The sequence below is a fragment of the Hypanus sabinus genome, chromosome 21, assembly GCF_030144855.1.
Source record: "Hypanus sabinus isolate sHypSab1 chromosome 21, sHypSab1.hap1, whole genome shotgun sequence".
NCBI classification, from domain to species: domain Eukaryota; kingdom Metazoa; phylum Chordata; class Chondrichthyes; order Myliobatiformes; family Dasyatidae; genus Hypanus; species Hypanus sabinus.
The window spans coordinates 19,420,487-19,925,207 of NC_082726.1; the positions used below are offsets into that span (position 1 = coordinate 19,420,487).

Consider the following 504,721-nt stretch of genomic DNA (forward strand, 5'->3'; position numbering starts at 1 on the left):
TGATGAGACGAATTGAAACCTAAAATCCTATTTCCCTTACAGAAAAATTTAAACCAAATGGATTAGGGGAGAGGGCAGGTTCGATTCTGGACTCCAGCAAAGTGGGGGGGGGGGGGGGGTGGGTGGCGGCAGTGGGGTCATTGCACATGCATGAATTGTGTAGGTCAGAAGGTTAATCGGTCATTGTAAATTGCCCCTAGAGTGCGAGTGAGTGGTCGAATCTAGGCTAGTTGATGATAATGGAGAGGAAAGGATGAGGGAATCTTACAGAAACATATAAAATTATGAAAGGGGTAGATAAGATAGAGGCAGGAAAGTTGTTTCCACCAGTAAGTGAGACTAGAACTAGGGGACATAGCCTCACGATTCAGGGGAGTAGATTTAGGATGGAGATGAGGAGGAACTGCTTTTCCTAGAGGGTGTACTGAATCTGTAGAATTCTCTGCCCAATGAAGCTGTGGAGGCTACATTTAAGACAAGGTTGGACAGATTTTTACACAGCAGGTGAACCAAGGGTTAAGGGGAAAAGGCCGGTATCTGGAGACGAGTCCATGGCTAGAGCAGGCTCGACGGGCCAGATGGCCTACTCCTGCTTCCATTATGTATGAAATGAAATGAACTGGTTGGTTGATGGTCAGAGCACTCATTGTGCTGCAGGGCCTGTTTCTGTACTGTACATTTCTGTGAAAGAAAACTTCAAGTTAACCTGCAGAGCTATGACCTAAAAAGGGGGCACACTAAGAGCTGGAAACTGAGATTACTCAAAGTACTAAATTAATAATGTAACAATTTAGAATGACCTTGCTCAGAGGGACTATCATTTTTAGAGGCAGTAACAATAAAAGGAGAGTGCACAGGTTTTCACTGGTCTTTAAACTGTTACCACCTTGTGGTGTCTGAGATCATGGAATTTTAGAATGTTATTTCTGAATTACTCTCACCACAGAAGAGAAAAACAATTCAAGATACTGTTTCCTCTCTGAAAAGGTGGTAACGACTTCCACAAGCACCAGCCAAACCGGGAGACTGAATGAAGTGACATTCACTGAGCCGCCAAGCTGTCTGGGACTTCTGTCACCCCTGAAGATGGAACACAGAACCAAAATAGGTTCTCTGTGGAAACAGAGTGCCTGTGTTGCAGATGACCACATCCAAAAAAGTGCAAAAGATGAGATTTGCAAACAAAAAGTGTTCATTAAACAGAAATTCAAACTCAGTTTAAGCAGAGTGAAAATTTGGGGATTTCCCTAATGACCTTCTGCATCACGATTCTCTTTGCTCAATGACAAAGAAAATGGTAGAGTAATCCTATTACGTTTCTGAACCGTGTGCTAAATTACCTCTCCCCAATACAAACCAGGTTTAACATTGGCACAGCTAGAAAAGCCTTTGCCTCCCAGTTCTGGTGAACCAGGTTCAATCCTGACCTCAGGTGCTGCCTGTGCAGTGTTCATACAATGTCCCTGTGACTGCGCGGGTTTCTTCCCACATTACAAAAAATGTGGGGTTAATTAGACGCTGTAAATTGCCCCTAGCATGCAGGTGAGTGATAGAATCTGGGGAGGTGGGAGGATGAGAATGTGAAAGGAATAAATTGGGGATTGAATGTTGAATTAGAATTTATTTAAATCTTACATCCATCCCACGTGAGTAAAAATCTTCGCGTTATGACTCCATCACAATGTACAGAAATGAATTCTAATAGCTTGTAGGAATAAGCTGTCCTGTAGCCTGTTGGTTCTGGTTTTAATGCTGCAGTATCACCTGCCAGATGGAAGCAGCTGTAAGAGTTTATGGTTGAGGTGATTGGTGTCCCTAATGATCTTCCAGGCCTTCTTTATGCACCTGCTGCTGTGAGTGTCCTCAGTGGAGAGAAGTTCACATCCACAGATTCAATGGGCTGTCCGTACCACATTCTGCAGTGCCCAGCGATCAAGGTTAGTGCAGTTCCCGTACCAGGTGGTGATACAGCCAGTCACAATCAGCTCATTTGTTTTTTGAACACTGAGGGAGAGGTTATCTTGGCATGACTGTGTCAAAGTGCAGTGGCTGGCATAGATTTAGTGGGCTGAAGGGTCTATTCTGTCCCCTATGATCTTCCTTTAGCCATGAAAGATACCGGCCAGAAACAAAAGGCTCAAGACAAAAATATTTTTAATTAAAAAAAAATGCAAGTCACGATTCATAGCTTTCAATTGCTTGTCAGTGCAAGCTTCGGTTAATATACTGTACAAACATATTTGCAATTTGTCCAATGTTTTCTGTGGGGTGCATCTTGGTGTAGCTGATGAACTGGCGTCTCAGTTTGCGTAGTTCTGCCATGTGAAGGCTGCGTGTCAGTTCTATGTGATGAGAGTTAAGGACATTTATGGCTATCTGACGTTTAACAGAATCACTAATGAGTATTCAAATGAATATTAAGGTCTTCCAAAGCAACACAGCTGAAAGGAAGTAACAATGGTGCTTACATCACATCTTGCAGTTTCCGCACCCTTTGGCAAATAGGAATTCCTCAATTAACTGAAAGCAAAGTCAAAGCAAGCTATAGATGATAGAAATCTGAAGATGCTGGAAACACTCAGCAAGTCAGGCAGCATCTGTGGAGATAGAAATTGTTACCGTTCCTGTCTGAGGACCCTTCTCAAATGTAAAATATTAATGATTTTTCCTCCCACAGATGTTGCTTGATCTGCTAAGTATTTCAACTTTTTGTCTCATTTCAGCCTTCACCTACGGTTAGGCCATAAGACAGCACCAGAATTAGGCTTTTTGGCTCCAAGTTTGCTCTGCCATTTGATTATTGGTGAGTTATTTTCCCCTCTCAACCCCATTTTCCTGTCTCTCCCCATAACCTTTTTTTTGCCATTACCAATCAAGAGCCTATCAGCCTCTGCTTTAAGTGTACCCAATGACTTGGTCTCCACAGTCATATGTGGGAATGAATTCCTCTGGCTACAGAAACTCCTCCTCATCTCAGTTCTAAAGGCATATCCTTTTATATGAGGCTGTGTCTTTTGATCCTAAACTCTCCTACTGGAAACATCCTCTTCACTTCTACTCTATATCCAAACCTTTAAATATTCAGTAGGTAACGGCTAGGTTTTAGATCCACCTACCAGAGAAAATTTCTCCATCAAATCCTCAACAGCTCAATTGCACCAACCCTGGATTCAAGGGAGTATTAGCATACCGTCCAACCTTTTGAACAGCAATACAACTGCTATTTAGGCCAACCTTTGAGATTTAAAAGGATATTTTCATGTTGGCTCCCGGTACAGTAATCAGGTCTCCTGGTACACTTGTCTTCTGTGCGTTTAATACCGCCTGAGGTAAATGAACAATATTTTAAAGTTAGGTTTTAAGACCACAGTACTGACAAATGTTTTGGGAAGTCGGGAGAGAGGTTAGGTAGAATACAAGTTACATTTTTATCCCATCATCCTGGGCTGCAATAAATACAGATCCTATTCTCTTCTGCCCAGACAGCAGCACATTGTAATGTTAGCGCGGGGGGGGGGGGGGGGGGGTAGTCTGAGCATTGGCTTTCTCCACAACACTGCCCCAGAGTTGCCACTGATTTGTAATCCCACTCTGACATCTGTACAGATGTGAAATGTAGATAATAGTGTTACGCCTGTGCCCCAACTCTGAGGGGCCGAATGGTACAAAGTAGCCCCCTCCTTTTTGAGAATCGCAAGATCGCTATTAATTCAGGTCAGGAGACCCAGGAAATGAGAGAAAGTCATGCAGAATCCACAAAGGGGTTTGGAATGTTCTGGCCCCTCAGCGATACAAAGCCACGGGAAACGGCCATTGTCTCTTGGAGATGGAATTGTGTATTGAGCACTGTGCTATTCATCGAAGCCCTCAAGGAATGAGCAACGTGGGCTGGTTGGGGGATGGCATCATTCCAACCTGATTGACATCTGAGACCCCATGAGTAAGGATAAAAGAAGGTCTGGGGAACAACCCCTTCAGACGCACCAGGAGAAACACTAGAAATCTCATGACAGCGTTTAATAGCGACAGCCGGTGGAGGGCCCACGTGTGTCCTTTCCCATTGTCGGGACTGGGGCCTTACCACGGAAGACGGCTTAGCTAAAGAAGAGATCACCACCAACGAAATTTCGAAGGATCGACATCATAAAAAGGAAAACGGGCAAGTTCCAAAAACTGTCTCTCTTGACTCCAACCAAAGGCTGCAGCCTGAATGAAATGAAGTGACTTTTATATTTCCATCGGACAATACATTATCCCCTAGACAACGATAGAGCTACTTCTTAGTGATTACTATTATACCCGCGCTTTTAGATTTAGTATTGACGATGTATATTATCTGTATGTTTGCATTGATAGTATTTTTGGGTATTTTTATCAATAAATACTGTTAAAAATAGTACCATCAGACTTCAATGGACCTCTCTATCTTTGCTGGTAAGTTAGCCAGCTACGGGGTACGTAACAACAGTATGGGAAAGTATGCTCATCAGTACAGTCGGGAAGGCACGAGTTCTGACCTTCTGCCAAGAGCTTTGCTCTGTATCTGTCTTCCACTGACACCCACCTCAAGAAGAAACTCACTTGCTGAACGGAAGTCATTTATTAACTGAAACTAGAGTTCTAAGAGTGTGCAAGTCAACAGCAAGTGAAGAATACTTGATTTCACCTCTGACATCCACTTGCTTGCTAGGCAATGGAATTTAGTCACTGAGCCATACAGGAGCTTTGCCCAACTTGTCCATGCCAATTAATGTGCCTATTTAAGCCAGTCCCATTTGCCTGTGTTTGGCTCCTGTTCCTCTAAACTTGTCTTTTAAATTCTATAATTGTACCTGCCTCAAGATTTAATCCAAATCCCACAGGACAGAAGACGGAATAGTGGGGGGGGGGGGGGGGTGAACAACAGTATTGGGGACAGAACAGAGACAGTGAGTATGACGGTATGTGAAAGAATATGACAATTATTATGTAGTGACTTTCACTGCTCATTAAAGGGGAGTTTGAGTTTAAAAAGAATGTACAACTTATTCTTCCTATTGACAGTTCTGGTGTTGCCAAAAAGGGAGGCGATCACGACTGGGAGTGGCCACTTTGAGAAAGGCTGTTTTTTGAGGATGAAGTGCAAAGTCTTTGACGAAGGAGAATTCGGCAAAAAGGTCAAGGGGCAAGATTAAATCAAGATAAGGTCTTTTCTTTTAAACATAATACAGGATGATCGCCACAAATCCAGGGTGATCGGGACTTGTGCAGTAAATCTGTCGAATCGCAAGTGGTTAGGTTAGGATTAAATGAACACCTCTAACGCACTTGAGGATCACCTCACCCTACCTTTAAAGTACCCTGTAAATAGTACAAGTTGGATAATGAAGAGAAAAAGCATTCGAGCAGCTGAACACAGTGACACCATCTTTTGAAGCCTTCTAACCTGTTGGTGATTCTGCATCCTCTGTAGTCAGTGCATCTTGGAGTACGACGACAATACAAGGCAGTTTTGTCCGCATTGTAGGCCTGCTCAGGACTTAAGTTTTCATCAGAAACTAACTTAGTGAACTCATCAATCTCAGCAGCTGCTTCCTTGTCCACTGACCCTTTTTTCACCATATGTTGACTGCACAAAATTTTGTGCTTGAAACGGTGAAGCCACCCTTCACTGTATTCAGTCATGATCCAGCCCTAATTCTTCATGAAGTAATTTTGCTTGTTCCTTCACCATCTCTCCTGACAGTTCTACACCTTCACTGAGAGCTTAAACCACTTCGAGAAGTTTATCCAGTTGTGAACATCTTCCAGCTTTCATTGTTTTCTTTATGCACACCTGCTTTTTTGATTCACTGTCAGCAAAGAACTGGAGCAACTTTTCTTTTTGTTTCTTTATATGTGGAAGAAAATGAAATTTTGAATTAAATTTTGTTGTCAAGCTTAACTAGGCTTGGGTCATGAGGGTGACAGGATAAGAGGCAGACGTTGCCTTGCTTGTGCAAGCTAACAATAGCTAGATATAGATCATGCCAGCAATGAGGTATTGTTAACCTTTTCTCAAGATTGTCTAGCAAATAGAGGAACCAACTGTAGACATGCATTTCTAATTTTGTGTATTGCACAGGAACATCAGTAGACTTGCTGATACCCAACAAGTGCTTCTTGAAATTGCTGACCAAGTATGTTTGGCTGTTGCTCAAAATTTGCTGTATAAACTTAAGATGTAACCTGACATTGGCAGAGTTTGAAGACAACAGCTCCCAGTGATCACGTATTAAAGGGTTAATACGTGTTTTTATTTCTATTCCTTAAGAGTAAAGTCTCTCACAGTAAATTGGTGACAAAATCCTTTTTCAAGTCTTATATGCTACATAAGGATAATTCTTCAACATCATCAACTGTGGAAGAACCAATGTTATACAAGTCGCATATGTTTTTCACACACGCCACCGTTGAGTTTTATCTTGTATAGATGACGTATGATGTTTACACTTTACACAAGAAGCTCTTCCTTTATTCAATGAAGACATGACCGGGACTAGATAAGCACAGGTTAGAAAAATAAACTCTTTAAAAGACCATGCCAACAGCCAATCCTGCTAATGGTACCACCAACACAGTGGCGATGGGTTGGTGCGGCGACGCAGGAGATTTGAAATTAGGCTGACAAAAGTTATGTCTGAACCAGCGGTGGAACCAGAATTCTGACTGCCAGACTCGAGGTGGATGACGGTCAGTGGAGTGGTGTACTTTTCTTGTGAAGTATGTGAGATTGGGGAGAGGTCAACTATCCCTGATCACTGCTGCACACTTGCAGCCAAGATTATCATTACTATATGATCTAATGAGGCAATCTCTATGCTTCAGGACTGTTCTAAACGGACTAATGGTCATCTCATGGCCCAACAAGAAGCCCCGGCTGAAAGCATAGGTGCTCTCCCTAACAAAAGCCTGGGACACTGCCTTCATATCCGGTGACAGAACAGCCAGGAAGTACCTCACCTTAAACATCAAGAGGGCAAAGGCTGCCTAAGAACAAAGGATTCAGGAATACCTGTCCATTAACCATCTCTGGTGTATGTGGCTGGGCATCAAGGACATTACTAACCACGCAAAGAAAACAGGGGTCAACTGTATCAGTGACATCTCTCTCCCTAGCACTCCAAACATCATTTATGCACACGTCAAGGCATGCGACACACCAGTGGCTATGAAAGCTACCACTTACCGCCCCCAGGTGAGCAGCCACTGTCTAACAGCAGCAGATGTGAGAAGAACTCTGCAGAAAGTCAACCCCATAGGGCATCCGAGCCAGACAACATCGCAGACCGAGTGTGCTCACTGACATCTTCAACACTTCACTCATCCAGGCTGCTGTCCCCACATGCTTCAAATCAGTCACCATCATCTCTTTAGCAAAGAACTCTACCTTCAGATCCAAATGACTAACACCCAGAAGCACTGACGTCAATCATCATGAAGTGCTTTAAATGGCCAGAAATGGTAATTATCAAAAAATCCATTTCTGCCACACTGGACTCTCACTAATGTGCTTACTGACAGAACTGCTCTACAACCTGATATACCTAGAAAAGGACACATGTCAGAATGTCATTTCTAGATTTCAGTTCAGCTTTGAACACTATTGTCCCACAGATCTTGGTGAACAGACTCCTACTCAGTCTGAGTACACCATTGTGCAATGGGGTGTTGGGCTTCCTAACCATCAGATAGTCAGGATTTACAATGACTCCTCCCTCCCCACGGGTGCTAGTGATTACAGAAACAGGAACACAGCTGAATTAGTGCCTCCCAAGCTGGAGTAAGGGCAAGAGCTTCAGGTATTTTGATCACTGGGATCTCTGGAGCAGGAGTGAGCCATGGAGGAAGAACAAGTTGCACCTAAAATGGAAGGATCAATGCCCTTGCAAGATTGCTAGTGCCATCCAGGAGAGTTACAGCTGGTGAGACGGTGGGTGGGACCCAGAAATTCAAAGCAGGTGGAGAAAACAGAACAGGCAAGTCCAGTGCGGAGAGAAGAGAGAGATAGGTGGGAGTGGTGATAGGTGTGACTACATTTGCAAGGATCTGCAGAGATAAAATGATTGAGCTGAGAGTGCGGATCAGCGTGTGGGATGATGATACTGTTTCAATCACAGAAATGTGGTTGAGGGAAGGGGAGTACCGGCAGCTCTATGATACAGATACAGATTTTTCAAAGGTGCCAGAGGAGGGTACAAAAGGCAAGGGGATTTTGCACTGCTGATCAATGACAGTATCACGACAGTTCTCAGGTAGGACCTCACGGAGGGATTGGCCAATGAGATTATATACAACTGGAACTTCAAAATAACAAATAGGTGATCACTTGGACAGCATTACACAATAGGCTTCCCAACAGTCAGCGGGAAGTATAACAACACATGTAGGCAATCACGGTAGTATGCCTAAACCAGAGTGCAATATAGTATAACATGCTTTATATTGACTGAGATGGTCTTAGCGCAAGGGCTGCAGAAGGGAAGGAGCTTCTAACATGTATTCAGCAGGGGTGGGTTTTAAGGCATTAAGTAGAGAGGCCCTGCATGGGAAGTGGCTGTATTCAGTCTTATCTTTGGTAATGAGGATGGACAGTTTGTGCGAGTGTCTATGGTAACAGAGACCATAGCTCTGCAAGTTTCAAAGTAACATGGAAAAAGATCAAATTTGCCCGAGAGTTAGTCTTAAATTGGGGCTGAGGGCTAATTTCACAAAACAGGACCTGGCGAAAATAGACTGAAAGCGGCTTCTGGAGGGAGAAACAATAGTCAATAAATGGGAAGTGTTTAAAAATGGTGTAGTAGGAACTAAGAGTCAGTGCATCCCCTAAATAAGGAAGTATATGTCAGAAATAAGGAAGTACATGTCAGATATTGGCATTTGGTATTGATGGGGTATTTTGTCAGTATTGGGCATCACAGTTGTGTAGTGGTTAGCGCAAAGCTATTACAGTTTGGGGCATTCCAGAGTTCAATTCTTGCGCCATTCCGTAAGGAGTTTCTGTACGTCCTCCCCGTGAAATGTGTGGGTTTTCCCTGGGTTCTCTGTTGTCCTCCCACAGTCCAAAGGTGTACCAGGGAGGTTAATTGTCCTGTGATTGAGCTGGGGTAAATTAGGGTTGTGGTGCTGCCCAGCAGCATGGCTCAAAGGGCTAAAGAAACATTCACCAGGTTTTGAAGAATGGCAAGTTAGAAAAGGATATGATAATATTGTAAAACAATGTTTTTCCACGCAGATGGAAGTTGCCTGGAATAGACTGCCCCCCAGAGAAAGTGATGGAGACAGATACAATTACGACATTTAGGAAAGATGTAGAGACACGGTCAAGTGAGATCAGCATATTATGTGCTGACATGGATGAGATGGGCTCAATGGCCGGTTTCTGCACAATTAACTATGACACCAAGTGCCTTCTCACCAGAGAACAAGAAAATAACTCACCATCAGTATTTCCTGTGTGACCCTGTCCAATTCATACAAGAAGTTTGTAGAGGAAAGTGGTTGCTAAAAAAAAAAAATTTGCAGACACATTAAATTTTACTTGACTACTGGAATCAAGTATCGACAGGCCGCTCTTCTGCCCTAACTGAATGTTTAATCTGCAAAAAGATTTCACTTTTAAACCTTCATCACTGGAAAATTTTACCACAGTTTAAGATTCTTTATTGTCTGGTCTGGAATATTCCCCCACTTTACTTCTGTATCCAATTACAAATAAAATTACTAGATTTTAGATCAAAATTCATACGGTCAAAAATCAAATCCACCCTTGGATAATTTTGCTAGTTACTTAAATGTGCGCCCTGTGGTCAAACTTCTAATTTAAGAATACTTCTATCGAATAACTATTTTTGAGAATAATCCCATTGCTATAATCATTTTGACATCGGGTGACACCCTCACCACCTTCACCCCACTTTTGCACAGGAAACATTGGTCATCTAACATAAGTTGTAACTGTCTTTCAACGGTTAGAAAAAAACGTATTAGCCAAATGAGTGGTCAAACACCCTTCTACTCGTTCTTCCTCCACTCTTCAATATTTTTGTTTCATTCACAAAAGAACTCAAAAGAAAATGAAAACACCCCAATACCCTAATGAATATTCTAGGTTTGCATGGAACAGTTTTCTAGAAATGAATCTAGAATTCATGGGGTGTCCAGGCCAACACTAGATACACATTTCATTGTAGAAGTTTTCTCACCGTCCTCACTTACACTTAGCGTTGACTGGTTGGGTGGTGGGGCTTTCCTGTGGAAGATTGCATTGCTTATAGCCTCAAATGGGAGGGTATCGTCTTTCTGAATGGTGAACAATGGGCTGTCCCATCGGTTTCTGGAATCGGGAGCCTCAAACCTCATCACCAGTGCATCAAAGCTGATGGAATTACAGAGAAGTCAAAGTTAGAACTCATTCACACTAGGTGATGTTATCGCATCGGTTGAATAAGTAACTGGGAGGGATTTCCAGGAATAATTTATACAGCACCTTGAACACAGTAATATCTAAAGGATCTCAGCTGAAATCCAACACTCACGCAGAGATTAAGATTAAAAACAAACATCTGGTTGCAAAGGCTTTTAAAAATCATCTTCAAAGGATTAAAAAGAAATTCCTGAGCTCAAATGAGGGCCCAGCTGAAGGAGGACTAATGAATAATGAGCCACAAAGGAAAAGGAGAGCTTGGGAAGGAGATTACGGACATGGGTACAACATGCCAAGGGGCTTCATACGTTTCTCAAGCAGCTGCAACACAAAGAAACAAAATCAGCAGTGAGGGCAGCTCGATTTTGTTCCACTGGAGCAGGAAACAACACATACCCATCCCTCTACAGTGGTGTCTGCTGGGAAGCTGGTCAGACCGACAGGTTGTGATGAAGGGCACTGGAGAATAGTGAAGCATAAGCTCTGGCACAGGTGGTGGTGTGGTACTGCTGCTGCATCACAGATACAGCGACCCGTGTTCAATTCTGGCCTCTGCTGCTACACGCATGCTTACCTGTCCATGACTGTGTGGGTTTCTTTCCCATTCCAAAGATGGGCTACTGGTAGATTAATTTATCGGCAGCAGAGTGGGTGATAGTGGAAATAAAAGTCAGGTTGAAGTTGATTGGCTTGTGACAGAATAGGTTACAGGGAAGTAATTGGCAAAGGGGAAAAGGTGTTATTCTGTAGGCTGCTCTAGATTCAATGGGCTGAACAGCCTCCTATATCAAAATTATATATGATCAAATACAATTGGAGCAAATGACAAGTTTCTGGAATGTTAATATTATGTATTAATGCTGGCGGACAAAATAGATGAACCACCTTCTGTTAGGCAAACTTGAATGAATGGATCCTTTCACCCGTCACAAACAAAAAGCATCCAAGGGTTTATGAATTCATATCTTCATTTTAAATACAGTTGCATAAAGTTCAGGCAAAGTGTAGCAAGCAAAACTAAACACTTTTGGTTCTTTGATCCTTGTCTCTGTTCTCCTTCTCCGTTTACCAAGTTTGCTACATCAGAGTGCTGTTGAACTGCCTTGGCTATGCACAAATGATAATGTCTAGATGTTAGGGTTGGTGAAAAACAGGTAACACGATAACGATTGGTCAAATGTCATAGGAGCCTACAGAACATCTCCCGCTGTCGAGTTTGGAACGTAGTTCATTAGATCTGGTTAAACTGGCATAAGAAAACACTTTTATAATTAATGGTTGGTGTCTGCTTCTAACTTTACAATAAACAAAATCTATCAAAAAGGTATAAAGTTCAATGTACAACTATTATGAAAGTACATATACTATATTCAACCTTGAGATTCGTCTCCTTGCTGGCAGCTACTAAACAAAAGAAACCTAATAGACCCATTAAAATAAAAGACCACCAAACACCCAATGTGCAGAAATAAAACAAATCGTGCAAACAATAAAAGTAAGCAAATAACATTCAGAACTGAAATTTCTGAAAGGGAGTCCACAGCCTCGAAGCCAGTCATCATTGCAGCCAGTCCAGGAGCCTGTTTGTCATAGGCTACAGCTTCAGTTTAGCACAGAGATTAGTAAACCTGTGGAGCAGTAAGCTGAACACTGTCCCTAACCTCACCCCCCCCCCCCCACACCCTGATCGTTTCAATCTGTCCTCGCACCTAAATTGGTTTAAAGGGGTATAATAAAAAGGCAGGTATATGGAGTTTGATCGCATATCAGCCAAGATTTTACTGAATGGTGGAACAAGTTTGAGGCCAGCTGCCTGTAATAAAATATATGGTACAAACCTTCAATGGCCCCAGTCTGATGCCAAGGCTCTGGGATGCAGATCAGGATCACTGCTTCCAGAGCCAATGAGCCAACACCCAATGAGCAGGAGTCACTGCCAGAACAAACCACATGGCCAATCACAGTGAGCCAATGAAACCATACCCCAGAACTACTTGAAGTTTCAATAAAATGAAACAGCATAGAACTGACACTGCACACACAATGAGTCAAATGCAGTAGTTCCCTAGCTGGGCATCAATGAGCTTGGTTGTTGAGCTGGATGCTGCCCACAGAACGCCAAAACTGGGAGGGACTGTAGAGGGCACCAATGAGCTTACATTGTCTGGGAGTACTGTTGCTCCTGCTCTCTGCTTTGGTTCCATGATGAACAGACGTCAACTGCAGTCTCACAGTGGATCTGGAAACAACAGCAACAAAGACATAAAAGATCCCATCTCAACATAAAACAGAAACCCTCTCAAGAACTTGAGGATTGTTAAGTACAAAGCAGATTTGGCCAGGTAGTCTGTGGTAGATAGGAAAAGCAGGTTGTTCCAAGGGATGGAGAAATACAGGCAACTGTTAAATCCGCGGTCACACAGAGCTGTATAGCACAGAAATAGACTCCTTGACCCAACTCATCCACGCCGACTGTGATGTCTACCTTAGCTAACACTGGCCTGTTTGTTGATGTTAGGTAGGAGGTGGAGGAGGTCTCTCACAGATTAGGGTAACACTGGGATTGGAAGTCAAGATGATGATCAGCAAAACTAGTCAATGTTCAGTGGCAAGTGCATGGTTCAGGGAGAGACAGAAGGGAACAGAGCACTGGTATTCCATTCAGCAAACTACACAGCTCTATCCACACAGAAGACACAGTTTTTTACCAGCAGTTTTAATGATAACATTAGGGAGGAGCATGATTGAATGCAGTTTAGAGAGTAAAGCTGGGATGAATAAGAGGAGAGGAACTGACATGACTGTGGTCATGACAGGAATTTGCAATGAAAAGATTAAGCATCCAAGTTTTACCTTACACTGGTGTTCAAAATCTTCCTGTGTACAAATTGGCTGTCTAGTAGTCTTCATCCCAACACATCAAAAGGAATAACACCCTTAAGTGTGAAAGAGCTCCTTTTCTTTTGTATTATCTGCACTACTTACTCCCAAGTTCTCTTACAAGTTGGAAATGAATGGACACACTTCAATGGGATTATGGAGACTTCCAAAACCTCACCCAATACCCATGTGAATGACTGAACAGTCAATGTCTGAAGTTATTAATGATGTCAGTTTGACTCATGTCTAACCACCAGGCCAAATGTCACACACAAAATGTTGAAGGAACTCAGCAGGCTGGGCAGCAACTATGGAAAAGAGTAAACCATCAACGTTTCGGCCCAAAACATCGACAATTTACTCTTTTCCACAGTTGCTGCCTGGCTTGCTGGGTTCCTTCAGCATTTTGTGTGTGTTGCTTGGATTTTCAGCAGCTGCAAATTTCCTCATTTGCTACCAGAACAAATGTCACAGGTAAGATCCTAACTCCATAATTTGATCAACTGGTCTGGTCAGAACTTTCAAAACACTCACTGCTAGAGGATTAGCCTTTGAGGTGAGGTGACCAATATGTTTTCCCCTGCTTCTTAGAGATGAATAATTCCTATGAAAATATTCAGAATTCTCCAATCCCCTGGCCAACATTCATCCTATATCAATAAATTGAATGATAATCTGGTAGGTTTGATCAGGAAATTAGTGGATGACACCAAGATTAGGGGTGTAGTGGACAGTTTATCAAAGCTTGCAGTGGGATGTGGACCAGCTGGAAAAATGGCAGATAGAATTTAATGTAGATAACCTGAAGGTGTTGAACTTTGGGAGGACTTACACCATGAGCAGGAGGGCACTGCAGAGTGCGGCAGGACCGAGGGACTTGGGTATACAGACCCAAAATTTCTTTGAAGTGATGTCACAGGTAGATAGGGTCGTAAAGAGAGTTTCTGGGACATTTGCTTTCATAAATCAAAAATAAGCATTGAGTACAGGGGATGGGATGTTACATTGAAATTGTAGAAGACCTTGGTGAGGCCTAATTTGGAGTACTGTACGAGGTTCTGGTCACCTAACCCACAGGAAAGATATCAATAAGATTGAAAGAGTGCAGAGAAAATTTAACAAGGACATTGCCACGACTTGAGGACCGGAGTTACAGGGAAAGGTTGAATAGGTTAGTCCTTGGAGTGTAGGAGTATGAGGGGAGATTTAACAGAGGTATACAAAACTATGAGGGGTATAGATAGGGTAAATGCAAGCAGGCTTTTTCTGCTGAGGTGTGCAAGACTAGAGCTAGACATCAAAGGTTAAGGGTGAAAGGTGAAATGTTTAAGGGAAACATCTTCACTTGGAGGGCGTAGAAGGAGCTGCCAGCATAAGTGGTGGATGCAAATTGGATTTCAACATTCAAGAGCAATATGAATAGGTACATGGATGGGAGGATACCATGTTCTAGGTGTAGGTCGATGGGATGAAGCAAAATAATGTCTGGCACAGTGCAGATGGGCTGAGGGGCCTGTATCTGTGCTGTAGTGTGCCATGACTCTATAACACAAGCAAAGCAGGTCAATGCTGACCGCTGGAGCTTGCTATACACAAACTGCTGCCAATGTATCTGCACAACAATAAGTAAACCTCACAATGGAAAAGCAAGTTACTGCCTGCAAAGCATTTTGGCATGTCTGGAGGACACAAATGGAATTAAATTCAACTTCAGACGACGTGTGTGGGGAAAATGCATATTGTGAAGTAGCTCTTTGTAGGGAACAGAAAGCAATCATCAGAAAAATTAATTGAGAAAACCTGGTTCAGAGCAAGAAGGCTGCGAGTGAACTGCTGATTTTTTTGGAGGGAAGGGAGTTTTTTACTACTCGGGTTAAAGAGAGGCAAGACAGGGCAGGTGCGTGACGTCAGCCAGTAAGAGTGCAAAGGGTTTAAAAAGAATACTGCTGTATCCTGCGGGCAGCATCGGAGCGGACAGTGGAGTGAGAGGCAGCAGAGTAACAGGGCTTTGGCTCAACGGGCTTAGGCGGTAACGGGACGAGGCGAGGTAGGAAGTATGTGTGTGAGGCCAGTTTTCTGCGCTCAGTGTCAGATGTGGGGGGTCCTGGAGTCTCCCAGCCTCCCATATCTGCACCAGGTGTGTCGAGCTGCAGCTCTGAGGGACCGAGTTAGGGAACTGGAGATGCAGCTTGATGACCTTCTCCTGGTCAAGGAGAGCGAGGAGGTGATAGAGAGGAGATATAGAGAGGGGGTCACACCAGGGCCACTGGAGAAGACAAGTGGGTCACAGTACTAGAGTCAGGTACTAGAGAGTACCCCTGTGGCTGTACCCCTTGACAATAAGTACTCATGTTTGAGTACTGTTGGGTGGGGAGAGGGGGCAGCCTACCTGGAAGAAGCAGCAGTGGCCGTGCCTCTGGCAGAGTCTGGCCATGTGGGGTAGGGAAGAGAAGAGAAAGGCAGTGGTGATAGGGAACTGTAGTTAGGGAGTCAGACAAGCAGTTCTGTGGACACAGGAAAGAAAGTTGGATGGTAGTTTGCCCCCCAGGTGCCAGGGTCCGGGATGTATCAGATTGCATCCAAGATATCCTGCAGTCGGAAGGAGAACAGCCAGAGGTCGTGGTACATATTAGTTCCAATGACATAGGTAGGAAAAGGGAAGAAGTCCTGAAAAAAAAAGACTACAGGGAGTTAGGAAGAAAGTTGGGAAGCAGGACCACAAAGGTAGCAATCTCAGGATTACTGCTAGAACGAGGTAGCGGATAAATGCGTGGCTGAGGGATTGGAGCAGATTTCTGGATCATTGGGACCTCTTTTGGGGCAGGTGTGACCTGTATAAAAATGATGGGTTGCACTTGAATCCCAGGGGGACCAATATCCTGGTGGGGAGGTTTGCTAAGGCTATTGGGGAAAGTTTAAGCTACAACTGTTGGGGGGTAGGAATCAAACTGAAGAGAGTGGGGAAGAGGAGGTTAGCTCACAAATAGAGAAAGGTTGTAGACAGTGCGAGAGAGAGGATAGGCAGGTGATAGAGAAGGGACGTGCTCAGACCGAAGGCTTGAGATGTATCTATTTTAATGCAAGGAGTGTTGTGAACAAAGCGGTTGATCTTAGAGCAGTACTTGGAGATATGATGTGGTGGCCATTACAGAGACTTGGATGGCTCAGGGACAGGATTGGTTATTTCAAGTGCCGGGTTTTAGATGTTTCAGAAAGGACAGGGAGGGAGGCAAAAGATGTTGGGGCGTAGCACTGTTGATCAGAGATAGTGTCACAGCTGCAGAAAAGGTGGACTCCGTGGAGGGATTGTCTACAGAGTCTCTGTAGGTGGAGGTTAGGAACACGAAGGGGTGAATAACTTTACTGGGTGTTTTTTTTATAGGCTGCCCAAAAGTAACAAGGATATTGAGGAGCAGATAGGGAAACAGATCCTGTAAAGATGTAATAATAACAGAATTGTCGTGATGGGAGATTTTAATTTCCCAAATATCGATTGGCATCTCCCTAGAGCAAGGGGTTTAGATGGGGTGGAGTTTGTTAGGTGTGTTCAGGAAGTTTTCTTGACACAATATGTAGATAAGCCTATAAGAGGAGAGGCTGTACTTGATTTGGTATTGGAAAATGAACCTGGTCAGGTGTCAGATCTCTCAGTGGGAGAGCATTTTGGAGATAATGATCATAATTCCAATTCCTTTACAATAGCATTGGAGAGAGATAGGAACAGACAAGTTAGAAAAGCGTTTAATAGGAGTAAGGGGAATTATGAGGCTATCAGGCAGGAAATTAGAGGCTTAAATTGAAAATAGATGTTCTCAGGGAAAAGTATGGAAGAAATGTGGCAAATATTCAGGGGATATTTGTGTAGATTTCTGTATAAATACGTTCCAATGAGACAGGGAAGTAATGGTAGGGTACAGGAGCCGAGGTGTAAAAAGGCTGTAATGAATCTAGTCAAGAAGAAAAGAAAAGCTACAAACGGTTCAGAGAGCTAGGTAATGTTAGAGATCTAGAAGATTATAAGGCTAATAGAAAGGAGCTTAAGAAGGAAATTAGGAGAGCCAGAAGGGGCCATGAGAAGGCCTAGGGCAGGCAGAATTAAGGAAAACCCCAAGGCATTCTACAAGTATGTGAAGAGCAAGAGGATAAGACGTGTAAAGAATAGGATCTATCAAGTGTGACAGTGGGAAAGTATGTATGGAACCAGAGAAAATAGCAGAGGTACTTAATGAATACTTTATTTCAGTATTCGCTATGGGAAAGGATCTTGGTGATTGTAGTGATGACTTTCAGCAGACTGAAAAGCTTGAGCATGTAGATACTAAGAAAGAGGATGTGCTGGAGCTTTTGGAAAGCATCAAGTTGGATAAGTCACCGGGACCAGATGAGATGCACCCCAGGCTACTGTGGGAGGCGAGTGTGGAGATTGTTGAGCCTCTGGTAATGATCTTTGCATCATCAATGGGGACGGGAGAGGTTCCAGAGGATTGGAGGGTTGCGAATGTTGTTCCTTTATTCAAGAAAGGGAGTAGAGATAGCCCAGGAAATTATAGGCCAGTCAGTCTTACTTCAGTGGTTGGTAAGTTGATGGAGAATATCCTGAGAGGCAGGACTTATGAACATTTGGAGAGACAGAATATGATTAGGAATAGTCAGCATGGCTTTGTCAAGGGCAGGTCATGCCTTACGAGCCTGAATGAATTTTTTTGAGGATGTGACTAAACACATTGATGAAGGTAGAGCAGTAGATGTAGTGCATATGGATTTCAGCAAGACATTTGATAAGGTACCCCAATGCAAGGCTTATCAAGAAAGTAAAGAGGCATGGGATCCAAGGGGGCATTGCTTTGTGGATCCAGAACTGGCTTGCCCACAGAAGGCAAAGAGTGGTTGTAGAAGGACATTATTCTGCATGGAGGTCTATCACCAGTAGAGTGCCTCAGGGTTCTGTTCTGGGACCCTTACTCTTCCGTGATTTTTATAAATGACCTGGACAAGTAAGTGGAGGGATAGGTTAGCAAATTTGCTGATGACACAAAGGTTGAAGGTGTTGTGGATAGTATGGAGGGCTATGAGAGGTTACAGCTGGACATTGATAGGATGCAAAACTGGGCTGATAAGTGGCAGATGGAGCTCAACACAGATAAGTGTGAAGCGGTTCATTTTGGTAGATCAAATATGATGGCAGAATATAGTATTAATGGTAAGACTCTTGGCAGTGTGGAGGATCAAAGGGGTCTTAGGGTCCGAATCCACAGGACACACAAAGCAGCTGCGCAGGTTGACTCTGTGGTTAAGAAGGCGTATGGTGTATTGGCCTTCATCAATCATGGAATTGAATTTAGGAGCCAAGAGGTAATGTTGCAGCTATATAGGACCCTGGTCAGACCTCACTTGGAGTACTGTGCTCAGATCTGGTCCCCTCACTACATGGAGGATGTGAAAGCCATAGAAAGGGTGCAGAGGAGATTTACAAGGATGTTGCTTGGATTGGGGAGTGTGCCTTATGAGAATAGGTTGAGTGAACTCAGCCTTTTCTCCTTGGAGCGAAGGAGGATGAGAGGTGACCTGATAAGAGGTGTACAAGATGATGAGAGGTATTGATCATGTGGATAGTCAGAAGCTTTTAAACCAGGGCTGAAATGATTGCCACGAGAGGACGCAGGTTTAAGGTGCTGGGGAGTAGGTACAGAGGAGATGTCGGGGTAAATTTTTTTACTCAGAGTGGTGAGTGCGTGGAATGGGCTGCCAGCAACAGTGGTGGAGGCAGATACGATAGGGTCTTTTAAGAGGTTTTTAGATAGGTACATGGAGCTTAGTAAAATATAGGGCTATAGGTAAGCCGAGTAATTTCTAAGGTAGGGACTTGTTCGGCACAACTTTGTGGGCCAAAGGGCCTGTATTGTGCTGTACGTTTTCTATGGTTTTACCAGAAATCGTACTAGAAATACTTCAGATTTAACAAACAAGGGCTTAAGTGCAGTTATTAGCAATTAACATTTGTGCATGAGGATAGCCTGGTGAGTGGTTTAGCAAGCGACCCAGAAAAGTGGCGAGAAGTTACGAAGGTCTCAGAATAAAATCAAACTGAGCTAACAGCTGTGTTAGTAAAAAATACATACAAAACCTGCAATCCTTCACATTTCATTACAAAAGGAAGATTTAATGGCTACTTACCAAGCAATGTGGAGTCTGTGCATGCTTTATTAAACAGAACAGCTCATATCTGTAACCTATATTTAAAAGAACAGTCAGATGGACTCACATATTTGTAACAAAATTAGACACAGTGAGTCAATATTTTCACATCTCAAGAAGAAATGCTAAATCAAAAGTCATTCTGATCTGCCTCTTGATTAATTGGCCCCATTATCAGCCCAGCTGCTCATTTATATCTAGATTCCGTCAACCTGACTCGTCAGCTCGGACAAGCTAAATTGGCGGCTTCTTCACAAGGCTTAAACATACACGTGTAGATATCGCCTGTACCAACTGCCGTCTCACACCTCCCTTATTACTTCCATGTATCCAGTTGGCAAAGAGCTTCCCACATGCATTAAAAGCTACTGAGAGGGCCAGAGACTGCAAGTTAAAAACATTTTATCCTAACAAAATTGTAAATGAGTTTGAAAATAAGAGCATCTGTGCTTAAAAATCAACCCACAGCACCCACCACTCTCCCCTTTTTAACTAAAATATTAAATCCTCTTGATGGATAATTTACTTCATTTATTAATATACAGAAGAAACAATATAATATGTTAATGTTTTCCTCTACATTCATTGGATTGTCAAAGCAATAGAGTTTATTACGAGATATCAATGCCACGGATGATTCCTCTTTAAGCAATTCACAAATAAAGCAGTTAAGGTACCAAGATTGTGGTCCTTGCCCAAAGAGCCTTTGCAGTGGCTGCACCAAGCTTCAGTGCATCACTTAGCACGGACTTCTGCTGCCTGCAGTGTGCCGTGTGGCAGCATTTGCTTGCAGACATCTCTTTATACTGAAAGACCAACAAATTTCAGGTGGACCAAGGTGTACCCTTCCCAGAGCTGATGTTTACCTCAGTATGTATCTTTTGGAATTATAAGAGAGTCCTCTGTAATGTAGCCGCTTGGGATGGGCCTCTATGGCAAGGTATCCTCTCCAGACCTTCTTGACAATGAACTTGATCGGATACTGGTATCAGTTTGAGCCCAAGCCCAGGTGACCAAACAGCAAAACTTATTCACGGAACCCGGCAGGCTGGAAGTGCCAAGGGGATTTGAACACTTCCTACTCAACATGTGGAAGTGGCTGGAATGATGAGCAGAATTCCAGCAGCTTAAGCTGTGGAATTACTGCTGATGTTCACAATTGTGGAGGGAAGGGAAGCCTTGGTTTTACAATTCCCACTTGGCTCCCATGCCGACTGGCACGATTCTACAGAGAATGGCTGTGCATTGCTCCACACTAAACCATTTGCTTTTGAGAACACATGGGATAGCAAAAGAATGTATTTAGGACCTTTAACACATGCAAAAGACATGTACAAAAGGCACAGAGAAATGCTTTACTAATTCTAGGAGTGGACCACCTCATAAGCCTACCTGTCAGGCATCTCTTCCCCCTATCCTTGTGGGTGGGCGGGGGGGGGGGTCTACAGTTCCCTTTTTTACCTCACCAGCCTCCCAGACAACCTACAAATCCACAGCAGAAGAAAGCCATCCTCAAAGATGACAGCTCTTTGTTTTTTATGCCAGAGATATCAGTACCCGTGAAAGCATTTTGAACATTTCCTGCAATCCAGCAGAAGACACCATTAGCTCAGTTCAATTTTTCATATCAGGATATCTGCAGGTACATTATCTTTCAGAAAAGAATAGGTAAAAAAAAGCAGAAATTGTGAAAAGTACTTTTCATTCCAGAGATTTCTTTTGTTTAAGCTCTATTTTACAAAATTAGAGCTAAGCATTTTAGTAGCATCCTGAATGCAAATTGCTCATCACACTGACATTCTAAACACAATGGATTACAGTCAGCAACACTCTTAGAAAAGCTTATTATCTGAAAAAGCAGCACCAGCTCAAATGCGAATACTCGTAACGATAGTATAAGTAGCAATTGGAGAGAACTGCAGAACTCTAATTATGTAAACCCATGCTCCTTCAGAGCACATGGTTCAAGAATATTTAACCTGGGCTGCACTTTAGTGCAGAAGAGAGAAACCTGCACAGGCACTCTTTGAGATCACACGAAATAAAGTCCCATCAGCTCTCAGAGGGAGATACAAAAGGATGACACAGAGGAATTATCGCTGATCTCCTGACAATGTATAGCATTGCAAATATAGTTCACCTGCTTATTCATGGGCCTTGGGTGACCTCCCTGAACTTCTCCAGGAGATAAAAGGGGTTGGATGAAATCCAGGCCATGCCACCTGTCAAACCCAGCCAGGAGATACTCATGCTCCTTCTCTGGACATGGATCTATCACTGAAGAGGTACACCTTTACCTGTGAACAGACACCTCAGTGAGGCCCAGGAACAGACTCGTAGCCCATTTGGCAAAGTTTGCTTTGCTATAAATTATCTCATCCAAGCTATGGCACTGAACTCCATTGGTCTTAGACTTAAGTGTAACTAGTAGAGTGGGACCTAAGCCACATGTTTCTAACTAGACTACAACTAAACCAAGCCCAAGACCTTAGACCTTGCAATATTAAACAATTTACTTAAAGAATGACCTGCAAGGACATTGACTGTATTACAGCAAATAGTAATCATTCCAGGTAGGTACAGTGGCATGCAAAAGTTTGGGCACCCCAGTCAAAATTTCTGTTACTATGAATAGTTACGTGAGTGGAAGATGAACTGATCTCCAAAAGTCATAAAGTTAAAGATGACACATTCTTTTCAACATTTTAAGCAAAACTAGAGTATTATTTTTGTTTTGTACGATTTTAGAGTGAAAAAAAGGAAAGGAGCACCATTCAAAAGTCTGGGCACTCCAAGAGATTTGAGCTCTCAGATAACTTTTAACAAGGTCTCAGACCTTCATTAGCTTGTTAGAGCTATGGCTTGTTTACAATCATCGTTAGGAAAGGCCAGGTGATGCATATTTCAAAGCTTTATAAATACCCTGACTCCCCAAACCTTGTCCCAACAATCAGCACCTATGGGCTCCTCTAAGCAGCTGCCTAGCACTCTGAAATTTAAAATAAATGATGCCCAGAAAGCAGGAGAAGGCTATAAGAAGATAACAAAGCATTTTCAGGTAGCCATTTCCTCAGTTTGTGATGTAATTAAGAAATGGCAGGAAACAGGAACGGTGGAGGTCAAGTTAAGGTCTGGAAGACCAAGAAAACTTTCCGAAAGAACTACTCGTAGGATTGCTAGAAAGGCAAATCAAAACCCCTGTTTGACTGCAAAAGACCTTCAGGAAGATTTAGCAGACTCTGGAGTGGTGGTGCACTGTTCTACTGTGCAGTGACACCTGCACAAATATGACCTTCGTGGAAGAGTCATCCGAAGAAAACCTTTCCTGTGGCCTCACCACAAAATTCAGCATCAGAAGTTTGCAAAGGAACATCTAAACAAGCCTGATGCATTTGGAAACAAGTCCTGTGGACTGATAAAGTTAAAATAGAAATTTTTGGCCGCAATGAGCAATGGTATGTTTGGAGAAAAAGGGTGCAGAATTTAATGAGAAGAACACTCTCTAACTGTTAAGCACGGGGGTGGATTGAAAATGCTTTGGGCTTGTGTTGCAGCCAGTGGCATGGGGAACATTTCACTGGCAGAGGGAAGAATGAATTCAATTAAATAGCAGCAAATTCTGGAAGCAAACATAACACCGTCTGTAAAAAAAAAGCTTAAGATGAAAAGAGGATGGCTTCTACAACAGGATAATGATCCTACACACACCTCAAAATCCACAATGGGCTACCTCAAGAGACGCAAGCTGAGCCATGGGCCTCACAATCCCCCGACTTAAACATCATTGAAAATCTGTGGATAGACCTCAAAAGAGCAGTGCATGCAGGACGGCCCAGGAATCTCACAGAACTAGAAGCCTTTTGCAAGGAAGAATGGGTGAAAATCCCCCAAACAAAAATTGAAAGATGCTTAGCTGGCTAGAGAAAGCGTATACAAGCTGTGATGCTTGCCAAAGGAGGAGTTACTAAGTACTGACCATGCAGGGTGCCCAAACTTCTGCTTCGGGCCCTTTTCCTTTTTTGTTATTTTGAAACTATAAAAGATGGAAATACTACTTTAAGCAAAATTACTTTTTAAAGAAATGTGTCATCTTTAACTTTATTATGCCTTTTGGAAATCGGGTCATCTTTTACTTACTTAGCTAATTTTGACCAGGAGTGCCCAAACTTTTGCATGCCACTGTAAATTCTTACTGAGTCTGATCTGACTTTCTGGCCAATTGCTAACTGCTTGTTGCAACAGGTACTCACATGTTTCTTGCTACAGCCCCAAATTTAAAAACAGAAACAGTTGGCCGCCTTTTTATAATTAGATGGCTCAAGTACAACAAATAGTTCAGGAAATTACAATTTGGTGCTGTGAACAGTAGACATATACGATACATAATAAAACTTTTTCAGACAAGTAATACATTGGCACCATTCTAAAATACAGTGCCCATAAAAAGTATTCACCAACCCCCCCCCCAGAAGTTTTTATGTTTTATTGTTTTACAACATTTAATCACAATAGATTTAATTTGGCTTTTTTGACACTGATCAACAGAAAAGACTCTTCTGTGTCAAAGTGAAGACATATTTCTACATATTGGTCTAAATTTATTACAATTATTAAACATAAAATAACTGATTGCATACCTGCTCACCACCATGCTTCACAGTAGGGATGGTGTGTTTATGCCAAACATAGTGTTTAGTCTGATGGCCAAAAAGCTCAATTTTGGTTTTATCACACCATAAAACCTCCTTCCAGCATGTCCCACATGCCTTCTGGCAAACTCTAACCAAGAGTTCATGTGAGTTTTTCCCCCCAAATAGTGGCCTTCCCTTTGCTACTCTGTCATAAAGCTGCAACTGGTGAAACACCCAGGCAATAGTTGTATGTGTAGTGTTACGTACTCGTGACACATGACAGTGGAGCCCTTGTCATGTGACTGGGGTTGAAGCTGTACTGGACTTGAGGTGATGGTCTTGTGATGGTGGTGACGTCATTTTCCCGCCAGTAGAGATCATGTGACGGTTTTTTTTTACAGGTTATAAAAGGTAGACCCCACCCTGTGAGGAGGGGCAGTTCGTGGCTGGATTTGCCAGGTTGACTTCATGCCACTGCGTGTTTGAAGTGATGACGCAGTTTAGCTGAAGGATGAAGTTTTTATTTAATGCTAAAGTTTAAAAGGTCTTTGCCAGCAGGTTCTTTATGATTCTGTTAGTTCGAAATTAGTGGAGAGTGAAGATTGGAAGTTGGAAGTTAAAGATCGAGGAGAATCGCTTTCTACGGTGAAATGGGGGCGACCTTTGTTTGATCCTTATTTGGAAGGATTTCGTTGACTATCTTCGTGTTAATCCCTAGGTTTAACTAGAAAGGATTGAAGGTAGTGGAGAAGGAAAGGTCAGTGCCTTTAAGCCGTTCTGTTTCGTGAATTCTTCGTGGGAAGTTCGACATCAGGGATTGAAGCAAGCGACGTGAAAGAGAACCTAAATCGTCTTATAAAGTCTCTCTTTTTAAATGGACTGTGAGCATATCGAACTTTTGGCAATACTACTTTTAAGAACTGTTTTTGGAATTTCACTTTAAGAACTGTTCGGGCTGCTGCTCAGCAGCTGTTTCCGGTTACGGTAGTGTTTGTTTTCTTTTGGGGGGGTTTGTTTTCTGTATTTAATAAACGTGTTGTTTGTTATAAGAAACCCTTGCCGAACTCATATATTTATTGTTGCCTGAATACGTAACATTAAATATGGGGGCTCGTCCGGGATTGAATCATTTGAGTTTAAATGCTTGCTAACTTTTAAATCGGTGTTTTGGAAACGGGGATTACTCGGTTCTTTTGTTTGGCTTGTTGTGGTATTTGGCAGCAATGAATATTGATGAGTTTCTGGCTTCGCCAGCTGCGGAGCTGTTGGCGAAGGCGAAAAAAACTGAGGTGTTTGAGCTAGCTAGTAGATTGCAACTTAAAGGTATTTTGCAGACTACATCTAAGGCTGTGATACAGAGAAAAATCGCATCACACTATGTGGTCTCGGCTGTTTTTGATGAATCGATTTTAGAGTCGTTTCCAATAAGTAATCTGGAGATGCAGTTGCAAATCGAACAAATGAAATTGGAACAAAGTAAAGCTGATTTGGAGAGGTGTAAATTGGAGGCGGAACAAAAGAAGAGAGAATTTGCATATGCAATAGAGGAATTAAGGACTGGAAATCAGTCTTCTGGTTCTAAAAAAACGTTTGTTGCTAGTCAAGAAATTAAATTGGTCCCTCCATTTAGTGAAACAGAAGTGGAAAGGTATTTTCAACATTTTGAAACTATTGTCGGATGTCAGAGTGGCCGAAAGATAAATGGTCAGTGTTGTTACAGAGTGTAATTAAAGGCAAAGCACAACAAGTTTACACAGCTTTAACAGCTGCGCAAGCACTTGATTATGATATTGTAAAGAGGCATATTTTAAACGCATATGAGTTAGTCCCAGAAGCATATAGGGAAAGATTCAGAAGTTTGAAAAAGTCTGTAGAAAAAACTTATGTGGAATTTGCCTATGATAAAGCTATGTGTTTTGAGAGATGGGTTTCTTCTAAAAATGTAAATGGGGACTATGATTCATTGAGAGAGCTGATTTTAATGGAGGAATTTAAAAGAAGCATTCCTGTTGAAGTAAGGACCTACTTAAATGAGAAGGATACTGATAAATTGCAGGACTGCTAGATTAGCTGATGAGTATGTTTTGATCCATAAGAACAAATTTCCTCAGGGCAGAATCTTTAAGAGGAAAAATAACACGGAGACTCCAGGTAAATCTGAAATTAAATCAGAGGTTAATGAGAAAGTTGATGAGAAAGGAAAGCCTGTGAAGGAAAGACAGTTTGGTCTTACTTGTAACTATTGTAAGAAGCCTGGCCATGTAATAGCTAACTGTTTCAAATTGAAAAAGAAAGAGAAGGAAGCAGTTCCAGATGCTTGTGTGCAACATACTGAAGCACCTGTAAAGTTACAGGGTTTGATAAAAACAAATGAGGCTTTGTTAGAGTCTGACCAAGTTAAAAAGGGATATGATCATTTTATAACTGAAGGGTTTGTACCCTTGAAGGAAGGATCTACTCTGGTGCCAATAAAAATCCTTAAGGATACTGGAGCTTCTCAATCACTGATGTTAGACAGTGTGTTGAAGTTTAATGAAGAGTCTGATACTGGTGAGGTAAATTACATAAGAGGTGTTGGAAGTGATTTTATGCCTGTACATTTACATAAAGTAAATTTAAAGTCAGGGTTAGTTACAGGATTTGTTAAAGTAGGATTACAGCATAGCTTACCTGTGAAGGGTATTTCTTTAATGTTAGGTAATGACTTGGCAGGTGGACAAGTTTTTCCTGAAGTGCATTTGACAATGGAGTCAGAGGAACCAGAGTTGAATTCTAACACAGATTCTTCCTGTGTTGTGACTAGAGCTATGGCTAAAAAGATTGATGCGCAGAATGAGGTTGTTATTCAGGACTGTTCAACTCAGGATTCGAGTTTTGAGGATGTGTCAGAGACTTTCTTATCTTCGTTGTTTGAACAAGATTCTGGGAGTAAGTCTGACTATAAAGATTTATCTTTGTTTAGGAAGGAGATGATAGCAGAGCAGAATAGAGACTCTGAAATTATAAAATTAAGAGAGCAGGTTTTACTAGATAGTGAAATTGATAAGGTGCCAGTAGGATATTACTTGGAAAAAGGAGTGTTGATGAGGAAGTGGAGATCGCCTACAATTCCTGCAAGTGAGGATTGGAATGTTGTTTACCAGGTAGTTGTTCCAAAAGTTTATTGAAATGAGATTTTGACTTTAGCTCATAGTGTGCCTTTAGGTGGACATCAAGGGGTAAGGAAAACTGTGGACAAGATTTTAAAACATTTTTACTGGCCTGGTCTAAGAAAAGATGTGGCGATGTTTTGTAAAACGTGCCATACTTGTCAAATTGTGGGTAAACCAAATCAGGTTACACCAGTAGCTCCATTACAACCTATCCCAGCATTTGGTGAACCATTTTCTAAAGTTATTGTAGATTGTGTTGGTCCATTACCAAAGACAAAAACTGGTTATCAGTATTTGTTGACTATCATGTGTACTTCTTCTAGGTTTCCAGAGGCAGTACCACTTAGGAATATAAAAGCTAAGACTGTGACAAAAGCCCTTATAATTTTTTTTTACTTATTTTGGATTACCTAAGGAGATACAAACTGATCAAGGCAGTAATTTTATGTCTGGATTGTTTCAACAGATAGTTTATAAATTGGGAGCTAAGCAAATCACTTCGTCTGCATACCATCCGGAATCGCAGGGTGCCTTGGAGAGGTTTCATTCTACCCTCAAGAATATGATTAGGACATTTTGTGTGGAAAATGAAAGTGACTGGAATGAGGGTATAAACTTACTTTTATTTGCAGTAAGGGAAGCGGTACAGGAATCTTTAGGTTTTAGTCCATTTGAACTTGTGTTAGAGTTAGAGGACCTTTAGCTTTATTGAAAGAACAGTGGATTAGTAAGGAAGTACACACTAATTTGTTGGACTATGTTTTGAAATTTAAGTACAGGTTACATAAAGCTTGTAGCTTAGCTAAGGAAAATTTAAAGTTGGCTCAGGAGAAAATGAAGACTTGGTATGATAAAGAAGCTAGGATCAGGATGTTTAAGCCTGGAGATAAGGTGTTGGTTCTTTTCCCAGTGCAGACAAATCCTTTACAAGCTAGATTTCATGGTCCTTATGAAATTGTGTCTAAAATCAATGATGTGGATTACGTGGTAAAAACTCCAGATCGTAGAAGGTCAACACAACTTTGCCATATAAATATGTTGAAACCATATTTTGAGAAACAATCTGATACTGTGACTGTTGTGGTTAGTGAGAATGAGTTTGATTTAACTAGGAACATGATAGATGATTCATCTGACTTTCATTCTAAATCCAACATTGTTTCTGTTAGGTTACCAAATTCAACCATTCTGGAAAATATTGATGAAAAATTAGCACATTTACAGTTAGAGCAGAGACAACTGATGAAGGAGTTGATTTTTAAATATAGGGAGTTGTTTCCAGATGTTCCGAGAAGGACTACTATAGCTTCACATGATGTAGATGTTGGAGATGCCAAACCTATTAAACAACATCCATATAGGATGAACATGGAAAAATGTGAACTTGCTGAGAAAGAAATTGAATATATGTTAGAGAATAATATCATTAGACATTCTAACTCGAATTGGAGTTCGCCATGTGTTATGGTGCCAAAGCCAGATGGTAGTATTAGGTTTTGTACGGATTATAGGAAGGTGAATGCTGTAACAAAAACAGATGCATATCCAATTCCTAGAGTAGATGATTGTGTAGATAAAGTTGGAAAAGCAAAGTTCCTTACAAAGATTGATTTATTGAAGGGGTATTGGTGTGTTCCACTAACGGACAGAGGTAGAGAGATTTCTGCATTTGTAACTCCATCTGGGTTATATGAGTATAATGTTCTTCCATTTGGGATGAAGAATGCCCCAGGTACTTTCCAGAGGATGATTAACTTTGTGATTCAGGGATTGAAAGATACTGATGCTTATATTGATGATTTAGTGACAGGAAATGATACTTGGGAAGCACACATTATTGCGATGGAGAAATTGGTTGAAAGGCTTTCAAAAGCTAACTTAACTATTAATTTAGCTAAGAGTGAATTTGGACATGCCACTGTGACTTACCTTGGTTATGTTGTGGGTCAAGGTAAGGTAGCTCCTGTTCAGGCAAAAGTTCAGGCAATTTTAGAGATTCCCACTCCAACGGGGAAAAAGACTCTCAGAAGGTTTTTGGGAATGGTAGGATATTATCGGAAATTTTGTAAGAATTTTGCTAATGTTGCCCTTCCATTAACTAACCTTCTGCGGAAGAATGAGAAGTTTGTATGGACGGTGCCTTGTCAAGAAGCATTTGAAAAATTGAAAACAATGATATGTCAGCAACCTGTGCTTAAGGCACCTGACTTTGAAAAACCTTTTTCATTGGCTGTGGATGCTAGTGATGAGGCTGCAGGAGCAGTATTAATGCAAAGGAATGAGGGTGATGGGGTTGATCATCCAGTAGCTTACTTTTCTAAGAAATTTAATAAGCATCAAAGAAATTATTCAACAATAGAGAAAGAATTGTTATCTCTTGTTTTAGCTTTGGAATATTTTGAGGTATATGTTAGTACAACTCAAAAACCACTTATTGTTTACACTGATCATAATCCGTTAGTTTTCCTGAGTAAGATGAAAAACAAAAACAGAAGATTATTAAATTGGAGTTTGATGTTCCAAGAGTACAATATTGTGATGACTCATATTAAAGGTAAAGATAATGTGGTTGCTGATTGTCTATCTCGATGTTGAACGTACACTGTACTTTTTTTTATGGAGTGGTTTTTTTTTCAATTGTAACACTCCTACTGTATTGTGAGTTATAAGCTGTTATATGATGGTGTTGTGTATTGTATATGTTATAAAATTTATACCTTTGTTTTTCTTGTAAGCAATTGTTAAAAATTTTTGTTCTTGTCAGACCAAAAATGTTTTTTTGGAGGGAGGTGTTACGTACTTGTCATGTGACTGGGGTTGAAGCTGTACTGGACTTGAGGTGATGGTCTTGTGATGGTGGTGACGTCATTTTCCCGCCAGTAGAGATCATGTGACGTTTTTTTTTTACAAGGTTATAAAAGGTAGACCCCACCCTGTGAGGAGGGGCAGTTCGTGGCTGGATTTGCCAAGTTGACTTCATGCCACTGCGTGTTTGAAGTGATGACGCAGTTTAGCTGAAGGATGAAGTTTTTATTTAATGCTAAAGTTTAAAAGGTCATTGCCAGCAGGTTCTTTATGATTCTGTTAGTTCGAAATTAGTGGAGAGTGAAGATTGGAAGTTGGAAGTTAAAGATCGAGGAGAATCGCTTTCTACGGTGAAATGGGGGCGACCTTTGTTTGATCCTTATTTGGAAGGATTTCGTTGACTATCTTCGTGTTAATCCCTAGGTTTAACTAGAAAGGATTGAAGGTAGTGGAGAAGGAAAGGTCAGTGCCTTTAAGCCGTTCTGTTTCGTGAATTCTTCGTGGGAAGTTCGACGTCAGGGATTGAAGCAAGCGACGTGAAAGAGAACCTAAATCATCTTATAAAGTCTCTCCTTTTAAATGGACTGTGAGCATATCGAACTTTTGGCAATACTACTTTTAAGAACTGTTTTTGGAATATCACTTTTAAAGAACTGTTTTTGGAATATCACTTTAAGAACTGTTCGGGCTGCTGCTCAGCAGCTGTTTCCGGTTACGGTAGTGTTTGTTTTCTTTTGGGGGGTTTGTTTTCTGTATTTAATAAACGTGTTGTTTGTTATAAGAAACCCTTGCCGAACTCATATATTTATTGTTGCCTGAATACGTAACAGTAGTCTCTTTCATCTCAGCCACTGAAGCTTATAACTCCTCCAGAGTTGTCATATGTCTCTTGGTGGCCTCCCTGACTAGTCCCCTTCTTGCAAGTTCACTCAATTTTTAGGACTGCCTGCTCTAGGCAGATTTACAGCTGAGCCATTTCTTGACAACTGACCTAACTGTACTCCAACAAATATTCAGTGACTTAGAAATTTTCTTGTACCCATTTCCTGACTTGTGCTTTTTCAATAACTTTTTCACAGAGTTGCTTGGAATGTTCTTTTGTCTACATGGTGTAGTTTTTGCCAGGATACTGACTCACCAGCAGTTGGACCTTCCAGTTACAGGTGTATTTTTACTACAATCAATTGAAACACTTTGACTGCACACAGGTGATCTCCATTTAACTAATTCTGTGACTTTAAAATGGCTACACCAGTGATGACTTGGTGCATCATATTTAAGTGTGTGAATACTTATGTAATCAATTATTTATGTTTTGTATTTAGATCACTTTGTAGAGTTCTATTTTCATTTTGACGCCAAAGAGTCGTTCTGTCGATCAGTGTCAAAAAAGTCAAATTAAATCCATTGTAATTCAATGTTGTAAAACAATAAAACATGGAAACTTCCAGGGGTTGGGGGTGAAATCTTTTCATAGGCACTGTATATACATACACACCATAAATCCTAGTCAAATGACAGGCACGTGAACTAATTAGTTCTTATTTGAAGGAGAAATACAGTACAGTTAACATTTTGTATCAGGGTAACATTTGGACCTTATGAAGGTCATAGCCTTAGAATGAAGAATGTGTCTTTCGAACAGAGATGGAGAATTTGTGAAGTTGTAGAATTCACTGCCACATATGGAGGCAATGGAGGCAATTCATCAGGTATATTTAAAGCAGAGTTTGATATTTAGTAAGGGTGTCAAAGTTGATGGGGAGAAGGCAGGAAAATAGAGTTGAGAGGGAGAGTCAAGTCTAACTACATACATGTATACCATCAAACAAAATGATGTTTCTCCCAACCAGGGTTTAAAGCACTGCAGTACACATAAGACACAATAACTTATGAAAGGAAGGGTGAAATCAACAAATGAATTACCCACAAATAAACAAATTCAAGTGCACGAATTAAATATTGTAAGGTACAGAACAGATTAACCAGTGACACTTTGAATACGATGCAGCAGGGAGTTTAGAGGCCTAATGGCCTGAAAAAGTTTCTGATCCTGACCGTTCTTGTTTTTATGCATCGGAGTCTCCTGCCTGGTGGTGGAATGTCAAAGGATGGATAGGTGGGATCCTTAATAATACTAAGGGCCTTGTGTATGCAGCACTCCTGATAAATGTCCCCAGTAGATGGTAGGGAGACCCCTATGATCCTCTCAGCCATTCTCACAGTCATGCTTGAATGGCAGAGCACACTCAATGGGCTGAATGGCCTAATTATGCTCCCATTTTTAATGTCCTGAATTGTTTCTTTCTCCACAGCTGCTGCCCGAACCAACTATTTTCAGCATTTTGATTTTTTAATTTAGAGCTGCATTACCACATGCTCTTTGCCTTCCAGCCTTCAGAAAGTAATTAGATGATCTCCATCTTTAATCTCAAGCCATCAAGCATAGGATGGATTGCCTGCTGCATCACACAATATATCACTGCATAGGATGGGTGGACTATGACATCACCCAACCCATCAAGCATAGGATGGGTGGACTATGGCATAACCCAACATATCACTGCTCTCAAAACAATGAGAATGGCATCTGTACATCATTGAATCAATTTAAAGACTCACTCCATACCTTTGATGTAGTTTAGAGAATCCAGAATTACAACATCTTCTTTATTGATTTTTCTGAGAATAAAGATACACAAGTTTAAAGAAAAATATGAAATTGCACTAGATAGTACAAGTATCAGGCACATTTTGAATCTCATCCAAAATACCACTGTAACAGCCAGGCAGAAAATATGTCTGTTTTTGCTTTTCCTTTCCTGCTCACTGGGTTGAGTACAGTTTGCTTCCAAATGCTAACGATGCTCTGAATGTCAAGCTGCATACAAGCCCTACTCAATTGTTGTGCTTTATTGTGGAGTGTGTGTCTAGGCATACAACAGAACACGGCAACACAGTATATTATCAAGTTAAAACAATAATTAATTACCATCTTATTAAGTATCTTATCAATTTGGACGGTCATTAATTCCAAAACGAAGAACTGTGAACGCCGGAAATCTGAACAAAAAATAGTAATGTTGAAAATACTCAATACATCAGGCAGCATCAGTGGAGAGACAAGCAGAGTTAATGCTTCAAACTGAAATACTTTCAATGACTCTGCAATTCATGTTATTAGCATAGTTTATATTTTATTATTCTTTTTGTATTTGCAGACTTTTGTTTTCTTTTGCACATAGATTGTTTGTCATTCTTGTTTGTGTTTAGTTTTTCACTGATTTGTATTTCTTTATTCCATTGTGAATGTTGATGCCCATAAGAAAATGAACCATGGTGAAATACATTCAGTGGCAACTTTATTAGGTACACCTGCTCGTTAGTGCCAATATCTAATCAGCCAACCCAGTGTCAGCAACTCAGTGCATAAAAGCATGTAGACACGGTCAAGAGGGTTCAGTTGTTCAGACCAAATATCAGAATGGGGAAATGTGATCTAAGTAACTTTGGCCATCAAATGATTGTTAGTGCCAGAAGGGGTGATTTGAGCATCTCAAAAACTGCTGACCTCCTGGGATTTTCACACACCACAGTCTTTAGATTTTACAGAATATGGTGTGATAAACAAAAACTAATCTAGTGAGCAGTAAATCTGAGTGAATATACCATGTTAATGAGAGAGGTCAGAGGAGAATGGCCAGACTGGTTCAAGCTGATAGGAAGGCGACTGCAACTCAAATAACCACCTATTACAACAGTGGTGTGCAGAAGAGCATCTCTGAATGCACAACATATCGAACCTTGAAATGGATGGGCTACAGCAGATGACCATGAACATGTACGTATGTTGGTAATAAATTTACTTTGAACCTTGTATCAGAATGGGGAGAAGTTGGAGGTAAACAAGTGTTACATTACTGGCATGAAGAGGGAGAACAAGACATCTGCGATAGAGAAGACTAGAAGAGATTAAATGACACATAGTAGAGGTATTAGCAACACTCATTTCTTGTGGGTTATTTTAGTCGAGAAAGATGCTTGTCACACTGACCAACAACATGTGTGCAACCACAAGGAAATTAAGCTCAGAGAGTAGCAGAACTGTAAAAACATCTCCAGTGCTACTGTAAGCCTGATAGTAGGAGACAAAAATAACCAAGTTCTTTTACAACTCAAATGTGCGCCAAGGGCTGAGGTCAAAATGACACAGAGTACCAGGACCAAGCACAGATAGAAGCATTGCTCTTACATTGTTAAAGGAAACAGTTCTGACCAGAAAGATTGAGAAAGCTTTGAGTCACACTCAATCACACAGGGAGAGCATATAAACTCCTTACAAACAGTGGTGGGAATTGAACCTGGGTCACTGGTACTGCAAAGTGGGTACTAACCACTATGCTACTGTGTTGCCCCTTTAATATTAACTGTGTTAGTTTGTGCACTCTGAAAAATGCCAGTAAATGCAAGGACCAGTTTGCAGAGAGGTGGAGCAAATGGATGCCAAGCCAGGAGACAGAAGGAATATTACAGCAGGAGATACATGCATGTGCTGTATAGAACTGGCATGTACACAGAAAAGGCAAAGAGAATTTACTCCTTGGCATGGGCAAAGTTTGATTTACACTGCAGTGCAACCAAAATGTACAGAAACCAGAAAAAATACAAATTGCAAAAGCATGGGTAGTTTCATGCTTTACAAAAAAAAACCAAAAGCTACAGTTTTCAGATCAGACCTTTTTTTATATCCTAATCGCAGAGTAATAATTTCATTCTACCTTTCAACTTCTGCTTTCAATGCTCCTCGGAGCTCCTTCTCCTTCTGAGAATCTGCAATGCAAAATAAAAAATGACCACCATTTAGGTCTCTCTTGCTCATACTAAAACTATACATATATTAAGTCAAATGGTGCTTTTTCCAACAGAATACACTGATGATATGTTATTCCGTATATCCCAAACTAACATCAAGTACCAAGGCACAAATTTTTTTTTTAAAAATGTATGTATAGTTGCAAGAGAAAGTTTGTGAACCCTTTGTAATTACCTGATTTTCTTCATTAATTACTCATAAAATATGGTCTGATCGTCATCTAAGTCACAATAATAGACCAACACAATCTACCTAAACTAATAACACACAAACAATTGCACTTCTTCTCATCAATACTGGGTACACCATTTAAACAATCACAGAATAGGTTCAAAAAAGTATGCAAACCTCAGGGGCAATGCCTTCCACAAAAGCTATTTGCAGTCAGGTGTTCCAATCAATGAGAAAGAGATTGGAGGTGTGGGTTGTAGAGGTGTCCTGCCCTATAAAAAAGACAGTCAGGTTACTGACAGAGCCTGCTCTTCTCAGGAAAGAGCACAATGCCTCAATCAAAACAACTGTCAGAGGACCTTCGAAAAAGAACTGCAGAGATGTAAGAAGCTGGAATAGGCTACAAGAGCATTTCTAAAGACCTGAGTGTTCATCAGTCCACAGAAAGAGAAATAATCTGCAAATGGAAGAAATTCAGTACTGTTGCTACTCTCCCTAGGAGTGGGCGGCCTGCAAAATCACACCAAGAACACAATGTGCAACACTGAAAGGGGTGGAAAAAGAACCCAAGGATAACATCAAAACACCTGCAGAAATCTCTAGAATTTGCTCAAGTTTCTGTTCATATATCCACTATAAGTAATACACTCAACAAGGATGGTGTTCTTGGAAGGACACCTCGGAGGAAACCACTACTCTCCAAAAAAAAATTCTGTATGTCTCAAGTTTGCAAAAGACCGCCTGGTCCCACAACACTTCTGGGACAATATTCTGTGGACAGATGAAGCAAAAGTTGAACTGTTTGGCAGAAATGCACACCACTATATTTGGAGGTAAAAGGACACTGCACGCCAACTCCAAAAGCTCATCCCAACTGTGAAGCATGGTGGAAGGAGCATGATAGTTTGGGGCTGCTTTGCTGCCTCAGAGCCTGCACAGCTTGTAATTGTTGATGGAACAATGCATACAAAATTATATCAAGACAGCTAACAATATCAGGGTAGCGGTCCATCACCTAAAGCTTAATAGAAGTTGGATGATGCAACAAGACAATGATCTGAAACACCAATAAATCAAAAACAGAATGGTTTATAAAGAAGAAAATTTGTTTTGGAGTGGTAGAGTCACAGATTTTAATCCAACTGAGTGTTGTGGCATGACCTAAAATGTCATCCCAGAAACGTTGATGAACCAAAAGTTTCGTATGGAGGAATGGTCTACAATTCCTCCTCACTATGGTGCAAATCCAATCAGCAGCAACGGGAAACGCTTGGTAGAAGTTATTGCTGCTAAAGAAGGTTCTACCAGTTAAGAAGTACAAGGCTTAAAATACTTTTTCCAGCCTGGATTTTGAATAATGTATCTATTATTGTGACTTAGATGAAAATGAGACTACATTTTATGAGTAATTAATACAGAAAATCAGGTAATTTCAGCGGGTTCAAACTTTTTATTGCAACTGCAGATGCTGGTTTTATTTACTTAATTATTGAGATACAGTGAATAACAGGTCCTTAATGTCTTTGGGCCAGCAACCCCCAACTTAACTCTGGCCTAACCACAGGACAATTTGATGATCATCAACCTACCAACCGGTACTTCTTTGGACTGTGGGATGAAACCGGAGCATCTGGAGGAAATCAATGTGGTCATGGGGAGAACGTCCTTACAGGCAGCAGTAGGAATTGAACCTGGTCACTGGCACAGTAAAGCGTTGTGCTAACCACTATGCCACCATAGTGCAGTAGTAAAATTCCATGGCATCCTCAGATCTGAATGAGGACTTTTCTTATCAGCATACTCTTGGGCAACAACAGTACAATTCTGGAAATCTAGCAAGTAGAAGTGATCCCACCTTTCTATACGTTTCATAAACATTGATTATATAAAGCAGCCACATTAACCACTAGAGAGGTACCACTATGAATTCCTCTAAATTCACAGCAAACCCATGACGGCTTCCTCCCTGAGCCTACATTGCCAGCATTGAGGCTTTCAATGGGCCAAACAGCCTAATTCTGCTTCTCTGTCTAACTATACTAAGCAGACCCCAGTGAGCAGGCCACATTGCTTCCAAAGCAAATACTCAAATGGAGGATCCAAACTGTAATTACCACAAGAAAAGCCATCATTCAAGTGAGAAGTTACATTCACCTTTGGTCTCAGGTTCATGTAAAAGTCTTAAGACCTTTAGAAGAATAACCTGGTTAATGATTAAGAGATAGCAATAAATTTCCAAGGTTTCCTTTTTTTTTTGGGGGGGGGGGGCAATCAATGGAGATAGTTTACTATTCCACTGGGTAGCCTCTAACCTGATGGCACAAGCAATGATTTCTCTAACTTGGTAATTTCTCCCCATCCCCCTTCTCTCTTGGCTCCCCTCTTACCTGCCCCACTCACCTGCCTTTCAGCTCCCTCTGATGCCCCTCCTCTTTCCCTCATGGTTAACTCTGCTCTATCAGGTGCCTTCTTCTTCAACCCTTTACCTCTTCTACCCATCACCTCCCAGCTCCTCACTTCATCCCCTCTTCCCCCTCCCACCTGACCACTTGGGTTCCTTTATCCTCCCTCCCACCTTCTATTCAGGCTTCTCTCCCCTGCCTTTCCTATCCTGACGAAGGGTCTCAGCCCAAAATGTCGACTATTTATTCCCCCCCCCATTAATGCTGCCTGATCTGCTGAGTTCCTCCAGCATTTTGTGCGTGTTACTCTGAATTTCCAGCATCCTGTATGTTTATGAAAAACAAAGTGACAATTGATATCAGGCAGTAGTACATAACAGCTTGGAAAAGCTTGGGGGAAGAGAATGGGAGAAAATGCAAAGACCCCCATCATCCCGGCCATCTTCTCACTGCTACCATCAGGAAGGAGGTATAGGAGCCTTGGGTCCCACACCATCAGGTTCAGGGATAGTAATTACCCATCAACCATTAGGCTCCTGAATCAGTGCGGGTAACTTCACTCACCTCAGCTCTGAACAAATTCCACAACCTAAGGATTCATTTTCAAGTTCTCAGTATTATTTATTTACTTCATTTGCAGTTTGACTTCTTTTGCACAATGTCTATCAGTCTGTGTGTTGTTTATCCTTGATTCCATTGTATTTCTCAGTTCTACTGTGAATGTTTGCATGACAATGAATTTCAAGGTAGTATATATTGACATATACCATACATACCTTCTGAATACAGTCAGAGAGTACTATGGCATCCATGCTCTCTTCTCGCTGCTGCCATCAGGAAGATGATACAGGAGCCTCAAAGTACACGAACAATCATTACCCCTCAACTAAGAAGCTCCTGAACCAAAGGGATAATTTCCTATCATTGAAATGAACTCATCTTCAAGGACTCTTCATCTGATATGGTTGAAATTTATTCCTTATATTTTATTATTTCTTTGTTTTGCATTTGCAATTTGTTGCCTTTTGCACACTAGATAAATGTCCAAGTTGGTGTGGTCTTGTATCAATTCTATTATGGTTATTATTCTATATTAAGTTTGCCCACAATCTCAGGGTTGTATATGGTGACATTTATGTACTTTGATAATAAATTTACTTTGAGAAACTCCTTTATGTTCCCCCAACAACAAATTCCCTATCACTACATCTTGCCTCTTCTCTCTCCTTCCCTTCTGAACCAGAGCCAGACTCATAGCCAGAGACCTGCTCACTGTGGTTTCTCTCTGGTAGGTCATTCAACCCCCACCCCCCCACAGTATCCAAAGTGGTATACTTATTATAGAGGGAAACAGTACTGGGGTACACTGTACTGGCTTCTTATTCCCTTTCCTCTTCTAACAGTCACCCAAGTAGCTGCCTCCTACAACTCGGAGGTAACTACCTCCTTGTAGCTCCAAGCTATCACCTGATCACTCCCTCCCATGATCTGCAGCTCAGTGCACCGTGCAGATGTAGTTATCAGGGAGACTGAGGTCTCCCAAAATTCCCACATCTCACACAAGGAACATACCACTAACTCTGGGTTCATTCTCAGCACATGTACATTCTATGTACTAACAGAGAAACAAAAGCTTACTTGGAACCTGCATCTGTGCTTGTCCGAGCCAAAGCCAGATCACTAAAACTGGCCCACTCCAACAATGGCCACTCCACTTACAACTTTCTTTTTTATTGGCCAAAACAATCTCTCTCTCCTAACAAGACGCAGCTTTCAAATGGCTCCCACCCTGCAAGATGTCGCTCTCTCACTTGCTACTTCAAACACTCCCCCCTCTGTAATCATAAAGTAAATAATAAATTTACATTGTACGTTGATTACAAGAAACTGGGAATCTTTCAGGGAAGATTAGGATTTCTTTGAAACAGAAACTCAGGGCTCCCTGATTTAGACGTCAAATGATTCTAGTCTGAGTTACTTATCTGGTTATCCAGGTCATTCAAAGGGATTGGTCATCCAAAACTGGGAAAAGGGATAATTGCCCAAAATATAAGAATGGACATTGCTGGAACAGCCCACCCATCAGGGCTGCAGGAGTTCAATTCATGAGTGTATTCAGTTAGATACAAGAGAATCTAAGGATCTGGAGACAGAACAGAGAAATTGAGGAGCAGCAGCCACAATCTTATTGATTGGGTTGAAAGGCAGATTCATATTATTTATCATGTATGTCCCGAAGGCAGTGCTTGCCTTCATTATTTAGTCTCGTTATTTAAATAATTCTAAATATATGTCTATTCTATTAAGACCATAACACATAGGAGTTGCATTAGGCTATTCAGCTGATCAAGTCTGTTCCGCTGTTCCTTCACGGCTGATTTATTATCTATCAAAACCCCATTCTCCTGCCTTCTCCCTGTAACCCTGAACACTCTTATGAATCAAAAGTCTATTTTCTGTTTTAAATATTCCCAATGACTTGGCCTCCACAACCATCTGTGGCAATGAATTCCACAGATTCACCACTCTCCTCTTCTCTGTTCTAAAGGTACATTCCCCAACCCTGAGCCCGCACCCTCAGGTTCTAGACTCTCCCACTATAGGAAACATCGCCTTCCTGGCCTCTATCAAGGCCTTTCAATATTTGATAGGTTTCAATGAGATTCCCCCTCGTTTTTCTAAACGCAACAGCTATCAAATGTGCCTCATACATTAACCCTTTCATTCAGAGACTATTCTTGTGAACCTCCTCTGTACCCTCCCCAATACCCCTTCTTACATAAGGGGCTCAATACTGCTTACAATATTTTAAGTGTGGTCTGTCCAGTGCCTCCTCAAGTTTCACCATTACATTCTTGCTTTTATATTTTAGTCATTACATTTGCCTTCCTTATCACTGACGGGACCTGCAAGACATAGCAGCAGAATGAGGCCATTCAGCCCATCTAACCCCATACACCTGCCTTATCACCATATCCTTTGAACAGGAAGCTATCAACTTCCACTTTAAATATACCCACGGTCTTGCCCTCCACCACAGTCTGTGCCAGATTCACTACTCCGACTGAAAAAATTCCTCCTTACCTCTTTACTAAAAGGTTGCCCCTTAAATCTGAGGCTGTGCCCTCTAGTTCTGGATATCCCCACCCTAGGAAACATCCTCTCTACATCCACCCTATCTAGTCTTTTCAACATTCGGTAGGTTTCAATGAAATCCCTCCAGCATTCTTCTAAATTCCAGTGAGTAACATTTAGGGAATCTTGCACAAGGGCTCCCAAGTCCATTCACACCTCTGATTTCTGAATTTTCTCCCCATTTAGAAAATAAACTATGCCTTTATTCCTTCTGCCAAAGTACATGACTATACAATTCCCTACATTGTACTCAGTCTGCCACTTTTTTTTGCCCATTTTCCTAATTTGTTTGTCCTGCTGCAGATTCCCCGATTCCTCAACACTACCTGCCTCGCCACCTATCTTTACATTATCTGCAAACTTACCCACAAAGCCATCAATTCTATCAGCCAAATTGTTGACATGAAAAGAAGTGGCCCCAAAAATGACCCCTGGAGTTTTCAACTCTGTCAAAGCTCATACAAACTTGTAAGCTCCCCAGTGTCACTGCATCTGAAAGCCAGTTTCATTCTGTTTACAACAGTCAATAGCCTTATCACAACTGCCATTTCATTTGACTCCACATTTTGTGCTTAGAGGTGCTACTTTGTGTCAGAAGGCTGTTTGAAATTGCACGCCAAAGACTTGGAAATACAGCATAAGAAAACACAACCATTCTTAATGTAGCAGCACAGTACAGATGCTAAGTGTCAACATTTAGCTAAAATGTTAAATTGAGGCCCAGCAGCATCTAATCTCAAATCTCACTCAAATGTTATGAATACCCCTTCCCTTCACGCACATCTCTTACCTTGCCCTGAATTGCCATCCTATTAACCCACTCCCATAAGCCCCATAATACCCCCAGCATTCCATTGCTTTCTCCTACAACCCTCCCTTCTTACACCACTCCCCCAAAATATTTTTCTCACCCCTCCCTTTTGCCATCCAGCCCACTCCCCTTTGCCCCGGCCAACACCATCATTCTGTAACCCTTCGCTACCTATCCTTTCCCCTCTACTCTCTCCCCACACCCACTTTGCCCCTTCCAACTCTATACCCTTCCCCTTTAACCAATCCCCTTGGAACCTCCCTTCTCTCTTCCCTCCCCTTAGCCCCTTCCCCTCTGCCCTTCCACGTTGCTCATTAGCATCCTCGCCCTTTTACCCCTCTTTCCCGTCCCTCCCACGTTTCCCCTCTGCCCCTCCCCCACTGCGACCATTTGCCTCATTCCTCACTCCCACTTGCCCCTCCTTCTCCCTGTGCCCGCTATTCCCACACCCTTTACCCCATTCTATCCCCTTTATCCCCTCTCTTTGCTGCTACTCTGTCCCCCTTTACTCTCTACCCCGTCTCTCCTTCGGCCACTCCATTTGCCCGCACCCCGTTCCTCCTTGCCCCGGCCCCTCTCACCCGCATAGACCTCGTTGCGCTCCACCCCCAGGCTCCGGTCTCCCACCTCCACCACCTTCCTGTCCGTCGCCTCCCGCAGATATTCGCTCAGCTCCGCCGCCCTGCGGCTCTTCCCGCTGCAGGGAAGGCCGCACAGAAGCACCAGCGGCATCGCCCAAAGCTCGCAGCCGAAACGGAGAGACCCGAGCCCACAACCACCGGCTCCTTCCTCACGTTTAATGGCGGACGGCAGACCAACATAAGGCGCATTACCGCCCCCTACCGATCCGGAGTGTGGAGCAAAGGGACTGCAGCTCCCCCAGAAACCACAACTACTGTATCGTAACTAACTAGTATCATAACTAGTGAGTCCTGACGAAGGGTCTCGGCCCGAAAGGTCGACGGTGCTTCTCCCTATAGATGCTGCCTGGCCTGTTGTGTTTCACCAGCATTTTGTGTGTGTTGTTGTTTGAATTTCCAGCATCTGCAGATTTCCTCATGTTTACTGTATCATAAAGTCTAATACTTTTCAGAAAGTCAAAAACACACTTGTATACATTATGATGGCAGTGATATCCTAACACACTTTACATCCCAAACTGAGTCTGCGCTGTTTCTTGACAAATGTCTGTATCGTACATATTAATTCTGAACAATGAATTAATTATCCAACTTACTATGTCCAATACGTAAACGTGCAAGTATAACTTTTCCCTCCTTTTATACTCATCTCGCACCATCCTCAGAATTTTATATAAATTACGTCCTTTCTCTGCCACCGTGATCGAATAGACTTTTTAAATTACGACTTTCACCTCCCCTTTATGCAAAAGCACCACTATATTTATATTCTTTTTTGCAATTTATTTTTTTATTGAAGTTCATCATCAAGCAAACATTTCCATAAGATGTATTTCATATATTGTACATATGTATCATATAGTTATATATGCCACAAATCTCCACCTATATTTATATTCTTAATGTTAAGTGATTTATTGGCTAGAATATCGTCCACCACGTTTCCTTCATGGGCGGGGACCTATAGGAACTGGATACATAAGCCTCGACCCTGCAGTTTCAACAGATGTGGTCGAATCTCAGGAGAATGTCTTGCCTCCCATTTGAAAGAACCTGTTTCAATCGATGTCAAACGCGAGAACGAATCAGAGCACAGAAGCACATAATCAGGGCGTATTTCTTCTGAAGCCACCTTAAAGGTGCGGTGGAGCTTCTTGTTTCCTGTCGGCCCATTAAAGGGATCTGTGCGCGGCCGCGTCCTCCGATTTTCGCAGATCCGCTCTCGCACAGTAGGACCTTCAAAGTGAGCTTAAACTGTTCACTCTTTTCCATAGATCTCCTGAGTTCCTCCAGCATTTTGTGTGCGTTGTTAGAAGATACTGCAAACACAAGGAAACATTGACAATTTCAGTGCGTGTAATTGAGTTCTATTGAAAGCTGTGACATTATTGACCTGATAACCCAGAGAGCTGGATTACTATTCCCCAAACTAGAAATCAGAATCAAAATCAGGTTTAATATCACTGACATACATTGTGAAATTTGGGCGACAGTACATTAAAAAATATAAATTACAATAAAAATATATATTCAAAAATTAAATAAGTAGCGCAAAAAAGAGTAAAATAGTGAAGTAGTGTTCATAGATTAGTTCATTGTCCTTTGAGAAATCTGCTGGTGAAAGGGAAGAAGCTGTTCCTAAAACTCTGAAGTTTCAAGCTCTTGTACCTCCTCCCTGATGGTAGTAATAAGAGGAGAGCATCAAGTCAAGTCAAGTCAAGTCAAGTCACTTTTGACCATAACTGCTGGTACAGTGCATAGTAAAAATGAGATAACATTTTTCAGGATCATGGTTTACATGACACAGTACAAAAAACTAGACTGAACTACGTAATAAAAAAAAACACAGAGAAAGCTATACTAGACTACAGACCTACACTGGACTGCATAAAGTGCACAACAACAGTGCAGGCATTACAATAAATAATAAACAGGACAGTAGGGCAAGGTGTCAGTCCAGGCTCTGGGTATTGAGGAGTCTGATAGCTTAGGGGAAGAAGCTGTTACAGTCTGGTCGTGAGAGCCCGAATGCTTCGGAGCCTTTTCCCAGATGGCAGGAGGGAGAAGAGATTGTATGAGGGGTGCATGGGGTCCTTCATAATGCTGTTTCCTCCGCAGGTGCAGCGTGTAGTGTAAATGTCCGTGATGGCGGCGCGGCAAGGCAGCAGCTGCCTTTCAGACCTGGTGTTACTTTAATTTAATTTTCTTTTTTAAGTTTGATACACAATTTTCGATTAGGACACGTGGATAACAGAGCAGCTATCTACCATCGCCAGATACTACTACAATACAGAGATCATCCAAAAGCAAACCTGTGGTGAACTACATATACCGGTCTGGACACGGCCCCCTGCTGACTGCTCCTGTGGCTCCTCCCACAGACCCCTGTATAAAGGCAATTGGAGGCACTGCTCCTCCCTCAGTCTCCAGGATGTTGTGTGATGGTCTCTTGCTGCTGACCGTGCTTTCTTCCAGCTAATTAAAACCTATCTCTCGCCTCACATCTCCGAGAGTTATTGATGGTGCATCAAAACCGTCACAAAGATCTGCTGGCTGAATTATGCGACATCGGCTTGCTGAGGGGAACGGGCCTACATTCCTCTGACTTGCCTGATGTCTTGGGTACTGGGGTCCTTAAATGATGGAAGCTACCTTTCTGAGGCATCACCTTTTGAAGGTGTCCTTGATGATGTACAGGCTAATGCCCATGATGGAGCTGGCTGAGATTGCCTTTACTGATCCCGTGCAGTGGCCTCTCCATATCAGATAATGATGTAACCAGTTAGAATGCTCTCCACATACATCTGTAGAGATTTGCTAGAATTTCTTCTATACAGTAGGGAAATTCTAGGCAGCTTCTTGAGTAGGTTACATAGTTGGCACAACATTGTGGGCTGAATGGCCTGTAATGTGCTGTTCGTTTCTATGTTCAATGTTCTAATTCAACAAAGTGGGAATTATCAAAATGGGGAAAAAAATCAAGGTTCTGAATAAACCTGAGGTTGCTGTTCACTTCCATTCCCCATCAAGAAGGACTAAGCCTGGTCTATTTTCTCTAGAAAATGAATCCAACAAGTTCCTCACTACTAACATTCCACCACCTGGAGGAATTTATACAGAACCAACCCTAACCCTGAACAACTTCCCTTTTGACTCCTCTCACAGCTACAAATCAAAGGTGGTCATTTCTTGGGACTAGAAGTGAATTTAATAATCTAGATCTTTTTTAAAAAGAAAGTATAATCAATGGGAGCCCATGAAATATAATTGAGTCATGGCATAAACAATTTAAAGTCCTCCAACGTGGGAAATTTGTTGCTTAAGCCACTGTTGACTTCAGACTCCATCCCAAGGTAACTCACTGTTACCTGCCCCTCTGCCAAGCACCTGGACTAAGATGCCGGTAGAGAGATTGTCCGTAGGGAATGCTGCCAACTAGCACATTCCAGGCTACAGGAGTACGTGCTGAGGGATGTACTGAAGCTCAGCAGAGACCCTGTGGGGGGAGGACCACAGTCTACGGTCCTTCTATCACCAGACACTGAGTGTTAGGTCCAGGATAGAAGCTCCTTAAAGTCTTGAAGTTTGTCTCATCCCCAGGAGCCAAAGAGAGTGACTATGGTGCTCTGTACACAGAATATGTGAACGCCAGTGAATAGCATCAATGACACTGTGGGTGATACAAAAGCTTGAAAGCATGTACCACCAGGCTCAAGGACAGTTTCTACCTTGCTGTTGTTATAAGGCTATTAAATAGTTCCCTAGTACAATAAATTGGACTCTTGACCTCACAACCTTGCTCATTATTATCTTGCATCTTATTGTTCACCTGCACTACACTCTCTCTGTAGCTGTTACACTTTGTTCTGCATTGTTATTGTTTTACCTTGTTCTACCTCCATCCACTAACGATCTAATCTTATGAATAATATGCCAAGAAAAGCTTTTTGCTAAATCTCAATACGTATGATAACAATAACCAGATTCAAGAATGCAACAAATGCAATGTGATGGATTTTTCTGTACTTGTATATATCTTAATGAATAGAGTTTAATTTTGAAATTTTAAAAATGTTGGTCTCCCAAGGACCCTCAAGATGGAAGTGATAAGGATGGGACAATTGTTTACCTCTTTGTGGCCAGTCAATTTACAAAGAGGGTCTGGAAAAGGATGCAAGAGCCCTTGTCTAGGTTCTTCCTCAAGCCAGGACAAAAGGTTTTAAAGAATAGGCATATCACATGCACATTGAAACATTGAAACATACTGTGAAGTGTGTTGTTTGTACCAAATCAAATCGTCAAGAATTGCGTTGGGTAGCCAGCAAGTGTTGTCATTGCTTCCATCATCAGTATAGCATGCCCACAACTTACTAACTCCAAGCTGTATGTTATGGAATATGGGAGGAAACTGGTTCATCCAGTGGAATCTCTCATGGTCAAGGGCAGAACGTACAAACTTCTTACAGGCGGTGGCGGGAATTGAACTCTGATCAGTCATTGCTGACAGTGTAAAGCGAAGCACTAACCGCAATGCTACCATTCCACTCACCCCAAAGCCCCACCCCCGGTTCGGAACCTACTAGTAATGCCTCACTTTGAACACTGATTTTGTCTCCCTTCCTAGCAGCTTGCTCACATAACTGGCAGGCAGGTGATCACTATGAAGACACTAAAAGTAGCAATCTCGGTTAAGGGGTCAAAAAAAAATAGGCAAACCATGGTTTATTGCTACAGAGAGACAATTAAAAACAGAGAAACTACAGTGAGGACCTGTCCTGAACTTTGGTTAGACCATGTATATGGACAGGAAAGGAGTGGAGGGTTATGGGCTGAGTGCGGGTAGGTGGGACTAGGTGAGATTAAGGGTTCGGCACGGACTAGGAGGGCCAAGATGGCCTGTTTCCGTGCTGTGATTGTTATATGGTTATATGTTTGCAATACTGAGTTTTGATGGAGCCATAGGCAATCTACAGCAACCCACTTTTAGCACAGTAAATGGTTATTGTAAAGAGCTGGAGGTGGTGGAGGGAGATAGTGGTGAACATTGAGCAAGTATTAAGCTGATAAAATTGTCTGAGGATGGATGGGAGGGAACTCCATGGACTGTCTGTGCTCTTCATCCTACGTAATGCTCTGGTTATATTCTGTACATAGAAGCAGACCTGCCTCTAGAGGTAAATATGAATTTCAAAAATAGCTTAAGACTGGACATAGCAATGGAGACAACGTACCTGCCAGTTATGTGAGTAAGCAACTAGGAACAGAGATGAAGCCAGTGTCCAAGGTGTGAAATTTCTGGTCGGGTGGTTTTATATTTACTGTTAGTGAGTAAGAGAATGTGCTGAAGTTTATTATCAGATGGGGAGCCTTTCCACAAGGCAATGGCCATGGAATTAAGGATTGAGACTGAGTTGAGAATGATAAGGAAGAAGACACAGATATCCATTTCACCAAAGAATGAGGAATAAATGTGTAAATAGGATAGATCCTTCAGTTCAACAGGGATGAATAAGTGAGCACAGACCCTGGTAAGGAGGAATGGTCCCACATGGGTGGCCTTGGACCACTGAAGAGAGGTGATGGAAGTTAATTTTACCTGACAGGTTTCAAAAGATGGTATACAGCAGCTGAAATGTCACAGAATAACCAATGACATTAATCCAGCCGATTTCAACTGTTTTATTGAAAATAAAAACAGATTGAAGGGCACTGCAGGAGGTGACTGGAGATAAACAGGACCTTTCAGAAGGAAGAGGCTGGGTGGAATACTAGAGGTAAATTGAAAAACACAGCAAGTTGAAGTTCGGATGAACTGTACGATCGTTTCAACAACGAGAAAGAGTGAAGTGCAGATCAACCCCTGAAACATATAAGGTTCCGAGGGCTATTGACAAAATTGATGGTGAAGGGGCTGTTTCTCCTGGTGGGGTTATTTTAAACTTGATGTGAGGACACAATTTCAGAAGAATGGGTTCCCCAATGAAAATAGAGATCCACTTCTCTCAGAAGTTCGCAATTCTTTTGAATTCTTTACCCCAGAGAGCCGTGAAGGCAATGTCCTTAAAGAGACTCAATAAGCAGCTATGAACAGATATATCAGCTTCAAAGCCAGGAAGGGATATAGGGGCCAAGCAGGGTGATGGTGTGGAGGACAAGGTTGGATCAGTCAGAATCGCACTGAGTGGTGCGGCAGGATGAAGGGGTGGGGGCCTTCTTCTGTTTCTGACATCAGTTTTGGAAGTGATGAGGGAGGGGCTGGAGCTGGGTGACTGTGCAGGGAATTAACTTATGAACTTCTATAGATGTGGAGTGGAGCGTATTCTGAGTGTTTGCATCATGGCCTGGTATGGAAACACCTTTGCCCATGAGCAGAAAAGCAGTGGATGCAGTCCAGTCTATCACAGGAAACGCCCTCCCCATCATTGAGCACATCTGCAGGTGGCAATTCCATAAGAAAGCAGCATCCATCGTTCAAGACCCCCATCATCCACGCCATGCTCTCTTCTTGCTGCTGCCATTGGGAAGGAGCCCTTGGTCCCACACCACCAGGTTCAGGAACAGTTACTGCTGTTCAACCATCAGGCTCCTGAACCAGCCTAGACAACTTCACGCACCTCAACTCTAAAATGATTTCATAAACTATAGACTTATTTTCAATGCCTCTACAACTCATGTTCTCAATAATATTTATTTATGTATGTGTTTGTTTGTTTGTATGTATTTGCACAGTTTGTTTCCTTCTGCACTTTGGTTATTTGTCTGTCTTTGTTGGTGCATAGTTTTTCATTGATTGACTCTATCATGTTTCTTTGATTCCACTGTGAATGCTGCAACAAAATGAATCGGGGGGGGGGGAGGGGGGTATGTACTTCAATAATAAATTTACTTTAAACTTTGCTATCTGAAAGACTGAAGTGATTGATGATGTCAGTCAGCACTGGGTAATACAATAGATGGGTAACGTCACAACAGGGGACAGCTTGTCGAAGATTGTAGGTTGGAGGCTGGTGGGAACATGAAAGAAGGAATTAGGTATGGAATTAAGAGACAGCAGAGCTGGAGTCAGGTGTTATAGATAAGAATGAACTACAACTGAGAGGAGAGATATTTTCTTTGGGGCACAAGAGGATGATGGGTTTTTTGTACCCTTAGCATGAGACTAAACTCTGGATGACAGAGAGAAATACCACATAATACTGTAACCCTGTCACCAGGACCCACATACACACTTGGCTTGTTAGACAAGTCTGCCAAAAGCGATGTGGCCCAGCAGTGAGAAGGCTACCTTTGACAAACTATGTACGTGTCTAGGTTTGGTATGATTTGGGATTCAACCAAACAGGAACATCATGATGATTTGATAAAAGGAACCTTGATTTGAGCAAATGCTGTGTGAATACTGCCTAAGCACAGTCATTGGTAGCCCAGATATGACAGATCATACATCAGCATAAAACTATAAAGAGAGTATACTTGCCTACTTTTCAGCTTTAGGAAAGAATTACAGAAAAAGAAAAGAAATTTAAGTGGTCCGTTATCGTTAAAGCAGCCAAATGTGTACACAAACATTGGAGGTCAGACTGGAGTAGTCAGGGTGTATTTCTTACTCACGCACTGGACCCGTGGTCTGCCTGAAGGAACCTGCCACATTCCGAACTCTCCCCGAAGAGCATCTCGAGAAAACTGTCCCTCTCAAGAGTATTGGCCCTTCCTCCCTGGGGCCATTCATTGGCACAAAGCACTTCTTGCAACAGGGACTCTCCTTCCACTGGCATTCAGTGGCATCTTCCCTTGTGCCCTGCTCCGCAGCTCCCACCAAAAGACCCCAAACTAGACTATTGTCCTTCAGAAAACTCTTCTCTACAGCTCTCCAGAACCAGGGTCCTGATTGGCTGACACACATTCCTAAGTTGAACAATGTGGCTCGTTATCCTTAGCCTAAGCCTTTCCAGCATGGCACACTGCTTTTAAATGGCTAATACAACATATCTCACTGTGTAGCAGTAGAAATCTTAACTGGGGCATTACAATTCTGGAAACAAATATGTAGTTTATTGTCAGAACCTTTCCTGTCACACCTGTATTCTGTTGTTGCAGTTCTTGTATCATTTGTCATACCTAGAGATTATGCTGAGAGTATAATTCCAGTGCCTACTTCTATGACATTCGAAATGTAACGTTGGAAATTTGTGATTCAGTCTTTCCATCACTTAGAGGCAAATTGCCTCTTCTGACTGCTACAAAAAAGTGTGACTAAGTGTGTGAACAAAGATTGCAGGTATTCCCTATTGATTTCCTATTGATTTTGGGAGTGACAAATGCACTTCGCTTTTAATTCAGAAAGTCTGTGCTTATGCAATTCCAAAGGTAAGATGACAAAAATCTAGTTTGACACCCTAGTGCTATGCTGAAACACCATGACACTGTCAGAGGTGCCGCCTTTCAGCTAAACAATGGGACCTGAACATGGAAGAACCCATAACGGTAATTGAAAATAAGCAAGAAGATTTTCCTCAGTGTCCACTCTCCATTGGATGCTGGGAAATTCAGGTGTTCGCTGGTTATGAAGATCATGCCACAGATGCAAGTTCTTTGTTTCAGCTACTAATGAATTCTTTGGAACACAAATGAGTTGCAACTTAATTCCAATTGCTCATAACTGATATATTTTATTTACATAGTTATTCTGTGCCCAGAAAAGATGATCCTGGTGAGGTATATACTCAATTCTTGGGGTCTTATATGGAACAGGTGCAGGCAGACAATCTCTGATAATGGCTAGGGTCCCCCGACTTGTAAAGACACTGCCCAGAAAAAGGCAATGGTGAACCACTTCTGTAGAAACGTTTGCCAAGAACAATCATGGTCATGGGGCAACGACCGCCCTCGTCATACGAATTGGTGCATAATGAACGAAAGATGATGATGCCGGCTATTCATACCCTTGAACCTGGTTGACTGCTCAATTAGATCTGAACCTCAATTCCATTCTCTTGCTTGTTCCTGCACCAGGGGCATTTGACATTGTTCAATTAAAGAAAAACCTGCATGCCTTTGAGATGCTGCATGCCATTGGGGCACATGATCTCAACCCACACAGTGACAGAAAGAACATGGAAGCTAAGCCCTGGAGGTCAGGAGTGAAGCCATCATCTCTGGTGCTGTCAGATAGCACCTCTGCACCTCTGCATCATTCATTCATTAAGTGCCGTGTAATATGACAAGATAATCATGGTCTTGACCATGATTGTTCTTGGAAATGTTTTCTACAGAAGTGATTTGCCATTACCTTCTTCTGGAGAGTATCTTCACAAGACGGCAGTCTCCAACCATTAGCAATACTCTTCAGCAAATGTCTGCCTGGCATCAGTGGTCACATAACCAGGACTTGTGACATACACTAGCTGCTCATACAACCATCCATCGCCTGCTTCTATGGCTTCACATGACCCTGATCGAGAGTATAAGCAGGTGCTACACCTTGCCTAAGGGTGACCTGCAGGCTGGCAGAGGGAAGGAGTGCCTTACACCCCTCCTTTGGTGGAGACATATCTCCACCCCACCTCCCAGGTCTCTGTGTCACCTTTTCATTATTTTAAACCTTGAATCTGTGACTTTTTTGTCTTCTCAGTTATGAAGACTACAAGCTTATCTGTCCTCATGTTTTTAATCTTAGTGTCATTTGAAATCTGTCTTGCACCCTTTTCAAGATTAATACATTTTTTCAGAATGTGGTGCCCAGAACCAAACTCAATTCAAACTGCATTTTGCACCAGATCTTAACATATCATCCTCTTGTGGTTTAAGAGATTTTTCCAAACAAAATAAAAACAGGTTATGCCTGCCAACTGTTCTCTAAATATCAGATGAGAAGGAAGAGACACGAGAAACTGTTGAAGAAGGGAACAGAATCCTGGAATAATTCCTGATGCAGGGTCTCGACTCAAATCATGGACATTCTCCACCTCCTCCACAGATGCTGCTTAACCTACTGAGTTTTTCCAACTTTCTGCCTATGTTTGTATCAAACTCAAAGGCATCTCTCTAGAACTTGAGGTTTACTGTGAATACACAAGGAGGTCAAACACGAGAACATCTGTAGATGCTGGAGGTCCAAAGCAACGCGCACAAAAGACATGGGGAACAAAATAGTTCTCCAGCATTTTGTGTGTTGTATACACAGGGAGTGCTTTTATGGAAGCCTGAGAAGTATTTATTCTCTTTTATGTTATTTATGGGGAGCCCAGCTATTATGTCTGTTCTTTACCTACGAAAGGATATCCTTGGAATGGAAAAGACCACAGAAGGTTCATCAGATTGATGAAAGGTTAAGCAGATTGGATCAATTTAATTCTGAATCTGGAAGGAAGAGTCATCATCACAAGATCACAAGATAACAAGCAGAAGTAGGCCATTCGGCCCATTGAGTCTGCTCCGCTCCGCCACTCTACCATGAGCTAAACTATTCTCCCATCTGATTCTAATTTCTGGCTTTTTCCCTATATCCCGTGATACCCTGACTAATTAGATACCTACCAATCCCCTCCATGGCTGTATGTGGCAACGAATTCCACAAATCCACGGACCCTCTGGCTAAAAAAATTTCTCCTCATCTGTTTTAAAAGGGTGCCCTCTAATTCTAAGACTGTGGCCTCTTGTCCTGTACTCACCCACCAAGGGAAACAGCCTTACCACATCTACTCTGTCCAAACCTTTAAACATTCAAAATGTTTCTATGAGATCCCTTCACATTCTTCTATACTCTAATGAATACAGTCCAAGAGCCGACAAACGCTCCTCATATGTTAGCCCCTGCGTTCCAGGAATCATCCTTGTAAATCTTCTCTGAACTCTCTCCAACAACAGTACATCCCTTCTAAGATAGGGGGCCCAAAACTGTACACAGTATTCCAAATGGGGTCTCACCAGTGCCCCATAGAGCCTCATCAACACCTCCTTATTCTTATATACTATTCCTCTTAAAATGAATGCCAACATAGCATTCGTTTTCCTTACTGTCAATCCAACCTGGTGGTTAACCAGTAGGGTGTCCTGCACGAGGACCCCCAAGTCCCTTTTCCCTTCCGATTTTTGAATTTTCTCCCCATCTAAATAATAATCTGCCCGATTATTTATTCTTCCAAAATGTACAACCGTACCTTTCTCAACATTGTATCTCATCTGCCATTTCTTTGCCCACTCTCCTAAACTGACCAAGTCTCTCTGCAACCTTTCCATTTCTTCAACACTTCCTGCTCCTCCACCTATCTTGGTGTCATCTGAAATCTTAGCCACAAAACCATTTAATCCATAATCTAAATCATCGATATACAGTATAAAAAGAAGCGGCCACAACACCGACCCCTGCAGAATACCACTAGTAACCAGCAACCAACCAGAATAGGCTCCCTTTATTCCCACCCTTTGCTTTCTGCCTATCAGCCAGTGCTCCACCTATTCCAATATCTTTCCTGTAATTCCATGGGCTCTCATCTTATTCAACAGCCTCTTATGTGGCACCTTATCGAAGGCCTTTTGAAAATCCAAATACACAACATCCACAGCCTCTCCCTTGTCAATCTTATTTGAGACTACCTCAAAAAATTCCAATATGTTGGTGAGGCAGGATCTTCCCTTCATGAAACCATGCTGGCTTGGGCCAATCTTGTCATGCACCTTGAGGTATTTCATAACCTCGTCCTTGAAGATTGACTCCAATAACTTCCCAACTACTGATGTCAGACTAATAGGTCTGTAATTTTCTTTTTGCTGCCTCCCTCCTTTCTTAAACAGCAGAACTACATTTGTGACCTTCCAGTCCTCCAGAACCATGCCAGAGTCTATTGATTCCTCGAAGATCATTTCCAATGCCTCCACAATCTCCAGAGCCACCTCCTTCAGAATCCATGGGTGCACCTCACCCGGTCTGGGAGACTTATCTGTCCTTAGTCCATTTAGCATCCCAAGCACTTTCTCTCGAGTAATCTTGATTGTACCTAATTCTATTCCCTGAGACCTCTGGCTATCAGGTATGTTGGTAATGTCTTCCATTATGAAGACTGATGCAAAATACTCATTTAGTTCCTTTGCCATCTCTTTGTTACCCGTTATAATTTCTCCAGCATCCTTTTCAATAGGTCCTATATCTACCCATGTTACTCTTTTACTCTTCATATATCTTAAAAAACTCTCAGTATCCTTTTTTATGTTAATTGCCAACTTCCTTTCATAATTCACCTTTTCTTTCCGAATGAATTTCTTAGTTTCCTTCTGTAAGTTTTTAAAAGTTGTCCAGTCCTCAGTTTTCCCACTAATTTTTGCTTCCTTGTACGCCATCTCTTTTGCTTTTATTTTAGTCTTAACCTCTCTCGTTAGCCACATTTGTGCCATTTTTCCATTCATGGTTTTCTTTTTTCTTAGAATATATTTTTCCTGCACTCTCATTATTTCTCGTAGGAATTTCATCCAATTCTGCTCTACCATCCCTCCATCTAGATTACTTTTCCAATCGACTTGGGCCAGTTCCCCTCTCATACCAGTGTAATTTCCTTTGTTCCACTGAAATATTGGTACACCTGATACCAGCTTCTCCTTTTCAAATTTGAAACTGAATTCAAGCATATTATGATCACTACTTCCAAGGGGTTCCATTACCTCTAGCTCCCTAATTGCCTCAGGTTCATTACACAGCACCCAATCCTAAACAGCCAATCCCCTGGTGGGCTTATGGACAAGCTGCTCCAAAAAGCCATCCCGTAGGCATTCTACAAACTCCCTCTCCTGAGATCCAGTACCTTCCTGACTTTCCCAATCCACTTTCATATTGAAATCCCCCAGAATTATCTTTGCATTTTCCTTCTGACATGCTTTTTCTATTTCCCCCTGTAACTTGTAGTCCACATCCCGGCTACTGTTTGGAGGCCGGTATATAACTATTAGTGTCTTTTTACCCTTGCCATTTCTTAATTCAACCCATAAGGATTCTACCTCTTCTGATCCTATGTCCCATCTTTCTAGTGATTTGATATTGTTGTTTACCATCAGTGTCACGCCACCCCCTTTACCTACTCTTCTATCTTTCCTATACACCGTGTATCCTTGGACATTCAACTCCCAATCACATCCATCATTTAGCCATGACTCGGTGATGGCCACGATGTTGTATTTTTTAACCTGTAGCTGTCAACAAGGTCATCCACTTTATTTCTAATGCTGCGGCCATTTAAGTACAGTACATTTAGATCAGTGTCTGTTACCAATTTTGCTATATTTCTATTGCACAGCAATAGATCCTGTCTATTCACCTGCCTGTCCTTCTTACCATTTTGGCTGCACAGTATCTTTGACATATTTCTGTTTTCCTCTTCCTCGACCTTAACACCCTTGTTTCCTTCCCCCTGCCAACTTAGTTTAAACCCTCCCACCAGGATATTAGTACCCTTTGAGTTCAGGTGTAACTAATCATTTTTGTATAAGTCAGACCTCCCCCAAAATAGGTCCCAATGATCCAAGAACTTGAAGCCCTGCCCCCTGCACCAGTTACTTAGCCACACATTCATCTGCTTAATTCTGCTATTCCTACCTTCATTAGCGCTTGGCTCAGGCAGTAATCCTGAGATTATTACTCTGGAGGTTCGGCTTTTCAATTTTCTTCCTAGCTCCCAGTTATCTTCCTTCAGAATCTCCTCTCTTTTTCTGCCTATGTCATTGGTACCAACACGTACCAAGACTTCTGGCCCTCTCTCCTCAGAATACTCTGGACCCGATCTGAGACATCAGATCATCTCCTTGGAATCTATAAAATTCTCATGGGGTAGACGTTTCCCTTCACTGGGGGAGTTAGAATCAGGGGTAAGAGGTTCAACATTTGCAATGGAGATGAGAATAAATGTCTTCACCCGAGGCATGTTGAACTTTTGGTATTATCTCCCCCAAAGGCTATCAGGTACTTGTTGTTGATTGTATTTAAGACAGACCATAGGTTTTGAAGTGCGAAGAACAGCAGGGACATGCAATTAGAGGCGCTGAGGACAAGGATCATCTTATTAAATGGTGGAACAGCCAGGTGGGTCAAATTATCTCCTTTTGTTTCTATTTATCTTGTAGAAGAAAATTTACACATAGATATTCAGAAGTATTTTATAATTTATGTATGTCTGCTGATTTTTAGAATCTGCTAACTTAAATTAACAAAAACTTAAATTAACAGAATGTCTTCTAGCATATTGTTGCTAGAATCGGGTCTCTCAGTGGGAGAGTATTATGGAGATAGTGATCAAAATTCTATCTCCTTTACCATAGCATTGGAGAGGGATAGGAACTGACAAATTAGGAAAGCAGTTGATTGGAGTAAGGGGAAATATGAGGCTATGAGACAGGAACTTGGAAGAATAAGTGGGGAACAGATGTTCTCAAGGAAATGTACAGCAGCAATGTGGCAAATGTTCAGGGGATATTTGTGTGCGATTCTGCATAGAGAACATCCCAATGAGTTAGGGAAAGGGTGGTAGGGTACAGGAACTGTGGTGTACAAAGGCTGTTGAAAATCTAATCAAGAAGAAAAGAAGAGCTTATGAAAGGTTCAAAAGAACTAAGTAATGATAGAGATCTGGAAGATTATAAAGCTAGCAAGAGGGAACTTAAGAATGAAATTAAGAGAGCCAGAAGGGGCCATGAGAAGGCCTTGGCGGACAGGATTAAGGAAAACCCTAAGGCATTCTACAAGTATGTGAAGAGCAAGAGGATAAGACGTGAGAGAATAGGACCAATCAACTAACAGTGGAAAAGTGTGTATGCAACTGGAGGAGATAGCTGAGGTACCCAATGAATACTTTGCTTCAGTATTCATTACGGAAAAGGGTCTTGGCAATTTTAGGGATGACTTACAGTGGACTGAAAAGCTTGAGCATATAGATATTAAGAAAGAGGATGTGCTGGAGCTTTTGGAAAGCATCAAGTTGGATAAGTCACCGGGATCAGATGAGATATACACCAGGTTACTTTGGGAGGTGAGAGAGGAGATTGCTGAGCCTCTGGCGGTGATCTTTGCATCATCAATGGGGACGGGAGAGGCTCTGGAGGATTGGAGGGTGACAAATGTTGTTCCCTTATTCAAGAAAGGGAGTAGAGATAGTCCAGGCAGTTATAGACCAGAGAATCTTATTTCAGTGTTTGGTAAGTTGATGGAAAAGTTCCTGAGAGGAAGGATTTATGCACATTTGGAGAGGAATAATATGATTAGGAATAGTCAGCATGGCATTGTCAAAGGCAGGTTGTACCTCATGAGCCTGGCTGAATCTTTTGAGAATGTGACTAAACATATGGGTGAAGGAAGAGCAGTAGCTGCAGTGTGTATGGATTTCAGCAAGGCATTTGAAAAGGTACCCCATGCAAGGCTTATTGAGAAAGTAAAGAGGCCTGGGATCGAATGAGATATTGCTTTGTGGATTAAGAATTGGCCTGCTCTCAGAAGGCAGAGAGTGTTTGTAGACAGGTCATATTCTGCATGGAGGTGGGTGACCAGAGGTGTGCCTCAGGGATCTGTTCTGGGACCCTTTCTCTTCACAATTTTTATAGGTAACCTGGATGAGGAAGTGGAAGGATAGGTTAGTAAATCTTCTGATGACACAAAGGTTGGGGGTGTTGTGGATAGTGTGGAGGGTTGTCAGAGGTTACAGCGGGACATTGATAGGATGCAAAACTGGGCTGAGAAGTGGCAGCTGGAGCTCAACCCAGATAAGTGTGAGGTTGTTCATTTTGGTAGGCCAAATATGATAGCAGAATACTGTATAGCATTAATGGTAAAACTCTTGGCAGTGTGGAGGATCAGACGGATCTTGGGGTCCAAATCCATAGGACACTCAAAGCTGCTGCGCAGGTTGACTCTGTGTTTAAGAAGGCATACGGTGCACTGTGGTTCATCAAATGTGGGATTGAGTTTCGGACCCAAGAGGTAATGTTGCAGCTACATAGGACGCTGGTCAGACCCCACTTGGAGTACTGTGCTCAGTTCTGGTCGCCTCACTACAGGAAGAATGTGGAAACCATAGAAAGGGTGCAGAGGAGATTTACAAGGATACTATAGGGTCTTTTTAGAGGCTCCTGGATAGGTACATGAAGCTTAGAAAAATAGAGGACTATAGGTAACCCTAGTTAATTTCTAAAGTAAGGACATGTTTGGCACAGCATTGTGGAATGAAGGGCCTGTATTGTACTGTAGGTTTTCTCTGTTTCTATCGGTCTAAATGCCTCTTGAACAATGCTATTTATTGGCAACCTACCATTCTCTGTGTTAAAAACATGTCTTGCAAATCTCCTTTAAAATTTCCCCTTGGCACCTTAAACCTATGCTCTTCAGTATTTGACATTTTCACCCTGGGTAAAAGATTCTCAGTATATACAACTCAAATAACTTTATCTATTTCAATCATGTTGGCACTCAGCCTGTGATGTCTAGAGAAAATAATACAAATCTCCCCGTTCCTCCTTAGAGCTAATACTCTCTAAACCAAACAGCATCCTAATGAACCTCGCCCACACCCTCTCCACAGTCTCCACATCCTTCTTGTACTATGGCAACCAGAAATGCACACTTGCTCCAAACTTCTGTACAACTTCCATGTAAATATATTGTAATCTCCTGGTTCTGCTGGTTCATGTTTTAGTGTGATGCATAAATTATCATCTTTTGTACATTTGACCATCCATATACATTTAGTGGCCGTTTTATTAGTTACACCTGTACAGCTGCTTGTTATTACAATTATGTATTTAGCCAATCTCATGGCAGCAACTCGATGCGTGGAAACATACAGACATGGTCAAGAGGTTCAGTTGTTGTCAGACCAAATGTCAGAGTGGAGATGAAATGTGATCTAAGTGACTTTGACTGTGAAACATTTTGCTGGTGCCAGATGGGGTGGTTTGAGTATCTCAAAAACTACAGATCTCCTATGATTTTCATACACAACAGTCTGGAGAGTCTACAGAGGACTGTGCAAAAAAAAAAAACAAAATATCTTAGAGATAGTCAGTTCTGAGTGTGAAAATGCTTTGTTAATGAGAGAGGTCAGTGGAGAATAGCCAGATTGTTTCAAGCTGACAGGAAGGTGTCAGTATCTCAAATATCCACACATTGCAACAGTGACGTGCTGAAGAATATCTCTGAATGCACAATGTGCCGAGCCTGAAGTGGATGAACTACAGCGGCAGACCACACACATACACTCAGAGGCCACTCTTTTAGATACAGGAGGTATTGTGTGTATAGAATGGCTTGCTGTATGCCTCCCATGAGGCAGCTGGTTGTAATGGGCGCTGTAGCAGGTTGTTCTGTGGGATATTCTGGCCATGCTGAAATTCTTCAGCCACACATACACAAAATGAGAAGCTGGGAAGAAGTCAAAGGTTATACGAGCATTACTTATGGAAATCAGTTGCACTAATATGATAGTGTTATTGCTGTTTATTTTGTTGTGCAAGTTATGTATAATTTATACTAACTTAATTATTTTGGAATTTATGTTCAATAATTCTGTACTGTACTGTGCTACTGCTGCTGCAAAGAGCTAATTGTCATGGCAATCATATCCTGCGTATGTATGCCCATGAAAATATACTTGAACTTTAGTCCATGTACGTTATGATGTATATAAATCACTCTGTATTTCGACCCATACATTATTGCATATGTACATGTGTACTATAAGCATCACATTTCATTTTAAAGAAAGTACATTGGGTCATAATGCTGCCATATTTACGAAAGGTTTCATTATATCCAGAAAGGAAGTGATCCTGTGCTGGTGATAAAGCTGAAAGAAGATATGAATCTGGACTGAGAACTCAGATCTGCAATTTGGTGTTAAGCAGATTCTGTAGGTAAATGCCAAACCTGCAAAGCAATATAAGGAAGAGCCAACAAACAACCAGTCTGAGGAAAGCAATGGGTTGAGTAGCATTTGTGGGGGCTGGGAGGGGGTAGGAAGGATCAGAGCCTTACGACGGGTGTGAGAGTGGAAATGGCCATAGCCAGAATAAGGAGGAGAGGAGGCAGGCGTCTGAGGTGATTAGTGGACTGATGAGGGGGTGGTGAAGGAGGATGGTTGGATTGAACAAAGGAGGGGAAGGGACAGGGATTTGGGAGTTAGAGGTAGGTGAATGTCAGGAGGGTGAATTTGGAGAAGGAATGGCAAATCTCACAGCTCGTCCAGAGATGGCCTCCAAATCAACAGCTGTGAAGAGCTAGATGTGTGAGTGTGTGTGTGTATGTGTGTGTGTATGTGTGTGTGTGTGTGTGTGTGTGTGTGTGCGCCTCTGTGAAATACAATCTGTGTATTTCTATCTGTAATTGTGTGCATGTGTGCCCCTTTTTGATTTATTAATTTTGGAGTAAATAGAGCAATATAGAATTACATTTAATCTCTAGAACAAAGGCCGAGGGTCCCTGTAGTTGATCACAGAACACAGAGTGGACGCGAAAGGTCAAAAGGAAAATCTACTTCATCTATCGAGGCTGGAGCGGTGTTTCACCAATGGCACATTTCAAGTGGAAGAATCTGGAGTTACCGCAATGAAATTCACGACGACACTGTAATTTTATATTATCACATCAAGCAGAACCTTGTGGTTACATTAAGTGTGCTTTAACAGAGCAAATAAGTCAGAAAAATATAGAACAGTCCTCGCTCCCACTTTAATAGATATGGATAAGTGTACAGAAGCAATACATAGAATATGTGATGGAAATACACTATCATTACAACAAAATGTCCACATTCACCATTCGGGTCATCTTGCTCACATCTTCACCAACCATTTTCCTTGATGTTCATCACTTCTTTGTAGTTTTACCATATCGCTCAATAAACTTTGTTATTAGTCCTGTTTCCTGGAAAGAAAAATGGAGTGAATGTGTGTGTCACATTCTACATACAGATCTGGTGCACCCACCGCAGGAGTGGGTAATGTGCAGTGTAATTGCTTTTAGCATTTTATACAAGTGGTATACAATATTTCCCCGATCATATACCTGTTGCATTGTACACATTATGTTTCTCACAGAAAATAGTTATTTTAATGAAATATATCCAAACTTTTTAAAGTATGTTGCCTGGATTGAAGAGCATGTCTTTTGAAGATAGGTTGAGTGAGTGAGGGATTTTCACTTTGGAGCAAAGGAGAATGAGAAGTGACTTGATAGGGGTGTTAAAGGTGATGAGGGATAAACAAAGTGGATAGACAGAAATGGCAAATACGATGGGGCATCATTGATTGGAGCGAGGTACAGCCGAGACGTCAGAGGTAAGTTCTTTACACAGACAGTGGTGAGTACCCTGCCAGGGGTCGTGGTAAGGGCAGATACACGAGGGCATTTAAGAAGTCCTCAGATAAGCATGTGGTGGAGGGTTATGCAGGAGTGAAGGGTTAGATTGATCTTGGAGTAGGTTAAATGATTGGCCAAAGGGCCTGTACTGTGATGTAATGTTCTATGTTTGACTCTAATTGAAAATGCACTTTACCCATCATGTAACTTTCTCTTGTGCCGGTGACAGGGATTGACTAAGTTTTTCTTTGCACCTGTGCATACATGTATCACGCCAAAGGATGAGGGTTGAGCATGGGGAAAGCAACTCAACCCTGTAAAAATAACCCATAGCTACAGGAAAAAAATCCCAATAGAAGCACAACGGCATCAGTCAGGGAAGAGGAAGGGTCTTGGAAGTTGGGCTACGCGTGGACTGGCCAGGATAGTGCCCTCTGGTGAGCTGCTGTCAGCACCCTGTGTACCAGTAGGGAAGATGCACATGAACTTGTGCCTGTGATACTTAACCGGACTTTGGACAATGACTTTGACCTCAAGCGGCTGAAACAGACCGGACCCTGACAGGAAATACCTGTGGTTTATATAATGGAAATTTCTAACACACGGTACAAAATCAGAATCAAGTGTATTATCACTGATTCAGATGACGTGAAATTTAGTTGGTCTTTGCAGCATTTGGTTGTCTGTTGTTTCCACACACAATGACGAGGCGCCTCGGTGAAAGCGTGGGTTCGTCCACGTCTGGACTTTCACCTCTGGGCTGGAAGGCTTCGAGGTTGGGATTCGCCGTGTCCCTCTGAGGGAGCCAGAATGGGTCGGCAGGCGGAGACCCCAGTCGAGGGACGCCTGAAGAATGTTTGAATGCAGGTGCCCGGTAACGCTGACTGAGCATCTGAGAGCTGGCAGACTGCACAGACGCAGGTTCGATCCCGACCACGGGCGCTGAAAGTGTAGATTTTGTAGGTTCCCGTCTGATCAGGTGGGTTATTGAGATTTATATTGGCTTATTATTGTCACGTGTTCCGAGTTACAGTGAAAAGCTTGTCTTACATACTAATACAGATCAAATCACTACGCGGTTCATTGAGGTAGAACGAGGTAAAACAAAAACACAGTAGAAGAAAGTGTAACAGCTACAGAGAAAGTGCAGTACAGTCTTCCCGCCTGAGCTCCAGTTTCCTCCCCACGTCTCTCAGACACGCGGGATAAGTTAATTGTGCAATTTAAATTGACCTTAACGTGTTGGTGAGCGGTAGAATCTGGGGGAGCTGGTGGGCATAAAATGATTGAGAATCAAATGGGATCAGTGAAGATGTATTGCGTACTCGAGGGAGCTGTCTCGCGTCTATTGGCTCTCCTAAAGGAAGTACTCAACATGTACACATCCGTCGGGAAAATATATTGAATACAGGAGAAGGTGCGATGGATTGGCACCGTTCATACCACCACCCTCGTCCGCACTGTCCGCGCTATCCAGAAATATATTTGCACTCGCGGCGTTACCTGGGCTTCGGAGCCGTATCTCTCTCGCTTCTCCTTTGCTTCTTGGGCCAGGGCGATTTCCAGCATCCTCCGGCTCAGCAGGCTCCCGATAGTCTTGGGGTCTTCGGGGGAGGTAAGAGGAAGTCGTCCCAGAGTATCGTCATATCCATCTGGATAATCCAACAGGCTCTTCTTTCCCATAAAGTGTCCTGCGACCCAACAGTACAGAGATCGTCACAACGGAGTCATCTGGGCATCGTTAAATGCATCGTCTTAAAGCACCCACCCAGTAGAGTCACAGAGACTGAAACAAGCCCTTCGGCCCATCATCAAGCTCCCATCTTTATGCTCTTCATACCTTAACCCTGCGTTCTCCGACATTGCATTTACAAAGAACGCTGTCATCAAGGACCCCCACCACCCAGGCCATTCTCTCTTGTTGCTGCCGTCAGGAAGCAGGTACATGAGGCTCAAGTCCCACAACACCAGGTTCAGGAAAAGTTATTACCCCTCAACCATAAGGCTCTTGAGCCAGGGGGAATAATATGTTCTCGATATTTATTGTTTATTTGTTGTTTTTTTTCTTTTTTTATTTGCATAGTTTATTGTCCTTTTTACATCGGTTGCTTGACCGGCTTGGTTGTGTGCGGGTCTTTCTTTGTGTCTATAGTGAATGCCTGCAAGAAAACGAATCTCGGGGTAGTAGATATATTTACTTTGATAATGGATTTACTTTGAACATTGAGGATTCTGCCACTCACCTACGCACTTGGATCAGATTGCAGCCTTCACTTAACCCAAGGAATCTTGTACGATCACAAGGCTAACGTGCAAACTCCACCAAGAGAGCACCGGAGGTCAGGGTCGAACCCGATCTCTGGAGGTGCAGGGCAGCTGCTCTTTTCGCTGCACCTCCGTGGTGAGAAGTCAGTTTTGCTGGCGGGACCTTGTCCTCCACATGCTGCCCATTTACAGGTTTGGAGGATGAGGTACCACGGGTTTGACTGCTTCCTCTCCTCATATCGCCTACACTGCCACCTACTGGCCAGCAACATTCCGACATGGACACCTGACACTCACCTGGCCGCTGGAAACGGATAACGGGAAGAGGAATGAAGAGAAGAGATGGTACAATTCCTGGGAACGAGAGCAGGACCAGGCCATTCCCTTAGCTGTGTGAACGAGCAATTATAGTCAAATTAAAAGAGCTTGCAAACTATTTTTGTTTTATTTCACGGATAAAATGTTTAACTACTAGTATATTTAACTCAATATTTATCAATTGGTATATTTAAAGCAGAGATTGAAAAGTTGTTCAGTAGTAAGAGCATCGAGGGATACGGAGAGAAGGTAAGGGAAAGGGGCTGAGAGGAATAATAAATCAGATACCATCGGATGGCGGAGAAGATCCGTTTGGCCAAATGGCCCAATTCCACCCCCATGTCTTACAGTCTTACGGTTTTAAATCACGATTTACGAAAAGTTTGGATAAGTAGATGGATGGGAAGGGATGGAGGGCTATTCTCCAGCTGCGGGTCAATGGAACTAGGCAGAATAACAGATTGGCATGGACTAGAAGGGCCGAAGGGTCTGCTGCTTTGTTGTAGTGTTCTGTGACTCTATGGCACTTAAACCACCTCAAACTGGTAACGTACACACATGTTTAATTTTAAATGATCTACTTCCCCTTCCCCAGTTTGGATAGGCACTGATTCCGAGTCTCAATTCCCGACTCCACCGAAAGTTTGAGACCCAAAAGACCGCGGATGCTGGAATTTGGAGCAACACACAAGGTGCCTGACACACCATTCATCAAAGCGTCTCGACCTCAAACGTCCACTGTCGATTTCTCGCCATAGATGCTGCCTGACCCGTTGAGTTCATCCAGCAACTTGAGCACTGCTCTATCAAGAGACTCCTTAACATCACCCAATCCTTCCTCCGAACGTAAATGTGAGCCTAACCGAAGATAAGATCCCTTCCCCAGGACACACACCTACTCCCCTGGACATGCCATCCCCTTTACCTGTGGCCCAGAGGTTTCCTCTCGGATTGAATTTGATCTTGGAAACATTGTTGGCTTCTGTAAGATCTAGTCTGACCGCGGAGGACACGGACAAGTAGGAAAACACAATCAGGAAAGCGAAAAAGCCGAGGTGACCCATCCGGTGGCTGGAGAGAGCTGTCATTCCTGCCTCACTCTCCGTCTCTCTCGTTCTCTTTCTTTTTCAGTCCCTGTGGGCAAAGCCTCTCGCCGTTTGCCGGGTCTGTCTCGCCGCTTCATTGCTCTGTTCTTTTTATACGTCTCCCGCTGACGGTGGGCGGCGCCCAGTCGAAACCTCAGCACGGATGACTAATGCACTGAGGACCAGTTCTGGTTGGTGTTGGTGAGGTGCGGGACATCAGAGAGGGAACGAGTGAAATGTCCAGCGAGAAATGGTTGGGCTAATGAGGCGGGAGAAGAGACTAGTGATCTCTAGGTGAAAATGTGAGCCTCGAGCCGCCTGTTAGACGAGAGACTCCTCTTCGCTTCATTTACGTTCAAAATCTCAACTTCTCGGCATCTGAGCTCCCCCATCTCTCGGAGGAGATGCGTTTGTGCCGGTGTGGGATGGAGCAAGAGCCGGCCACGTCTACCTTCACAAGAGCTCAGAGACCCATTCGCCCCCCACCCCCGTCCCCCGTGCAGAGAGCTCAAGGCAGAAGAAAATAATCCGGAGTCACAACAGGATCACTCAACGGGCTGGGCGGCATCGGCGGGGAGAGAAGGCTGCTTAACGTTTCCGGTCAGAGGTTTTAGCCACAGGGTCAGCTACAGTGCGAAGGTCAGTCGGGCGAATCCCTCAGAGAGGCGACAGACTCCATCCACCTTCCCCGCTCATCTGCTTGTGTTTCCCGGCCCGCCCGTCCCTGGGTCTCCGGGCTGAAACGTCAACTGATTCTCTCCACACAGGCGCTGCCTGACCTGCTGACTGTTTCCACTACTTTCCCATTAAAATTTCCAGCACCTGCGGTGTTTTTGTTTTGTCTCCGGGCTCACCTTGCGTTTAAGACCCTCTTTCTGTCTACCATGTCTAAATATAGCGCGAATTGTGCCAGAAGCGCTGCCCAGAGAGTAAATTATATACAATCTCGTCCATTTTCAACGAGAACAGAACTGTTTGTGTCAGTAGTTCCGATACACCACTCCTCAGCCACACCTTCCGATCACGCTGACCTCTGCATATTTTTTTTTCAAAACGCGTCTGAGTAGGCAAATGAATCCTTAATATCACTTAAAAAACCTTCAGGATGCCTATTTTTATTTGTTTTATACATCGACCGAGTATGTAGTTCCCCAGATAATTCACATTCCCAATTTCCCGGTGACTCGCGTGAAATCCTCGTGAAACTGCCCCGTTTATATTAACTGAGAAAGTAAAAGCGGGGCGACGGGGTGTTGTTCAGATTAACTATAGTTAACGCCAGAGACAACTGACAGGTCCCGGTGAAAGCTAGATAGTTCGTTTACATCTCTCTACTCGTTTCTTTAGCAGATCTGAGGTGTTTAACATTTCCTTAAACTGTTAAACAGGTTAAAAATAAACGTGACGTCCTTGAAAATAATAATTTTTCAATTGTTCAATGATACGGCGCAAGAGAGGTTGATAGGTTCAATGACTTGTGTTTAGCAATCCCATTTCCCTCTCCGTTTTAAATTTTAACTTGACAAGTGACGTTTAAAATCTAATACCTTTTATGTCTCATATCGACCCAAAACTACCTCTAGCCAATGAAATGGTTCCAACATTAGACACAGGTCGTCAATGAAAATGAGCTTTTGCTGCCCATGTCCCGTTTGCCTTTATGAGAGGGGTGGGGGGAGAGCCACCTCCTTGGACCGCTATCGTCCAGCTGGGGAAGGTGTTCCCACATTGCTGTTGGGAAGGGAGTTAAAGTATTTAGATCCTGCGAAAATCGGGACGGAAAATATATTTACACATCATGGAAAGACATCGTTAAGCTAGAAAGGCTACGAGAGAAGATCCACGGGCATGTTACCCGGAGAGGCTGGGACTGTTACCCCTGGAGCCACGGAGGCTGAGGAGTGACCTTATTGACCTCACAGAGGTTTATGATGTGGGTCATGTGGGGACTGCAATCACTCGAGCCGAGTACGATATCCTCCGAAGGGGTTGTCTATCAGGTTTACAGTGGCATGGTATAGCAGACCACGGGGGCCCTTCACTGCTGTAGCCGTCCTCTGCCTTCTCTGCCCTGGCGACCTGTCATCATCTTGCGGGGCTCTACAGCTGAGCTCTCGGTTGGATCACTCCCTCTTGATTTGACCGCGATGGGTGACCCTACCGGGAGCTAAGCACCAGATGGCTAAACTGCACACGGCATCGCTCTCGGGATGTCAGGAACCCTCAGGACTCCCCTCCACTGATTCCTCTAAACTGCGGGGGTGCGCGGCCGGGCAGTGACTGAAACGCTTCCGCGCACATCGTTTTTGTGGTGGCGCGGCTGGAATTTTTTAAATACAATGTGCCGCGAGAGGTTGATAGCTTCTGGGTTAGGGTGGGTGTCAAAGGTTAGAGGACGAAGGCAGAAGAATGGGGATAATAAACCAGCCATGGTGGAATGGAGGAACAGACTCTCTGAGCCAAGTGGCCTAATTCTTCCGCTGTGCTTTATGGTCTCATAGGATCATTCATTCATTCATTCTGTGTTGTGTTCTGTGTTGGGCGATCATGGTCCTGACCATCGTTGTTCTGGCAAATTTTTCTGCAGACATGGTTTGTCTTTGTCATCTTCTGGGCAGTGTCTTTACAAGAGCGGTGACCCCAGCCATTATCAATACTCTTCAGAGATTGCCTGACTTGTGATATGCACCAGCTGCTGATACCCCCATCCACCACCAGCTCTCATGACTTCACATGACCCTGATGGGGAGGGGGCTATGCAGGTGTTATATCTTGCCCAAGGGTGGCCTGCAGGCTAGCTGAGATAAGGAGCGCCTTGTTGATAGTGAGTAAGAGAATGGCCTACCACCTGAGGTTGTTTTAATTGATATTTTTATGCATTTTCTACAACACTACAAAAAAACCCCAAGAATGAAATAGGAAATGAATACAGTGCAAGATAAACATACAATGGTAATATAATACAGAGTATAATAATTGAAAAAGCACCCAAATTGAAGTCATGTAAAGTTAGTATCCACCTCCACCCTCACAAGAAAAAAAAACTCCACACCAACCAGAGCAAAATGTAGGAAATATAAATCAGAACATTCAAACCCCCAAAACTGTAAATACAATTAAAAACAGAAGATAATAATGCCTACTACCAAAAAAAAAGCTGAAAGCAAGGGACTGAAAAAGAAACTTAGTCAAAAGGAAAGTTATGAAAATACTCAATAAAAGGTCCCCAGATCTTATGAAACTTTATGTCTGAATTAAGAATTGAGTAATGAATTTTTTCAAGATCTAAACAGGACATAATATCGTTAAGCCATTGAACGTGTATGGGCGGGGCAAAATCTCTCCATCTAAGAAGAATTAGACGTCTAGCCAGGAGGGAAGCAAAAGATAATATTCGACGTTTAGTCAAACTCAAACGTATATCTGTCTCAGCCAAGTAACCAAAAAGAGCAATTAAAGGGTTAGGTTCTAAGTGGTGATTCAGAATACAAGATAAAGTTAGGAAAACATCCCTCCAAAATTTCTCTAGACTAGGACAATTCCAGTTCATATGAATGAGAGAAGCCTCGCCACTTTTGCATTTATTATAAAGGGGACTAATATTAGGATAAAATTGAGATAATTTAGATTTGGACATATGAGCGCTATGAACAATCTTAAACTGTAAAAGACAGTGGCTAGCACAAAGAGAAGTTGAGTTAACCGACTTGAGAACCGAGTCCCAAACCTCATCAGATAAAGGGATACTTAAGTTATGCCCCCAAACCATTTTGACTTTATCCAAAGGGGCACGCCGTAAGGATACTAATTTATTATGAATAAAAGATATTAAAACTTTACACAATAGATTAATAGAAAGAAACAAGTCCATAGCATTTTTCTCGGGCATCTCAGGGAAGTTGGGTAATAAAGGATTAATGAAGTGTCTAATTTGGAGGTATCTAAAGAAATGGGCATTAGGTAGATTAAACTTAGCAGAGAACTGTTGAAAAGATGCGAAGCGATTATCAATGAAAAGATCTTCAAAATACCTAATGCCCTTTCTATACCAATCATAAAATGTTGAACCATGCATAGAAGGTAGAAAAAGATGATTATGTAAAATAGGACTAGAAAGGGAAAAACCATAGAAACCATAACATTTCCTAAACTGGGCCCATATTCGCAGAGTAGGTCTAACAAGAGGATTAACAATTAGTCTAGGCAAACTACTAGGGAGTGCAGATCCAAGAAGTGAAGAGATAGATAGATCCTTTGTGGAATTCAGCTCCATTGCTACCCGATTAGGGCAGTAAGACTGGCTATGGAAAAAAGACCAGAAGATAAGACAACGAATGCTAGCTGCCCAGTAGTATAGACGGAAATTAGGTAAGACCATGCCGCCCTCTTTTTTAGATTTTTGAAGGTAAGTTTTGTTAATTCTGGAATGCTTACCCTTCCACAGATAGGACAAAATAATAGAGTCTAAGGAATCAAAAAAGGTTTTAGAAATAAAAATTGGAATAGATTGAAATAAGTATAAAAATTTAGGGAGAACATACATTTTAATAACATTAACATGAGCTACCAAGGACATAGATAAAGGTGATCATTGTGACGAACTCTGTTTCATTGAGTACAAAAGATTGGCAGAATTTTCAGGGCAAAGATCCTTAAAATTCCTTGTAACTGTAATACCAAGATAGGTAAATTGATTAGCAACTAATTTAAAGGGGAGGTGGTGAAATACTAATGCTTGTGCTTCTTTATTAATTGAAAAAAGTTCACTCTTATGTAAATTAAGTTTATAGTCAGAAAACCGGCTAAATTGATCAAGAAGTGAAAACATTGGAGGTAAGGATGTAGATAGATTTGAAAGAAAAAGTAATAGATCATCAGCATAAAGAGAAACTATGCTCAACTCCCCCCTCCAGATCCCCGTCAATTCAGGACAACTTCGAAATGCAATCGCCAGAGGCTCTACAGCCAAATCAAAAAGAAAGGGACTTAAGGGGCATCCTTGACGGGTGCCATGTTTAAGGTTAAATAACCGGGATTGCTGAGAATTAATCAAAATAGAGGTGGTAGGACATAGATATAGTAATTTGATCCAAGAGATAAAACATTGACCGAGGTCAAATTTTTCTAAAACTGCAAAGAGGTAGTTCCACCTTATACGATCAAATGCTTTCTCCGCATCGAGAGAGGTAACACATTCAAGAGTCCCAGTTGAAGGTGAGTATAAAATATTAAATAAAGGCCATATGTTAAAAAAGGAAGACAATTTTTAATAAAACCAGTTTGATCATCAGAAATAATAGAGGGTAAAACAGTTTCTAATCTGTGAGCCAAAACTTTAACATCAACATTAAGCAAAGAAATTGGCCTGTAAGAGGAGCACTCTGTTGGATCTTTGCCCTTTTTAAATAAAAGAATAATACATGCCTCATTAAATGAGGGTGGCAATTTACCATAATTAAATGAATCAGGTAGTACTGAGAGTAATTGAGGTGAAAGAAGTGAAGAGAATGATTTATAAAATTCTATGGGGAACCCATCAGGACCAGGAGATTTGCCTGACGACAGTGCAGAGATTGCAAAAGATACTTCTTCTAATGATATAGACTAATTAAGTTCTGCTCTAGAATCAGATGAAATCGAAGGGATATTCAAGCTATTTAAAAAAAAGTCAACAGAAATATTCTCTTTCAGGGATTCGAAGGAATAAAGACGAGAATAAAAATTCTTAAATAAGTCATTAATTTCTGAGTGATTTGATGTAATATCCCCATTCTCCTTCCGGATCTTTGTAATACGTCGTTTAGCTTTAGAACATCTCAACTGATTAACTAGAAACTTGCCAGATTTGTCACCATGAATATAAAAGCGACTCAAGAAGTAGATGTTCAACTGGTTGAGTAGAGAGAAGGTCAAATTTAGTTTGGAGTTCTACACGCTTCTTATATAATTCGGGGTTTTTAGTCTGAGCATATAATTGATCTAATTCTTTAATCTGATTAATCAGGTCTAATCGCTCTGAATGGGACTTTCTATTAAGATTTGCTGTACATGAAATTATTTGACCCCTCAAATATGCTTTCATAGCCTCGCAGACAATCTGGGATGAAATTTCAGATGAGGTATTAGTGTTTAGAAAAAATAATCTGGTCCTTAATAAATTTTACAAAATCATCATCTGATAATAAAGTCGGGTTAAGGTGCCAATGTTTATTCCTTTGAGGGAGACCAGGAAAATTTAGAGACAAAGTGACTGGGGCATGGTCAGAGATCAGTATACTCTGATAGTCACAAGAATGAGCAAATGAAATAAATTGATTATCAATTAAGAAATAGTCAATTCTAGTAAAGGTATGATGAACATGTGAAAAAAAAGAATAATCTCTCTCAGTAGGATGAAGGAAACGCCATATATCAGAGATACCATAGTTAGAAAGAAAAGAGAGAACAGCTAAAGCAGATTTAGTAGGTAATCTAGTAACAGAGGACGATCGATCCAAAGTTGGGTCTAACCAGCAGTTCAAGTCACCACCCAATATAAGAGAATATAGGTTCAGATCTGGTAATGAGAAAAAAAAGCATTCAAAAAAAATTAACATTGTCAGAATTGGGAGTATACAGTTTGGCTTTTACTACCTTATTATTATATAATTTGCCAGAAACAATAATAAAATGGCCATTTGTGTCAGATATCTTACTATGGAGTTCAAAAGGAACATTTGAGTCGATAAGAATGGAAACCTCCCTAGCTCTGGCCGGGAAGGATGAATGAAAACGCTGACCCACCCACTTTGACATAAGCCGAGAATTATCGAAATTACGAGTATGAGTTTCTTGGAGGAAAGCAATGTCAGCTTTAAGTTGCTTAATATGGGTGAAGACCTTTCATCTTTTAACAGGATGATTCAATCCCTTTACATTCCAGCTCACAGATTTCAATGGACTAACCATTATCAATTGTTAAGACGTAAAAGGCAGTAGGTGTATATAAGATCAAACATTGCAATAACAGTTTGGAAGCAAAACTATAAACATAAATCAATAAAATCAGGACATAGACATGCCCTGGATAACAAGGAAAAACAACAAAAAAACAATAGATAGTGTTAGTACTGGAGAATCCACCCCACCCTCACAACCCAAAACTAGATGGCTACCCAAAAAAACAGCTCGCTCTACAGAAAATAGGACACCCCAAAAACCAACTTCCAGTTCCGTAACATTAACATAAGCTCCCTGTAAATAATATAGCAGATACTAACTAATTTATGCACTACAAATCAAAATTACAAATAGGAACAACTTCAACTGAAAAAATTTAAAACTTAATACAGAATAATAATCAAGAATTAATCTACCCATGAGAAACTATGAAAAATTGAAAAAAAGTGTAAAAGAAGGGGAAATATATTTAAAGAGAGTACATATCAGCCGTTTTTAAAAAAAGCAGGTCTAATACAGTAAATTGACAGGGAGACCTTCAAGAAAAAACTCTAAGCCTTCCAAATAAATTAAGACCAGTTGTAGTTCTCTATAGTTAAAGTTATTCAAAAGTAAACTAAATTACACAAATGAAATCTAAGTCCACAGGAAAACATTAATTTAAATCATCTATTTAAGAAAATCACACCAAGTCCAAGGAGAGACCAACTAAAACCCTTAGGTTCTCAGTAGTTAAGGACTAAGTTATTCAAATAGAATCTGAGTTCGCAAAAAAGACTTTAATTCAAGAAATACTCATCAGCCATTTTAGAAAGTCAAACCGGGTCTAAAGAAGTCAAGATGGCTGGAAGATTTCCAACAAACATCTCAGCGTCTCTAACTGACTTAAACCACTTATATTCTCCAGTAGTAAGCGTAATTCGAAGGTCGGCAGGATTGCGAAGGGAAGGCTTGAATCCACGATTAAAGTGCTCTTTCACAACACCTTTGAACTGGGCACACATCTTCAGAACCTGGGGAGCATAGTCCTCCACAATACAAATGGTATTATTTCAGAAAGTCAGTGTGCCTCCATAATCAAACGGTTTTTCACCTGATAACGATGGAAACACAGGATAACTGGTCGTGCTCTAGAAACCAAAACAGCTCGAGGGACGTAAATTCTGTGAGCTCTTTCTCGCTCATCAGCTGAGGTTTATTATCAGATGGGGAGCCTTTCCACAAGGCAATGGCCATGGAATTAAGCATTGGGACTGAGTTGAGAATCATAAGGAAGAAGGCACAGAAGTACATTTCACCAAGGAATGAGGAATACATGCATAAATAGGATAGATATTTCAGTTCAACAGGGATGAATAAGTGAGCACAGACCCTGGTAAGGAGGAATGGTCCCACATGGGTGGCCTTGGACCACTGAAGAGAGGTGGTGGAGGTGAATTACCTGACAGGTTTCAAAAGATGGTATACAGCAGCTGAAATGTCACAGAATAACCAATGACATTAATCCAGCCGATTTCAACTGTTTTATTGAAATTAAAAACAGATTGAAGGGCACTGCAGGAGGTGACTGGAGATAAACAGGACCTTTCAGAAGGAAGAGGCTGGGTGGAATACTAGAGGTAAATTGAAAAACACAGCAAGTTGAAGTTCGGATGAACTGTACGATCGTTTCAACAAGGAGAAAGAGTGAAGTGCAGATCAACCCCTGAAACATATAAGGTTCCGAGGGCTATTGACAAAATTAATGGTGAAGGGGCTGTTTCTCCTGGGGTTATTTTAAACTTGATGTGAGGACACAATTTCAGAATAATGGGTTCCCCAATGAAAATAGAGATCCACTTCTCTCAGAAGTTCGCAATTCTTTTGAATTCTTTACCCCAGAGAGCCGTGAAGGCAATGTCCTTAAAGAGACTCAATAAGCAGCTATGAACAGATATATCAGCTTCAAAGCCAGGAAGGGATATAGGGGCCAAGCAGGGTGATGGTGTGGAGGACAAGGTTGGATCAGTCAGAATCGCACTGAGTGGTGCGTCAGGATGAAGGGGTGGGGGCCTTCTTCTGTTTCTGACATCAGTTTTGGAAGTGATGAGGGAGGGGCTGGAGCTGGGTGACTGTGCAGGGAATTAACTTATGAACTTCTATAGATGTGGAGTGGAGCGTATTCTGAGTGTTTGCATCATGGCCTGGTATGGAAACACCTTTGCCCATGAGCAGAAAAGCAGTGGATGCAGTCCAGTCTATCACAGGAAACGCCCTCCCCATCATTGAGCACATCTGCAGGTGGCAATTCCATAAGAAAGCAGCATCCATCGTTCAAGACCCCCATCATCCACGCCATGCTCTCTTCTTGCTGCTGCCATTGGGAAGGAGCCCTTGGTCCCACACCACCAGGTTCAGGAACAGTTACTGCTGTTCAACCATCAGGCTCCTGAACCAGCCTAGACAACTTCACGCACCTCAACTCTAAAATGATTTCATAAACTATAGACTTATTTTCAATGCCTCTACAACTCATGTTCTCAATAATATTTATTTATGTATGTGTTTGTTTGTTTGTTTGTATTTGCACAGTTTATTTCCTTCTGCACTTTGGTTATTTGTCTGTCTTTGTTGGTGCATAGTTTTTCATTGATTGACTCTATCATGTTTCTTTGATTCCACTGTGAATGCTGCAACAAAATGAATCGGGGGGGGGGGAGTGGGGTATGTACTTCAATAATAAATTTACTTTAAACTTTGCTATCTGAAAGACTGAAGTGATTGATGATGTCAGTCAGCACCAGGTAATACAATAGATGGGTAACGTCCCAACAGGGGACAGCTTGTCGAAGATTGTAGGTTGGAGGCTGGTGGGAACATGAAAGAAGGAATTAGGTATGGAATTAAGAGACAGCAGAGCTGGAGTCAGGTGTTATAGATAAGAATGAACTACAACTGAGAGGAGAGATATTTTCTTTGGGGCACAAGAGGATGATGGGTTTTTTGTACCCTTAGCATGAGACTAAACTCTGGATGACAGAGAGAAATACCACATAATACTGTAACCCTGTCACCAGGGCCCACATACACACTTGGCTTGTTAGACAAGTCTGCCAAAAGCGATGTGGCCCAGCAGTGAGAAGGCTACCTTTGACAAACTATGTACGTGTCCAGGTTTGGTATGATTTGGGATTCAACCAAACAGGAACATCATGATGATTTGATAAAAGGTACCTTGATTTGAGCAAATGCTGTGTGAATACTGCCTAAGTCCTTATCGTACTGCCCTGGGCTTAGGTATCATGTAGATAATTGAGATGCTACATCCATGGTCGGCCCTGACCAACGGAGACAAAGATTGGGTTGCAGGTGTTGCTGTGTTATTCCTGACAGTTAATTAGACAAGGATTGGAGTCACGTATCTACCAGTAGAACATAGAGGGGATTGAGACCTTCAGCCCACAATGACTGTGACAACCCGGATGCCAATCAAAACCAATCCCCCTTACCTGCACATGGTCCATATCTCCCACCCTCTGCTTGCTCAGACATCCTGTACTTGATCTGGTATTGGGAAATGAACCTGGTCAGGTATCGGGTCTCTCAGTGGGAGAGTATTTTGGAGATAGTGATCACAATTCTATCTCCTTTACCATAACATTGGAGAGGGATAGGAACAGACAAACTAGGAAAGCAGTTGATTGGAGTAAGGGGATATATGAGGCTATGAGGCAGGAACTTGGAAGAATAAATGGATAAAAGGAATAGATGTTCTCAAGGAAATGTACAGCAGAAATGTGGCAAATGTTCAGGGGATATTTGTGTGCGATTCTGCATAGAGAACATCCCAATGAGTTAGGGAAAGGGTGGTAGGGTACAGGAACTGTGGTGTACAAAGGCTGTTGAAAATCTAATCAAGAAGAAAAGAAGAGCTTATGAAAGGTTCAAAAGAACTAAGTAATGATAGAGATCTGGAAGATTATAAAGCTAGCAAGAGGGAGCTTAAGAATGAAATTAAGAGAGCCAGAAGGGGCCATGAGAAGGCCTTGGCGGACAGGATTAAGGAAAACCCTAAGGAAAACCCTTACTTCAGTGTTTGGTAAGTTGATGGAAAAGTTCCTGAGAGGGAGGATTTATGAACATTTGGAAAGGAATAATATGATTAGGAATAGTCAGCATGGCATTGTCAAAGGGAGGTTGTACCTCGTGAGCCTGGCTGAATCTTTTGAGAATGCGACTAAACACATGGATGAAGGTAGAGCAGTAGATGCAGAGTGTATGGATTTCAGCAAGGCATTTGATAAGGTACCCCATGCAAGGCTTATTGAGAAAGTAAGGAAGCTTGGGATCGAATGAGACATTGCTTTGTGGATTAAGAATTGGCTTGCCCACAGAAGGCAGAGAGTGTTTGTAGACAGGTCAAATTCTGCATGGAGGTTGGTGACCAGAGGTGTGCCTCAAGGATGCCTTTCTCTTCATGATTTTTATAAGTGACCTGGATGAGGAAGTGGAAGGATAGGTTAGTAAATCTTCTGATGACACAAAGGTTGGGGGTGTTGTGGATAGTGTGGAGGGTTGTCAGAGGTTACAGCGGGACATTGATAGGATGCAAAACTGGGCTGAGAAGTGGCAGCTGGAGCTCAACCCAGATAAGTGTGAAGTGGTTCATTTTGGTAGGTCAAATATGATAGCAGAATACTGTATAGCATTAATGGTAAAACTCTTGGCAGTGTGGAGGATCAGACGGATCTTGGAGTCCAAATCCATAGGACACTCAAAGCTGCTGCGCAGGTTGACTCTGTGTTTAAGAAGGCATACGATGCACTGTGGTTCATCAAATGTGGGATTGAGTTTTGGACGCAAGAGGTAATGTTGCAGCTGCATAGGACGCTGGTCAGACCCCACTTGGAGTACTGTGCTCAGTTCTGGTCGCCTCACTACAGGAAGGATGTGGAAACCATAGAAAGGGTGCAGAGGAGATTTACAAGGATACTATAGGGTCTTTTTAGAGGCTCCTGGATAGGTACATGAAGCTTAGAAAAATAGAGGGCTATAGGTAACCCTAGTTAATTTCTAAAGTAAGGACATGTTTGGCACAGCATTGTGGAATGAAGGGCCTGTATTGTACTGTAGGTTTTCTCTGTTTCTATCGGTCTAAATGCCTCTTGAACAATGCTATTTATTGGCAACCTACCATTCTCTGTATTAAGAACATGTCTTGCAAATCTCCTTTAAAATTTCCCCTTGGCACCTTAAATCTATGCTCTTCAGTATTTGACACTTTCACCCTGGGTAAAAGATTCTCAGTATATACAACTCAAATAACTTTATCTATTTCAATCATGTTGCCACTCAGCCTGTGATGTTCTAGAGAAAATAATACAAATCTCCCCGTTCCTCCTTAGAGCTAATACTCTCTAAACCAAACAGCATCCTAATGAACCTCGCCCACACCCTCTCCACAGTCTCCACATCCTTCTTGTACTATGGCAACCAGAAATGCACACTTGCTCCAAACTTCTGTACAACTTCCATGTAAATATATTGTAATCTCCTGGTTCTGCTGGTTCATGTTTTAGTGTGATGCATAAATTATCATCTTTTGTACATTTGACCATCCATATACATTTAGTGGCCGTTTTATTAGTTACACCTGTACAGCTGCTTGTTATTACAATTATGTATTTAGCCAATCCCATGGCAGCAACTCGATGCGTGAAAACATACAGACATGGTCAAGAGGTTCAGTTGTTGTCAGACCAAATGTCAGAGTGGAGATGAAATGTGATCTCAGTGACTTTGACTGTGAAATATTTTGCTGGTGTCAGATGGGGTGGTTTGAGTATGTCAAAAACTACAGATCTCCTATGATTTTCATACACAACAGTCTGGAGAGTCTACAAAGGACTGTTCCAAAAAAAAACCCAAAAATATCCTAGAGGTAGTCAGTTCTGAGTGTGAAAATGCTTTGTTAATGAGAGAGGTCAGTGGAGAATAGCCAGATTGTTTCAAGCTGACAGGAAGGTGTCAGTATCTCAAATATCCACACATTGCAACAGTGACGTGCTGAAGAATATCTCTGAATGCACAATGTGCCGAGCCTGAAGTGGATGAACTACAGCGGCAGACCACACACATACACTCAGAGGCCACTCTTTTAGATACAGGAGGTATTGTGTGCATAGAATGCCTTGCTGTATGCCTCCCATGAGGCAGCTGGTTGTAATGGGCGCTGTAGCAGGTTGGTCTGTGGGATATTCTGGCCATGCTGAAATTCTTCAGCCACACATACACAAAATGAGAAGCTGGGAAGAAGTCAAAGGTTATACGAGCATTACTTATGGAAATCAGTTGCACTAATGTGATAGTGTTATTGCTGTTTATTTTGTTGTGCAAGTTATGTATAATTTATACTAACTTAATTATTTTGGAATTTATGTTCAATAATTCTGTACTGTACTGTGCTACTGCTGCTGCAAAGAGCTAATTGTCATGGCAATCATATCCTGCGTATGTATGCCCATGAAAATATACTTGAACTTTAGTCCATGTACGTTATGATGTATATAAATCACTCTGTATTTCGACCCATACATTATTGCATATGTACATGTGTACTATAAGCATCACATTTCATTTTAAAGAAAGTACATTGGGTCATAATGCTGCCATATTTACGAAAGGTTTCACTATATCCAGAAAGGAAGTGATCCTGTGCTGGTGATAAAGCTGAAAGAAGATATGAATCTGGACTGAGAACTCAGATCTGCAATTTGGTGTTAAACAGATTCTGTAGGTAAATGCCAAACCTGCAAAGCAATATAAGGAAGGGCAATGGGTCGAGTAGCATTTGTGGGGGCTGGGAGGGGGTAGGAAGGATCAGAGCCTTACGACGGGTGTGAGAGTGGAAATGGCCATAGCCAGAATAAGGAGGAGAGGAGGCAGGCATCTGAGGTGATTAGTGGACTGATGAGGGGGTGGTGAAGGAGGATGGTTGGATTGAACAAAGGAGGGGAAGGGACAGGGATTTGGGAGTTAGAGGTAGGTGAATGTCAGGAGGGTGAATTTGGAGAAGGAATGGCAAATCTCACAGCTCGACCAGAGATGGCCTCCAAATCAACAGCTGTGAAGAGCTAGATGTGTGTGTGTGTGTGTGTGTGTGTGTGTGTGTGTGTGTGTGTGTGTGTGTGTGTGTGTGTGTGTGTGTGTGTGTGTGTGTGTGTGTGTGTGTGTGTGTGCGCGCCTCTGTGAAATACAATCTGTGTATTTCTATCTGTAATTGTGTGCATGTGTGCCCCTTTTTGATTTATTAATTTTGGAGTAAATAGAGCAATATAGAATTACATTTAATCTCTAGAACAAAGGCCGAGGGTCGCTGCAGTTGATCACAGAACACAGAGTGGACGCGAAAGGTCAAAAGGAAAATCTACTTCATCTATCGAGGCTGGAGCAGTGTTTCACCAATGGCACATTTCACGTGGAAGAATCTGGAGTTACCGCAATGAAATTCACGACGACACTGTAATTTTATATTATCACATCAAGCAGAACCTTGTGGTTACATTAAGTGTGCTTTAACAGAGCAAATAAGTCAGAAAAATATAGAACAGTCCTCGCTCCCACTTTAATAGATATGGATAAGTGTACAGAAGCAATACATAGAATATGTGATGGAAATACACTATCATTACAACAAAATGTCCACATTCACCATTCGGGTCATCTTGCTCACATCTTCACCAACCATTTTCCTTGATGTTCATCACTTCTTTGTAGTTTTACCATATCGCTCAATAAACTTTGTTATTAGTCCTGTTTCCTGGAAAGAAAAATGGAGTGAATGTGTGTGTCACATTCTACATACAGATCTGGTGCACCCACCGCAGGAGTGGGTAATGTGCAGTGTAATTGCTTTTAGCATTTTATACAAGTGGTATACAATATTTCCCCGATCATATACCTGTTGCATTGTACACATTATGTTTCTCACAGAAAATAGTTATTTTAATGAAATATATCCAAACTTTTTAAAGTATGCTGCCTGGATTGAAGAGCATGTCTTTTGAAGATAGGTTGAGTGAGTGAGGGATTTTCACTTTGGAGCAAAGGAGAATGAGAAGTGACTTGATAGGGGTGTTAAAGGTGATGAGGGATAAACAAAGTGGATAGACAGAAATGGCAAATACGATGGGGCATCATTGATTGGAGCGAGGTACAGCCGAGACGTCAGAGGTAAGTTCTTTACACAGACAGTGGTGAGTACCCTGCCAGGGGTCGTGGTAAGGGCAGATACACGAGGGCATTTAAGAAGTCCTCAGATAAGCATGTGGTGGAGGGTTATGCAGGAGTGAAGGGTTAGATTGATCTTGGAGTAGGTTAAATGATTGGCCAAAGGGCCTGTACTGTGATGTAATGTTCTATGTTTGACTCTAATTGAAAATGCACTTTACCCATCATGTAACTTTCTCTTGTGCCGGTGACAGGGATTGACTAAGTTTTTCTTTGCACCTGTGCATACATGTATCACGCCAAAGGATGAGGGTTGAGCATGGGGAAAGCAACTCAACCCTGTAAAAATAACCCATAGCTACAGGAAAAAAATCCCAATAGAAGCACAACGGCATCAGTCAGGGAAGAGGAAGGGTCTTGGAAGTTGGGCTACGCGTGGACTGGCCAGGATAGTGCCCTCTGGTGAGCTGCTGTCAGCACCCTGTGTACCAGTAGGGAAGATGCACATGAACTTGTGCCTGTGATACTTAACCGGACTTTGGACAATGACTTTGACCTCAAGCGGCTGAAACAGACCGGACCCTGACAGGAAATACCTGTGGTTTATATAATGGAAATTTCTAACACACGGTACAAAATCAGAATCAAGTGTATTATCACTGATTCAGATGACGTGAAATTTAGTTGGTCTTTGCAGCATTTGGTTGTCTGTTGTTTCCACACACAATGACGAGGCGCCTCGGTGAAAGCGTGGGTTCGTCCACGTCTGGACTTTCACCTCTGGGCTGGAAGGCTTCGAGGTTGGGATTCGCCGTGTCCCTCTGAGGGAGCCAGAATGGGTCGGCAGGCGGAGACCCCAGTCGAGGGACGCCTGAAGAATGTTTGAATGCAGGTGCCCGGTAACGCTGACTGAGCATCTGAGAGCTGGCAGACTGCACAGACGCAGGTTCGATCCCGACCACGGGCGCTGAAAGTGTAGATTTTGTAGGTTCCCGTCTGATCAGGTGGGTTATTGAGATTTATATTGGCTTATTATTGTCACGTGTTCCGAGTTACAGTGAAAAGCTTGTCTTACATACTAATACAGATCAAATCACTACGCGGTTCATTGAGGTAGAACGAGGTAAAACAAAAACACAGTAGAAGAAAGTGTAACAGCTACAGAGAAAGTGCAGTACAGTCTTCCCGCCTGAGCTCCAGTTTCCTCCCCACGTCTCTCAGACACGCGGGATAAGTTAATTGTGCAATTTAAATTGACCTTAACGTGTTGGTGAGCGGTAGAATCTGGGGGAGCTGGTGGGCATAAAATGATTGAGAATCAAATGGGATCAGTGAAGATGTATTGCGTACTCGAGGGAGCTGTCTCGCGTCTATTGGCTCTCCTAAAGGAAGTACTCAACATGTGCACATCCGTCGGGAAAATATATTGAATACAGGAGAAGGTGCGATGGATTGGCACCGTTCATACCACCACCCTCGTCCGCACTGTCCGCGCTATCCAGAAATATATTTGCACTCGCGGCGTTACCTGGGCTTCGGAGCCGTATCTCTCTCGCTTCTCCTTTGCTTCTTGGGCCAGGGCGATTTCCAGCATCCTCCGGCTCAGCAGGCTCCCGATAGTCTTGGGGTCTTCGGGGGAGGTAAGAGGAAGTCGTCCCAGAGTATCGTCATATCCATCTGGATAATCCAACAGGCTCTTCTTTCCCATAAAGTGTCCTGCGACCCAACAGTACAGAGATCGTCACAACGGAGTCATCTGGGCATCGTTAAATGCATCGTCTTAAAGCACCCACCCAGTAGAGTCACAGAGACTGAAACAAGCCCTTCGGCCCATCATCAAGCTCCCATCTTTATGCTCTTCATACCTTAACCCTGCGTTCTCCGACATTGCCTTTACAAAGAACGCTGTCATCAAGGACCCCCACCACCCAGGCCATTCTCTCTTGTTGCTGCCGTCAGGAAGCAGGTACATGAGGCTCAAGTCCCACAACACCAGGTTCAGGAAAAGTTATTACCCCTCAACCATAAGGCTCTTGAGCCAGGGGGAATAATATGTTCTCGATATTTATTGTTTATTTGTTGTTTTTTTTTTCTTTTTTATTTGCATAGTTTATTGTCCTTTTTACATCGGTTGCTTGACCGGCTTGGTTGTGTGCGGGTCTTTCTTTGTGTCTATAGTGAATGCCTGCAAGAAAACGAATCTCGGGGTAGTAGATATATTTACTTTGATAATGGATTTACTTTGAACATTGAGGATTCTGCCACTCACCTACGCACTTGGATCAGATTGCAGCCTTCACTTAACCCAAGGAATCTTGTACGATCACAAGGCTAACGTGCAAACTCCACCAAGAGAGCACCGGAGGTCAGGGTCGAACCCGATCTCTGGAGGTGCAGGGCAGCTGCTCTTTTCGCTGCACCTCCGTGGTGAGAAGTCAGTTTTGCTGGCGGGACCTTGTCCTCCACATGCTGCCCATTTACAGGTTTGGAGGATGAGGTACCACGGGTTTGACTGCTTCCTCTCCTCATATCGCCTACACTGCCACCTACTGGCCAGCAACATTCCGACATGGACACCTGACACTCACCTGGCCGCTGGAAACGGATAACGGGAAGAGGAATGAAGAGAAGAGATGGTACAATTCCTGGGAACGAGAGCAGGACCAGGCCATTCCCTTAGCTGTGTGAACGAGCAATTATAGTCAAATTAAAAGAGCTTGCAAACTATTTTTGTTTTATTTCACGGATAAAATGTTTAACTACTAGTATATTTAACTCAATATTTATCAATTGGTATATTTAAAGCAGAGATTGAAAAGTTGTTCAGTAGTAAGAGCATCGAGGGATACGGAGAGAAGGTAAGGGAAAGGGGCTGAGAGGAATAATAAATCAGATACCATCGGATGGCGGAGAAGATCCGTTTGGCCAAATGGCCCAATTCCACCCCCATGTCTTACAGTCTTACGGTTTTAAATCACGATTTACGAAAAGTTTGGATAAGTAGATGGATGGGAAGGGATGGAGGGCTATTCTCCAGCTGCGGGTCAATGGAACTAGGCAGAATAACAGATTGGCATGGACTAGAAGGGCCGAAGGGTCTGCTGCTTTGTTGTAGTGTTCTGTGACTCTATGGCACTTAAACCACCTCAAACTGGTAACGTACACACATGTTTAATTTTAAATGATCTACTTCCCCTTCCCCAGTTTGGATAGGCACTGATTCCGAGTCTCAATTCCCGACTCCACCGAAAGTTTGAGACCCAAAAGACCGCGGATGCTGGAATTTGGAGCAACACACAAGGTGCCTGACACACCATTCATCAAAGCGTCTCGACCTCAAACGTCCACTGTCGATTTCTCGCCATAGATGCTGCCTGACCCGTTGAGTTCATCCAGCAACTTGAGCACTGCTCTATCAAGAGACTCCTTAACATCACCCAATCCTTCCTCCGAACGTAAATGTGAGCCTAACCGAAGATAAGATCCCTTCCCCAGGACCCAAACCACTCCCCTGGACATGCCATCCCCTTTACCTGTGGCCCAGAGGTTTCCTCTCGGATTGAATTTGATCTTGGAAACATTGTTGGCTTCTGTAAGATCTAGTCTGACCGCGGAGGACACGAACAAGTAGGAAAACACAATCAGGAAAGCGAAAAAGCCGAGGTGACCCATCCGGTGGCTGGAGAGAGCTGTCATTTCTGCCTCACTCTCCGTCTCTCTCGTTCTCTTTCTTTTTCAGTCCCTGTGGGCAAAGCCTCTCGCCGTTTGCCGGGTCTGTCTCGCCGCTTCATTGCTCTGTTCTTTTTATACGTCTCCCGCTGACGGTGGGCGGCGCCCAGTCGAAACCTCAGCACGGATGACTAATGCACTGAGGACCAGTTCTGGTTGGTGTTGGTGAGGTGCGGGACATCAGAGAGGGAACGAGTGAAATGTCCAGCGAGAAATGGTTGGGCTAACGAGGCGGGAGAAGAGACTAGTGATCTCTAGGTGAAAATGTGAGCCTCGAGCCGCCTGTTAGACGAGAGACTCCTCTTCGCTTCATTTACGTTCAAAATCTCAACTTCTCGGCATCTGAGCTCCCCCATCTCTCGGAGGAGATGCGTTTGTGCCGGTGTGGGATGGAGCAAGAGCCGGCCACGTCTACCTTCACAAGAGCTCAGAGACCCATTCGCCCCCCACCCCCGTCCCCCCAGCAGAGAGCTCAAGGCAGAAGAAAATAATCCGGAGTCACAACAGGATCACTCAACGGGCTGGGCGGCATCGGCGGGGAGAGAAGGCTGCTTAACGTTTCCGGTCAGAGGTTTTAGCCACAGGGTCAGCTACAGTGCGAAGGTCAGTCGGGCGAATCCCTCAGAGAGGCGACAGACTCCATCCACCTTCCCCGCTCATCTGCTTGTGTTTCCCGGCCCGCCCGTCCCTGGGTCTCCGGGCTGAAACGTCAACTGATTCTCTCCACACAGGCGCTGCCTGACCTGCTGACTGTTTCCACTACTTTCCCATTAAAATTTCCAGCACCTGCGGTGTTTTTGTTTTGTCTCCGGGCTCACCTTGCGTTTAAGACCCTCTTTCTGTCTACCATGTCTAAATATAGCGCGAATTGTGCCAGAAGCGCTGCCCAGAGAGTAAATTATATACAATCTCGTCCATTTTCAACGAGAACAGAACTGTTTGTGTCAGTAGTTCCGATACACCACTCCTCAGCCACACCTTCCGATCACGCTGACCTCTGCATATTTTTTTTTCAAAACGCGTCTGAGTAGGCAAATGAATCCTTAATATCACTTAAAAAACCTTCAAGATGCCTATTTTTATTTGTTTTATACATCGACCGAGTATGTAGTTCCCCAGATAATTCACATTCCCAATTTCCCGGTGACTCGCGTGAAATCCTCGTGAAACTGCCCCGTTTATATTAACTGAGAAAGTAAAAGCGGGGCGACGGGGTGTTGTTCAGATTAACTATAGTTAACGCCAGAGACAACTGACAGGTCCCGGTGAAAGCTAGATAGTTCGTTTACATCTCTCTACTCGTTTCTTTAGCAGATCTGAGGTGTTTAACATTTCCTTAAACTGTTAAACAGGTTAAAAATAAACGTGACGTCCTTGAAAATAATAATTTTTCAATTGTTCAATGATACGGCGCAAGAGAGGTTGATAGGTTCAATGACTTGTGTTTAGCAATCCCATTTCCCTCTCCGTTTTAAATTTTAACTTGACAAGTGACGTTTAAAATCTAATACCTTTGATGTCTCATATCGACCCAAAACTACCTCTAGCCAATGAAATGGTTCCAACATTAGACACAGGTCGTCAATGAAAACGAGCTTTTGCTGCCCATGTCCCGTTTGCCTTTATGAGAGGGGTGGGGGGAGAGCCACCTCCTTGGACCGCTATCGTCCAGCTGGGGAAGGTGTTCCCACATTGCTGTTGGGAAGGGAGTTAAAGTATTTAGATCCTGCGAAAATCGGGACGGAAAATATATTTACACATCATGGAAAGACATCGTTAAGCTAGAAAGGCTACGAGAGAAGATCCACGGGCATGTTACCCGGAGAGGCTGGGACTGTTACCCCTGGAGCCACGGAGGCTGAGGAGTGACCTTATTGACCTCACAGAGGTTTATGATGTGGGTCATGTGGGGACTGCAATCACTCGAGCCGAGTACGATATCCTCCGAAGGGGTTGTCTATCAGGTTTACAGTGGCATGGTATAGCAGACCACGGGGGCCCTTCACAGCTGTAGCCGTCCTCTGCCTTCTCTGCCCTGGCGACCTGTCATCATCTTGCGGGGCTCTACCGCTGAGCTCTCGGTTGGATCACTCCCTCTTGATTTGACCGCGATGGGTGACCCTACCGGGAGCTAAGCACCAGATGGCTAAACTGCACACGGCATCGCTCTCGGGATGTCAGGAACCCTCAGGACTCCCCTCCACTGATTCCTCTAAACTGCGGGGGTGCGCGGCCGGGCAGTGACTGAAACGCTCCCGCGCACATCGTTTTTGTGGTGGCGCGGCTGGAATTTTTTAAATACAATGTGCCGCGAGAGGTTGATAGCTTCTGGGTTAGGGTGGGTGTCAAAGGTTAGAGGATGAAGGCAGAAGAATGGGGATAATAAACCAGCCATGGTGGAATGGAGGAACAGACTCTCTGAGCCAAGTGGCCTAATTCTTCCGCTGTGCTTTATGGTCTCATAAGATCATTCATTCATTCATTCATTCATTCTGTGTTGTGTTCTGTGTTGGGCGATCATGGTCCTGACCATCGTTGTTCTGGCAAATTTTTCTGCAGACATGGTTTGTCTTTGTCATCTTCTGGGCAGTGTCTTTACAAGAGCGGTGACCCCAGCCATTATCAATACTCTTCAGAGATTGCCTGACTTGTGATATGCACCAGCTGCTGATACCCCCATCCACCACCAGCTCTCATGACTTCACGTGACCCTGATGGGGAGGGGGCTATGCAGGTGTTATACCTTGCCCAAGGGTGGCCTGCAGGCTAGCTGAGATAAGGAGCGCCTTGTTGATAGTGAGTAAGAGAATGGCCTACCACCTGAGGTTGTTTTAATTGATATTTTTATGCATTTTCTACAACACTACAAAAAAACCCCAAGAATGAAATAGGAAATGAATACAGTGCAAGATAAACATACAATGGTAATATAATACAGAGTATAATAATTGAAAAAGCACCCAAATTGAAGTCATGTAAAGTTAGTATCCACCCCCACCCTCACAAGAAAAAAAAAACTCCACACCAACCAGAGCAAAATGTAGGAAATATAAATCAGAACATTCAAACCCCCAAAACTGTAAATACAATTAAAAACAGAAGATAATAATGCCTACTACCAAAAAAAAGCTGAAAGCAAGGGACTGAAAAAGAAACTTAGTCAAAAGGAAAGTTATGAAAATACTCAATAAAAGGTCCCCAGATCTTATGAAACTTTATGTCTGAATTAAGAATTGAGTAATGAATTTTTTCAAGATCTAAACAGGACATAATATCGTTAAGCCATTGAACGTGTATGGGCGGGGCAAAATCTCTCCATCTAAGAAGAATTAGACGTCTAGCCAGGAGGGAAGCAAAAGATAATATTCGACGTTTAGTCAAACTCAAACGTATATCTGTCTCAGCCAAGTAACCAAAAAGAGCAATTAAAGGGTTAGGTTCTAAGTGGTGATTCAGAATACAAGATAAAGTTAGGAAAACATCCCTCCAAAATTTCTCTAGACTAGGACAATTCCAGTTCATATGAATGAGAGAAGCCTCGCCACTTTTGCATTTATTATAAAGGGGACTAATATTAGGATAAAATTGAGATAATTTAGATTTGGACATATGAGCGCTATGAACAATCTTAAACTGTAAAAGACAGTGGCTAGCACAAAGAGAAGTTGAGTTAACCGACTTGAGAACCGAGTCCCAAACCTCATCAGATAAAGGGATACTTAAGTTATGCCCCCAAACCATTTTGACTTTATCCAAAGGGGCACGCCGTAAGGATACTAATTTATTATGAATAAAAGATATTAAAACTTTACACAATAGATTAATAGAAAGAAACAAGTCCATAGCATTTTTCTCGGGCATCTCAGGGAAGTTGGGTAATAAAGGATTAATGAAGTGTCTAATTTGGAGGTATCTAAAGAAATGGGCATTAGGTAGATTAAACTTAGCAGAGAACTGTTGAAAAGATGCGAAGCGATTATCAATGAAAAGATCTTCAAAATACCTAATGCCCTTTCTATACCAATCATAAAATGTTGAACCATGCATAGAAGGTAGAAAAAGATGATTATGTAAAATAGGACTAGAAAGGGAAAAACAATAGAAACCATAACATTTCCTAAACTGGGCCCATATTCGCAGAGTAGGTCTAACAAGAGGATTAACAATTAGTCTAGGCAAACTACTAGGGAGTGCAGATCCAAGAAGTGCAGAGATAGATAGATCCTTTGTGGAATTCAGCTCCATTGCTACCCGATTAGGGCAGTAAGACTGGCTATGGAAAAAAGACCAGAAGATAAGACAACGAATGCTAGCTGCCCAGTAGTATAGACGGAAATTAGGTAAGACCATGCCGCCCTCTTTTTTAGATTTTTGAAGGTAAGTTTTGTTAATTCTGGATTGCTTACCCTTCCACAGATAGGACAAAATAATAGAGTCTAAGGAATCAAAAAAGGTTTTAGAAATAAAAATTGGAATAGATTGAAATAAGTATAAAAATTTAGGGAGAACATACATTTTAATAACATTAACATGAGCTACCAAGGACATAGATAAAGGTGATCATTGTGACGAACTCTGTTTCGTTGAGTACAAAAGATTGGCAGAATTTTCAGGGCAAAGATCCTTAAAATTCCTTGTAACTGTAATACCAAGATAGGTAAATTGATTAGCAACTAATTTAAAGGGGAGGTGGTGAAATACTAATGCTTGTGCTTCTTTATTAATTGAAAAAAGTTCACTCTTATGTAAATTAAGTTTATAGTCAGAAAACCGGCTAAATTGATCAAGAAGTGAAAACATTGGAGGTAAGGATGTAGATAGATTTGAAAGAAAAAGTAATAGATCATCAGCATAAAGAGAAACTATGCTCAACTCCCCCCTCCAGATCCCCGTCAATTCAGGACAACTTCGAAATGCAATCGCCAGAGGCTCTACAGCCAAATCAAAAAGAAAGGGACTTAAGGGGCATCCTTGACGGGTGCCACGTTTAAGGTTAAATAACCGGGATTGCTGAGAATTAATCAAAATAGAGGTGGTAGGACATAGATATAGTAATTTGATCCAAGAGATAAAACATTGACCGAGGTCAAATTTTTCTAAAACTGCAAAGAGGTAGTTCCACCTTATACGATCAAATGCTTTCTCCGCATCGAGAGAGGTAACACATTCAAGAGTCCCAGTTGAAGGTGAGTATAAAATATTAAATAAAGGCCATATGTTAAAAAAGGAAGACAATTTTTAATAAAACCAGTTTGATCATCAGAAATAATAGAGGGTAAAACAGTTTCTAATCTGTGAGCCAAAACTTTGGCCAAAATTTTAACATCAACATTAAGCAAAGAAATTGGCCTGTAAGAGGAGCACTCTGTTGGATCTTTGCCCTTTTTAAATAAAAGAATAATACATGCCTCATTAAATGAGGGTGGCAATTTACCATAATTAAATGAATCAGGTAGTATTGAGAGTAATTGAGGTGAAAGAAGTGAAGAGAATGATTTATAAAATTCTATGGGGAACCCATCAGGACCAGGAGATTTGCCTGACGACAGTGCAGAGATTGCAAAAGATACTTCTTCTAATGATATAGACTAATTAAGTTTTGCTCTAGAATCAGATGAAATCGAAGGGATATTCAAGCTATTTAAAAAAAAGTCAACAGAAATATTCTCTTTCAGGGATTCGAAGGAATAAAGACGAGAATAAAAATTCTTAAATAAGTCATTAATTTCTGAGTGATTTGATGTAATATCCCCATTCTCCTTCCGGATCTTTGTAATACGTCGTTTAGCTTTAGAACGTCTCAACTGATTAACTAGAAACTTGCCAGATTTGTCACCATGAATATAAAAGCGACTCAAGAAGTAGATGTTCAACTGGTTGAGTAGAGAGAAGGTCAAATTTAGTTTGGAGTTCTACACGCTTCTTATATAATTCGGGGTTTTTAGTCTGAGCATATAATTGATCTAATTCTTTAATCTGATTAATCAGGTCTAATCGCTCTGAATGGGACTTTCTATTAAGATTTGCTGTACATGAAATTATTTGACCCCTCAAATATGCTTTCATAGCCTCGCAGACAATCTGGGATGAAATTTCAGATGAGGTATTAGTGTTTAGAAAAAATAATCTGGTCCTTAATAAATTTTACAAAATCATCATCTGATAATAAAGTCGGGTTAAGGTGCCAATGTTTATTCCTTTGAGGGAGACCAGGAAAATTTAGAGACAAAGTGACTGGGGCATGGTCAGAGATCAGTATACTCTGATAGTCACAAGAATGAGCAAATGAAATAAATTGATTATCAATTAAGAAATAGTCAATTCTAGTAAAGGTATGATGAACATGTGAAAAAAAAGAATAATCTCTCTCAGTAGGATGAAGGAAACGCCATATATCAGAGATACCATAGTTAGAAAGAAAAGAGAGAACAGCTAAAGCAGATTTAGTAGGTAATCTAGTAACAGAGGACGATCGATCCAAAGTTGGGTCTAACCAGCAGTTCAAGTCACCACCCAATATAAGAGAATATAGGTTCAGATCTGGTAATGAGAAAAAAAAGCATTCAAAAAAAATTAACATTGTCAGAATTGGGAGTATACAGTTTGGCTTTTACTACCTTATTATTATATAATTTGCCAGAAACAATAATAAAATGGCCATTTGTGTCAGATATCTTACTATGGAGTTCAAAAGGAACATTTGAGTCGATAAGAATGGAAACCTCCCTAGCTCTGGCCGGGAAGGATGAATGAAAACGCTGACCCACCCACTTTGACATAAGCCGAGAATTATCGAAATTACGAATATGAGTTTCTTGGAGGAAAGCAATGTCAGCTTTAAGTTGCTTAATATGGGAGAAGACCTTTCATCTTTTAACAGGATGATTCAATCCCTTTACATTCCAGCTCACAGATTTCAATGGACTAACCATTATCAATTGTTAAGACGTAAAAGGCAGTAGGCGTATGTAAGATCAAACAATGCAATAACAGTTTGGAAGCAAAAATATAAACATAAATTAATAAAATCAGGACATAGACATGTCCTGGATAACAAGGAAAAACAACAAAAAAACAATAGATAGTGTTAGTACTGGAGAATCCACCCCATCCTCACAACAAAACTAGATGGCTACCCAAAAAAACAGCTCGCTCTACAGAAAATAGGACACCCCAAAAACCAACTTCCAGTTCCGTAACATTAACATAAGCTCCCTGTAAATAATATAGCAGATACTAACTAATTTATGCACTACAAATCAAAATTACAAATAGGAACAACTTCAACTGAAAAAATTTAAAACTTAATACAGAATAATAATCAAGAATTAATCTACCCATGAGAAACTATGAAAAATTGAAAAAAAGGGTAAAAGAAGGGGAAATATATTTAAAGAGGGTACATATCAGCCGTTTTTAAAAAAAGCAGGTCTAATACAGTAAATTGACAGGGAGACCTTCAAGAAAAAACTCTAAGCCTTCCAAATAAATTAAGACCAGTTGTAGTTCTCTATAGTTAAAGTTATTCAAAAGTAAACTAAATTACACAAATAAAATCTAAGTCCACAGGAAAACATTAATTTAAATCATCTATTTAAGAAAATCACACCAAGTCCAAGGAGAGACCAACTAAAACCCTTAGGTTCTCAGTAGTTAAGGACTAAATTATTCAAATAGAATCTGAGTTCGCAAAAAAGACTTTAATTCAAGAAATACTCATCAGCCATTTTAGAAAGTCAAACCGGGTCTAAAGAAGTCAAGATGGCTGGAAGATTTCCAACAAACATCTCAGCGTCTCTAACTGACTTAAACCACTTATATTCTCCAGTAGTAAGCGTAATTCGAAGGTCGGCAGGATTGCGAAGGGAAGGCTTGAATCCACGATTAAAGTGCTCTTTCACAACACCTTTGAACTGGGCACACATCTTCAGAACCTGGGGAACATAGTCCTTCACGATACAAATGGTATTATTTCGGGAAGTCAGTGTGCCTCCATAATCAAACGGTTTTTCACCTGATAACGATGGAAACACAGGATAACTGGTCGTGCTCTAGAAACCAAAACAGCTCAAGGGACGTAAATTCTGTGAGCTCTTTCTCGCTCATCAGCTGAGGTTTATTATCAGATGGGGAGCCTTTCCTCAAGGCAATGGCCATGGAATTAAGCATTGGGACTGAGTTGAGAATCATAAGGAAGAAGGCACAGAAGTACATTTCACCAAGGAATGAGGAATACATGCATAAATAGGATAGATACTTCAGTTCAACAGGGATGAATAAGTGAGCACAGACCCTGGTAAGGAGGAATGGTCCCACATGGGTGGCCTTGGACCACTGAAGAGAGGTGATGGAAGTTAATTTTACCTGACAGGTTTCAAAAGATGGTATACAGCAGCTGAAATGTCACAGAATAACCAATGACATTAATCCAGCCGATTTCAACTGTTTTATTGAAATTAAAAACAGATTGAAGGGCACTGCAGGAGGTGACTGGAGATAAACAGGACCTTTCAGAAGGAAGAGGCTGGGTGGAATACTAGAGGTAAATTGAAAAACACAGCAAGTTGAAGTTCGGATGAACTGTACGATCGTTTCAACAAGGAGAAAGAGTGAAGTGCAGATCAACCCCTGAAACATATAAGGTTCCGAGGGCTATTGACAAAATTAATGGTGAAGGGGCTGTATCTCCTGGTGGGGTTATTTTAAACTTGATGTGAGGACACAATTTCAGAATAATGGGTTCCCCAATGAAAATAGAGATCCACTTCTCTCAGAAGTTCGCAATTCTTTTGAATTCTTTACCCCAGAGAGCCGTGAAGGCAATGTCCTTAAAGAGACTCAATAAGCGGCTATGAACAGATATATCAAAGCCAGGAAGGGATATAGGGGCCAAGCAGGGTGATGGTGTGGAGGACAAGGTTGGATCAGTCAGAATCGCACTGAGTGGTGCGTCAGGATGAAGGGGTGGGGGCCTTCTTCTGTTTCTGACATCAGTTTTGGAAGTGATGAGGGAGGGGCTGGAGCTGGGTGACTGTGCAGGGAATTAACTTATGAACTTCTATAGATGTGGAGTGGAGCGTATTCTGAGTGTTTGCATCATGGCCTGGTATGGAAACACCTTTGCCCATGAGCAGAAAAGCAGTGGATGCAGTCCAGTCTATCACAGGAAACGCCCTCCCCATCATTGAGCACATCTGCAGGTGGCAATTCCATAAGAAAGCAGCATCCATCGTTCAAGACCCCCATCATCCACGCCATGCTCTCTTCTTGCTGCTGCCATTGGGAAGGAGCCCTTGGTCCCACACCACCAGGTTCAGGAACAGTTACTGCTGTTCAACCATCAGGCTCCTGAACCAGCCTAGACAACTTCACGCACCTCAACTCTAAAATGATTTCATAAACTATAGACTTATTTTCAATGCCTCTACAACTCATGTTCTCAATAATATTTATTTATGTATGTGTTTGTTTGTTTGTTTGTATTTGCACAGTTTATTTCCTTCTGCACTTTGGTTATTTGTCTGTCTTTGTTGGTGCATAGTTTTTCATTGATTGACTCTATCATGTTTCTTTGATTCCACTGTGAATGCTGCAACAAAATGAATCGGGGGGGGGGGAAGGGGGGTATGTACTTCAATAATAAATTTACTTTAAACTTTGCTATCTGAAAGACTGAAGTGATTGATGATGTCAGTCAGCACTGGGTAATACAATAGATGGGTAACGTCCCAACAGGGGACAGCTTGTCGAAGATTGTAGGTTGGAGGCTGGTGGGAACATGAAAGAAGGAATTAGGTATGGAATTAAGAGACAGCAGAGCTGGAGTCAGGTGTTATAGATAAGAATGAACTACAACTGAGAGGAGAGATATTTTCTTTGGGGCACAAGAGGATGATGGGTTTTTTGTACCCTTAGCATGAGACTAAACTCTGGATGACAGAGAGAAATACCACATAATACTGTAACCCTGTCACCAGGGCCCACATACACACTTGGCTTGTTAGACAAGTCTGCCAAAAGCGATGTGGCCCAGCAGTGAGAAGGCTACCTTTGACAAACTATGTACGTGTCCAGGTTTGGTATGATTTGGGATTCAACCAAACAGGAACATCATGATGATTTGATAAAAGGAACCTTGATTTGAGCAAATGCTGTGTGAATACTGCCTAAGCACAGTCATTGGTAGCCCAGATATGACAGATCATACATCAGCATAAAACTATAAAGAGAGTATACTTGCCTACTTTTCAGCTTTAGGAAAGAATTACAGAAAAAGAAAAGAAATTTAAGTGGTCCGTTATCGTTAAAGCAGCCAAATGTGTACACAAACATTGGAGGTCAGACTGGAGTAGTCAGGGTGTATTTCTTACTCACGCACTGGACCCGTGGTCTGCCTGAAGGAACCTGCCACATTCCGAACTCTCCCCGAAGAGCATCTCGAGAAAACTGTCCCTCTCAAGAGTATTGGCCCTTCCTCACTGGGGCCATTCATTGGCACAAAGCACTTCTTGCAACAGGGACTCTCCTTCCACTGGCATTCAGTGGCATCTTCCCTTGTGCCCTGCTCCGCAGCTCCCGCCAAAAGACCCCAAACTAGACTATTGTCCTTCAGAAAACTCTTCCCTACAGCTCTCCAGAACCAGGGTCCTGATTGGCTGACACACATTCCTAAGTTGAACAATGTGGCTCGTTATCCTTAGCCTAAGCCTTTCCAGCATGGCACACTGCTTTTAAATGGCTAATACAACATATCTCACTGTGTAGCAGTAGAAATCTTAACTGGGGCATTACAATTCTGGAAACAAATATGTAGTTTATTGTCAGAACCTTTCCTGTCACACCTGTATTCTGTTGTTGCAGTTCTTGTATCATTTGTCATACCTAGAGATTATGCTGAGAGTATAATTCCAATGCCTACTTCTATGACATTCGAAATGTAACATTGGAAATTTGTGATTCAGTCTTTCCATCACTTAGAGGCAAATTGCCTCTTCTGACTGCTACAAAAAAGTGTGACTAAGTGTGTGAACAAAGATTGCAGGTATTCCCTATTGATTTCCTATTGATTTTGGGAGTGACAAATGCACTTCGCTTTTAATTCAGAAAGTCTGTGCTTATGCAATTCCAAAGGTAAGATGACAAAAATCTAGTTTGACACCCTAGTGCTATGCTGAGACACCATGACACTGTCAGAGGTGCCGCCTTTCAGCTAAACAATGGGACCTGAACATGGAAGAACCCATAACGGTAACTGAAAATAAGCAAGAAGATTTTCCTCAGTGTCCACTCTCCATTGGATGCTGGGAAATTCAGGTGTTCACTGGTTATGAAGATCATGCCACAGATGCAAGTTCTTTGTTTCAGCTACTAATGAATTCTTTGGAACACAAATGAGTTGCAACTTAATTCCAATTGCTCATAACTGATATATTTTATTTACATAGTTATTCTGTGCCCAGAAAAGTTGATCCTGGTGAGGTATATACTCAATTCTTGGGGTCTTATATGGAACAGGTGCAGGCAGACAATCTCTGATAATGGCTAGGGTCCCCCGACTTGTAAAGACACTGCCCAGAAAAAGGCAATGGTGAACCACTTCTGTAGAAACGTTTGCCAAGAACAATCATGGTCATGGGGCAACGACCGCCCTCGTCATACGAATTGGTGCATAATGAATGAAAGATGATGATGCGGGCTATTCATACCCTTGAACCTGGTCGACTGCTCAATTAGATCTGAACCTCAATTCCATTCTCTTGCTTGTTCCTGCACCCTCTTGGTAGTTTTAGCTAATAAGAATATCTGTGAATTCAAGCTCTGAAATTTCAAATGACTCTAAATTCCATAGACTTACTTGGGTGGGGCTGAGTTTGCAAAATTTCATTTGCCCTTGCTAATTTCTCTTTGGATTGGCCCACATGCAATTCTATCCTGGTTCCTTAATAAACTGATTCCCAGGCAGAAGCATGGAATTCCCAAGGAATACTGAACCAGAGAACCTAACTGAACCAAAGACTCATATAGAGAGACAGCATTGAGAAAGACCCTTTGGTCCCAGGAGGCTGCTCTGAACACGAACCATCCTTGCCCTAATTTTATGCTAATTCGACATTCTCATCAATGGATTCCACCATGCACAGGGGATTTATTTTACTTTTCAACTCCGTTCTCTTGCCTTCTCTCCACAACCCTTGAAGGTCCCTGCTAATCCAAAATTTATCAATGCTCACTTTTAATAAAGCCAATGACTTGGCCTCCACAGCCACCTGTGGCAATGAATTCCACAGATTCATCACCCTCTAACTGAAGAAATTCCTCTTCATCTCCATTCTAAAGGGACATCTTCTATTCTGAGGCTGTGCCCTCTGGTCCTAGACTCCCTCACTACTGGAAACATGCTCTTTATGCCCACTTTATCTAGGCCTTTCAATATTCAGTAGGTAGGTAGGTTTTGGTAGAAAGAGAAACCAGTTCAGATGAAGGGTCATGACCCAAAATGTTAACTCTCCATTTCCTTCCATAGATGTTGCCTAATCTGCTGAATTCCTCCAGCATCTTGATTCCTCCATACTCCAGCATCTGCGGTCTCTTGTGCCTTTATCCAATAAATACTTTGGGTTAATAACAATGTTCCCTCTATTTTTATTTTGGACTAACCTTTGCTGTAAGCAAGAACTATTTTACACGGCCTGAAAACTGTGCGACACTTCAATAAAACATTATACAAAAGAAAATTCCAGCTGCTAACCAACAAAGGCTACATGCACTGGCACATTTCGGTCACACCCACTCAGCTTAGATGAAACAGTGGTTAATAACCCTTCCTGAGAACGGGGGGGGGGAGCTCACAGATGGTTGTACTCAAAGATGAAGCCACCTGCCCTAGATACCAGAGATAGTAACTGATGCCAAGTCCACCACATTGACCTACTAAGTATGACCTGTTGCATGAGACACCTCATTTCTCTACTTGGTATCCCAGGATTTGCATTGAACTCTGAATTTTCTGACTTTGATTCCACATGAAAGGTAGGTCACTTCACATCCTTCTACAACAGACGTCCATGTCTTTGAATGCTACAACCTGAATCTTTTCTTCAAGTGTTCAAGGAGGTAGGAAGTTCCATGAGTCGGATTTGTTCCTTTAACTCATCTTTCAAGAAACAACTGATGCAGCTCATCTCTTTCCCTTCATTCCCATTCACCGCATTCAGCAGTTCCAATATCCCATGATTTATAAGCGCTCAGGGAAGAGAAAAATATCCACTGCTTATTAATATTGTGTTGTATATTGAGTTTGACTTGCAAGGTTTCTTAAGGTTGTTATAGTGGGTAGTGGCAGAGGGGACAAGCTCCAACTTCCTATTAAATGCTCCCAATGGCGTGCATCTCCAGTAGCCACTGATAGCCAAGTCCAGCTCCTGGCCTTCACATGTGCCTAACTACTAAGCCTGGCAGAACCGTTTCTACTGACAGGAGAAGGGGCAAAGGGAGAGGGGTTACTGGTGCCTTAAGCCAGTCACTTTGAGAAGATGGGGCCTATCAGCCATGGTTGGCAACTCATCTCGGGGAAAGGAAACTCTGATGTAAACCTCTGCTGCCTTGCGGCTATATCAACTCATGGGGAAGGCTTTGGGAGTAAACCCATAGGAAAAATCTGGAGCTGGAGTTCCTAAGGCAGTCCTACATTGAGTTTGATGTTGACTGGCAACTCCTGCGATGCTGCTGGTGCCAAACTGTGTCCATCTCTGCTGTTCAGATGCATGGAGAGGGGGAGCCTTTTTCAGGGCAACAGCTTGCTGTCCTTATCGTACTGCCCTGGCCTTAGGTATTATGTAGATAACTGGGATGCAACATCAATGGTCGACCTCGACCAGCAGAGTCCAAGAGTGGGTTGTAGGCATTTCTGTGTTATTCCTGACAATTAATTAGACAAGGATTATTTGTTGGAGTCATGTATCTACCAGTAGCACATAGAGTGGATTGAGATCTTCAGCCCACAATGCCTGTGACAACTGTGATGCCAATCAAAACCAATCCCCCTTAACTGCACATGGTCTAAATCTCCCACCCTCTGTCTGTTCATATATCCTGTACATGATCTGGTATTGGGAAATGAACCTGGTCAGGTGTCAAATGTCTCAGTGGGAGAGTATTTTGGAGATAGTGATCACAACTCTATCTGTTTTACCATAGCATTGGAGAGGGATAGGAACTGACAAGTTAGCAAAGTGTTTAATTGGAGTCAAGGGGAATATGAAGCTATCAGGCAGGAACTTGGTTGCATATATTGGGAAGAGATGTTCTCAAGGAAATGTATGGCAGAAATGTGGCAAATGTTCAGCGGATACTTGTGTGGAGTTCTGCATAGGTATGTTCCAATGAGACAGGGAAAGATGATAGGGCATAGGAACCATGGTGTACAAAGGCTGTTGTAAATCTTGTCAAGAAGAAGAGCTTATGAAAGGTTAAAAAATCTAGATAATGATAGAGATCGAGAAAATTATAAGGCTAGCAGCATGGAACTTAAGAATGAAATTAGGAGAGCCAGAAGGGGCCATGAGAAGGATTAAAGAAAACTTCAAGGCATTCTACAAATATGTGAAGAGCAAGAGGATAAGACATGACAGAATAGGACCAATCAAGTGTGACAGTGGAAAAGTGTGTATGGAACTGGAGGAGATAGCAGAGGTACTTAATGAGTACTTTGCTTCAGTATTCACTATGGAAAAGGATTTGGCGATTGTAGGAATGACTTACAATGGACTGAAAAGCTTGAGCATGTAGATATTAAGAAAGAGGATGTGCTAAAGCTTTTGGAAGGCATCAAATTGGATAAGTCACTGAGACCAGACGAGATGTACTCCAGGCTACTGCAGGAGGTGAGAGAGGAGATTGCTGAGCCTCTGGTGATGATCTTTGCATCATCAATGGGGACGGGAGAGGTTCCGGAGGATTGGAGGGTTGCAGATGTTGTTCCTTTATTCAAGAAAGGGAGTAGTGATACCCCAGGAAATTATAGACCAGTGAGTCTTACTTCAGTGGTTGGTAAGTTGATGGAAAAGATCCTGAGAGGCAGAATTTATGAACATTTGGAGAGGCATAATATGATTAAGAATAGTCTGCATGGCTTTGTCAAAGGCAGGTCATGCCATACAAGCCTGACTGAATATTTTGAGAATGTGACTAAACACGTTGATGAAGCAAGAGCAGCAGATGCAGTGTGTATAGATTTCAGCAAGGCATTTGATATGGTACCTCATGCAAGGCTTATTGAGAAAGGAAGGAGACAGGGGATCCAAGGGGACATTGCTTTGTGGATCCAAAACTGGCTTGCCCACAGAAAGCAAAGAATGGTTGTAGATGGGTCAAATTCTGTATGGAGTTCGGTGACCAGTGGTGTGCCTCAGGGATCTGTTCTGGGACCCCTACTCTTTGTGATTTTTATAAATGACCTGGATGAAGAAGTGGAGGGATGGGTTAGCTGATGACACAAAGTGTGAAGGGTTGTCAGGGTTTACAGCAGGACATCAATAGGGTGCAAAACTAGGCTGAGAAGTGGCAGATGGAGTTTAACCCAAATAAGTGTGAAGTGGTTCATTTTGGTATGTCAAATGTGATGGCAGAATATATTATTAATGGTAAAACTCTTTGGTAGTGTGGAGGATCAGAGGGATCTTGGGGTCCAAGTCCACAGGACACTCAAAGCAGCTACACAGGTTGACTCTGTGTTTAAGAAGGCATACGGTGCACTGTGGTTCATCAAATGTGGGACTGAATTTAGGAGCCGAGAGGTAATGTTGCAGCTATATAGGATGCTGGTCAGACCCCACTTGGAGTACGGTGCTCAGTTCTGGTCGCCTCACTACAGGAAGGATGTTGAAACTGTGGAAAGGGTGCAGAGGAGATTTACAAGGATAGAATAGGGTCTTTTTAGAGACTCCTGGATAGGTACGTGCTTAGAAAAATAGAGGGCTATAGGTAACCCTTGGTAATCTCTTAAGTAAGGACATGTTCAGCACAGCATTGTGGGATGAAGGACCTGTATTGTGCTGTAGGTTTTCTATGTTTCTATCTGTCTAAATGCCTCTTGAACAATGCTATTTATTTGCAACCAACCACTCTCTGTGTAAAGAACATGTCTTGGAAATCTCCTTTAAAATTTCCCCTTGGCACCTTAAACCTATGCTCTTCAGTATTTGACATTTTCACCCTGGGTAAAAGATTCTCAGTATATACAACTCAAATAACTTTATCTATTTCAATCATGTTGCTGCTTACCCTCTTATGTTCTGGAGAACATTTTTGTTTCTTCAGAAGATCAATGGGGCACAACTACGCAAACACGTGTAAGTCGGACTGTGAGGCAGCGGGAGTATTTAAAAGAGAGCAGTTTGACGGAGCGGGCGACGGAGTAGTGGGAGACAGAGTAGGAAGGCTTTGTCTCCAGAGGCATTGGCGAGCAGAGGCTGAAGACGAGCTTCACTCCAAGTGAAGTAAGGCCAGGCAAGCTCCTTTAAAAGGAGAACATTTCAAAAGTTGAGGCAACGTATTGGGCAGATCATGACAGCTAAGGTTTATTCATCCTGCAGCACATGGGATATCAGGGATACTTCCCGTGTCCCCGAGAACTATGTGTGCAGGAACTGTGTCCAGCTGCAGCTTCTGGCAGACTACATTGAGTGTCCAGAGCCGCAATTGGATTCATACTGGAACATCCGCGATGCTGAGAAAGTCGTGAATAGCACGTTCAGTGAGTTGGCCACACCGCAGGTAAAGGCTACACAGGGGGAAAGGGAATGGGTGGCCACTAGACAGAAAAGCTGTAGGCAGGTAGTGCAGGAGTCCCCTGAGGTCATCTCCCTCCTAAACAGATATACTGTTTTGGATACTGTTGGGGGAGATGTCTCATCAGGGGAAGGCAGCAGCAGCCGAGTTCATTGCACCATGGGTGGTTCTGCAGCACAGGAGGGAAGGAAAAGGAGTGGGAGAGCTATAGTGATAGGGGATTCGATTGTAAGGGGAATAGATAGGCGTTTCTGTGGGCGCAAACGAGACTCCAGGATGGTATGTTGCCTCCCTGGTGCAAGGTTCAAGGATGTCTCTGAGCGGCTGAGAACATTCTGGAATGGGAGGGTGAACAGCCAGTGGTCGTGGTGCACATAGGTACCAACGATATAGGTAAAAAAATGGGATGAGGTCATACAAGGTGAATTTAGGGAGTTAGGAGATAAACTAAAAAGTAGGACCACAAAGGTAATAATCTCTGGATTACTACCAGTGCCACGTGCTAGTCAGAGTAGAAATAGGAGGATATTTCAGATGAATACGTGGCTTGAAAAATGGTGCAAGGGGGAGGGATTCAAATTTCTGGGGCATTGGAACCAGTTCTGGGGGAGATGGGACCGGTATAAACAGGACGGTCTGCACCTGGGCCGGACTGGAACCAATGTCCTAGGGGGAGCGTTTGCTACTGTTGTTCAGGAGGATTTAAACTAATGTGGCAGGGTGATGGGAACAAGTGCAGAGAGACAGAGGGGTGTAAAATGAGGGTAGAAGCAAGAAGTAGTAAGGTGAAAAGTAAAAGTGGCAGGCAGACAAATCCAGGGCAAAAATCAAAAAGGGCCACTTTTAAACATAATTGTATAAGGACTAAGAGTGTTGTAAAAACAAGCCTGAAGGCTTTGTGTGTCAATGCCAGGAGCATTCGTAACAAGGTGGATGAATTGAATGTGCAGATAGTTATTAATAAATATGATATAGTTGGGGTCACAGAGACACGGCTCCAGGGTGACCAAGGATGGGAGCTCAACATCCAGGGATATTCAATATTCAGGAGGGATAGACAGGAAAGAAAAGGAGGTGGGGTAGCCTTGCTGGTTAGAAAGGAGATTAACACAATAGAAAGGAAGGACATTAGCCTGGAGGATGTGGAATCGATATGGGTAGAGCTGCATAACACTAAGGGGCAGAAAACCCCGGTGGGAGTTGTGTACAGGCCACCTAACAGTAGTAGTGAGGTTGGGGAGGCATTAAACAGGAAATTAGAAATGCGTGCAATAAAGGAACAGCAGTTATACTGGGTGACTTCAATCTACATATAGATTGGGTGAACCAAATTGGTAAGGGTGCTGAGGCAGAGGATTTCTTGGAATGTATGCAGGATGGTTTTCTGAACCAACATGTCAAGGAAACAACTAGAGAACAGGCCATTCTAGACTGGGTATTGAGCATTGAGGAAGGGTTAGTTAGCAATCTTGTTGTGTGAGGCCCCTTGGGTAAGAGTGACCATAATATGGTGGAATTCTTCATTAAGATGGAGAGTGACATAGTTAATTCAGAAGCAAAGGTTCTGAACTTAAAGAAAGGTAACTTTGAAGGTATGAGATGTGAATTAGCTAAGATAGACTGGCAAATGATACTTAAATGGTTGATGGTGGATATGCAATGGCAAGCATTTAAAAATCGCATGGATGAACTACAACAATTGTTCATCCCAGTTTGGCAGAAGAATAAACCAGGGAAGGTACTGCACCTGTGGCTAACAAGGGAAATTAGGGATAGTATCAAGTCCAAAGAAGAAACATACAAATTAGCCAGAAAAAGCGGCACACCTGAGGACTGGGAGAAATTCAGAGTCCAGCAGAGGAGGTCAAAGGGCTTAATTAGGAAAGGGAAAAAAGATTATGAGAGAAAGCTGGCAGGGAACATAAAAACTGACTGTAAAAGCTTTTATAGATATGTGAAAAGAAAAAAGATTGGTTAAGACAAATGTAGGTCCCTTACAGTCAGAAACAGGTGAATTGATCATGGGGAACAAGGACATGACAGACCAATTGAATAACTATTTTGGTTCTGTCTTCACTAAGGAGGGCATAAAATAATCTTCCAGAAATAGTAGGGGACTGAGGGTCTAGTGAGATGGAGGAACTGAGGGGAATACATGTTAGTAGGGAAGTGGTGTTAGGTAAATGGAAGGGATTAAAGGCAGATAAATCCCCAGGGCCAGATGGTCTGCATCCCAGAGTGCTTAAGGAAGTAGCCCAAGAAATAGTGGATGCATTCGTGATAATTTTTCAAAACTCTTTAGATTCTGGATTAGTTCCTGAGGATTGGAGGGTGGCTAATGTAACCCTACTTTTTAAAAAAGGAGGGAGAGAGAAACCGGGGAATTATAGACCGGTTAGCCTGACATCAGTGGTGGGGAAAATGCTAGAGTCGGTTATCAAAGGTGTGGTAACAGCACATTTGGAAAACAGTGAAGTCATCGGACAAAGTCAGCATGGATTTGTGAAAGGAAAATCATGTCTGACAAATCTTATAGAATTTTTTGAGGATGTAACTAATAGAGTGGATAGGGGAGAACCAGTGGATGTGGTATATTTGGATTTTCAAAAGGCTTTTGACAAGGTTCCACACAGGAGATTAGTGTGCAAACTTAAAGCACACGGTATTGGGGTTATGGTATTGATGTGGATAGAGAATTGGTTGGTAGACAGGAAGCAAAGAATGAGAGTAAACGGGACCCTTTCAGAATGGCAGGCAGTGACTAGTGGGGTACCGCAAGGCTCAGTGCTGGGACCCCAGTTGTTTACAATATATATTAATGATTTAGACGAGGGAGTTTAATGCAGCATCTCCATGTTTGCAGATGACACGAAGCTGGGCAGCGGTGTTAGCTTGAGGAGGATGCTAAGAGGATGCAGGGTGACTTGGATAGTTTAGGTGAGTGGGCAAATTCATGGCAGATGCAATTTAATGTGGATAAATGTGAGGTTATCCAGTCTGGTTGCAAGAACAGGAAAAAAGATTATTATCTGAATGGTGGCCGATTAGGAAAAGGGGAGATGCAACAAAACCTGGGTGTCATTGTACACCAGTCACTGAAGGTGGGCATGCAGGCGGTGTAAAAGGTGAATGATATGTTGGCATTCATAGCAAGAGGATTCGAGTACAGGAGCAGGGAGGTTCTACTGCAGTTGTACAAGGCCTTGGTGAGACCACACCTGGAGTATTGTGTGCAGTTTTGGTCCCCTAATCTGAGGAAAGACATTCTTGCCATAGAGGGAGTACAGAGAAGGTTCACCAGATTGATTCCTGGGATGGCAGGACTTTCATATGAAGAAAAACTGGATCGACTGGGCTTATACTTACTGGAATTTAGAAGATTGAGGAGGGATCTTATTGAAACGTATAAAATTCTAAAGGGATTGGACAGGCTAGATGCAGGAAGATTGTTCCCGATGTTGGGGAAGTCCAGAACGAGGGGTCACTGTTTAAGGATAAAGGGGAAGCCTTTTAGGACCGAGATGAGGAAAAACTTCTTTACACAGAGAGTGGTGAATCTGTGGAATTCTCTGCCACAGGAAACAGTTGAGGCCAGTTCATTGGCTATATTTAAGAGGGAGTTAGATATGGCCCTTGTGGCTAAAGGGATCAGGGGGTACGGAGAGAAAACAGGTACAGGGTTCTGAGTTGGATGATTAGCCATGATCATACTAAATGGCGGTGCAGGCTCAAAGGGCCGAATGACCTTTCTATGTTTCTAAAAATATAATACAAGTCTCCCTGTTCCTCCTTATAGCTAATACTCTCTAATCTAAACAGCATCCTGATGAACCTCGTCCACACCCTCTCCATAGTTTCCACATCTTTCTTGTACTATGGCAACGAAAACTGCACACACTTTCTTAAAACTTCAATGTAAATATATTGTAATCTCCTGGTTCTGCTGGTTTATGTTTTAGTGTGGTGCATAAATTATCGTCTTTTGTACATTTGACTGTCCGTATACATTCAGTGGCCACTTTATTAGTTACACCTGTACACACGCTCATTAGTGCAAGTATTAATTTAGCCGACCCCATGGCAGCAACTCGATGCGTGACAGCATGCAGACATGGTCAAGAGGTTCAGGTGCTGTTCAGACCAAATGTCAGAGTGGAGATGAAATGTGATCTCAGTGACTTTGACTGTGAAATATTTTGCTGGTGCCAGACGGGATGGTTTGAGTATCTCAAAAACTACAGATCTCCTATGATTTTCATACACAACAGTCTGGAGAATCTACAGAGGATCAAGCAAAAAAAAAAAAATCCCCAAAAATATCCTAGAGATAGTCAGTTCTGTGTGTGAAAATGCTTTGTTAATGAGAGAGGTCAGTGGAGAATAGCCAGATTGTTTCAAGCTGACAGGAAGGTGTCAGTATCTCAAATATCCACACATTGCAACAGTGACGTGCTGAAGAATATCTCTGAATGCACAATGTGCCGAGCCTGAAGTGGATGAACTACAGCGGCAGACCACACACATACACTCAGAGGCCACTCTTTTAGATACAGGAGGTATTGTGTGTATAGAATGGCTTGCTGTATGCCTCCCATGAGGCAGCTGGTTGTAATGGGCGCTGTAGCAGGTTGGTCTGTGGGATATTCTGGCCATGCTGAAATTCTTCAGCCACTCATACACAAAATGAGAAGCTGGGAAGAAGTCAAAGGTTATACGAGCATTACTTATGGAAATCAGTTGCACTAGTGTGATAACTTGTGTGTCCAAGTGGGTGAGGACCACCCCCCACCTGACTCTCACCCACTTGGATAAAGACACATACATTCAAATGCTGTTCAGAGTCTCCAGTTCAGCATTCAACACAATCATTCCTCAGCACCTGATTGTAAAGCTGAAACTGCTGGGCCTGAACACCTCCCTCTGCAACTGGATCCTAGACTGGGAGACCTCAGTCAGTCCGGATCGGGAGCAGCATCTCCGACACCATCACACTGAGTATGGGAGCCCCCGGGGGCTGTGTGCTCAGTCCACTGCTGTTCACTCTGCTGACCCACGACTGTGCTGCAACACACAGCTCGAATCACATCAAGTTCGCCGATGACACGACCGTGGTGGGTCTCATCAGCAAGAACAATGAGTCAGCTTACAGAGAGGAGGTGCAGCGGCTAACGAACTGGTGCAGAACTGGTGAGGTCTTTTCACTGCACCTCCATGCTGAGAGGTTAGTTTAGCTGGCAGGACCTTGTCCTCCACATGCTGCCCATTTACAGGTTTGACTGCTTCCTCTCCTCATATCACCTACACTGCCACCTACTGGCCAACAACATTCCGACATGGACACCTGACACTCACCTGACCGCTGGAAACGGATAACGGGAAGAGGAATGAAGAGAAGAGATGGTACAATTCCTGGGAACGAGGGTGGGACCTGACCATTCCTTTAGCTGTGTGAAGTAGCAATTAAAGTAAAATTAAAAAAGCTTCCAAACTATTTTAGTTGTATTTTATGAATAACATTTTTAACTACTGGTGGTATATTTAAAGCAGAGATTGAAAAGTTCTTCAGTAGTAAGAGCATCGAGGGATACGGGGAGAAGGTAAGGGAACGGGGCTGAGAGGAATAATATATCAGATACCATTGGATGGCGGAGAAGATCCGATTGGCCAAATGGCCTAATTCTACCCCCATGTCTTACAGTCTTACGGTTTTAAATCACGATTTACAAGAAGTTTGGATAAGTAGATGGATGGGAGGGGATGGAGGGCTATGCTCCAGCTGCGGGTCAATGGAACTAGGCAGAATAACAGATTGGCATGGACTAGATGGGCCAAAGGGTCTGCTTTGATGTAGTGTTCTGTGACTCTATGGCACTTAAACCACCTCAAACTGGTAACGTACAAACATGGTTAATTTTAAACTATCTACCTTCCCCTTCCCCAGTTTGGATAGGCACTGATTCCGAGTCTCTGGTCCTGGCTCCATCAAAAGTTAGGAGAGCCACACTATTTTCTCCAAATATTGGCTCATTGTGGCCAAAAAGTTCTATTTTAACTTCATCAGCCCACAGGACTCATTTCCAAAATGCATCAGGCTTGTTTAGATGTTCCTTTTGCAAACTTCTGACACTGAATATTAGCCACAATGAGCAAAGGTATGTTTAGAGAAAAAAGAGTGCAGAATTTCATGAAAAGAACACCTCTCCAACTGTTAAGCACGGGGATGGATCGATTGTGCTTTGGGCTTGTGTTGCAGCCAGTGGCACAGGGAACATTTCACTGGTAGAGGGAAGAATGAATTCAATTAAATACCAGCAAATTCTGGAAGCAAACACCACACTGTCTGTAAAAAAGCTGAAGATGAAAAGAGGATGGCTTCTACAACAGGATAATGATCCTAAACACACCTCAAAATCCACAATGGACTACCTCAAGAGGAGTAAGCTGAAGAAGGTTTTGCCATGGACCTCACAGTCCCCCGACCTAAACATCATCGAAAATCTGTGGATAGACCTCAAGAGAGCAGTGCATGCAAGATGGCCCAATAATCTCACAGAACTAGAAGCCTTTTGCAAGGAAGAATGGGTGAAAATCCCCCAAACAAGAGTTGAAAGACTTAACTGGCTACAGAACGTGCTTACAAGTTGTGATTCTTGCCAAAAGGGGTGTTACATGCAGGGTGCCCAAACATTTTCTTCAGGCCCTTTTCCTTTTTTGTTAGTTTGAAACTGTCAAAGATGGAAATAAAACAGTAATCTTGCTTAAAACAATACAGAAATAAGTCATCTTTAACTTTATGCCTTTTGGAAATCAGGTCACCTTTTACTTGCTTAATTATTCACAGTAACAAAAATTTTGAACAATGGTGCCCAAACTTTTGCATGCCACAGTAAATATGATCCTAACCAGATGCAAGATCCCTTCCCAAGACCCTGGTCATGATGTCTCCTTACCCGTGGCCCCACAGACAGCCGGTTTTTTTACAGCTGGGTTCGACAGTTGGACTGTCCTTGTTGGCCTGGGACAAGTAGGAAAACACAATCAGGAAAGCGAAAAAGCCGAGGTGACCCATCCGGTGGCTGGAGAGAGCTGTCATTTCTGCCTCACTCTCCGTCTCTCTCGTTCTCTTTCTTTTTCAGTCCCTGTGGGCAAAGCCTCTCGCCGTTTGCCGGGTCTGTCTCGCCGCTTCATTGCTCTGTTCTTTTTATACGTCTCCCGCTGACGGTGGGCGGCGCCCAGTCGAAACCTCAGCACGGATGACTAATGCACTGAGGACCAGTTCTGGTTGGTGTTGGTGAGGTGCGGGACATCAGAGAGGGAACGAGTGAAATGTCCAGCGAGAAATGGTTGGGCTAATGAGGCGGGAGAAGAGACTAGTGATCTCTAGGTGAAAATGTGAGCCTCGAGCCGCCTGTTAGACGAGAGACTCCTCTTCGCTTCATTTACGTTCAAAATCTCAACTTCTCGGCATCTGAGCTCCCCCATCTCTCGGAGGAGATGCGTTTGTGCCGGTGTGGGATGGAGCAAGAGCCGGCCACGTCTACCTTCACAAGAGCTCAGAGACCCATTCGCCCCCCACCCCCGTCCCCCGTGCAGAGAGCTCAAGGCAGAAGAAAATAATCCGGAGTCACAACAGGATCACTCAACGGGCTGGGCGGCATCGGCGGGGAGAGAAGGCTGCTTAACGTTTCCGGTCAGAGGTTTTAGCCACAGGGTCAGCTACAGTGCGAAGGTCAGTCGGGCGAATCCCTCAGAGAGGCGACAGACTCCATCCACCTTCCCCGCTCATCTGCTTGTGTTTCCCGGCCCGCCCGTCCCTGGGTCTCCGGGCTGAAACGTCAACTGATTCTCTCCACACAGGCGCCGCCTGACCTGCTGACTGTTTCCACTACTTTCCCATTAAAATTTCCAGCACCTGCGGTGTTTTTGTTTTGTTTCCGGGCTCACCTTGCGTTTGAGACCCTCTTTCTGTCTACCATGTCTAAATATAGCGCGAATTGTGCCAGAAGCGCTGCCCAGAGAGTAAATTATATACAATCTTGTCCATTTTCCTCAAGTTGCTGTAGAGGCCAATCTGGAATCTACATAACTAGGATGTTAAGATGGATTCTCTTAATGGAAAACACTAGTGTTAACGCGGGAAGTCTGATGCACGGAGAGCCACCATTCGGCCCTTGACAGATTGGCTGAGGCTTTGCAGTGGCATAGTATACAAGGTGCGTCACCATCTTGCACTGCTCTACCGCTCAGGTCTTGGTTAGATCACTGTTTGTCGGGAACCTCCCTCTTGATTTTACCCCGATGGGTGACCCTCCCAGGAGCTAAATGCCGAGTGGCTAACCTCCAGACGGCATCGCTCTCGGGATGTCAGGAACTCACTCTCAAGCCTCTCCCTCACTGTTTCCTCTCGGGTGCACGGCCACGCAGTAACTGAAACGCTCCCACGCACATAACCTTTGTTGCTGCGCCGCTGGAATTTTTAAAAAATATAATGTGCTATGCGTTTTTCAGTCCGTGGAACAATCCCTGCGCCGCGCAGCTGGGAAACAAAACTAGAGGGAATATTGCGTGTATCGTCCCCTCAAGGTGCCAATCTTTGGGAATGTGCTCTGATCACTGCATTTCTCCTGGGACAGGGAGTCTGAAATTAGAAAGCATAGGGTTAAGGTGAGAGGGGGAAGGTTTAAAGGGGTTGGGGGGCAGGTTTTTCACACGGAGGCGGTGGGTATGTGGAGCTGACCACCAGGTGAAGTGATAGATGGTACGATTGCGATCAAAACGCATTTAGGGACATAGTTGGGAAGGTTCGGAGGGATATGGGCCAAAAGCAAATAAATGGGACTATCTCAGGTCGGCATGGGTAAGGTGGACCGGATGCTCTACTTCCGTGCTGTATAAGGTGGGTGCGGAGGCCAAGTCAGGGGGGAATTTAAAGAAGAGGTTGTTAGCTTCTGGGTTAGGATGGATGTCAAAGGTTACAGGACGAAGGCAGAAGAATGGGGATAATAAACCAGCCATGGTGGGATGGAGGAACAGACTCTCTGAGCCAAGTGGCCTAATTCTCCCCCTATGATTTATGGTCTCATAAGATCATTCACTGATTCATTCTGTGTCGTGCGATGTGAAATGGGCGATCATGGTCCTGACCATCATTGTTCTTGGCAATTTTTTCTACAGACATGGTTTGTCTTTGTCATCTTCTGGGCAGTGTCTTTACAAGAGGGGTGACCCCAGCCATTATCAATACCCTTCAGGTATTGTCTGCCTGACTTGTGATATGCACCAGCTGCTGATACCCCCATCCACTGCCAGCTCACGTGACCCTGATGAGGGGGAGAGGGGGGCTAAGCAGGTGTTACACCTTGCCCAAGGGTGACCGGCAGGCTAGCGGAGGGAAGGAGCGCCTCACACCTCCTTCGGTAGTGTCGTATCTCTGCCCCACCACCCTAGTGAGATGAAACAGAAATGTCGTTCTAAGACATCTGGTGCCTTATCCTAGAGAGAAGAGCTTGTGAGTGAGAAAGCTGCTGGTTAGACAGGCTCTGCAGAGCTGCAGTAACAGTGGAGTCCACTGGCCTGTGGACGAGGGATCAGTCACCAGCCCTCAGCCAGCCCCGTGGAGAGTACTGCATTACTCTCGTTCTGTAGATGGCGGCGGGGGTTAGCGGAGTCACTTAGCTGTGTCTCTATGAAAAGTGAAGACACGTTCCTGGTCAATGATAGGTACCGGTCTATTGATGGTGTGCAACCTGGCGCTGGTAATCCTTGCAAATGGATAAACTCAGATGCCAGAGGTTGCAACTAACTTAAGGCAAAGCCTGAACTCGCATTTCTATACCCTCACAGAAAACCTTGGGGTCCTTTAAAACTCTCTAAGCAGATGGGGTTTCGGTTTAACGCCACCATGGACAGAGCAGTTGCCCTCATGAATGTTAGTCCAGAAACTGCGGTCATACTTGAGATAGGACTTAACTCTATCACATTTCCTTCTCAGAGACGGTACGTGTTGAGCCCTGATTTTTTTTTACAGGGAAGATTAAACGCTTGACACGGGGTCTGTGGTCCCACAGGTTAATGCAGCTACGAATTCACTGGATTCCTGTTTATGCCCAATATGGCCAGCCAGTACATCACAGGTAAAACCCTCTCAATGACTGAGCACGTTGACGCGTTGCTGTAGGAAAGCAGCATCCAGCATCACAGGTCCTCACTACCCAGGCCGTGCTGTCTTCTCACTGCTGCCGTCAGGTAGAAGGTTCAAGTGCCACATGACCCACACCACCAGGTTCAAGAACAGTTACTACCCCTCAACCATCAGGCTCCTGAACAAAGGGGACAACTACACTCATTCCATTTCTGCTGTTCCCGCAACCGACAGTCTCACCTTAAAACTCTTTCTTGTTATTTCATGCTCTTGTTATTTATTGCTATTTATTTATATTTGCATTTGCACAGTTTGTTGTTCATTGATCCTGTTTACAGTTACTGTTCTATTGATTTGATAAGTATGCCCAAAGGAAGAACTTCAGGGCTGCAGTACTCTGATAGTAAATTTACTTTTAACTTTGAACCGAAAAGCCCCAGTAATTTATTTTAAACTTCAGAATCCAGGAAACAAATACGTAATCACAATTTTCATATAATTATATTTTGTTGATATGGGTCAGTTCACACCTGAAAGAAAGATCACTGGATTTCTAAACTGCCTCAGGAGTGCCAGTGGAGCAGGGATCTCTGTTATAATATGGGAAACAGAGAAGTGAAGAAGTAAGAGGTTGTGCCTGATATCCGGGGTCAGTCACAGAACGGGCGCTCGCTACAGTCGAAATGTTCCCTGGACCCTGACCAGATTAAGCTTCAGAAATTGTCAGGACTTACAGTGCCAATAAACAGTATTCACCCCCTTGGGAGTTTTCAAGTTTTATTGTTTTACAACATTGAACCACAGTGGATTTAATTCAACTTTTTCGACACTGATCAACAGAAAAAGACTTTGGTATCAAAGTGAAAACAGATCTCTACAAAGTGATCTAAATTAATTATAAATATAAAGCACAAATAATTGATTACATAAGTATTCACCATCTTTAATATGCCACACCAGATCATCACTGGTGCAGCCAATTGGTTTTAGAAGTCATATAATTAGTTAAATGGAGATCACCTGTGTGCAGTCAAAGTGTTTCAATTGATTATAGTAAAAATATACCTGTATCCGGAAGGTCCAACTGCCTCTGGACCCAGAGAGCTTTGAGGCAGGATTTGGGATGTACGTGTCTCAACTTGGAGTTGAGATTGGTCACTGGGTTTCAGATGGTGTTTCTGTCTTTGCAACAGAATTATTAGCAATCCTCTGGGTCTTATGGTGGATAGAAGACTCTCGACCATGCAGGGTTATCGTCTGTTCAGATTCTGCTGCTGCCTTAGAGGCTATGAAAGGGAATAAATCAAAAGCTTGTCCTGACATAGTTATTGAGATTCCCTTAGCTATGTTTAGAGTAGGGAGGATGGGTTGTGAAGTCAGATTTACATGGATACCTGGGCATGCTGGGGTGGAGGGAAATGAAATTGTGGATGGCATTGCAAAGTCTTCCTGACAGAGTGGGCAAGTAGGAATTAGAATACCCCTAGGCAGACCAGAATTGAGAAGTAAAATTGAAAAAAAAGGTATAGAGAAGCAATGGCAGGAGGATTGGAAAAATGAATTAAAGGGAAGGCATTTCTTTTCTAGTTGCCCACTAGTTAAAAAGGTCTCAGACTGTTACTCTTTAAATTGTAGAGATATTGTGAAATTAACAAGACTGGGGTTGGGGCATTGTGGGTTAAACTATTACTTAAAGGTAATAGGAAGACATCCTACTGGATTATGTGACTGTGGTAGTCCAGAGACAGTTTAGCGTGTTTTGCTGAGTTGCAATTGATATAAAATTGAGAGAAGCATATTGTTCAAGAGGCTGTCTGACTTAAATGTATTTTGTTTTTCTGTAAAATCTTTGGCCACCAAGAGAACCACCACCTGATTGAAAAATTTATTATTCTGTTTCTACGTGCGACTAATGTTAGAGTTTCTTGAAACTCTGTAACTAACCCTGCGAGGGTGGTAATATGCCTAGATGCGTCTAAACTGCCAGAAATGGAAGAAGAAGAAGAGAAAGGTCCAACTGCTGGTGAGTCAGTATCCTGGCAAAAACTACACCATGAAGACAGAAGAACATTCCAAGCAACTTGCAAAAAGGTTATCGGAAAGCACAAATCAGGAGATGGATACAAGAAAATTTCCAAGTCACAGATTATCCCTTGGAGTACAGTTAAGTCAATCATCAAGAAATTGAAAGAATATGGCTCAGCTGTAAATTTGCTTAGAGCAGGTCATCTTCCAAAACAGAGTGGCCGTGCAAGAAGGGGACTAGTGGGGGAGGCCACCAAGAAACCTATGACATCTCTGGAGGAGTTAGAAGTTTCAATGGCTGAGATGGAAGAGACTACGCTTCCAAAAACTGCTGCACGGGTGCTTCGCCAGTCACAGCTTTACGGGAGAGTGGCAAAGAGAAAGTTACTGTTGGAAAAAAAAACGCACTGAAATCTTGGCTAGAGTTTGTCAGAAGGCGTGTGGGAGATTCTAAGGTCAGCTGGAAGAAGGTTTGATGGTCTGATGAAACTAAAATTGAACTTTTTGGCCTTCAGAATAAATGCTATGTTTGATGTAAGTCAAACACTGCACATCATCAAAAACATACCATCCCTACTGTGAAGCATGGGGGTGGCTGCGTCACACTGTGGGGATGCTTCACTGCAGCAGGCCTTGGAAGGTTGTGAAGGTTGAGGATAAAATGAATGCAGCAAAATACAGGGAAATTTTAGAGGAAAACCTGATCCAGTCAGCAAGATAACTGCAACTTGGGAGAAGATTTGTTTTCTAGCAAGACAATGATCCCAAGCATAAAGCCAAAGCTACATAGGAATGGCTTAAAATCAAAGTTAATGTCCTGGAGTAGCCAAGCCAGACCTCAATCCAATTGAGAATTTATGGCTGGACCTGAAAAGGGCTGTTCACTCATGATCCCCATGCAATCTGACAGAACTCGAGCAGTTTTGTCAAGAAGAATGGGGAAAAATTGCAGTGTCCAGATGTGCAAAGCTGATAGAGACCTATCCAAACAAATCCAGGACTGTAATTGCTGCCAAAGGTGCATCTACTAAATACTAACTTGAAGGCTCTGATACTTATGCAATCAATTATTTTGTGTTTAATATTTAATAAAAATTTAGACCAATTTATAGAAATTTGTTTTCACTTTGATACTTAAGTCTTTTCTGTTGATCAGCATGAAAAAAGCCAAATTAAATCCTCTGTGATTCAATGTTGTAAAACAATAAAACATGAAAACTTCCAAGGGGGGTGTGAACACTTTTTGTATATAGGCTCTGTATCCCTGCCCACCTGAGGGTGGGTTACGCTGACAAAGTTGGTAAAGTAGGCACAGTAACAATTCTTACTTTTAAATGTGTCTGTGCTCCCCTTTTTTACTTTGCTTTTAAAACAAGACATGACACTTGCAGCAGTTCATTGACAAAGAAACCCTTCCAACAGTTGTGCTGAAAACAATCCATGTCCTCCCCTCTCTGGGTATGATTTGTTCAGTGGATTCTTCTTTTGGCACTGTACTTTTTTGTGGTGAGCCCCTTGTGAATGGGTCCACTGCCGTTCTTCAGTCGTCCTGTAACTGCAGCCTTCAAACACACTGGCAAAGACCTTATCTATGTGTGAACGGCCAACAGCTGGCCCAGGGTTGGTCGTTGGAGAACTATTTGAGCCTTTTCTGACCCCACGGTTAAAGGAGTGACAGCTTTTCAGCTCTAACACAGAGCACTGGGTGGCGGAGAGATGGCAGATATCAGATAGATTCAACGATGAGTGGCCAGCCAGTCACAGCATCAATTCAGACACTTCAATCTAAAGAACAAACATGAGGAAATCTGCAGATGCTGGAAATTCAAGCAACACACACAAAATGCTGGTGGAACACAGCAGGTCAGGCAGCACCTATAGGAAGTAGTCCTGACGAAGGGTCTCAGCTCGAAACGTTGACTGTGCTTCTCCCTATAGATGTTGCCTGGCCTGCTGCATTCCACCAGCATTGTGTGTGTGTTGCTTCAATGTAAAGAAGTTGTACTTTAAAGTATCGAGGAGTCTTCCTGATTTATAGAATTCGCATAGACAGAACTGGGATGGTGCTGGGGCTGTGTTAAATGGAGAGCTGGAGAAGGTGGAGGTTCTTGGCTGGGGAGATTTCATACGTAGGTGTTACCCGTAGCAGGCTGAGAGAGCAGGTTCAACATTTTTATTTGTCACATGCACTGTACATGAAAGCATCAACAAATACAGTGAAACGTGTCTTTTGTGTGCACAACCAGCAGAGCCCAAGGACGTGTTGGGGGGCAAGAGTTGGCAGTTTCTGGCGCCCACAATAGCATATCCACAACCTACTAACCCTAGCTTGTACGTCTTCGAATGCGGGAGGAACCCAGAGAAAATCCACACTGTCACAGGGGAAAAAGTACAAGCCCTTCCAGACAGCAGCAAGAAATTAACTCTGGATGCTGGCCCTGTAAAATATTACACTAACTGTTGCACGACCATGCCGAGTGTAAAGGAGAAATAGCAGTGGCAGAAACATTAGGGGCATTTGAACTCTTAGATAGGCAAATGTATGATAGGTAAATGGAGAGTTACATAGGGGGGAGAGGTTAGATTGAGGGTTAAAATTTGGCACAATATCATGGGAAATCATAGAACATAATGTTCTACGTTCCAGCTGAAAACAGTGCGACTCTGGGAATAATCGAGGAGCAGGAACAGTGAGTTCTTGATGTCTGGGATCTGTTCCACGTGGAAGCATTTGGCTTTTAATCACGATTGATGCTGCCCTCTGAGCACGTGTACCGGGCAGAGCCCTGCCCCCACCTCAGTTACTTAGACCACATCTCTGTTATGCTAATCCCAGCATACAGACCGCTCGTCAGGTGCTCCAGACCAGTTCAGAAGCAGGTGAAAACCTGGCCAGCAGGAGCCATCTCTGCTCTTCAAGGCTGCTTTGAGCACACTGACTGGTACATGTTCAGGGAGGCTGCAACCAATGGTGACTCCACCAACGTAGATGAGTACACAGCATCAGTGACCAGCTACATCAGCAAGTGCATTGATGATGTTGCTCTGTCCAAGACCATCACTATACGCGCTAACCAGAAGCCATGGATGACCACGGAGATGCATGTGCTGCTGAGGTCCCATGACTCCGCCTTCAGAGCAGGCGACAAGGCAGCTCTAACAACAGCAAGGGCCAAACTGTCTCGGGCCATCAGAGGGGCAAAGCGTGCACATGCCCAGCAAATCCACAGTTACTTCCAGGACTGGCGACATGAGGCACATGTGGAAGGGCATCCAGGACATCACCAACTACAGGACAACATCACCTGACTCTGCGGGTTATGCCTCCCTCCTAGATGAGCTGAATAACTTCTACGCCCGGTTTGAGGCCGAGAATGACATGGCGGCGAGGAAGTCCACCCCTCCTACAAATGACCAGGTGCTGTGTCTCACCGTGGCCGATGTGAGGAGAACCCTGTGCAGGGTCAACCCACGGAAGGCTGCTGGACCAGACAACATCCCTGGTAGAGTGCTCAGAGGATGTGCAGACCAGCTAGCAGATGTTCTCTCTGACATCTTCAACATCTCCCTGACCAGCGCTACCGTTCCAACGTGCTTCAAGGCCGCCACCATCGTCCCCATGCCGAAGAAGTATTCAGTGTCCTGCCTAAATGACTACTGTCCCATTGCACTTACATCCATCATCATGAAGTGTTTCGAGAGGCTCATCATGAGGCATATCAAGACCCTGCTGCCCCCCCCCACTGAACCCCCTGCAGTTTGCGTACCGTCCCAACCGCTCAACAGACGATGCCATTGCCGTTACCCTCCACCTGGCCCTAACCCACCTGGACAAAAAAGACACGTACATTCGAATGCTGTTCATAGACTTAAGTCCAGCATTCAACACAATCATCCCTCAGAAACTGATTGGAAAGCTGAGCCTACTGGGCCTGAACACCTCCCTCTGCAACTGGATCCTAGACTTCCTGACTGGGAGACTTCAGTCAGTCTGGATCGGGAGCAGCATCTCCAACACCATCACACTGAACACGGGGTCTCCCCAGGGCTGTGTGCTCAGTCCACTGCTGTTCACTCTGCTGACCCATGACTGTGCTGCAACACACAGCTCGAACCACATCATCAAGTTGGCCGATGACACGATCGTGGTAAGTCTCATCAGCAAGAACAACGAGTCAGCATACAGAGAGGAGGTGCAGCGACTAACGGACTGGTGCAGAGCCAACAACCTGTCTCTTAACGTGAACAAAACAAAAGAGATGGTTGTTGACTTCAGGAGGGCACAGAGCGACCACTCCCTGCTGAACATCGACGGCTCCTCGGTAGAGATTGTAAAGAGCACCAAATTTCTTGGTGTTCGCCTGATAGAGAATCTCACCTGGTCCCTCAACACCAGCTCCATAGCAAAGAAAGCCCAGCAACGTCTCCACTTTCTGCGAAGGCTGAGCAAAGTCCATCTCCCACCCCCCGTCCTCATCACATTCTACAGGGTTTGTATTGAGAGCATCCTGAGCAGCTGCATCACTGCCTGTTTCGGAAATTGCACCATCTCAGATCGCAAGACCCTGCAGCAGATAGTGAGGTCAGCTGAGAAGATCATCGGGGTCTCTCTTCCCGCCATCACTGACATTTACACTACACGCTGCATCCGCAAAGTAAACAGCATTATGAAGGACCCCATGCACCCCTCATACAATCTCTTCTCTCTCCTGCCATCTGGGAAAAGGCTCTGAAGCATTTGGGCTCTCACGACCAGACTATGTAACAGTTTCTTCCCCCAAACTATCAGACTCCTCAATACCCAGAGCCTGGACTGACACCTTGTCCTATTGTCCGGTTTATTATTTATTGTAATGCCTTCACTGTTTTTGTGCACTTTATGCAGTCCAGTGTAGGTCTGTAGTCTAGTATAGCTTTCTCTGTGTTATTTTTTTTATTACGTAGTTCAGTCTAGTTTTTTGTACTGTGTCATGTAACACCATGGTCCTGAAAATCACTGTCTCATTTTTACTATGTACTGTACCAGCAGTTATGGTCAAAATGACAATAAAAAGTGGCTTGACTTGACTTGATAATAATGCTCACTTCTGCCCAGCTTTGGGTGGAACCGGTAAGGCGAAGTCCTGGTCAGACAAGGAGATCTGACTAATTTCTGATCACACCCACATTTACTTGTCTACCCCAGCAAGATCCAGAATCGGGTTTATTACCAATGAATATGTTGTGTGAAATTTGTTCTTTTGCCCCAGCAGTACAGTGCAAGGCATAAAAATATTCTGTAAATTACAACTAGGAATACATAAAAATTATAAGTTAAAATAATAAATATATAAAATAAGTAACATAAAATGTGGTGTCAAAATGGTTGTTGTGACATGTCTAGTGTGGTAGTGTAGTGGGTAGTGCTTATCGCTCTCACTTTCAGCCTCAGGAAAAGGAGAGCTGAATGTGTAAGTCTCTCCCTGCCAGTACATAGCCTCTCCAACAGCATGTAGTACCTTTTCACTGGTGACGCACAGAAACTGAACTCCTTTCCGACTCAGGCTGAACTACAGAGGAGGGGGAGGTGGTCTGGCCCCTCCACATGCAGCACACAGGCCCACAGGTGTGTGGATGTGCCCTGGTGCCCGTGAACCAGATCCCCAGCCTCACTGTCTTGTAGACAGCCTAAGGAGAGATGAGGACTACGGGAGTAAACCAGACAGCAAATCCAGAGTGGAGCCACTACGGCGCCATTGAACATACCTTCCGGCAGCTCCTGCAGCCACACTGGTACCAAACGTATTGCTTCATGAGCTTTCCTTTGGTGAGGCTGAAGAAGGGGATCTTGATGACTGGGCATCTCAGGATCTCCATAACCTTCCACCCAGGCTTGTGATGATGATTGTCCTTCCACACAGACAGATGCCAACCACCAGTGTAGAGAGAGAGTTGGTGTTCATGGGTTCTTGGACCATTCAGAGATCTGCTGTTGGAGGGGAGGAAGGTGTTCCTAAAATGATGAGAGTGTCTTCAGGCTCCTGTTCCTCCTCATTGATGGTAGTAATGAGATGAGGGCATGTTCTGGATGGTGAGGGTCCTTAATGATGGATGCCGCCTTTTTGAGGCATGGCCTTTTGAAAATGTCCTTGAGGCTGGGGAAGCTGGTGCCCATGATAGAGCTGAGTGAATCTACAACCCTCTGCAGCTTTTCCTGATCCTGTGCATTGGTGCCACCATATCAGCTGGTGAAGCAACCAGTCAGGGTATTTTCCACGGCTAGTCTTTTTTGACACACCGAATCTCTTCAAACTCTTAATGAAATAGTGTATAGCTGCTGGCATGCTGTAATTGCATCTATCGTTGGGCCCAGGATAGAAGTCAAGTGGTTACAAGGGAAACAAGGAGGGACTGTTGGCGAGGACAGGACCATAATTAAATCATAATGAAAACCGGGGAGATACTTTTGAAGCAGCCCGGCTGAGTCACTGCTCTGCATTTTGTGGATAATTCACAGTGCAGCACCAGCACAGCTGTAACAGAGTGAGAGAGTGTTTAAGATGATGAAGAGTATACCAGGCAAACAATCAGCTTTATCCTGAGCTCCTGCTCTTTGTGATTTCTATTGATGACTTGGATGAGGAAGTTAGTAAGATTGCAGATGGCACAAAGGTTGTTGGTGTTGTGGACAGTGTAGAATGTTGTTGTAGGTTGCAACGGGACATGGATAGGATGTAGAGCTGGGCTGAGAAGTGGCAGATGGAGTTCAACCCGAAGAAGTGTGAAGTGATACACTTTGGAAAGTTGAACTTGAAGGCAGAGTACAGGGTTAGGATTCTTAGCAGTAGAGGCAAATACATTAGAGGCTTTTAAGAGACATTTGGATAGGCACGTGGAAGTAAGGAAGACGGGATATGGACTATCGTGTAGGAAGGAGGGACTGGTGTTCGGAAGTTTTTCATTTGCTTTTTAGCTGATTCAGCACAACGTTGTGAGCTGAATAGCCACTTCCCATGCTGTACTGTTCTATGTGGAGAAACAGAGGGATCTTGGTGTCCACTTCCATAGATCCCTCAGATTTGCTGTGCAAGTTGATAGGGTGGTTAAGAAGGCATGTGATGTGTTGACCTTCATTAGTTGGGACATTGATTTCAAGAGCCACGAGGTAATGTTGCAGATCTATAAAGTTCTGGTTAGACCACACTTGGAGCATTTCTGGTCAACTCATTATAGGAAGCTTTAGTGAGAGTGCAGATTTATCAGGATGCTGCCTGGATTAGAGAGCGTGTCTTATAAGGTCAAGCAAGCTACGACTTTTCACTTCGGAGCGAAGAAGAATGAGAAAATGTGAGATAGAGATATATCAGAGACATAGATACAGTGGATGGGCAGAGCCTTTGTCTCATGGCAGCAGTGGCTGATATGAGAGGGCATAATCTTAAGGTTATTGGAGGAAAGTATGGGGGCTGTTAGAGGTTGATTTCTTACACAGGGAGTGCCAGGGGTGGTGGTGGAGGCAGATACATTAGGGCCATCGTTTGAATGGACAGAGTCAGAGTGGTGATGTTGAGGCATTAGCTCTTCGAGGCTTCAGTCAGAGAAAGCAAAGGAAAGAAAAGCTCAAGGTTAAGTTTGTTTTTCTCCTTCCCTTCTTTAAATTTGCTCAGCTAGGACAGTAGAGATGCCAAGCAGGACAATGGAATGCTCCTATTGCAGGATGTGGGAAGACTGGGAGACCTCCAGTGTCCCTGACGACTACAACTACGAGAAGAGCATCCACTGCAGCTTCTAACGATCTGCATTGAGTTGGATCTGGAACCGGTTGAACTCCGGGTCACTCGGGAGGCTGAAGGGACAATAGATAGGACACTTAGAGAGGTAGTTATACCCAAGGCGCAGGGCACAGGAAACTGGGAGACAGTCAGAAAGGAGAAAGGGATTAAGCAGCCAGTGCAAAGAACCCCTGGGGCTATCCCCCTCAACAACAGGTGTATCATTTTGGATACTGTTGGGGTGGTGGTGGTGTTGCCCTAACAGAAGAAAGTCATAGGTCTCTGCCACTGAGTCTGGCTGTGACTTTGAAGGGAAGGGGTTGGGAGAAAAGACATATAGTGATGGGGGATTCATTAGTTAGAGGAACAGACAGGTGGTTCTGTGGGCGAGAACGAGATATCCAGATGGTATGTTGTCTCCTAGATGCCAGGGCCTGGAACATCTCAGATTGAGACCTCAGCATTCTTAAGACAGAGGGTGAACAGCCAGAGGTCATGGTCCATGTAGGTACCAATGACATGAGTAGGGTGAGTAATGAGATTCTGCACAGGGAGTTCAGGGAGTTAGGTGCTAAGTTAAAGGGCAGGACATCTGATGTTGTGCTATAAAAAAGGATAGGCAGGAAGGCAGAGGGGGCAGTGTTGCTTTGTTGGTAAAAAATTAAATCAAATCATTAAAAAGAGGTGGCATGGTGTCGGAAGGTGTTGAATCAATGTGGATAGAGTTAAGGAACTGCAAGAGTAAAAAGACCCTCAAGGGAGTTGTATACAGACCCCCCCAAACAGTAGTAAGGATGTGGTCCACAAATTACAACAGGAGATAGAAAATGCATGCCAAAAGGGTAATGTTACAGTAGTCATGGTTTTATAAAATAATGTTTTAATGTGCAGGTAGAGTGGGAAAATCAGATTGATGCTGGATTCCAAGAGGGAGACTTTCTAGAGAGCCTATGAGATGGTTTTTCAGAGCAGCTCATGGTTGAGCCCACTAGGGGATCAGCTATTCTGGATTGGGTGTTGTGCAATGAACCAGAATTGATTAGAGAGTTTAAGGTAAAAGAACCCTTAAGGGAAATGATCATAATATGATTGAATTCACCCTGAAATTTGAGAAGAAGAAGCTAAGGTCAGATGTATCAGTATTACAGTGGAGTAAAGGGAATTACAGAGGCATGAGAGGGGAGTTGGCTAGAATTGATTGGAAAAGAACACTGGCAGGGATGACAGCAGAGAAGCATTTCGGAAGGCACAGGATATATACATCCCAAAGAGGAAGAAATGTTCTAAAGGCAAGATGACAACCGTGGCTAACAAGAGACATCAAAGTGAACATAAAAGCCAAAGAGAAGGCGTATAGTAGAGCAAAGGTTAGTGGGAAATTAGAGGATTGGGAAGCTTTTAGAAAAAGTCATTAAGGAGGTAAAGATGGAATACAAAAGTAAGCTAGCCAATAATATTAAAGAGGATACCAAAAGCTTCTTCAGATTGATAAAGTGTAAAAGAGAGCTGAGAGTGGATATCGGACTGCTGGAAAACGGTGCTGGAGAGGTAGTAATGGGGACAAGGAAATGGAGGACAAACTGAATAAGTATTTTGCATCAGTCTTCACTGTGGACAACACTAGCAGAATGGTGGAATTTCCAGGTGTTGGGTCATGAAGTGTATGAAGTTACCATTACTAGAGAGAAGCTTATTGGGAAACTGGAAGGTCTGAAGGTAGATAAGTCACCCGAACCAGATGATCTACGCCCCAGGGTTCTGAAGAGATTAGACCATAAGACTCCACAGCCTTCTCCCCATACCCTTTGATACCCTAGTTAATCAAGAACCTATCTTGATATATGGCTTTTATAACAAGAGGAATTGAGTATAGGAGTAAAGAGGTCCTTCTGCAGCTCTACAGGGCCCTGGTGAGACCCCAACTGGAGTATTGTGTGCAGTTCTGGTCTCCAAATTTGAGGAAGGGCATTCTTACTATTGAGGGAGTGCAGCATAGGTTCACAAGGTTGATTTCCAGAATGGCAGGACTGTCATATGTTGAAAGATTGGAGCAACTGGGCTTGTTTACACAGGAATTTAGAAGGATGAGAGGGGATCTGATTGACACATATAAGATTATTAAGGGATTGGACACAATGGAGGCAGGAAGCATGTTCCCGCTGATGGGTGATTCCAGAACTAGAGGCCACAGTTTAAGAATAAGGGGTAGGCCATTTAGAACAGAGATGCAGAAAAACTTTTTCACCCAGAGAGTGGTGGGTATGTGGAATGCTCTGCCCCAGAAGGCAGTGGAGGCCAAGTCTCTGGATGCATTCAAGAGAGAGTTAGATAGAGCTCTTATAGATAGCGGGGCCAAGGGATATTGGGAGAGGGCAGGAACGGGGTACTGATTGTGTATGATCAGCCATGATCACAGTGAATGGTGGTGCTGGCTAGAAGGGCTGAATGGTCTACTCCTGCACCTACTGTCTATTGTCTATTATCTACCTCTGCATTAAAACCACCCAATGACTTGGTCTTCACGACTGCTTGTGGCAGCAAATTCCACAGATTTACCACCCTTGACTAAAATACTTTCTCCTCATCTTTGTTCTAAATGGATGTCCTTCAATCCTTAAGTCTTGCCCTCTTGCCCTAGACTCCCCTACCATGGGAAGTAACTTGCCATATCTAATCTGTTCAGGCCTTTTAACATTTGGAATGTCTCTATGAGATCCCCCTCATTCTCCTGAACCCCAGGGAATACAGCCAAAGAGCTGCCAGATGTTCCTCATACAGTAACCCTTTCATTCCTGGAATCATTCTTGTGAATCTTCTCTGAACTCTCTCCAATGTCAGTGTATCCTTTCTAAAATAAGGAGCCTAAAACTGTTCATAATACTCCAGCTATGATTTCACAAATGCCTTATAGAACCTCAACAGCACATGGTCATGCACTTTGGTAAAAGAAATGAAGGGATTGATTATTTTCTAAATGGAGAGAAAATACAAAAAACAGAAGCACTTGGGACTTGGGAATTCTTGTGTACGATTTCCTAAAGGTTAATTTGCAGGTTGAGTCCAAGGATGAGGAAGACAAATGCAATGTTGGCATTCATTTCAAGAGGACTAGAATATAAGCAAGGATATAATGTTGAGACTTTATAAAGCACTGATGAGGCCTCACTTGGAGAATTGTGAACAATTTGGGCCCCTTATCTTAGAAAGGATGTGCTGAAACTGGAGATGATTCAAAGGCGGTTCATGAAAATGATTCCAGGATTTAATAGCTTGTCATATGAAGAGCATTTGATGGGTCTGGGCCTGTATTCAGTAGAATTCAGAAGAATGAGGGGTGACCTCATTGAAACCAATCAAATGGTGAAAAGCCTTTTTAGATTGCATGTGGAGAGGATGTTTCCTCTGGTGGAAGAGTCTAAGACCAGAGGACACAGCTTCAGAATAGAGGGGCTTCCTTTTAGAATGGAGGTGAGGAGGAATTTCTTTAGCCAGAGAGTGGTGAATTTGAGAAATTCGTTGTCATAGCTGACTGTGGAAGCCAAGTCTTTATGTATATTTAAGGCAGAGGTTAATAGATTCTTGATTGGTCAGGGCATGAAGGGATACGGAGAGAAGGCAGGAGATTGGGGCTAGCAGATTATTGAGCAATCCACAAATACTATCTCACTATCTTGGTCTTTCTGCCCTACTTATTTTTTCTATGTATTTATTATTATAAATTATAGTAATTTTAATGTACTACACTGCACTGGTGCTGCAAAAGAACAAATTTTCACGGCATATGTCAAGGATAATAAACCTGATTGAAAGTTCAATAGCAGTTGGCCTGCAGGAGCAACATCAGCAAAGTTAAAGCATGTTCACAATTAAAATGGAGTATTCATCTAACAGCATCATCTTTACAAATGATACAAAGATTAGTGTGGCTTAGTTAGAGACAATTGCCAAAGGATACACTGTAGATTGGTTGCAGATATGGTAGATGGAGTTTAATCTAGCCACGTGACTTGCTGCAATTTGGGAGATCGGTTGTAAAGGTGGCCCCACTAAAGGAAGGGTGTGGAGGCTTTAGAGAGGGTCCAGAACAGGAATTCCAGGATTCTGTCTCTATTGGAGGGCATGTGTTATAAAGGGAGGTTGTACAAACTTGGGTCTTTGTCTCTGAAGTGGTGGAGGCTGAGGGGAGACCTGACGGAAGAATGTAAGATTGTGAGAGGCGCAGATAGACAGTCTGTATCTTACTCCCAGGGTCAAAATATCTAATACCAGAGGGTATGCATGGGTTGGCAGTGTAACTCATTCCTTTACTAGTAACCCAGATTCAATTCCTGCCACTGCCTGTAAGGACTTCTGTGTTTTCACCGTGACTGCATGAGTTTCCTCCAGGTGCTCTAGTTTCCTCCCGAAGTCCAAAGACATACTGTTGGTAGGTTAATTGGTCATTGTAAATTGTCCTGTGATTAGGCTAGGGCTAAATTAGGGGGAGTTTCTGGGCAGTGTGGCTCGAAGGGCCTATTCCATGATGAATGTCAATAAATAAAATAGATTTAAGATGAGAGGGGAAAGTTCAAAGGAGATATGCAGGGGACATTTTTTTATGACACTAAGGGTGGTGGGTCTTGAAATGCACTGCCAGGGATAGTGAGGAAGGCAAACATGAGGTGGACATGAATATGCAGAGTTGTGTAAATAGAAGGAATCAGTTTACTTAGGGTTTTAATGACTAGTTTACAGACATCCCACCCTGCAAAAACTCATTTCCACCCCCCGGTTGACCTCCAAGGTAATACTTTGTTTAGTGATTTTGTCTAATCTGTAAACTAAGTTAGGTGTATGCAGAAAATGTGATATTAAAATATGTACTTGTATTATCATGTGGTTGTTTTTTTATTCTATTACAACTTTAAACAAGTCTACAGGGAGTTTGGCCTCATCAATAGAGTAGCTCCTTAGCAGCTAGTTTAAATAATGTTAGCTTTGCTAATGAACGAATGACACCTGTTAAACTCACCTCAACATGTCTTTTACAGTCATTTAACCCACCATGGGCAATAGAAAAGACACTGTTGCGAACAGTGCAGCGAGCAACACTGTCATTATTTTTGACCTCTATTAGGCAGGGGTACACTTTAGTGTAGTCTGGGGTGAAGGAAGTTTTATATTTTCTTCTTTTGGAACACTCTGCCGTGGCACTGCAGGACACTAAACTGAACTGATGGACAATGAAAGAGAGAGAGAGAGAGAGAGAGGGGTCGACTGTAAAGCCCGCCCACAGAGAAAACTGATAGGTCTGCTTAGCACAAAGAGAGACCAATCAGGATGCTCCCTCTCGCTCTCCGAAAAATCGATTTCCAGGATGTTGTATTTAATTTGCGGGCGTCAGGGAGCCGTTATCAATATGCAGGAACGCCTGGAACTTCCGGGAGAGGTGGGATGTCTGAGTTTAATTAATTTGGCTGGACATGTGCTGGAGAGCCTGTTCCTGCTCTGTACTGTACTCTGTGTCCTAGCACTCAGTCCTCAGAGGGAATCAACTAAATCACAATGCCCTGGGTCAACCATAGAACGTTACAGCACAGTACAGGCCCTTCAGCCCTGCATGTTGTGCCAACCCATATAATCTTTAAAAAAAAGTACTAAACCCACACTACCCCATAACCCTCTATTATGGGGTAGATATTATGGATAAGATAAACTTGTTTATGGCAAGATGGTAACTAAGAGCATTCTGGTACTAAGTGGAGTCATTAACACCATCTCTGTATTAGCAAGGATAGCTGGTTTCTCAATGTAATTGAGAAGTGCTGGTAAAATTAGGAATGAGGCACAGGTTTTTGGGAATGTAGGGTTATGGATTGTGTGCAAACTTCAGAGAATTAGTTTGATCCTATACTGTGTTCAGAACTAACAATATGGCTCAAAGGGCCTGTTTTATGTAGACTATAAGTGAACTCACTGGAATTTTCCTTGGACTGGAATCTGGAATGGTGCCAGGACCTTCAATTTCTCCAAACCAGCCACGGTTCTGTGAAGCGTCCACCCGGTAGAAAGGCACAAGGTTTGTTGCTTCATTAATATTTTTGTAGGTTGCTACTTTGATATTTTAACGAATATATCATTTTGTAACCCCCTGATCAGGGTCACATGAAGCCATGGGAGTAGCTGGTGCATTTCACAACCTCGGTTACAATCCTTGGAGAGTATTGTTAATGGCTGGAGTCACCCACCTCGCAAACACACAACCCAGAAGGCAATGACAAACCACTGCCATACAAAAGTTTGTCATGGAAAGATCATCATCGCCCACGTGATACAAAAACAGTTCTTTCACCTCATTAATCTGAATCCTGCTTATATCCCATTACAACGCAGTTCCTTCACCCACTTTGGACCAGAATTTCAAAACTCCCTTCCTAACAGTGTTGCACAGTGTAAGTTCTCATGTGGAGTTTCAAGGCATGGCTCCACCTTGCATGGGAAATGGACACCAAGTTTGACAGTGACGTTTTTATCCCAAGAAGAAATTAAAAATTTAGTAAGAAAGCATTTTCTAAAACAAAATGGTTGAAGGCCTGGTTATGAAGGAAACAAGTCAATATGTACAGTCTGAGTTTGAGTTCCCTCTGCACCAATGTATAATCCAGTACAGCACAGGTCTAAGAAAAAGAGCCAAGGCAAGACTTTAATAATAATATTGATGATGTAACGAGATCACAACAAACTACGTACCTATTTGTCCCAAATTTAATCTTTCTTACATGAACTATACTAATAAATGCATTGATCTAATTGGAAAAGGCCCCGGGTTCCGTGTAATGAAAGGAACATTTTCAAATTCCTGTATCTAAAGGAAAAGTATGCACTTTTTGGAGAATTAAATATGAAATAGATGGCTCTTCCTTCACAGTGATAGGGTCAATGATATTACTTGTACATGAAAGGCATGACCCCTCTTGGTGGCAACAAAGGGCAGCTCGGTGCATAGCGATGTAATGCACACTCACTCAAACTATTCACTAGTATGTTTGTGAATTTGCACATTAACAGCTAATTTATCCATAACACCCACAGTTCCATGCAATCAGGCAGATGTTAGGCTTTGCCTGTCCCAAATGACCCAGCACAGATCCCAGCCCACTAGGTACACAGACCACTTTGTACTTCAAAACGGAGTACCCAGGATTGATTTAAAAAGCTGCTAAAATTAGCCAATATCGAGCAACTGAAAACAAATAAAACAACTAGAATGTTATTGCTCAGTATTCGACAATCTGGAACACAGCGATAAGTATGCTTTTTGTAGATTGATGTCTGCTACAAAAAAAAACTGAGAGGCAGCTTCTTTAGCATTTCACGTTAAAATATGTAGCAGACCTTATGCAGCCGAGTTATGAACAGCATGGTAATGATTTGGAAAACCAGGTGGACATGATCGCCAAGGTTCATCTAGTACAGCCAACGTGTCTTTGAATGGTTAGTGATCCACTGAGGCAGACAATCCATGGCGATTGCATTCATCTACACAACAGCCTAGAATTTTAACAGCAGAGTGCTAATTATTTGCCTTCAATGCCCAAATACAGTGCACCCTGAATACCACTGTGCTCATGATCTTAAATTCAACAAACTTGAATACTTTAGAAATGCATCAAAATAAGCTGTTTATATGAAAACTGTCCTGCAAGTTTGAACAATTGTGAAACTAAGATTTAAGCCAAGACCTTTGTTTAAAATCTCATTACTCATCACTGTAAACATCCATATGAAAAATGACAATCCAACACCAAAGAAATGTGCAAAGTTCAAGGCAAGTGTGCAAGTCAGTGCATTTAACCAAAGAGTAAAATACAATAGGTCCCTAAGTGGGCAATCACATTACAGAAACTAAAGATTATTAGCTTAACTGATGACTGGAAAAGGCACACCAAATTACTTATAGAGTCAACTGTTACAGCAAGAGGTGGCTACAGTAGGGCTTGTATTAAGAAACCTAAAGAAGAAGTGATTTTAATAGATGACCACTGTAGGTTAGAACTAACTAAAAACACTCAGTGGTTGAAGACCAGGCTCAGCTGAACACTTGATCTTTCCTGACACTGTTGCGCATTAATTTCTGTTTCTATCAAACAGCTCAATTTGATCCTGACTTGGGTTGTTATGTGGAATTTGCACATTTTCCTGTGCAACAGTGGGGGTTTATCTTGGATACTTCATTTTCCTCTCACATCCCAGATATATGCTGATTGATGCCTGTAAATTGCCCCTTGTGTAAGTGGGTGGCAGGAGAATTGAGGGGAGTGAATGGGTAAGCCAGAGAGAACAGGTTACAAGGAAATAGGTGGTGGGAATGAAATCAGCGAGAACTGTCGAATGCACATAGGCGCAATGGACCACACAGCTTCCTTTAACATTGTACAGAAACAGTACTGCACAGGATCGGAAGGAAGCAATGGAACAACCAATGTTTACTACTCTCTGCAGGTCTAGAACAGAGCTGTTGCCATATCAGGCTGAGGCAACAACTGAGTAATGAAATCAGAATCAGGTTTAATAATACTGGTAAATGTTGTGGAATTTATTGTTAAGCACCAGCAGTATATTGCAATACATAATAAAAACTATAAATTACACTGTATATATAAAAAAATAACTTATAATAGTGCAAAAAGAGGGAAAAATACTGAGGACGTGTTCCTGAGTTCATTGTCCATTCTCAATGGTAGCAATGAGAAGAGGGCACATCCTGGGTGATGGGGGTCCTTAATGAGAATGAAGCCTTTTTAAGGCATCACCTTTTGAAGATGTTCTCGATGCTGAGGAAGCCAGTGCCCATAATGGAACTTAACAACTTTCTGCAGCATTCTTTTTTGATCCAGTGCGGTGACCTCTCCATATTAGATGGTGATACAACCAGTTAGAATGCTCTCCAAGGTACATCAGTGGAAATTTGCTAGTCTTTGGTGACATATGAGTAGCTTCGGTTGTGCCTTCATCCTGCACTGTTTACTCTGAGTTTCATGTGAGCAAGCAATTTCATTGTATCTGACAATAATCTGTTGGTTACAGAATACGGTAAGTAAGACCTTTGCACTATAACCACATATGCCTACCTTTAAATTTTGCAGTTATCTCTCGTTTGAATTAAATGATATATACTGACGTTCTAATTAACTCTGCAAAACCAAAAATAGGATCAGTAGTTGCGGACATGAAATGCATATTGTATAGTGTTGTAAAGATATATCAAATTAGCATATGTAATTACCTTAAACTTTGTGGTCAGGTGAAGACCAGCAATAATATCATTCATTGAAATTTTTGGACATGCTGTATTATATGAATTAATCCCAAAACAATGACAGATATAATCAGGAGAAAGCTGAACAACAAAAAGAACTACACAGACAGCAAGAATGATAAGGAGTAAAAACAGAAAGATTTAATACAAATTTTCTAACTCCAAGGCAGACCACTTGTGCTAACTGAAGATTACTGAGAGTCTTTACTGTGGATTTAAGCACTAAAAATCCAATACTTGTTAGACTTTGAAAGAGACATGCTTCACCATCACCATCAACCAAATCATTAACACTACAAAGCAACTTAAGGCTGGAACTAAATGTACTTCAAATATCATGACATTTTTGAGAGGCAAATTAATCGTCTGCTTCAGCTGTAATCTTTTAGAAAGGAATCCATTATAAATTGTCACTTACATTTAAAAAGTAGTACAGGAGGCTTTTCCAAGACTGCAGTTTTTAATGAGTGTGACACACAAAATGCTGAAAGAACTCAGCAGGCCAGGCAGCATCTGTGGAAAAGAGTAAACAGTCAAAGTTTCGGGCCAAAACTCTTCATCGCGAGTCCGATGAAGGGTCAGCCCACAACATCAACTGATTATTCATTTCCATAGATGCTGCCTGGCCTGCTGAGTTCCTTCAGCATTTTGTGTTTGTTGCTTGGATTTCCAGCATCTGCAGATTTTCTTTTGTTTTTACTAAGTACCATTTCTAAGCAGGAGGAACTTTGAAAACGGAAAATTTGGAGTCTCACTGAATGTACTAAAGTGTTTGAAATAGATTGGCTCATTTCATCAGGACTCACGAAGGGTCTTCGCCTGAAATGTCGATTGTTTATTCCCTTTCTATAAACGCTGCCCGAGCTGCTGAGTTCCTCCAGCATTTTGCGTGAATTGTCTGAACCCATTGCTTTAGTATGAAAAGCTCCAGGTTTTCAATATTTTGTTTTTAAAAAAACTGAACTGTATTAAATCTAGTAAGACTACTAGAGTTAAAAATAAATAATATTTACTTACTTTTAAAATGCAATGAGCTTTGGGCATACAGTACAAGTCCCAAAACCCACTAGATTACTCATGTTGTACCAGTCTGCAAGTTAGACGAAACTTTAAATTGATTCCCATTAATTCTTTACTATTTAAATCAGTTAACCCATAAACAAGATACAAGCAGTGAGTGTTCTCTTGTGACAGCAGTCTTATTCTTGAATTCGGATAGCTCAGACATACCAGATTATGAATGCTTTGTAGGACATGGAGTATATTAATGTTATATTGTGTGCTATGATTATTCAGGTGCAATGAAGGCCAATGTACTACTTCACCATGCAAAACTATTATATTGTATTGATAGTGTGTGATAAGACACAACTCTCTCCCTTTGGCTGGAGAAATCTGGTACAAAAACCATCAGACTGCAGAAATGGTGGATGCAAGTCTGATTTGCTTCACTGGTGTCTAGAGCAAGTCAACACAAAACCCACCAATAAATGCAGCAGTTTCACTCAAACTGAACAATCGACCTTGACAAATAAAAAGCAAACAAAAAACATTTATGTCTTAAACATAAGCCTTCACTTGAGAACTGATTTCTCTCTGACTGCTGCTTTTGTACTAGAAAACCTAGGGAGGTATCCTGTAGGTCCAGTGAGAACTAAATAACAATCCTAGCACCTTGCCATACACGTGGAAGTAAGAGAATTCAATGGCTTGAGCTTTTCTTACCCTTTCTATTCTTCAGCAAATTCTAGTCTCCAAAGAAATAAAAAAATGTGAATAGTACAAACGGGGAAGAGGGATTTCACAAAGCCCCCTTATGACAATGGGGATCCTAAAACAGTTGGAAGGACAACTGCACAAGCCAAACTAATGAAGAACTATTTTGGATTCTGAGAAATTAAGATTTTATATGACTGTTTAATAAAAATTGGTCCACCATCTCCTCCATGAAGGAAAGCCAGAAGGAAAAACAGCAAGTCAATGAATCCCAGCTTTTATTTCAATACATTTGAATCAGGTTTGCAAGTTAAAATGGATATCACTCTGTACCTGGCAGTAATTTCTTTTCCATGTTCTAGTCTGTGGTCATGGTACACTACAGTGCAGAAACAAGCCCTTCTATCCATCTAGTCCCATTGCCCTGCACCCTAATCATAGCCATACTATCCCTTTCATCCACCTATCTATCCAAATTTCTCTTAAATGTTGAACTCGACCCTACTTCCAGCACTTCTGCTAGCAGCTTGTCAAGCATTCAAATCACCCTCTGACTAACATTCCCCTTCTTGGTTCCCTTATACATTTCAACTTTCACTCTTAACCCATGACCTCTAGTTCTAGTCTCCCCCAACCTCAGTGGAAAAAGCCTGCTTGCATTTACCCTAGCTATACCCCTCAATTTCGTACACCTCTATCAAACCTCCCCTCTTTCTCCTACGCTTGGGAATACAGCCTTAACCTATTCAACCTTTCCCTATAGCTAGTGTCCTCAAATCCTGGTAATATCCTTGTAAATTTTCTCAGCATTCTTTCAATCTTATTGATGGCTTTCTATAGGTAGGTAATTCTGCAAATTAGGCCTCACCCCCGTCTTACACAACTTCAACATAACATCCCAGTATAATGTGGTGTCTTGATAAATTGGACTAAAGATGTCCAGGAAGGGAGTGCTGGCACAGATAAAGGAATGGGGTGAATTTAATCCACCAAATCAGAGATGATTTATAATGCTTGTAACATAAAATAAGGAATACACAAGGTGAAAAAAAAAATCACAGGAAGTTTTATTGATACACTACATCTTACACTCAACCTCTCTCCCCCAAAAAAATTACTGAGAAGGGGCTTCTTTGTTGGTTTCTGGGTGCAAGGTTACAGTATAACCGAAGTAAATTGGAATCATCATGGAAACAAGGGGCTCTGCTTCCAAAATATTGCGCAAGAAATATCAATGACAGAATAAAAAAGTCCCATTCAGTGTTAGTTAATTCAACTGTAAATTAAAAATAGTAGCACCCATTTTCAGGGTATTTACTTATGAAAGAAACAAAAGATATTGCTGGTTGCAGAGAAAAACTGATTTCAGTGCACAAAGTCCAATTCAGTTTGTCCTTTTGAACAACAGAAGCTGGTGCAAAGGAGAGCAGGCCAAAAGATGAATGATGAGCAGAACTTGGGGCACAAAAATATGAAAAATATCCATAAAAATCCCAGTATGCAGAGAATATACTGGAGAAAAGTACTGACTATATTGTCTATTACTAATCAAAATTAAGATAAGCAGCTGCAGAGAACTGTATTAGGGTTTACAAATACAGCCTCACATTAAGTATGAGTATGCCAGGCTTGTCTGTATAATCCAATATTTTACTAACAATACCGAAGAACTTACACCCATAAACACTCAATTAAAATTAACTGCCAATATTTCATCACAAGCAGATGTACTTGTATGCAGTCTTTCTCCACAGAAACGGAATGAAAGGTGTAGATGGTAGCTGACACCAGAGTGGATCCAGGAATCCTGCTTACTGGACAGCTCTCTCCAGTCTAGAAGTAATCTATTGATACTGGCTAGATTCGTGAAGGGTGCAGCAAGCTTGAAGCAAGGAGCATGCTTCCCCTGAGAGGAGGTGGCTCGGACCAGAAACCAAGTTTCTGATCACAGGGTTGGCCATTCAGGGCAGAGCACAGGAGAAATTTCTTCAGGTACAGATGGCAAATCTTTGGTATTCTATAATCTACAGGGTCAGTCACTGATAATATTCCGTAAAACCAAAGACTTAAGAACAGAATTAGGGCTTTCGGCCCATCGAGTCCACTTCATCATTCCATCATGGCTGATTTATTAACCCTCTCAACCCCGTTCTCCTGCAGTCTCCCTGGAAACCTTCCACACCATGATTAATCAGGTACCTATCAAACTCCACCTTAAATATACCCAACGACCTGGAATGCACTGCTATCTATGGCCATGAATTCCACAGATTCACCACCATCTCTGGCTGAAGATATTTTCCCCCACTTCTGTTCTAAATGGATGTCCCTCAATTCTGAAGCTGTGCCCTCTGATCATAGACTCCACCACTATAGGAAACATCCTCTCTAGGTCCACTCCATCTAAGCCATTCAACAGATGTCAATGAGATTGCCTCCTCAATTTTCTAAACTCCAGCAAGTACAGGTCCACAGCCATCAAACACTCCTTTTCATTTCTGGGATCATTCTTGTGAACTCCTCTGGACCCTCTCCAATGCCAGCACATCTTTTAGAGAAGGGGCTCAAAATACCCCAAGTGCAGTATAAAGCCTTTAGAATTGCTAATAAATTTTCACCATTCCATCCTTGCTTTTGTATTCTAGTCCTCTTGAAACGAATATTAACATTGCATTTGCCTTCTTTATCACCGATGGAACCTATGAGTTAACCTCTAGGGAATCCTGAACGAGAACTGCCAAGTCCCTTTGCTCCTATGATTTCTGAGTTGTCTCCCCATTTAGAAAACAGCCCATGCCTTTATTCCTTCTGCCTAACTGCATTACCATGCACTTCCCTACACTATACTCCATCTGCCACTTCTTTGCCCATTTCTCCAATCTGTCTAAGCCCTTTTGCAGACACCCTGCTTCCTCAACACTATCTGCCCTGCTACCTGTCTTCATATCTTCTGTAAACCTGGCCACAAAGCCTTTATCAAAATCATTGAAAAGAGGTCCCAACACCAACTCCTGTGGCACACCACTAGTCACTGGCAGCTAACCAGAAAAGGCCCTCTTTATTCCTCTTTGTAGGGATAAGGCCTTCTTTGTGACACTCTGACAAGGTGTCGCACACAAGGCTGCTTAACAAGAATCCATGGAATTACAGGAAAGCTACCAGCATGGATAGAAGATTGGCTGACTGGGAGGTGGTAAAGACCATCTGAAAACTAAATAAACAAATCCACTAACTCTCCTTTTTCTATCCTGCCTGTTATTTCCTCAAAGAATTCCAACAGACTTGTCACTCAAGATTTCCACTTCAGAAAATCGTGTGACTCCAAGTACCCCGAAATGTCATCCTTAATAATAGACTCCAACATCTTTCCAGCCACTGAAGCCAGGCTAGCTGGCCTAGAATTTCCGTTATTCTGTCTCCCTACCTCCCTTCTTAGAGTGGCTTGACATTTGCAACATTCCATTCCTCAGGAACCATTCCAGAATCTGATTCTTGAAAGATTACTAATGTGTCAAAAATCTCTTCAATTACCGCTTTCAGAACACTGGTATCTGGTCCAGGTGGTTACTGACCTTCAGGCTTTTCAGCTTCCCAAGCACCTTCTCCTTAGTAATAGCAATGACAGTCACTTCTGCCCCTGACAATCTTGCAGTTCTGGTATTCTGCTATTATCTTTCTCACCAAAGACAGATGAAAGACTATTTATTACTTTCATCTGCCATTTCTTTGCCCCATCAATACCTGTCCAGCTTCATTATCCAGTGCTCCAATATCCACTCTCACCCCTCTGCCTACCTGCCTGTCCATACAATGTGTGTCCTTGGATGTCAAGTTTCCAACTATGATCTTCCTTCAGCCACAATGCAGAGATGCCCACATCATAACTGCCAATTTTGAACTATGCTACAAGATCATCTACCTTATTCTGTATACTGTATTTGAATACAAAAACTTCTGTCCTGTATCCATCAACCTTTTGATTTTGGCCCTCGTGACATTTCAACTCATCCCACTGATTGCAATTTTTTCTTCTCAGTCTCACCACACACTGCATTCAGTTGTATACAAACTGCTCCATTCTCTGCTCTATCATTCCAGCTCCTACCCCCCTGCCAAATTAGTTTAGACCAAGCCCAACAGCTCAGCAAACCTACCTGCAAGGACATTGGTACCCTTTGGGTTCAAGTGTAACCTATCCTTTTTGTATAGGTCATACTTTCCCCAGAAAAGATCTCAATCATCCAGAAATCTGAAACCCTGAACCCCTACACCAATTCTTCAGTCATACATTCATCTGCAAAATCATCTTATTCTTACCTTCACTGGCTCATGGCACAATCAGCAATCCAGAGATTACTACCCTGGAGCTCCTGCTTTTCAGGTTTCTGCCTAACTCCCAATACGCTCTCTTCAAGATCTCCTCCCTTTTCTACCCAAGTCATTGGTACCACTCTGTATGACTTTTAGGTGTTCACTCTCCCTTTTAGAGTGCCATGGACCTGATCTGAGACACCCCTGACCCCGGCACCTGGGAGATGTCATACCACCCGGGTGTCTCTTACATGTCCACAGAATCTGCTTTCTGCTCCTACAGTTAAGGAATCCCCTATCACTACTGTACTTGTCTTTACCCCTCTTCCCTTCGGTACCACAGAACCGGACTCAGTGCCATAGACCCGATTGCTGTGGCTTCCCCCTTGTCCTTCCTACCCAGAGCGATATACTTATTGAAATACTCTGCACTGGCTGCCTACTCCCTTTCCCTCCACTGAAATTCACCCAGAAGAGATGGAGCTGGAAAATGATGCTGGATTATTAGATCAGGTATGAACTCGATGAATTCTTTGTGGAGTTACAAGATCCACCTCCTGTCAACGATACAGGAGGTATGTAATCAGTTGGTGTTTCTGGGGTGTGAGTTGGGATTCACATAGCACATCAGGAAAACAAACAGCCAGCAGGCCAGTGCCAGTGAACCTACTTACAGGAACAACTGCCCTCTGGCCGGCTTCCGAGTCAGTCACCAGATCATAAACGTGACACTGAGGAGAGGTGGTGTGCTGACGTCTGTAGGCAAAGAGCTGACACACAACACTGCAGGATGGAACACTTTTAATCTGTACCGGAACAGCAGTGACGCCAGGCCATACAAGGTCCAAGCTGGGAGATACAACTTAGGTTTACGTCATCAGATTTCAAACCACTCACCCCAACCATACCTTCCTCCCACCACCCCCCTACACTTTCCCCTCTCTGCCAAATTCACCAATATCACTTTGCAATAGAAATTTGAGATGCAGAATCCAAAAGCTTTTGCGTGGAAGATGGCATCTTTCTGTCCATCACTTAAGTTTCTACTGTACAGACCTTCATTAAAAACACTGAATCAACATCTGTCAGGAAGCAGAACCCCTGGGAATAGCTGCAGGAGTGCACGACGGCTGGTCATCTGGAACTTTGGCCTTGAGTGCGAAACTCCACTCCTATCCTCAGGTCAAGTCCACCCGGTCTTTACTCTCGATGGACCAGCACAAACAAACCCAGCAGAACGAGCACTGCATACTGTGGAACAAATCAATTCATTTTTAAATAGAGAAAGCAGGGAAAGCCGTGAAACACTGGCATCAGGAATGTGTTAAGATTCAGGTTACCTTAAATTTTGGGTAGTCATTCATGAGAATGGTCACAATGCCTATATAAGGAACAAACCTGGAAAAACAAGGTCAAATGTGTTAAGGGCAGAAACAATTCTGTAATATGAAGTTAAAATACAAAAGGTACCAATTATAATAATTTAATTATTAATGGGGAAAGGATGCACCCTTTTAAACTTCATTGATCTAAATATGAAAACCTGACTCTTTAGTGCTTAGACTGATTACAATGAGGCCGTAAGATCCTGTCATCCATCCTTACTTTTCAGTCAATTCACTCAAGCTTGGCTGATCTCACTGAGTTTGGGTAGATTGAGGGGAGGTGGTGGGTTTGAGTGGAGGAAAATGATAATTTCCTGGTAAGTGAATTAGCTTAGATTACAACAAACATATTTTAACACAATCTAGTGACTGTCAGATGAAGGAACTAAATCCTACTGGAACATTTTTCTTTACTCTGGCCCACATATATCTTTCAAAACAAAAACAAACTCAACAAATCTACTTCAGCTCGGAATACTGCACCTCAAATTGTGCTTCCTGTTGTGGCTTCAGCATGTTGGAACTTATTTAGAGACAACATGGCAACAGGCCTTGTGCCTGTGCAGCCCAGTGACAGCCATGTGACCACTTAAACTACCAGCTCATGTGGAAGAAAACCCGATCACCTGGAGGAAGCTTACACAGTCATGGGAAAAGTGCACAGGATCCTTACGGTGGGAATAGAACCCAGGTTGCTGGCTCTGTAATAGTTACACTAACTGCTGTGCTATCATGCCACCATTTACAAAAGGCCATTAGGAGCCAGAATCCCATCGATTCTGCGCCACCATTCCACAGTGCTGGTTTATTATCCCTCTCAACCCCATTCTGCTGCCTTCTCCCTGTATCCGTCAACACCATGATTAGTAAAGAACCTATCAACCTCTGCCAAAAATACACCCCATGACACGGCCTCCACAGCCATCTGCAGCAAAGAATTCCACAGATTCACCTGCCTACCTCTGGCTAAAGAAATTCCTCCGCATCTTTGTTTTAGAGACATTTCTTCTAATCTGAGGCCTTGCCTTCAGGTAGTAGACTCCCTCTTTATTAGATCCTCTCAACGTCCACTCTCTTTAGGCCTTTCAATATTTGACAGGCTTCAATGAGACCCCCATCCAGGTATTCTTCTAAACTTCAGCAAGTACAGGCCATCAGGAACTCTGCTATTCATTATGTACACGTGCAACCGATGATAGTCAATATGCAGTTTTATCCTGGTTTCCAGGATACAAGTTTGCACTAATATGCCCTTCAGCAGGGGAAGGGAAGGAGAGGTATCAGTTTACTCTATGGGCTGGGGGTCAAAGTGACAACAGCTGCAGCAAAGCGCTAACCCGTTAGTCAGAACACTAGATTTATTTGTTTATAAAGTGGAATTGGGGACTTTAGCTGCTCTGTTTTCATTATAGTTATGCTCAATACTATTTTCAGTCTGATTACAATTCTCAACACCTGGAACATTATCCACAAAGAGCTTCATTTCATTTTTATACAATTCCTTTAAATATAACTGAGCGTTCCCAAATGGATTTTGGATTGAAATTGCTGTCTGAGCCAGACTTATGAATACATGCTATAATTTTCAGTAATGGTGCAAGAGTAATATATGGGATTCATTTCAATCATTAAGTTTATATTAGCAAAAATTCATCAGCTCAGTATAAAATGCTGCACAAGTGCAAAGTAGGCTGGAGTAATGACTTGGGACCAACTTCTGAGTTCACAGATGACCAAGGATTAAACATTCTGAAAACTGATGAGCAAATTTTCATATCCCCACAGACCTGAGGACTTAAGTACTCTGTAAAAATGTATTTACAAATTGAAAAACGATTAACCCCAGTTCAGAGATACTTCGCTAAATTTCAATTTGCACAAATCTGCATGATGCCTCAAAAAGAATAATTACAGAGGTTTTTTTCCACTGACATGATTCAGATGGATATTTGTAATCCATATTCTTAGTAATGGGTAGCTGTCAGGCTTAAAATGCAATTTTACGATAATTTTCTACATTCCCTGAGGTCCAGCAAATATATTAATATATATGTATCAAAGACAATTTGAAAACTAAAAGCCTTTATTTGCATTATGTTCTGGGATTTTAATGTAAATGAAACAGCACTCTATTTTGTACTGAACAGGATGATCTCTACATTTATTATAGCACAATTTGTAAATCATTACCACTCCAAATAAAGCTAGCAAAGTCATCAAATTCTTTTAAAAGAAATTCACTAAAACTGGATTTTAGAGCAGGATATATAGCCTACCAAGCCGCCACTGAGATTTCCAAGTGGACCCAAATGCCAATGCAAATACATATTGAATTAGATAGCATTACAATGGCTTGTAAAATTGAACTTGAAACATCAGGCAATCATCCCCCTGTTCCTCCCCTACCCGGTATAGAAACTAAAAGTTGGTAGATATTTGTAGTGGAGCTGGATGCTAGCTTCAGTGCTATGGATAAAAGTCTCGAGTAAACTGGAACAAGTCATTAGTGCAAAAACTGTGCGTTTCGATGTACATGTGGTAAATAAATTAATTAGAAAGAACAGTGAATCTTCAAACTACAAGCACTCAGCCATGACCAAAAATAAATTACCAGTCGTCACCACTGTCACTACCACTTGCCTAACAGTACTAGTTATAAATCTTTTGCTTGACATACAATTATGACAGGGCACAGCCAGTAACAGTGTGAAATTATATCTGGCATTTGTACCATGCAGGCTGGACAGCAGTTAATGCCACACATTTCAAAGATTTATCCAGTACTATGTACCACTAAAAGAAAACATTTCACACTTCATATACATTAATGCAACTATCCCAGGAACGTTGAGGTCACAGCAAAGTTGTGTGCTGCTCAAAATTTATAATCCATCAACGGACTTTGGGGAAAAAATAGAATGATTCTGAACAAACACGGCAAAAGAACATCTTTCCAAACAACACTATCCTTGCTTCTGAATGTGGCAGTTTAGGTAGATTATAGTGAGTGGCTGTAAAACTTAGAGCTGCTCTAGTCTGTAAATGCAGGACCCCCGTGAAAACGGCTACATTATCGTACCACCATAATTCTGGATTACCCATTGAAAGGCCCATGATTTGAATATCAAGTTAAGGATTTAATTATAGCGAACTAATTTACAAAAATAGTAAATCTCAGAGGTCTTTTAAGTAGACAAAAGATGGGGAGGGTTGTAGGACAAGGAATGTGTAACTTCACCAATCTACCACTATTAGAACGTGGATACAGATTGTGAGAGGGACATTAAGAGACAAAAAAGCACTAGAACTGCCTCCTGTGTTACACTAAACTCAATTACATGTTTCTTTACTGAGTTTGCTTTGTAAAAAATCATGCACTCGGTATAGCAACCATGTCTTCTTTCAAGAGAGAATTTAGATTTAGGCCTCTGTTCAGCTCCACTTCTCTTACTGATGTTTAGTGCATGTGGCCTCTCTGGCATCCTGGTAAGTTTGGTGCTTGGTTCAGCAATCAATGTCTTTTCCTTTTCATGTTCCCAGAGCATTTTTGGATTCCTTTTACATTTCTTGCTAGTCTGTTCTCAAGCCCTCTCTCTTTGCCTCACTTACTTTTTACTTCTGAAGCCTGTAATCTGACTGGCACTTTAATTGTTTTAACAGCCTGGCACCTTCCAGCTTATTTTCTGTTCTATTTTACTATCTTTTTAGTCATTACAGGAGCTATTTCCTAAAGTTTGGAAAGCACCTTCCAGCTGAAGCACAGTATTCAGTATGTAGATGCGAAACAAAATGTCCAACTCACCCACGAGCTCTTCCCACAACATCTTTTTTCTCTAGCCAATGTTGTCCCTGCCTGTACAGGCCTCTGTCATCAACAGCGTTGTTGTCACCTTTCGTCAGGAACTTGATGTCACCATTTTCTCTAGAGGGGAGGGAACATTCCTTTAGCACTTGGTTCACAATAAGTAGAAGCTTAGAGAGTGTAATTTATAAAAGGATAATTTTAAATTTGACAACCTATGTCAATGGCTTTTAGGTATACAGCACTTTTAATTGTGCAAAGCATCAACAATAGGGTATAACAAATATCTTAGGAGGAACCAAGAGGGATTGGGGCAGCAAAGCTTCGACTCAAGGTGACAGTGTCAAAAGATGGACATTTATGAAGTACAGACATCTCACAAAATTGCAGGGTTGAAAATGATGGGTTGATTAGGTGCTAAAATGCAAACAGGGCATTGCTCTTTTTTTTGCGGACGTGAAAGATTTGTATGAATTTGTCCAGTATCATCACTTCAGGGTACAGAGAGACAACAAACTTTCATATGACGGCAGTGACTTTAGCTAGAGGTTTGAGTGGAATACATCAGCAAATGGCCCTCTTCAAGAAGTGACGAATAAGAGAATTCCTGTGTGTATGCAAGCTGAACTGCAACCTTACAATCTTAATCAAATTCCATGATGTATCCAGGAAACACCTCAATATACAGCCCTCAGTTTTTCAAACACACATACACAGCCCTCTCTAGGAAAGCAAGAGTACATGCAATAGCTGCAAGAACACCGATTGTCCTTTGATCTTAAAAATGTATAATTTATATATAATTGCTATTGTGTGTTGACTGTACCTACATGCTTGTGATACTGCTGAAATTTCATTGCACCTGTACCTCACTAACTATGCACACGACAATAATCTCAATTTAACTACTTCTCTGCTCATTGGAGTTCAGAACAGTTAGAAAACTGTTGCAATTATATGAACAAAATTCTCGTTCATCATTTATAATTAAATTTAGTGTCTTGCAAATTTCGACTGATGTACGGTGAAGAGCATTTTAACTGGCCGATACACAGCCTGGTGTGGAGGCTCCAATGCACAGAACCGAATGAAGCTACAGAGCGTTGTAGATGCAGGCAGCTCCACCGTGGCCACAACCCTCACTGCCATTGAGGAGGGTTCATAAAGAGGTGAAGCCTCCAGAAGGCAGCACCTATCATTAAAGACCCTCACCATCCGGGACATGTACTCTTTGCCTTAGGGAGGAGGAACAGAAGCCTGAAGACTCAAACTCAAGAATGTTTTAAGAACAGCCTTTTCTCCTCCAACATCAGAGTTCTGAACACTACTTTGCTATTCAGCTTTTGCACTATTTATTTATTTTTGTAACATATAGTAATTTTTTTGCATCACTGCCACAAAACAAATATCACAACTTCTGTTAGTAGTAATGAACTTGGTTGTGATTCTAGAGCGGGAAAAGGGAAGGGAAAACAAGTTGCTTATAGGCAAGGTAAAGCCAAAAATAAGGAGGATCTTTATTGTCAGCACTTCCTATGATTCTCTTTGTTCTTGGGAAAAGGTAGGAGATTGAAGAAAGGAGCAAAGCATTTCAAATCAGAGTTTGCACATTACCCAGTAGAAAGAGAAATAAGATTTCCATCTTACCACAAGGGAGCTCACTTTACAAAAAAGGGTTACAGACATTTTAAACAATCTGGTTTCCTGGCTTTGGGCCACTTACTTCTCATGAATTTTCAGTACTCTGTGTACTATTGGAATTTCTCGTCCCTCAATTCTGAAGACAACAATTTCACCAACTCTAATGGGATCCTCGACTCGATTTGTCAGGAATAGAAGATCCCCTCGATGGAATGCAGGTTCCATACTCCCACTGAAATAAATCAAGAGATCAAAGTAAACCCAGCTCTTTCAGAAAGGGAAGTGTATTGGCATAAAAATCAATACAAACATTCCATCTCAACTATCATTAGTTTAAAAGAGAGGTGCATTTCCAATCATGCCATCAGGCCTCTGGCATCTTACTCACACAGTGAGCTAACTATTCAGCAGTGCTCGTTATCATAGTCAACCACAATACAACCAGGTGACTATTCATGTCTGGTAGACATCACTAAATTACAGAGGTCATGATCTTTGGTTCATACGAAATTTAATTGCAATGTTTTACATTAAAATTTTGGGATAAAATTCTACAACTTAGATAATTTAGATAGCAATTTATTCAAATTTGATATGTTAATTTTCAGAAGGAAATTATTTTCAATGCAATCATTTTATTTGCTAAATCAAAAGGCAATTAATAATTACCACATTATTCTCCAGTCAGGCAATACCTGTAGATGGAAACAGTTAAGATTACAGGTTGCTCACATGTTTTTTCAAGTGACTTGGAATATCAAAGTAATCCTCTCTCCACAGACACTGCCTGACCTATAAATTACTTCCACCATCTTCAGTTTTCATTCCAGATTTGTAATATCCACTAAAGTCTTCCCTCAAAGACTGATAATGCAATCTCCTTCAATGCTTAAGGTCCAAGTATATGCACTCAATAGAGATGAAGATTGCATCAGAAACCTGCTGTACACTAAACCTTAGGGACATTCTCACAGATAGCTAAATTCTTCAAATTGATCTGCATTCTATAACAAAGAATGCTGCACAAAAATACAAGCTGGCTATCAGGTGGGGTATAATCTTGCAAATATAGACCCTTTTTATAGAAAGCAGAAAAAAAATCATCGTACCTTTAAAATTAAAATAACTATGTTCAATATTTTTGTTAATTATCAACAGCACAACAGATTAAATCATGTACATATTATTTACAATGTTTCTATACATCAGAAAATACCTCAGGAGTTCTACAGTGATTAAAATTTGTACAAATTTGTTCTGTACACATGTAGTACAAAGAAAACGATGTGTTTCAGATGAAGGGAAAGTGCTTGCATTTATATAATACCATAATCACATTCTTATCACGTAGCAAACATTTTTCTTTAAACTTTGGACAGACAGTAGATAGCTTACAAAAGGCCGCATCCACAAAAAGAAACAGTCAATAGATACTATACCATTCAATGTTACACAGGAATGCCCAGGATTAGCAGCTGGTTCAGACTTACAATTTCTGATGCCAGGGTGCTAACCCCTACATTAAATCTGCTTACAAGAGGGAATATTCCTGCCACATCCACTTTGTTACTCTCTAAATGACAAATACTTCTATTTCCATTTCTTCTAGCACATCAGAAGTTCATTATAAATGGCTGGACACTCAAAAAATTATATACCAATATGAATGAAAACTTTTTGAAAAGTAGTAAGTGATCATTGCATTCCACAGCATTGAGTTATGTAACTTGATACAAACAATCACAGAATGCAAAAAGAACCCATTTAAAATGTGAATATATTTACAAGATGCTCACAAAATGCTGATGGAACACACAGCAGGCCAGGCAGCATCTATAAGGAGAGGCACTGTCGACGTTTTGGGCCGAGACCCTTCGTCAGGTCTCAGCCTGAAACGTCGACAGTGCTTCTCCTTATAGATGCTGCCTGGCCTGCTGTGTTCCACCAGCATTTTGTGTGTGTTGTTTGAATTTCCAGCATCTGAAGATTTCCTCGTGTTTACAAGATGCTGCCTGATCTGGTTTAGAGGGTAAATAAAAGGAAGCTATTCCCATCACATTAGTCAGCAGTTCAAAAACGGACTGGGGGACAGAGACATATTTATGTTTCTTTTTTTTGGCAAAGATACACATCTTATTCCTGGGATAGAAGGCTTAATGCTATGAAGGCAGGTGGAGACTAAGCTGATATTTTCTAGAATCAAGGAAGAGGAGATCTGACTTTATTGTTAAAGGGATTCACAGGGTAGACATGCTATTGGTCATCATACCTGAGGTAGACTCTGAAAAGGATCAGATTTTGAGGATAGCGATGAAGAGAAATTTAATCACCCAGAAGACACTGGGTCTTTGGAATTCTCCAGCTAATGGAGCCATGGCAGATCAGTCACACAGTACGTTCAAGGTAGATGAGATTTTAAAGGATATAGGGTTAGTGCAGGAAAATAGCGCAGAGACACATGATCATATTTAACAAAGAGAAGCCAAATGGCCTAAACTACAGCTTGTTTCCCCTTATAATGATTTCAGTCTTTAAACTAAAACAATTTCATAGATCCTCAATGCACAATTCAAAGCAAATCAATCATGTCTGACCCCAACTCCACACATTTTATACCACAAATGATACAATATTGCAATATATTCAATATGCAAAGTAGAATTTCCAAGTGATTTCGATATCTTGATGGAATGAACCAAAGGTGGCGAGAGAGGAGTGGAGAAGAAAAAGAGAGCACTCCTTTAACAAACACAACTATCTGAGGAAACTATGAAAATAAGCAAATGAACAGATCAGTAACTCACCTGAGTACAACTACAATTGGACTTTCACTCCCTGTGAGGACCATCAGTCCTTTCCATATCATCAGTGCAGATGATACAATCATACCAAAATTCAACACCTGATAGTACAGCTGAAACAACAAGATTAAACACAGGTAAGATTACAGTGAATATGCATGCAATACCAGCAGTTTTACCTTTCTATAAAACAGTATGACCATGAAGAAGAAACAATGCACTTTAGCTACACCGGTCTCACATCTGGTCAATATCATCAAGTCACTTCAAGATTCATTCCACCAACAGACCACTGTGTGTACAAGTTAATAGGGAGTCACCATCACATACTACTATACAAAGAAGCAAATACCCCAAACTGAAAAAAAAACCAATTGTGTCCTCCAAATTAAATCTGAGTATCATAAACACAAGAGGTTCTTCAGATGCTGAAAATCTTGAGCAATACACATAAAATGCTTGAGGATTTCAGCAAATCAGCATCTATAGAGCAGAATAAACAATGGATGCTGCGGGCTGAGACTCTCCATCAGGACTCATGAAAGATTATGACATTACACATGTTGCTCTTTTGAGCGGCAACCTGCAATATAAACTTCATTTCTTAAAACTAAACATCCACCTGGAAGCGAGAACTTAAAACAGCCCTTGGACACACAACTACAGTATACAATTGCTCCTCTTGTCTTCTAACCTTTCCCAAGCTTTCAGCCAGTAGGTACAGGACAGCAGCTGCAACAGTAATTCATTTACCTTCTGAAAAGTGTCAGATGATATTCAGAGTACTGAACAAATGGAACCAGTTGTTTTCAAGACCTGGCTGTTGACTGGGCTTCTACCCACCAAGTTCACAGAGCCCACTAGAGGGTAGCTGGGATTTGCGATCACGTGTGCACCTTCACAACCAAACTGAAACTTTTTTTAATATGCAAAGGACTGTCTGAATTAGAATGTGCAAGCAATACCTTCTAGATTCTGGAATCCCCATCAGACACAGGAATCAAAGTAAAGGAGAAAAAAATCAGAGAAAAAAAAAGAATGAATATCTTCAAAGAGCTGAAGAAAGCTATCCTGTTGAGTTTAATTTTAAGTAGAAGGGGTTTTAAGCAAATAAGTTTAACTAGGCCATTAAAAACTACTGAGAATTATGTACTTGAGCCTAATCATTAATGGCTAATTCTTATCTGTAAGATTAACAGGGAAATTTTGCACATGTTTGAAAGGGGTCCATTCATTGCACAACTTCTCAATGTGTTTAACTGGATCATATACTGCAGTTTTTTGGTTATGCAATGATGCAATTGATATTATTAAAGATAAAGATCTTTATAAAGATGCAGGCAGCATCTATGGAAATGAATAAACAGTTGATGTTTCAGGCTGAGATCCTTCATCAGGCCCTAAAGCAGCTATTCTTTCACTTACAACAAGATTTGAAGGATTCCAGCCTTGTCTTGCCTGATCTCCATATGACTGAAATCACAAAATAAACTTGGTTCAGAATCTCTGACGTGGCCTAGCAAGTTGTGTAATTGTAAATCAATACAAAAGCTCACTATCTTCTATGTAGCTTGGCATAAACATTACTCATCTTAAACCCGAAATAATAAGAAAAATGGAGACATAACATGAAGAATATTGTGAGGAAGCTGTCAAATTAGTTAAGATTTCTCCATTGTATAGGTGCACTAGTGTGTTATGCAAAATGGTGGCTGCAGGATAAAATGGTATCAGATTGGAAAGTGGTGATAGCATTGAACATTTTTCTTCTTGCAGACTGCTGTCTCAGTCTCTGAGTTATGTGTTTAGACCGACGGTTGCAAAAGATATGTGATACAGGTTTGTATCACTTGGAGATGGAAAAGGGGTAAAACGTGTAGATTTGAGAAGGGTATAAAAAAGGGGGCATGTTTTTAGCTCAGATTTCTATCTTTCCTTAGTTTGGATTGCACCTGGAGCTCGGAGATAGAGAGAAGTCTACCAACGTAGTACTGTATGCCTGTCAGACCCCCAAGGTACTCTCCAGCATTATAAACAGCAGCTCGTTAATTGGTTAACAAGTATTATTATTTTGCTTCCTTCTGTACCTTAAGAATCCTTTCTTCATTTTATTTTCTATATAGCTCTAATAAAGTAGTTTCTATAACCTTTAACATGTGCATAATCCCTCCTTTGTGGATACCTCTTGCTAATGATGCAGAAAAGAACAAGGTTTTAAAAATTTTAAAACATTTCTATTAGAAGTGTCAGATACATATATCAGTCATTTCCCACTGGCTTGACCTGTGGCCCAGAGAGTCTGAGCTACTGAAGTAGATATGCAAAATCCTGAACTGTCAGCCTACTTGAGGTTCAATTCGCTCTGATTGTCACCCACCCCCATGAAGTATTTGGCCAATGGGTTTGGAAAGCAACCGCCTCACTTCAGATACAGTGGCATAACTATTAGAGCTGCTGCCTCACAGGGCAATCCTGGCCTCTGGGAGTGCAGTCTGGATTCTGCAATTGTGAAATAATCCAGGCTTCCTCCTGAATCCCAAAGTCACATGGGTTGGTAGGTTACACAGATGTACTAAACTGCCCCAGTATGTAAGTGACTGATGGAGTCTGGAGAGAGCTGATGATAACGTGAGGAGAATATAATGGGACAAGGATCGGATTAGGTTATCTAGGTTCCTGACTGATGTGCCTACGGACATGTTTCCAGGCTGCATGAACTTACGACATTCAAACAATAACACTAACTCAAGCTAAAGAAATTTTTACCTGCAAATTGAGAGTAACCAGAAGGGTTTGCTTTTGAAAAGGTGGAGGACGGTGAGTATCTGTTAGTTTGTGTTGTCATCGGGTTTGCATACATGAAAGAAGCAACTGCACATCAGAATTCAATTAAGCAACTTTGATAACTGGAAGCAAAACCAACCAATTTCATAGGAACATAACACCGGAAACAGATTATAACATCAACAAGTTACAAATCTGGTTTCTTTTGGTGTTCAAAAAACAGGTTGCATTTCATCAATGATGACAAATCACTGAAAAGAAAGATTAAAGATTAGCTTTATTTGTCACATACAGCAAAATGTGTCATTTTGCATCAAATCAAATCGGTAAGTATTGCGCTGGGCAAGTGCTACCTCCCTTCTGGCACCATCACTGCATGCCCACAACTCACTACAATATGCCTTTGAACTGAGGGAGGAAAGTAGACCTCCTAGAAGAAACCCATGTGGTCACGGGAGAATGTACAAACTTCCTTACAGACAGCAGCGGGAATCGAACCCCAACTGATTTTACAACTGTTGTTAAATGTTGTACTAACTGCTATGCTGCTTCTCTGCAGCAAGAATGAGAGATCATTCTGACAATGAACACTCGCATTGTTTTATAGTAAGCATGATTCATAACTCAAAGGAGATCTTGTAGAGGACAATTAGTCGGGAAAAGATTTTCCTGGAAGATCAGGAAGTAGCTGGAGAACCTTTGGTTATTCAAGATGACATTCAAAGGGACATTGCCTCAAGATTCAAGGGAGAAGATTTAGGATGGAGATGAGAAATAAGTTTTTCCCCCAGAGTGGTGAATCTGTAGAATTATCTGCCCAGGGAAGCAGTTGAGGCTTCTTCACTAAATATATTTAAGATAGTTAGCCAGATTTGTACATATTAGGGGAATTAAGGGTTATAGGAAAAAGGCAGGCAGATGGTGCTGAATTTACAGACAGCTCAGCCATGATCTTATTGAATGGTGGGGCAGGCTCAATGGGCTGGATGGCCTACTCCTGCTCCTATTTCTTATGTTCTTATGCTCCCACATCATTGATGAGAATACAATGAGAGATAATCAAATAGTGGAGAATTTGCAAGTACAATTAAACAGGAAATCAGAATGAGGAGAGTAGTGCACTGGTTTGCTGCCAAGAGGAAATGACAGAATATACATATACAGGAATTTACAACAGAATTATTGGCTACCTGACTTCATTTGTTTGACAAGGCTCAGAGCACATCCACTCGCATCCCTCTGGTGTGGTCAATGTCGGGCGAGGCTTTTCAGTTAGTCAACTTGCAACATTAAAAATTTTGAAAGCAACTTAAATTAAAAACTTTTCCTCTAAGGGAACTGCCATCTCCCACTCACTTTAACACTTTGCCAGCAATAGATCTAATCAATGGGCCACGAGCAGATTTTCCAACATGACAGCTATGAAGCTTATGGTAGACAGCTCTCTCTTTAGTCTCCAAGAGCTAGGGCATGAGGCTACTACTGCTGACTTAAAGCAACAGCAGCACTTCCACTGGAATGCCTGGAGACGTCAAAGATTAGCACTAGCATTTAGGCAAAAGATCTGCCCCAACGAATGCAACAACCAGACTAACTCATGTTTGAAAGATAGCAAATTCCTTAAGTCTCTTTATCTTCCTACGATATAGTCTGGGACCGTTCAGGATTGGGCTACATAGTTTTGTATTTTATAATGAAGCAGATTTGGTCAAAAGCTGAATGGTGCATGAGTATTTACCCGATATGTGTCATTGAATTTGAAAGGAGGAAATGCCAAGCAGCTTAAGGTAAACTAGGTAAATGACTGATGAATAAAATATCAGTGGAGGTGTGAACAGTGCTGGAAAAAAGTTTACTGTTGTACAGGAACTGTTTACATCTCCCCCCTCCCCCCCCGCACCCCCAGGAGAAAGTGTTGTAGTTACCAAAAAGAAGCTGCAGAATATTAGAAATGAAAGAATTAAACTGCTGCTGCAAAATACAACTAATGGTGTAGATCCTGTTCAAAGCAAATGGCAACAGAAGAGCCATGAAAGAGAATAAAAAGGTAGGAGTGATGTATGATGCCAATATTGAAATGAACACAAGGAAATTATTAACAGGCTGCAAGATCACTACAGCAGGATTAATAGCAGACACTAGGGATGGCATCCCAAGTAGTGCAGGGAGTGAGATTACTGAAAGAACAAGGATGGAAATAATGACATTCTCAGGCCATATAAATTCTACCTTAAAACAAAGTGGGTGAAAACGGTCAAATATTCTAATTGTAATTTTCCAATATTCTCATGAACTTTTTCCAATATTCTCATGAACTAAGGTTCTTTTGAGTGAAAAAATGCATGTCATGTTGCTGTTTAAAAATAGGAACCATGCTCTGATGATTTGCCAGAAAATTATTGGACTCCATTATTATGGTAAAAGGAATTGAAAAATTCTAGTTCATCTGTTAAACCAACCTGGACTTGTATAGGACGGTTGTATCATAAGGACTTGATAGAAATTTAAGAAACAATTAAGTTATCAGACAATAAAATATCCAATATATTATAAGCTATTTGGATTCCAAAAGTATTTGGTAAACTCTCATAAAATTTTGGGTTGAGGGTAAAAAAAAGTCTTTTTTTAAAACCTGGCTAGAAAGTTGGCTGAATGAAAAAGGTCGAAACTTTAAAAATCCTTCAAATTACCTTAGAATTTAGATAATTAAGGGATTATTCCAACTACTTATTATCTATATTAATGACTTGGATGAAGGGACTGACTGCATTGCTGCTAACTGAGCAGACAATACCAAGAATGGTAAGTTAGCAGGTTGCGCAAAGTACATAAAGTGCTTGCGAAGGAGTACTCATGAGTTATATGAGGGGTCAAGAATTTTGAAGACAGAATGCAATGTGGGAAAATATGAAGTTATGCAATCTAGAAAGGAGGAGGAAAAGGTAAAGTAGTATTCAACCAAGACAACAAAATGTTCCAACAGAGAGGGTTCTGGGGTCCTGGTACATCCAAGTCCAAAGAGCTAGATATAGCAAGAGGATGGTAGAGGTTCTGGTGCAATGTTACAGGGCCCTGGTGAAATCACGTCAGTCCTGGTCTCCATATTTAATGGACATTACACTTTCATAGCAGGAGTGCTAATAAGGTTCACTGGGTTGATTTGTAGCATTAAGAGCTTGGCATAAAAAAGATTGAAGAAATCATAGGAATAAAGAAGATTCTTAGTGAAATAAAAACCTCTCAGCAAGATTGACAGGATGGAAACAGAGGATATTTCCTCTTGTGGATATCTAGAATAAGGGGCACAATTTAGTGAGCTCCCATTTCAAACAGATGTGGAGAAATACATTCTCCGAGGAATTCTTTTGATTTCTTTCCCCCAAAGAGCTATGGAGAAGGAGTCATTAAATATAGTTTAAGCATTTAAACTAGAAGACTTGAGGAGTTCTGAGAGAGTTACACTGAAATACTGGGGGGGGGGGGGGCAACATGGCCTTACTGAATCAGAAACATGAGAAAATCTGCAGATGCTGGAAATCCAAGCAACACACACAAAATGCTGGAGAAATTCAGAAGGCAAAACTTATGTTGGCCTGCTGAGTTCCTCCAGCAGTTTGTGTGTGTGTTACTGAATCAGGTTTAATATCACTGGCACATGTCGTGAAAATTGTTTTGTGGCAGCAGTACATTGCAAAACATAATAAAAACTATAAATTACAATGAATTAAATTTGAGATAAATTTGTGAGAGGTACAGATGAGAAACTGCTGGATTCTGGTTTTCACCAAAACGTGGTTAAACAACATGCCCAACTTGGTATTTCAACTCGAAGACATGATGCTGTTCTGCAAAGACAGAATCTCCAAGGGAAATCCAAAGGTGGAATCTGTGTGTAAATGAACAAAGATTGGTGCACAAACTCATCTGTAGTCAGCAGTCAATGATCTGGGGAAGTCGAGCATCTTACAATTAAATGCTGCTAAGGGAGTTTACAAGCATCTGGGCGGACTTCAATCACGTCAACCTGCAGTACGTTTTACCAAAATTCCACCGACACATCACCATGGCCAGTAGGGGATAAGACTGGACCATGTTTATACAAACTGACATGGCACTTACAAAACCATCCCATGCTCTCAACTGGCCCCAGTGACTGCATCTCCATAATGCCGACCCCAGCTGAAAATGGAGAAACCAGTCAAGTGGACCATCACTGTATGGCCTAACGTGACAATCTCTGTGCTCCTGGACTGTTTTGAACGGGTTCACTGGCAGATGTTCAAGGAGGCCAGCACAAACTGCACGGCACAGACCTAAAGGAATATGCCTCATTATCAGTCACTGGCTATATAAGTGTGTACCTTAAAGGTTATCTTATGGCCGAACCAGAAGCTCAGGCTGAATGCTTAGGTGCACTCCCTACTCAAAGCATGGGATGTTGCCATCAAGTCCAGTGACACAACAGCTCTCAGAGCAGCCAGGAGAAATCTCATCTTAGACACCAAGAGGGCAAATACCATCCAAGCACAAAAAATTCAGGAAGACCTGTCTGATAACAACTCCCGTGTATGTTGCTTGGCATCAAGAATGTTCCTGACTATCCAACAGAAACAATGTCGACCATACCATTGACACCTCCCTCCCTGATGTTCTAAACAACTTTTATACATACTTCAAGGCAGTGCAACACAATGTCAGCCACAAAAGCTACCCGCCCCCCCCCCCCCCCAGGTGAGCAGCCACTGCCTAACAGCAGCAGACAGAAGGACTCTGCAGATAGTCAACACCCATAAAGCAACTGGGGGATAAACAACATCCTACGCTGAGTATTCAGGAAGTGTACACATCAACTCACTGACATCGTCACGGACATCTTAAACACTTCACTCATCCAAGGCGCTGCTGCAAAAGCTTTAAATCAGCCATCATTGCTGTACCAAAGAACTCTTTAGCTGCAGAACTAAACAACTACCATCCGGAAGCACTAAGCACTGATACCAATCATCATGAAGTGTTTTGAACGACTGGTAATGGCACACATCAAAATCTCCATTCCTGCCACATTGGACTCTCACCAACAGAATCACTCTACAACAGATGTCATAGCATCTGTCATGCACCCGGCTCTGACACACCTAGAAAACAAGGACACATGTCAGAATGCTGTTTCCAGATTTCAGTTCAGCTTTGAACAATATTGTTCCACAGACCTTGGTGAATGAACTCCTACCCTTTGGTCTGAATACACCAGTGTGCAACGGGGTGTTGGACTTTCTAAGCATCAGACCAGATAGGATGCACAACTACTCCACCCAACCCATCATCCTCAAACCGGGTGCCCCCCACCACCTCCCCCAGGGGCTGTGTGCTGAGTCCATTGCTATACAGGTTGCTCACACATGACGGCATGGACAAATACCCCAGTAATCACATCGTCAAGCTCACTGATGACACGACAAGTGGTAAGGTCATCACCAAAAACAATGAGTCAGCTTACAGAGGATGCGAAAGAGCTCGAGGATGGGTGCCAGGCAAATAGCCTCTTCCTTAAAGTCAACTCACTTTTATTGTCATATCGACCATATCTGCTGGTACAGTCCATAGTAAAAATGAGGCAACGTTTTATCAGGACCACGGTGTTACATGACACAGTACAAAAACACTAGACTATAGACCTACCCAGGACTGCATAAAGTGCACAAAACAGTGCAGGCATTACAATAAATAATAAACAGGACAATAGGGCAGTAAGGTGTCAGTCCAGGCTCTGGGTATTGAGGAGTCTGATAGCTTGGGGGAAGAAACTGTTACAAAGGAGATGGTTATTGACTCACATCACTCACACTCCATTTTACATTGCTGGCACAGCAGTGGAAACTGCAAGCGGTTTCAAACTCCAGGGAGTTGCACATCCACACAACCTCTCGTTGTCCCAGAACACGTTATACCCAATCAGGAAAGCTCACCGTCTCTACTTTCCGAGGAGGCTGAAGAGAGCTGGACTTTGCACATCCATACTCACATCATTCTATAGATGTGCATTAGAGCAAGCTGACAAGCTGCATTGCTACTGGGTGTAGAAACTGCACTGGAGCTCACAGGCAAGTTCTACAATGGGCAGCGAAAACTGCCCAAAACATCACTGATACCAGACTACCCATCAATTACATATATCCAGAAAAGTACTAGAAAAAGGCCAGTAGCTCACTCCAAACAGGGAGGAGACTACTTAGCATACACACTAAAACTACCACACTCAGAAACAGTTACTTTTCCCAAGCAGTAAGGCTGATCAACATCTCCACCTCTATATTATTTCCCAAGTCATCATATGTACAGCCTAGCATAACTTTATGTATTTATATATGAATTCACATTTATTATGTGTTTATTATTTTGTGTTTTTTTTTGTGTTGCATCGGATCCGGAGTAACAATTATTTCGTTTTCCTTACACTGTGTACAGGAAATGACATTAGCCAGTCCTGCAAGGTTTGAAGAAAAAGTGAGTGCAACTGGAGCCCACTCCTATTAATGACGTGTCCTAAACCAAGGAACAGAAAACTGCGCGGAACAAGCAGAGATATGGATTAAGGTCACAACGCAGCTTTGATTCTCAAGTACAGTTGAACGCCCGCCCATTTTGTACGTTAAGTTACCAAACGTGGCGAAAAGGCTTTCCAGATGGAGACACCCAGTCCACATTGCTGGGCTCTGCGAACACTCAGGCTCCCGTAACCGGATCACAGCGGCGCCCTCCTTCCACTTTCCCCAAAATTGTGATGGTGCATCCGAAAGCAGCTCACAGAACGGGAGAGGGAATCACCAAACGTGGGGTGGGGGCAAAACAGCCGAGCGTGTGTGTGTGGGGAGGAACCAGGGAGTACGGGCGGAATCCGCCGCCCGGGGGGTAAAAGGGCTGATGTACCATGGGGGGACCGATGCCCCGGGGAGAGGGAACCGATACTCTAGGGTGGTGGGGGGGGGGGGTTGCTCCTGAAGGAGAGGGTGGACCCGCTGACCTGCCGCTTATTCATTCGCCGCACATCGTTGAGGAAATCCAGCGACAGCATGATGCCGAGTGCTCCGTGTCCCCGTCGGGCGTCTCTCTCGGTGCCCGGCGCTTCCTCCCGCCGGCCAATCGCACCAGAAGCGGACTCGGCCCCGCGCCACACCGGAAGTCGCCCTGCTTCAAACACAACTTTATTCGCAGCCGCCAACGGACAAAGCGCGAGGGCGGGGCCAAAGCTGGCGCGCTTCCCTCAAGGAACTTAGACGGGCGCCCCCTCTCGGCCGGGATGTCCACAACAGCGAACAATGGCAGGCAATGCTTTCCTCCCTGTCGGCTCAGTGGCTACATCCTGTTAATTAACCAGGAGTTATTGGTTAATAACTTAGTTTACTCTCCTTGGGGCATTGGTTCCCCCCATGTTACATTCATTATCTCCTTTCACTACTGGCATTCTTTACCACAACCCACCCCACCCCTCCTTAGTTTTAGATTAGAGACTAAATGTATTTATTAATCACATGTAGATAGAAGCATAGAATGAAATGTGTCGTTTGCTTTTAAAACCAACACAATTGAAGGATGTGCTGGGGCAGCTAAGTGTTGCTACATATTCTGGCGTCAACATAGCTTGCCCACTTCTCCCTCCGCAAAGTTTCAGATCTGACCAGAAGGAGGTTTTCTTTTTTCTGTACTTTTATCCTCAAATGGACTGCCCAGTCCTTTTTTTCGTTAGTTTAGTTGGTTTTTTTATTCCTAATATTTGCCTAATATTATACATGATTTTGACAGTGTATATCCCTTTCCTTGTTTGTACGTTTATTGTATTATGTATTTGATATAACTTCTCCTCAGATTTGTATCTATTCATATAACTTTTTTTAAATCAATAAAAAAGATTGAAAATGAAGAGCACAGTCATCTGCACACTGCAGCTCTGGGACCCGTTCTCTACGGAGTTTGGTGGTTGCGTGGAGCCTCCTGATGTCAAAGAGGTTGCCATCTAATCTGACGTCCACTGCCACACCGCTGCTGTCTTCAGTCTCATTGTGGAGAAGCTTGGTAACACACAGGAGAAAGATGTTAAAAGAGCACCGGTGCTAGCACACACCCCTGTGCGTACAAAGAAGGGCTCAGACTCTTGTCCTCCTATGGTCACCCGAGCAGTCATCCCATTGTGGAACTGGTGGAGGATGTTAACAAATTTATTGGGACAGCCAAACCTGAGGAGGACATCCCATAAGAGCTCTCTTTGCACAGTGTCGAATGCTTTGGAGAGGTCGACAAAGGCCATAAACAGGTCCTGATGTTGCTCCTGGCACTTTCCCTGAAGCTGCCGAGCTGTGAAGATCATGTCGATCGTGCTCCTGTTCTTCCTAAATCCACACTGCGATTCAGGCAGCATTGACTCGGTGATGTTGCTGATGAGCCTCTGAAGCAACACCTCAGCCAGGACCTTTCCAGCAAAAGGAAGGAGTGATATTCCCCTACTATTGCCGCAGATGGCCTTGTCACCCTTGTTCTTATAAATGACAACGATGTTTGCATTTCTCCATTGCTGTGGGATGTTCTCATCAGTCCCATTTGCCCCAGAGATGTGGCGTGCAGGCTCACCACTGTGTGCCCGTCAACCACTATCCCAGCTATGGGTAAATAGCCCCACAGCCTTGTGGTAAGTCTGTTGAGACAAGGCTAAGGGAGCACACCCTGACAAAAAAGCAATGCGCTGGTGGTGCGCAACAGGCGGACCTTAACAGACCAAGGACCCGGCGGCCTCCTGCAGCCAAGTTGTAGGGCTGGTTGTCCTGGGATCTCCCTTGCCACTGGGACCCTGGTTATTTATCTATCTATTTATTTATACATACGCGCACATGCACACACACACACAATCCTAATACTGATATAACAACATGGAAAAATAGTGGAGGCTGGTTTTGTCCTTCAGTAAGTTTACTTTTGTCAAGTTTACTTGCAATTGCAACACAGCCCTTGCAGAGAAATACTAGAGACTTCAGTTGCTGGAACCTGGTTCAGCAAATAATCAGCTGGAGGAACAGCATGGACTAAACCACGTCCTTTTGGAGACGGGGGGGGGGGGGGGGGAGGAGGAATTGTTGATGTTTTGGGTCGAGACCCTGCACCCTATGGTGTTTGACTTGCTAAACTCCCCCCCACCCCAGCAGTTTGTTTGTTACAACTTTTACAGAGATCAGCCAGAATGAATTCCACCACCGATCAGCCCCTAAACATCTTTTCTCCATATGGCTTAGATGTAAACTAACAACTACTGTGTACATATTCAGCTTTAGGTATTGTACTCATAACTTTCATAGAACACTGTGAATAAGGGGGTAGATGTAAAACACTGATTAACCAGCATATGCAGGATTCAGTGGGGTCAGTCTATTGGACTTTCCAGTTAAATACCAAAACAATTTAATTTTTAGACTTTTCATTTGGTTCCTTCAGTTTGTTATAGCCAGGGATGGTAATGGGGCCAAGCTCCCAGCACCTATTAAACGGTCCAGTTGCTGCGCCTCAAGTAGCTTCTGACAACCAAGCCCAGCTTCTGGCTTTCATGTGTGGCTTAGCTACTAAGTCCAGAGGAACTGTTCCTACTGACAGGAGAAGCGGCAACTTAAAACCAGTCGCTTCGGGCAGATGGCCAAGGTCGGCACCTCGTCGAGGAGAAGGAAATGTCCGCTGCTCACAGCAAAGGCTTTGGGAGTAAACCCCGAGGAAAAATCCGGAGCTGGAATCCCCAAGGCAGTCCACGGTTGAGCTCAACGCTGCCTGGCAACTCCTGTGACGCAGCTGATGCCAAACTGCATCAGCCTCTGCCGTCCCTTTGGATTAGCAGCTGCATGGGCTAGCTCCCCAATATCGTACTGCCCTGGCTTGCGTATCGTGTACAAAGCTGGGAAGCAGCATCCACAGTCGACTCCAACCAAGGGAGGCCTCCAGGTGTTGCATTGTAATAAAGGTTGCAGTAGAGCGAGTTTAAAGCCATTACAGAAAACCCTGAGGCCAAGTGAAATACAAGACAATGGATTTGACTTGAATATCAGGGCAGTCCGAATCCCCGGTCCCCAGTGGGTTGTGAGGAAGCACAGCAAACACTTATGAGCTGGATAGCAACGCTTTGGGATTTCTGAATTTGGGATTTCAGGTAGTTGCTAATCAGAGATTCACTGCACCTTCAGTGATACAGCTCCAGCTATGCTCCTGCTGATTTGGAGGGTGTACAGCGTAAATGGGGAGAGGCAGATTTTTTTTTAAGTTTCTCTTTCAACACAGCAGGATAACACACATACAGGAGTGTAAACCTGAGGGAACTAAACAAAGGAACAGCCATCTCATTCTTCAACAGATTTAAGGTGCTGCCTCACAACCTGAAAAATATTCAACACCCTGCACAAACAATTTGTAGCTCAGCCTACCAAGCATTAGACACAGTACACCAAAAGAGGTTTTGTTTGCAAAGCAGAACACATCGCGTAAGCTGTAAAAGTTGAGTTTTCATACCCCTTGCTGCTGATTGTGTTCCAAATGTTGGTAACACAACGCCTTACAGCACTGGCGACATCGGTTCAGTTCCCACCACTGCCCTTAAGGACTTTGTACCTGTGGGTTTCGTCCGGGTACTCCAGCTTCCTCCCACAGTCCAAAGCGTACCAGTTGGTAGGTTAATTGCCTCCAATTCAGCTAGGGTTAAAGAGGAGGTTTGCTGGGTGGTGCCGCCTGAAGGGGCATAAGAGCCTGTTCTGCACCGTATCTCAACAATAAATAAACAGATTCATCTCACTTTCCATCAAAAATGACAACAAAACAAAATCCATTCACAGATACACACTATTGCCGCTGTGTTTGAAAGGTATTTTTATATGGTGGTATTACTGTAAAGTAATAATGTCAATACAGTATACAAATTTCACTCTTATTTTCCCTTTTCAGAACCAGAATCAGGTTTATTATCACCGGCATGTGACATAAAATTTGTTAACTTAGCAGCAGCAGTTCAATGCAATACATATAGTGAAGAGAAAAAATAATAAAATAAGAATAATAATAAATAAGTAAATCAATTACAGTATACGTACATTGAATTGATTAAAACATGCAAAAACAAAAATACTGTATATTAAAAAAAGTGAGGTAGTGTCCAAGGTTTCAATGTCCATTTAGGAATCGGATGGCAGAGGGGAAGAAGCTGTTCCTGAATCGCTGAGTGTGTGCCGTCAGGCTTCTGTACCTCCTACCTGATAGGAATAGTGAGAAAAGGGCATGCCCTGGGTGCTGGAGGTCCTTAATAATGGACGCTGCTTTCTGAGATATAGCTCCCCAAAGGTGTCCTGGGTACTTTGTGTGCTAGTACCCAAGATGGAGCTGACTAGATTTATAACCCTCTGCAGCTTCTTTTGGTCCTGTGCAGTAGCCCCCCCCCCCCCTCCATACTAGACAGTGATGCAGCCTGTCAGAATGCTCTCCATGCTCATATATAGAAGTTTTGGAGTGTATTTGTTGACATGCCAAACCTCTTCAAATTCCAAATAAAGTATAGCCGCTGTCTTGCCTCCTTCATAACTACATCTTCTATGCACACAGCAATCAACCATTTTGGTTACAGTGACCAGTCGTTGCAAAGTCATTGCATAGATTGTGGGGTGGAAAATCATGACTTCATGTGCAACTCCATCACTGAGCAAATTTATCATGTGCTAATGTATTATGTTTCTGTATGTTCATGGTAAATTGGTGATTAATACTCAGAAACACTCTTATTTCACCTTTTTTGCACATTACACACTAGATGCATCATGGCTTGGTAGGTAACTGTTCTGCCTGCAACCACAAGGGCCTGCAGAGAGCTGTGAGCACAGCTCAGTAAGTGGTTCACGGGAACCGGCTGCCCCTCTACGTACGGCATCTGCTCCTTTCATTGCTTCAGTGAAGTAGCGAGCATGATCACAGTGATTCGCTCTTCTCCCCCCCCAAAAACCTGAAAGCACATGCCATCAACCTTAAGGATAGCTTCTATCCTGCTTTTATAAAACTATCAAATGTTTTGTTAGTATGATAAAATGGATTCTTGAACTCATAATCTACCTTGTTGTGTCTTGCTGCACGGCACAAACTATAACCTTTTATTCTGCATTCTTGTTTTCCTTTCTACTCAGTGTACTGTTGTGGTGAAGTGATCTGCAAAACAACCTTCTTCCACTGTGCCTTGGTATATGTGACAGCAAGAAAACAATTTAGTATATTAAATGTTCCAGTGAACTGGGTGAGTTCAAAGGGAGCGCAACAGGCATCCAGATAAAGTGTCTCAACCCCCAATGTTGGCTGTCCACTTCTGTCCACCTGGGCTGCTGAGCTCCTCCAGCATCTTGTTATGCCCAATTCAAACACCTGCACTTTGTTGTGTCTATGTTGATATACTACTGGAATGTACAGATTCCCAGCTTAATTGTCGATGGTCATGTTATCAGCATATCAGTCATAGCACTCCTATCCTGACTATAGTCAAGTTCCCGTTTAGAAGCCCAAGGATGTGGACATTTTGCTGCCATACTGAAGGACTACTGCACTTTAGAGAATGCAGTGAAAGGCTCCAATTGCCCTCCGGGGTGCATGTAAAAGATCCCATGCACTCTACAGGAACAGTTATTGCAGGTATTGAGTCTCTGAGCACTACAGCGTAGAAACAGGCCCATTGACTCATCCAGTTCATGTTCACCTGTTCTTCTACCTATTCCCATCTCCCTGCACACGGACCATAGCCTTCCATACCTTTCTCAACCATTTACCAATCCAAACTTCTTTCAAATGTTACAGCAGAATTCACATCTACCACAAATGTGGTTACAAGAGTTAATCTGAGAATTCTGTTTTCTTCCCCTCCCACCACACCCCTATGCCACACTCACACTCCTACCTTTACCCACAACCTGCAACTGTGACAAGTGCCACACCCGCCCTTTCACCTCCTTCCTTACCTCCATTCAGGGCCCCAGTTTGCCCTTCCAGGTGAGGCGACACTTCACCTGTGAGTTTATCTGCAGCAGCCTCCTCCACATCGGTGAAACACAAAGCGGATTGGGGGTCTGCTTTGTCAAGCATCCTTGCTCAGTCAGTCACATAACTAAGACCTCCTGGTGGCTACCAATTTCAATTCAGCTTCCCATTTTCACACTGACATGTTTGTTCATGGCATCCTCTACTGCCACAATGGGGCCAAATGCAGGTTGCAGGTGCAATACCTCATGTTCCATCTAGTTAGTCTCCAAATTGTCGGCATGAACATCAATTCCTCCAACTTCCAGTAACCACTCCCCCCCTCCCCTTTGTTCTTCCTTATTGCGGTGGTCCTCCATGACCTGCGCATCACTTCTCTCTGGTTCCCCATCTCCTTCCTTTTATTCCATGGTCCACTATCCTCTCCCGTCAGTTTCCTTTTCCTTCAGCCCTTTACCTCTTCCACCAATCCCCTCTCAGGTTCTGACATCACTCCCTTTCATCCATTTCCTTTCCCCTCCCATGGTCTCACCTATTACCTGCCTGCATGTACTCCTCCCACCTATCATTCTGGCTTCTGCCCCCTTCCTTTCCAGACCTGATGAAGTGACTCAGCCCGAAACATCAACTCTTTACTTATCTCCACAGATTCTGCCTGACCTGCTGAGTTGCCTCTGGCATTTTGTGTGTGTTTCTCAAGATTTCTAGCATCTACAGAAACTTATCTCTAACCCTCATTTTTACGCCACTCCCCCAATCCCTCCTTCGCATCCTCCCCCTCCCTCACAACTAGAGGGAGAGTTTGCATGGATTTTGGTTGCTGTCTCTGGGGCATCAGAGGCTAGGGGGGGGGGGGGCGGAGATCTGATAGAAGTTAATGAAATTATGAGGGACATAGAGAGAGTAAATGGCCCGTTCATTTATTCCAGGGTGAAAAACATTAAACGCTAGAAAGCAAAGGGTTGAGGGAACTTTGAAGAAGGTACATGAGACAAATTTTCTGTCCCCACTTAAGAGCGTTAGATACCTGGAACATGCTGCTAGGGAGGTGGTGAAAGCTGGTACGGCTTCTAAAATAACATTGATTTGGATATTTCAGGCATGGTCCCATCACCCATCCCATCCATTCCCCAGTGATGGAGGGGCTATATACTGATTTGAAGTGTTCTGAGGTGCCGTGACAAGGTGCAGAGCAGTAGCCACGTCTCAGTAGGGGGGAGGATGGTGGGATGAAGCTCTGCCCCAAAGCTAGCAAGACCATTGACAACAGGCACAAAGACCCACCCTTCATTTGAAAATAATGAAGGATAATTAAGGAATTAAAATTTGACACCATTTAAAAATATAACCGACAAACATTTTAATTAAATAATTAAATGAATAAATACCTTACATCAGTGATGGGCAAAATACTGGAGATGATTCAAGTTGATAGATGGTTAAGAAGCCGAATGGTGTGTTTGCCTCCATTAGTCAGAGGACTGAGTTCAAGACCCGCAAAGTAACATTTATAAAATCCTGGTTAGACGACACAGGAGTATTGTGCTCAGTTCTGGTTGGCTCAATCTACCTGCATGAACACTACTTTAAAGGAGTCATTAGGTGCTTCCTGATTATCACTGTCCTCACCCCATTGACAAGCCAATCAATCATCAAGGAGGTGGTACCCCAATGAACTCTTCTATGCTGATAATGTGGTTCTCAGTTTCTGGCCTCACTCAAGTGAACTTGGATGCACTGAAGACCATTCAAGAGGCACTGAATAGTAACACATCTAAAGGTACCAAGGTCTCCCTTTTCCTCATCTACATCCAACTGACAAGGCAAGTTTATTTCATCCCAGGAAAATGTGACCTCACCTTACCAAGGACATGAAGTTTCTTTATCAGTGTTTTCTTTAGCAAAGTCCAAAATGTTGCATGTAAACGTATAGCATTGTACTCAAACTCTACATTTTGCTGTCTGCAGCACCCTGGGAACTCTATTATTTCCCTGTCATTGCAGTACACTACAATTTGTATAGTTCTGCTTGAGTGCCTCCACCAGCAGCAGTAGGCACGGGTGCAAGAGAAGGAACAGAAATGGAGATATCAGTTCAGCTGAGGCAGGGAAAGAAGAATAACGGGTATGGTAGCAAAGAAATCCCATCTGGACAGGGGGAGAGACCCTGATGCTTACCATTTTATTTCACCATCCCATTTTAAGCTCTGCCTCTTGAGCTTGCTGGACTGTTACAAGGTCCAACGTGAACTCCAGGAACGCCATCTCATTTTCCGTTGAGGCATGCTGCAGCATGTTGAGAGGTGTACAAGCAAAGCCTCCAATTTCAGATAACTTGCTTTTCTCTTCTGTTTTTTTAAATCAAGTCTGTTTTCTTTTGCGTGCCATTCCTGTTTTGCTTTCACTTCAAAGTAAATTTATTAACAAATTACATATACATTCAGTAGCCACTTTATTAGGTACAGGAGTGAAACTGCTGCTGTAGCTTGTTCACTTCAAGGTTCGATGTGTTGTGCTTTCAGAGATTACCTTCTGCACACCACTGTTGTAATGTGTGGTTATTTGAGTTCCTGTTGCCTTCCTGTCAGCTTGGACCAGTCTGGCCATTCTCCTCTGACCTCTCTCATTAACAAAGCATTTTCACCCCCAGAACTGCCGCTCACTGAATTTTTTTTTTGTATTTTTTTTTGCACCATTCTCTGTGAACTCTGGAGACTGTTGTTTGTGAAAATCGTAGGTCATCAGCAGTTTCTGAAATTCTCACTCACCATGTCTGACACTAACAATCATTCCATCCACAAAGACTTTTAGATCACATTTCTTCCCCATTCTGATGTTTGGTCTGAACAACAACAGAACCTTTCACCATGTCTGCATGCTTTTATGCATTGAGTGGCTGACTAGATAGTTGCATTAATGAGCAGGTGTACCGGTGTACCTAATAAAGTGGCCACAGGAAGTATGCTAGTATGCTACCTTCAGGTTCATATTATCGTAGGCATTTACGGGGGGGGGGGAAGAGAAAAGAATTTTACAGAAAAATATATAAAAAGACACGAATGACATGTAACTCCCTGGGTCGCCTCAGGCTCACTCAGCTCGTTCCCGTCTAGGGAGAGCAGCCTTCAGCCCCGCCAAACCGGGTAATCAGCTGGTGTGGATGCTGTGTGATGTCCCCGCCTCGACCAAAAACAGACAGTACACCATATGCGATTAAATGAGTACAATTTATAAAGGTTACTATAACTAAGTGATTAATAACGATACAGTATATATGAAGAGAAAATTAAAGAAAAGGCGCCAAACTTATCAAAGTCCAAACCACTTCGTGCACAGCCGTTGGAGCTCAATTACTGAAGTCTTCTGGCCACCATTCGCTCACCTCCGAACTCCTCGACTCTCCAAACAGCTCAGGACCCTCCGAGTGGTCAACCAAGCTCATCTAGCTTCATCCCCCCCCCCCCCCCGGAGAATCTCCCGGCCTCGGACCCCCCTTTGGGGTCCGATCCTCGCCCAGCTTAGAGCATTGCGTCCTCTCTCTCGACCCCCTCGCGCCGATCTGCCCAAAAGCCCATCAACGAAAGCTTACAGACTCAGAAGAAAGAACATTAATCCCCATTCGGTTTACAAAGGAATACCATTCTCGTTATCAGTAAATTAGCATTCCTGCTAGTTAACAAAAGGAAACCCTTTCCCAACACCTTCAGGTTCATATTATCGTAGGCATTTACGGGGGGGGGGGGGGGAAGAAAAGAATTTTACAGAAAAATACATAAAAAGACACGAATGACAAATAACTGAGGATCGTAGAAGACCTTGCAACACTATTTAAGAAAGGACAAAAACCCAAATCAGGACACTTCAAATAACATCTGTTATTCGAATAACACCTGCAACCTGGTCTTCCCTGAGGCTGAGATACGCAGATGTTTCCAACGAATGGACAGTCGCAAGGCTGCGAGACTGGACGGCGTCCCAGGGTGAGTACTCAGTACAACTGGCAGGTGTGTTTACAGACATTTTTAATCTCTGCCTCTCCCACCATAGAGTGCCCTCCTGCTTCAAATTATCCACCATTGTCCCTGTACCAAAAAAGACCATGGTAACATGTCTGAGCAACTGGCGTCCTGTCGCACTCACCTCAATAGTAAGCAAATGCTTTGAGAGGCTGTTCAAGAATTACATCTGCAGCTTGCCACCACCCAAACTGGACCCCCTACAATTCACCTACCGACACAACCGATTGACAGATGACACAATAGCCACTGCTCCACACACCATCCTTACACATCTGGAGTAGAAGGATATGTGAGAATGCTGTTCCTGGACTACAGTTCAGCATTCAGCACCATAGTTCCATCCAGGCTTGATAAGAGGCTCAGAAACCTCGGCCTTGACCCTGCCTTGTGTAGCTGGATCCTGGACTTCCTGTCAGATCGCCAGCAGGTTTTAAGACTGGACTCCCTCACCTCCAACCCTCTGACTCTCAATACAGGAGCCCCTCAGGGCTGCGTACTAAGTCCCCTCCTTTATTCCCTGTATACCCATGACTGTATTGCCACCCACAGCTCCAATCTAATTAAATTTGCTGATGTCACTACATTGATTGTCCTTATCTCAAACAATAAAGAGGTGGCCTACAGGGAAGAAGTTGTCTCTCTGACACAGAAAACAACCTCTCCCTCATTGTCGCATAAACAAAGGAGCTGGTTGTGGACTACAGGAGGAATGGAGGCAGGCTAAACCCGATTGACATCAATGGATCTGGGGATGAGAGAGTAAACAGCTTTAAGTTGCTCGGCAGAAACATCACTGAGGACCTCATGTGGTCTACTCACCAGCTGTATGGTGAAAGGGCACAACAGCACCTCTTTCACCTCAGATGGTTGAGGAAGTTTGGTATGGGCCCCAAATCCTAAGAACTTTCTACAGGGGCACAATTGAGAGCATCCTAACTGGCTGCATCACTGCCTGGTATGGGAACTGTACCTCCCTTAATCGCAGGACTCTGTGGTGTGGACTGCCCATGATTCAGGACATTTACAAGGACAGGCATATAGGATCATTGGGGGCCCAAGTCATCCCAATCACAATCTATTCCAGCTGCTGCCATCCAGGAAGCAGTACTGCAGCATAAAAGCCAGGACTAACAGGCTTCAAGACAGCTTCTTCCACCAGGCCATCAGACTGATGAACTTGCGCTGATTTGAGTGTACTCTATATTATATTGACTGTTCTATTTATTATAAATTGTTATGATTGCACATGGCAAAGTCAGATGGAGACGTAACATAAAGATTTTTACTCCTCATGTATGTAAAGGATGTAAGAAATAGACAATTTAATTCATTGGAAAATAGTGGTTTCAATTGTTAAAGGAGGCAGCATTAGGACATTCAGAATATCATAAGCAGAACCTTATATGGGAGGAGCATTTGGTAAATTTCTTAGAGTCCTTGAGGATATGGAAAACATGATGGTCACCAGGAAAGCAGTCAGTGTAGAAAATGTAGAGTTTCAAGAGACAGTTCATGAAATGTTATTGCACAAGGTCACACAGAGTTGGGGATTGGTATAGAGGATGGGCCAAGAAATGGACAGAAAATAGGGTCAAGATAAATGGATTGCTTTTGCTTTAGCAACTGGTTAATTATTGGGTGCAATAGGGTTGGTGCAGGGGTTTTCAATCATTATTAATGACTTGGATGAAGGCATTGCATACACCACAGCCGAATTTGCTGATGATGTAAAGATAGGTGGATTAACAAGTGTGAGGGCACATAAATAACCTGCAAATGGAACATAACACAGGAAAATATGACATCATTTAATTTGAAAGAATATGAGCAAATTCTGTAGAGAGACGATAAAATGTTGCACTGCAGAGGAATCTAGTTGACCAAGTGCATGGTGATCTTGCAGGAGCAGCAAGCAGGAAGAGTATAGAGAATGAAAGTAGCAAGGTTTTGATGCAGCTTTACAGAGTATTGGTGAAGCTTTGGTCTTTGTATCTACAAAATGAGCCTGCATTGGAGGTAGTGCAGAGAAGGTTCATCAGATTGTCTTGTGGGATGAAAGGGGTTGATGTATGAAGAAAGGGTGAGCAGGATGGGCTGATACTCAGAGTTTAGAAGTATGAGAGGCAACCTTTTGAAACTTAGCAGATTCTGAGGAGGGCTGGCAGACTGGATGCTGATGCTTCCCCAACTGGTGGTATTTAGAATTGTGGCATAGTTTCACAATTAGATGTTAAGATTAGGAGAGATTCCTTATCTCAAAGGACCGTGACATTCTAGAATTCCCCTACTCAAAGCAGTAGAAGTGGAGTAATTACACATATTTATGGTGGCGATTGACAGACAATTCACTACAAGTATGTCAAATGACATGAGATCAGATGACATGGGGTGGGGGTGGGGGGAGTCACTAATGAGGAGGATAAGATTAGATCAGCCACAATCTTACTGTATGATGGAGCAGTCTGATGGGCAGGTGGGAATGCCCCTCCTTCACCCTTCACACGTTATCACTTCCTGCCAGGTACACGTTTTCATTTTCTTTCTAGTCCTTTTGGCAATTACCTTAAATCTGTATCTAGTGGTTGCTGACCTTACTGCCAGTTAAAACAATTTCCCCTCCATCTAACCTATAATAAATATAATTTACTGAGAGTTAACAACGTCTGAGTAGCGCCAGAATGAGGGCTTGAAGGTTTTCTTTATGGAATGAAATTGTTAAAAACATGAGGTAGGATTTAAAATCTGGATCACAACACCTTAGGACATTGTGAATTGAAATCACTGGCACTATGCATCCAACTATCTATGAGCACAGTAAATGCAGGTACCCCCTCCTTTCTCAGGTATTCGCTCTCCCATTTTCTCTGTCATACACCACTTACGCCTAGAGCAGGGGTCAGCAACCTTTACCACTGAAAGAGCCACTTGGACCCGTTTCCCACAGAAAAGAAAACACTGGGAGCCGCAAAACCCGTTTGACATTTAAAATGAAATAACACTGCATACAACGTTTTTTTTGCCTTTATGCTATGTATAAACAAACTATAATGTGTTGCATTTATGAAATTGATGAACTCCTGCAGAGAAAACGAAATTACATTTCTGCATGCAACAAAAACATTTTGAACTCCGAAAAAAAGACGTTGGGTTGAAAGTTACTTTTAAGTAAAATATTCAATGTCTATTTGAGTCCTTCTTGTATTTATGAAAAACGCCGAACTTAAATTTTCCGCCAGCAGCAAACCAAAAATAACGTCAGCCAGCTGTCATCCTGAAAAATGAAAGGACTATTTCACTGAACAATGAAAAAATATGAATATAAGTAAAATAATAGGCAATTAAAATATTTATCATACTTGGTTAATGGGATTTCTGCTCCTGGACCTCAGCGCACAGCGTCTGCACATCAGGGCTGTATGATGTCACCTTCATCTTTACACAGGATCGCAAGCTGTCATCTGTGAGGTTTTCAATATCACTCCATTTGTGTTTCTGAGCAAGAACGGCCTTCTGACGGGCAACATCTTCAAGGTCTGCTGTCAAGCGTCTAAACTTGGACACCCATATGTCTTTGTCGGCTATGTCGGCCAGTTCCATCTCAAGATCAGGTTGACTCACACCTGCCAATGCAGTCGTATTCAGTAGGGAAGGATCGATGCTTAAGGGAGTGACCGGGAAGGATAATGTGTTTTTTTCCTCTCTGAACTCACAGAAGCGTTTCCCAAACGATGTTTGCATTGCGATGATTGCAGAATGTAAATACTCCGAAATTATCATGTCGTGACCTTGTTTGAACTCTCTCAAATTGGGGAAGTGAGACAAAGTGCCTTTCTGTAAATCTCTGGCAAGCACTGTCAACTTGCGCTCGAATGCCAAAACATCCTCCAACATGTGCAGGGCTGTACGTCCTTTCCCCTGAAGAGCTGTGTTCAGCGTGTTCAGGTGCGCTGTCATGTCTACCATGAAGTGTAGCTTTTCCAGCCACTCTGGCTGTTCCAGCTCAGGAAAGGTGAGCCCTTTGCTGCCCAGGAAAGTTTTCACTTCTTCCAGACACGCGACAAAGCGTTTCAGCACCTTCCGTCTGGACAGCCAGCGATAAAAACACGTTGTAGCGGTGTCAGTAAACTGCAGTCAAAGATAGCTTTATTCGAACTAAACAGCCTTGCTTTTAAGCCTCCCTCAACCCAGCCCCCATGGACGCAGATGCTGCAAAAGACGCGTACTCACAAACCCCCGTAGGCTATCTCCCTTAGCCGGAATGCTGGCTAATTGTGAGCCGTTTCGGATGTGGCAGGAAATGTGTCGCTACACTTAGGTTGTACAAGATCACCATAATTACATTTCAAAAGCTAACAAACTAACATAAAATACATTTTAATTAAATACTGACCAATTATTTCCCAAAGCCACAGGGAGCCGCAGCACAGAGGTGAAAGAGCCACAAATGGCTCGGGAGCCGCAGGTTGCCGACCCCCGGCCTAGAGGCAGCAGGAGAGTAATTTTGAGCTGACCTTGCATGCCTTGTCAGCACACCTCTTGAGTACCAGGTCCCTGCACTGTGCCTTATAGCAATGGTCTTCCCAGAGGATGGTTCTACTTACACCCGAACTATGCCCAAGACACACTCATCACTGCAACAAACAAACTTAAGTGGCAGCTTTGGCTCAGCAATTTCATTTAATCTTTGGGAAAGAGCATTGTGGATTCAAATGCCATTCCAAGCCCTGTGCACGTAAATGACATGGGTATATCATGGTAGTAAACAGTGCTGTCTTGTTAGAGAATGGGTTGGTAAACAGAGGTTTCATTTTACACCTGGTGGATGGAGAAATCTATTTGCACGATTTCAAAAGGACCACTTCGCGCCAATGGCAACGGGTTTCAGATTCACCACCATCTGGCTTCCTCATCTCTATCCTAAATGGACATCCCTCAATTATGCCCTCTGGTCCTAGACTCCACCACTACAGGAAACATCCTCTCCACATCCACCCTCTCTAGGACTTTTAATATTTGATAGGTTTCAATGAGAGCCCACCCCCCCCCTCTTCTAAACTCCAGCGAGTACAGGCCCAGAGCCATCAAACACTTCTCATACATTAACCCTTTCACTCCTGTAATCATTCTCATGAACCTCTTCAAGGCCCTCTCCAATGCCAGCATGATCTTTTCTTAAATAAGGGGCCCAAATTGCTTACAATACTCCATGTGGTCTGACCAATGCCTTATAAAGCTTCAACATCACAGAACATCCTTGCTTGTATATTCCAGTCTTCTTGAAATGAATGCTAACATTCCCTTCCTTATCATTGACTCAACCTGCAAGTTAACTTTTAGGGTAGGGGTTCCCATGGACCCCTACCATTAGCCATGAGGAATCCCAGCTTTAGGGCAACCTGAATGAGGCCTCCCAAGTCCCTTTGCTCCTCTCATTTTTGAATTTTTAAATAGCAAATCCAGAGTTGAACCATATATTGAATCCAATTAATAGAATACAAAGTAATAAATTCAAAGTTTTGAAAACTATGTTAAAACAAATGGGAAATTGTTATACTAAGATCAAGTGTACTTCTGTGCTACACTTTAGTAAGTCTGACCTGGCTGTACAGTACAGTATAGGCAGAGACTGAAGACTGCAGAACCAGCAGTGAGGACCAAGAAGGTATGGACAAGGGAAGCACAGGAGCACTTACAGGACGGCTTTGAATCGGTGAACTGGACTGTTTTCAGGGATTCATCTCTGAATCTGGATGAGTATGCTGCAGTTGTTGTCAACTTCATGAGAACCTGTGTGGATGAGTCTGTGCCCACGAAAACCTGCTGCACATTCACAAAGCAAAAGCTGTGGATGAACCAGGAGGTACGTTGTCTGCTGAGGGCTAGATCTGTGGCACTTATATCTGGCAACCCAGGCCTGTACAAGAAAACCAGATATGACTTGCGGGGGGCTATTTCAAGAGCTAAGGAACAATTCCAAGTGCGGTTGGAGGCAACATTGGATGTTGCAGGACATTAATACCTACAAAGCAAAACACAGTCGCATGAATGGCAGCAATATTTCACTACCAGACAAACTCAATGTTTTTTATACCCACTGTGACAAGGAGAATTTAACTATAGCTGTGAAGGTCCCTGCTGCATTCGGTATCCCTGTGCTCTGTCTTGGAGGCCAATGTCAGGCTGTCTTTCAGGAGGGTGAACCTTTGCAAGGCAGCAGGCCCCAATGGAGTAGCTGGTAAGGCTCTGAAAACTTGTGCGGGTGTATTCAAGGACATTTTCAACCTCTCATTGCCACGGTCGGAAGTTCCTACTTGCTTCAAAAGGGCAACAATTATTCCTGTGCCCAAGAACAGCAGTGTGAGCTGCCTTAATGACCACCATCCAGTTGTACTCACATCTACAGTGATGAAATGCTTTGAGAGGTTGGTCATGCCAGAATCAACTCCTGCCTCAGCAAGGACCTGAACCTACAGCAATTTGCCTATTGCTGCAATAGGTCTATGTCAGTCGCAATCTCAATGGCTCTTCACGTGGCTTTGATCACCTGGACAATACAAACACCCATGTCAAGATGCTGATCATTGACCTCCATCTTCAAATGGCTCCTTGACTTCCTAACTGGAAGTCCACAATCTGCACAGATGGTATTAATATCTTCTCCTTGCTGATGAACAACACTGCCACAGCTCAGGGATGTGTTCTTAGCCCACTGTTCCACTCCCTCTATATCCATGATACAACCACTGTTGGCAGAATCTCAGATGGAGGTGAGAGAGCATACAGGAGTGAGATATACCAGCTAGTTGAGTGGTGTGCAGTAACAACCTTGCACTCAACATACTTAAGAGCAAAGAGCTGATTGTGGACTTCAAAAAGGGTAGGATGAAGGAACATGAACCAGTCCTCACAGAGGGATCAGAAGTGGAGTGAGTGAGGAATTACAAGTTCCTGGGTGTCAATATCTTTGAGGATCCAACCTGGTCCCAACAAACTGATGCAGACATCGGCTGTATTTCATTACGAGTTTAAGGAGATTTGGTTTATCACCTGAGACACTCAAAAACTTCTATAGATGTACCATTGAGAGCATTCTGACAGGCTGCATCACTGTCTGGTATGGGGTGGGGGGGGGGGGGGCAGGTGACCAATGCACAGGACTGAAAAAAGCTACAGAAAGTTGTAAAATTAGTCAGCTCCACCTTGGGTACTAGTGCCCGTAGTATCCAAGACATCTTCAAGGATCAGTGCCTTAGAAAGGTGGCGTCCATTATTAAGGACCCCAACCACCCAGGACATGCTCTTCTCATTGTTACTGTCAGGAAGGAGGTATAGAACCCTGAAGGCACACACTCAGCGATTCAGGAACAGCTTCTTCCCCTCTGCCATACTATTCCTAAATGGACATTGAAACCATGAGCTCTCACTTTTATTATGTTTTTGCAGTATTTTTAATTTAACTATTAATATATACATACTTACTGTAATTGATTTACTTATTGTTTTTTCTGTACTATCATGTATTGCATTGTACTGCTGTCACTAAGTTAACAAATTTGACGACATACGCTGGTGATATTAACCAGATTCTGAAAAATTTTATTTTTCCGCAGGGTGGGGATTGTATTGTTCACAGATAATTCAGAGGATATAAAGATGTTAAATGACATTAAAGATGCTGCTGCAAACTGGTCTGCAAAGGGTGGATCTTGATTTTGTTCAGTGAAAGGGAAAGTTTGGTCTTTCCTTATTTCTTAAATGACCTCAGGTTCTACATTAATACTATGTATTAGGAACACAAATATATCCCAAGGTGCTGCGCATGCGAAAGCCCTGAAGTTGAAGGAATTGCCAAATTTGAAATCTGAAGTTGTCTCTAAATCTAACCCTGGCAAGTACCAGAGTATATGTTACAGATTTCTGCACATCCAGTTCTATCCTCTCGCACATCTCTAATATCCTTTGCTTCACTGTTGTTAGCTGGCTCTGAACTCTGAGAATCCCTCCTCAAAATCACCATTTCTGCCCTCTCTCCCTGCATTGGACCATGATTTATTATCATCAGTATTCCTCAACCAGCAGGAAGTTTTACTTGATGAACTTGGTATGTTTTGTTAGTAATTAACAAATACCAATTTGCAAATTATAACACTTCCAATCATGCTGATAGCACTTTAAGATTAGGAAGTGATTATCTTTCCATAAAGGGGGTTTGATCTCTAAAAATTGCTACTTTGGTGAAGCAAAGTTGAACAGAGAGTTTGTTGCCATAAAAAGTATGAAATATCAAGAACGTGACAAATGGAGAACATTTTATTCTGTAGTCTGCAGAATGTAGATATTTATACTTGGGGAACTGAAATACATTGAAAAATATCAATTTGTCTTATGCTGTTATTTAATTGTGGACCTTCACAACAGACAACAAAAAAATCAAAATCAGGACTGCTGATAGATTTATAATAATAGGTAGGTCATAACTTAATGACATCAGGGTCATGAACACCTAATCTTACGTAAACCGCAGAGGTGAAGTGATCATGAAGTATGTAAACTGGATTTTAATACAATGCCCTGGTGAAAATAATCAGAGTTGTACTTAAAGAAACAAACTTGTTTATATTCATACTAGATTCATGTGGCATCATCAGATTTGTAGTAAGTCTCTGCTACTTAAAAGATCTTCAGATCAGTTTGTTGTTGGATTGCTGCAGTATTCCATCTGCCTTCCAAAAAATTGATATTTTGTTACATATAAATGTAGTATCTAGCAAGGAAGAAAACCTACCGTCAACAGTATGGTGGAGAATCAGTATACAACGTCTCCATACTTTGCATCAATATCCTGTTCCAACAAGGTTAAGGAATTGTATGCGATAAGAATGCGGCGAAATTGTCACAATGCTCCATAACAATCTACTATAATTAGAACACTGAGGTATTAGAATAATTTTCATAGTTGTCAAAATCGTTCAATAAGTTTAATTTACATTTACTTTCCTGTGGTAAAACTTTCCAACAGAACTACAATAATAGCAGCAAGCAGGATTACAAGAGATATTAGAACTTCTGGTAAACAAGTGTGGTTGAAATGAATGCCTAAAATGGAAAGAGATGGAGAATTTGGATGACAAATTGCTGAGGTTATGATGCTATTCTGTCACTGATGGGAGGCTGTAGCAAGTGAAAGCGGGAACGCCACAAGCTGCCAAGGCAGAAATGAATGACTAGACCTTTGCGCCAGCAGAACATCTGAATTAATCAAAGATATTCTGCAGACCTAATGAAGCATCTCAGACAAATATTTTGCTAGTTAAAGCATATTATGACTAAATAAATTATAGTGGGGTTAATCAAGTCTGAAAGCTGCAGGGAGAAAAATAGTTTGTTGTCAGTTATCAGCAACTGTGGCCTACATTGCCTAAAGTTCTTTTCCTACTATTCCAGTGGTGTGCATGTCCCAAAATAAATATTTATCTCAGAGATTAATAGCCTTCGCAGCATTAAGGGGACACGTTTTACAGAAGAATAATATTCTGTTTTATTTGGTGAAACGCTCTTAGCCTTATAAAACAGTGCATCTTCTGACATACTGAGTACTGCCACAGGATAGTTGCTGAATATTACTAAATATTTACAGATTACAGCGATATAGAGATAATTGTAGGACAGGCTGTTAAATTCATTGTTGCTTTTATTTGAAATATTTTTAAGTAAACATAATAAGAAGGCACAGAGGCCAATGCAGATTAAATAGAGGGGTGATGGCTTGGGGTGGGGAAAAATCCCTGATAACATGTAGAACTACCTTTAGCAAACTATATTGGGATACCTTGCAAAACGTCTCTCTACACGCTACTATACACATTTATCAAAAGTACAAATGTTTGTATATGTTGTATCAAGACACTGAAATAAGAAGTGAACAAAGCTGAATTCTAGATAAATATTTTAAATTATTTTGACTGCTGATCAGTAAATACCAGAGCTGAATTCTGGCTCAAAAATATTAAATGGCAAACTCCAGACTCCAATTAATATTCTGAACATCAAGCTCTTTGAATTGATACAAGTTTACTAAATATACCTACACAGTAAACACAAGCTAACAACCTCTTTGGACCAGGTAGGGCACCACTGGAGATGCCATTTGGCAGGAAAACCTGTGCAGTAGGAGTGGAGTATGCGTGTCTCAAGAGTTTTGTTGGAGTCTGGAATGTCCCCTTTAAGTGTAATATAACACAGATCATATGAATATGACAGTGTAAGGTAGTACAGCACTTAAATAGAAAGTATGTGAAAACTTTAGTCAATATGACTACAATTAAATATAAATCTCCAAAGTAATTTATAAAATTGAGTAATATGGGAGATACATTTTTCTTTAAAGGAATTAATTTTATAAAACTTAAGATACAGTATAGTGGTCATTTATGCAGGGAATTACACAAGTCTTAAAAAAAATCTTTTAAAATACTTTATTTGGTCCTCCTGTAAATTATTTTAATGCCATTCACAATGGTACAAGAGGGAATGGCAGTGCATAAGCCCGATAATGAACATCCTTTTTAATGGCACTGCCCATTTACCAAGAAAATATTGGCATAGACTCCAATTCAATCTCATACATTCTGTAACATCTGCTTAACAGGAATGAGTGGACAAAAGGAATGTATCACTCTTTCCAGTAGGGGTGAGAGAAGCTGAGGATGCTTCCATTAAATGGCTGTGCTCTGAAGTGATTTACAGCAAGGAAGGTGAGGTCATTAGCCATTCTCTTACAACCCCCACTTTAAATGGGCACAAACGATGGATGAAAACAAACAAACCAATGCACAACCAAGTCTAACAGGAAAACACCTCTTCCCCCACCTTTCCAGACAAGCAAGGCCTGCTTTGGATGGGAAAAAAGGAGTGGGGATTAAAAGGGCCATTTTGGTCATCCTGTTTGATGGGGTTATTTGGACACCTGAACAAGGCCCAGCCTACCTTGCATTTGTCTGAATACCATGCTTCAGTTCACAATTTCACTTAGCAGGAATAACTCAACTGAGTTACCAAACTTCTCTATACCTTGAAATATTAGTTTCAAAGATTAAACTAAAAGGAATGGTCCAATGGCCATTAGCTGTTTGGCTTTGTTACATGATTCCAGTAACCCACACTAGTCTCTGGTAACCAGCACCAGTCAGACACTTTCACTTTACTTACAGTGTTGCATCAGTGGGAATATATCAAATAGTCTTTGATTTCTTCCAAGTTACAAGAACTGGTTGAAATTCTAACTTAATAGCATAATTTTCAATTTAATAATTTTAAAAAACCTGCATCATGATTTCAGTCATTTCTCTCATATTTAAAGGGATGATGTGCAATTGTTAATTTTATATCAGTTTGCTCTTTGAAGACATGGAAAATCTCTTTCTGGGTTGTCCATTTGAAATGTTGCTGGTATCTGGTCCTTGGAAAACTGAATTTCCATCTTGCAACTTAACAAGTAATTGGTGATTCATAAGATCACTGGTCCACTTGACTCAATCTCAAAATGTCATCTCAGGAGAGAACATTCAAATTCCAAACAAATTCTGATCGGCTTAATACAAAAACCTACGTCTGAGGCACACAATGTAGTAAAACAATCAAAGCACTCAGTAGATAAACCTCCTCCAGGCCAGAATGGCAAGTCTACCAGAAGTCCCAGTTTAAATTACAGGAGCAAAGTATTAAAAGGCTGGTAACACTGCTAATAGCCATAAATATGAATAAAACAATATAAAAATAAAATAGCAATTATAATTGGGTGACTTATTACTTTATGGTGATTCCTCCTGCATGATGTGAGGTGTTGCAAGGAGGTCTCCTGCTTTCAGAGCAGAAACTATTCAGTTTCCTCAATAACCTATGAACAATACCAGGCAGGTAGTTCCAATTTCAACAAACAGTATGTTTTGTCTTAAAGCTATGATTCTTTAAAAATGGCTTTTCTACAGGTGCCTCCTCTAGCTTAGCTTTCCCCCCAAAAATCCCCTGAATACACTATCTTTGTTTAAATTAATTGTTCTTTTTTTAAAGAATTGTGCCTTGATGTGCAATATAGCATGGCGTAGTTTCTACCCCTCTACCATCTGTCCCTCCCCCAATCCTAGGCAGTGCTTTGAATTACCTAGCGAGTTTGAGGACAGGCAGCTCTTCCAAATTCCAAATTAAAGAGGAATAAATGCAATGGCTCAAAACATGCTTTCACCTGGTGCAGCAAAGTGCTCTGGCTAACTTGTTCGATAGTTGTTCGCCCCCGCCCCCCCCCCCCACTTCTCTGTAGAATTAAAGGAGAAATGAGAGAAGATTTTTGTTTGTTTCAAACAAAGTGTTCATTAAAATGTGGAGTGCTCTGCCACAGATTATAAATTCTTATGGGAAAGAAATTGAGAGAGGTACTTGGAAGGGAATAGACTGGGATTACAACAGCTGTTGTGTGGTTAAAATAATTCACCAGAACCAAATGAAGACAAAAGAGCCTGTCTTTGTGCTGTCAGTCCATGATTTTGCGGGTGTGTTTCCAACTGGGAGGCAGTGCAATAGAAAAAAATGTGGTTATATGTAACTGGAAGCAATGTCAGAAGGTTTTCACAGAATTATCAGTGTGCATAGAGGCCTCACAGCTGAGTGGGAGTCACCACACAGGTGATAATAAGATCACCTCTGGGGTCCTGTACCTTACGGCAAGGGTTTCGAAAGGGATAAAGTCTTATATCCCACAGCTATGTGACTTATCTGAACCAACTTCAGATTACGGTACAAATAAAGAAAAGTCATTTTTTAAGCAATAGTTCTGCATGAGTTTGCAGTACTTTTTGTGGTGGAATAAGGAAAAGGGGAATGGAAGTGTTGGGTTGTGATTATAAAATAAATTTTGCAACAAGCAAATGTCTGACACAAACACAAGAGATTCTGCAGATGCTGAAGATATATAAAAAAGTATTCAACGCTGTGCATTTTGGCTATTACTCTGTCATAGAAGATTCAACTGCAACAATCAGCTGAAGGCACATGCTGAAAATACTTGGGTGCTTTGTTAGCAGCCAAGCAAGAAGGACATTAATCAATAAAAAGGCACAAAATAAAATGAAAACAATCTCAAAGGTATAATGGCACAACAAACAATGAGAAGGGTACTGCCAATGTTTGCAGACATTTCATCACAGTGTAAACTTTCTACCTACTTCTATATAAGGGAAGGGAGTGACGATATTTAGAATTATCCACATCACATTGTGAATTCTTATCTCATTCAGATCAAACCAGATTTTTTTTTAAAAAGGAACTATTCATTTTGAGCAACTAAATTAGCTTTCTGAGACTTCTAACCCCAAATCTGGTCTAATATTGCCCAGTACAGAGGCAGTGGGTGTGCTTGCATTTTGTGGCATCATGGACTGTGAGTTTCTCAACCCAGTGGAAAGTTTGAACTGAAAGCTGGGCTTGACACAAACATGCAAAGTCACATAAATCAGAGCAAGACACAAAGTCTGAGGGCACTGAGAGGAGGATGAAGAGAGCATGCTCAGTTTGCTTTCCTGTAAAGTTCTATTGTGCATTGGGTTGTACATATGTACAAAACCTAGCAAGTAAAAGAAAAAGCAGAAAGAGGTATTCAGAAGGAACTCTTGCTTCACCACTATGAACCTTTGAAAGGGCAGGAAGAATCTTACTGTTCTGCTTTGAATGAGGACCACTTTCCCTTAGATGTTTGTATGCTGCTGCGTTATGTCTCTATGAACCAGGTTTATCACTGCAGACCATGTTGAAGGAGATTTGGAGATTTGAAAAATTTCTCCTCCAGGCTGATGGAATCACTGTTCTGATCCTCCGTTCTGCTTAGATAATATAAACCTCATCCCATGAGTCCGAACATGAGAACGTAATGCTGTTTTACTGTCAAAAACATCTCTGCAAACTTGGCACTGGAGATCTACATCTTCCTCTGACGTAGTGTTTGACTCCCCATTGTGTTCATCTTGCCCATTTTCACGAACCACATTTGCTTGAGGCTTTTCAGGTTCTTTGAACTTGTGGACAATGTAGAGGTGCCTGTTTAGGGAGAGTGCAGATGTATAACAGAGGCCACATTGCGAGCACTGGAAGGTTGAACCATCAGTCTTGTGCTGAGGTATGTGTTCCTGGAAATCAGTTTTGCTCTTGGTCATATAACCACATATGGAACATCTGTACTGTTTGAACACTGCGACCTTTAGTTTTTTGGGAAGCGATGCTATGGTGTTGGAGCTGGGCTGCTCAGCTGCTTCAGAGTCACTTGCCACCCGCTTGCCAGGTAAGTCCTCAAAAAAAGAAGCAACAATTAGAAATCACAAATCTGACATCTTTGAGCAGATATGCTCTGTAACTGTATTGATTTATTTTCATGTCACGAGCACAACCAGTACGGCCACCATTGATTGTCTGCTCCTAGCTACCCACTTGTAAAGTGATAACAAGAGATTCTGCAGATGCTGGCAATCTTGAGCAGCACACACAAAATGCCAAAGGGACTCAGCAGGTCAGGTAGCATTTATAGGGAGAAACAGCCAATGTTTTGGGCTGTCACCCTTCATCAGAATTGAAATGTCGACTGTTTATTTTCTTCCGTAGACGCTGCCTGACCTGCTTAGTTCCTCTAGCATTGTGTGTGTGTGTGTGTGTGTGTGTGTTGCTTCAGAAGGTGATAATCTGTTCTCTTAAACTGCTGAAGGTCCTGAGATGCAAGTGTTCCCAAAGTGTTGTTATTTCCAGAATTTTGATCCAGTAGTATTAGAAGAACAGTGATGAATGCCCAAGTCAACATAGTATGTGATCTGAAAGTGGTGGTGCTCTGACATTTAAATCACAGAGTCATGGATTGTAAAGCACAGGAACAAACCTTTTGCTCCACCAAGTCCACACAGACTACGAAATAACCATCTAGACTATTCCTATCATTCAGCTTTTGGTCCATTTGACTCAAATGCTCATCTAGATAAAGGTTGTGAGAATATCTGTTTCTACCACCCCTTCAAGCAGCGTATTCCAGATTTCAACCACCTTCTGGGTGAAAGGACTCTTTGAACTTTAAACATCTTTGCTGTGGGGAAATGTTTCCTTCCTCTCCTGATTTTCAGCCTAATTGTCCTACCTATGTGAACTGTTCTGGATTTCTTACCATCTGGAACATTTCTGCAGCATCTGCAGTTTGCCCTGTTCTTTCAGGATTTATAAGTTTCAATAAGGTCCGCACTCATTCTTTTAATCTCTCGCAGATAAAAGTTTACCCATTTCAATCGTCCCATGTCAGTTCTGCCATCGCAGGAATTTGTCTGGTGAACCTTTACTGAACTCCAAGGCAATTATATTCTTCCTCAGAAAAAGTCACCAAAACTGCACTGGGTACGGTCTCATCAAGGCTGTGTACATTTGAAAGAAGAGATTCCTGCTCCTGTACTCAAATTCTTTTTCAATGAAGCCCATTTAGATGCTTGCTGCACCTGCACTTTCACTTTTATCAACCGGTTTAAAAGGCCACCTGGATCTTGTTGCATCTCCTTCTTTCCTAATTTCTCACCATTCAGATAATAATAATCTGTTTCCCCACCTTTATCCACTTTACACTGCAGCTGCCATGTATTTGTCCACTAAACCTCTAAAAATCATACTGGAATCTCTCAGCATCCTATTTAGAGCTTGAACTCACAACCAGCTGTGTGTCATCCTCAGACTTAGTATGGTTAATTCCCTTACCTAAACCATTTTATGAGTGGCTGGGGTTCACACACTGCAGTAGCCCACCCATCACTACCTGCCATTTGGAAAAGGACCTGTTTATTGTATTTATTTCATGACAGCCAATCAGTTCTCTACCTATTACTTCTGGAAGTCGTAGTTTGAATAAAACTGCAACATCTCACAATGGGTGCTCTAATATCTTGTCCACAGCAGGCAGTTCAATAGAACATGATCTACTGAGTTTCTCAATAATCTAAAACAGTACCTGAACACATAAGAAAAATACCCAGAATTCAGCACATGTGGATCATGTCCCATCAATTACAATTGTAGTACACATGTATATCCATTCATCATTTATGTACTTCCATAGTAATCTCAAAGAAAAACAGGATCAACTTTTAAAGTGGATAGGAACCTAGAGTGAAAAATCTGCAGTGGAGTGGATCCTGCAAAGAGTCCTGCATGATAGGAAAATGGGCTCCTGTGCTGAGGCACCCAGGAACAAGATATCATGGATGGTTTAGATCATTACTCCTTTAATTCCAGGTGAAAAGTTGCATGTTCCTACTGGGAAACACCTAATCTGTAGCACACAAATTTGATTAGTTTCTCAAGTCCTGGAACTACTCCATGGGCCACAATCCCAGTCTCCAGTGCTGCCTGAGTGGAGTTTGCAAATTCTATGTCTGCATGGGCTTGAGGTGCTCTGGTTTCATCCTATATCCCAAAGATATCCAGGTACATTAATTGGACACTGCATTTGTTCAGTGTGTAGGTGAGTAGAAAGAAGTGATGGGAGTGTAGGGCAAATTTATTAAAAAATGGAATCTGTGTTGGATTGGTCTAAATAGGTTATTGATGGTTAGCATGAATTTGGTGAGACTTTTTCTGCTCGAGGACCATGAAAATCTAAAACTCAAATCGTCTGCTTGTTATATTTCGTTGGTCTGGTCTCATCAGTGCTCAGAGCAGCATGGATAAATAAGACTTTGCTACTGATTTTCAAGTTTCTTGCTGTGATGCATCTCACCGTTCATTGACTGGCCATACCTAATGCAGGGAATTCCAGACATTTGCTCACATCCTTCTGCCTTCTTACCACACAAAACCTTTGATATCTACCTTAAAATAGCAAATGGGGAAGGAAGACTCACCACATTGGCATCTGAGCTTGTGTGCACAGCTTTGGACATTTGGCTGAAGTCTGGGTTTCTGATGCCATGCATTAGGTTGATATGTTTTACAAGCATGAAACGCTTGGCAAAAAAGTGCTTTTCATCTGTGCAGTACCTGGAAATGACAGCAAAAATGGTGAAATATTGCTTGTGCACACGTTATTTTCAGATCAATAATTCAGATTTTAATCTTAAATACTTTTCACTTTTAAATGGGAAGACAGCTACTGCAACCAATAAACACCGATTACTCAGCAAAAAATTTTGATGAGTAATTTTCAGTACAGAAAGGTTTAAAATATAACTGAAGAGATAAATCTGTGCCTATATTATCATTCCAGAGCCTTTTCTGCTGACCCATTTCTAAATGGCCATATTCTGGGTAATGTGATCTCATTTACTGTAACTCTAATGAATATCATACCCCATGGTACAATTTGGGAAGTAGATCCTCAGGAAATGGGAGGCAATTGAGGAAAAACTAATGGGTGATACATTCCCTGCTGCAGACAGTGAGGAGACTCTTCTTGCTATACAGCAATAGGAGCTGTTTTTGTACAGTTTTTGGAATCCAGCCATCCATTGCTCATCCCAATTTATCCAGACATTCTGCTCCCTCTGCACCTCACTCCAAACATGCAGCACTCCATTCACAATGCACAAATCTCAACAGTGGGCAGTGCAGCCTGGTAGACTGACTGACAGCAGCTCTTGGATACCTCCTTTTTCCTACCCCTAGAATGTGACACCACCAAACACCCAGTCACCATCTCAGAGCTTATCACACCAGGAGATATCCTGTCCAAAGCCTTTAAAATGAGAGGTTGGAGCAATCTCTCATCCAAGAACAGGAAAACAAATTGAAAAAAAAGGACCCATTGTCTCTGCCTGCTCCAGCGGTACTGAACTTACAGTGCCTGTAAAAAATACTTACCACCACTTGGAAGTTTTCATGTTTTATTGTTTTACAACATTGAATCACAGCGGATTTAATTTAGCTTTTTTTGACACAGATCAACTGAAAAGACTCTTCCATGTCAAAGTGAAAACAGATCTCTACAAAATGATCTAAATTACAAATATAAAATACAAAATAATTGATTGCTTAAGTATTCACTCCCTTTAATATGACACACCGAATCATCACTGGTGCAGTCAACTGGTTTTAGAAGTCACATAATTAGTTAAGTGGAGATCACCTGGGTACAGTCAAAGTGTTTCAATTGGTTGTGGTAAATACACACCTGTAACTAAAAGTCCAACTGCTGGTGAGTCAGTATCTTGACAAAAACTACACCATAACAAGAAAAGAACATTCTAAGCAACTCCTCAAAAAGGTTGTTGAAAAGCACAAGTTAGGAGGTGGATACAAGAAAATTTCCAAATCACTGAATATCCTTTGGAGTACCGTTATGTTAATCATCAAGAAATAGAAAGAATGTGGCACAGCTGTAAATCTGCCTAGAGCGACCATGCAAGAAGGGGACTAGTAAGGGAGGCCACCAAGGGACTTATAACAACTCTGGAGGAGTTACAGGCTTCAGTGGCTGAAATGGAAGAGACTGTGCATACAACAACTGTTGCACGGGTGCTTCACCAGTCACACTTTATGGGAGAGTGGCAAAGAGAAAGCACTGTTGAAAAAAACTCAAATGAAATCTCGGCTAGAGTTTGCCAGGAGGCATGTGTGAGACTCTGAAGTCAGCTGGAAGAAGGTTTTATGGTCTAATGAAAGCAAAATCGAGCTTTTATGCCATCAGACTAAACGCTATGTTTGGCATAAGCCAAACACCGCACATCATCGTAAAACATACTCCTTACTGTGAAGCATGGTGGTGGCTGCATCATGTTGTGGGGAGATATAGGGAAAATACAGGAAATTACAGGGAAATCCTGGAGGAAAACCTGATCCAGTCTGCAAGAGAACTGCAATGTGGGAGAAGATTTGTTTTCCAGCAAGTCAGTGACCACAAGCATAAAGCCAAAGCTACATGGGAATGGCTTAAAAACAAAGTTAATGTCCTGGAGAGGGCAAGTCAGAGTCCAGACCTCAATTAAAGGGGATGAATAATTATGGAATCAATTACTTTGTGTTTAATAATTGTGTTAAATTTAGACCAATTTGTAGAAATTTGTTTTCACTCACACAGGAGTTTTTTCTGTTGATCATGTCAAAAAGGCCAAATTAAATCCACTGATTCAATGTTATAAAACATGAAAACTTCCGGGAGGGGGGGGGTGAATTCTTTTTATAGGCACTGTATCTCCTCACACCTTGACTCCATCTGTTTCTCCCCTTGTCCTGTCCCTTCATACCTACATTGAGGACACTTTTGACAACTTTCGATTCCCTGGTCCCCACTGTCTCAACTTTAGGCACAGTTTGCTTGATCAGGATGTCTGAATAGATCAGCAAATTTTGAACATGTACACTTGCACAAAAGGTTGAGAAATGTTGGCAGTCTTCCCATTAAGTTCCAGATAAATATAAATATCTAGAGCAAAGCATTGCCCTTTTTAAAAATATACATCAAGCTTTGAATTCTAATAATTGTTTCGAATAATTACAGGATATGTCCACTAGGTGGCAAAGCACCACTATTTCCCCAAATGTTTTGAGTTTTACACATCCATATTGATGTCTCAGAGGAATCTACATACATGCAAGTATGTACACAGTATATCAAGCCTGAGACGTTTCTACACTAGATTGCACCCATAGGAGCAAAATGCTGACATGCTGATTCTGGACTATGCTTTTAAAATAAAACACAGCACCTAGTCTTCCAAATAACTATTGGGAACACGAAAGCCCGTATTGTCAGACCCACCCCAAACTGCTCTCTCGCCACCAGCTCTAAGCATTAACCCAGGTAAGTCTAACACTGAATCAGGTTGTTTTAAGTTTGGAGCTTATTGATCCTTAGTTGAGATATGTCTAATTTATCACTGTCTTTACTTACACAGTCCATCTCTACTTCAGAGTAAAGCCCAATTGTGGATATGCCTCAGCTTACACCTTTACCCACTCCTTTTGCTGGCCTGAGATCACTCAAAATACTATGGCTTACATCCACATTCATACTACTTTATTCAGTTACTAACAATGTTTGCTGATCTGCATCATCTCCCTGTTGGAAACGCTATATTCTTTAATGAAGAAACAACACCTTACATTCCATCTGGGTAATCTCCAGTCTGATGGTATGAATATTGATTTCTCTTTACTTATTATTCCCCCCCATTCTATTTGCCATTCCAGCCTTTTACCTCTTCTCTCCTGCCCATCACTTTCCCCTGTGTCCATTCCCCACCCCTTTCCTTTTTCCTATGGTCCATTCTCCTCTCCTATCAGATTTCTTCTTCTCCAGTCCTTGACCTTTCCCACTTACCTGACTTCACCAATCACCTTCTACCTATCCTCCTTTCCCTCCCCTCACCTTTTATTCTGGCATTTCCATTTCAGTCCTGAAGAAGTGTCTTGGCCTAAACCGTCAACTGTTTATTCATTTCCATAGGTGTTGCCTGACCTGATGAGTTCCTCCAGCATTTTGTGTGTGTTGCTTATCCTTTAAAAGAACTTTTTCACATCTTTTAGTCTCCCTTTGGTTTTCCCTTCCCTGTATCTAACCTTCCCTAGACATACTGTCTCAGCAGTCAAAGCCCTAATTTCTTCATAAATCTCTCCTGCGTTTCCCATTTTTAATATGCTCCTCAAAATTGATGGGAAGGGACTTGTTCATTTGGCTTAATATCTCAATGTCTAATGTTGGTTGATAACAATGTACTGAAGCATTTGGAAATATACTATGTTAAAGGAGCTATATTAAATCAGGCAGTTATAGCTTGTAGGGTTTAGCAGGACTTCTAGTGTCTGAAATGCACAGTCCATTTGTGAAGTAACTGGTTTGTGGAAATGGTCAAGCATAAGGAGGGGAAAAAAAGCCTTTTCAGCATTCAGGTTGCATTAAACAACAATTCATGATTCAGCTACATTATATTACTTTCAAATATTCCAAATTACTGCAGCTGGTTCTCCTTGTTATGATTGATGGTGAGGATCTACAGGGCTACAAGGGGGTGCACCTAGTTTGACAGACTTGAGTGGAGCACCAACACAGAGGCTGTGTACAAGGCCAGAGTCGCCTCTCCTTCCTGAGGAGACTGAGGTCCTTTGGAGAATGCAGGCCCCTCCTTCACATATTCTATCAGTCTGTTGTCACCAGTACAGTCTTCTAAGCGGTCGTGTGCTGGGGCAATGGCATCAACATGGGTGATGCCAACAGGTTCAATAAACTGATTAGAAAGGCTAGCTCTGTTATTGGAGTCAAACTGGACACATTGAAGGCTGTGGTAGAACACAGGACTATGTAAAATCCTGGCAATTCAGGACAGTGTTTCTCACCCTCTGAACAGAGGAGCACTTTTAGTAATAGAGTAGGACAACTATGCTGCTCAAAAGAGCGCTATACAAGGTCATTCTTACCCTTGGCCATCAGGCTGTATAAGGAATCAACCTATAGCCAGGTAGTGATGACCCCCTCCTATTACCCTGTTTAAGGTAACTATTTTTTTCTTTCGTACTTCTCTTATAATATTTGTGTATCTGTGCAATTGTAATGCTACTGTGACACTGTAATTTCCTTTGGGATCAATGAAGTATCTATTTATCTAGAATGATCAAGCAAAAATTTAATACCACAATTACCAAGTTATTTGTGTACAAGTTGCATTTCATGCAGATTTCTATCAGCTTCAATCTGACATTGAATGACTTCATCACGCAATATAGAATCCCGATAAAGAGAGGCAATTTTTAAACATTCATAACACTGTTTGACTGCATCCCAAATGATACTTGATGATTCAATTACATTAAATTTCTTTTAAATATTCAATGGAGTGACAACCAATACACAGAATTTATGTGATTCCACAAAGCTGCCTAAAAATGCAAACACAAAGCACACTGCAGATGCTGTGGTCAAATCAACACGTACAAAAGCTGGATGAACTCAGCAGGTTGGGCAGCATCCATTGAAGTGAGCCATTTATTCATTTCAATGGATGCTGCCCGACCTGCTAAGTTCATCCAGCTTTTGTACGTGCCTAAAAATGCACAAGGTGGCATACTACTAAGAAGATGTGTTGCTGTAATACTGGTTACTTACACCAACTGACACATTAACTTTTATTTCTTACTGTGTAACTTAAGACAGCAGTAAAGGAAGTTGAGGTTTACTCATTTGCTCAATTTTATCAAAAACAAACTTCAAAACCTTGGCAAGGCTGTATATTAAATGTGATAATAATTAACAGTATGGTTCTGTTAGGATACCAAAAGTTTAGTAAACAGAGTGGAGCTATGTCATTCCTATACTTGTATAAAATCAGATGTATAAATTCTGACAATTACCAGTTTTTTTTTGTTTTCCTCCTTTATTCTCAGTTTCCATAGGCATAGTGTATTGGTGTTAACTGCTTTCCATCACTGCTCCCACATTCTTAGGATATTTTCTCCATAAGACATAGAAGCAGAATTAGGCCAATCAGCCCATCAAGTCTGCTCTGCCATTCTATCATAGCTGATTTACCATCCCTCTCAACTCCATTCTCCTGCTTTCTCCCCGTAACCTTTGACGCCCTTACTAATCAAGAACCTATCAACCTCTGCTTTAAATATACCCAATGACTTGGCCTCCAGAACCATCTGTGGCAATGAATTCCACAGATTCACCACCCTCTGCTTAAAGAAATTCCATATCTGTTCTATTCAAAGGCTGGATTCTCTGGTTCTAGACTCCCCCTACTATAGAAAATATCCACTATATCCAGACCTTTCAATATTTGATAGATTTCAATGAGACCTTCCTCTTATTTTTCTAAAGTAGTTTGAAGCAAGTTTTTAAAAAATTCTGAATTTAAGTACTGTTCATAGACACTTCTCAATAAGCTACCCAATTAAAAATAAATACCACTTCAAAGTAAACTTCCACACCACTGATCTTCAATTTAAAAGAGCTGACTTTGCTCTTTTGAGGATGCTAATACACTACCACAACAGTTTCAGAATTCGAATTTTAGCATGTGTAGTTCTTTGCATATTGTTTCACTGCATCTGGTGCACCACTCCCCCAGCATCGCCCCCCCCCCCAGCTTAAAAGCTACGCATTGTCTTTAAGGCTCATATATTCTGTAGCTACAAACAATGTGTCAAAGTTGTTTGTCTTTTAAAATTGTTAAGATGACACCATACCCTGTGGGTGTAAAGAAATTGTTTGGCATCAGTCAAAAACACAGGAACAGGACATAGTTTCAGTACCCAATTCAATATCCCTCTCCCAACAGCCTGAAACCATAAGACATAGGAACAGAATTAGGCCATTTGGTCCATTGAGACTGCTCCGCCATTCAAACATGGCTGATCCTTTTTTATCCCCCCCTTCTTCAGCCCCACTCTCAGCCTTTTCTTGATGCCATGTCCAATCAAGAACCTGTCAAGCTCTGCCTTCAATATACCCAACGACCTGGCTTCCACAACTGCCCAAGGTAATAAATTCCACAAATTTACCACCCTCTGGGTAAAAAAAATTTCCACATCTGCTTTAAATGGATACCTCTCTATCCTGAGACTGTGCCCTCTTGTCCTCGACTCCCCCACCATGGGAAACATCCTTTCCACACCTACTCTGTCTAGGCCCTTCAATATTCGAAAGGTTTCAATGAGATCCCCCCCCCACCTCCAAACTTTGAAATTCCAGCAAGTACAGACCCAGAGCTATCAAACATTCATTGTATGATAGCCCTTTCATTCCCAGAAAAAGCTTGTATTTTTACAGCAATTTTAAAGGTAAGGAAAATACCCTGGAGCATTATCAAAAAAAATTGTAATCTATTTGAGGAAGGAAAGAAAGGTAGTTAGAGAGGCTGCTCCAGAACTTAATAACTTACCAACAGAAGGCATAGTAGTCAATAATTAAAACAGAGGATCGCAAAATAGCATAAGTATACCTATAAACTTAGTGTTGGAGATGATTTAACAGTTTGAACTGTGAGAGTGTGAATATACCAATATATCTGTCAGATTCCTTCTTTTCCAGCCCTTCATTGCTTGTCCCTCAGCTTTTTAGTTCACACTCCCACCCCCACCCAACTACCTGGTCAGCTTGTACTCCTTTCCTTCTCCCCACCTTCTTATTTTGCCTTCATTCCCCTTTCTTTACAGTCCTGATTAAGGGCCTCAGTCCAAAATGTCATCTGTTTACTCCCCTTCATAGATGCTGCCTGACCTGAGTCCCTCCAAAACTTGGTGTGTGTTGCTCAAAATAAGAATGGCAGCTTTGAAAATCAAGATATTCCTCAGCAGTAAGCAATGTTGTGATGACGGAATGGGAATCAGTGCTAGTTGAGACACAAGCAAGTGTTTTAGATACAACCTTTGTTCCCATTTATGGTATTTTCCTGAAAAAGGGAAAAAGGAAAGTAACTATATTCCAATAATTGCATTCCGATTTATTGACCTCGTAACTTGATCAGATAAATTAGACAATATACACTGGTACAATGCTTACCAACAGATATAGGTTCTCTTGACGCCATCATGATTCACTCTGACATGTCTACGCAGACTATGTGAGGAGTTGAAAGAACGATCGCACTGTCGGCATGGATATCTCTTCATTGACTGTTGAAAGTGAGAAAGAGAATTGAAATACAGAATTATTGCTTTACCTTCAAAATTGTATGTGTCTAATCTTACCTTGGTTATGGATCTGGAGACAAAAATGCTTTAGTTCGGTATTTGGCTAAATTTTCTAGAGATCAGCTAGAGTGATCTATTACTGTTTTTGGCTCAGCTCCTACTCCTGTGAAGTATGCTACGCTACTTTCTATTATAGGGAGTAGAGGGACTGAGAATTAAGAAAGGTGTGGTGAAAAAAAAGCTCAGTTCGCCAAGAGAACCTGCAGATGCAAAGTTCCACTGTATCTTGCTCTTCAATGGTGTGGTGTGTGTTTGGTCTAATTTACTTATAAACAGAGCAGAACAAATCCAAGCTTGTTTATTTCCTTAACACATACAAACAAGCTGCATGAACTCAGCTTTTGGGCTGAGACTCTTCGTCAGACGAGTTCATCCAGCTTGTTTGTATGTGTTGATTTGCCCACAGCATCTGCAGTGTACCTTGTGTTGTTTATTTCCTTACATTGTACTATGTACAATTTATAGCACAGAATCAAGCCTAAGAGTCATTACCAGTGAGGACTGCATAGGAATAGACTCATCCTACTTTATTTCATGTTGTATTATCTCCATGTCTCACTTGACTAATTATCTTGCTTCTTAAATGCACCTACATGACTGAATTCAACATTTCACATTCCAATCACTCCCAAAGTAATTAAGTTTCCCTCAAATTCCTTTGTTGATTTAAAAGTGTGTTTTAAATTTATGATTTTCCCATGTCTAGATTACACAATCGATTTTGTCTCTAAAAAGAAAGCAAGAAATTCTACATGGGGAAGTCTACTATCAATGTTCGGAAATGATGCAGAAGACCGATTACTGTCGACTGTGAACAGTAGGGGAAGATGGGAACTATTCTCTGTAGAGGATTTTAGGGGCGCTGGAAAGGCAAGGTGAAAGAGCAGTGTACTTCTAAAATGTGTGTTTGATGTTGTGTAGACTGCAGTTGGTTTTGGGTGCTTTCTAATGTTCTGGTATTAACATGGGGAAGGAAAAACAGATAGGTTATGCTAGAACTGTCTAACATCACAAATTAGATGATAAGCTTAAATAATATTTATTACAGGACACCCTACTTGTTCTGCTATTTATCAAGATCTTGGCTGATTTCTATTACAAAGACATTTTCTGCACTATCCCCATATTTCTTGGTTCCCTTCATATCCAGTAACCTGTTACTGTCCTGAACGAATTTAGTGACTGAAACACCACAGCCCTCTGGGGTAGATAATTACAATGACCCACTCTCAGTGAAGAAATATTTCCTCCTCTTCTCAGCCCCAAATGGCCTATCCTTCATCCTGAGACTATGACCTCTGGCTCTAGGTTCTTCATCTTACAGAGAACATTCTTCCAATATACAACCTATGGAAGTCTGTAAGAATTTTTTTTAGAAGAGTTCAACAAGATCTCTCATTCTTCTAAAGAGCCCTCATCGACTCAATATTTTCTCATAAACCCACCATTCCTGGAACTAATCTAATGAATCCTGATGGCACTCGTCTACGCTAGGTACATCCTTTAAGGTAAAGAGATCAAAACTGTACATGACACAACATGTGCAGTCTAAGCACTTGTATATTTGCAGCCAGACATCCTTACTATTATATTTAGATCCTCTAATAATAAAAGCCAACATACTATTGCCCTTCCCAATTGCTTACTACATCCATATGTTGACCAAAGTTAATTTGAACATCAATGTTATCCACAGTGACAACTCTCACAGGCAGTTAGGGATAAGTAATGAACAGTCTTGAAAAAGGCTGAAAAGGGTTGTAGACTAAGCGAGCTCCATCATGGGCACAACCCTCCACAACAAGAACATCTTCAAGAAGTGGTATTTCAAGGATTCTAAGGTTGTCATAGCTGGGGGTAGTAGTAGGGAAAGTGCTCCAAATGGTGTGCGTCTCTGACAACCAAGTCTAACTCTTGGCCTTCACATGTGGCTTTGCTACTAGGCCTGGCGGAACTGTTTCTATTGACAAGAAGGGGCAAAGGCAGACCACTAGCGCCTCAAAACCAGTTGCTTCGGGCAAGTGGAGCTCGTCAGCCTTGGACAACAGCCCGCCTAGGAGATGGAAAACTCTGACTTTAAACCTCCGCTGCCTTGTAGTCATATCCACCCACGGAAAAGGCTTCAGGAGTAAACCCAGAGAAATTTGGAGGCGGGTCCCTAAGGCAGTTTGATGTTGTTTACAACTTCACTCTGGCAACCCCTGCGAATGACACAGGTGCCAAGCTGTCTCGGCACTTGCCCTTCCCTTTGAACTACATCCACGATGTGGAGAGGGGGAACCCGCTGCATGGGCAACAGCTGGTTCTTCATATCTTCTTGCTTCTTTGCGTGCTGGAGAGGACACAGTCCACCAGAGGCACAACCCCATGATCCCCTGGGATTAATGGCTGCCTACTGGTACCTCAGGACAGCATCTATCACTAAGGACTCTCACCATTGGGACATGCCTTCTCATTACTACAATCAGGGAGGAAGTACAGGGGCCTGAAGACCCATACTCAGCGATTTAGGAATAGCTTCTCCCCCTCTGCCATCAGGATTCTGAATGGTCCATATACACTTCCTTTTTTTGCATTATTTATTTTGCAATTTGTAGTAAATTTTGTGTCTTTGCATTGTACTGATGCCAAAAAAAAATTCACAAACAAGTCAGGAATAATAAATCAGTTTTTGATTTTGAACAACAGCCAGATCCTGAAAATGAAGAAATGAAACTTTGATAATTCTAGCAGAAACTAAATTCCCCTGCAAGCAAACCTTCCACTAATAGAAAGGTCATCTGCAGCCTCTAACAGCTATGGAACTTCCCCAACCCCTTACACCTACATGCAGGGATAAATCACATCAGGAAGTAACATTGGGAAATACAGTAATATGAACAATACAAGAAGAAAATGCTTTAAAAACTTTGATTTGTTTTAATAATAAGGTTTAGAAATAATCCAATGATTAATATTCATGGAACTAAAGCTTCTTAGTGTGGATACTGAAATAAGGTATCTAGTTACTGGGGAAACTGTTCAATGTGCAGCTTTTAAGTTGGACTTTTATAGTTAAAGAAAACCAAAGGAATGTCAAATGCAAATTCAGCACTGCTGCATAATGAATAAACAAATTAAAATGAACCTGCAAAATAAATGATAATTTAAAAACTTAACTCAGTTTTGCATAATTTATCTACAGCTTCAAGGCAGCGTGGTTGCCTTCTGATGGATTTTCATGGCAAAGAAGTTTTTCTAGAGTCTAAACTAAGCTTTAATTTATTTAGAGCTGCTAGAAGAACAGAAAACACAGAGTACACAAAAGCTACCAATCTATGTAACCCTTCTTTGTGCAAGTAAGCTCACCATGACACATTTTCTACAGGCCAACAAATCCACTACCCTTCAAGCAAACAGAAAATGCACTAAATTATATATTTAAAAAATCTGCATCATGGCTACCAATAATATTCACCAAAAAGGAGCTTTTTGATGGTGAACATCATGAAACAAAAGCCTGACACATAAACACAAAATTTGCTCCAAAGGTAGATTATCTCAATGGAAAGGGCAGTGGATTGAAAACACTTGCACATTGTCTCCAAGGTAGGGTCTAAGGAATAGCATCTAGCCCAAGCCACTGGTAACTGACATGTTTTTTTGGAAGGCTGAGACAAATTCTGGAAAGCAGAGAACAAAGAAGAAAACGAAGCTTAAACCATTTAGAAATGAGATCCAATTGAAATAAGACCTATGTCTCCTCTGCAGTTTTAAACATACAAATCCAATTGTTTGTACTCTTCATAAATATCAATTCAACACAAAACTTCTTGGAATTTCAGCGACAGTTCATGGAAGGAACCAGGAAACATGTTTTCTAATCTGGCAATGAATTACGCCAAACAGAAAACTTTTAAGCTAATTTGTCAGAATGTTTGCAAATCCTGCTGTCTTAGTCTCCTTCCTTGGAATGCCATCAGAAGTAGACCAAAATGAACTTTAAAAATTCATCAGTGAAGGATGAGCAAAGTTAAGTTTAAGAATTATAATTTCTGAAAAAGGACACTAGTGAGATTTCCATATTCATTGCTTAACCTAGCACTTAATTGGCACTGCTGGTTACATCATATGAGTCAGAATTATAACAAAATGGTTTTTAAACTCTTGAGCTGGGTCTAAGCTTCACACTTTGCATCTCCTCCCCCAACAAAAATCAAGAGAGGGTGGAGAAGAACGATATCACTGCTTCTTGGCAAAAAGGCTTCCTGTCTGGATCTTTAAGATTTCAATTCTTATGACTTGTACATATATTATAACCATGCAAAACATTCAAGGAATGGGGCGTTTAGAACTTAAAGGGGCCAACTTTGCACCAAGAGCTATTTCAATAAGGGAGGTTATCAATGCAGTTCAATGGGTAATAGACTAACTTTATATGATGGACTACACTTTCTGTCAGTAAGGAATGCCAAAATGTTGCATTTTACAGAAATATAATCCAGGTGGCAGAGGAGGTGCGTTTTTTCTGGCACTGTGGAAGTCGAAGTTTGATTGCTTGTCAAATAAAGGCCACTGAATCGCAGTGGGGTGATGTAGGCTGATTGCAGTAAGGGTGGGGGTGCGAAGAATTCTAGCCAGGCTGGAATTCCTACTATAACCTAAAGACTAATTAATAAAGAGCAGCAAAAGTAGCAGGGAGTTTTGTCATTGTTGGCAAATACCAGGTTGTGGCGACCCATTTCCTGGCACATCCGAACCGGCTCACAATTAGATAGCCTACGGGGGTTTGCGAGCACAGAGCTTTGGAGCCTCTGCGCCATGGGGGGCAGGTTGAGGGAGGCTTAAAAGTGAGGCTGAAGATTTCGAATAAAGTTTTTTCCTTCGACTGCAGTTACCGACTCCGTGTTGTAATTTTAGCGCTGCGTGTAGCACACCGCTACAATTGATGACCCCGACAGTCCAAACGATTTTTGGACCAGAAATGACCGACGCCGCCTCTGTTCATGCGGTTTCGTTGAAACTGCCAGGTTTCTGGACACAGCGCCCGAACCTATGGTTCCAGCAAGCCGAAGCCCAATTCCACGTTCGCCGGATCACCTCAGAAGACACCCGCTACTACTACGTGGTGAGCTCCCTCGACCAGGACACAGCGGCCCAGGTCGCGGAGTTCGTACAGTCGCCCCCGGCAGACGGCAAGTACACGGAATTCAAAGCCCTGCTCCTCAGGACTTTCGGACTCACACGGCGCGAGCGGGCTGCCCGTTTACTGCACCTGGATGGCTTGGGCGACAGACCTCCATCGGCTTTAATGAATGAGATGCTGTCTCTCGCCGATGGACACACACCCTCCCTCATGTTTGAGCAGGCATTCCTGGAGCAGCTGCCCGAGGACATATGCCTGCTGCAGTCTGACGTGGATTTCAGTGACCCCCGGAAGGTGGCAGCCCGGGCGGACTTGCTGTGGAACGCCAAAAAGGTGAGCGGGGCGTCCATCGCACAGATCTCCCAGCCATGCTCCCGGCAGCAAACCGGTCCAGGCCCGGCCGCAGAGCCCGCCAACCCCCGGCCCAATGAACCCTGGTGCTTCTACCACCAGTGGTGGGGCGCAGAAGCCCACCGCTGTAGCTCGCCTTGCAAGTTCCCGGGAAACGCCAGGGCCAGCCGCCGCTGATGGCTACGGCAGCTGGCCATCGGGATAGCCTCCTGTATGTGTGGGATAGAAGGTCGGGACGCCGGTTTTTGGTCGATACTGGGGCTGAGATCAGCGTTTTACCTCCGACGGGTTACGACACCCGCAGCAGGGCACCGGGTCCCCCCCTGAGGGCCGTGAATGGCAGCACAGTAAGGACCTATGGCACCCATCAGGTGCAGCTACAGTTCGGCTCCAGCCAGTTCACGTGGGACTTCACACTGGCCGCCGTAGCCCAACCGCTTCTGGGTGCGGATTTTTGCGGGCTCACAGCCTACTGGTCGACCTGCCCAGGAAGAGACTAGTACACGCCGAGACCTTTCAGACGTTCTCCCTGGGTGCAGCCCAGTTGCCAGCCCCTCACCTCGGCTCCATCACGCTGTCCGACAACGACTTCACCAGGGTCCTGGCGGATTTCCCATCGGTTCTGGCACCGCAGTTCACAGCGGCCATGCCCAGGCACGGCGTACAGCACCACATCCCGACCCAGGGACCACCCCTCCACGCCCGCAATCGGCGGCTTCCCCCGGACAAGCTCCGACTGGCGAAGGAGGAGTTCCAGAGGATGGAGGAATTGGGGATCATCCGGCGGTCCGACAGCCCATGGGCCTCCCCCCTGCACATGGTGCCCAAAGCGACAGGGGGGCTGGAGACCGTGCGGCGACTACCGCAGGCTGAACGAGGCTACCACACCGGACCGCTACCCTGTGCCGCACATTCAGGACTTTGCAGCAAACCTGCACGGTGCATGGATCTTCTCCAAGGTAGACCTCGTCCGAGGGTACCATCAAATCCCGATGCATCCTGACGACGTCCCCAAAACGGCTCTCATCACCCCGTTTGGCCTTTTCGAGTTCCTCCGCATGCCGTTCGGCCTGAAGAATGCCGCACAGACGTTCCAGCGGTTAATGGACGCGGTGGGACGGGACCTGGACTTCGCGTTCATCTATTTGGATGACATCCTCATAGCCAGCAGCAGTCATCAGGAGCATCTGTCCCACCTCCGTCAACTCTGCGCCCGACTGAGTGAGTACGGTCTTACAATCAACCCCGCCAAATGCCAGTTCGGACTCGATACCATTGACTTCCTGGGCCACAGGATTACTAAAGACGGGGCAACCCCTCTGCCCGCTAAGGTAGATGCGGTCCGCCTCTTTCCCCGACCCACCACGATCAAAGGCCTTCAGGAATTCGTAGGTATGGTCAATTTCTACCGCCGCTTCCTCCCTTCAGCTGCCCGGATCATGCGCCCCCGTTCTCCCTGATGTCGGGTCCGAGCAAGGACATTACCTGGGACGAGGAGTCCGCCGCCGCTTTCGTTCAAACGAAGGAAGCTTTGGCGAACGCCGCAATGCTAGTACATCCCAGAATGGACGCCCCTACCGCCCTCACAGTGGACGCATCAAACACGGCAGTCGGTGGGGTGCTGGAGCAACTCATCGCAGGTCGCTGGCAACCCCTGGCGTTTTTCAGCAAACACCTGCGACCACCCGAGCTCAAATACAGTGCTTTCGACCGGGAACTGTTGGCGCTCTACCTGGCAATCCGGCATTTCAGGTACTTCCTAGAAGGTCGGCCCTTCACCGCGTTCACGGACCACAAACCGCTTACCTTTGCATTTACGAAATCGTCCGACCTCTGGTCGTCCCGCCAGCAACGCCACCTGTCCTACATTTCTGAATACACGACGTATGTCCGGCACGTCTCGGGTAAGGACAATGTCGTGGCGGATGCGCTCTCTCGCCCTACCGTTCATGCCCTTTCCCAAGGGGTAGACTTTAAGGCACTGGCAGAGGCGCAGCAGGCGGATGAGGAGATTCCGAGTTACAGAACCGCAGTCTCCGGTTTGCAGCTCCAGGACCTCCCCGTGGGCCCGGGTGAGAGGACCCTACTCTGTGACGTCGCCACCGGCCAGCCCCGTCCCGTCGTCCCGACAGCCTGGCGGCGCCGCGTTTTCGACTCCATTCATAACTTGCCGCATCCCTCCATCCGGACAACTGTCCGGATGGTTTCCAGCAGGTTCGTTTGGCACGGACTCCGCAAACAGGTCAGTGAATGGGCCAAAATGTGCATGCACTGCCAGACGGCCAAGGTGCAGCGGCACACCAAAGCCCCACCGCAGCAGTTCCATCCCGCCCACCGGCGTTTCGACCACATTCATGTGGATATTGTGGGCCCCCTGCCAGTGCCAGCGCGGCACCTCCTGACTATTGTGGACCGGTTCACAAAATGGCCAGAGGCGGTCCCACTCACCGACACCACCTCCGAATCTTGCGCCCGAGCCCTGATCGCCACCTGGATATCTCGCTTTGGTGTACCAGCCCACATTTCCTCCGACAGAGGCGCCCAGTTCACCTCCAGCCTGTGGTCAGCTATGGCCAGCCTTTTGGGGACTCAGCTGCACCACACCACTGCCTACCACCCACAGTCGAACAGGCTAGTGGAGCGTTTCCACCGTCACCTGAAGTCGGCCCTCATGGCCCGCCTGCGAGGAGCCAACTGGGCGGACGAGCTTCCCTGGGTCCTACTCGGCATCCGCACAGCACCCAAGGACGACCTGCACACCTCGTCAGCCGAGTTGGTATACGGCGCGCCCCTGGTCGTCCCCGGGGAGTTCCTACCAGCCCCAAGGGGGCAAGAGGAAGATCCCGCAGCAGTCCTGGGCAGACTACGCGAGAAGCTCGGTAACCTGGCCCCCATACCCACTTCACAGTACGGGCGGTACCCGACCTGCGTACCCAAAGACCTACAGAACTGTAAGTTTGTGTTTGTACGAAGGGGCAAGCATCGGCCACCGCTGCAGCGGCCATACGAGGGGCCGTTTATGGTGCTCTGGAACAACGGGTCCACGTTCGTGCTGGACGTTGGGGGGAAAGAGGAGGTTTTCACGGTGGACCGCCTCAAACCGGCCCATGTGGACCTGGCGCAACCGGCCGAGTTTCCGGCACCTCGGCGCAGAGGCCGACCTCCCAAGCAGGTTCTGGCCCAGACTGTGGACATTGGGGGGTGTATCGCCGGTTCTGGGGGGGGGGGGGTTATGTGGCGACCCATTTCCTGGCACATCCGAACTGACTCACAATTAGATAGCCTACTGGGGTTTGCGAGCACAGAGCTTTGGAGCCTCTGCGCCACGGGGGGCAGGTTGAGGGAGGCTTAAAAGTGAGGCTGAAGATTTCGAATAAAGTTTTTTCCTTCGACTGCAGTTACCGACTCCGTGTCGTAATTTTAGCGCTGCGTGTAGCACACCGCTATAAGGTAATTGCAATCTTCCAGTTCTACATAAATTAACTAGGCACATGGTGTCCTTGCTGTTTCAGTTGAGGGACTGCAAATGATATCTAGAAACCAGATGAAGGGTCTTAACCCAAAACCTTGTCCATTTCTCTCCATAGATGCTGCCTGACCCACTCACTTGCTCTAGTGATTCTTCCGCAAAGTCAATGGCTATAGCAATTACTAACAAAATCTTTCACATGACTGTAGCTGCTGAGCTATCTACTGCATACCTGCACTGTATACTTCATTTTGGAGAAATCGCCTAGAATCATACAAACCACTGTTGGTCCCAAGTGGATATCACAATCAAACACAATTATCTAAATTTTAGCTCAAATTCAACAAGTACAATAAATTTCTTGCCATTTTCATGTAATTCTACTGACTACATCATCATAGAATATGCACTCAAATCTTTCAATCATGAATAGTTAAAATGAATGCATCTCAGGGAGGTAGAGAATTTGTTGAATCTTAAACATACTTAAGTTTCCTTAGCTATCATAAATCCCTTAAAAGGTCTTTGAATTTCAACAATTTCTATCCATCTCTCTCAAAAAATAATTAGTAACATTAAGACTCCAAATATGATGCAAGGCCTCTCATTACCTCTGCATTATTCAGCTTCCTTGAACATTTCACCATTTCTAGCTTTGAGTAATTTCCCTAGTTGGCTCCACTTTTTTTTATCCTATTATAGCCAGAGTTTTGGCAGCAAATTTTCTTCTAATCTTAGACAGCTTGGCAGCTGCCTCCTCCTGTGACCCTTCCTCAACTACAGACTGTTCTTGCAAAGCATGATCAGTGTCCACATAGATGCTGAATAAACACAGCTCTCTCTCCAGAAAATGCATCTTCCAAAAGGACAAAATAAACACCAACAAAAATAATTGATGTTCCTACAAGTAGGGCTGCACATTTCACTGTTTTGGCAAAATTAGAATTTTGGTTGTTAAAAAGGAACTGATACATTGTTCTTGTTTCCATAAAATCCTGGGCTAAATTGGTGATGATACTGTGTTCAAAGTCAACTACAGCTTCCCACTGTCAGTTAAAAGCACTGGCTGGCAAATTCTATTACCTGTATGTGGCTAAAAGCAAACACGATTTGTCAGTTGTTGCTAGATACTATCCACATTTTATAAAATGCTTTCCTAAAACACAATGAATTATTGGCCACATATAATGCCATATTTGACTTTACTGGTGTGTTAAGAAAAAAAACTATATTCCACCCAATTAAGAATAATACTGAAAAGATGTGTCAGGCAATCACTGAACATCTTCCCTCTCACAGGGAGAAGACCCACACCACCCCCTGGGATGGAGGTACAGTAGTTTTGTAGCAGGTGGGAGTAACAACCACAAATCTCAGGGCTGACTCCAGATCTTATGGCTGCAGGTCAAATGTAAGGAAGGAAGCCTTCAGTTTATCCCCACAGTGCTCTTTCAGCAGATGAACCAATAATTCTCCATATCAAACAATGTCTGGCAATGTTACCACAATGAGGATACTTATTAATACTTTGGGACTTGAGGAGCTTGTCCATCAACACAACTACCAGAAATCTTGTCAGACAAAACTGCTACACAAGTCCGTTGGCAACTCCTTAGAAACGAAGCTCTTGATGTCTAAATGTATCAATAGCTCAAATGGCATTCAGGCAAGTAATATTCAAGCCATACAAGTGACCATCTCCAATAAGACAGTCTAATGATACACCCGGAATATATAACTGACATTGCCATTTTTAAGACTCTCACCATAAATATATGGAAGTTACCCATTCAGCAGAAACCCAACTGGCTCCGTCCAATAAACATTGTAATCAGAACAGGTTAGACAGTGGGCACCTTGTAGTGAGCAACTCATCTTCTGACTTTCCAAAATAGTTCCACCATCAACAAGGCACGTCAGCTATTTACTCACCTGGATAAGTGTAGCTCTAACAATATTCATCATTTTTACACCATTTAGGATAAACTAGCCTGCCTGATGACCTTCCAAAGCACATCTACCTCCTATACCTGTAACAGCAGTATATAACAGCTACTCATCTGGGTACTCAGACAGCACATCATAAAAAGTGTGACCTTCACTGAACACGAAGGCAGAGCACAGGGCTAATGGCAGGACTCTAATCACTGTGGAGGAACAGAGAGATCTTGGATCCATGTCCACAAATTCCTCAAATTTGTCGTACAAGTTGATATGGTGGTTAAGAAGGCATTGTCATTTATTAGTTGAGGAATTGAGTTCAGAGCCATGAGGTAATATAACTCCATAAAAACTCTGGTCAGACCACAGTTGGAGTATTGTGTTCAGTACTGGGTGCCTCATTATAGGAAGGATGTGTAAGCTTTGGAGAGGGTTCGAATGATGATGCCACCATGAAAGTTGAGTGAGCTAGGGCTTTTCTCTCTGGAGCTCATCCTCCATGAGCTATATGGATAGTGGACAGTCAACACCTTCCCCACCAGGGCAGAAATGGTTAACATGAGAGAGCATAATTTTAAGGTAATTGGATGAAGGATTCTCCACTCTAGCCCCCCACCCTTACCTCTTCTCTTCTCCTCAACTACTTATCACCTCCCCGTGGTACCCCTCCTCTTTTCCTTTCTCCCATGATCTTCTTCTCTTGCCCTTTACCTTTTCCAACTATCATCACCCAGCTTCTTACTTCACCCCCACCTCCCCTGCCCACCTGGCTTCACCTTTCACCTTCTAGCTTGTACACCTTCCCCTCCCCCACTTCTTATTCTGATTTCTTCTCCATTCCTTTCCAGTCCTGATGAAAGCTTTCAGCCCAAAATGCTGACTGTTTATTCATTTCCATAGATGTTGCCTGACGTGCTGAGTTCCTCCAGCACTTTGTGTGTGCTACTCTGGATTTCTACCTTTTACAGAATCACTTGTAAGTTCTCTAGAAAGCCTCTTTTTCTACTCCCTTCCACTACTAGCTGCAATGCTATCAGCTGTAAAGCCTCAAGACTGCAATTCCATTTCATGATTCCACCTCATTCAAAAATTCAAACCTCCTCCTCCATAACCTTTTTTCTATGCCTCTGTGAACTATCTTAGTAAGTTTTTTTTATGCTAAAATGTTTTATGGTAGTGCAACACTTTACAGTTCTAGCAATCCAGGTTCAATTCCCACCGCTGCCTGTAAAGAGTTTGTAAGTTCTCCCCGAGACCGAGTGGGTTTCCTCAGGGTGCTCTGGTTTCCTTCCAAAGTCCAAAGTAGTACTGGTTGGTAGGTTAATTGGTTATTGTAATTTCTCCTGTGATTAGGCTAAGGTTAAATCAGGCATGGTGGGCGGTGAGGCTTGGAAGGACCTACTTTGTGCTGTATCTCAATAAAAAAAATAAAACAAATAGAAGCTATTATTGTCTGTAGGGTTGTTCACCAAGCCTGATGCTTAGGGCAAACAACCCTACAATTAAGCAGCCAACTCCAGCTACCAAACTTCTTTCATTTCAAAAAAGCTATTATTGTTATTCAAGGCAATTCCGTGAAGGCATGGTCAAGAGGGAATGCTGTGTAATGCCTGAAGCTTTTCTGTACATTGTTACTGTCACATGCACCACCTTGAACCACTAGTTCTTAGGAGTAGAAAAACAGTTGTAATGAAAGCTCATCGACTCAAATTGAACACTTTCTCTTGTGACGGAAACAGCCTGACTGGGGCAGAGTTTGCAGACTGTTGTTTTTCACTCTGTAAATTAGGGCTTAAGTTTTTCCACATTTAGTAATGAAGTTTTAATACAATCCAGGTGAGAGTTGTAAGTGTTAGAAAAAACATAAGATATCAAAGAAAAACCTTACTTATTATTAGCATTGTATACTGACAACTGGGCAAATACCATGTATTTTTCTCTTGACCAGTCCTGTTGTGCATCTCTGATAATTGTTAAATTCCTTTGATAACTTATGTTTTATTTTTGCCCCATGACCTCCTTTTCTTGGTGCAATAAGCATCTCTGCACTGTACAATAAGGCAAGATAACGAGCTTGTTCCTTTGTTATGAATCAGTTCACGGGATGCGACAGGTCTACTGATTGTTAAGTCTTTCTGCTTCCAATAAAAAAATTCAGAATGATTAAAAATATAATACAGGGACCTCAACATTATTGCATCATAGTGTATCATCAAAGCACACTTAGGCAGAACAAAAAAATAATTCAGTTTATTGAATTTGGTCAAACAGAAAGGAAACAGTTGTGAAAGTAACTTTGCTCAAATCAATACCTGAAGGGAGTTTGTTAAACGATTGCCATAAACACCAAAATTGCCTAATTGGCCAGCCCCTCTACAGAGCATTCAATTAAAAATTGAAAAACAACTGGTTGCACATATTAAAACAAATTCTCTAGACATTTATAAAGGTTCAGATTTACATGAGCCATCATCTCCCAGACGGGCACTAACTTCATTTTCTCTGGAGATTTACCCTCTAGGGCTTCAATTTACTCATAGCTCCTCAAACTCTACATGCCCAAATGTCCTAGAATATAATATCAGCTCATTATTGTTCCACAGAACTTATTTCTCTAATGTGGACTCCATCATCTCTTCTCATCCAATGACTTCCTACTGCATCAATGATGCCTTTTGTCTGTCACCTTACAGCTTCTACAGTCTTGGCTGCATGCTCATTTTCACCAACCACATCTGCACCCCAGAACAGGATTATTTAAAGATCCTTTATATTTTTTTTGAACAAAGACCAAACCTTTCCCTTTCCACCACCTGGCTCAATAAGCTGGTCCTGTACCTGGTCCAAATTGTTTAGAACATAGCTGGAGCAGGCCCAAAGCTGTCTTCTCTGTACTTGCACCATCATGATGCATAACCCTTTCATGTCTTAAATTGTAAGAGTTTGCTTTTACAATGAGCTGATCACAGGAAAGTCAGTGACATGAGATCGGTCATGATAGCATAGAATGATGGAGCAGGTACGAGGGGTTGTGGCCTAATTCTGTTTTGTGATAAAATAATAACTTTCATTTTCAACCAATACTGCTCAGTGAAGGTAAAACAAGGATCAAGTGGAATTATTTTGTAATATTGGACTGTATTTTGCCAAGACCCATCTTCATGACCAAATGCTGGCAGCTTTCCATTGTACCCCTGGCACAATCACCAAGACCCACTCCAATGCTTGACTACACAACCTGCAATTTCAAGCACAGTTACATAGGATTCACAATGACTATAGACAGAGATCCACTGGTATCTTTTTCTGAATAATTTCTGGTTTAGTAATCTATTTTATGCCTAAACTAACACACAAATAAAATCAAACATTTTTTTATCGAAAGGACCTACTGTTTCTAATCATCAGTGGACTGGATTGATGTTATAATCACTTTTTAACCAACAAACAGGAAGATGCAAGAACAATTGTTTATAAATAAACAATTATTTTTGCAGTAAAGATTATTTTAGAAAAGGTTCCAAATAATGTTACAGAAGCTACCCAGAGTGCTCTTACCCATAAGGAATAGGTTGTCAATTTATAAACTTTGCTATGTTTCTAACAGTTTTGCTGATAATCCCATTTTGGATGTATTTCTCACATCTGAAAGGAAAGTTTCATTTCAAGATTGAAATGTGGTATGTTGGACTTTATTAAGAAAGGATTTAAGTACAAGAGTAAGGATGATTTATGTATTTTTATTAGACCTTGGTGACACTTCACCTGACATATAGCTTTGCCTTCTTATCTGAAATATTTGCCGTAGAGGAAGTTAGAGTGGTTACAGGGATGGTGAATGTTCCATTTAGTAAATAGTGCAGGCTAAAGAGGGATGATCTAACTGAAACATAGAAAATCCTTATGCTAGGCAGAGAAGAATGCAGGATGTTTCCCTTGGCTAAGGAATCTAAACATATAAGGCATGAGGAGAAATTCTTCAGAAGTTGGTGAATCTCTGAAATTCTCTATTCCAGAGGGTTGACGAGGCTTAAATCAACGATTTCATCTCAAACCAATACATCTCTTGGCAAAATGCTGGAAAGCAATGCTTCTCAGCCACAATCTTGCCGAATGGGAAAAGTATCACATTTTGCAAATGGGTAAAAAGAAGTCTTTGTGTGGCTGAAAGGATCTCAAGTTTTTCTTTTAAAAAGGTCATGTTTAAATTAACCATTGGAAGGAAAAACCATCACAATTAAGCCACTATGTCTCTTCAAAATTTAGGTGGATATTTTAAAAAAACATACAATGCCCTGGGAATCATGGTGCACAGTTTAACATTTATTCCCTCATGAATCATCCATCCCATTGTTGCTAATGGAACCATAAGAACAATATAATCTAGGGGCTTCACTAATCAAATGAAACTACTGATTACACCTTGAAGTCAAAATGGAACCAGATATTTCTGATCAACCAGTTGTACTGGATTGTAACTGTTCGTGAGTAATATTATATCAGATAACCACTCTTTTTCATATTCTCTTCTCCTTCTTTGCTTTAACCGTCTATTTAATCAATTCTTAAGGCTGATGTGTGGCACCCCAGTTAGCTCTACAGCTTACAGCTCCAATAAGCTGGGTTCAATCCTCATATTAGGTTCTGTCTGTGTGGAGTTTGTGTATTTTTTCTGTGAGCATGTCGATTCCCACCAGGTGTTAAAATTTCATCACTCCTCCCCAAATTAATTAACTATTGTGAAATACATGTTAGTCTACCTAAGTGGTAAAAACCTGAAAAGAGATTGATGGATGTGTATGGACAAAAATCACTGATATAGAAGGAAATTAAGAGAGTGGGCTGAGCAGCAGAAACTTTTAGGATTGCAGAACAGATTACGATAGACAAAAAGATGGCGATTCCTCTCGTAAAAGAATCCAAAACCAGGAGTCATAAATTAAAGATCATAACTAATGAGGAATTCCAGAAAAAAAATGCCCACTGTGAATATGGAAACAGTATAACTTGGTGATATGAATAGTATAAATACAATTAAGTAGTATACAATAGGGAGGTGGAGCAAAGTTAAGATGGCACTAAACAGCAATTCTTTCGCTCGCATCTTTGGAAACAGCTCTGTTTCCATCTTTAATATCTTTATTTTTCCCTTTCAGGGTTCTTTTGAAGACCGCGACCTGGAGTTAGACACTGACTTCGGTTCTTTGTGGGAATGGGACTTGTTCTCTGGGTTTCAGGACTGGCCATTGTTCAGCATGCCAAGGGTTCGGCCTGAGAATTTGGCTCGGATTTGGAAGCCTAACATCTCAGGGCTCTGAAGACAGGCGGATAGAGGGTTGGGGTCATAGCAGGACATCCATGTGTCATAGTGGGAGTTGGAATATCTACTCCAGTGTGCCCAAAGACCCGGGATCTTTACGATCTTTGGGAACAGAGCTCAGAAAAAACGACCAAACGGACTTTTAACATCTTAAATCAGTGAGTTGCTTGTTATGTCTCCCCACTTGCTGGGAAAATGGAGACAGCCCCTTCTCCCATATCAGGGACAGAGAGAACCTGTGGTATGTCGAATGCTGGCTGAAATGCAAAGTCTTTGGGTTAACTGCAATTCTGTGTCTTTGCTATGCTTTGCTCATGCTTGAGTGCTTGGTGGTGGTGCCAATGCTTGCTTTTTTTTGCTGGTGGGAGGAGGGGGGAGGAATTGTTGCTTGCCTCCGCTTACACGTGGGAGGGAGGAGAGCTGGGGGGCTTTGGGGTTCTTACGTTCAACTGTCATTCATTCTTTGGGGCACTTCTCTGTTTTTGTGGATGCTTGCGAAGAAAAAGCATTTCAGGACTAATACTGTATACATTTCTCTGACAATAATTGGACCTTTAAAACTTTGAACAAAGATAGATAGCATACTGAAAGGATTATAAGCACCAGCACAGACAAGTTAAATTTATTAAACACAAGAGATTCTGTAGGTGGTGGAAGTCCAGAGTAACTCACACAAAATGCTGGAGGAACTCAGCAGGTCAGCAGCAATCAAGGACCTGATGATGTCATTTCAGCCTTTCGTGTGTGTTACTCCAAGTTAAATGTGTCTCTGCCTGAAAATTTGAGGTAATTATATAGAAGTGATTACCAATTCAAGCAGGAGTTGATTAACAAAATGATATTTACCTTTCCATGACTTCGCTTCATGTGGGATACATAGAGCTCTCGTTCTGAGAACCACTGTAGACATTCATTGCAAGTCCAGCCAAGCTTCTTCACTTTTGGTCGCCTCTCAGCCTTCAGCATGGTAGTCTCATCCTTTTTGCCATTGTTTAAACCATTAGAAGCTATGTGCACCATGGAAGCTTCTGCTGTCTGGCCACATGACTTGCCCCTAGATGGAGACCCGGAGCCTGGAGGCTTTTCAGTGGTTTCTGCAATGTTGTGAACATCCTAGTGTAAAAATAAAGGATTGTTATAATTATCCAACTGAAAACCTGCACACTGGAAGCATTTAACCGCACAAAATGATAAATCTGTACCAGCTCCATAAAGGTAAAGCAGGGAAATAAAAAATACTAATTTAGTCTGCACAAGACCAATCATAAACTATTTCTCATTCCTTATGATATCTTTATCAGAGTACAGTGGTAGGTGGGTGGAGCTACGATGGGAGAGGAGGAGGAGGGGGAGAGGGAGGGCGAGGGTGAGCGCACGCATGCCTGTGGTATGTTGAATTGTCGGGTGAATGATTAATTTTTATTGTACTGCAGATCATGGTCTCTCTTGCAGGCTCTCCTATTGTTTGCTTGGTGGGTGGAAGGTGCTGATGCTTTTTTAATGCTCAAGAGTGGGAGGGTCGATCGTTTGCTGCTCCTTGTGCGTGGGGGGTGGCTTCGGTTTAATCTGTTTCAAACTATAGCGGGTTCCTTCTGCAGCTCTCAGTGTGTTAAGTGGTTGCACTCACACAAATTGCTTCCTATTATTAATTTTAAAATGCTTTGTACATTATCTGACAGGTATGCATTGAAACCAATATTTTGTAATAGGTTCAATTTCAGCAGCATGAAGTATCTACTGAACACATTTTAAATGTGAACATTTAATGTAGATTCGCTCTTTCAAATCCTGCTGAGTGAAGCCATATAATTTAACCGCTGGCAGATTCTGGGCATGCTTTTTGTTCCTGCATTAAAATGTTTGTGCAAAGCACAAGGTGAATGGCACTTGAATCCTACTGTCATGTAGTGCAGCTGTATGAAATTCTATTCTTATGTGATCCTCATTAGTTGTTCATCTAACCTTCACAGGTTCATGTAAAACCTAGGATGCATGATAGCAACCTAGGGTGCATGCTGATTTTATGAAGTCTGGCATCAGAGAGCAATGCATACTACCAGATACAGCCGACCAATGTTGGGTTCCATAACAGCATGGCAATTTTGTGTAGAACAAATGCAGGCAGTTCATTTGGCATCAGTGCAGATAGTTCAAAATAGTGACACAAATCTCTGTAGATACTGATATCTGAAGCAAAGAAGCAGCTGTTGGAGGAACTTAGCAGGTCAGGGAGCATCTCTGGAGGGAAATGAACAGTCAATGCTTCAGGTTAAGACCCAGCATATGGACTTATAATGGTAACTTATTTTAGACACTCCCTCCTACTTCTCTCCCAAACCCACCTCTCACCAAAGGAATCTAGTAGTAATGCTAAGTGAAACTATTCTGAATCTGATCCCATAGATAGAGCCACAGTAGAACAAGTTGAGAAATGCAAGGAAAATCACTTAGTGAGATTATAGTCTGACCTGTGATTCTAAGTAACCTACCCTTGGAGAAAACATCATCCACATACCTATCTTGTAGAACCCAAGAAGAACTCTGTGCTAAGATTTGCTGAGAACAAGGTGTTCTACTTCCATAATATTCAGATTCAGTTTATTGTCATTTAGAAACCACAAATGCAATGCAGTTGAGACAACGTTCCTCCAGAGTGATATCACAAAAGCATATGACAAAACAGACTACACTAGAAAATCCACATAACATTTGGCAATCCCCAATCCAAAGTCCGGAGAGGCTGCTGTGTATTAATATCGCGCTACTGTCTTAGTGTGTTCCCCGGAAAGGAGCTCCAAACCCACCAGACAAACAAGACCAAAAACTAAAGTTACAAGACCTGCCCAAAATCACATAGTTACAACAGTGCAAACAATAGCATAATTGATAAAAAAAAACAGACTATGGGCACAGTAAAAATAGTTCAAAGATGTTAAAGGACTGTAAGTTCAAAAGAAATCACCACACAGTTTCCACAAGTCCCTAGGGTCCCGAAAGACTCGCCATCCCACGCCGGTAGCAGAAGGGAATACCCCTGCTATGGACTTCCACGGCGCCGCCCGACTCAGCCTCGCAGACGCAGCACACAACGAAAGCTCTGTCGAACCCAGCCTCGCAGACGCAGTACACACTGAAAGCGACCTGACCGCAGCGGACTCCAAGTCCGTCAAACCTCCGAGCCGATGACCATCCCCTCCAGCACAACTTCTCCAAGTACCATCCTCTGCCAAGCATATTAAGACGACCCCCCCAACAGCCATTGGCAATGTGACCCCGAGGACTGGGGGCCTGTTCTTCCCAGCAGAGTCCCGGACCTCACAGCAGCAGCAGCAGCAACGAAGAAGGTCTTCCTGGAGATTTCCAAATGTTCCTCCGTGCTCCCACATCCAATTTCAATCGATTATGATTGCACACAGCACCCCGCTTCACAAATAACAGATAATCAACTCCAGAGTGGCCGCTGCAAGCCGTGTTGCACCGCCATCTTGGAATATAACTGAGTTTTTCATTCAACCAACATTATCTGCACTCTGAAGCAAGGATGGTCATCACAACTGCACCAAGATGAGTAAATGCTTTGACTGGAATGTGTAGGAATAAAAATTCTTAAGTGTTTGCTGGGAATTGCAACTTTGACAACTCTTCAATGACCATTTGGGGAAAAAAACAATGATTTAAACTCCAGACTTTACTGAAGTGTTGAGGTCCAAGTATAAATGCTTGCAAAGATACTGGAAACACATAATTACCAAATTAATTCAACTGTTGGGAAAGAATCAATTTCTTATGATTTTCAAACCACAATTTCAACATTAGAAATTTCAGTTACTATAAAGCAAAGCTGGTGATTGAAAAGATTTTCATAAGTTTCCATATGATTTAGAAAATTTCAATTCTCCATTACAAATCAATCAACTGGAAAATACCAAGGATTTTGCTTAGGATTGTAAAACTTTTATTGATTGTAATGTGCGAGACTTTGGAAATGTATGAGACTGCTGCTTATTAATCAAGATTGGTTGTTAGGATATAGAAATTGAAAGGACATCTTTTCTCAAAAAACTGTTAGATAATATTGTGGTCCGATTGATTTTCTGCTTCTGGAAAAGTTATCTGTGGCTTTGTCTGATGAGGCAGGTAATGCAAATGGAACTCTAGAGGCAGAGGAATGTAGTTGACTCTTAAATGACTTAACAGGCCACTCTGTTCAAGGGACATCATGGAGTGCTTGCCATCTATACTCATATCCTGGAAAACGTGTAAAAATACTGCCAATGTAATTTTATAGTGAACTCATTTCATCCAATCTTTCCTCAAAATATTGTAGAGCCTGTCTGTTTTTATAAAGCTGCATACTAGCATCCCTGCACTGCTCCTAAAACATCTCATTGGAGAAGGTTACTCTTCAACAGACTAAAAATTGTGAAGTATTCTCAAAATAAGTAGCAGTAATATCATGACTGTTACCTTTATTATTTTCTTCCCCTCATTATCAGTCATGCATCACAAACCATGATAAAATGTTACCTGTGGATATTTTCAATGTTACTGAAAAACCACAAGCTAGGTCAAGCTTACCTTGAAGTGTTCCATCATTAACTGTTTGTGCATGTAGACCAGTTTGCACACAGGACACTTGTAAACACAAATTCTCAACTTCTTTTTGTGCTGCTCAAAGTGCTTGTGTAGTGGGGCTTGCTGATTGAAGACAGTTTCACACATTGAGCACTTGAAGATAACCCTGAAAACAGAGAATTTTTATATTAACATCCAACTAGTAGCAATAAATTAACAATAAATATTGCAAGATAATGAGATTTTTGAAAGATTAGATGTAACTATATTACTGGACACGATTCTCTTTTTGCTAATTTCTGTACTATAGCTTATTAAAAATAATACCAAGTATGGGATCATGCAACACAGCATTACATTTCCAAGTCTAACCACAGTAAATGTGGGGGAAACCCCATCTATGCAATATTAACGAACTCCTCCTTGCTGTCCAAATTGTTAATTGGTTCCTCAACATACTGATTCAGAAATCCAACATATATGTTATAGGAATTTACCCTCTACGTAACCTAATTTGGCAAACTTGGAATTTCCAGTTCCTGTTGGTTAAGGTTTCTTAATGATTACTGCCTTATTTCTCTTAGATGCACCTCTACATGTTCTTATTTATACCATGCTCTGTATCAGTGGTCTCTCAGCTGACTCATATCACTTCATATTGCCAAATCATATTGTTTCCTCGGGGCCTGGTAGCTCATGTTTTACAGCCTGGTACCAGTCCGCAGTCCGGTGGTTGGGGACCACTGCTCTATATTATAATTACTATTTAGTCCTCCTTCCTAATTCCCCCACTATACCTTTTACAAGGTGTAGTAAATAAGTTTAACATAAAAATGCTCAATGCATTTGAAAATGTGAAGTAGAAACATGAATAGTTTGGCACTAAGCTCCCCAGGTACATTTGATGTGTTTCCTTCACACTCTCTGGAGTCCCAGTCTCTGTTCCATTCCACTCACTAGGATCCCACTCACCACTCTCTAATTAATTAATTTTACCTTTTTACACAGTATCTCATATAATAGTAATAAAAAAACTCTACTAAAGTTGTACTGGGGCTTTAAAAGCAGTGATATCCAATTCTTGGAAAAATCTGTGCGCTGGCACCTTTAAAGTCTTAATTGACCCTGTCAACCCTGAGGTAGTTGAAAAACAAACAATCTTGGCCTTAACTACTCTCTTCCTGCCATAACCCTCAAATCTCTTGTAGCTTAAATTTCCTTCAGTTTCGGTTTTAAATATATACACCCTGACTCCACCTCCACAGCTCTCTGAAAACGGCGATAAAAGAAACATTCAGCCAAATGGGAAGCAGTGGGAAATAATCATCTAAATCATGATGATAATCAATGAATACCTACATATGTGTTGCACTTGGAAATATTACTATTTTTAAATAAACTATTTTACTCATAGAGAAGTGGAGCTTACATATTAATTAGTACACTAGGAATGTGTTTTATTTTTCTTGCTAGCAGAAGATTTATTATCTTTTGTATTGTTCCTGGCCTCCAGCTCAAAGATTGTTTTCAGGACTCCAGGGAGAGCAATATGACACTCCGAAGAGGAGAATCACTGCTTTCACAGTGAAGTCAGTTCAGATCTTGGAAATAGTTTACACTAATAAATCTGGCCAGTATAATTTGTGTATGAAAAAAGTACTGAACTACTGTATAAAATTCCATTCAACAATTGTGCTCCTTTACTGCTAAATGGTCTGAATAAGCAAACAGTTACATGGGTTTATATCTTCAGATTTCCCTGTAATTAATACAGATAAGTTCATACAGGTATCCTGGACTTACTCAGATGGTGGATGCTTAACTAACGGATGCTGAGAGCTGTAATGAGAGTTGACGCTTTGGGCTGACTTGAAGGCCATTGGACAAATTGTGCATTTATGAAAAGATTCAGTGTGTGAAGCTTGAATGTGAGCCTTGATCGTGTTCAGATCACTAAAGATGCTCCCACAATGCATACATCTGTGTAAAGGAGAAAGAGCAAAATAAGCATTAGCATGAAAATTGATTATTTCAGTTTAAAAACTTGTACTTATAAGGTGAACAGAACTATTGCCAAATTTCTCTCACCTGTTCTTTTGAAGCCCATCTTAGCCATAAGCATAACTAGCACTAAAATAGTAAAATTTATAATAAATAGGGATGCAAAATAAGGAGGTCTAAAAAAAACTAAACTGTTTCCCTGGACCTTTTTCAGACAAATTAAAAGACTGATCACACTATGAAGTTTACTGCGTCTTTATGGAATAAGGAAACTTATTGCTGACACTACTGAAAACACTTTGTCTGGCCTTTGTGTCTTTCAAAGGTCTTCTGCAATTGTAGGAGGCATAGTATATTTAGCCATAATGTTATATATTCCACTTCTGAATAATGAAACAACTGGAGATTTATAATATGGACATGAGGATTCCAATTATATTTATGTGCAAAATTCCTGGAATATCTGCTTTTGTAAGAAACATACAAGAAATACAATCAAGCTTCGTTCTTCTTAGTTATTAGAACAAACCGTTCAGCCCATCAAGTCTCTGCCAACTGTCAAACACCAATTAATACTAATCCAACACTGATGTCATTTTATTCTCCCCACAATTCATTAATAACTGCAGATTCTACTGCTTATCTACTGTCTGGGGACAATTTATGCTGGCCAGTTAACCTACCAACCCACTCATTAGAGGAAGAACACATAAAATCCTCACCAAATATCAGGAGCAAACCTAGGTTGCTGGAACTGCAAGGGCAGCATCTTTATTAGCTATGCCCCATTCACCACTGTGCCTCCATTTTCTGGTTTTATTTCAGAGAATAAACAATATTCAGAGACTGATAATCCCAAAACACCAATTAACTTTCACTTCTGACCTGACATCCATTGAAGCAGTAACAGCAGTTAATGCATTCAACAGTTACACTGGGTTCCTGACTCACAACTTTGAGTTCTGAGGAAATTCTTTCAGAGAGCTGCCCGACTTGCTGAACATTTTCAGTAATTTTTTTGTTTTACATCAGTGATCTACAGTGCTCAAGTGCAGTAGAAATATATATACAAAAAGCAATATTTCCTCATAAGAATCTTGGAGCATTACTGGGCAATATTTATCTGCAGGAAGAGAACAATACATTTAATGTCACACTGCCCTTCTTTTTCTCCTCAATTTCTCCATGTATATATTTCATTTATTTTAGGGCAGTAGTTCAATTGTAATTTTTCAAAAAAAAAGATTAATTAGCACTAGAATGTTTTTTTCATACTGACCTATATGCTACTGTCCGTGCATAGTGTAGGCAGTTCTCCTTGACGTGAGTTTGGAAATAAGCTGAACGACATACCGCACCGCACTCTGGACAGCAATAAGGGGACTTGTGTGAATGAATACGCAGATGAGCAGCATAACTGCATTTATTGGGTAGCATCATCTGGCAGACCCGACATGTCTTGGAAAGAAGAAACGCAAGAAATGCAATTTTAAAATACTGCTAAAATACACACCACTTTCATAGACCATTTCATTTGGTTCAAAATAAACCACAGAGGGCAGAGGATGGGGGAAGAAAGAGAGCCACATCTGTGATGTGATGTGAAGGGTTTAGGAAACACTTGTGCAGATATAGAAATGACCAAAAGAGACATATTCCTGTGTATCATGGGCATTCAATATATGATTGAATCCTTTCTTCAGGTCTGAAAAAAAAAGAATTACTCAAGAGAATTTTATTTCTCCATTTTATGCTGGTACATTTGTTCACATCTGTGTGGAAGATTACTTGGACAATGAGACAGCAAGCACCAATATTAATACCCAGACTGTAAGAATTTATACAATACCTCTCATCAAGATAACTTTTTTTTCTGGAAAACAGTGTAAACACACGAAGAACTAAAGAGGTTCTGGCTGAAAAGGTAAATTTTAATCTAACCAGAAAGGTAGAAAAGAATTGCCAAGAACAATTACGGTCAAAAACCATGATCGTCTATGTCAGATGACACGGTGCAAATGATGATGGTGATGAAACAAAATAAAACGGCCCTAAGATTGCAACAATCACAAAAGGCAATATATTATACAAAAATATATTCAAAACACAATCTATGTATTGGTAAATAAATTAACAAAAGATGAAAAAAAATCCAAGCACAGTTTTGTTTATTTGATATTTCCCAATTTAGCTTGAAATTGCCCTCAAGTCTGTTTTGACATAGTAACAGAGAGTCTGCCCCCAACAGGTTAGTTACCCATTGCTGCTTTCTGGTATCGATTGCCTGTTTCATCAGCTTATGTTGTAATAAACTATGTATAAAATTAATAGTTTGGTAATGAAATGGGGAAAGAAAACCTCCAGTTTTACTGGAGGTTGAAGCTGCATTGTGCTCCACTTTAAAGCAGTAACTTAAGCTGTTTAGTATATATAAAAAAAAATTTGAAAGTGAAATAATCACTGCCCTTGCAGAATTCAATTAACTGCACTCTACTAAAAGATATCCTAAAATAACACAAAGGTGTTTGGCAGGGTTCAAACTTCAAACTTGCAAACTTCAGAAAATTTTAAAATTCACAAATATACAACCACTGCTTTTTGAGGTTCAGCAGAAAGCACAAGTTATTGCTGTGGATTAACTTCTTTGGTGGGAAAGAAGAGCTCAGCATCCATGGAGAGGAATAAATAGTTGAAATTTCAGGCAAGACTCAAAATGTCAACTGCTGATAAGAGAAAGTGGTTGCCACCTGAAGCATGATTCCAGTGGAGATACAATTACCATGTTTAAGAGATCTAGAAGGATATGATTTAAATGGAGGTAAAAAGGATTAGTGCATATGGGCAAAAACATTTGCACGATCATTTCTGTGCGGAAACTCAAATATCTAATTTAACTTCAAATGGTGTGGAGTACAATAATAAATTGACATGAATCTTACATGGAGAGAAGATTGACTGACTGGCAGGAAGCAAAGAATGGGAATAAAGGGTACGTTTTCTGATCGGTTGCTGGTGACTAGCAATGTTCTGCAGGGGTCAATGTTGGGATCATTTCTTTTTATGTTATATATCAATAATTTGGAAAATAGAATTGATGTCTTTGGGCCAAGTTTGTGGATGATAGGTAGAGGGCCAGGTATTGTTGAGAAGGCAGGGAGTTTGCAGAAGGACTTGGATTCAGAGAATGGCAAACAAATGGCAGATGGAATATAGTGTTGGTAAGTGTATGGTCATGTACTTTAGAAGAAGGAATAAAAGCATAGAATATTTTCTAAATGGGAAGAAAAGTCATAAATCAGAGGTGGAAAAGCACTTTGGAGTCCTTGTTCCGGTCCCTAATGGTTAACTTGTAGGTTGAGCCAGCAATAAGGAAGGCAAATGCAATGCTAGCATTCATTTTGAGAGGACTAGAATATAAAAGCAAGGATGAATGCTGAAGCTTTATAAGGCATTGGTCAGACCACACAGAGTACTGTGAGCAGGTTTTGGCCTTTTATCTAAGAAAGGACGTGCTGACATTTTGGAAAGGGTCCAGAGAATGTTTATGAGAATGATTCTGGGAATGAAAGTGTTAATGTTGAGGCGTTTAGAAGAATGAGGGGAGATCTCATTGAAATCTATTGAATATTGAAAGACCTAGGTAGAGTAGTTGTGGAGAGGAGTTTTCCAATAGTGGGGGAGTCTAGGACCACCAGAGGGTGCAGCCTCAGTGTAGAGCAGAGATTCCCATTGGTTAATGGTAGGTGACCATGCATAAAAAAAGGATGAGAACCCCTAGAATAGAAGGACATTCTTTTACAACAGAGATGAGGAGGAATTTCTTCAGCCCAAAGGTGGTGAATCTGTGAATTTCATTGCCACAGATGGCTGTGAAGGCCAAGTCATTGGGTAAACTTAAAGTGGAGGTTGATGGGTTCGTGATTAGTAATGTTTAAGGGAGAAGGCAGGAGAATGGGGCTGTGAGGGATAATAAATCTGCCATGATGGGATGGCAGAGCAGACTCAATGGGCCAAATGGCTTAATCCTGCTATGTTTTATGGTACACTCTGCTGCATCATGCAACAGATAAAGGATTTGAATCTAAAATCTGGTAGTTGTGGGGCAGATGTCTGTTATAGTCATAGTGCACCACAGCATAGAAACAAACCCTTCAGCATATCTAGTCTATGCCAAACTGGTATTCAGCCTAGTCACATCATCTGACACCTGGACCACAGCCCTCCATACTCCTTCCATCCAATATTCTCTAATGTTGAAACAAAGCCTGCATCCATCACTTCCTCTGGCAGCTCATTCCACACTTACAGCGCCCTCTGAGTAAAGAAATTTCCGCCGCGCTCCCATTAAATATGTCACATTTCATCCTTAAGCTATGACCTCCAGTTCCAGTTTCACCCAAATTCAGTGGATAAAGCCTGTTGCTCTTACCCTAACTATACTCCTCATAATTTTGTACACCTCTATCAAATCTTTCCTCATTATCCTACACTCCAGGGAATAAAGTTGTAACCTATTCAACTTTCACATAACTGAGTTCTTCAAATTCCAGCAATGTCCTTGTATTTTTTTTCTGCACTCTTTCAACCTTGATAATATCTTTCATGAAGATAGGTGATCGGAACTACGTGCAATACTCCAAATTTGGTCTGAACATTTTTTAAAATAGACCAACATAATTTCCCAGTACTCATTACTTCGATTTATAAAGGCCAATGTGCCAAAAGCTCTCTTAAATACCCTAATTACTGTATCTGTGATGCCCACTTTCAAGCAATTATGGATCTGTACTCCCAAATCCCTCTGTTCTACCACACTCATCAGTGCCCTACCATGCACCATGCAAGTCCTCCCCTGTTATGCCCTTTCATAGTGCATCACCTTATACTTGTCTGCATTAAATTTCATCACCATTTTTCATCGAATTTTTCCAGCTGGTCCAGCCCTTCATTCCAACTAATTTTTATAGGAGTACCATTGAGTGGCCTGGCCAGCTACATCATCATCTGGTATGGGAACTGCAAGTTGCAATGAAGGATTGTAAGGACTGCTCAGAAGATGAGAAGATCATTGGGGTTGCTCTTCCTCCCAAAGATATTTTATCAGGAGCATTGCATACACATAGCCCTTAATATTGTCAATGATCTCTCCCAATTCTCCAACAATCTCTTTGACCCCCTATCTCAGGTTGAAGATACTATAACATTAAGACAAGAACTGATAGGAAGGGAAACAGTTTCTTACCCCAGGCCACAAGACTACTGAACGTTCAGCACAGGTGGGGGGGGGGGGGGGGGGTCATTGTTCAGTGTGGTGGAGCTGGAGAAGTTTCTACCAATACAGATTATGGCCTTTCCGTTAATAAGTGCAACGTGCAGTTACAGAGAGAAGTGATAAAGCCCAATAAGGATAGTTTACGCATCAGCTTGTTGGATATTTAAAATTTCAGTAATATATGAGTAATATTTTACATACATTGCTAAGCATTCTTTGTTGTTAACATAATGCATTGGCAGTTATATGTAAAAGTATGTAAATGGCATATGTCATTATGCTGCCATGTCTACATGCATGCTTCGCTTAAAGTAAAAAAATGAAGTTAGATTCACATTCCAGACTTCCTTGTTTTCTTTCCAATTAATTTTATGTTTGTGGAACCTTACAAGAAAGCATTTACAAATGGCTCTTTAACTAAAGCTCAACATTTAAATGAGCAGTTGAAATTGCTATATCAACATAAACACCAGATAGTGATGCAGTTGAGTTGTAGTTGGGAATGAAAGAGTGTGAAAGAGTGACTTGTACGTAGTAAAAACAGGAGGGCCGGCAGTGTGGGGACATGATTGGCTGATTCAACTACAACTTGACTGGACAGTCAGTCACTGTAACAGAGTCAATTGAAAGCAACTTAAGAAAGGTAATGGATGATGCCACAACTGTCTCCATGCTATACACCATGAACTGTTGCTCAGAGGGCAAACAGGTGCCATCCTCTGAGCCCCTAGTTAGCTTTGATATGTTAATCAGGCAGTTACTTGCAAAATATGGCTTGGATTTAAGCTGAAAGACAGTTCAAGGAACTTCAGAAAAGTTGCTAGCTTTTATGAGTGTAAAGTACCTGAATCTACTCTGCATGCATTAAGGTTTTGCATTAACTTCAAGTGGGAGTCAAAAAGCAGCTTGCAAAAATAGAGGCAAATACCGAAGTCCAGCTAGAGGAATGGAAGGCCTAAAGGAAAGGAGTCAATGGAGATATAAAAACAGGTTTGTCAGATGATGTTGTGGATAAGAAAATGAAGAGAAGAGATCAGATCATAAAGGGAGCAATAGGAGGATTAGTAAGAGAATACTCCTGTGAACTAAATACATCTTCCCAAGATCAAGATGACCATCCTAGAAAGAAGATAAAGAGCCAAAATGATGGTGAGAGAGAGAGATCGGGACCATGAGCATGGCCAAGAAAGCAACTGAGATAAAGAGAGAAAGAAAGAAGCTAGGGCCATGAGAGAAACAAGGATTGAAGTAGATACAGAAAGAAAGGCTGAGAAAAGGAGAAGGAAGGTGTCCAGAGCTGTTAGAACCTCTTCCTGCAGTCTCAGACTCAACTCCTGCAACCACCACAGAGGAGGCCCTAGAACCTGAGATTGCTTTCACAACCATGGCTCATCTGCTAAGCAGACTGACCTTCCTCATCAGGAAAGACGTTATCCCACAAGAATAAGAAATTCTCCACAGCAATTAAATCTTTTGGCCTGAATGGGACAACTTAAAATTAATGAGGCTGTAATTGGCTATATAGAAGTTGCATTATATAATATACTGTGTGTGCTTGTGTAATTAGATTAGATTCAACTTTACTGTCATTGTACTGAGTACAGATACCAAGCCAAATGAAATGCAGTTAGCATCTAACCAGAAATGTGAAGAATAGTGTTATTTACTATACCCTAATTGTAGGTAAGTCCATTCCTTATTTCTTATTTAACACTTAAGAGAATGGGGGTATGTCTACAGGGCTAGTTTTCTGTTCTGGATGTCAGATGTGGGATTTCTGGTGACTACCAGCCTCCTTGATAGCCACATCTGCACTAGGTGCATCAAGATGCAGCTCCTTAGAGACTGTGGATGGGAAATGGAGTTGCAGTTCAATGATCTTCGCATTGTTAAGAAAAGTGAAGAGTACTCCATTTTGAGTACTGTTGGGGTGGGGGGGGGGGTGGAAATGACCTACCAGGGGAAACAATAGCAGCTGCACGTCTGGCACTCAGTCTGGCCTTCTGGCTCAGAAGGGTAGGGAACCGAAGAGGATGGCAGAAGTTATAGGGGATTCTATAGTTGGGGGGGGGGGGGGGCAGATGAGAGATTCAGTGGATGTGAAAAAGAAACCTTACGGTAGTTTGCCTTCTCGGTGCCAGGGTCTGCAATGTTTCTGAATACGCCCACAATATTCTGAAAGGGAGGGTGAGTTGCCAGAAGCCCTGGTACAAATTGGTACCAATGAACTCGTGGTGCAATTACAGATTTGTCAATATGATGTAGAGGGTGTCACTGAGTTATGGCTGAAAGAAGGCTGTAGTCAGGAGCATAACATCAAAGGACATACTTTGTATCAAAAGGACAGGCAGGAAGGCATAGGCAGTGGTGTGGCTCTGTTAATAAGAGATGGGATTATATCTTTAGAAAGAGGTGACTCAGGGTCAGAGAAAGTTGAATCTTTGTGGGTGGAGTTAAGAAACTGCAAGGGTAAAAAGAACATTATGGAATCATATACATGTGCCTCCAAATAGTAGCCAAATGTGGGGTTGAGATTGCAAAGGGAGCTGGAACAGACATGTGATAAGGGTAATGACACAATTGTAAAGGAAGACTTCAATATGCAAGGGGATTGGAAAAATCAGGTTGGTGTTGGATTGCAAGAGAGGGAATTTGTTGACTGTCTACCAGATGGCTTTTCAGAGCAGCTTTTGCTTGAGCCAATTTGGGGAAAGGCCATCATAGATTGGGTGGTGTGTAATCACCCAGATCTTATTAGGGAGCTTAATGTAAAGGAACCCTTAGGAGACAGTGATCATAATATGATTGAATTCATACTGCAATTTGAGAGGGAGAAGCACAAGTCAATTGTTTCAGTATTGCAATAGAATAAAGGGAATTCTGGTAGCATGAGAGAGGAGCTTGTCCAAGTGGACTGGAGGAGGATACTGGCGGGGATGATGGCAGAGCAGAGATGGCTTAGGTTTCTGGGAATAGTTCACAATTATAGGCATGTCCCGCGATAGACTGGCGTCCTATCCGGGGGGAGGGGGGGGGGGTGGAAGTCTTGTACTCTCAGTTGCTTCGTGCCACAGAAACCGGCATAAGCACCGGCCTTATGAGCCTATAAGGATTGGGACAGACTATAACTTTAACTAATAGACTGCAGAAGTAGTAGTTCTCAAATAGTAGGGGTAGGCAACAGTGGCTGACAAGGGAAGTAAAGGACTGTACAGTAGCCAAGGAAAGGGCACTAAAAGGTAACAAAAGTGAGTGGGAAGTTGGATGACTGGGGAGCTTTTAAAATCCAACAAAAAGCAACTTAAAAGCTCTAAGAAGGGAAAAGATGAAACATGAGGGCAAATTAGCCAATAATATAAAGCAGGATACTATTTTTTTCAGTTATATAAAGAGTAAAAGGGTGGTGAGATTTGATATTGGGCCACTGGAAAATAATGCTAGTGAGGTAGTAATGGGGGACAAAGAAATGGCAGATGAACTTAATGGGTACCTGGCAACCGTCTTCAATGGGGAAGACACTAGCAATGTGCCAGAGGTCTGTGAGTATCAGGGAACAGGAGTGAGTGCCATTGCTTTTTCCAAAGGAAAAAGTGCTAGAAAAACTGAAAGGTCTTAAGGTGGATAAGTCACCTGGACCAGATGGACTACATCCCAGAGTCCTGAGAGACGTTGCTGAAGAGATAACGGATGCATTGATCATGATCTTTCAAGAATCATTTGATTCTGGCATGGTCCTGGAGGAGTGGAAGATTGCAAATGTCACTCCACTCATTAAGAAGGGACGAAGGCAAAAGAAAGGAATTATGGACCAGTTAGCTTAACCTCAGTGGTTGGGAAAGGGTTGTAGTCCATTACTAAGGATAAGGTTTTGGGATACGTGGAGAGTGATAAAATAAGTCAGTCAGCAGGGTTTCTGCAAAGGGAAATCATGCCTGACAAATCCATTAGAGTTTTTTGAGGAAGTAACAAGCAGGCTGGACAAAAGAGAGGCAGTGGATGTCACTTATTTAGACTTGATAAGGTGCAACACATGAGGCTGCTTAACAAGATAAAATCCTATGGTGTTACAGGAAAGATACTGGCATGAATAGAGGATTGGCTGACAGGCAGGAGGCAGTGAGAGTGAATAAAGTGGACATTTCTGGTTGGCTGCCACTGACTAGTGGTGTTCCTCAGTGGTCTGTATTGGTACAGCTACGTCTCACATTGTTTGTCAATGATTTAGATAATGGAATTGATTGCTTTGTGGCAAATTTTGCAGAATTTACGGAGATAGATCATGGAGTAGGTAGTGCTGAGGAAGCAAAACAATTGCTACAGGACCTAGACAAACTGAAAGAATGGACAAAAAAGTGGCAGATGGAATACAGTGTTGGGAAATGTATGATAATACATTCTGGTAAAAGGAACAACGGTGTGGACTATTATCTAAATGGGGAAAAGGTTCAAATATCAGAGATGCAGAGGGACTTAGGAGTCCTCATGCAAGACTCCCAGAAGGTTAATTTACAAGCTGAGTCTGCGGTACAGAAGGCAAATGAAATGTTGGCATTTAGTTCAAAGGGGATAGAACACAAAGTCAAGGAGCAAATAGAGGCTTTTTAAGACACTAATCAGGCGGCACTAGGAGTACTGTCAACAGTTTTGCACCCCACATCTCAGAAAGGATGTGCTGTCATTGCAGAGTTCAGAGGAGGTTCACAGGGATGATTCTGGGAATGAAGGGGTTAACATATGAGGAGCATTTGGCAACTTTGGGCCTAGACACACTGGAAGTTAGAAGAAGGTGGGGGGATCTCACTGAAACCTACTGAATGTTGAAAGGACTAGACAGGATGGAGAGGACGTCTTCCTGTGGTGGGGTATCCAGGACTAGAGGGTAGAACCTCAAAATTGAGGGGCGACCTTTTAGAACAGAGATGAGGATGAGGAAGATTTTTTTTAGCTAGAGTAGTGAAACTGTGGAATGCTCTGCCACAGACTGGTGGAGGCCAACTCCGTGGGTATACTTAAGGCAGAAGTTGATTGTTTCCTGATCGGTCAGGGTATCAAAGGATATGGTGAGAAGACAGGGATGTGGGGTTGAGTGGGATCCAGGATCAGCCATAATGGAATGGTGGCACTGACTCGATGGGCTGAATGGCCTAATCCTGTTTCTATGTCTTATGGTCTTATGGCTAAATGCATTTAATATTGATTAGTATGAGGTGATGTACTTTAAGAGGAACATTCATCAATGAAGGCAGCTGCACAAATAAATGAAATGTTAAGGATGGCATGTAAGATATTTGCTTTCGCTAGCTAGGAACAGGATATTAAAGCAGAGATATTACGGCACAGCTTTGTCAAACTTAGTTTAGTTCACAGATTAAGTATTTGCACAATTGTGGTTGCCACACTATACAGGAGATTCACCAGGATGCTAATCTTCAGTTATGATGACAGACTTATTTTCCTTGGACAGAAATGGGAACCTGATTAATGTATACAAAATGTGAGGCATACATCAGGTAGGCAGTAGGGATTTTCTCCCTTCAGTAGTGTGGACTGAGACTCAAAAGCAATGTTTTGGCTAAGAGGTGAGATTAGAGAGAACTCGAAGATTTTTTTTCTAGCCAGAGGACTGTTGAAATCTGAAATGCAGCGCCCAAATTTGTGATGGGGACAGATACTCACACAAATATCATCTGGATGAACACTTGAATTGTCAAGGCATAGAGGCTATTGACCATGTACTGGTAACTGAGATTAGTACAGTACCTGGTTGTCAATATGGACATGTTGGTATGAATGGCATGTTTCTGTGCTGTATGATTCCATGGGAGATAAAAACCAGTATTTTTGGTCCTGGTTACATTGCTTCCTTATTGTAAATATAAAAATGTTGCGTGACTTTAGAATGCCACACCAAATACAATCAATGTAATCAATCTTCAGGTGCTATTTTTACATGCATGTTAAGTGCTTGATTTCCTTGAAAATCAATCATCTAGGCCTTTACTCTGCTTGGGATCTTAAAAAAACAATTTTAGGAAAAGTAAACGGGAACAAAGCTTTAAAATAAAGGAGATGTCCTCCTTTTTCATTCATTTTAGAATGAAGGAGATACCCTCTTTTTTTCAAATTAAGGGGCTTCCCTTTCTCCACCATCAACCATGATGAGGGAGGAGCTTAGAAGGATCAATGGCGTTATGTCTTCCCTCTCGCTGTGAAATGGAGAGATCTTTTTCTCCCTTATTAGGGAGAGAGCGAGCCTGTGGTATGTCGAATACTGGGTGAACAAGTAATCTTTGGGGCACTGCAAGCCTGTGCCTTTGCAGTTGCTTTGCTCATGCTTGAGTGCTCAGTGGCGGGTGCCAATGTTTTTTTTTGCTGGTGGGGGAGGGGGGAAATTGTTGCTTGCTGATGCTTATGCATGGGAGGGAGGTGAGCTTGGGGGGACTTTGGGGTGCTAACATTTAACTGTCATTCATTCTTTGGGGGCACTCCTCCGTTTTTGTGGATGGTTATGAAGAAAAAGCATTTCAGGATGTATATTGTATACACTTCTCTGACATTAAATGTATCTTTGAAATTGCATCGCTTCCATTTCACATGTCTGCTCCTACCCCATCCTCCCACCACCCTACCAAGGATAGGGCTCCTCTTGTCCTCATCTGCTACCCCACCAGCATCTGTATCCAGCACATAATTCTCTGGAATTTCTGCCATCTACAACAGGATCCCACCGCCTCTCCCTCTCTCCCACTTCCTGCTTTCTGCAGGGATTGCTCCCTACGTGATTCCCTTATCCATTCATCCCTTCCCTGATCTCCCTCCTGGCACTTATCCTTGCAAGCTGAACAAGTGCTACACCTGCTCTTACACCTCCTCCCCACTACCATTCAGTGCCCCAAACAACCCTTCCAGGTGTGGCAACACTTCACCTGTGAGTCTGTTGGGATCATATACTGTGTCCAGTGCTCTCAGTGCGACCTCCTGTATATCAATGAGACCCGACACAGATTGGGAGACTGCTTCACTGAGCACCTATGCTCCATCCACCAGAAGAAGTGGGATCTCCCAGTGCCACCCATGTTAATTCCACTTCTCATTCTGATATGTCAATCCTTGGCCTCCTCTACTGTCACGACGAGTCCACACTCAGGTTGGAGGAATGACACCTTATATTCGGTCTGGGTAGCTGCCAACTTGATGGCATGAACATCGATTTCTCAAACTTCTGGTAATGGCAACCACCCCCCCCCCGCCCCGCCCCCAAGCCTCTCCTTCACCAGTCCTGATCCCCTTTTCCCTCTCTCATTTGTCGGCCCATTGCCTCCCTCTAGCGGTTCTCCCCCCTTTTCTTTCTCCCACAGCCTTCTATCCTTACTTATCAGACTCCCCCTCTCCAGCCCTGTACCTCTTTCACCAATGAACTTCTCAACTATTTACTTCATTTACCCCCCCTCCCAGGTTTCACCTATCACCTTGTGTTTCTCTCTCTCCTCCCCCATCTTTTAAATCTACTCCTCTTCTTATTTTCTTCAGTTCTGCTCAAGGGTCTTGGCCCGAAATATTAGTTGTACTTTTTTTCCATAGATGTTGCCTGGCCTGCTGAGTTCTTCCAGCATTTTGTGTGTGTTGCTTTAAGTTTGAATACAGTACGTTGCCAGGTCCGGTTTTCATAGTGGTCTAAATTGGAGTGAAAGGAAACTAATTCTGTCATTCACAGGGATAAATCTTTGTAGTTATCTTGACTGAGAATGGGCTCAGGAAGGTCACCTTCTACAATTTTGCACAGAATCAATTCGTAAAGCCAAACTGGCAGCACTGGCAAGGCAACATTTATACCTATGCCCGACTTCTCAATTTAATAATATTATGGATGATTGTTCTTATGTAATAATAATAATAATCTTGCTAATAAGCTGGGCAGTCTTATCCCAAGAATGGCCAGTAATCTATTTGTGCACAACTGATTCCAAGAAAACTAAATGGAAGGAATGCATATTTGAGCATCTCATTTGATCAGAGATAGTGCATGGCATAGAATGATCATGAGAAGACGGAGACAAAATATCAGCCAAAATTTGAGCAGCTTTCTGAAAAAATGAGTCTCATCAGAAGCAGCAAATGACATCAATACATTTCTTTAAAGTTGGGTGGATTAATAGATTTGGAAGCCAGTATTTTCCCTATGGAATTTCGCTTATAATAATGGGGTATAAATCTTAATCCAGAGATCACAAGGATCTAATCTGATATAAAGCAATTTTAATTCATATTTTTGCTGCATGGTCTACCAACCTAACTAGACAGTGACTGAAAATTACCACTTGGAAATTATTAGCTGCCTGGAATGAGGTGGGGAAATAGTCAAAATGTTAACCCAAGGCAGATGCAGAACTTGATGCCTCTTCTGTGCTGGATAGATTAGAAAGAATTTTACGTTCAGTTATAATAACTTAGGCTTTCTTTGGGTAAGAGCTCTATTCTCTTGTACTGACCCAAGATATAAACAAGGACAAAAAATATAAAACTCAAGCTCCATACATATAAATAGTGATAAGTTTCAACACACAATGTTAGTTCTATTACTTTTTCACCTTGAATAAGATATGACAAGTTCCAATGTAATTTACTCACCAGTGTTTCAGCATCATCTGTTACCCGCTGGTAATGACCTGCAAGACTCGCATAATCCTGGAATTGTTGATAGCACTCTAGACATTTTAATCCATGACGTATTAATCTAAATGAATCACAGTGCAGAGGCATTACAGGATAACTGAAAGCTGGGCTACTCATTCCGATTATTGTCAAATTTCCATTATCCTGGCCAACAGTAGAGGTCTCATCCTGGGCAAGAGTACCTGACAGCACCGAAGAGGTCACTGGGGTTGTTGAAAACATTTGGTCCGAAGGGATAGGCTTCACTTGCAACTGAGAGCACTGCATAACAGCTCCTTTACCCTTGTGTTCCCGTGCATGCAACAGCAAACTGCATTTGTTAAAGAAGACCATGACTTTGGAACAATGGCTGCACATCATCTCAATATGCACACTTCGACGTTCATAATGCTGTGATAAACTCTTTTCTAGAGCAAATGCATCTCCACATTCTAAGCAGCGATAACCACGAGCTGGCATAGATACATTACTGTTTGCTGGTGGCTTCAGGTTTGGAGCATAAATTGGCACAGGATTGGTGCCATTTAATAGTTTGTTAAAAGCTTCAACTACAATGTTCTGAGTAGAAATAGGAGATTCTTTATTTTGTGGAACCACGTTCTTGATCTGCTGTACCAGTGGCACTGTTACCACCTGAGTGGCAATCGTTTGCTGGCTCTGTCGCAAAGTAGTGGATCTGGCAGTAGCAGTGGCAGCAACACTGTGCGGAACCAAGTTGAGACTTGCCAAGTGAACAGCTTTAGGCAGGAGATTTGTGCTGGAGACATTTGAGGATTGCTTTATCCCCATCTGTTTCTGTAGCTGCACTACACTAGCTGCCTTCATTATGGCACTGCTTGCACTCTCAGCCGATATGCTTGTTACATCTATACCTTTCAAGCTGCTGTTGGCATTTATGTTTTCGTCAAATATTTGGGTAGCGGTCCCTTTAACAGATACATTATTCGATGAGCTGACTGCATTCGCCATATTATTAGCTGACAGTGGCTTCTTTACAATTTCTGTTGTTAATGAAGTAGGGGTTTGAGATGGTGCACTGGTCCCAGGGCTTGATTTCAAGTTCAATTCCTCAGCTAAGGCCATTTCAGTGACTGACTGTTCAGGCGAACTCCTTGACTCACTATGTTCAGAATCTGGCATTACCCGGGTCACGGTCCTGGTAATTTCACCAGAAGATGTTTTAATGGTTTTAATCCTTACTTTTGGTATGGCTGGTGGTGAACCTGTTGCAACATAAGGGGACCCTTTGCCACTGTAGTCACTGGATACACTTCTTGGGCTATCAGACTGCTTGTTTGTCATTTTCTTTACTCCTTCCATTGGACTTCTTGGACTCTTTGGTGACTTTGCCATTTTGGGGCTGCTCCTGACACTATCCCTCAAACCCAACAAAGATTCTTTAGAATTATCCTTGTGTTCCTCCTTTGGGAACTCTGATGTTTTTTTGGCATTAAGAGCTACTAATGCTGCTAAACATGAGGTCAGTTTTGAATGAGCTGACTTCAGTCGCTGGCGTGGTGGAACAGAAGAGCACAAGGTCAATTCTGGAACACTGCAGGTCTTTGGCTCTTCTGAATTATTATTATGCAGGTCACATGAAGACTCCAAGTTGTCAAATAAACTGCTTTTTTTGTCAAAGTCCTTGTTCTCTCGCTCTGCTTCTTCAGATGCATTTGTTGAATTTACTTTTTGTCCTAAAGCCACCTCGTTCATTTTACAGTTTCTAATTTCATTCGTTCTCTCTCGTTTTTTGGAGTATTCATCAAACATACTCAGCTCTGTCACAACTTGTTCAGGCTGTTCTCTTGTGTTGTTCATCAGTGAATTCTCTGTAGAAATATACAAGCCTACAGAACCAAGGTAAGGTCCCTTATCTGATTTAATATTATCCACAATTCCAGCATTTTGCATGGCTTCTTCTGGCTCTGGGCTAGAAATAGGACTAAACTGACTGAATGTTGGTAGGGCTTCTGTCCTTGGCATGTCAAATTTACTCGGGTAATTTCTGGAACTATCTCCATTGATGAGGGCAGTGGAATCAGAGGTAATATCAGTATTTCGAAACCCATTCTGAAGCAGATTCTGTCCGAGCTGATGGGTATCCTTCTCAGTAATAGATTCAAAGGATTCTTGTCGATTGGTGTTCTTGACAATGACACTCACTACTGGGACATCTGGTATGGTGTGATGCATGGACAACTCATCTATACCCATCCCTGGCTGCTTCAAATGACCTTCTGATTCCTCACTGCTTGACTGAATAGCCTCTTTGGCATCAAGGTCTGGATCAGGAATGTCAAAAGCTGCTAGAAGATCATCAAAATCTGGGGTCTTCATGTCACCCATGATTGGAGACTTTGAGAAACCTTGAAGGAGAGTTAAAAGACGCTACATTAGTTACTTATAATGACACCTGGTTTCATCTGCCCACTCCCTCTCTCAACTACAGTTCCACTTATCAACTATCAGCCTTAGTTACTAAATTCCCCATTTTCTACCTGCCCATTCCTTTCATTTAACTGTTTCCACAACACCTACTAGCCTCTGTCTCAGCACTCCCCTGCCCCACCTAATTCCAAATGCTCTTCATAAGAACACAATACCATAAGAAACTGTAGCAGAATTAAGCTGTTTGGCCCATCAAGTCTGCAACAGCATTTGAACATGACAGATTTAGTTTCCCTCTCAACCCTACTTTCTCCCCTTAAGCTTTTATGCCCTGAACAATCAAGAAACTACCAACCTCTAAATATACCCAATGATAACCATCCCTCTAGCTGAAGAAATTCCTCCTGACCTCTGTTCTAAAGGGATAACTTTCTATTCTATTCTGAACCCTCTGATCCTAGACTCTCCCACTATTGACACCATCCTCTTCACTCTATCCTGGCCCTTCACTTTATCTTACACCCCACCTCCTTCATCTGGTTTCACCTACCACTAAGCAGACTACATCTCATCCTTCCCTTTCATTTCATTTTCTGGCCATCTTCCCTTTGGGCTTTCAGTTCTGGTGCAAGGTCTCGTTCGACCTGAAACAATGAGCAACCCTTTGCCTTCACGGATGCTGCTACACCTGCTGACTTCTTCCAGCAGTTTTTTCCCCCTTTACAGCACATCCTAGAATCTAGTCACGTACATCTCTACAAATACATCGCTTGTGAAAAACGTTTCAGATTTGTAGTCAACACTGTACTTGTGTTGCGACAGAAAATCTACTGCAATACCAGGTTACAAAAACTAGAACCTAAAGTGATCTATTTCTGATACTCCTCTGAATCTTCAAATAAGTTTTGATTCCAAGATATTTTTTAGTCTTTAGAAAAGAACATACTGGTTAATTTAGTAGCATAGTGGCTAACTGTTGCAGTGCCAGTGACCAGAGTTCAATTCCACTGTTGACTGTAAAGAGTTGGTACATTCTCTCTGTGACTGTGCTGATTTCCTCTGGGTTCCACAGTTCCCTCCACATTCCGAAGATGTATTGGTTAGTACAGGGGTGGGCAAACTGTTTGACTTGTAGGCCATAAAGGGTTCTAAAATTTGACAGGGGGGCCGGACCAGGAGCAGATGGACGGAGTGTTTTGGTAATACACCTCATAAGAGAAAATAAAATATCATGGGATATGTAGAAAACATGTGCTTTAATTTCAATTGAAAATGAACAAATGCATTACAACAAAATATCTGTCTTTGAAGTCCCATGGTATTTAGCTATTTATTGAAATGACTTTTAAAACACTGAAAATTAAATGAATAAAATAGCTTTTTTTAATAGTAACAGTTATTATTTTAAAGCACTGAAAATTCTGTTATCCTTCAAGATATTATCATCATCACTCTCCTCCTGTCTTTATTTCAAAAACGGTAGGAGATGCAGGTCTACTTGTCCTGCTCCTTCTTATTCAATTGTCCCGTGCCAAAACTCAACAACGACCAGCACAAGGACAGAACAGTGACAGTGCGCCAGTATGCGGAGCGCGTTATTTGATCTGGAGCGCATTTTTTATTTTGAGAACGTACGTGCACCTGCGCACTACTCATGTCCATCACTTAACAGAAATGACATGTAACATGTAAGGCTTATTGAAAAAAATATTTTCAAATGCATTTTTTACATAATACAACGAAGAAACTTATTTTTAATTTCAGTGGGAACAGTGTTGTTGGTCTCCCTTTTTAGCCAGCGCATCAAAGTCTGGATTTAGTTTTGTTGTGGCGATTCTCAGGATGGATCTGAGGTGTTGGTCAGTTAACTTGGATCTGTGGCTGGCTTTGTTGATGTTCATGACACTGAACGCCTGTTCACACAAATAGGTCGAGCAGAACAAAGAGTAAAGCGCAAATGTGGAGTAATACGCTGCACCTCAACAAAGGTCAATGTATATAGAGTGCGTCATCTATTGGGAAAATGCCAGAATTGCGGGGAAAAAACGTTAACAAGGTTTATTAATATAATTTCATCAAGTTCTGCGGGCCAGATTAAAAAGCTTAATGGGCCGCACATGGCCCCCGGGCCGTAGTTTGCCCATGCCTGGGTTAGTAGGTTAGTTGGTCACATGGGTGTAATTGGGTGGCATTATATTGGGCTAGATAAAATAAAACAAAGCAACATCTCTACTGCCAAATTTTACTTATCTACAGACATTATGGTAAATCTATTTATATCACAGACTTCCTATCTAAAGTCCACATGTAGGAAGGATTACAGTATGTATCACACCTACATGTATTTTTATTGCTTTGATATTTCTTATGTTTGTAATTTATTTTTTATTGAAACTCATCATCAAACATTTCCATAAGATGTATTTCAAATATTGTACATATATATCATAGTCGTATATGCCACAAGTCTCCACATTTTATCTGAGGTATACACTTACAGAAAAGAGAGGAAAAAAAACAAGCAAAAGGAGAAAGCTGTGTACAAGTAGGGTGTGATCTTTTTTTTAAACAACATATTCATTGATTTGTGAGGATAAAATCAGGCCTATGAGATGTTATGTAGTTAAACCATTTTTCCCAGTATGAATCAAATTGTTCCAACTTATTACTAACAGATGCTGTTATCTTCTCTATTTTGTAAATGTCCATTGTAATTTCCATCCATGCATTTAAGGTTGGGCTCTCCAGTGATAACCATTTCCTAGTAAGAGTCTTTGTACCAGCCACCAGGGGTATGTTCATTAAACATTTATCTCTTTTCAACCATTCTTGAGGCATATACCCAAAATATATGGTCTTACTTTCTAAGGATATTTCACATTTAAAGATGTCTTGTAGAGCATTGTGTATCCCACTCCAATAGTCTTTGATAACAGGGCATTCCCAGAAAATAAGATAATGGTTTGCATTTTGATTTCCCCAATTTCGCCAGCAAACAGGGAGGTTACTATCATAATAGGATTTCTGAGAGGGGGTAATAAAATATATCAAGTTTTCCCATCCAAACTCCCTCCATTTCTGTGAATTGGTACACTTCCATTGATATCTCCATATTATTGTCCATTCTTCCTCAGATATAATTATCCCTCCTTCCTTCTCCCATTTTGTTTTAATGTATGAAGTTGAATATGTTTTAAGATTTGACAAACCCTTATTCATGCTTGAAATGATTCTACTACCATTATCTGAATTATATGCTTTTCTAAATAGCTCTATCAAACATGTTCTTGCCTTGGTTACATTTTTAACCGTCTTATTAACATATTGTCGCATCTGTAAATACCAATAAAAGTCTTGTTTTTCTAATAAGTGTTTCTGTTTAAGCATTTCAAAACTGAACAGCATTCCTTCTTTTATTATATTGCAAAGAACTGCTATTCCTTTAGCCTCCAGTCCTTAAATCAAGCATCCAGTTTATTTGGTGTAAAACCCAAGTATATGGAGGATGTCATTTAAGAATCTCCCTCTACTTTATATTCTTTTATAACCTTTATCCATATTTTAAGAGTTTATTCCACCCATGGGTTATCAATAGTATGTATGTACCTTTGAAGGTTGTTATCAGCCAAAATTGCCTGTATGGGGATGGGAAGTATCCCCTCCTCAATGTTTTTCCATTGAGCATCATATAATGGGTTGCACCAACATATCACAGCTCTCAAGTGTGCTGCAAAATAATAATCTCTAAGAGAAGGTAGGCCCCATCCCCCCTTTTCCTTGGCTAATTGCAAAGTTTTGGGACGAACTCTAGGCCTTTTACCTTGCCAAATACATCTTGATAATATTTTGTTCCATTCACTGAATTGATTAATCTCTATTAGCAGGGTTTGAAAGAGATATAATTGTCTGGGCAGTATATTCATTTTAATAGATTCAATCCTTGAACTGAGACTAAAAAAAAGGAATTAGGTTTCATCTTGCTATACAGTATCTTCCTTAATTTTTTTATATATAGGATGATAATTGCATTCTGATAATTTTGCCAAATCTTTTGGCATAATGATGCCCTAATATTTGACTCTGTTTGCCACGCCCAGAGATACCTACTTTCAATTTCTCTTGGTCAGCTATAGTTATATGAAAGTAACTGGGTTTTATCTATGTTGATCTTGTATCCTGATAATTGACCATATTGTTCAAAGGACTGCATCAATTTAGGTAAAGAGTATGTTGGTTGCCCTAGATAGATCAAAGTGTCATCCGCATAACAAGCCAATTTATGCTCTGTCCCTTTAATAGTAATTCCCCTAATATCTTCATTTTGTCTGATGTATTGAGCTAATGGTTCCAGATATAATGCGAAGAGTAGCAGTGACCATGCACAACCCTGTCTCGTGCCCCTTTCTAGGGTAAAACTATTTGATAAATATTGATTGATTTTAATCCTAGCAGCAGGGTTGTCATATAGTGGCTATATAGTTTTAATAATTGTGTCATGGAAACTAAATCTATGCAAAACTCTGTAAAGAAAATTCCAATTAACCGAATCAATTGCCTTTTCAGCGCCCACACTTATCACTATTGCTTTGATTTTATTTTTTTTGTATATGATCCATAATGTGAAGTGTCCTTCGTATATTGTCTTGTGTTTGGCGTTGTTGCATAAAACCTGTCTGATTGTTACGTATCAGTATGGGTAGAAACTCCTCCAATCGTTTGGCCATGATGGAGGTAAATAATCTATAATCTGCATTAAGAACGAATATTGGTCTAAATGACCCGCATTCCATTTTATCCAGGCCTTCTTTCAGTACAGCTGAGATTATTCCCTCCTTCCAGCTGGGTGGCATTTGTACCTTTTTTAGAACCCAGTCCAGTGTGGGGAGTAAGACAGGAATTAACTCATTTTTAAATTCTTTGTACCACTCTGCTGTATACCCATCTGATCCTGGTGACTTGCTTAATTTAAGCCTACTAATTGCAGCTTATAGTTCAACTTCAGTTATGTCAGCAGTCATCGTTCTATTTTGTTCTTCGCTTAAAGTGGGTAACTAGAGAATCCAGGAAGGTGTCAATTTGGGTTATGCTTACCTCTGAAACTTTGGAATATAGAGTTTTGTAAAACACTTAAAAAGCTTCTTGAATTTCACTTAGCTTATTTTTTTTAAATCATTTTTGTTCTTGGATCCCTAATTCTATGAATTGTATTTTCTGCTATTTTTCTTCCAATTTCCACCCCAGTATTTTCATACACCTAGAACCACTTTCATAATGTCTCTGTTTCAGAAACATTAAAATTTTCCTGATTTCTTGCCTAGCCAAACTGTTAATTTCATTCTTAATTTTTTAATTTCCTCTGATGTATCCTGTGCCAAATTCAATTTGTGTTTTTTCTCTAGTTCCTTCAGTCTATTTTGTAATTCCTCTAATGTTTTATTCCTTATTTTTTTCTTATATTAAGAGATCGCTATAATTTTCCCTCTTAAGACCGCCTTTAGAGTATCCCATAAAATGGGAGGTGAAACCTCTCCATTATCATTAAATTCTAAGTAGAGATCAATTTCTTTTTAATTTGTTCCTTAAAGTACGGATCATTGAGTAGACTTGAATTTAGTTTCCAAATAGTATTCTTTGATTGTAAGTCAAAATCAACAGATAAATACATAGGTGCATGGTCACTTACATCTATTGTCCCAATTCCACAGGTGTTTATTTTGTCTTTGTCTTTTCCAAATGTTATGAAATAGTCTATTCTTGTATATGCAGAATGTGGAGCAGAATAATGAGTGTAATCCCTTCTGTTGGGGAAAAGGTCCTTCCATATATCAATTAGACCAACATCCTCAAAAAGTGAGGATGTTGGTCTAAGGATCTTGTTTCATAGGTTTTTCTATTGGAAGAGTCTAACTTTGGTTGTAATTGTAAATTTAAGTCTCCCCCACATATCAGGAGGCCTTCTGTTTGGTTTGATATTTCTATCAAAATATTTTGCATTTACAGTAATACATGTGGATCAATTCTTGTAATTGTAAGGTCCAGGAACATGTGCAATTATTCTAGTTTCCCACAAATCTACAGCATAAACTGGCAAAGTGCCTGATTTGAACTCTGGAAACGTGCAATTTTTTTTGATGGAAAGCAAGAAAACAAAAAAAAAAGCACTGTTAATTGTGCACTATAATGTTTAAGGATGTGTTGTGTTGTGGTTAACAAGGGAACCTAAGCAATAAACATGTTATATTTCAAAGAAAATAATACAATTTACAGAATACTTTTGAGCTTTTTCTCCCCCAAATCACGTAACAGGAAAACACCCGCCTTATGGCAGGGTGTGACTGGGTTCCTAGAAAACGGTCCATCTTGCGATCTTCTGTAATGTGAAGCAGTGCTGTCTGTGCATGCGTTAAGAAATGCAAGTTTTTGTTTTTATTTATTCAATGACAAATTCAATGAGAGCATTATTAAGCAAGAGCAGGGAGAGTAGATTCAGAGCAGCTGTTATTGTGCAAGCCCACATCGGACATATGGGAGTCATCTGATGACAAGCTGATCAGAATTAAGGGCCAGCGTGTTCCAGTAAGGATGAAAGATAAAGATGGCAAGGTTCCGGAACCTTGAATTACGTTGTTGTAAACTTAATGAAAGAGAAAAAAGCATACTGTACATAAGGTTTTGGAAATCGGACAGGTCTCTTTAATAGTATAAAAAAAGCAAGAACCCAAGCAAGGAAGAAAGGGGGCTATGTAATGTCCTTAACAAAGAATTAAATCTGAGAATATTTTATATGTACATTATAAACAAAGGGGTAGCTAGAGCCAGAATAGGACCATTCAAAGATGAAGGAAGGAATTTTACCTGGAGCTAGAGGATGTGGGTGAGAATATGAGTACTTTGCATCAGTATTCACCATGGAAAGCAACATGGTGGATACTGAGATAAGTGAAGAGTGTGTTAATAATCTCAGATATGTTGTAATCAGGAAGGTGACAGGTTTAATGAGGAACATTAAGATAGATAACTCCACAGGGTCAGATTGAAGAGGCAAGAGTGGAGATTGCTGGGACCTTCACAAAGATCCTCTCTAGCCACAAGAAAATCCCAAACAACTGCAGAATTTTGAATGTTGAGCATTTAAAGAGGGCACTAAGGATAATACTGGAAATTATAAATGTAGGAAAGCTATTGGAAAGAATTACAGGGACAGGATTTACTCACATTTGGCAAAACAAGAGCTTTTTAGGGATAGTTGTGTATGGCAAATCTTGCAAAATTGAGATTTTTGTTTGAGGTGATGAATGTAACATTCACAGCCCTATCCTCATCAGTCATCTATTGGGACTTTGCTAAGGCATTTGACAAAAGTCCTTGTGGAAGGCTTATCCAGAAGATCAAGATGCATGGGACGAATAGTGACTGGATTCAAATTTAGCTTGGTCATGAAAGTCAGAAGGGATTGGTAAAGGGTTGTTATCTAACTTGAGGTCACAGACACAATAGTGACTTTTAAAAAGGCCATGTAAACATGTAGGGAATGGTGTAGTACAGAGCATGTGCAAGCAGATAAATTTGGCGAAATATGTCATCATGGTTGGCATAAACATCATAAGCAAAAGGCAGTACTTCTTCTATATTCTACCTCAAATTTCTGGTAGTGATTTGTGAATTCTACAAGAGCAAATTTCCATCATCTAAACTGATGTAAATGCCTGGATAGCCTGTATATTAAATAGGCAATAAACACACACACACAGAAATAAAATCTTCCCACTCACACACATCCAAATATAATTTTCAGACAAACTACTTAGTGTGCAAACCATAATGTGAAAAATTAATGCTTGAAGAGAAACTCTGAACTCTATCAATATCCCAGAGTCAAAACTGGGTCATATTAAACAAAATAATGAAGTTATTTTATTATTGCAACCTATAAAGTTCTATTCTGTACAGTCTTAATGTGAAGAAGCATTCTGTAAATCAATCTATAATTTACAAAGCATTTTAGGAAAATTTAAAAATTTGCAGCATCTTTGGACTGCAAATGCCATGGATTTACACATGAATTACTCATTGGTAAGGCCAACTTGCATCTAAGATTGTCTATTTCTATCTTCAAAACATCACTTTGTCAACTGATCTGTTACTGAAACCCTCAATCATGCCTTTGCTACCTTTGGACTTCAAGTCAATGCATGAAGGTGGCATGGGAGCATAGCGATTAGCATAACACTATTACAGAGCCCATGACTGTAATGGGGTTTCTCCCACATTCCAAAGACGTATGGGTTAGAAGGTAAAATGTCACATGGGTGTAAATGGGTGATGCGGGCTCATTGGGTTGGTCTGTTACTGTGCTGGATCTCTAAGTAAGTTTTAAAAAGAAATCCAGGCTAGCTTTCTACTTTCTATCCTTTGCAATTCTGAGCACTTGTAAAACTGCACACATCAAAATGCCTGCTGACCTACATAGGCTCCTGATTAAGATCCTCATCTGGATTTTCAAATTTCTCCAAGCCTCACCCACATGCTCTCTAATGTCCTCTTGCAAAATATATGCACTTCTCCCAATTCTACCCTCAAGCATTAATAGTTTCACTTTTAGTTGTGCAAGGCCCAGCCCTTCCGAAGCCTCGTCCACCTCAACATTCAAGACTTTGACCAAACTTTCCATTACATTAATATCCTGTTCATATTTTCTTTAATAGAAACATAGAAAATAGGTGCAGGAGTAGGCCATTTGGCCCTTCGAGCCTGCACCACCATTCAGTATGATCACAGCTGATAATCCAACTCAGAACCCTGTACCTGCTTTCTCTCCATAATAACATTCCTGTGAATTGCCTTCGGTCACTTAATTAAAAATGCTTGACACCATGGTGTTATAAAAAAAATCTTTTTCTCATCAGCTGAATATTCAACTTTCACCTGAATATATCTAAGAATATCTAACAGATTTCAGTAGTTTGAAAAAAATGTCAACAACTGATACTCTTTTTCTTACTTAAAGAGAAGAAAAATGTCAGACCTTTTCATGCCTGTAGCCACCAAATGCAACAGAAAACACCCACCATCTTGTGGCCAACAGTGATGTAGCTAAGAATAGCAAATAAGGAAGAAATGAGAATCAAATCTACACTGAAACAAAGTAAAAAAAACTTAAAATCTTATCCGTTTCAACTTACATGCTGCATGTCTAAATTAACAAATTGCCGTTTAAAAATAATCTCAATATTAGTACATCCAACAGTAGAATGCACAAAGTGAAACCATACCAGCAGAAAAAGCTACCAACTAATAGGTAAACGATAATGATTACAACTGAGGGAGTGCATGTGTGTGTCGATAGGGCGGGGGGAATGGAGGAAGGCGAATTAAATTGCCGATAATTCTGCCTGAAGAAGATAGGCGATGCTATTGGTTACCCATAACCAAGTCAAAGGATATAATTTATTGGAAAAGTGAAATGCGAGATGAGTGCTGTTAAACGGACATTTATACTTCCCATTATCTTATACGTCACCGATCAAGAATTGCTGGGAAAACAAAGATGAACCACAGGTTTTGCTTCTGGAGAAACCATTGTTATTGTTTTGGGCTGATTTACATGAAAAAGGACAAGAACAGATGTCATAACTGAACAGAAACTGAACTGTACCTCAAAATCAGAGTTACTGATACAGCATAGAAACACCCCCTTGAACTTATGCTAATCATTCAGACACTCGTTTACACAACACTAGTTCTACACCAACATCATTTTGTTCACCCAACATTCCCTTTGATTCCTCTAGATTCTACCACTCACCTACACACTAGAGAAAAATTTCAGTATGCTACCAATCAAACTACCAAATCATGCCTCCAGAGCAAGGGCAGAAGCCACAGCACATGGGGGAAAATGATACAATACGGGGAGAATGTGCAAACTCCACAGACAAGACCAGAAGTCAAAATGAACATATCACTGGAGCTGGAAGGCAACAGCTATATGACTGTGCTACTAAGGTTAGGGTAAAGGTCTTGCACAATGAACTTAAACCAATATTTTTAAAATTGCTGCCTTCAAGTTAGAAAGAATGATTAAAAAATATATATCCATTTTATCTAGGGAAAAAACACTCAATTTAATCAATATTTGTTAACCTATTAGATCACACGTACTTTTGTAAAATCAGCTACAAGGTCAATAATACAACAGAGCATTTAAATTAAACATAATCACAAGAGATTCAGCAGGTGCTGGAAATCTTAAGCAACATATAAAAAGTTCTGGAGAAACTCAGCAGGGCAGACAGCATATATGAGGAGGAATAAAACAGTTGACGTTTTAGGCTGAGACCCTTAATCAGTACTGGAAAGGAAGGGGACAGAAGCCGGAATATAGAGGGAAAATGTATAAGCTGGCAGGTGATAGATGAGATCAGATGGAGGAAAGGTGGGGTGGGGGAGTGGGGAGATGAACTAAAAGGTTGTGACATAACAGATGAAGGAGAAAGAATCTGACAGGACAGGACAGTGGACCATGGAATAAAAGAGAGGAAGGGCACCAGAGGGAGATGATAGGCAAATAAAAAGAGGTGAGAAAGTAACCAAAATGGGGAGCTGATAGAAATCACCATAAGTTAGAAAAATTAATGTTTCACATGCGAGTCTGTCAGGCCTATCATCTGTATCCAAAGCGCCTGGTGTGGTTTCCTCTACTTTGGCAAGACCCAAAGAAAAGTGGAGATCTACTTCAGTGAGCACCTTTGCTCCATCTGCCACAAAAGGCAGGACTTCCAGGTAGCCACTAACTTTAATTGTCCTCCTATTCCCATTCTGATACATAGCTCCATGGCCTCCTCTACTGCCATATTGAAGCTACACTGAAGTTGGAAGAGCAACACCTCATATTCCATCTGGGTAGTCTCTAACCTGATAACATATACACCAATTTCTCTTCTTTTTTTTACATTCCCATCTCACCCCTTCTTTTCAACTCACCTTCCCACCTCTCCCCTCTGGTCTTCCCACACCCCACTCCTTCACTTTATCCATGATCTCTGTCCTGTCTTAGTAGATTCCTTCCTTTTCAGCCCTTCCATCTATCACCATCCTCCTCTCCCCTAGTTACTCACCTTCCTCTTTCTCTGATTTCAACTATCACCTGTCAGCTAGTACTCTTCCCCCTCCCCTACTTCATTAATCTGGCATCTGTCCCCTTCCTATCCAGTCCTGATGAAGGGTTACACCCTGAAATGTTGACTGTTTATTCCCCTCCGTAGATGTTGCCTGACTTCCTGAGTTCCTCCAGCATTTCTGTGTCTCTAATTTAAATAAACAAACCATTAATGATCTGCAACACTGGCCTCTACTTAGACACTGCAAAGCTTCCAAGGTGGATATTACCAGGGTAGAAAAATACACCATGCTAAATTAATAGCTGTCATATTAACAGGATAACAATTTTTTCTGTACTTACTCATGAGATTCCAAATATAAAATATAAAATTTATATAAAATATAAAATTTCATGAGACACAAAATTAAAGTTGTGCAATGAGGAACATCACAGAGTTACAGTAACAAAGCACAGAAACAGGCCCTTTGGCCCAGCTCATCCACATCAAACAAGCTGCCCACCTAAGCCAGCTCCAATGGACTTCATTCCTCTAAACCTCTCCTTTTCATATCCTTTTCCAAATATCTTTTAAATATCTAATACTTTCTTTTTCAGCTCGCTCTATATAGGCACTACCCTCTGTGTCAAGAAGTTATCCTTTACGTCCCCTTTAAATCTTTCCTCTCTCACCTTAATCCAATACCCTCTGGTATTTGCTTTCCCTGGGAAAAAAAGTCCGTGCACATTCACCCTTCTGTGGAAGTAGACAGGGACCGTCAAAATTAAACTCAGTTTTTGAGTACATCTATATACCAATTTAGGTGCTGCAAATAATAATGTCACTAAGTTACTTAACCATCTAATTAGGAGGGGAGGTTGCTTTTACATTGTTAGGGAATGCAACAAAAGTTGTGTTGAAAAAATATGACAGCAAATGCAAGCTTCAGCCAAGATGTACAGATACTAAAGTAAATATTTCAGTACCTACCCTATTCTCTGCTGGCACTCATTCAGCAATAAATCATTCCAAGGTTTGGTCTGAATAAGCTGCCTGCGAGGGTTGGTGTTGGGTGGGGGAGGGCAAATGGCTCAGCCATTTAATGCTCAGAGGTGAATTTGTCTCCATCACATTGGTTTGGTTGTGTAGCTCTCTCCAAATGGGAAATTTTCCTGTGGTAACAAATTGAATGGCATTTGGCATTGCAACCAAAAGTGATGTTGACAGAGATCCTGAGATCTGGGAGATCTGACAACACATGGAATAGCTGATGCTAATCTTCAGCAATGTCTCACATGCAGCATGACAGTCAAGGGTTCACACCAGATTCCCAGCACAGCAGCTCACTTCAACACAAATGTTTCGACCATATATTCATGGTAATGTAGCACTGCCAGCAATTCATCCCTCAATATATAATGCTACAATGACCCTTTTCATCACAGATTCCATTCGTGCTCTTGGGAACACAAACTAAGATAGCAGTGTAAACTTTGCCATGAAATACACATTCCCCTGTCCATCTCCACTTGGTGCTTTCAGGCTCTGTGGCATCTCTCAATTGTTTGTTATGAGCTGTGTCATATGATGTGGGTGATCATGGTATTTCCATGACCTTGAGTGATCTTGGCAAATTCTTCTATAGCAGTGGTTGGCCATTGCCTTCTTCTGTGCAGTGTCTTAGCCAGACAGGTGATCCCCACCCATTATCAATATTCTTCAAAGATTGTCTGCCTGTTGTCACTGGTTGCATAACCAGGACTTGTAATATGCACCCATGGCCTCATGTGACCCTGATCAGGGGGCTAAGCAGATGCTACACCTTGCCCAAGGGTGACCTGCAGGCTAGTGGAGGGAAGGAGCACCTTACACCTCATTTGGTAGGGACATATCTCCACCAATGCCACCCTCATCTCTGAATAGCAATCTTAATCACATAACTAATGAGATGCTGGCTTTTGAGAAACTTGGGGAAAATGTTCATGTTGTTTTGTTGAAACGCTCTGTAATAGCATTCTAGGTAACCAGACAGTTTGATATATCCCTGTTTTGTATTTCTGGTACCAAAGATAAAACAAACTATGCTAGATAACTGAAACAATACATCATGGTCAAAAATGTATAAACTGGAATATATCAAACTATCTGGTTACACAGAGTGCTATTACAGAGCATCTGAATAGGATTTTACTCTGTTTTACTTCATAAAACTATTTGAAATGACCAAACACTACTCTTAAGGGGTGTTTAACCACATTACTACATAATTGACACAAATTAAAGCACCTTGACCTTAAATAGTACATATTCATGAACATATTTGACTATGACAAGCCTACAGTACATATTACAGTAACAGATTTTTATTATGGGCCGCATGAAAGTTAATAAACAATATGTAGCTGATTTGTGTTAAGTCATCCACTCAAGTAGAAACATGAATATAAAAGATATGATAATTATACCAAGCCTTGTCATTAAGGTATTTTCCCATCTCAACTTCACTGCTGTGAACAAAGATTTCCCAAGAAAAAGTATAAGAGGTGATTTTCAAATGATGAGACAGGTCAGTATTTGTTCACACTTGGCAATATTTGAAGGTACAGAAACACAAATTTGTTGGAACAACAATCATTTGTGACACACTCGCTTAAAGCTAGTGATTTGACCATTCTTTTACTTTTAAAGAGTTATTACAACCCTTATGACGAATAGGATTTTGCTGAACCCTGGGCAGAGAGAAATCCAAGAACACTTTCCCCCTATTTTATGGCAAGTTGTCTCATTCCTACATACCATAACCTCACAAAATCACCTCATTACAGCAACCTCTATATATTGCCCTCCCTACTTCTCTCTCCTTTTTCCTCCCCTCCCACCACTGTACAACATCAAAACAAGAGTCAAAGCAGGATTCTGCTATTCATTCTGAGTTTCATGCAAAGACCATTTACTACTTGACAAAGTGTAGTGAGAAATTTCAGTAGCGCCTGAAGCACACAGAGAGGCCTGTCTAACATTGCAAGGGCTGGGAGTTCATGACTAACTGCTTGTTGCAGGATGGACAATCTAGGCCAGGGGTCAGCAACCTTTACCACTGAAAGAGCCACTTGGACCCGTTTCCCACAGAAAAGAAAACACTGGGAGCCGCAAAACCCGTTTGACATTTAAAATGAAATAACACTGCATACAACGTTTTGTTTTGCCTTTATGCTATGTATAAACAAACTATAATGTGTTGCATTTATGAAATTGATGAACTCCTGCAGAGAAAACGAAATTACATTTCTGCATGCAACAAAAACATTTTGAACTCCGAAAAAAAGACGTTGGGCTGAAGGTTACTTTTAAGTAAAATACTCAACGTCTATTTGAGTCCTTCTTGTATTTATGAAAAACGCCAAACTTAAATTTGCCGCCAGCAGCAAACCAAAAATAACGTCAGCCAGCTGTCAACCTGAAAAATAAAAGGACTATTTCACTGAACAATGAAAACATATGAATATACGTAAAATAATAGGCAATTAAAATATTTATCATACTTGTTCAGGTTGACTCACACCTGACAATGCAGTCGTATTCAGTAGGGATGGATCGATGCTTACGGGAGTGACCGGGAAGGATAATGTGTTTTTTTCCTCTCTGAACTCACAGAAGCGTTTCCCAAACGATGTTTGCATTGCGATGATTGCAGAATGTAAATACTCCGAATTTATCATGTCGTGACCTTGTTTGAACTCTCTCAAATTGGAGAAGCGAGACAATGTGCCTTTCTGTAAATTTCTGGCAAGCAACGTCAACTTGCGCTCGAATGCCAAAAGATCCTCCAACATGTGCAGGGCTGTACGTCCTTACCCCGTTGAAGAGCTGTGTTCAGGTGCGCTGTCATGTCTACCATGAAGTGTAGCTTTTCCAGCCACTCTGGCTGTTCCAGCTCAGGAAAGGTGAGCCCTTTGCTGCCCAGGAAAGTTTTCACTTCTTCCAGACACGCGACAAAGCGTTTCAGCACCTCCCCTCTGGACAGCCAGCGATAAAAACACGTTGTAGCGTGTGCTACACGCAGTCAGTAAACTGCAGTCAAAGATAGCTTTATTCGAACTAAACAGCCTTGCTTTTAAGCCTCCCTCAACCCACCCCCCATGGGCGCGGATGCTGCAAAAGACACGTACTCACAAAACCCCGTAGGCTATCTCCCTTAGCCTGAACGCTGGCTAATTGTGAGCCGGTTCGGATGTGTCAGGAAATGGGTCGCCACAACGTCTTATTTAGATTGTACAAGATCACCATAATCTTCAAATTTAGATTTACATTTCAAAAACTAACAAACTAACATAAAATACATTTTAATTAAATACTGACCATGTAGCGGTGTGCTACACGCAACGCTAAAATTACGACACGGAGTCGGTAACTGCAGTCGAAGGAGAAAACTTTATTCGAAATCTTCAGCCTCACTTTTAAGCCTCCCTCAACCTGCCCCCCATGGCGCAGAGGCTCCAAAGCTCTGTGCTCGCAAACCCCCGTAGGCTATCTAATTGTGAGTCGGTTCGGATGTGCCAGGAAAAGGGTCGCCACAACCAATTATTTCCCAAAGCAACAGGGAGCCGCAGCACAGACGTAAAAGAGCCACATGTGGCTCCGGAGCCGCGGGTTGCCGACCCCCGATCTAGGCACTTAAATTAAGGTGCTGTTTGCCATCTGTGATGTACTCAAAAGAACATATGGTACTATTTTGAAGAGCTAAGGTTTTCACATGTACTTTGTCCGAGACATAATCTTAATCAACATCAATAAAATATATTTTCTACACATTGCAATTAAATAACAAAGCAAAAAATTATCTTAATTTGAGATACTGGAACTTTAGTTGTCATGTTTCACATTCATAACAGTGATATTTCAAAAGCACAAAAATGGTTGCAAAGTGTGATGTCCTTAAAATTTATAAAATCTTGTATGTACACAAGTTATTTTTTTTATTCTTTAATGGCCACTTTACAGATTTCCCAGGATAACCTCATTTGAAGGCCACAAATTACACTATATCTACATTTCTTTTCAATCTAAATGGCCAGGCAAGAAAACCAGAAAATCTGTGATCATTGTTCCAACAGTTGAGCACTATACAATAACCATTTATTCAAGTAGGTGAGCACATTATAAAGAATCACAAATGCAACTATGACAGTGTAATCTATGCCATAAACTGCATGTTCTATATATAATTTCCCTGGGTTATATTTCAATAAACCTGATTCGATGCTACTCGTTCACTTATTAGTTCACTTGTCAATAACTTGTCTTTGATTACCAGACACTGGGCTACCATTTTTCACATAAATAACATATGGCTGTGTAAATGTCAATTGCAATTAGAATAACATACAGCTTTCAGTAAGAATCAATAATAAATATGGAGACAGCAATTAACTTAGAAGACATTACAGCTCATCCAAGAGTAGATACTGGACAACCATTCGGACAATAGAAACAGTAATGGAGGGGTCAGTAATATAGCTGTGGCATTGAAGTCTCTTACTCATCCTGAGTACTGAGTGATTGAACATTCTTGACCAACCTCCCATGTGGGACCTTGTCAAATGCCTTGCTAAAGTCCATGTAGAAAACATCCACTGCCTTACCCTCATCAACTTTTCTAGTAATTTCCTCGAAAAACTCAGAATGGTTAGACATGACCTAGCACTCACAAAGCCATGTTGACTATCCTTAATCAGTCCTCATTTATCCAAATACTTATATATCCTGCCCCTCAGAATATCTTCCAATAATTTACCCACAACTAATGTCAGACACACCAGCCTATAATTTCCTGGTTTATTTTTAAGAGACTTTCTTAAACAGCAGAACAGCATTAGCTATCCTCTAATCCTCTGGTGTTTCATCTGTTGCTAAGGATGATTTAAATATTTCTGTTAGGTGCCCTGCAATTTTTGCACTTGCCTCCCACAGGGTCAGAGGAAACACCTTGTCAGGCCCTGAGGATTTATCCACCCTACCTTGCCTCAAGACAGAAAACACCTTCTCCTCTGCAAACTGTATAGGGTTCATGACCTTGCTTCTACTTTCGGTCACTTCTATAGATTATGTTTCTGTCTCCTGAATAAATAAAGACACAAAAAAATCCATTTAAGATCTCCCCCATCTCTTTTGGCTCCATCAACACAGATTCCCATTCTGATCTTCCAGAGGAACAGTTTTATCTCTTGCACTCCTTTTGCTCTTAACACATCTGTAGAATTCCTTAGGGCAACTTAATACTTTCTTTTAGCCTTCCTGATTTCTGAAGTGTTCTCTTGCATTTCTTATACTACATAAGCAAATTAATGTGTGGCTGAGAAGCTGGTGCAGGAGGTAAAGTTTCAGGTCTTGGATCATTGGTATCTCTTCCGGGGGAGGTATGACCTGTTCAAAAGTGATGGGTTGTACCTGAACCCGAGGGGATCAATATTTTCACGGACAGGTTGTTAGAGCTGTTGGGGAGGGTTTAAACTAATTTGGCAAGGGGTGGGAACCAGAGTGAAAGGACTCAAGGTAGGACAGATGGTAAAAAAAAGCAAAGATTGCATGCAGTCAGACTGTCAGGAAGGGCAGGCAGATGATAGGACATAGTTGAAACCAGCAGGGTATGTATCACTGCATTAGGGATGCAGTATTAAAGAGGGTAGCAAATACGGTACTCAAAGAAAGTGTTATATCTCAATGCATGGAGTATAAGAAACAAGGTGGATGATCTTGTTGCACTATTACAGATTATCAGGTATGATGTTGTGGCCATCACTGAATTGTGGCTGAAGAATAGTTATAGTTGGGAGCTGAATGTTCAAGGTTACAGGTTGTATTGGAGGGATAGGAAGGTAGGCAGAGGGTGTGGCGTGGCTTTGCTGGTAAAGAATGGCACCTAATCAGTAGAAGGATGTGACACTGGATTGGAACATGTTGAATCTTTGTGAGTTGAGTTGAGAAACCACATGGGTAAAAGGACCCTGATGGCAGTTATATACAGGCCTCCCAACAGTAGCTGGGATGTGGACCACAGATTATAACAGGAAATCAATAAGGCGTGTCAAACGGGCAAAGTCATGATAGTCATGGGAAATTTCAACATGCAAGTTGATTGGGAAAATCAGGTTGGTAACAGATCTCAAGAGCGTGAGTTTGTTGAATGCCTACGAGATGGCTTTTTAGAGCAGTTTGTCATTGAGCCTACTACGGGATCAGCTATACTGGATTGTATGTTGTGTAATGAACTGGAGGCGGTTAGGGAGTTTAGGTAAAAGAACCCATGGGAGACAGTGATCACAAAATGATTGAGTTCATCTTGAAATTTGATAGGGAGAAAGAAAAGTCTGATGTAGCAGTATTTCAGTGGAGTAAAAAGGAAATTACAATGGTATGGGAAAGGAGTTGCCTGAAGTAAATTAGGAGATGTTGGCAGGGATGACAGCAGAGCAACAATGGATTGAATTTCAGGAGAAAATGAGGAAGGTGCAGGACAGATATATTCCAAAAACAAAAAAAATACTCAAATGGCAAAATTGTATACCAGTGGCTGACAAGGGAAGTAAAAGTTAATATAAAAGCAAAACAGCATACAACAAAGCAAAAATTAGTGGGAAGCTGTAGAAGGACTTAGAAAGATTAGGAGAATGGGCAAGAAAGTGGCAAATGAAATACAATATTGAAAAGTGCATGATTATGCACTTTGATAGTAGAAATAAATGTGCAGATTATTTTCAAAATGGGGAGAAAATCCAAAAATCTGAGATGCAAAGTGACGTGGGTGTCCTTATGCAAAACAACCTAAAGGTTAACTTGCAGGTTGAGTGTTGGCGAGGAAGGCTAATGCAATATTATTTCAAGAGGTCTAGAATACAAGAGCAGGCATACGCTGCTGAATTTTTATAAGGCACTGGTGAAAAGTTTTGGGCTATTCATCTAAGAAAAGATGTGCTGGCATTGGAGGGTTCAGAGGAGGTTCACAAGAATGATTCTGGGAATGAAAGGGTTATCATACAAGGAACATTTGATAACTCTGGGTCTGTACTCACTGGAATTTAGAAAGATGAGGGGTGGGGGGTTCTCATTGAAATCTTTTGAATGTTTAAAGACACAGACTGACTAGATGTGGAAAGGATGTTTCCCATGGTGGGAATGTCTAGAACAGGAGGGCACAGCCTCAGGATAGAGGGGCGTCCATTTAAAACAGAGATGGGGCGAAATTTCTTTCGCTGGATGGTGGTGAATTTGTGGAATTTATTACCACAGGCAGCTGTGGTAGCCAGGTCATTGGCTGGATTTAAGGCAGAGCTTGATAGGTTTTTTATTGGACACAGCATCAATGGTTATGGGGTGAAGGCCGGGGAGCAGAGCCAAGGAGGGGAAAAAGAATCAGCCATGATTGAATAGCGAAGCAGACATGATGGTCCAAATGGCTTAATTCTGCTACTATGTCTTATGGTCTACAAGAAATTTGTTCCTACTTGACTGCACCTGTTATGCATCTCCATTTTCCCCCCCTTTTAAACAGGGCCTCAATATCTCTTAAAAACTAACGTTCCCTAAACTTGTTAATTTTACTTTTTATTCTGTGTGCACATACAAGCTTTGTACTCTCAAAATTTCACTTTTAAAAGCCTTCCACTTCCCAAGTACACTTTTGCCAGAAAACAGCCACTTCATACTCGCCAGATCCTTTCTGATACCATCAAAACTGGCTTTTCTCCAATTTAGAATCTCAACCCACAGACCAGGCCTACATTTTTACATATTTACATTGAAACTAATGCCATTATGATCACTAGATGCAAAGTGTTCCTGTCCACAAACTTGTCAGCTGCCCCGTCTCATTTCCTAATAGCAGATCATGTATCGCACACTCTCATGTTGGGAGTTCTATGAACTAATTAAGGAAACCTTCCTGAATGCATTTGACAAACTCTATCCCATCTAGTCCTTTTACAGTATGGGAGTCTCAGTGAATATGTGGGAAGTTAAAATCATTTACATAACAACTTTATGTTGCTTGCAACAGCCTACGATATTTCTTCAGATTTGTCCCTCTAAATCCCAAACTGTTGGGTGGCCTATAATATAGTCCCATAAAAGTGGTCCTGACTTTCTTATTCCTCAGTTCCACCATAAGCTTTTTTAAGTATATAAAGGGTAAAAGAGAGTTGAGGGTAGATATAGGACCAATAGAAAATGATGCTGGAGATAATGAAAGACGCAGAGATGGCAGAGGAACTGAATGTCTATTTTGCACCAGTCTTCACAGTGGAAGACATCTGCAGTATACTGGACATTCAAGAGTGTCAGAGAAGTGAAGCTTGTGCAGTGAAAATTATGACTGAGAAGGTGCTCTGGAAGGTTATCGGTCTGAGGGTGGATAAATCTTCTGGACCTGATGGAATGCATCCTCGAGTTCTGAAGGAAGTAGCTGGAGAGACCGTGGCGGCATTAACAAACTTTCAAAAATCAATACATTCTGGCATTATACCAGATGACTGGAAAATTGCAAATGTTACTTCGCTATTTAAGAAGGGTGGGAGGGAGCAGAAAGGAAACTATAGACCTGTTAGCCTGACATCAGTGGTGGGGAAGTTAGAATCGATTGTTAGGGATGAGATTACATAGTACCTGGAGACACATGAGAAGATAGGTCAAAACCAGCATGGTTTACTGAAAGGAAAATCCTGCCTGACTAACCTACTGCAGTTTTTTGAGGAAATTACAAGCAGGGTAGACAAAGGAGATGCATTAGATGTGGTGTACTTGGATTTTCAGAAGGTCTTTGACAAGGTGCCACACATGAGGCTGCTTAGCAAGATATGAGCCCATAGAATTAGAGGGGAATTACTAGCATGGGTGGAGCATTGGCTGATTGGTAGAAAACAGAGAGTGGGAATAAAGGGATCCTATTCTGGCTGGCTGCCAGTTACCAGTGGAATTCCACAGGGGTCAGTGTTGGGACCACCGCTTTTTATGATGTATGTCAATGGTTTGGATCATGGGATTAATGGATTTGTGGCTAAATTTGCTGATGATACAAAGATAGGTGGAGGAGTGGGTAGTGTTGAGTTAACAGAGAGCCTGCAGAGATACTTAGATAGTTTAGGGGAATGGGCAAAGAAGTTGCAAATGAAATACAATGTTGGAAAGTTTGGTCATGCACTTTGGTAGAAGAAATAAACAGACAAACTATTATTTAGATGGGAAGAGAATTCAAAATGCAGAGATGCAAACGGACTTGGGAGTCCTTGTGCAGGATACCCTAAAGTTTAACCTCCAGCTTGAGTTGGTTGTGAAGAAGGCGAATGCAATGTTGGCATTCATTTCTAGAGGTACAGAATATAAGAGCAGGGATCAGATGTTGAGGCTCTATAAGGCACTCGTGAGACCACACTTGGAGTATTGTGTGCAGTTTTGGGCTCCTTATTTTATAAAGTATATACTGACACTGGAGAAGGTTCAGAGAAGATTCATGAGAATGATTCCAGGAACGACTGACAGTTCTTGGGCTGTATTCCCTGAAGTTCAGGAGAATGAGGTGCGATCTCACAAAAACATTCTGAATGTTAAAAGGCCTAAACAGACTAGACATGGCAAAGTTATTTCCCATGGTAGGGGATTCTAGGACAAGAGGGCACGACTTCAGGATTGAAGGACATCCATTTAGAACAGAGATGCGGAGAAATTATTTTAGTCAGAGGGTGGTAAATCTGTGGAATATGTTCTTGATTAGCCAGGGCATCAAAGGGTATGGGAAGAAGGCAGGGGAGTGGGGATGACTGGAAGAATTGGATCAGCCCATGACTGAATGGTGGAGCAGATGATGGGCCGAATGGCCTACTTCTGCTCCTATATCTTACAATCTTATGGTCCAAAGCCTCACCAAACAAATTCTCTAGTCAAGTTCCCTGACTTGTAATGCCAACTTCCCCTTTAATCCCACCTGCTCTGTCACGTCACAAACAGTGGAACCCTGGAATACTGAGTTGCCAGTCCTGTACCTCTTGCAACCAAGTCTCACTAATGGTTACAATATTGTAATTCCAGATCCATGCCCTGAGCTGCCCTGCCTTTCTTATGATACTTCTTGCAGCTCAGGACATCAGTCGTACAATGGTCCTTTTGATTCCTGACTTTGTCTGAAGTCTTAACAACATGTCTCCACAACCGCTCCAATATCTGCTCTGGCACTCTGGTTTCCATTGTCCTGCAACTCTAGTTTAATAATTTCACCCCACCGCTGGATATTCCATCAAAAGGAAATATACATTGCACATCCACTCTGTCAAGATCCAAGAGGATCTTACTTTATATCTTCTGCAGTTAGTGAGGTGGCTTGATTGAAACAAGTCTAGCCTGTCCAACTTTTCCTCAGATGACAAACTGCCTCTGCCAGATATCAATCTAGTACACTGCGTTGCATTGCTTCCAATGCATTACAATTTTCTGCTAAAAAAGCACATCTCAACACACAATACTTCAATGTGGTTACACCAATGCTCTTTAAATGAAGCATAAAGTCTCTACTTTGCATTCGATTTGATAAATAACAATGTCAGCTTTCTTATTTCCTGTAGAAGTTACTTTGCTACTAGGCATGTTTTCATAATGTGAATTAGATCTGATACGATTAGGAAACACTTCGTATTATCCAGGATGCATTGACTGTGGAGTGATTGTGATGGGGAAAATCAGTCTAAAACAGTATTTTGAAGGCATCTGCAGCCTTTTTTGCTATTAAGCAACTTTATATGAAGTGAGATTTCTTCAGAACACAATATGCTAGAGCAGAACTACCTGTACTTGTAGATGAGCTCTTTGTAAATCATGCATGAGAATACATATTAAAATTAGGCAATCTCACACCATTTATATAAAACACTTTCATCACATTTTTCATGCCATAATGGACAATTTTACAATTCCTACATTATACTCTGCTTACCAGATCCTTACTTGTATTCCTCTGTAGCCTCATTATATCCTTTTTGGAACCTACTTTCCAATTCATCTTTATATCACCAATAAACTCATTACCCATACCTTTGCTGCTGTCATTTAATTCATTTGTATAAATTGTTAAAATGATTAACATAATGGTAAAATTACTGTTTTGAATATCCTAGAATACACTAACCAATAGCAGAGAGTGGTCTGTTAAAGAAGTTCAAAACAACTTCTTGCAAAATATTAGGGAAAGGTATTAAACACTGGGCATGCCAATTTTTTTTTAAAGCTAGATTACCTTACAGTCTTCCTGGAATATTTAATTCTCAAATACAATTGAATTTCTTAAGAGAATTGATCAGATTAGTCCCCCAAACAGCAGAACTAATCATCTAATATCATTCCTCAACATTATTCTGCTCAAGAATATAGGTTGCTCCTTAACTGAGAATGAGCGTGTGTATGTAAATCAGAATCAGAATCAGACTTTAATCGCCAAGTACCTGTGCACATACAAGGAATTTACTTCCGGCAGATGTCGTCTCTCTGCTCATAACGATAATAATGATAAATATAAATGAAAATATAGATTATACATACAGGTAGTGCAATCTAAGTAATAGTTAGCCGACAGTTAACCGGTAGTTAACTGTTCAGCAAACTGACCGCAGTAGGGAAAAAACTTCTCCAGTGCCTATTAGTCTTAGTCTGGAGGGATCTGAAGCGCCTACCAGACGGAAGCAGTTCAAACAGTCCGTGCGCAGGATGGAAGGAGTCCTTTGTGATGTTCCCCGCCCTCTTCTTCAACCTGGAAGAGTACAGGTCCACAATAGAGGGCAGGGAGGATTCAATGATGTGCTCGGCAGTCCTCACTGTGTGCTGTAGTCTGGTTCTATCCTGCTTGGTGGCAGCTCCAAACCACACAGTGATGGAGGTGCACAGGACAGACTCAATGACTGCAGTGTAGAACTGCAGCAGCAATTCCTGAGGCAGACCATATTTCCTCAAGAGCCGCAGGAAGTACATCCGCTGCTGGGCCTTCTTCAGGATGGAGCTGATGTTCTGCTCCCACTTCAGATCCTGAGAGATGGTGGTTCCCAAGAACCTGAAGTTCTCCATGGTGGACACAGGACTGCTGAGGACTGTGAGGGAGGACATAACGGGGTGATGTCTCTTGAAATCCACTATCATCTCCTTTGTCTTGAGTGTGTTCAGCTCCAGATTATTCCGACTGCACCAGAGCGCCAGTTGGTCCACCTGCTGTCGATATGCAGACTCATCACTGTTCTGGATGAGTCCGATGACGGTGGTGTCGTCTGCAAACTTCAAAAGCTTCACATAGGGGTTGGAGGAGGTGCAGTCATTGGTGTAGAGGGAGAACAGCAGTGGAGAGAGGACACACCCCTGGGGGGCGCCGGTGTTGGTGATTCGAGTATCCGAGGTGACCTGTCCCATCCTTACCTGCTGACCTGAGACAATTTTAAAATGGTCTAAAGATATGAATGCTAATTATTAAAGGTGGAATAAATCACAGAGTATGAAACATTATCAGCCATTTAAAAAATAATTCCAACAGTTGATTTTGAGAGACTGACATTTTTACAATGGTTTCCTGTATTCAATCTTCACCTTGTGTAAAAAGCACAACCATCAATCTGCGAAATCTACAATTTTGAGACTCAAGAGGATGGAGTGAATGAAATTGGAATAAATATACACCATCAGAACCCAAATGGATATTACTGGGGTTTCTCCATTTGCAATTCTCTCTAGAAAAGACACTTATAAGCTATTGTGTCAAATAAGCCCTCAACAGATAATGAATAAACACAGTAAATACTCATAAATCAGAGACCATCTGTGTATTATTCAGAAAGTTACGTGCTCTTTGATACCAACCTCTTTAAAAGTAGCATTTCAAACTTTAAAAAGTATTAATAATGCCTTATTAATCTTGGGTCAAAAGAGAAATCCCTTCTGTCCGCTTTAAAGCAATTCTATAATAGATACAGTCAACACAATAATGCTGTTTTTATAAACATTATTGCTTTTGAATAAGCAAGCTCCAGGAGCTTAGGCTTGTACTGGACCTTCAGATTCTTGTCAAACTGGAAAAAGCAGGAACAGGCGTAAAGGTTGAACTTTTCTAGCTGTGAACAATTCATACAGTTAATGGTTACAAATTCTAAAATAATCATTTCATTGACCTAGTAAACCCAGATAACTTTCTAAAGACTCAATTGAACTGACCATGAAAGAAATCTACATCTATGAAAATCCAGTCAGCAAAATCACCAATTGAGTAATGTAAAATTAGTAAAAAACTAACGCTACAAATGTGCAGGAAAGCAAATTTTGGACAGTACAAGAATGAATAGTTTATCAATGGTAAGCATTCTCAGTAGCTCCTCTGGGTGCTCTGGTTTCCTTTCACAGTCCCAAGATGTACTAGTTAGTAGGTTAATCGTTCATTGTAAATTCTGTGGTTAGGCAGGTTGATGGGGTGATGCGGCTCACTGGGCCCGTTCTGCACTGTATTGCGCTTCTTTTACCTCAGACAGTTGAGAAAGTTTGGTATGGGCCCCAAATCCTAAGAACTTTTTACAGGGGCACAATTGAGAGCATCCTGACTGGCTGTATCACTGCCTGGTATGGAAACTGTGCCTCCCCCAATTGCAGGACTCTACAGAGAGTGGTGCGGACTGCCCAGCACATCTGTAGTTGCGAACTTCCCATGATTCAGGACACTTACAAGGACAGGTGTGTAAAAAGGGCTTGTAGGATCATTGGGGATCTGAGTCACCCCAACAACAATCTATTCCAGCTGCTACCATCTGGGAAACAGGACCAGAGCATAAAAGCCAGGACCAACTGGCTCCAGGACAGCTTCTTCCACCAGGCTATCAGACTGATGTACCCATACTGATTTGAGTGTACTCTATATTACATTGACTGTTCTGTTTATTATAAATCACTATGATTGCTCATTGCATATTTAGACAGAAATGTAATGTAAAGATTTTTACTCCTCATGTATATGAAGGATGTAAGAAATGAAGCCAATTCAATGTTAAATTTTAAAAAAAAAGCTGGAGGAACTCAGTAGATCAGGCAGCATCTACAGAAACAAAGAAAAAGTGAATGTTTCAGGCAGAGACCCTTCATCAGGGTTGGAAAGGAAAGGAGAAGATGCCAGAATAAGAAGGTGTGGGAAGGGGAAGGGGAAGGAGTAGAAGCTCAAAGGTGATAGGTGAAGCAAGGTGGGTGGGAGGGTTGATTAAGTGAGAAGCTGGGAGGTGACAGGTGGAAAAAGTAAAGAACCAGGGGAACCAGCAGGAGGTTCATCCACCACTTTTTATGTTTCTATTCCTGACTTCTGTCTTGTAGATGGTTACAAGGTTTTGGAGATTAGAAAGTGATTCACCCTTCGCAGGATACAAAGGCTCTGGCTTGCTCATGCCGCCACAGAATTTAGTTGCTCAACCCAGCTGAATTTCTATTCAACAGGGATTCTAACACCACCAGTGGAGTGACGGTTGCAGGAGAAAAATTGCAATGTTCTCTTCCGTTGATTGTGGGATTGCTCATTTCTTTTATTGCACACAGTTTTGCATACACTTCTCTTGTTATGATGATGTGCTGAGTCATGTCCACAATTCTCTGCAGTTTCTTGTGGCTGGTGTTGAGCAATGGCATTCAACACCTGAACATCCACACAGAATACTTCTTATGACGCACAGATAAAAATTATTAGGGATCAAAGGGAACATACCAAATTCTTTACCCTCCTGAGGAAACAAAGGAGTTAGCAAGCTTTCTTGGCTGTGGCGTCTATGTAGTAGGACCAGGACAGGCTAATGGTGACACTGGAGTTTAGAAAAATGGTGGTGGTGGGTAGCTTGGATTACATTGAAACCAACTGAATATTGAGAGGTTAGACAAAGTGAACATGGAGAGAATGTATCAAATCATGTGAGTCTATGGCCAGAGGGCCCAGCGTTAAAATTGAACAGAGATGAGGAGGGTGGTAAACCTGTAGAATTCATTGCCACAAACAGTTGCAGAGGCCACACATTGGGTATAATTAAAGTGGAGGTTGATATGTTCTTGATTAGTGAGGGCATCAAAGGTTATGAGGAAAATATAGGGGAATGGAATTGAAAGAGAAATTAAGTCAAGCACGATTGTATGTGCAGAATCATGGGTGAAATGGCCTAATTCTGCTCCTGTGTTTTATGGTCTTAATTCACTTCTAGGAGCTCAGCATCGTTGATGTAGTCCAGAGCATTGCTTCCCTTCCCAAAATCAGTGACCAGCTCTTTCATTTCACTGATATTCAGGGAAGGGTTGTTGTCATGATACCGTATCACTAGGCTCTCCTCTCCAGATTCCAACTCATCGTTATATGAGATTTGGCCCACTACAGGTTCACTCTTCAATACTGATCCTGTGTCCTCAATGGTGACTGTGGATTCAGGTACACTGGAGGTTGTCAGGGTGGGTGATGACATATCTATTCCCTCCTGTTCCAAATGTGCATACAGTGGCATGCAAACGTTTGGGCACCCCGGTCAAAAGTTCTGTTACTGTGAATAGTTAAGTGAGTAGAAGATGAACTGATCTCCAAAAGTCATCAAGTTAAAGATGAACCATTCTTTTCAACATTTTAAGCAAGATTAGTGTATTATTTTTGTTTTGCCCAATTTTAGAGTGAGAAAAAGAAAAGGAGCACCATGCAACAGTCTGGGCACCCCAAGAGATCTGAGCTCTCAGATAACTTTTACCAAGGTTTCAGACCTTCATTAGCTTGTTAGGGCTATGGCTTGTTTACAACACTGAGCATCATAGGAAGTCATTCTTGCCTGTGGCCATCAAACTTTACAACTCCTCCCTCGGAGTGTCAGACACCCTGAGCCAATCGGCTGGTCCTGGACTAATTTCCACTTGGCATTATTTACTTATTATTATTTAATTATTTATGGTTTTATATTGCTATATTTCTACACTACTCTTGGTTGGTGCGAAGGTAACAAAACCCAATTTCCCTCAGGATCAATAAAGTATGTCTGTCTGTCAATCATCATTAGGAAAGGCCAGGTGATGCAAATTTCAAAGCTTTATAAATACCCTGACTCCTCAAATCTTATCCCAACAATTAGCAACCATGGGCTCCTCTAAACAGCTGCCTAGCAGTCTGAAAATTAAAATAAGTGATGCCCACAAAGCAGAAGAAGGCTATAAGATAGCAAAGCATTTTCAGGTAGCTGTTTCTTCAGTTTGTAATGTAATTAAGAAATGGCAGTTAACAGGAATGGTGGAGGTCAAGCTGAGGTCTGGAAGACCAAGAAAACTTTCTGAGAGAACTTCTGGTAGGATTGTTAGAAAGGCAAATCAAAATCCCCGTTTGACTGCAAAAGACCTTCAGGAAGATTTGGCAGACTCTGGAGTGGTGGTGCACTGTTCTATTGCGTAGCGACACCTGCACAAATATGACCTTCTTGGAAGAGTCATCAGTAGAAAACCTTTCCTGCGTCCGCACCACAAAATTCAGCATCAGAAGTTTGCAAAGGAAGATCTAAACAAGCCAGGTGCATTTTGGAAACAAATCCTGTGGACTGATGAATTTAAAATTGAACTTTTTGGCCACAACGAGCAAAGGTATGTTTGGAGAAAAAAGGGTGCAGAATTTCATGAAAAGAACACTTCTCCAACTGTTAAGCATAGGGTGGATTGATCATGCTTTGGGCTTGTGTTGCAGCCAGTGGCACTGGGAACATTTCACTGGTAGAGGGAAGAAAGAATTCAATTAAATACCAACAAATTCTGGAAGCAAACATCACATCTGTAAGAAAGCTGAAGATGAAAAGAGCAACACATACAAAATGCTGGTGGAACGCAGCAGGCCAGGCAGCATCTACAGGAAGAAGTACAGTCAATGTTTCTGGCCAAGACCCTTCGTCAGGACTAACTGAAAGGAAAGATAGTAAGAGATATGAAAGTGGAAGGGGGAAATCCGAAATGATAGAAGACAGGAGGGGGAGGGGTGAAAGTAAGAGCTGGAAAAGTGATTGGCAAAATGGATGCAGACCTGGAGAAAGGAAAGGATCATGGAGGCCTAGGGAGAAAGAAAGGGGGAGGGGAGCACCAGAGGGAGATGGAGAACAGGCAAGGAGTGATTGTGAGAGGGGCAGAGAGAGAGAGAAAAAAAGAAGAAAAAGGGAAATAAACAAACAAGGGATGAGGTAAGAAGGGGAGGAGGGGCATTAACGGAAGTTAGAGAAATCAATGTTCATGCCATCAGATTGGAGGCTACCCAGACGGAATATAAGGTGTTGTTCCTCCAACCTGAGTGTGGCTTCATCTTGACAGCAGAGGAGGCCATGGATAAACATATCAGAATGGGAATGGGATGTGGAATTAAAATGTGTGGCCACTGGGAGATCCTGCTTTCTCTGGCGGACAGAGCACAGGTGTTCAGCAAAATGGTCTTCTAGTCTGCATCGGGTCTCACCAATATATAGAAGGCTGCACCAGGAGCACCGGTTGATATTTTCAACCTTCAAATCTGAACTCATGTCACCCTATTAGTATCTCAATTTTTCTCCTTAAGGTCAGCAGCAAACACCACTTCGCATAAATTATGACAAAATAAAAGCCACTAAAGCTAATGTTAACAGAATCAAATGATAAGGAAATTGAAATATCGCCAAGTTCTCAGGTCACCTCCATACGCGTGCTGCCTTCAAATTCATTGCTGTTACAGATTTGAAACTTTAGAATCCAGTATTCTGTGGTCAGAAACTTCCATGGTTTGGCATGTTTTGAACCTTTGGTAATGATCTATACTAATTAAGCAGTTATGTGTAAGATCCAAGATTAACTAAGCTCTGTACTAATCCAAAGCTAATTAACCTAGCAGTGCAACTTTGTTATCTCAGCCAACAGTGTTTCCAATTTATGGAAGCTTTAGGTTAGGGACTGTTCTTGGAATCTTTTACATGATAAGTGGACTACCTTTAATTAAAAACAATTCTCCTGGTCAGAGAAAGGTGACTGGGGGCAATTCCTGTGGTCCAGACTTTGTGGTCTAGTAGTACCAGTCAGACCCTAGATGTGCCACACGAGAATGCTTCAACCCATTTAATTTTCACTGTCCTACAAAAGAGGAAATTGATACCAATTTTATAGAAGATAACCATTTTTAACCTCACTGTTATCCAGTGAGTATGTGGCTTTAAAAAAATGATCAGCCTTCAACTTAATCACAGACACAGAAACAAATAAGACACAGACAAGATATTCTTGCTAACCACAGATTTGCTTGGAGTGGGTATAAATTGTAATTATACACCAATGAGGCAAACTCCAGTGGTGACCAAATTGGGAAGAGACATCTTGCGGCTTGAATGGTTTAAGGTTTACACATCTTTCTCTATAGTCCAAAGTCATAGAACTCAACAGTGATAGGAGAAGGGGCAAAAGTGGGTTACTAGCACTTTAAAACCAGTCACTTCAGGCTTACAGGGCTCATCAGCTATGATAGGTGGCTCATCTAGAAGGAAAATTCAGATCTCAAACCTCTGCTGCCCACTGGTAACTCCTGCAATGCTGCTGCTACAAAACTGTTCCGGTCTCCACTGTTCCTTTGGATTCATCAGATGTGTTGAGAAGAGGAGCTTGCTACACACACACACACGGCTTGATCTCCATATTGTACTGCCTAGCCTTGCATACTCAGACAGCTACAACACAACATCCATGATTGACCCTGGCCAATGGAGGCCCTCACTCTCACATTATTTTAATACACTTAAATTATATTAAAACATTATACAAAGAGAAACTTATTTTTTTAAATATATAAACACTACACAATTTCTTCAAAATGAACCATCTTAAAGTCAGAAGAAAGCTATAAAGTCAGAAAAATTTTTATACAATTTTAAAAGCTATTAGATTTTAACAATTAAATTAAGTTTTCTTAAATATGTTACTCTTGTAAATTATGCTCTCCCACTGAGTAGCACCTGAAAGACTTCAGACTTTCAGTATCATTCCTCCAGATAATCAGTTTTAACCAAGTTGAGATAGTGAGCAGCAGCAGGTTACTGATCACAGTTGAAGTCAATACAGGCAGTACCCAGATTACGTTCAAGTTCTGTTCCTGAGTCCGTCTTTAAGTCGGATTTGTGCGTAAGTCGGAACAAGTACATTCAGTATTACTTAGCATCAGTCAAACATTTGTCTTAGTATATAGTATATATTTTACCTTTCTATGCATATAAAATACTTAAGAAATGTATGTATCCCAATAATTAAACCACTGCTTTGCTTAGTAATAATTGTAGCTTTCATTGGGGCAGGGCCTTTCACATGTTCCATTATTCTCACTTTATCCTTTAAAATTGTTCCGATCGTTGACCGACTGTAGCCTAACACTTTTCCAATGACCGATCGCATTTCACCTCTTTCCAAACACTATTATTTCCACTTTATTTTCAATTGCAATCACTTCCCGTCAATGGAACAGAAACAATGTGGGCGGCGGGTCCCGAGCTCTGCTGGACCACCGTACTGAGACAGGCTAAATGGGACTAGTGCTGGGTTTAGGTATTTGATTCTCCACAATAATCTGCGTAGAGGTTTTTCCTTTTACGAGGTCGAGTTGCAAGCTCGAAATCAACCCGGCACAGATGGTACGGAAGTCACTGGATTGACATCAACCCGGCATGGGAGCAGTCTGTCACTGGATTGAACTCGCGAACCTCTGTTCTCTGGCCTGGTGCTGATCTCACTGCGCCACCAGCTGACTGGAATGGGGGGGGGGGGGGAAGCGGGGTCAGGGTGAATCTTACTAAGAAAAATTTAAGCCAAATACAAAGTTAAACACTCAACACAGTGTCAACAGCAACGACTTAAATTGGCAGACGGCTTCACGATCCGACTTAAAATGGCAGACAGCATTCTCCTTCCTCGGTTCGTAAGTACGAGCTGTCCGTAAGTCGGATGTTCGTAACTCGGGGACTGCCTGTATTGCCTTCAAGCCAAATACATTAATTACAGGGAAAGGTTGAAAAAGTTAGGTCTTTATTCTTTGGAGCATAGAAGGTTGAAGGGGGACTTGTTAGAGGTATTTAAAATTATGAAGGGGATAGAAAGAGTTGACGTGGATAAGCTTTTTCCATTGAGAGTAGGGGAGATTCAAACAAGAGGACATAAGTTGAGACTTAGAGGGCAAAAGTTTAAGGATAACAGGAGGAGAAATTTCTTTACTCAGAGAGTGGTAGCTGTGTGGAACGAGCTTCCAGTAGAAGTGGCAGAGGCAGGTTTGGTATTGTCATTTAAAGTAAAATTGGATAGGTATATGGACAGGAAAGGCATGGAGGGTTATGGGCTGAGTGCAGTCCAGTGGGACTAGGTGAGACTAAGTGTTCAGCACAGACTAGAAGGGCCGAGATGGCCTGTTTCCGTGCAGTAATTGTTATATGGTTATAAGCTGTGAGTAGTAATTAAGAACAGAATCAACAATTGGCCAGTGAAGTTGTGGGGGTGGAACTGGACTCTCTGACGGTGGTGTCTGAAAAGTGGATGCTGTCCAAGTTTCATGTCATCTTGGACAATGTCTCCCATCCACTCCATAATGTACTGGTTAGGCACAGGAGTACATTCAGCCAGACTCATTCCACTGAGATGCAACACTGAGCGTCATAGGAAGTCATTCCTGCCTGTGGCCATCAAACTTTACAACTCCTCCCTCAGAGTGTCAGACACCTTGAGCCACTAGACTGGGCCTGGACTTATTTCCACTTGGAATAATTTACTTATTATTATTTAATTATTTATGGTTTTATATTGCTATATTTCTGCACTATTTTTGGTTGGTGCGACTGTAACAAAACCCAATTTCCCTTGGGATCAATAAAGTATGACTGTCTGTCTGTCAGATGTCTGTCTGCCTTCCAAAACCTGGAAGACCAATTCTGAGATGCAAACTCACAAGGGTGCATGTTCTGATCAGTAACTCAGTAATAACGTGATGGATTTTCTTTTTATATAGAGCTTGCAGAGAAGATATAAAAGAGATAGGAAATCACTCAGGAGTCCAAATGAAAATGTAGGCAAGTAGTCAAGGATACCTGCTAATACTTTGCTCATCAGGAAAGGCTATTTCTCCCAAACTGTTCAGAGTCCAGTAAATAGTTTGGTTAGTCTTTTTTAAAATAATATTGGAATTATAGGCTTGTGCAGAAAATAAATTGCCATTGTTCAAATTTATCATACTTGATTAAGTTTCAGGTGTATGGGGAATTGTGCTGCAAAATTGTGCTGTGACATTTAGATATGCCACATAGTAAATAGCTGAATGGAAAAAACGTTGAAAACAACATTTCTCAAGAAATGGGTGAGCATATATTTTTTAAGTGAACACCCACATAAATGAGCCACTTTTTCCACTAATTCAGTCTGCATTCTTGATAGCATTTCAGAGATTTCTTCCTGTGGACAGGCATCATCCAATCGTGAAAAAGGAGGCATTCAGCTCCGTAATGTTAGTTCAATGTAAAATAACTTTCATTTACTATCACAATTCATTAAAATAGAATCTCCAGTGTATATTTAGATAACTTTATCGATTCTCCAACAGGCCAAAGACCCTAAGCTTGAATATACAATTAAAGCTTTTAATTAAAAGAATGGCTAGCACTACTACTACTGATATGAAAACGTCAGTCATTCCTCTGCAGTGGGAAACACAAGAACATAATCTAATGACAAGACTGGCGTTGCTGCTGCAAATTTCACGAGTGATAGTATAGCGTCTAAGCCAGTGGTACTCAACCTTTTTCTACTTGTGGCCGACTTGTGACTTTCATTTATTTCTGCGGCCCCCACCCTTCATAGTCTCTGTTAGTTGTTCAAGTTTTTTTGTGGTCAACTGTACTAATTATTCTAATATTCACTCAATATTTATGCTTTAACAGGCTGACTAAAACTACATTTAACTTCCTTTCAAAATATGAAAAGTATCAGTGATTTAATGGTAGATAGTGACGCAGTGGTTGTCTTCACACTTTCTTGCCTCTCTGCAATTTAGCCGTTTATGTTAGATGACCCCATTGCGGTAACTACAACCTCCATGTCACATTTTATAAGTATTATTACACACATGGGTGAGTGGAAGGCAAACAGAAACAGCCAACTGCTGCATACTTGCTGATTAGCCTTGCTTCAGACAGCTCCACCCAGTCTGTAGTTTGTGATTTGAGGGTAGCTGTGGAGTGGGGCAGGCTAAACTGGCTTGCTGCCTCATTTGAATCATCTAGCATATTTTCACAATTTCATTCAGGGAACCAAATAAGTTATATTCATTTTTATTTATATATTTTAAGTAGTATTTTGTTAAAGCAGTAAACTTAACATGGCCCATTCATAAACTCCCATGGCCCCTACGAAATCCTGCATGGCCCCCTGGAGGACCATATGGCCCATGTTGGGAACCTCTGGTCTCAGTCAAAACAAGATCCTTATTAGTAGGGTGTATCTGCTAGTTTGTTCGATTAGACAGTTCCCTGGGAAGTGTGAATTTTAATAAGAGTTCAGATTACGGAAGCATGGTTTACACTTGGAATTTACAAGAATGAGAAGTAATCTGATCAACATTTAAATGATTCTCAGAGGCTGTGGGTTCAAAGGTGATCTTGGGTTTGAGAATATACAGCAAGCTTTTTGGAAGAAAGGCAGGAGTGTAGACTTTATTTTATAGCTGGCAACAGAAGATGGATGGTGCTGTGTCTCGTCACTTTCCCTCATTGTAACACTAAATAGCAGATAACCAGCCACTAATCATACATATCAAAACGGGGGGGGGGGGGGGGGGTGGAGTGAATGTGGAAAATGAAATATCAGTTACCTAAAAAGGATAAGGGGAAATAGTGCAATATTTAATTAGAAGTTTATCATTTAGAAACATGTTTGAGTTCATCTATGTTCCAACATACAACATGGAATCAGAGTCATACAACACAGAAATTGTCTCTTCAGCCCACTGACTCTGCAGCACTCATCAAGCACCCATTTATTACACTAATCCACTTTATTCCCCCCCCCCCACAAACCTATCAACTCCCCTACAAAGGCAATTAACCTATCAGACCATACCTGAGTGTCATAGAGTCACAAATTCCACATGGGGAAGGGGTGTGATATTGTTGGAGCTGCAAGGCAACAGCTCCAATAAATGTAACACTGTGCAACCCACAAGTAGAAAGCAAATTTAGTTGGAAACCATGCCATCACCTACAATGTTAATGACCATTACATTTGTAGCTTCAGTAAAATAAAATGTTATAAGCTAGACTTTATGGTTGTTTGCTTGGCTGTTAATTTAAAATCAAATTAATACAAGAGAAAAATGTTACAAACATCTGGCTCTCAGCTGTGAAGCTTTGGTACAGTCGGCCCTCTTTATCCGCGGGTTCTGCATGCGCAGATTCAACAAACTGCGGATCGGGAAAACCCAGAAGTTCTCTCTCTAGCACTTGCTTGAGCATGTACAGACTTCTGTTCTTGTCATTATTCCCAAAACAATACAGTATAACAACTATTTACACTGTATTAGGTATTATAAATAATTCAGAGATGATTTAAAGTATACGTGAGGATGTACATAGGTTACCGTGGATCAGGAATCGAATAAAAATACCGAAAGTTCTTCAAGTCGGAACAGGTACATCCGGTATTATTTAGTGTCAGTTAGTCAAACGTTTGTCTTAGTATATAATATAGTTTACCTTTCTATGCATATAAAACACTTAAGAAACGTATGTATTTCAATACTTTAACCACTGCATTGCTTAGTATTAATTGTAGCTTTCATTGGGACAGGGCCTTCAATGCTCCATAATTCTCACTTTATCCTTTAAATTTGTTCCAATCGTTGACCAACTATAGCCTAACGTTTTTCCAATGACCAATGGTGTTTCATCTCTTTCTGACTGCTTTATTATTTCCACTTTATTTTCAATCGGAACAGAAGCACAGCAGGCGGCAGGTCCCGAGCTCTGCTGGGTCCTAAAGTCCACCACACTGAGACTGGTTAAATAAAGAACTTGAGCATCTGCATTTTTGGTATCCACAGGGAGTCCTGGAACCAATCCCCCGTGAATAAGGAGGGCCGACTGTATATGCTTATCTGGAAAGGTCACTTAAATGAACAGTATGGGCAAGTTCGAATGATATTTGAGCATTTTAAAGATTAAAGATTAGCTTTATTTGTCACATGTACATCAAAATATTCAGTGAAATCCATTGTTTGTATCAACAACCGACAGAAATTGAGGATCTGCTGGAGGAAGCTCGCAAGTGTTATCATGCTTCCGGCAGCAACATGGAATGTTAACAACTTTCTAAACCTAACCCTTACGTCTGAATGTGGGAGGAAACCTGAGCATCCAGTGGAAACCTACATGGCCACGGAAGATGCAGTCCACATTTTAGAAAGATGAGAGATAGAGTAATAAGTGGACAGATGGGGTTTATCTATTTACACGTAAATGAGAATCAAGGCAATTTAATGAAATAAAATCGTATCATCTTCTTACCAGATCTCTACAACAATCGATTCTATAACGATCCAGAAATCAATTTCAGCATTTATACCTCTCTGGCATTCAAAGATTCACAACCCTCAGAGATAAAAACCTTTTCCTCTTGGTCTTAAGTGGTCAACACTTATCAAGAGACTACGCTCTGGACTGCTAGTGGAAACAATCTCACAGCATTACCCGATCAAGCCCCTTGATTATCATATTTCAATTTTAGCTATCTACATGTTCTAAATTCCACAGCACTGGCTCATTCTGCTCCAACTTTCTTTACAGGCCAATTTCCTCATTCAGCAGCCTCCATGACCGTTGCTCAAGTAGTTACTTGAGACCAAATTTGTTTTCAATACTCAGGTGCAATACTCACTAAAGCAACTCTTCCTTACTCTGCACTTTACATTCTTAAAAAATCTATACTTTAATTGCCTTCTTAATTTCCTGTTGTATCTTGTACGTGTTTGCCACTGAACTCCAACATTTAATATAATATCAATATGATTTAAATATTGCTGGATTTTGTAATCTTCCCATCAAAGTAGACAACCCTCACAATTTTCCTCAATGTACTCTTCCACTTTTTAACCTGCTCATAACCCATCTATGTTCCTTTACAGACTTAATATTTCTGTGTCTAATTCACTTGAGTTAGGAACTTAAATTCAATATCCTATTGCACTGGGAATTTTAAATAGCCAAGCTCACCAATTCTTCCATCTCAAGGTGTATTATTTTCTTTCCCAACTTGGACAAAACACATATTTCATGAAACTGAAATTGTGTACAATTCCATGAAACCTTTTTTCTTTCAGTGAAGCTGATTGAAGTTATCCCCTCTGGTTTAAGATTGTGATGGTTGAGGGGTAATAACTGCTGCTGAACCTGATGGTGTGGGTCCTGAGGCTCCTCTACCTTCTTCCTGATGACAGCAGCATGTTTTTTTCTGATCTTGCAAACATTTAGTAAATATTAAACAACTTCATACAAAATATCCCTCTCATTTCTCCAACAACCACTCACATAACTTCTCTCAATAACAGCTGGTGCCCTTATAATCAATACTCAAGTTGTGGATGGAAGAAATCAAAATCACAATCAAGGCAGGCTCAGCCTTCACCCAACATCCAAACACCCCTGCTGCACAGAAGATAAGCAGGTTGACTAATTCTTCCACACTTTTTTCTGAGAGGTCGAATGAAGTACCCTGTTGCAGTCCTGAATACAATTAATTTTCTCAAGTAAATACTATGTGTACTCTAATGTTTTTAATTGATGTGTTATAAACAAAAACAAATTGGTAAGGCAAGATATAAATCAAAACACAATAAAAGATAAACATACAGTACTCAAGAAATTAGTACACATGAAAGGCAAATAATGAATAGTTACGGTCTTAGTCTCACCATTATTTTTTTAACAGAAGTTTGGCTAGTGCACTCAAAGACAGCCGAGATTAGATTGGTTTTGAATATAACCATAGTGTGAAGTTTACATAAGCAAGGAGCTGCTGAAGTGATGTGCAGGGCAGCTGGATGTTAATAATTGCTCTGCCAATGAACTCACAAAAAGTAATGAGGATTTTAATTAAAGTAGAAATGAGGATTCTTTTTTTCAACAAACAAAATATATTCTTAAGGATTTCTAGGATTTTTATTTGTATTTGTAAAATGGTGTCTTACTTAAGAAGGAAATCAGGAGGGCTAAAAGGCGGCATTGAGTTTGCTCTGGCACACCAGGTGAAGGAGAATCCCAAGGGCTTCTGCAGATGTACTAAGAGCAAAAGGATAGCAAGGGACAAAATAAGCCTTCATGAAGATCAGAATGGTAATTTATGAAGTGAACCAAAAGAGATTGGAGGGAGATCTTAAATGGATTTTTTTGTATCTGTACTTACTTGGGAGACGGACACAGTCTATAGAAGTGAGGCAAAACAGCAATGAAGTCATGGACTGTATACAGATTACAGAGGAGGAGATGCATGCAATCTTGAGGCAAGCTAGGGTGGATAAATCCCCAGGGCTCGACAAGGTACTACCTTGCATCTTTTGAGACGCTTGTGAGGAAATTGCAGTGGCCCTTGCAGAGATATTTAAAACACCCTTAAAACAGATGAGGTGCCAGAGGATTGGAAGATGGCTAATGCTGTTCTGTTGCTTAAGAAAGGCACTAAATTGGAACACATTATAAGGGACTGGATACATAAGTATTTGGATAGATACAGTGGCATCCAAAAGTTTGAGCACCCCAGTCAAAATTTCTGTTACTGTGAATAGCTAAGCGAGTAAAAGATGACCTGATTTCCAAAAGGCATTAAGTTAAAGATGACACATTTCTTTAATATTTTAAGCAAGATTACTTTTTTATTTCCATCTTTTACAGTTTCAAAATAACAAAAAAGGAAAATGGCCTGAAGCAAAAGTTTGGGCACCCTGCATGGTCAGTACTTAGTAACACCCCCTTTGGCAAGAATCACAGCTTGTAAATGCCTTCTGTAGCCAGCTAAGAGTCTTTCAATTCTTTGTTTGGGGGATTTTCTCCCATTCTTCCTTGCAAAAGGCTTCTAGTTCTGTGAGATTCTTGGGCCATCTTGCATGCACTGCTCTCTTGAGGTCTATCCACAGATTCTCAATGATGTTTAGGTCGGGGGACTGTGAGGGCCAAGGCAAAACCTTCAGCTTCTGCCCTTGAGGTAGTCCATTGTGGATTTTGAGGTGTGTTTAGGATCATTATCCTGTTGTAGAAGTCATCCTGCTTTCATCTTCAGCTTTTTTTTACAGATGGTGTGATGTTTCTTCCAGAAATTGTTGCTATTTAATTGAATTCATTCTTCCCTCTACCAGTGAAATGTTCCCTGTGCCACTGGCTGCAACACAAGCACAAAGCATGATCGATCCACCCCCGTGCTTAACAGTTGGAGAGGTGTTCTTTTCAAGAAATTCTGCACCCTTTTTTCTCCAAACATACCTTTGCTCATTGTGGCCAAAAAGTTCTATTTTAAGTTTATTAGTCCACAGGACTTGTTCCTAAAATGCATCAGGCTTGTTCAGATGTTCCTTTGCAAATTTCTGACGCTGAATTTTGTGGTGCAGATGCAGGAAAGGTTTTCTTCTGATGACTCTTCCATGAAGGTCATATTTGTGCAGGTGTTGCTGCACTGTAGAGCAGTGCACCAGCACTCCAGAGTCTGCTAAATCTTCCTGAAGGTTTTTTGCAATCAAACGGGAGTTTTAATTTGCAGTTCTCTCAGAAAGTTTTCTTGGTCTTCCAGACCTCAACTTGACCTCCACTGTTCCTGTTAACTGCCATTTCTTAATTACATTACGAACTGAGGAAACGGCTACCTGAAAAAAACTTTGCTATCTTCTTGTAGCCTTCTTCTGCTTTGTGGGTATCTTTTATTTTAAATTTCAGAGTGCTAGGCAGCTGCTTAGAGGAGCCCATGCAGCTGATTGTTGGGATAAGGTTTGAGGAGTCAGGGTATTTATACACAAGGCATCTCTTCTAATTACAAATTTCTATCAACTTTCTAGTGAATGGCCAATACAACTATTCTTAGCTTAAAGATAAGCATGTATACCAGGGGTTCCCAACCTGGCATCCACATGTTGGTAAGGCTCCATGACATAAAAAAGGTTGGGAACCCCTGCCTTAGACACAAAGGAAAGAAAGTTATTCTGGTTGCTCTCATTTGACTTTGCCAGTACAAACCAGGTTGAGTCTGTGGCAGGCTTGCATAATTCTCTAACAATTTGAAGTCTCTGAGGCACTGGCAAATGATCAGTTTATGGCAAAACTAATCATGGTGCAAACAACACACACAAAATGCTGGTGGAACACAGCAGGTCAGGCAGCATCTATAGGGAGAAGCACTGTCGACATTTCGGGCCAAGACCCTTCGTCAGGACTCACTGTCGACGTTTCAGGCCAGGGTCAGAACGTCTTATTTATTTTATTTTTAAATTTAATTTTTTTTATTTAAAAGGATATTTAAGTCACGAATTTGCGTGTCATCCTCACGTAGGGGCCATGCTAATCTCTGTATCGTTCCAATTTTAGTATATGTGCTGCCGAAGCTAGCACAGTAGTCTTAGAAACAGTGGGATAGAAGCTGTCCTTGAGGCTGGTGTTATGTGTTTTCAGACTTTTGTATCTTCTGCTCAGTGGAAGGGGAGGGATGACAAAATTACCAGGATGAAAGGAGTCCTTGACATATCAGCTACTTTCCCAAGGCAGCGGGAAGAGTAGACAGTCAATGAAAAGAGGCTTATTTTTTTGATAGCCTGGGCTGTGTTCACAACTCTCTGCTATTTCTTGAGGTCTTGGGCAGAGCAGTTGCTATACCAAGCTGTAATATATCCAGACAGGATGCATTCTATGGTACTTCTACAAAAATTAGCAAGGATCTCTAGGGATGTGCCAAATTTCCTTTCCCTTCTGAGAAAGTAAAAGGTGATGGTGTGCTTGGACAAGGACTAGCCATGGATTCCAATCAAAAAAGTCTATTCTACATTATATGCAACCATCCCACTACATACTCTAGCCAGGGGGACATCATTCCTGCAACTATTCTGTTAAGTCTTCCAAGAAGAGATTAAAAACACTCTAATAACCAATGGCAAGTGACCACTATTAAGTAGGTTTCCAGATGGAGAGAGCTATGCAGCCCAACAGAGAAGGAGATAACAACATTCATCATATTTATCCCAGAGAGGGGCCCTGGAATCTAGTTTGTTAGCATGTGGAGCAGCTACTACTAGTTCCCAGTGAAAAGCCGGGTTCACTATGCCAACCACGATACTGTCCTGAGTTTCACATCTCTGTGCTAAGCAGCTGCAGTACTCAACCCAGGCTGCTCAGCATTAGCCCTCACATATAGCTTTTGTGGCTCACTGACATTGAGGCATGTCTTTTTGTTGTTGCTGGGATCAGATTTCTGGCACAGAAGTATTATCAGTAATGCTTCTTGGTACATGATACAACAATGATTCATTTAAATACTGAATCCATTTGCATTCTTGCTCCTAGGAATACATCTTGTGGGTTATAAGAGATAGCAATGTATTCAAAAGAAGTTTTCTATTCCAGTTTATTCCTTTAGGTGACAGATAAAATTTATTTGAACTGTGCTCAGTCAATCAGATCAGTGCTTCTAATAGCTGTGTAAGCAACCATACTAACTTGCACTACTATCTTCAGCTGCTTCACAGATGCCATTTGCTTCATTATAACATCGGGTGAGGAAGTAACCCAATGTCTGCAATGTTTTCATTTATTTACAACTCTTCAGATAATGAAGCAGATAATGACAGGGAGATAGGTACTTGGAAGGCACTGTCCATGAAGTGGTGTAAGCCAATGTAATAGAATCACTCGAGAGGCATTTAGATAGGCTCAAGAACATGCCTGGAATGAAGATATATAAACCATCTGCAGGCAGATAGGATTAATTTAAACTAGCATCATGGTCAGCACAGGCAGTGGTCCATATGATCAAAGTAAAAATAAATTAGTCATCCTCAACAGTGAAAACAAGATATCTTCTCTGCTTTTCCCTTCCTCCCATTCCCCTTTCTTATGATTGCTAAACTTCTTCAATACTTGTGTATTTATTGTTCAATTCTGATTTGTGCATAACATCTATGACAAATGCATTCACCGTTTGGTGCTACAGGATTAAGGATGAAAACAACAATACGACATAATGCCAACCATCAACCATCATGTAGCTGGATAATTTCTTGAAGAATTATTTATATCTTGTATAGCTGCTTCTCTGTGACTATCTAATCTAATATTACACAGTTTGCTAATATATATGCGAAGCACAAATAGAAGGGCAGAGAATCTAAAATTTCCAATATTATTAAGTAATTCCTTGCACTGCACACTCATTGCTAGCTGCAGCATGTATACTGTTCAGGGCCAGGTTCCTGCATGAGGCATGTTTAGGCTCGATATTCTGATGTCAGGTTACTTGGTGCATGTCATTAGAAGTCCCAGATCTGAGACAACCTTGCCTCTGATGTGCACAGGAACAAGATCTTAAGCTAGTGAATGCTTCATCATTTGGCATAAATCCTGCTATAAACCGGTTTCACAAACTGGAAAGGCTACTTCATTCTTAAAAATAATGACAGCGTATCTACTAACAACTTTTAGCAAATACCAAAGGGACAGAGGAGAATTCTAAAGAAAAACACACAGTGACTAACTCATTGCGGTTCCTCTAGACACAAATTTAAGAACACTTGTTCTTTGTTCCACATTTTAATCACTCCTAGGTTTCTTCGGTAAAAGCATATGAAGCTTTAAGAACCTTGCATATAAACAGTAATGTTACGGGTAACAACTTATACAATTAAGGCTAATTCTCTTTCCAGACTATTCATGCTATTCTTTTGTTGACAATATACTCTAAATAAAAATAGCATTTATTTGGATACGCAAACACAAGGAAATCTGCAGATGCTGGAAATTCAAGCAACCCGTACAAAATGCTGGTGGAATGCAGCAGGCCAGGCAGCATCTATAGGAAGAAGCACAGTCAATGTTTCCGGCCAAGACCCTGCGTCAAGACTAACTGAAAGAAAAGATAATAAGAAATTTTAAAGTAGGAGGGGGAGGGGGAATCCGAAATGATGGGAGAAGACAGATGGGGGAGGAGTGAAGCTAAGAGCTTGGAAAGGTGATTGGCAAAAGGGATACAGAGCTGGAGAAAGGAAAGGATCATGGAGGCCCAAGGAGAAAGAAAGGGGGAGGGGAGCACCAGAAGGAAATGGGGAACAGGCAAAGAGTGATTGTGAGAGGGGCAGAGAGAGAAAAAAAAGGGAGGGGGGAAATAAAGAAATAAATTAGGGATGGGGTAAGAAGGGGAGGAGGGGCATTAATGGAAGTTAGAAAAATCAATGTTCATGCCATCAGCTTGGAGGTTACCCAGATGGAATATAAGGTGTTGTTCCTCCAACCTGAGTGTTTCTTCATCTTGACAGTAGAGAAGGCCATGGATAGACATATCAGAATGGGAATGGGATGTGGAATTAAAATGTGTGGCCAGTATCTAGCTGGGTTTGAGTGGGCAATTCTATTTAAGGGCAAAGGAGCAATTGACAAGTGAGAGGCCTTTAAAAGGGCCATTATCAAGAGTAAGCCTGTTAGGGTGAAGGGTAGACATACCAGAATCAGGGAGTCCTTGCTGACAAGAACGAGGCACTCTAGTCAGGAAAGAGAAAGAAGCATACAAGGAAGAAGATATCTGCAGCTTTGAAGCGCATTAATGGTGGGCAAATTCCCAAGGCCTGACCAAGTGCACCCCTTGAACTTTATGGGAGGCCACCAGGGAAGAATTTGCAGAGACCTTTGTAGAAATACTTACTTTGTTTAGACACTGGTGAATTTGCAGAAGACTGGAGGGTGACTAATGTTGTTCAATTGTTCAAGAAGAGTAGCAAGGACAGGCCAGGGAACTACAGGCCAGTGAGCTTGACTTTAGTTGTAGGAAAATTACTGGAGGGAATTCTGAGGGTCAAGATAATCTGAGCCAGATCAGGAATAGTCAGCATAACTTTGTGCATGGGAGGTAATGTCTGATCAATCTTTTGGAGTTGTTCCAAAGAGATAACTAAGGGAATTGATGAAGGTAGTACAGTGAATGTTGTATATATGGACCTTAGTAAGGCCTTCGACAAGGTCTCACATTGGTAGACTGATCTGGAAAATTAAGTTGATGAGCTAATTCAAGGAGAGCTAGTGAAATGGATTCTGAATTGGTTTGGTGATGGGAAGCAGAGGGCAATGGTTGAAGGTTGGTTTTCCAACTGGAGACTGAGACTGGTTGGATGCCTCAGGGGCCAATATTGGAATCTCTGTTATTCTTTATTTATGACTGTTTCTGTGTTGTGTCACTTTATGACAATCTAAAGATATGGGATTGCACGAGATTGACCACAAACACCAATTTAAATTCTTGTCACTGGAAAACTCAAGCCAGACATATAGGGACTCAGAATTACCATTATGATATTGTTATTTAATAATAAATATTTATCCTCAAGCATAATTTTCTTTTATTCATTGGAACTATATATAGTGCCTTGAAAAAGTATTCAGCCCCTAAACTTTTAATTACATAAATGAGTTTTACAATCAGGGATTTTGATCAATTTAACAGAGAATTTTTATTTGTGAATCACGTGCTCCTTTTTCACAAGAGCCCCCCACAACAGGGAAAATTGTAATACATAAAAAATTAAAAATTAAAAAACTGAAATATCAGCAGTTCAAAAGTACTTGCTCTCCTTTGCTCCATACTTAGTTGAACTGCCTCTCGCAGCTTTTACAGCCTTTTTGGATAAGTCTCTATTAGCTTTGCACAATATGATGGAGCAAGATTTGCCCATTCCTCCTTGCAAAATTGCTTAAGCTGTGCCAGGTGAGTTGAGAAGGGGCTCCACAATCTTGAGGTCTTGCCAGATAGAAGGTGAAGACTCTGACTGGGTTACTCAAGAACATCAATTTTCTTTATTTGAAGTCACTCCATGGTTGCTGTGGCAGTGTGTTTTGGCTTGCTGTTCTGCTGAAAGACAAACCTTCTCCCTAGTTTAAGTTTTCTGACAGAGGATCTTTGTATTTAGCAGCATTCATCTACCCATTAATCCTGATCAGATTTCCAGTCACTGCTGCTGAAAAGCATCCCCATAGCATGAGGCTATCTACATACTTTACAGTAGGAAGGGTGTTACTTAGTTTATGTACAGTATCAGGTTTACGTCACACATACCAATTAGTGTTGAGGCCAAAATTTTTAAAATTTAGTCCCGACGCTTTGCAAGGCATTTAAGGGCAAGGATATGCTTTTAAAAAAAATCAGGGCTTCTTCCTTGTTACTCTTTCATAAATACCCTTTTTGCGCAAGGCCTTAGAGATTATAGAGCCATGAACTTCACCTCCAGTTGCAGACACTACCTTTTGCAGCTCACTCAGTGACTGTTGGCGTCACAGTAGCCTCTCTTACAGGTGCCATTCTTCCCCAGCAGCTAAGTTTACAGGGGTGGCCTGACCTGAGCAGTGTGGCCGTAGATTAATATTTCTTCCACTTTTTCCTATGATGGACTGCACTGAGCTCTGAGGTATGTTCAGTGCCTTTGAGATGGTCTTTTACCATTCCTCAGATCTGTGCTTCTCTATTTCCCTTACTCACCTTGAATGCTCCTTTGTCTTCATTTTAGTTTAGGTTTGTTGAAAATCTACCATACAAAGAGAGGGAGTGATCCTTCAATTTTTACATCAAATTAGGTGACTTGGTAAGGTATAATACAAGGCAATATGCAGGGTTGTACATGAGAAAAGTTAGCTGGGTAATTACAAAGGGAATGAATTATTTGGCTTGACAATTTTGTTTTTTTTTAAAGTAAAATTGTTGATAGGTTTTGAAATTTTTCTTTTGATTTGACATAATGCACAATGTTTTGTAGATAAGTTCAAAAATCCTACCTCAACATATTTTAAATTTATGAGGTAGTAAAATATGAAAATAGTAGTGGGGGCTGAGTACTTTTTCAAGGTACTGTAACTTATATTTTGAATACAATGGCATTCTCTGAGTACCAAATTGCCATGTGAGCAGATAATGGACCTCAATTTATAAACTGAAGTAAGCTCTGTACAAATCAGTCTTAAATTTCAGTGTTCCAAGTTTCAGTTAACAAAGTATGGGAATTGCTCAACATTTTTCAGTTTCCAGCAAAAAAGGAAGGGTTGAAATTGTTTTAGTCATTGGCGAGAACCCTTATTTTTGTTTCATCTTAAAAAAAACCTGCTCTGACTATACACCATCTCTTGATTAAATAGCAGATAGGATGGGAATGGCTTTGAAGTTTAAACATAGAAGCAAGTGATTGCTTGGCAATCAGCAAAGAAAATCACTTCATTCCATCACAAAGCAAACTTACACCTTATGAATACATTACTTGTTGCTTGCTTTGCACCAGCTTTTTTTAAAAACAATATATTTGATGTAACATCTACTTGTGTAACCCTCAGGCTCACCAAGATAACGTTCGTCTAGGGGAATCAGCACTTGGCCCAGCCAAACTGGGTAATCACGTTTGCGTGGATGCTGTGTGACATGCCCCCAGTTACAAACCCACAACGCAAAATATCAGACAGTACTCCATATGCAATTAAATGATAGACTTTATGAATCTTAATCTGAATATAGTAATAAAAATAAACCAAACCAACAAAAAGGGCCTAAGTCAAAGTCAAAATTATGTTGGAGCTCACTCAGTAGTCATTCTTCCGCCATCAGTCTCCTCTGAACGTTGCCGACCTTCGGACACTCAGATCCCAATCCACTCTGTCTAGTGGTCTACAGCTCTCTCCACGCGCATCCTCCTTCTTCATCTCTCCTCGACAAAAGACCACAAAAAACCCGGCTCCCAGATACACAAGAAAGAACAACATTTCTCCCATTGGACAGCCACTGAATTCCAAAATCCCATTATTTCTAGTCATAACCCAAACATTGTTGCTACAGAGAAACCATTACCTTATCAGTGGAACATTACACAGAAGCCATTACATTAGCCTTAGCAGTGAAACCTTAACAGCGTGTTACACTTACATCACCTTTCCTTTCAAACAACTTTGAGGTTGAGTATTTGCCTACTGAGTAGCAATACACTGATGGTTACTGACTTTGGTCACGAAAGGGACGTAAATCAACATGAACAGCTGAAAATTTCTCTAATAACATTAATATTTCCTCTAATTTTGAACAGGAAATCTTAAAGAGATGGTAAATAGCTTGGAGTGAATACTGACCTCATCATGAAATGAAGGCCATTAACACAAACATAACTGAATTAATTAGCATTACTCCACTGCTGCAGATGCTGCTCTTTCTTCCCTGAGAGTTGGCCAACATACTCTTCGCAATGTCTAACCATTATTATCATCAACATTCAATTAGATTGGATTGGTTTTATTTGTCACATATACATCAAAACACGGACTAAATCAAATCAGCAAGGATTATGTTGGGGGCAGCCCGCAAGTGTCGCCATCATTAGCATACCCACAATTCACTAACCCTAACCAGACATCTTTGGAACAAGGGAGAAAAATGGAGCACCTGGAGAAAGCTCACGTGGTCAAGAAGCGAACGTACAAACTGCTTACAGACAGTGGCAGGAATCAAACCCTGATCAGAGATCACTGGCACAGTAAAACAACTGCATTAACCCTTTACAAGTGGCACTGTACAGTTACACTACCATGCTGCCCCCCTCCCCCCCTGAAATATGGTTTGAACCCTTGAACTAGTGGTACAAGTAAAACTTGACATTTTAATTAACTTTCTTTAATCATGAAAATAGAATACAAGATAAACTTACAAATGTTTTCTTTGTTACAGATGTTTTACAACACCCCGAACTCAGTCACTTTTCTGCATGTCAGCTGCAGTGATACAACTGTCAACCAATCACTCTGTCCCATGGGCAGTCTAGAAACAATGAATTATATTATGTTATTATGTAGCAAAAGTAACTCAACCTTAAATGTTGAATACCTATTCTTGATTACTTTAAATAATATCCAAGGCAAATTCAAAGGACTGGAAATTTGTGTAGCAAGTTTACATGGATAATTTCTACCTAGTTTCGTGCCTTTGGTGCAAATGGTCTCAAGTCAGCATTTATACACAAAGATAACAGATGGATGTGCAATTATTCTATACTATTTCAGACCAATTAGAGGACGTGAGGACAGGTCGTTTGCATTTCATATAAACACCACTTCATATTTGAAGAGTATATTTTTCAATATGTTTTTATCATTGCAACCTTTTTATAGTCACTTCAGTTCACTATGCCCCAGCAGACAATAATTGTACAGGCAAACTCATGCTACCATTATAACAGATAGCTCAAACTAAAGGAAATTACATGGAATCAAAGGAGAAAGCCATCAGCCCACTGAAGTTAAGACTAATTGCAAATTTGCTGATGCTGTTTCGTGGTCAAAATATAGAGTTACTCACTGACAGTTGACAGAAGTATTGACATAGCAATTTATGGCCATAGACACAAACAAAAGTAAAGGCACTATAATGCTGGTTTGAAAACAAGAGGTACATACTCTATACTAAATTTAACACCACCTTTTGGCACTGAATTTAGGCAAGGAGCAATCAATCCTTGAACTCTCAGTGCTCATGCTGGGAACAAGCTGAACCATCTAATCTAGCATCAGAAATTAAGGCAATGCAAAAGAGACTATCTTTATTGTATTGGAACAGGATACACAGTAATCCATTTTGTCATTGTCTTAGACAATATCTACAGTTGGAATATTCTTCAGTTTTGGTCTCATGATCCAAAAGAGGATACATTTGCAATATACAGAGTGCAACAAAGGCAACTATAATTCCTACAATAACACAGTTCTTTGGTGAAACTACACCTGGAGCATTTGGTCTCCTGACCAAAGAATACAAATGGATACAATGAAATGGAAAGGCATGATAGGCATATGAAATTGGGGTGATTAGGCTATATGAACAAGTGATTAAGAAGAGTCAATAAAATATATAAAATTCTACCAGGGCTCGGAAGCTGGATTCAGAATGGATGTTTCCCTTAGTTGTGATAAGATTCAGAGATCACAGTTTCAGGATAGAGGGCAAGACAGTTAGGACTGAGACGTAGAGAATCTCCTTTACCCAGTGTGGAGGATCTCTGGAATTCTCTATTACAAAAGACTGCGAAAACCCAGTTGCTGAATATATTTAAGGAGAAAGCTAAGAATTCTAGACACAGAAGGTGTTGAGGAGTATGAGAAAGACCAGGAATATGCCATTGAGACTATTCATTAGTGGGTCAGCTATGACCTTGTAGCGCCTCATTTCCTAGCGTATCCGAACCGACTCACAATTAGATAGCCTACGGGGGTTTGCGAGCACAGAGCTTTGGAGCCTCTTCGCCATGAGGGGCCGGTTGACAGAGGCTTAAAAGTGAGGCTGAAGTTTTCGAATAAAGCTTTTCCTTCGACTGCAGCTACCGACTCCGTGTCGTAATTTTAGCGCTGCTTGTAGCACACCGCTACAATTGGTGACCCCGACGGTCCAAACGATTTTTGGACCAGAAATGACCGACGCCGCCTCTGTTCATGCGGTTTCGTTGAAACTGCCGGGTTTCTGGACACAGCGCCCGGACCTATGGTTCCAGCAAGCCGAAGCCCAATTCCACGTTCACCGGATCACCTCAGAAGACACCCGCTACTACTACGTGGTGGGCTCCCTCGACCAGGACACAGCTGCCCAGGTCGCGGAGTTCGTACAGTCGCCCCAGGCAGACGGCAAGTACACGGAATTCAAAGCCCTGCTCCTCAGGACTTTCGGACTCTCACGGCGCGAGCGGGCTGCCCGTTTACTGCACCTGGATGGCTTGGGCGACAGACCTCCATCGGCTTTAATGAATGAGATGTTGTCTCTGGCCGAGGGACACACAGGCCTCATGTTTGAGCAGGCATTCCTGGAGCAGCTGCCCGAGGACATACGCCTGCTGCTGTCCGACGCAGATTTCAGTGACCCCCGGAAGGTGGCAGCCCGGGCGGACTTGCTGTGGAACGCCAAAAAGGTGAGCGGGGCGTCCATCGCACAGATCTCCCAGCCACGCTCCCGGCAGCAAACCAGTCCAGGCCCGGCCGCAGAGCCCACTAACCCCTGGCCCAATGACCACTGGTGCTTCTACCACCAGCGGTGGGGTGCAGAAGCCCGCCGTTGCCGCCCGCCCTGCAAGTTCCCGGGAAACGCCAGGGCCAGCCGCCGCTGATGGCTACGGCGGCTGGCCATCGGGATAGCCTCCTGTATGTGTGGGATAGAAGGTCGGGACGCCGGTTTTTGGTCGATACTGGGGCTGAGATCAGCGTTTTACCTCCGACGAGTTACGACACCCGCAGCAGGGCACCGGGTCCCCCCCTGAGGGCCGTGAATGGCAGCACAGTAAGGACCTATGGCACCCGTCAGGTGCAGCTACTGTTCGGCCCCAGCCAGTTCACGTGGGACTTCACACTGGCCGCCGTAGCCCAACCGCTTCTGGGTGCGGATTTTTTGCGAGCTCACAGCCTGCTGGTTGACCTGCCCAGGAAGAGACTGGTACACGCCGAGACCTTTCAGACGTTCTCCCTGGGCGCGGCCCAGTTGCCAGCCCCTCACCTCGGCTCCATCACGCTGTCCGACAACGATTTCACCAGGGTCCTGGCGGAGTTCCCATCGGTTCTGGCACCGCAGTTCACAGCAGCCATGCCCAGGCACGGCGTACAGCACCACATCCCGACACAGGGACCACCCCTCCATGCCCGTGCTCGGCGGCTTCCCCCGGACAAGCTCCGACTGGCGAAGGAGGAGTTCCAGAGAATGGAGGAATTGGGGATCATCCGGCGGTCCGACAGCCCATGGGCCTCCCCCCTGCACATGGTGCCCAAAGCGACGGGGGGCTGGAGACCGTGCGGCGACTACCGCAGGCTGAACGAGGCTACCACACCGGACCGCTACCCTGTGCCGCACATTCAGGACTTTGCAGCAAACCTGCACGGCGCCCGGATCTTCTCCAAGGTCGACCTTGTCCGAGGGTACCATCAAATCCCGATGCATCCTGACGACGTCCCCAAAACGGCTCTCATCACCCCGTTTGGCCTCTTCGAGTTCCTCCGCATGCCGTTCGGCCTGAAGAATGCCGCACAGACGTTCCAGCGGTTAATGGACGCGGTGGGACGGGACCTGGACTTCACGTTCATCTATTTGGATGACATCCTCATAGCCAGCGGCAGTCGTCAGGAGCATCTGTCCCACCTCCGTCAACTCTGCGCCCGACTGAGTGAGTACGGTCTTACAATCAACCCTGCCAAATGCCAGTTCGGACTTGATACCATTGACTTCCTGGGCCACAGGATTACTAAAGACGGGGCAATCCCTCTGCCCGCTAAGGTAGATGCGGTCCGCCACTTCCCCCGACCCACCACGATCAAAGGCCTTCAGGAATTCGTAGGTATGGTCAATTTCTACCGCCGCTTCCTCCCTTCAGCTGCCCGGATCATGCGCCCCCTGTTCACCCTGATGTCGGGTCCGAGCAAGAACATTACCTGGGACGAGGAGTCCGCTGCCGCTTTCGTTCAAACGAAGGAAGCTTTGGCTGACGCCGCGATGCTAGTACATCCCAGAATGGACACCCCTACCGCCCTCACAGTGGACGCATCAAACACGGCAGTCGGTGGGGTGCTGGAGCAGCTCATCGCAGGTCGCTGGCAACCCCTGGCGTTTTTCAGCAAACACCTGCGGCCGCCCGAGCTCAAGTACAGTGCTTTTGACCGGGAACTGTTGGCGCTCTACCTGGCAATCCGGCATTTCAGGTACTTCCTAGAAGGTCGGCCCTTCACCGCGTTCACGGACCACAAACCGCTTACCTTTGCGTTTACGAAAGCATCCGACCCCTGGTCATCCCGCCAGCAACGCCACCTGTCCTACATCTCTGAATACACAACGGATGTCCGGCACGTCTCGGGTAAGGACAATGTCGTGGCGGATGCGCTCTCTCGCCCTACCGTTCATGCCCTTTCCCAAGGGGTAGACTTTGAGGCACTGGCAGAGGCACAGCAGGTAGATGAGGAGATTCCGAGTTACAGGACTGCGGTCTCTGGTTTGCAGCTCCAGGACTTCCCCATGGGCCCAGGTGAGAGGACCCTACTCTGTGACGTCGCCACCGGCCGGCCCCGTCCGGTCGTCCCCGCAGCCTGGCGGCGACGTGTTTTCGACTCCATTCATAACTTGGCGCATCCCTCCATCCGGACAACTGTCCGGCTGGTTTCCAGCAGGTTCGTTTGGCACGGTCTCCGCAAACAGGTCAGTGAATGGGCCAGAACGTGCATGCACTGCCAGACGGCCAAGGTTCAGCGGCACACCAAAGCCCCACCGCAGCAGTTCCATCCCGCCCACCGGCGTTTCGACCACATTCATGTGGATATCGTGGGCCCCCTGCCAGTGTCGCGCGGAGCGCGTTACCTCCTGACTATCGTGGACCGGTTCACAAGATGGCCAGAGGCGGTCCCGCTCACCGACACCACCTCCGAATCTTGCGCCCGAGCCCTGCTCGCCACCTGGATATCCCGCTTTGGTGTACCAGCCCACATTACCTCCGACAGAGGCGCCCAGTTCACCTCCAGCCTGTGGTCAGCTATGGCCAGCCTTTTGGGGACTCAGCTGCACCACACCACTGCCTACCACCCACAGTCGAACGGGCTAGTGGAGCGTTTCCACCGTCACCTGAAGTCGGCCCTCATGGCCCACCTGCGGGGTGCCAACTGGGCGGACGAGCTTCCCTGGGTCCTTCTCGGCATCCGCACAGCGCCCAAGGACGACCTGCACGCCTCGTCGGCCGAGTTGGTATACGGCGCGCCCCTGGCCGTCCCCGGGGAGTTCCTACCAGCCCCGAGGGGGCAAGAGGAAGAACCCGCTGCAGTCCTGGGCAGACTTCGCGAGAAGCTCGGTAACCTGGCCCCCATACCCACTTCACAGCATGGGCGGCACCCGACCTGCGTACCCAAAGACCTACGGAACTGTAAGTTTGTGTTTGTACGAAGGGGCGGGCATCGGCCACCGCTGCAGCGGCCATACGAGGGGCCGTTTACGGTGCTCCGGAACAACGGGTCCACGTTCGTGCTGGACGTTGGGGGGAAGGAGGAGGTTTTCACGGTGGACCGCCTCAAGCCGGCCCATGTGGACCTGGCGCAACCGGCCGAGTTTCCGGAGCCTCGGCGCAGAGGCCGACCTCCCAAGCAGGTTCTGGCCCAGGCTGTGGACATTGGGGGGTGTATCGCCGGTTCTGGGGGGGGGTTATGTAGCGCCTCATTTCCTAGCGTATCCGAACCGACTCACAATTAGATAGCCTACGGGGGTTTGCGAGCACAGAGCTTTGGAGCCTCTTCGCCATGAGGGGCCGGTTGACAGAGGCTTAAAAGTGAGGCTGAAGTTTTCGAATAAAGCTTTTCCTTCGACTGCAGCTACCGACTCCGTGTCGTAATTTTAGCGCTGCTTGTAGCACACCGCTACAACCTTACTGAACGAAGGAACATGCCAGAAAAGATGAATGACTTGTAACTCCTACATTTTTCTACAACTATATTGCTTTGTGATGGCAATTTTGTTGATCAGAGTATTGGCAGCTGGAGAAGCATACTAGGAAAGGAGAGAATTTGCTAGGCTATGGGGAATAAGGCTGGTTAGCAAGATTAACTAGATCATTCTTGTATAGAATCTGTATAGACTAGGAGATGAATGGCTCTCACCATTCAGTTAGTTTTGAGTACAAGGAGCCAATATTCCAACAATGATGACCAAGACACTTTTTTATTTTTATATCTCATCCACCAATGTCATTTTTATTGCCTCAAATGAACCACAGCAAGACTACTTGGAAATAGATGTAAATTTAGCCAAAACAATTTCTCCTTTCCTTCTACATGGCCTTTGTTTAATTGAAAATAATGATGTGAGAAAATCTTGAGTGCCCAGGAAGTTTGCACTGAGCCACACAAAAAATATTACATAAGTAGAGACAGATGGCTATAATAATCAGGAAGACACAAGATATATTTAAGTATAATTATATAGCAGTAATTATTTATGCTGTCTGAGTTGGTGACTGTGATGCCTGTGGAAATACATGGCTGATTTCTCCATCACCAGATGTGATTTTACAGAATGCCATTAAGTACAAATATTTCTAATTTCCTTAATTTTTTGAAGTCAAAACATTATAGGACACCATCAGGTTATGTGCATCTGACTAATGGACACCCTTACATATAAATTAGCTCCCACAAAATTATTATTAAACTCATAAGTTTGACATCCAGATATCTATTCAAACCAATGAATGACAGAACTAGTTTCCTCCCCCTCTCTCTTGACTTTTGGCAATTGTTCTCTCTTTCATCTTGTCCTTTAGATGCCACTTGCTACAATATTTAAATATGACTACCAAACAATGATTTGTGTATTTTCTGACTTATGGAAAAAAATTGATTGACAGATATCTGTAAAAATGGAACCTGCTCAATACAGGGGATAAGCTGTACTCATGAACAACTTAAACAACAATATAAAAAACTCCTAATGACCCTCAGTGTAATTCTATTTTACTCATTGCTTCCACCCCAAGTTGGCCAACTGGAAGTAATACTGTATAGAAAACATTAAAACCCTTTTCTTTGGAATGAGAAAGTTGATTGGTGTGTGCGGAAACAGGGTCCAAGTTCTGGCTGCTTTTGGGTAACCTGCTGTGACTGTTGCTGAGAACCTTGTACTCTATTTCTCTAAGTCCTTGCCATCAAATCTCCATCCAACAGACCCAGTTCCAAGTACAACTTCAATTCCCTTCTTCACAAAGGCCTTCAACTCTGTGGTAGCCACAACCAGTAGGTTTAAATTAACTTGGTTAGCTGCAAATGAAGGTAAACAATGTAGATCACTCAATGAACTTGAGCCAAAAACCACACACAAAATGCTGGTGGAATGCAGCAGGCCAGGCAGCATCTATAGGAAGAAGTACAGTCAATGTTTTGGGCCGAGACCCTTCTTCAGGACTAACTGAAAGAAGAGATAGTAAGATACTGTATTTGAAAGTGGGAAGGGGTGGTGGAGATCTGAAATGATAGGAAAGACAGGAGGGGGAGGGATGAAGCTAAGAGCTAGAAAGTTGATTGGCAAAAGGGATACACAATTGGAGAGGGAGAGGATCATGGGATGGGAGACCTAGGAAGAAAGAAAGGGGGAGGGGAGCACCAGATGAAGATGGAGAGCAGGCAAGGAGTTATTGTGAGAGGGGCAGAGAGAGAAGAGTTAAAAAAAAGGAAATAAATAAGGGGGGGGGTAAGAAGGGGGCCTCCCATCCTATGATCCCCTCCCTCTCCAGCTGTGTATGCCTTTTGCCAATCAACTTTCCAGCTCATAGCTTCATCTCTCCCCATCCTGTCTTCTCCTATCATTTTGGATCTCCCCCTCCCCCTCCCCCTTTCAAATCTCTTACTCTCTCTTCTTTCAGTTTGTCCTGATGAAGGATCTCGGCTCCAAATATCAACTGTACTTCTTCCTATAGATGCTGCCTGACCTGCTGCATTCCACCAGCATTTTGTGTGTTGCTTGAATTTCCAGCATCTGCAGATTTCCTCATGTTTGAGCCAAATACTGTTCACTTATAAAATTCAATTCTTGTAGACAGGCTAAATTTTTGATTTTAATGTAGAATAGAAATTAAAATTATTTAAAATCTTACACAGAATATTTCTGTTTATGATTCTGATTAAGTAATAGGCTTACATGATCAGTTGAATCTACAAAAATTTGTTTTTCCTACCAAATTTTATTCGAGTGATATTTAACTGCCTCCTAACTATAAGAAAATGCAAATAATTTTGGAAAACGTAACAAAACCTCATCCAATGTGCTTTCTGGCTATTTTATTATAACAAATTGATTTCAGATCCCACAGCCTGACACTAGAGATCCATAAAATTTAGTTTGATATCACTCTTGAAGATGAGGAAGAAGGTCACTGAAAGCCCATAATTGAGTAGTGCAGAGCTCTTCACAACAAACTTCCACTGATCTTGACTGATATTGCCTGAAATCAGGGGCAATCCCTGTACATAGATCTCATACTGCATTTCCATAGGAACAAAATTTCCAAAATATAGCAAGACAAATACACAAAAATGTCCTCAACATTTACAAACTACTTTTCTCACTAGTCATTGACCAGATTTTCTTCTAGGTAGAACATTAAAAACTTAAAAGCTTGAGGGAACAATTTGTTTTCCAGCCACCTGAAGAAAACAAAAGTGCCATTCCAAAGTCTAGAAATAAAAATTTCTATGAACTTTCTCTGATCTGAACAGCTGACAAAAAGAACAAAAGTTTAAGAACATTTCAGGCTAATAAAGGGGCACATATCAAATTGCTAAACTGTTGAGGTTGCCATCATATTGATGAGATGTTAATCCAAGTATTTACAGGTCGACCTTCACTAATCCGGCACCACTGGGACCTGCGGAGTGCCAGATTAGTGAAAATGCCGAATTACAGAAGGATCACATTAAGCAATAGCCTCATCATACCTATAAAATATCATGTAAATCAGTACAAGTTAGGTAATAATGAAACAGAAATATTAAATAAGTAGCAAGTGAAATTTTAATAAAGTAATATACTGTATAGGCACAGATAAAATAAAGGGTACAGGTAAATGTACAGGAATTAACTTATATAGAACAGTGGAGCACTTCTGCTTCTAAAGTGAGATGTTTAATATGCCTTTAGGCAAAGTTATATGTTTTCAAGTGTGGGGTTGTCAGGATCATCAACATCTTCATCTTGAAAAATGAGTGAAGCATCAGGAACTGGCGCTGAAACTGGCACAACAGTTTCTTCAAAAACAGTTGATGTTGGTGGCAGCACATCTGGGTGGGCAGAAAGGAGGTCTTCTATATGCCATACTTCACGTGACCGCCAGGTGGCCGGGGATTTGGTGCTGGGCTCTTCCCTTTTCACTCGCAGTTACTGAGGGAATCCTCATTAGTTTCTTTTCCTCCGCTTAGTAATATGCTTAAATTCAGCAGGTCGCCATGTCTGATCTGAGGTCATAGGTAGAAGAGAACGGAGCACTGGCCAGGTGACGCTGGAGGGCAGTGTGCATCTGCCAGCAGGCGGACCAACCCAGCGTGCGCCAGCTGCCCCGCCATTGGCGGGTGCTGGGGGGGCCGTGCCTCATGCAAATAATATTAATAAATGCAGGAAAACAAGCAGGAATTGCCTGTCTGTGCTTACAAGAGCACGCCAACACGTGAACTGTTCTAGGGCAACCAAAACAATGTGCAGCAGATTGGTACGGTGTCCCAGGAAATTTGAAATTACAGTTGCGTGGAAAATTTGAAATCAGTGCCGGATTATCGAAGGAACCAGATTACAGGTAGACGGAGAGTGAGGGTTGATTGTATATACTTTTGGCAGATGAAAAAATACCGCAGCACTATTTTGTAGGAAGTTATCCTGTACGATATTATCCTTCAACCAACGGTACCAAAGGTTATTATCATGAGAGTCTGTGGTATGCAAAATAGCTACATTTCACTAATAATTACAAAAAAGATAGGCGAACCATAAAGTAGCACTCCCCTCCATCATTACCTCTGAACTTGTTACCAAACCTAAATGGACTACAAGTAAATCAAATAAAAGTAGCAAATAAATAACAGAATAAAGCAAACTAAGCTTTCCCTTCTAACCCTTCCGCCCTCCCCACCAACCATTCCTCATATGGAATCTTGTATCATCTGTGCGTAACATATTAGCATTTAAAAACTTACAAGTATTGTGACTTTTTTTGGATCCACTAAAATCAAAATATGTTCATTTGTTACAGAAAATCTAAATTAATCTAATGCACAGATTAGAGATACTGCAATTTTGGAAACTACAAATTTTTCTTAAGAGTCTGGGGTACTAAAATATAAATAAACTTCCTGCAGCCTTTCTGCTAAACTTGCAGGGCAGAGAATCAATTTTTCTTCTTATTTAGCCCTGTATTTATCTTAGGCAGCAATAACTAAAAGATGCAATCAACAAAATTTGTTTTTACATAACCTTTGGTTTTACACACCTTGATACTGGCAGAAGGTTGTCACATCCAGAATTCACACCTTAGCTTTAATATGACTGCTCCATGTGTCATCATCAGGATCAGGGGATCCAGCATTATTTTTTGTATTGGCAATAGCATTTGTTTTGGTGTTGGCATGACATATCAAGTGGTTCTAATCCTATTTCAATCTTAATATCACCACCTCTCTTCTATCAACTACTAAATTAGAACACTTGATGTAAACATGATGTCTACTCCCCTTACTCATTTCAAAAACACATTCCAAGACACACAGCCCTCTGTAAACCAATCTGACATATTCACCTCAACCACTGTTTAGCAATAATAAAAGCTGATGTTGGAAATATTAAATAAAACAGAAAATAACAGCAACGCAACAGTAAGTTAGGCAGTCAAAATATAAAGTTAATATTTCAGGTTGTAGATTAACTCCTCTCCACTTTCAGCATTTCATAGGGTCCACTCTCTTTGCAGTCCCCTGGTTTAACCTAACAACTTCCTGTACAATGGAAGAACTGCATCATATATCCATTCATCTCTTCCCTTCTCATCACACAGGGACTCAGCGTTTCCCAGTGAATCTGTAATTCACTTGCATATGGTTCAATTCACTGTTCACAATGTGGTCCCTTCTACAGAAAGGCTAGACACAAATCAGATGGAAGCTTCATGAAGTACCTATGTTCAGTCCAGAGCATCAACACCAAGCTTTCAGTTGCCTACCACGTTAATTCCCATCTCTACCACACTGACCTATCCATTTGTAGTCCCTTGCACTGTTACAGCAGGAACAATGTAAGGACACATACCTTCAATCAGGACATGCTGTAGCCTTCTGGATTTAACACTGAATTTTTCAACTTTGTCTTGTCTTTTCTTTCTGCATCAGTACTGGCAATTTCTATTGCAAGTTATCTGAGATTCTGGTTCGATTTTTCTCTCTCCACTACTATAGCTTTGTATGACTCATATCAAATATTATCACATTCTACCATATCATTAACCCATTTAACTTGGACTCATTGTTTGATATTTATTTCCATTGTCCCATCTATCCCTGCTATTAGCTTCTCTAAAAGTTACTTTTTAAAAATTGCTTTTCCAGTTCTCTCACCTGATAACGTTAATTTTATTCATCTTTCTACAAAGAGCAACTGACCTTACCATTCAACAAGATCCCACAAGGTAAGCTGATCCAGCAGGTCAAGGTGCACATGGTCCATTGTGACTTAGAAAACTATTAAAAATTAACTTGGCTATAGAGGTAGGGGGTAGGTAGTGGTGGACAGGAGCTATTCCAACTGGCTATCTGTTACACCAGGTTAAATTATGGGACTTCTGTTGTTTGTGAGATATACATTTGGACAAAAGTGTACATGGGATGAGTAGTAACTTTATAGGTAACAAACATTGGCAGAGTTGTAGATAGTAAGAGCTGTCAAAAGTACAACAGGCGAGATATTTGGAAATATGGACATAGAAACAACAGATAAAATTTAATTCTGGACACGTATAAAGCGTTGCACATTGGGAGATCAAATACAAGAGAAAAGTACAGTTGGCCTTATCTGCGAATTCCGCATGCGCGAATTCAACCCACCACAAATTGCGAAAACCTGTAAGTGCTCTTCCAGCACTTGTTGTTCAAGCATGTACAGACATTATTTTCTTGTCATTATTCCCTAAACAATGTAGTATGACAACTATCTTACATAGCATTTACATTGTATTAGGTATTATAAGTAATCTAGAGATGATTTAAAGTATACGGGAGGATGTGCGTAGGTTACTGTGCATCGGGATCCAAAAAACTGGAGGTTCTCTTACTGGAGTAAGTTGGAACAGGTACATCCAGTGTTATTTAGTGTCAGTTAGTCAAACGTTTGTCTTAGTATATAGTATATATTTTACCTTACTATGCATATAAAACACTTAAGAACGTATGTTTTAGCGCCGGGCTCAGGAATGGAATTTCCCGAGTTCTATCGAGTGACAGACTGCTCCCGAGTGCACTCTCCACTGTGCTGGGTTGATGCGGAGGATCAAAAACCCAAAACCCCATAATTAAACCACTGCGTTGCTTGGTAATAATTGTAGCTTCCATCGGGGCAGAACCTTTCTCACTTTATCCTTTAAAATTGTTCCGATTATTGACCGACGTAGACTAACGCTTTTCCAATTACCAAAGGCGTTTCACCTCTTTCCAATCGCTTTATTATTTCCGCTTTATTTTCAATTGTGTTCATGATTATTTTCGTGAACAGAAACACTGCGGATTCAGAGTTCTGCCACCGGGTCCTAATGTCTACTGCACTGAGACAGGTTACATAAGGTCTGGGGTTCCGCTGGGTCCTAGGATCCACCGCACTGAGACAGGTTGAATAAGGGACTTGAGCATCTGTGAATTTTTGTATCCGCGAAGGGTCCCGGAACCAATCCCTTGCAGATAAGGAGGGCCAACTGTACACAGTCAAGTCCACAGCGCTGTGAAAGTGGCAACACAAATAGGTTGGTATAGGAAACATACAGCATATTTGCTTTCATTGGTCAGGGCACTGAGAAGTTGGTAAGTCATGTCGCAGTCATATGAAACACTGGTTCAGGTCACATTCAAAGTATTGTCTGTAGATCTGCGCATCACACAACATGAAGGATATGAAGGATTTGGAAAGGGTGCATAAAAGGTTAACCAGGATGGTGCCTGGATTAGAGAATCACCTAGAAGCAGAGGTTAGACAAACTGATTGCTTCTCTGGAGCACTGGATGCTGAGGGGAAACCTGACAGAGGTGAACAATATTGTAAGGGGCAAAGTTAGAGCATATAGCCAGAGTTTTTTTCTCCAGGGTAGAAACATCTAATGCTAGATGGCATAGGTTTAAGGTGAGAAGGGGAAGTTTGATACTTACAGAGTGATAGAGTTGGCAGAAGCTATGTGATAGCCACATCTAAAAGGTCATATATGAGGAAATGGAATTTGTTTACATGGGCATCATGGTGAGTGTGGACACAGCACGCTGAACAGTCTGTTCCTGTGCTGCCCTGTTCTATGACCCAAATATTTCTAGCTTTTAATGCTCAATTCAGTATTTGCCATCTTAAACTGGTTCTCTTAATAAAATTCCCTTGCAGAAGGGACAATTCTAATGGTATGGTTAAACATACTTATAAAAAAGGAAAATTCTTTATATGTATGTATAGAGCTTGCTTGAATTTTTTACATGTCCAAAAATTCTCATGAAGAAAGCTACTCACATGTATATACTTTGACAAACTGACATACACATCAGTAATTGTTTCCTTTTACGGTCAATTTGAAGCTCAAATGTGTCAGTTTACATTTATTATTATTCAATTTTGTGCCCAACAGGTCAATCCCATGGCTTGTTAAACATTAAACACAACTGGAACCACTTCAGTGAAGAGAAAACTGCCTTTGCTTCATATTCAGTAATATCTTCCAAGTAGTTCCCTACACTCTATGGAAAACCCTACAAAAAGTACTGGATATCCAGTCCACCATGGGTAAAGCTCTTCCTGCCATTGAGCACACCCATAAGAAATGTTGTCAAAGGAAAGCAACATCCATCATCAGGAATTCCCACCACCCAGGACATGCTCTCTTCTCACTATTGCCAATCGGAAGGTAGTAAAGTAGCCTCAGGACTCATATCACCAGGTTCAGGAACAGTTATTACCCCTCAACCATAGGGGATAACTTCACATGACGCATCATGGAAATGTTCCCACAACCTGGGGACTTCCTTCCTCCCTTTCTTTCGAAAGAGGTGAAACGTCATTGGAAAAGCTTTAAGCTACAGTCGGTCAACGATTGGAACAACTTTAAAGGATACAGGTAAAGGATAAAGTGGGAATAATGGAGCATGTGAAAGGCCCTGCCCCGATGAAAGCTACAAATATTACTAAGCAATGTAGTGGTTTAATTATTGAAATACATACATTTCTTAAGTGTTTTATATGCATAGAAAGGTAAAATATATACTATATACGAAGACAAACGTTTGATGAACTGATGCCAAATAATACCGGATGTAGCTGTTCCAACTTACCTACAAATCCGACTTAAAGACAGTCTCAGGAATGGAGCTTGCTTGTAACCCGTGGACTGCCTGTACTTTGAACTATGAGCAAAGGAACAAGACTGCGCAATCTGGCCCTCAAGTTTGTTCTACCATTTAATGAGATCACAGCTCATTTGTGACAAAGATTCATTCGTTCACTTTTACTTCCATTCCATTAACGTTCATTGTCAACAAAACTCTTAGATTTAAAACAAGCAATTGTAACATCATTTGCAAAACAGCATTCCAAAGTACTATCACCATCTGTGTGTGTTACTAAACTACACTCCTGAAAATATTTGGGTTTATTTTTTGAATACAGTCCCATTTCATGGACTTCTGTCTGTGAGAATAACTTTCCTGCATTCACTGATTTAGTACACCATTACATCATAAAGTACAAAAAATCTTTTCTCGGTTCTGAAAAGCCTTGAAAGTAAAATGTTTACTGTTTCCCTGTCAAGAGATGCTGCCAGATCTGCTGACTTCTTCCAGCACTTTCCATTTTTGTTTTAGATATCCAGCATCTACAGATTTTTAAAAAATTCCCCTTCTATCTTGAGCACATCAGATCATTTCACAGCTTGGGACAGTTGTTGTTCTCCATTCAGAAGATTATAATGAACTACACATATAGACAGACAGACAACATGCTTTACACCATCATGTTCCCTTATTTGGAAAACTCTACTCTATCTTTCTAATATCCAAATTGGATGACTTCACATTAGAGTGTATGAGAGTTCTGTTTTACCTCCACTTTGTCCAAATCACTTAACCTACTAATATTTTTGTTATTTTATACTTTAATCAGCAGTGTTTCTTTATGTTGTACATATAAAATTAGTATAAAACTTGGATTTCCTTTCCATTATCTGCTTTTAACACTTGCTTCGCCAGCAGCTTAATATAGGGGGTGATAACCCCCTGCCCGGCCAAACTTAAGAAATCTCATTTGGGTGGATGCTGCATAATGTGTCTCATTACAAATCAGTACCCCGAAATAACAAACAGTACACAATATGTGATTAAACTTTATAACTCTTGACTATATGGTTAGTAGAGAACCAAAATATAAAACATAAGGGCCCAAATCTTATTAAACAGTCTGCACAAAGTTGGAGCTCACTCATAGGCTGATCAATCCCCATGGACTTCCTCTGACTGTCGCTGCCCTTCGGACCCTCACTCCGAATCCACCCCCTCCGGCAGTCTACCAAATCTCTCCATTTGTGTCTTCTCTCTTCACCCCCCTCTCTCTCTCCCTCTGGCAAAAGCCCGCAAAATCAACTGCCTCCAGAATCACAAGACAGGGCAACAAAATCCTGATTGTCTAACATGCATCCACAGTCCTGTTATCTCCAGTCATAACCCCAACAATTGCTGCTACAGAGAAACCGTTACTTCAGCAGTGAACATTACAAAAGAACTATTAAATTAGTAGTGAAACCTTGCAGTGCATTACATAATAAATATGGCAAATAGTCAAAGACAGATCATAAGTCATTAGTTATGTTATGACAATTACAGTAACTGCCGATTATCTTGTCTCCCTCTGATTTTACAATTTCCATATCAGAATCAGATCATCTCTGACTTGGGTATATAAAATTTGCTATCACATCAAAAAATGTGAATGTGAAAAAGCAGTAACAAGGTAGTGTTGACAGTCCATTCAGAAATCTAACAGTGGAGGGGAAGAAGCTTTGCCCAAGTGATTGAGTCTGAGTCTTCAAGGCTTGTGTACCTCCTCCCAATGGTAGAGGTATTAAATCACTAATAAGCCTTCAATTCTATGATAGTACACAACAATATTATTTTATTGATGTCAATTCTCATTTGCAATTTAATATTACTTCCCTGGAATATTCAGGATGCTAACAACTTCCTTAATGTTAAAAATTGATTCACATATTCAACCTCCACTATCTCTAGTTTCATGTACTCTTTATCAAATTTCATGAGGCCCATTTTGTTCCTAACCGTTATCTTGGTGAATATAAACAACTTGGTTTGTGTTTTGACATACCATGCAATTTTCTTTCCATTCTCCTTTTCTGCAAATCTTTCTAATTTGACACACATTTTCCTTTTGTTCTGTCTATCACCAGAACCTGCAAAACATTTTGCATTAACATAAGTTTTGTGTTACTGGTTTCCCTTTTGTCATCTGCAGATTTTTTTGACGTATAGTCCCCTTACTCAAAAGATTGAAACTGGTTCCATTTCATTTTTTTGGTGAAGCAACTCCCAGTTAGCCATTTAATGAACTTGCAGTTTACAGTGAACTGTCTCTGCCTTATCTAATAGAAGACAGCCTTCCTTATTTCTACAATCTCAAGTCACTTATTTGTATTACTCCCTTTCAAACACAGCTACAAATGTGATCACATTTAATTGCTGCTGTTTCAATGTTTAAGCTCAGTTGGATTTATAATTAAATCAAAACTTATTAAACCAATATGGCTGTTCTATCCCCAGACTAAGAAAATTATGACCTTCTGGTCTGCTTTTCCTAATCTTCATTAAAGTTAAAACCCTCATTGAAGCTACTCTGCCAAAACCATACACGTAACTAATCTTTACATTTATACATTCTAGATCTCTTAGCTGATACTTATAAACAGCATCCATTATATCCTTATGCCAAATTCTCCACAGCATACTTTAATGTATTATTTTCTTTACTGAAGGGACTTTGTCCTAAGATAGATTTCTCAGCCTTTGACACTTTGCAGCATTGACTCAGCAACAAGTACCATTTTATACCACCCAAACTGAATGCAAGCCCAAAATTCAATGTAATCCTATAACTCCCATTTGTGTATTGAATACTTTTTAGTCAAATACACTAACATTTTTTTTTCCACTCCAATGTATCTCCAATTCACCTCTCTTTTATTTTCATCATTTGGCTTTGCCTTCAGTTATGGTCAATGTGGCATAGCTCTGACAAATTCTTCTTTGGTCTGTTATAGAGTAATTTCAACAAGTTTCTTCCAGAATACTTTTATTTATTAAAGCCTCTGACCTTTTCCTGAATCTTTTCAAGGTGATTTAAGTTGCCCCTTACACTTGCAATGGTAGGCAACATATCATACTCTCTATTTTGAGGATTTTTGTATATAATTTCCATCATCTGTGTTCCACTTACTCCTCACACCATTCTCTGACTGCACCATAACTAAAACGTCTGGAGCAAATTGTTCAGAAATTTTACACCACCCTTTAAGAACATAAATATATAGTAGCGTTAATTCCTTTAAGCCTGTCCCACTATTAAGTACAATTGTGGCCGGTTTATGCGGATCTCATCTCCTCTTTAATACCAGCTTCCCATATTCCGTCACTGTTCAACTATTTATCTCCATCATAAATATACTTACTGATCTGGTACCACCACGCTCATGGGCATATGTTTCTAGAGATTCCTCTCACTCAGAAAAAATTCTAAGCACCTCAGTTTTAAATTATTTGGTCCTTATTTTGTAGCCAAGTCTCATTGCTTATGACTCTCCCACTAGTGAAACCATCTCAACATCTATCTTATCAAGCTCAACCCCCTAGGAACTTGTATGTTTGAATAAGGTCACCCCTCATTCTTCTAACTTCCTGGAATAGTCAAACTACCCAGGCTCTCTTGATAGGAGAACTTTCTCACCCTTGATGAATCACCTCTGGATTGCCTCCAAATCTACAAAATCCTTTTTCACGCAAGGGTATCAAAACTGCACAATCTTTTCCGGTGTGACTCCATTAATACCATATGCAGCTGTATCAATACCATCCTATTCTCACAATAATGCAAACATGACATTTGCCTTCTTAACTACTTGGTGAACTTACTAGTTCGTGAGCCAGGACCCCAAATTTGGGCCACCAGTATCACCTGGGGGGCGGGGGGGGGGGGGGGGGGAGAATAATTCTTATAGTGATTTTCGGCAAGGTATATACCCCAGTGCTATAAAACATGTGATAGCATTGCAGCAGCGGTAGTTTCTTCAAATCATTCTTAGACCATGTGAATGACATGGCCAGTGACGAACTAACAGAAGTTGAATCTGCTGCAAAGTCCACTCTGAGCTGTGCTGATAACCCCTGTGGACACTTTCTGGAACACTTCCGTCACAACAATGGAGAGTTATCCGCATTCTGGATACCATACAGTGACATGGTAGAGAACGTAGTACTTGGGCTTCTGTGTGCCTCTCGTGAGGGCTATAAGAACCATGATCCCATGCTGCTTTGCCTATGATAAGATGAATTTCACCAGGTACCTGTCCCCTTACTTTGCTCAGCTGATGAACCACCCAGAGAACAATCCTTCTATGTATGAGACCTTCAAGACAGGCCAATTCTCTGTGCAGTTGTCACGTAACAACCCCTTTGGGAAGATCCCTGTGGACCAGGCTATTGAAACAACAGTGAACAAAGATACACAGACTGCTGGAGGCACATCATGGTTCAGCCTGAATGCTGGAGCTATCAAGCTATCATAACAGCTGAGCACCGTAGTGCATTCCTGGGACAGTTAAGGAAGATGGTGCAAAGCAACAAATCAGAGTTTTGTCATGTGGAGCTACAGCAGCTAAGAATCCAGAAAGATGAGGAAGCAGTTTAGCAGTGGTTAGCCTCATACATGAATAGGTCAACCCATTTGCAGAGAAGCAGGACCTCATTAGCATCTCTACGGCAAAGGCAGCCCACAAGGACATTGCCTCTGACCTGATGAAGGCATATGAGATTGGTGAGCAATGCTATGTGACCTTCAAAGATGTGAGACTAAAGGAAGACCCACCAAAGAAATTCCATGACCCAATGAAAACCAACAAGCTTCAAATATTCAGTGATGTGTGCAAGAGAGAGAAGTGAAATCAAATGGGAGGGCGATCATCTTGAAAGCAGACAGGTCTTTGTTTGGATGCATCATAGTGATGGCACAAGGGCGCAGTCTACGTATGGAGGATATCCTTTCTCATCCCCTTGGAACATTGCCCTGGGTCCTGTCCACACCAGAAGGATTGCTAAGAAAGGTACCTTAGCCACAAATTTGCAGAAAAATGTAGCAGTAGAAGAGCAACTCCCAGGAAACTCTGCTACAATGGTTGATGGAAAGAACTTGGTCCAAAGAATGAAAGGTGATCAAGTTACTTTCAGAGATGTTGCCACAATTCTGGGTATGGCTCTGAGGGAAGGCAGTCAGAGTAGCAGAATAGATGTTGTGTTCGACACAGACAAGGAGAACTATCAAGAACAGTGAAAGATCTCTACAGGGTGAAGAGACTGGTCACGAGTTGCAAGGTATCATAGGCACACAGATGGTGAGACAGTGGAGGAGCTTCCTGACCAAAGTCAGTACCAAAAATTGTCTCATTAGCTTCATAGTCCATGAATGGAGGAAGGCGGAGTACAGGGCAAAGCTCCAGGAGAAGATTCGATTCTGTATGCAACTGTGAATGACAAATCTTTCAGAATCACATCTCAAGACAGTGAGGAGGTGTCAGCTCTTCAGTGTCAACAAGAAGAAGCAGATGGTCACCTACTTCTCCATGCTGCCCATACCACAAGAGAGGGATACCAATCAGCTCAGTAGACACAGATGTCTGTATCATGTCTTTAGCATTTTGTGACAATTCTGAGCCCCCATTGTTCCAGAAGTGTGGCACTAGAACCCGTACAAGGCTTGTAGACACCAGGAAGGTTGCTGCCACCGTTGGCATAGAGGTTTGTAGGGCTCTCATCGGGTTGAATGCATATACAGGATGTGACACTGTAAGCGCTTTTGCGGGCAAAGGGAAGACAAGTGCCCTAAAACTTCTGACCAGCAACAGGGAAACTCAGGACACATTCTTAGAGTTGGGTCAGGAACAGGACTCCCCAGAACTGATGGACAAACTGGAGGCATTTACATGTCCCCTGAATGTCCCAAAAACATCGACCACCAAGGTCAATGAGCTCAGGTATCAGCTTTCCTGTGCCAAAAAAAAAAGAAATTGTAAGTCATCAACTCTTACCATGCAAGGACTGCTTAACAAAACATGCACAGCAAGCCAACTACCAGGGTATATGGCGAAAATGTTTGGAGAAGGACCCACAAGTGCCAAGCCCTGTTGGCAGAGGATGGAAGATGGAGACAGAAGAGGAAGCTGAGCAGTTGGTGGTGCACTGGATGGAAGGCCAGCCAGCACCCAATGACGTCCTGGATCTACTGGCCTGTAACTGTTCAAAAAAATGTTCACTTCCAAGATGTATGTATGTTGCAAATGGCCTCAGGTGTACTGACATATGCAGACTAGCAGACTGTGAGAACCAGGCATCCACGTCAGAGAATGTGGAAAGTTCAGGTGAAGATGTGGAAGACTTGGAAAATTATTATGATTATTAATAGGTTATGAAAGCATGGAAAACAAAGTATGGAAAGCAGTCTTTGATTAAATATATTAATTTTACAACCAAATTATGGCCGTGTGGAACCCCACATTTGAATTATTGTACTGTGATTCTATGTGCTATGACTAAAGCTTAAGATTGTTTTGATTTGCTACAACAACATGGAAAGTATCACGACATTGATAAAACTCCAGAATTCTTTCCAAATGAGGTTTTTTACCTTTTGGGGAGTGGGTAACATTTTCGGCTGTACTGATGTTAATATGGAATATATTTAAAAAGTGAGTACTTTCTTGAATTCCTGAATAAATTTTCTACAAATCTATGTGATTATATGGGTTTTTACTGACTTTTCCAAAATAAACAACAGACAAATATTTTTCTAAAAATGAAATGATTCACTCTACTGAAATTGGGGGCTGTACTGCAAATGCCACCACTGACATAGTTTTCAATGTAGAATTTTATAACAACATTTGATGAAAAGTGCTTGAACTCAGCTATCATTGTGACAAATTTCAATGTTGAGGGATCACTGATGACAAAATACCACTAGGTTGATTATATATGCTGTACTTCATATTGGCCACTTTTCAGTAATGCTTCTTTTAGGGTAGTGTTATAAAATGCATGCTAGCACACAAAGCTACCACTGGTGCAATGCTATCATATATTTTCTAACTCTAGAGATGTATACCTTGCCAAAAATCACCATGAGCATTATTCCCCTCAGATGGTACCGACCAACCCTACTGGCTCACGGACTATACCTATTAACTTTTTGTATTCATGTACTTTAGGAAGATGTTCCTGAAACATTGTGTTTGCATCTTCAGATTCCTGCACTTCCTCCTTGACGGTAGCAACAAGAAGGTTTACCCTGCATATTAAGTGTCCTAAATGAAGAACGCTGCTTTTTTGAAGCATCGTCTTTTCAAGATGTCCTGGATGCTGGGGAGGCTAGTGCCCATGATGGAGCTGGCTGTGTTACAACTTCCTGCAGCTTCTTCTGATCTTGTTCAGTGGCCCCTCCATACCAGAGCCTGATGCAACCAGTTAAAATGTTCTCCACTGTCCATCTGTAGAAATTTTTGAGTGTCTTTGGTGACATTGTAGCGGTGTGCTACACGCAGCGCTAAAATTACGACACGGTGTCAGTAACTGCAGTCGAAGGAAAAAACTTTATTCGAAATCCTCAGCCTCACTTTTAAGCCTCCCTCAACCTGCCCCCCGTGGCGCAGAGGCTCCAAAGCTCTGTGCTCGCAAACCCCTGTAGGCTATCTAATTGTGAGCTGGTTCGGATGTGCCAGGAAATGGGTCGCCACATAACCTCCCCAGAGAACCGGCGATATACCCCCCAATGTCCACAGTCTGGGCCAGAACCTGCTTGGGAGGTCGGCCTCTGCGCCAAGGTGCCGGAAACTCGACCGGTTGCGCCAGGTCCACATCGGCCGGTTTGAGTCGGTCCACCGTGAAAACCTCCTCTTTCCCCCCAACGTCCAGCACGAACGTGGACCCGTTGTTCCGGAGCACCATAAACGGCCCCTCGTATGGCCGCTGCAGCGGTGGCCAATGCCCGCCCCTTCATACAAACACAAACTTACAGTTCTGCAGGTCTTGGGTACGCAGGTCGGGTTCCGCCCGTGCTGTGAAGTGGGTATGGGGTCCGGGTTACCGAGCTTCTCGCGTAGTCTGCCCAGGACTGCTGCAGGATCCTCCTCTTGCCCCTGTGGGGTATACCAACTCGGCCGACGAGGCGTGCAGGTCGTCCTTGGGCGCTGTGCGGATGCCAAGTAGGACCCAGGGGAGCTCGTCCGCCCAGTTGGCTCCTCGCAGGCGGGCCATGAGGGCCGACTTCAGGTGACAGTGGAAACACTCCACTAGCTCGTTCAACTGTGGGTGGTAGGCAGTTGTGTGGTGCAGCTGAGTCCCCAAAAGGCTGGCCATAGCTGACCACAGGCTGGAGGTGAACTGGGCGCCTCTATCGGAGGTAATGTGGGCCGGTACACCAAAGCGAGATACCCAGGTGGTGATCAGGGCCCGGGCGCAAGATTCGGAGGTGGTGTCGGTAAGCGGGACCGCCTCTGGCCATCTTGTGAACCGGTCCACGATAGTCTGGAGGTGCCGCGCTCCGCGCGACACTGACAGGGAGCCCACGATATCCACATGAATGTGGTCGAAACGCCGGTGGGCGGGATGGAACTGCTGCAGTGGGGCTTTGGTGTGCCGCTGCACCTTGGCCGTCTGGCAGTGCATGCACGTTTTGGCCCATTCACTGACCTGTTTGCGGAGTCCGTGCCAAACGAACCTGCTGGAAACCATCCGGACAGTTGTCCGGATGGAGGGATGCGCCAAGTTATGAATGGAGTCGAAAACGTGGCTCCGCCAGGCTGTCGGGACGACGGGACGGGGCTGGCCGGTGGCGACGTCACAGAGTAGGGTCCTCTCACCCGGGCCCACGGGGAGGTCCTGGAGCTGCAAACCGGAGACTGCGGTTCTGTAACTCGGAATCTCCTCATCCGCCTGCTGCGCCTCTGCTAGTGCCTCAAAGTCTACCCCTTGGGAAAGGGCATGAACGGTAGGGCGAGAGAGCTCATCCGCCACGACATTGTCCTTACCCGAGACGTGCCAGACATCCGTCGTGTATTCAGAGATGTAGGACAGGTGGCGTTGCTGGTGGGACGACCAGGGGTCGGACGCTTTCGTAAACGCAAAGGTAAGCGGTTTGTGGTCCGTGAACACGGTGAAGGGCCAACCTTCTAGGAAGTACCTGAAATGCCCGATTGCCAGGTAGAGCGCCAACAGTTCCCGGTCGAAAGCACTGTACTTGAGCTCGGGTGGCCGCAGGTGTTTGCTGCGATGAGTTGCTCCAGCACCCCACCGACTGCCGTGTTGGATGCATCCACTGTGAGGGCGGTAGGGGCGTCCATTCTGGGATGTACTAGCATTGCGGCGTTCGCCAAAGCTTCCTTCGTTTGAACGAAAGCGGCGGCGGACTCCTCGTCCCAGGTAATGTCCTTGCTTGGACCCGACATCAGGGCGAACAGGGGGCGCATGATCCGGGCAGCTGAAGGGAGGAAGCGGTGGTAGAAATTGACCATACCCACGAACTCCTGAAGGCCTTTAATCGTGGTGGGTCGGGGGAAGTGGCGGACCGCATCTACCTTAGCGGGCAGAGGGGTTGCCCCGTCTTTAGTAATCCTGTGGCCCAGGAAGTCAATAGTATCGAGTCCGAACTGGCATTTGGCGGGGTTGATTGTAAGACCGTACTCACTCAATCGAGTGCAGAGTTGACGGAGGTGGGACAGATGCTCCTGACGACTGCTGCTGGCTATGAGGATGTCGTCCAAATAGATGAATGCGAAGTCCAGGTCCCGTCCCACCGCGTCCATTAACCGCTGGAACGTCTGTGCGGCATTCTTCAGGCCGAACGGCATGCGGAGGAACTCGAAAAGGCCAAACGGGGTGATGAGAGCCGTTTTGGGGGCGTCGTCAGGATGCATCGGGATTTGATGGTACCCTCGGACCATGGAGAAGATCCGTGCGCAGTGCAGGTTTGCTGCAAAGTCCTGAATGTGCGGCACAGGGTAGCGGTCTGGTGTGGTAGCCTCGTTCAGCCTGCGGTAGTCATCGCACGGTCTCCAGCCTCCCGTCGCTTTGGGCACCATGTGCAGGGGGGAGGCCCATGGGCTGTCGGACCGCCCGATGATCCCCAATTCCTCCATCCTCTGGAACTCCTCCTTCGCCAGTCGGAGCTTGTCCGGGGGAAGCCGCCGAGCGCGGGCGTGGAGGGGTGGTCCCTGGGTCGGGATGTGGTGCTGTATGCCTTTTCGGGGCATGGCCGCTGTGAACTGCGGTGCCAGAACCGATGGGAAATCCGCAAGGACCCTGGTGAAGTCGTTGGCGGACAGCGTGATGGAGCCGAGGTGAGGGGCTGGCAACTGGGCTGCACCCAGGGAGAACGTCTGAAAGGTCTCGGCGTGTACCAGTCTCTTCCTGGGCAGGTCGACCAGTAGGCTGTGAGCCCGCAAAAAATCCGCACCCAGAAGCGGTTGGGCTACGGCGGCCAGTGTAAAGTCCCACGTGAACTGGCTGGAGCCGAACTGTAGCTGCACCTGACGGGTGCCATAGGTCCTTACTGTGCTGCCGTTCACGGCCCTCAGGGGGAGACCCGGTGCCCTGCTGCGGGTGTCGTAACTCGTCGGAGGTAAAACGCTGATCTCGGCACCAGTATCGACCAAAAACCGGCGTCCCGACCTTCTATCCCACATATACAGGAGGCTATCCCGATGGCCAGCCGCCGTAGCCATCAGCGGCGGCTGGCCCTGGCGTTTCCCGGGAACTTGCAGGGCGGGCGACAACGGCGGGCTTCTGCACCCCACCGCTGGTGGTAGAAGCACCAGTGTTCCTTGGGCCGGGGGTTGGCGGGCTCTGCGGCCGGGCCTGGACTGGTTTGCTGCTGGGAGCGGGGCTGGGTGATCTGTGCGATGGACCTTTTTGGCGTTCCACAGCAAGTCCGCCCGGGCTGGCACCTTCCGAGGGTCACTGAAATCCGCGTCGGACAGCAGCAGGCGTACGTCCTCGGGCAGCTGCTCCAGGAATGCCTGCTCAAACATGAGGCAGGGTGTGTGTCCGTCGGCTAGAGACAACATCTCATTCATTAAAGCCGATGGAGGTCTGTCGCCCAAGCCATCCAGGTGCAGTAAATGGGCAGCCCGCTCGCGCCGTGGGAGTCCGAAAGTCCTGAGGAACAGGGCTTTGAATTCCGTGTACTTGCCGTCTGCCTGGGGCGACTGTACGAACTCCGCGACCTGGGCCGCTGTGTCCTGGTCGAGGGAGCTCACCACGTAGTAGTAGCTGGTGTCTTCTGAGGTGATCTGGCGAACGTGGAATTGGGCTTCGGCTTGCTGGAACCATAGGTTCGGTCGCTGTGTCCGGAAACCCGGCAGTTTCAACAAAACCGCATGAACAGAGGCGGCGTCGGTCATTTCTGGTCCAAAAATCGTTTGGACCGTCAGGGTCACCAATTGTAGCGGTGTGCTACACGCAGCGCTAAAATTACGACACGGAGTCGGTAACTGCAGTCGAAGGAAAAAACTTTATTCGAAATCCTCAGCCTCACTTTTAAGCCTCCCTCAACCTGCCCCCCGTGGCGCAGAGGCTCCAAAGCTCTGTGCTCGCAAACCCCCGTAGGCTATCTAATTGTGAGCCGGTTCGGATGTGCCAGGAAATGGGTCGCCACAACATACCAATTCTCTTTAAACTCCTAATAAAATATAGCAGCTATCGTGCTGTCTTTGTAACTGCATCAATATGTTGGGATCAGGACGATGACACCCAGGAACTTGCAACTGCTCATTCTTTCTTCTTTTGATCCCTTTCATCACTTTTGATGAGGACTGGTGTGCCTTCCCTTAACTTCCCCTTCCTGAAGCCCACAATCAATCTCTTATTCTTACTGATGCTGAGTACAAGTTTGTTGCTGTGGCACCGTTCAACCAGCTGATCTGTCACTCATGTACATCTCCTCATCACCATATGAAATTCTATCAACAATCTTTGTGTTGTCAACATATCTATTGATGGTGTTTGAGCTGTGCCTAGCCATACAATCATGGATGTAGAGAAAGTAGAGCAGTGGGCTAAGCTTGTATCCTTGAGGTCACTGTGCTGATCATCAGCCTGGAGATGTTATTTCTGATCTGCCAGATTTCTGAATGGACAATAAACCCATGAACACTACCTCAGTATTTTTCCCTCTCTTTGCACTATATATATATATACTTGAACACCTTGACCCTTTGAACTTCATATATTTGGTCTCCACATTTTTTAAAAAATGAATCTACCTTTTGATTCCTCTTACTAAAATGCATGTCCTCAGACTCAGCACACTAAAAACAGCATTTGCCAGGTTTTAGCTCAATCTATATCCCATTGCAGAATGATGATTATATGAACTTGCATTTAACTGGAAAATTTGGAAACCTTGTATTTTGGACCCTCCTCAGGTCATTAATGTAATTTGTCTCAAACTCTCACTTCAGGTCTGGTGTGCTGTAGGTTAGTAGAATCTGTGGAGATTCAGAATGACATCTAAAACTTTGACAAACTTCTACAGATGTGTAGTGGAGAGTATATTGACTGGCTGCATCACAGCCTGGTATGGAAACACCAAAGTCTTTGAACAGAAAATCCTACAATATGTATTGGATTTAGCCCAGCAAATAAATCATAAGTAAAGCCCTCCCAACCACTATATGAATACAATCTATAAGAAATGCTTTCATAGAAAGGTAGCAATTATTATCAGAGATCCTCAGCATCCAGACCATGCTCTTTACTTGCTGTTACCAACAGGTACAAGAGCCTCAAGACTTGCATCACTAGGTTCAAGAACAGTTACTACCCCACAACCCACAAGCTCTTTAACAATGGCCCATACATTCAACTGCCCATTCATTGAGATGTTCTCACAACCAATGCTCTCATCTTAAGGACTCCTATTATTGTTATTTTGTTATTTCACATTCTTGATATTTATTGCTATTTATTTATATTTGCACAGTTTCTTGTCTTCTGCACTCTGACTGATATTCCATTAATCCTGTTATAGTTATTCTTCTGTAGATTTGCTGAGTATGCCCACAGGAAAATGAATATCAGGGTTGTATATGGTGATGTATAGTGTATGTACTTTGAATTTTTTTGAACTTGAAATTTTAGTTTGCTGGGGGTGGGGGGCAATATCACTAACAGAGTCTTATATACATTACAATCCAGAAACAATTGTACAGGTTAATTGTGAATATAAAAACCTTCGTCTTGAAAGTTTTTGGTCAAGTTAAACTCCAAAGCACTTATAAACAAGAAAGTCTAGCCAATGTACAAATCAACAACATACTTTCCAATAAATTAAATATTTATCCCACTACATCAAGCATCGTGCTGACTATGACAATACCACTTCCCTCAACTATTTGCCTAGTGCTTTCCGCACCAGCTATAATGATTTTCTGCTGCTTTAATTCACCAGCTGTGACCCATAGCCTTGTCGCGCCATTTTCCCCTTAGGCTCACTCCTTACACTTGCACTGTCAAACCAGTTTCTCCACTTCTACCATTGTTCTATGGCACTTAATCCCTCAGGATTACTTCTCACTATTTACTCAGTTAGTTTCCTTTTCTAACTCAATTCCATCTTTCCTGTTATATGTCTTCTTAAATGCACACCAGAGGTTAGGAGGGCCTGATCAATGCTCTTATTATTTCCTTTGATCTACACTGCATTTCCTCATTTTATGCAATATTCATTAGCTTCATTCTACAAGATTGTTAGAATCTACGGTAAATATTTACTTGGACTACACAGACACATTTCTTCAATTTGTTCACTATTTCCCCACTAATTCTGTGATCCGTCTGCCTGTACTGCAGCTGCCAAATTGTTCAGTTACCTCTGCAAAGGTTTTTCCTAAAGTCCGTTTAATCTTCCACTCTTACCGCTGTTTCATCTGAGTTATTTGAGATGAATCCACGGAAATCCACTTCCACATAATTTATGGAAGTCACAGTCAGAGTTAGAGCACGGAAACAAGGCCTTCGGCCTAACTCATCCATTCTGATTGTGTTGCCCAGGGAGCTAATCCCAACTGCCTACATTTGGTCCTCAGTCTTCTAAACTTGTCCCATCCATGTCTCTAAATGGTTTTTGAATGTTGCCCGTATGCCCACCTCAATCACTATTTCTGACAATTCACTGCAAATTCACATCACCCTTTACATGAAGCAGCAGCTCTCGACATCTCTTTTAAACCTCTCATCTCTAATTTTCAACCTATGCAATCCTTTTTCTAGCACACCCTCAGCAAATCAGGCAGCATCAATGGAAATGAATAAACAGAGAACGTTTCAGGCTGAGACCTGACGAAAGTTCTTGGCCCAAAACTTAGTTGCTTTTACTTAAGCCCCTCGCCCCTAATGGAGCAAAGGCTGCCGAAAGCAGCTCACCAGAGTTCTTGAGGTCTTTGGAGCTTCAGTTAGCATTTCTGTAGCACTGGATTTTTACAGGATGGGGTTGTTAGCCACATGCCAACCCTCCTCCTTTCTCAACCGGGGCTTGGGACCATCCAGGGCAGAGTTTTAAGCTGAAACAGCAACTGTTTCCATAAATGGTGACTGACCCAAGTTCCTCCATCGTTTTGTATGCGTTGCTCTGGATATCCAGCATCTGCAGAATCTCCTGTTGATGATATGTGCTTTTAGCTTCATTTTGCTCCTCATACTTGCCTCTATTGGGGTACTACGCAATCTCCTATGTTCCAGGGAATAAAGTCCTTGTAACTCAGGTCCCCATGTCCAGGCAACAACATGATAAATTTTTCTGCACTTGCTCTAGTTTAATAACACTTTCCTATAACAGGACAACCAAATATGTACATAGCATTCCAAGTGTGGCCTCACCAATTTTATATCAACTGCAACATAACATCACACTTCTATACTCAATATCCCAGCTAATGAAGTGCTGAACAACTTCATCACCACTTACAATATACTTACACTCCAAAGTCCCTCTATCCTTGTATACTATTTACACACCATATATTTTACTATTTACTAACCATTTCTTGTATATTCACAACTAAATTGTTTATGTAAATTACAAAGACATTCCAGTCCGAGAAACAACTCTCAAGCACCACCTTCTGCTTCCTACCATTGAGCCAATTATGAATCAAACCCACTCTCTCTCCCTGGATCCTATGTGATCTAACCTTTCAGACTAATCTGCCACGAGGGACATTGTCAAAGGCATTAATAAAGACAACATCCACTGCCCTACCCTTATATGATGGAACATCAGTCACAATAGTGGATTTAGTTGGACTCCACTCTACAGGTCCTCTGAAGATTATGATAGGGTTTATTCCAGAGAACTGTTGTAACCTGAACAATGTGCAAGTCGGAAATGCAGTTGTCAACAAAGTTCCCACAAGACTGAAGATACATGCAACCTCTCAGCAGCAATTCCATCTCGCCAGTTTCCCAAACGCTCGTATGCACTGACCATATGAATTGGGTACTTATAAGCTGGAGAGATAGGCTATCCAATAGTCAGCTAGAAGTAAGGAGCAAACAAGAAAGATTAACTACAGATAAAATAAGACTGCAATAATTGATTACTTCAACTTCCCTAATGTTGACTGAGACAGACATATTGTCACAGGATCAGATGGAGCAAAATCTGTTAAGTGTATCTAGGAAAGTTCTATGAAGTAATATGTAGATGGACCTTCTAGAGAAAAGGCTACACTCAACCTTCTCTTAGTTAATAAGGCTGGCGAAGTGGTTGACATGTTGGCATGCGAGCACTTTGGGACTAGTAAGTATTAATCTATTTGGTTTAAAATGGACATGGAAAAAGACAGGATTTTAGCCTGAGCACCAGTCCAAAATTGGAGCATGGCTTGCATTGATAGCATTAGATAGGAGTGAAAGGCAAAGCTGGCTGGATTGAGGAAGTCTTGGTTGGCAAGGGATACTGAGACTCTAGTCAGGAAAAAATGGTGGGATAGGGAGCAAGTCCCTTGAGGTGTATAAGGGATGCACATGTTCACAATAGAGGGTAATCGGTGGGGGGATGGGCAGTGGCAGAAAAACGTTATATGCTACCATGTACTACTTTGAGATTCATTTCCTTGGAGGTATTTATAGAAAAAGGGGCCTTCATAAATCAGAGCACTGTTGGGATATTAAGTTGAAGTTGTTTAAGATGTTGGGGAGGCCAAATTTGGAGTACTGTGTGCAGTTAGTTACCTACCTACAGGATAGGTATGAAAAAGTACAGAGAAAATCTACAAGCATGTTGCTGGGACTTGAGGATCTGAGTTTTAGGCAAAGGTTGAACAGGTTCGATCTTCATTCCCTAGACAGAGATACAGTATACAACATTACAAAGGGTATAGAAAGGTTAAATGAAAGCAGGCTTTTCCGTTGGGTGAGACTAGAAGTTGAGGTCATAGCTTAAGGGTGGAAGGTGAAATATTCAAGGGGAATTTGATGGGGAGCTTTCAGAGGATGGTGAGAGTGTGGAATGAGCTGCCAGTGGAAATGATGGATACTGATTTAACTGTAACATTTAAGAACCAAGTAGAAATATAGAAAATCTACAGCACAATACAGGCCCTCTGGCTCATGATGCTATGCCGAACATATACTTACCTTAGAAATTACAGATGGCCCTCCTTATCTGCAGGGGATTGGTTCCAGGACCCCACCCCCACCCCCACCGTGGATACCAAAAAAACATGGATTTTCAAGTCCCTTATTTAACCTGTCTCAGTGCGGAGGACTTCAGGACCTGGTGGAGCTCGGGACCCGCCACCCGCCACCTGCGGCTGCTGCTGAATCCACAGTGTTTCTGTTCCATTGACGGAAAACGATCATGATTGAAAATAAAGTAGAAATAATAAAGCGATCAGAAAGAGGTGAAAAGTCATCGGTCATTGGAAAAGTGTTAGGCTACAGTTGGTCAGCGCTTAGAACAATTTTAAAGGATAAAGTGAGAATAATGGAGCACGTGAAAGGCCCTGCCCCAATGAAAGCTACAATTATTACTAAGCAACACAGTGGTTTAATTATTGAAATACATACGTTTCTTAAGTGTTTTATATGCATAGAAAGGTAAAATACATACCACACACTAAGACAAACATTTGACTAACTGACACTAAATAATATTGGATGTACCTGATGTGATTTACTTATAATACCTAATACAAAGTAAATGCTATGTAAATAGTTGTTATACTGCATTGTTTAGGGAATAATGACAAGAAAAATAAGTTTGTACATGCTCAAACAACAAGTGCTGGAGAGAGAACTTTCAGATTTTCCCGATCCGCGGTTGGCTGAATCCATGCATGCAGAACCCGCGGATAAGGATGGCTGACTTTACCTACGGTTACCCATAGCCCTCTACTTCTCTAAGCTCCATGTACCTATCAAGGAGACTCTTAAAAGATCCTATTTTATCCGCCTCCACCACTGTCACTGGCAGCCCATCGCACGCACTCACCACCCTCTGCGTAAAAAACTTACCTGACATCTCCTCTGTAACTACTTCCAAGCACCTTAAAATTGTGTCCTCTCATGTTAGCCATTTCAGCCCTCGGAAAAAGCCTCAGACTATCCACACAATCAATGCCTCTCATTATCTTATATACTTCTATCATATTACCTCTCATCATCTGTTGCTCCAAGGAGAAAAGGCCAAGTTCACTCGATGATGTATTTTCATAGGGCATGCTCCCCAATCCAGGCAACATCCTTGTAAATCTCCTCTGCACCCTTTCTAAAGTTTCCACATCCTTCCTATAGTGAAGTGACCAGAACTGAGCACAGTATTCCAAGTGGGGTCTGACCAGGGTCCTAACACAAAATGTACCATTGCCTCTCAGCTTTTAAACTCAATCCCACGGTTAATGAAGGCCAATGCACCATTTGCCTTCTTAACCACACAGTCAACCTGCGCAGCAGCTTTGAGTGTCCTATGAACTCGGACCCCAAGATCCCTCTGATCCTCCACACTACCAAGAGTCTTACCATTAGTACTATGTTCTGCCATCATATTTGACTTACCAAAATGAACCACCTCACACTTATCTGGGTTGAACTTCACCTGGCACTTCTCAGCCCAATTTTACATCCTATCAATGTCCTGCTGTAACCTCTGACAGCTCTCCACACTATCCACAACACCCCCGACCTTTGTGACATCAGTAAATTTACTAACCCATCTCTCCACTTCCTCATCCAGGTCATTTATAAAAACCATGAAGAGAAGGGGTCCCAGAACAGATTCCTGAGGCAAACCACTGGTCACCCACCTCCAAGCAGAGTATGACCTGTCTACAACCACTCTTTGCCTTCTGTGGGCAAGCCAGTTCTGGATCCACAAAGCAAGGTCCTCTTGGATCCCATGCCTCCTCACTTTCTCAGTATGCCTTGCATGGGGTACCTTATCAAATGCCTTGCTGAAATCCATATACACGACATCTATTCATCTATCTTCATCAACGTTTTTAATCACATCCTCAAAAAATTTAATCAGGCTCGTAAGGCACGACCTGCCTTTGACAAAGCCACATCGACTATTCCTAATCATATTAAGCCTCTTCATATGTTCATAAATCCTCCCTCTCAGGATCTTGTCCATCAACTTACTAACCACTGAAGAAAGACTGACTGGTCTATAATTTCCTGGGGTATTTCCACTCCCTTTCTTGAATAAGGGAACAACATCTGCAACCTCCAATCCTCCAGAATCTCTCCTGTCCCCATTGATGATGCAAAGATCATCGCCAGAGGTTCACAATCTCCTCCCTCAATTCCCACATTAGCCTGGGGTACATCTCTTCTGGACCCAGTGACTTATCCAACTTGATGCTTATACCAGAGGTGCAGAATTACTCAAGAAGATTCTTAGACAAAGAAGTTAATCACATTTGAAGAAGCATGGAGTCATTAGGAAAAACCAAAGTGGCTTTGTGCAGTGGGGTGGTGAGGGACAGAGGGAGGGGAAAGAGGGGGTCATCATAGAAGGCAGAAGATAATAGTGGAGGAGTGTTTCTCTGAAAAGAGGTCCACAACCAATGTTGTTCTGCAAGGATGTGTGTTCGGGTCTCTGTCACATACATAAATTATCTAAACAAAAAAAGAGGACTGATAAGTATGTTTGCAGACAACACAAATATTAGTGAAGTTCTGGATAAAGAAGTCTGGAAAATGATACTTCAGAATACATATTAGTTGGAAATTTGGAATTCAATCTGGATATGTGCAAGGTGTTGTATTTTCAAGGCCAAATGCACAAGAATAAGTACTTCTGCTATAATGCACATTTTCATTCTGCCTTCTTTGCAAGGTGGATATATAAAATACTAGAAGGCATTAGCTAAAAGATGAAAAGATACAGTTTAATAGGTGATATGCAAAGCAAATCTTTAGTTTTGAAAGCACTGTGGTAGGTGCCTGGGATTCCTTGTCAGGGAAGGCAACAGATAGCACCATCACCTTCTAGGTTGAGCAATAAAAATTCGCCTTGCCAGCGACACTCAAATTAAAGAAGCATGGTACATATTTTATTCTTAGTCCTATGAAATTTGAATCATTTAATTATGGACATCCAGTAAAATTCCAATTAAACTCAAGCAGGCAATAGTCACAAAATCTTGCAAGGCTGTAGGATTTACATGTTAATTTGAGAATTACACTGTAATTAAACCCTTTCCCAGTGTATCAAACTTAACTTTATTGTTTCAGCTAAATGCTTTAAATCACAAATTTATCCCCACCCATTGTCTTGGGATGTCAATCCTTGTAAATTTGGATATACAGAACCAGACAGAAAAAGTTAAATAATTCCTACTATGCCAAATCTATACTAAATTTAGATACTAAGCAATCCCTCATTTCTTCCTAGACTGAAGACCAAAATACAATTTCTCTCTTCTCGTACCCCACTTCAAACCAGCAACGTATTGATTGTCAGCTAGCTCTTACCCTGTGCGTGTGAGCAAGAAACAGAGTAAATAAACACAATATTCATTTTAAGAAAGTAAATACAGAGAAGGAAACGCCAAACAAATAAATGCGAGAAAGGGACATTTATATCTTTGACAGCCAGTAGCAGATGTGAATATTTTGTAGCCAACAGTAGTCACAGAAAACACACTTATTATACAAGGCTGGCTGCCAGGTCAAATGAGACCCCTGGCAGGAGCTGGCAGTCTTTAACAATATACCAGAATGAGTAACCACACAACAAAAATTCTCTTCCAGGAGTGACATAAAAACAGGTGGAAGAGCCTTGGTTTAAACATCCCATTGTAAAAAGTGATTCTATCAATATAACATTATCTTTAACACTGAAATGAAACATCAACTTCAATGACAGGCTTAAGTGTCTGCAATAATTCATGAACTCACAATCTACTGACTCAGACTACGTTGCACAATAAGCTGAATGTTATATAACGTTTGTCTTTATCTCCTTCAAATCAGTGCAAACAATAACACAATGTAATCTGATTAATACAATATTTGTTTCCCATATTTCTTAGAAGGACAGATAAACATTTCAGATACCAGCAATCCATAAAAGGAGACCTGCAAACAGCCATTACCTTTTGATATTCAAGGCATCAACACAGCATCAGGATATAGCTTCAAATCCCATTCTGGTAAAGGATCTCTGATCTAAAATGCTACACTTGTTTTATTCTTTTCCCACCCCAACCCCCAAACAGATGCTGCTCAACCTGATGAGTATTTCCAGCATTTTCTATTTTTTAAAAAAAAATCACAGTATTGACATGCATCATTAGAATTTTTTATTAAATTTCTCCTTACAAAATAACGATAAAACCTAACAATACCATTGGTTGGACAGGTGACTGATGCAAAACATTAATTTTATTTTTACTGTGGCAAAAACAAATTACTGGCAAATCCACATGGAGAATTCCTTCTTGTTCTCCATGGAGTGCACATTTACTTCCCCAGGGAACAAGCCTGAATTAATTAAATTGAGAAAGATTAACTGCAGCCTTAGGAAATAGGAGGTATGTACCAGCTGCAGATGGAATTCAGTTACTTATATACAAGGATTTGCCAGCCAAAGATGCCCTGAATTAATGTTGAATCAACTGTTTGAGCGATTTGATTAGAAAGCAAAACTGTTCATATAGTCATCTTACCTTGCAGTCAACAAAAAGTTATTAATTTGATCTATTACAAGAATGGCTTTAAGCTGTTACCGCGTGGATAGGAACAATACAAATTATAATGTAAACTGTTTCATTTGCATCCTCACCCATCGACGTTAGGAAGATCTCTCCAAGGTAAATTAAAACTCCAGAACACTTACGTAAAAGGCCAATATTTGGAGCTAAGAGAGAGAGAGAGAGAGAGTTGAGAGGAAAACCATGCTTTCTTGTTCTAAAATCTCTATATTTTAACTTGGGCCAAATGATGCCATTTGCAGAATATCCAAGTCATGAAACAAAGGATATATATTCTGTTCACGTCAAACCTAAACCTCCAGTTACACTTTATAATTCAGTCTTTAACAGTTCTTTGCCCCCACCTTCTACATCATGAAAGACTAATTTCTGCTGCAACCAACATCAACTGGACTGCTAGATATATCATTTACAAAACTTTTGTACAGTACTGTATTTGTCAACATGGAGCAGAGAGTGAGTTTGTAAATCAAGTGGGAGCAAAGGGTGTTGGGAATGGTGAGGGTGAAGCTCTGTGGGAGGGCTGTGGGACAGGTTCCAGAGCAGTGCCAGGGCGGGGGAATGGCATGGGTGCAAACACACCCAGTCCTGAGACACCAGGCAAGGTTATTTGATTCCAAGCAACTGGTTTATTAATCATTACAGGATGTCTCTCTGGTGCTTCCCACTCCCTCTCCTCCCCTCTCCACCCCCGCCACCTTTCCCAACCATGATTCCCCTCTCCCTGCCCCTTTCTCACTCTCAGTCCATAATAGAGACCCATATCAGAACCAGGTTTGTCATCACTTACATATATCATGATTTTTTTGCAACACTACAGTGCAATACATAAAATTACTACAGTACAGGGCAAAAATCTTACACACCCTAGCTCTATACAAGTACACTTGCACAGCACTATACAGTATTTAGCCAGTCAGGTAACATCTGTGGACAGAGGAAGTTAGTTTCAGCTCTGTAAAATGTGCCTAAGACCTTTGCACAGTACTGTATATAGAAACAATTATTTCAAGATCCCTCCAATTACACATTCAAGATCACATTTTTTTTATATTTGAAGCCTTCAATGCAGTACTCCATGGAGGGAAAGGATACTGACCATCATATGGCAAAAAGCAGTGGTTAATATGCTGAACTTTGCAAGTTGCCTAGACTGCCATACAAGCTTCCCAATCTCTGTTAGAAAGGACTATTATCAGCAGTTTTAGAAATATCAACAGACGTTGCCCTTCCACTGATCACTTCAACACATAAACGTGAAAGATGTGTCCCAATATGTAATACATAGCTCATGAGATTCAATAACTTACTAAGGTGACTGAGTTTAACATCTTCAGAGTTCATGAACCCACATTAAAGTTCCTGCTTATTCCTTGTTAAAACCACTTAAGCTGCTTAAAGGTTACCACTTGTACAGCCTATGCAAGGACAAGAAGCAGTAATAGTCCATCACCACCACTAGGGATCCAAACAGCTTTTTTCCCCCAGATAAAACAAGAATTCTTATGTGCTTCCTACAACCTTATCTACAGCGTTTGAGACACTCAATGTGGCTTCCTCTACATCAGCATAGTAGGTGACTGTTTTAAGGACAGCCATCTCCGTCTTCAGTGATCATCATGACTTCACAGTTGCTTGCCATTTCAACACCCCTTCCCATACCATGATTGTCAGCACATAAGTTGTCCACTACCAATGTGAAGCTACACTAAGTGAGCTGCAGTTTACAACCAAAAGGTATGAGCATTGAATTTTCAAATTCACTCTCTGTGCTGCTTTCTTTTCTTCTGGTTAGCCCCACCACTGTCACTCCCATCACCACCACCCTGTTTCATTCAACTCTGTCACCTGGTTCCTCCTGCCGATCACTCACACACTTTACCTCTTGGTTGTCCCTTCCCAAAACTGCTTTGGTTTATTCCCCATGCTTCCTTCCCTCACGCAGTTCTACTTATCACTTTCTTACCAGATTCCAGCATCTACCTGATAACCTCTGCCTTTATGTCTGCTATCCTCTTCCCCCACCTGGGTCTCTGCTACCCTTTTTCCTTTCTTGTCTTTCTTACCTATAAACCACCAACCACCATCTCCTGACTCCACCCCTCCCCCCCCCGACTCCAGCTGTCCATCATCGCCCTCGTCACTGGGCTCCATCTATTTCCTGCCAGACCATCACTCCCTGTTACACTGGCCATCTCCCCTCAACACTCAGTCCTGATGCAGGGTCTCAAACAAAAGCGCAAAATATCCTTTTGATTCCACAGATACTGCTTAACATGCAGAGTTCCTCAAGCAGTTTGATTTGATTTTGCTCCAGACTCTAACATTTGTGGTATACATTGTCTGCAGGAATCTATTGATCCCCATTTTGAATGAATTCAATGACTGAAACTCCATAACCCTCAAGGATTGAGATTCTCAGGGATAGATATCACCCTTTCAATAAATGATCTCATCTGTGTCACTCTTTACTCTGATGCTGTGAACCCTGCTTTGGGACCTAAACCAGGGGAAAACTGGATCTGGTGCTTTCCCAGCATAAGTAACGAATAAACTCACCTTGGGCTTCCAGCCAAGTACAGCCATCGATTTTAACTGACATTTTGATGAAAAATTCTGCCATCTTCATCAGGGATGACGCTTGGGGAGACTTCCAGTAAGATGGCGATTGCTTAGCTGCTCCGAACTTTTGTTCCATTATTTTTGCTATCTTTGCACTAAATGTCTCCATTTTTTAAACCTTAGTTAGGAACTTTATTTGGTTTCTTTTACTTGCCTGTGAACACATCTACCTTACAATGTCTAGCAAGAGTTCTAAATCTGGGAGAGAGGAAGTTCTGGCTCTGTCGGCTGAAACCCTTGCTGCGCTGGAACAACACCAAGATGATATTTTAAAGGAATTTAGAACCGCTTTCAAACAGCTGGAAGCCAAACTGGATCGGATCAACGATAGAGTGGACGAACATGCTGAACACTTATCTCGCATTGATTCAACTTCTGAAGATTTAGAAAGTCGTGTTCGATACTTGGACACTCTCTGTTCCAGCCTAGAGGGGAAATGTAACAAACTCCTTTCCAAAATGGTGGATCTCGAAAACCACAGCAGACGTTGTAACCTTCGAATTCTTGGGTTGCCAGAGGCCACCGAACAGGGATCAACCATGAAGTTTTTCACTGAGTTTCTCTGTGAGATATTCGGGAAAGATTTGCTTCCGAACCCGCCTGAGCTCAAAAGGGCACACAGGGTCTACGTTCCCCCCGGAATTCCGGGCTCCCGCCCGCGACCGGTAATTTTGTGCTTTCATTAATACCAGGTAAAACACCGTCTGATTATGGAGGCATGTCGCAGAGGTACTTTTATTTTCCAAAATACAATCATTCGCTTTGTGGAAGATTTTGCACCCCAGATCTTAAAGAGGCGCGCTGAGTTTAAAGGCATAATGAAAGGCTTTTTGATCGTAGTTTTAAACCCTCTCTTCGCACTCCTGCTGATTTACGAATCACGCTTAATACTGGAAAGTATAAGTGGTTTAAGTCAGTGAAGGAGGCTGAGGCATTTGTTGCAAGTCTTCTGGCTATCCAGCCATCTTCGGAACCCGATCGGACCTCCTAAAATGGTGGATAAGTACTTCTCGTAGTAAAATTACTTTTTCTGGACTCAGACTTTACTTGAATCACTCAGACATTATTTATTGAAACTCTAAGGGCCGTTGACAATCTCTCCCTGGATTTGGTGTGTCTTTTTTAAATAGACATCCTGTGCTTAATGTTTCCCTATGGACGTTTAAATAGTACTTGTGTAATCTATTTTATTCTTGTATAACTTTATCTAGAGAGTTCTACAATTGACTCTAACTTGTTTTGGAGGTTTGAAGTCTTTATTGAAGGCCTCCCTGTTTGTTGGTTAACAGTTTAACTGCTGAATATTTTTTATTTTTTTATTTATTATTTTTTTCACCTTTTTTTAAATCTTTGATTTTTTTTCCTCTCTGTAAATGGTTGATAAGTACTCTTCTTGAATCTATAATTTTCCCCTTCCTCCCTTTTTTTTCCCTTTCTCTTTCTTTATTCTTCCATAATTTTTCGCGGGTAGGTTAGTTTTGGTTTTCTTCCGATTTTCTCTGTATTAAGTTTTATATTTCTGCAGAAGATGTTCCAATTTGTAGTTATGTTTTCTAGTGCATAAACTAGTTACTATTTGCTATAGCATTCATATGGAACTGCTGTTAATGCCACAGATCTGGAAGTTATATTTGGGTTAATTTTTTTGGTAGCCGTCTAGTTTTGGGTTGTGTGGCTGGGGTGGATTTTCCAGTTCCAACATCACTCACTGTATTTATTGTTTTTCTTTATTGCTCAGGACATGTTTATGTTTTGATTCCATGAATCTATGTTTACATTTCTGCTCCCAGACTGCTATTGTATTGCTTAACTTTTTATATGCCTGCTGCCTTTTATGCACTAGTAACTGATAATGGCTAGTGCACTTAAATTCATGAGCTGGAATGTAAAGGGATTGAATCACCCTGTTAAAAGGAGGAAGGTATTCTCACATATTAAACAACTCAAAGCTGACATTGCTTTCCTTCAAGAACCTCATATTCGTTGTTTTGATAACTCCCGGATTCTGTCAAAGTGGGCGGGTCAGCATTTTCATTCATCCTTTCCCGCTAAAGCTAGGGAAGTCTCCATTCTTATTAACTCAAATATTCCTTTTGAACTCCATAATAAAACATCTGATACAAATGGCCGTTTTATTATTGTTTCTGGTAAACTATATAACACTAAAGTTGTACTAGCAAACCTGTATGCCCCCAACTTTGATGATGTAAACTTTTTTGAATGTTTTTTTTCCCTCACTACCAGTCTTAAACTCATACTCGCTTATACTGGGTGGTGACTTCAACTGTTGGTTAGATCCTAATCTGGATCGATCGTCCTCTGTTACCAGATCACCTACTAAATCTGCCTTAGCTATCCAATTGTTTCTCTCTAATTCTGGTATCTCTGATATATGGCGTTTCCTTCATCCTACTGAGAGAGATTATTCTTTTTTTTCACATGTTCACCATACCTTCACTAGAATTGACTATTTCTTACTCGATAACCAACTTATTCCATTTGCCTACTCTTGTGACTATCAGAGTATACTGATTTCTGACCATGCCCCAATTACTCTCTCTCTGAACTTTCCTGGTCTCCCTCAGAGGAATAAACACTGGCGGTTTGATTCAACTTTATTATCGGATGATGATTTTTAAAAATTTATTAAGGATCAGATAACCTTTTATTTTAACACTAATACATCACCTGAAGTGTCATCCCAGATTGTCTGGGATGCCATGAATGCATATTTGAGGGGTCAAATAATCTCTTACACAGCAAATTTCAACAGAAGATCCTGTGCAGATCGATTAGACCTCATTAACCAGATTAAAGAATTGGATCAACTATATGCTCAAACTAAGAACCCTGAACTATACAAGAAGCGTGTTGAACTCCAAACTAAATTTAATCTTCTGTCTACTCAACCTGTCGAACGTCAACTTCTTGAAAGCAAGAGTCGCTTTTACATTCATGGGGATAAGTCTGGTAAATTTCTAGCCAATCAGCTGAGGTGTTCCAAAGCCAAACAACATATTACAAAGATCTGGAAGGAGAATGGAGACTTTACATCGGATCATTTAGAAATTAATGACACATTTAAAAATTTTTATTCTCGGCTTTATTCCTCTGAATCTTTGAATAACAACATCTCTGCTGATCAATTTTTAAAGAATCTGAATATTCCTTCACTTTCATCTGATTTTAAAGCCAAACTTAATGCGCCTATATCATCAGAAGAAATATCTTTTGCAATTTCTGCACTGTCCTCAGGGAAATCTCCTGGACCTGATGGGTTCCCGGTAGAATTTTATAAATCATTCTCTTCACTTCTTTCTCCTCAGTTACTTTCAGTATTATCTGACTCGTTTAATTACGGCAAATTGCCACCCTCTTTCAATGAGGCATCTATTATTCTTCTATTAAAAAAGGGCAAAGACCCAACAGAGTGTTCCTCGTATAGGCCGATTTCTTTGCTCAATGTTGATGTAAAAATCTTAGCTAAAGTTTTGGCTCATAGATTAGAAATCGTTATTCCCTCCATTATCTCTGATGACCAATCAGGTTTTATTAAAAACTGTCTCCCTTTTTTTTAAACATTCGGCATTTATTTAATATCTTATACTCACCTCCAACTGGGATTCCTGAATGTGTTATTTCCCTTGATGCGGAGAAAGCATTTGATTGTATAGAGTGGAACTACCTTTTTGCAGTCTTAAAAAATTTGACCTCGGTCAAAGTTTCATCTCTTGGATCAAATTGCTGTACCTGTGCCTTACTGCTTCTGTTTTAACTAATTTTCAGAAATCCCAGGTATTTAATCTCAAACGTGGCACCCAGGGATGCCCCTTAAGTCCCTTTCTCTTTGATTTGGCTATAGAACCTTTGGCGATAGCATTTTGAAATTGTCCTGAATTGACCGGGATTTGGAGAGGGGTTGTTGAGCATAAAGTTTCTCTTTATGCTGATGACTTATTACTCTTTCTCTCAAATCCGTCTACATCCTTACCTCCAACGTTTTCACTTCTTGACCAGTTTAGCCAGATCTCTGGCTATAAATTTAATTTACATAAGAGTGAACTTTTCCCAATTAATAAAGAAGCACAAGAATTAACATTTTGTGATCTCCTTTTTAAAGTAGTCCATAATCAATTTACTTATCTTGGAATTACAGTCACAAGGAAGTTTAAAGATCTCTTTCGTGAAAACTTTGCCAATCTTTCATATACTCTAAAAGAGTCTGGTACAATGGTCACCTCTATCTATGTCTTTGGTAGGTTGTATTAATGTTGTTAAAATGTATGTTCTCCCCAAATTTTTATACTTATTTCAATCTATCCCAATTTTTATTCCTAAATCTTTTTTTGATTCCTTAGACTCTATTATTTTGTCATATCTGTGGAAGAATAAGCACTCTAGAATTAATAAAATCCATCTCCAAAAATCTAAAAAAGAGGGTGGCATGGCTTTACCTAACTTTCGTTTATATTATTGGGCAGCTAATATACGTTGTGCTACCTTTTGGTCTTTCTTCCATGGCCAACCCGAGTGCCCTAATTGGGTGGCAATGGAGTGGAGCGCCACTAAAGAATTATCTATCTCTGCACTTCTTGGCTCTGCACTCCCTAGCAGTCTGTCAGAATTAATAGCTAATCCTCTTGTTAGACACACTTTGCATATATGGGCTCAGTTTAGGAAATGCTATGGTTTCCATGGTTTTTCCATTTCCAGCCCTGTCGTACATAATCATCTTTTTTTTTACTTACTACGTACGATTCAGCATTCCATGTTTGGTATAGGAAGGGCATTAGACATTTTGAAGATCTTTTCATTGATAATTGCTTCGCTTCTTTTCAGCAGCTCTCTGTTAAGTTCAATTTGCCCAATGCTCATTTTTTTAAGATATCTCCAAATTAGACAGCTTATTGCTCCTTTAATTCCTAACTTTCCTGAAATGCCTGCGAAAAATGCTATGGACTTATTTCTTTCCATTAATCCACTAGGTAAAGGATTAATATCAATTATTCGAGATAAATTAGCAGCCTTACAACGGGCCCCTGTGGATAAAATTAAAATGGCATGGGAGCAGGATCTAAATACCTCCTTATCTGATGAGAGCTGGGACTCGATTCTCAAATCGGTTAATTCAACCTCTCTTTGTGCTCGCCATTGCCTTTTACAGTTTAAGATTGTTCATAGAGCCCATATGTCTAAATCTAAACTATCCCGATTCTACCCTGACATTAGTCTGCTCTGTGATAAATGCAAGAGGGGCGAGGCCTCTCTCATTCATATGTACTGGTTCTGTCCTAGCTTGGAGAAATTTTGGAAAGATGTCTTCACTACGTTATTGTATATTCTGAATCAGCACCAAGAACCAAACCCTTTAATTGCTTTGTTCGGTTTCTGGGACGAGATAGATTTACGTCTGAGTCCGACCAAATGCCGAATATTATCCTTTGCCTCTCTCCTGGCTAGACGCTTGATTCTCCTTAGATGGAGAGATGTTGCCCCGCCCACTCAAGCTCAATGGCTTAACGACATTATGGCCTGCTTGGACCTTGAAAAAATTCATTATTCAGTTCTTAATTCGGACCTAAAGTTCCATAAGGTCTGGGGTCCTTTTATCAAGTACTTTCATAACCTTCCTCTTGACTAGGGTTTTTTTCTTTTCGGTCCCTTGCTTTCAGCTCCCTTTTTTTTCTGGTAGTAGGCATTATTATCCTCTGTTGCTAAGTGTATTCACAGTCTGGGAGTTTGATTGTCCTGATTTATATTCTCCATATCGTGTTGTGGGGCTTGGGGAGGATACTAAGTTTACTTGTCTTCAATTTAGGTGCTTTTTTTAAAAATTCTCTTTCTTTGTATCATATGCTTAATTTTGCACTGTATTAATGTCCCTCATTGTGATTTGGGGTTTTTTAATTTGTAAAATGTATAAAAAAAACTAATTTAAAAAAAAGGGATGACACTTGGGCATGTCTAATCCAGTGGTATATACCCAAAGAAGAATTTAGTCATCAGGGTAAAATCCCTCCTACTCAGTAAAATCCTTACTCAGTAAATTTTAGAGTACAGATGAAGGGCCTTGGCCTGAAACACTGACTATTCATTTCCCTCTATAAATGCTGCCTGACCTGTGAATTCCTCCAACATTTTGTGTATATTGCTGGAAAACAGGCCTGGCTTATTCAATCTCTTATAAGTATGCTATCCCAGGAACCAGTTCTCTGCATGTTCTTTTTTAACTTCCTGTGTCAAGTCTGCTTTTAAGTATACCGAAACTCCACTGTAACTCTAGTCTCACAAGATTCCTGTAGTTAAATTTTTTTAGAATGAAAACCATTATATTAATAGTTTGGTAAATCCATGCTTTTTTGCTCCTTTCTTTAATAATGAAATCACATTTGCTATGCTCTAAGTGATTATCATTCTAGAAACTGCATCTGTAACAGAAAAGCAATATGCCTCTTTCAAAATTGTGAGCTGAATATCACTGAGTGCTTGAATATATTGACTATCAATATCACCAATTTCTCTGACACTTGGCTTTTTAATATAAAACATAATTACATTAATTATTTTGGTTCTCTGGCATTCTTGGTAGTTTTTACTATATTGCTTTGATGATGTCCTTGGTGATCTTTCCTCATCTATATTTACACCTATATAAACTCTTGTGGTCTGCTTTCATGGTTTTCAACAGCTTACTCTCCTATTTAATATTCCTCTGTCAATTTCATAGTTCTCATCTGCTAGTTTTGAAATGCTCTCTTTTGTTTAGGTCAGCTGCTATACTTGGCCAGCCAACATCATACTTTCTAAAGTAGCTTCATAACCAACTCATCACTTATGACATCATACTTCCCTTTATTTATATTACAGATCTCAGTTTTGGATTAAACTACATAAAATACAATACAAAGTGTATCATCTTTTCACCACACTTTCCTAAAAGCCTCACAATCAACCATCAGTGAACTTAGCTCAACCTAAAATAAGGTTTTGATTTGCTAGTTCTACAACATGTGAAGGGAGAAAACCAAAGTGTATACATTCCACAAATTTTTACTTCATCTTATTACTGTTAATGTGAATAGTTTTCAAGCTGGAAATGCAGCTTGGAGCTGAGTTCCCACATGACAGAAGACTCCTCCAGCACCAGCAAAGCTATCCTGGCCTCTCAAATGCTTGGACTGTACACAAGTCAGGTGTTTGCAAGCTGGGGAGGAGCAGAACTATAAGACACTCCCACAACATAGAAGGGTGTGGTCCCAGAAACCAGCCACATTGCAATTTTTAATACAGGCCTTTGACAAAAACTTCCTTTTGCATTGTATTAATTTTATTTTTATCCCCTTAAATTCTGTGAGAGCAATTTTCTTATTCATTACGGTATCTCAATTCTTTTGGGAGTGATTTGTGAATTACTTAAGCTGAATTTCTGTTACCTGGAATCGACATAATGCTGGCTAAACTCTATTTGGCAAATTATCAACAGCTCTATTTCTGTCAAGTTTAGACCATTTGGCACCGCTATAACAATTTATTCCTTATTACTGTTACACCTGCCCTTACACTTCCTCCCTCACCACCATTCAGGGCCCCAGTCCTTCTAGGTGAGGCGACACTTCACCTGTGAACCAGCTGGTATGGTATACTGCGTCCGGTGCTCCCAGTGTGGGCTTTTATATATTGGTGAGACCCGATGCAGACTGGGAGACCGTTTCACTGAATGCCTACACTCTGTCCACCAGAGAAAGCAGGATCTCCCAGTGGCCACACATTTTAATTCCACGTTCCATTCCCATATGTCTATCCATTGCCTCCTCTACTGTCAAGATGAAGCCACACTCAGGTTGGAGGAACAACACCTTATATACCGGCAGGGTAGCCTCTAACCTGATGGCATGAACACTGGCTTCTCTAACTTCCGCTAATGCCCCTTCTTACCCCATCCGTGATATATGCTTCCCCCCCCTTTTTTCTTTTTCTCTCTGCCCATCACTCTGCCTGTTCTCCATCTCCCTCTAGTGCTCCCCTTCCCCTTTCTTTCTCCCTGGGCCTCCCGTCCCATTATGTTTTCCCTTCTCTAGCTCTGTATCCCTTTTGCCAATCACCTTTCTGGCTCTCAGCTTCATCCCACCCCCTCCGGTCTTCTCCTATCATTTCGCATTCCCCCCCCCCCCAACTTTCAAATCTCTTATTATCCTTCCTTTCAGTTGGTCCTGATAAAGGGTCTCGGCCCAAAACGTCAACAGTGCTGATCCCTATAGATGCTGCCTGGCCTGCTGCGTTCCACCAGCATTTTGTGTGTGTTCCTTATTACTGTTATCTGACTTTGTTTTCTCCTTTGCCAATCATTCCCTAAATTTTGCATGCTCTTAACATTCAGCACCTATCTTTAGTCACCAAGCAGCCATGCTCCTTAATGCCAATCAGATCACTCGTATTTACATTCTGTGTACCAATAATTCATCTACTTCTATGGAATGGTGAATATATTTAAATATACTGCCTAATTTTTCACCTTTTTTTCTTTGTATTCCGAAGCCATTTACTTCCTGACTTTGCTCACTGATTACTTGCTTTGCTTTCTACTTTTCCAACGTCTCTCATCTTTTATTTCTTTTCTTCATACATTTCCTTTCATTCCCATCCCACTGCCAAACTAGCTTAACTAGCTCGCAAACTTCTCAATGAGCATAATTGTCCAGTTCTGTTTGGGTATAACTTTTCTGATTTGTAAAAAGGTACAACTTGCCCAGGAAATAGCCACAAGGCTTCAGAAATCTTAAGTTCTTCATTCTTCTCCATCAACTGCTGCTGGAAGATCAGCAACTTGGTGATAAAAATCTCTTTGGTCTTCTTGCACAACAAGATGTCCATAAGACAGTGTTGCCATCTAGCATAAAAGAATGTGCTAAGGGATGCATTGAAGCTTAATGTAACCAACATAAAGACTTGGTAGGGAAGGACCAAGGTCTAAGCTCCTTTTGCTACTGGACATTGAAGTACTGGGTTGGGTAGGAAAAATCCTTTCTGTGCGAATGAAATGGTGGTACTGTTCACAGTCAATCTCTCACTGCACAGTTGGAAGTACGCTTCAAAAGGGCACCAATCATACCAGTACCTGAGAAAAGCAGGGTCAGCTGTCTGAGCAACCAATGCCTAGTACCATTCACAGCTACTATGATGGAGTGCTTTGAGTGGCTAGAATTAGAATTCTGGAACCTGGACAATCTGCAATTTGCCTACCATCACAAGTCCACAGCAGACAATCTCACTGGATATCCATTCTGCTTTGGACCAACTGGACAGTAGCAAAACATATGTCAAGCTGCTGTTTATCAACAACATCACCCCCTCTGTACTGAACAAGCTACAAAATCTGGTCCCATGCATTTCCTTCTGCAACTGTACCCTTAACTTCCTCATTGGGGGACAACAGTCAATGTAGATTTGTGATAACCATCGAAGGGTGGAGCAAAGTGATGATGGTGCCAAATAGCGACTCCTTTGCATGCATTTTCGGAAACAGTTCTATTTCAATCTTTAATATCCTTATTTTTCCCTTTCAGGCTTCTTTTGAAGACCATGACCCAGAGTTACACGCTGACTATGGTTCTTAGCGGAAATGGAACCTGCTCTCGGGGTTTCACAACCGGTCGTTGTTTGGCATGCCAAGGGCTCAACCTAAGAGCTCAACTCGCCTTTGGCGGCCTATGATCTCGGGGCTCGAGAGACAGGCGGATCAAAGGTCAGTATCATGGCAGGAGATCTGTGTGACATCAGGGGAATTGGAGATCTATGGCTGTGTGGCCAGAGACCTGAGATCTTTGGGCACAGAGCTAAAAAAATGTGACATAATGGACTTTTAACAGCGTAAACCAGCAAGTTGTTTGTTATCTCTACCCTCTCGCTGTGAAACAGAGACACTTCTTTCTCCCTTATTAGGGAGAGAGGGCACCTGTGGTATGTTGAATGCCAGGTGAACAATATAGTCTTTGGGGTACTGCAAGTCTTGTCTTTACTGTTGTTTTGCTCATGCTCGAGTTCTTGGTGGTGACTGTTGATGTTTTTTTGCTATTGGGGGAGAGGGAATTGTTGTTTGCTGCCGCTTATGCGTGGGAGAGAAAGGAGATGGCGGGGACTTTGGGGTTCTAATATTTAACTGTCATTCATTCTTTGGGGCACTCCTCTGTTTTGTGGATGGTTGCCAAGTAAAAGCATTTCAGGATGTATATTGCATACATTTCTCTGACATTAAATGTACCTTTGAAACATCTCCGCTGACAATCAATGTAGACACACCTCAAGGATATTTACCCCACTGTTCTACTCTATTGTCATGACTGTGTGGCTAGGCAGAACTCAAAAGACATTGATAAATTCGCTGATGACACCCACTGTTGCTGGCAAGATCTCAGATGGTGATGAGGCAGTGTACAGGAGTGAGATAGATTGGGTGGGGAGTGGCATTGTAACAACAATATCAGAAATACTAAGGAATTTAGTGTGGATGTCAGGAAAGGGAACACAGGAAAACACATACCAGCCCTCTTTTGGGGTCAGTCAGTGGAAGGGTGAGCAGCTTCAAGTTGAGAGGGAGAAGCACAGGTGACATTTATCACCATCGTAATGGAATAAAGGGAATTACAGAGGCATGAAAGAGGAGCTTGCCTAGGTGGATTGGAGGATACTGGTGGGGTATGACGGTTCAGCAGAGATGGATGAAGTTTCTGGGAATGGCTCACAGGATAGACATGTCCCTCTGAAGTTGTTCTCAAATGGCAAGGGTAGGCAACCAGGGCTGACAAGGGAAGTTAAAGATTGCATAAAAGCCAAGGAAAGGGCATATAAGATAGCAAAAGTGAGTGGGAAGTTGGATGATCATGAAGCTTTTAAAATCCAACAAAAGGCAACTAAAAAAGCTATAAGAAGGGAGAAGATGAAATATGAGGGCAAACTAGCTAATAATATAAAGCAGGATTCTAATTTTTTCAGTTATATAAAGAATAAAAGGGAGGTGAGAGTTGATATTGGACAACTGGAAAATGAAACTGGTGAGGCAGTAATGGGGAACAAAGAAATGACAGATCAGCTTAATGGGTACTTTTCATCAGTCTTTACTATGGAAGACACTAGTAGTGTGCCAGAAGTCCATGACTGTCGGAGCAGGAGTGAACTTAAGAAACAGGAGCAGGAGTAGGCCATCCAGCCCATCGAACCGGCCCCGTCATTCAATAAGATCATGGCTGATCTGTTCGTAAACTCAGCTCCATCCACCTGCCTTTTCCCCATAACCCTTAATTCCCCTACTGTTTAAAAATCTATCTAACTGTATCTTAAATATATTTAGTGAAGAAGCCTCAACTGCTTCCCTGGGCAGAGAATTCCACAGATTCACCACTCTCTGGGAAAAACAATTTCTCCTTAGCTCTGTCCTAAATCTTCTCCCCTAAATCTTGAGAAAATGTCCCCTAGTTCTAGTCTCACTTACCAATGGAAACAAGTTCCCTACTTCTGTAGGCCAATTAGCTTAACATCTATAGTTGGGAAAAAGCTTGAAGCTGACATTAAGGAAGAAATAGTGAAACATTTAGAAAGGAGTGGTTCCATTAAACAGATAGGATTGAATTTCTGAATTCATGGATTCAGAAAGGGCAGGTCCAGTTACAGCTGGTCAAAATCCCTGGTTGTAATACTCACTTATGTGAGTATGTATGCTACTAAATAAAGATAGATCCTGGTTAAAAAACTGCTAGGGAGGAAGGTCATCTTTCAGCAGAACAATGACCAAAGCACACTGCCAGAACAACCATGGAATGGCTTCAAATGAAGAAAACTGATGTCCTTGAGTGGCCCGAAGTCCTGGTCTTAAGCTGATCAAACACCTTTGGCAAGACCTCAAGATCGTGAAAAGCTAATAGAAAGTTATCGAAAAGGCTGCTGGCTGTAATAGCAGTGAGAGATTGTTCAATGAAGTATTCAAAGGGGAATAAATAACTTTGAACTGCTAACATTTCAATTTTTGAATTTTTTCAGTTTTTCATGCTTTACAACTACCATTTTTTGGGCTCTACTGTGAAAAAAGGAGCATGTGATTCAGAAATAAAAATGATCAGTTAAAATTAATCAAAATCCCTGGTTGCAATACTCACTTATGTGAACAAAGGGTTGGGGGCTGAATACCTTTACAAGGCTCTGTATACAAGAAGTCCAGGCACAACCTACTAAGGATACTTTAAGGATGAAAAACAATTCCAACTGAGGTTACAGGCTGTTTCAGGCGCTTGTCAGCTCTGGCAGGGTTTGCAGGCCATTACTTCCTACGAAGCAAAACCTAACATCATGAATGGCTGGAATGTTTCACTCCCAGATAAGCTCAACACATTTTATGCAAACTTTTAAAGGGAGAATAAAACTGCATTTGTGCAAATCCCTGCAGTATCTGGTGACCCTCTGATCTCTGTCTCAGAGACCAACATCAGAACATCTTTCAAGAGGAGTCAGGCCCTGATGGTGTACCTGGCTGGCATCTGAAAACCTGCGTCAACTAACTGGCAGGAGTGCACAGAGGACATCTTCAAACTATCACGGTTACATTTGAAGGTTCCCACCTGCTTTCAAAGGGCGACAATCATACCAATGCCCAAGAAGTGCGGGGGGGGGGGGGGGGGGGGGGAGTCAGTGACAATCATATCTATATTAAGTGCTTTGAGAGATGGGTCATGGCTAGAAAGAACTCTGGACCTGTTGCAATTTGTGTATCGCCACAATGGGTCTACAGTGGATGTAATTTTATTAGCTCTCCACTTGACCTTGGATCACCTGCACATTTGTAATACCTACATCAGTTTGCTGTTTATTGACTACAGCTCAGCTATCACCACAATCATACCCTCAGTTCTAATCAACAAACTCCAGAACCTGGGCCTCTGAACCTCCCTCTGCAATTGATCCTTGACTTCCTCACCGGAAGACCACAGTCTGTACAGATTGGAAATAACATCTGCTTGTCGACAATCAACAGCTGTGCACCCCAAGCATGCATGCTAAGCCCACTGTTCTACTCTCTCCACACCAATGACTCTGTGGCTAGACACAGCTCAAACACTATCTAAAAATTTGCTGAAGGCACAACTACTAATGGCAGAATTTCAGATGCTGATGAGGAGGCATACTGGAGCGAGATAGATCAGTTGGCTTTGTGGTGTTGTAGCAACAACCTTGCAATCAATGTCAGTAAGTCCAAGAAATTGATTGTGGACTTCAGGAAGGGGAAGTTGAGGGAGCACACACCAGTACTCATTGAAGGGAAGTAGAAAGAGTAAGCAGATTCACGTTTTTATTTACTTTTCTATTTTTTTATTTAGAAATTCAGCACAGAGTAGGCCATTCTAGCCATGTTGCCCTAGCAACCCCCAATAACTCTGTTTAACCCCAACCTAATCATGAACCAATTAACCTACTCAGTACTACTTTGGACTGTGGGAGGAAAACCCATGTATTCCAAAGGTATCATGTAGAGACTCATTATAGATGGCACTGGAACTGAACTCCACACTCTGATACCCATGAGCTGTAATCGTATGGCACCTCCCTGCTAGTCAACATGTCTTAGAATTTATCCTGGGCCCAAAATATTGAAGCAATTACAAAGAGGGCATGACGGTGACTATATCTCATTAGAAATTTGAGGAGAATTGTTAAGTCACTAAAGACATTTGCAATTTTCTACAGATATACTGTGCAAGGCTTTCTAGCTGGTTGTATCATCACCTTGTATGGAGGGGCCTCTGCACAGAATCGGAAAAGGCTGCAGGAAGTTGTAAGCTCAGCCAGTTCCATCATGGTCACTCATATCCCCAGTATTGAGTACAGCTTTAAAAGGCAATGCCTCAAAAAGGCAGCATCCATCATCAAGAACCCCAATTACCCCAAGATATGCCCTCGTCTCATTGCTACCATCAAGGAAGTGGTACAGGAGCCTGAAGACACACACTTAATGATTCAAGAACAGCTTTTCCTCCTCCATCATCAGATTTCTGAATGGCCAAAGAACCTATTAACATTACCTCACTACTTATTTTTCCTCTGTTTTTGCACTATTTAATTTAAATATTTTTGTACACACACACATACACACTTATTGTAATTTATAGTTCTATATATGCATGCAATGTACTGCTGCTACAAAACAACAAATTTCATGACGTATGCCTGTAAAATTAAAGCAGATTATAATTTCAACAATTAAATAGAAATATATATTATAATAGGAACTATTTACAAATGGAAACTAGTATGCTGGTAGAACAGTTCATAGGTACAAATTTGGGCAGGAAGAATGAGTTCATGAAGTTTCATAACGAGAAGTGAAAACATTGAAAGAAGCTTGGCCTGTGGGTAGAATTCTCTGTCGATTCTAGAATGTGAAAGGAGTGTGTGGAATGGTTCAATTCACGAATCCAAAAGTCTGACTTTCAGATTTCACATGGAAAATTACTTAGGTTTTGCTGCAGAATAGAAAAGAAAGGTTTCACTAAATGAAATGACCTGAGATGTTTGCAATTGTCCTCCAATGTGCCCAGCAACAAAGTATTCTGTATTACACTATATTAATAAAAATACACCTAATATGTTGAGTAATGCAGTAACATTCTTACGTTAGCAACATTTTGATTTTGCTGTCTGCATTTACAAAAATTAAAACTACATTTATACCAAGCTTGAGTATTTGTTTCTTTAGAAGAATCCAGGTTACACCCTACATTTGTGTAGGGGTCATTCCCACATTTTCTGCCTTTTAAATTAGACACCCTGTAAATCATTAACCTGTTAAAATATATTACACAACTTTGGAAATGTACCAGAGCGCAAGTCAAATATAATATTATAGTCTTCGTGAACAGTCCTGATGAGAATCTATCGTAACAAGTAATAATTTAAAACCTTTCAGAATCTTTTCCTTGACCTCTGAATTTACAGCATTGATTGTATTTTTTTTTAAAAACAGCTTAAAGGCAACCTTACCTATGTAATGGAGAATTCAATGCTCCGACCAAGAGGTTTATCAAATGAAAATACAAATCTTCGTAAGAAAATGAAACTAGGTGTTTAAAATGATAATTTCCTTGCTAACCATCCCAACTTTACGTTATAAAAAATAAGAACATTTCAATATTAGGAAAGCTCATGCTGTCTTGCTTTTACAAAATATGAAATTATAAGAATAATATAAACTAATTAGTAAATATAAATCTCCATGATTCAAAGAGAAAGATTTAGCTCCAAAACTCATTTTACTTCCCTTTTTGTTGCCCTGGTCATCAGAAACTTCCTCAGATAATTTCCTGTTTTAGTGCAGTTAAGAATCCAGTTGGAATACAATTGATATTACCTCTAAAGTGCAGTTTAACCTTCTCTGACCCCTTTAAGGACCTCATACAATCAGCTCATCCAGAGCTCAATTATTACCTATTTGCAGGGAGGAATTTCTATTCTTATGTAAATCAAAGGAAATTTTTAAAACTGCAGGTGCTAGAAATCTGAAATAAAAGCAGAAAATGCTGGAAGCAGCGTTTGTGGGATAAAAACAAATTAACAGTTCATTATCAGCATTGGAAAGAGAAAAGTTAATTTTAAATTACAGAATGACACTGTGGTGGGGGTGGGGGGTGGAAGACCAGGAGAATAGCTGACATACAATTGCAAGGAAAAGTTTGTGAACCCTTTGCAATTACCTGCTTTTCCACATTAATTACCCATAAAATGTGGTCTGATCTTCATCCAAGTCACAATAATAGAGAAATACAATCTGCCTAAACTAATAATATACATACTTTTCATATCTTTATTGAACATGTTGCTTAATCATTCACAGTCCTGGCTAGGAAAAGTATGTGAAACCTTGTATTTAATAACTGGTAGAACCTCCTTTAGCAGCAATAACCACCAAATGTTTTCTGTAACTGCTGATCAGACTTGAACAGTGCGGAGGAATGTTAGACCATTCCTCCATATGAGACTGTTTCAGTGCGTCAGTATTTCTGGGATACCTTGCATGAACAGCGCTCTTCAGGTCATGCCACAGCATCTCAAATGGCTCGAAGTCTGGACTCTGACTTGGCCGTTCCAAACCACACATCTTCTTTTTAAATCATTCTGTTGTTGATTTACTCTTGCGTTTCAGATCATTGTCTTGTTGCAACTTTTATTAAGCTTCAGCTGATGAACTGCTACACAGACAGCATCCTCTAAAATGTCTTGATACAATTTTAAATTCATTGTTCCTTCAATGATTACAAACTGTCCAGGCCCTGAGGCAGAAAACAGTCCCGAACCATGATGCTCCTTTTACTATACTTCAGTTGGGATAAGGTGTTGATGTTGGTGTGCAGTGTCCTTTTCCCTCCAAACATTCTGGTGTGCATTTCTGCCAAAAAGTTCAACTTTTGTCTCACAGGTCCACAGAACATTGTGGAAATCCCAGGCAATCTTTTGCAAACTTGAGACATGTAACAATGTTTTTCTTAGAGAACAGTGGTGTTCATGGAAGAACACCATTCTTTTTCAGTGTCTTTCTTATAGTGAACACATGAACAGAGACTTTACCAAGTCCCAAAGATTCCTGCAGGTATTTTACTGTTACCCTTGGGTTCTTTTTCTCCTCCTTCAACATTGCAAATTATGCTCTTGGTGTGATCTTTGTAGGATGCCTACTCCGAGGGAGAGTAGTAACAGTACTGAATTTCTTCCATTTGTAGACAATTTCTCTTATTGTGGACTGATGAACACTCAAGTCATTAGAAATGCTTTTGCAGCCTTTTCTAGCCTCATGCTTCTCTGTGATTCTTCTTCTAAGGTCCTCTAAAAGTTGTTTTGATCGAGGCATGGCGCACGTACACAGATGTTTCTTGAGAGGAGCAGGCTCTGTGAGTAACCTGATTTTGTGCGTCTTTTTTTTATATAGGGCAGGGTAGAAGGCAAATACCTCAGAGATTCACATACTTTTTTTAAATGATGTACTCATTATAGACCAGAAGTAGTACAATTGTTCGCATGTTATTAGTTTAGGCAGATTGTGTTTGTTTATTATTGTGACTTAGATGAAGACAGAGTAATTAATGCAGAAAACCAAGTAATTGCAAAGGATTCACAAACTTTCTCTTCCAACTGCAGGAGAAAAATAAAATCTGACTCCATATGTAGAAACAACTCGACTTGTTGGGTATTTTCAATTTCTCCAAGTTTCACAATCTTTATGTCTCTTTGTTTCTTTCTCCCCCTCTAAGTTCCCTCTCTATATATCACCTACTAGGTGTCAATAGTAGTTTATCACTGGCCAATCTTGGCTTCACTCTACCTGACACTTTACTTTTGTCCAACACATCCTCTAAGACTAACTTGTTTCTTATTTTACTAAGAATGGTTTACATTATGATCTGTTTTAATTTCTTGTTGTAGGCTGAGGTTCACCTACATCTCTACACATCTAGACCATAAGATATAGGAGCAGAAGTAGGCCATTGGGCCCATCAAGTCTGCTCTGCTATTCAATCATGGGCTGATCCAATTCTTCCAGTCGTCCCTACTCCCCTACCTTCTCCCCAGACCCTTTGATACCCTGGCTAATCAAGAACCTATCTCTGCCTTAAACACACCCAATGTCTTGGTCTGCATAGTCGCTTGTGGCAACAAATTCAACAGATTTATCACCCTCTGACTGCGGTAATTTCTCCACATCTCTGTTCTAAATGGATGTCCTTCAATACTGAAGCTGTGCCCACTTGTCCTAGACTGCCCTACCATGGGAAATAACTTTGCCATATCTAATCTGTTCAGGCCTTTTAACATTCAGAATGTTTCTATGAAATCCCCCCCACCTCATTCTCCTGAATTCCAGGGAATACAGCCCATGAGCTGCCAGATGTTCCTCATATGGCAACCCTTTCATTCCTGGAATCATTCTCGTGAATCTTCCCTGAACCCATCTGCCCATTTATTTCTTCTACCAAAGTGCATGACCATACACTTACCAACATTGTACTTGTCACTTCTATGCCCGTTCCACTAAACTATCTAAGTCTCTCTGTTTCCTCAACACTACCTGCTCCTCCACCTATCTTTGTATCATCAGCAAATTTAGCCACAAATCCATTAATTGCATTGTCTAAATCATTGACATACATCATAAAAAGCAGCGGTCCCAACACCGACCCCTGTAGAACTTCACTGGTAACCGGCAGCTAGCCAGAATAGGATAATCTGGTCTAATTGCATTCTTTGCTTGCAATGTGGCCTTGGCAGAATCAAACATAGATTAAAGATTTGTTTTGTGGAGCACCTATGCTTTTGTTTGTAACTGCCACCTTGAGCTTCCAGTTGCAAAACATTTAAACTCTTGTTCCCACTCCTACATCAACCTGCTAAGGAGCGGCCAAAAACAAATTGGAAGAACAACATTCTGTATTTTGCTTGAGTAGCCTACATAACCATGGAATGAATAAAGGATTTTCTAAATATTATGGTCTGCTTAGATGATGGTAAAATGAAGCAACAGATGTTACATTTCTTTCAGTTGCTGGGGAAAGTGTCAGAGAGAGGGAGGGAAAGGAGTATGTATGCCAGAGAGAGTCTACAGGGACCATACACTACCTGTGTTCTGTTTCTATTCAAAGAGAAGTTGGCTTGCCCCTTTATGTTCATTTGGTGTACTTTTCATAACTGATTCCAAACACTCTTCTAAATAGCTATATGCATCCAAACTGGGTTCTGGAAAATATGTGCACTTGAAGATACCACCTTTACACTAAGAGGATGAAATACAGCAGGGTTCAATCTGTTTAGCCCATTTAGACACAGCAAGCTCCAAGTGCAACTGTTTGAAGGCAGTATTTAAGGAGGAAACAATACAACATGTTAAAGGCAAAAAAAACCTCTTATGTCAATGGGCCAGTGACCTGCTATAATCATACCCGGAATAGTACTCATGATTATCAGCTGACTTTTACACTTACTAAATCTGAAGTCTGTTGGTTCAAGTCCAAAGATGAGCAAATAATCTTGAGTTGACACTTCAGTGAAGTAGCAAATGTAATATTATCATAAATGCTGCATCTAAGAGTAATCCCAAATCAAGGTCTTTTATATGAATAAAACTTAAGAGACTATTCAAAAAGAGCAACATTCAAATGTTCTGATTAAATTTTTTAAACAAAGACAATGGTAAAGCAGATTAATTACTATATATCTCTGCTGTTGTCAACACTTGGTTTTATGTACATAGAAGAAATTAGATGCAGCCAAGCTTAGTTCAAGTTCAAATTAATTATTTTTATCAACGTACATACATGTCACCATATATAACCCCGAGATTAATTTTCTTGCAGGCATTCACAGTACTTACAACAGATACAACAGCATTGATGAAAGACCACAAGCTAAAAGGATGGACAATCAATCTACGTGCAAAGGACACACACTGTGCAAATACAAAAAGAAAACAAGAAATAACAGTAATAAATATTGAGAAGAATCCTTGAAAGTGCAGAGGTTGTGGGAACAATTCTTGTCAGGGCAAGTGAACTTGAGTTAAGTTATCCTGACTGGTTCAAGAGTCTGATGGTTCCTGAACCTGATGGTGTGTGTCCCTAGGCTCCTGTACATTCCTCTTGATGGTTGCAGCAAGAGTACATGGCCTGGGTGATAGCGATCCTTGATAATGGACACTGCTTTCCTGCGACGGTGTTCCGAGTAGATGCTGTCAAAGGTGGAGAGGGAACTACCTGTGATGGACTGGGCAATATCCACTACTTTTTGTAGTATTTTTCATTCAAGGGTATTGGTGTTTCCATACCAGGTCACGATGCAGCCAGTAAGTATACTCTCCACAACAACCTAGAGAAGTTTCACAAAGTTTTAGATGTCATGCTGAATATTTGCAAACTTCTAAGGAATCAGAATCAGGTTTATTATCACTGGCATGTGACGTGAAATTTGTTAACTTAGCAGCAGTTCAATGCAATACATAATCTAGCAGAGAATAAATAAAAATAATAATAGTAAATAAATAAGTAAATTATGTATATTGAATATTTTAAAAAACATGCAAAAAGAGAAATACTGTATATTAAAAAAAGTGAGGTAGTGTCCATGATTTTCAATGCCCATTTAGGCATCAGATGGCAGAGGGGAAGAAGCTGTTCCTGAATCACTGAATGTATGCCTTCAGGCTTCTGTACTTCCTACCTGATGGTAACAGTGAGAAAAGGGCATGCCCTCGGTGCTGGAGGTCCTTAATAATGGATGCTGCCTTTCTGAGACCCCGCTTCCTGAAAATGTCCTGGGTTCTTTGTAGGCTAGAACCCAAGATGGAGCTGACTAACCTTCTGCAGCTTCTTTCGGATCTGTGCAGTAACCCCTCCATACCAGACAGTGATGCAGCCTGTCAGAATGCTCTCCACGGTACAACTATAGAAGTTTTTGAGTGTATTTGTTGACATGCCAAATCTCTACAAACTCCTAGTAAAATTATAGCTACTGTCTTGCCTTCTTTATAACTACATCATTATGTTGGGACCAGATTAGATGCTCAGAGATCTTGACACCCAGGAACTTGAAGCCACTCACTCTCTCCACTTCTGATACCTCTATGAGGATTGGTATGTGTTCCTTCATCTTACCCTTCCTGAAGTCCACAACCAGCTCTTTCGTCTTACTGACGTTGAGTGCCAGGTTGTTGCTGCAGCATCACTCCACTAGTTGGCATATCTCACTCCTGTACGCCCTCTTGTCACCACCTGAGATTCTAGCAATGGTTGTACTGTCAGCAAATCTATGGTATTTGATCTATGTCTAGCCACACAGTCATGAGTAGAGTGGGCTAAGCACACACCCCTGAGGTGTGCCAGTGTTAATTGTCAGCAAGGAGGATATGTTATCACCAATCTGCACAGATAGTGGTCTTCCAGTTAGGAAGTCGAGGATCCATTTGCAGGGGGAGGTACAAAGGCCCAGGTTCTGCAACTTCTCAATTAGGGTTGTGGGAATGATGGTATTAAATGCTGAGCTGTAGTTGATGAACAGCATCCTTTCGTAGGTGTTTTGTTTGTGTTGTCTAGGTGGTCTAAAGCCATGTGGACAGCCATGGAGATTGTGTCTGCTGTTGACCTATTGTGGCTTATTAAGCAGTGATGCTGCCGTGCTTTCGTCATAATGGCACTTGGCCTAAGACAGATCCCCTGAAATGAAAACACAGAGGAATTTTAAGTTGATGACCCTCTCCACCTCTGATCCCTCAATGAGGATTGGCTCATGGACCTCCAGCTTCCTCTTCTTGAAGTCAATAATCAGTTCTTTCATCTTGCTGACACCGAGTGAAAAGCTATTGTTGTGGCACCACTCAACCATATTTTCAGTTTCCTTCCTATACACTGATTCGCCACAATTGTGTCGTCAGCAAATTTAAATACTGTATAGCATTGGAGCCGTGATTTGCCTCACAATCATAAGTATAAAGCAAGTAGAGCAGGGGGCTAATCACACAGCCTTGTAGTGCACCTGTACTGATGGAGATCGTAAAGGAGCTGCTGTTGTCAATCCAAACTGACAGGGGTTTGCGAGAGAAGAAACTGAGGATCCAATTGCACAAGGGGGTATTGAGGCCAAAGTCCTGAAGATTACTAATTAGTTTTGAGGGAATGATGGGATTGAATGTCGAGCAGCAGTCAATAAAGACAATCCTGCTGTGTGTTTTTCCCTGATCTGGCCCTCAGTAGATTGTGGATCTCATTGTTCATGCAGGGTTTCTAGTTTGGGAAGACTGAATAATTTTGTGAGGAAGCACTTGTCTATGACTGTTTTTATAAAGTTCATGACAACTGTGGTGTACTCAATTCAGATCCTGTGATGAATCCATTGACTTATTCCTGTAGCTGTTCCTCTATCTCTCATGACTACTTCTTCATCATCTCTGTAGCCTTCCTCCTTAGCCTCTGCCTCCACACAGGCAGGAGGATAGCCAAGAGATCATATTTCCGAAACAATCCATCTGATTTAGCAATCTCGCGCTTAGGTCCTCAATCTTATTCTCCAGTGACTGTACATTCATTAACAAGATGCTTGGTTGAGGAACTTTCAAGTCTTGGTTTTGGCAGTCTGGCTTGGAGTCCTCTCTTCCCTCCTGCCTCTCCTTGGGTCATGGTAATGTACCTTGTCTGCTTAAAGGTGAAGTATCTACATGCTCAAGAAGTCCATCGAGTTCTTCAAATGTGAAATCACCAGTTCATTAAGATAGATTAAGAGCCTGCACCGCCATTCAATAAAACCACAGCTGATAAGGCCATGAACTCAGTTCCCCATAGCTCTTAATTTCTGCACTATGCAAACATTTATCTCCATCTTAAGCATAGTTAATGAGATAGCTTGTACTGTTTCCTTGGTCAGAGAATTCCACACATTCACTACTCAGGGAAAAGTACATCTTCCTCATCTGTACTAAATCTACTCCCTTGAATCTTAAGGCCAAGGCTCCTAGTTCTAGTCTCACCTACCAGTGGAACCAATTTTCCTGTCTCTATTTTATCTATCCCTTTCATAATTGTTTATGCCCTGGTAAGATTCCCTCTCCTTCTGAATTCCTGCATGTATAGTCCTAGGCAATTTACTCTCTCCTCATAGGCTAACCTCATCTCCAGAATGAACCTAGACCAGGCAAGGGCAAACTACGGCCCGGGGGCCATATGCGGCCCGTTAAGCTTTTTAATCCGGCCCGCAGAACTTGATGAAATTATATTAATAAACTTTGTTAACGTTTTTCCCCGCAATTCTGGCGTTTTCCCAATAGATGACGCACTCTATATACATTGACCTTTGTTGAGGTGCAGCGTATTACTCCACATTTGCGCTTTACTCTGTGACCTTGTGGCGACCCATTTCCTGGCACATCCGAACCGGCTCACAATTAGCCAGCGTTCCGGCTAAGGGAGATAGCCTGCGGGGATTTGCGAGCACAGAGCTTTGGAGCCTGTGCGCCACGGGGGGCAGGTTGAGGGAGGCTTAAAAGTGAGGCTGGGGATTTCGAATAAAGTTTTTTCCTTCGACTGCAGTTACCGACTCCGTGTCGTAATTTTAGCGCTACGCGTAGCACACCGCTACAACCTCTCACCCCTTCTGTAAAGATGAGTGGAGCTAAGAAAAGTGGATAGAGAATGTCAGGTGTTTAATAAGGAGTGGACAACTAAATATCTTTTTACCGAACACCGATCAACTGCTGTATGCCTGATATGCCAAGAGACTGTGGCGATTTTTAAAGAATATAATATCCCATGATATTTTATTTTCTCTTATGAGGTGTATTACCAAAACACTCCGTCCATCTGCTCCTGGTCCGGCCCCCCTGTCAAATTTTAGAACCCTTTGTGGCCCACAAGTCAAAAAGTTTGCCCACCCCTGACCTAGACCTTCTGAATCTTCTCTTCAAAGTTAGTACATTCATTCTCAAATAAGGAGACTGAAATATGATACAGTACTCCAGGTGTGGCATCATCGGCACCCTGAACAGTTGCAGCATAATCTTCCTGTACTTAAATACAATACCTCTATCAATCAACGCCAATATTCTATTTATCTTTTGAAAGCCTGCTGCAATTACAAACCAACTTTTTGCAACTCTATGGCTTAGGATGATAGATGGATACATAACTAAAAGTTTGCTTATATCCTAAATAACTTCTTGAATATTGTTGAAGCTGCATTCATCCATGTAGGTGGAGAATATTCCATCAAATCTCTAATCCGTGCCTTGCACATTCCAAAAAGGCTTCAGAGTGTCAGGAAATGAGTCACTTGCTCCAGAACACCCAGTCTCTGACCCAGCCTTGTACACAGAATATGCTGCGTAGCTTAAGCTTTCTTTGACATTATATATCCTAGCCATGACAAAATGCATGGTCTAAATAGATCAGTACTTGAGTTTTTTTTTGTGGATATCAGGATCAAGGAAACTCTGGTGGAGAGAGCTTATATTATTTTAGTCATGGGCCACTTCCATGTGAGCTCCATGACATTTCCTTGCAATGAATCAAAATGTCTCAACTGAAGTACAACTGAAATTTTCCATCACTCACATTTGCTCTTGGTGGAGTTTCAAGATGGCGACGTAAACATCTGCCTTTTAGGCGCTCTTCACTTTTCTAACTATAATCACCCTTTAATCTAATCTTTTCGAATTTAATCAAATGAGTTGATATTTTCGATTGACTTTTTTTTCTTTTAAAACTATATTTGATCTAACTTTGCCGAACTTAAAATGGCTACAAGTAAGAAATCGTCTAAGGAGCCTTTATCTGTTGAAACAATTTCTAATCTTCTGGACACTAAACTTGCAGGTTTGGATAACAAGCTGCAAAGTAAAATGGCAAGTTTGGAAAGTAAAATGGCAAGTTTGGAAAACACGTTTACCACGAAAATGTCTGAACTTGAAGGAGCTGTTAAATCGCTTGATACTAAGTTTCAATCGCAGGCATCGGTTATTCAGCGGCATGAAGATAAGTTGGCGACTCTTGAAAAATTAATTGTTGAAAAAGTACGTACAATTGAAGTGTTGGATAAGAAGGTACAATCGACTCTTAAGACTGTAGATCAGTATAAGTTTAAAATTTCTGATCTCGAAAATCGATCTCGCAGACAGAATTTGCGTATTATCGGGTTTCCCGAAAAAGTTGAGTCCGGTGATTTAACTGAATTTTTCTCTAATTTACTATGGGAAATTTTCGGTGATGAAGGTTTGAAAACTAAACCTATTATCGACCGCGCTCACAGAGTTGCGAGGTTTTCGTCTGTGCCTGATAAACCACGAGCGGTGATTGTTCGCCTTCATTATCCTCGTGAGAAAGAGCTTTTAATTCGATTAGCTCGTAAAAAAGGTATGATTTCCTACAAAAACTTTCAATTTCGAATAGTTGAGGATTATTCTTTTGAAGTAATGAGAGCCAGGATCGCTTTTAAACCAGTGATGGCAGAGATTCATTCGATCGGACTTAGACAAGCTTTAATGTATCCAGCGAAGCTTAGAATTGTGCTGCCCGACAACAGTCAACGATTTTTTTTACTAGCTTCATTGTTTATAGATGTTTTTTTTTAATTTTGATAATATTCTTTTTTTTCTTTCTGTTTTGGTTATATACGTTTATATTTTGCATTAATGATTTATCTTTTTTTTAAGATGTTTATTTTTCCAGTAAGATTCTGTTTTTTACAAGCATTTTTCTGTTTGCCTGTACTCAGATATGGGACGAATGTTTTGGATTTTTAGTTTTTTTTATATATATGTTGTACTGTTTATTATATCCCTTTCTTTTTAAATGTTATTTTGTCTTTTAACAGATCGCTGAACTCACTTTTGTATTTAGTAATATGGCTTTTTCAAAATGGCGTTTCTTCTTCCCATAAGTCTTTGCTCTTGAAACGTCATCTTGTATTTGAATATGGGATTTTTTTTTAAAGGTATACTACACTTTTAAATTTTGACGTTTATACCTTTTTTTTTATTAATGATTGTTGTATTATATTAGTTTTTTTTTATTATTCTGATTGATATATATTTTTTTTTTGCAACTCTATATTTTAATTTGGGTGATATATAGTTTTCTTCTAATCTTTTTTTTATAGAGTTGCCATCTTGAAATGGGGGTAATATTAGTATTAGATTATGCGCCTGCCGCTTGACTTTTTTTCGAAGGGTGGGGGGAGGGGGTAGGGATCTTTTTTCACGCTTTTGCTTTTTATTTTTTTGCTTTTAGTTTATGGGCCGACTTTAAATTACTAATATTGTTGAGGTGTCATGTTCTCCGGTTGCTCCTGAATCAATTTTCCTCCTTCCTGAATTGTGGGTTATGTGTCTTTTTAACCTTTTATGATACACACAATTAATATTGGTATGATGGATAGATCTGTTAACTTTATCTCCTGGAATACTAATGGTTTAAATCATCCGATTAAACGCAAAAAAATATTTAAAGTATTCCATAGACTGAATGCTAATATTATCTTTGCACAGGAGACCCATATCAGGAGGGAGGATAATCAACGTTTTTTTAGGTTCTGGAAGGGTCAACAATTTCATTCGAATTGTACCGCCAAAATTAGGGGTGTGTCTATTTTTATAGATCCCTCAATATTGTTTACACATCATGAAATTATCTCTGACCCACAGGGTAGATTTTTGTTGATAACTGGTTTACTTTTCCATCGGAAAGTTGTTCTAGTTAATATTTATGCTCCAAACTTTGATTGCCCTGAATTTTTTAGACGTTTATTTACCTCTCTTCCTAATCTAAATGAATATATGTTGATAATGGGTGGAGATTTTAATTGTTGTTTGAATCCTTTGATGGATAGATCTAAACCTATTCGCACTCTTCCGAATAGATCAGCCCTACTTATTAATTCATTTTTGGTTGACTCGGGAATTACAGAAATATGGCGGTTTTTGAACCCTAAAGATAAAGAATTTTCTTTTTTTTCACATGTATATCATAGTTACTCTAGAATTGACTATTTTCTTATTGATCATCGGTTATTAACGGATGTTATTGATTGTAAATATGATTCTATTACTATTTCGGATCATGCACCTTTGAAGTTATCTATTAAGATTTCGGACTATTCCAATAACACCAGATCTTGGAGACTTAACGCTACTTTGCTTCAAGACCCGGAATTTATTACTTATATAAAACAGCAAATTGACTTGTTCTTTTCTACAAACTGTACTGAAGAAATCGACAGAGGAATACTTTGGGACTCTTTTAAGGCTTTTATTCGTGGTCAAATTATCTCATATTCTGTTGGTAAAAGAAAACAAAGATATTTAGATATTGCTTTATTGGTGGATAAAATTAAGGAAATTGATAAGATTTATTCCGTGACTCCTACCAAAGAACTTTATAAGAAGAGAGTTGAGCTTCAAATGGAACATAGTTTACTATTATCTTCTTCAATTGAAAATCAATTAATTAGGACCAGGGCTCAATTTTATATTCATAGTGACCGTACTGGTAAACTGTTAGCTAATCAATTAAAGGCTATCTCGACTAAGCGACAGATTATTAAAATTCGCAAATCAGACGGTAATTTAACTACTGATCATAAAGAAATTAATAATACCTTTCAAGATTTTTATAAATCTTTATATCATTCAGAATTTGATGGTGACCAGTCCATGATAGATAATTTTTTTAACAATTTGAATATTCCTAAACTGACTGATGAAGATCATAGCCTGTTAGATGCTCCTATTTCTATAGTGGAAATAGGAGAGGCTATTTCATCAATGAACTCAGGGAAAGCTCCTGGTCCTGATGGTTATATAGTAGAATTTTTTAAAACTTTTTCTTCTTTGCTTTCTCCTTGGTTATGTGAAATTTTTAATGATGCGTTTGCTAAGAAGAGATTACCTCAATCTTTTTATGAAGCTAATATTTCTCTAATTCTTAAAAAAGATAAAGATCCTACTTTATGTACATCTTATCGCCCTATATCATTATTAAATGTAGATTCTAAGATTCTTACAAAAATTTTAGCTATTAGATTAGAAAAAGTACTGTCTCAGATTATTTCAGAAGATCAAACTGGTTTTATGAGGAATCGGTATTCCTTTTTTAATGTTAGAAAATTGATTAATATAATTCATACTTCACCACCCACAATCCCAGAATGTGTTATTTCATTAGATGCTGAAAAAGCTTTTGATAGAGTTGAATGGATATATTTATTTAATACATTGAGAAATTTTAATTTTAGTCCTAATTTTATATCATGGATTAAATTAATATATCATAAACCTGTTGCTTCTGTTTTTACGAATAACCACAGATCCTCTTTTTTTCAATTATCTCGTGGTACGAGACAAGGTTGTCCCTTAAGTCCTTTATTATTTAATATTGCATTAGAACCTTTAGCTATTGCTATTCGTGAATCTCCTAATATTTTTGGTATTACCCGTAATGAGAAGTTATATAAATTATCTCTTTATGCTGATGATTTGCTGTTATATATTTCTGACCCTGATAGGTCTATTCCTGCTATTTTATCCTTGTTGGTTCAATTTGGTACTTTTTCTGGTTATAAACTAAATTTAGATAAGAGTGAATTATTTCCTTTAAATGCACAAACTTTATTGACTGATAGGACACCATTTAAAGTTGTTACTGATAACTTCACTTATCTAGGTATAAAAATTACCAAGAAATATAAAGATTTATTCAGAATGAATTTTTTTACCTATGCTTCATCAAATTCATCAACTTACTACAAGATGGTCTCCCTTGTTTTTATCATTAATTGGTCGGATTAATGCTGTCAAAATGATGATTTTACCGAAATTTTTATATTTATTCCAAGCCCTACCAGTTTTTATTCCTAAATCTTTTTTTGATAACATTGATTCAAAAATTTCTTCATTTGTGTGGCAAAATAAAAACCCTAGGTTAAGTAAAAAGCAATTGCAAAAATCAAAAAAAGATGGTGGTTTAGCTTTACCTAATTTTAGATTTTATTATTGGGCAAATAATATTCGTAATTTATTGTATTGGAAATTAGATTTGGATTCACCACTGTGCCCACAGTGGGTAAATTTGGAATGTAATGAGGTAAAGGGATATTCTCTATTCTCTGTTCTTGGTTCTTGTCTTCCTGCGGATTTAGTTAAATTTAATAAACAAATACTTAATCCTGTTATTAAACATACATTACGAATTTGGTTTCAATTTCGTAAGTTTTTTATTTTGAAAAACTTTGTTCTTGATAGCCCTATCTTATTTAATTTCTTTTTCAAACCCTCCTGGACAGATCAAGCTTTTAACATATGGAAAAGGAAAGGTATAAAATGTTTTCGTGATCTCTTTTTTGAAGATACTTTGATGTCATTTGATCAACTTTCTAATAAATTTGAATTGCCTAAATCTAATTTTTTCAGATATTTACAAATTAGAAATTTTTTACATAAAGTTTTACCATCTTTTCCTAATTCAACTTTGATGGACACTACAGATTTGATCTTTATCTTAAATCCTTGTCAGAAGGGATTAGTAGCTTTTATTTATAATATGATTATGAAGATACAACCAGAAATATCAGTTAGAATTAAACAAGAATGGGAAAAAGAACTTCAATACAACATATCAACAGATAAATGGGAAAAAATTTTGCAAATGGTTAATTCTTCTTCTATATGTGCTAAACATGCTTTAATACAATTTAAAATTGTACATAGAGCTCATATGTCTAAAGATAAACTTGCTCGATTCTATTCTCATATTAACCCTCTATGTGACAGATGTCATTTAGCAGTGGCCTCATTGACCCATATGTTTTGGTCATGTCCCACTTTACATAATTATTGGAAGGATATATTTACTACTATTTCCTCAATTTGGAATATAGATTTACAACCTCATTTTATTACTGCAATTTTTGGCATACCAAATGAAGATGGCAATCAGTTTTCCCCCTCAATCAGACGAATGATTGCTTTTGTAACATTAATGGCCAGAAGGTCTATACTACAAAATTGGAAAGAAGTAAATCCTCCTACTACATTTCAATGGCTTTCTCAAACTATTTCTTGTCTGAGTTTGGAAAAAATTAGAAGCACTATTTTTGACTCATCAATTAAATTTGAAGAAACTTGGAGACCGTTTATTCGACATTTTCATATGAATTAATTTGGCCTTCTCCAGACCTTTCTGCTTATTCATGTTCAGGTATGGAGTTCCGGAGTTCTTTGACACTATCTTATACTTGTAAACTGTTATTATTGCCTATGTTAGTTTAGTTTAGTGTTTTATTTTTTTTAATATATATTTTTTTTTCTCACATATTTTTTAATATTTTTTTTTTCTTTTTTAATGGTTATTTGTTTTTTTTTCATATAATCATGTGGACTTGATTAAGGTATTTTCTTTTGTTGATGTTTAGTAGGATATTATTATCTTATTATCAATGTGATTTCAAGTCTATTGTATTTATAATTTACTTATTACTATGTTATTTTTTTTGTGTATATGTGAAAATTAATAAAAAGATTGAAAAGACATTTGCTCTTTAATTGACCATTCTAATTAAAACTGCCTAGAACTCTAATTTTAAATGCAGTTATGCTATCTTATGCTCATAATACTGGTATTTAGGTGAACCTAACACTAAATTGCATTTCAGAGGACCCCAAATATTGGCAGAAAATTTTCATTCTTTTCGCCTAGACTAAATGTGCTATTTTCCTGTTCTATTACACCAATCAACCCTAATTCCCACCAAGGAAAATTAAATGGAACAGAATTAATTCAAACAATAAATCTATGGATATTTAGGAATTACTTCTAAGTTATAATTTAATTGAAGGCTTTACCTAGTTTATTCATAATTCAGTGAATACACAAATGTAAACACCATGCAAAAGATAAATAAAGGGTACAGATAGTTACATAGAAAATGTTGAATGCTTGAGAATGGATTACAAGCATATAAATTAATTAATAGGGGTCATGCAGTTCACATAGTATAACGGATTATATAGATCTTAAAATGGAGTTATTTTTTGTATAACTTATTTACTACATTAGATTTTATATTTCTAACAGTTGAAGATATTTTAATTACTAATTGAAAAGATTTCTAATTTAAGGAATGGTTTGATTTAATACGTCTGCACAGCAACTGTGCAAATTTTGACAGTTTAGTATTTCCTCTGTGGAGTTACTGTTGCTGAGCCTTAACGTGGTTTACCATTGCGCTGTCTTCTTCACTGTATAACTCAAGCAGAGTCTCATGCTGTATCTACAACAAAGGTCAGCTGTTGTAATGTTATTGTTGCATGCTTAATGGGAAAGGATCTGTAACCCATCAGTGGCAATAATAGCAATTTTTAAAAATTATGTTTATGGCATCTAAAAAATGAGACTTTTAAAAGTAATTTTCCCATTCTCAAAGATCATTCATAATTTTGTACCATAAATGCTCAACCATAAATGTGACAAAGAATGGAATTCATTAAGTGCCTCTGTGCTCTCAGGTTACAATATTCGGAAGCTCAAGTGATTCAGCTTTAGGAACAGATACTATCCTTCAACCATCAGACTCTTTAACAAAAGGGGAGAGCTACACTCATTTAAGGACTCTGTTATATTGTTATTTCATGCTCGTTATTTATTGCTATTTATTTATATCTGCATTGGCACAGTTTGATAACAGCTTATAGATCCTGATGTTTACAGTTTAGTTACTGTTCTATAGATTTGCTGCTTATGTATGGCCGCATAAAAAGAATTTTAGGGTTGTATGTGGTATGTACTGTGGCGACCCATTTCCTGGCACATCCAAACCGACTCACAATTAGATAGCCTACGGGGGTTTGCGAGCACAGAGCTTTGGAGCTTCTGCGCCACGGGAGGCAGGTTGAGGGAGGCTTAAAAGTGAGGCTGAAGATTTCGAATAAAGTTTTTTCCTTCGACTGCAGTTACCGACTCCGTGTCGTAATTTTAGCGCTGCGTGTAGCACACCGCTACAATTGGTGACCCTGACGGTCCAAACGATTTTTGGACCAGAAATGACCGACGCCGCCCCTGTTCATGCGGTTTCGTTGAAACTGCCGGGTTTCTGGACACAGCGCCCAAACCTATGGTTCCAGCAAGCCGAAGCCCAATTCCACGTTCGCCAGATCACCTCAGAAGACACCCGCTACTACTACGTGGTGAGCTCCCTCGACCAGGACACAGCGGCCCAGGTCGCGGAGTTCGTACAGTCGCCCCCGGCAGACGGCAAGTACACGGAATTCAAAGGCCTGTTCCTCAGGACTTTCGGACTCTCACGGCGCGAGCGGGCTGCCCGTTTACTGCACCTGGATGGCTTGGGCGACAGACCTCCATCGGCTTTAATGAATGAGATGTTGTCTCTCGCTGACGGACACACACCCTGCCTCATGTTTGAACAGGCATTCCTGGAGCAGCTGCCCGAGGACATACGCCTGCTGCTGTCCGACGCGGATTTCAGTGACCCCCGGAAGGTGGCAGCCCGGGCAGACTTGCTGTGGAACGCCAAAAAGGTGAGCGGGGTGTCCATCACACAGATCTCCCAGCCACGCTCCCGGCAGCAAACTAGTCCAGGCCCGGCCGCAGAGCCCGCCAACCCCCGGCCCAATGAACACTGGTGCTTCTACCACCAGGGGTGGGGCGCAGAAGCCCGCCGTTGTCGCCCGCCCTGCAAGTTCCCGGGAAACGCCAGGGCCAGCCGCCGCTGATGGCTACGGCGGCTGGCCATCGGGATAGCCTCCTGTATGTGTGGGATAGAAGGTCAGGACGCCGGTTTTTGGTCGATACTGGGGCTGAGATCAGCGTTTTACCTCCGACGAGTTACGACACCCGCAGCAGGGCACCGGGTCCCCCCCTGAGGGCTGTGAATGGCAGCACAGTAAGGACCTATGGAACCCGTCAGGTTCAGCTACAGTTCGGCTCCAGCCAGTTCACGTGGGACTTTACACTGGCCGCCGTAGCCCAACTGCTTCTGGGTGCGGATTTTTTGCGGGCTTACAGCCTACTGGTCGACCTGCCCAGGAAGAGACTGGTACACGCCGAGACCTTTCAGATGTTCTCCCTGGGTACAGCCCAGTTGCCAGCCCCTCACCTCGGCTCCATCATGCTGTCCAACATCGACTTCACCAGGGTCCTGGCGGATTTCCCATCGGTTCTGGCACCGCAGTTCACAGCGGCCATGCCCAGGCACGGCGTACAGCACCACATCCCGACCCAGGGACCACCCCTCAACGCCCGCGCTCGGCGGCTTCCCCCGGACAAGCTCCGACTGGCGAAGGAGGAGTTCCAGAGGATGGAGGAATTGGGGATCATCCGGCGGTCCGACAGCCCATGGGCCTCCCCCCTGCACATGGTGCCCAAAGCGACGGGGGGCTGGAGACTGTGCGGCGACTACCGCAGGCTGAACGAGGCTACCACACCGGACCGCTACCCTGTGCCGCACATTCAGGACTTTGCAGCAAACCTGCACGGCGCACGGATCTTCTCCAAGGTAGACCTCGTCCGAGGGTACCATCAAATCCCGATGCATCCTGACGATGTCCCCAAAACGGCTCTCATCACCCCGTTTGGCCTTTTCGAGTTCCTCCGCATGCCGTTCGGCCTGAAGAATGCCGCACAGACGTTCCAGCGGTTAATGGACGCGGTGGGACGGGACCTGGACTTCGCGTTCATCTATTTGGATGACATCCTCATAGCCAGCAGCAGTCATCAGGAGCATCTCTCCCACCTCTGTCAACTCTGCGCCCGACTGAGTGAGTACAGTCTTACAATCAACCCCGCCAAATGCCAGTTCGGACTTGATACCATTGACTTCCTGGGCCACAGGATTACTAAAGACGGGGCAACCCCTCTGCCCGCTAAGGTAGATGCGGTCCGCCACTTCCCCCGACCCACCACGATCAAAGGCCTTCAGGAATTCGTAGGTATGGTCAATTTCTACCGCCGCTTCCTCCCTTCAGCTGCCCAGATCATGCGCCCCCTGTTCGCCCTGATGTCGGGTCCGAGCAAGGACATTACCTGGGACGAGGAGTCCGCCGCCGCTTTCGTTCAAACGAAGGAAGCTTTGGCGAACGCCGCAATGCTAGAACATCCCAGAATGGACGCCCCTACCGCCCTCACAGTGGACGCATCAAACACGGCAGTCGGTGGGGTGCTGGAGCAACTCATCGCAGGTCGCTGGCAACCCCTGGCGTTTTTCAGCAAACACCTGCGACCACCCGAGCTCAAATACAGTGCTTTCGACCAGGAACTGTTGGCGCTCTACCTGGCAATCCGGCATTTCAGGTACTTCCTAGAAGGTCGGCCCTTCACCGCGTTCACGGACCACAAACCGCTTACCTTTGCGCTTACGAAAGCGTCCGACCCCTGGTCGTCCTGCCAGCAACGCCACCTGTCCTACATCTCTGAATACACGACGGATGTCTGGCACGTCTCAGGTAAGGACAATGTCGTGGCAGATGCGATCTCTCACCCTACCGTTCATGCCCTTTCCCAAGGGGTAGACTTTGGGGCACTGGCAGAGGCGCAGCAGGCGGATGAGGAGATTCCGAGTTACAGAACCGCAGTCTCCGGTTTGCAGCTCCAGAACCTCCCCGTGGGCCCAGGTGAGAGGACCCTACTCTATGACGTCGCCACCGGCCAGCCCCGTCCCGTCGTCCCGACAGCCTGGCGGCGCCGCGTTTTCGACTCCATTCATAACTTGGCGCATCCCTCCATCCGGACAACTGTCCGGATGGTTTCCAGCAGGTTCGTTTGGCACGGACTCTGCAAACAGGTCAGTGAATGGGCCAAAACGTGCATGCACTGCCAGACGGCCAAGGTGCAGCGGTACACCAAAGCCCCACCGCAGCAGTTCCATCCCGCCCACTGGCGTTTCGACCACATTCATGTGGATATTGTGGGCCCCCTGCCAGTGTCGCGCGGAGCGCGGCACCTCCTGACTATTGTGGACCAGTTCACAAGATGGCCAGAGGCGGTCCCGCTCACCGACACCACCTCCGAATCTTGCGCCTGAGCCCTGATCGCCACCTGGATATCTCGCTTTGGTGTACCAGCCCACATTACCTCCGACAGAGGCGCCCAGTTCCCCTCCAGCCTGTGGTCAGCTATGGCCAGCCTTTTGGGGACTCAGCTGCACCACACCACTGCCTACCACCCACAGTCGAACGGGCTAGTGGAACGTTTCCACCGTCACCTGAAGTCGGCCCTCATGGCCCGCCTGCGAGGAGCCAACTGGGCGGACGAGCTTCCCTGGGTCCTACTCGGCATCCGCACAGTGCCCAAGGACGACCTGCACGCCTCGTCAGCCGAGTTGGTATACGGCGCGCCCCTGGTCGTCCCCGGGGAGTTCCTACCAGCACCAAGGGGGCAAGAGGAAGATCCCGCAGCAGTCCTGGGCAGACTATGCGAGAAGCTCGGTAACCTGGCCCCCATACCCACTTCACAGCACGGGCGGCACCCGACCTGCGTACCCAAAGACCTACAGAACTGTAAGTTTGTGTTTGTACGAAGGGGTGGGCATCGGCCACCGCTGCAGCGGCCATACGAGGGGCCGTTTATGGTGCTCCGGAACAACGGGTCCACGTTCGTGCTGGACGTTGGGGGGAAAGAGGAGGTTTTCACGGTGGACCGCCTCAAACCGGCCCATGTGGACCTGGCGCAACCGGCCGAGTTTCCGGCGCAGAGGCCGACCTCCCAAGCAGGTTCTGGCCCAGACTGTGGACATTGGGGGGTGTATCGCCGGTTCTGGGGGTGGGGGGGGTTACGTGGCGACCCATTTCCTGGCACATCCGAACCGACTCACAATTAGATAGCCTACGGGGGTTTGCGAGCACAGAGCTTTGGAGCCTCTGCGCCACGGGAGGCAGGTTGAGGGAGGCTTAAAAGTGAGGCTGAAGATTTCGAATAAAGTTTTTTCCTTCGACTGCAGTTACCGACTCCGTGTCGTAATTTTAGCGCTGCGTGTAGCACACCGCTACAGTACTCTGATAATAAATTTTACTTTGAACTTTAAGTGATTCATCTACTACTATACTAGACTCCAGGTTTTCAATTGTATCCGAAATGGAGTTTCACTACTCACCAGTGTTTTTGCACAGAGTGCCCCGATATGTTCACTATAATCAAGGCAGCTTATTTTAAATAGAACCTTCTCAAGTAGAATGAGGTCCCACAATAATTATGCACAAGATGAAGACAGCACTGTGGTAGATCACACAAAGGAAGAATAAAATTGAGTCTACAGAGCAAATAATGTACAGCATGTCACCGGAAACAAGATTTTGGCTTTTCTTCTTAGTTGCATTATACTTGCTCAACAAAGTAAAAGTTTGATTGAAAAAGACATACCACGTGATGAAAACTTCCCAAGTGGCATACTCCAAGGTGGTGTGAAAAGCAATAAAGTTCTGAACCATTTAACAACGCAGAAGTTACTTTCAACAAGGGCAGTTTACAATTTTAAAATGAAGCAATATCCTTTAAGCTACTAGGGCAATTGCAATGTTCCATCTCAAAAATACAACTGGGAACATTCTGTACTTAGATAATCAATTAACCCAGCTGTGCAATATTTCAAAGAAAGGATGAATTAAATCTATAACAGACTGTTTTTAAAATGCTAATAAATAACGAACATCATTCTTTTAACAACACTGGTAAATCAAAGGGCTGTTATTCCCTGGCCTTATGCTTCAGATTATTCAAACGGCCAGATTTTTGAAAAAACTATTAATTAAAATTTACCCTGCCAATAATGAAGTTACCTTGGAAAGGTTTCATTAAACATGTAATAAGGGGGTGCACAGCTGCAATGTTACATTACATCATTCCCATTAGTGACCAACACACTCCAAGGATGTGCCCGCAAGTGCTGCCATGCTTCTGGAGCCAATAACTTAGTAATACCAACCCATACCTCGTCAGAATGTGGCAGGGAAACTGGAGCATCCGGAGGAAACCCATAAGGTCACAGGGAGAACAGACAAACTCCTTACAGAGAGAGCAGGGCAAATAACTGTAATTTAAACTATTACTCATAATTCAAATATTTGTAAGATTTGTACAATTCTGAAACAGCTCCTGGTGATATTAATTATAGCACAGAGATCCAAATTAAACTCGAGTTAAAATGTTCCTTCCAAATGAGAAAAACTAAATTACATAGGTTCTTATACTCCAGTTTCCTTTCAAGTCACCATGTCAGATAGCTGTAACACAACAGTAACTAATTCATAACATATTATAAGGTACAAATCAGTTACACAACCTATAGTAACCTGACCAAGGTACACAAATGCTTTGTTTGGTAAACTAAAATTCCTGTGATTACCAACATGCTCACAGATTGAACATTTTTATTCTATTGCAGCAGTATGACAACCTACAAGATGTTTAAATTGGTGAGTATTAAGTAAAATTTTTCACAATGAGTACATAGAACATAGAACAGTACAGCACAGTACAGGTCCTTCTGGCCTATGATGTTGAGTAGACTTATTTAAACCCACTTCACAATCAAACTCTACCCTCCCTCACAGTCCACAACCCTCCACAATTCTTCAATATAAGTGCCTATCTAAGAGTCTCTTAAATATACCTACGGTATTTTATCAGCCTGTACCAACACTCTGGTGGTGTGTTCCAGGCACTATATAAAAAAACCTACCTCTGACATCTTCCCTAAACTTTCCTCCAATCATTCTAAAAGGATATCTGGTATTGGCCATTGCTGTCCTAAAAAAAGGCACTGGCTGTCCACTCTATCTATGCCTCACAGAATCTTACACACCTCTTATCAGGTCACCTCTCATTTCCCTACACTCAAAGGAGAAAAGCCCTGGCTCGCTCAGTCTTTCCTCATAAGACGCATTCTCTAATCCAGGTGGTATCCTGGTAAATCCTCAATGTATCCTTTCTAAAACATCCACTTCCTTGCTCTAATGAGGCAACCAGAAATGGACACAATACTCCCGTGTAATATTATAGAGGTGCAACAATACTTGAACTCAATCCCCTCATTAAGGCCAACACATAATACACCTTGTTAACCACCCTATCAATTTGTGCATCAACTTTGAGGGATTATTGATATAGACCCCAAGATCCCCCTGCTGCTCCATACTGCTAAGAATCCTGCCATTAATCTTAAACACAAAATACAATGCAGATGCTGTGGTCAAATCAACATGTACAAACAAGCTGGAGGAACTCAGCAGGTCGGGCAGCATCCGTGGAAACAAGCAGTCAACGTTTCGGGCTGAGACCCTTCGTCAGGACTGAAGAAGGAGGGGGCAGGGGCCCTATAAAAAAAAAGTAGGGGGAGGGTGGAAGGCACCAGGTGAAAAACCAATCAGAGGAAAGATTGTGGGGGAGGGGAAGCAGGGAGGGGTTAGGCAGGAAAGGTGAAAAAGGAATGGAAGGGGAAAGCACTATGGGTAGTAGGTGGCAGGATCATGAGAGAGGTGATAGGCAGCTGGAAGAGGAGGCAGAGTGAAAGTGGGAAGGGGGAAGAGAAAGGGAGGGAATTACTGGAAGTTGGAGAATTCGATGTCCATTGATCTTGAATTCCGACTTCCAAGTTCAACCTGCCAAGGTGTATCACCGCATTTTTTCACACTGAACTCTAACTGCCATTTCTCAGCCTAGCTCTGCATCCTGTCTCTACTCCATTGCAACCAAGTGCAATCTTCTACACTATTCACAACATCTCCAAAATCTGTATCATCTGCAAACTTACTAACCCATCTTTCAACTTCCTCATCTGTTATTTATAAAAATCACAAAGAGAAGTGGTCTCAAAACAGATGCCAGCAGAAAATAATTAGTCACCAACCTCCAGTCAAAATATGATCTATCCACTACCATTCTTTGCCTTTGAATGGCAAGCTAATTCCAAATACATGAAGCCAGGTTTCCACAGATCCCATGCCTAACTTTCTGGCTGAGCCTACCACGGGGAGCCTTATCAAATGCCTACTAAAGTCCATATGCACCACATCCACGGCTCTACCTTTATCAATTTGTTTTAAAGCCTTCTCAAAACTACAGGAGTGAGAAATGCAAACTAGCAGCAACAACTTGGCACTCAACATCAGCCAGACGAAAGAGCCGACTGCAGACTTCAGGAAGGGTAAGACGAAGGAACACACATCAATCCTCATAGGGGGATCAGAAGTGGAGAGAGTGAACAGCTTCAAGTTCCTGGGTGTCAAGATCTCTGAGGATCTAACCTGGGTCCAACACATTGATGGAGTCATGAAGAAGGCAAGACAGCGGCTATACCTTATTAGGAGTTTGAAGCGATTTGGCATGTCAACAAATACGCTCAAAAACTTCTATAGTTTTACCGTGGAGAGCATTCTGACAGGCTGCATCATTGTCTGATATGGAGGGGCACAGGCCCAAAAGAAGCTGCAGAAGGTTGTAAATCTAGTCAGCTCCATCTTGGGCTCTAGCCTACAAAGTACCCAGGACATCTTTAGGAAGCAGTATCTCAGAAAGACAGCGTCCATTACTAAAGACCTCCAGCACCCAGGACACGCACTTTTCTCAGTGTTACCATCAGGTAGGAGATACAGAAGCTTGAAGACACACACTCAGCAATTCAGGAACAACTTCTTCCCCTCTGCCATCTGATTCCTAAATGGACTTGGAAGCTTTGGACACTACCTCACTTTTTTAATATACAGTATTTCTGTTTTTGCACATTTTTAAAATAATCTATTCACTATATGTAATTGATTTACTAGTTTATTTATTATGCTTTATTTTATTTATCATTTCTTTCTCTCTCTGCTAGATTACATATTGCATTGAACTGCTGCTGCTGCCAAGTTAGCAAATTTCGCATCACATGCTGGTGATAATAAACCTGATTCTGATTCTCAAGCAGGGTTGTGAGGCACAGCCTACTCCTCACAAAACCATTTTGACTATTCCTAGTAAGACTATGCTTCTCCAATGCTTATAAATCCTTTCCCTTAGAATACTCACCAATAGTTTTCCCACCATTGACACAAGACTCAATGATCTATAATTTTCAGCAGAGTCCATATTAATTTATTGAAAAGCAGAACATTTGCAATTCTCCAATTCTTTGGCCAAAGAGGATACAAAGATCGTTGTTAAAACACTCAAGCAATCACATCAAATTTGCCGATGATACGACAGTGGCGAGGCTCATCAGCAACATTGATGAGATGGGTTACAGAGTTAGAAGAGCTCGAGGCATGGTGCCAGGCAAATAACCTCTTCCTTAATGTCAACAAGTCAAAGGAGACAACAACTGACTTCAAGACAACTCACACCAGTCACTCCACCTACCCCCACCTTTTAAATCAGCGACACAGCAGTGGAAACTGCGAATAGTTTCAAACACCTGTGAGTGCACATTACACACATCATCTTATGGCTCCAGAACACATCCTACACACTCACAAAAAGCTCACCAACACCTCTACTTTTTGAGGAAGCAGAAGAGAGCTGGACTTTCCACATCCACTGTCACATCATTTTACAAACATGCAGTAAATAGCATCCCAACAAACTTCATTACTGATTGGTACGGAAACTTCACTGTGGCAGACAGGAAGGGTCTACAGCAGGTAGTCAAAACTGCCCGAAGCATCATTGATACCAGCCTACCTGACATCAAGGACATGTCTTCAGAAAGGTACCAGAAAACAGTCAGTAACATCATGAAGGATCTCACCCACCCTGCTCTTGACTGCTTGTCCCACTCCCATCAGGAAGCAGGCTATGTAGCATGCATGCCAGAACCACCAGACTGAAAAAGTCACTTTCTCCATGCAATAAAGCTGATCCAACACCTTCACCCACTAATTCACCTACTACTTTACTATTTCCCATCAGTCACCTTATGTACAGTCACTTTATGAACATACAATCAACAGATATAAGCTATGCATTTATATTTAATAATCATCATTATTATTGTGTTCTTCATATTTTTGTGCTGCATCAGATCCAGAGTAGCAATTATTTTGTTCTCCTTATGCTTGTGTACAGGAAATGATATTAAACAATCTTGAATCATTAATGCCCTAGCAATCTCTTCCCTTACTTCCTGTAGTAAGCTGTGGTATATCCCATCCAGCCCAGAGACTTTTCCATCTTACTATTTTTCAGAAGCTGGAACACTGGACTATCTCTTTCTTAACCTCAGCATGTTTCAGCACATTTGCCTATTCTACACTGACCTCACATTCGTCAAAGTCCCTCTCCTTGGTGAGCACTTTTTGTACTAAGGAGGTGCCAACCAATATTAGGAAAGTTAAACACCCATGACATTAAACACCCATGACAACAAACCTGTTATTTTTGCATAGAACTATATAGAATTTTAAAACATTTACAATAATATTAAATTTGAAAATATTATTCAGGATGTACTTCAGTATATAATTTGCCCAATTACACACTCAAATGGGCAGAAAATATTTTTTTATGTTCAGTATGTGTAGAGGAGAGATGAAAAGGCCAATTTGTGCTCTCTATATTCTCCTGAGAAACCTGATTATTGACAGTCCCCAAAGAAATCACCTCACTCTCGAAACAGTCGATGTGGGCCAGGTAGGCCCCAAGTTGGTACCACAAAAATAATTAAACTAAGATAGAGTTTAGAACCTGAAAAAAAAAGTAGTACAGTATTCGATTTATTACAGTTTTCAGAGCTGCTAAACTAAGTATCTAAATTGCGTGTTTTAAAAATTTAAAGACTACACATTTTGGAAGCTTGCATGAGTTGCATCTAATAAACTGTATAAAATAATAAATACACATTAGGAAAGTTTCTAAATTCTCTGATCAGAATGCCTGCAACAGGTTTCTAATAAAAGTATCCTCAAAACTCTTTTGCAGTGTATCACAAGTTATAATTAGAGCTTCCAGGAAATGTTGAATAATTCAGAGAACACTCAATTATAAATAAAGATTCACCAAGTAAATCATACACAGCAAGAGACAAAGTCCACATTAATACAGAGTTTTACAATCTGATAACAGAACAAGACTTGCTAATGTTACTACCCCTCATTTTGCAACATATTTCGGTGACCAGTCCAAGAAACAAAATGCAACTGCAATCAACAAATTTTCGGAGGTACTGGATAATCATTATGACTGCTTACAGAGACCTGGCATAGGATATAAACAGTCAAAAAGTAATTACTCAATATGTTGGTGGACCCCATCTAGATTACCAAATAAAATTTTAAAGCTTAATTTCATATATCAAGATATTATTCTTATCAACACTAGCCTTAAAGAGTTATATTTTGGACATATTGTTCCTAATATCAAAGGGCATAATCAGATTTTATAAACCCAACAAAAATACAATGTTTTCCAAGCCTCTTTACATTTTTTAATATTAGTATATTTTCCCTATTTTTTATTCTTTCTCCTACCATCTTACATTTACATTTTGGTCTAACAAAAATTTCATCAAAAATGTTGGGGACAGGTATGATGATCCAATGGTAGCCACTAATTCTTTATCACTTTATGCTTATATTTCTACTTGGAAAGATATTTAGATTTTTTTAAATTATTTAAGTGACAACACATGAACTAGGGAACCTACTAGTTCAACCAATACTTCCTGAGGGGTCTCTTCCTGAATCAACTATATATTTCCTTCCATAAACTTGCTGAATTCCTCTGGCATTTTGTGTGTACAGCTCAGGGAGTACTTTCTCTTGACAGAGGGCAGAAATAATCAGTAATCATGGATTACTGGCCAGCATTACATGACATTTATTCCTCAGTCATGACACGAGTCAGACACAGTTTATGACCCTAAAAGTCTAATTAATCACTCATTTCTTATACAAGCATTTCTAAAATTCAAAACTTTAGTTCCTACTGACTGGTTAGGAATGTTGAATAAGCATAGGTTATAAAGAGATAATATATTTGTATAGTGTCCTGTTGTACTGGAGCATTTTAAGTATAACCAACTTAAACCTACTATAACCTACATTCTTCTAAATAAGCAACTTCCCAGTGACATGTCTAATAATTTTAATCAATCTGCAAATAGTTGAAAACACAAAATGCCAAAAAAACATAATCTGAAGAAGAAAGAATATTCATTATGTGTCACAGATGTAAGCATGTTTTTTTGTAGAAAAAGTAACACAACAGAATGAAGCTGTAGGGAGATATGACTGAGACACGAGACTCTGCTGGTGCTCTCAGCTCAGTAGTCTTGGAAAACTTGCCTTAAGGGACAAAACAAAACATGGGACTTTGCATTTCTGTTCCTACATACAAGTAGTTCTGGAGAGAGGAATGTAACATGGGATCATTTGTTGAAAATCTATTTAAAATTCAATCAGGTAATTAGAGGTTCCAAAATAATACTTTGATTAATGAAAACAAAATCAAACACAATATAATTCAGTAACCCTTAAAACTAGTCCCATTATTCCTCCTTCCTTGAAACTTTCATTCAGTACTTCATTGGTGTAGCTCCCTTTATGCGCTATGTATTTTTATCCAGCCAGCATCGACTCATTCCATTGATAAACAGTAAATATCATGCCTCTCCACAAACAGAAATTCTGATAAGTGCAGTAACTGCAGATGTGGTTGACATGGAAACTGCCTCAAAGAATCTATGCCTTTTGCAGATTGTTAACTTGCCTCCTCAGCCAGTTGTCTTTGCACTCTTGCAATACAACTGGAGTGGTTCTCCCAATGCGTAAAGATAAATTTACAGCCTTTCAGAGAATATTGCCAAACTGCCCAAACAATGACAACTCTTCTTCTTAGCCAGTCCTGCAGTTTCAATCTTGAATTCCTTTTTCAGTTCTGAGCAATGGAAGTTGTCTGCACAAAATCAATATAATTTGGGATAGCCATTGAGCACATGGAAGTGACAGAATAGACAGACTAGCTATCTGAGTGGTATCACAATAACCCTGGTCTCAAAGCCAGCATGGTCAAGGAATTGATTGTGGGCTGCAGAAAGGGGAAGTTGGGAGAACACATACCTGTCCTCATTTAAGGGTCTATGGTGGAAAGAGCAAGCAGCTTCAAGTCAAGCAGCTTCAGGACCTAGCCTGGGCTTAAAGCACTGATTCAATCACAAAGATAGCACACCAGCAGATTTACTTCATTAGGATTTTGAGGAGATTTGGTTTCTCACCAGAGACTTTTTGCAAATTTCTACAGATGTATTCTAATTTGTTTCATCACAAATTGATATGAAAACTCCAATGCACAGGATCACAAGGGTTGTGGTTTCAGCTACTTCCATCACAGGAACAACTTTCCTTGAAGATGTCCTTAATGGCAAGAGTCAGTGCTTTAAATAGGCGGCATTATCATTAGTGATCCTCACCATTCGGGAAATCCCCTCTTCATGATGTCATCAGGGAGGATGACCTACATTCAACACTATAAGACCACATTTTTTCCCTCTGCCATTACATTTCTCAACAGTCCATGAACATTACCCTGTTACACTATTAATTTATTTTTGCACCTTCTAGTAAATTCCATACCCTGTACTGCTGCTTCAAAACAAATTTCACAACATATGGCAGAGATAATAAACCTGATTCTGATTCAGAGAGAATCTCCAAGTGTTTAAACTCCTAGTAAACAAGCCTTCACTACAACAATGTCATTCACACTCTTGAGAATACGAGTCTATACCATTACCTCCAAATTCGGTTTTTGGTAAACAAATACCAATTCCTTCTCCAATTGTTATAATTTTTTAACAAATTGGCATTGGATGAACAAATATTTTTTGCAGAATAATAAGCTTATAATTGCTGCACAATGAATTGGTAGAGTCAAAAACAAATCACGAACTGTTTAGTAAAACAATAAACCAGATCTCCAAAATCTACATAAAGATGGAATCTAGCAGCTCCAAGGCTCAACCACCAATGTAAATGCCTTCCAACCTTTACATACTTCTTCACTAGTCCAAAATTATTTCAACCTGGGATTAAAAGAAAATAAATACTCAATGCATTTGCTTCAGGATTCACTAATAGTATGATTTCAACCCATTGGACTTGAAATTCTGTTCACTTTCCAAGAAAGGGTGCAAATTAAAGTTGTAGGTTGAGAAAGATAGCCAATTAGTGAGCTTCAAACTGACTAATATCCATGGTTTCTGACAAAATGAACCCATTTCAGCTTCATGCTGACATTAAATTATGAAGTACAAGATTACTCTAGCCCAAAGGCACAAGGATCAACAGAAATTATGTGTGAATTATTCAGTATTGAAGATCCTCCTGTGCAGCACAAAAGCCAGAAAGAGATGCACACTTATATGAATAAATTGCATCAATCTAAAATACTGCAGAAGCCTTAAGCACATATCTATAGCAAGTGTGCCTCAGCTTTTGTCATTACTGTAGTAATTACTCTATTGCACTGTACTGCTGTTGCAAATGGAAACAAATCATAACATATGTGAGTGATGTTAAACCTGATTCAATATGGGTTTCTATCATAGACTGAGAGTGGGAAGGGGGCAGGGAGAGAGGAATCATGGTTGGGAAAAGGAGAAGGGGGAGGGAAGCACCAGAGAGACATTCTGTAATGACCAATAAACCAATTGTCTCGGCTGGGTGTGTCAGCTCCGCTCCATCTCCCGCCCCGGCACTCCTTCTCTGCCACTTGAACCACAACCAACCTCACGATTCCTAACATCCTTTACAACTTGTTCTCTCCACCTTGATAAATACAAATGTCTTAGACACCCTAGCTATACAAGCCTAAGAATTTTGCGCAGTATTGTATATTTATAGAGACACACAGCATGAAAACAACCCCTCCACCTTCTGAGTCCTTGCTGCCCATCAACTACCTATTTACATCAATTTGAAATTAATCTATTTTATGTTCCCGCATTCTTATCCACTGCACCCCCCCCCCCATTTCCCCAATATATGTATTAGAACAGATTTATAGTGGTCAATTAACCCACCAACCCACACATATTTTTGAAACGTGCAAGTAACTACTAACTATTCTATTTATTACTCTTTTATGGACAATGATCCCCGCACTTTTGGGAGTTCTGCTTTTGAACTGTCTGTGTGGTTTTCCGTTATCATGAGGGACTCATCAAAGTGGACCCTGGGGAATGAAGATATGACCAAGGCAGCCATTGCTGGAGAGGACTTTGTCTGGATTAAGGTGGCGGATCCCGGGCCCCAGGGCAAAAAAGACAAAGCAATGTTTAGCTGATTTAAGAGCTGAACCAGATTAACGAGATCAAGCCATCAAGGCTGAAGGTGAAGGATGAACCGGTGTTCAGCTCACAACTCCGTGAGACGTTGCTCTTCTCAGCACTGAACTGACTCTGCAGCTGTGGCCTGAAACCATCAGCACTCAGCTCAGTGCTAGACTGGCTCCATGACTGTGGACTCACTTTCACAGACTGCAGTTCATGTTCTGTGTGTTAAATTTGTTTACTTTTTAAAAAATTATTTGCTCCATTCTTTCTTTTTGCACGTTGGGTGCCTGATGGTTTTTGTTGTGTGTGTGTTTTTTAAATGGGTTCTATTATATTTCCTTGTTTTCTGGCTGCCTGCAAGATGACAAATCTCAAAGTTGTATATTATATACATAACTTAATAATAAATGTACTTTGAACCTGGGCATTCTATATGGTAGGCCAAACTGCAAATAACTCCCAAACTCGTTGTCTTAATGTTACTAGTTAAATCATTGTTTAATATTACTCAAGTGTTTAATAGAAAACCATTCCTCTTTTCTTTCAGATACATGTGGATCAATAACAGAAATTTCAGTTTTCAAACTCTCAAACTTCAGTGACTCACTACAATCAATATAAAATGATTTCCCTAGTATATCTCACATTTTAGTGAACTCTGAAGATGGCCTTTCATTTCTAAATATGTTCGATGCAAAATTCAGACCGCCTTCCACCTGAAGTAGTGCTCGAGGACAATGCCTATACCTATAAACCAAAACAATAACTAATCCCGATGCCTTAGATAGTATATATTTTGATAGCAGAAGATGGTCGCAGTGTGGCCTAGTAATGTCTTTCCTTTGGTACAAAAAAAAATTATTTTAAACTTATTTTCTTTCACAAAAATCTCAACTTTCTTCATGTTCAGCATTAACTTGTGGGCATAGAATAATCTTTAAACTTTTAGCATAGATTTTAATTTAAGTAGCAAAGGATACATAATTCATATTCATCAAAAAAAGGAGAAAATAATTCACTATTCATTGATGGAGCTGAAAGTGGAAGCTATAACTACAACTTTTCTCCCAACCGTGCTCATTAATTAAAACTTCAGTGTATAAAAAAAAGTATACGAATAGGTCCATTGGCCCATGACATCTGTGCTGAGTATGCTGCCAAAATAAACTAATCCCATCTGCACACACATGATCCATCCCTGCTTATTAATGTATCTACCTAAAAGCCTCCTGAATGTCACTAGCGTATCTGCTTCCACTAACAACCCTGCTAGTGCATTCCAGGCACCTACCACTCTGTAAAAATACTTAGTCTGCACATCCCTTTACACTTTCTCTTCTTTCCTTATGCCCAACAGTATCCAACATACACAGGTCCTCATCAAGAGATCAGCAGCGGAAAGGGTGAGCAGACTCAAGTTCCTGGGTGTCAGCATCTCTGAACATCTATCCTTGACCCAACATATTGATGCAATTACAAAGATGGCATGCCAATGGCTTGATTTCATTTGGAGTTTGAGATTTGGTATGTTCCAAAGACTTCAGAAAATTACTACAAAAGGTACTGTGGAAAGGATTCTGAGTGGTTGAATCACAGCCTGATATAGAGGCTCCATTGCACAGGATAAGCCAGTTCCATCATGGGCACTAGCTCCCTAGCATCAAGAGCATCTTCATAAAGCAGAATCCATCTTTAAGGACACCCATCACTCAGAGCAAGCTCTCTTCTTATTACTAGCATAACCACTTCTACCCAGCATCTTATTAGCAAATGTATAGTCTCTGGAGAACAAGACCAAGGACCTTAGAGCAAGATAGTTGTCTCGAAGGGAATGAGGAGTTGCTGCGTTTCCTGGAGACATGGCTTAACTCAGTCAAGCCAGATTCATGGTCAGACTCCAGGGCATTTCAATCCACTGGATGGGCTGGACTGCTGATTCAGCCCAATTTTGCCCAAGAGGGCAAAACGTAATAAACTCTCTGTGGTACTTGGACCTGGAATATTTAATGATTAAGTGCTGTCTGTTCTACTTAACGAGAAAATTCTCCTCCGAAATCCTGACCACAGTTTATATACCGCCAAAGGCCAATGTTAAGCAAGCACTCGATGTACTGTGCTGCGATTAGCAAACAAGAACCAGCCTACCTTAATGCCTTTCAAATCATTGCTGGGAACTTCAATCAAGCTTGCTTGAAGAAATCTCTGTCCAGTTATCATCAACATATCACCTGCAGCATTGGGGGTTACAACACACTTGAGTGCTGCTATATTACCAGAAGGAATGAAGGCAAAGTGGAGTGCTGGTGGTGCTAAACAGTGACTCCTTTGCTTGCATCTTTGGAAACAGCTCTATTTTCAACTTTAATATCTTTATTTTGCCCTTTCAGGGTTCTTTTGAAGACCCTGACCTGGAGTTACATGCTGACTACGGTTCTTTGCGGGAATGGGACCTGCTCTCGGAGTTTTATAACCGGCCACTGTTGTTCAGCACACCAAAGGCTCAGCCTAAGAGACCGGCTTGAATTTGGAAGCTTAGGATTTTGGGGCTCTGGAGATGGGCGGATCAAGGGTCACTGTTACGACAGGAGACCCGTGTGTCGTCGGGAGAGTCGGAATATCTGTGGTTGTGTGCCCAGATTTTTGGGCAGAGTGTGAAAAAAAGCAACGTAACGGACTTTTAACACTGTAAACCAGTAAGTAGTTTGTTATGTCTCCCTGTTTGCTGGGAAAACAGAGACACCTCTTTCTTCCTTATTAGGGAGAGAGAGAACCCGTGGTATATCAAATACCAGGTGAAACGCCAAGTCTTCAGGGTAACTGCAAGTCTGTGTCTTTACTGTTGCTTTGTTCACACTTGAGTGCTCTGTGGCGGGTGCCAATGCTTTTTTTTGCCGCTGGGGGGAGAGGGGATTGGTACTTGCTGCCACCTACACACGGGAGGGGAGAGCTGGAGAGCTGTGGGGTTCTAACATTTGACTGTCATTCATTCTTTGGGGCACTCGTCTGTTTTTGTGGATGGTTGTGAAGAAAACGCATTTCAGGATATCTATTGTATACATTTCTCTGACATTAACTTGTACCTTTGAATCTTTGAATGCCTACCATTCCATCCCGAGACTACATTTTGCGAAACCTGATCATCGGGCTGTCCTCCTCCTCCTACCTGTGTACAGGCAGGGGCTAAAGAGCAAGTCTCCTGAGAAAAGGACAACAAAGTAGTGGTCCTGGGAGGCAGAGGAAGGGCTATGGTATTGCTTCAAGATAGTAGACCAGAATGTGTTCAGGACTCAGGGAATCTGAACGAATATGCCACAGTTGTTGCAGACTTTATAAAGTTACTCCTGGATGTGTGTGCCCCCAGAAAATCATTTAGACTCTTCACCAACAAGAAGCCTTGGATGAACCAAGAGATCCAAAAACTGCTGAGTAGCATTCAGGTCTGCCATACAAGTAAAATACAAGATATTCAAGTTCAACCTTTTGAAAGCCATCTCACATGCAAAGTGACAATTCTGGACCAAACTGGAATCATAGAAAGATGTTTGACGGCCATGACAGGGCTTGAATGCTATCACCTCCTAAAAAGTAAAACCAACCAATATAAGTAACCAAATGACCTTAATGTCTTTTATGCTCTGAAGGACAAAACTTGAAGGCACCTTCACAACCTCCCACACGCTGACAACGTTGTGATTTTATTCTCCAAGGCTGATGTGACAGCATCCTTCAGGACAGTGAACCCGGGGAAAACAGTTTGCCCAGAGGGTGTACTCGACTGAGTATTTAAGACCTGTGCCTCAATAACTATGATCCAATAGCACTTACTCCACTGTGATGAAGAGTCTTGAGAGGTTACTGATGGATAAGGTCAACTCTGGCTGAGGAGTGACTTTGATCCACCCCAATTTGCCTACCGTCACAACAGATCAAGGGCAGATGCCATTTCATTGGCTCTTCACTCAACCCTGGAACATCTGGACAGTGAAGATGCATACATCAGGATGCTCTTCATTGACTACTGCTCTGCAATCAATACTATCATCTCAAAAAAAATCAATAACCTCCAAGACTTAGGCCTCAATACCTCTTGTGCAACTGTATCCTCAATTTCCTCACTTGCAAAACCCAATCAGTTTGAACTGGCAACAACATTTTCTCCACAATCACCATCAGTACAGATGCACCAGAAGGTTGTGTGCTTAGCCCCCTGCTCTACTCACTTTATACTTATGACTGTGAGGTTAAGCACAACTGACAAAAACACTGCCACTGGCTGAATCAAAGATAATGATGAATCAGCATATAGATGAAAGATTGGACATCTGGCTGAGTAGTGCCACAACAATAACATCTCACTCAATGTCAACAAGACTAAGGTATTGTGGCCTGATACGGAAAGAACAATGCCCTTGAACAGAGAAGCCTACAAAAACTAATAGTGGATATGGCCCAGTCCATCACAGATAAACCCCTACCCACCAATGAGCCACAGGAAATAATGTGTTCATTCATAATAATGTCACAGGAAAGCAGCATCTACTATCTGAGCCATGCTCTCTTCTCGTTACTGTCATCAAGTAAGTACAAAGAATACATACACGACACTGGAAGAACTCGGCAGGTCAGGCAGCATCCGTGAGAAAAGAGTAGCCAATGTTTCGGGCCGAGACCCTTCATCAGAATGCCCATTCTTCCGGCATCATGTACGTATACTTTGATCCACAGCATCTGCAGTTGTATTTTTATGTTTTGATCAAGTAGGTACAGCAGCCTCAGGACCCACACCACCAGGTTCAGGAACAGTTACTATTCCTTAACCATCAGGCTCTTGAGCCAGAGGGGATAACTTTGCTCAACTTTACAAGCCTCGTTATTGAACTGTTCCCACAACCTATGGACTCACTTTCAAGGACTTTACATCTAATGTTCTAGATGTGCATTGCTTATTTATTATTATACCCATTTTCCCTTTCTTTTGTATTTGCTGTTTGTTGATTTTGCATATTGGTTGTTTGTCCACCCTGCTGCGTTTGGTTTTTCATTGTTTCCATTGTGTTTCTTGCATTTGCTGTAAATGCCCACAAGAAAATGAATCTCAGGGTTGTATATGGCGACAGATATGTATTTTCATAATAAATTTATTCTAAACTCTATATTGGCTCTTAAAGGCAGGTTTTGAAGTAGCCCTCTGACGTTTACTTTTCTGCATGTAGAAGATTAACTGACTCTGAAGAACAAGCTAGCATTTTAAGATTAAAAGGCTGGAATAATTTCTACAAAAAATCCAATTCCATAGCAATGCATTTTCCCCCCACACATGTCTAGCATTCATATACGACAATATGGATTTCACTTATCGTCCAATTTTTCAGGAGTTGTTTCTGCTATAATTGCTATTTAATGCAAGTTTTACTGCTACTGCAATTGAAAATATCATTTACATTTTTGCAACACACACAAAATGCTGGTGGAATGCAGCAGGCCAGGCAGCATCTATAGGAAGAAGTACAGTCGACGTTTCAGATCGAGACCTTTTGTCAGCACTAACAGAAAAAAAGAGATAGTAAGAGATCTGAAAGTGGGAGGGAGAGGGAGAGACGCAAAATGATAGAAGACAGGAGGGGGAGGGATGAAGCCAAGAGCTGGTAAGTTGATTGGCAAAAGGAATACAAGGCTGGAGAAGGGGGAGTATCATAGGACGGAAGGCCTTGGAAGAAAGAAAGGGGAGGGGAGCACCAGAAGAAGATGGAGAACAGACAAGGAGTTATTGTGAGGGGGAAAGGGTGAAAAATATAAATATAAAAAATTAGGGATGGGGTGAGAAGGGGCGGAGGGGCATTAACAGAAGAAATCAATGTTCATGCCATCAGATTGGAGGCTACCCAGACGGAATTTAAGGTGTTGTTTCTCCAATCTGAGTGTGGCTTCATCTTGACAGTAGAGGCCATGGATCAACATATCGGAATGGGAATGTGACGTGGAATTAAAATGTATGACCACTGGGAGATCCTGCTTCCTCTGGCGGACAGAGCGTAGGTGTTCAGCAAAACTGGCTCCCAGTCTGCACCGGGTCTCACCAACATATAGACAACACCAGGATCACTGGACACAGTATATCACCCCAGCAGACTCACAGGATAAGCGCCAAGAGGGAGATTGGTGGGAAGCGATGGGGGGGTGTGGGACAAATAGACAAGGGAGTCGTGTAGGGAGCAATCCCTGCGGAAAGCAGAAAGCGGGGGGGAGGGGGAATGTACTTGGTGGCGGGATCCCGTTGGGGATGGCGTAATGGAGAGTTATATGTTGGACACAGAGGCTGGTAGGTGAGGACAAGAGGAACTCTATCCCTAGTGGGGTGGCGGGAGGATGAAGTGAGAGCAGGTGTGCGTGAAATGGGAGGGATGCGTTTGAGGGCAGAGTTGATGGTGGAGGAAGGGAAGTCCCTTTCTTTAAAAAAAAGGAAGACACCTCCTTTGTCCTGGAATGAAAAGCCTCATTCTGAGAGCAGACGCAGTGGAGATGGAGGAATTGTGAGAAGGGGATCGCATTTTTACAAGTAACAGGGTGAGAAGAGGAATAGTCCAGGTAGCAGTGAGAGTCTGTGGGCTTATAGTAGACATCAGTAGATAAAGTGTCTCCAGAGATAGAGACAGAGAGATCAAGGAAGGGGAGGGAGGTGTCAGAAATGGACCAAGTAAATTTGAGGTCAAAGTGGAAGTTGGAGGCAAAATTAATGATGTCAACGAGCTCAGCATGCGTTCAGGAAGCAGCGCCCATGCAGTTGTCAATGTAGTGAAGGAAAAGTAGGGAACGGATACCAGTATAGGCTTGGAACATGGACTGTTCCACATAGCCAACAAAAAGGCAGGCATAGCTAGGACCCATATGGGTGCCCATGGCTACACCTTTAGTTTGAAGGAAGTGGGAGGAGCAAAAAGGAGAAATTATTAAGAGTAAGGACCAACTCCACTAGACGGAGGAGAGTGCTAGTGGAGGAGAACTGGAATCCAAAAAGCAACGGAGAGCTTTGAGACCTTCCTGGTGGGGTTGGAGGTATATCAGGATTGGACATCCATGGTGAAAGTAAGACGATGGGGGCCAGGGAACTTGAAATCATTGGAAAAATCCAAAGCATGAGAATTGTCATGAACATAGGTGGGAAGGGATAAAACAGTGTCCAGGTATGCAGAAATGAGTTTGGTGGGGCAGGAGCAAGCTGAAACAATGGCTCTACCTGGACAGGCAGTTTTGTGGATCTTGGGTAGGAGGTAGAAATAGGAAGTGTGGGGTATGGGAACTATGAGGTTGGTGGCAGTGGGTGGGAGATCCCCAGAGCTGATAAAGTTGGTGATGGTGTGGGAGACAATGGCCTGGTGCTCCTTTTTGTCTCATTAATTGCTTGCCCCTTCAAAGTGAATGCTTAATTTTCCATTATTCTCTCATTTATGGGTTCACTACAATAATTTTGGAGCAAAATCTTGGGCCACGGTAGTGTGGCGATTAGTGCAACACTAATACAGCTCAAGGCTGGTGTCCTCTATAAGGAGTCTCTCTCTGTATGTCTTCCCTGTGGAATGTGTTTGTTTTCTCAGTGTGTTCCAGTTTCCTCCCACAGTCCAAAGATGTACCGGGTTAATTGCTCATTATGAATTGTTGAGTGATTGGTTTAGAGTTAATTCGGGGTTGTCAGGGATTTCTGAGTGGTGTACCTTGAATGGCTAGAAGGGCCTATTATGCCCGGTTATCTCTAAGTAAATAAGGATTTCCTTACATATGCTGAATTAAGGCAACGGACTTGATTTCTGAAGATTTCCAGCCTTGATCACTATCCAGCAATCACTAGGAAAACTGTACATCATTAAAACTCCTTCTGTTGGAAAAATCCACAAGTGAATACTTCAAACTCCTACAGGCTAAGCAAATAAATGATCAAAGTTAAATAAGGGATGCTTGTACCAGAGAGTTGAGAATTACAAAATAGGATTACAGCACAGTGACAAATGCAGAAGAAGAACTTTTTCCCCTTTTCCTTCTACTAAATGTATTGATTACTTGTTCTGTTAGTCCCATAGGTACCATCCTGTCCCTAACCTAAGTATTCTTTAAGCATAAGCTATAGTAATTGATAGTAGATAATTCAACAGTAGGGCCAACAATTTTCTCATCTATGCCCATCTATGAAGCCTGGCCAACTTCCCCGACAAATGAGCAGAGAAGACAGACCATTATTTCAGTCAATCCACAAAGATGAAACTTAGAACTTTCCTGGTCTGTTCAAATCATTTATTTACTGCATTAACCAGTGAAGCCACTTGGGAGAGGATGGCACAGACTTTTAACAAACAAAAAAATCACTTCAGAATGAATCACCACCACCTTCTAAATTGTATCTTATTTAATTATGTTAAAAATATCATACTGCTAGCCTTTCATTAAATTACTATATATATTGGTGCCATATAAATATCACATTTATGTGGTACCAAATTGCATTTCATATTCTCACACTTTTGTTACTGTGTGGATAATGCCTTTTTGGAACCACTTCTATACAAACACTAAGTAAACAGTTAAAAATTAAACTTTCAACCCACAGACTTCCTGTATGTTGCTAGGAAGAAGATTTGATGTTAACTGCAAGCTTCTCGCTGAATAAATGACTAACCATTTTTCTGATGTTCAGTGACTAAATCTAAAGGAATGCAACTTGTTATTGGTGTCAGCACTGCATGGTTGTAACACAAATTCAAAGTTTTGGGTTTTTGTTGATTTCCTTATAATGACAAAACTTTAACTATGGATTTACGAGAACACAATTTTCCTGTGATCCTTGCCACAATTTCCCCTTCAATCAACAAAGTCAAAACAGATTATATGATTGACTGGGAGACCGTTTCACTGAACACCTACGCTTGGTCTGCCAGAGAAAGCAGGATCTCCCAGTGGCCACACATTTTAATTCCACATCCCATTCCCATTTTTATATGTATATCCATGGCCTCCTCTACAGTCAAGATGAATCCACACTCAGGTTGGAGGAACAACACCTTATATACTGGCTAGGTAGCCTCCAACCTGATGGCATGAACATTGACTTCTCTAACTTCCGTTAATCCCCCTCCTCCCCTCATCCCAGACATATTTAGTTGTTTGTTTTTTTCTGTCTCTGCCCATCGCCCTGCCTGTTCTCCATCTCCCTCTGGTGCTCCCCCTCCCCCTTTCTTTCTCCTGAGGCCTCCTGTCCCATGATCCTTTCCCTTCTCCAGCTCTGTATCACTTTCGCCAATCACCTTTCCAGCTCTTAGCTTCATCCCACCCCCTCCAGTCTTCTCCTATCATTTCGCATTTCCCCCTCCCCCCACTACTTTCAAATCTCTTAGTATCTTTCCCTTCAGTTAGTCCTGACGAAGGGTCTCAGCCTGAAACGTCGACAGTGCTTCTCCTTATAGATGCTGCCTGGCCAGCTGTGTTCCCCCAGCATTTTGTGTGTGTTGTTTGAATTTCCAGCATTTGTAGATTTCCTTGTATATGATTGACTATTCAAATTGCTGATCACTTGCATAATAATCCTTCATAGAAAGAACCTGATCACCATCAATTACGGCCAAGAAAGTTCACCAATACCTACACTTCCTCAGAGGCTAATGAAATCTGGCATGTCCTCGTCAACCCTTACCTATTTTATAGCTGAATGTGTAACAGCTTGGTATGGTAACTGCTCTGCATGTGATCACAAAGAACTTACAAAGAGGTGTGAACACAGCTCAGCACATCACAAAAAAACAGCCTTTCCTCTATGGACTCAAGTTCGCTGCCTCAGTAAAACAACCTACATAGTCAAAGACTGTTCACCCCAGTCATTCTCGCTGCTCCGCTCTTCCATCAGGAGAACTTACAAATGCCTGAAAACACATAGCAGTAGTTTCAAGGACACATTTTACTCTACTGTTATAAGACTACTGTTCCCTAGGACAATAAGATGGACTCGACCTCACAATCTTCCTTATTCTGTTTGTGTACTTTATTATTTACCTGCACTGCACTTTCCCTGCAGCTGTTACTTTATTCTGCATTGTTACTGTTCTTATTTGTCTTTATTTCAACTTTATTCGTCACATGATCAAAACATACAGCAAAATGCATCATTTGCTTCTTTCACTAGGCCATCAGATATATTAATCTGATTGATACACATTAATCTGATTGTATATCTGACTGTACATACATGTAAATGTATACAATTACAAACAAGAGAAAACCTTCAGATACTGGAAATCAGAGCGACACACACAACATTCTACAGGAACTCAGCAGGCCAGGCAGATCTATGGAAAAACATCGAAAGTACTTTTTTCCATCAATGCTGCCTAGCTTGCTGAGTTCCTCCAACATTTTGCATGTGTGTTGCATGTATGCAGTTTTAGTGTTTGGGCAATATCCTCCCACATTTCCCCTCGTTATTGTTTCTACATTGCAATAGAGATGGAACTTAAAGTCTTTTGCTCCCTTGGATGCAAGAAATAAAATAAATACAAATACAAATCAAATCAGTGAGGATTGTACTGAGCATCCTGCAGGTGTTGCCACAATTTCGGCGCCAAAATAGCATGCCCTCAACCTACTAACCCTAAGGCTACATCCACACTAGACCGAATAAATCCGTAACCAAAGCTTTTCCTCTTTGTTTTGACCCTCCATCCACACTGAAACAGTGTTTTCCTCCCCTGAAAACAGAGCTTTTCTAAAAAGCCCTTCAGAGTGTGTAAATTTGAAAATGACGCTTGGGCAAGAGTAGAGTGGATGGGGTAACAGCAGATTTCCAGAAACACTGTCATTACATGCCGGAACAGATGGCAGCATTTCATTGTTTTCCTGAACACAACCTAACAATTTCAGAACAGACTGCAACAAGACTGAAGCAAGTTAGAAATGTACTCACCAAATACTTTGACCCATAACTTACTGAATAAATAAGTATACTCACTTTGGCCTATTTTCTGTCCTTGCATGTATGAAGGTGGTTTACCTATTTACGCAAGTACTTCTCTGACAATAGATGTGTAACAGCCAATGTAACATTGTATGGAAATACAAGATAGCACTGATGCAGACATGTTTTATACTTTTAACAAGGTGTTTTATTAGTCCAACAGAGTTAGTCAGTTTTTCAATGTTTGTCGTCAGCCAGGTCATACTGTCCGTGAACTCCCTGTCAATTGTCACCATATGCTCCAGTATTCTTTTTTAGTTTTAAGTCCTCCTGCGTGAGAGCCAACAGCTGTCCATCGTTTGGCAATTTCGTTTTAAGTTTTTCTATTCTGTAACTGCACAAACGCGGACTTTCACAGCAAGATTCCACACCAAACATGTCGATTGTTTTCTGTAGATGTGTCCTGTGCATGCCCAGTAGGAGGAGATTCACCCAAATACCTGTTTTAATGTGGACAGAGGTATTTTCAAAATCGCTTGGTGTTGACGCATATCATTTTTAAGCGAAACCAGCGCTTTCAAAATTATCCGGTCTAGTGTAGACGTAGCCTAAGTGTATGGCTTTGGAACATGGGATGAAACCAGAGAATGTGGATGAAATTCACAGTCATGGGGAGAATGTACAATCTCCTCACTGTGGTAGAAATTGAACCCTGGCCTTACGGCTGGTGCTGTAACAGTGTTATGCTAACCACTTCACTACTGCACTACCATTTTCCTATCCTTTTTTAACCTCAATATAATGATTTGAACTGTACAAATAGTATGTAAGGCAAGCTATTCACTGTATCTTAGTACATATAACAATAATAAACCAATTCCAAAAAAACTTCAAGCTGTATTCAAGCTTTTTCAAAACTATTAGACTGATATGAAGGGTCACTGCTGTATTCTAAGGAAATACAACAGACAATTTGTTCACAGTAGGGTTCCACAAACTGAATTGGAGTAAGTCTGATTTAATGTTTAAGGGAACACCAAGAAAATACCCCTCACGTTTCTTAAATAGAACCGTGGGCTTGTTTACATTTACTTGAAAGAAGGTCTCAAAAATGCTTTTTACCACCTCACATTTCAACTGAAATGTTGCACTCTTGTCAGTACTGGAAATGCAGCTATGTTTACGTGCCTTGTATGCATAACTAATTAACTGAGGCCAAAGAAATTCAATGACTAGCATGTCTTAGCAGTTTGAAGACAAGAGGTGCATATTCTTTCTTGCTGAACTGCAGAAAGAATCCTAACATCCAACCCGGATTATAGCTCTCAACCCTCTCAGTGCTGTAGTACAAACATGTGAACAATGGGGCAAACTAGTTTTTTTGGGGGGAGGCACAAAATAGGAAGAGAGTGAGGATAAAAAACTCAGACCTGATCAATAGTTCCTGAAAGTGCCATGTGGTTATCAGTTACTAAAAAAGATTTTGTTTTACTATGACTAAATCACAGCTCAACTGTCTGGGCATGACTAATTAACACTAAAACATGGAAGCAAAAGTGAAAATTATTTTTATTGCCTGCGCTTAATCTCCTAATGTTCTTGAATTAAGTAGTCGAAAATAGAGATATAATGGGTAGATAGGACCCATTACAATTAGATAGGATTACAATTAGAACAATGCACAGCTAAAGTTGATATTTGCAAAACTGGAATCAAGTTAACCCTAGTTAATCAGCCACTAGGACAATAGCAACTGTGATTTATAAAAAAACAGGCATAAGAACAAAGATTCTTGGTTAAATAAACTATACACACTCTAGTTCTCAGCTCTACTATGAATCCACATTAGACATTTGAATATCAATATAAAGTGTTCTCAGCAAGGACTGCAAATAGACGCACATTGTCAGTTCTGACCAAAAATCACTCTCTCCACAAAACCTGACAGAATTAGAGAATTTCTGTTTTTCATTTCATTATCTACAGCCTTTTGCTTTATAGTTCCTTAAGGTTGTTGTTATAGCTGACGGTAGTAGTGGGGATAAGCTCCCACTACCTATTAAATGCTCCCAATGGCGTGCGTCTCAAATAGCCTCTGACAATCAACTGCAGCTCATGTGTTTTAGCTACTAAGCCTGTTGGAACCATTTCTACTGACAGGAGAAGGTACAAAGGTGGATTACTGGCTCCTTAAAATCTGTCACTTTGGCAGTTAGGCTCATCAGCTATGGGTTGGCAGCTTTTCCAGGAGTAGAAAAACTGATTTTAAACCTCTCCTACCATGGAGCTACACCCACTCATGGGGAAGGTTTTAAGAGTAACCCTGAGGAAAAATGCAGAGCTGGAGTCCCTAATATGGTCCTACATCGAGTTCAAAGCTAACTGGCAACTCCTGTGATGCGGCTGGTGGTAAAGCGCACCAGTCTCTGCCATTCCTTTGGATTCATGAGCTGCGTGGTGAGGGGGAGTCTGCTACATGGGCAATAGCTTGTTCATCACATTAGACTGCCCTGGCTTATGTATCAACTGAGACACAACATCTGTGATCGACCCCAACCAACAGAGGGCCTCAAGTTTGCTTTATATGGGTAAGGCTTTGTATTTAACTCCCATCAGCCAATGTGTGATGATTTTCTCTCTTATTTCAAAAATGCAAATCTAACAGAATGTTAATGGTGTTCAGAGTTACCATATTTCCTTACAGAATGATTTGCATGTACAAACTTTCAAGCATCCCAGACAAAAATATTTTGCTAGTACACTGCAATGACTGTGTTTTGAAAATAGCAGTTCGGATTCCTGTCAATTAAACTGTACTAATTGCATTGGCTTTTTGATAATATCTTTTTATATCCAGTGAAAAATAGATTTATTGGTGTAAACAATAGGGTAAAATAATAAAATAAACTATCAAACTCTTAAGTGAAAACCATAAGTGTAACAAATTCCATCCTTACATAGAAAAATGTGACAAATTAGAATTATTGTGTTTTACCAATACATAACCACTATATATCTCTATGCACCGTGACAGAATTAAAATTATTCCCTCCTCTGATTAAGGCAGGCAATATGAAATATATTCTTTAAAAACTAAAGCAAATACTCTGGAAGCTTAAGAAATCAATCATGGAGTCAACAAGGTAAAGTAAAAGGCAGCCATGAAACTGACAGACAGGCACTCTCAAACTTGCTCACCACAGAAAGGTATCCCCGATCTTCCATAGAAAAACAAGATTTAAGTAAGAGGCCTATGAAGGGAGACAGACAGACTTAGACACACATACACACACATCGGGGTTGTGACCCGAGCCGAGTGCAAGGCCCATTGTTTGCCGTTGTGTAGCCGCAGCCTCATCAATCTCACTCGGGGCCTCCTAACACCACTGACACACCAACTCACACTTGCTGTCTTCCTCACCAAATCACGCACGCGACCACAAAACACACTCGTTCACAAGTTACCATTTACATCCCGTTTCCCGACCGTGGCAGCAGTGGGTCACGTGGCTCCATCCGAACCAGCATTCCAAGCTGCGTTCCAGCGCCGAACGGCCGGCCGCGCACGCACGCACACGCGCGCGTTCCGGCTCCGGTTACCCGCCTCGGGACTCAGAGACCGCGCTCGCGCGGCCGAACGGTGGTTTGACGTCAGAAGGCCGGAGTCCGCGCAAGCGCGGTGTGAGAGGGAGAGCGCGCCTGGCGGCCCTGTGCGTGATGGTTAGCAAGGTTCTTCCGTTGGTGGAAAGAAATTTGCGGGTATATATTTATGGATCGTCTAATGAATTGCGCTTAGATATTTTTAACCGACATATATTGTACTCTGTCAGTGAGCCGTGGCTGCTGGTGGTGTGAGGTGGCGGTTTTTCCCCTTCGTTAACGATGTGGTTAAAAAAAACCCAAGGCGCTTTGGGGAGTTGTTATCAGATGCAAATGTGTTATCAATCGCGCTAATGGCGGAAAGTTATACGTTGCGGGATGGTGATGGCATGGGTTGACATGGCACAGTAACAGGCCTTTCGGTCCACCATGTCTGTGTTGTCACACAGTACTCTAAACAAAATCAGGGCATTGAATTCAAGTAAAGCGACACCCATGTCACGGAAATTCGCTGCGATACAATTTCAGACATCCCACCCTGGGAGGTAGCACCACCACATCATACCCCACCTTCCCCGCTCGACTTCCAAGGGTGTATGTATACAGGACATTTGATTATGAAAGTACACAATTTATTTGATCACATATTGAAACTATTTATACACATACACACACATATTGAGTATTTTGTTGGTAGTCTCAATACTAATGGCTAAATGCTAATGCATTTGCAATCTTTTGCAAGCTTTCCTTGTACTGTGACGTGGCTTGCTTGGCAGATTTGAGCATTTTGCCGGAAGTCTCAACCTCATTAGCAATCTGGGTCAATGAACTTGTTAATTTTGCAAGACTTCAGATTCACAAATGTTTTGTTAGACAGCTGACTTCTGAATTCTGTCTTAATGTGACATATTACCATGGAGTCTTTTTTTATTCTATTACAACTTTAAGCAAGTCTACAGGGAGTTTGGCCTCATCACATAGGACATCAATAGAGTAGATCCTTAGCAGCTAGTTTAAATAATGTTAGCTATGCTAATGAACAATTGACACCTATTAAACTCACCTCAACATGTTGTTTACAGTCACTTAACCCATCATGGGGAATAGAAAAATCACTGTTGCAAACAGTGCAGGGAGCAACACTGTCATTATTTTTCACCCCTGTTAGGCAGGGGTACACTTTAGTCTGGGGTGAAGTACGTTTTATATTTTCTTTTTTTGGGACACTCTGCCATGGCACTGCAGGACACTAAACTGAACTGATTGGACAATGAGAGAGAGAGGTTGACTGTAAGCCCGTCCACAGAGAAAACTGATAGGTCTATTTAGCACAAAGGGAGACTGACCAATCAGGATTTTCTCTCTGTCACTCTCCTCCTCCTTCCCTCTCTCTCCCCCCTTGCTTGCTCTCAAAAATCGATTTCTGGGATATTGTATATAATTTGCAGGCGTCAGGGAGCCTCTATTAATATGGGGGTGACTCTCGGAACTTCTGGGAGAGATGGGATGTCTGCAATTTACAAATCACTACCAAAAAAACCGAACACAAAATAAAAATCCTCTCCTCTGAAATTTACGTGAAAAGAAACACCTTCAACTCTCCATTTCTTGACGCGTGCGCATTATGGAAAATCGTGCTACTGGCCTTTTCTAGGAATGCAACCTTCCATACAACCGGGGTCACCTGTGCATCATCCACTTACCTATCTTATATACTTTACCCAACATGTCATGATTTTTTGGTGTACTGTTGCTTTAAAGCATCTGTTGGTCTCCCTTGCATTTGTTGTCTTTCTTCATTCTTCAAGAAATATTACACTTTTTACATCGAATATCATTTGCAATGAGTCTACATATCCATCAGCCTAAGTACTCTTAAGTTACTATACACAGTATATCATCACTATCATTTTAGGAAGTTTCCTATTTACACTCTATTTTGTGGGCTCTGAGATGGTTAATAAGGAAGCATAGGAACTGGAGCCCTTTCCATTGATAGTACAAGAAGTTGCTGATGTGCAGGTGTATAGTTTGCAAGGTGATGTTTACTCACTGATAGTCATGTAGGACTTCCTGTGCTCCCGGTGCTTCGAGCATATCCTTGAATCCCTTGTCTGCTTTGAGTCTGGTGACCAGTATCTGAATAGTATATTCACCCAAATGTAGTCAGTTGAATATAACTAGGACCTTAATGCTGGAATTATCCTGGGAAAGGACATTGGTTTTCTTAGCCTTTCATTAAACTTGGTATATATATTGCAGAGGCAATATTGATAGTATTTTCCCAGTATCTGGAGGTGCCTGTTGTAGGTAGTAGAACTCTCAGAATCACACAAAGCATGTTTAATGCCCATAGAATGGGCTCATTTGCTCCATGATCTAGTCCTATGGGAAGCTGGTAGAAGACATATTGCAACACTTCAGTGCCAAGAATTGAGAACATTGTTGGAGCAATACAGCAGCCTTGTTAACATTAGGCTTCACTGAGAAAGTTGGTTGTAAAACTATAGTATCACAGCCCAACAATTTTCTCAGTCATAAGAACTAATTGGAAATTGTTTGATGTATAGTAACAATGCTCCAGAACAAGCATTACCAAAGTCTCAACTAACTGAACTGCAGTATGTAGATGCTGCTTATGTTTGTTCATGGTTGAGGTCTATCTCCAAGACATCATTGATATATTTACTGATGTGTAGATAGGATGAGCCTCAAACTCAACGTCTACTAGACCAGGCTCCTCAACTAATCTCCCCCATTGCAAAAGACTACCCTCAATAATAAGGGTTTACAAATTGACTCTGAAAAAGATGCACCACCTTTCATATCTTAGCAAAGGCAAATATTGATAATGAAATTCTCTCTGTCTTCAATGCACAGTCTTTGTTAATTGAGGACAAGAGCATTTGAAGACCGAGGCCTCAAACTTGGCAGAAAGTACATGGCCTATTGGGTCTCTGCCTTGTATACCTTTCATAAAAACTGGACAATACGCTGCAAGCATCTCAAGGCACTGGAAAAAGTTACTTGTACCATTTATACTTTTTCAATCCTTAGTTAACTTTCATGTTTGTTGTTTGTAACATTGTGAGTTTGAAAATTGTACTCTGCATTTTCAAATTTGAGTAATTAATGTATGATTACTACATCTGGAATCTTTGCACTAAACCAAGGGAATTTCCACAGTATAGCATGTAGTCTGAAAATCCCATCACCACAGTTTCCTGTTTTCTATCCCTTAACCACTTAGGTGCATCCATCCTGCCATTGTTCCTGTTACTCCATGGGCTATAGTTTTGAAAATGTCTTGTATATTATATTTCATATAAACATGTAGTTGTCCCACCTTCATCTATTTAATGTTAGTTTTTAAAGCAAACTCCCTTGTATTAGTCAAAAACAATTAGGCCATTACCAAGAATGTACTGGCTTGCCAAATGGTGTTTAATTTTTCCCTAAAATCTAAATGTTCTAAAATTTCCCCTCAGCATAATATATTTGTAATTCTGGAACACTTCACAGAACTTGTAGTCACAAATGTCCATGATATTGGCAGTTAAATATTGGCATGCCTTGAGGCAGCAAATAGGAGAAGGAGGCTATTTTCCAAATGATAGCATATAGCCAGTGGGGTACCACAGGTATCAATGCTGTGACTGTAGCTGTTTTCAGTATACATGATTTGGAGGAAGAAAACAAATGTACCATAGCTAGAGTTACAGGTAACACAAAAGTAATTGAGAAGCCAGGCGGTGAAGGTGATACAAACAATTCGCAGAAAGACATTACAAGACTGAGATAAGGAAGAATTTCATCTTCCTTAAGTAAGCACTTTCTTATTCTCAGGACATTTGAGTACATTTCTTTCTGTATAGTGAGCTCACTATTGCCTTGCATAGTTGACTTCCCAATGTTGTTTTCCAACCCCCTTGAAATAAGGGTCAAACTTCCTGTAGCCTCTGTTATCCGCTGCATTTGCAAAATTTTGTGTTTCACACAGAGAGTGATGGTTTGCAACTCCTTGGATACATTTAAGGCTAAGGTAGATAAGATTTGTTATAACCATATAACAATCACAGCAAGGAAACAGGCCATCTTGGCCCTCCTAGTCCGTGCAGAACTCTTAATCTCACCTAGTCCCACCTACCTGCGCTCAGCCCATAACCCTCCACTCCTTTCCTGTCCATATACCTATCCAATTTTACCTTAAATGGCACAACTGAACTGGCCTCTACTACTTCTACAGGAAGCTCATTCCACACAGCTATCACTCTCTAAAGAAATACCCCTTCGTGTTTCCCTTAAACTTCTGCCCCCTAACTCTCAAATCATGTCCTCTCGTTTGAAACTCCCCTACTCTCAATGGAAACAGCCTATTCATGCCAACTCTATCTATCCCTCTCAAAATTTTAAATACCTCGATCAAATCCCCCCTCAACCTTCTACGCTCCAATGAATAGAGACCTAACTTGTTCAACCTTTCTCTGTAACCCAGTGCTGAAACCCAGGTAATATCCTAGTAAATCGTCTCTGCTCTCTCTCTAATTTATTGATATCTTTCCTATAATTCGGTGATCAGAACTGTACACAATATTCCAAATTTGGCCTTACCAATGCCTTGTACAATTTTAACATTACATCCCAACTTCTGTACTCAATGCTCTGATTTATAAAGGCCAGCGTTCCAAAACCCTTCTTCACCACCCTATCTACATGAGACTCCACCTTCAGGGAACTATGCACTGTTATTCTTAGATCTCTCTGTTCCACTGCATTCCTCAATGCCCTACCATTTACCCTGTATGTTCTATTTGGATTATTCCTGCCAAAATGTAGAACCTCATACTTCTCAGCATTAAACTCCATCTGCCAACGTTCAGCCCATTCTTCTAACCGGCATAAATCTCCCTGCAAGCTTTGAAAACCCATCTCATTATCCACAACACCTCCTACCTTAGTATCATCGGCATACTTACTAATCCAATTTACCACCCCATCATCCAGATCATTTATGTATATTACAAACAACATTGGGCCCAAAACAGTAATAGAATCATGTATTATGGACAAAGGTTAAGAATTCTAATTAGTAGGGGAATAATGTGTAAAGAAGAAAGAGAAGGAAAACACATTTGAGGACTTTCAGATCAGCCATGACAATTTTTTAAATGGCAGAATAGGCTGGAGAGACTGAATGGCCTTCTCCTTTTACAGCTTCTTATGGTCTTATGTGCTTCCAGAGTTAGTTGGGAATTAGTTCCAACTTTTTATACCAACTTTATCATTTTGTTTACTACTTTCCAAATCTGCTAGACTTTGCCCTTTGTTGCAATTTATCTAGGTTAATGTGGGTTTTTAAATAAATTGGAGACATAGATTTCAGCTCAGGTAGCTTTTGTTTTCCTGCTAGGAGGACATAATTACTTATCAGAGATTTTAAGAAAGCTATGAACTACTGAGAGAAACTAAAGAAAATCCATATTAATATGGAAATGATGCAAAACAGAAAAAAAATGAGATTGAAGACCTATATTTCCTCAAGATCTGTATTGTTACTGTGTAGCAGTGACTCCACTCTTCTTAATGTATTTGAGACTTGGTTTACTTACAGCAGCAATCTCAAGAGATATCAATGCTGTCTCTGCAAAATCCTCTTAAGTTTACCAGTGGGATAAAAAAATCAACCCAATGAGTCTCAATTACACTTGGTCGGTTTGATTGTTCTGACCACATTGTTCACATGTATAACAGCAGGCTTTTGAAACAGATACTGTATTGGAGATATAACAGAAAATGCTGGATATACTCAGCAAGGTAGAGAGAGAAAGACGGTACACAGATTACTCCACTCCAAGTTATGTTATAATAAAATATTACCAGTGAACAGAGTAAAAAAAATTCAATGATGCTGTCAAAACTTCCTGAAAAGAGAGTAATATCCCCAGTAATTCTTGGCTAATAACTGCTCAAAGTGCAGAAAGAGCATGGGTAATATGGTGATATAGCAGTTAACTGCTGATGTCATAGTAATTAAGTATAAGAATGCATTGAGAGTCTCAGATTTTGTACAGGAATACACTGAAGTACAGTGAAAACAGAAGAAAGAGGGCACTGACTCCCAACTATGCTCATTCATTTTGTCAGACACTGCCTCCCTAACTGTGGCAGAATCAGCAGGTGTCACTTTGGGTTTGTTGGTCACCTCAAAACCACAGAACTATAGGAGGAAAGGTCATCCTCAATCCTGAGGGATCACTTGAGAAAAAAGAATCCCATGGGAAAGTGATTGAATTGACAGTGAGAATTGAATGGCACCTGAGTGATGTAATTATTACTTACTGACTGTTTTAGCCTGTACCAGATGTCATCCAAGTTTTGCAAGATACTGTAGAGTTATTGGCTCACGTGCAGATTGTTTAAGCCATTGAGTCCAACCTGATATTCTGTGGAGCAATCAGGTCATTTATATTCTTCCTTTCTATTCTTGTAGCTCTGCAAATTTGTTGCTCTCAAATATCTATCCACTTTCTCTGTGAAACTTTGAAACATCCCTGCTTCCAATACCCTATGTGCAGTGAACATTAGGTCATTACCATTTGCTTTCTTTAATATTTTTTCCTCATATCTTCTGAATCTCTTTCCTTTCCAAAACCTTAAATTTGTGACCACTTATACTTCTTATATTATCAGATAATTGAAACAGGTTTTGTTTTGTTTCTCTTTCAAATGTCCACCAACTCCCTTTTGATTCTTCTGCCAACTTCTTTGTAATTTACAGAAGCTAAATATAAGACCATAGGATATAGGAGGGGTATTAGGCCATTCCGGTCTATTGAGTATGTTCTGGCTGATCTATTATCCCTCTCAACCCCATTTTTCTGCCTTCTTCCCATAACCTTTGACACCCTGATTAATCAAGAGTACATCAGCCTTTAAATAATGCCCGATGATTTGGCCTGCACAGCCATCTGTGGCAATAAATTCCACAGATCCACCGTCCTCTGGCTAAATAAATTACTCCTAATCTCTTTCTAAATGGATGTCCTTTTATACTGAAGCTGTGCCACCAGGTCCTAGACTCCTCCATTATAGGAAACATCCTCTCCACATCTACTCTATCTAGGCCTTTCAATTTTCTACAGGTTTCAATGAGATTCCCCCCTCATTCTTCTAAACTCCAGTGAGTATAGGTGATCAAACGCTCCTCATATGTTAAACCTTTCTTTCCTGTGATCATTCTAGTTAATCTTCTCTGGACCCTCTCCATGCCAGCACATCTTTCCTAGATAAGGGGCTCAAAACTGCTCACACTACTCCAGGTGCAGTCTGATCAGTGCCTTTTAAAGCCTCCACATTTCAACCTTGCTTTTGTAATCTAGTTCTCTCAAAATGAATGCCAACATTGCATTTGCCTTCCTTACCATCAACTCAAGTTAACCTTTAGGGAGTCCTGCTCAAGAACTCCATAGTCCTCTTACACCTTTGATTTTTGGATTTTCTCCCCATTTAGATTATAGAACATGCCTTTATTCCTTCTACCAAAGTGCATGACCATCTGCCACTTCTTTACCCATTCTCCAAATCTGTCTAAATAATTCTGCAGACATTCCGCTTCTTTGATACTACCTGCCCTTCCACCTATCTTTGTATTGTCCGCAAATTTGGACACAAAGCCATTAATTACTTCATCAAAATCATTGACATACTATATAATATGAAAAGAAGCAGTCCCAACACTGACCCCTGCAGCACACCACTGGTCACTAGCAGCCAACCAGAAAAGCCCTTGTGTAGTGTTCTCGCTCAGGTGTAACGGGACGACGAGCTAAACACCGAGTTAAACCTTTGTCAATAATGACAGGATCACAGTAAGATTAACCGTTTACTGTTCACTCTTCCACATTGACGTATGGTGAAAACTGTTGACAAAACAATACAAGATTTGTACAGCATTTGTTTCCTTCTTGATATTACAATTACATCGTAAATACTTGCAAAAGTAAAACTACAACAACTACATTACATTATAGTGCAGCATACAGTCAGAATCTACCTATGCCATTGACTGCTTTAAATACACTTCAACGCAAACTATCCGCAACTCTTTAACTAATGAAAACATAAACATTATCGACCGTCGTTATTTTTAACAGGATCGGCGTTAACATTTTAATTCAACATATCGATTATCTCATAACTCACAGCGTTGCTTTCACAATGTTTCTGGTGTGTAGAAAGAACACTTTGCTGCTGCTGCGCTCGCGCTCGCACATGTCTCTTCCCTCCCACCTTCCCGTCTTTCCAAACTGGTATTTTCCCACAGGACGCGGCGGAACCGGATGTGACATCATCGCATGCCGCAATCTCTCGCAGACAACCTTAAACAATCCTAACTTTAACTAGAATGCTAACAAACGAATTACTAAGCGAAAATATTATAAACTAAATAACTGCCATAAAGGCAGCACACTTTGTGTTCTGAATCTTTGCCTTCAGCCAGCAATCTAATCTTATTTCCATGCTAGTATCTTTCCTGTAATACCTTGGGCTGTTGTTAAGCAGGCTCATGTGCAGCACCTTGTCAAAGGCCTTCCGAAAATCCAAATCAATTGACTCTCCTTTGTTTGTCCTGCCTGTTATTTCTTCAAATAATTACAACAAATTTGTGACTCAAGATTTCTCTTTTAGGAAACCATGCTGACTTTGGTCTATTTTGTTATGTGCCTCCAAGTACCTGGAAACGTTGTTCTTGATAATGTATTCCAACATCTTCCCAAATACTGAATTCAGGCTAAATGGCCTATTATTTTCTTTCTTCTGCCACCCTCCCTTCTTAAAGAGTGGAATGACATTTGCAATGCTCTAGTCCCCAGAAACTATTCCAGAATCTAGTGATTCTTGAAAGATTATTAATGCCTCCACATTCTCTTCATCTACCTCTTTGAGAACCCTGGAGTGTAGTCCATCTGTTTCAGATGACTTATCTACCTTCAGAGTTTTCATCTTCAAAGCACCTTCTCCTTAATAATAGCAATAACACTCACTTCTGCCGCCTGACACTCTCGCAGTTCTGGCATTCTGCTAGTGTCTTCCACAATGAAGACTGATGCAAAGTACTTAGTAAGTTCATCTGCCATTTCTTTGCTTTCTCTGTTACTTCCTCTCTAGCATCATTTTCCAGATGTTCAATATCCACTCTTGTCTCTTTTACTCTTAATATACTGAAAAATCTTTCTGTATCCTCTTATATCATTGGCTAGTCTACCTTCATATTTTATCTTTTCTTACTTTATGTTAATTTTTAAAACCTTCCCAGTCCTCTGCAACAGACACAAAATGCTGGAAGACTCAGCAGGTCAAACAGCATCTGTGGAAATGAACAGATAGTTGATGCTTCGGGCTGACACCTTTCTTCTGGACCGGAAAGGAAAGGGGAAAATGCCAGAATAAAAGGGTGGGGGAGGGGAAGAAGGATAATCCTCTACCTATGTTATAAGCCCGCTCTTTTGCTTTTATACTGCCTTTTTTGATAATTATCTCAATAGCACACCTGTATGGTGTGGTAGAAACTGGAGCACCTGGAGCTATTTTCACATTATGTGGGTGGAAGAATTGATGGTTTTGTGGTCAAGTTTGTGGATGATATAAGGTAGATAGAGCAAAGAGCAAGGCTCCAGAGAATAGAACAACAAAGGGGTGGTCACAAGAGCCAAAGGAGTGCTAAGGGATTGCTTTGAGTCAGCGGAGGAGGGGTGTTCAAGGATTCAGCTGTGGATCTGAATGAATACACCCTGGTTGTCACGGATTTTATAAAACAGTTGTAGACGAATGTATCTCCACAAGGTCATTCAGAGTCTTCTCCTACCAGAAGCGCTGGATGAACTAAGAGGTCCGCAGTCTGCTGAGGGCCCAAACAGGCATTCAAGTCTGGTGAGCAAGAAAGTTATGATAGGCCCAGGTACGACTTCTGAAAAGCCACCTTACGAGTGAAGTGGCAATTCTGGACCAAACTTGAATCAATGAAGGATGCTGAACAGCTGTGGCAGTGCTTGAATGCTATAACTTCTTATAAAGTAAAATCAAGCAACTTAGGTGACAATGAGGCTTTACTTCCAGGTAAGCTCAATGCCTTTTATACTCGCTTTGACATTAAAAACATGGAGGAACTATCACAAACTCCCACAGCCCCAGATGATCCTAATTTTAGCCTCTGGGGCTGATGTGCTAGCATCCTTCAGGAGGGTGAACCTTGGAAGGCATCTAGCCCAGATGGGGTACCTCACCAAGCACTAAAGACCTATGCTGATCAACTGATGGGAGTGTTCACTGAGATCTTTAACCTCTTACTTAGGCGGTCCGAGATACCCATCTGCTTCAAGCAGGCTTCAATTATACTGGTATCAAAGAAGAATGTGATAACCTGCCTCAATGACTATCATCCAGCAGCACTTACATCCACAGAGATGACGTGTTTTGAGAGATTGTAGATGAAGCACATCAACTCCTGCCTGAGAAGTGACTGGGATCTGCTCCAATGTGCCTACCTGCACAACAGATCCACAGCAGATGCCATCTCATTGGCTCTACACTCACCCTTGGCACATCTGGATAGCAAAGGTGCATACATCAGGATGCTCTTCATTGACCTTGTGCTCTCCTCCACAATCTCCATCAGCATAGGTACACCACAAAACAGTGTACTTAGCCCCCTGTTCTACTTACTTCATCCTTTTGATGTGTGGCTCAGCACAGCTCCAATGCCATTATCAAGTTTGATGATGGCACCGCTGTCGTAGGCTAAATCAAAGGTGGTGATAAGTCAGCATATATGAAGGAGATTGACAATCTGGCTGAGTGGTGCCACAACAATAACCTCTTGCTTAATGTCAGCAAGACCAAGGATCTGATTATTGACTTCAGGAGGAGGAGGAAACCAGAGGTCCATGAGGCAGTCCTCATTGGGGATCAGAGGTGGAGAGGGTCAGCAACTTTAAATTCCTCAGTGTTATGATATCAGAGGACCTGTCCTAGACCCAGCACATAAGTGTAATTATGAATAAAGCATGGCAGCGCCTGTACTTCCTTAGCTGTCTGCAAAGATTTGGCGCCACTTATAGATGTGTGGTGGAAAATATATTGACTGACCCTATTCAAGGAAATACCAATTCTCTTGAATGGAAAATACTACAAAAAGTAGGGGATATGGCCCAGTCCATCATGGTAAAGCCCTCCCCACCATTGAGCACATCTACATAGAGCGTTGTTGCAGGAAAGCAGCATGCATCATTAGGAACCCCCAACACCCAGTTCATGTTCTCCTTTCGCTGCTGCCATCAAGAAGAAGATTCAGGACTCTCAGCACCAGGTTCAGGAATAGTTATTAACCCTTAACCATCAGGCTGTTGAACCAAAGGAGACAATGTCACTCAACTTCTCTGCCCCATCACTGAAATGTTCCCACAACCTATGGACTGACTTTTGAGGACTCTCATCTCATGTTCTAGATATTTATTGCTTATTTATTTACTTTTTTTGTATTTGCAGTTTGTTGCTTGTTAAACACTGGCTGTATGTCCTATTGGTATGGTATTTTATTGACTATATTATGGTTATTGGATTTATCGATTATGCCCACAAGAAAATTAATCTCAGGGTTGTATATGGTGACATATATGTACTTTGAGAATAAATTTACTTTGGGCTTTAAAATTTGAACCTGGATATGGAGACCCTCTCTGTTAAGGAAGAATATGCAAAGTCAGCACAGGCAGCACTCAAGCTTACAATCAAATCTGAGTCCTTGAAGTAGTGAGGGAGCAGTGACAAGCTGGTAAACCATCGTGTTGCCCAACTCTAAAGAAAAACCTCTTTAAGAAATTTCTATTGAACAGAACTGTGCAATATCAACTATTCAGAGATTTGTTCAGATAAATATAGGAACTGCAGACCTTCAAATGTTTATTTGAATCGGCAAGGCCCATTAGTACAAAGAGTATAAACTTCTAGAACCCTACACATAAATTCTCAGACTATATCATTTCCAGTAATGGTATATTGACCATAAGATCATAAGACATAGGAGTATGATCAGGCGAGTTGGCTCATCTAGTCTGATCCCCCATTCTATCATGGTTGATCTATTATCTTCCTCAACCCCATTCCCTTGCCTTCTCCCCGTAACCTGTGACACCCTAACTAATCAAAAACCTATCTGTTATGTTTTTTAATTCCAAAATATAAAAGTAATTGAAAGAAAAACACAGGAGCCTGGGGAAGTATACTCTGTTTTTTACTTTTGGAGAGGCACACACTTGCGATGTGGTGGTTTAGTAACACATACCATTCACGTACTTTTACATATAAAGCAAAATGAATTATGTAAACAACAAAGAATGATTAATCAAACAATATATTTACAAAATTGCTGAAATATTACTGAAATAATAAATGGACGTCACTCCTCCCTGCTTAGCTGTACTCTCCAACTCAATATAGAATGCATCTCAACTATATACACAGTATAATATACAACTACTATACTATACAGACATAAGCAGCATTGTAAATTTTAAGTTGTCCCATTCAGGCCTAAACATTTAATCATTGTGGAGGTTTTCTTACTCTTGTGGGATCTCATCTTCCTGTCAAGAGGGGCCACTGTGCTGAGCAGGTGAGACTTGTGGCTAAGAAACAGTCTCAGGTTCTGGGGCCTCCTCCATGGTGGTCGTAAAAAGTTGACTCTGCAGGAAATGGTTTTGACAGCTCTGATGTGTTAGCATCCTGAATAGTGCACAGCGAGCCACTTGGTCTTCTAATGTATCCCATGCCACCAGACAAAGCTTCAAGTCAACTCTTTTATTTTGACCATACCTAGATGACTGGCATTTAGCTCCTTCAACATTTTAGTTCTCAGCTTGGATGGTACAACATCTCTCAATCCCCACCCAAGGCAACACACATCAAGGACAAGTCCACCCTGGAGCTGGCAAGAGGGAACATTTCTGCTGCACATTGCAGCCATTTTGGGTCACCAGTTAGTTCTAAGGTAGTGTGGGGTCTTTCTGATGCCTTTGGATCAACTCTACCATAATAGGGAGACTTTAATTTGTATTAGGGAGAATATATCAAGAATAGCCCGCTTTTGTAAATTTCTCAGGTATTTCCTTTTCCAAGGGTAAACGGGACAATACATCAGCATTTCAATGATTAGTTGTCCTCTTGAACTTGAATGTGTAATTGTGCCCTCCAAGAAACAGAGCCCATCTCTGCATTTGCGCTGCTGCCGTTGGTGGAACACCCTTCTGAGGATTTAAAATAGACATTAGTGGCTGATGATCAGTAATGAGGGTGAACTCTGTCCTTTACAAATATTTACACCCCAAACCAGATTGAAAACCTTTCTGCCAATCTGTGCATTTTTTCTTCTGTAGCAGTAAGGGAACATGTTGCAAAGGCTATGGGGTGTTCACTTCTATCACTCATAACATGTTATATGACTGCACTTACACCATAAGGGAAGGCATCACAGAGAGCACAGTAGCCAGCTTTGGCAGGAATCTATTATTTTAATCAACAATTCCTAAAAACGACTGTAACTGTTACACATCTGTTGGCCTTGAGGCATACACCACTGCTTGAACTTTCTCTGTGTATCACTGTGCATCAATGGTGTGACCACAACAAGTGATGCTTGATTTAAAGTTTTCCCATTTATTACATTGTGCTCTGAGTCTATAATCTTCTAATCTTTTTAACACCGTCTTGAGAATCTGGAGATTGTCTTTGTCATCCTTACTGGTAACAATGTTGTCATTTAGGTAACACTGAGTGCCTGGGCAGCCCTGTAGCACCTGGTCCATAGCTTTCTGCCAGAGTGCAGATGCTGCTCCAAATATAAGCCCATTGTAGCAATAAAACCCTTTGCGAGTGTTTATGGTGAGAAAAACTTTGGACAGTTCTTCATCTCCATCTATAGGTAGATATCAGTTAAATCCACTTTGCTGAAGTGTTTCCCTATAGGAAGGTTTGCAAAGATATCCTCTATCCTGGGCAGAGGGTATGGATCTACTTTCAGTACTGGGTTGATGATGACTTTAAAATCACCACAGATCCTGACAGACCTATTCTTCTTGGCTACTGTGACCACTGGCATTGCCCTTGGGTTCCACTCAACCTTGGAAAGAATTCCTTCAGCCTCCTTGCGATCTAACTCACTGGCTACCTTATCATGGATGGGATAAGGAAGCAGATAGAATTTGCAAAACGAGTGTAGCATTTTCAGTTAACATTATTTTACCATTGATATGTTTGAGTTTTCCAATGCCATCCTTGAACACTGCTGTGGCATCATTCAGTGTTTTCTTTCACTTTGAGTTCATACTATTACAGAGGATGTAGCACATAAATGGTGCATGGATCTCTAATCAAGTTGAAGATGTCTCAGCCAATCATAACCCCCACATTGCCAGCACTCCTGGTTTTACCATATACATGCCCAATGTGGCTTGTTCATTGTTGCATTTCACTGTTATGAATGTCATTCCCAGAGGAGTTATCTCTTCTCCATTATAAATTCTGAATTGGATATCTGCAGGCTTCAGTATCTTTGAAATGTCATTCAAACTTATTTGTGTAATGACTGAAACAGCCAAGCCAGTGTCCAATTCCATTTTAATTAATTTGCTGTTCACTTTTGGTGTAAACCATATAGCTTTTCTGTTGTTAGTTTCACATAGTAAATCTCAAGGCTAAACAATCCTGTGCATTCTTATCATTTTTCATTACACCATGAAGATTGGTGCTCTTTTTGAAACTGAAACTTGACTTTTTATCTTTTCTCTTTTCAGTACAGTCCATTTATTTTTGTCTGGCCGATATGCACTCTGTATGTGTCCTGCTTTGTTGCACCTTTCTGCATTGGTTTAATGTTCTAGGCAGGTTTCTGTTAAGATGTTGCAATTTTGTTCATGCTCACTTTCAATCCTGACTGCAACTCAATTACATTTCTTTCTGCTGTTTCTATTGATACAGCAATTTCAACTGCTCTTTTAAATGTGAGTCATGCTTCAGTGGGAAGCCATTTTTGAATGCTTTCTTGTCAGATTTTACAAACTAAGTAATCTCTTAGTGCATTATTAAGCCCCATCACTGAACTCACATTGCTTAGATAATTTTTTCAATTCAGCCATGAAAGCTGAAATGGACTTTTGATTCCACTCATGAAACCATTCTGCAATTAACAATGGTTTTGGTTCTAGATGTTCCTGCATTACCTTCTCAATATCTGCAAAGCATATTTCAGCTGGTTTGGTTGGAATATTCAAACTTCTAAGCAAACTGTATGCTCTTCCTCAGACTGCATTCAGCAAAACTGGCACTTGTTTCTCATTGGCTATTTCATTTACTTCAAAATACTGCTCAATTCACTCAGTATACATTAGCCAATTATCCATTGTGCAATTGAATGCATCTATCTTTCCAATGTAGCCACCATTTTCAGCTTTTTTAAATTTATGATTATTATTACTGGTACTCACTGTTTATGATTCCATGAATTTTGCCCACTTTTCTGCCTTTTTAAAAAAAAATCTACTGTCTCTGTCCCCTCTGAAGAAAATAAAAAGTGCTGAGCTTTTTTTTCAATCATACATCTCACTGCACTTCAATAGGTAGGTAGTTGCCTTATGTTCATTTTTAAAACTTACTCATCACCACTAATATTTTGTAACTCCAAAACATAAAACTAATCAAAAGAAAAACATGGGAGCCCAGGGATAACATATGTATTGTATTTTTACTGTTAGTGAGATGTGCACTTAAGGCATGGTGGCATAATGACATATACCTTTCACTGACTTTTACATCTAATCCGTAAAGCATTATGTAAACGCCAAAGAATGCTTAATCAAATAATATATTTACAATATATTTACAATGTTGCTTAATTATTACTGAAATATAAAATACAGAACACTATCAACCTCTGCTTTAAACATACCCAATGACTTGGCTTTCACAGTCATCCATGGTAATGAATTCCACAGATTCACCACACTCTGGCTAAAGAAATTTCTTCTTATCTCTGTTCCTTGTATTATGAAGCTGTGCCCTCTGGGCCTCCCCCACTCTAGGAAATATCCTCTCCATGTCCACTCTATCTAGGTCTTCCAATATTTGATAGGTTTCAATGAGATCCTCCTCATTGAAAAATAGGTATTCATATTCAATCTATTTTTTCAAACTGATTCATTCAAAATTAACCAAGGTGCAGCATAGCTATCAGGATCTAGTCTTTCACCAATGCCTTCAAGTTCAGAGATGTTTCTTTGAGATATAGAAAGTGCTTAAGGGACATAAGAGCAAAAGAAGTAGGAGCCAGGAAAGAACTATTTGTTCCATTATTTGCTCTGATATTCAACAATATCACAATTGAATATATACTTCAACAATGTTCTGCTATCCAATTTCCATTACCCTAATCCCCCAGAACAACACAAGCAACATCAACAGAAAAATGAGCCCCATTCCTCCCTCTCACCCACTCACACACATGCAGTCCTCCAACCCCTGGACAGGTCTCTGGGTCTCCACCCTCTAGTGAATTCACAGACATCAGGTCTCCAATTTTCCAGTGGACTTGCAGATTCAGGTTTCAACCATTGGGCCTTGACTACTGCACTCATCAACATTGGTTTTCCACCTTTGGGCTTTGGTCATTTGTATTGACTCCAGGACTTGCCAACCTATGGGGTCACTGCCCTTGTGAATTCTGGCTGCATGAACCATTGATCCTGGAATCCACCAACCTGGGGTCAGACTCACCTACTATTGTCCTTGCTGGTCTTTGTCCACTGTACTTGCCAGCTTGATATCCATTTGTGGATGTCCTTCATCGCACATCCATGTCACTGGCCTTTGAATGTGGAGCAGAGCCTAGACCCCCACCTGACTTCTAACTTCCCCACATCCTTAAACCCTAAGTTGACCCTTATTTCCCCTCTCTATCCCCAAAACTATCCCTACCAACCTCAGGTTGAAGGAATAGGACTGATGCAGCCTGCATCTAACAAACATGAGAACAGGAATGGGCAGGACTGATCGGAGGAGTGAGCCTAGAGACAAAAGCGACCATAGATGTTGGAATCTGAAGCAACCCACAAAATGCTGAGGAACTCAGCTGGTCAGGCAGTATCAATCATGTTGTGAGCATGCTCATCCACCTGCTCTCTCATTCTCCGACCATTAAATCATTTCCTTCATGGGCCAGGTAACACATGAGGTCAAATCTCCATATCCACCAACTTCCTGACTTCAAATGAACACCCGGTGTCTCCAATTCGTGGTTGATCTACGTGGAACCATTTGATAAATCTCCTCACATTCTTACTGGAGGTGAAAATCTCGTCCTACGCCCTAACCAGAAATTTTATACATATAAAATAAAAAACATACATATTATACATATATAATGTTCTGATGAATGGATATTATCCTGCTGAAACATTAATTCTGTTTCCCTTTCCACAAGTATTTTCAAATTTGCTTATTTCGGAGCAGTGAACATAAGTTGCCTTCTTTTGTATAAGAAAGATTGGTTACTACAAGTCAGGCTGATGTATGTGAGTCAGCGCAGAGTTGGTTACCGTGTAATCAGGTAATAAGGGAAGGGAAGGGATTGATGGGTTTGCTTTGAGAGTTGGCTCGACCTTAAAGAAATGAATTGCCTTTTCTTTGTCCTATGAAATATGAGATTTATACTGTATACCCCAAGATCCCACATGCTTTGCAATTTCCCTCAATATGTTGTCTACTTCAAAGATAAGTGCATATGAACTGCCAGGTGGTTCTGATTCACCATCCTCTTTAGAACTGTGTAATTAGGTCAACATCACCTCTTCCCATCTCTTCTGCCAAACTGCATTACCTCATACTTCTCTGATATTCAATTCCATCTGACATTTATTTGTCTAGCTATTAAAGCAGCAAACACAAAATGCTGGTAGAATGCAGCAGACCAGGCAGCATCTATAGAAAGAAGTACAGTCAACGTTTTGGGCCGAGACCCTTTGTCAGGACCAGCTGAAAGAAGAGATAGTAAGAGATTTGAAACTGGGAGGGGGAGGAGGAGATCCGAAATGATAGGAGATGACAGGAGGGGGAGGGATAAAGCTAAGAGCTGGAAAGTTGATTGGCAAAAGGGATACACAGCTGGAGAAGGGAAAGGATCATGGGATGGGAGGCCTGGGGAGAAAGAAAGAGGGAGAGGAGCACCAGAGAGAGATGGAGAGCAGGCAAGCAGTGATTGTAAGCGGGACAGAGAGAGAAAAGATAAAAAAGGGAAAAAATAATAAATAGGTAGATAAATAAGGGATGGAGTAAGAAGGGGGGGGAGGGGCATTAACAGAAGTTAGAGAAATCAATGTTCATGCCATCAGGTTGGAGGCTAACCAGACGGAACATAAGGTGGTGTTCCTCCAGCCTAAAAGTGGCTTCATCTTGACAGTAGAGGAGGCCATGGATAGACATATCAGAATGGGAATTGGATGTGGAATTAAAATGAGTGGCCACTGGGAGATCCTGCTTTCTCTGGCGGACAGAGCGTGGGTGAAATGTCTCCCAGTCTGCATCGGGTCTCACCAATATATAGAAGGCTGTACCGGAAGAACCAGACACAGTATACCACACCAGCCGACTCACAGGTGAAGTATCGCCTCACCTGGAAGGATTGTCTGGGGCTTTGAACAGTGGTGAGGGAGGAAGTGTAAGGGCAGGTGTAGCACTTGTTCCGCTTACAAGGATAAGTGCCAGGAGGGAGATTGGTGGGAAGTGATGGGGGGGACGAGTGGACAATGGAGTCGTGTAGTGAGCGATCCCTGCGGAAAGCAGAAAGTTGGGAGGGAGGGAAAGATGGGAGATGGTGGAAGTTACGGAGAATTATACATTGGATCTGGAGGCTGGTGGGGTGGTAGGTGAGGACAAAGGGAACCCTATCCCTAGTGGGGTGGCAGGAGGATGGGGTGAGAGCAGATGTGCGTGAAATGGGAGAGATGCGTTTGAGAGCAGAGTTGATGGTGGAGGAGGAGAAGCCCCTTTCTTTAAAAAAGGAAGACATTTCCTTTTTCCATTTCACACACATCTGCTCTCACCCCATCCTCCTGCCGCCCCACAAGGGATAGGGTTCCCCTTGTCCTCACCTACCACCCCACCAGCCTCTGGGTCCAACATATAATTCTCCATAACTTCTGCCACCTCGAACAGGATCCCAGCACCAAGCACATCTTTCCCTCATGTTGCTCTTTGTAATGTGGTCTCCTGGTGCTTCCTGTTTAAACTTGTTATGTTTATTTTGATAGTGTCAGCATTCAATGTTACTTGTTTGCCAGCACACATTGTGACATCTTATGAAGTGTGGAGACCAGATCTGTACACAGAACTCTAGCTGAGGTCTGCCTAATGTTTTATAAAGTTGTATCATAATCTCCCTGCTCTTGCATTTAAGGGCCCAACTAATGAATGCTAGCATCCCATGTGCATTCTTAAGCATGTTATCTACCTTTAGTGTCACATTCGAGGATCTTTGGACTTGTACACCATGATCCCACTGTTCCTTAGTTCTCCTCAGGAATCTACCGTTCATGATTATGACCTAGCTTCATTGGTACTCCAGAAATGCATCTCTTCACATTTATCTGACTTAATCTCCCTCTGCTATTTTTCAACCAATTTCATCTTCACATTGATATCATTCCATAGCCAAAGAGTATCCTTCATATTGTCACTATTCAATCAAACTCTATGCTAATGAAACAACCTTTAGTTTCACAAGATTTTCTTCTTATCTAAAACCGTATAAACTTGTATATATGACGGTAACTTGTGCATCCTATTCAGTTTTCATTAAGTTCTTCATTCCAAAATGCCATAGACATCTAGCACAGTTCTTCAGAATTTCACCATTTTACTGTCCTGTTCTCCTCCTTTGCTGCTAACATCCATTATTAATAGAAGTAGTGCTAGAGGAAAATTGCAACATTACGAACAGGACTCACTGAAAACACAGTTACAGACTACTCTCTCCATATGCATACTTCTCTGCTTTTCATTTATTAGACATTCCACTTTCATTTAAGATTCCTCCCATGAACATTCCAATTTCCTCTTTCTCTTATATTGCAGTACTTTAACCTAATTGGCCAACAGGATACTATGGAATTATTCAGCATTTCTCCTGGTCCCAACAGTCTCCTGCAGCCCAATTAGTTTAACATTGACTCAATACTGAGATACCTCCTATGATGCACTGGGACCCATCATCAGTGATGTAACTCAGTGTTTTGGGTCTTTCAACGTCAGACACTCTCGCTCAGGTGACCCAGCCAGGGTTGATCAGGCTCTGGCTTGTGTCCCAGCAGCATTGGTCCATGGGTCACACATCCTGAGCTATAGATATTTGGAGGCTTGCTCTGTGACAGTCCTGATGGCTCTTTTCTTTGCTGCCCCAAAATGCCATGGAGAGAGTAAGTTCAGTATAGCAAGCAGCCAGCAAAATCTCTTTACCCTACCCTTATAGGCTCACATCATGCCTTCCACCCCATCTCTGGCACTACTATACCAGCTCCTGGTATTTGGCTTTCTTACATTCAAACGCCTCCTCAATCTGGTCTTCCCAAGGAACTGTCAGTTCTACCATGACCACCTGCATTGCTGTTTCTGACAGAATGACCATGTCAGGCCTCGTGGATGATGATGCAATGAAGGCAGGGAACTTTAATTGCTTGCCAAGTTCAGCTTTCCATTGCCATGATCCTTTCCCTTCTCTAGCGCTGTATCACTTTCGCCAGTCACCTTTCCAGCTCTTAGCTTCATCCCACCCCTCCGGTCTTCCCCTATCATTTGGCATTACCCCCTCCCCCCACTACTTTCAAATCTCTTAGTATCTTTCCCTTCAGTTAGTCCTGATGAAGGGTCTCGGCCGGAAACGTCGACAGTGCTTCTCCTTACAGATGCTGCCTGGCCTGCTGTGTTCCACTAGCATTTTGTGTGTGTTGTTTGTAATTTGTAATATCATCTTTCCCCAAATAGTTCCAAGAAGATCAAATTGATTAGTTATTTTTACCATTCATGACATGTTTTTTACAAACTGGCTATTGTGTCTTCCTGCATTACATCCATGATTACATTTGAAAATCATTTAATTGATTTTGACACCCTTTGGTCTGTTATGAACAAAATGATGCAAACCCCTCTTCATTTTAGTTATCAAATGCATATTTAAGAAAATGAGATTGCATTCTTTGGAGTCTCCTTTCTCAAAGGGCTGAGAGATTAAAAAATATAGGAGCAGAAGTAGGCCATTCAGCCCATCGAGACTGCTCCACCATTCAATCATGGGCTGATCCAATTCTTCCAGTCATCCCCACTCCCCTGCCTTCTCCCCATCGAGTCTGCTCCACCATTTCATCGTGCTGAATTATTATCCCCCTCAACCCCAATCTTTGACACCCGTCTAATCAAGAACCTAGCAAACTCCCCATTTAAATATACCTAATGATTTTGCCTCCACAGCCATCTGCGGCAATGAATTCCACAGATTCACCACCCTCTGGCCAAAGAAATTCCTCCTTATCTTGGTTCTAAATGGACATCCCTCTGAGGCTGTGTCTTCTGATCCTAGACACCCCCATTGTAGGAAACATCCTCTCCACATTGAGTCTATCTAGGCTTTTCGATATTCAATAGGTTTCAGTGAGATACCCCCAACCCCCACCCCTATTCTTCTAAACTACAGCAAGTACAGGTCCAGAGCCATTAAACACTCCTCAAATGTTAACCCTGGCATCATTCTCATAGACATCCTCTGGACCCTCTCCAATGTCAGCACATCCTCCTTTAAATGTGGCAGAAGATGAAGCAGAGGGGGAGGGGTGGTGGAGGGAGCGTGAAGTGGCAGAGTAGGTGGAAGACGGAGGAGAGAAGAGAGGGGAGGGAAGGTAACGGTAGAGGTGGAAGGCAGAGCTATTGATCATCCATTAAGGCAGGGATAGTTGGACAATGATAACTATGGAGGTTGAAAACTTCCCAGGAGTAGACAGGAATGAGGAGTTGATTGGATCATGATCTTATTGAATGATGGATCAAGTGACCTCCTGCTCCGAACTGCTGTGATAAATGTGAGGTGTTGCACTTAGGAAAATGAAATCCAGGTGGTGGCAGGCGGAGAGCTGGGGATTGTTACTATTGTGGCCAACTGGGACATTTCTTTGATACCTGTCCTCTGTGGCCAATAGGGAGGGCTCACCAGTAGAAAGGGGAATTCTGGTGAGCCAGACGACACTCCCTTCAGTCCCCCAGATTTGGATGCAGATCCTGGCTACCATGAACTATCAACAACAGTCCCTGTCCATATCTTCCTTGGTGGATTCCAGTGCCGAGGGAAATCTACTGGACGAGGACATAGCCTCCCAGGCCAGAATACCTCGGGAGCTGTTAAATACCCCTCTGGAGGCCTGGGTGTTGGACAGAAAACTGCTGGCTCAGGTTACCCACTGTATGCTACCCCTGACCTTGATTCTGTCTGGAAACCATTGAGAGGAGGTACGATTTAATCTCATCCATTCTCCTCAGGCTGCTGTAGTTCTAGGATATCCCTGGCTGAACCACCACAACCCCTACATCAACTGGTCAATCGGGAGGATAGCCAGCTGGTGCCTGTTTTGTCATGCCACCTGTCTGTGGTCGGCTCCATCCCCCAGGGGGGCGACTGCGACCTCGCCTGTTTTGGAACCCCCTCGACTTGTCTGGAGTCCCCGCAGAATACCTGGGACAGGTATTCAGTAAACAATGGGCTCTTTCCCTGCCTATGCACTGCCCGTCAACCTTCTCCCCGGGGCCTCATTACCCACCAGTCATCTTTATAACTTATCCTGACCGGAAAGAGAGGCCATGGGGAAATACATTAGTGAGTCCCTCGCGGCGGGCATTATTCGACCTTCATCCTCCCCAGTGGGCGATGGTTTCTTCTTTGTGGAGAAGAAGGATGGGTTGCTTTGCCCCTGTATTGATTACCAAGGCCTAAACAATATAACAGTTAAAAATAAGTACCCACTACCCCTCATTAACTCGGCATTTGAACCACTTCATGGAGCCACCATCTTCTTGAAGTTGGTCCTTCATAGCGCCTACTATCTAGTCAGGATGAGGGAGGGAGACAAGTGGAAGACAGCCTTTCATAATCTTTGGGCCACTTCGAAAACTTGGTCATGCCATTTGGCCTCACCAATTCCACCACCGTTTTTCAAGCCCTAATCAATGATGTGCTGAGGGACTTTATTAATCACTTCGTGTTCGTCTACCTAGATGATATCTTAATATTTTCTAGCAACCCCCAGAAACACATTCACCATATACTGCCTGGGTGACAGGCACCTCTGGGTGCCTATCACCTCTCAAGCCACCTTCAACAGGACCACACCACTAAGCACATCTTTCCCTCTCTACCCCTCTCCACTTTCTACAGAGATCGTTCCCTCCGTGACTCCCTGGTCCGCACGTCCCTCCCCACAGATCTCTCACCTGGCACTTATCCCTGCAAGCGTAAGTGCTACACCTGACCCTACACCTCCTCTCTTACCACCATTCAGGGCTCCAAACAGTCCTTCCAGCTGAGGCAACACTTCACTTGTGAGTCTGTTGGGGTCATCTATTGCATCCGGTGCTCATGTTGCGGCCTCCCCTACATTGGCAAGACCCGAAGCAGATTGGGGGACCACTTCGTTGAGCACCTCCACTCCATCTGCCACAACAGACAGGATCTCCCGATTGTCACCCACTTCAACTGTGCTTCACATTCCCATTCGGATATGTCCATACATGGCCTCCTCTACTACCACGATGAGGCCAAACTCAAGTTGGAGGAGCAACACCTCATATACTGTCTGGGTAGTCTCCAGCCCCTTGGCATGAACATTGAATTCTCCAACTTGTGGTAATTCCCTCCCCCTCCCTTCCCCCATCCCAATTTCACTCTGCCTCCTCCTCCAGCTGCCTATCACCTCTCCCACGATTCTGCCTTCTTCTACTACCCATAATGCTTTCCCCTTAAATTCCTTCTTCACTTTTCCTGCCTATCCCCTCCCTGCTTCCCCTCCTCCACCCCTTGATCTTTCCTCTTACTGGTTTTTCATCTGGCACCTACCAGCCTTCTTCCCACCCTCCCCCCATCTTCTTTACAGTGCCCCTGCCCCCTCCCTCTTCAGGTCTGACAAAGGGTCTTGGCCCAAAACATTTAAGAATTATTTTACAGTTCCCTGGTCCCGACTGCTTCATTTTCACTAGGGATATCCATCCATTCTCCATCAAGAAGGCCTCAAAGCCCTCCACCACTTTCTTGACAAAAGACCTCACCAGTTCCCCACCACCACCACACTCCTCCAGTTGGCAGAACTGGTATTCACACTTAATAACTTTAATTTTGGCTCTTCCCACTTTCTTTAGACCAAGGGTGTAGCTATGGGCACTCGCATGGGCCCCAGCTATGCCTGCCTCTTCGTTGGTTATGTGGAACAGTCTATGCTCCAAATTTATACTGGTACTGCTCCTCAACTTTTCCTTCGCTACATTGGTGCTGCTTCCTGCACCCATGCTGAGCTGGTCAATTTCATCGACTTTGCCTCTAACTTCCACCCAGCCCTCAAATTTACTTGGTCTATCTCAGACACTTCTCTCCCCTTTCTCGATCTCTCAGTCTCCATCTTTGGAGACAGACTGTCCACTGACATCTTCTATAAACCCACTGACTCTCATAACTACCTTGATTATACCTCTTCCCACCCTGCTACCTGCAAAAATGCTATTCCCTATTCCCAGTTCCTCTGTCTCCACTGCATCTGCTCCCAGGATGAGGCTTTCCATTCCAGGACATCTCAAATGTTCTCTTTCTTCAAGGATCGTGGTTTCCCTTCTGCCGTCATCAATGATGCCCTCACTCACATCTCCTCCATTTCTCACACTTCGGCCATCACCCCATCTTCCCATCACCACAACAGGGACCGAGTTCCCCTTGACCTCACCTACCACCCCACCAGCCTCCGGATCCAGCACATTAACCTTCGCAACTTCTGCCACCTTCAACAGGACCCCACCACTAAGCACATCTTTCCCTCTCTACCCCTCTCCACTTTCCACAGGGATCATTCCCTCCGTGACTCCCTGGTCCACATGTCCCTCCCCACAGATCTCTCACCTGGCACTTATCCCTGCAAGCGTAAGTGCTACACCTGACCCTACACCTCCTCTCTTACCACCATTCAGGGCCCCAAACAGTCCTTTCAGGTGAGGCAACACTTTACTTATGAGTCTGTTGGGGTCACCTATTGCATCCGGTGCTCCTGGTGCGGCCTCCTCTCCATTGGCAAGACCCGGCGCAGATTGGAGGATCACTTCGTTGAGCACCTCCACTCTGTCTGCCACAACAGACAGGATCTCTCAGTTGTCACACACTTCAACTGTGCTTCACATTCCCATTCGGATATGTCCATACATGGCCTCCTCTACTGTCATAATGAGGCCAAACTCAAGTTGGAGGAGCAACACTTCATATGCTGTCTGGGTAGTCTCCAGACCCTTGGCATGAACATTGAATTCTCCAATTTCCGGTAATTCCCTCCCTCTCCCTTCCCCCATCCCAGTTTCACTCTGCCTCCTCCTCCAGCTGCCTATCACCTCCCTCATGATTTCACCTTCTTCTACTACCCATAATGTTTTCCCCTTACATTCCTTCTTCACTTTTCCTGCCTATCCCTTCCCTGCTTCCCTTCTCCCCAGCCCTTGATCTTTCCTCTTACTGGTTTTTTACCTAGCATCCACCAGCCTTCTGCTTCCCACCCTTCCCCCACCTTCTTTATAGGGCCCCTGCCCCCTTCCTCTTCAGTCCTGATGAAGAGTCTCAGCCCGAAACGTTTAAGAATTATTCTGACTGCTCGTTTTCATGGATGCTGCCCAACCTGCTGAGTTCCTCCAGCTTGTTTTACATGTTGCTTTAACCCTAGCATCTGCAGTGTACTTTGTGTTTACAATTCCTAGGAGCTCACTCTTATGACATAGAGTTCAAGGGTACTAAACAACACAGCAATGCTGATGGCTTGTCACATCTTCCACTACTGACAACTGAAGAAGAAAAGTCTTCATACTCTGTCTCAGCAGAAGTGTTCCACACTGCATTGGTGGACCAGTTGCTGGTAGCAAATTCTGAAAAACAAGTAATGATCTGACATTGTCAAAAGTCTATGAAATTACCACACAAAGAGGGCCAGTGCATGGTAACCCACATTTCCAGAGTTCTTAGCGAGATGAGACTAACTTCGGTATGTCAAAGAATGTTGATACATGGATTTTGTGTTGTGGTTCCCTCTAAATTGTACACCAGAGTGTTAGAAAATCTGCATGAAGGACACCTGAGTACAGTCAAGATGAAGAGTCTTGCCCAGAGCTAGATAAACAGATTTAATAAAGACTTGGCCAAAACTGTTTGGGATGCCAAAAAGTTCAAAATGCACCTCCACAGGCACTGTGGCAGTGACTGTCATCACCATGGAAAAGAGTACATATTGACTTTGCTGGGCTATTCATGGACTCCATGTTTCTGATTGCTGTGGATGCTCATTCAAAGTGGCTGGAGGTTGACCAATGAAGTCAATTATGTCAGCAAAGACTGTCTCTGAGGACTATCTTCACCAAATTGTGAGTGAAAATGGACCACCATACACGTCAGAAGTATTCTGACTGTTCATGAAGAAAAATGGCATCTGACATTTCAAGTCAGCTCCTCGCCACCCAGCAACAAATGGGTTAGTTGGAAGGTTTATCCAAACTTTCAAGAAGTCGATTAAAGCGATGGACAAGGAGGACATTTCTCTCCAGCACAAGATGAACAATTTCTTTTTTTGTGTATCAGAACTCTGTTCATGCAATGACAAATGAAACAACTGCAATGCTATCATGAACAGGAATATGAGATCTCGCTTTGGCCTCCTGAAACCCACTGAGGGAAATACAGAATGAACAGTTCAGTCAGTTGTCAACTAAAGCAGTAAGGAGCTTTGTGATCAAACACGAAGTCCTACCTTATGATTACTGAGAAGACACATGGACACCCAGTAGGATAGCTGCAAGAACTGGACCACTGATGTACATGGATGTTGGAGATTATATATGGAGATGTCATGTGGACCAGATACTGAATGTTCATCCAAAGAACACACCTGAGTCGACTGTATCCAACCAGAAGGACACATTACTGTCACCGGACTTGCCTCTCAGTGATGCCAAGAAAGTTGTCTTAGACTAGACTCCTACCAAACCTGATGCCTCTCCTTAGGACCAGAGTTGCAATGAGAACATTATTGTTGACAAAACCCCTGCCAAACCCGGTGCAACTCCACAGATTCAGGGGTGCTATCCTGAAATAAACAGCATCACTCAAAAGACTGAACCTTTAGAACTATGAAGTTAGTTATGGACTGTTATTGTGGAAAGCATGTTTGTTTGGAATACGGGTTTATGAAAGGAAAATGTAATGTTTTGTGCATATACATTTTTATGTTTCATTAGTCTAAAGGGGGAGGAAGTTTAATGTATGGATCTATATCTTTTGGAGCAATAACTTAGCACTTAATAACCCCACTTAGCACTACACATTGATCTGTTGTCTGTGCATGCACTGTTGTCTACACTGTGGTGAACTATGTGCCTGTCGGGACACGCCCCTGCTGACTGCTCCTGTGGCTCCTCCCACAGGCCCCTGTATAAAGGAGACCTGCGGCCTGAAGATCGGCCTCAGTCTCCAGGACCTTGTATGATAGACACTCACTCCTGGTTCCTTCTTCCAGTCAATAAAAGCCGATATCTCGCCTACGTCTCAGTGTGAGTTATTGATGGTGCATCATACACATGCACATTTTTCTCTCTTGCTGTAATGTGAATACACTATTAAAGCCATCTCCTGTGTGCATGCTTTCATTTAATATATATGTAGTTGTGCACAGACACAACAGCCACCTCCTCTTTTACTTCCTCCACTATCACACCTGAAACTTCTATATCCTGGAATGCTGAGACACCAGTCCTGATCTTTCAACTATGTTCCTTTATTGTAACAATGTCACATTGCCAAGTACTGATCAGTGCTTGTATCCTGTAGTTCATTTGCTTTACCAGTCAGCCTCCTTGCATTAAAATAAATGCAATTTAACCTTACAGTCTTCCCATGTACACCTTTGCATTTTCATGTCTGCTCTGCTGATTGGAAGTGGACTGACAGTTTTTCTTTTATATTTGACTGCATCTCTCTGCCATCTGTACATATACTCTATCTCTTTCCTACAGTCATCCTTTTGCCATCTGATTTATCTCCCTATTCCTATGGTTAGTAGCTTGCACAACTACAGGTATTCTAGAGATTAAAGCCTTAGACTTTAAAATCTTGATCTTTAATGTGCGACCTAACTCCCTAACCGCTAAGATGACCACAAACTTATCATTGAGTTTGGAGGCCTGTGTGTCTCAATGACCTGGAGGGCTATGTTGGTTGGAGTGGAGTCAGGGGTTTATGCTTTGACTCTTGTGAGGGTCACCCATACCAAAACAGGTTAAAGGGTAGAGACCAGATTAAGAGTGATCCACTGGTCCTCCAAGCAGCTCAGGACTAACAATTCTTTTCTGGTAAAACACAATTGTAATGGAGACAGCAACAAAGAATCATTCTACATCTGAGTGCAACGGTATTCCTGAGTCTCCATCCGGGACTTGTGTAACCGACAGTAATGAAAACCAAGAGGAAGCTACTAACGTGATGAAGGAAACCCTGAACACTGCCAGAGATGAAGGACCTTCGTTGCTGACTAAATGCCAGTGGCTTAGTGGGCAGTAAGTAACTAACTCTACAAGTTCTTGTTGCAGGATTTGTATTCTAAGGGTCACAATAATATTAGGCATGAACCAATTTCCTGTTGCTTGAAACAGCTGTCCCTTGAAAAGAGGCATGATTTCAATAAGTAAATGGTAAATCTATAAAACAAGCTCCACAGGGAGATGGCAGAAGGAAGTAATATTGATTTATGTCAGAAACTAATATTTAAAATACAATATAGAAATAAATAAGTCACTTGAAGTGAGACATATGGTAAATGTAACAGATTTGAAGGATCAGGTGGCTTTAGTCCTCACTGGGGGTTACTTTACTTTGTGCCTCAGACTTAAAGAAGAACTCATGGAGATTGATTGCCATAATTAGTAAGCAGCTGAATATAGATGTAACAGATGCAAAACAATGAAGTTCAAAGTAACAGCTCCCAATCATTGCATTATGTGAGATTAGAAGATAAATTAGGCAGAGTAAATATCTAAAAATTTCCAGTTGATGCAAGCAATAAATTTTTTAAAAATGCAGAAATTCTATTTCATTCCTAACATGCAAATTAAAATTGAAACAGACATGGCATTCCAGATTCAAAATTCAAAATTTATTGTTGAAGTACTTACATGTCACCATATCCAATGCTGAATTGATTGTTTTATGGGTGTACTTAATAAATCCATAGACTAATAACCATAACACAATCAATTAAAAGACTGCACCAACTTGGGAGTTCAACCAATGTGCAAAAGACAAGCTGTGCAAATACAAAAAGAAAGAAAGAATAATAATAAATAATTAAGCAATAAGTATCAAGAATATGAAATGAAGAATCCTTGAAAGTGAGTCCATTGGTTGTGGGAACATTTCAATGATGGGGCAAGTGAAGTTGAGTGAAGAGTCTGATAGCTGATGGGTATTAGCTGTTCCTGAACCTGGTGGTATGAGACCTGTACCTTCTTCCTGATGGCAGCAAAGAGAAGAGAGCATGTTTCGTGAAGAGGGCTTTACCTGTGATGGACTGTTCTATATCCACTGTTTTTGATAGGAATTTCCATTCAAGGGTATTGGTGTTGCCATACTGATGTGATGCAGCCAATCAAAAACTCCCCATTACACATCTATAGAAGTTTGTCAAAGTTTTAGATGTCATGCTGAATTTTCACCATCTCTTAAGGAATTAAAGGTACTGCCGTGCTTTCTTTGTAATTGCACTTACTTGCTGATAGTGCATTCATAGCAAAGCCAGAAGCCTGTATGTGGCTCATCAGAGATTTCTCATTTTTTGACAATATTATCATGATGACACATGTAGAAGAATATCCCCAATATCTCATGGCTTGATTTGGGACTCTGTTAGCTGCAAGAAGGCTATTGCAGTAAGGAAAGTTGTTGCTGAGCCCCTTTCATCATTATCAACTGGTATATTTTAGAGGTTGTCACTATATTTGGACATTGGTAATGTAGAATACTGCAAGTCCAACTCACTGGTCTAATGGCGAGGCCAATGATGTGGGATCTGTATGACTTTGTTTGTAACGAGGACTAGGTCTTGTGCTGCGGTCTCGCCTGTTGTAGCCACGAGGAAGGGAGATGCCGGAGGTGATGTGGCCTGGTGTCTATGCTAGATTAGCAGCAGGTCCCTCCCAACGGTGCTGCCTTCCAGTGTTTGCTCAGTGGAAGACAAGCTGGATTGCATGTGTGAGCATTTGTCAACAGTCTGCTGAGGGCTTGTTCTTGCTGACAACATATATGCTCCATTAATCTATGAGATATGTCACTTAGGGACTTGGGCTATAATTTTTTGGTATAATTGAACGTTTACTGCTATCTTGTATGTGCTATTTTTATTATGTTTTGCACCTTAGCCCTGGAGGAACGCTGTTTCATTTGGCTGTATTCATGAGTAATCTTGTATGGCGGAATGATAATTAAACTTGAATGTGATCTTTATACTTATGTATGTAGAATCTGCCATCACAAACATTGACTCACTTGATGCAGACATCAAAACTGTCACAACCCTTCCTGTACGTACAAGGAGTGTAAGCTTTAATTCCAGACTGAGCTAATAAAAATTAGTGTGCATGAAATTTGTGTCATTTACACCTTATGACACCTGTATTTAATCAAGAGATGAAAAAGAGAATACACATTCAGCTAGCCAAGCTTGTTTACACTACTCAGACTTTAATGCATTTAATGGTTTGGTTATATTCACCACGTTAATGGTAGGGGAATTACCATAGTTGCTCTCTTCGGAGAAATCTTATGGAAATATCAATTTGGCCACCCACATTTGCACTTCAAAGACATCTGTACAAGGGATTATAAGACATCATCAAAGACAACAGGAACACAATAGTAATACATACTATTGACCTCCCAAAAAAGCAGAAATAAATAAATACAACACATTGGGGAAAATAGAGCCTGCCAGAAGAACAAAAAGAACACAAACATGGCTGTGTCCATCTTCAAATAAAGCAAACACAAAACAAGCACAGTTACTCCAATCATACGCAGATGTAATTCTCCAGAAACTCCAGAGTTTTTCTAGATGAAGCAATCTATGACAGCAATAAAAAGATGGAATATTCTAAGTTTCTGATAGATTTGGTGGGGGGGGGGAGACAAATAACTTAAAAAGTTATTTCAAAATATTAAGTGGGAAAGGTAATTAAATTAATATAAAATATTTTGTAACTGAAGGTTAAAAGTTATGCATTTCCAACAATACAGAACAGCACAACAGAGGGACAGGCCCTTTGACCCACAACGTTATATCAAACTAATTAAGCTAGTGATACCCAATGCCTAACATTTTTAAACTTCACATCCTCAGATACTTCCATGACTTTCTGGTTACGTGAGAGATACAATCAGTATCTTAATTTCTTGGAGGCAGTTTTTCAGAACATTACACAATGATTTCATGTTTCTCAAGTTGATACTTTACAAATTACTGATTCTTCCAGACTGAGATAAAATTAAAGGTAATTTAAAATAAATAATTCCAACATTAGGAAATAATTCAAAACATTAAAATAAAGTAATAAAGCAACAAAGAAGCTACTACTATTTCCAGTTTAATCTACAGGGCTGGAATCTCTTCCATCTCCAGACTGTCCATCTGATTTCATTCTAAAAAGTCTTTCCTGTCGTAGTCCAAAGATGTATAGGTAGGTTAATTGGTCAACGTAAATTGGTACATGAATAGGATAATCGGGTTTGTCTGTGGGTTGCTGGGGTGGCATGGCTCAAAGGACTGGAAGAGCTTACTCTGCACTGGATCAATAAATTGAGGACCTCTGTTGGTCAGGATTGCCCGTGGATATTGCATCCTAGCTGTCTAGATATGCAAGCCAGGGCAGTACAATATGGAAAGCAAGCCATGCATCTGATGAACCCAAAGGAATGACAGTGGCCAGTATACTTCGCTACAAGCAGTGCTGCCATTCATCATTGAACTCAAAATCAGACTGCTCTGGGGACTCCAGCTCCGGATTTTTCCCTCATGGTTTACTTCTGAAGCCTTCTCCATGAGCGGGTTGAGCCGCAAGGCAGTGGAAGTTTGAGATCAGAATTTACCTTTTCCTCGATGAGCTGCCAACCACGGCTGACAAGCCCCATCTGCCTGAAGCAACTGGTTTTAAGACAACAGTAATCCACCTTTGCCCCTTCTCCTGTCGGTAGAAATGGTTCTACCAGGCTTACTAACTAAGCCGCACATGAAGGTCAAGAGCTGGAGTTGGTTATCAGAGGCAATTTGAGATGCACACCATTGGGAGCATTTAATAGGTACTGGGAGCTTATCTTCACTACCACTGCCAGCTGAAACAACTTTAAGAAATCATCAATCAACCAATAAATAAATAAAGATCTACCCGGCAAAAGATAAGTAGAAGTGGATTCCCTAGTTCAATGTTAAACAATCAAAGAAGTGTTGAGTTTGGACAGTATTGATATAGCATCTACCACTCAGTATATTCAGATCTGTATAAATCTGGAACAATTGGAAGCAGCTGAATTCTGGTAATTCCTTTTAAAACCACTGGTCACAGCAGGCTTTATTTAGCCCAATATGATAATGACTGGAAAGTGATGTTGACTGAGTACAAAATTATCTGTTGTTGCAAGTAATTCCCTATTGTTTTCCAAATCTCATCTCAGGCATTTTAAAAATTAAAATATAGGAAACAATGATTTTTTCATCTAATATTACACTAAAGAAATCTCATGTCCATCAGTGAAGCTCTCTTTTACTGTTTGCCTACTGTACACTAGCCGGCCAGTGGTGTAGTGGTATTTGCACCAGACTTCGAGGAGACTGGTCCCAGTTTCGAATCTGGCTGGTTTCTTGCATGCTCTCTAGTGTCTCGACCACATAAAAATAGACAAAAATGGTAAAGTAATGGCAAGGTTGTTGCCCAAAGTGCCACAAAGTGAGGAAAGGAACAATAACTACTGTATACTAGTGTGGAAGAAATATTCATCCTTCTGACCTGGTGAACTGCAAATGCCGCTACATTCATTCATTCTCAATTTTCCCATTAAACTACCAGATAAATGAATAGATGAAAATGAGAGGCTGTGCAAACTGAAATGTTCACAAGGATAACTGAGTGGAATAAGCACATTTAACAAATTTAACAAATAATATTGATGATGTTGGGCATGGTAAAATCTAGGAGTTCAACACAAATAAAATATATGTAGATATCTACTGGGGAACGGCTGCTTTTGAAATGCACAAATCTAAATTATGCAAGTCTGCCAATTATGAAACATACTTGCTATATGGAAATTAACCTTCTTGACATTATTTGCAAAAGGCCACATGAATACAAAATCTAAGTCAGTGAACCACAGTTCAATTCAAGAAGAAAATTTATAGACAAGACCAGTTTTCTTTTTGGAACTAATTTGTGCTTCAATTACCTTCAGCTGAGCAAAAGAAAATTAATTTTGCTCGTGGGGTGGTGCCACAACAGCCACCTTGCACTCAACATCAGTAAAACCAAGGAATTTCTGAAAGAAGGGGAGGTCTGAGTACACACACCTGTCACCATTGAAGGGTCAACAATGGAAAGGGTGAGCAGCTTCAAGTTCACCACCCCACCAACATCTCTGAAGATAGATCCGGGCCCAATATATCCTTGATGCAGTTATGAAGAAGACAAGCCAGTGGCTATACTGTATTAGGAGTTTGAGGCAATTTGATATATCAAAGACTAGTATTTTCTGCAGATGTTCTTCAGGAGAGACTTCTGACTGGTTGCAACACTGTCTGGTATGGAGGCACCAAAGCACAGGATCAGAAAATACTGTAGAGGCTTGTAAATTTAGATAGTTCCATCTTGAGCACTAGCCTCCCCTGCATTGAGAACATCTTCAAAAGGCATTCCCTCAAGAGGACTCTCACCATCCAGGATTTGCCATCTTCTCATTATTATCATCAGGGAGGAGGTACAGGAATCTGAAGATGCACATCCAATATGTTGGGAACAGCTTCCTCCCCTCTGCCATCAGACTTTTGAATGGACCATAACCCCATGAACACTACCTCACTTTTTGCACTAGAGTCATAGAGTTATAGAAATAGACCCTTTGTCCCATCTAGTACATTCTGAAACCATTTAAACTGTCTACTCCCATTGACCTGCACCCTGACAATAGCCCTCCATTCCCCTTCCAAATTGAGCTTGCATGCACCACTTGTACTGGCTGCTCATTCCACACTCTCACAACTCTGAGTGAAGATGTATCCCCTCATGTTCCCCTTAAACTTTTAACCTTTCCCCCTTAACCCATGACCTCTGATTGTAGTTCCACCCACCCTCAGTGGAAAAAGCCTTGCAGTTACCCCTCATAATTGTGTGTACCTCTATCAAATCTCCTCTCAATCTTTTATATTCTAAGGAACATAGTCCTTACCTATTCAATCATCCACATAACTAAGGTCCACCAGACCCAGCAATATCCTTGTAAATTTCTGTATGCTCTTCCAAACTTGTTTTAACCTTTCCTGTAGATAAGTGACCAAAACTGCACACAATATTCACAATCAGTCCTCACCAATGTCTTATGCAACTTCAACATAACATCCCATGTCCTGTACTCAGTACATAGATTTATGTAACTAATGTGCCACAAGCTTTCCTTATGACCCTTTCTACCTGTGCGCCACTTACAACAAATTATAGACCTGTATTCCCAGAACCCTTTGTTCTACCATACTCTTTAGTTCTGTACCATTCACTGTGTTAGACCTACCTTTGTTGGTCCTACCAAAGTGCAAAACTTCACACTTGTCTGTATTAAATCCCATCTGTCATTTTTCCAGCTGATGCAGGTCTCTCTGCAAGCAATGATAGCCTTCTTCACTGTCCATTACACACTCAATTTTGGTGTCATCTGCAAATTTGATGATCAAGTTATCCACATTATCATCCAGATCATTGATATAGATGACAAACAACAGTGGACCCAGCAATGCACCAATAGTCACAGGCTTCCAGTCAGAGAGGTCTACTTCCACTCTCTGGCTTATCCAACAAAGTCAATATGTAATCCAATTTACTATCTCATCTTGAATGTCCAGTGACTGAACCTTCTTGCCCAACCTCCCATGCGGGACTTCGTCAAATCAGAATCAGAATCCGGTTTAATACCACTGGCATATGTTGTGAAATTTGTTAACTTAGTTTTAGCAGTACAATGCAATACATGATAATATAGAAAAAAAAGAACTATGTAGATCAATTACAGTAAGTACAATATATATATATGTATATTGAATAGTTGAATTAAAAATAATGTGAAAACAGAAATAATAAAAAAGCGAGTTAGTGTTCTTGGGTTCAATGTCCATTTAGGAATCAGGCGGCAGAGGGGAAAAGCTGTACCTAAGTCGCTGAGTGTGTGCCTTCAGGCTTCTGTACCTCCTTCCTGATGATAATGAGAAGACGGTATGTTCTGAGTGATAGGAGTCCTTAATAATGGACACCGCCTTTCTGAGGCACCACACCTTGAGGATAACTTGAATACTGCAGTCTTGCTAAAGTCCACGTAGACAACATCTAGTGCCTTTCCTTCATCCACTTTCCTGGCAACTTCCTCAAAAAATTCTATAAGATTGGTTAGACATGACCTACAAGACAAAAAGCCATCCTGACTATTCTTAATGTCTATCTAAATACTTATATCTCCAGTCCTTTAGAATACCTTCCAATAACTTTCCCACATCTGATGTCAGACCCACTAGCCTATAAATTTCTTTTTTATGTTTAGAGATTTTTTACGCAGCAGAACAACAATGGCTATCCACCAATCATCTGGTACCTTTCCTGTCACTAAGGATGATTTAAATATCTCTGCTAGGGCCCAGGCAATTTCTGCACTTACCTACTGTACTGAGGGAACATCTTGTCAGTCCCTGGGGATTTATCCACCCTGATTTGCCCCAGAATAATCAAACACCACCTCTTCTGTAATCTGTATAGGGTCCATGAAATTGATTCTGCTTTGCTTCACTTCTATAGACTCTGTGTTCATCTCCTGAGTAAATACAGATGCAAAAAAAAAAAATTATTTAAGTTCTCCTTCATCTGTTTTGGCTCCACACATGGATTACCATTCTGATCTTCCAATTTTGTCCCTTACAACTCTTTAGCTCTTACTGTACCTGTAGAATCCATTAAGATTCTCCTTCACCTTGTCAGCTCAAGCAACGTCATACCTTCTTTAGGCCTTTCTGATTCTTTTTCTCTCTTGCATTTCTTATACTCCATAAGCACCTGATTTATTCCTACCTGCCTATAATTGCTATACTTCTTTTTTTTTCTTAACCAGGGCCTCACTAGCTCTTGAAAACTAAGGCTCCCTACACTTGTTTCCTTACCTTTTACTCTGACAGGCACATACAAACATGGTACTCTGGAAGTTTTGCTTTTGAAGACTTCCCTCATACCATGTACATCTTTGCCAAAAAACAGCCTGTCCCAATCCACACTGGCCAGATCATTTCTGATACCATCAAAATTGGCCTTTCTCCAATTTAGGATCTCAACTCACAGACCAGACCTATCTCTTTGCATATTTACTTTGAAATTAATGGCATTGTGGTCACTAGATGTAAATTGTTCCCCGACACAAACATCTGTCACATGCCCTGTCTCATTTGCTAATGGCAGATCCAGTATTGCATACTCTTTGTTACCTCTAAAACAATGGAACCCTGGAATATTGAGCAGCCAGTCCTGTCCCTCCTGCAACCAAGTCTCACTAACAGCTGCAATATCATAATTCCAGATGTTGATTCATGCCCTGAGCTCATCTGCCTTTCCTACAATACCTCTTGCATTGAAGTATATGCAGCTCAGGACAATAGTGGCACCATGCTCAAGCTTCTGATTCCTGACTTTGAGACCTTACTAACATCTGTCTCCACAAGCACTGCACTAACTGTTCCAGCACTCTGGTTCCCATTCCCCTGCAATTCTTGTTTAAACTCTACCATGCAGCATTAGCAAACTTTCGCACTAGGATATTAGTTCAGGTGCAAACCATCTCTTCTGAACAGATCACACCTTCCCTGGAAGAGAGCCCAGTGATCCAAATATTTTATGCCCTCCCTCCTACACCAACTCCTTAGTCACATGTTAAACCGTAGAATCTTACTTGTTCTGTCCTCACTAACACGTGGCATGCATAGCAATCCTAAGATTACAACCCTTTAACTTAGCACCTAACTCCCTATGCAGAACCTCATGTCTTGTCCTACCCAGGTCACTGGTACCTACATGGATCACGACCTCTGGCTGTTCAACCTCCCACTTAAGAATATTGAGGACATGATCCAAGAAGTCCCGGAAGGCATCCAGTAATCTTGCTCATAGAACTTCCTTTCCACTTCCTTAACAAATCCCCTATCATCTTCCCCCTTCCCGTCTGAGTCACAGAGCCAGACTCAGTGTCAGAGACCTGACTGCTGTGAATTTCCTCTGCTTGATTACACTCCCCCTGCCTCCGTTCCAACAGTATCTGAAGTAATATAGTTGTTGTTGAGGGGGATAGCCACAGGTGTACTCTGCACTGGCTGCTTAACCTATTTCCCCTCCCTGACTATCATCCAGTTTCCTGTGTCCTGCATCCTCGGTGTAACTACCTCACTATATGCCCTATCTATCACCCCTTCATCTTCCTGAATGATGCTGAGTTCATTCAGTTCCAGCTGCATCTGGATAAACTTCTCGCAGTTGTTGTTGTCAGGACACTGGAGCTCACCTTGCCTTCCTACATCCTGCAAGAGGAGCATTCCACTATCCCGTCTGGCATCTCTACTGTTCTAACTCGTGAGACGTAAAGAAAGGGGCAGTAGGGGAATTCTATCTACAGCTTTTCGTTTTTGCCGTCTCTGATTGAAGCCTCTCCTTGCTGAAGCTTCGAAGAGCTAATGCCTCAAAATCTCCACTCTAACTGTGTCCTCTCTGACGATGGCCACTCCTCTTGTCCTTGCCTTCCTTTAATTTGTTCTTGCTAATCAATCCCAAACACTGATTGGTTGTTGGTCAAAGCCCCAGTAAAACAGCTGTGAGTTGCTGCCTTTTATACTCGCTCAGGAAGGGAGTGAAATTCCTTCCTCCCAAGCTTCTGATCACGATTGGTCGCTGGTCAAAGCTCCACTACTTATTTATTTTTTTATATACTTCTTTTATTTCTATTATTAGAAGTATTATGTACTTCTTTAATTATAATATATATCATTATATCAAGGTTCCCATAGCTGGGGGACGTGGTGGTTTAAGCTTAAATGTTCCCAATTGCGTGCATCTCAAATAGCCTTTCACAACCAAATCCAGCTCCTGGTCTTCATGTGTGGCTTAGCTATTAATTACTGGCAGATGAGGCTCATCAGCCGTGGTTTGCAGGTCATCCAGGAGAAGGAAAGCTCTGATTTGAAACTTCCGCTGCCTTGTGGCAAAAATCACTCATGGGCGAGCCTTTGGGTGTAAACCCTGAAGAAAGATCCAGAGCTGGGGTCCCTAAGGCGGTCCTACAATGAGTTCAATGCTGACTGGCAACTCCTGTGATGCTGCTGGTGTCAAACTCTGCTGTTATTTTGAACTCATCAGCTGCATGGAGAGGGGTCAGCCTGCTGCACAGGCAAGAGCATGCTCTCTATTTCATGCTGCCCTGGTTTGCGTATCGCATAGGCAACTAGGATGCAACATCCATAGTTGATCCCAGCCAGCAGAGGATTTCATACATCTTATTGTAACTTATAGGAATTTTTAAATATGCATTGCCGTGAACTGCTGCTTCAAAATACCAATTTTCTTAACATACATTTTGTCCATGATAATAAACCTGATTCTGATTCAGAAAGTTGTTTGTATAAACCGACTTATCAACTGTGTAGTTTATCTTCAACTTTCAAGCAAATGTTTAGCAAGAACATCACATTTCACCATCCTATCATTGTTGTGTTTAAAATAAAGATATCAGATTCAAAATTGTTTCGGCATTGTTTCATTTTGACTCTGCAGCTGCTGAGTTGATTGTATATTGATCATGAATTGTGCACATTTATACTACAACACACTATTCAGAATACTTAAGAGGAACACAGAATAAGTGTTTGATGGTCCTGATCCTCATGTAAAGCTGATTTGATGCCAGCATTAAAAACATTCCACATATTTTGCAGCATAGGGATCCACCTGTTGTTATGTAAAATAATTTAATGACATGCAGCTTTGTGAAAACTGATTATGTTTAAAGATGATTATGGGTGAAAGAAGATTATAACTGGGAGCTTAACGTCCCAGGATACACATTGTATTGAAAGGACAGGAAGGTTTGCATAAGGGATGGGGTGGCTTTGTTGGTCAAAAAAAATTGAAATCAAATCATTAGAAAGAGGTGACATAGGATTAGAAGGTGCAGAATCATTGTGGGTAGAGCTAAGAAACTGCAAAGGCAAAAAGATGCTGATGGGAGGCTGGGTATGACCGAGCTTTCATTGTGTGGTGCATCTGTGAGACTGAGTTGGGCGGCGCCATGGAAGTCCATAGCGGGGATATTCCCTTCTGACACCGGAGTGGGATGACGAGTCTTTCAGGGACCCTGAGGACTTGTGGAAACTGTGTGGTGGTTTCTTTTGAACTTATGGTCTTTTAACATCTTTGGACTATTTTTACTGTGCCCATGGTCTGTTTTTTTTTATCAATTATGCTATTGTTTGCACTGTATTAACTATATGTTGTAACAATGTGGTTTTGTGCAGGTCTTGTAGCTTTAGGTTTTGGTCTTGTTTTGTCTGGTGGATTTGGAGCTCCTTTCCGGGGAACGCACTAAGACAGTAGCGCGATATTAATACGCAGCAGCCTCTCCGGACTCTGGATTGGGGATTGCCAAACATTATGTGGATTTTCTGGTGTAGTCTGTTTTGTCATATGCTTTTGTGATATCATTCTGGAGGAACGTTGTCTCATTTTTTAACTGCATTGCATTTGTGGTTTCTAAATGACAATAAACTGAATCTGAATCTCCTAAGTTACTTGATTTATCTTTAAAAGAGGTGATAGTATTCAAACCCTTCCACAACTGTTGAGTATTCTTCATTGATTGAAGATTAGTTTGGAATTGCATCTTTGCCCATGAGATGGCTTTTTGGAGATTGTACTTGCACCTCTTGTAACTTTCTTGGAGTGAACAGTTATTTCTGATGGACAGTAGACCATGTTCTCTCTTTGGGGGCGTTGCTTTTACTTGCATTGTGAGTGGTGGGAATGTTGATGCGAGAATACTTTGTGGGAGGGGGAGGGCTGATGCTGCTTGCTGCTGCTTGTGTGGGGGGGGGGCTTTGGGATTTTTATGTTTTTCTGTCATTCGTTCTTTGGGGGTTTTCTTCTGTTTTGATGTCTGCAGAGAGTAAGAATTTCAGAGTGTATATTTTATACATTCTCTGATATTAAATGGAACTATTGAATGCCTTTGATCCGGCTCTCAGCAGATTTCATATCTCCTGGTTCATCCAGGGCTTCATATTGGGGAAGATTCTGAATGATTTTGTGATTTTCTGCAGCTGTTTAATAAAAGTCCATAACAACTATAGTGTATTCACTCAGATCCCCAAATGTGTCCCGATTTGAAGCAATTCTGAAGCTGCTCCTCTGCCTCCTGTGACCACATCCTTTTTTGTCTTAGTCTCTGAAGCTTTGCTCTTTAGCTTCTGCCTGTATGCAGGTAGGAGAAGGACAGCTGAATGATGAAATTTCCCAAAATTCAGTCTTGGCGTGGTATTTTATTTTAGTCTAACAGTGGTCTGGTATATTGGGATCTCTGATGCTACAGGTTATATGCTGATGGTATTTGGGCAGGGTTTACTTCAAACAAGCCTGGTTGAAGTCTCCAACTATGATTTGAAATGTGTTGGATGGACTGTTATGGAGATGGCATCATGCAGTATTGAGAGCGCTTGGTCATAGTTGGCCACTGGTGGTATGTAAACTGTGGTCAGGATCATGGATGAGAACTCCCTAGGTAAACAAGAATGGACGGTATTTGACCATTATGTGTTCTAAGACAGGGGAACATGTGTTCAACAAAACCACATTGGAGCACCACTGGGAGTTTATCATGAAACACACATTTCCTCCTTTTGCCTTTTCCTAATCAGTAGTTTGGTCCATTCGGTAGCCTTCGGGTCTGATCACTGTATCTGGTGTGTTGGGAGAAAGCTAAGTCTTGGTCAAACATAGAATACAATAAGCTCTCTGATACCTTAATCTTGCCGTCAGGTCCTCAATTTTGTCCCTCAGTGACTGAACTTTTGTCAACAAGATGAAGAGGCTGTGTAGGAGGAAGCCTCATCCCTCTGCGTTTCAGCCTGGCTTGGAGACCCCCCCCCCCCCACTACCCCAGGCCTTACTTCCAGCCGTGATGATGAGCCTTAAAGGTGCCATACCTGTCTGGTCCGCCAAATCCTTCAGACGATTGTGAGATCTGTAGATCATTAAGTTGATTTAAAAATATATTACTTAGAGGGAATTTACATGCTGCAGATTGCAGTGAGAGTAATTCGGAAGAGATATGTTTAAAACTATATTTAGAACTATTGTCTGCAGACTCAGAATGTCACCGACAATCACCAACACTATCTTGAATTCTGAATCCAACCAGACTATTTATTGTGGATCCCACGCATATTAATATAATGGAGGAGCCTTTCATGAGGAATCTTGTCAAATACCTTACTAAAATCCACGTAGAGAACATCCACAGCTCTACTTTCAACTATCAACTTCGTCACGTCCTTGAAAAACTCAGTCAAGTTAGTAAGACATCACTTGTCCTGCACAAAGCAATGCTGACTGTCCCCAATTAGGCTATTGTTTTCCAATTGCTCATAAAACCTATCCCTACGAATCCTCATTAGTAACTGATGTGAGACTCCAAGATGATCCCTGGTTCCCTTCTTTTTTTAAAAAACTTTTTTTATTAAGTTTTCAGATGACTACAGAAAGAAAAAAATAATACCCTCCCCCTAACATCCCTATAGAAAAAAGAAAGAAAGAAAGTAAGAAGGAAAGAAAGAAAGAGTGCCTGGATATCAGAAGATCCCCACATGCTCCACGGAGTTCGTAATAACTTTAGTACATATATTTATTCCTTTCCCCAAATAACCAATTATTTTATCTTCAGAGCACCTATATATTTAATCCTGTCTTTTGTAAATAAGGGCGCCAAATTTTCAAAAATGTTTCGTATTTATCTCTTAAATTATAAGTAATTTTTTCAAGTGGAATACAGCTGGAAATTTCATTCTTCCAACGATCAATACTTAAATATGCATCCGATTTCCAAGTAACTGCAATAGTCTTTTTGGCTACTGCCAGTGCAATTTTTATAAATTCTTTCTGATATTTATTCAATTTGGGTTTCGATTTTATCCCTTCAATTTCACCTAATAAAAATAATATTGGATTATGTGGAAGTTATGTTCCAGTAATTTGTTCCAATAAAACTCTTAAATTTGTCCAAAAAGGTTGAATTTTAGAACAAGACCAAGTAGAATGTAAAAAAGTACCAATTTCTTCTTTCTTTTTAAATCTTTTTATTAGTTTTAAACAAATATAAATGAAACATGAATACATAATGTTTGAGAGTACATAATTAATAGTTTAAATAGACATTTAGATATGTAATAATAAAAATATATAACCTCTCAAACCCAGAACATTGATGAACAAAGAAGTAAAAAGAAAAAAAAGGAAAAACCCCCCCAAAAAAAAGAGAGAAAAAAAAGCAAAAAAAACACTAACCAACATGGGCCATTGAATAATATTAAGTACATATACAATAGTGCCAATAACTCCGAACCTCCATCCAATTAATTAAGGATAGTATAAGTAAGGTTTAGGAAAAGACAATTCAACTCATGTGAAAATGTTGAATAAAAGGTCTCCAAGTTTCTTCAAATTTAACTGAAGGTTCAAAAACCACACTTCTAATTTTTTCTAAACTCAAACAAGAAATAGTTTGAGAAAACCACTGAAATACAGTTGGAAGATTAATTTCTTTCCAATTCAATAAAATAGATCTTCTAGCCATTAATGTAACAAATGCAATCATTCGTTGAGATGAAGCAGATAAACGATTATTATCCGTCATTGGTAAACCGAAAATTGCAGTAAGAGGATGTGGTTGAAAATTAATATTTAAGACTTTTGAAATAATACTGAAAATATCTTTCCAATAATTTTGTAAACAAGGACAAGACCAGAACATATGAGTCAATGAAGCAACATCAGAATGACATCTATCGCAGGTTGAGTTAAGATGAGAGTAAAATCGAGCCAGTTTATCCTTAGACATATGAGCTCTATGTACAACCTTAAATTGTATTAGGGCATGTTTAGCAAGATTTCTTGGTTACATCGGAAACACTGATCAGATAAATTTGGATTTAATTTATTTATTTTTTGTGGTATAATATATAATTGATGTAAAAAATTATGTTGCACTAATCTTAACCGGACATTTATTGTATTTGTCATACTGTCAAGACATTGTCTTGACCAATTTGTTTCTTCAATTTTAATATTCAAGTCACTTTCCCATTTTTGTCTTGACTTATGGACTCCTTGTTTAGTTGCCTGTTTTTGAATCAAGCTATACATACAAGAAATAAATTTTTTAGTTTTTCCTTTTTGGATTAAAGTTTCTATTTCACTAGATTTCGGCAATAACATTGTTTGACCTAATTTTTCTCTTAAATAAGCCCTTAATTGGAAGTAACAAAAAAGAGTTTCCCTTCTTGAATAATTTAAAAACATGAACTGCTTGCCAGTCCTCCAAGACCTTGCCTGTGGTTATAAGAGGACACAAAGATATTGGTCAAGAACATGAAGATATGATGTTACTGTAAATGTCTCAGATATCTTATGCATTAGACAAGAAACCAGAAGTTTTTTTGTGTGGAGGATTTTGTTGTTAAACTCTGTGAATGAAAGTCAGTTTGTTCTTAAAATACTTCTCTCCTATGCAATTTATGTTAATATCTAGCAACCTTTAAAGCTCTTTGGTACTTGATTAAACCCATGACAAATAAGCATATTATTCAAAGATACTATCCCTCCTAGCTGACTTTAGAGAGACATAACAAGATGGTTTATGATTACAAGACCTTGCCAGCCTATCTTAATAGGATAAGTAATATAGAAAAACCCAAATCATGGCTAAATATTAATTTTAACAAAGGACAGTCAGGCGCTGAGTCTATCATTTAATTAAGTCATAGTTAATCTGCATCTGAATTCCATTATCCTGAGGTCCAATTCATTTATACACATTTCTATGTACAATTTCTGCATAAAGGCCAGTTTACACATGTAGTATTTGATTGTGCATTATAATCAGGTCGATGATCAAGAAATTGACCCAGGAATTTCTCAGTATGATTCATTGTAGAACATTTGATGCTTGTCTATCATAAGACAAGTGATGTCATCTGGTGAACAACAACCATTTCTAAGAGTACCAATAGAGATTAGATTTTAATCATATTTCAGTAAATAAAAACAGGCAGTAAACACTGCAATAGATTAACACAATAAAACTTGAATTAAGGGAACCTCATAGTTGCTGTCAGCCTTGGTTTTAAATTGCTCAGTGTATTTCAAGAAGCATTGCTGAGTGTTACTTGTAGTTGTTATACACAATGCCCAGCAGTGATACTTGCTGTCCCTCTGTTAGAGAAATTGGTCAGTAATCTACACATCAGATCTGTATTGACAGATAAGGGTGACATAGAGGCATAGTCATTAGCGGTCCATAAACAAACTTTACACCACTATCCCTCTTTCACACTATTTCTTTTATTTATTTGTTTTTGTACTTATAGTAACTAATATGCTTTGCATTGTAATGCTACACTCATGATATATATCAGTGATACAGAGCTGATACTCATTCTGATTCAGCTGGTATAACTGCTGGCTGATATCTCCAGTGCCCATGATCAATTCTGACTCAATGTGAATTCCTCGTGATGCATGTGTTTTCTCTCAGCACTCCAGGTTCCTCCCAGATTGGAAGGTTAAATGAGAACTACAAAATGCCCCTAGTGGGTAGATGATGGTAGAATCTGAAGAAGTTGTTGGAGGTAGGGGGAGTGAATAAAATGTGATTAGCAGTGGATGAGTGTAGATGGGTGCTTGATGGTCAATGCAAATAGGGTGCACTGACAGGACTGTTTCTGAGCAGAATGACTCTGACGCAATGGCATTCAAGGGGAGCCTGGTGAGAGGTGTAATGGCAGACAGATACACTGAGGTTGTGCCACCTCTTTTCCTCTGTAACACTTTTCTTTCCTTCTTATAAAGTTTAAAAGTAAGTAGGCTTGTGATTGCTGATTAGGGCAGAGAAAGTAAGAATAGAGGAATACATAAGAGAGGGAGAGTGTGAGGATAAGAGAGGACTGGAGTTGGAGAGTGGTTTGGTGTTGTGCAAACTGAGATAGTATAGCTATTTCATGTACAAATTATATTAAAATCAAGGAAATTGAAAGTTAGATATCTGCAGTTGACATTAATCAACACTGGTACTAGTTCTCATGGAGAGAATTAATATGTGTTGATTATCTTTCATGTTCTGAGGCAAAGTCTTCATCTCTTTTTTCTTTATTTTTCATCTTGACTAATTAGGTAATATTATGAGCTTGCAGTGTTGGGGCAGGTTCACCATATACTATTCAAAAGTAATCACATTAATAATGCTATCCAAAATTCTGTTTTAATCTGTCTATAAGTTTTGTAGATTAGTTTGTGCTTTTTTGCACATTTTATTTCTATACCATTAATACAATGTGACTACTAAATGTTTGTCAGAAAATATAGTTTGCATGCAGTTAACCAAAGGCCTCCTACATTCTTTTAGGCAAACGTTAAACATCTCATGGCCTGCTTCTGAACAGAAAGGTTAAACTGGTATCCAGGCCAATATTTATCATCCTCCTGACCAAGAAAACAGGTAATTTTGTTGTTCATTTACTAACTGTAACACAATAGGTAGTTTATAGACAGCAAGGGCTGACAAACAGCAATTTGATAAAGACCAGTGATATTGATTGAGGGATAAATATTGGCCAGGACAATGTTTATAATGTTATAAATACCAAAGAGGCGAGATAGAATCTCAGCTTAAAATTCAGCTGAACGACAGTACATTTGATGGTGTAGAATCCTCTCCGTTGTGTGCTGGTTTGCTGATGCACCATCAATAACTCACACTGAGACGTAAGGCGAGATATCGGCTTTTATTGACTGGAAGAAGGAACCAGGAGTGAGTGTCCATCATACTATGTCCTGGAGACTGAGGCCGAGCGTCAGGCCTCAGATCGCCTTTATACAGGGGCCTGTGGGAGGAGCCACAGGAGCAGTCAGCAGGGGGCGTGTCCAGACAGGCACATAGTTCACCACATTTGCTGGCCTTGATTATGTACTCAAATTCCTAGCTAGCTGGTCAGTTTTTAGTTTGTGTTGGCAACATTATCCATATTGCTGCTTCTAGGCTGTATGGTGAACAGTATCTTACACATTAAACTAAATAAATACTTAAAGAAATATAAATACTGCCCTTGGCTATGCAGTTGATTCAAGAATTTGGTGAATAAACACTTTAAAGTTTATTTTAAACATAGTTGCATTGAAATGTTTTTTATGTAATAAAAATGCTAAATAAATTATTTAAAATGAATTCCAACTCAGGGCATTTTTATCCTTCAAAGACTCAGAGCATTATTGGTGTTTTTTTGATTTAGATCTGCTCTCAGATAACACAATATTGATTAAAGATTTTAAACTATTGATTCATTCTGGATTTATTCCAAGGATCTCTGAAAATATCCATCTCAGATTGAATTGTTAGTTTAGTCACTGGTTACATAGAACATAGAATGGTACAGCATAGGAACAGGCCATTTGGCCCACAATGTTGTGCTGAAACATCTAAAAAGCAAATCTTTAAAGAGAGTGAACCTTTGCAAGGTGGAAGGTCCTGATGGAGTACCTGGTAAGGTTCTGAAAAAACTGTGTCAACCAACTAGCGGGATTATTCAAGAACATTTTCAACCTCTGACTGCTACAGGCAAAAGTTCCTACTTACTTCAAAAAGGCAACAATTATACCAGTGCCTAAGAAGAATAACGTGGGCTGTCTTAATGACTATAGCCCGATAGCACTCACATTGACAGTGATGAAATGCTTTGAGCGGTTAGTCATGATGACTGAACTCTGCCTCAGCAAGGACCTGGACCCATTGCAATTTGCTTATCACCACAATAGGTCAACGATAGATGCAATCTCAATGGCTCTCCACATGGCTTTAGACCACCTGGACATCTAAACACCTATGTCAGGATGCTGTTCATCGACTATAGCTCAGCATTTAATATCATCATTCCCACAAGCCTGATTGAGAAGTTGCAGAACCTGACCACAATCTGTATGGATTTATGATAACATATCCTCTTCGCTGACGATCAACACTGGCACACCTCCGGGGTGCTCTACTCTCTGTATACACATGTCTGTGTGGCCAGGCATAGCTCAAATACCATCTATAAATTTGCCGACGATACAACCATTGTTGGTAGAAACTCAGGTGGTGACGAGAGGGCGTACAGGAGTGAGATATGCCAAGTAGTGGAGTGGTGCCACAGCAACAACCTGGCACTCAACGTCAGTAAGACGAAAGGGCTGATTGTGGACTTCAGGAGGGGTAAGATGAAGGAACACATACCAATCCTCATAGAGGGATCAGAAGTGGAGAGGGTGAGCAGCTTCAGTCTCCTGGGTGTCAAGATCTCTGAGGAATTAACCTGGTCCAACATATTGATGTAGTTATAAAGAAAGCAAGACAGCAGTTATACTTTATTTTGAATTTGAAGAGATTTCATCTGTCAACAATACACTCAAAAACTTCTATAGTTGTACTGTGGAGAGCATTCTGACAGGCTGAATCACTGTCTGGTATGGAGGGGCTTTTGCATGAGACTGAAAGAAGCTGCAGAAGGTTGTAAATCTAGTCAGCTCCATCTTGGGTACTAGCCTAAAAGTACCCAGGACATCTTCAGGGAGCAGTGTCTCAGAAAGGCAGTGTCCATTATTAAGGACCTCCAGCACCCAGGGGATGCCCTTTTCTCACTGTTACCATCAGGTAGGAGGTACAGAAGCCTGAAGGCACACACTCCGCAATTCAGGAACAGTGAATCTGCCACCTGATTCCTGAATGGACTTTGAATCTTTGGATACTACGTCACTTTTTTTTAAAACATAATGTATTTCTGTTTTTGCACATTTTAAAACATCTATTCAATGTACGTAATCGATTTACTTGTTTATTTATTTTTTTTTCTCCACTAGATTATGTATTGCATTGAACTGCTGCTAAGTTAACAAATTTCACGTCACATGCTGGTGATTATAAACCTGATTCTGATTCAGATTCAAAAACAGCCATGTCCTACCTACACCGTCCATATCCCTCCATCTTCCTTACATCCATATACCTATCAGAATGTCTTTTAGAAGTCTCTAATGTGTTTGCCTCTACCACCATACCAGGCAGCACATTCTAGGCATCCATAACACTGAGTAAAAACCCTAGCCCTCACATCCCCTTGAATCTATCCCATCTCACCTTCAATGCATGCCTTCTGGTATTAGATATTTCAAAATTGGAAACAGATACTCTCTGTCCACTCTATCTATGCCTCTCATGATCTTATAAATCTCTATCAGATCTCCTCTCAGCCTCCGACACTCCAGAGAGAATGACACCAGTTCATCTAGTCTCTCATGATAGCACATGCCCTCTGCACCAGGCAGCATCTTGGTAAACTTCATCTGCACTCTTTCTAAAGCCTCAACATCCTTCATATAGTGGGACGACCAGAACTATACACAATACTCCAGGTGTGGCCTAACCAGAGTTTTATAAAGTTGCAACATAACCTGACTTTTGAACTTACTGCCTTGACTAATAAAACCAAGCATTCCATAAGCTTTCTTAACTACCTTATAGCCACTTTCAAGGAGCTATGAGCTTGGATCCCAAGATCTCACTGCTCAGCAACACTATTAAAGATCTTGCATTTGCCCTACCAAGGTGCAACACCTCACATTTATCTGGGTTAAACTCCACCTGCCAATTCTCAGCCCATATCTGCAACTGATCTATGTTGTGCTGTAATCTTTGCCAGTCTACTACACTATCCACAACTCCACCGATCTTGTTATTATCCACAAATTTTCTAAACCACCCATCTACATTTTCAACCAGGTCATTTATATATATCACAAACAGCAGAGGTCTCAGCACAGATCCTGGCGGAACTCCACTATTTACAGACCTCCAGCTCGAATAAGTCCCTTCAACCACTACCCTCCGCCTCCTACGTGCAAGCCAGTTCTGAATCCAAGCAGGCAATTTGCAACAGACTACATGCATCTTAATCTTCTGCATTGCCTCCCATGAGGGATTTTGTTTAACACCTTACTAAAATCCATGTAAACATCATCCACTGTGCTACCATTATCAATCTCTCTTGACACATAATTGATGTTCTGTTGGTTAAATTGAAAAGTTAGTGGCATTCAGTATGAATATCCAGACTGAAATGTAAACAATCCATCCTCTGCTGCCATATAAATAACCAAAATCAAAAAATTAAGATGGAAATAAAACTAGAAAATGCCTGAAATACTCACCAGCTTAGGCAACATTTGTGTAAAGAGGAAGAAATAAATGTTACAACTTGAAGACCCTTCTTCAGAACTGGGAAGGAGATACCAGAAATGTTAACTCCAGTTTCTTTTTCCAGTTACTGCCTACCCCCCTAAATGTTTGCTGCATTTTCTTTTTAATATAAAACAGCTGGTTACATTTCCTTCATGCAATTCCTTCATATAAATAAATTAATTGCTGTGGGCCTTATGAACCCTATCGTTTCACCCAACATTCGGTCTGTTATAGAGAAGTATGTTAACTGAGCTCTTTTGTTGGCAGTCTTTAGAGCTGTGTCTGTGCCAAGTTATAGCAAGGTTCTTTTCTACATTTTCAAGAGATATTGTAGTGCTTTTGTCATTGCAGTATTGATTCAAAAGCCAACAATAATATCATAGTGAAATGAATATTTAAGTGCTGCAGCAGTGGTTTGAGAATTTTAATTTGGAAAAGAAATATTGCATCTATATGCCATATTATCACACAGTCCCTGAAAGAGCAAGTTGTTCCATTAATGCAGGCTGTCATCTTCATCCTCTTATTATACAGTAGCTCACTCAGTGGCATAAGAAGTAATTTTTGTTTCTTTTGTGGTTAGATCCAAGTGTAGGAAAATATTACATAATCAAAGGTTTTAAATATAGACTTTACCTAATTTGGTCTATATCTAGTTTATTCACAGCTGCTGTTTCTGGTGTCCTAGCAACTCATTCAATTATATTAAACCAATAGTACACTTGATTATCTTGGGCTTACATATGGAAATCAATTAAATCAGAAGCTAGAAGTCTAACGACTAGGCATAATAGCGTAGTTCAAAAAGTTCAAAGTTCAAAGTAAATTGATTGTCAAAGTACATATATGTTACCATATACAATCCTGAGTTTTATTTTTCATGCAGACATACTCAATAAATCTATAACAGACATAACAGAATCAATGAAAGGCCACACCAATTTGTGTGTTCATCCAGAGTGCAAAAGGCACAAACTGCAAGTACAAAAAGATATAATAATAATAATAATAATAATAATAATAATAATAATAATAATAATAATAATAATAATAATAATAATAATAATAATAATAATAATAAATAAGTAAGTAAGTATGTAAGAAAGAATAAATATCAAGAGCATGAAATGAAGAGCCCTTGAAAGTAAGTCCAATGGTTGTGGGAATTCTTCAATGATGGGCAAATGAAGTTGAGTGAAGTTATCCCCTTTGGTTCAAGAGACTTATGAGGTAATAACTGTTCCTGAACCTGGTGGTATGAGGCTTGAAGCATCATTTTGCCTGCATAATGCTCTTTGTAACAAATTTGTATTCACTTATAAATTGCTGGAAAAGTTCAGGTCAGGGTATGTATTTCTAAAGGAGAGAGTTCATGTTATACAGCAATTTAGAATGAATCAGATTTTTCCTTCTGTTATTCTAGCAGAAATAGATCATGATATGTACATCGGAGAAGAATCTAATAAGGTCAGATGGGAACTGAAATGTGGTGCAATAAAATTAATAATCTATCAATTTAAAGTTGGAGAGTAACTGGATACCCATCTTACTTCATTGAATTGTCAGAAGCTCAATGTCACTCCTAACAGGCACTTCATGGTATTGCACCTACCTACTGAATAAATATACAATATTATGAATGACTGGTCTTGGAACCAAGCTGTCACAGTCTCCAAACCTCTATCAAAGTACTCTGTGGGCAGTGAAATAATCTGGCATTGATTTTCTTAAAGTTTCAACAAATTGTGCAGCCACTTGGCATATGTGCAAAATCTTACAAACAGAAATTCAGTTAAAGACCAATTGATTTGTTTTGCCTCCATTCATAAGAGAATATTATAAAAATATTACAGTATGCAGCATCCCTTCAAAATTTAAAACTTTCAGTATTCCTGTCTAATAATATGCATTGTGATATTCTTTTGCAATTGTCCTATTACTGGTTATTATTTGCAAAAGAGGTACAGGAACATAGCAATGTTATTGGTTACAGTACTGTTACACCTTTAGTTCCATAATTTATACCAGTTGCAATAGAATGACTGTCCATTATTCTGTTACTTATTACAGTACTGTTACTGTATTAATAGTTTTGCAGAACAATCATTGGATATCTCATTGTTATGTTTGGCCCATAACCTTCCAAATATTTCCTGTCTTTGTACCTGTCCAAATGCCTTTTAAAATTTGTTATTGTATCTGCTTCATTCCACATGCCATCCTTTGCTGTGGAAGTTACCCCCTCAAATTCCTACTAAATCTTTCCTATCTCACCCATGCCAAAAAGCTCAAAGAGTATAGGCCAGGCTAATAGTGGTCGACCAGTACTCCAGGTTTGGTGGTTCAGCTCAGGGCTAACAACCCTGACCTTTTACCAGTCAGGGTTTTTAGCCCTGAGCTTAAACAGCGATGAAAATTCCTTCTATATCTGAGTGTGATGGTATTCCTGAGTCTCCACTTGGGGCTTGCATGACGGACAGTAGTGAAAACCGAGAGGAAGCTACTGACATGATGAAGGAAGCCCTGAACTCTGCAGGAGATGGAGGACCTTCATTGCTGCCCTAAAGGCCAGCTGTGAAAGTAAGTGATACAGGCTGAGTACATATGTGAGCTCACTCTTCAGAACTGTCTGTGGTGTGCAGAGATCTGCACGTTGCCTGGGAACCTGCCTAGTGCCTTGTGGAATTTTCAATTTGTGACATAATGTCAGCACTCAAAGAAAACTTCAGATTTCAGAGATTTTGGATTTTGGAATTTCGGATAAGGAATACTCAACCTGTAGTATAGCTGGTTGCAGTACTAATAAGGGTTGCAATACAATGGCAATACTTGTTCTGGTTAGAGTCATTATGAGCTGTGGTAAACTACTTGTTACGTAACTGTTAGTTGTTGCAATACAAATTCAGTTCATGATAAAGTACATTTGTGGTTATCAGCAGGAATTGAATACATAAAGGGTTAAAATGGTGTATGAGCCTTTTGAAATTATGTACAAGAGATTTAAAGATAATGAAAGAAGGAACTGCAACTGATCTGAATATTGTATGTGCCAATGGTATTTCATGACTGATTTATGATGCCTTTCATTATTTAAACCCTCATTCAAGATCTTTATCTGAACATTACAAGCACTCTTGCTACCACATTATCACTCTGGAATCACTGCTGTCATTAATTTTCATGTACAGCAACAGTATACTTTTCTGCTAAAGATAACCAATTAAGCCAAGGAAATCCTGTTAAGCAACACATTATGTAGTGCATATTCCATATGAATTTTACATATTAGTTTCAATTAGTGTGAGTTTCTATTACAGCATGGACCTTTTGTCTTTTTACCAATCTTGCTCACAGTACATTATAATAAAAATGAAATGAAGAGAAATTTTAATGTATTTTGCAATCTGTTGGTAAAAGTCCCAAGAGATCATGTTCCCTTTTTCTGTGCTAATGTAAGGAGAATAATTTGTAGCATTCTACCTGTGCTTAGCTACCAGTTAGAGGTGCTAGTCTTGGGCTTTTGATTTCTCAAGATAGTTTTATACAAGCATTTAAGAAATGAAATCAAGAGTTGGCCACTTGAAGTATGCCTGCTTTGCCTTCAAAGAGGTCATGACCGATCTTTTACTCAGCTTCACATTCCTGCACTAACTCCTTGATTTCCTGAACATTTAAAATATAATTGATAGTATTTGAATTTTCAGAGCAACTAAATCTCAACAACCTCGAAGAAAGACAATTCCAAAGATTTAAAATCCTTTAGATGAAGACATTTCTTTTCATTGCTGTTCTGAGTGGCTGACCCCATAACATAAGATTGAGAACCCCTGGTTCTAGACACCCATTCAGGAGAAACACCAACTTAGCATTTACCTTGTCAAGCCAAATAATAACCTTGCACATTTCATTGAAGTTACCTCTCATTATTCAAAGTTGACAGAAGTATTGGCTTAGTCTACTTATTATTTCCATATATGACAAAATTACCATCTTAGGAATTGATAATAGTGAATTTTACTTACTGTATCACTGTATCCTCAGTTTGGAGGACTAGACTTGTACATCATGGTACAAATATGATCTAAACAGGACCCTATATAGTTCGAACAGCATGTCTCTATCACTCTAATCCTTTTGCAGTAAAGGCAGCATTTATTTTGGCCTCCAGTTCAACTTTCAGCGATATACCACACTGTGCGAAAGTCTCAGGCACATATATGTAGCTAGGGTGCCCAAGACTTTGGCACAGTACTGTGGTAATTTTATGTATTCCACTGTAATGCTGCAGCAGCACAGAAATATTGTGACATATTGCATGATGATAAACCTGATTCTGATATGTGTTCTTGTTTGTGGACTGAGACTGAGAAGGGGGCAGGGAGAGGGGAATCATGGTTGGGAAATGGGGAAGGGAGAGGAGAGAGACCAGGAAGCACCAGAGAGATACTCTGTAAAGATTAATAAACCAATTGATTGGAATTAAATGACCTTGCCTGGTGTCTCAGGGCTGAGTGTGTCTGCATCTATGCCACCCTCTATTCCTGGAGCTCTTTCTTTGCCACCTTCTCCTTCCCTCCCACAGCACTCCATTCTTGCCATTCCCAGTATCCTTTGCTCCTGTCAGATTTACAAACCTGCTCTCCACCCCACATTGACAAATATAGTACTGTGCAAAAGTCTGAGACAGACTAGTTATACGTGCCTAAGACTATTGCACAGTATTGTATGCGCATGGTCAAAGAGGCTCCTCAGAACCCCAACACTTCAATCTCTCACCAGTCAAAAAGATATTCTACTTTTCCTTCTTTCTGTAAAGCAGATAATTTGACACCCACGTTATATTCCACGTGGTCTGTTCTTGTTCATTGGCAACATGTCTGTATCCTCCTAAATGTCTTTAAATCCTTCTTATCTTCAGTAAACCTGTAAATATCTGGATTCAGTCTCTTCATCTAAATCAGTGGTGTAGATAATGAAAAAAGTGAAGGCCTGGGACAGATCCTTCAGCATTTCACTGCATGTCAACCTAAGAATGATGTGGTTACTTCGTCTATTTTCTGTCCATTAATCAATCTAATTTCATTATTTGTATTTTATCCCCAACATAATTCTGCCCTTTTTTGTTTACTAGACTCTAGTGTAGCACCTGATGGTAAGTCATCTGATAGTTCAAGTACATTAACAAATTTGCCCTTGTCTATACTGCTTGCTGCACCTTCCAAAAACACTCAGATTTTTCAAATATGATTTGCATTTCTCATGTATGTATAGATTCTGCACAATTTTAATGTTGTTTTCTTTGTCCCCTGTTACCATTTCCACGATTTTCACTGGTACTGATATCAGACTAACTTGTCTATGGGTTCCTTTCTCTTTCCTTTATGAATTGGAAGGATTATATTTGATCAAAAACAAAGAAAAAATCTGATGCTGGAGATGCTGGCAGCACTCATCAAGTCAGATAGTACCATGGAAAGAAAACAGAACTAATGCTTCAGGTTGATGATGTTTAAGTAGAATTGGGTCATTTGTGCAGACTTTCAATATATCAGAGCCATTCTGAAACCTATCAAATTTTGAAAGATGACAACTAGTATATCCACCATCTCTATGGTCACTTTATTCAAAACCATTAATCAGATCCTAGAGATCTATTTCATTTAAGTTGCATTAATTTTTTGAACTCCTCTTTCATTCTAACCTGTAGTCTCTGCATTCTCCTTGGAAGATGTTTTGTGTCTTTTTTCATGAGGACTGACACTAAATATTTATCTGGGTTTCCCTGCCATTTCTTTATTTGTTAATATGGAATCATAAAATCATACAGTGCAGAAGCAGACCATTTTGGCCCACCTTGTTAATGCCGAGTGCACTGGCTATCTGTTCTAATCCTGTTTGCCTGGATTCAGCTTGTATCCTTCTGTTATGTTTTGTAAACCCAAAGCATAAAACCAATTACTACAAAATAACACTGAGCTGGGAAATACATATCTTAGTTTGATTTACTTTTAAGAGAGGGTGTACTTATGACGTAATGGCATAATGATTAGGCTATTCAGGTACTTTTACACATAACCTGTAAGGGATTATTTAAATAAACAAAGAATGCCTGAACAAAATATTTACAATATTACTCAAATATTACTTTTTGCACAGTACTGTAGTAATTTTAAGTATTGCACTGTACTGCTGCTGCAGTGATGATGAACCAAATTCTGATACAGGCGTCTATTGCAGACTGAGAGCGGGAAGGAGTCAGGGAGAGGGGAATCATGATTGAGAAGAGGGGAAGGGAAAGGGGTGCAAGCAGGAAACACTAGAGGGATGGTTTAATATTTGAAGGGCCAGGAGATCTTCCTCTATGCTAAGCTGGAGTGTCAGTCTAGATTCTGTACTTAAATCTCTGCAGTGGAATGCCAACTCAGACAAAACTCTGAGCACTCTTACTAAGCCATAAGTATGCTAAAATACTGTAGTTGTCATTGATTAGAGTTGAGTTCTGCCTATTAGAATACGGAATGCTCATTTGTTTATAATTCACCTACATAGAAGTGAGAAAGAGATAAGAAAAGCCCATTACAGGGGGGGATTCAGTTTGTATTTGTCCATATCAGCCAATCACTAACATTGTTGTTGCAAGAAATGTTTTTCTGCATGTTCCACCGGGAGTGGAATTCTTATTAAAGTCATAACTTTTGATATTAACCTTTCAATTTTATCATTTACACAGCTGAAGTTCAGATGTAAACATTTTACTTGAACTTCACATCTTTGAAGAGGATTAGCTCTGAATAATCAGATTAAATAGAGACCATAAGAATAATGCATTTTTGGAAGGTCACAAGAATATAAACATTTTCTGATAGTGCACTTTTAGGGCAACAAATAACCATGTCATTAGTTTTGTCAACATGAGTGAATCTGTTGATGCTGGAAATAAATAAAAATGCTGGCAGAACTCAGCTGGCCAGACAGCATCTATGGGAGGAGGTAGTGACGACATTTCATTCTAATGTCACACAGCAAAAACTCAATGTGAAACTGATTAAATTGACATTATTCCACCATACGTTAATACACTATCCATGTGGGTTAGATTTTCTAAAAAAAATAGCTTTCCATGTATATTGGGAGGCAATTTTGAATTAATCCGATTTCAATTCTGAAGAAGGATTTACTTTTTGTCTTTGTGGAGTCAATATAGTTTGAGAAATAGTTGGCAGGTATGCATATTTTGCAGGTGTCGACATCTTCTAGTGTGCCTCATTCCCTGATGAAGATGTTTGAATTTTTCAATTTAACATGTGCATTCACATTGTCTGTATTCACCTGTAGGCCATTCTTTGTTCATTAATAGATTCACCTAACGAAAGGTAGAAGTAGACTTAAGTGGAGTAAAAATGTCAGCCTTGAAGAGCTGGGCAGAATGACCTTTTTAATTCTATTTAATTCTAATGGAAATATGTTGCTACCACAGATGATGTTGTCTAATGTAGAAATGTTAAATTAAATCATAGAATCACAGAAGTGTAGAGTACAAAAATGGGCTCTTTGGCCTACCTGGCCCATGCTAATCCCACTTGCCTGCATTAGGTCCATATATCTCTATGCTTTCCAATCCAAATACCTGTCCTTTTAACCTTGGCAATTGTATCTGTTTTAAACACCTCGTTTGGCAGCACATTCTGGATAACCATTACCCACCGTGTGAAAGATTACCCCCAGATCTCCTTTAAGTATGCCTCCTCTCACTTTACGCATGTATCCTCTAGTTGCTGGCTCCCATGCTCTGGGAAAAAGGCTTTACCAATCCTATTGCCATGCCACACATAATTTTACAGGTCTCTCCTCAGCCTCCTGTGCTCGCCTATCCAAACTCTCCTTATAGTTAGAACCCTCCACTTCAGACTCTTTCTGGTAAATCTCTTAGGCACTCTTTGTTGCTACCACAAACTTTCAGTAGTTTGGTGACAAGAACTGTGCACATGATGCAACATGATGTCCCAACAATTTGTATTCTCAATGCCTTTGCCTATGAATGCAAACACACCAAATGCCTTCTTCATCCACCCTTTTCTTCTTTCCTGCCCATCACCTCCTCTCCTCCCTTCTCCTATCATTACTTCTCTGGTCCACTGTCCTCTCCTATTAGGTTACTTCATCTTTTGTCTTCATCTATTCCACCTCCCCTCCCACCTTTGCCTATCACCTGCCAGCTCACCTGTGTGTGCCCTCTATTGTGCCCCAGTATTTCTAACCCTTCCTCCTTTCTAATAAGAAATGCCTCAGAATATCAGCATGCTTCTTCTTTAGAGCAATAGAACAAAGCAATGCAATAACCTTTTTAATTCTCATGGAAATATGTGGCTACCACAGATGATGTTGTCTAATGTAGAAATGTTAAATTAAATCATAGAATCACAGAAGTGTAGAGTACAAAAATACATGCCCTGTGGCCCAACGAGTCCATGACCACCACACTAGTCCTGTTTTCCTGCTTTTGGCCTAAATCTCTCTAAGGCTTGCCCCTGTATTTATCTATCAATGTGCATCTTAATTTATACTACTGTACCTAATAATTCACCAGCCTCCATGTCATTCTCCCTGGTAAATGCTGATTAGTATTTGTTTAGTTTTTTTTCTTACCTTCCTATGCTCCTACACATAGAATATCCCTGTGGTGTCCAAGGACTCCTACTCATTCCTTAATTATCCCTTTTCTTATATGTACTTATAAAAGGTTTTAGAATTTTCCTTAATTCTTTCCAAGGTCATTTCATGACCACTTTTTGCCCTCTTAAGTTCTTTCTTATACCCCCTACGCACCTTGAAGGACTCATTTCATAGTCATTTCCTATACTTGACATACACATCCTTCTCTTCTCTGATCGAACCTTTAACAGCCTTTATTAACCAAAGTTCCTTGAACTTACAATCTTTATTTCTTCACCATGCTGACTTTGACCTTCTCATTTGTCCAGTATCAGTCCCCAATATGCTGTCATCAAGGCCCGTTTTACATTATTGACACACAACTTCTCTCGGTTTAGATCCCAATCAACCTCATCATTTCCATGACTTGCCTTGAAGCTTACCAAACTAAGATCACTTTTTGTGAAGGGTTCCACCACACCCTCTTCTATTCCCCAAGTACAGCATCCTTCCTAGTAGGACTTTCCATTTTTTCCTTCAAAAAATACCTTGCAGATAGAAAACAGAATTTAAGTTTCCTGATGAACTAGAGCAGTTCAAAACTTCATTAAGTTATGGTAAAAGTCAATATATCATCTGTATTCTGTCCATATTACTAATATTAATAAAAAGATTTAGAAAGAAAGTTATGGTAAAAGAAAATCCTAATCCTCAAAAAATTTTAGAATATTATACATTCTGTCAATGAGATGACACTACCTCTAAACACTAACTAAAAACAAATGAATTGTTTCGCTTAACAGTTCACTTTAAGCCACTGGAGTGGATCTGTAGTCCATGAGATCCAAAGGCAATAATTTTAAATTAAACTTTTCAGAAGTGGCCCTTTATTTACTGATGCACTTCCTTATAATGAAACCTTAATGACTAAAGAGAAACCATTTCAATCTGTCACCAACGGTGCGGATATGGCCCAAGTGCGGAGTGAGACACACTGAAGCAGGATTGATAGATCACAGACCTTAATGCGAACAGTGTTAAAGGGAAAGAAGAAACAACAAACATTAGGCCAAACAGGGCTGTTAACTAAAACTCTCAAATGGAAAACGAAGCCTACTCTGTGGCTGAAAGGAACAACTAAGAACTAAACGAATACCGGTGGTCTTCAGATTCAGTTGGCTCAACAGTCCAATTTCTCAGGCAAGGCGGAAAGCAGAAAGCGAAGCGTTGCTGTGTCCATATCCAAGTCTCGACGAATACTACGACAGAATGAGTGAAATTAAATACTATCACAGTGAAATTATAATTAGCTGACACATGCATAACCGTGAACGTAATTGCCGAATCTGATGTGCTGCCGAATCTGTAGTTGTGACACAATCTATCTAAGGCCTCACTTAAGCACTAGGAGAACTCTCTTTATCATCATATTTGTTTGCTCCTGATTGATCATATAATCTGTTATTTAACTAATGAACTCAATTAGCAAGAAATAAAATTCAGATAATTTGAAATTGAGTAAATACTGCTATCATTCTCCTATAACTATTAATTCTGTAATATGCTATTTTCATTTGCCTTGAATAAAAATAAATCTCAACAGTGTCTGTCCTAACCCCAGTCTCCTTCCGCCCTTCCTCAGACTTCTGGCTCTGACTTTTACACTCTCCCACCCTCTTGTATCCTTTTGCTTGTCATCTTGCTTCTTTACCTGCACCAGGTAGCCCTCACCTCTTTCCACTGGCTCTCCTCCTTTTGCATCTTTTTTCTTCTCACTTCACCTCCCTAATTCTCATGCCCTCTTCACTTTGCCTCCCTAATTCTCATGCCCTCTTCACTTTGCCTCCCTAACTTTCATGCCCTCTTCACTTTCCAGCCCTGAAAATAATTCATTTGTCACACCCTATGCTGCCATCACTTAGCAGTATTCTGTCAACACAGGGCCAGGTCAGTGTGCCTCAGGTGAGCTCACAATGCGTCATTTATTCTGAGTGGCTAAGAAGAACATTGTGCAAATACAATAATTTTACTATTGCTATATATCATGCTAGACATTATTAATATATTTATAGAGAAAGACTTGTATACTATTAATTACAATGAATGTTTTTGTAGCTGCATATAATGTTGCGTGCATTTTGTTTAAAACAAGATTTAATAATTCTCTCAAAGCTGAAATTTATAAGAATACACAAACTGAAAGTAAAGTATAAAAGCATTACACTTGAGAGATGGGATTAAGTCATTTTTTAAAAATCCAATTGTGTGAACTTTACTCTAAGCGATTAAGTTTTGACAGGGCCCACCCTCAATGTTTGAAAATCAGCTAATAATTAGTTTAGGGTGAAATAATTTGTCTGCAAGCTTTACTCAGAGTCTATAAATTTGTATAAATGTCACAACAGTTTGACAGGTCATTATTTCTCGAGCTTGAAAAAAAGCCACATGTCAAGTGATATCTCGCTCTGTTTTCTCCGACAAATTGTGCAATCACAATCTATTCATCTAGTTCTGGAGCAGACGGCCGGCAATTCATTCATTTGCATTTGCAAATCATCAATCATCTCTGGTATCTAATTTATTTGACTGTTGCAAACCTGAATGTTGGTTTTTTATAATAAACCTGCAATTTTAAGCACCTCACCATCCCCTAAAGACTGGTTTATTACGACTGAGATGAATAGATTTCTGCTTGGTTTGGTTATCATGTGATGTGATACTAAGGCAAGAAATTGGCACTTCACAATATTGTTTGGAGATACAACATCTGTGTACAATTTTCTATTTAAAATATCATTATGTCCTTTATGATATCTACTGCTGCATCTTCCACAATTTTAGTTATCTACTAATAGACTTCAATAATATTTTTAAAAATGTGCACTAAAAGTTTGTCATTGCATAAATATCATGTGGTGAAATTTAAACCAAAGCGATTCTGCGGATGCTAGAGTTCTTGAGCAACATACACAAAATGCTGGAAAAACTCAGCAAGACAAGCAGCATCTGTGGAAGAGAATAAACAGTTGGCGTTTCAGACTGAGACCCTTCATCAGGACCCTTCTTCATTCAAATCGACTCCATGAACCACACCAAACCTAGAACTGGAGGAGTGTATAGCAAGAAAGAAAATAATGGTTACTAAGATAAAGTTCTTCACAGACATGGTAGAACTATTTTAAAAAAGATTAGAGTTGCTTACATAAACATGCAAAAATGAAGATACCAGCTGTTGCACAATTTTCTCTGCTTTGTCTGGCACTCAAATGCAAATTTTCTGAAGTTCACCCTATAATTAGACACATTGTCTAAAGTGGCAGTGAAAGATCATAACAATCAAATAAATGTATATACATCACTGAGTTAACAGTCATGAAGGAATTACTTCCTTTTTGTACTGTAAATTTAGTATATTCACGTGTACAGATTTACACAGATATGAGTTGTAAGTATGTCTAATTCTGTGTAGTTTTGTATAAATTATCTTGAAAGGAAATTATATTTTTAACATTTCATTCGTAAAATCTGGAGTTTAAGAAAGGCTTGGGGATCTTCCAAATCTGCATGATTATTCCAGAGTTAAAAGGAAAAGAATAGGCTTGCATCAAAGTGTTCTTTCTTTGACCTTAGAATGTTTCAAAGTTCCTTACAGTAAGAAGATAACTTTTCAGTGTAGTCATTATTGTAATGTAGGAAATTCATCTAACAATTTGTGTGACGTAGCAACGAAAGAACTAATAGGATGTGATGGGCAGTTGATTAGAAGGGATGATAGAGTAACTAGAATGGGGAATAGAAAAAGAGAGAAGGAGAGATTACCAGGAGCAAAATGCAGGATATTCCAGTGGACACCTATTTCACTTCGATTCCCAGTTTCCTTTCTGGCATGCCTGTCCACTATTGCCATGATGCGGCCAAATTCAGGTTGGAGGAGCAAACCTCGTATACTGTCTGACCTGTCGATCACCTCCTCTCTTCCCTCCTCCCTTACTTCCCTGGTCCACTGTCCTCTCCTATTAGATTCCTTATTCTTCAGCCCTTTACCTATTCCACTTTTCCCTTCCCAGCTTCTTACTTTATCCCCCCTCCCCCACCCATCTTCCCCCTCACTTGTCTTCACCTATCACCTGTCAGCTCATACATCTTTTCCTTTCCTCAAATTCTTATTTTGGATTCTTATTTTGGATCCTTTCTTTCCAGTCCTGATGAAGAGCCTCAGTCAGAAACATCGACCATTTATTCCCTTTCATTGATGCTGCCTGACCTGTTGAGTATTTCCAGTGCATCTTGTGTGTGTTACTCAAAATTTCCAACATCTGCAATATCTCTTGTGTTTATGACCTTCTATAGAATAAAAATTAATATGTCAAAGAAAAGACTCTAAATCAAGGCTTGATGCGACTTAATCTTTATTAACACTCAAATTATTTAAACATACATGCATACTACTCTTCTTCTAACTACTTCACATTTAATTTAGTACTCTAACTTATCCCTTCTTATATGTATCAAATCACAGACTCAGGGCATAGCTTAATTACTGCCCATATGAGATTAAAGTGGCCACATTCACTCTAGCAGGTAGTCTTCTCTGAGTTCCAACCTCAGGCCCCTCTTTCTGCGATGGGTGTTGTCACTATCAATGTCTGAAACAGTCTTCTTTTACATGATTTTCCTTCCAAAGCTTAAGGCTTTCCATGTTTTTCTCCAAGTCCAGGAGCTCAAGATTTTGAAGTCAATTATTCAAGCTTTTATTCATTCAAGGATTAAACCTCTTTTTCCTTCCTGCATTTCCTTCATTATCTTAGGCCTGGGTCCCATCACCCATCACAATTAACATCTAGAATGCTGTCAACAGGAGCATGTGTTATCTTTAACATGAGCAAGTCCACAAATGCTGGAAGTCCAAAGTAATGCGCACAAAATCCTGGAGTAATTCAGCAGGTCAGGCAGCATCTATGGAAATGAATAAACAGTCGACATTTCAGGCCATGACCCTTCTTCAGGACTGGATGTATATTATCTTATCACCCAGCGAGTTCTAATTGCAAGCAATGCCTGTGCTTCACAATTCATTAAAAGTGTTTTGTGCACAGAATGATTGTCCCAAAACATCCTCATTTACTTAATCTGCTCTTTGGATAGTTTATGGTAGAAAAATTACAATGGCAGTATTCACAGGACTAGGTCAGCAAAACTCTTCTTTCTCACCTTGAAACTGACCAAACATTGATCACATGAACTTCCTTCATGGTGTAGTGCACAGTCAGAGAGTTCTCCCAAAACCTGATGGGCTACTTAACATCTTATCTTTGGATACTATAGAAATAAATTACTTAAGATAGCTTCTGCTTTTTGCACCTGAGAATGTAGATTGTGAAGGCTATGATGTCTGTCAGTATAAGGGCATCTTCATGGAACTGAAAAGGAATCTTAAGTGGAATGGGAGACATCTGGGTGTTGTCGTTCATATAGAATGCAATGAACATAGCTAAACTAAGAGATATTCTTTCAAGATGATATAAGGAGCTAGGATCTAAATAAATCAGAATTTCTAAAGGTTCTTATCTGAGGCACATGTATATTGGGAAAGGGTCAAGCAGTTTGGAGATTTTCAATGTGAGGACCAAAGATTGTTGGGGATGAAAAGGCTTCAGTTTGTGGTGCTCTGGAACCAGTGCTCAAATAAGCAGGAACTATTTTATTCAGACTTGCTTCATTTGAATCACGCTGGTACAAATATCCTGGTAATTTGAATAACTTGCGGTATAGGTCATGCTGAATGTTGAAATTCAGATTTCAGATAAGGGATTGTTCAGATAAGGAGAAATTTAGAGAGTTAAAGAGAAAGAACAAGATGTGATGCACCATCAATAACTCTCTCTGAGACGTAAAGGCGAGATATCGGCTTTTATTGACTGGAAGAAGGAACAAGCAGTGGTTGACCACCATACTACATCCTGGAGACAGAGGGGCTGGGCTCAGACCTCAATCGCCTTTATACAGGGGTCTGTGGGCGGAGCCACAGGAGCAGTCAGCAGGGGGCGTGGCCAGACAGGTATATGTAGTTCACCACAAGATGATCATTCTTTGTAGTGATATGGTTAATGGTAAGCAGTCTACAAAGAAGTGGAGAGACCATATACGATGATGGTGAGGGAATTTAGTGGGCTAATGATGATGTGTGACTGCTGAATGTTCTAGTAGAAGTGAACAGAAAATGTCGATAAGATAAAAGAGAGTGTGGAAAACCAAGTATTATTAAAACACACCAGCAAGACTCTGAGCTAATTACGAGCCACCCTCCCCCAGCTTCATGGCTTATTGTGAAAAGCTACTTTTATTCAGACTCACAAATGCTTGGGTTGTTACATCCATTTACCTCATCACAAAACCTTGACGAAGTCTGTAGCGGTCTTGCTCCATTTGGTAATAAAAGAGAACATAATGGACAGTATAATTCAGAATTGTTGCTCTTGGAGAGTTGATTTTCACAACAAAAGACAGTTGATAAACTGGGTCCGAGTATTGTTTTGAATTCCTGACAATATCAATATTTGAGTCCAAAATTATTTGATTTGCCCTGACAAGATAAAGCACCAAAAAGAGTAAAAGATTATTAGAAGTGAAAGTTAAAGGACATTTACTTGTATTTACAGTACCGTGCAACATTCTTAGCCACATATATCTGACATAAGACTTCTGTACAGTACTGTAGTAATTTTATGTATTGCACTGTTCTACTGCCACAAGAAAAAACAAATTTCACGACATAGGTGAGTGATGATAAACTTGATTTTGATGTGGACTGGGAGTGGGAGTGGGCAGGGAGAGAGGAATCATGGTTGGGAAAAGGGGAATGGGAAGGAGAGGGAGTGGGAAGCACCAGCGAAACTATCTGTAATGATCAATAAACCAGTTGAAATCAAATGAGCTTGCCTGGTATCTCAGGGCTGGGTGTGTTTGCATCCGTACTAATCTTCCCCTCTGCCGTCCATCTGCCCCACACCCCACGTGGCTCTCCTCCCTCTCCATTCCCAACATCCTTTACTCCCAGAAGATTTACAAACTTGCTTTTTGCTCCACATTGACAACTGCAATACGGTACAAAGGAGTTTGGCATCCTAGCTATATGTATGTACGTAAGACTTTTGCACAATACTGCATGAAGCATTTGTTACAAGGTGGATCAACTGATTGGACAAATAATAATAGGTATGATCTAATAACCATTATTGTGATGTGGTTGCAATGTGGACATGAGTAGAAATGGAATATTTTGAGATGATTGACATTTTGGAAGGGCAGCTAGAATAGAGAAAGCGGTGAAATATCTGTGTTAAGACAGTAGTGAGAACTGGCTCACAAAATATGGAAGCAGAATCAATTTAGATGGCCATGAAGAAATAACAAAGATTGAGTTAGTGGGAGGCATCCTCAGGGTCCCTAACGGTGGCAATACCATTGGACAGAGTTTCTAGCAAAATTGTAATAAAAGTAATGCAATAATATTGGTGATTTGTTTCTTCGCTATACATAGATTGGGCAAACAATATTGTAAAAGTAGTCTTTAGAAAAAAATCATGAATGTATTCATGATAATTCTTGAAACGGTTTGCAGTGCATCCAATCAGCAAATGAACTATCATTGATTGATCTGGTTTTGTATAGAGTAAAGATTACTCAGTAGCCTTTTTGTGAAGGATCCATTGAGGAAGAATGATAGAATTTTGATTTCAGTTTGAGAATGACAGACTTTGGTCTGAAAGTAGTGTCTTTAATAAAGACATTTACATACAAAGATATGAAGAGTTAGCTAAAGTGGATTAGGAAATTAGAGTAAAAGTTATGATGTTTGATACGTAATGGCAAATATTTACTCTCAACATACAATCCATGCACATCATCGAAGAATAAAGACTCTATAAGAAAGTGGATCCATCTATGTTTAAATAATAGTTTTAGATTGAAAGGCTTTTAATGTTGTAAGGAATAGTAGTATCTGAATTGGGATGCATTTTCAAAACATTTTCAAAAATCTATTTTCAAAAATAGATACACATTCAGTTTTATTTATCACATATACATAGATACATACAGTTAAATGTGTGTTTGCATTAACAACCTAAAGTTGTGCCGGAGGCAACATAGCATGCCTGCAATGCTATGGGTACTGTGTTACTGTAATATATGAAGGTTCATTGCATTCTGGATAATGCTATTGACGTGGGTAGAGAATCATTGAAACTGACAGAAAACAAAAACATAGAGAAAATTGTTCTTTTTTTTAGATTGGCATGCTGCAATTGGAGGGTACCAAATGGATCAGTAAGGATCAGTACTGGACCCACAATTATTTGCAAATTAGATGAAAGAACTGAGTATGTTATTTCTACTGTGTGTCTACTGAACTTACAATGATTGGTCAGAAGTAAGAGGAGAACACAAAGTTCCTGCAAAAGGGATATAGACAGCTGAAGTGAGAGAATAGATTATCCATATTATGTTGGGATATTTAAAGTTATCTACTTCGGATGGAAGAAGATAAGAGAAGAATAGTATTAAAATACTGCAAACCAGATAAATGAAGGGGTCAAAAATGGATGTACTTAAATAAAGATGGCCACTTTATTGGGTACACCTGTACACCTGTCTGTCAATTTAAATATCTAATCAATCAACTCAATGCATAAAAACATACAGAAAGAGTCAAGAGAATTAGTTGTTGGTCAGACCAAACATCAGAATGGGGAAGAAGTGTGATTTAAGTTACTCTGACCTTGGTGTCCACATGGGGTGGTTTGAGTATCTCAGAAACTGCTGATCTCCTGTGATTTTTATGCACAACAGTCTCTAGAGTTTACAGAGAATGGTGCAAAAAACAAAACTCATCCAGTGAGGCAGTCCTGTGAGTGAAAACACCTCGCTTAATGAGAGAGGTCAGAGGACAATGGCCAGATTGATTCAAGTTGACCGGAAGGTGACAGTAACACAACTAACTATGCATCTCACGGTGGTATGCAGAAAAGCAACTCAGGCTGCAGAAAGCTTCAAATTTTGAAATGGATGGGCTACAACAGCAGAAGCCAAAGCAGTATCCACTGTTGTACTCAGTGAAGTGGCCAAAGAGTATATGTGTCTTTGTAAAGGGAAAATATAAAGTTGCTATACAGCAGTAATTAGGAAGGCAAGTGGAATAAACTGGATGAAATACAAACGTTAAGGAGCTTTGTGTACCACCTTCCCTACTGTGGCCTCATTTAAGGATGAATATTTTTGTTTTGAAGGTATTGCAGTGATGGTTCACAAGTTTGATTTTTGAATTTTGTTATGAAGATAAAGGTTTAAAAGGATGAAATAAATTATTTAATTAAAATGTATGAGATTCTGAAAAAATCGACAAGTAATATTCCATGAGAATATTTCCATTAGTGAGTATAATGTAGGACTAAGGGGTTGATCTCAGTATAATTTGTCATTCATTTCAGTTAAAAAGTTCTTCTCACTTTGGATTTCACTGCCACAGGGAGCTGTGGGTGGTGAGTCATTAAATGTTGTCAAGGTTTTTGGTCTACAGGGAAGTTAGAGGTTATATGGTTCATGAAATAAAGTTGAATATAACCAGCAAACAGATGGTACAGCATACTACGGAAGTCATAAAGACTACACCAGCTCCTATTTCGTAAATTCTTATGAAGGGTTGTAATGCATTTTAGACCATTAGCCAGAGATAATGTTTTACCCCTCACTGTGTCTGCAGTGGCTGTGTACTCGAAAAGCCCAATCTCATCTAAAATTAAATTGTTTTTCTGGAACATTGTTCATGATCAAGCATTTCCCACGGCTTCTAATGTGCATCCAATCTATCTGTTTTAAACATGTGACTGAAATTTGTGAGTAGAGGAACTGATCAATATACTGTACATCATGGCTGTGCATTTATCTCCTAAATTCATCAACTACTACTTTTGTGTGTCTTTGCTTCTTGCATATATTATTGATAGTTTTTACTCTCCATCACATGCAATAATATCTCATGTGACTTCTTCACCAATGCTTTTCATTAATTGTTCCAGGAATGTAACAGAATCATCCACACAGATGAAGGTAATTTGAGTTGATTTCCCTATCCCGGGCTTTTAAAGGACCTAGTCTGCCTCTTCTGTGTTTTTCCTATACCCAACTCTCCTTTGAAACTTTCAACTGTATTTTCCACTATCCTCAGGCAGTGCATGCAGATCACATCAGCTTGATGAAATATATTTTAAAAAACACCCTATTTCTTTTGGTAATTATCTGAACCATCAAACCTGCCAATATTGCATTAATTTCTTTGGTGTCATGGTATGGGAGTCCGAAAATGCAGGTCTAGCTTTGAGTTTACTTTAAGCAAGGTGCACACGTGGTAGCGTGATGGTGTATACAGTTCACATATTTATACATATAACCTGTAATGAATTAATGCTTAATCAATCTATATATATAGAAGATTGCTCAAATATTATTGAAATATTAATACACAACACTCCTCCTTGCAGGGCTGTATACTCCAACTCAGTAGAGAATGTCTCTCAACTATATACACAGAATGCTATATAGTACAACTATTATATACAGAAATCTACAGCATAGTAAATTTTAAATTGTCTGATTTAGGCTGAAAGATTACATTACTGTGGAGGCTTTCTTACTCTTGTGGGATAATATCTTTCCCTCTGTTTGGCAGAGGAGACTTATGGCTGTGAAACAATCTCAGGTTCTGGGGTCTCCTCTGTGGTGGTTGTAGGAGTTGAATCTAAGACTGCAGGAAGTAGTTGCAACAGCTCTGGACACCTTTCTTCTCTCTGGAACTGATTCCTTTCTTTTTCTTTCTCATGTTCCTTCTCTCACTGACACTATTCACTTTCTCGTTCACATTCTTTCTCTCCACCTCTTCCCTCCTTTTTCTTCTTCTAGTTTGTGGATCTTGATCTTGGGAAGTCGCATTTAGTTCACTGGAGTATTCTTTTATTGATCCTTCTATTGCTCCCTTTACGATCTGATCTCTCTTCTTGGTTTCCTCATCCACAACGTTATCTGACAAACCCTCTGTTCTTGTATCTCCATTGACTCTTTTCTTTTCATTCATTCATCTACTTTTATTAACAGCTTTTTGTCTTCCACTTAAGGTTCATGCAATAACCTTAACGCGTGCAGAATAGATCCTGGTTCTTTATACTCACAAAAGGCGAATGCTTGTAACTTTCCTGAACGTCCTTGAACTCACTTCCAGCTTAAAACCAAGCCACATTTCACAAGTAACTGCCTGAATAACATATCAGAAGCTTTCTCAGACATGTTGCCTACAAAAATTGTTGTAGTCAGACCACTGCTTTCATCAGTTTCATGATTCCAGTGAGCAGCATGGACCTTCCTTTGTCCAATATGCTTTCTAACCAGAGGCCAAGAGCTCGACACCAACACCTGTAGGGTAACAGTTCATTATGTTCAGCTTGGAGGCAGTTGTGGCATCATCCAATACCTTTCTTAATTCACTTTCATATGGCTTCATTGCAGTGGATGTGGCATGCAAGTTGTGGATGGATCTCCAATCAAATTGTTGTTGTCTCAGCCAATCACATCCCTGCAATGCTGATCCTTCTGCTCTTACCACATACAAGCTCAATGTGGCTTGTTGTTGTAGTTCACTGTGACAAATGTCTTTCCCACAGAAGCTGACTTTTCTCCAATAGAAACTCTTAGTTGGATATCTGCAGGCTTCAGTTTGGTATCTTTGAAATACTATTCAAGTTCATTTTGTGGAATTACTGAAACAGCTGCACCAGTGCCCAATTCTATTTTAATTAATTTGCCATTTGCTTCTGGCATTAGCCATATTGCTTGTTTATTGCAATTTTCATACTCAAAATCTCAATGCTACACATGAGATCTCAATGCTACTCAATGTGTTACTCTCATCATTATCAGATTTTAACCAACAACATGCAGATGAGTACTCTTTTTGAAACTGCAACTTGACATTTTTGCTTTATCCCGTCCCTGAGCAGTCTATTTATTTTTGTCTGCCTGACATGCTCTTTATATGTGACTACTTTGTTGCATTTTCTGCAAGTTTTGCCTTTAAATCTGCAGTTGTTTGGTGTATGTGAGCCCCTGACACAATAGTAACATAATTTGTTTGGCCAGGCTGGTTTCTGCTTAGATGCTCAATTTTATTCATGCTCACTTTCATTCCTGACTGCAACTCAATTGCATCTCTGGCTGCATTTTCCATTGAAACTATGACTTCAACTGCTCCTCTAAGTGCATCTTTTGATTCCATTAGGAGGCATTTTTGAATGCTTTCTTGTAAGATTCCACAAACTCAACAAAATGCTGGGGAACTCAGCAGACCACACAGCATCTCTTTTCCATAGATGCTGCCTGACCTGCTGAGTTCCTTCAGCATTTTGTGTGTGTTGCTTGGATTTCCAGCATCTGCAGATTTTCTCTTGTTTGCGATCTCTTAGTGTATCATTAAACCTATTACCGAGTTGTTAATGCTTGAACAATTCCTTCAATTCAGCCACGTATGCTGAAACTGACTCTCTTTTTGATCCTGTTCATAAAAACCTAAAGTATTGTGTAATCAACAATGACTTCAGTTCTGAGTCTTCATCACTTTTACAATATCAGCAAAGTTTATTTCCAATGGTTTGGTTGGAGCAGTCAAACTTTGAAGCAAATTGTTTGCCTTTAAACCTAATGGCACTCATTTCTCATTCATGTTGGGTTTGTTCTTTTAAAAAAACCTGTTTGCCAATGTTATGTTTCGTAATTTCAAAACATTGTGCTAATTTGAAGGGAGACATGGGAGTCTGAAAATGCGGGTCTTACTTTGAGATTACTTTAAGTGAGGCATACATATACCACATAGTGGTATGGTGACTTATGCAATTCACGTAATTATACCTATAATCCATAATGATTTATTTATTTAATCCAGCAGGTTAAATATATCAATATATACACAAGGTTACTTAAATATTACTGAAATATTAAATACACAACATATACTGTATATTTTGATTGTATCAAATTAATTCCCTTTTTAAGCAACAGAACAATTATTGACAATACTACATTAGAGAGGGACTGAATATAGCCTATATTATAGAAAGAGTTTAGCTAACTCATTTTTTTTTTACATAAATACACAATGAACAAGTCCTATTTAGGTACTCCCAACAAACTGAATGGACTACAGTGGACCTGTCTAGTAAAAAACGATTATTTCTCCAGTGAAATCTGGTAAGGAGGAGTGTTCCCTTGTGCAAATTGAATACATAATATCGGCTCCAGTCAATTACGGTAGTAGTTTAAATGTGTTTAACAGGGGATTTACAGTTACCACCATTTGCAGTGGACTTGTTAACCCTAAATTTTTAAACCTAGTCATTGGACCAAAGGTTATACTGCCTCAAAACATGAATTTGTTTCACCTTATTTGACATTATTACAGCTGCTGAAGCCCAGAACAATTTTTGTTAAGAGGAGAATTAAACCTAAACTGTAGTAAAGATATTCCCTTGTTCATTCCCTCAATTCCTTGACACCGTTTTCACAGAATGTATGTGGAAATCATGGAATATATTTGAATTTCTACTGGACATATCCGTGGGAGAGAAAACCTAAACTAACCCAAGGAAATTAACTTCTAAAACCTCCCTGAATTTTGCTATTCTCGTCTCTAAAATAAGACGTAGGTGGGTTATCCACTCTGCACATTGTGCCCCACATCGAGCAGTATGATCATCACTAGAAAATCCTAATGCAGTGATATCGATTTGGGGGATATGTACCAGCCAGAGACTAGCAGCACCTTCTTGCTCTACAGCAAAGTATGCCATAAGATACATTGCATCCATCTAAGAGCATAGAAGAGACCTCTAGAAAATGCTAGAAGACAGTACATACTTTTGGCAGGACAACAGCCTATATATTATGCAAGAGAACTAGCCTAGATTTGTGCATGGTTCTTTTCATGTATATATATTTATTTATTGAGATACAGCTCGAAATATACCCTTCTGGCCCTTCAAGCTGCGCAACCCAATTTTTAACCCTAGTCACGTGACAAAATGCAGTGACTAATTAACTTACCATCCGGAAGGAAACCAGAGCACCCAGAGGAAATCCACGCGGTCACGGGGAGAACGTGCAAACCCTTTACAGACAGCGGGGTGGGGGGGTGGGGATTGAACCTGGATTGCTAGTACTGTAAAGCGTTGTGCTAACCACTATGCTACTCTGCTGTCACCTGGAATGGAACTTAAATACTTACTGCAGTTGGCTCTGAACTTGGATATTATGAGATGATCAGCAGATTGGTCATTTTTCATTCTTCCTGTTTTGTAATTCCCTTTGCCTTTATATAATTTATGCTGTATTTATACTCTGATTGGGAGAAATGAGCTTGTCAAGATTCCATGATGAGAGAATGCTTTGCTTGTTTACTAACTTAGCAAATGTTGCCAACATTTGGAATTCAGCTTTTGGAGTTACACATTCACACTGGCTGCACACTATCTTAAGTAAGAGCCTGCCTGAAACTGATAGACATATCTCACTTTGTAGCATTAACACTTCTGAGTCTGAATGTGTTTTAATTTGCACTTCTGAAAACTGGACACAAAATCAGGAATTGCCATGTTATTCCTTTAAAGGTTGAAACTCTAAGTCAAGAACAAATTATCTTCACAAATAAATACTGTGCAAAGTCTTACACACACACACACACACACACACACACACACACACACACACACACACACATACACACACACACACACACACACACACTGGGTACAGACACATCCAGCCCTAGGACACCAAGCAAGGTCATTTGATTCAAACAATTGCTTTATTAATCATTACAGAATGTCTCTGTGGCACTTCTCTGTGGCTCCCTCCCCTTTCACTTCCCTTTTTACCAACCACGATCGCCCTCTCCCTTCCCCCTTTCCCAACTATGATTCCCCTCTCCCTGCTCCATTTCCACTCTCAGTCCACAATAGAGACCCATATGAGAATCAGGTTTATCATCACTCACGTCTGTCATGAAATTTGTTTTATTTTGTGGCAGCAATTCAGTACAATACAACAGCACTATGCAAAAGTCTTAGGCACCCTAGCTACTGTATATGTCTGTGCCTAAGGTTTTCGTACAGTACTATATAGAAGTGCAGGCAGATTCACTGTGATATTTTAACTGATGTTTCTCTCTCAACCTAAACCACTGAACTAGATTAACAGATTTTTCATATATTGTAGATTATGCAATATGACTGAGTGCATATCTATGGCCACACAATGGTTTCTACATCTCAAGAAATACTTCAGTCACTGTAGAGTGCTTTGGGATCTCCTGAAGTATTAAAAGGTTTATTAGTTTTAGTATTTCTCTTATCTACTATGTGAAAGTATTATCAAATAATCTTGAGATTGCTTTTACAAGAACTTCAGAATTGAATGCTGCCTTGAGGCGTCTCTCTACGTTTATTACCAGTTAATTCCTTGCAACTATTACTTCTCTAATCGTGACCACAGATCGTGAGAGTGAGCATCACTTTTAACAATAGCAGAATACCTGGAACATCAATTTAAAAAATAACTTAGCAAATCATGCATGCGTCAGGCACTTCAGAGAAATTGAATCCCTTATAACTATATTCAATTACATCAAGTTTTGCAGATACTATACGTAAATCTTTTATCAAATGTAAGTGAGTTAAAACCAAGAGCTAGAAATAAAGAACATTATAATGGAAGTGCTGCTAACTTTCCTGTCAGCTCAGTCATTTTAAGTGAAAAGCTATCATTCATCATTTTAAGTCTTGGCATTGCAAAGCTTTGTATGATTTCTTTTATTACATTCAATATGAGGCTCCAAAGATGTGTTCCTTCAAACCTATCCTCTTGTGTTAGATAAATTTTCATTACTCACCATCAGCAGCTGGTGAGCAAATCCCCTAAAATTTCCTTTCTAAATATACCCAATAATTTGCTTTGCTTTCATCCCTTAAGACTCTTCATTAACCCAGTCTGTTTGACCAAACTTTTGGCCATCTTTGTCATTTCTGAGGTGGCTAATGGGGCCAATGTGCAAACTGCATATCTTCTGCAGATTGGGTTGGCAGTGCCTGATGGTGTGGGAAGCTAGGTAAAACCAAACTTTTGGTCAACTCTTTGAGCATCTTATACAGCTTCAGTCAATTTTATAAACAAGAGAAAACCTACAGATGCTGGAAATCCAAGCAACATACACAAAATTGCTGAAGGAGCCCTGCAGCATCTAAGGAAATGAGTACAGTGGATGTTTGGGCCCAAAAGGTTTCTGAGTGGTTGTGCACTCCTTTTGTCACCTCTGCAGCATTTATGTCTACATGGCTTTGAGATTCTGTATCATTGGGGATATTGTGTTTCTTTTAGGGGTCTTTGAGCAAGTCCCTATACCTTTTATTATTTATTTGTTTGTTGAGATATAGTGCAGAATAGGTCCTTCCGGTTGTTCGAGTCGTGCCAGCCAGCAATCCCTCGATTTAATCGTAGCCTATTCACAGGACAATTTACAATGACCAATTAATGACCAACTGGTACGTCTTTGGACTGTGGGAGGAAACTGGAGCACACGAAGGAAACCCATGCGGTCACAGGGAGAAGTTACAAACTCCTTAGAGGCTGCGGCGGGAATTGAATCTAGTTTCACTGGTTGTGCTTACATTATGCTGCTGTTTTCTCTGTCTGCTTAGTAATCTCTTCCTATGCCAGAGCTTGGAATTGAGAATCTGTTTCGGAATCTGGCTTCAGGTGTACAAACAATGTGGCCTACCAACATAGCTGATTGTAAGTGGGGCTACAATGTTGACCTGCATGAGGACATTGATGTTGGTTTATCTATCCTTCTAGTGAATTTGGAGAATTTTTTGGAGACTGTGTTACTGATATCTTTCCAAAGCCTTGAAGTGCTGTCTGGAGGTAGTTCAGTAACATGGCAGGGCATGAATCATGGTTGTACATGGGCCATGAATTTGTCCCATATCTGAGTTTTTAATCTCCAAATATCTGTTTCCTCAAGGAATGTGTTAGTGTACTGAAAGCCTTAGGCAATTTTGCCTTTGTTCTTGAAATATGGGAAGTGATCCACATTTTCCAGGGCATTGCCATGAATCTTTATTGTCAGAGGTAGGATGGTTTAAGTTGTTAGAGAATTGTTGTCTTGCAAGTGCTGTGTGTAAATCCTATTCTTTTGTGTGCTTCAGTAAATGCTGGTTTAATGCTTGCTCCCTGACTGCGCACAAATGCAAGCATTGCCCAAGTTCCCTGGTTTGATTACTGAGGTAGAGGTGACTTCGGTTCTGAATTGTGGTTGCCTTAGATAGAACTATTTCCTATTAATCTTGAAGATTAGCTCCACTCCCAGAGGAAGTTTGAAGTGAAATGCAATATTGCTAGAAAGATTAAGGAAGTGTTGAGGCAATGCCACAGCAATGTAGACATTGTGCTTTACTTAGACTGGCTTGTTTTGTAAGCATATTTTGTTAGATTCATGTTTTGTATGCTGTCATGAAACAAATGTAAACTTGAGATAAATTTCTGTGGACATTCAGATTTTAACTGAATGTTCATAGTCCCCCCCCCGATTGATGGAAATAATGGCTTTAGCAAACTTGAAAAAGGCCATATCAGTATTGACAAGTTAAGCCAACTGGTGAATCTGAGGCTAAACTCCACCCTGTTTTACAGCACCATGAAGTCCTTCTACCTAGTATGTTTGCTGGAGAACATTTATGCAGGTACAGGCAATCATTATTGGCACAGGAAGAGTGAACCTGGTGTCAATTTGTTACCTCACCAGTGGACACACTATGACCAAGGCAAGTCTTCTTCCTGCATGTTGCTCATTGGCTGAGAGACTGGTTGCATGAATAACTGCCATTTCTCTGACATCTTAGTCAATTGGGTTATTAAAAAGTACTCTAATTGTTCGTGGTAGAAAACTGAAAGCTCCAAAGGCTTGCTTAATCTATATGGACAGTTACCAGTTTAGTTTTGCAATGTGGGTGGTGAAGAGGTGCCGTGTTTCATTAATGGTATAAAAGATAAAACAATGCACTGACTAATTCCACATGTCCTTTTATTTAGTTCTACCTCTTTATAGAAGGAAAAAGCTAATTTCCCCGTGTATTTATTTTGTGTCAACTTCAATTTTACGCTATTTTTAAACTAATGAATTTGTGCAACTGGTCCATGTGGTAAAAACTTTTGTGCCTTCATGCATGCAATTAACTTCATATCAATACTTTCAAAGACAAGTAACTTTGCTGTTTTTATTTCAAGGAAAAGAATTTATTAATCTGCTTCTTATGATTCTAACTAAATTAAGTTCTTAATATTGAACATCTTATTGTCATTTTATGACTCTTAAACACTCTACGCTGGGAGATGAGAGATGTGTCTGTTTAGATACTGTATAATAAATATTGCACTTAATTATTTGACTGCTGTTCACCGTGGGTCTCTGTTGCATTTTCTACTTGCAGTAGTAGAACCAAATATTTGTTTCCATTTCCATAGATACATTTTTTGCTGGACTTGACATGTTGGCATGTCCTCGACTCACGTGTATGCCCCTTTCTATTCAGATTTGAAACTAATATATGAAATAGCTTCACATTATTTTTCCAATATATATTTCACCTAAATCAGCAGAGAATACCAAAATGATAAGTTCTCATTTGCTAGTAATTTTAAAGCAATAATTGATTATATTTAGCAATACACAAAAAATGCTAGAATAACTGAAGAAGTCAGGCAGCATCTATGGAGGGAAATAAACAGGACACTTCCTGATGAGGGTTTTAGCTGAAAACGTTGTCTGTTTATTTCCCTCCATTAAACCCAGCATTCATCCGCAATCCTGTCAATCGGCCTCAACCAGTTGCTCCTGCGCTTCAGTTACCTTGTTGCCTTTGCCATGTTAAGTATATGTTCTCTCTTGTTTTGGGACCCCTCATGGCTTTGTTATTGTGCAGTTTATCACTAAAGTGACTGCTCACTGCTAAATCATTTCTGCTGCTCTGTGTTTTGGTTAAACTTCCTCTGCATTTCCTGATAGCCTGACTGGCTGAGTTCCTCCAGCATTGCTTAAGATTTCAAGCATCTGCAGAATCTCTTGTGTCAAATGGTTATATCCACTGTTTAATCTTAGTATTTCATATTCATAGCAACATACACACAATGCTGGAGGAATTCTGCAGGTCATGCAGCATCCATGGAAATGAACAAACTATCTACATTTCGGGCCAAGACCCTTCTTCAGGACTGGAAAATGCTCAGGTCAAGCCTTCTCTATATTTTCTGACAAGCTAAATGAAACAGTGATTGACCCAGCTGCGTTTGCTTGTCATCTGTTGACAGGAGCACATGATTCAGAAGAGACAGGAAACCACTGACCACTCTCAGTCAACTCTCTGTCTCATTACAGCAACCCTGAGCCAGTCAACTTCCTTCTCCAACCCGATGCTCCAACTTCCTGTCCCAGTATGTCTTACACTTTGAGCTCCAGTCATCTCTGTATGTCACAGACCAAGCCAAGATTGCCTTCAACATTACTCTCTTGATAGGGTGAACTCTGACATGGGCCTCCACTAAAAGGGACAATAACAACCCATTTACAACTAATATGAGGAAGCACCAGGTGTTCAACCATCCAGGAAGAGAAAGGAAGGTAGCAGATCAGATATTTTGCTTAGAGTACATCTAGGCTCGCACTCTGTGCTAGATTACACCATGGAATTTAGGACCCTCAGAGTGGAGTGCAGCTAGAATGTGGAAGTGCTGCTGGCCCATTACCATCATGGCCTCTTGGAGTGCTTGAAAGACAAGCTGTCTACCTAAGAGATGCCCACTGACATCACTCTGGGCTTCCAAATTAATCATCAGCCAGAACCCCATTTCCTTTCCCAGAACCATTTCATACTGCAGGACACTTGTTGTCAATGCTTGCAATTGGGGAGAACTCTTTTAACCCCTGCCCTCCAAGAACATGAGCATTGATGAAGAAACAGCTTGTATGCTTACTGTCACCCATGCATCAAATACCCACTGCATCCAGGAAACGGCACCACCAGGTAGAGATGAGGGGCCTTCTATCTGGTAAACGCCAACAGCTCTTTACTCCAGCACCAAAACTCTGTTGTTGTCCACAACCCAGTGGCTCTGCAAGCACAGGAGGCTCTGGTGCCTTTTTGCATAGCGGACATCTATCCAGACCAGACTGTGTATGTAGCTTGGAGTCCTTAATGAGCTCACCTCTCACTCCTCCTCCATCATGGCCATTAACAGATGTCCCTTGGAGTCTGGGATAGTCAGAGCATGCACACGACCAGTGCACATGAGTAACAGAGAGCACTCCAAGTCCATCCAGTTCCTCCTTATTGATCACCCAACACTCCTCTCATAGTGAATTACTCCTGGCTCTCCATTCACAACTGGTTATCTGCTTCACTGCTGAGTTGGGGACCCACCTGCCAGACCACCTCCTTCAATCTTAGCTGACTTCACACCATAAATTCACGGAGACGGAGGAAACTCTCAACCTCACCAAACTCCCACAGGAATACCACGATTTAGCAATTGTCTTCAATAAAAGAAAGCCAGCACCCTGCCACCTCATAGTCCACATGGTTGACCTCCACCGAGCGCCAACCCTCCCTGAGGTCGTCTGTTCTCCTCTCCCCTCCTGAAACTTCATTGCCGAAGTACTACAGCATGACTTCATTCAACCACCCAGTCTCCAGCCAGTGCAGGATTCTTCTTTGTCAAAAAGAAAGATGTGTGTCTCTGTCCCTGCTTTGATGACTGTGAACTCAATAACATCACCGTTAAGAACTGCTACCCTCTTCTCTTGATGGATAGCAATTTGAAACATTCCATGAAGCCCAGATCTTCACCAAACTGTACCTAAGGAGAATGTACAACCTGATCTGCATCTGTCAGGGGGATGAGTGGGTGATGGCATTCAGAGCACCCATTGGCCACCAGAAAATTTTGGTGATGTCTTTTGGACTTTCCAACAGTCCAGTCATTCTTCAAGCCATCATCAATGAAATCCTCTGAGACATGCAACACAGGTATGTGTTCACCTACCTCAGTGACATCCTCATTTTCTCCTAGGACCTCCAAGACTATGTCTGTCAACTACGTTCAGTCCCTCAGTGTCTCCTTGAAAACCAGTTTTACTGCAAGTTAGAAAAGTGCCAGTTCCACATTGCAGTCATTTCCCTGCTGGGTTATGTCCTTTCATGGCAAGATATAACCATGGACCCAGAGAAAGTGCATGCTGTGTTGAACGGCTATGACCACACTCCCTCAAATGGATCTTGCACTTCTTGGGCTTGTCCAACTTCTACTGCTGTTTCATCAGCATCCACAGCCAAATCAGTGCTCCTCTCACCTCCTTCAACAAATCACTTAACTGATAACCTGGACTGCTCCTGCATCCCCTGTCATCTGAACCCTTTCGGACCTTTTGTGGAAGAGGTGGATACTTCAGATGTGGGCGCTGGGGCCATCCTCTTCCAGTGAGGACCAGATGGGAAGACACACCTTTCTGCTTTCTTCTCAGGTAAGTTCAAATCCACACAGCATCAAAAAGGGCCTTGGAGGAATGGAAACATCAGCTAATGGGAAACACACAGCCCCTTCTGATCAGGACTGACCACCAGAACCTCATAGCCATTCAACAGATCCACCAACTCAATCTACATCAGGCTTGCTGGGCTCTCTTCTTCAAACAATTCAACATTATTACCTCTTACTGACCTGGCCCTCTCACAATGGTTCAACCCAGCTGAAATGGAGATCAACTGTCAGCCTATCATTCTATCTTCCAAGATCTTCACTGTGATTATCTGGGATCTTGTGAACCAGATCCACCAGGCCTTATAGCATGAGCCTGCTCTGACTATTAACTCTTGACAACTGCATGTACACACCAGTGGCTGTGTGCACTGAGACACTCCAGTAGGCCCACTCATCACCAATCTCCAGCCATCCAGGTGCACTGTGGACTCTGGATTTTCTGCGCTAACAGTTCTGGTTGCCCACCATAATTGTAGAAATACGTCAGTTCATTGCTGCCTGCCCTCAATGTGCCCAGTCCAATTCCTCCAACCAGCAGCCCTCTGGGATTTTGCAGTCCCTGCCAATCCCTCAACAGCTGTGGTCCCACATTGCCATATATTTCATCACAGGTTTTGTTATGGGGTGGATTAAAGTACTCAAGTGTCCCGGAGATGTGGTAATAGGGATACAAGCAAAACAAAGTAACTTTGGCATAATTTATTATCATAAAACAATCAACACCAATAAACTACATGAAATCCTGCATAGCAAATCACAAATGAAGACCTATTCATGCCTGGTCTTTTTCAAACACATCCTGTGTCCATTAACACAGTCCTCAGAAATCAATTAGACACTTTAATGATCACTCATTGTTCAATAGTCTCCCATTGTCTGGACACATTACATTCCTTGAGCTTACAAGGTACTGTTAAATATACAAATAAACATAAGCCGTGAATCTAGACAGACATTCTCAGTGCTTACTCACTAACAGACATCCAGTACATGCTACAAGATCAGAAAGAGCTAAATTGTCATTGACCTGACAGCCATTCACTTAATGTTTTACAAAATCCATTATGCCACATGTTTGCCACCTGTAGGCCAAGGTGACCCAATTCATTGCTCTCCCCAGATGTCTGCCAGCCACTGGGATGGCGGATCCTGGTTCCACAACATACAGTTTGCCTCCACAATTTCCCCCAGGACATTGTGTCGGACCAGAACCCAAAATACATTTCCTATTTCTAGTAAGCCTTCTGTTCTTTCCTTTGCACCTCAGTGAGTTTGTTCTCTGGCTCTCACCTGCAGACTAACGGCTTGTCAGAAAGAGCCAATCAACAATTGGTGAAATTTCTGTGATGCTTCGCTGCCTCTACCCCTTCCATATGGTCTGTGCTGTACCGTGCCACAGTCTACACACCTCCTCTGCCATGGATATGTCACTCTACAGAGCTTCATGGTTACCAACCCCTGTTGTTCCCTGCAGAGGAGCGAATTGTGGAGGACCCTTCCAGCAGGGCCCTAATTCATTGATACCAGAATGCTTGGAAGAGGCCACAGAGGGCTATCCTAGCTGCCAAACACAGTAACCACTGACAGCATCCAGCCAGACTACTCCAGCCCGGTTACCATGTCTGTTTGCCTACCTGAGATCTGCCACTGCATGCTGACTCCCACAAGCTCTCGTCTCCATTTGGTGGTCCTTGTAAGATTAGCCATTGCATCAATCCAGTCACTTACTGCCTCTAGCTGCCACCGTCCCTCAGGATCACACCTTCCCTCCATGTGATCAGGACAATCATCTGTGGATCATGCAACTCACCTGAGCCTGTGATTCCAGAGCCAAGAATGGAGGAAGTTGATCTGGTGTACATGCTTCGCCAGTTGATGGATTCATGTCATTGTGGCCAGGGTGTGCTGTACTTGGTTGACTGGGAAGGATATGGCCCAGAGTTTGCGGGTGCCATAGAGTTTCATTGAGAAGTCCCTTTGGACTCATCTAGATTGCCCTGGGCCATCAGGTGCCATCCTTGGGAGGGGAGATAGAATAAGATAAAGTAGTGTCTTCTCAGAGATTAATTTTTTTTAATCTTTAACTCTTTCACTGCTGAGATATCCTCTTCTACATTTATAAAGTTAAAATTCTGCATTGTTTCTTCCATTGTGTCCCTGGAGCAAAGCTCAGCCAGGAGCTGGGCTTCCTGCATGTTACTGTATTGAGATTTCAAGCCTGTCTCATTTTCATGAAAGCTACCTGACCTGGTGAGTTCTTCCAGCATTTTGTGTATATTACATTTAATGAACAGCATTCTGCAGTTTTGTAACTTGCTTCTCTTATGTATTGGAATGGGACTGTTGTACTCTTCTCAGGCTCTCAGCCGGGTATAGACATTGATTATTACCGACATTTCGATGACAAACTCCGCCTTCGTCATTGGGATGATTGCTGGATGTGTCTAGACCGATGATATTTATGCCCCCATAGTCTGACCCTCCTGATTGTTTAGTCCTCATCCAATCAGGTTTCTACTCTCCCACCTTGTTTACAATCAAATTCCGTTTCTTTCTTAGAGCAGGACTTGGTTAGAATTCTTTTTCTTTAGTTTTATTTCAATGTCCAGGCTCCGGAGGCAGCTAACCATTCTCCTCCATCTCCATCGCAGGTTCAGCAGGTAAATTTCCCTTCCTGAAAGCTTGGTAGCTCTGTGGAAAGCTTACACCATCCCGGAAGACTGCACACAGTGCCCACTGATGCAATGCAGGGACGGTTGACAGGACAGGCTTTAGAGCTGGCCCTGGAACTTCAGCCGAGCAATATAGAAGCATTCAGGGTGGAAGAGTTACTGCAATATATTCGGCCTTAATTATAATGAAGGCAATTCAAAGGTTTCAAAGGTACTGTAGCGGTGTGCTACACGCAGCGCTAAAATTACGACACGGAGTCGGTAACTGCAGTCGAAGGAAAAAACTTTATTCGAAAACTTCAGCCTCACTTTTAAGCCTCTGTCAACCGGCCCCCCATGGCGCAGAGGCTCCAAAGCTCTGTGCTCGCAAACCCCCGTAGGCTATCTAATTGTGAGTCGGTTCGGATACGCTAGGAAATGGGTCGCCACAGTACATCTAATATCAGAGTAATGTATACAATATGCATTCTGAAATTCTTTCTCTTCGCAACCATCCACAAAAGCAGAGGAGTGCCCCAAAAAATGAATGACAGTTAAATGTTAGAACCCCAAAGCCCCCCCAGCTCCCCAATGCATAAGCAGCAGCAAAATAATGAACCCCCCCTTCCCCACTAGAAAATAAAAGCATCAGTGCACCCCCGCCAAGCATTCAAGCATGCAGCAAAGCATCAATAAAGACACAAACTTGCAGTACCCCAAAGACTACTTGTTCACCCGGTAATTCATTTCACAGTGAGAGGTGAGACATAACAAACTACTTGCTAATTTACACGCACAAACAAGCTGGATGAACTCAGAAGGTCGGGCAGAATCCGTTGAAATGAGCAGTCAACGTTTCTGGCCGAGACCCTTCGTCAGGACTGAAGAAGGTGGGGGCAAGCCCCATAAAGAAGGTGGGGGGAGAGTGGGAAGGGGAAGGCTGGTAGGTGCCAGGTGAAAAACCAGTAAGGGGAACGATCAAGGGGTGGGGAGGGGAAGCAGGGAGGGGATAAGCAGGAAAGGTGAAGAAGGAATGTAAGGGGCAAGCACTATGGGTAGTAGAAGGCAGCAGAATCATGAGGGAGGTGATAGGCAGCTGGAGGAGGAGGCAGAGTGAAAGTGGGATGGGGGAAGGGAGAGGGATGGAATTACCAGAATTTGGAGAATTCAATGTCATACCGAGGGGCTGGAGACTACCCAGACGGTATGTGAGGTGTTGCTCCTCCAAGCTGAGCTTGGCCTCATCATGGCAGTAGAGGAGGCCATGTATGGACATATCCGAAAGGGAATATGAAGCAGAATTGAAGTGGGTGGCAACTGGGAGATCCTGTCTGTTGTGGTGGATGGAGCAGAGGTGCTCAATTCACCTCATCGACTTTGCCTCTAACTTTCACCCAGCCCTCAAATTCACTTAGTCCATCTCGGACACTTCTCTCCCCTTTCTCGATCTCACGGTCTCCATCTCTGGAGACAGACTGTCCACTGACTTCTTCTATAAACCCACTGACTCTCATAACTACCTTGGTTATACCTCTTCCCAACCCTGCAAAATGCAGAAATGCTATTCCCTATTTCCAGTTCCTCCGTCTCCGCCGTATCTGCTCCCAGGATGAGGCTTTCTGTCCCAGGACATCTCAAATGACCCTTGGTATGAACATCGAATTCTTCAACTTCCGGTAATTCCATCCCTCTCTCTTCCTCCATCCCACTTTCACTCTGCCTCTGCTTCCAGCTGCCTATCACCTCTCTCATGATTCTGCTGCCTTCTACTACCCATAGTGCTTTCCCCTTACACTCCTTCTTCACCTTTCCTGCCTATCCCCTCCCTGCTTCCCCTCCCCACCCCTTGATCTTTCCCCTTACTGGTTTTTCACCTGGCACCTACCAGCCTTCTCCTTCCCACTCTCCCCCCACCTTCTTTATGGGGCCTCTGCCCCCTCCCTCTTCAGTCCTGACGAAGGGTCTCGGCCCAAAACATTGACTGCTCGTTTCAACGGATGCTGCCCAACCTGCTGAGTTCCTCCAGCTTGTTTGAATGTGTTGATTTGACCACAACATCTGCAGTGTACTTTGTGTTTACTTGCTAGTTTACGATATTAAAAGTCCGCTGCATTGCTTTTTCCGAGCTCTGTGCCCAAAGAACTTGGGTTTCTGGGCACACAGACAGCAGCCAGCTTGCTGCTTTCGATCTTCCGTCTTCCACGTCACACCGATTTCCTGCAGAGGCACTGACCTGGAGTCCGCCCCCTCCAGAGCTGCAAAATCCCAAACCTCCAAAGGCGAGCTAATCTTCTAGGCTGTGCCCTTGGTATGTTGAATAATGGCCAGTTGCGAGACCATGAGAGCGGGTCCCATTCCCACAAAGAACCAAAGTCAGGGTTGTCAAAAGGACCCTGAAAGGGAAAAATAGAGATATTAAAGTTAGAAATAGAGCTGTTTCCAAAGATGCAAGCAAAGGAATCTCCTAAGCTCCACCCAGTTAAAGGTAAGCCTCTAGAACCTCCATCTCAAATTGAATAAACTCTACAATCATAAGAACTAGAGGCAGGAACCACTATATCAGGGATTCCCAACCATTAAGCAAGGGGTCCACGGACACCAGGTTGGGAGCCCTTACTCTAAGCAGTGCATGAGTCTGTACTTCAGCCACTTTTTATTCCAGTTTCTCATTATCCATTGATGCCTAAATGTTCATAAACTTATTGATATGAGTCCTGAGTGTACTCAATGGCATCAAGTTGTTGGTAAGTAAACGCTGTTTGATAACACTAATGGATCAGTTTGGTGCTGAGTTGGAGCAGACTGGTTAGGGAGAGGGGTGCAAATGGTGCAATTGATTTTATTCTTTTTTTGTAAACAGGACATTGCAGTGCAATTTTCCACATTATTGAGTGGATGATAATATTATAACTGCAGGAATATTTTAGTTAGATTTGCAGCTGGTTTTGCAGCACAGATTTTCAGCATTTTTTCCTAGAATATTGTCTGGTCACATAAATTAATAGTGCTGCAAGCCATTCCTTGGTATTTCTTGAATTGAATTAAATTGGCTGGAGACTGATTCTGTAAAGATGGTGAACTTGAAGAATCCAAGATGGTTCATCTACTCTTTGCTGGAGCTGTCTTGGACTCTCCCCTGCCTATTAGCTGTTTAATTGTTTATGTATAAGTGTGAGGTGGTTCATTTTGGTAAGTCAAATATGATGGCAGAATATAGTTTTAATGGTAAGACTCTTGGCAGTGTGGAGGATCAGAAGGATCTTGGGGTCTGAGTCCATAGGACACTTAAAGCAGCTGCGCAGATTGACTCTGTGGTTAAGAAGGCGTATGGTGTATTGGCCTTCATTAACCGTGGAATTGAATTTAGAAGCCGAGAGGTAATGTTACAGCTATATAGGACCCTTGTCATTCCCCACTTGGAGTACTGTGCTCAGTTCTGGTTGCCTCACTACAGGAAGGATGTGGAAGCCTTAGAAAAGGTGTAGAGGAGATTTACAAGGATGTTGCCTGGATTGGGGAGCATGCCTTATGAGAATAGGTTGAGTGAACTTGGCCTTTTCTCCTTGGAGCGAAGAAGGATGAGAGGTGACCTGATAGAGGTGTATAAGATGATGAGAGGCATTGATTGTGTGGATAGTCAGAGGCTTTTTTCCCAGGGCTGAAATGGTTGCCACGAGAGGACACAGGTTTAAGGTGCTGGGGAGTAGGTACAGAGGAGATGTCAGGGGTAAGTTTTTTACGCAGAGAGTGGTGAGTGCATGGAATGGGCTGCTGGCAACGGTGGTGGAGTCGGATGTGATAGGGTCTTTTAAGAGACTTTTAGATAGGTACATGGAGCTTAGTAAAATAGAGGGCTATGGGTAAGCCTAGTACTTTCTAAGGTAGGGACCTGTTCAGCACAACTTTGTGGGCTGAAGGGTCTGTATTGTGCTGTAGATTTTCTATGTTTCTATGTATCATGACTAGATGTGGTAGAACTGCAAAGCTACAATCTGATCTATTGCTTCTGAGATTTCCTGGCTCTGTCAATTGTCTGCTATTTCTGATGTTTAGCCCTCAAGTAGTCCTGTGTTGCTGTTCACTCGGCTGGCATTTCATCAGTTTTAGGTATGTTTGGTGCTGCTCCTGGAAAACCCTCCTACACTAGTCATTAAACCTGTGATGATATGGTGTGCCATGAGGTTTCAGATTACGGTGGTGTAAATTATTGCTGCTGCTGCTGATGGTTGGCAACAACTCATGAACACTGTTTTAAGCTATCAGATCTGCTTTTGAATATATCATTCCAAACAGCCTCACAGAGAGTATCCTTGATGTGAAGGTGGGCCTTTGTCCGCATAAGGACTGTGCGCTGGTCACTTCTACCAATACTATGCTTCTGCCACTATGAGGATGAGGTCAAATAGGCTTATCCTCATTTAAATTCACTCACAACCTACCACAGATCCAGTCGGACAGTTTTGTCCTTAGTGTTTGGTCAGCTCAGTCTGTGCATCAAAGCCATTTTAGGTGATTGACATTGAAGTTTTCCACTCAGAGAATATTCCATGCTTCTTTCAAATGTTGTTCAACCTGAAGGAGGTCTGGTTCGCTACATGGCAGGGGTGATGTTAGGTAGTACTCAAGAGGAGGTTTCCTTGCACAAATCTGACTCAATACTGTGAGACGTCATGTGATCTTGCATTGATGTTGAGGACTCCTTCTTCAATTAGTTAATACATCATCGTTATGTGCCAAACATTCACTAATACAATTTAAGGTCGTACATAGGGCCCATATGTCCAAGGATAAATTAGCTCATTTTTACTCTCATATAAGTCCTATTTGTGATAGATGTCATTCTGAAATTGCGTCTTTAACTCACATGTTTTGGTCGTGTTCATTTTTGGAGAAATATTGGAAAGATATTTTTGATATTATTTCTGCGGTTTTGAATATTGATTTACAACCTCATCCTATTACCGCAATTTTTGGTTTACCAATGTTAGATTCACTGCATTTATCTTCTTCAGCCCGTCGAATGATTGCATTTCTAACTCTGATGGCTAGAAGATCTATATTGTTGAATTGGAAAGAAATTGATCCTCCCACTGTATTTAATTGGTTCTCTCAAACTATGTTATGTTTAAATTTAGAAAAAATTAGAAGTGGTACTTTTGAGACTTCTATTAAATTTGAAAAGTTATGGAGACCATTTATTCAACATTTTCATATGATGTAATATGACCCTGTGCCAAGTTCATTTGATTTCCCAGTTTTCAGCTTATGTATTTTGAGAGGACCGGAAGTGACGGCATTGATGAATACTTATTTTTGTGAGATATTATAAACAGCCCGTTTTTTTTTTCCTTCTTTTTTGTTTTTTTTCTTTTATATTACTTATTAGTTATAGTTATTAGATTAGATTAGCTAGTTCTGCATTATATAATTTTTTTTTGGTTTTTTTTCTTTCTTTTTTCTGTTTTTTTTATATTATACATTATGAAATATTTAGATTTACTATGTCCATACATATATCTTATGGCTTATGTCTTGGTAAACTCATTTATATTGTAACTATTATGTATGTTTTTTTTTCATATGTAATGGAATGTCTATGTTGGTAATTTCTTTATCAATATATCATCTGTATTCTGTCCATATTACTAATATTAATAAAAAGATTTAGAAAGAGGACTCCAAGGATTGTTTACTCCATCAAGCATTCGTCTTCCACCTGTGGTGGATCCATCTTGCCAGCAGACTAAGACATATACAAGGACTGTGATTAAACTGTCTGGCATATTGACTGTAATCATCTGTCAGTATCACTATATCACGCAGATGCTTGATGAGCGTGTTGCACAGAGGTCCCTGGATGTTTTTGAGGAGGATTTTGCAAGTTTGAATTGCTTTGCAGTGAAAGGTGATGCTAATGCCAGATGATGCGTCTTGCTTTATTCCTTTCTTATAATTTCAGAAGATACTTAAAAGTCAACCACAAGGTGAGGGTCAGGAGCTACAATAAGACCAGATGGCTATCAATAGCAGAATTTCTTGCTGAAAAGTATTAGTGAATTTTTAATGACAAGCAAGTAGCTTTTTTTTCATGGTCAACATTACTAAAGTTTTAAAAATTTCAAATTCCAGATTTTTAACTGAATTTAAAATCCACGGTTGTTTAATAGGATCTTATCTCAGGACTCTAGATTAGTAATCTAGAAGTATAACCACCCTACTTCCCTTTTCATTACTATTGCATCTGGTAACTCCTTATCTACCCTCTTTACTACTCTCATGTATTTTGTCACAGTTCTTCTCCCTCGCTACTAATTTCTCTAATGCTTTCTGTTAATTAACTATTACAAGTTTCTTAATCATTTGATCATTTTCCCTCATTATTTTCGATGCATGATCTGCTTGCTGCAAAGAGGTATAAAATATTTGTTTTTTTCCCTCAGCTATTTCTTTATTCTTTATAATATGTGTTTCAGAGATCCAGATTCATTTTTGCTACTTTCTGCCTGGTGAAAGAAGCTTATAAATTATTTTTATTTTATTCCAAGTTTACATTCATGCTTGATATCAATCATTTCAGTATCTGACTCCCGAACATTATCTGAAACTCTGCTTGCCATACTTGGCAATATTATAAACCACTAATTTTCATTATTTAGTAATGGTGGATCATTTATTCTGTAGAATTTTTACTTCTCAGTAAAAAAGTAGATTCATGGAAATTATGAAAAGCTACTTCTGATGTTTGGCATTATTTATCTTCTTACAATTTTTTTTACAAGTTGTTTTTTACTATTTAGGTGCTCCTTTATGGTAATATCCTCAATAAAGGTTTTAGTTTCCAATGGAATGATATTTCTCGTGAACTGACTGTAAAATATTGTGATCATTTTTCCTTAAAGGAGCCCTTACTATGAGCATTTGTATTAATGAGAAATGGGTATAAAATAGAATGTTTCCAAGTTGGTGTTATGATCTAATTCTAGGAATCTATCCAGAATGCAGTTAGAAGTCCATCCAACAAATTACTTTACTCCCTAGGTCTCAATGGGGGAGCTCTTTGGGACCAGTGACCGTAGTTCTGTTATTTTTAAATTAGTTATGGAAAAAGGAGATCTACAGCACAAGTTTAAGTTCTAAATTAGGCAAGTCAGATTCTTCTGGTCTTAGACAGGAACTTGCAAAAGTTGATTGAACAGGTTGCTTATGGGCAAAAGGACACCTGGCAAATTGGAGTCTTTTAAAAGTGAAATATTGAGAGTTCAAGATCTGCATACTCCTGTAAGAGTGAAAGGCAAGGATGTCAAGTACATGCAGCTGGGATTGAGTTCATCCCTGGAGAAGTATAGGGGATGCAGGAGTGTAATCAGAAAGACAAAAAGGGGGCGGGAGACCAGCTTTGTCAGAGAGAATTTAGGAATAATCCAAGTAGAAGAAAAAGAGTAACATCAGAGAGAAAGTAGGATTCATCAAACACCAAAGTGGAGTTGTAGGAGATAGCTGAAGCCCTCAATTAAGGTTTCTCCTCTGTTTGTACTGTGGAGGATATAAACTCTTTGGAACTTTGAATACTTATTGGGGATGTCTTTGGGATATTCCACTCTACAATAGAGAAGAAGATAATGAAAGAATCATAATCAGAGTCAGTTTTAATATCATGGCATATGTCATTAAATTTATTGTTATGTGGCAGCCGTACAATGCAATACATAATAAAAACTGTAAGTTACAGTAAGAAGTATATATATATATATATATATACATATATACGTATATATATTTATGATAAGTTAAATTAAATAAGTAGTGCAAAGGGTAGTGTTCATGGGTTCAATGTCCATTCAGAAATCTGATGGTAGAGGGGAAGAAGCTATTCCTGAATCATTGAGTGTGTGCCTTCAGGCATTTGTACCTTCTCCTTGGTGATAGCAATGCCTTGGGTGATAGGGATTCTTAATGATGGATGCCATCTTTTTGAGGCATTGCCCCTTAAAGAAGTCCTGAGTGCTGGGGGAGGTTAGTGCCCATGATGGAGCTGACTCCATAATGGAGCACATGAAGGTAGGGCTTGATAATACCTCTTTTGGGGATCTAGTAAAGAAATTGTGGGAACTGTGACTGAGATATATGCAATTGACAGTGAAAATGGTTATTAGGATTTATAGGGGAATCTTGATCAGCTGAGTAAATGAGCCAAAGAATGGTAAATAGCATTTAATTTGCATTCCAAAGCACTCCAGTGGTGAAAACTGCCCAGCGGATTATTAGCACCCAATTGCCCACCATTGAGAACATCTACCATAAATGCTGCCTGGGCAGGGTGAAAAGCATTATCAAGGATGCATCTCACTCTAACCATGAACTTTTTACTCTCCTCCCATCTGGTAGGTGCTACAGGAGCCTCTGCTCCCGCACCAGCAGGCACAGGAAGAGCTTCTTCCCTGAGGCTGTGACCCTGCTGAACTTCACATCACAGTGCTAAGCAGTATTGCACCCATATTGTACTGTGTCAGTAATTTTATATTTGTGTGCTGTAGCACTTACTTTTTATTTGCAGTTAACTTTTTATTTGCAGTTATTTTGTAAATAACAGTATTCATTTGCATTTCTGTTTAGATGTTAACTGCATTTCACTGGCTTTGTATCTATACTCGGCACAACAACAATAAAATTGAATCTAATCTAATCTAAAATACAAGGTGCTGCATTTTGAGAAGGCAAGTGAGGCTAGAACTTTCATGGTAACTAATAGGGCCCTGTAGAGTATTGTAGAATAGAGAAACGTAGAAATATAAGCTCTCTGAAAGTAGCATTGCAGGTAAGCAAGGTGAAAACAAAGGCTTTTGGCATGCTGACCTTCATCAGTCAGATATGAGCAGAAGTTGTTATGTTACAGTAAGGGCTAGCTCATTCACTTATTCATTTATCTGCCTTTTCTAAATTCTGGGTTCACAATCTTTGTCACTGTTGTCCTGTTTCTGTAATAGTTGTTAAAAAAAAACCCTTTTATCTCAAGTTGAGTCATTAGTTTGTCTACCTTGTGCATGGTTAATTTTAACATTTTTTTTCTGATTTGATTGTTTGCTGATGTCAAGAAGACGAGATAACAACACACATGTGGTCTATAGCAGAGAGAAAAAGTACTTAAGCTTGTACTTGAATAGCCTCTTTAATGTAGCAAAATGTCTTAAGCTGCTTCACAGTAATGGCAACATGATTTGACACTGAACATTCAAGGGGACAGTAGAGTTCATGACCAAGACCTTAATCAAGTTTGGTTTTAGTGAGTATCTTAATAACTAATGTACCTGATAGGTTAAATTTCTCAGGCAAAAGAAAAAAAACTTGCTTTTACACATCAAGATTCACAACTTCTGCAGATCTGTCATCACTTTCTATAATGAAGTATTTTCGAACTGTGGCCACTATTGTAATGTAGGAAACATGGCAGTCAGTTTGTACAAGGCAAGCATTTTGATAAAGTTGCCTGATGGATGAAGATCAGCAGGAACATCCCTTCATTTCCTATAAAAATGGTGTTAAGTCTTTTACGTCCATTTAGAAGGTGTTTCCATTCTCTCCTCCAACAGTTAAATGTTACTCTTGAGATCTTAAGCTCTAAGAAAATTCTGTAATTACTTTCAAAACTGCTATCTCTTTGTGAAATTTCATGATGGACTCCCTTAGTCACAAGACATTCACTCTGAGAAGAATATTTTGCTCCTCGTTTATTATATTTTACTCAGTAGTGCTTTCTGTGAGTGAGATGGTTTAGTTCATACACAAAGACTGGAGTTTGATGCTTGGCCTGACGCTTGGCTGAAGTTCTCAGGGATTCATACTTTCGCCTTCTCAAGTGGTGTAACAAATACGGATGTAAAGGACAGAAAGAAAATTCTCCCAATGCCACATTACAACAATAAAGTTTAGCATACTGTACATATGAAACACAGTCTTGGGATTGATTAGATCATTGAGAAGGTAAAAACAATGTTACAAAGACAGTGCAGTACTTTCTCAGAATATCACTTAGGTGTCACTGTTAGCAAGCCAAGTGTTTTTGACTTTGGCACATACTCTGGTGAGGTGAATAGAATTTGCTGTAATCTTTACTTTCTTCAGTTACACCAAAAAGATGAACCCAAAAGCAATCTGGCACAGTCTGTTTAAGAGGAGGGAAAGTTTCCAAGAAGTAGCAAAAGAAAGATAAAAATGAAATGAAAAAAAGTTTGATGTACAGGTACAACCAATGTCACTGTTGCTGATGGCAAAAAATAAATGAGAAAAGATTTGAAGCTCCTGCAAGCTCGAATTGATACATGGTTCAGCGTCACTAATTACTTGTGTTTGTGTTCCAATAAATTGATGTAGAAGAAATGAATTCAGAGCTCCAGCTTTGAAAAATCCGAACAACAATGGTACCATAAAAATCCACCCCCAATTTTTTATGAAAAGGCACAATGTACTTTGACTTTCATCATTCACTTTATTATAGTAATTTAAATGCACAAGGCTTTGAGAAAATTAGGGAAAGTGCAATGATTCATTATGATGTTAACATCATCAGTTTAAGTATGGTGGTGATTGCATCAGTTTTGGCCCAGTAATATGAGTTAGAAAGTAGTAAGTAGTTTAAGGTTTCGCAGTAGAGATATGTGTTTATAATTTAAGTTGGCATTCCAGTTTAATATTGAGGAAGTGCTGCATTTTCCAGGTGCTCATAAGAAATACCAAGGGCTATACCAAAGAAAATCAAGGAAATACTCCTCAGCATCAAAGCTAATATTGTGACCTCAACTGACATCACCAAAACATATGGTTTGAACATTTCCTTATATTGCAACAATGATTACATTTGAATGTATTTCACTAGAAATAGAACATAAACTAATATGTTGGAATCACATTACTCTTTGAGAAAACTTTCTGTGTATTATTTGGCACTGAACTTCATAAGTGAAAGGAGCTATACAAGTATAAATTCATACTATTGTCACAACTCTTGGCAAAACAAATGATATTTGTAGGACATATAATTCAAATCGAAATAAAAATAAGGAATGATAAAAAAAAAAATGCAGCAGCTCAGGCAGTATCTGAGGAAAGACAAATGAGTTAACGGTTCAGGTCAATAGCCCTTTATTTGAAAATGTTTCTAGTCATAGAGTCATAGAACAGTACAGCACAAAAGCAGACATTTTGGCCTATCTAATCTGTGCCAAACCATTTAAATTGGCTACAAACATCAACCTGCACTCAGAGTATTGTTGTCCATGCCCCTGCCATCCATATACCTATCCAAACTTCTCTTTAATGTTGCAATCAAACTCGCCTACAACATGTGTGCTGGCATCTTGTTCCAAACTTTTACGACCCTCTGAGAGAAGAAGTTTCCCCTTGTGTTTCCCTTAAACCTTTCACCTTTCACCCTTAACCCATGACCTCTAGTTGTAGTCCTGCCCAATCTCAGTGGAAAAAGCCTGCTTGCACTTACCCTATCTATACACTATCATAATTTTGATATGTCTATTAAATCTCCCCTCAATCTTCTACCTTCCAAAGAATAAAGTCCTAAGCTATTCAATCTCTCCTTAAAACTCAGGTCTTCCAGTCCAGCAACAACCTTGTAAATTTACTCTGTACTCTTTGAACCTTATTTACATCTTTCCTATATGTAGGTGACCAAAACTGGACCAAATACCACAAATTAGGCCTCACCAGCGTATTACAGTACACAGCTTCAAAGTAACATCCGGACATCCTGGAAGGATTTCACAAATAAAATGGCAAAGTTTAAAAGAAATCGTAATAACTCACTTTTATTGTCAACCAAACACAGAACATAAAGTGCAGTAAAAACTTCATGTCATTACGTCATCACGTCAGACCAGCCCTGTAAGATGAACTCTAACTCAAAGTTGGTGGTTGTGAATTATGCCTGTGATTTCACCAATTATATTACACTACACAGTGCCCCCCGCACCCCCCCCCCCCCAGAATTCACAAAACCACTCAGCTCAGGTCCTAGGTTCAATGGGTGGAGTTTCAGCAGGTGCCTCTGGCTCATCCAGAGGTATGTTGACACACTTGTGGTCATAGCTATTGACCAGTCAAGCACACGATTAGGGGCATTGCCTTTAAGGGCACGGTACAGGGGTAGTATGAATTCAGCAGCTCGCAGAATGAAGCGGTGATAGAAATTCCCCATACCTAAAACCTCTTGTAATTTTTAAGTAGTGTGGGGCAGTGGGAAATCCATAATAGCTGCGATTTTTGATGGGAGAGGGTTTGCATCTTCTGCCAAGATGCGATGCCGAGAAAGTCAATGATTGACAACCCAAAAAGGCATTTGGCAAGATTAATAATCAACTTGTGTTGGCTTAAGTGCTCAAAAAGTGTGCAGATAAGTGATACATGTTTGGATGAACTCTAACTCAAAGTTGGTGGTTGTGAATTATGCTTATGATTTCACCAATTATATTACACTACACAGTGCCCCCCTGCCCCCCCCCCAGAATTCACAAAACCACTCAGCTCAGGTCCTGGGTTCAATGGGTGGAGTTTCAGCAGGTGCCTCTGGCATACAATGGTGACAAGTACATCATCCAGATAATCAAAAAGGAAGTATGTCTTTTAATATACGTTTATAGAATCCATTATTGGAAAGTCTATGCTGCATTTTTCAGCCCAAATGGCATATACAGAAACTTAAGGAGGTCAAACGGGGTTATTACTGCTGTTTTGGGAATGTTCTTCAACCACACAGGTGTCTGATGGTAACCCCTAACTAAGTCGACTTCAGAAAAAAAATTAACTTCCCGCTAAATGTGCCAAAAAGTCATGGATGTGTGGCAACAGGTAATGACCAGGTGTGGTGACCTCATTATTTGATCTGTGACTGATGTCAAGTCTTTCCATGTTGGCAAACTCAGCCTTCACATTCGCCAGCTTTTCTGAGTCTAGTCTATGTGCGCGGGCATGAACCATCAACCAGTTGTGGAAATGTGGTGCTTAACCCTATGTTTTCTTACTGTAGTTGAGACTGTGCTTGGTGAGGTTTGGGAATTCGCCCAGCAAATGAATGAACTCACACGCAGGGTACCTGTGCTTGGCAGAGTCATTGTGGGGAACTTACTGGGGATAAGTGAGGGTAATAACCCAAAGTCCACAAGCTGGTAGTTCTTAAGATCAACTAACAGTCCTGGGGCGCATAGGAAATCCGCATTGAAAAGAAGTCTGGCCACTTTAGGCGGGACAAAGTCCCATGTGTAACATTGCCCACTGAAGCAGAGAGTTGCTGTCGTGGTCCATAAGTTTGGATCCAACTGCTGTTGGCAGCCTCCAGTGAGGTTTCGATCCTCTTTGCGTTGTGATCAACAGGTTATCCTGGCAGCACACTCACTTGAGCACCTGTGTCACACAAGGAGTGTCGATCTGAAAGGGTGTCGTAGCGGACAGGAGACAACCCTGACCCCTGGACCTCTGATGTCCTTACGTGCTGGCGCTGTCAAAACTGCAAGGTGGTCAGCACTTCCTGGCATTTGTACCACAATTAGCGTGGTAAAAACACAGACCTGGTGTTGTCTGTTTTGCACCCGCAGGTGTGCATGAGTTGGAGGTACTATTGACTGGACTTATTGAGGCAGGGAAAGGAGGAGGAGTTATGCACCGTTGCTAGGCTGAGTGCAGACTATCAGCCATTTTAGCAAGCTCCCTATAGTATTTCAGGAGTATATCAACGAGGGCTATTCATACCGCTTGTGGTGAACTATGTGCCTGTCTGGACACGCCCCCTGCTGACTGCTCCTGTGGCTCCTTTACGCAGCTTGACGCGTACCCCCTACCCCGCATCACGGATATGGTCAACCAGATAGCTCAGTACAAGGTGGACTCGACAATAGATCTGAAATCCGCTTATCACCAGCTCCCCATCTGCCCAGAGGACCGCCCCTACACCGCCTTCGAGGCGGGCGGCAGGCTCTATCACTTCCTGCGCGTCCCTTTCGGTGTCACGAATGGTGTCTCTGTCTTCCAGAGGGAAATGGACCGGATAGTGGACCAGTACCAACTGCAGGCCACATTTCCCTATCTGGATAACATCACCATCTGTGGTCACGACTGGCCGGATCACAACACCAACCTCCAACGATTTCTCCAAGTGGCCGCAGCTCTGAACCTTACTTATAACAGGGACAAGTGTGTGTTTGGAACCACCCGCCTTGCTATACTTGGGTATGTCGTGGAAAACGGGGTTATTGGCCCTGATCCCGGCCGTATGCGCCCCCTGTTAGAACTCCCTCTTCCCACCACTCTCAAGGCCCTCAGACGGTGCCTGGGTTTTTTTTCCTATTACGCCCAATGGGTCCCCCATTATGCAGACAAGGCACGCCCCCTGGTCAAGTCTACCTCGTTTCCCCTCTCTGCTGAGGCCCACGCGGCCTTCAGCTGCATTAAAGAGGACATTGCCAAAGCTACGATGCATGCGGTGGACGAGACCGCTCCCTTCCAAGTGGAGTGTGATGCCTCCGATTTCGCTCTGGCTGCTACCCTCAATCAGGAAGGCAGACCAGTAGCATTCTTTTCTCGCACCCTCCAAGGCTCCGAAATTCGGCACTCCGCGGTGGAGAAAGAAGCCCAGGCCATAGTGGAGGCTGTTAGGCACTGGAGGCACTATCTTGCTGGCAAAAGGTTCACCTTGCTGACTGACCAGCGCTCGGTTGCGTTCCTGTTCAGCAATCAACAGCGGGGCAAAATCAAAAATGATAAGATTTTGCGGTGGAGGATAGAACTCTCCACCTACACCTATGATATCCTGTACCGGCCTGGCAGACTCAATGAGCCCCCTGATGCCCTATCCCGGGGAACATGTGCTAGCACACAGCTCGACCAGCTGTACACCCTTCATGCACAACTTTGCCATCCGGGGTCACCCGATTTTACCATTTTGTGAAAGCTCAAAACCTGCCATACTCCCTGGAGGACATCAGGACGATGACCAGGGAGTGCCAAATTTGCGCTGAGTGCAAACCGCACTTCTACCATCCTGACACGGCACAACTTGTCAAGGCCACCCGCCCTTTTGAACGACTGAGTGTTGACTTTAAGGGCCCCCTTCCCTCCACTGACCGCAATGTCTATTTTCTCAGTGTTATCGACGAGTACTCACGGTTCCCCTTTGCCATCCCCTGCCCCGACACCATTGCCAAGTCCGTCATAAAAGCCCTGCGCCAGCTCTTCACTCTGTTCGGGTATCCCTGCTGTATCCACAGTGATAGAGGGTCCTCCTTTATGAGTGAGGAGCTGCGCCAGTACTTGCTAGCTAGGGGCATTGCTACCAGTCGGACCACGAGTTATAATCCCCGGGGTAATGGCCAGGTGGAGCGGGAGAATGCCACAGTGTGGAAGGCCACGCTTTTAGCCCTTAAGTCAAAAGGGTTGCCGGTCTCTCGATGGCAGGAGGTCCTCCCTGAGGCACTCCACTCTATCCGCTCCCTGTTATGTATGTCCACCAATGCCACCCCTCACGAACGCCTATTCTCTTTTCCCAGGAAGTCTGTCACTGGGACCACCCTACCAGTTTGGCTGACGTCCCCGGGGCCAGTGCTGCTCCGGAAACATGTGAGGAGCAATAAATACTCCCCGCTGGTAGAGAGGGTTCACCTTCTACATGCGAACCCCCAGTATGCTTACGTGGTCTTACCTGATGGGCGGGAGGACACGGTCTCCATCCGCGACCTGGCACCCGCAGGTGCAGCAGACCACTACCCTGAAGGCTCTCCGGTAACTATGAATCCTGCACCAGAGGTGGCACCATGCTCACCAGGCCCTACACAGACTCCTCACAACACTTGTATACCGGGCGTTTCGTACGCATTTATACCAGGCACATGCGTGAGGGATCACCGGCGCCTAGTGGGCAGGAACAAGCGCAACCTCTGTCCCCTGTGCAATCACCAATGTTGCCGGCATCCATGCGATCACAGCCGGTGCTACGTAGATCGCAGCGACAGATTCGACCACCTGATAGACTTGACTTGTAAGAAACTTCGCCACATGAGGATTCTTTCAAACAAAGGGGGGGTGAATGTGGTGAACTATGTGTCTGTCTGGACACGCCCCCTGCTGACTGCTCCTGTGGCTCCTCCCACAGGCCCCTGTATAAAGGCGATCTGAGGCCTGACGCTCGGCCTCAGTCTCCAGGACATAGTATGATGGATACTCACTCCTGGTTCCTTCTTCCAGTCAATAAAAGCCGATATCTCGCCTTACGTCTCAGTGTGAGTTATTGATGGTGCATCACCGCTCAAGCTTTTGCTGCATAAAGATTTCTTTAAAAATAAAACAGGGATGGTGATTTCCCAGGTGAGACAGCATGTGGTCCGTTAGTTCCAAAGGCCTAGCATCTCTCTGGCCAGGCAAGGTGAGCAACTGGCGCACTCAGACTCTGATAGTCCAGAAGTCTGAGTTTTCAGCATGCAATATTTTTGGTGTCCCGGCCAGTGTTCAAGCAGACTCACTACTCTCACTGCTGTGGAACTACTCAGTGATACTACCAGGTAGTAATATCTGGTGTTGTCCATGGAGATGTCATGGTGAATTCAGCCTCACTTGCACAAACCAAATAATGGCATATTGCTCCAAAAACTCCGGCAGTTTCAAAGTGACTGCATTGGCCGACATATTGAATAACTTTGGAATTGTCCTAGAGCATCAGGGTCACCGATGTAGGTTTTTGCAAATAAAACGGCTGAGTCATTTTGAGTTTAGGAGAAACCATAACAACTCACTTTATTGTCAAGCAAGACAGAACATAAAGCGCATTAAAAAACTTCATGTCATTAAGTCACCATATCAGACTGGCCTCTTAAAGTCTTACTTAATGTCGGTGGTTGTGAATTATGCGTAAGTTTCCACCCACTAAAGTACCCTTCAATCTCATTTCCTGTACTCAATACTTTGATTTATGAAGGCCAATGTGCCAAAAGCTTTCTTTACAACCCGATTCACCTGTGCCGCCACTTTCAATGAATTATGGACCTATGTTCCCACATTATTTGTAACACCACACTTTTCAGTGCCCTTCCGTTCTCTGTATAGAACCAACCCTGGCACTTGTTGGCATTAAACTCCATTTGTCATTTTTCAGCCCATTTTTCCAGCTGGCCTAGGTCCCACTGCAAGCTCTGATAGTCTTCCATGCTGTCCACAAGAAGCTCAATCTCAGGGTGTCATTTGCAAATTTACTAATCCAGTTAACCACATTATCATCCAGATCATTGATATAGATGGCAAACAACAACAGAAGCAGCACCAATCCCTTCACCACTCCACCAGTCACAGGCCTCCAGTCAGAGAGGCAACCGTCTACTACCACTCTCTGGCTTCTCACACAAAGCTATTTCTAATCCAATCATCTTGAACGCCAAGCAACTGAACCTTCTTGACCAACCTCTCATGTGGGATCTGGTCAAGTGCCTTGCTAAAGTCTATGTAAACAACATCCACTGGCTTTCCTTCATTAACCTTCTAGGTAACTTACTTGAAAAACTCAATAAAATTGGTTAGACATGACCTATCACGCACAAAGCTATGCTGACTATCCCATCTATACAAATACTCATTAATCCAGTCTCTTAGAATACCCTCCGATGACTTTCTCACTACTGATATCAGACTTACTGGCCTATAATTTCCTGGTTTGACTTTAGGGCAGAACAACATTAGCTGTCCTCTAGTACCAAATGTGTCGTGAAGGATGATTTAAATATCATTGCTACAGTTCCTGAAATTTCTGCACTTGCCTCCCACAGGGTCCAAGGGAACATCTTATTGGGTCCTGGGGATTTATCCACCCTAATTTGCCTCAAGACAGCAAACACCTACTCCCCTGTGATCTGTATAGGGCTCATGACCGTGCTGCTGCTTTGCCTCAGTCCGATAGATTTTGTGCCCATCTCCCAAGTAAATACATATGCAAATAAGAAAAAAGCGTTTAGGAAGATAGGAACAAATGAGATCGTTTAAGATCCTCCCCCCCCTGCCCCCAACTCCTTTGGCACCACACATAGATTATCATTCTGAACTTCTGGAGAACCAATTTTGTCCCTTGCAATCCTTTTGCACTTTGCATATCTATAGAATCCCTTAGGATTCTCCTTCACCTTGTCTGCTCGGGCAACATCTTGCCTTCTTTTAGTCCTCCTAATTTCTTTCTTAAGTGTTTTCTTGCATTTCTTGTACTCCATAATTATCCCATTTGTTCCTACCTGCCTATATGTGCTGTATTTTACTTAACCAGGGCCTCAATATCTCTTGAAAACCAAGGTTCCCTACAGCTGTTATCTTTACCTTTAATGTGGATATATACATACAAGCTCTGTACCCTCAGCATTTCACTTTTGAAGGCATGTCACTTACCAAGCACATCTTTGCCCATAAACAGCCTGTTACAATCGCACTTGCCAGATCATTTCCAATACCATCAAAATTGGCCTTTCTCCGGTTCAGAATCTCAGCCTGCGGACCAGACCTATCTTTTTTCGTATTTACTTTGAAACTAATGACGCTATGAACATTAGATGGAAAGTGTTCCCCTACACAAAAAGCTGACACCTTCTGTGTTTCATTCCCTAATAGGAAATCAAGTATCGCACACTCTCTCGTTGGGACTTCTAGGTACTGATTAAGGAAACTTTCTGAACACATTTGACATACTCTATCCCATCTTGTCCTTCTACAGTATGGGAGACCCAGTCAATATGTGGAAATTTAAAATCACGTATTATAACAACTTTATGTTTTGTGCAACAGTCTGCGATCTCTCTACAGATTTGTTTCTCTAAACTCTGTGGACTGTTGGGTGGTCTATAATATAGCCCCATTAAAGTGGTCATACCTTTCTTATTCCTCAGTTCCACCCATAAAGCCTCACTAGATGATTTATACAGTCTGTGCTGACTGAGCACTGCCATGACATTTTCCCTGACCAGTAACCCACCCCTCCTCCTTTAATCCATCATGTGTCTTAAACAACAGAACCATGGAATATTGAGCTGCTAATCCTCCCCCTCCTGCAACCAAGTCTCACTAATGGCTACAATATCATAATTCCATGTGTTGATCCACATTGAAATATACACAGCTCAGAACTTTACTCACACCATGCTCAACTTATTTTTCAAAAAAGGCTCTGTTTTTACAAAAAAATCTTTTCTTCATATACTGAGGTGCAAATAGAAATGTTCTGGACATACTTTTGTGTTATGTAAATCGGCCACGACCCAATCAAGTAACATAGCAAGGTTGAAGGATTGAAAGGCCTCCTCCTGTTCTTATGTTCCTGCTGGTCAATTGTTGAAATTGCATATAAACGCTACAACTCAGTTTTAAATTACTGGAATTGATGCAACACAATTATTTTAATAGAAGTGTGCATGGTTCCTTGCTGTTGAACGGTTTAACGGTTTGGCAAGTCATATGATTCCGTCATGAATAAAAACAGAAAATGCTGGAAGAAAACAGAGCAGGCAGCAAAAGTGGAAGGAGAAGCAGTTAATCTTTCAGGTCTGTAACACTTCTCTTGATCCTGTCTGCATGCTTTTATACATTGAGACAATGCCACATGATTGGGTAATTAGATATTTGCATTAACGAGCAGGTGTACAGGTGTACCTAGTAAAGTGGCCGCTAAGTGTGTGGTTTTCATGTTTTTCTATTTTCAGTGGATCATTAAGATGAAGGTACCATCAGATAAGAACTTATTATAGTTTAAGATGTTGAGATTCTGCAGTGGAGAATTTACTTAATTCATTGATTTGAAAACCTATTGAATTGTTAAGGACACATTCATTATCTTGATTAATTTTACTTTCTGTCGATCAAGTGGGTTGGTTTAAAATTGCACCCATAAAATTATGTAGCATTAAAAATTTAATTTGATTCATCAAACACTTTGTAAAATCTTCTTAATTGACCTTATGCTCCTGTTTTCTCTCAATAGCCATGTATTTTCTTTTTTCCTTTATAAGTAAATGCCTAATATTTTTGTGAAAATTACTATTGAACTAATTTTCATGCAGTTCATTCCAGTTTTAACAACCTGTTGCATGACTTTATTTTCCATCATCATCAGCAGCAGCAGCAGCAGCAGCATTGTCATTTACCTGCTGATTCTTACAATGATTGCCTTGAAATCTTTTTTAATATACCCCATTAAGTCTTTCCTTCGCATTCTATATGCTAAGGAGAATATTTACTTATTGTCTCAACTCTTTCATAAGTGTTTTATCATTTTGTTTTGGAACTGAATCAAATGTTTATGACTTTCCATAATTATGAAATATTTTCTTTCCTCTGGTATTTTGCAAGGTAATTATAAATGCAATTGAGCTAATCTTGTCGTAAATGCTTTGATACTTTGACTACTTTTGAATTTTAAAACACTTCATTGAAAACCTTGATTAATAAAGAGCTTTACATCTTCTCTGAAAATACATCCAATAATCCATCCACAATATATCATTCTGTTTTATAACTGCTTTTAAGATGCTGATGTTAATGCATTTTTCTAAAATTTTCAGTCATTTGAGTAGATTCTCAAGATACTTTACACTGGAGGTGTTCCAAGAAAAGAGTTGCTGACATAGTCTATATGAAAGGTTGAAGTGGGCCACACAAACAACTTGATACACTGTATGAACCACACACAGGAAACCATATCTGAACAGCAGGAAATACCTCACCCCTTTGGCCACCCACTGTTATTACCTCCAAGCATCTAGTTTTATTGAAGTCAAATCATATTTTTCATATTAAGCATTTTTAACAATTGCTGAAAATGTAAGGCCGATCTTATGTTAAGAATAAAGTAACATAATTCCAAAATAAACAGAAACACCGTGTGGAAGATCTCCCTTCTTATATTAGAGGTGATATAGTAGTACAGTTATTGCCTCACAATCCAGTGACCTTGTTCAATCCTGATCTCTGGTGCTGTCCATGTGGAGTTTGCATATTCTCCCTACTCCAATGCTCCTAACAAACAAACCTCAGATAGTCTGGATGCAGAAGTGCTCCTCTCTCCCCATCATCCGCAATATAGGTGCCCCCAGGACTGCATGCTGACCCCGTTGCTGTACACTCTGCTCGCACGTAACTGCCTGGCCAAACATCTGATCGATCACATCATCAAGTTCGCCAATGACACAACAGTGATGGGCTTATCACCAACAACGAGGTGGAGGACCTTGAGGCCTGGTGCAAGTCAAATAACCTCTTCCTTAATGTCAACAAGACAAAGGAGATGGTTTCTTTGTTCCCCATTACTAACTCACCAGTGTAATTTTCCAGCAGGCTCTCTTTTACTCTTTATATATCAGAAAACCTCTCTCATCCTCCGTCGCTCCAAAGAGAAAAGGCCGACTTCACTCAACCTATTCTCATAAGGCATGCTCCCCAATCTAGGCAACATCCTTGTAAATCTCCTCTGCACCCTTTCTATGGTTTCCACATCCTTCCTAAAGTGAGGTGACCAGAACTGAGCACAGTACTCCAAGTAAGGTCTGACCAGGGTCCTATATAGCTGCAACATTACCTCTCGGCTCCTAAATTCAAATCCATGATTGATGAAGGCCAATACACCATATGCCTTCTTAACCACAGAGTCAACCTGTGCAGCTGCTTTGAGCATCCTATGGAGTCGGAACCCAAGATCCCTCTGATCCGCCACACTGTCAAGAGACTTACCATTAATACTATATTCTGCCATCATATTTAACCTACCAAAATGAACCATTTCACACTTACCTGGGTTGAACTCCATCTGCCACTTCTCAGCCCAATTTTGCATCCTATCAATGTCCTGCTGTAACCTCTGACAGCCTGCTACACTATCCACAACACCTCCAACCTTTGTGTCATCAGCAAACTTACTAACCCATCTCTCCACTTCCTCATCCAGATCATTTATAAAAATCATGAAGAGTACGGGTACCAGAACAGATCCCTGAGGCACACCACTGGTCACCAACCTCCATGCAGAATATGACCCATGCCTCCTTACTTTCTCAATAAGTCTTATTTTTAAATAGTGATTTATTGCTTTAATTTCTCACAAACACACTTCCTCTCTACATTACTCTGTCAGGATTTTGTCAGTTCTGTCAAACTTTACTAAAACCTAGGAGATGCAAGCCAAGACAGTCCAACCTATCCTTATAAACCAACCTCCCCACCCTATGTGTTAGTCCAGTAAACATTCTGTAAACTGATGTCAATGCCTTAATGTCAGTTCCATAGTTAAGATCAGTACTCTACACAATTTCTCTGGCATGGGTTCATCTGTACCATATATAGATGAAGCATAACCTCCTGACTCGTTTATTAAATTCCTCTCACAATAAAACAATTACATTCTGTTAACCTTCCTAGTTACTCAGTTTACCTGCATGCTAGCCTTTTAGGAATACACCCTGATCGCTTTGCATTTCAGAATTTTGTAATTGTCCAACATTTAGATAATAGGGTTGATTTTAATTTTGAGTGCCAAAATGAGCAATCTTATATTTCACACATTATACCCATCTTATCCGCAGGCCTTAACCGGTCATTCAACCTGTCTACATTGGTATCCTTATGTCTTCTTACTGGATACTTTTCTACATATCTTTGTGTAATCAGCTAATTTATCAATCTGAATTTTGGTACCTTATCAAAAGTGTTTATAGATCAGGAGAGACTAGAATGTGAGGAATTCTTTCTCAATTATCTTTGCACACTGTGATATCTGCTTCAGTAATAGGCAGCATCCTTTCTCACTGGTGACTGAACTGATGGACATTGACTTGTCTGGCCATTGTCTTGGTGCCGATGCTTATGTGCCATCTTGTCTTGCAGAAGGGTTCATTCGCTCCTGCCGGGGTTGGATAACTGGAAGGGTATGTAGGATGTGAGACAGAGTATGGTCACCAGGCTTGATCATTAGTCAGATTGGGGCTGGACAGATTCTTTACAAAGAGGTGTATCCAGGTGCTTGGTGGTGGGGTGGAGTAGAGATCTCTACTAAAGGAGGTGTAAGGTGCTCCTTCCCTTTGTTAGTCTGCAAATTACCCCTGGGCAAGGGGAAGTACCTGCTTAGCCTTTCATTCAGGGTCACATAAAGCCACAGGAGCAGATGGTGGATGGTCATATGAGCAGCTGGTGCATATAACAAGTCCTGGTTATGCGACCACTGATGCCAGATAGACAATCTCCGAAGAGTATTGATTGTGGCTGACATTGGCTGGCCTGCCAGAAGAAGGCAATGGCAAACCACTTCCGTAGAAAGATTTGATAAGAACCACCATGGTCATGGAAAGAACATGATCCCCTATGTCATATGACAGGGCACATAACAAACGAACAATAGAGGTGCAGTATTTTATTGAGACTCTGGTTATCCATCCTGAGCCCAACAGACTTGAATGTATGTGCTAGTTTTAGGTTTCAAAATAATTACTGTATGTCCTTGAACCCAGAACTGGTTATGGTTTGGTTTAAATTTTATAACCAAATAGATCTCAACTATGAGACAAATAAATGTGGGAGTGTTGGCATGGTGTTAAGTGTTGGGGCATGGGATGCAACAAATGAATGTGACAGAGGGATGACTGAACAACGTTGTTGTTAGATGAGTGAAGGGTTGTACAGTGTGTTTTTGTGGGGAAAATTTGCTGGGGGTATTTGCTGATATGACCATTTTTATTGTGACTGTGAATGAAGTCACTAGAGAGACACTGAAGCTGGTGGATATAGATGTCTTTATTCAGCAAGGCAAACAGACATTGTACTGGAGACACTCTTGGAAGAAGAGGCTCCATGATTCAATATTTCATGACATTTTTATATGCTAAGGATCAAAGGTAATGTCAGGATAATTGTATAGTTGCAATGTATCCACAATGCTTCCTTTGAATGGCATATAATTTTCAAATACCTGTATCTTCACACCAACACTCCAGACACCCAAAATGAATACTCATCACCATTGCCTCTGAGCTGCATGCATGCATATGCAGACATCTCAGGTCAATGAGTGTTCCTTGGTTTGCAATCAACTCCAGTCTGCTGCTCCAGGAACACCATTGTTCTGAGCCGCATTTTGAACTCAATCTACAATCCACATTCAGATCTGAAGACTGGTTGCTGTTGAAGTTAATACTTACTATGTACCATAACACCAGTGTAATGCCCTGGTTCATTTTTTTTTACTGTTAAGCTGTTCTGTATTTGATTTTTGTGCTGTACTCTGCAAGCTGCTTGTTTGGGCTACCATGAAGATAAGAGATAGGAGAATCATGTGCCATCCAACTAAGATGGCCAGATTAAGGGGAGATTTCTTTGGTGAGGGACACTAAGGCGGGGCTTGGGGTCTTTTGTTGAGAAGACGAAGAGAAGACGCTGGAGAGAAGAGGCCGTAGAATTTGACCCAGAGATTCGATGAAGCCCGGGATGAGATCAAAGGAGGATCGTTAAGGGGAAACCCTGAGCTCCAACTTGTGCACATTAGACCATTTAATTAAAATGGGCCCTTTTCTTTTTTTTGTTCTTTCTTTACTAACCCTTTAGTCAAATTAAGAATTATAAAGCTAAATCTTTTAATTGTAAACGGTGTACTGTCTGTTATTTTTAACAGGGTAATGAATCACACTGTGTCCACAGAGACAAGGGGTTTTAGAGTGAGCTTGTGGGGCCAGAGATGGTCTTCCCTAGTCTTATGGAGCCGAACGAATGAGAGTTTTTCACCAGAATGTGGCCTAACAGTTTCCTGCAACTTTTACAGCTTCTTTGATGCTTTGGGTGTCTAGTTTCTGATGTTCGTAAAGCACATTCTTCCTTTGCTGTTCCTGCTGCTTCATTACCAGTCCCAATAGCTTTCTGGGTCCCAAGTTTCTCTTACTCTCTCTCAACATTGTCGTCATTATGTGCTGTGTGGTATGATGTGCACAATCATGCTCTCATGACCATGATTGTTCTTGGCAATTTTTCCTACAGAAGTGTTTTCCACTGTCACCTTCTGGGCAACATCTTTACAAGATGGTTGACATCAGCCATTATCATTAATCTTTATAGACTGGCTTCTTGGCCTCTGTGTTGCATAACCAGGACTTGTGAGAAGTACAAACTGCTCATACGATCATCCACCACCTGCTTCACTGGCTTCACCTGATACTGAACGAAGGGCTAAGCAGGTACTGCAACTTGCCCAGGGGTGACCTGCTGGCTAGTGGAGGGAAGGAGCGCCTTATACCTCCCTTGGTAGAAACATATCTGCACCCTGCCACTCTACCTCTTCTTCATTCTCTACTTCTGAAAACATTTTGAGATTATCATCAGAAAATAATAGTGCTTTCTTCTGACTTTGGTTTGGCATGACATCTAAAACTTTGACGAACTTCTATAGGTGTGTGGTGTGGAGTATATTGACTGGCTGCATCACAGCTTGATATGGAAACACCAGTACCTTTGAATGGCAAATCCTACAAAGAGTATTGGATATGGCCCATCATAGGTAAAAGCCCTGCCCAGCACTGAGCACATATACATGGAGTGTTGTCACAGGAAGCACCATCCAACATCAGGGACCTCCACCATCCCGGTCATACTCTCTTCTCACTGCTGCCATCAGGAAGAAGGTACAGGAGCCTCAAGACTCACACCACCAGTTTTGGGAGCAGTTATTACCCCTCAACCTTGACCTAAAGGGGATAACTTCACTTAACTCCACTTGCCCTGTCACTGATACATTCCCACAACCTATGGACTCTCTTTCAATGACTCTTTATCTCATGTTCTCGATATTTATTGTTTATTTGTTATTATTATTATTATTATTATTATTATTTATTTCTTTCTTTTTGTATTTGCACAGTTTGCTGTCTTTTGCACACTGGTTGAACACAAGTTAGTGATTCTGTCATTGATTTTATTATGGTTATTATTCTATTATGGATTTATTGAGTATGCCTGTAAGAAAATGAATCTCAGGGTTGTATATAGTCACATATATGTACTTTGATGATAAATTTCCTTTGAAGTATGAACTTTGAACTTTTGTTTGACATGGTTTACAGAAAGTGTTCAGTGCACCTGGGAGCTGTTTCAAGTTGTGAGAAAAGATCACTGCATTTACCCTTACGTGCAGGTATTGACAAGAAAGCACTAAGACTTAAACACCAAGATTGCAGCATCATTCCTTATTAACTATCTGCCTAGTGTTGATTCTATGAAAATAATTTCTGTTTGACAGTATTGACATTCTGCCCCATTTGTAGCATTTCTTCTTTTTATTCTTTCTTACTTGAGGATGTAAAAGTTATTGCATTAGTTCTTGACTTGTTGTAACTGCGTCATTAAATGAACTGTGAAGGGATGTGTGCATCTCTAACCCTGTTACCAAGTGATAAAGGTCTGTGATTATGAATGACATTTAGAAGGCATTCATTTATTGGAAAGTTGAATTGATTCATAGTGACAGATCAACACCAAAAACTTGCATTGCCCTTAACCTTGCTGTCTCTTCCTTTTCCCCTCCCCTTTCCTTCATGCCCAGGCTAATTCTACCTGTTACTATCTGTTCCCTGTAACTGATTAGATCAGTAATTGCTTGAGAATTGAACCCTGGAGGTCACCCTTAGACTACAAACTCAATAAGCTTTTGTCTCTGAGTCACACACTCCATTTGATGCAGTGATCCTATTAAAAGGCAAATTAGCCAGTGACAAACATGTTAACTACATTCTATTATCGCCTGTCAGAGCCATTTATCTACCACTGCTGTCTGGTATCCAAACTACTTAGACCCATAGTGTCAAAACAGAAGCTATAAGATAAATAGCAGAAAATGTTTGTAATGAAAGGTAGATTGGAAAAAGAGAATTAAAATTATCATCTAACTTTACTCTAACTTTATTCATTCTTTTTTATACTGCAGATGGGCATGCAGGGAGCAGTACCAGGTGTACTTAATAATGAATTGCCTGCCTGCTGAAGCTGGAAAATAAAGTCCACATCCTTGTTAAGCTTCAAAAACAGCATGCTATGGATAGAACTATGACTCATGTATATACAAACAGATCTGATCAAAGCTAAGTAGTCCTGCTACTCTTGTCATTAAACACTAATTTTAAGAGAAGCTCTGTTGTACTAGGGTGTAGAATTGTTATAATTACAACACTGGCATGAAAATGCGAAAAGCTGCACAAGTATATCATAAGACCATAAGACTAGGGAACAGAATTAGGTCATTTGGCCTATCGAGTCTGTTCCGTCATTTCATCATGGCTGATTCATTTCCCTCTCAACCCTATTCTCCTGCCTTCTCCCCATAACCTTTCATGCCCTGACTAATCAAAAAACCTGTGACAACAAATTCCACAAATTCATCACCCTTTCTCCTTCTCATCCTTCTCATCTCTGTTCAAATCGACGTCCCTCTTTTTTGAGGCTGTGCCCTCTGGTCCTAGACTCCCCCACCATAGGAAACACCCTCTCCACATCCACTCTATCTAGGCCTTTCAACAAGATCCTACCAACAAAAAACAGGAGTGATGCAATCCAGCTAATTATCACCCAATAATTTTTCTCTCAAACGTCAGCAAAGTGATGGGAAATGTCATCCACTCTGCTATCAACTGACACCTACTCCCCAAAACCTTTCCACTTATGTATAATTTGTATTTTTCCAGGACGACAGGCTCCAGATTTCACCATAATCTTGGACCAAAGAGCTGAATTCCAGCCCTAGTGAGCGAGCATATGATATCAAGTTAACACCCCTGTCATTGTAGTTACAACTTGCTCAGATGAAAATGGTTCTGGTTGTTGCTTCTACAGCTGACAAGTTCTGAAGAGTATTGTTCACCTGTCTTATAAAGACACTGTCTAGAAAAAGGCAATGGCAAACTACTTCTGGTAGAATTTGCCAAGAATTATCATGTTCGCAGACCATGATAATCTACATCAATACGTAACAGCACATAATGATGATGATAAATGTTTCAAGTTGAAGGCCCTTTGGTAAAAATGGGAAAGAATGAAACAAGTTAAGTTTTAGATCAGTGAAGGTGATAGAGGGATAGGTACTTTCAAAAAAATGTAGGCTTCATATGCTTGGCTAACATTTAATCTTCTAACTTAATTGCTCTTGAGAAGATGGTGGTGAGCTGCCTTCTTGAACTGTGGCAGTCCTTGAGGTGTGAGTATATTGACTGGTGGATCATATTTCATCACACTTCTAACTTGAGCCTTGTAAATGGTGGACAGGCCTTGAGGTGAGGATGTGAGTTATTTGCTGCAGTATTCCTAGCCTCTCTCCTGTTCTTGTAGCCACATAGCTACTCCAATTCAGTTTCTAATTAATGGCAATGCCTCGGACATGTATAATGGGGGATTCAGTGATGGTAACGCTTTTGAATGTCGGGGTGGTAGCTAGATTTCTTCAATGCCTGGTACTTGTGTAACACAAATTCAAATTGCCATTTATCATTCCAGACCCAAATATTGACAAGGTCTTACTGCAATTGGATGTAGAGTGCGTCATTATTTGAAGAGTGGTGAATACTGCTGAACATTAGGCAATTGTCAGCAAACATTACTACTTCTGTCATTATAATTTAAGGAAGGTCACTGATGAAGCAGCTGAAAGTTGAGTCTAGGACACTGGCCCCAGGAACTCCAACAGAGATGCTTTGTGGCATCCAACCACCTTTCATTGTGCTAGATATGATTTCAACCTGTGGAGGGTTGAAGAGAAAATCAACATTACAAAAGGAAAAGCTAATGAAGGAGTCATCTAGTTGAAGACTCTTTCTAGATTTGCGTATGTCTCTAGAAAAAAAAACATTTAAAAACTATGAGAAATATTGGAGGAGTAAGGGTCTAGCAAATGAAGTAAAACTAATTAGTATTAGTTTAAAAATCCATTAAAAGGTTAAGAGCTGAAAATTGATAAATTCCAAGGACCTGACCACTTACATCCCAGAGTTTTGAAATAGATGGCTCTGGGATTTGTGGATGCTCCGGTAATCATCTTCTCGAATTGTGTTGTTTCTGAAATTGCTCTTGAGAATTAGAGGACAACAAATGTGACTTCATTTTTAAGAAGAGAGCAACAGAGAAAACTAGGAGCTACCAATCTATTAACCTTATATTGTTAGTTGGGGAAGTGCAGAGATCCATAATAAAGGATGGGAAATTCAGGAAATAATCTTGTTGAACAGAGTAAGCATGGATTTATAATTAAAAAACACATGCCTGACCAATTTATTTGAGTTCTGGTAGAGCAGATAAGGGAATTCACTGGATGTAATAAATTTAGCTTTTCTTAAAAATCAAGGATGAGGTTAAAGCACAGGGATTAGGGATAGCATGCTAGTGTAGATTGTGAGTTGGTTGATAGGTAGAAAATAGAGTAGGGGCAGGTCCTTCACAGAGTGATAGGCTGTGACTGGAGGGTTTCCATAGAGATTGATAAATGGCCCCTAATTATTAAGGATTTGTTTGAAGGAAGCACATCTAATTTCCATGTGGGAATGTGTAGTATATGAGTTGTTATGCAGAGGCAAAGAGGCTTCAAGAGAATATAGAGTAGAAAAATGTGAGGTTTCTACTTTGTTTGAAAATATAGAAATGCGTAGAATGCTTTAAATGGGGAGAGATTTAGAGATGACAACATTCATGTCCTTGTCCACAAGTCACTGGAAGTTAAGCTATGGGTGCAGCAAGCAATTAGGAAAGTAAGTGGTATGTTATCATCGAAAGCAAATCATCTTTACACAATTATATAGTGCCTTAGTAAGTCCACAGGTGAGGCTTATTTACAATTTTGGTTCCTTACCTAAGAAGGAAGACAACTTTTGTGGAAGAAATGAAGATTCACCAGTATGCTTTCTCAGATTGTTGATCTGCTGTTTAAGAGATTGAGAGACAGCCTCGTTGAAGTGTATGAAATTCTTAGAGGGCTTAACAATTTGGATGGTGGGAGGAAGTTTCCCCAGCTGGCATGTGTGCAACATAGATCATAGGAGTTAGGCCATTTAGGAATGATATGAGGTGAAATTTCTTCAGTCAAGGATGTTAGTGGTAGGTGTCATGAGTTCTCTACTCAGAGAGAGTCAGTAATTTATAGAATCCAAAACAGAGATAGGTAGATTTCTGGATATCAGGGAAATCAAGGATGATGGTGATTGGACAAGAAAATAATGTTAAGGTAAAATATCAGCCACCATCTTGTTGATTAGTGGAGCAAGCACAATGGCCCAATTAGCTTATTTCTCCTTGTGTTAATAATTCCAGCCCTAGTGGATACTTCATGAATATGCCCTAGACCAGGGGTCAGCAACCTTTACCACTGAAAGAGCCACTTGGACCCGTTTCCCACAGAAAAGAAAACACTGGGAGCCGCAAAACCCGTTTGACATTTAAAATGAAATAACACTGCATACAACGTTTTTTTTGCCTTTATGCTATGTATAAACAAACTATAATGTGTTGCATTTATGAAATTGATGAACTCCTGCAGAGAAAACGAAATTACATTTCTGCATGCAACAAAAACATTTTGAACTCTGAAAAAAAGACGTTGGGTTGAAAGTTACTTTTAAGTAAAATATTCAATGTCTATTTGAGTCCTTCTTGTATTTATGAAAAACGCCGAACTTAAATTTTCCGCCAGCAACAAACCAAAAATAACGTCAGCCAGCTGTCATCCTGAAAAATGAAAGGACTATTTCACTGAACAATGAAAAAATATGAATATGAGTAAAATAATAGGCAATTAAAATATTTATCATACTTGGTTAATGGGATTTCTGCTCCTGGACCTCAGCGCACAGCGTCTGCACATCAGGGCTGTATGATGTCACCTTCATCTTTACACAGGATCGCAAGCTGTCATCTGTGAGGTTTTCAATATCACTCCATTTGTGTTTCTGAGCAAGAACGGCCTTCTGACGGGCAACATCTTCAAGGTCTGCTGTCAAGCGTCTAAACTTGGACACCCATATGTCTTTGTCGGCTATGTCGGCCAGTTCCATCTCAAGATCAGGTTGACTCACACCTGCCAATGCAGTCGTATTCAGTAGGGAAGGATCGATGCTTAAGGGAGTGACCGGGAAGGATAATGTGTTTTTTTCCTCTCTGAACTCACAGAAGCGTTTCCCAAACGATGTTTGCATTGCGATGATTGCAGAATGTAAATACTCCGAAATTATCATGTCGTGACCTTGTTTGAACTCTCTCAAATTGGGGAAGTGAGACAAAGTGCCTTTCTGTAAATCTCTGGCAAGCACTGTCAACTTGCGCTCGAATGCCAAAACATCCTCCAACATGTGCAGGGCTGTACGTCCTTTCCCCTGAAGAGCTGTGTTCAGCGTGTTCAGGTGCGCTGTCATGTCTACCATGAAGTGTAGCTTTTCCAGCCACTCTGGCTGTTCCAGCTCAGGAAAGGTGAGCCCTTTGCTGCCCAGGAAAGTTTTCACTTCTTCCAGACACGCGACAAAGCGTTTCAGCACCTTCCGTCTGGACAGCCAGCGATAAAAACACGTTGTAGCGGTGTCAGTAAACTGCAGTCAAAGATAGCTTTATTCGAACTAAACAGCCTTGCTTTTCAGCTTCCCTCAACCCAGCCCCCATGGACGCAGATGCTGCAAAAGACGCGTACTCACAAACCCCCGTAGGCTATCTCCCTTAGCCGGAATGCTGGCTAATTGTGAGCCGTTTTATGATGTGGCAGGAAATGTGTCGCTACACTTAGGTTGTACAAGATCACCATAATTACATTTCAAAAGCTAACAAACTAACATAAAATACATTTTAATTAAATACTGACCAATTATTTCCCAAAGCCACAGGGAGCCGCAGCACAGAGGTGAAAGAGCCACAAATGGCTCGGGAGCCGCAGGTTGCCGACCCCCGCCCTAGACCCTGTCATCCTTAGCTGCACCATCAATAGCATATTTATCCAGGTATAAGATCAGAGGTGAGAATGCTTGCTCCTGATTGCATAATCCTCAATTCTTTGGCACCACCTCATAATGTGAAGCAGTCTATGCCAGCATGTGGCACGACCTGGACAACATTGGGCCCAGGTTGACAAGTCACAAGTAATATTTTGGCAAATACTCTCCAGGATGCGTACAGCTCCTGCTGCAGTTAAGAAGCCATTGCCATACAGGACAAAACATCCCAGTTGATTGGCACCTCATCTACCATTGAGTTCAAGATCAAGTTTATTGTCATTCAATATAATTTAGAACCAGTATACGTATACATGTCTAACCACTAAATAAAACAATGTTCCTCCAGACCAACATGCACAACACAATACATCTAACTCCCACAAAGCACATAGAGTAATATTACGACAAATAAATTAACAAATAAATTACAGTATATTTCAGAATATTGACACACAGCTTATGACAACATTTAAAAAATAAATAGTATAATGCTACTGGTATTTCAGAAGGATGAGACCTCAGTAGTGTCAGAGAGTTCAGTAGTCTCATGGCCTGGATGAAGAAGCTGTTCCCCATCCCAACAGTCCTTGCCCTAAGTTACAGTATCTCCTGATGGTAGGGGGTTAATGAGATTGTGAGATAGTAGGGAGGGGTCTTTGACAATACTAAGGGCCCTGCATGCGCAGCATTCCTGATAAATATCTAGAATGGGGGGGAAGAGAAACCAAAAGATCCCCTCAGCAGTTCTTGCAATCCTTTGTAAGGTCTTCTGGTCAGATGCCTTGCAATTCCCAAATCAGACGATGATGCAACTGGTCTGGATACTTTCAATGACGCTGCTGTAAAAATTGGTTAGAATGGTGGGGGGGAGGTGGAAGCTTCACTTGTCTTAGTCCCTTCAGGAAGTAGAAATGCCGCTCTGCCTTATTGACTAAAGAGGTAATGTTGAGGGGCTAGGTGAGATCGTCTATTATGTGCACTCCCAGAAACTTAGTGCTCCTAATTCTCTCCAAGAGGGGCCATTTATCTGCAGTGAGGAGAGGTCAACCTGCAGCTTCCAAAAATCCACAATCATATCTTTAGTCTTGTCCACATTGAGACTCAAGTTGTTATGCTCGCACCATTCTACAAACCAGTCTACCTCCTCTCTGTACGCTGTCTCATTGTCGTTTTTGATCAGGCCAACCACTGTTGTGCCAACGGTGAACTTGATGATTTAGTTTGAGCTGCATCTAGCAATTCAGTAATGCTTCAGCAGCGTGAACAGCAGTGGGCAGAGCAAGGAGCCCTGTGGTCTTAGTGTGGTGGAGCTACAGAAGCTGCTGACAACATGGACTGACTATGGTCATTCTGTCAAGAAGTCCAAGATCCAGTTACAGAGAGAGGTGCTGAGACTCAAGAGACTCTAGATGTTGGAATATGGAGCAACAAACAATCTAGTGGAGAAGTTCAGCATCAAGCAGTATCTGTGGGAGGAAAGGAATTGTCGACGTTTCAAGTTGAAACCTTTCATTAGGACATGGTGCAGGGGTTTCTACCCAAAACATTGACAATTCCTCCAGCAGATTGCTTGTGGAGGAATTGTAGTGGTGTATACCACCTACAAAATGAACTGTGTTGGCTGCTTTTACATCACTCCACAAATCAGCAACCTCTACAGCCAAGAATAAGAACAGCAGACATTTAGAAATGCTGTATCACCTGTAAATCCTTGATCTTGACCGATAAAACTGTTACTATTCCTTTATCATTACTATAGATAAATCCTGGAATCTCCCACCCAGCAGCAATTTAGTGTACCTTCTTCTGAAAGATCGTCATGGTCATCATCACAATCTCAAGCACAGTCAAGAATAGGCAATAAGTGCAGGCCACGCCATTTGTGATTACATCCTATAAGAAATTTAACTGTCATCCTTCTGCTTTCCCCCATTTGGTGCTTTTGCTTATTCAAATTATTACATTTTTGTCCATTTTGAACCATTGCCCTTTTCAACTTTTGCCTACTCAGTGTCACTGCTTGTTTTCAACTGATGGATTCAGTACTGTCAGCACACAGCACCGCATTGTCCAACCACAATCAAGATTCACAGTGAGTCAAGATAGCTGTGGGAATTTATGGGTTTGTAATGGATGTTTGTAGCTAACCTGTCTATGAGATGGAGAGAGAGAGAGAGAGAGAGAGAGATCCAGAAAGGAAAGGAAAGAATCAGAAATGAGCCACATGAAGCTGAGAGCTGGGCAGAAGTAGTAATGACATTTTGAAACACTGTATGAGTGCAGGAAGTATCAACTATACTGAAAGAAAAAGAGAGGGCCAGAGTAGAATTGATTAAAGTGGAACTGTAGACCATGTCAGCTTTGAAATATGGTGAGTTGATGTTTTTGCACATAAAGGTCTAGAGTGTGCAGCCAATTAATTGGTAGACAATGCTTCACTAGTTTAAATGCCAGTTCAGGCAAGAAGCAAACAACTGCCATTAGTAAGGCAACCTTTCTTCTGATAGATTTAGTGTAATTAAGGTTACTTAGAAGGTTTACTGATGAAACCTGACAGGAAGCAGCCTGAAGTGACAGTTGGAAGCCTGACATTTAACCAGGATAATTGTTCAAGTTCAATAGGTAAGTTTTTCTATTTTCTGTTTTGTATCAATGAGACAATCCATACATCTGCATGGTGAACACACATCCTTGCATTAACCACTTTCTTCTTACTTATGTCTTTGCCACCAGCACATGCTGGAGAGATACAGCATGTCACTTTAAATATGGCACCTGCTTTCCTTGTAATGAGTCAGTGAATAGGTTGCCTGAGAAAACTGCTGGTTAGGAATGTGTCGAGTCTGTATTTAGTTTATCTCTTATGAAGCATCACTGTAGGCCATGCTTTACTTTCATTACATGCCAACATGAACCCATTCCAAAGAAACTGCAAACTGGGAAGAACTGTTGCACTGCAGGTGATTTGGAGGATGCTTTGCACTAAATGAATCGTCATTCCAGTACACATCATCTGTTGGGAAAAAGTAAAAGAAAATTTGACCTTAATAAATGCCATTCAACCACCAACTTAAAGTGAACAAGGAGCTAAATGAGAGAAGGCGTGTGTGGATGACATGAAGATTTATTGGATTATAAAGCCTATCTGAGATACCAAAGAGCTGGTTTGTGAACTGCAGTTTGATGGGCTCTGGATCAATGGATCTTTTGGTACATGATTGGGGGTGGGGGGGTTGATTCTTTTGCTGCTGCTTGTGTGAAGAGAGGGGGCCTTCAGGGTTTCGATGTTTCTATCGTTCTATGGGGTTTCTTTGTTTTGTGGACTTCTGTGAAGAGGATGAGTTTCAGGTTATATATCATTGAAATCTTTGAAACAATAGCACTGACCTGTTGGGAAAAATGGCTTGTGAATTGCACGTATCACCCTCTCTGTTGCAACACTGCTAGAAACCAGTCAATGTTTTCTAGCTGCAGAGAAAGCTTCAACTTAGATGGAGATTCCTGCCAATTTGGCTTCTGCTGATGGGGGCTTTGAAGGTGCCATAGCACTCCAATAATCTGTCCTCTTGCAGTTTATGAAGGTTACACAAATCGGTTGCTGGGTATTTCATATCATATTAATAACTGTACTTTCAAGTATTTTGGGCATAAACATGAGAAAGTTTGCAGATGTTGGATATCCAAACCAACACACACGAAACGCTGGGGAAACTCAGCAGGTCAGGCAGCACCTATGGAAATGAATAGATAGACGATGTTTCGGGCTGAGACCCTTGTTCAGGACTGAGAAATAGGGGGAAGATGCCAGAATAAAAAGGTGGGGGGAGGGGAATGTTTTGAGGTAATTGAAAGTCACTATGGGAGACTTTCATGCCATGTGGGAGTATTTTTTGGCATCGCTTGCTGGGGAAGACTGGGGACTAGTTCCCAGTGGCTCCCAGACCATTCCCTTTGATGTAGTTACTGAGCCTATCCATGCAAAGTAAAATAATTCTGACACACATTCAATATAATGTAATTGCATTGTTTCTGAATTCCTATGTTCACTGGGGACATATGTGACACTGGGGAATATTCCCCCTTCAATGGTTTTGTCCAGAATCAGCAGTGTGAAGAGTCAAGCATGAAACGCAGATAAAACAATGGACAACTGAACAGCAAGCTGCCAAAAGTAATTTTTAACATTACCAAACAGTCAAATCATTAATAACAATGGCAAAAGTTTAGCAATTGGTAATTTGTTTCTTCCCCAATCTGGCATGTAAATATACACTCACTTTATTAGATACACCTGTATACCTGCTGATTAATGCAAATATCTAATCAGCCAATCATGAGGCAGCAACTCGATACATAAAAGCATGCAACCATGGTCAAGAGGTTCAATTGCAGAATGGGGAAGTGATGTGACCTAGGTGACGTTGACCATGGAATGATTGTTGCTGCCACAGAGGTGGCTTGAGTATCTCAGAAATTGCTGATCTCGTGGAATTTTCATGCACGACGGTCTCTAGAGTTTACAGAGAATGATAAAAACAAAAAAGAATCCAGTGAATGGCATTTATATGGGCGAAAACGCTTTGTTACTGAGTGGGGTCAGAGGAGAATGGCCAGACTGGGTCAAGCTGTCAGGAAGGTGACGGAGCTGAAATAACCACATGTTAAAACAGTGGTATGCAGATAAGCAGCTCTGAATGCACAAAACCTTGAAGTGGCTGAGTTACAGCAGCAGAAGACCATGGACATTGGGCTGGAAAGGCTTGTGCTACACTGTATCTTTAAATAAAGTTTTTTAAAAACCTCAGTGGCCACTTTATTAGGTACAGGAAGTATCTAATAAAGTGGCCACTAAGTATGTATGTATGTGTCATCAACTTCAAGGAATCTCAAGCACTCCACAGACAAGAAAATCCTCTAGAAGTATAAACATGGGCCAAAAGGCACAGGCGCAGCAAAATCATAATGAGCCAAATGATTAGGCTTTGGAGGTGTATCAATGGAAGCTTACATATTGTCCAGAACAATACAATAGCTATGCATGAAGTACTCCAGAGTAGGTGGGCAAGATCTGAGTTAAGGTATAAAAAATGTTAGAAATGCTCAGTAGGTCAGGCAGCATCTGTGCAAAAGACAAACTCAGTCAGCATCTCAAATTGAATGTCCTTCATCAGAACCTTAAAAGTGAGAAAGCAAGTTAGTTTTAAATTGCAGTGAGGGTGGGGAGGAATGATTAGGGTAATAAAAAAAATCTCTGATAGCATTACCATGGTGGATCAGACATTTGGTAAAGAAAGATACATGGCTGATTTATTTTCCTATCCAATATATCCTCAAAACCCAGATTAAGTCTTCAAATCTCATAGTCTACTTCAATCCACAACCTTCCAGTTTAAAATCAAGTATCACTAAATGCTAACTGATATCTCTTGTTGGATAACAGCGGGCTAATGAATATTGTTTTACACTTGGCTTCAAATGCAAATAGTCTTAAAGTTTAGAGCATAATTTTTTAAATGTCATTGTCAAAAATAAATTTGCATCAATTCATTATAATCACGTTAGTTCATACTATCAGCTAACCTTTTCAGCACAGACTTGCCAGTGTGCTCTCATAGGCAGTAGAGTGGGCTTTCATCATTGGAACTATGAGCCGATAATGATAAAATTTAATTAGAGATGAATAAGAGGGAAGTATTGTTGTGTGGTCCTAAACCTTAATCAGAAGCAAGACGGGAATGTCAAAATGTGACCTTTCTCACGAAGCCATTGGCAGTTCTGAATTTGCTGGCATTTCTAGATGGAAGCACTTTAAAAAATAATCTGCATAATTAATATGCTGATAGCAAAGTGCCATTCGTCAACTTATTATAAATAACATAGCACCTTTATTTACCCTTATTTTCCATCCAGACAGGATTATCACTGCACAGCCACTATTTCTGCTGCCGCTACTCTAGTTAAGGAGAAAGAGAGTTTCATTTGTGTAGTGTCTTTCATTTCAGGGTGGCCTGAAGTGATCTATGTGTAGTTGAACATATTTTGAAGTACGATCACTATTGTATTGTTGAAAATACAGTGGTCAATATTCCACACAGGACGTCTGCCCTTTGTTCAAAATTAATGCAATCTTGCTTTTCAATATTAACTGTCTAGTCAATAGATAACTCCAAAATAGAAACAGATGGTGTCATTTGTCTGCCACATTAATTCTGCGCACCATTTCCACTTTGATCTATGTGTCTGTAGCCTCATGTATTGTTCCAATATAAACTTACTAAACAGAAATTCATCTTCCACCTGGGTGTGTTGCAGCTTCTAGAGCTTGATATCAGATTCGGCATTGCCAGATAACTTGTTTTTTCTGTTTATACAGAGACCAACTCTGCTGTGAGGTTGCCGATCTGTCACAGGAATTAACTTCTTCTCTCTCCACTGACGCTGCCTGATCAGCTCGGTATTTCCAGCATTCTTTTCTGCCCTGATCTGCATTTTGCATTTTGTCTCTGATATGTTTTTTCTCTCTCTAACCTCCCTCCTTAATCCATCTAGAAGACATTTTTCAAAAACGAAGGGTTACAATCAAACCAGGAGTTTCACAGGCTTCTATTTCAATTATTCAATGGTTTCATTTAATATCAGAGAATGTATACAGTATAGAACCTGAAATTCTTACTCTCCACAGACATCCACCAAACAACGAATGACAGAGCAAACATGAGGAAATTCAAACAACAACACACACAAAATGCTGGTAGGACACAGCAGGCCAGGCAGCATTGATAGGGAGAAGCGCTGTCGGCGTTTCGGGTCGAGACCCTTCGTCAGGACCAATGAATGACAGAAAAGTGTTAGAACCCAAACCCCACTCCCTCTCCCCCTCCCTTACCTGCCTCATCTAAAAGCATCATTCCTCCCACTATCCACCATGCAAGGTATATCAAAGCCCCTAAAGAGATCATGATCTAAAGTCCATCTAAGATAGAGATTTAAAGAAATTTCTACACCAGTGGGTAGTGAACTTTTGAAATTCTCAATCCAAGAGAAGGATCAGTCAGTGAGCATATTCAAGATAGAAATGGATACTACTTTGGATGGTAAGGGAATCAGATAATGTATAATTAAACACAAGATGTTAGGCAGATGCTGGAAATCCAAAGCAACACACACAAAATGTTGGAGGAACTCAGCAGCTCAGGCAGCATCTATGGAAATGAATACATTATGTTTCAGGCTGAGACCCTTCATCAGAACTGGAAAGGAAGGGTAAGAAACCAGAATGAGAAGGTAGGGGGAGGAGAAGGAGTACAAGCTAGAAGATGATAGGTGAAGTCAGGTGGATGGGGGAGGGGAAATGAAGTGAGAAGCTCAGAGATGATAGGTTGAAAAGGTAAAGGGCTCGAGAAGAAGGAATCTGATAGGAGGCAGAGAGTGGGCCATGAGAGAAAGGAAAGGAGGAGGGACATCCGTGGGTGGTGATAAGCAGGTGAAGAAAAGAGAAGAGGTAAGAAGGGGGCCAGAGAGGGGAATTGAAGATGAGCAAAAATTACCGGAAGCTGGAGTAATTTATGTTCATGCTCTAAGGTTGGAGTCTACCAAGATGTTGCTCTTCCTACCTAAGAGTGCCCTTATGGTGGCAGTAGAGGAAGCCATGAACTGACATGTTGGAATGGGAATGCTGATTGGAATTAAAATGGTTGGCTAGTGGGAAAACCATCCACCAGGAATATGAAATGAATACAGGAAACTAACACTGAAATTAAAAAATATAGCCAGAGTAGGTATGGAGGCCATATGATCTCTACCAGTCCCTTCTGATGTGCCCAATTAAAATGAATACCAATAATATTTTTGAAGTATCAAATGGAGTATAGCTGTGGGCCAAAAATGCACCCAAAAATGTGACAAAGTTGTTAGGCTTCAGATGTGGTTGGTAGGTTGCTCTGGTCGAAAGGTTATATATTAAAATCTCCAGCAACTTAAGTCCATAATCAAGATTGCCATTGTAATATCAATTCTTGATAAATGTAAAAGAACACTTTTTAGATCAAAGTCCAGCCTCTTAGATCAAAAAGATCTCACAACATGATTTCTGAGAACAAGGGAGTCCTTCCTTTTGAAAAGCAGTAAATAGTCACACTGGAAATCTAAAAACATGTCAGGTAATTCTGGAAGCACTCGCCAGGTCAGGCAACATCTGTGGAGAGAGGATAAGGGTTAATGCTTCAGGTCGATAACCTTTCATCAGAACTGGGAAAAGGACGGAAGCAGAGAAGTTGTAAATTTCAGAGAAGGAAGGAAGATGGAAAGAACAAAAGGATGATAAATGAGCACAGAAGAGAGAGGAAAATGCTGAGATTAAAAAATGCTAGACTTACCTTGCAAGACAGAGAGCAAAATTGGGGAGAGAAAATTTGAGTTTAACAAAACAAGTTCAAGGTTCAAAGTTAATTTATTAACAAAGTACATATATGTCACCATATACAATCCTGAGATTAATTTTCTTATGGGCATATTCAATAAATCCATAATAGAATAGCAACCATAACACTGAGAACATGAGGTGAAGAGTCCTTGAAAGTGAGTCCATAGGTTGAGGGAACATTTCAGTGATAGGGGAAGTGAAGTTGGTTCAAGCTGATGATGTTACCAATTCTGAAACCAATAGGTCATCTGAAGTTGTTGAGTATTAAGGTCTGTAATATGCCTAATCAGAAATCATTGAATGCCAAACCCACTCCTGTCAGTCCTCCACTGAATTGACCTTCCTTGATCTTTTACTGTTTACCTTTCAATCCAAGGTCAAGCACAAGATAGCCTGCTCCAGCAGAGCTAATACTCATAAAGCTAATACTAATTTGGTAGCATTGTTAAGAAATGTTGGGTGCAGGAACTGTAACTGCAGGAAGGAGTGTTTTACCGACATTGATATGAAGACACCTAGATCTTTTAATTCTCAAAGTGCAGGATAAGACAAATGTAATGAAGCATAAATGCATACAAAGAACTGAGACATTAGCTTATGACAGGCTTTATACATATACATGGAAATATTAATGTCAAGCTCTTACACAAGTAGTAATTACACAACACATATTGATACAACCATAAAACTTATGGCAACTATCTTGTAACTGTCTTGTAATGATCTTATCATCAGTTTGATGAAGATTGACTTTAATTTGGGCATTGTCAGCAACTGCTGTGATCTCCATGAGATTTCATAACAACAGGTTAAGAACAGACAGAGAATCATCTTAACAGTTACAGAAAAAACAAGCTGCTGGAGGTACTCGCCAAGTTAATCAGCATCTGTGGAGGGAATAGAATGGTCGACGTTTTGGACGTATTTTAGGTAATTCACACCCCCTGTGCTCTTTCCACTCCCCTCTCCCTTTGTGCATCTTTACCTTTCCTCCACCTCCCATGACTTAGGTTTGTTACTCTCATCTACCTGATTCCACCTGTCCATCATTCACACACCTACATATCTGGGTTTCTTCACTCTTGCATACCTTTTCTATCTCCTTGCCTATTGTATTCCATTTATCTCTTCCATAACAATACTATTTATCACCTCCCAGCCTCTGATTCCTCCATGTGGCTCTCCCCTTCCTATTTTCTTCCTTGTCTTTTTCAGCCTATCACTTACCAGCCCCAGTCTCACTTCTTTATACTAGCCATTTTTCCTCTCCACTCCTTGTTAAAGTGCAGAGTCGCAATCTGAATTGTTGATCATTCCTTTGCCTCTACTGATGCTGCTTCATCTGCTGAGTTCCTCCAGTAGTTTGTTTTTTTTTTGCTTCAGATTCTAGCATCTGCAGTCTCTTACATCTCCCTGCTGGTTATAACTCTCCTCTCCTATCAGATTCCTTCCTCGCCAGCCCTTTACCTTTCCTACCCACCTGGCTTCACCTATCACCTTCTTGCTGCCCTCTTTCCCTATCCCCCCCCCACCTTTTTATTCTGGGCCTTCCCCCTTCCTTTCCATTGCTGAAGAAGGGTCTTGGCCTCCATAGATGCTGCCTGACTTGCTGAGTTTCTCCAGCATTTTGTGTGTGATGCTCTGGTTATAACCTACCACCTTCGGGTGATGAATTAGTACTCCCCTGTGTGCTCACCCAACAGTCCCCACTAGCAGCTAGGGCACAAAATGTCCGCTGGTTGGGTAACTTCAATGTCTGCTACCAGCAATGGCTCAGTGTTCACTTAATAACTAAACTGGTCAAATCATGACGAATACAGTTGCTGAAGTGGGCAGGCAAAGAAGTCAATGGATAACCAGTATGAGATGAAAGACTACTTAACCTCATCTTTTCAAACCTACCTGAAATATTGGTAGCAATGATCACTGCATGGTCATTTGAATTCTAAGTATTATCTTCATACTGGTGATAATGACCATGCTAAATGACATAGAAGGCCCTATGACCCCAAGAGGGCCACAATCTTATCATGGTTTGGAGGCTTGCATACCTTAATGACCTGGAGAGCTACATTTGCTGGAATCAGGGCCTTGTTCTTTGGCTCTTGGTAGGGTCACTCATGCCAAACAGGTCAAAGGATAGAAGCCAGACTAAGAGTGGCCCACCGGTCCTCTAGGTTCAGGGGTTCGGCTCAGGGCTAACAGTCCTGAATGGTAAAAAAAATTGTTATGGAAACAGCAATGAAGAATCTTTCTATCATCTGCCCATGAGGCTGGTGGGAACCAGGTTGTTTGAAATATTTAAATAGAGATCGATAGAGGAATTGAGGGGTGCGGAGAAATGCCACTGAAAAGAGATGCCAGCATAGATCAGCCATGATCATGTTCTATGGCAGAGCAGGCCTAAGGGCTCTAAAGGCCTACTCCTGCTCCTACTTTGTGTAATGAGTTGAGCTTTCAACCCTTAATCCTCTCTATTAGTGACTGTGCAAATCCACTTGTATTATGTCATCAGTCTCTATTCCTGCCTCAGTCCATTCACCGCTGATACTTGTCTCTTTGTTACGGTATTGCCAGACTTGACTGGTTTGGCCTGCCTCCTTTTGCACATACTTAAAAAAAAGCACTGTTGTCTAACTGATTCTTGACCCAAAACATCAACTATCCATTTCCCTCCTTGGCTGTTGCCTGACACATTGAATTCCTCCAGATCCTTTGTGTGTTTCTTCAGATTTCCAGCATCTGCAATATCTTGTGTCAGCATAAGTAAGTCAAAGTACTAAATCAAATATTAATAATCAGTGGCTGTGTTTAGAATTAATGTATTTGTCTGTGAGCACATTGAAAAATGATAAAATAGTGATGGTGTTGCTTATATTGGATTAATCGTTGTTCATCTTAAGTTCTATGTACTTGGAGCTGTGTCTCCAGGAAACAAACTGAAATGGTTTCTTGGACAGGAGGCAGCTGTATTGTTGTTGAACACCACCTTCATATGGAAAGCTATAGCTATAGAACATGTTTACATAATGCCTTTTAAGATCTAAGGACATCCAAAGTGTTTCACAACTATTAAAGTGCTTTGGATGTACAGACGTTAAGTAGGTAAATGCAGCCATCTTGTTCACAGCAAGCTCCCACAAAAACAAGTGAAGCAAGTGATAATGAATTAAATTTTTGTGCAGTTCACTAAAGGACAAATGTCCAATGCACCTATTTTTAAAAGGCTTCAAAGTTCAAAGTAAATTTATTATCAAAGTACATATACAACCCTGAGATTCATTATCTTGCCTGTATACTCAACAAATCCATAATAGATTAATAACCATAATAGAATCAATGAAAGATCATACCAACTTGAGTTTTCACCGGTGTGCAGAAGATCACAAACTACTAATACAAAATGTAAAAAATAAGAAGAAATAAATAAGCAATAAATATTAAGAACATTAGATGAAGAGTCCTTGGAAGTGAATCCGTTGGTTGTGGGAACATTCAATGATGGGGCAAATGAAGTTGAGTAAAGTTATCCCTTTTGGTTCAAGAGCCTGAAGGTTGAAGGGTAATAACCATTCATGAACCTGGTGGTGTGAATCCTGAGGCTCCTGTACCTTCTTTCTGATGGCAACAGAGAGAAGAGAGCATGTCCCAGATAGTATATGAGTTTCAATCTAAGTGTTTGGTCATAGCCTGAATGGTCTCCCTCTACATCAGGAACCAAACTGGGCTCCATGAATTCCTTGCTTAATGGTATTGGTCTAATGCATAAAAAAGGGTTGGGCATCCCTGCTTTATATTCAAAATCTTTTGTGTTTCCATGCCTCATAATACTTCTGATTATAACGCAATTTGAATTTGCAAGATTTTGATTGGAAGTGTGATAATATTGCCAGCAAAAGACCAAGTTCAGATCACATTCGGTTACTAAGTTGCTTGTTTAACTCATGATATATCTGCTACCATGACTGTTTGCATCCCCCTAAAAGTTTACTACACATTTAGCCAAATACAAGCTCATGAGGAATCAAAGGAAGTGCTTCAGGCATTGAAAACAATATCCATAACATTGCTATTTAGGGTCACCAACACTGCCTTCTAACAATAAGGAGCAAAGTAGGCGAGGTCACAATAAACTCCATTGTATTAAATATAAGCCCAGAAGAAGGAGAGATTCCAGGAGCCAGTCTGTCTCCTGTAAACATGATCATTGTTTGCAATGATTTTTACATAGTGAAAGTGGAGAAACAAACATAACACAACATCCTTCAGTCAACCATTCCTGAAATGCGAACAAAGGAAATACACTTTATCAAAAAGATGTTTTAAGACTTTAATCTTAAAGGCCAAACATTTCTCACATGCGTAAAATCTGGAATTTAGGCCTTACTACTCACCATCTGCACCTAGAGCTTTATACAAGGTTCCCTTACTTTCCAGGACATTCATCTGCCCCTTGCTTAGAGCGAGAATAAGCAAATCACCCAGCTCATCATGCCTACAGATGCTGTTCAGTTTAGCACTTTGAAATTGAAGTTAATGTAGTGAAAGTCCTGTATTCAGATCCTTGCCATCATATGGGTCCTGGGCTTGGCATCTGTTAGGACATTGGGAACTGAACCCAGCATCCTGTGTGAAACAAAGGACTGAGCCTGATTTCATGTGCATTTCAGAAAACTGCCCAGCATCCTGTGGGATTCAGGACTGACATCAGTTGGGGCGTTGGGCCCTGAACCTGACAATAAATGTGCCCTAGAGACTGGAGCAGACATCGGGGACTGTTGAGATCACACCTTGACTTCTCAGCCACTACCTCCACAAAATCCCGGATAAACTAATAACGCCATCTCTGATTGCTTTCATGGGAAAACTGGTAGTGAATCTCAAAATTCAGAAATTGGAGGAGGAAGGGGGCTTGGAATTCCTTATGCAGGGTTCCCTAAAGGTTAACTTGCAGGTTGAGTTGGTGGTAGGGAAAGCAAGTGCAATGTCAGCATTAATGTTAAGAGAATTAGAATATAAATGCAAAGATATAATGAGAGGCTTTATAAGGCATTTTTGGACTGCACGTGGAGTATTGTGAGCAGTTTTGGGCTTCTTATCTGAAAAGGGAAGTGTTGGCACTCGGAAATATTGAAAAGCCTAGATAGAATAGATATGGAGAGGATGTTTCCTATAG

The 504,721-nt window shown here is 41.5% G+C and overlaps 5 protein-coding genes and 1 non-coding gene across 12 annotated transcripts; all 6 read right to left on the reverse strand.

The window, feature by feature from the left end:
• Nucleotides 1–2,137: 2,137 nt before the first annotated feature.
• kti12 (KTI12 chromatin associated homolog) lies at nucleotides 2,138–42,321 on the reverse strand. Its single transcript, XM_059946143.1, has 9 exons — nucleotides 42,081–42,321; nucleotides 34,886–34,937; nucleotides 32,737–32,789; nucleotides 19,499–19,554; nucleotides 12,604–12,683; nucleotides 10,237–10,396; nucleotides 9,460–9,522; nucleotides 3,253–3,324; nucleotides 2,138–2,343 (listed from the first exon to the last, which is right to left on the reverse strand). The coding sequence occupies exons 1-9, from the start codon at nucleotides 42,229–42,231 to the stop codon at nucleotides 2,203–2,205; spliced, it is 828 nt and encodes a 275-aa protein (XP_059802126.1). The 5' UTR covers nucleotides 42,232–42,321; the 3' UTR covers nucleotides 2,138–2,202.
• An 18,397-nt stretch (nucleotides 42,322–60,718) lies between these two features.
• Nucleotides 60,719–65,200, reverse strand: LOC132379204 (neuromedin-B-like). The gene is made up of 3 exons (XM_059946879.1): nucleotides 64,973–65,200; nucleotides 62,968–63,155; nucleotides 60,719–61,029 (listed from the first exon to the last, which is right to left on the reverse strand). The coding sequence occupies exons 1-3, from the start codon at nucleotides 65,133–65,135 to the stop codon at nucleotides 60,973–60,975; spliced, it is 408 nt and encodes a 135-aa protein (XP_059802862.1). The 5' UTR covers nucleotides 65,136–65,200; the 3' UTR covers nucleotides 60,719–60,972.
• Nucleotides 65,201–79,575: 14,375 nt separating this feature from the next.
• Nucleotides 79,576–84,918, reverse strand: LOC132379206 (neuromedin-B-like). The gene is made up of 3 exons (XM_059946880.1): nucleotides 83,813–84,918; nucleotides 81,808–81,995; nucleotides 79,576–79,869 (listed from the first exon to the last, which is right to left on the reverse strand). Exons 1-3 carry the CDS (start codon nucleotides 83,973–83,975, stop codon nucleotides 79,813–79,815), a joined length of 408 nt encoding a protein of 135 aa, XP_059802863.1. The 5' UTR covers nucleotides 83,976–84,918; the 3' UTR covers nucleotides 79,576–79,812.
• Nucleotides 84,919–136,822: 51,904 nt separating this feature from the next.
• sec11a (SEC11 homolog A, signal peptidase complex subunit) lies at nucleotides 136,823–155,656 on the reverse strand. The gene is made up of 6 exons (XM_059946119.1): nucleotides 155,473–155,656; nucleotides 145,671–145,780; nucleotides 142,949–143,098; nucleotides 141,226–141,345; nucleotides 137,379–137,436; nucleotides 136,823–137,289 (listed from the first exon to the last, which is right to left on the reverse strand). The coding sequence occupies exons 1-6, from the start codon at nucleotides 155,521–155,523 to the stop codon at nucleotides 137,239–137,241; spliced, it is 540 nt and encodes a 179-aa protein (XP_059802102.1). The 5' UTR covers nucleotides 155,524–155,656; the 3' UTR covers nucleotides 136,823–137,238.
• A 19,510-nt stretch (nucleotides 155,657–175,166) lies between these two features.
• On the reverse strand, nucleotides 175,167–375,927 carry znf592 (zinc finger protein 592). Of its 7 annotated transcripts, XM_059946123.1 has the most exons (12): nucleotides 375,790–375,911; nucleotides 313,037–313,111; nucleotides 293,798–293,882; nucleotides 277,368–277,477; nucleotides 226,866–229,276; nucleotides 214,245–214,423; nucleotides 212,768–212,944; nucleotides 210,968–211,130; nucleotides 207,236–207,502; nucleotides 189,993–190,105; nucleotides 182,401–182,536; nucleotides 175,167–179,826 (listed from the first exon to the last, which is right to left on the reverse strand). In XM_059946123.1, the coding sequence occupies exons 5-12, from the start codon at nucleotides 229,254–229,256 to the stop codon at nucleotides 179,341–179,343; spliced, it is 3,912 nt and encodes a 1,303-aa protein (XP_059802106.1). In that variant the 5' UTR covers nucleotides 229,257–229,276; nucleotides 277,368–277,477; nucleotides 293,798–293,882; nucleotides 313,037–313,111; nucleotides 375,790–375,911; the 3' UTR covers nucleotides 175,167–179,340. The 7 variants fall into 7 exon arrangements, with proteins under 7 accessions (XP_059802106.1, XP_059802105.1, XP_059802107.1 ...); XM_059946122.1 differs by lacking the exon at nucleotides 293,798–293,882; XM_059946124.1 differs by lacking the exon at nucleotides 293,798–293,882 and having other exon boundaries at nucleotides 313,091–313,111; nucleotides 375,790–375,900.
• On the reverse strand, nucleotides 269,951–270,054 carry LOC132379281 (U6 spliceosomal RNA). The gene has a single exon (XR_009507357.1). It is a non-coding gene; the product is annotated as a U6 spliceosomal RNA (small nuclear RNA).
• Nucleotides 375,928–504,721: the final 128,794 nt, after the last annotated feature.

Bases quoted from the DNA above. Each gene is read 5' to 3' on its own strand.
- LOC132379206 (XM_059946880.1), bottom strand. From the start codon at position 83,975: ATGACAGCTCTCTCCAGCCACCGGATGGGTCACCTCGGCTTTTTCGCT. The intron at 81,996-83,812 runs GTAAAGGGGATG...GTTGGGTCGCAG, and splicing joins AGGAAACCTCTGGGCCACAG to GACACTTTATGGGAAAGAAG. The intron at 79,870-81,807 runs GTAACGCCGCGA...TTTTCTTTCCAG, and splicing joins GATACGGCTCCGAAGCCCAG to GAAACAGGACTAATAACAAA.
- znf592 (XM_059946126.1), bottom strand. From the start codon at position 229,256: ATGGGTGACATGAAGACCCCAGATTTTGATGATCTTCTAGCAGCTTTT. The intron at 207,503-210,967 runs GTAAGCTTGACC...TTTTTACACTAG, and splicing joins TAATGATGGAACACTTCAAG to GATGTTCACAACATTGCAGA. The intron at 179,827-182,400 runs GTGAGTCTTCCT...TCTTTTTTTGAG, and splicing joins CAAGCTCAGATGCCAATGTG to GACTTACCTGGCAAGCGGGT.
- LOC132379204 (XM_059946879.1), bottom strand. From the start codon at position 65,135: ATGACAGCTCTCTCCAGCCACCGGATGGGTCACCTCGGCTTTTTCGCT. The intron at 63,156-64,972 runs GTAAAGGGGATG...GTTGGGTCGCAG, and splicing joins AGGAAACCTCTGGGCCACAG to GACACTTTATGGGAAAGAAG. The intron at 61,030-62,967 runs GTAACGCCGCGA...TTTTCTTTCCAG, and splicing joins GATACGGCTCCGAAGCCCAG to GAAACAGGACTAATAACAAA.
- sec11a (XM_059946119.1), bottom strand. From the start codon at position 155,523: ATGCTGTCGCTGGATTTCCTCAACGATGTGCGGCGAATGAATAAGCGG. The intron at 143,099-145,670 runs GTGAGTTACTGA...GATTTATTTCAG, and splicing joins CCAATTGTAGTTGTACTCAG to TGGGAGTATGGAACCTGCAT. The intron at 137,437-141,225 runs GTGAGTTGGACA...TTGTTTTTCCAG, and splicing joins GTTGTGGGAAGAGCTCGTGG to GTTTGTTCCTTATATAGGCA.
- kti12 (XM_059946143.1), bottom strand. From the start codon at position 42,231: ATGCCGCTGGTGCTTCTGTGCGGCCTTCCCTGCAGCGGGAAGAGCCGC. The intron at 34,938-42,080 runs GTGAGAGGGGCC...TTTGCATTGCAG, and splicing joins GCGCAACGAGGTCTATGCGG to ATTCTCAGAAGGAGAAGGAG. The intron at 32,790-34,885 runs GTAGAATGAAAT...CTTTATTCTCAG, and splicing joins TTGAAAGCAGAAGTTGAAAG to AAAAATCAATAAAGAAGATG.